This window comes from Eurosta solidaginis, chromosome 2 (assembly GCF_040869045.1).
Source record: "Eurosta solidaginis isolate ZX-2024a chromosome 2, ASM4086904v1, whole genome shotgun sequence".
Lineage (NCBI taxonomy): Eukaryota > Metazoa > Arthropoda > Insecta > Diptera > Tephritidae > Eurosta > Eurosta solidaginis.
In genome coordinates, this window is record NC_090320.1 from 41,645,037 (window position 1) to 42,132,623 (window position 487,587).

General features: G+C 37.7%; 4 protein-coding genes across 4 annotated transcripts; all 4 read right to left on the bottom strand.

Annotated features, from left to right (window-relative positions):
* Positions 1 to 2,628: 2,628 nt before the first annotated feature.
* On the bottom strand, positions 2,629 to 8,250 carry LOC137241498 (craniofacial development protein 2-like). Its single transcript, XM_067769101.1, has 3 exons — positions 8,102 to 8,250; positions 7,315 to 8,009; positions 2,629 to 2,669 (listed from the first exon to the last, which is right to left on the bottom strand). Exons 1-3 carry the CDS (start codon positions 8,248 to 8,250, stop codon positions 2,629 to 2,631), a joined length of 885 nt encoding a protein of 294 aa, XP_067625202.1.
* A 107,639-nt stretch (positions 8,251 to 115,889) lies between these two features.
* Positions 115,890 to 195,365, bottom strand: LOC137239614 (trissin receptor-like). The gene is made up of 3 exons (XM_067765125.1): positions 195,237 to 195,365; positions 121,721 to 121,943; positions 115,890 to 121,322 (listed from the first exon to the last, which is right to left on the bottom strand). Exons 1-3 carry the CDS (start codon positions 195,359 to 195,361, stop codon positions 121,272 to 121,274), a joined length of 399 nt encoding a protein of 132 aa, XP_067621226.1. The 5' UTR covers positions 195,362 to 195,365; the 3' UTR covers positions 115,890 to 121,271.
* Positions 195,366 to 195,379: 14 nt separating this feature from the next.
* LOC137239613 (trissin receptor-like) lies at positions 195,380 to 318,643 on the bottom strand. The gene is made up of 6 exons (XM_067765124.1): positions 318,088 to 318,643; positions 297,909 to 298,053; positions 263,546 to 263,705; positions 235,160 to 235,357; positions 212,253 to 212,774; positions 195,380 to 195,574 (listed from the first exon to the last, which is right to left on the bottom strand). Exons 1-6 carry the CDS (start codon positions 318,557 to 318,559, stop codon positions 195,380 to 195,382), a joined length of 1,692 nt encoding a protein of 563 aa, XP_067621225.1. The 5' UTR covers positions 318,560 to 318,643.
* LOC137241499 (uncharacterized) lies at positions 318,571 to 483,893 on the bottom strand. The gene is made up of 2 exons (XM_067769102.1): positions 483,786 to 483,893; positions 318,571 to 319,618 (listed from the first exon to the last, which is right to left on the bottom strand). The coding sequence occupies exon 2, from the start codon at positions 319,567 to 319,569 to the stop codon at positions 318,571 to 318,573; it is 999 nt and encodes a 332-aa protein (XP_067625203.1). The 5' UTR covers positions 319,570 to 319,618; positions 483,786 to 483,893.
* Positions 483,894 to 487,587: the final 3,694 nt, after the last annotated feature.

Consider the following 487,587-nt stretch of genomic DNA (forward strand, 5'->3'; position numbering starts at 1 on the left):
TATACGGGGTGGCGGTATGGTGGCCCGCCCTGAATAAATCCTCGACGGTTCTTGCTCTTCAAAAGGTGCAAAGATCTGCACTACTATGCATAAGCGGAGTCATCCGCACAACGCCAATGGAGGCTATGAATGTAATACTGAACCTACTACCCACAGATATAGCAGGCATTAAATATGCAGTATGTGCAGCTATCAGGCTGAGGAAACTGACCACATGGGCGCACTGCAAACATACTGAAATTCTCGACAGATTCTGCATACCAGAATGGACAGATTTCCGCAAACCACATACCAACTTTAACAAGGGATACGAGATATTAATACCTGAGAGGGAGCAGTGGGTGAGTTACCCTGATTGGCCCAATAACAGCATTCATATCTACACAGATGGATCTAAACTGGATAACAGGGTCGGAGGGGGTGTCTATTCGGAACGATTGGCGATACAAAGATCGCTTCGCCTTCCGGATCACTGTAGCGTATTTCAGGCCGAGCTTGCGGCCATACAAAACGCTGTGGACTGCCTTAGGGAGAATGCAGTCTCTCAGAAGCACATTTATATTTTCTCAGGCAGTCAAGCAGCACTGAAAGCCCTGGACTCTGTCACAGCTAATTCTGAAACTGTAGTAGGCTATCGCAGATCACTTAACGGGATGGCTGAACAGTTTACTCTGCATCTGGTATGGGTTCCGGGACATAAGGGCACACCAGGTAATGAGAGGGCAGATGAGCTTGCAAGAAAGGGTACCTCCCTTGCACTTTCGCCATCCTGGAAGAGGTTGGGCATGCCGCCCTCCACCAGCAAGCTCAAGATAAAGGAGGCTCTACTGATGGAAGCAGGAGCCAGGTGGAAGCATCATAATAGATGCCACACGGCAAAACTCACATGGCCGGAATGGAATGAGAAGAGATCGCGAGAGCTACTCAGCCTCCGTAAGAGGGATGTTTCCTTAGTTGTAGGTTTTCTTACGGGTCATTTTTGTATTGGACCGCATGCTGAAAGGATTTGCGCTCCATTGAATGATTATTGTAGAAGCTGCGGCAACGAAGAAAAACCTGAAACTGTTAGGCATCTACTCTGTGAATGTCCAGCGCTCGGTAGAAGAAGGCAACGTTTTATGGGCAAGATGTTTCTCGTAGATCAGACTGATATATTTGAGGTCAATACACGACGCTTAGTTAGCTTCATAAACTCAATAAGGTGGTTTGATTGGGAGAGTGGGAACAAATCCGTGTGGTTAGGCCTATAAAGGCCTAAGTGTGCCGTTCCAATGTGGACGGCAGCCACTTGAACCTAATTTAACCTAACCTAACCTAAGCATGTTTTATGTGTTTTCTAAAATGTTATATGTGCAAAAAGTGGGAGATTCCCTCATTTTTAATACAGACGCTAGATGAGCGCCAAGGAACCCATATTCCAAATTTCAATATTTTATTCTCAATATTTACTCAAATTATCGTGTGAACCGACAGATGGGCGGACATGGCTAAATCAATTCCTTTTTTCATCCTCGGCAGTTTAATATCTGGAAGTCTATATTTACCTGGATTCGTTTATGCTCGTTATGTTACCAAAGTTAATACATTCTGTGTGCGAACCACGCTGAGTATAACAAGATTGACCTTGAGTACATTTAACTTAAATTTAGAGGTACTTTTGTTATTTCAAATTCCTGGAATCTTATTTTTTATTTACGCGACTCAATTGGGTATAAATAGCGCCCACGAAATGAACCTAGAGGTACTTTATACTTTAAAAGTGGTAAAAAAGGTTTTAAATTTAAAATAATATGAATCAAGAAAATAATTTCACGGTGCTGTTTGTCCTGCTTATTTGCAGTTTAAGCTATACGACTGCCGAATATCGCGTTATAGGTGGATTGGATACAGATATAATGCAAAGCGCACACACAGTTGCAATATATCATAATGATGTGCATAGATGCGTTGGTTCCATTGTCAGTCCTAAATCGGTGGTTACAGTTGCGCTTTGGGTAATTGATATAAATAAGATTGAGCTCCTCGTTTTAGCAGGTGCAAAAGATATAGAAAAAGATGTAGGACTACCACATTGTGTGGAGGAAATAAATGTTCATCGTGATTATAATCCAAACACAGATTTTATGAATGTGGCTGTGGTTAAAGTGTTTTTACCCTTTGAAGAGGATCTGGGAGTAAAAATAATACCACTTTGCAATGAGCAATTAGAGCCAGGAAAATATATGCAAATTAGTGGATGGGGTTCGTTGCGTGTAAACAATGTACCTACTTTTCATAGTCTCAGAACTGCGCTCGTGAAAATTACAGAATATGGGAATGTGGAAGAAACATTGTATGCCTTTGGGTGTACAGGAGATTTATGGGATGGAGATATTGGAGCAGGAGGCGTTGTTAATGGCCGACTTTGTGCGGTGGCAACACGTATCAAGTACAATTCCCCGAGTATATATATAAATGTAACAAGTCCACGTGTTCTAAACTTTATAACATCTGAAATGTAACTGAATGGTGCTATTATAAATTGGCTGTTGATTGGAATATCACCCTAACTCGACTGAACGCAGAATTTCGAAACATTTTGAGATGGGACGTTACCGAAACAGCAGTTGAGATATAGTGATATTCCACTCAGCAGTCGAAATGATGATATTTTTTCTTTATATCATATACTAATAAATAGTTATAATTGTGAGAAAATAAATATATTTTATTGTATGCAATGAAAGTGTGAGGCATGTAAATGAATTAAGTTATGAGACCAAACTATGATCACAACTTTAAAGTTCACTCGTGTATGAATAGATCATGAGATGAGAACAGAATTGCGGAATGACTACTTTAAGGCCCTGACAAACTATGCGTAAAACAGCTAATTCAACGAATCATATGGAGGTCAATCTAATTGGCTATTGAAGCCATTGAATAACGCCGTAGTCATAACTATACCATAGCCAACCAGTTAGTTTTTGGTTTTCCGCCATATCCAAAGCAAAAAGCGTTGTCGAATTTATTTACATTTAGTGGATTGTATTTTTAGTGTTAAAATTTTCGTATTTTCTATTTTATGAAGTTATGAAATTTTTTGGGTTAGACACCAATAAGCGATCACAATATATATTTATCTATGATTAAGTGAAAATATGGTTACGAATTGGGCAAGTATTCCAGGGCCTTTAACTAAAGAGGCGATATTTTACCAAAATAGGATTTTACTTTGGCAGTAGGTGTCGCTGGATGTCGCACTGATGGAGCTTTTTAGAAAACCCTCGGAAAGCGGTGCCACTATTTAAAAATAATACTTAGCGAGTTTTACCTCCAAGGAAATTTAAGCCTAAACTTCGCTCCCAATTTGCGTTGTGCTTTTTTTTAGATTCTCCCACATATCGGAGGGACGGAACGTACATGTATAATGCCGACAGAAATACACTCGTTGTGTTTGCAAAACCACTGCTTAGGGCAATCACGCTTAAAAGAACTTCTTTTCCAATTGAAAAAATTTTTTTCTAAGTTGTTGATGTTGCTTTTGCAAGGGACTTTAACCCAAGACCTTCAGTGTGTTTAGTGGAGCACGCTACTACCATCCCACCATACACAGTATTGTAGGACATGATTACTCTTCCTTAGGTCATATATGAGAGTATTCCATGCTGATACAGTTATACAAATGATTATAGTGCGATCACCAATTACGCATGGGATTAATATACTCAGCTGAGCAGAGCTCACAGAGTATATTAGTTTTGTTCGCATAACGGTAATCCGTAACGGCATAAACTAGTCGAGATAGATATAGACTTCTATATATCAAAATGATTTGGGCGAAAAAAGAAATTCATTTAGCCATATCCGTCCGTCCGTCTGTCCGTTAACACGATAATTTGAGTAAATTTTGAGGTATTTTGATGAAATTTGGTACGTAGGTTCCTGGGCACTCATCTCAGATCGCTATTTAAAATGAACGATATCGGACTATAACCACGCCTTTTCGATATCGAAAATTTCGAAAAACCGAAAAAGGCGATAATTCATTACCAAAGACGGATAAAGCGGTGAAACTTTTTAAGTTAATTTGTCTAGAATACTTTTAAAAATTTACCAATACTTGTGAAATTTGGTAGGGGCATAGATTATATGAGGATAACTGTTTTCTGTGAAAATGGGTGAAATCGGTTGAAGCCACGCCACGGTTTATACACAGTCGACCGTCTGTCCTTCCGCTCGGCCGTTAACACGATAACTTGAGCAAAAAGCGATATAACTTTACTAAACTTAGTTCACGTACTTATCTGAACGCACTTTATCTTGGTATAAAAAAATGATAAAAATGCCATAATTCTATACCAAATATAAAAAAAGGGATGAAACATGGTAATTGGATTGGTTTATTGGCAAAGTATAACTTTAGAAAAAACTTTGTAAAATGGATGTGACACCTACCATATTTAGTTGAAGAAAATTAAAAAGTTCTGCAGGGCGAAATCAAAATCCCTTGGAGTCTTGGCAGGAATACTGTTCGTGGTATTACATATATAAATAAATTAGCGGTACCCGACACATGATGTTCTGGGTCTCCCTGGTCAACATTTTGGTCGATATCTCGAAAAGGTCTTCACATACACAACCACTCACTTTTAAAACCCTCATTAATACCTTTAATTTGATACCCATATCGTACAAACAAATTCTGGGGTCACCCCTGGTCCACTTTATGGCGACATCTCGAAAAGGCATCCACCTATAGAACTATGGCCCAAGCCCTTTTAAAATACTCACTAGCACCTTTCATTTGATACCCATGCCATACAAGCACATTTCAGGGTTACCATATGTTCATTTTCCTACATGGTGATTTTCTCTTATTTTGTCTGCAAAGCTCTCAGCTGAGTATGTAATGTTCGGTTACACCCGAACTTAGCCTTCCTTACTTGTTCATTTTTATACTCTGCGTGCTTTGCACACAGAGTATATTAACTTTGATTGGATAACTATTGGTTGTACAGGTATAGAGGAATCGAGATAGAAATAGACTTCCATATATCAAAATCATCAGTATCGAAAAAAAATTTGATTGAGCCATGTCCGTCCGTCCGTCCGTCCATCCGTCAGCACGATAACTTGAGTAAATATTGAGATATCTTCACCAAATTTGGTACGCGAGCTTAGATTGGAGAATAGATTGGTGTTGAAAATAAGCGAAATGGGATGCTAACCACGTCCACTTTTTATATATATAAAATTTTGGAAAACACAAAAAACCTGATAATTTAGTAAATAATACACCTTACTTACTTACTTAATTGGCGTTTAACCTTTTAAACGGTTATGGCCGTCCAACAAGGCGCGCCAGTCGCTCCTTCGCTCCGCCCACCGGTGCCAATTAGTCACACCAAGGGAGTTTAAATCGTTTTCCACCTGGTCTTTGCAACGGAGTGGGGGCCACCCTCTACCTCTGCTTCCACAGGCGGGTTCCGATAGAAACACTTTCTTTGCCGGAGCATCATCTTTCATTCGCATAACATAGCCTAGCCAGCGCAGCCGCTGCGTTTTAATTCGCTGGACTATGTTGATGTCTGCGTATAGCTCGTACAGCCCATCATTAAATCTTCTTCGATAATCGCCATCGCTAACGCGTAGAGGTCCATAAATCTTTCGAAGAACTTTTTTCTCGAACACTCGCAAAGCCGCTTCATCTGCTGTTGTCATGGTCCATGATTCTGCCCCATATAGCAGGACGGGTACGATAAGTGACTTGTAGAGTATAATTTTCGTTCGCCGGGAGAGGACTTTACTTTTCAATTGCCTACCTAGTCCAAAGTAGCATTTATTGACAAGATTGATTATTCGCTGGATTTCAGTGCTGATGTTGTTGCTAGTGTTGATGCTGGTTCCCAAATAAACGAAGTCTTTTACTATTTCGAAATTATGGCTACCAACAGTAGCGTGGTTGCCAAAGCGCGTATGAGCTGACTCTTTGCTCGATAACAGCAGGTACCTCGTTTTGTTCTCATTCACCATCAAACCGATCTTTACCGCTTCTTTTTCCAGTTTGGAGTCAGCAGAACTAACAGCGCGGGTGTTTAGGCCGATGATATCAATGTCATCGGAATATGCCAGTAATTTCACGCTTTTATAGCTAGTATAATTTTCTCCAGCAACAAATTAAAGAAATCGCACGATAGGGGTCACCCTGTCTGAAACCTCGTTTAGTTTCGAACGGCTCGGAGAGGTCCTTTCCAATTCTGACTGAGCTGATGGTGTTGCTCAACGTCATTTTGCACAGCCGTATAAGTTTTACGGGGAAACCAAATTCAGACATAGCGGCAGCTCCTTTTCGTGCTGTCGAAGGCGGCTTTAAAGTCGACGAAGAGGTGATGTGTGTCGATTCTCTTTTCACGAGTTTTTTTTAGCGCATTGTGAAAATCTGGTCGATGGTAGATTTACCAGGTCTGAAGGCACACTGATAAGGTCCAATCAGCCGGCTCACGGTGGGCTTCAATATTTCGCACAATACACTTGAAAGGATCTTATATGCGATATTAAGCAGTCTGATTCCACGATAGTTGGTGTATTTTGCAGTACCCCACTTCTTGTTCACTGGGCAAAGAACACTTAGATTCCAACCGTCGGGCATGCACTCGTCCGCCCATATTTTGCTAAGAAGCTGCTGCATGCGCCTTACCAACTCCTCGCCGCCGTACTTGAATAGATACGCAGGCAATCCATCAGCGCCCACGGCCTTGTTGTTCTTCAATCTGGTTATTGCTATTCTAACTTCGTCATAATCGGGCGGGGGACATATATTCCATCATTATCGATTGCGGGATCGGGTTCTTAATCTCTGCGCGGTGAATTGCTGCCTCCATTTAGAAGAGCAGAGAAGTATTCCGTCCATAATCTAAGCACTATCTGAACGTCAGTTACAAGGTCGCCACTTTCATTCCTACAGGAGTTTACCCCGGTCTTAAAACATTCCGTCTGTCGCCGTATTTTTTTGGTAAAATTTTCGGGCGTTATTCCTGGTGGCTAGCAGCTCAAGCTCCTCGCACGCACGCCTTTCTGCTTCTGCTTTTTTCTTCCTGAAAAGGCGTTTCGCTTCCCTTTTCAACTCACGATAGCGTTCACACACTCCTCTTGCCGCACTCGCTTTTAACGTAGCCCTGTAGGCAGCGTCTTTTCTTTCGTTTGCAACGCGGCATTCTTCATCGTACCAGTTATTTTTTCGTGGCCGCCGGTAACCAATTTTTTCCTCGGCGGCAGTACGAAGTGCTTTGGAGATATGCTCCCACTGCTCCTGTACTCCAGGATGAGTTGTGCTCTCAGAGAGCAGGTGTGAGAGTCGCGTTGCGAAATCATTGGCAGTCTGTTGTGATTGAAGCTTTCCGATGTCTAGCTTTCCATGTGTTTTTTGTTCCTTGGTTTTAGCCGCGTTGAGGCAGGTGCGTATTTTGGCTGCAACGAGATAATGGTCCGAGTCGATGTTAGGTCCTCGGATCGTGCGCACATCTAAAACACTGGAGACATGCCCTCCGTCTATCACAACGTGATCGATCTGATTGCGAGTATTTGGATCAGGAGACAGCCATGTAGCTTGATGTATCTTTTTATGCATGAACCTCGTGCTGGATATGACCATGTTTCGAACATCGGCAAAGTCAATCAGCCTCAGTCCGTTAGGAAAAGTTTCATTGTGTAGGCTGAACTTTCCGACTGTAGGGCCAAAAACACCTTCTTTGCCCACCCTGGCGTTAAAGTCGCCAAGCACGACTTTTATATCATAACGGGGGCAGAGCTCGTATGTGCGCTCTAATTGTTCATAGAAAATGTCTTTCACCTCATCGTCTTTCTCCTCTGTCGGCGCATGGGCGCAGATGAATGATATATTAAAAAATTTTGCTTTTATTCGGATAGCGGCGAGACGCTCGTCCACAGGCGTGAACGCCAGCGCTTGGCGACAAAGTTTCTCTCCCACCACGAGTCCGACGCCGAAACTGCGCTTATTCGTATGACCACTCCAATAGATGTCACAATTTTTGATCTTCTTTCTTCCTTGCTTCGCCCAACGCATTTCTTGGATGGCGGTGATGTCAGATTTTGCTTTGACGAGGGCATCAACCAGCCGGCATCTGGACCAATCCCATTCAGGGAGCGGACGTTCCAGGTGCATGCCCTCAATTCACTGTCCTTCAAACGTTTGCCATGGTCGTCATCAATAGAGAGTGTATTTATCCGAGGCTTGTTGTTATATTTCATTGGAGTATGGTTTTGCGTGGCGGGTCCCAAGCCCAGCGCACAACCCGCTCAGCGGGGGTGAAAATATTACTTGCACGTTTATATATTGGGCCGCTTGCTCCAAGACAAATGCCGGCTTGCAGCCGCACCTAGAGATGTACAGACGCTGCCGATGAGATCTCCCCCGGCTAGCCCTTAAACCGATTATGTCAGAGTGGCCTAGCCAAATTGTCGCCTTCTCACATTAGCTCATCGCTAAACCAGAGGATTCTTGGCCGCAAGCGACCGGCAGTAGTGAGCTGCTTTAACCGCATGCAAAAGAATCGCTCTGGCCATTCCCAGGTGAATGGCGGTCAGAAGCTTTCCCAACTTTCGTGGACTTCTACACACGGCTCCACCCTCCAAATAATACACCTAGAATGTTGAAATTTAACACGTGGACGGATATTGAGACTCTTGATAAAAATTTGGAAAAATTTTTCAAATTGGTGTTGCACCGCCCACTTATGATAAAATCAATTTTACAAATATTATTAATCATAAATCAAAAATCGTGAAACGTGTCGTAACAAACTTCTGCAGAGAGGTTGCATTTACTATAAGGAATGACTTGAAAAAAAATTTACGAAATCGGTTAAGGACCACGCCCACTTTTATCTAAAAGATTTTTAAAAGGGTCGTGGACGAAAATAATAAGCTATACCTTACCGAAAAAGGGCTTTGTTTCAATAGAATTTTACTTTCTAAATTGAATTATAACATTAAATTGGAAAGCACTAAAATTTTTGAAAATGGGTGTGGCACCGCCCCTTTTATGACTAAGCAATTTTCTATGTTTCGGGAGCCATAACTCGAAGAAAAATTAACGTATCGTAATAAAATTTGTGTTGAGTGATTGACGTGAACAGACGTGTTTTTGCTGCGCTCTAATGTTTTCTTTAAATTTGTGCTTTTGTTGAGTCACTTAACAATAAAAATTAGTAAAATTGTGAAAGAGACATTGACTCTCTTAGTTTTTCTATGTTTATCATAGTTTATTAATTGCAATATTATGCCTTGTTTTTGTGGCCATAGAGTGGATCGCGCCCAAACTTCGGTGTAATGTGAAAATTGCAGAGAAATTTACTATATGAGTTGTGTTGTTGGTAGCTTGTCTGCCGACCTAAACCATCTAAACAATGCTGACAATATGTACATTTGTGGTTTGTGTGCTCCATCTCAACAAGACGAGTCTATTACTTCACATAACTCTTCTTTACAACAATAAGCTACTCTAGTGCAAATGCCTAATCCGCTAACTGCTAATGAAAATTTTGCTGAGTTGAAAATTTTTAACTCTCAGTTGCTTTCTGCTATGACTGTTTTGCATAAAGATAATGAGGGCTTACGAGAAAAAACAGATTCTCTTCAAGCTGAGGTTCGTGACTTGCATTGTAAGCTCACTGAGAACAATTCTATTTTGTCTCATTTGCTCACGAAATTTGAGAAATTGTGCTGTGTAAACAGCAACTTGTCTACATCAAAGCAGTCAGCTTCTTCGTGCGTGTCAACAGCCGCCAGTGGCTCTGTCGACGGTGCTGTTCATCCACCGTCGACACTGATGCCTAATAATGCTGCTGTTGCTAATATTTCAACTGCGCCTGGCTCTGCTGACGGCGTTGCTAAAGCCGTCGAGAGACTATACAACCAGACTGATACTGCTTCCTATGCACATCCACCGTCGAATATTCTGCCTCATGATGCTGCTGCTGTTGCTACCTCTTCAAGTGTGGTGCCTATTGTTAATGCGGCTGCTACGCAACTAACTTCGCCAACTCCGGTTACTGTTGACAAGTCCGGTAACTCAAACGAATGGAAAACAGTGCGAAATAAAAGGAATCGAAGAAATAAAAATGTAAATAAAGATAAAAATGAACATAAAATTCAAAATGACAATGGTGATGCTGACGCTGGTACAATTTCAATGCCTGAAGGTGTTAATAATAGTAATAATGCACACACGGTGAATGACAACATTAGACCCATCCAGCCATCCAATAACAATACTTCACCCCACGAGCCTATTGTTGATGCTGTCGAAATTGTTGATAATGAAAATGGGCAGTTGACTGAGATGATGCGTAGGGGGCGCAGGAATAATAATAATAACAAACAGGCTCGTATTATTGGTACTAGTGTTTGCACTGACCTTGATGTTGCCGATCGCTATAAATGGCTTCATATTTCCTCTTTATCGCCATCTGTGTCAGAGGTTAATATTATTGATTATGTGGATAAGCAAACAAAGATAGAGGCGAAATTTCTATCATGTGCCAGACTGGTTAAAAAAGATGTTTCGCTGTCTACTCTGACTCGAGTGAGTTTCAAGTTGGGTGTTCCCGAGTCGTCGTATGAGAAGGTGTTATGCTCAGATCTTTGGCCGGTGAACGTCGTGGTAAAGCCTTTTCAGTTTTTTCGAAGGGCTCATGGGAAGCCGCTACGGAGGTAGTAAGGCGTGACTTCCCCCCTATTAAAAATATCAGTGGACTGAAAATTTATTATCAAAATCTGTCTGGCATGAGGACCAAAGCTGACCTGGTGTACAAGTTTAGCGCGCAGTTAGATTATGACATGAAACATTTTTTGATTCTGAGTTTTTTACTCCAACCTTTTTAATGTATTTCGCAAGGATCGTGATGCAGAAAAAACTGGCCTCAATCGAGGCGGTGGTGTTTTAATTGCCGTCAAACGTGAACTTCGAGCTTCTTTAGTGCAACTAAAAATTAATGATACTTTGCTGGACCAGATCAGCGTTTGCTTAACTGGCACCACCTCGCAAGGTTCTCTGTACGTTATGGTATCATATGTACCACCTTCGAGCGCACTTGAGTTATACAAGGCTCACACAGACAATATTGTTTCTTTAGCTTTAAGTGGTTTAAGTGATAATCATCTCTGTGTGCTAGGTGATTTTAACCTATGTAATGTCAATTGGTCACTCAGTTTATCTAATAATGGCCTTACGCCTTCTAATCTTTGTGGAAATTATGAATTGTACCTCATTGATAATTTATTGAGCCTAAATTTATTTCAAATTAACAATAATGTTAATTCTCTAAACAGACTTTTAGATCTTGTATTTATTAGTGATAATATTAATTGTGAAGTAAGGGAGTGCATGAACCCTATTACGCCTAGTGACAGGCATCATTTGCCTCTAATTACTACAGTTAATTTTTATTGTTTTGCTTCGGAGAATTTTAAAAGCAGTGTTTCTTTCAATTTTAATTCATTTGATTTCTCCGGTTTTAATGATTGCTTATTTCAAATAAACTGGGAAGAGCTACTTGAGGGACTTGATACCGCTAATAGCTTCCGCACTTTCAAAACTATTTTATACAACCACTGCTTGGATTGGATCCCGGTTAAAAGAAACAGATCATATAAATTGCCATGGTATTCAAGGGACTTAAAGAAATTGAAGAATCTTAGGAACAAATACTTTAAAAAATTCAAAAACTCGAAGAATCATTTGTTTTTTACTAAATACAAGTTTTATCTTAGGAGTTTCAACAATTTGGATAAGTATCTATACACCAATGACATTCGTAACATTGAGTCGAGCATTAAATCGAATCCGAAATCTTTCTGGAATTGCATAAAGTCAAAAAAATGCTGCGTCAGTGTCCCAACAGGTGTTTTTCTCGATGACAGTTTTGCGAATTCTCCAACTGAAACAGCCAATTTATTTGCGGAGTTTTTCAAATCGAATTTTGACCCAGAAGATAATAATCAAATATTTGAATTTCCGGAGAGTCAGGACTGTGCTGTTAACTTTGGATCGCTATGTCTCTCTTCTGAGGATATTAGCAAAGCCATTAATAAATTAAAATCCTCTTATCGGTCTGATGCTGATGGCTTGTGCCCTATAGTGCTAAAGTGCTGTCCAGCTTTAGTATATCCGTTAAGACTGATCTTCAATAAATCTTTGTCTTCTGGGACGTTCATTAATGATTGGAAAATAACTTCCATTACCCCAGTCTTTAAAAGTGGTAACAAGAACGATGTCCGCAACTACAGGCCCATATCCAAGCTGTCTACTATTTCCAAGATTTTTGAGCATGCCGTCAATGCAAAGCTAAGTTTTGCTGTTAAATCTCTCATTTCTCCCTATCAACATGGATTTGTCGCTGGCAGGTCAACTGTTTCTAATCTTGCTGTCTTTAGTGAATATTGTATTGAGTCATTTTCTGCTGGGTTTCAGGTGGATTGCATCTACACAGATTTCTCTAAAGCTTTTGATAGAGTTTCTCATAGAGTTTTACTAGGAAAATTAGATTCTCTTGGCTTTCATTCTTCGTTTCTGCAATGGATTGCCTCTTATTTATTTAACAGGCAATGTGTTGTTAATACTGATGGTGTATCCTCCAGGCCTTTTGTTGCCACTTCTGGTGTATCTCAGGGTAGTATATTGGGACCGTTATTTTTTATTCTTTTTATCAACGACATTAGTAGTTGCTTCTCGTTTGCCAAATGTTTGCTTTACGCTGATGACCTGAAGCTATTCTCAGCAATTAAGGGGCCAGATGATGCCTCAAGATTACAAAATGACATTAACAAACTTTACCACTGGTGCGAGGAATCTCATCTTTCCTTGAACCCCGCCAAATGTTTCCACATAACTTATGCGAAAACAACTAGTACACTACATACGATTTACAGAATTTCAAATTGTGAGCTTCAGTGTGTTAATGGGATTAAAGATCTTGGTATTATCTTTGATAGTAAGTTCTCGTTTAACAATCACGTAAACTATATAACTGCTAAATCATATTCTATGATTGGTTTCGTTAGGCGTAATACTATAAAATTCTCAGATCCGTATACGATCAAGTCATTATTCACGGCCTTTGTTAGGTCGCGTTTGGAATATGCAGTTTTTATTTGGAGGCCCAGCCAGCAGACAGCTGTAAATAGAATAGAGTGTATACAGAAGATCTTTCTTAAATATGCTCTTCGACCTTTAAACTTCTCTGAACCTATGCCTCCTTATTCTTCTCGTCTCTTGCTATTAAACCTTAAGACCTTGTTGGATCGTAGATCTATTATCTGCTTAAGTTTCGCTTATAACATTATTAATAGGTTTACTGACTGCCCGTACTTGCTGGAGCAGTTTCGATTTAATGTCCCTCAACGTTCTCTCCGAAATTTCTATCCCTTTTATGGTAATAATCTTAGAACTAATTATGCCTGTAATGCTCCTATTGCCCGTGCTTTACGTGAGTTTAACTAGGAACACCCGGCACAACAGTCACGAGAGGCTGAAGGGGGCCTCGAATACTCTAAACCAAAAGAGCAATGGGAGGACGACGACGTCAAGACGGAGGTGCTGGAGGGCGACAAACAGCCCAATGGTGCTGCGAGTCCTACAGATAAACTTCCAACACAGTAAAGTGGCGTCGAGCGAACTCCTCCTAACCCTTGAAGAGGGTTCGTTTGACGTGGCGCTGATACAGGAGCTGTGGCTCTCATCGGGAGGAAAGGTTTCTCGACTTAGCGCACGCGGTTTTGGCGTTTACTACGCGCAAACGGAATGACAAGTTCGAGCTGTAGTAATGGTAAGCAAACAGCTGCATTCATATATGCTGCCTAATTACACCACTGAGGACCTCGTAGCGGTGGCCGTTGAGCAAAAGAATAAGCAGGCATTTATCCTGGCGTCTTGTTACATGGCCCGTGCTGCGGAGGTTCCGCCGATGGAGTGAAAAATGCTAGTACAGGAGGAAGGGCGCAAAGGACGGTTGGTCATAGGCGCAGATGCAAATGCGCACCACAATGCGTGGGGAGGAGGAGATAGGAACGAGAGAGCTGAATATCTATTTTGTTACATCCTGCAAACCAATTTGCAGATAGCCAACAGGGGAAATGTCCCTACATTAATTGGTCCAACATCCAGCAAATGTTCTGGATATTACATCGAGCTCCGAGCGTGATATATCAAGGTATGATTGGATGGTTCTTGATAGACCATCCTTCTCCGACCATGCGTATATCAGCTTCAGCGTCCCCCTAAAGAGGGCAGAGAAGGGAGGAACCTTTAGAAACCCTTGGTCAACGAACTGGACTAAATTTGAGAAAGAGGTAGAAACAAAACTGGGACAACCCAAAGAGGTTGCCAATGTGGAGGAACTGGGGGAGTCGAATGAATTCATAACAAAGACGCTTATGACTGCATATAAAAAAGCTTGCCCTCTAAGAAGATTTAGAGGAAAAGCAAAGCCGCCTTGGTAGAGCAATGAGCTGAGTTTTCTAAGAAGACAGGTAAAAAAAATGTTTAAGCTCTCAAAGACCGCGGAAATCGAAGCGTGTCGGGACGAGTACAGGGATCTACTGAGGATCTACAAGCGTGAAATTTCCAGGGCGAAGAGAATCTCATGGAAAAGTATCTGTACGGACATAGACTGTTCCAGCAAAACAGCACGGTTGAAAAAATTCTAGCAAGGGGAAATATAGTCCAGGGACTAATAAAGACAGAGAACGGGGAATGGTCACGTAATAGTGAGGAATCCCTTGAGGTGCTTTCGACACACATTTCCCATCGGAAGACGGTTTGGAAAAGCCAGCAGACATCACTCACACTTCAATCACGGAGCGGGTAGCACCGGGCTTGGTGACCGATACCAAGATAGAATGTGCAGTGAAAACGTTTTCTAAGTTTAGATCGCCGGGGCCTTGCTACAAATTTCAAGTATGGCGGTCGTGGAATGGCTTAAAATAATATTCGATGGGTGCATAAGGCTGAATCATGTACGGCGCTCTTGGAGAACTGCTCGTGCAGCTTTCCTACCAAAGGAGGGAAGATCGGGCACGTGTATCCCAAAGATTATAGACCCATTAGTTTAACATCATTTCTGCTCAAAACCTTTGAGAGGCTGATAGATGTGTACATAAAGCCCAACGTGGATGAAAAGCTGCTCTCCACAACACAGCATGCGTACACCAAAGGCAAGTCGGTAGACACCGCATTACATAGGGTGGTAATAAGCATAGAGAAATCCCTGGAATATAAAGAGTATGCTCTAGGAGTCTTCTTGGACATTGCAGGGGCTTTCAATAATGTTGCAAAATGGGTGATTATGGACGGTCTTAATTAAATTAAAGTACATCCTGCCTTAATCAGATGGGTCGGCTGCATGTTAAATTGCAGAAAGATTACATCACAATGGGGATTGTACGAGGCCACGAAATAAGTGGACAGGGGCACGCCGCAGGGAGGGGTGCTATCACCTCTGCTGTGGACGCTGGTCATAAACCAACTGCTCAGGCGATTTGACGAGGGACCCGTAAAACTTACGGCTTACGCAGATGACGTTGCAATTGTCATAAGTGGAAAGTGCCTTCCAACGATTAGTTCTTTGATGGATCGGGTGCTTCGGGATATTTATACCTGGGCATCTAATGTCGGGTTGAAAGTCAATGAGGAGAAGACGTATATGGTCTTGTTTACAAAGAGGTACAAGGTCCCAAATTGGCCCAGGCCTAAGTTAGGAGGGGTGACCTTATAGGAGAAACTTTGCACAAAATATCTAGGAATCATCCTAGACAGAAAGCTGTCATGGAAGCTCAACGTGGAGGAGAGGGTCAAGAATGCCTCAACGGCACTCTATGCATGTAAAAGAATGATGGGCTGTACGTGGGGCTTATCGTCCTCTCTTTCCCATGGGTTTTTTACAGCGATTATAAGCCCTATTCTATTCTATGGAGTTCTTGTTTGATGGAAAGCCACACAAAATACAACATACCTCAAAAAATCATAGGGGGTATGCAGACTATCGATGCTTAGCATTACGGGAGCCCTGAAAACAACCCCGACCGCTGCACTGTATGCCATTCTGCACATTCCACCTGTAGACCTGGTAGCAAAGAACAAAGCATTAACGACCGCAACCAGGCTCAGTGCCTCGGGCAGCTTGAGCGCCGACCATATGGCCATAGTAGTATAGCGAACGAACAGACTAACAGACCTGATTCCCTATCTGCTCCTCGAGGGAGATCTTAAGGCCACAATAGAGGTGGACGGTTGCCGCAAGGGTGCGCAAATGGCGGACGAGGCGACACATGTGTATACAGATGGTTCCAAAGTGGTGGAAGGAGTAGAGTCTGCGGTATACTGTGCTGATCCGGAAATAAGCAGATCCTACAGGCTGCCGGATTACTGTAGCGTTTTTAAGCGAAAATATTAGCCGTAGCCAAAGCAGTAGAAACCCTGGAAGAGAATGGCTTAAGCTGCAACCGTGTTAAATTTTATATTGACAGTCAAACAGCAATTAAGGCAATAATCTCGCATGGAACAGCATGTAGATGCAAGTTAGAGTGTAAGCAGTCTCTGGAGAGAATCGGGACAGGGAGAAGCATACATCTATATTGGGTCCCAGAGCACATGGGAATAGATAGGAATGAAAAAGCGGACGAACTAGCTAAAAATGGCGTATCCTTTGAAGTTTTCTCCGTAGACGTCCCAATTAGACTGGGCGAAATTAAGCGAAAGCGAGAGGTGCACATGATCGACCAAACAGGAAAGGCGTGGGTTCAAGCGCGGGGCTGTAAATTGTCGAAAATTATGTGCAGGTCTTACAACCTTAGACTAAAGTTGCTTCTATCATTAAAAAGAGAGGACTGTAGACTCATGACTGATATTCTGACTGGACACTGCCTTCTGGCGTCACATGCCTTTAAATTAGGCTTGGTCAGTGATAGCAGATGTAGGAAGTGCGTGATGGAGGAGGAAACGATCGAGCACGTTCTGTGCTCGTGCCCTGCACTTGCCAGGCTAAGACTCCAGCTATTAGGAGTGATACAGCTGTCAGATCTAGAAGCAGCATGTGGCTTAAGTCATAGGAATTTTCTAGTATTTGCCAAGAGCACGGAGTTATTTTAGTAGGTCCTGGTTTTTGATAAGGCTTTCTCAGTTTGGTCGTTAAAGCAAACTTCTGGTAACACTACGGACTCAATCAGTGAGGTCCTCATGGACCGGCCAGTTCAACCTAACATAACCTAGCAAAAAATAGTTTTGAATCAATGATATTTCAGTTATCAAGCTTTATTGTAAGAGGAAATGGGGAGACATTTTTTTAAATGGGTGGTGCCACGTGTTATGTAGAAAAGTAATTTATCTGAAGTGGAATGTACAATTGAAGCTCACGCTGAGTATATAATGTTCGTTTACTCCAGATTTTAGACACCTTTACTTGTTTATTTTACTCATTTCTCTCGCGTTTTAATTTTAAAATTTCTTAAAATGGGCTACATAGATTTCAAGCTGACTAATCTCAAATCTGCCAAAAAAGGACTAAAGGGGATCAATTATGCCCAAATTTTTACAAAAGAAATCAATCGGAGACCAATCTCTTTAGGGATTAATCACACTATTTTTTGCAGAATTATTACTCACATAGTTATACACGCATATAAGCAGAAGACAAAAGTGGATACCAGATACTTAAAGAGAAATAAATAAGCGGTTGTTCGAGAAAGTTGTTCGTGAAAAGTCTAGACGTTAGTGGAACCGAGAGTATAAAAACAGCGCAAGCTGAGGAATAAGGAATTAGTTTGATTCCTATAGAAATTGAAGAACGCGAGTTTTGTAGTAGTGCTACTGCCGCAGTAGAATTGTAAATAAAGAAAATTTTTCCATATTGAATATTTGAGTTATTTATTCGACAGTGCAGCGACTCGAACGTTAACAGAAGCTGCATAATAATCAGGAATTTCCTAAAAATCGTTACAACATTTTTTTTGCGTTTTCGAGATGGCTCGCCCCCAGCTGAAAATTGCTGCAGTTTTGTTCCTGCTTGTTCGTCTTTATACCCAGCAATATTTGTTTATTTTATTTATGAAATTAAGTATGTTAGGGTGTGTCACAAACACACCGACAGATAGACGAACGGATGAACGGTCATGGCTAAATCAATTCCTCTTTTCATCCTCAGCATTTTGATATCTGGGCGATCCTCGGTAAACTGTACAATTTCACCGGCGGATTTGGATTGAAAATTTTTCGCAGATAGAAGTTGTCCGAATTTAGTTTTGTTATCATTATGTAATAAAAAAGCTAAATTTTTTACCATTCTACTACAACTATAAAGAAAAAAAGGTTATTCATAAATATGTAGAACAGGGAGGCTACTTAATGCTGATGTTAACTATTTGGTATATAAATTGTTTTGTCGGACTAAATTAGACCGTTTATGTGCTTTTATGTTTGATTCAAGGTTCTGGGTGTTAAAGTTATAAAATTGAAAATGGACAAATTGAAATTGCCACGCAACTGACATTTCGATTTTACGTGCTGAATACGACGCTTGTACTTAAAGTTTTTTATATTCTATACCTTGGTTTTTTCGTCTCAATGAAAACTTTTAGGATATAAAATAATCGGTATGATAAACTTATTTGGTTTCTTGTAATAACATACCACGTAACTGACCTGTTTTTTTTTTACATCGTCGTTTTCCCCATTTTATTGCTATGCCAAACACTCAAGTGTCAGTGTGATCGTCCTCTTTTATATTCTATCTTTCGCAGTGTCAAATTATCCACCAGATGGTGATAATGATAGCACAATGGAAAGCGAGCGAAATTGTTCAAAACTGATGGACAAGATTCGATACGTAATTTATGTCTCGAAATCGCATTTTTTCATCACAAATCTTTACGAATAGAACAAAAGTTTTACCGAAAGACAATAAAATCATGCCAATTTGTCGTACATATTTTTGAAATAAATCAATGATACTTCGACCGAGATTTGAAAAACGTTGTTGAGGACATTCCACGCAACTGACATTTGGGGTATATATCACAATCTCATAGACGTTCTATTCAAATATTTGACTGTTTTTGCATGTGCTCTATTTAAACAAATCAAAACTAACAAAATAACATCAAACTTGTACAGTCAATTATTGATTTTACTGTTAATAACACGAATGGACACAAATTGTACAGTTTACTGAGAATCGCCAATCTCGAAGTCTATATTTACTTATCTCGATTCGTTTATGCCTGTTATGTTACTCTGGGTGAAAAGAACGCTGAGTATAACAAGATTTACCTTGAGTAGCCTTAACTTAAATTTAGAGGTACTTTTGTTATTCCAAATTCTTGGAATCTTATTTTTTATTTACGCAACTCAATTGGGTATAAATAGCGCCCACAAAATGAATCTAGGTGTACTTTATATTTTAAAAGTGGTAAAAAAGTTAAAATAAAATGAATCTACGATATAATTTCGCGCTTCTGCCTGTCCTGCTTAGCTCCATTTTATGCTATACGATTGCCGAATATCGCGTTATAAATGGAATAAATATAATTATAACGAGAATCCCACATACAGTGGCAATACTTCATAATAACGACCATACATGTGTTGGTTCCATAGTCAGTCGTAAATCGGTGGTTACAGTAGCGCATTGCGTAAATGGTATAAATAAGATTGATCTCCTCGTTTTAGTTGGTGTAACCAACATATTCTTAGATCTAGGGCAAACATACTGTGTGGAAAAAATAAATGTTCATCCTCATTATAACCAAGAAGCAGGTTTTATGGATATTGCTGTGGTTAAAGTGATTTTACCCTTTGAAGAGAATGAGGCAGTAAAAATAATACCACTTTGCAATGAGCAATTAGAACAGGGAAAACTTATGCAAGTTAGTGGATGGGGTCTGTGTCATGTAAACAATGAAACTCATTCTCCTATACTCAAAACTGCGCTCGTGAAAATAAAAGAACATGGGAATACAGAAGAAACCATGTCTGCTGTTGGGTGTACAGGAGATTTACGGGATGGAGATATTGGAGCAGCAGGCGTTATTAATAATCAACTTTGTGCGGTGGCACAACGTATCATGAACAGTTCTCCGAATATATATATAAATGTAACAAGTCCACGTGTTAAAGAGTTTATAAGAAATAACCTGTAACTGATGGATGTTATTATAAAATGACTGTTGATTGGAATATCACCCTAACACGACTGAGCCCCGAATTTCGAAACATGTTGAGATTGGGCGTTTTCGGAACAGCAGTTGAAATATGGTGATATTCCGCTCAGCAGTCGAAATGATTATATTTTTTTCCTTTTATCATGTACTAATAAATGGTTATAATTGTGAGTAAAATAAATATATTTTATTGTATGCAATGAAAGTGTAACGCATGTATGTAAATGAATTAAGTTGTGAAACGCAACTTTGATACAACTTTAAAGTTCCCTCGTGTATGAATAGATAATGAGATGAAAACAAAATTGCGGCTGATTCAACGAATTCTATGGAAGTCAATCTAATCAGTTATTGAAGCCATTAAATAATGCCTTAGTCATAACGAGACCATAGCCAACCAATTAGTTTTTGCTTTTCCCCCATATCCATAAACTATAAATTTTCGCGTTGGTGAATTTATTTATATTTTGTGGATTGTATTTTTCGTTCTGGAATTTTTCGTGTTTTCGATTTTATGAAATTATGACATTTTTTAGGTTAAGAGAAAAATAAGCGATGCTTATATACATATATCTAAGATTAAGTGAAAATATGGTTACGAATTGGGCCTGGTGAATATGACAAGTTTTGAAGGCCCTGCAAAAGAGGCGATATTTTACCAAAATAGGATTTTACTTTTTCAATAGGTGTCGCTGGATGTCGCACTGATGGAGATTTTTAGAAAACCCTCGGAAAGCGGTGCCACTATTTAAAAAAATACTTGGCGCGTTTTATCATAAAGTTAATTTAAGCCTAAGCTTCGCTTTCAATGTTGCGTTGTGCTTCTTTTTAGTTTTTTCTACAAATTGGAGGGACCTACATGTATATACAATGCCGACAGAAATACCTTCGGAGTATTTGCAAAACCACTGCTTAGGGGCAATCCCGCTTAGAAGAACTTATTTTCCAATTGAAACAACGTTTTTCTAAGTTGTTGATGTTGCTTTGCAAGGGACTTTAATCGAAGAGCTTCAATGTGTTTGGCGGAGCACGCTACTACCATCCCAGCATACACAGTATCTGAAATTAGTGCCCTAGTGTATCTCTTATCGAAAACTAGATTAGAGATCTAGGTTAGAATTCGATTAGAGAACTTTTTGGGAAACATTTGAAATGCGATGCTGTCAGAGTTATCAATTATTTGTAGGACATGAACACTCTTCCTTAGGTCAGATAGGAGAGTATTGAATTATGCAAAGCAGTGATAGAATATTACATGCTGATACAGTTATGCATATCACTATAGTGCGAGCACAAATTACGCAAGGGATTATTTTTAGCAAAATTTTGTCGGCAAATTGATAGGTGGAAAGGCACATAGTGGCCAAATGTTGTTTTAGGGCAGCGAAGTTTAGGTGACTGACAAGGTAAGAGGAGTCTCTCTCACCGATTATGAGCTTGTGAAGGAAAATTATCCCAAGTAATATTCTTCGGTTTTCCAAAGTTGGCAAACTAATAAGAAGCAGCCGGGCAGCGCGGGACATACGAGCAGTACTCAAGTATTGGATGTATTAAAGATGTGAAAAGAAGCTTAGGGAGATACGGATCATCGAACCCTTTGGCACACCATTTCACAAATCCAAGTACCCCGTTGCTTTGTTCACAATTGATGAAATATGCATATTCAAACACAGTTTCGTATCAAAGAGAACTCCCAGATCACTTAAAACAAATATATGCTCCAAGAACGTGGTATTTAACGTATAAGATGTCAAAATTGGCTGCACACGATAAAATATCATCAGCTTGCATTTAGAATAGTTTAAATGTAGTAAATTCGCTCTACACCAGCATTGAAAAGTGTCCAAGTCGGCCTGCACGAGATGGAAAGAGGGTAACTCAGAGGGAGAAATGAATAGCAGAGTTTAACATCATCCGCATACATAAGAGTAAGAAAATTTTTAGTAAATCGTTTATGAACAGGGTAAAAAGTAATGGACCCAAATAACTACCCTGAGGAACCCCGGTCGTTACATTAAACTTCTTAGAAATACAACTGCAATCCGGAGAAGTAAATGCTTCGGAAATCCAAGATAATCAAGTTTAAAATTTAGAAGTTCATGATTGACAGAGTAAAAGACTTTACTGAAGTTTGCCTTTTGTTTAAAAATCCGTCCATTACTAAAGAGGTAAGCTCTAACAGTTTGGTAGTGGTTGATCTTCGAGGTACAAAACCATGCTGGCTAGGCGACAGTAAAGGGCTTCACATGTGCTGAAGGTGGCGAGTAATTACTGCTTCAAAATTAATGGCAGTGACCCAGATTCCATGGATAGCTTGAATAATTTAATAATCGGCTCAGATAAATTCACGGCACAGTACTTAAGCACACAACTAGGAACACCATCAGGCCGCGGAGGAAAAATTGGTTTCAAATCAATAAGATTCCGAAGAACAGTTTTGTTATCAATAACTGGATTTATAATGCAACTCAAACCTTCTAATTTATACGGATATTGACCAGATTGAAATGATTTAGATGAACACGCCGATTCAAAGAACTCTGCAATTAAATCCGCGATGCCATTATCTTCCATTCAAAAGTGAAGGCCGCTGGAAATTCAGAAGAAATTTTTTTTGGTTTACTGGAAAGCTGAAGTTTACAACTGGTTAATTAATTTTTATAACACACTTGATTAAGATAATGAAATTTAGAACGAGAAACTAGATACTTTAAAACGCCAGATAGTATTGCTGATCACTTATAATGTTTATAGAGCATAGATTTGTTGTTATTAAGTCTCACAAGTTGTTAAGAGAACCACGGTGGCTTATTTGACCCTACACTAAAGCATCGGAGGGGAACACAACTTTCCAGGAAGCAATTAATAGTATCGTAAAATAAGGAAATTTGCTGATTCTTGGTCACAACACGCACACAAATCTCACCAATCATGATTAGTAGTCAATTCGTTTAGTTTAATGAAGTTGGCTTTAAAGAAATATCTCGAACGAGATTGTAATTTTGATGCATCAAACACAGTAGGAAGTAGAACAATATCAAGAGTAATTTCATCCGTAGTGTGTAGGGGATCCTCAGGAAGAGATAATCGAGAAATACGATTGAGAGTCGTACCCACAGAGTCAACCGCAAATACCAAATCAAGAGCCATATTCTTACAATTTAACACATCGTTGATTTGAACGGGAGATGTATCCAATAGATAGTTAAAAAATTCGTGTTGAGTTCTAAGTGCCACTTATGTTTATCCAGTTCACAGATGGCAAATTAAAATCACCAAGAACTACTAGACGATCTTTTTCTCGTAACTGAGAGTACAAATTACGAATACTAAGTTATGGTAAGAATAAATAAGCAAATCCGAACCAGTCGGTATATATGAACAGCAAACGAATAAACTGTAACTATGTGCTGACAGCTTCACTGCTATAAATTCTATGTCAGATGAGTTTAGTTAGTGTGCGTCCCAACGCAAATTTAGTTAGGGTGTGTCGAATGGCATTGTGCGATGTAATTATTTGTTTGAGCTTCGCCCAATTTGATGGTATTATACATATTCCATATCTCGATTAGATATAATGCCTTCTTCCCACGTTGGTGTGTTCCAGGAAGTGGTAATCTTAATATATAAAAAGCACGTGTCACACAATTGAGGCCAATGGACTCCTAAACTACTAAACCGATTTTGAATTTGCTTTTCACCCCGTGTGTAGTTTGATCTAACTTGAAATATAGGATAGGTGACTGGGTGAATAGGGTCTCGAGATATAGGCCAAAACGTGGACCCGTGTACCCCTAGAGTGTGTTTATAGAATATGGATATCAAATGAAAGCTGTTGATGAGTGCTTTAGTAGGGGGTAGATTTCATACCACTGGGTGACTAGGGTCTCGAGATATAGGCCAAAACGTGGACCCGGGTACCCCTAGAGTGTGTTTATAGAATATGGATATCAAATGAAAGCTGTTGATGAGTGCTTTAGTAGAGGGTAATCTTCATACCCCTGGGTGACTAGGGTCTCGAGATATAGGCCAAAACGTGGACCCGGGTACCCCTAGAGTGTGTTTATAGAATATGGATATCAAATGAAAGCTGTTGATGAGTGCTTTAGTAGAGAGTAATTTTCATACCCCTGGGTGACTAGCGTTTCGAGATACAGGCCAAAACGTGGCCCAGTGAATGCCTAGACAGTGTTTATACAATATGGATATCAAATGAAAGCTATTGATGAGTGCTTTAGTACAGAGTAATATATTATCCAGAGATGGACTGGGACTGGGATTAGGACTAGGACTGGGACTGAGACTCGGAGTGGGACTGGGACTGGGACTGGAATAAAATACATACCACCTTCTGGGACAGGCCATAAGGGATGCAGAATAATGAGGAGAAATTGAGAGAAGAGAAAAGAGAAAAGAGAGAAGGAGATTGAAAAAAAGATAGAATGAGACGAAGATGGAGATAGATGGAGCGAAAAATACGTAGGGAGGAGTGAATAAAAGGATTAGGAAAAAGTGAAGAGCGTTGGAGGATAGAGTCAGATGGAAAAAGCTTATTAAAATGTGTGCAGATTTTTTTTTTTTTATTTTTTGATTGCCCAAATTTAGGGCAGGACAACGTCTGTCGAGTCTTCTAGTCTAATATATATTAACTCGAAATAACTCAATAAGTTTTGTGTTGCGGAATTATAAATAATATAATAAATTTTTCAATTTCATAGCGAAAAATGCACAAATTTTAACTTAATTGCAGACCCAATTATTGGATGTCTGAAACAATTTTTTGGTGGATTGGAAAAAACAACTATGAACCAATGCTTCAGAAAGACTAGACGGCTGAAAAAAATTTCAGAAGTCAAAATTCAAAAATAATCAGACAACAAAAAAAAAAAAGCAATTAATTTTGCGGGACAAGAAAAAGAAATAATTTTTTAATGCTTGTGAAAGTTTGCAAAACTTAAGTGAAATTCGATATTAATCGAATACTTTTAAGATCCCTAATGCACACCCCTAAAGCATAGACATTTAAACGTTTACAAGGCGCGTCATCAGAGGCTTGTTTTGTCTTTTGGAGCGTTATTTTACGTGACGGGTGCCACGCACAGCACACAACCCACACATTAACTTTGCATCATCGGCATGGATTTGTATCTGCACCAAAAGTAAAATATAGTCGCGGCAAATTTTTTTGTTTCACGGATAAATTACGTCAAATTTACAGCAATTTACCCAATGGCCTTCGTGACATTGCATCGGCATTTCCATGCGTACTACTTTTCGGTGCTCAATGGAAAAGTCATAGGTTTGTAGTCGCTCGATCCACCGTGCCAATTGACCTTCTGGATTACGGAACTGCAGGACCCATTTCAGTGCTGCGTTATTTGTCCTGACGCGGAATCGCTGCCGGTAGAAGTATTTGTGAAAATGTTTAATGCACTCTACCAACGCCAACATCTCTCTCCGTGTAACGCAATAGTTCCTCTCTGTTTTTCCAATCGAACGGCTTTAATATGTAACTACCTTCTCCTGTCTATCGACCAGTTGTGATAAAACGCCTCCCATAGCATATCCACTCACATCAGTATCTACAATAAACGTTGCTCCTGGAATTGGATATGCCAACATTGGGCAGTGCACAAACGCTCTTTCAATGTTTGGAAAGCCACTTCCTGCTCCTTCTTCCATTCGAAAGCACTATTTTTTTTTGTAAGCTAGTGTAGGCTATGGGCTAAGCTGGAAAAAATTTGGTACAAATCGGCGGTAATATGTGCACAGCCCAATGAAACTTCTTAACTCATGAAGATTCTGTGGTCTTGGCCAATCCTTTACTGCTTCTATCTTTTCATTGGCGGTGCAAATGCCCTCCGTCGGTACTTTATGGCCCAAGTAAATAACGTGCTTCTTGAACAGAGAACACTCTTTGGGACTAAGTTTCAGACCAGCACCAGCCATTCTCTGGAAAACTTGCTATAAGTTCTTAAGATGTTCATCAAAGTTCTTTCCCAATACGATGGTGTCGTCCTGGTACACCAAGCTTGTTTTACAGTGTAGTCCTTTCAATACCTGATTCATGAGTCTCGCAAAAATAGCTGCTGCATTACAAAGTCCAAAAGGCATCACTGTAAATTATCAAAGACCATCTCCGACACTGAAGGCTGTTTTCTCCTTGTCTTCCTCCTTCACCTCCACTTGCCAGTAGCCGCTTTTCAAGTCCAGTGTGGAAAACGATTTCGTACCGCGTGTCCAGGGTGTCGTCAATTCTTGGCAATGGGTAGCTATCCTTTTTCGTAACGTCATTCAACTTGCGGTAGTCTACGCAGAACATCATTTTTCCATCTTTCTTCTTCACAAGTACCACCGGTGAGCTCCATGGACTAGCTGATGGTTCGATGACGCCGCTGTCGATCATTTCTTGTATGATTTGACTCACAACTTCCCGCTTCGCCAGTGGAACACTACGAGGAGCTTGACGGCCTCCCATCTCCAGTGTCAATTTGATGTTTCACAACGTTGGTGCGGCCTGGGTTGAAACCATCTGGTCAAATATGTTTGCGTACTTTAGGAGCAGTTGGTTTCCCTTATCAGAAAGATGAATATTGCTAGTTAAAACGTTTTCCTGGAGCTGTTCACAATTGATTACTTCAGCCTCTTGTCATCTTTCCAATATAGTTCCTCTGGTCAATTTGAGTGGTGACTTGAACTCATTGAGTACTCTTACCGGAATACGTCCATCTTATTTAGACATAGCCAGATTTTCTCCTACAAATATATTCGGTGTTGATTTGGTTGCAGCCTCGACAACCAACAATTTCCATAAACCTTTGTTCAGATTACTGCCTTCGATTTTGGGGGGTATTTGCTCATTCTCCTCCTCCAGCAATCATTCACTGCTGTAGCCTTTCTCGTACCCGAAATTAAGTGGTACATCCATGTTCTTATATCAAATCGTCTTGCTTGGAATGTCGATTAATGCCTTGGTCGATTAAGAAGTCCACTCCAATTATGATTTCGTCAACAATCTCTGCCACTATAAAATTGTGTACTACCGCGGCGTTCCCAATTGCGAATTCGAATGCTACTTCTCCTAGAACTGTGGTGTCTTCCCCAGTAACTTTACAAAATCTTGCTCCAAGCAATGGTCTTATCTTCTTGTTGACTAAATCCGATCGAATGATGGAATGTGATGCACCCGTATCTACAGTCAGTAAACGTTCCTTTCCATCCACATGTCCTACGACAGTAAGATTGCTTGACCTTATTCCAATTTGCGAGATAAATTATGGGGCATTCAATTAAGGGAGCCAGCTGTCGCCTCTTGCGGCTGACTGCTTTTGTTGAACGGCTGAGTGGACTGGAGATTTGGTCATCTCATTCAGCTCTACGTTTACGGCCACCCACATTGTTGGAACTATTAGGACCGGTGCTGCAATGACTTTCAATGTGGCCTGGGTTGCCGCACTTGAAACATTTCATAACTCCAGCATTTTTCTGTTGTGAAACCTTCAGTGCTCGCAAAATTGTGGCTACGTAATCTGGCCTTTCTACTTCCACACGATGGGCTTTGTACGCTGGCTTACTCAAAAGTGAGGCTGTTTCCTGGGTCAGTGCATAGGATACCGTTTCAGCAAAGGTTTGCTTTGGGTTTGCGTATGTAGCTCGCTCCATTTCGACTTCATGTATGCCATTTATAAAACGCTGAATCTTTACTCTTTCAGTTTATTCCACGGGTGCGTCCGCATTTGCAAAATGGGCCAATCTTTCAATATCTGAAGCAAACTCCTGCAAAGTCTTGTTAGATTTTTGGTAGCGGCTTTGCAATTCTATTTGGTAGATTTGTTTCCTGTGTTCGCTTTCGTAACGTCATTCTACAGCAGCCATTAATATTTCATAGTCGTTTCGCTCTCCTTGGGGAATCGTCTGTAGGATTTCAATGCTATGAATAGAGCTGCAACTTTATCTTCAGCATTCCAGTTGTTCACTGCTGCGGTGTTCACCTTTGGATTACTCCGGAAATTGTTGGGCGATTTGTTTGCATCTTCTTTATAAGACCTCTCAAAGCTTTTATTTTGGCATCAATTTTGTCCTCGCGCTGTACAATTTTTGTATCCTGTGCTTCTAACTGCGAAGACATTTTTTCCACCTGCAATGATAAGCGCTCCTCTTGCGCTTCCATCTTGGATGTAATCTGTGTCAACATATCTGAAATACGCGTTTCTTGTGCTTCAATCTTCGATGTTATTTGTGACGAAATTTCTGAAAAACGTGCTTCTTGTCATGTCTCCTGTGATTCCAGTTGGGAAGCCATATATGTCTTCTGTTCTTCCAGTTGAGTTTCCATCTTGGATGTTATACGGTTCTCCTGGGATTCTAGTTGTGTTTCTATCCTGGATGTTATAGTTGTCTCCTGTTATTCCAGTTGAGATGCCATTGTCACTTCGCAACTGATAACGTGTTTAAATCAAACTGAAACTGGTTACTCAGCTTGCGCTGCTTTTGTACTCTCTGTTGCCTCGTCAGCATATTTCTCCAAAGGGCTAGACGTTTCACCTTCTAGAATCTCCTGCTTGGTTACCAGCGATATACATGTATTTATTTAGTTTATACGTTTCTCATAGTCATATGCGTGTGTATGTGTAAGTAACTACTTCGGCTGACGACTACATGTGTGTGTGTGTGAGATATCTCTTCGTCGCCTTCTATGTATGTATATAAATGATGATTTATGTGTTCATGTACACCAGTGTGGCTCGCTTTAATGTTTTTGTTGTTGTTCGCATTGCAAGCTAGGTTGTGCTGCTTTCTTTTGTGTCTTCATAGGAAATTGCTGAATACACCAATAAAACCTACATTAATCTTTAAAATTCATATCTTGTTGAAATCAGAACTGATTTTCGATTTTCCTGAGATAACCCCTTGCGTATATAAATTAAAAAAGAAATACAAAAATTTAAATTTTCATCATATTTTGTAAGATATCTGACAACATATAAGTTTTGTACGTTGGCTAAACAGAAATACAATTACAGGCCAATATATGGATGAACGAATGGAAGAGAGGTAATGGATTTGACAAATTTTATACACCAATAAAAAATGTTACCCAATCTTTCCGGAAAAATTTTATTAAACAGACCTATTTAACATTTGAAAGCTTTTTTAATTTCAAGTCGACGTTTGCTTACTAGGAATCAATTTATAAAACCTCCGTTTTCTAAAGTTTTTTAATCCTAAATAGAAGTTTAGACAACATTTTTTTAAAAGCAATAATATAGATTTGGGCTTAACAGCGCAACAATATAAAGGATGAACGTTATATTTTGTTAGTAAGACATCCAAATTTGAAAACCCAATGAAGCATTTTTTGATATCATGTTTCTCTCTCCACGATGATGGGAAAGAATAAACTATATGATTTTCATATCATACACGTATTTTAGCTGGGATTAAAGTGATAAAATTAAGTCTGCCCAGTTTTGATTTTCTGTTCTTGATGGAACTTATTTGGGATTCGTGCACATATAAATAAACAATCAATTGCAAAGGAACTTTGTTTTGAAAAAGTATAGCAAAATGCGTCATTTCATTTCGCTAGAATATCAATAAATACGTTTGATAGAGTGAAATATGTTTGCTCAGCTAACTAAATCAAAGAAACAACAAGTACGGGTGTCTAAGTTTGGGTGGCCGAATATTATATACTCAGCGTGAAATGTTTTGACGCTTGATCGGAATAGGGGCGTGGCATCGCCCATTAAAAAAGGTCTTCTAATTTCCTCTTACAATAAAACTTGAAGTGAAATAACATTGACACAAAACTATTTTTCGCTACGATACAGTTTACTATTCAAGCCTAACACCCTTTTAAACCTCATTTATAATAAATTGGGCGTGGTTTTTAAGAGATCCCGAACATTTTTCTAGAAATAATTCCTGCTATAAGGAAAATATGTGTACCCAATCTTATTACGATCCTTTAATTTTTTTATGGCTCCCGAAACATAGAAAATTGTTTGTCCATAAAAGGCCGTGCCATGCCCATTTTCTAAAATTAATATTTTTTCCTTTTTCTAGTTATAATTTCACTTGGAAAATGAAACGCCATTGATATAAAGCTCTTCTTTGCAAAGATATTATTTTATTCATCTACGACCTTTTTAAAAATCTTTTATATAAAAATGGGGGTGGTTTATCACCGATTTCGTTAATTTTTTTCGAAGCATTCTTTATAATAAAGGCAATATCTCTGTCGAATTTTGTTATGATAGGTTTAACGGTTTTTGAGTTATGATTAATAAAATTTTTAAATTGATTTTATCACAAGTGGACGGCGCCACGCCCATTTAAAAAAAATCAAGAGTGTTAATATCAGTCCAATAATCGGGTTTTATGTGTATACCGATGGGAGATGAGCGCCAAGGAACCCATATACCAAATTGCAATATTTTATTCTCAATATTTACTCAAGTTGTCGTGTGCACTGACAGAGGGACTGACGGATTGACGGACATGGCGAAATCCATTCTTTTCTTCATCCTCAGCATTTTGATATATGGAAGTCTATATTTTTTCGATTCGTGTAAGCTACCACAGTTAATACACTCTGTGTGCACAGCACGTGGAGTATATTTCAAATTCCGGAAATCGTATCTGTTATTTGCACGTCCCGAAACAGATAAAACTAATTAAGTGTACACATTTTAGGTTAGGTTGGGTTAAGTTGAACTGGTCGGGACATGAGCACCTCACATAGACTGAGTGTTACCAGAAGTTTGTTTTAACGACCAAACTGAAAAACCCTATCAAAAACCAGGACCTATGTTATTAAATAACACCGCCCTCTTGGCAAATACTAGAAGCTTCCTAGGACTTAAGCCACTTTCTGCTTCTAGATCTGACAACTGTACCACTCCTAATAGCTGGAGTCTTAACCTAGCAGGTGCAGGGCCCGAGCATAGAACGTGCTCGATCGTTTCCTCCTCCAACCCACACTTCCTACATATGATATCAATTACCAAGCCTAATTTAAAGGCATGTGACGCCAGAAGGCAGTGTCCAGTCAGAATACCCGTCATGAGTCTACAGTCCACGCTTTTTAATGATAGAAGCAACTTTGTTAGTCTAAGGTTGTAAGACTTACACATAATTTTCGATACTTTACAGCCCCGCGCTTGATCCCACGCCTTTCCCGCTTGGTTGATCATGTGCACCTCTCGCCTTCGCTTAATCTCGCCCAGTCTAATTGGGACGTCTACGGAGCAAGCTTCAAGGGATGCGCCCTTTTTAGCAAGTGCGTCCGCCTTTTCATTCCCATATGCCCTGAATCTCAATATAGATGTATGCTTCTCCCTGACCCGATTATCTTCAGAGACTACTTACTTTCTAACACGCATTTAGATGCTGTGCTATGCGAGGTTATTGCCTTAATTGCTGCTTGACTGTCAATATAAAAGTTAACACGGTTGCCGCTTAAGCTATTCTCTTCCAGGGTTTCTACTGCTTTGGTTACGGCTAATATTTCCGCTTGGAAAACGCTACAGTAATCCGGCAGCCTGTAGGATCTGCTTATTTCCGGATCAGCGCAGTATACCGCAGACCCTACTCCTTACACTACTTTGGAAGCATCTGTGTACACCTTTATCGCCTCGTCCGCCAATTGCGCACCCTTGCGCCAACCGTTCACCTCTATTGTGGCCTTAACATCTACCTCGAAGCGCAGATAGGGAATCATGTAGTCTCTTCGTCTTGTGATTGATGACGCTATACTACTATGGCTATATGGTCGGCGCTCAATCTGCCCGGAGGCACCGAGAGTGGTTGCAGTTGTTAATGCTATGTTCTTTGCTTCCAGGTGTACAGGTGGAATATGCAGAATGGCATACAGTGCAGCCGTCGGGGTTGTTTTCAGGGTTCCCGTAATGCTAAGCATCGATAGTCTGCATACCCCATCTAATTTTTTGAGGTATGTTGTTTTTTGTGTGGCTTTCCACCAAACAAGAACTCCATAGTATAGAATAGGGCTCACAATCGCTGCAAAAACCCAATGAGAAAGAGAGGGTGATAAGCCCATGTACACCCCAGCATTCTTTTACATGCATAGAGAGCCGTTGAGGTCTTCTTCACTCTCTCCTCCACGTTGCTTCCGTGACAGCTTACTGTCTCGGATTATTCCTAGATATTTTGGCGGCCACCGTGGTGTGATGGTAGCGTGCTCCGCCTATCACACCGTATGCCCTGGGTTCGCACCCCGGGCAAAGCAACATTAAAATTTTAGAAATAAGGTTTTTCAATTAGAAGAAAATTTTTCTAAGCGGGGTCGCCCCTCGGCAGTGTTTGGCAATCGGGTGTATTTCTGCCATGAAAAGCTCTCAGTGAAAAGTCATCTGCCTTGCAGATGCCGTTCGGAGTCGGCATAAAACCTGTAGGTCCCGGCCGGCCAATTTGTAGGGAGAATCAAGAGGAGCACGACGCAAATTGGAAGATAAGCTCGGCGTTAGATCTCTTCGGAGGTTATCGTGCCTTACATTTATTTTATTTTTTATTTTGTGCAAGGTTTCTCTTGTAAGATCACTCCTCCTAACTTAGGCCTGGTCCAATTTGAGACCTTGTACCTCTTTGTAAACAAGACCATATCCGTCTTCTCCGCATTAGCTTTCAACCCGACATTAGATGCCCAGGTATGGATATCCCGAAGCGCCCGATCCATCAAAGAACTAATCGTTGGAAGGCAATTTCCACTTATGACAATTGCAACGTCATCTACGTAAGCCGTAAGTTTTACGGGTCCCTCATCGAATTGCCTGAGCAGTTGGTTGATGGCCAGAGTCCACAGCAGAGGTGATAGCACCCCTTCCTGAGGCGTGCCCCTGTCGACTGATTTCGTGGCCTCTTACAATCCCCATTGTGATGTAATGTTCCTGCAATTTAAAATGCAGCCGGTCCATCTGGTTAAGGCTGGATGTACATTAATGTAATTAAGACCATCCATAATCGCCCATTTAGAAACATTATTGAAAGCCCCGGTAATGTGCAAGAAGGCTCCTATAGCATATTCCTTGTATTCTAGGGATTTCTATATGATTATTACCACCCTATGCAATGCGGTGTCTACCGGCTTGCCTATGGTGTACGCATGTTTTGTTGTGGAGAGCCGCTTTTCATTCACATTTGACTTTATATACACATCTATCAGCCTCTCAAAGGTTTCGAGCAGAACTGATGTTAAGCTAATGGATCTATAATCTTGGGATACACGTGGCCGATCTTCCCCGCCTTTGGTAGGAAAGCTACACGAGCCGTTCTCCAAGAGTGCGGTACTTCAGCCTTATGCACCCATCGAATATTATTTTAAGCCATTCCACGACCGCCATACTAGAAACTTGTAGCATGGCCCGGAATATACCATCTGGCCCGGCGATTTAAACTTACAAAACGACTTCACTGCCCATTCGATCTTGGTATCGGTCACCAAGCCCGGTACTACTCGCTCCGTGATTGAAGTGTGAGTGATGCCTGCTGGCTTTTCTAAACCGTCTTCCGATGGGAAATATGTGTCGAAAAGCACCTCATGGGATTCCTCACTATTACGTGACCACTCCCCGTTCTCTTTCTTTATTAGTCCCTGGACTATATTTCCCCCTGCTAGAACTATTTTCAACCGTGCTGTTTCGCTGGAATAGTCTATGTCCGTACAGATACTTTTCCATGAGATTCTCTTCGCCCTTTAAATTTCACGCTTTTAGATCCTCAGTAGATCCTAGTACTCGTCCCGACAAGCTTCGATTTCCGCGGTCTTTGAGAGCTTAAACATTTCTTTTACCTGTCTTCTTAGAAGACTCAGCTCATTGCTCTACCATGGCGGCTTTGCTTTTCCTCTGAATCTACTTAGAGGGCAAGCTTTGTTATACGCAGTCATTAGCGTCTTTGTTAGGAATTCATTCGACTCCTCCAGTTCCTCCACATTGGCAACCTCTTTGGGTTGTCCCAGTTTTGTTTCTGCCTCTTTCTGAAATTTAGTCCAGTTCGTTGACCTAGGGTTTCTAAAGGTTTTTACCTTCTCTACCCTCTTTAGGGGGACGCTGAAGCTGATATACGCATGTCCAGAGAAGGATGGTCTATCAACAACCATACAATCATACGTTGATATATCACGCTCGGAGCTGAATGTAATATCCAGAATATTGCTGGATGTTGGACCAATTTATGTAGGGACATTTCCCTGTTGGCTATCTGCAAATTGGTTTGCAGGATGTAACAAAATAGAGATTCGCCTCTCTCGTTCGTATTTGCTCCTCCACACACATTGTGGTATGCATTTGTATCTGCGCCTATGACCAACCGCCCCTTGCGCTCTTCCCTCTATCGGTGGGCAGATTGCCAGGATAAATGCCTCCTTATTCTCTTACCCAACGGCCATCAGTACGAGGTCCTCAGTGGTGTAATTAGGCAGCATATATGAATGCAGCTATTTCCTTACCATTACTACAGCTCGCACCCGTCCTTCCGTTTGCGCGTAGTAAACGCCAAACCCGTGCGCGCTAAGTCCAGAAACCTTTCTTCCTGATGAGAGCCACGGCTCCTGGATCAGCGCCACGACAAACGAACCCTCCTCAAGTGTTATTAGGAGTTCGCTCGACGCCACTTTACTGTGTTGGAGATTTATCTGTAGGACTCGCAGCACCATTGGCTGTTTGACCCCCTTCAGCACCTTCATCTTGACGTCTTCGTCCTCCCCTTGCCCGTCTGTAGGACTCGCAGCACCATTGGGCTGTTTGACCCCCTCCAGCACCTTCGTCTTGACGCCGCTTGCAATGTGTCCTCACATGATACCTAACATCTCTTTAATTGTAATGTGAAACCAACGCCTCTATCACCCCTCTCATTATGGTCCACCCCTGTTGAAACTGCAAGTTTCCTTGGACTTCCGTTAGAGAACATTGATGACAATTTGTGATCGGTCGCACCTATTGGATGGGGCGAAGCACTGCTACAACAAACATGCCCATTTTCAAAAATTAAATTTTTCCCCTTTTTCTGGTTATTTCACTTGGAAAATGAAACACCATTAATATAAAGCTCTTTTTTGCAAAGAAATTATTTTATTTGTCTACAACCCTTTTAAAGATCTTCTATATATAAAAATGGGGTCCATCACCGATCTCGTTAATTTTTTTCGAAGCATTCTTTATAGTAAAAGCAATCTCTCTGTCGAATTTTGTTATGATAGATTTAACGGTTTTTGATTTATTTGTAAAACTGATTTTATCACAAGAGGGCGGTGCCACGTCTATTTTCAAAAAAAAAAAAATCGAGAGCCTTAATATCAGTCCAATAATCGGGTTTTATGTGTATAGCGATGGGAAATGAGCGCCAAGGAACCCATATCCCAATTTGCGATATTTTATTCTCATATTTATTCAAGTTTTCGTGTGCATTAACTGAAAGATGGACGGATGAACCGACATGGCTAAATCAGTTTCTTTTTTCATCCTCAACATTTTGATATATGGAAGTCTATATTTATCTCGATTCGTTTAAGCTACCAAAATTAATACAGTCTGGTTGCACAGCACGTTGAGTATATTTCAAATACCGGAAATCTTATTTTTTATTTACACATCTCAAAACAGATAAAACTAATTAAGTGTACCCATTGTTCTCTTCATTAAAAATACTTTCAATGTATACGTGTTAACTTAATAACACACTTTGCAAATACATGTGGGCAATTCCTTGGTAATGGACGCGGCATTCGCACGCATTACAACCTCCATAAAAGAGGATATGAGCAGTGAACTGAGCGGATATTACAATATTTGAAGCAACAATTGTGGGTACCTCAAAAATGTAAGTATATATATACGACCACATATGATGAGGTTCGGACGCGACAAGAAATTTAGGTAATTTTTAATGCTTGTGAAAGTACTCAAAACATAAAAAAAGGAAAGGGGAGATTTAAAATACCTTAAATGAGATACAGAAGGAATAATAAAGACCCAATGACCGCAATTTTTCGAAATCTGATATTTTTTTTTAAAAAGTACGGTTACGGACGCGTCCATTTTTCTCAATGAATTACACTATATGACATTGAAAATATATTCTTTGCGAGACATCAAGTTTTTGGTTTAGTAGAGTTAACAAAATCAGCATACCCGGAGCTTCGAATATGCCCAAACCCCCTTTTTATAAGCGGAGATGTATACTGGTTTATAATTTTCCCTCTGTTTATTCTTCGATACATTTTTAGGTAATATTTCTGTAACAATCAATTAACTGCTGAAAGTGCAAAATGCCCTCTTTCTGACAATATATAAGTTTTCTTCGCTGGCTGAACAGAAATAAAATAAGTAAAGGTGTCTAAGTACGGGTGTAAGCTAACATCATATACTCAGTGTGAGCTCCAATTGCACATCTCATTTCAGATAAATTACTTTTCTACATAAAACGTGGCACCGCCTGTTTAAAAAAATGTCTCCCCATTTCCTCTTACAATAAAACTTGTAAAGTGAAATATCATTGACTCAAAACTATTTTTTGCTAAGTTATAGGTTATTATTCTAGTCTACGACCCTTTAAAACTTTTAAATTTGTTTTATATCTAAGTTGCCGTGGTATTTAACCGATCCCGTCCATTTTTACTAGAAATATTTTCTGCTATAAGGAAAATATGTGCACCCAATTTTGTTACGATACATAAATTTTTCTTCGAGTTATGGTTCCCGAAACATTGAAAATTGCTTAGACAAAAAAGACGCGGTGCACATTCATTTTTTCAAATTTAAGTGTTTTCCAATTTAATGTTATAATTCAATTTGGAAAGTAAAATTCTATTGATACGAAGCTCTGCGCCACGCCCATTTTTTAACTTTTTGAACTTCTTCCTATTTATTTTTATAAATTCATTTGGGAAATGAAATACTATTGTTATAAAGCTCTTTTTTGCAAAGATATAGCTCGTCTTATCCGTCCGCGACCCTTTTAAAAATATTTTATATGTGGTTCTTAATCGATTTCGTAAATATTTCTTCAAAGCATTCCCCATAGTAAAGGCAACCTCTCTGCCGAATTTTGTTACGATAGGTTTAACGATTTTTGATTAGTAACATATTGTAACGAACTTACTTGTAAATCCTCTTATTTGCAATCCTCTGCTAAGTTCGAATCACTAAACTGTTTAATAAATAACTCCAATATGTAATAAAGCAAAATGGCCTTTATTAAAGTACTTCACGATAACACTCAAACTGTGCAACGAATAGCTTGCTTAATAACCAAACTTATTGATAGCTCAAATGAAACTCTACTATTCAAAATAATACTGCTCTTGCTCGCTAGATAGCGTCTTAATCGAAATCTCAAATCAAACTGAATTCCAGCGCCTCTATACTCTTTATACTCTTTGATTTCAACCTTCGCATCTTCTAGGCGCTTCCAGAATCTACTAGTCCAGCAGCTCTCAAACTTCTCAGCTGTAACTACAATTGCACAATTTTATAGTTTTTCTCATTGCATACTTTCAGGAGTATCTCAGATATATGCATGTGTTTGTGCATTGACTCTCCGCTGCTCGTATACGTACATGGTACATATGTGTAGACGCAATTATTGTTTCGTTTATGTAGATACATAATGATTGAATTATTGATGTGAATTCACGTCACTGCTTAGCATCGGCTTAGAGACGATAGTATCGCTCAGTGCTCCTAACATTCGTTACAATATGTAACGGACGGATGAACAGACGGACGGACATGGCTCAATCAAATTTTGTTTCGATACTGATGATTTTAATATATGGAAATATATATTTATCTCGATTCCTTTATACCTGTACAACCAACCGTTATCCAATCAAAGTTAATATACTATATGTGCAAAGTACGCTGAGTATAATTACAGGCCAATATATGGATGAACTAATGAAAGAGAGGTAATAGATTTGACAAATCTTAGGCACCAATAAAAAATGTTACCCGAACTTTCTGAAAAAATTTAATAAACAGACCTATTTAACATCTGAAAGCTTTGATGTATATTGGAACGATTTTCCGTCTTCCGTTATCAAATTTAGTTTCGAGACAAACCGGTTTCGGCATTGTGGCATCATCAGTGTCGATTTGCGTTCTGATCTGTTGTTGTCGTTTGTCCTGTATTTATAGTTCGTAGGTACATGAAGAGGTATTGTAAAAATTGATGCTTGTGTGTATTTAGTTATGTGTATGTACAGTGTGCTCATTCAGAACCGGGGTGGGTTTTACTGATCAATTTGTGTGGCTGACTGAGGCAGCTCAAAGTCCGTGATTTAAGTCGTTTGACCTTCTTTGGAGATTTGTTGTTTTGGTGCGTTAATAGTTTTGTGTTTATTTGTTGTTGTGTGTTTGTCTGTTGTACCTGTGTGATTACTTTTTTCTTATAAACAAGTTTTAAATGATCGAATATTGTCTCAGAAATTATGTTTATATGTTTGTTTATTATTCTATCGTCGAATGTTTCCTGTTTGTAGGGTTCCATGTTTTCGAGTACGTTGAGACGTCGGCCTTTTGCTTGTATGTGAAGAACCCTAACTGTTTTATTTATGTTTGTATGGGAACATTCAATTTCGACCATGTGATTCGCGAAGTTAGTCTCTAGTATAATGTTTGGATTCCGTGTTTTTTTGTTGTAATCTCTAATGTGCTCTCTGAATCTCTTCTTATTTGCCGTCCTGTTTGTCCTAGGTAACTATGTTGGCATTCGCAGGTAAGCTTGTATACGCCATGGCTGCTAAACGGATCCTCTGAGTTAGTGTTAGTTCTTAGTTTTCGCCATAGATTGTTCGATGTTTTAAACAATGAGATGTTTCCTTTCTCCGCTTTCGTTGTGACACTATTGTTTTTCCTTAATTTATGTCCTAAGTTTCTTTATTGTTTTATGCAGAAGGCATTAGCTTTTTGTCCTTCCTGTGCTTTCATCTCCTTTTTTTATTATTTCCCTGGACATGTGTCTGGTGTGCTCCTGTTCCTACTGTGGTATCAATGATATTGCGATCTCCGCATCTAAAATCGCCTGCTCCGTTTTTCTTACTGTATTTTGGTCCAAGATATTGCGCTTCAGGCCCTTTTCGAGAAGTTGTGCCTCTTCCTTTGTAATGTACACTGTTGTGAGGTTAACGAACTTGTCATGAAATTGGTGAGGTTTCTGGTTTTGGTTACACTCTCGTCGTCCTGCCAGCTTGTCCAATTTCCATTTCAGCTACCTGTATTTTTGTTGTAGTTCATGATCGACTTCTGTCTGTATGCGGTAGAAACATTCCATTAATGCAGTCGTAGGTAGATGTTCTACAACAGAACTAATAGAGAAACTTGAGACAGTAGAACTAACAAAGAACAACAAATTGGTATCTTTTGACATAAAATATTTATACCCATCGATACCACTATCGGAGACTTTGGACGAAGTTAGCTCAACAATAGTTCATAATACAAAAAACAATTTGCAGTATGCAAATCAAGAATATGCTAAGAAACACTTTACGTCAAAAATATTTTCAATTCAACAATAAAATATATAGACAAACAAACGGTATTGGAATAGGAAGCCCCACATCAGCCATTCTTATGGAAGTGTTCATGCAAAATCTGGAAGAAAAGTACATACAGGAGCTGAAGTCTAAATTAGGCGTGTCATTTTATGCTAAACACATGGATGACATAATATGCGTTTTAACTACTAATAACGAAGAGCTTGTACAGGAGTACCTCAACAAGCAGCACGGAAATATAAAATTTACAATGGAAACCGAAAAAGACGGAGGAATCAACTCTCTAGACCTTACGATAAATATTGATAAAGTTGCCAAAAGATTTAACCATGACATACATAGAAAGCCAACGGCCACCGCCAAAATAATACATAATACCTCAAATCACCCCCAACAGCATAAAAATGCAGCATTGAGGCATTGAGAGAACATCTCTTACACAAGAGGCATATAAGAGAGGTTGAAGTCATATATAACATTGCTGCAAACAACGGATATGAAAAAGCACTAGTAGATAAGCTCAGAAGAACGCATGGTGAACCAAAAAGAAATAATGAAGAGGAAAATAACACCTGGACGACTATGAAATATACTGGAAAATAATCATATAATTTGGCAAACTTCTTTAAAAAATACGACATTAACACAGCGTTCAAAACATCGAACAATCTAAGGCGAAAACTAAGAACTAACACGAACTCAGAGAAACCGTTTAGCAGCCACGGCGTATACAAGCTTACCTACGGATGCCAACATAGTTACACAGGATAAACAGGACGGCAAATAAGAATGAGGTTCAGACAGCACATTAGATTTTAAAACAAAAAAAAAACACGGAATCCAAACATTATACCCTAGTCTAACTTCGCGAATCACATGGTCGAGAATGAATGTTTCCCAGCAAACATCAAAAAACAGTTAAGGTTCTTCATATACAAGCAAAAGGCCGACGTCTCAACGTAGTCGAAAACATGGAAATCTACAAAGAGAAAACATTCGACGGTAGAATAATAAACTAAAATATAAACACAATATCTGACACAATATTCGAGCCTTTAAAACTTGTTTATAAGAAACAAAGTAATCACGCAGTTACAACAGACAAACACACAACAACAAATAAACACAAAATAATTAACGCACCAAAACAACAAACACACAAAAAAGTTCAAACGACTAAAATCACGGACTTTTACCTGTCTCAGTCAGCCACACAAATCGATCAGTCAAACCCACCCTCGGTTCTGAAGGAGCACACAGCACATACACATAACTAAATATACACAAGCATCAATTTTGACAATACCTGTTCGTGTATCTACGAACTATAACTACACGACAAACGACAACAACAGATCAGAACGCAAATCGACACTGATGATGGCACAACGCCGAAACCGGTTTGTCTCGAAACCAAATTTGACAAGGGAACACGGAAAATCGTTCCAATATACACCATTTATACACCCTGTCGGAAAATCAACAAAACAAAATAAATCTGAAAGCTTTTTTACTTTCATGAAGACGTTTGCTTACTGGGAAAATAATAAGGATAAGGGCAGGATCAATTTATAAAACCTCCGTTTTCTAAAGTTTTTTTTTAAGGCTAAATAAAAGTCTAGACAAAATTTATTATAAGCAAAAATATAGATCTGTGATTAACAGCACAACAATATAAAGAAAGGACGTTATATTTTGTTAGTAAAACACCCCAAATTTGCAAAACCGATGAAGCCTTTCTTTGAAATTATGTTTCTCTGTCCACGATGATGGGAAAGAATAAACTATTTGATTTCCACATCATACACGTATTTGAGCTTTAGTCGCAAGTGATAGAAATAAAGTCTGACCACTTTTGGTTTTCTGTTCGTGATGGATCTTATTTGGGATTCGTCCACGTATAAATAAACAATCAATTGCAAAGAAATTTTGTTTAAGAAAGTATAGCAAAATGCGTCATTTCATTTCACTATAATATTAATAAATACGTTTGATAGAGCAAAATATGTTTGTTCAGCTAATTAAAACAAACAAACAACAAGTAAGGGTGTCTAAGTTTGGGTGTGACCGAATATTATATACTCAGTGTGGCTTTAGAAATGTTTGGTAATGCTTGATCGGACAGAGTGCGGAGAACGCTCAAAATACGGTCTCTCAAACAACTTATCGCTCAATTAAAATTGAGTGCTTTGCATTTCTCGCGAGTGAGAAATCGAACTTGCCTACGAATTCCTAAACAATCTCTCACAAACTACAACAATTTTGACAAAGAAGTACGAGCGACAAAACTTCTTTTCAAGCGTGGTGATAAGACTTTTCGGTATCGATCTTTATTTGCGAGCGTCCACTGCAAAACTGGTATATTTCGTTTTGAAAAGATCGAACGCACGATCGGTCGCGATCGTTCGTTTGAAATCAATATGGTGTTGTAAAATAAACAATCTTTTAAACAATGGTGATGCAATATCTTTGAGTTTTCGCTGATAAGTTAAATCAAAAGAATATTTTTTTTTATAAGTAATATGTGAAAATTTCAATTAATTAATTTTTAGATAAATTTTAAATATATTCAAAAAAAAATTTTTTTTGAATGTTTTCATACATTAAGCAATAAAGGGTTATAGAATATTAGTTACTATTTTGGTAATACGATTTTAATAAAACTGTACAGTTTACATGAATTTAGTTCTAACTTATATAGCTATTTATATTGTGACGAATATTAGTAATACTAAGTGCTACTCACATCACTAATCTAATACTAAGTAAATAAAGCCACAACAACCATAAAGCAAGCTGCCACACTTGTATGTACGTAAACAAATTAATCATCATGTACACAAATCCATACAAGCAGCAGAGAGATACTCATAAACGCATGTCATCATCAGCTACTACTTCGCTCACATATACACACGCATATGGTTACACACTGCAAAAAAGAGTTTTCTCAATTATACCTAGTTAGTTTCAGTAGATTTGCAAACAATCCGAGGGTATTTCTGTGATGAAAAACTTAGACACTGGGCCAATCGCATGAAAAAGTAAAATTTTGACAATCCGAAGGAAAATTTTGATACTTATCGTGAATAGCCAATGAGGCTAGGTCGAATATTGATAACCGCTAGGTAAAATTTGACAATTACTTTTATGTGCTCGTTTATGTTTACCTAATTTTTCCATTGAGTGAAATGTTATCGATTGACACACAGCCTAATCAGCAAAAATGCCGTAGGAAGAGCAATCGCGATTGCTCAAAAATTCGATCTCTCACGATAAATGCTAAGTTCAACGAACGTTCGTTAAAACATTTTTCGCAGTTGAGAGACCGCAAGCAATAGTTTTACAGCTCCGACACATAAGAAGTTTTGCATATAGATGAGTTTAACACATGCTTATGCATTATGAGTAGATTACATGTATTTTTATGGAGAATGGTAGAATGAGCGTCACTAGCGCCATCTGATATTGAAAAGTAGCCAACTCCCCAATTTTTTAATAAGCAAATCATAAGAAGAAGAATTTGACATTTGCTTTGGCTAAGGGTGTTCGCACACTTTGCAAGTGAAATAATTTTTCCCACTGGTTGGTAAATTTTCTAACATTTTTTACAATTAAAAACTGCAATATAACAATCGAATACGACACAAAATATGTTAGCAAGTATTTTTGTTGTATAGGGAGAATGTTTATAAGAGTGCTTCGCGAAATTTTGTATGTGAATGGACAAGGCTTAATAAACTTCAATTTCCAAGTGTGAAGTTCCTTTATATTTACAAACGCAACATCTTGGTTGATTGTGGCGATGTTATTGGAATGCATAAGCTTGTGTTAAACGCATCTATGTATATGAAAAATGTCATTGTGTCACCACCTTTATGTATACACATTGAAAACGAACGAGCATACAAAGCGATCGATCGCGGCCGAAAGGCTGCTGTGAAAAGTTGTTTATCTAGTCTCTCAAAAACGAAAAAGGTATACATATATTGTTTTGAAATTCTTCGTCCTTATAAGTATTTACCGCTGGAAATTGAGAACATAAAATGAGATATATATATAATAATAATAATAAATAAATATAAGGCGAGATAACCTCCGAAGAGATCTAAGGCCGAGCTTCTCTTCCAATTTGCGTCGTGCTCCTCTTGATTTTCCCTACAAATTGGCCGGACGGGACCTACATGTTTTATGCCGACGCCGAGCGGCATCTGCAAGGCAAATGAGTTTTAACTAAGAGCTTTTCATGGCAGAAATACACCCGGAGCGCTTGCCAAACACTGCCGAGGGGCGACCCCGCTTAGAAAAATTTTCATCTAATTTAAAAACCTTATTTCTAAAATTTTGATGTTGCTTTGCCCGGGGTGCGAACCCAGGGCATACGGTGTGGTAGGCGGAGCACGCTACCATCACACCACGGTGGCCGCCATATATAGCCATATATATAATATATAGCTTATTATTCTAGTATACGACACTTTTAAATGTCTTTTATATAAAAGTGGGCCTGTGTTTTAACCGATCCCGCCCATTTTTCCTAGAAATATCTCCTGCTATAAGGAAATTATGTGTACCCAATCTTATTACGATCCTTTAGTTTTTCTTCCTGTTATGGCTCCCGAAATATAGAAAATTGTTTGCTCATAAAAAGGCCGTACCACGCCCATTTTCAAAAATTAAATTTTTTCCTTTTTCTTGTTATAATTTCACTTGGAAAATGAAACACCATTGATATAAGGCTCTGTTTTGCAAAGATATAGCTTATTTTATTCGTCCACGGCCATTTTAAAAATCTTTTATATAAAGATGGGCGTGATCCTTATCGATTTCGTTAATTTTTCTTCGAAGTATTCTTTATAGTAAAGGCAACTACTCTGCCGAATTTTGTTATGATAAGTTTAACGGCTTTTGATTTAATATTAATAATATTTATAAAATTGATTTTATCACACATTTTCGAAAAAAATCAAGAGTCGTAATATCAGTCCGCTCATCAAATTTTAACATTCTAGATGAATTATTTACTAAATAAGCATATTTTATGTGTTTTCTAAAATATTATATGTGTAAAAAGTGGGCGTAGTTACCTTCCGATTTCCCTCATTTTTAATACCGATGGGAGATGAGCGCCAAGGAACCCATATACCAAATTTTAATATTTTTTTCTCATTATTTACTCAAATTATCGTGTGCACCGACAGATGGACGGACGTAGCCGAATCAGTTCCTTTTTTCATCCTCAGCATTTTGATATATGGAAGTCTATATTTATCTCGATTCGTTTATGCTCATTATGTTACAAAAGTTAATACACTCTGTGTGAAAAGAACGCTGAGTATAACAAGATTTAGCTTGAGTAGCTTTAACTTAAATTTAGAGGTACTTTTGTTATTTCAAATTCCTGGAATCTTATTTTTTATTTACGCGACTCAATTGGGTATAAATAGCGCCCACAAAATGAACCTAGGTGTACTTTATACTTTAAAAGTGGTAAAAAAGGTTTTAAATTTAAAATAATATGAACCAAGAAAATAATTTCACGGTGCTGTTTGTCCTGTTTAGTTGCAGTTTAAGCTATACGATTGCCCAATATCGCGTTATAGGCGGATTGGATATAGATATAATGCAAAGCGCTCACACAGTTGCAATATATCATAATAGCGAGTATAGATGCGTTGGTTCCATAGTCAGTCTTAAATCGGTGGTTACAGTTGCGCGTTACGTAAATGGTATAAATAAGATTGATCTCCTCGTTTTAGCAGGTGCAAAAGATATAGAAAAAGATGTAGGACTACCACATTGTGTGGAGGAAATAAATGTTCATCGTGATTATAATCCAAACACAGATTTTATGAATTGGGCTGTGGTTAAAGTGTTTTTACCCTTTGAAGAGGATCTGGGAGTAAAAATAATACCACTTTGCAATGAGCAATTAGAGCCGGGAAAATATATGGAAATTAGTGGATGGAGTTGGTTGCGTGTAAACAATGTACCTACTTTTCATAGTCTCAGAACTGCGCTCGTGAAAATAACAGAATATGGGATTGTGGAAGAAACACTGTATGCTGTTGGGTGTACAGGAGATTTATGGGATGGAGATATTGGAGCAGGAGGCGTTGTGAATGGCCGACTTTGTGCGGTGGCAACACGTATCAAGCACAATTCCCCGAGTACATATATAAATGTAACAAGTCCACGTGTTCTAAACTTTATAACATCTAAAATGTAACTGAATGGTGTTATTATAAATTGGCTGTTCAGTTGAATATCACCCTAACTCGACTGAACGCAGAATTTCGAAACATTCTGAGATGGGACGTTACCGAAACAGCAGTTGAGATATAGTGATATTCCACTCAGCAGTCGAAATGATGATATTTTTCCTTGTATCATGTACCAATAAATTGTTATAATTGTGAGAAAATAAATACATTTTATTGTATGCAATGAAAGTGCGACGCATGCAAATGAATTAAGTTGTGAGACCAAACTATGATCACAACTTTAAAGTTCCCTCGTGTATGAATAGATCATGAGATGAAAACAAAATTACGGAATGACTACCTTAAGGCCCTGGCAAACTCTGTGTAAACCAGCTGATTCAACGAATCATATGGAGGTCAATCTAATTGGTTATTGAAGCCATTGAATAACGCCGTACTCATAACGATATCATATCCAACCAGTTAGTTTTTGGTTTTCCGCCATATCCAACGCAACAAAGCGTTGTCGAATTTATTTACGTTTTGTGGATTGTATTTTTCGTGTTGAAATTTTTCGTATTTTCTATTTTATGAAGTTATGAAATTTTTTGGGTTAGACACCAATACACAATATATATTTATCTATGATTGAGTGAAAATATGGTTACGAATTGGGCAAGTATTCCAGGGCCTTTAACTAAAGAGGCGATATTTTACCAAAATAGGATTTTACTTTGGCAATAGGTGTCGCTGGATGTCGCACTGATAGAGCTTTTTATAAAACCCTCGGAAAGCGGTGCCACTATTTGAAAATAATACTTGGCACGTTTTACCTCCAAGGAAATTTAAGCCTAAACTTCGCTCCCAATTTGCGTTGTGCTTTTTTTTAGATTCTCCCACATATCGGAGGGACGGAACGTACATGTATAATGCCGACAGAAATACACTCGTTATGTTTGCAAAACCACTGCTTAGGGCAATCACGTTTAAAAGAACTTCTTTTCCAATTGAAACAACTTTTTTCTAAGTTGTTGATGTTGCTTTGCAAGGGACTTTAAACCAAGACCTTCAGTGTGTTTAGTGGAGCACGCTACTACCATCCCACCATACACAGTATTGTAGGACATGATTACTCTTCCTTAGGTCATATATGAGAGTATTCCATGCTGATACAGTTACACAAATGATTATAGTGCGATCACCAATTATGCTTGGGATTATTATACTCAGCTGAGCAGAGCTCACAGAGTATATTAGTTTTGTTCGCATAACGGTAATCCGTAACGGCATAAACTAATCGAGATAGATATAGACTTCTATATATCAAAATGATCTGGGCGAAAAAAGAAATTCATTTAGCCATATCCGGCCGTCCGTCTGTCCGTTAACACGATAATTTGAGTAAATTTTGAGGTATTTTGATGAAATTTGGTACGTAGGTTCCTGGGCACTCATCTCAGATCACTATTTAAAGTGAACGATATCGGACTATAACCACGCCTTTTCGATATCGAAAATTTCGAAAAACCGAAAAAAGGCGATAATTCATTACTGAAGATGGATAAAGCGGTGAAACTTTTTAAGTTAATTTGTCTAGAATACTTTTAAAAATGTACCAATACTTGTGAAATTTGGCAGGAGCATAGATTATATGAAGATAACAGTTTTCTGTGAAAATGGGCGAAATCGGTTGAAGCCACGCCTAGTTTTTATACACAGTCGACTGTCTGTCCTTCCGCTCGGCCGTTAATACGATAACTTGAGCAAAAAGCGATATATCTTTACTAGTTCACGTACTTATCTGAACGCACTTTATCTTGGTATAAAAAAAGGCCGAAATCCGAATACGACCACGCCCACTTTTTCGATATCGAAAATTACGAAAAATGATAAAAATGCCATAATTCTATACCAAATATAAAAAAAGGGATGAAACATGGTAATTGGATTGGTTTATTGGCAAAGTACAACTTTAGAAAAAACTTTGTAAAATGGGTGTGACACCTACCATATTTAGTTGAAGAAAATTAAAAAGTTCTGCAGGGCGAAATCAAAATCCCTTGGAGTCTTGGCAGGAATACTGTTCGTGGTATTACATATATAAATAAATTAGCGGTACCCGACACATGATGTTCTGGGTCTCCCTGGTCAACATTTTGGTCGATATCTCGAAAAGGTCTTCACATACACAACTAAGGGCCACTCCCTTTTAGAACCCTCATTAATACCTTTAATTTGATACCCATATCGTACAAACAAATTCTGTAGTCACCCCTGGTCCACTTTATGGCGACATCTCGAAAAGGCATCCACCTATAGAACTATGGCCCAAGCCCTTTTAAAATACTCACTAGCACCTTTCATTTGATACCCATGCCATACAAGCACATTTCAGGGTTACCATAGGTTCATTTTCCAACATGGTGATTTTCCCTTATTTTGTCTGCAAAGCTCTCAGCTGAGTATGTAATGTTTGGTTACACCCGAACTTAGCCTTCCTTACTTGTTCATTTTTATACTCTGCGTGCTTTGTACACAGAGTATATTAACTTTGATTGGATAACGGTTGGTTGTACAGGTATAGAGGAATCGAGATAGAGATAGACTTCCATATATCAAAATCATCAGTATCGAAAAAAAATTTGATTGAGCCATGTCCGTCCGTCCGTCCGTCCATCCGTTAGCACGATAACTTGAGCAAATATTGAGATATCTTCACCAAATTTGGTACGCGAGCTTAGATTGGAGAATAGATTGGTGTTGAAAATAAGCGAAATGGGATGCTAACCACGTCCACTTTTTATATATATAAAATTTTGGAAAACACAAAAAACCTGATAATTTAGTAAATAATACACCTTGCTTACTTACTTAATTGGCGCTTAACCTTTTAAACGAGTATGGCCGTCCAACAAGGCGCGCCAGTCGCTCCTTCGCTCCGCCCACCGGCGCAAATTTGTCACACCAAGGGAGTTTAAATCGTTTTCTACCTGGTCTTTCTAACGAAGTGGGGGACACCCTCTACCTCTGCTTCCACAGGCGGGTTCCGATAGAAACACTTTCTTGGCCGGAGCATCATCTTTCATTCGCATAACATAGCCTAGCCAGCGCAGCCGCTGCGTTTTAATTCGCTGGACTATGTTGATATCTGCGTATAGCTCGCACAGCCCATCATTAAATCTTCTTCGATAATCGCCATCGCTATCGCGTAGAGGTCCATAAATCTTTCGAAGAACTTTTTTCTCGAACACTCGCAAAGCCGCTTCATCTGCTGTTGTCATGGTCCATGCTTCTGCCCCATATAGCAGGACGGGTACGATAAGTGACTTGTAGAGTATAATTTTCGTTCGCCGAGAGAGGACTTTACTTTTCAATTGCCTACCTAGTCCAAAGTAGCATTTATTGGCAATATTGATTATTCGCTGGATTTCAGAGCTGATGTTGTTGCTAGTGTTGATGCTGGTTCCCAAATAAACGAAGTCTTTTACAATTTCGAAATTATGGCTGCCAACAGTAGCGTGGTTGCCAAAGCGCTTATGAGCTGACTCTTTGCTCGATAACAGCAGGTACCTCGTTTTGTTCTAATTCACCATCAAACCCATCTTTACCGCTCCTTTTTCCAGTTTGGAGTCAGCAGAACTAACAGCGCGGGTGTTTAGGCCGATGATATCAATGTCATCGGAATATGCCAGTAATTTCACGCTTTTATAGTATATTGTTCCAGTGCGGTTAGTTCTGCAGCTAGTATAATTTTCTCCAGCAACAAATTACGGGGAAGCCAAATTCAGACATAGCGGCATATAGGCAGCTCCTTTTCGTGCTGTCGAAGGCGCCTTTAAAGTCGACGAAGAGGTGATGTGTGTCGATTCTCTTTTCACGAGTTTTTTTAACGCATTGTGAAAATCTGGTCGATGGTAGATTTACCAGGTCTGAAGCCACACTGATAAGGTCCAATCAGCCGGCTCACGGTGGGCTTCAATCTTTCGCACAATACACTTGAAAGGACCTTATATGCGATATTAAGCAGTCTGATTCCACGATAGTTGGTGCATTTTGCAGTACCCCACTTCTTGTGCACTGGGCAAAGAACACTTAGATTCCAACCGTCGGGCATGCACTCGTCCGCCCATATTTTGCTAAGAAGCTGCTGCATGCGCCTTACCAACTCCTCGCCGCCGTACTTGAATAGGTACGCAGGCAATCCATCAGCGCCCTCGGCCTTGTTGTTCTTCAATCTGGTTATTGCTATTCTAACTTCGTCATAATCGCGCGGGGGACATATATTCCATCATTATCGATTGCGGGATCGGGTTCTTCATCTCTGCGCGGTGAATTGCTGCCTCCATTTAGAAGAGCAGAGAAGTATTCCCTCCATAATCTAAGCACTCTCTGGACGTCAGTTACAAGGTCACCACTTTCATTCCTACAGGACTTTACCCCGGTCTTAAAACATTCCGTCTGTCGCCGTATTTTTTTGGTAAAATTTTCGGGCGTTATTCCTGGTGGCTAGCAGCTCAAGCTCCTCGCACTCACGCCTTTCTGCTTCTGCTTTTTTCTTCCTGAAAAGGCGTTTCGCTTCCCTTTTCAACTCACGATAGCGTTCACACACTCCTCTTGCCGCACTCGCTTTTAACGTAGCCCTGTAGGCAGCGTCTTTTCTTTCGTTTGCAACGCGGCATTCTTCATCGTACCAGTTATTTTTTCGTGGCCGCCGGTAACCAATTTTTTCCTCGGCGGCAGTACGAAGTGCTTTGGAGATATGCTCCCACTGCTCCTGTACTCCTTCAGGATGAGTTGTGCTCTCAGAGAGCAGGTGTGAGAGTCGTGTTGCGAAATCATTGGCAGTCTGTTTTGATTGAAGCTTTCCGACGTCTAGCTTTGCATGTGTTTTTTGTTCCTTGGTTTTAGCCGCGTTTAGGCATGTGCGTATTTTGGCTGCAACGAGATAATAGTCCGAGTCGATGTTAGGTCCTCGGATCGTGCGCACATCCAAAACACTGGAGACATGCCGTCCGTCTATCACAACGTGATCGACCTGATTGCGAGTATTTGGATCAGGAGACAGCCATGTAGCTTGATGTATCTTTTTATGCATAAACCTCGTGCTGGATATGACCATGTTTCGAGCATCGGCAAAGTCAATCAGCCTCAGTCCGTTAGGAAAGGTTTCATTTTGTAGGCTGAACTTTCCGACTGTAGGGCCAAAAACACCTTCTTTGCCCACCCTGGCGTTAAAGTCGCCAAGCACGACTTTTATATCATGACGGGGGCAGCGCTCGTATGTGCGTTCTAATTGTTCATAAAAAATGTCTTTCACCTCATCGTATCGCAGATGAATGATATATTAAAAAATTTTGCTTTTATTCGGATAGCGGCGAGACGCTCGTCCACAGGCGTGAACGTCAGCACTTGGCGACAAAGTCTCTCTCCCACCACGAAAGCGACGCCGAAACTGCGCTTATTCGTATGACCACTCCAATAGATGTCACAATTTTTGATCTTATTTCTTCCTTGCTTCGTCCAACGCATTTCTTGGATGGCGGTGATGTCAGATTTTGCTTTGACGAGGGCATCAACCAGCCGGGCATCTGCACCAATCCCATTCAGGGAGCGGACGTACCAGGTGCATGCCCTCAATTCATTGTTCTTCAAACGTTTGCCATGGTCGTCATCAATAGAGAGTGTATTTATCCGAGGCTTGTTGTTATATTTCATTGGAGTATGGTTTTACGTGGCGGGTGCCAAGCCCAGCGCACAACCCGCTCAGCGGGGGTGAAAATATTACTTGTACGTTTATATATTGGGCCGCTTGCTCCAAGACAGATGCCCGCTTGCATCCGCACCTAGAGGTGTACAGACGCTGCCGATTAGATCTCCCCCGGCTAGCCCTTAAACCGATTATGTCAGAGTGGCCTAGCCAAATTGTCGCCTTCTCACATTAGCTCACCGCTAAACCAGAGGATACTTGGCCGCAAGCGACCGGCAGTAGTGAGCTGCTTTAACCGCATGCAAAAGAATCGCTCTGGCGATTCCCAGGTGAATGGCGGTCAGAAGCTTTCCCAACTTTCGTGGACTTCTACACACGGCTCCACCCTCCAAATAATACACCTAGAATGTCGAAATTTGACACGTGGACTGATATTGAGACTCTTGATAAAAAATTTGGAAACATTTTTCAAATTGGTGTGGCACCGCCCACTTATGATAAAATCAATTTTACAAATATTATTAATCATAAATCAAAAATCGTTAAACCTGTCGTAACAAACTTCGGCAGAGAGGTTGCCTTTACTATAAGGAATGACTTGAAGAAAAATTTACGAAATCGGTTAAGGATCACGCCCCACTTTTATCGAAAAGATTTTCAAAAGGGTCGTGGACGAAAATAATAAGCTATACCTTACCGAAAAAGAGCTTTGTGTCAATAGAATTTTACCTTCTAAATTGAATTATAACATTAAATTGGAAAGCACTAAAATTTTTGAAAATGGGTGTGGCACCGCCCCTTTTATGACTAAGCAATTTTCTATGTTTCGGGAGCCATAACTCGAAGAAAAATTAACATATCGTAATAAAATTTGTATTGAGTTATTGACGCGAACAGACGTGTTTTTGCTGCGCTCTAATGTATTCTTTAAATTTGTGCTTTTGTTAAGTGTCACTTAACAATAAAAATTACAATTTAAATTGTGATAGAGACATTGACTCTCTTAGTTTTTCTATGTTTATCATAGTTTATTAATTGCAATATTATGCCTTGTTTTTGTGGCCATAGAGTGGATCGCGCCCAAACTTCGGTGCAATGTGATAATTGCAGAGAAATTTACTATATGAGTTGTGTTGTTGGTAGCTTGTCTGCCGACCTAAACCATCTAAACAATGCTGACAATATGTACATTTGTGGTTTGTGTGCTCCATCGCAACAAGACGAGTCTATTACTTCACATAACTCTTCGTTACAACAACAAGCTACTCTAGTGCAAATGCCTAATCCGCTAACTGCTAATGAAAATTTTGCTGAGTTGAAAATTTTTAACTCTCAGTTGCTTTCTGCTATGACTGTTTTGCATAAAGATAATGAGGGCTTACGAGAAAAAACAGATTCTCTTCAAGCTGAGGTTCGTGACTTGCATTGTAAGCTCACTGAGAACAATTCTATTTTGTCTCATTTGCTCACGAAATTTGAGAAATTGTGCTGTGTAAACAGCAACTTGTCTACATCAAAGCAGTCAGCTTCTTCGTGCGTGTCAACAGTCGCTAGTGGCTCTGTCGACGGTGCTGTTCATCCACCGTCGACACTGATGCCTAATAATGCTGCTGTTGCTAATATTTCCACTGCGTATGGCTCTGCTGAGGGCGTTGCTAAAGCCGTCGAGAGACTATACAACCAGACTGATACTGCTTCCTATGCACATCCACCGTCGAATAGTCTGCCTCATGATGCTGCTGCTGTTGCTACCTCTTCAAGTGTGGTGCCTATTGTTACTGCGGCTGCTACGCAACTAACTTCGCCAACTCCGGTTACTGTTGAAAAATCCGGTAACTCAAACGAATGGAAAACAGTGCGAAATAAAAGGAATCGAAGAAATAAAAATGTAAATAAAGATAAAAATGAACATAAGATTCAAAATGACAATGGTGATGCTGACGCTGGTACAATTTCAATGCCTGAAGGTGTTAATAGTAGTAATAATGCAGACACGGTGAATGACAACATTAGACCCATCAAGCCATCCAATAACAATACTTCACCCCACGAGCCTATTGTTGATGCTGTCGAAATTGTTGATAATGAAAATGGGCAGTTCACTGAGATGATGCGTAGGGGGCGCAGGAATAATAATAATAACAAACAGGCTCGCATTATTGGTACTAGTGTTTGCACTGACCTTGATGTTGCCGATCGCTATAAATGGCTTCATATTTCCTCTTTATCGCCATCTGTGTCAGAGGTTAATATTATTGATTATGTGGCTAAGCAAACAAAGATAGAGGCGAAATTTTTATCATGTGCCAAACTGGTTAAAAAAGATGTTTCGCTGTCTACTCTGATTCGAGTGAGTTTCAAGTTGGGTGTTCCTGAGTCGTCGTATGAGAAGGTGTTATGCTCAGATCTTTGGCCGGTGAACGTCGTGGTAAAGCCTTTTCAGTTTTTTCGAAGGGCTCATGGAAAGCCGCTACGGAGGTAGTAAGGCGTGACTTCCCCCCTATTAAAAATATCAGTGGACTGAAAATTTATTATCAAAATCTGTCTGGCATGAGGACCAAAGCTGACCTGGTGTACAAGTTTAGCGCGCAGTTAGATTATGACATCTTCGTATTCGTGGAAACATAGCTTAATGAAAAATTGTTTGATTCTGATTTTTTTGACTCCAACCTTTTTTATGTATTTCGCAAGGATCGTGATGCAGAAAAAACTGGCCTCAATCGAGGCGGTGGTGTTTTAATTGCCGTCAAACGTGAACTTCGAGCTTCTTTAGTGCAACTAAAAATTACTGATACTTTGCTGGACCAGATCAGCGTTTGCTTAACTGGAACCACCTCGCATGGTTCTCTGTATGTTATGGCATCATATGTACCACCTTCGAGCGCCCTTGAGTTATACAAGGCTCACACAGACAATATTGTTTCTTTAGCTTTAAGTGGTTTAAGTGATAATCATCTCTGTGTGCTAGGTGATTTTAACCTATGTAATGTCAATTGGTCACTCAGTTTATCTAATAACGGCCTTACGCCTTCTAATCTTTCTGGAAATCATGAATTGTACCTCATTGATAATTTATTGAGCCTAAATTTATTTCAAATTAACAATAATGTTAATTCTCTAAACAGACTTTTAGATCTTGTATTTATTAGTGATAATATTAATTGTGAAGTAAGGGAGTGCATGAACCCTATTACGCCTAGTGACAGGCATCATTTGCCTCTGATTACTACAGTTAATTTTTATTGTTTTGCTTCGGGGAATTTTGAAAGCAGTGTTTCTTTCAATTTTAATTCATTTGATTTCTCCGGTTTTAATGATTGCTTATTTCAAATAAACTGGGAGGAGCTACTTGAGGGACTTGATACCGCTAATAGCTTCCGTACTTTCAAAACTATTTTATACAACCACTGCTTGGATTGGATCCCGGTTAAAAGAAAAAGATGCTATAAATTGCCATGGTATTCAAGGGACTTAAAGAAATTGAAGAATCTTAGGAACAAATACTTTAAAAAATTCAAAAACTCGAAGAATCATTTGTTTTTTAATAAATACAAGTTTTATCTTAGGAGTTTCAACAATTTGGATAAGTATCTATACACCAATTACATTCGTAACATTGAGTCGAGCATTAAATCGAATCCGAAATCCTTCTGGAATTGCATAAAGTCAAAAAAATGCTGCAGTGTCCCAACAGGTGTTTTTCTCGATGACAATTCTGCGAATTCTCCAACTGAAACAGCCAATTTATTTGCGGAGTTTTTCAAATCGAATTTTGACCCAGAAGATAATAATCAAATATTTGAATTTCCGGAGAGTCAGGACTGTGCTGTTAACTTTGGATCGCTATGTCTCTCTTCTGAGGATATTAGTAAATCCATTAATAAATTAAAATCCGCCTATCGGTCTGATGCGAATGGCTTGTGCCCTATAGTGCTAAAGTGCTGTCCAGCTTTAGTATATCCGTTAAGACTGATCTTCAATAAATCCTTGTCTTCTGGGACGTTCATTAATGATTGGAAAATAACTTCCATTACCCCAGTCTTTAAAAGTGGTAACAAGAACGATGTCCGCAACTACAGGCCCATATCCAAGCTGTCTACTATTTTCAAGATTTTTGAGCATGCCGTCAATGCAAAGCTAAGTTTTGCTGTTAAATCTCTCATTTCTCCCTATCAATATGGATTTGTCGCTGGCAGGTCAACTGTTTCTAATCTTGCTGTCTTTAGTGAATATTGTATAGAGTCATTTTCTGCTGGGTTTCAAGTGGATTGCATCTACACAGATTTCTCTAAAGCTTTTGATAGAGTTTCTCATAGAGTTTTACTAGGAAAATTAGCTTCTCTTGGCTTTCATTCCTCGTTTCTGCTATGGATTGCCTCTTATTTATTTAACAGGCAATGTTTTGTTAATATTGATGGTGTATCCTCCAGGCCTTTTTTTGCCACTTCTGGTGTACCTCAGGGTAGTATATTGGGACCGTTATTTTTTATTCTTTTTATCAACGACATTAGTAGTTGCTTCTCGTTCGCCAAATGTTTGCTTTACGCTGATGGCCTGAAGCTATTCTCAGCAATTAAGGGGCCAGATGATGCCTCAAGATTACAAAATGACATTAACAAACTTTACCACTGGTGCGAGGAATCTCATCTTTCTTTGAACCCCGCCAAATGTTTCCACATAACTTATGCGAAAACAACTAGTACACTACATACGATTTACAGAATTTCAAATTGTAAGATTCAGTGTGTTAATGAGATTGTTTAAGTGACTTGCGTTCACTTAAATAGGCAACGGTTCAGTGACTTGCGTTCACCTAACCACCCATCCGTGACTTGCGATCACGTCTCCAAGTGACTTGCGTTCACTTCACTAGTTATGACTTGCGTTCATACAACCCTGGCGGTAGAGTAGACTGGAGTTGCCATCCAGTGCTTCCAGTCAACAGTGTTGGAATTGCTTTCCATCGCTAACCCATGTTATAAATACCAGTGCAATGCATTAACTCGCTCTCTTGTTTCGTGGAACACCGAACACCTACCAGCAACCAACATCATCTACCTTTTTTTGGAATAAACTTGCATCGAATTAACAACGTAGGAGCGAGTACAACCATCAGCACCGTCGTCACCTCCAAATCCATGAGAACAACAAAGGAAGTATCAGCCCAAAAATCGTAAGTTATATCTTTCTATATAAAAGCAACCGAGATAGCACTTGCGTTGCGGTATTCCCCTAAACTAACCTAACCCTTGCGCGGTCATCCCCACCCTTGCGTGAGATTGGTTCTCGAACCTAACCTAACCCTTGCGCGGCCGCAAGACGGATCAAAATCCCGAATCCTACCTTTCAAATTCACTATTTAAATTCATTTCGTAAAAATGTTCGTTCCGTTGTGGAAGTATCAGCGTTTAAGTTCCCATTGTTAGCTTTAAGAGTTTAAATTCAATAAATGAATTAATATTGAAATACGCATTTGCGTCAATGCGTTAAACATTTGGTCCTTGCGAGCCAAATTTGAATCAGTGGCAACGCAACAAGTACAGCACTGGATATATCGCTATCGCCCCATCGCAAACTTTTTCACTCGAATTTTTTACTCTGCGCGTGTGACAACCAAAATATTATAATGATCATCAAATATTTGGAAACAGTCTTAAATTGTTAAAAAAATTTGTAAAAGTGTCGTAAAATTGTTAAAAATATTTTGTAAAGAGTTTACAAAAAACTTGTGAAGTGAAGTGGCGAAAATTGCAACGCGAATTACCATTTTGCCTCACAAGCCGCCTTGCGCGCAAATCATTGTTGACGTACACCTAAAACTTACCCAAAAATGAGAAAAGGAGCTATAAAGAACGGCGATGAGGACTGTCCGCATACGCACGTAAATGGCAATTCATTTTTTTTTTTCTTTTTCGTAAAGTGCATTCATAGCGGCAACCAAGCCCGTATATTCTACAGTTATTTGCATATACGGTGGTATATACATATGTATATACGGAATTCCAGTCCGCTATTTTGCGAATAGCGGGACATATTTTCATCTGTTTTTTCGATCGTCGCTTGCGCTTGCGCTAGCAGCGACGGCAGCCTATCTCCCTTTTGGCTCTTCATCATTTATGTATATGCACATACCTGGTAATACTAATTCACGCTATTTGCACTAGCATATCAAACAACCCCACTTGTTTTTCAATTAAATTGCTTCTAAATACTATAAAAGATCCCTCCTTAATGAAATTCAAATAGAAGTTCTATAAAGTGCATATATGAGTTTTTCTCAATAAACAGAAAAGTTGTGTACCTACGCATATACATACCACAACCAGTTGCTTACATACACATACAGATAAACGCCGGTTTGTAGGAGTAAAGAGTGTGATTTGCACTAATCGGCATAGTCATCGATATAACTAAATATATTGAAGTTGTAATAAGGATTTATCGTTGCGATTGGGTTCGTACCCAATAATTGTCTGGGAAAATTATCCCTTAATAATAATAAAAAAAAAAAAAAAAAATACAACAATCTTACCTCTTGCGCAATTCAGCACGGGAATAAATGCGTTATTACGTTGCTTGCGTCCAACCACAACACCTTTTGAGAAAAGCGCTTATCTTGGGTTTCTCAAATATTGAAGATCCCACGTTATTTTGCATATAACGTGTTTGCTACCACTCTTATCTACATATCTCCATCATTTCTACATATACCACGTTTATTTACACATCACATAAACATTTTGTATCACAAACCATTCAACATCATACGTATATTTCAGTGAATTCGGGGGGAATTCCCTAGTAAACCGTGCTAAGTTCCTTTTTGTGAAATCTGTTCGATATCTGTGTGGCATTCCTTTATTAACATTGCTTAGTTTCTTTCAGCGAAGCTATCCGTGAGCAGTGCAAAACCGATTAAGTGCCCATTCGTTTTCGAAAAATCGTTATCCCTCTGAGCGACAGACGGAAAGTCCACTCTCCAAATATGTGTTTCTCGGCTTGCGTCTGTAGTGTTGAAGTTTCCAATCATCAACCCTAAATTTCGTGCACAATACTAATTGTGAACTCAAGTAATCTCCTCCCAGTTTATATTTTGTCAAATCAAAACCTTGATACAGTCTCAGACATCAGACATCATGTCAAAATTTATCTTCGACTCCAACAATGTGGTGAAATTTTGTACCAATTTTCAAAAGGAAGATCCTGATGACCAAACGGACTCTTTATTGGAGGTCAAGTTAGAGGACCTCAACGGTCGCTGGTCTTCGTTAAAAAACGCCTATGAAAACGTATGCATCGCTGACGACAGCGCAGTTTCTGGAGAGTTTAAAGAGGAAGCCCACAACAAATTTCAGCTTTGTGCTGACTCTTTCTACATCTGTAAATCACATATATTGGACCAATTAAAAATCCTCCATGGGAATTCATCCGAGTCTGGCAATACCTCCCAGGGGAATCCAACAGGGCCAGGCAAAAACTCCCGTTATTCTCTGCCTTTCGGTCCAAGCTCGGTGTCATATCTCAAGGTGGCACCGTGTGATACAGAAATCTTTTACGGTAGTTATGAGGAGTGGCCATCCTTTCGTGATATGTTCACGGCCGTGTACCTCAACCATCCCAAACTGACTCCCGTACAGAAACTCTATCACTTACGAAATAAGACTCGAGGAAAGGCAGGCGTGATCGTAAAGCAGTACCCTTTGTCCGATGACAATTTTTCATTAGCATGGGAAGCGCTAAAAGCCCGATTCGAAAACAAACGAATCTTAATAGACAAACAATTGAAATTGCTTTTCAATGTTCCTCAAGCTACCTCGGAGAGTAGCGAAGGAATTCAAAAAATACAGAACACCATCAATGATTGTCTTGTGATCCTAAAGACGCAAGGAATTTCCGTTTCCGAGTGGGACCCCATTTTAAATTATTTATGTTCCTCAAAGCTACCAGAGGAAACGCTGTCTCTGTAGGAGCAGTCCCTCGAATCTAGGAAGGAGCTTCCTAACTGGTCCCAGATGAACCAGTTTCTGACCAAACGTTACGAAGTGGTTGAACGCCTACATGAATATAAAGGCACTAAATCACGCACTTCGTTCCCATCGAAATCCTCACCTAAAATCCAATCCTATCACTCTCAAGAAAAACTTGCGTTTACTTGTAGATTATGCAACGACAGTCATCCCTTGAAATCTTGCCCCGAATTCCGAAAACTCAGCGTACCAGAGCGTACAAAATTTGTGAAGGATATCCGGTTTTGCACGAATTGCTTCGCTTACAACCATTCATCTACCAACTGTCCCAGTGCCTTCCGATGTCTGCACTGTAAGAAAAACCATCACACCATGTTAAACCCTCCCACAACCAACCAGCCCGAATCAAAGGCTACGCCTAGCACATCCGCAAAAAAGGCAACCAATCTATTACACACCGAATCTTCCCAAGACCCCAGACATCCCATCTTCAAACTCACCGAGGGCAATTGGGAAGAGTATCCTTCTCCCACCAAACCTGACTTCGAAGTTCAGGCTAATTTCTCCACCAACAACGAGAAAACACTCCTTCCCACCGCCCTAGTGAGCATCGAACACCAGGGTTCTATCTTCACGTTACGAGCACTCATCGATCAAGGCTCACAAAAAACCTTTGTGTCCGAAAAAATACAATACCGTTTACAACTACCTACCAATAAAGAAAACTTCTCAGTTACGGGGATGGGCGGAAAAGTAGTAGAAAATGCCAACCGTGTCTGTCAACTCACGTTGGTACCGAAATTCAATCACACCCGTATCCATACCAACGCCATCGTCTTAAAACAGCTGACCAGTTTTCTTCCCTCCTTTAAACTATCGAAACCAAATCTTTCGGAAATTCAGGATTTAGATCTTGCGGATCCATACTTTTATACACACAGTCCCATTGATCTCGTCATTGACAGTGACCTTATACCCCAGATCCTCCTACGGGGAATGAGACACGGAGTTTTTGGGAGTTTGCTTGCGCAAAATACCGTTTTTGGGTGGTATCTGAGCGGACCACTGACCTCCACCCAATGCTCTACATTTCATACCCATGCCACAACAGTTTCAAACGAGGATCTGAACTTCCAGCTGAAACGTTTCTGGGAATTAGAGGAAGTCGCTGAATCACATCTCCCATCCGAGGACGACCGTGCGTGTGAGTCGTTCTATCAAGAAACCACATACCGACAAGCCAATGAACGTTACGTCGTACGCCTCCCCTTCAAAGCAGTGTTCCCATCCCAGATTTCTCTCGGTTCGTCTCGGTCGCAGGCGATGAAACAAGCGATTCGTATGGAACACATGCTCAAAAATACTCCGCTCCTTGAATCGGAATATCATGTGCTAGAAGAATATCTAGCCCTGGAACATATGAAACCGACTTCTCCTGAAGAAATCCATTAAAACGGAAAGTATTTTTCGTATTATCTTCCTCACCATTCGGTAGTGAAGCTAGACAGTGCATCCACCAAAGTCAGAGTGGTTTTTAACGCCTCCAAGCCGACGTCTTCAGGCACGTCGTTGAACGATATCCTCCATATAGGCCCTGCTTTGCAAACCGATCTTATGTTCATCATTCTCAACTGGCGTCTTTATAGATATGTATTCAATGGCGATATTCAAAAAATGTACCGTCAGATCCTCCTACATGAGGACGACCAGCAGTATCAGAGAGTTATTTTTCGTCGACCCCATGACACAAAACCTACCGACTTCGCCTTAAAAACCGTAACATTTGGAGTGAACTGTGCGCCATACCTGGCTATCCGAACATTACACCAGTTGGCCAAGGACTTGAGGGAACCCTACCCTATAGCTGAGCGAATTCTCACCAAAGAAACTTACGTTGACGACATCTTGTCTGGAGGACATGACCTTCGCTCCTGCATGCAAGCCCAATCCCAAACCATTCATTGTTTAAACTCCGCAGGATTCCCCCTCAAGAAAATCACAGCCAACCATCCAGAGCTTCTTGTCCATATTGCAACAGAAGACTTGCTTGAATCCGACTTCTTGAAATTTGATTGCTCAAGTTCAACGAAAACCCTCGGCATTAGATGGAATGCATTAAACGATTCCTTTTCGTATACCATAGAACCCACTCAAGTACCTTCTCAGGCAACTAAAAGGCAAATCTTATCTTCGGTTTCGAAACTTTTCGATCCCGCAGGGTGGCTCGCGCCTATTCTGATTCAGGCAAAGATATTGCTACAGCAGATATGGTTAGAAGGTACTGAATGGGACGAATGTGTCCAACCACCCTACCTCCAAAATTGGATCCAATTCATATCCGACCTACCGGTTATCGGAAAACTTCGAATACCGAGATGGACTGAGTTTTCTCCAAACCAAACCATCCAAATTCACGGATTTTGCGATGCCTCCGAGAAAGCATATTGCGCAACTGTATATATACGTTGTCAATCGGATGAAAAAGTCTCATGTCATCTGCTCTTTTCTAAAACAAAAGTAGCACCTTTGCAAACAGTGAGCCTGCCGCGCTTAGAACTGTGCGGTGCAGTCCTATTATCCAAATGCATAAAAAATCTAATCAATGAACTACCTTTAAGAGATATTGAAATCTTCTTATGGTCGGATTCATCAATCGTCCTTGCGTGGCTCGAAAAGCCACCATGCAATTGGAAAATATATGTAGCGAATCGTACGTCACAGATTATCAACAACGTAGGTAACATTAAATGGCGCCACGTATCCACTAACCATAACCCAGCAGACCTCGGCACTCGAGGATGTAGACCACAGGATTTAATTTACCAATCACTCTGGTGGACCGGACCAGACTGGCTTCTAAAACCACCCGAGCAATGGCCCCTTTCACCGCGTCAGAACGTTGTTCCTCACGAAGAACGAAAGGTTGAGGCGTTCCATATTTCGGAGAATGAACCCGACATCCTAGACCGATTCTCATCTTGGCCGAGGGCATTACGAGTGATAACCTACATTTTTCGTTTCCTCCATCGAATCAAGCCCATACAGTCCACTCAGTCGATCAATTACGAGTCTTTAGTTATCACTCAGGCTGAAATTAACTGGGTAAAAATACGTCTCATAAAACTTGCGCATACCAGATACTATCCCGTGGAATATGCCCAACTTTCCAATGGACAAACTATCTCAAAAAGAAGTTCACTTCTCCCCCTGAATCCCCTTCTCGACGCAAATGGCCTTCTCCGGGTAGATGGCCGACTAATCAACTCTGATATCTCGTATAAAGAAAAATATCCAGTCATCATCCCTGAATCCTCACGTTTCTGCTACTTATTTCTCCAATATCTACATAATTTATTAATGCATGCTGAACACCAACTCATGGTGAGAACTGCTAGACAGGAATATTTCATTCCGCGATTAAAATCAAAAATTAAGTTTTGCATACGTAATTGCAAAACATGTACCATCTTCAAAAAAGCTTCGAGATCACAAATCATGGCAGCCTTACCACCTGAACGTTCTAACTATTCCTTACCATTCACCTATACCGGACTGGACTTTGCAGGTCCCTTTGACCTTAAATCGTCAAGTATGCGTAAAGCACCAATAATTAAAGGCTACGTCTGCGTCTTTGTGTGTTTCTGCACCAAAGCAATACATTTAGAACCCTGCTCCGACCTTTCAACCAAAGCCTTTCAAGCAGCCTTTTCCCGATTCGTCGGAAGACGCGGTCTTCCCTAACGACTCTTCTCCGACAATGGAAAAAACTTTGTCGGCGCCAATAGGGCATTTCAACGAGACTTCAAAAAATTCCTGAAAGAAGCTTCCGATGATATCAAGGAAAAATACTCTCTTCAATCTCTCGAATGGCACTTTTTACCACCCAATGCCCCCACATGGGTGGCCTCTGGGAAGCCGCCGTTATGAGCTTCAAATTGCATTTTAAACGCATTGCTAGCGGTCACCATTTTACATTCGAGGAGCTGGCCACATTGCTTGCTATGTCCGACATTCCACAGGAATTACTCGCGTTAACTCCAGGACATTTCCTACGCGGTGCGCCATTGCTGGCTGCGCCGGAGCCCCAACTCGATAATCTATCTCTCCATAACAAATGGGAAAAGCCTAAAAGGTTACTTCGCCAATTTAGTCAAAGGTGGAAAGATGAATACCTAAAAGAGCTTCATAAAAGGTATAAATGGAAGACCGCTCAAAAGGACCTTTCTGAAGGAGATTTCGTCGTTCTTAAAAATGAATTGCTACCCCCAAACGAATGGCGCCTAGGCCGAGTAGAAAAGGTGTACTATGGAGTTGACAATCGTATACGTGTCGCCGACATTAGAACGCAACAGGGAATTTTCACCCGACCAATAGTCAAACTATGTCCTCTTCCCATCCAAGCTGAGGCGCCCAGCCCTTAACCCGAATTCACACACACTTTCACCGTCCAATTACCACCGCAAAACTTGTTTAATACTTTTACTAAATCGCATCTCTCTTACAGAAGCCGTGACACCCATCGATCGTCATCTTCGGACGTCTCCGTAGGCAATCGGTCCCGTTTACCCCGTGACCCCAACGTGCACCAGTGCTTGGTATGCTTCCGCTACCACGCCCTGCGTTTTTGCCGGGAGTTCAATCTGATGGATGTAGAAGAGCGTCCGCCAAGGTACGCTTCCTCGACTACTGCCCTAATTGCCTCGCCCGAACACACAACCATGTCCGAGGCTGTCGATCCGAACAAAAGTGTAAGATATGTCGTCAGTGGCATCACACCCTGCTGCATCGTCCATCCACGGAAGAGGTGGAGGTGGAACACAAAACCACCGAAACGGCACGTCAACGAGCAAGAACCCCAGCGGCCCGACCAACCTCACAGCCCGCCGCCGCCACCTCTCGATCGGCTTCAAGACCCGCCACTTCACCTGCTCGACGTAGACCTCAGCCGTTGGATGCTCGCTGGTGCCTCGAGCTCGACAATGCCATCACTGCCTTACAACGCCTCCGCAGAGCAGTTGCACGTGTGCAACGGGGGCGCCATGTTTAAGTGACTTGCGTTCACTTAAATAGGCAACGGTTCCGTGACTTGCGTTCACCTAACCACCCATCCGTGACTTGCGATCACGTCTCCAAGTGACTTGCGTTCACCTCACTAGTTATGACTTGCATTCATACAACCCTGGCGGTAGAGTAGTCTGGAGTTGCCATCCAGTGCTTCCAGTCAACAGTGTTGGAATTGCTTTCCATCACTAACCCATGTTATAAATACCAGTGCAATGCATTAACTCGCTCTCTTGTTTCGTGGAACACCGAACACCTACCAGCAACCAACATCATCTACCTTTTTTTGGAATAAACTTGCATCGAATTAACAACGTAGGAGCGAGTACAGCCATCAGCACCGTCGTCACCTCCAAATCCATGAGAACAACAAAGGAAGTATCAGCCCAAAAATCGTAAGTTATATCTTTCTATATAAAAGCAACCGAGATAGCACTTGCGTTGCGGTATTCCCCTAAACTAACCTAACCCTTGCGCGGTCATCCCCACCCTTGCGTGAGATTGGTTCTCGAACCTAACCTAGCCCTTGCGCGGCCGCAAGACGGATCAAAATCCCGAATCCTACCTTTCAAATTCACTATTTAAATTCATTTCGTAAAAATGTTCGTTCCGTTGTGGAATTAGTTATATTTCCATTTTATATATATTTGCTGTGTGAAGTATCAGCGTTTAAGTTCCCATTGTTAGCTTTAAGAGTTTAAATTCAATAAATGAATTAATATTGAAATACGCATTTGCGTCAATGCGTTAAACAGAGATTAAAGATCTTGGTATTATCTTTGATAGGAAGTTCTCGTTTAACAATCACGTAAACTATATAACTGCTAAATCATATTCTTTGCTTGGTTTCGTTAGGCGTAATACTATAAAATTCTCAGATCCGTATACGATCAAGTCATTATTCACGGCCTTTGTTAGGTCGCGTTTGGAATATGCAGTTTTTATTTGGAGGCCAAGCCAGCAGACAGCTGTAAATAGAATAGAGTGTATACAGAAGATCTTTCTTAAATATGCTCTTCTACCTTTAAACTTCTCTGAACCTATGCCTCCTTATTCTTCTCGTCTCTTGCTATTAAACCTTAAGACCTTGTTGGATCGTAGATCTATTATCTGCTTAAGTTTCGCTTATAACATTATTAATAGGTCTATTGACTGCCCGTACTTGCTGGAGCGGTTTCGATTTAATGTCCCTCAACGTTCTCTCCGAAATTTCTATCCCTTTTATGGTGATAATCTTAGAACTAATTATGCCTGTAATGCTCCTATTGCCCGTGCTTTACGTGAGTTTAAATAGGACCACCCGGCACAACAATCACTAGAGGCTGAAGGGGGCCTCGAATACTCTAAACGAAAAGAGCAATGGGAGGACGACGACGTCAAGGCGAAGGTGCTGGAGGGCGACAAACAGCCCAATGGTGCTGCGAGTCCTACAGATAAACTTCCAACACAGTAAAGTGGCGTCGAGCGAACTCCTCCTAACCCTTGAAGAGGGTTCGTTTGACATGGCGCTGATACAGGAGTTGTGGCTCTCATCGGGAGGAAAGGTTTCTGGACTTAGCGCGCGCGGGTTTGGCGTTTACTACGCGCAAACGGAATGACAAGTGTGAGCTGTAGTAAGGGTAAGCAAACAGCTGCATTCATATATGCTGCCTAATTACACCACTGAGGACCTCGTAGCGGTGGCCGTTGAGCAAAAGAATAAGCAGGCATTTATCCTGGCGTCTTGTTACATGGCCCATGCTGCGGAGGTTCCGCCGATGGAGTGCAAAAGGCTAGTACAGGAGGAAGGGCGCAAAGGGCGGTTGGTAATAGGCGCAGATGCAAATGCGCACCACAATGCGTGGGGAGGAGCAAACAGGAACGAGAGAGCTGAATATCTATTTTGTTACATCCTGCAAACCAATTTGCAGATAGCCAACACGGGAAATGTCCCTACATACATTGGTCCAACTTCCAGCAATGTTCTGGATATTACATCGAGCTCCGAGCGTGATATATCAAGGTATGATTGGACGGTTCTTGATAGACCATTCTTCTCCGACCATGCGTATATCAGCTTCAGCGTCCCCCTAAAGAGGGCAGAGAAGGGAGGAACCTTTAGAAACCCTTGGTCAACGAACTGGACTAAATTTGAGAAAGAGGTAGAAACAAAACTGGGACAACCCAAAGAGGTTGCCAATGTGGAGGAACTGGGGGAGTCGAATGAATTCATAACAAAGACGCTTATGACTGCGTATAAAAAAGCTTTCCCTCTAAGAAGATTTAGAGGAAAAGCAAAGCCGCCTTGGTGGAGCAATGAGCTGAGTCTTCTAAGAAGACAGGTAAAAAAAATGTTTAAGCTCTCAAAGACCGCGGAAATCGAAGCGTGTCGGGACGAGTACAGGGATCTACTGAGGATCTAAAAGCGTGAAATTTCCAGGGCGAAGAGAATCTCATGGAAAAGTATCTGTACGGACATAGACTGTTCCAGCGAAACAGCACGGTTTAAAAAAGTTCTAGCAAGGGGAAATATAGTCCAGGGACTAATAAAGACAGAGAACGGGGAATGGTCACGTAATAGTGAGGAATCCCTTGAGGTACTTTCGACACACATTTCCCATCGGAAGACGGTTTGGAAGAGCCAGCAGACATCACTCACGCTTCAATCACGGAGCGGGTAGTACCGGGCTTGGTGACCGATACCAAGATAGAATGGGCAGTGAAAACGTTTTCTAAGTTTAGATCGCCGGGCCCAGATGGTATATTCCCGGCCATGCTACAAATTTCAAGTATGGCGGTCGTGGAATGGCTTAAAATAATATTCGATGGGTGCATAAGGCTGAATCATGTACCGCACTCTTGGAGAACTGCTCGTGCAGCTTTCCTACCAAAGGCGGGAAGATCGGGCACGTGTATCCCAAAGACTAAAGACCCATTAGCTTAACACCATTTCTGCTCAAAATCTTTGAGCGGCTGATAGATGTGTACATAAAGTCCAACGTGGATGAAAAGCTGCTCTCCACAACACAGCATGCGCACACCAAAGGTAAGTCGGTAGACACCGCATTACATAGGGTGTTAATAAGCATAGAGAAATCCCTGGAATATAAAGAGTATGCTCTAGGAGTCTTCTTGGACATTGCCGGGGCTTTCAATAATGTTGGAAAATGGGTGATTATGGATGGTCTTAATTAAATTAAAGTGCATCCTGCCTTAATCAGATGGGTCGGCTGCATGTTAAATTGCAGAAATATTACATCACAATGGGCAGGACAGGGGCACGCTGCAGGGAGGGGTGCTATCACCTCTGCTGTGGACGCTGGTCATCAACCAACTGCTCAGGCGATTTGACGAGGGACCCGTAAAACTTGCGGCTTACGCAGATGACGTTGCAATTGTCATAAGTGGAAAGTGCCTTCCAACGATTAGTTCTTTGATGGATCGGCATCTAATGTCGGGTTGAAAGTCAATGAGGAGAAGACGTATATGGTCTTGTTTACAAAGAGGTACAATGTCCCAAATTGGCCCAGGCCTAAGTTAGGAGGGGTGACCTTATAGGAGAAACCTTGCACAAAATATCTAGGAATCATCCTAGACAGAAAGCTGTCATGGAAGCTCAACGTGGAGGAGAGGGTCAAGAATGCCTCAACGGCACTCTATGCATGTAAGAGAATGATGGGCTGTACGTGGGGCTTATCATCCTCTCTTTCTCATTGGGTTTTTACAGCGATTGTAAGCCCTATTCTATTCTATGGAGTTCTTGTTTGATGGAAAGCCACACAAAATACAACATACCTCAAAAAATTATAGGGGGTATGCAGACTATCGATGCTTAGCATTACGGGAGCCCTGGAAACAACCCCGACCGCTGCACTGTATGCCATTCTGCACATTCCACCTGTAGACCTGGTAGCAAAGAACAAAGCATTAACGACCGCAACCAGGCTCAGTGCCTCGGGCAGCTTGAGCGCCGACCATATGGCCATAGTAGTATAGCGTCATCACTCCAAGACGAACAGACTAACAGACCTGATTCCCTATCTGCTCCTCGAGGTAGCTCTTAAGGCCACAATAGAGGTGGACGGTTGGCGCAAGGGTGCGCAATTGGCGGACGAGGCGATAAATGTGTACACAGATGCTTCCAAAGTAGTGGAAGGAGTAGGGTCTGCGGTATACAGTGTTGATCCGGAAATAAGCAGATCCTACAGGCTGCCGTATTACTGTAGCGTTTTCCAAGCGGAAATATTAGCCGTAGCCAAAGCAGTAGAAACCCTGGAAGAGAATGGCTTAAGCTGCAACCGTGTTAACTTTTATATTGACAGTCAAACAGCAATTAAGGCAATAATCTCGCATGGCACAGCATCTAAATGCATGTTAGAGTGTAAGCAGTCTCTGGAGAGAATCGGGACAGGGAGAAGCATACATCTATATTGGGTCCCAGAGCATATGGGAATAGATAGGAATGAAAAAGCGGACGAACTAGCTAAAAAGGGCGTATCCTTTGAAGTTTGCTCCGTAGACGTCCCAATTAGACTGGGCGAAATTAAGCGAAAGCGAGAGGTGCACATGATCGACCAAACAGGAAAGGCGTCGGTTCAAGGGCGGGGCTGTAAATTGTCGAAAATTATGTGCAGGTCTTACAACCTTAGACTAAGGTTGCTTCTATCATTAAAATGAGAGGACTGTAGACTCATGACGGGTATTCTGACTGGACACTGCCTTCTGGCGTCACATGCCTTTAAATTAGGCTTGGTCAGTGTTAGCAGATGTAGGAAGTGCGTGATGGAGGAAATGATCGAGCACGTTCTGTGCTCGTGCCCTGCACTTGCCAGGCTAAAACTCCAGCTATTAGGAGTGATACAGCTGTCAGATCTAGAAGCACCATGTGGCTTAAGTCCTAGGAATTTTCTAGTATTTGCCAAGAGCACGGAGTTATTTTATAACATAGGTCCTGGTTTTTGATAGGGCTTTCTCAGTTTGGTCGTTAAAGCAAACTTCTGGTAACACTACGGACTCAATCAGTGAGGTCCTCATGGACCGGCCAGTTCAACCTAACATAACCTAGCAAAAATAGTTTTGAATCAATGATATTTCAGTTATCAACTTTTATTGTAAGAGCAAAAGGGGAGACATTTTTTTAAATGGGTGGTGCCACGTGTTATGTAGAAAAGTAATTTATCTGAAGTGAAATGTACAACTGAAGCTTACGGTGAGTATATAATGTTCGGCTCCTCTCGAACTTAGACAGACTTACTTGTTTATTTTACTCATTTCGCTCGCGTTTTAATTTTAAAATTTCTTAAAATGGGCTACATAGATTTCAAGCTGACTAATCTCAAATCTACCAAAAAAGGACTAAAGGGGATCAATTATGCCCAAATTTTTACAAAAGAAATCAATCGGAGACCAATCTCTTTAGGGATTAATCACACTATTTTTTGCAGAATTATTACTCACATAGTTCTACACGCATATAAGCAGAAGACAAAAGTGGATACCAGATACCTAAAGAGAAATAAATAAGCGGTTGTTCGAGAAAGTTGTTCGTGAAAAGTCTAGACGTTAGTGGAACCGAGAGTATAAAAACAGCGCAAGCTGAGGAATAAGGAATTAGTTTGATTCCTATAGAAATTGAAGAACACGAGTTTTGTAGTACTACTACTGCCGCAGTAGAATTATAAATAAAGAAAAATGTTCCATATTGAATATTTGAGTTATTTATTCGACAGTGCAGCGATTCGAACGTTAACAGAAGCTGCATAATAATCAGGAATTTCCTAAAGATCGTTACAACATTTTTTTTTTTGCGTTTTCGAGATGGCTCGCCCCCAGCTGAAAATTGCTGCATTTTGTTCCTTGTTCGTCTTTATACCCAGCAATATTTGTTTATTTTATTTATGAAATTAAGTATGTTAGGGTGTGTCACAAACGCACGAACGGATGGACGGTCATGGCTAAATCAATTCCTCTTTTCATCCTCAGCATTTGGATATCTGGGCGATTCTCGGTAAACTGTACAATTTCACCGGCGGATTTGGATTGAAAATTTTTCTCAGATAGAAGTTTTCCGAATTTAGTTTTGTTATCATTTTGTAATAAAAAAGCTAAATTTTTTACCATTCTACTACAACTATAAAGAAAAAAAGGTTATTCATAAATATGTAGAACAAGGAGGCTACTTAATGCTGATGTTAACTATTTGGTATATAAATTGTTTTGTCGGACTAAATTAGACCGTTTATGTGCTTTTATGTTTGATTCAAGGTTCTGGGTGTTAAAGTTATAAAATTGAAAATGGACAAATTGAAATTGCCACGCAACTGACATTTCGACTTTACGTGCTGAATGCGACGCTTGTACTTAAGGTTTTTTTATATTCTATACCTTGATTTTTTCGTCTCAATGAAACCTTTCAGGATATAAAATAATCGGTATGATAAACTTATTTGGTTTCTTGTAATAACATACCACGTAACTGACCTGTTTTTTTTTTACATCGTCGTTTTCCCCACTTTACTGCAATGCCAAACACTCAAGTGTAATTAACACCGAAACTTGTAAATACAAAAAATATCAGTGCGATCATCCTCTGTCATATTCTATCTTTCGCAGTGTCAAATTATCCACCAGATGGTGATAATGATAGCATAATGGAAAGCGAGCGAAATTGTTCAAAACTGATGGACAAGATTCGATACGTAATTTATGTCTCGAAATCGCATTTTTTTATCACAAATCTTTACGAATAGAACAAAAGTTTTAACGAAAGACAATAAAATCATGCCAATTTTTCGTACATATTTTTGAAATAAATCAATGATACTTCGACCGAGATTTGAAAAACGTTATTGGGGACATTCCACGCAACTGACATTTGGGGTATATATCATAATCTCATAGACGTTCTATTCAAATATTTGACTGTTTTTGCATGTGCTCTATTTAAACACATCAAAACTAACAATATAACATCAAACTTGTACAGTCAATTATTGATTTTACTGTTAATAACACCAATGGACACAAATTGTACAGTTTACTGAAAATCGCCAATCTCGAAGTCTATATTTACTTATCTCGATTCGTTTATGCCTGTTATGTTACTCTGTGTGAAAAGAACGCTGAGTATAACAAGATTTACCTTGAGTAGCCTTAACTTAAATTTAGAGGTACTTTTGTTATTCCAAATTCTTGGAATCTTATTTTTTATTTACGCAACTCAATTGGGTATAAATAGCGCCCACAATTTGAATCTAGGTGTACTTTATATTTTGAAAGTGGTAAAAAAGTTAAAATAAAATGAATCTACGATATAATTTCGCGCTTCTGCCTATCCTGCTTAGCTCCATTTTATGCTATACGATTGCCGAATATCGCGTTATAAATGGAATAAATATAATTATAACGAGAATCCCACATACAGTGGCAATACTTCATAATAACGTCTATACATGTGTTGGTTCCATAGTCAGTCGTAAATCGGTGGTTACAGTAGCGCATTGCGTAAATGATATAAATAAGATTGATCTCCTCGTTTTAGTTGGTGTAACCAACATATTCGTAGATCTAGGGCAAACATACTGTGTGGAAAAAATAAATGTTCATCCTCATTATAACCAAGAAGCAGGTTTTATGGATATTGCTGTGGTTAAAGTGATTTTACCCTTTGAAGAGAATGAGGCAGTAAAAATAATACCACTTTGCAATGAGCAATTAGAACCGGGAAAACTTACGCAAGTTAGTGGATGGGGTTTGTGTCATGTAAACAATGCAACTCATTCTCCTATACTCAAAACTGCGCTTGTGAAAATAAAAGAACATGGGAATACAGAAGAAACCATGTCTGCTGTTGGGTGTACAGGAGATTTACGGGATGGAGATATTGGAGCAGCAGGCGTTATTAATAACCAAATTTGTGCGGTGGTACAACGTATCATGGACAGTTCTTCGAATATATATATAAATGTAACAAGTCCACGTGTTAAAGAGTTTATAAGAAATGACCTGTAACTGATGGATGTTATTATAAAATGACTGTTGATTGGAATATCACCCTAACACGACTGAGCCCCGAATTTCGAAACATGTTGAGATTGGGCGTTTTCGAAACAGCAGTTGAAATATGGTGATATTCCGCTCAGCAGTCGAAATGATTATATTTTTTTCCTTTTATCATGTACTAATAAATAGTTATAATTATGAGTAAAATAAATATATTTTATTGTATGCAATGAAAGTGTAACGCATGTATGTAAATGAATTAAGTTGTGAAACGCAACTTTGATACAACTTTAAAGTTCCCTCGTGTATGAATAGATAATGAGATGAAAACAAAATTGCGGCTGATTCAACGAATTCTATGGAAGTCAATCTAATCAGTTATTGAAGCCATTAAATAATGCCTTAGTCATAACGAGACCATAGCCAACCAATTAGTTTTTGCTTTTCCCCCATATCCATAAACTATAAATTTTCGCGTTGGCGAATTTATTTATATTTTGTGGATTGTATTTTGCGTTTTGGAATTTTTCGTGTTTTCGATTTTATGAAGTTATGACATTTTTTAGGTTAAGAGAAAAATAAGCGATGCCTATATACATATATCTAAGATTAAGTGAAAATATGGTTACGAATTGGGTCTGGTGAATATGACAAGTTTTGAAGGCCGTGCAAAACAGGCGATATTTTACCAAAATAGGATTTTACTTTTTCAATAGGTGTCGCTGGATGTCGCACTGATGGAGCTTTTTAGAAAACCCTCGGAAAGCGGTGCCACTATTTAAAAAAATACTTGGCGCGTTTTATCACAAAGTTAATTTAAGCCTAAGCTTCGCTTTCAATGTTGCGTTGTGCTTCTTTTTAGTTTTTTCTACAAATTGGAGGGACCTACATAGTATATATAATGCCGACAGAAATACCTTCGGAGTATTTGCAAAACCACTGCTTAGGGGCAATCCCGCTTAGAAGAACTTATTTGCAAATTGAAACAACGTTTTTCTAAGTTGTTGATGTTGCTTTGCAAGGGAATTTAACCGAAGAGCTTCAATGTGTTTGGCGGAGCACGCTACTGCCATCCCAGCATACACAGTATCTGAAATTAGTGCCCTAGTGTATCTCTTATCGAAAACTAGATTAGAGATCTAGGTTAGAATTCGATTAGAGAACTTTTTGGGAAACATTTGAAATGCGATGCTGTCAGAGTTATCAATTATTTGTAGGACATGAACACTCTTCCTTAGGTCAGATAGGAGAGTATTGAATTATGCAAAGCGGTGAAAGAATATTACATGCTGTTGTTGTTGTTGTTGTAGCAATGCTCGCCCCACCTAATAGCCGCGATCGATCACAAATTGTCATCAATATCCTCTAACGGGAGTCCAAGGAAACTTGCCGTTTCAACAGGGGTGGACCATAAGGAAAGGGTTGTTAGAGGCGTTGGTTCCACATTACAATTGAAGAGACGGTTGGTGTCATGTGGGGACACATTGCAAGCGGGGCACACATTTTGTATGTCGGGGTTGATTCTGGATAGGTAAGAGTTTAACCTGTTACAGTATCCAGAACGAAGTTGAGCAAGAGTGACACGCGTTTCCCTGGGGAGTATGCGTTCCTCTTCCGCAAGTTTTGGATAATTTTCGTTAAGTACTGGATTCACCGGGCAATTCCCGGCATAAAGATCCGACGCCTGTTTATGGAGTTCACCAAGGACCTGCTTGTGTTTTTTCACTTCATACGGCTGGGTTCTCAGGTGCCGTATTTCCTCAAAATGCTTACGGAGATGACTCCTTAAGCCCCTAGGCGGTGCTGGTTCATCAATCAGATATCTGTTGGGATGCCCAGGTTTCTGAGTATTCAACAGGAACTGTTTGGTCAGCATCTCATTTCTCTCCCTGATGGGGAGTATTTTCGCCTCATTATTCAGATGGTGTTCTGGGGACATAAGAAGACAGCCCATGGCGATTCTGAGAGCAGTATTTTGGTAGGCCTGTAGTTTCTTCCAGTGGGTAATTTTTAGGCTTGGCGACCATATGGGTGACGCGTAGCACGTAATCGGCTGGCTAATTGCTTTGTATGTAGTCATGAGCGTTTCTTTATCTTTTCCCCAAGTACTGCCAGCGAGGATTTTGTTACGGCTCTGAATTCTCGGAACAATTGCGACTGCGTGCTCACCAAAATGTAGATCCTGATCAAACGTCACACCCAAGATTTTTGGGTGTAGGACAGTCGGTAGCGTAGTGCCATCGACGCGGATGTTCAAAATGGTCGACATTTGAGACGTCCATGTTGTAAGGTTGCGGAAGATTTAGTCGGTGACAATGCCAGGTTTCGCGAGGCGAAAAAACTGGAGAGATCAGGGAGGTAGCCGTTTATTTTATTGCATAGCGCATCGATCTTTGGGCCTGGGCCTGTGGCCATTATTGTGCAGTCATCGGCGTAGGAAACGATTGTGACTCCTTCCGGTGGTGAAAGTAGCTTAGATATGTAGAAATTAAACAAAAGTGGGGATAGGACACCATCCTGTGGTACCCCTTGTTTAATTCTCCTTGGTTTTGATGTTTCGTTTCTAAAATGCACCGATGTCTGCCGACCACCCAGATAATTTGCGGTCCACCTTTTAAGACATGGGGGAAGGGTAGACCCTTCCAGGTCTTGCAGCACCGAGCCATGGTTGACCGTATCAAAAGCTTTTGATAGGTCTAGCGCTACGAGTACTGTTCAATGGTGGGGGTATTAATTTAAACCGCAATTTATCTGGGTGCTAATGGCATTTAGCGCGGTGGTAGTGCTATGCAGTTTTCTGAAGCCATGCTGATGAGGGGCTAGCTGCAAATTTGCTTGGAAATAAGGGAGCAAGATGGCTTCAAGCGTCTTTGCCACTGGCGATAGGAGAGATATCGGACGATACGACTCACCTAAGTTAGCTGGTTTCCCAGGCTTTAGTAGCGGGACCACCTTGGCCATTTTCCATTTCTCAGGTATGCTCACTGCTTTGGATGGTTTAGCACGACCAATGGCGTCCTAAAACTCTTTAGCGTTCATGGCGATTGGTGACGCGCTGAATTTGTGTTTATGTGCATGTCTATTGGCTCTCCGTCTATCTTTGTCGACCGTAGGATGCATTATATATTGTCGGCAGAAATCGCTCGCGCATTTTTTCGCGTCCGACAGCACTTTGTCGCCGAAGGCGATGGAAACTTTGTCTTTGTGCTTAGTTGGATTCGATAGGGACTTTACGGTGGACCAAAGTTTACCCACACCGGTAGAGAGGTTAAAACCTCTTAGGTGCTCCTCCCATTTCGCCCGCTTGTGCTCATCCACAAGCAATCTGATGCGTTGGTTTATATCCCTTATTTGGGGGTCGCCTGGATCAAGCTGTCTTATAAGGTCACGTTCTCACGCTAAGTTTGCGGCCTGCGCCGGATTTCGGGAATTCTCCCGGCGGGAATGAAATGTGCCGAGGCGGATTTAATGACCTTAAGGAAGGCACGCTCCCCTTGGCGGGCATCAGTCGGGATAGGGAGGGCAGCTAGGCGGCTGTCTGTAAAGGATTTATATTCTTCCCACTTTCCTTTTTTGAAGTTTATGAAAGTGCGTTTTTCAGTGACGATGAAGTCGGCGGTACGCTCAAGCGAAATAAGTATGGGCAGGTGGTCGGATGCCAATGTTACCATCGGCTGCCAGTTGACGCAGTTTACGAGTTCTGCGCTCACGATTGAGATATCTGGCGAGCTGTGACAGCTTCCTACCATACGTGTGGGGGCGTCTCCGTTTATTGTGCAGAACGTCGTTTCTTCTATTTGATCCGCCAACATCTCACCCCTACTGTGCGCCCGCAAGTTTGAATGCCATAGATCATGATGGGAATTGAAATCGCCCAAGATAATGCGATTGTAGCCAGTGAGTAAGGCCCTGATATTAGGGCGTAATCCACTGGGGCAACAGGTGGCAGGAGGGATGTAGATGTTGATGATTTCTAGGTTTGCATCGCCTGACCGGACAGATAGGTCTTGACGTTCTAAGAAATTGTCCCTGCGGTCGATGCCAGGATCAAATATATAATATTGCACAGAGTGGTGTATGATAAACGTGAGACCGCCTCCATTTCCGCCTCGCGGTCTTTCCTGTCGACACCATTCTCAGAGCAGGTCTGCAATACAGATCTTGCTGTGAGTTTAGTCTCTTGAATCGCAGCAATGCGGATGCTGTGCCGCTTCATGAAATCGACTATCTCCGTAATTTTCCCAGTTAGTCCATTACAGTTTAACTGCAGAATTCTGAAGTTCATAAGGGGAGACGTCGCCACTCTGGGGGTAAGTGACGGGTGACTACGCCTGGGTTGCGGAAGGCCAGGACGCAATTGCTGTTGTGGCCCTGGGACTGGGCGTCCTTGGGCAAGCACTGGGGTACCCCGATGATTTGGGTTTGCGACCTGGCAACATGGCGCGATGAAACCCGTCGGGGGGTTGCCGTCGCGGAGACCAGAACATCTAGGAAAGTGGCACCACACAAGGCAGGAGCTGCATTGGGCGGATGTCGCAAACCTATATATTCTATGCTGGCAGACGGTGCAAACGGAGGTAGGGACTAAGAGTCTGTTTCCCTGACCTGCACGATTGCTGCCGGAAAAGAGGGGGGAGCTGCTGGGAGGATGACAATTTGTGGGAGGGACGAAACAAATTAGATGGGGTCACACTGAAATGGCAGTCCTTGGTCGGGAAAAATCCCGAGTCGCTCCGGTACATAGAACCGACTGCCTTGGGAAGCTGATACAGTTATGCATATCACTATAGTGCGAGCACCAATTACGCAAGGGATTATTTTTAGCAAAATTTTATCGGCAAATTGATAGGTGGAAAGGCACATAGTGGCTAAATGTTGGTTTAGGGCAGCGAAGTTTAGGTGACTGACAAGGTAAGAGGAGTCTCTCTCACCGATTATGAGCTTGTGAAGGAAAATTACCCCAAGTAATATTCTTCGGTTTTCCAAAGTTGGCAAACTAATAAGAAGCAGCCGGGCAGCGCGGGACATACGAGCAGTACTCAAGTATTGGACGTATTAAAGATGTGAAAAGGAGCTTAGGGAGATACGGATCATCGAGCCCTTTGGCACACCATTTCACAAATCCAAGTACCCCCGCTGCTTTGTTCACAATTGATGAAATATGCATATTCAAACACAGTTTCGGATCAAAGAGAACTCCCAGATCACTTAAAACAAATATGCACTCCAAGAATGTGATATTTAACGTATAAGATGTCAAAATTGGCTACACACGATAAAATATCATCAGCTTGCATTTCGAATAGTTTAAATGTAGTAAATTCGCTCTACACCAGCATTGAAAAGAGTCCAAGTCGGCCTGCATAAGGTGGAAAGAGCGTAACTCAGTAGGCAGAAATGAATAGCAGAGTTTAACATAATCCGCATACATAAGAGTAAGATAATGTAAATAATTTTTAGTAAATCGTTTATGAACAGGGTAAAAAGTAATGGACACAAATAACTACCCTGAGGAACCTCGGTCGTTACATTAAACTATTTCCAACTGCAGTCCGGAGAAGTAAATGCTTCGGAAATCCAAGAAAATCAAGTTTAAAATTTAGAAGTTCATGATTGACAGAGTAAAAGACTTTACTGAAGTTTGCCTTTTGTTTAAAAATCTGTCCATTCCTAAAGAGGTGAGTAAGCTCTAACAGTTTGGTAGTGGTTGATCTTCGATGTACAAAACCATGCTAGCTAGGCGACAGTAAAGGGCTTCACATGTGCTGAAGGTGGCGAGTAATTACTGCTTCGAAATTAATGGCAGTAACCCAGATTCCATGGATAGCTTGAATAATTTAATAATCGGCTCAGATAAATTCACGGCACAGTACTTAAGCACACAACTAGGAACACCATCAGGCCGCGGAGGAAAAATTGGTTTCAACTCCATAAGATTCCGAAGAACAGTTTTGTTATCAATAACTGGATTTATAATGCAACTCAAACCTTGTAATTAAACGGATATTGACCAGATTGAAATGATTTAGATGAACACGCCGATTCAAAGAACTCTGCAATTAAATCCGCGATGCCATTATCTTCCATTCAAAAGTGAAGGCCGCTGGAAATTCAGAAGTAATTTTTTTTGGTTTACTGAAAAGCTGAAGTTTACAACTGGTTAATTAATTTTTATAACACACTTGATTAAGATAATGAAATTTAGAAAGAGTTACTAGATACTTTAAAACGCCAGATAGTATTGCTGATCACTTATAATGTTTATAGAGCATAGATTTGTTGTTATTAAGTCTCACAAGTTGTTAAGAGAACCACGGTGGCTTTTTTGACCCTACACTAAAGCATCGGAGGGGAACACAACTTTCCAGGAAGTAATTAATAGTATCGTAAAATAAGGAAATTTGCTGATTCTTGGTCATAACACGCACACAAATCTCACCAATCATGATTAGTAGTCAATTCGTTTAGTTTAATAAAGTTGGCTTTAAAGAAATATCTCGAACGAGATTGTAATTTTGATGCATCAAACATAGTAGGAGGTGGAACAATATCAAGAGTAATTTCATGCGTAGGGTGTAGGGACTCTTCAGGAAGAGATAATCGAGAAATACGATTGAGAGTCGTACCCACAGAGTCAACCGCAAATACCAAATCAAGAACCATATTCTTACAATTTAACACATCGTTGATCTGAACGGGAGATGTATCTAATAGATAGTTAAAAAATTCGTGTTGAGTACTAAGTGCCACTTATGTTTATCCAGTTCACCGATGGCAAATTATAATCACCAAGAACTACTAGACGATCTTTATCTCGTAACTGAGAGTACAAATTACAAATACTAAGTTATGGTAAGAATAAATAAGCAAATCCGAAACAGTCGGTATATATGAACAGCAAACGAATAAACTGTAACTATGTACTGACAGCTTCCCTGCTATAAATTCTATGTCAGTTGAGTTTAGTTAGTGCGCGTCCCAACGCAAATTTAGTTAGGGTGTGTCGAATGGCATTGTGCCAACTGGCGATGTATGTAAATATTTGTTTGAGCTTCGCCCAATTTGATGATATTATACATATTCCATATCTCGATTAGATATAATGCCTTCTTCCGACGTTGGTGTCTTCCAGGAAGTGGTAATCTTAATATATAAAAAACACGTGTCACACAATTGAGGCCAATGGACTCCTAAACTACTGAACCGATTTTGAATTTGCTTTGCACCCCGTGTGTACTTTGATCTAACTTGAAATATAGGATAGGTGACTGGGTGAATAGGGTCCCGAGATATAGGCCAAAACGTGGACCCGGGTACCCCTAGAGTGTGTTTATAGAATATGGATATCAAACGAAAGCTGTTCATGAGTGCTTTATTAGGGGGTAATTTTCATACCCCTGGGTGACTAGGCTCCCGAGATTTAGGCCACAACGTGGACCCCGGTACCCCCAGAGTGTGTTTATAGAATATGGATATCAAATGAAAGCTGTTGATTAGTGCTTTAGTAGGGGGTAATTTTCATACCCCTGGGTGACTAGGGTCTCGAGATATAGGCCAAAACGTGGACCCGGGTACCCCTAGAGTGTGTTTATAGAATATGGATATCAAATGAAAGCTGTTGATGAGTGCTTTAGTAGAGAGTAATTTTCATACCCCTGGGTGACTAGGGTCTCGAGATACAGGCCAAAACGTGGCCCAGTGAATGCCTAGACAGTGTTTATACAGTATGGATATCAAATGAAAGCTGTTGATGAGTGCTTTAGTACAAATAAAAGCTACGATTTCGGGAATTTAAAATATGCTCCACGTGCTGAGCACACAGAATGTATAAACTTTGGTAGATTAAACGAATCGAGAAAATATAGTCTTCCATATATAACAAGTAAGGAAGGTTAAGTTCGGATGTAACCGAACATTACATACTCATTTGAGAGCTATGGTGGCAACATAAGGGAAAATAACCATGTAGAAAAATGAACCGAGGGTAACCCTGGAATGTGTTTGTATGACATGTGCATCAAATGAAAGGCATTAAAGATTATTTTATGAGGGAGTGGGCCATAGTTCTATAGGTGGACGCCATCTAGGGATATAGCCATAAAGGTGGATCAGGGTTGACCCTAGAATTTGTTTGTACAATATGGGTATCAAAAGAAAGGTGTTTATGAGTATTTTAAAAGGGATTAATCCTTAGTTCCATAGGTGGACGCCGTTTCGAGATATCGCCATAAAGGTGGACCAGGGGTGACCCTTGAATTTGTTTGTACAATATGGGTATCAAACGAAAGGTGTTAATGAGTATTTTAAAAGGGAGTGGGCCTTAGTTCCATAGGTGGACGCAGTTTCGAGATATCGCCATAAAGGTGGACCAGGGGTGACTCTAGAATGTGTTTGTACAATATGGGTATCAAAAGAAAGGTGTTAGCGAGCATTTTAAAAGGGAGTGGGACTTAGTTCTATAGGTGGACGCCTTTTCGAGATATCGCCATTAAGGTGGACCAGGGGTGACTCTAGAATGAGTTTGTACGATATTGGTATCAAATTAAAGGTATTAATGAGAGTTTTAAAAGGGAGTGGTGTGAAGGCGTTTTCCAGATATCGACCAAAATGTAGACCAGGGTGACCCAGAACATCATCTGTTGGATACCGCTAATTTATTTATATATGTAATACCTGCCAAGATTTTAAGGGTTTTTTTTTCGCCCTGCAGAACTTTTTCATTTTCTTCTACTTAATATGGTAGGTGTCACAACCATTTTATAAAGTTTTTTCTTAAGTTATATTTCGCGTCAATAACACAATCCAATTACCTTACCATGTTTCATCCCTTTTTTCGTATTTGGTATAGAATTATGGCATTTTTTTCTTTTTTCGTAATTTTCGATATCGAAAAAGTGGGCGTGGTCATAGTCGGATTTCGTTCATTTTTCATACCAAGGTAAAGTGAGTTCAAGTAAGCACGTGAACTAAGTTCATTAAAGATATGTCGATTTTTGCTCAAGTTATCGTGTTAACGGCCATGCGGAAGGACAGACGGAAGACTGTGTATAAAAACTGGGCGTGGCATCAACCGATTTCGCCCATTTTCACAGAAAACAGTTAACGTCATAAAGTCTATGACACTACCAAATTTCAAAAGGATTGGTTAATTTTTGTTCGATTTATGGCGTTAAAAGTATCCTAGACAAATTAAATGAAAAAGGGCGGAGCCAAGCCCATTTTGAAATTTTCTTTTATTTTTGTATTTTGTTGCACCATAGCATTACTGGAGTTGAATGTTGACATGATTTACTTATATACTGTAAAGATATTAATTTTTTTGTAAAAATTTTACTTTAAAAAAATTTTTTTTTTAAAGTGGGCTTGATCCTTCTCCGATTTTGCTAATTTTTATTAAGCGTACATATAGTAATAGGAGTAACGTTCCTGCCAAATTTCATCATGATATCTTCAACGACTGCCAAATTACAGCTTGCAAAACTTTTAAATTACCTTCTTTTAAAAGTAGGCGGTGCCACGCCCATTGTCCAAAATTTTACTAATTTTCTATTCTGCGTCATAAGTTCAACTCATCTACCAAGTTTCGTCGCTTTAGCTGTCTTTTGTAATGAATTATCGCACTTTTTCGGTTTTTCGAAATTTTCGATATCGAAAAAGTGGGCGTGGTTATATTCCGATATCTTTCATTTTAAATAGCGATCTGAGATGAGTGCTCAGGAACCTACATACCAAATTTCATCAAGATACCTCAAAATTTACTCAAGTTATCGTGTTAACGGACGGACGGACGGACGGCCGGACGGACATGGCTCAAACAAATTTTTTTTCGATCCTGATTATTTTGATATATGGAAGTCTATATCTATCTCGATTCCTTTATATATGTACAACCAACCGTTATCCAATCAAACTTAATATACTCTGTGAGCTCTGCTCAACTGAGTATAAAAATGCTGAGGATGAAAAAAGGAATGGATTTAGCCATGTTCGTCTCTCTGTCAGTGCACACGACAACTTGAGTAAATATTGAGAATAAAATATTGCAATTTGGTATATGGGTTCCTTGGCACTCACCTCCCATCGCTATACACAAAAAATCCTATTGTTGGAATATATTAAGACTTTTGTTTTTTTTTTTTTGTAAATGGGCGTGGTACCGCCCACGTGTGATAACGTCAATTTTACAAATATTAAATATATAAAAATAAATTCGACAGAGATATTGCCTTTATTATAAAGAATGCTTCGAAAAAAATTTACGAAATCGGTGATAGACCACGCCCATTTTTATATAACAGATTTTTAAAAAGGTCGCAGACTAATAAAATAATATCCTTTGCAAAACAGAGCTTTGTATAAATGGTGTTTCATTTTCCAAGTGAAATAACAAGAAAAAGGAAAAGAAATTAATTTTTGAAAATGGGCGTAGCACCGGCCCTTTTATGACCAAACAATTTTCTATTTTTCGGCAGAAATAAAAAAAAACTGAAGAATCGTAATAAGATTGGGTACACATATTTTCCTTATATCAGGAAATATTTCTAGGAAAACTGGACGGGATCGGTTAAAAACCACGTCCAATTTTATATAAAAGATGTTTAAAAGAGTCCTAACTAGAATAATAGGCTACATCTTAGCGAAAAATAGTTTTGTATCAATGTTATTTCACTTCAAGTTTTATTGTAAGAGGAAATTCGGAGACTTTTTTTAATGGGCGATGCCACGCCCCTATTCCGACCAAGCATTACAAAACATTTCTGGAGCCACGCTGAGTATATTATATTCGGCCACCCAAACTAAGACGCCCTTATTTGTTGTTTGTTTGTTTTAATTAGCTGAACAAACATGTTTTGCTCTATCAAAATAAAAAAGCAAGTGACGCATTTTGCTATACTTTTTCAAAACAATATTTCTTTGCAACTGTTTGTTTATTTATTTGTGGGCGAATCCAAAATAAGGTCCATCACGAACCGAAAATCAAAAGTAAAGAAAAATAAATAAATGTAAGGCGCGATAACCTTCGAAGAGATCTAAGGCCGAGCTTTTCTTCCAATTTGCGTCGTGCTCCTCTTGATTTTCCCTACAAATTGGCCAGACGGGACCTACATGATTTTATGCCGACTCCGAACGGCATCTGCAAGGCAGATGAGTTTTCACTGAGAGCTTTTCATGGCAGAAATACACCCGGAGCGCTTGCCAAACACTGCCGAGGGGCGACCCCGCTTAGAAAAATTTTATTCTAATTGAAATACCTTATTTCTAAATTTTTTGATGTTGCTTTGCCCGGGGTTTGAACCCAGGGCATACGGTGTGGTAGGTGGAGCATGCTACCATCACACCACAGTGGTGAGAACGTTTTAAATTTCTTCAGTTTTTACAATGGCAAATAAATCATCTACATACTTTGTAAGTAGGCGTGGTTTGCTAGTAGTCAACAGCTACAGCAGAAGCATTAAATTTACAATAGAGGTTGAGAAAGATTTTCAACTACCGTACTTGGACACGTTAATCAATAGGAGAAACAATAAATTATATATTGACTGGTACAGAAAACCCACAGCTTCGGGAAGACTAATTAACTATTACTCAAAACATGAAAAAAGTACAATAATAAATACCGCCAAGAGCTTCATAAGACGGGTACTGACAATAAGCGACAGAATGTACCACAGGAAGAATATCACGATCATCAAAACAACGCTAGAGGAAAATGAGTTTCCAAGTAGCTTGGTCAATAAACTGGTCCGAAATTTCTATACCAGAGCACGTAGTGAACGTATACCCGAAGAAGCAAATAACAAAATATGCTAAGCGATAACATATGTCCCAAGAATAGCAGAAAGGATCAAGAGATCGGATTTATATGACAAAGAAAAGGTTAAAATATCGTTCACATACAACAATACATTGAAACAAATTTACAGTAATACAAAGGACAGAATTTCAAAGGATGAGAAATCCAACGTAATATACAGAATCCCATGCAACGGTGACGGGTCTCACTTATGCGAGAAGGTATATGTGGGGACAACAAAAGTAAAATTAAAGACAAGGATTTCCGGCCGTAAGTCCAATATTAAACTTAGGAACAACGCTTCGGGAAATAAAACGGCCTTAACGGCCCACTGTAAGGATACGGGCCACTATCGCGATTTCCAGAATGTTACTATATTGGACATAGAGAAACAATATAATGAGCGCTTCACCATGGAAATGCTCAACATTATGAACACGCCTAATGATAAGAGAATTAATTTTAAAAGTGACACAGGCCAATGCGCATATGCATATCGCAATTTATTGCTTAAGCAACAACACAAAATGCAAGTTTCACGGCGCACATGAAAGAAAGCAGCATATTTAGGATCAACAAATCATAATGTTGGATGACGACATATTCTTTGTTCTATTGTTTGTATCCCTATATATTTGTTTGTGCATATTTTAGTTTACACTTACTGTACTTTAAAATTGTATACATTTTTGATGTTTATTTTACTTTTGTTTTCCGAACATATGATCAGTCGATCAATAATAACCACAAGTGTAAGTTGTGTCTCGTTTATATATATACCTAGTTGCATAACGTAAATTTTAATGACCATGTACCTGAAATGAATGACCCCTTTTTATACATTTGTGTTTACTTACAGTCCTGAAGATGGCTTCAGACTGAAGCCGAAATATTGACAAATTAAAAAAACCAATGAAATTTGAAACATTGTGTTTTATTTAACCACGGCTTTTAAGCTCATTATTATTAACATAACATAAACATATAAGGCTATAAAAAATACGAAAAAATAAAGAAAGGACTTTATATTTTGTTAGTAAAACACCCCAAATTTTCAAAACCGATGAAGCCTTTCTTTGAAATTATGTTTCTCTGTACAGGATGAGGGGAAAGAATAAACTATTTGATTTCCACATGATACACGTATTTCAGCTTTAATGCCAAGTGTTGGAAATAAAGTCTGACCACTTTTGATTTTCGGTTCGTGACGGATCTTATTTGGGATTCGTCCACGTATAAATAAACAATCAATTGCATAGAAATTTTGTTTTGAGGAAGTATATCAAAATGCGTCATTTCATTTCACTATAATATTAATAAATACGTTTGATAGAGCAAAATATGTTTGTTCAGCTAATTAAAACAAACAAACAACAAGTAAGGGTGTCTAAGTTTGGGTGTGCCCGAATATTATATACTCAGTGTGGCTTTAGAAATTGTTGGTAATGCTTGATCGGACAGGGTACAGAGAACGCTCAAAATACGGTCTCTCAAACAACTTCACGCTCAATTAAAATTGAGTGCTTGTCATTTCTCGCGAGTGAGAAATCGAACTTGCCTACGAATTCATAAACAATCTATCACAAGCTACCACAATTTTGACAAAGAAATATGAGCGACAAAACTTCTTTTCAAGCGTGGTGATAAGTTTTTTCGGTATCGATCGTTATTTGCGAGCGTCCACTGCAAAACTGAAATATTATCTCGTTTTGAAAAGGTCGATTGCGCGATCGGTCGCGATCGTTCGTTTGAAATCAATATGGTGTTTTAAAATAAACAATTTTTAAATAATGGTGATGCAATATCTTTCAGTTTTCGCTTTATAAGTTTAATCAAAAGAATATTTTTTTATAAGTAATATGTGAAAATTTCAACTAATTAATTTTTAGATAAATTTCAAATAAATTCAAAAACATTTTTTTTTTTGAATGTTTTCATACATTAAGCAATAAAGGGTTATAGAATATTAGTTACTATTTTGGTAATACGATTTTAATAAAATTGTACAATTTACATGAATTTAGTTATAATTTATATAGCTATTTATATTGTGACGAATATTAGTAACACTAAGTGATACTCACATCACTAATCTGATACTAAGTAAATAAAGCCACAACAACAATAAAGCGAGCTGCCACACTTGTATGTAAATTAATCATCAAGTGCTCACATCCATACAAGCAGCAGAGAGATACTCATAAACGCATGTCATCATCAGCTACTACTTCGCTCACATATACACACGCATATGGTTACACACTACGCATATGGTTACACACTACAAAAAAAGTTTTCTCAATTATACCTAGTTAGTTTCAGTAGTTTTGCAAACAATCCGAGGGTATTTCTGCGATGAAAAACTTAGACACTGGGCCAATCGCATGAAAAAGTAAAATTTTGACAAACCGAAGGAAAATTTTGATACTTATCGTGAATAGCCAATGAGGCTAGGTCAAATATTGATAATCGCTAGGTAAAATTTGACAATTACTTTAATGTGCTCCAGCATACATTTTGTTGCAGAAATGCAAAAAATAATAGCTTCTCAAGCACCAGGAAACAAAAAACATACTGTAACGAATGTTAGCAGCACTGAGCGATGCTATCGTCTCTAAGCCGATGCTAACCAGTGACGTGAATGCACATCAATAATTCAATCATTATGTATCTACATAAACGAAACAATAACTGCGTCTACATATATGTACCATGTACGTATACGAGCAGCGGAGCGGCAATGCACAAACTCATGCATATATCTTATCTGAGTTGTCACAGAAGAGAGCAATAATTTGTGCACGTAGTGGCTGGCGATTTTCTAGCCGAAAGTAACTAGTAATTTCTGGAAATCGAAGAGCCTAGAAGTATGCAGCGTAAACTATAAAAGCGGGGCAGGCGAGTAAGAAGTAATTCAGTTTGATTTGAGATTTGGATTAAGCGCTATCTTGCGAGCTATAGCAGTATTATTTTGAATAGTAGAGTTTCATTTGAGCTGTCAATCAGTTTGGTTATTAAGTAAGCTATTCGTTGCAAAGTGCAAGTGTTATTGTGAAGTACTTGAATAAAGACCATTTTGCATTATTACATATTGGAGTTATTTATTCAACAGTTTAGCGATACGAACTTAGCAGAGGGTTGCAAATAAGAGGATTTGCAGCAAATTCGTTACAATTGGTGTCAGAAAAGAAATTGTTGAATAAATTCCAGAAGACAACAAGGACATGGCAAAGTTCAGTGAATTAAAGATCCAGCAACTGAAGAAGGAGTTGGAGAGCCGTGGATTGAATACAAGCGGCGTTAAATTCGAACTTCAGGCACGGCTACGAGAGGCAATGGAAGCAGAAGGAATTGATGTGGAAGAGTATGTCTTTCACCTTGATGGCGAGGAGACAACAAAAATTGAAGAGAAAAACGAAACATCGCAGACGGTTACCAGCACAGACTTGAACATGATATTGGCTGCAATATCTGCACAAACATCGACAGTAGCATCAATGTCGTCGCAATTGGCATCCCAACTGGAAGCGCAAGAGGCACGTATAACAGAAATGTCATCGCAAATATCCACCAACATGTCATCTCAACTAGAAGAACAGAAACAGATATAACATCTAAGATGGAATCCCAAGAGACACGTATAACATCAAAGATTGAAGCACAAGAGACACGTATAACATCAAAGATTGAAGCACAAGAAACGCGTATTTCGGAAATGTCAGCACAAATTTCAGCACAGATATCATCTCAGATCTCCACACAACTAGAAGAGCAGGAAACCCGTATATCATCTAAACTGGAAGCGCATATGGAAGAAAAACTAACCCAGTTTCATGAAGGCTTCAGTGGTCGACAGGATAAAATCGAGGCCGAGGTGGATGCTTTGAGAGGACGTATCGAGCAGTTACAACTAAATCGTCCAGCAGTTTCAGCGAGTAATCCAAAGGTAAAAACACCATCCTTTGACGGTTCTGTTCCTTTCCAGGTCTTTAAGCTACAGTTTGAGATGACCGCAGCAGTGAACAACTGGAAAGTGGAAGATAAAGTTGCCGCACTCTTCGTAGCATTGAAAGGACCAGCTGCCGAAATCTTACAGACTATTCCAGAGTACGAACGGAACAGTTATGACGCATTGATTGCTGCTGTAGAACGGCGATACGGAAGCGAACACAGGAAACAGATATTTCAAATAGAATTGCAAAACCGCTACCAAAAAGCTAACGAGACTTTGCAGGAGTTTGCTTCGGACATTGAAAGATTGGCTCATCTTGCAAATGCGGATGCACCTGTGGAATACGCGGAAAGAGTGAAGATTCAGAGCTTTATAAATGGCATACGAGATGTGGAAACGAAGCTGGCTACATACGCAAACCCAAAGCCAACATTCGCAGAAACGGTGTCACAAGCCCTGATTCAGGAAACGGCGTCGCTTCTGTGTAAGCCAGTTTTCAAAGCACGCCGTGTGGAAGTAGAAAGGCCAGAGTGGGTAGACGCAATATTGGAGGCGCTGAAAGGATCGCAAAAGCGGAGTGAAAAAGTTATCAAATGCTTCAAATGCGGGAAGTCCGGTCACATTGCACGTCATTGCGATCTTGGCCTTAATAGTTCCAACAATGTGGGTGGGCGTAAACGCAAAGCTGGAGGAGAAGAGCAAGAGCGAGTAAGAGGTAGAGAGCTAGAGCCAGCTATTGAATGCCCTGTGATATCTGTGTCGCAAATTAGTAGAAAATCGATCAGTCTTACCGTCAGAGGGAATGTGGATGGCAACAAACGAATACTGACTGTAGATACGGGCGCATCTCATTCCTTGATCCGATCTGACTTGGTCAACAGGAGAGTAAAACCGTTACCTGGAGCAAAGTTGCGTACGGTCACTGGCGAGTATAACCAAGTTCAGGGAGAAGTGATATGTGAAGTATTGATTGGGAAGGTCATGGTCCTACACAAATTTGTTGTTGCGGAGATTGTTGATGAAGTTATATTGGGAGTGGATTTCTTGGTTGACCATGACATCAAGATCGATATGCAGAGAAGGGTGATGCGTTATGAGAACCAAGATGTGCCACTTAACTTTAGTTTGGAAAAAAGGTTCAGCAGTAATCGGGTACTGGTGGAGAAGACTCGACGAAGGCCACGAAATTCAAAGGTAAAAGTTGATGGAACAAATGGGCCAAACAAATCAAAACCGAAGGTATCTGTGAGAGAAACACTGGCATTGAAAAGCCCCTATCGGACGTACTAAAACCAAGAAAGAATGCAATGGTGGTTTCAAGCCAAGGCACACTACTGTTGTCAAGCGTCGGAACGATACTGATTATGCAAAGGAAATCCGTCCAGCGCAAGCTCTGCGAAGTAATCCTTCATTGGCCAAGAAACAGATTGCGAGGGAACGATCCAGGATAATGAGTAGTAAGATGAAACACAGGTAAGACAAGGAAAATAATTCGAAAGGTTTCTTGGCGGGAGATTTGGTACTGCTATACAACCCTCACCGGCGGAAAGGTGTTCCATCCAAATATCGGTGCAGTTGGGAAGGCCCGTAAAGAGTTGTGAAGACGATCAGTAATGTCATCTGCCGCATACAAGCAATTGGGAAATCACGAAATAGAAGAGTGGTACATTTGGCGATGCTAGCAGCGTTTAGATCGAGAGATTTGTCTGATCGGGACGATCAGACTTAGGTGGAGCGCAGTGTAACGAATGTTAGCAGCACTGAGCGATGCTATCGTCTCTAAGCCGATGCTAACCAGTGACGTGAATGCACATCAATAATTCAATCATTATGTGTCTACATAAATGAAACAATAACTGCGTCTACATATATCTACCGTGTACGTATACGAGCAGTGGAGCGGCAATGCACAAACACATGCATATATCTTATCTGAGTTGTCACAGGAGAGAGCAATAATTTGTGCACGTAGTGGCTGGCGATTTTGTAGCCGAAAGTAACTAGTAAGTTCTGGAAATCGAAGAGCCTAGAAGTATGCAGCGTAAACTATAAAAGCGGGGCAGGCGAGTAAGAAGTAATTCAGTTTGATTTGAGATTTGGATTAAGCGCTATCTAGCGAGCTATAGCAGTATAATTTTGAATAGTAGAGTTTCATTTGAGCTGTCAATCAGTTTGGTTATTAAGTAAGCTATTCGTTGCAAAGTACAAGTGTTATTGTGAAGTACTTGAATAAAGACCATTTTGCATTATTACATATTGGAGTTATTTATTCAACAGTTTAGCGATACGAACTTAGCAGAGGGTTGCAAATAAGAGGATTTGCAGCAAATTCGTTACAATACGAAAAAAAGAAATGCATGCTAAAAGCGTGCGCAAAAAACTAAATGTAATGGCGTTTTCTTTTCTGAAAATAGTGACGCCCTGTTGGTTTTTCCCAGCTCTCTTGTGAGTTTTTTTGTTCTTTTCACAAAATATTTTGTACCGAATAAGAAAAAGGGTGTCATTAACTACGAAGAAGAGCGATTTTGCATCGCGGCAGGTGACTAGATCAAAAGTTAGAATTTAAGAGTGCAACATGAGGGCAACATTTTTTACAGAAAAAAAAGCGCTATAAGACAAAATAAATTCTTTGCACGTGCTTGTTTGGTTAGTTAAACGTCAAAATGTATTATTTGGAATCGAAAATTTTTCACCAAACTGGAAAATTTTTACCTAATTTTTCCATTGAGTGAAATGTTATCAATTACCACACAGCCTTATCAGCGAAAATGCATCTGCTATGCAGATGCCGTAGGAAGAGCAATCGCGATTGCTCAAAAATTCGATCTCTCACGATAAATGCTAAATTCAACGAACGTTCCTTAAAACATTTTTTGTAGTTGAGAGATCGAAAGCAATAGTTTTATGTACAAACATTGAAAACGAACGAGCGTACAATGCGATCGATCGCGGCAGAAAAAGGCTGCTGTGAAAAGTTGTTTGTTTATCTAGTGTCTCAAAAACGAAGAAGGTATACATATGTATATTGTTTTGCAGTCGTTCTTCCTTATAAGTATTTATCGCGAGAAATTGCGAACGTAAAAAGAGATGATACGAGAAAATCATTTTTTTGAACAATCGTGATCGATTTTTTTCCGCACCATGCTATTTTTCGCTAAGATATAGCTTATTATTCTAGTATACGACCCTTTTAAATGTCTTTTATATAAAAGTGGGTTTGTGTTTTAACTGATCCCTCCCATTTTTCCTAGAAATATCTCGTGCTATAAGGAAAATATGTGTACCCAATCTTATTACGATCGTTTAATTTTTCTTGGTGTTATGGCTCCCGAAATATATAAAATTGTTTGGTCATAAAAAGGCGGTGCCACGCCCATTTTCAAAAATTATATTTTTTCCTTTTTCTTATTATAATTTCACTTGTAAAATGAAATACCATTGATATAAAGCTCTTTTTTGCAAAGATATAGCTTATTTTATTCGTCCACGACCCTTTTAAAAATCTTTAATATAAAAATGGGCGTGGTCCTTCATCGATTTCGTAAATTTTTCTTCGAAGTATTCTTAATATTAAAGGCAACCACCCTGTCGCATTTTGTTATGATAATTTTAACGGTTTTTGATTTATTATTAATATTTTTAAAATTGATTCTATCACAAGTGGGCGGTAGCACGTACGTTTTCAAAAAAAAAAAAAAAAAAATCAAGAGCCGTTATACCAGTTCGCTCATCAAATTTTAACATTCTAGATGAATTGTTTACTAAATAAGCATGTTTTATTGCCACTTAAGATCGTACCCGAGACACCAAGTAGCATACCAGAACTAGAAAGACTGGTAAATAACTACACGGGGGCATGCCGCAAGGCACTAGATAAAGTCTGTCCGAAGATAATTCAAAGGGGTAAAAAGAAGCCACCATGGTGGAATTCACAAATCGAAAACCTTCGCAGGTTAAGTTGGACCACTTTCAATGCAGCTAAAGCCTCTGGCGATGAGCAGCATTGGGAAGTATACAAAGAACATCTTAGAAACTATAAGTTTGAGCTAAGGCAAGCCAAACGATGCTCTGGCGAGATTTCTGTAGCAGCATGGAAACAGTGTCTGAAGGGCGTAGACTCAGGAATGTACATTCTAGATCGACTAATACGGGCCCAGAATGCTTGCAAAGGCCTGATGGTTCGTGGACCGAAACTGGGGAGGAAACCCTGGATCTACTGCTGGATACACACTTTCCAGGTGCAGCTAGGAACGAACCAGGGGATAAACAAATCTTGACATAAGCAACAGTGCAACCTATACTGCACAATATAATTACAAGAGATAAGATATCTTGGGCCATCCAATCTTTTGAACAATTCAAAACCCCAGGGCCGGACGGAGTTACACCTATACAACTGCAACAGTCACTGGAATGCTGCTAGCTGGCTATATGCTATAATAGGAGGTGCCGTGGCACTACACCACATCCCAAGTATATGGAAAATATCTAAAGTGGTATTTATTCCCAAAGCAGATAAGGCATGCCACGCGAACCCTAAGGACATCAGACCCATTAGTATATCTTCCTTTCAACTAAAGGTGATGGAGAGGCTGATGGAAACATATATCAGGGAGGCAGTGAATGACCAAATCTCTGAAGCACAACACGCCTATATGAAGGGTAAATCAACCGAAACGGCATTGCACGAAATTACATCGTGCATAGAGAGATCGTTCTCCTTCAAGGAATACTGCCTGGTAGCCTTCCTAGACATAGAAAGAGCGTTCAATAATATTAAAACCGACCCAATCATTAAGGTGCTGACTGATCTGGGCATCGAATCTCAGCTGGTGGGTTTGTGCACCAATTGCTGCTATGTAGGGTAGTACAGGCAGAACATGCAGGCGTATCGGTGGCAGGTTCGTCAGTAGGGGAACTCCCCAAGGTGGAGTCCTGTCCCCTCTGCTGTGGGTCTTGGCGGTGAATCAGCTCCTAAGGGACATGGAGGAGGGGAGGGGCTGTAAAGCTATAGCATATGCTGACGACCTTGCCTTGGTGATAAGTGGGAAGTTTCCACAAACTCTCTGCGATATGATGCAGGTGGAATTAAGAAGGGTCGAAGCATGGGCCGTTGATAATGGTCTGGGCGTAAACCCACACAAAACGGAGCTGGTGGTTCTTACGAAGAGGTATAATACGCCACGTCTCCCAACTCCAGTGCTGGAAAACACAGTGCTTAAGTTAAGTGAGTTCGACAAGTATCTAGGGCTCAAACTTGATAAGAAATTGAACTGGGCACAAAACACCACGGAACGTGTCCGTAAAGCCACGGTTGCCCTCTACACATGTAAAGGGGTAATTGGACGGTAATGGGGTACGTCCCCTATGATAGTACATTGGATATACACGGCCATAGTTAGGCCAATATTGCTATACGGGGTGGCGGTATAGTGGCCCGCCCTGAATAAATCCTCGCCGGTTCTTGCTCTTCAAAAGGTGCAAAGATATGCACTACTATACATAAGCGGATCCATCCGCACAACGCCAACGGAGGCTATGAATGTAATACTGAACCTACTACCCATAGATATAGAAGGAATTAAATATGCAGCATGTGCAGCTATCGGGCTGAGGAAACTGACCACATGGGCGCACTGCAAACATACTGAAATTATCGACAGCTACTGCATACCAGAATGGACAGATTTCTGCAAACCCCATACCATCTTTAACAAGCGATACGAGATATTAATCCCTGAGAGGGAACAGTGGGTGAATGACACTTATTGGCCCACTAACAGCATTCATATCTACACTGATGGATCTAAACTGGATAGGAGGGTCGGAGGGGGTGTCTATTCGGAACGATTGGAGATACAAAGATCGTTTCGCCTTCCGGATCACTGTAGCGTATTTCAGGCCGAGCTTGCGGCCATACAAGACGCTGTGGACTGCCTTAGGGAGAAGGCAGTCTCTCAGAAGCACATTTACATTTTCTCAGACAGTCAAGCAGCACTGAAAGCCCTTGACTCTGTCACAGCTAATTCTGAGACTGTAGTAGGCTGTCGCAGATCACTTAAAGTGATGGCTGAACAGTTTACTCTGCATCTGGTATGGGTTCCGGGACATAAGGGCATACCAGGTAATGAGAGGGCAGATGAGCTTGCAAGAAAGGGTACCTCCCTTCCACTTTCGCCAACCTGGAAGAGGTTGGGCATGCCGCTCTCCAACTGCAAGCTAAAGATAAAGGAGGCTCTACTGATGGAAGCACGAGCCAGGTGGAAGCATCATGATAGATACCACACGGCAAAACTCACATGGCTGGAATGGAATGAGAAGAGATCGCGAGAGCTTCTCACCTTTCCTTAGTTGTGGGTCTTCTTACGGGTCATGTTTGTATTGGACCGCATACGGAAAGGATTTGCGCTCCATTTAATGATTATTGTGGAAGCTGCGGAAACGAAGAAGAACCTGAAAGTGTTAGGAATCTACTCTGTGAATGTCCAGCGCTCGGTAGAAGAAGGCAAAATTTTATGGGCAAGATGTTTCTCGTAGATCTGACTGATATAGCTGAGGTCAATACACGACGCTTAGTTAGCTTGGTTAGTGGTTTGATTAGGAGAGTGGGAACAAATCCGTGTAGTTTAACAATGGGCCTATAAAGGCCTAAGTGTGCCGCTCCAATGTGGACGGCAGCCACTTGAACCTAACCTAACCTAACCTAGGCATGTTTTATGTGTTTTCTAAAATTTTATATGTGTAAAAAGTGGGAGATCTCTCATTTTTAGTACAGACGGGAGATGAGCGCCAAGGAACCCATATTCCAAATTTCAATATTTTATTCTCAATATTTACTCAAATTATCGTGTGAACTGACAGATGAACGGACATGGCAAAATCAATTCCTTTTTTCATCCTCAGCAGTTTGATATCTGGAAGTCTATATTTACCTCGATTCGTTTATGCTCGTTATGTTACCAAAGTTAATACACTCTGTGTGCAACCCACGTTGAGTATAACAAGATTTACCTTGAGTATCTTTAACTTAAATTTAGAGGTACTTTTGTTATTTCAAATTCCTGGAATTTTATTTTTTATTTACGCGACTCAATTGGGTATAAATAGCGCCCACAAAATGAACCTAGGTGTACTTTATACTTTAAAAGTGGTAAAAAAGGTTTTAAATTTAAAATAATATGAATCAAGAAAATAATTTCACGGTGCTGTTTGTCCTGCTTATTTGCAGTTTAAGCTATACGACTGCCGAATATCGCGTTATAGGTGGATTGGATACAGATATAATGCAAAGCGCACACACAGTTGCAATATATCATAATGATGTGCATAGATGCGTTGGTTCCATTGTCAGTCCTAAATCGGTGGTTACAGTTGCGCTTTGGGTAATTGATATAAATAAGATTGATCTCCTCGTTTTAGCAGGTGCAAATGATATAGAAAAAGATGTAGGACTACCACACTCTGTGCAGGAAATAAATGTTCATCCTGATTATAATCCAAACACAGATTTTATGAATATGGCTGTGGTTAAAGTGTTTTTACCCTTTGAAGAGGATCTGGGAGTAAAAATAATACCACTTTGCAATGAGCAATTAGAACCGGGAAAATATATGCAAATTAGTGGATGGGGTTCGTTGCGTGTAAACAATGTACCTACTTTTCATAGTCTCAGAACTGCGCTCGTGAAAATAACAAAATATGGGAATGTGGAAGAAACATTGTACGCTGTTGGGTGTACAGGAGATTTATGGGATGGAGATATTGGAGCAGGAGGCGTTGTGAATGGCCGACTTTGTGCAGTGGCAAGATGTATCAAGCACAATTCTCCGAGTATATATATAAATGTAACAAGTCCACGTGTTATAAATTTTATAAGATCTGAAATGTAACTGAACGGTGTTACTATAAATTGGCTCTTGAGTGGAATATCACCCTAACTCGACTGAACGCAGAATTTCGAAACATTCTGAGATGGGACGTTACCGAAACAGCAGTTGAGATATGGTGATATTCCGCTCAGCAGTGAAAATGAGGATATTTTTCCTTGTATCATGTACCAATAAATAGTTATAATTGTGAGAAAATAAATACATTTTATTGTATGCAATGAAAGTGTGACGCATGCAAATGAATTAAGTTGTGAGACCAAACTATGATCACAACTTTAAAGTTCCCTCGTGTATGAATAGATCATGGGATGAAAACAAAATTGCGGAATGACTACTTTAAGGCCCTGGCAAACTCTGTGTAAAACAGCTGATTCAACGAATTCTATGGAGGTCAGTCTAATTGGTTATTTAAGCCATTGAATAACGCCGTAGTCATAACGATACCATAGCCAACCAGCTAGTTTTTGGTTTTCCGCCATATCCAACGAAAAAAGCGTTGTCGAATTTATTTACATTTTGTTGATTGTATTTTTCGTGTTGAAATTTTCGTATTTTCTATTTTATGAAGTTATGAAATTTTTTGGGTTAGACACCAATAAGCGATCACAATATATATTTATCTATGATTAAGTGAAAATATGGTTACGAATTGGGCAAGTATTCCAGGGCCTTTAACTAAAGTGGCGATATTTTACCAAAATAGGATTTTACTTTGGCAATAGGTGTCGCTGGATGTCGCACTGATGGGGCTTTTTAGAAAACCCTCGGAAAGCGGTGTCACTATTTAAAAATAATACGTGGCGCGTTTTACCTCCAAGGAAATTTAAGCCTTAACTTTGCTCGCAATTTGCGTATTGCTTTTTTTTGGCTTCTCCCACATATTGGAGGGACGGAACCTACATGTATAATGCCGACAGAAATACCCTCGTTGTGTTTGCAAAACCACTGCTTAGGGCAATCACGCTTAAAAGAACTTGTTTTCCAATTGAAACAACTTTTGTTGAGCAAAGTTGTTGAAATTGCTTTTCGAGGGAATTTAACCCAAGGCCTTCAGTGTGTTTGGCGGAGCACGCTGCTACCATACCAGCATACACAGTATTGTAGGACATGATTACTCTTCCTTAGGTCATATATGAGAGTATTCCATGCTGATACAGTTATACAAATCATTATAGTGCGATCACCAATTACGCAAGGGATTATTATACTCAGCTGAGCAGAGCTCACAGAATATAGTGTTACGAATATTAGCAAAACTAAGGGGTCCTGCTATCTCTAAGCCGATGCTAAACAGTGATATCATGCACATCCATAAATCAATCATTATGTATCTACATAAACGAAACAATAATTGCGTCTACACATATGTACCATGTACGTATACGAGCAGCGGAGAATCAATGCACAAACACATGCATATATCTGAGATACTCCTGAAAGTATGCAATGAGAGAAGCTATAAAATCGTGTAATTGTAGTTACAGCTGAGAAATTTGAGAGCTGATGGCAATTAGTAGATTCTGGAAATGGAAGCGCCTAGAAGATGCGAACGTTGAAATCAGAGAGTATAAAAGGCAGCAAATGTAGAGGGACTGGAATTCAGTTTGATTTGAGCTATCAAGCAGTTATTGATTAAGCACGCAATCTGTCGGGCAATAGTAGAGTTTCATTTGAGCCATCAATCAGTTTGGTTGTTAAGCAAGCTAGTTGCAAAGTATAAGTATTGTTGTGAAGTACTTTAATAAAGGCCATTTTTCCATTATTCAATATTGGAGTTATTTATTCAACAGTTTAGTGATTCGAACTTAGCAGAAGGGCAAATAAGAGGATTTGCATGTAAATTCGTTACAATATTAATTTTGTTCGCATAACGGTAATCCGTAACGACATAAACTAATCGAGATAGATATAGACTTCTATATATCAAAATGATCTGGGCGAAAAAAGAAATTCATTTAGGCATATCCGTCCGTCCGTCTGTCCGTTCACACGATAACTTGAGTAAATTTTGAGGTATTGTTAGCAATGATAGCATTATCGATGTCTATCAAAATGAGAACAAAATATTTAAAACATATCCCGTAGTGGTAAAAATGAGCAATATTGCGTTCAAAACCAAATGCTTTGACTTTAGGAAGAAAGGTGGGCGGATAGATGTAAACCAAATTCTAACAAATGTAGATATTGTAACGATTTTACTGTAATTCCCCTTAGTTGCAATCTTCTGCCAACGTTCGTATCGCTAAACTGTTGAATAAATAACTCCAATATTGAGTAATGGAAAAATGGCCTTTATTAAAGTACTTCACAATAACACTTATACTTTGCAACTAACTGGCTTAATAACCAAACTGATAACTTAAATGAAACTGACTTTCTAAATAACACTGCTATGGCTCGCTAGATAGCGTCTTAATCGAAACTGCTTGATAGCTCAAATCAAACTAAATTCCAGCGCCTCTACATTTGCTGCCTTTTATACTCTCTGATTTCAACGTACGCATCTTCTAGGTGCTTCCATTTCCAGAATCTATTAATTGCCATCAGCTCTCAAACTTCTCAGCTGTAACTACAATTGCACGATTTTAAAGCTTCTCTCATTACATACTTTCAGGAGTATCTCAGATATATGCATGTGTTTGTGCATTGATTCTCCGCTGCTCGTATACGTACATGGTACGTATGTGTAGACGCAATTATTGTTTCGTTTATGTAGACACATAATGATTGATCTATGGATTAGCATCATATCACTGTTTAGCATCGGCTTAGAGATAGCAGCACCCCTTAGTTTTGCTAATATTCGTAACACTGCCCTCCACCTAAGTCTGATCGTCCCGATAAGACAAATCTCCCGATCTAAACGCCGCTAGCATCTCCAAATATACCACTCTTCTAATCCGTGGTTTCCCAGTGGCTTGTATGCGGTAGATGACATCACTGATCGTCTTCACAACTCTGTACGGGACTTCCCAACTGCACCGATATTTGGATGGAACACCTTACCGCCGGTGAGGGTTGTATAGCAATACCAAATCTCCCTCCCGGAAACCTTTCGAATTATTTTCCTTGTCGTACCTGTGTTTTATCTTACTGCTCATTATCCTGGATCGTTCCCTCGCACTCTGTTGCTTGGCCAATGAACTACTTCGTAGAGCTTTCGCTTGACGGATTGGCTTCGCATAATCAGTATCGTTGCCACGTTTCACAACAGTAGTGCTTGAAACTACCCTCGCATTCTTTCTCGGAAATTCGTTGCTTCGTTTTCCTGCGTCTTTTAGGTTTTGTCAATGCCAGTGTTTCTCTCGCAGGTACCTTTGATTTCGCTTTATTTGGCCCATTCGATTCATCAACCTTTGCTCGGTCTACTTTCCTTGACTTTCGTGGTCTCTGTCGAATCTCCTCCACCAGCACTCGCTTTCTGCTGAACCCTTTTTCCAAACTGAAGTTAAGTGGCACATCTTGGTTTTCATAACGCATCACCCTTCTCTGCATATCGATCTTGATGTCATGGTCAACCAAGAAATCCACTCCCAATATAACTTCTTCAACGATCTTTGCCACAACGAATTTGTGTAGAACCGTGACCTTTCCAATCAAGACTTCACATATCGCTTCTCCCTGAACTTGGTTATACTCGCCAGTGACCGTACGCAACCTTGCTCCAGGTAACGGTTTTATTCTCCTGTTGACCAAGTCAGATCGGATCAAGGAATTAGATGCGCCCGTATCTACAGTCAGTACACGTTCTTTACCATCCACATTCCCTCTGACGGTAAGACTGCTCGATTTTCTACCAATTTGCAACACAGATATCACAGGACATTCAATAGCCGGAGCAAGTTTTCGTTCTTTACATCCGACACGCTCTTGCTCATCTCCTCCAGCTTTGTGTTTACGGCCACCCACATTGTTGGAACTATTAGGACCAAGATCGCAATGACGTGCAATGTGACCGGACTTCCCGCATTTGAAGCATTTGATAAATTTTTCACTCCGCTTTTGCGATCCTTTCAGCGCCACCGATATTGCGTCTACCGACTCTGGCCTTTCTACTCCCACACGGCGTGCTTTGAAAACTTGCTTTCACAGAAGCGACTCTGTTTCCTGAATCAGAGCTTCTGGCACCGTTTCTGCGAATGTTGGCTTTGGGTTTGCGTATTTAGCTCGCTTTGTTTCGACGTCCCGTATGCCATTTATAAAGCTCTGAATCTTTACCCTTTCAGTGTATTCCACGGGTCCGTCCGCATTCGCTAAATGTGGCAGCCTTTCAATATCCGACGCACACACTTGCAATGTTTCAGCAGGCCTCTGGAAGCGGTTCAGCAACTCCATTTGGTATATCTGTCTCCTATGCTCAGTTCCGTATCGTCTCTCTAGAGCGCCCATCAATGCTTCATAACCATTCCGTTCGCCCTCTGGAATGGTTTGTAAAATCTCTGTTGGAGGCCCTTTCAACGCCATGAACAGTGCAGCAACTTTATCTTCCGCATTCCAGTTGTTCACTGCTGCCGTTTTCTCAAACTGAATCTTAAACACCTGGAAAGGAACAGAACCGTCAAAAGATGGAGTTTTTACCTTCGTATTGCTTGCTGAAACAAATGGGCAAATTAGTTGCAACTCCTGTAAAGGCCTCTCAAAGCATCCACCTCTGCCTAGAATTTTTCTTCAAACTGCGTTATTTTCTCGTCCATACGCGCTTTGAGTTTTGATGATATACGCGCCTCTTGCTCTTTCAGTTGTGTTTCCATCTTTGATGTAATCTGTGTCGACATTTCTGAAATACGTGTCTCATGAGATTCCAGCTGGGATGCCATATATGTCTTCTGCTCTTCCAGTTGAGATGACATTTGCGATGACATTTCTGAAATACGTGCCTCCTGTGCTTCCATCTTGGATGTTAAACGTGTCTCCTGCGTTTCCAGATGAGATAACATGTTGGTGGATATTTGTGATGACATTTCGGACATTTGTGCCTATATTGCAGCCAATATCATGTTCAGGTCTGTGTTCGCCATTGTCTGCGGTGTTTCATTTTTTAAAAGACATAATCGTCCACATCAATTCCTTCTGCTTCCATTGCCTCTCGTAGCCGTGCCTAAAGTTCGAGTATAACGCCGCTTGTATTCAATCCACGGCTCTCCAACTCCTTCTTTAGTTGCTGGATCTTCAATTCAGTGAACTTTGCCATGTCCTTGTTGTCCTCTGGAATTTATTCAACAGTTCCTCTTCTGACACCAATTGTAACGATTTTACTGTAATTCCCCTTAGTTGCAATCTTCTGCCAACGTCCGTATCGCTAAACTGTTGAATAAATTACTCCAATATTGAATATTGGAAAATGGCCTTTATTAAAGTACTTCACAATAACACTTATACTTTGCAACTAGCTGGCTTAATAACCAAACTGATAGCTTAAATGAAACTGACTTTCAAAATAATACTGCTATGGCTCGCTAGATAGCGTCTTAATCGAAACTGCTTGATAGCTCAAATCAAACTAAATTCCAGCGCCTCTACATTTGCTGCCTTTTATACTCTCTGATTTCAACGTACACATCTTCTAGGCTCTTCCATTTCCAGAATCTACTAATTGCTTTCAGCTCTCAAACTTCTCAGCTGTAACTACAATTGCACGATTTTATAGCTTCTCTCATTGCATACTTTCAGGAGTATCTCAGATATATGCATGTGTTTGTGCATTGATTCTCCGCTGCTCGTATACGTACATGGTATATATGTATAGACGCAATTATTGTTTCGTTTATGTAGATACATAATGATTGATCTATGGATGTGTATGATATCACTATTTAGCATCAGCTTAGAGATAGCAGCACCCCTTAGTTTTGCTAATATTCGTAACAATATGAAAGGGAAAAATGTAAACTTTCATCAGCTGTTGGAGAAGGAGCTTAGCGATCTTTGGAAGAAGGTCAAAATCGAAGCAAATAAGAAGAATTATAAATACGTGTGGGTAAAAGTTGCGTAAGTGTTTGTTCGGAAAGAGAGTGAAACTACTGCCATACAAATAAAAGAATTGGAATATATAAAAAAATTGAGCTAATTAATATAGGATATAAGAATTAATTTTTTTTTTTTTATATTTTGTATATTCTTTATTTCAAAAATGGACATTATACATATAATAAATAAAGCAACTTTAAACGTCAATGTAAAGTATGACATTAACAAATTGGTATTCAGCAATAATAATAACAGTATTAATATACTATACTTAAATATATAAAGCATTATAAATAAGGTAAACGAGTTAGATATGTTGATTCACCAAAAATTAATCGAGGGTAAAACTATTCATATAATAGCGCTAAGTGAAATATGGATATATGAAAATGAAGACAAGTATTTTAATATGAGAGATTATAATGCTTATTTTTTGCAAATCGAACATCCAATAGAGCAGGTGGATTCGCCATTTTCATAAATAAAACTATTCCATCCTCATTACCATATGCAATTGAATATGAAGGAAGCAGCTTTTTGACCGTAATATTAATAAAATCAAATATGCATGTATCATGTATCTATAGATTCTGCGCTTCCGATATTGGTTCTTTCGTTGAAAAGTTTGAGAATGATGTTTTGAAATATATGAGATCCATCATAGTTGGTGATTTTAACCTAAACCTACTAAAATCAAATAACGACATCATTAATTATGTGAACGCCGTATTTGGTAAAGGGTTTCTTTTCTTAAATAATTTGAATCACGAGATGATACTAGAAAAGGAAATGGTTAAAAAACTATAATTGATCATGCTCTAACAGATTTAGTAGAATGCGCTTATACTTTATCCTTAGATGACAATGTTTTATCTGATCATAGACTTTTATCACTAACTGTGAATAGTAATATACAAAACTTTGAACAGCAAAAAAATGAAATAAAAGTCTTTCATTACAGCTGGTTTGAAATTAATAACCATTTAAATACCATTTTAAATCAGACAAACTTTTCAGACTTTCATAGGCAGCTATGTATAAGTATTGAAGATTGCACTAAATGTATCAAAAAATCAAATAAAAACATCAAAAAACCATGGTCGAATAACGGAATTTTATCTTAGTCAAAGAGCGAAATAAATTTTATAAATTGAAGAAGAAGTATCAGAATAACTTGTATTTCGAAACTCAATTTAGAACTTTGAAAACTTTAACACGGAATAAATTAAACAAAGCAAGAAAAGAGTTTTATGGAAGCCAGATAGAACAAAATACCGAATCTAGTGCTAAAACATGGAGAGTTCTTAAGCAGATTATATATGGGCAAAAGAATGCATCGTCTCTGGAAATCTCACATATAGAATACAATGATAAAGTTTTAACAAAACTTTCTGAAGTAGCCGATACTTTTAATAACTATTTTATAAACATTACAAACACTCCCGAAAACTTTGAGTATTCCCCAGAGCCCGAGGCTGAAATACCTCATCCTTTTGATATGAGTCACTGCAATATCGAGGAAGTAAGCCGTGCAATTTGCAGACTTAACCCAAGGTCGGCCAACGGGCCCGATGGAATTTCAACAAAATTTTTACATCAATATAAATACGTGTTATCTGGTCGCTTGTCGAATTTTATAAATCAGTGCTTCGAGAGCAGTCAGTATCGAGATGAATTGAAAATCGGGTCTGTAGTTCCCATTCACAAATCTGGAAGCAGGGAGGTATGCTCAAACTACAGGCCAATAACAAAATTGAGTGCAATCTTTAAGGTTTTCAAAAGCATTTTGCTGAGCCGACTCAAACATTTTATTAAAATTAACAATATAATAAGCGATAATCAGTTTGGATTCACCGAAAACTCGAGCACATTATCTGCCAGTATCAATTGCACAGCATTTTTATACGAAAACTTAGATAAGAAAAAATATGTTGCAATGCTCTAAATAGATCTCAGCAAAGCATTTGACTCAGTAAATATCTATATTATGATCCAAAAGCTTAAGAAGTTGGGAGTTAATGGCAGTGCTATTAACCTCTTCCAAAACTTTTTAACTAATAGAAAACAATTTGTCCAAATCAAAGATACAAAAAGCTCAATTAAAAATGTTAAATCTGGGGTTCCACAAGGATCGCAGTTAGCTGCCACATTATTTTTGTTATATATTAACAACATATTTAAACTTGACTTGAATGGAATTCCGCAATTCTATGCCGATGACGGGACCTTTTTGTATGCTACTGATAGCCTCGATGACCTCTTGGCTCATATGCAAAAAATCTAAAACTAACTTTATAATATTCAACAATTATAAAAATATACCCAGTTTGAATGATTTGAAGGGAATTTATCTAGAGGGCAGCTTTATTTCGAGAGTCGACAATTTAAAGTACCTCGGAATTTGGTTTGATGCCAATTTAAACCGGCGAGAACATATAAACAAATTGAAAATGAAATTAATACCACTAAATTTTGCTATTTATAGAAATCGAAAACTTATTCCACAAAAACACAAGGGGCTTCTGTACAACATCTTGGTCATGTCACATATTAATTATTTAAATCCAATTTGGAACACTTGTTCCGAACAACTAACAAATGAAATACAAAGAATTCAAAATAAAATAATAAAAAACAAAATCTGTCGCTAAGGATAGCAAGTGAACTGCAATACCAAGACAGGCTTGATGTACGCAAGAACTCCATCTTTCAAACCTTAATATTATTTCATAAAATTAAAAATAACTTAATAACGCATAATTTAGATATTCCAGAAGAATCAAACCCAGAATATACACTTAGAGTTAGAATAAATATGAAACCACGTATTTTTCGAACGGAAAGATGTGCAAAATCACTAAGACATTAAACTTTTCAACAAACTTCCAGTTGAAGTTAAAAATGGAAGAAATGTGCAACGCTTCAAATTCGAGGTCAAACGCCTAATTCTTACAAATTTTGATTTTAGTATCTAGATGCAGAGTACGTTCTACACTATATTTTTAATTATACTCATATAATATTAAATTATTAAGCTAAATTTTAGTTTTAATTAAATTTTAATTATTATTATTTACTTACTGTTTTCTTTCATTGTCTCATAACAATTGATAACAAATAGAGTAAAATAGAAACAAGCTATTTTCTCTCACAAAAACTTCGCTTTTTTTGAAAAATCTTGTAATAATTTTAAACTTTGTTGTCAATAAAGAAAAAAAAATTTGGTACGTAGGTTCCTGGGCACTCATCTCAGATCGCTATTTAAAATGAACGATATCGGACTATAACCACGCCCACTTTTTCGATATCGAAAATTTCGAAAAACGAAAAAATGCGATAATTCATTGCCAAAGACGGATAAACCGATGAAACTTGGTAGATGGGGTGACCTTATGACGCAGAATAGAAAATTAGTTAAATTTTGGACAGTGGGCGTGGCACCTCCCACTTTTATAAGAAGGTAATTTAAAAGTTTTGCAAGCTGTAATTTGGCAGTCGTTGAAGATATCATGATGAAGTTTGGCAGGAACGTTACTCCTGTTACTATATGTACGCTTACTGAAAATTAGCAAAATCGGAGAACGACCACGCCCACTTTTTACAAAAAAAAAATTTTTAAGTCAAATTTTAACAAAAAATTGAATATCTTTACAATATACTAGCAGACCCGGCAGACTTTGTTCTGCCCAAATTTGGCCTATCTGCATACATTTTAATAAGCTTTTTCCGTCTAACTCTGCCCTACCCCTCTACACTTTTTCCTAATCTTTTTATTAACTCCTTCCTCCGTCTTTTTCGCTTCATCTCTATCTTCGTTTCATTCTATCTCTTTCTCAGTCTCCTTCTGTCTTTTCTCTTCTCTCAAGTTTTTCTCCTTCTTCTTCATCTCTTATTGCCAGTCGCAGAGGGTGGTATGTAGTTTGTTCCAGTCCTATTCCGAGTCTCACTCCCAGTCCCCCTCAGAGTCTCAGTTTCAGTCGCAGTCCTAGTTCTAATCCCAGTCCCAGTCCGTCTCTGGTATACTTCCCGGAAAAAAGCATCGCAAATACTAATATAGGCAAATTTATATACGAAATTTTAGGCAAATCGAATAGGACGTATGTAAATAGGTATGTGGGTATTATTAATTCATGTCTTTATTTCGGCTTCGCATGCATATTTATCAGTTTTTCCAGGTTGATGCGACTAAATCGGATATCACAATGAACTTTAGAGCTCTCAGCTAAAGCTTTCATTTGATATACATAATACACGCACATTCTGGGGGTATCTGGGTCCATGTTTTGGCATATATCTCGAGACCCTAGTCACTCATCGGTGTAAAACTTACTCTGTATTATAGCACACATCAACAGCTTCAATTTGGTACCCATAATATAAAAACACATTCTAGGTGTATCCGGGTCCATGTTTTGGCCTATATCACGAGACCGTAGTCACCCAGCGGTGTAAAACTTGCTCTGTACTAAAGCATACATCAACAGCTTCAATTTGATACCCATATTGTATAAACACATTCTAGGGGTACCCGGGTCCACGTTTTGGGCTATATCTCGAAACCCAAGCCTCCCAGTTGGTTGAAGATTATCCTGTACTATAGCACTCATCAATAGCTTCAATTTGGTACCCACAATGTAAAAACACATTCTAGGTGTATCCGGGTCCACGTTTTGGGCTATATCTCGAGACCCTAGCCTCCAAGTTGTATGAAAATTATCCTGTACTATAGCACTCATCAACAGCTTTCATTTGGTATCCATATTGTATAAACACATTCTAGGGGTACCCTGGTCCACGTTATGGGCTATATCTCGAGACCCTAGTCGTCCAGTGGTATGAAAATTATCCAGTACTATAGCACTCAACAGCTTTCACTTGATATCCATATTGTATAAACACATTCTAGGGGTACCCAGGTCCACGTTTTGGGCTATATCTCGAGACCCTAGCCTCGCAGTTGCATGAAAATTATCCTGTACTATAGCACTCATCAACAGCTTTCATTTGATATACATATTGTATAAACGTATTCTAGTGGTACCCGGGTCCACGTTGTGATCAAGACCCTAGGCATAAAAAAGAGCAAGAAGCTATGCTTTAGGGAACTGCTGGATAATGTCCACCTAGATCCTTGGGGATCAGCCTACAGAACTGTGATGGCCAAAGTTAAAGGACCGATATCACAGCAACCTACGTGCCCGATACTGATGAATATTATTGTTGAAACACTTTTCCCGGCGCAAGATCGCTGGACTTATCCAAGTGAGGATCTAGAAAGTACGGAAATTCCGCACATTACAGAGCAAGAGGTGCTGGACGCTGCAAAAAGAGTTGCTGATAACAAATCCCCAGGACCCGACGAAGTACCAAACATAGCCCTTAAAGCCGCGATCACAACTAGGGTTACATTATTTACTGATCTTTTTAATGCCTGTATGCAAGAAAGCGTGTTCCCTCGCCCGTGGAAATGACAAAGACTTGTTCTATTGCTGAAACGTGGTAAACAGCCGGACCAACCATCCTCATATAGGCCACTTTGTATGCTGGATTCCCTGGGGAAGATTTTCGAGCGTATAATTAGTGAGCGCCTACAGCTGACTCTAGAAAGACCAGGTGGCTTATCGAATAGTCAATATGGATTTCGCAAATCAAGATCCACCGTAGATGCAATACAAACAGTCGTCAATATAGCTAGAGAAGCTATCTCTGGAGGCCAAAATAAAAGGAAGTTCTGTGCACTGATTATGTTGGACATCAAGAATGCTTTTAACACTGCGAACTGGATGCAGATAATGGCAGCACTGCAAAACTTCGGCACTCCAGCTTACCTACGCAGAATAATAGGTAGCTATCTTAAAGATAGAGTACTTCTCTTTGACACGGATCAAGGAACAAAAGAGTACAAAATCACAGGAGGCGTCCCACAGGGATCAGTTCTCGGTCCAACGCTTTGGAATGTAATGTATGACGGGGTGCTAAAGATTGATCTACCAGAAAACACGCAAATTGTGGGATATGCTGATGATATTGCAGTGGTAGTAGTGGCCAAGAAACTGGACCTGCTTCAAGCATTATGTAATGACGCTGTAGCAAGAATAAAGCAATGGCTGACCAATACGGGACTGGAGTTGGCTAGCCAAAAGACGAAAGTGGTATCAGTAAGCTCCAAACGGTCGGCGAACGAGTTAGTCTTAACTGTCGGGGATCATCAAATCACCTCAAAGGATTCCTTAAAATACTTTGGAGTGCACATTGACTCTAAGTCAACTTTCAAAGAGGTCTTCAGAGCGGTGGGGGAGAAAATTACCAAAGTTAATGGATCACTTGTGCGAATAATGCCTAACATTGGTGGTCCGAGCGAAGCTACACGTCAGCTATTGTCCACAGTAACCAGCTCAATAATACTATACGCAGCACCAGTGTGGTATGGATCTAAACAGACCCATCAAAAATATATATTAGCAGCGTACGACTTGCTTTTATATAAAAGGTTTTTAAAAGGGTCGTGGACGAATAAAATAAGCTATATCTTTGCAAAATCAGCTTTATATCAATGGTATTTCATTTCCCAAGTGGATTTATAACAATAAATGGGAAAAACTTCAAATTAAGAAAAATGGGCGTGGCACCGTCCCTTTTATGACTAAGCAATTTTCTATGTTTCGGTAGCCATAACTCGAAGAAAAATTAACGGATCGTAATAAAATTTAGTACACAAATTTTCGCTATAGCAGGAAATATTTCTAATAAAAATGGACGGTTAAAATGGATCGGTTAAAGACCACGGCAACTAAGATACAAAATAAGTTTAAAAGGGTCATAGACTAGAATAAGAAGCTATAACTTAGCAAAAAATAGTTTTGAATCAATGATATTTCACTTATCAACTTTTATTGTAAGATCAAAAGGAGAGACATTTTTTTAAATGGGTGGTGCCACGTGTTATGTAGAAAAGTAATTTATCTGAAGTGAAATGTACAATTGAAGCTCACGGTGAGTACATAATGTTCGGCTACTCTCGAACTTAGACAGACTTACTTGTTTATTTTACTCATTTCGCTCGCGTTTTAATTTTAAAATTTCTTAAAATGAGCTACATAGATTTCAAGCTGACTAATCTCAAATCTACCATAAAAGGACTAAAGGAGATCAATTATGCCCAAATTTTTACAAAAGAAATCAATCGGAGACCAATCCCTTTAGGGATTAATCACACGATTTTTTGCAGAGTTATTACTAACTTAGTTATACACGCATATAAGCAGAAGACAAAAGTGGATACCAGATACCTAAAGAGAAATAAATAAGCGGTTGTTCGAGAAAGTTGTTCGTGAAAAGTCTAGACGTTAGTGGAACCGAGAGTATAAAAACAGCGCAAGCTGAGGAATAAGGAATTATTTTGATTCCTATAGAAATTGAAGAACGCGAGTTTTGTAGTAGTACTACTGCCGCAGTAGAATTGTAAATAAAGAAAATTTTTCAATATTGAATATTTGAGTTATTTATTCGACAGTGCAGCGATTCGAACGTTAACAGAAGCTGCATAATAATCAGGAATGTCCTAAAAATCGTTACAATATTTTTTTTTGCGTTTTCGAGATGGCTCGCCCCCAGCTGAAAATTGTTGCAGTTTTGTTTCTGCTTGTTCGTCTTTATACCCAGCAGTATTTGTTTATTTTATTCATGAAATTAAATATGTTGGGGTGTGTCACAAATGCACTTCGAATGGCGTTGTGCCAACTGTTGATGGAATTATTTGTTTGGGCTTCGCCCAATTTTGTGTTATTATACATATTCCATATCTCGATAAGGTATAACGCCTTCTTCAGACGTTGGTGTGTTCCAGGAAGTGGCAATCCAATATATGTTAACTTAAAATAACTCAATAAGTTTTGTATTTCAGAATTATATTCCTTTTCTTCGCTATCCACATAAAATTTCTATTCGGATATCAATCCGAATGCATCTATTACCATTTCTTCTGAAGCAAATGTAAGAGCTAATAAATATTTCAATTTCATTGCGCTAATTGCATAATTTTTATAACTTGTTTGCAGCCCTTATGATTAGAAAAAAAACCATGAACCAATGCTTCGAAAAAACTAGACCGCTGAAAAAAATTTCAGAAGTCAAGATTCAAAAAGTAATCAGATGACCAAGGCGAATCCATACCAGGTGGAGGCAAAGCGAATTCGCCGTGCTGAAGAATGTCAAGTCAAAAGAAAATTTTAATTTATTTCGATTATATGACATATTAAAGTACAAGGAGATGTATAGAAAATGATCAAGAAGAAGAAATCAGCTGTTGGGGTAACAACACCTGGTACTGAATTCGCCTTGCAGACTACAAAAAACATTTAATTTTGCGCGACAAGAAAAAGAAATAATTTTTTAATGCTTGCGAAAGTATGCAAAACTTAAGTGAAATTCGATTTATAATCGTACAAAATTCTAAAATCGAATACTCGATTAATCGATTTATTCGAGTACTTTTAAGAGCCCTATTGCATACCCCTAAATCATAGAAATTTAAACGTTTGCAAGGCGTGTCATCAGAGGCTTGTTTTGTCTTTTGGAGCGTTATTTTACGTGACGGGTGCCACGCACAGCACACAACCCCCACATCAACTTTGCATCATGTTGTTGTTGTTGTTGTAGCAATGCTCGCCCCACCTAATAGCCGCGACCGATCACAAATTGTCATAAATAGCCTCTAACGGGAGTCCAAGGAAACTTGCCATTTCAACAGCGGTGGACCATAAGGAAAGGGGTGTTAGAGGCGTTGGTTCCACATTACAATTAAAGAGATGGTTGGTGTCATGTGGGGACACATTGCAAGCGGGGCATACATTTTGTATGTCGGGGTTGATTCTGGATAGGTAAGAGTTTAACCTGTTACAGTATCCAGAACGAAGTTGAGCAAGAGTGACACGCGTTTCCCTGGGGAGTATGCGTTCCTCTTCCGCGAGTTTTGGATACTTTTCTTTAAGTACTGGATTCACCTGGTAATTCACGGCATAAAGGTCTGACGCCTGTTTATGGAGTTCACCAAGGACATGCTTGTGTTTTTTCGCTTCATACGGCTGGGTTCTCAGATGCCGCATTTCCTCAAAATGCTTACGGAGATGACTCCTTAAGCCCCTAGGCGGTGCTGGTTCATCAATCAGATGTCTGTTGGGATGCCCAGGTTTCTGGGTATTCAACAGGAACTGTTTGGTCAGCATCTCATTTCTCTCCCTGACGGGGATTATTCTCGCCTCGTTATCAGATGGTGATCTGGGTACATAAGAAGGCAGCCCGAGGCGATTCTGAGAGCAGTATTTTGGCAGGCCTGTAGTTTCTTCCAGTGGGTAATTTTTAGGCTTGGCGACCATATGGGTGACGCGTAGCACGTAGTCGGCTGGCTAATTGCTTTGTATGTAGTCATGAGCGTTTCTTTATGTTTTCGCAAGGTACTGTCAGCGAGGGATTTGAGGATTTTGTTACGGCTCTCAATTCTCGGAACAATTGCGGCTGCGTGCTCACCGAAATGTAGATCCTGATCAAACGTCACACCCACGACTTTGGGGTGTAGGACAGTCGGTAGCGTAGTGCCATCGACGTGAATGTTCAAAATGGTCGACATTTGGGACGTCCATGTTGTAAATAAGGTCGCGGAAGATTTAGTCGGTGATAATGCCAGGTTTCGCGAGGCGAAAAAGCTGGAGAGATCAGGGAGGTAGCCGTTTATTTATTGCATAGCGCATCGATCTTTGGGCCTGGGCCTGTGGCCATTATTGTGCAGTCATCGGTGTAGGAAACGATTGTGACTCCTTCCGGTGGTGAAGGTAGCTTAGATATGTAGAAATTAAACAAAAGTGGGGAGAGGACACCACCCTGTGGCACCCCTTGTTTAGTTCTCCTTGGTTTTGATGTTTCGTTTCTAAATTGCACCGACGCCTGCCGACCACCCAGATAATTTGCGGTCCACCTTTTAAGACATGGGAAAAGGGTAGACCCTTCCAGGTCTTGCAGTAACGAGCCATGGTTGACCGTATCAAAAGCTTTTGATAGGTCTAGCGCTACGAGTACTGTTCTATGGTGGGGGTATTGATTTAAACCGCAATTTATCTGGGTGTTAATGGCATTTAGCGCAGTAGTAGTGCTATGGAGTTTTCTGAAGCCATGCTGATGAGGGGCTAGCTGCAAATTTGCTTGGAAATAAGGGAGCAAAATGGCTTCAAGCGTCTTTGCCGCGATAGCGATAGGAGAGATATCGGACGATACGACTCACCTATGTTAGCTGGTTTCCCAGGCTTTAGTAGCGGGACCACCTTGGCCATTTTCCATTTCTCGGGTATGACAAATGTGGAAAGAGACAGGTTGAAGACATGCGCTAAATATTTGAAACCCTCTTTCCCAAGCTTTTAAGCATTGGCATGGCGATGCCGTCTGGGCCCACCGCTTTGGATGGTTTAGGGCGACCAATGGCGTCCTCAACCCCTTTAGCGGTGATGGTGATTGGTGACGCGCTGAATTTGTGTTTATGTGCGTGTCAATTGGCTCTCCGTCTATCTTTGTCGACCGTAGGATGCATTATATATTGTCGGCAGAAAGCGCTCGCGCATTTTTTCGCATCCGACAGCACTTTGTCGCCAAAGGCGATGGAAATTTTGCCTTTGTGCTTAGTCGGATTCGATAGGGACTTTACGGTGGACCAAAGTTTACCCACACCGGTAGAGAGGTTACAACCTCTAAGGTGCTCCTCTCATTTCGCCCGCTTGTGTTCATCCACAAGCAATCTGATGCGTTGGTTTATATCCCTTATTTGGGGGTCGCCTGGATCAAGCTGTCTTATAAGGTCGCATTCCCTCGCTAAGCTCGCGGCCTCCGCCGGGAAGTGGGGCCGGATTTCGGGAATTCTCCCGGCGGGAATGAAACGTGCAGAGGCGGATTCAATGACCTTACGGAAGGCACGCTCCCCTTGACGGGCATCAGTCGGGATATGGAGGGCAGCAAAGCGGTTGTCTGTAAAAGATTTATATTCTACCCACTTTCCTTTTCTGAAGTTTATGAAAGTGCGTTTTTCGGTGACGATGAAGTCGGCGGTACGCTCGAGCGAAATAAGTATGGGCAGGTGGTCGGATGCCGATGTTACCATCGGCTGCCAGTTGACGCAGTTTACTAGTTCTGCGCTCATGATTGAGATATCTGGCGAGCTGTGACAGCTTCCTACCATACGTGTGGGGGCGTCTCCGTTTATTGTGCAGAACGTCGTTTCTTCCATTTGATCCGCCAACATCTCACCCCTACTGTCCGCCCGCAAGTTTGGATGCCATAGATCATGGGTATTGAAATCGCCTAAGATAATGCGATTGTTGCCAGTGAGTTAAGCTCTGATATTAGGGCGGTATCCACTGGGCGACAGGTGGCAGGCGGGATGTAGATGTTGATGATTTCTAGGTTTGCATCGCCTGACCGGACAGATAGGCCTTGACGTTCTAAGACATTGTCCCTGCGGTCGATGCCAGGATCAAATATATAATATTGCACAGAGTGGTGTATGATAAACGCGAGGCCGCGTCCATTTCCGCTCTCGCGGTCTTTCCTGTGGACATTATACCCAGAGCAGGTATGCAATGCAGATCTTGCTGTGAGTTTAGTCTCTTGAATCGCAGCAATGCGGATGTTGTGCCGCTTCATAAAATCGACTATCTCCGTAATCTTCCCAGTTAGTCTATTACAGTTTAACTGCAGAATTCTGAAGTGCATAAGGGGAGACGCCGCTACCCTGGGGGTTTCGAGGAGACCAGAACATCTAGGAAAGTGGCACCACCCAAGGCAGGAGCTGCATTGGGCGGATGTCGCAAACCTATAAATTCTGTGCTGGCAGCCGGTGCAAACGGAGGTAGGGACTAAGAGTCTGTTTCCCTGACCTGCACGATTGCTGTCGGAAAATAGGCGGGAGAAAACGTGGGCAGGGGCTGATGCTCAGCATTGCTACCAACTCTACTACGAAGGTAGTAGTTATGAGTGGTATCAGCTGTTTGAGTTGTTGGCGCCGTGGGGCGCGAGCAGCAGCGGGTACTTGTTGTGGCTTGCTGAGCAGCGGGGCTGCTGGAAGGTAGTGGGGGGCGCTTGGGCGTAGACTACGGGACGTGAACAGCAAGGAGCCACAAAAGATTTATAAAAGTTACGTGGACGTCGGGTTTTGGGATCAAGCCCAGAACAACCTGTCCGATGCAACCATCCCTTGCACGAGACACACTGAACAGAGTATGACCGTCCTAAAAAGATTCTTTTCCGGCAGATGCAGCAAAACCATTTCTCAGGACCGGGGTCAGGAGACGGACCCGGATTGGATTCGATACCTTCCCGGAGTAAGAGAGTATGGAGCAGTCCTGCTGCAAGGAGCTGCTGGGAGGATGACAATATGTGGGAGGGACGCAACAAATTAAATGGTGTCACACTGAAATGACAGTCCTTGGTCGGGAAAAATCTCGAGTCGCTCCGGTACATAGAACCGACTGCCTTGGGAAACGAACTTTGCATCATCTGCATGGACTTTGTACCTGCACCAATTCTGCATTAATTCTGCATGAAGTTGACGTGCACTCGATATTTTGTAAAATATAGTCGCGGAAAATTTTTTTGTCTCACGGATAAATTACGGCAATTTACCTATTTGTTAACTTTTCTACCTATTAGTTAACGTTGTCTTGCTAAACTCAGAGAGGTATTCGAAAGAGCTACGGAAACCATAACGCTGCTGGACTACACAAGTTGTCGTACAAGCAAGGCATGACTATCTGTTTGGGTTAAACTGGATGTAAGTGGATTGCTTTAGAAGATTTACTAGACCGTGATATGTACATGACTTACGTGTATTTATTTGAACAAGAATGAAACGTACCTTTAATAATTACTAAAGGAATTATCAAAATTGGTTAAACACTGTAACGAATTTTGGGAAATTCTGCTTATACTAAATCTTCTGCTTCACTAATCTGTTGAATAAATAACTCCAATATTCAATAATGCAAAAATGGTCTTTATTAGACTACTTGTAAGTACTTCACTATAACACTTCACAACCAATAGCGTGAATAAATCAAACTGATTCTGCTTACTTAGCTTTTCCTTCTTTTATACTCTCTGATATGTCGTTCGCATACTTCTAGGCGTTTCTTCTTCTAGAATTTAATACTTGTTTACCAGATATAAACTCACCAGCTATAAACTACAGATGCAGGTTTATAGCTTCTCGCATAGCAATATGCGCGATGATTGCATACTTTTGTGAGTATCTCAGCCATATGCATATGTATGTGTGAGAACTACTTTGCTGATGATTGCATACTTTTGTGAGTATCTCTCCGCTGCTGTATGTACATATGTGTAGACATAATGATTGATTTGTTTATGTAGATACGAGTGACTACTTAGTATCGGCTTAGAGATGATAGTATGCCTTAGTGTTGCTAATATTCGTCACAATATTATACTCACCTTCTTTTTTTTTAAATTGATGATCGTCTGAAGTTGATGTGTTTTCCGAAAATATGTACAATGTAAATAAGGCAAATAGGTCTTTTACGAATACTAAAATAATTTTTAGTTTATTCAGTAAAATTTGCAAATTTATTTATATATACACCATTAAATTTTTATTTTTTTTGTATTGTCGTTTTGAAAATTAACTATGAAGTTCACAATTTCCTTACATAAATTATTTATTATATCAAAATTCTTGGCCTTAAACTGATTTAAAAAATGGGTTGATTTTTACTTTTTATTTTTATAAATTATCTAGGTAATTACCATGGCGGAAGTATACAAGGTGGCAGCACGGTGACAGCTGATTTGCACTTTTTTAATATGATTTGATAAGATACCTGTGTTGCCGCTGCCGGTGCTAGCGGTTACGACCCCGACGTTGAGGGACTCTGCCAAATACCTAGGAATAAATTTGGATTGGAAACTATCCTGTAGGGAAAACGCTCAGGAGCGTGTGAGGGAAGCAACGGTGGCTCCGTACAGCTGTAAGGGAGCTGTTGCGCGAAGATGGGACTATCGCCGGATATTACCCTGTGGCTCTACGCTGCTGTGGTGGACGAGCTGATATACTATATCGAACCTACGAGTATTCCAGAACGTACAAAAAGTGCTCTAGTCTGCGTGGGGGTGTTCTGCGCACCACCTCTGCGAAGGCGCAGGATAAGATTTTTAATACGTTGCCAATAGATTTAATGGCCAAGCGATGTGCGGCCTTTTCTGCTCTACGGCTGCGAGAGTTATCCGTCTGGGGAGACAATGTGGTTGGCCATGCAGCCATCGTTAAGAATATGGATTTGCCTTCGTCGGACTATAGCGCTCCTACTGTATTTTTCGATATGAAATACGAGGTTGTTATCCCGGATAGGGATTATTGGTCAAAAGAGCCGCCGGACCTGAGCGATAGCCCGCAGATATACACTGACGGCTGAATTAAAAGGTGGGCAGCAGGATCTTTGCACCTCAACTAGGGTGGAATCTATCCTTTAGCCTACCCGATCATTGCAGCGTCTTTAAGGCGGAGGTGGCTGCTATAAATGAGGCCGTTGATCACCTGAGAAATGCCGTTCACGGCTATAATAAAATTTGTATTTACTCCGACAGCCTGGCTGCACTTAAAGCGCTTGGATCGGCCACATGTAAGTCCAGGATAGTAGAGAAGTGCCGCAAATCTCTTAACGAGATTGCTGAGTAAACGTCCCTCAGTCTGGTATGGGTGCTTGGACACTCGGATATACCGGGTAATGAGATGGCTGACGAACTTGCAAGAGGGGGCACATTCTTCCCGCTTTCCTCTTGCTGGAAAGCATTTAGAATGCCGCTCGCTATCTGTAAGCTAATTTTGGAAGGGATTTTCGTTATGGAAGCTGGTGTGAGATGGAGAAATCTCGAGTCCTGCTACCACACTAAGCTCGTGTGGCCTGAATGGGACGCGAGACGTACAAGAAGTATCCTTCTTCTTGGAAATGAGGACATCTCTGTGTTGGTTGGACTTATAACCGGCCACATAGAAATCGGGAAGCATACACAACGGCTGGGTGCTCCTTATAATGCCTACTGCAGTAGCTGCAAAGATGAAGAGGAGATAGAAACCGTTAAGCGTTTTGTGTGCAATTGTCCTTCGCTTTGGCGCAAGAGGAAGAAATCTCTCCCTTCTTTGACGATCTTTGTGATCTGGCTACGTTGGTTCGAGTAGGGGAGAGATCCACGTGGTATCACAATGGGACCTTTTTTGGGCCTAAGTGCACTGGTTCTAGCACCGGTGGCCACTCTAACCTAACCTAACCTAATATGATTTGATACATCAACTTCTGGCGCAGTACGATTTTGATATTAGTGCGGCGATATACAAAAACAAAGTGCATGGACATTTTATTTATGTTTGTAGGTATGTCACAATGCTATCACCTTGTATGGTTCCGTCATGATAACAACCCATGCAAAATGTTATATATATTGTGACATCTATATAATTATTATATTATGGTAGCGTGCTCCGCCTACCACACCGTATGCCCTGGGTTCGCACCCCAGGCAAAGCAACATCAAAATTTTAGAAATAAGCTTTTTAAATTAGAAGAAAATTTTTCTAAGCGGGGTCGCCCCTCGGCAGTGTTTGGCAAGCGCTTCGGGTGTATTTCTGCCATGAAAAGCTCTCAGTGAAAACTCATCTGCCTTGCAGATGCCGTTCGGAGTCGGCATAAAACATGTAGGTCCCGTCCGGCCAATTTGTAGGGAAAATCAAGAGGAGCACGACGCAAATTGGAAGAGAATCTCGGCCTTAGATCTCTTCGGAGGTTATTGCACCTTACATTTATTTTTTTTTATATATATAATTATAATATATATATGTATATATTTGAGCAGTAACATATTGTTGTTCATTGCCTTATACTAACTATGCTATTTCGTGTCCATTTTACTAAGCACCTTGACTATTAGTACGTAAATTATTGGTAGACCATTAGAGATTATAGGGGATACGAAAAACTGTTTTTTTTTTGCAGTTTTAATGTTTTTCGCAAGATGATATTTGGACCACTAAACATTGAGCAAAAATTTTTTTCTTCAAGTTGTGGGCTGGATAAGATTTTAATTTTTACTTTTATCTTGCTCGATTTGTTTTTCTAAAGATTTGAGACGTTTGAAATAAAGTGACATTACAAAAATTTAATCCTCTGTTTTAAAAACCTTTCCATCCTTTAAATATAAGTCGGCTGCACTGGTAAATCGCGTATTTGCCGCTAATTAGTTGCGAAAAGAAAAATTGTGTAACTCTTTTTTAGTGATTTTTTTTTTTTTTGGTGCTTCACTAAGTTCACGTAAAGTAAGCGAAGCACCTTTGTAAAAACTAACTTGCAGTTCTCTAATTGAAATGCAACGTAACTGATATTTTGTGTCGCACTCTCTTTTAAGTGCTTAAGGGAAATGGTCAAACCCTACGTTTAGGAGCACTTAAAACCGCGACAAAGTTCATCTCTTCGCAAATAATTTGCACATAATTTGCGGCAAAATACCAACCCAGTAATTTTTAAATTCGCCGATCGTGCTTTCTTTTTGTTTTCGCAACCGTTATGGTTTCAATAGCTTTTCTATAAATTTTGTTTTATATACTTTACTTTCGCTTTTTTTTTTTTGATAGTTTAAGAAAGAATTTCGAGTTCTGCTGAACGAGCCTAAAAATATTCCACATAGTTGTGATTAAAACTGAAAAAAGTATATTTGTACTTCATTGTTTATAAAAGGATTATCAACATAAAAACAATACTTAGACACAATCTGCAAAACGTGCAGTACAAAAACTCAGCTTACGCAAAGCTAGCTGATGAAGAGTTGAAATTCAGAAACATATAACCAGCGCCGCGTGCAAGTTTTCGGTAATATCAATAACAAAAAAACGTTATCTAAATCAATATGAGTCTTGTTAAATGCATATAAAAAATTATGGATACAATAGTGAGCCGGGAAGCATTGCTAATAATGCTTTGCTAGTAAATCCAATGTCACTTATCAAGTTTTGTTGAATGCAACTGAAGATATTCCACACAATTTGTATTAAAAAAAAATTATAAATATGTACTTAGTTTAGTATAAGAGGAATAAGAAACAAAAATGCAATACTAAGAGACTAATTACAAAGCACGCAGAGGTGCATTCAGTTATCTGAGTGGAGAGAGGCACATGCCCTTAGTGCAGTATAAATGTTGAAGCTTTCGAGTACAAAAACTCAGCTCACGAAAAACTGAAAGTTGAAATGCAGAAACATGTCCTATTAACCATCGCCGTGTGCAAATTTCGTAATTTTTATCTAAAATCAAAGTTGTTCTATCAAGTTTTTATTAAATTGGATTTTATTTTTATACATGATTTAATCACTAGTCGTTTGTTCTTCAATGTAAGTGGAGCTCGGACACTCCCAAATTAAAAATCCGGATGGTTTGGTTTTACGAAGTAAAGAAAGGGGAAATAATTCAATCCCGTTCAGCGAAAATTGTAGTAGAAAAGTACCTTAGGTAGTAATTTAGTATTGATAGTAGTTTTGCAAAAGCCAACAAGTTTTGGGGAATTTATTAATTTTTTATTATTGTGATAAAGATGTGACAAATATCAGCAGCTTCGATACGTTGCTATGCCGCTAGTAATAAAGACACAACATTAAAAGCAAGGCATATACAGCAGCTTAGAGCTAAGACAATGTTAGACACGCATGTTCACAGCATATGGCCTTACATAAATTACAGAAAAACGTGTATGTAGTGATAGCCAATATGAGACACAGAAACGAGAAATAAATAAGCAAGTATTCGAGATGGCTATTGGCGAAAAGCCTAGAACCTGGGAGAAATAGTTGAAAGAGGTGAATTGAGAGTATAAAAGCAGCGCAGCCAAGTGATGATCAATCAGTTTGATTTTAAACATTGTAAGTGAAGTAAGCGAGCAATATAATTGTTAATTACTACTACCAATGTAGTGTTGTAAATAAAGAACATCTTGCTTAACTGGACATTTGTGTTACCTACTCAACAGCTCATCGATACGAACGATTACAGAAGAAGCAAAATAATCATGAATATCCTAAAATTCGCTACAATAAGTTTTATTTCTTTTGTTACTTCTCCATAATTTGATTCAAAAACACACAATCGCAGAATTTGTTCCAAAATTACGCTATCTGAGCATAAAGTCAATAGATTTTAACATTAGATAGGAGGTGTTTAAAAAAGTTCTGAGATCGGTCAGTTCTTCAACCTTGATCTGAGAGAACGCGCTTTCAAAACAAATACTGAGATATAGAATCTTTGAAAAATACTCTAAGTAAAATTGAGTTCGAATTGGCAGACGGTGTACGGCGATACTCCACTCAGCAGCAAAATAGAAAATTTACCGACTTTTTTTTTTTAGATTTTTAAACTTAGGCATCGACTTTGATGAATGAGTTCAGCTTGTATTGCCAAACATTTTGTGAGCTGAGGAACATTTTGGAATTCAATCATGATTTGCATTTTCTTCGGGAATTTCTAAGCTTGTTTTAAATTCTATATTTCTAGGTTGATTTTATATTTTTTCGCTGCTCTTTTTTTCCATTATTTTAACAATTTTTCACTTCTTGTTTTCTTATTGTTGTTGAAATTAATTAAGTATAATAATTTTGGACGAATAAGTAAAAAATGTATTCGATCCGTAATTCTGGGCGAATATCTACTACTTACTAAAAAAGCTATAGGACAGCTTTTTTTTATTTTATTTTAATTAGGTTTAAGTAGATATATGTTTATAAAAATCTAAGTAACTAACTTATAAAATAAAGTCAAAATAATTTCAATTTTTTTTCTTTTTTAACAATTATTTTACACATTTAATTTTGCACTTTAGTTGTTGTGCTTAAGTTGCTCTTTGTATAGCTGGACAAATTGCATAAGAATTGTGATACGACTTAAGAACGTTTGCCAAAATTTCGTCTTTGAACGCGAGCACGTCGTACGGGTCATCATAGTTGCTCGTTGCCAATATGCGTTGTGTCAGTTGGTAGCGAATGAGTCTTAAAATAAAAATTTGAAGAGAAAAGACAAAGCGAATAAATATAAATATAAATAAAATGCTGCAAAAATAACTAAAGTAAAGTCATTTAATAAGTTATGTAAATTTAGATTTGTGGCAGTAAAGCGACGACAGAACATTTCCCTTTTATGTATAGCCAAAAATTGTGAATGCCAAAATTTACAGTGCAGTCACACTTAGTTGCCAAGTCTTTTCAAATGCTAATGTTAAGTTGATTATTTTTAAAATATATTGAATTTATTCGTGCAAAATGTTTTAACTTTTGTATATATGCAATTTTAACTTTTAATTCTATTTGCCCACTTCTATCACCCTCTATTCCCCCTATAAAAGCTTACTTATAAATGCCATGCATTTAAATTGTAATTTTATACTCACTACCTGCAGCGCTACACGCTTGTGATGCATCGATGAATTTGATGATGATTTACCTTTGCTCTTTCGCCATGAGCACATCAGTAGTTCCTTCATTCCTTTGCGAAAGTTGCGACTTAGAAATGCGTAAAGTAATGGATTTATAGCTGAATTCGAATAGGTGACGAGAAAGGTGAGTGGAGTTAGCAGCGCATTAAAATTCGAATCACCACGATAAGAATGTGACCTGTAAAGAGTAGAAAAAACAAATGAAATGAGTGTTAAATAAAAAAGTTTTAAAATGACATTTAGTTGGAAGCAGTTAGAAAGTTTCTTAATGATTTACTACTTAGTAGGCACTCAACTTTGCAAAAGTGTTATCCAACAAAATTAAATAGTTAAAAAAAAACTGTATATATTTATACTCAGCTGAGCAGAGCTCACAGAGTATATTAACTTCGTCCGCATAACGGTAATCCGTAACGGCATAAACTAATCGAGATAGATATAGACTTCTATATATCAAGATGATCTGGGTGAAAAAAGAAATTCATTTAGCCATGTCCGTCCGTCCGTCTGTCCATCCGCCTGTAAACACGATAACTTCAGTAAATTTTGAGGTATCTTGATGAAATTTCGTATGTAGGTTCCTGGGCGCTTATTTCAAATCTCTATTTAAAATGAACGAAATCGGACTACAACCACGCCCACTTTTTCGATATCAAAAATTCGAAAAACCGAAAAAGTGCAATAATTCATTACCAAAGACGGATAAAGCGATGAAACACAAAATAGAAAATTAGAACAATTTTGGACAATGGGCGTGGCACCGCCCACTTTTAAAATCCGGTAATTTAAAAGTTTTGCAAGCTGTAATTTGGCAGTTACTCCTATCACTATATGTGTGCTAAATAAAAATTAGCGAAATCGGGTGATGAACACGCCCACTTTTTTTTTTAATAAAAAATTTAATATATTTACAGTATAATAGTAAATTATGTCAACACTCGACTCCAGTAATGATATGGTGCAACAAAATACAAATATAAAAGAAAATTTCAAAATGGGCGTTACTCCGCCCTTTTTCATTTAATTCGTCTAGAATACTTTTAGTGCCATAAGTCGAACAAAAATTTACCAATCCTTCTGAAATTTGGTAAGGACATAGATTCTACGACGGTAACTGTTTTCTCTGAAAATGGGCGAAATCGGTTGAAGCCACGCCCAGTTTTTATACACAGTCGACCGTCTGTCCTTCGGGTCGGCCGTTAACACGATAACTTGAGCAAAAAGCGATATATCTTAACTAAACTTAGTTTATGTACTTATCTGAAGTCACTTTATCTTGGTATAAAATATGGCCGAAATCTGACTATGACCACGCCCACTTTTCCGATAACGAAAAATGAAAAAAATGCCATAATTCTGTACCAAATATGAAAAAAGGGATGAAACATGGTAATTGGATTGGTTTATTGACGCAAACTATAACTTAAGAAAAAACTTTGTAAAATGGGTGTGACACCTACCATATTAAGTAGAAGAAAATGAAAAAGTTCTGCAGGGCGAAATCAAAAGCCCTTGGAATCTTGGCTAGAATACTGTTCATGGTATGACATATATAAATAAATTAGCGGTACCGACAGAAGATGTTCTGGGTCACCCTGGTCCACATTTTGGCCGATATCTCGAAAACGCCTTCACATATACAACTAAGGGCTACTCCATTTTAAAACCCTTATTAATACTTTTAATTTGATACCCATATCGTACAAACACATTCTAGAGTCACCCCTGGTCCACCCTCATTGCGATATCTCGAAAAGACGTACACCTATAGAACTAAGGCCCACTACGTTTTAAATAATCATTAACACTTTTCATTTGATACACATGTTATACAAACACATTCCAGGGTTACCCTAGGTTCATTTTGCTAAATGGTGATTTTCTCTTATTTTGTCTCCAAAGCTCTCAGCTGAGTCTGTAATGTTCGGTTACACCCGAACTTAGCTTTCTTTACTTGTTTATATATACGCTGATAAACAAATTGTGTAGAAAAGTTGATGAAATATCATAAAATTGTTGTTTACACAGCTGAAAATAAGAAATGAATACTCCTATGGAAGTACTTCTTATATGCAACAAAACTTTGAAATAGTAACTTTTTTCTGCATCGACATTTTTTTAAAATTATTTTTTAATAAAATCCAGTAGAAGGGGGTTGTGTTGTAGTTGTGGAGAGTTGTTTTCTTCGGGCTTTGTTATTATTCCCCTTTTGAACAGTACAATATGTTACAAATCAAAAAACCTCACTCATGGCCCACTCATTGGCCAATCGCCGAACTTCAGCGCAGCCCAAGTTCTTGAACAGGAACAACAGCATACGAAAAGATTTACTCTTGCCGTATTACATATTATAAACACACCAACTAACATCAGACTAATAGCGTTTTCTTTTTTGAAATAAATTGTTGCCTAAGTAAATGGCAAGCCTTAATAGAGTTGCTCCTACCCCAGAAAATTTTCAGCATTTATAGTGCATGCAAAGAACATTTCAACTCACCATATAATAAAAGAGTATTAAAAGAGTATTATGGAACTTAATTTAAAAGAGTATATGTGGAACTTAAGAGCGAATTGAGAGTTTCACAGAGTTGCACTGCCACACCACCATTTTATACAGGGTAAAAGTGTAACGCTTTTTCGTTGCGAGCAGGCAACAATTTTCACAAAAGAACGAAATACCCCGTAAAGGCGTTGCCTGTTTTTTAGAATAGAACAACAACCCTTGCGCGGCGTACAAAAAGCGTAACACTTTAGCCAGAAAAGAAACTCTATAAACTACAAAACGAACACGGCAAATTGCGCTCGCTTGTACAAACATTTCCTAACAAACAGACAGAACAGAACTCCACATCACACGGTGCAGACGTGTGTAAGGTCATCCTAAGTATACGAGCAATATAATATAAAGGCAACCTAATCTATGGTCAATATAATACAACGGTTAGGCTGACCCTACCTTAGTAATTAATCCTACGAAATACATCATCTCTGCACATGAACGGAATAATAATCAATTGGCAACCCTTACTCAATGTCAGCGACAAAAGAGCAGTTTAGATTTGAACAACGCGCCGTGAACAACGTCGGTTCGGCAACTGGCAGAGAAATCATTCTAATACTCATTTTACTTTCAATAAATTAAACCATTTAATTAATTTCATTTAAACACACATATTTTCCTATATTTAACTTTAAACTTTAATAAACATGAATTGTTAGTTATAATGTGCTAATGTGCATAAATCGGCAGCGTTTTTATTTAATCGGAATCCAGAAAATCCTGACAACCCGAAAGAGCTTGAATAAAGACTCTTTCACGTGTGAATAAACATATGTTAAGCATATTTATTATTATTTGATAATTAATTGGTGTTGATATAATGTCTAATTTTTGTTAACAGTCGCCCTGAAAACGGTTACCCTGCGTAACCGAAATATATTGCTAAAAAAGAAAATTACTTACGCGTTTTTATAGCCAGATGTACTTGTACACAAGGTATTATAACTTTGATTGGATAACGGTTGGTTGTAGAGGTATAAATGAATCGAGATAGATATAGACTTCCTTATATCAAAATCATCAGTATCGAAAAAAAATTTGATTGAGACATGTCCGTCTGTTCGTTAACACGATAACTTGAGGAAGTATTGAGATATCTTAACCAAAGTTGGTAGACGAGCTTATCTGGACCAAGTATATATTGGTATTGAAAACGAGCAAAATCGGAGATAACCACGCCTACTTTTTATATATATAACATTTTTGAAAACACAAAAAACCTGATTATTTAGTAAGTAATACACCTACAATGTTGATATTTGACATGTCAGCTGATATTGAGACTCTTGATAAACAAATTTTTAAAAATGGGCGTGGCACCTCTCTCTTTTATGACTAAGCAATTTTCTATGTTTCGGGAACCATAACTCGAAGAAAAATTAAGCAGAAAATGTTTCTATTAAAAATGGACGGGATCGGTTAAAGACTACGACAACTAAGATATAAAACAAGTTTAAAAGGGTATTAGACGACTACTTGGAAAGCTTTTAAAAAACATCCAACTATGGCTAACAGAATAGCATATAAAAAAGCATATGCTGTTTTTAAGCGGGAATGCAAGGCCTCAAAGAGAACGTCTTTCACCACATTCACTGAAACAAGCAACCAACAAACATCATTAAAGCTACTATGGGATAAAGTGAACAAATTATATGGGAAGTCAACTAACCTCCTCCTGGAAACCAAAGACGGTGGAGCGGTAACTGATCCCATCGACATTGCCCAAACTTTCGCCACTACGTGGTCGGAGCAAGCTAAAGATACACATTTCTCTACGTCTTTCACCGCCCACAAAGCAAATATAAACTTATCAGTAGAGTATGCAGTCGAAGCAACTGCCAACTTTTGGAAAATCTTATAACACAAATTGAATTCGATTCTGCTTTTAACACTGCCAAAGGCAAATACGCCGCCTTCGATATGATCTCTTATTTAATGCTAAAACACCTTCCATTTAATATAAAACATCGATACATTGAGCTTTACAATAAAATATTCCAGCTAGGACAGAGCCCACAAGAGTGGAAAACAGCTACAATTCTCCATAAAGTCAGGTAATCTAAAACAGAAGTGAATGTATACCGACCCATTTCCCTTTTATCTTGCCCCGCAAAAATCTTCGAAAAGATAGTAGCCAAAAGACTGGTTTGGTTTCTATCGAAGCGAAAACTCATAAGCCCACACCAAATGGCATTTAAGGCAGGGAAAATACTTTAGATGCACTTATGTACATTGATAACCAGATTTCACAAGCCATATCCAGGAGACATCACGTATCCATTTTACCAGTTGATTTTGAAAGAGCATATGACCGGGTTGGCAAACACGCAATTCTCAATCAGCTGATGGAATGGAGAGTGGGGCCAAGAATACTCAATTTTATTCACTCCTTTCTGTCAAACATAAAGTTTCGTATTAGGATCGACGGTATACATTCGAAAACTTATCCGCTTAACAATGGAAAACCCCAAGGGTCGCCTTTGTCAGTTATACTATTTCAAATTAGCACAGAACACACTAACAGGATAATGCTTGGGTACCCTTGCTTTAAGTACTGTATTTACGCAGATGACTTTTATCCGCTAGCGAAAATTGAGAACGAAGAAGAATTTAAGAACAGATTAAATGCACTATTCCAAGAAATCTTGGACTGGTGCAATTACTCTGGATCAAGGATTTCATTTCAGAAAACGAATCTTTTACATATATGCAAAAAAACTAGATGTAGATTGAGCGATGTAGTTATAGATAATAAGCGAATAGAAAATGTCACCTCACTTAAAATATTAGGCCTAGTTTTTAATAATAAGTATATGTGGTCTTCACAAATAGATGCGTTAAGAACGTCATTGTTTAATCGATTAAATTTAGTTAGATGCTTAACTTCGTATCACAGTAGTGCACATCCTAGTAGCGTTATCAACATAACAAAGGCGTTGGTGCTATCGAAAGTTGATTATGGGCTTACTATATACGACAATACTTCGAAAACACAACTTAATAAACTTAAGGGCGTTTACAATGCTGCGGTAAGACACAGCATCGGAGCGTTTCGAACAACACCTGTTAAAAATATATATATAGAGACTGGAATTCCAGATATCCTCAGTAGATACAACGAGGTCACATCCAAACAGATTCACAAACTTATTCTATACACGGACAACCATTTGGTCATAAATATACAACAAGTCGCCGTAAGGACCAGAGATCCAAGATATCCCTCAGCAATCTGTCGGATCATAAAAAACGCGCATAGAATAGGCATTGTTATAAGAGCGCACAAAGTCTACTCTCCTCAGAAGCCTCTTTGGCACTTCAATAATAACTCCATAGTTACCGACTTAATGGGTCTACCAAAATCAACAACGAGCCCACCTGTTTTTATAGCACAATTTAATGAAATAGTGGCCAAATTCAGAGCGCAGAACTGGAATCTAATTTATACAGATGGGTCTGAAAGTGATCACGCTACCTCCTTTTCAGTGGTTAGTAGAGACTTACAAATTGAAAAATTTTTCCGCCTCAAGCACTACTAGCAGCCATTAATACATGTAAAATAATTCGAGGAAAACATCTCATTTGTTCTGACTCATTATCTGCTATGAAAGCACTGCTTAATATACAGCATAAAAATGAGACCATCCAGAAGATCAGAAATATATTAATCCAATACCCTACCAAGATAAAAATAATGTGGATTCCAAGCCATGTGGGTATCCGTGGAAACGAACTAGCAGACGCAGCGGCCAAATTTGCGACTACTGCACCTATCATCACCCAAAAAACCACCAACAAAAACGATATACTGAGTTTAGTAAAACACCACTATGCTGCAATTAAAAGATTCAATGGAACAATTACATACACTGGTACAAGAACGTAAATGAAGAGGGAGTTGCCACAAGGTATCCAAATAACTTTTCCAGAAAAGATCTGATAAAATATACACGTCTAAGACTTGGTCATACACGACTAACGCACAAACATATCATGGAGAAGGTACCACCGCCTTTATGTCACCTTTGCCAAAACAGCACACTAACATTTGATCATTTAGTTAATAACTGTAGTTATGTTAAGAACATGCAATTGTATCTCTTGAAATATGTTTTACCAAATTGCTAAAAAATGTTACCTCAGAAAATATAACTAATACTTTATTACTCCTGAAAAGATGTAGAATTTATTACTCAATTTAGATTACTATGAATACGTATCGAAATTACTTCTATTAGGCCGAAGACCACAGTAGTTAGTTGCCTAATTTAACGTTTATTTATGTAATGTTTATGTGAATAAATTTTTAATAAATAAATAAATAAAATAAAGCTATAAATTAGCAATTAAACTAATCAGAATCCGAACATACAGACACAGGATTGGAAGGTACTTACTGTATCTCGACCTACCGAGGATGGGCAGTTCTACATCTTCCAAATAAAAAAGCAGGCGGAGGATATTTTGTACACGCAGCTTGGAAAAATGTCCGTTGGCACTGGCAAAATTTACATGCGACTCATTAAAAGAAGTCCCGAGGATAAAACCGTAACACGCTAGAGGTGGGCGAAGTAGAAAAGGACCTCAAAAGCCTAAGAGAAAAAATAAAGGTGGAGGTAGCCGACGTCACCACGAAGGTGTTAGAAAAGGTCATACCCCCAAATGATGCTGTGACTCGCACAGAGGAACACCCAGCACAACATTTGCGTGAAGTTGAAGGGAGCCTAGAATACTCTAAACCAAAAAGGCAAGGGGAGGACGACGACGTCACCTTCACTGGAGGGGGACAAACAGCCCAATGGTGCTGCAAGTCCTACAGATAAACCTCCAACACAGTAAAGTGGCGTCGAGTGAACTACTTCTAACCCTTGAGGAGGGCGTGGCACTGCCCCACTGAGCCATAACTCGACGAAAAATTTGGTACACATGTATGTGAATTTTTCAGTAAAAATGGGCTAAATCGGTTAAGTCGCCTTCTTTTATATAAAAGATTTTGTAAAAGTGCAGGTAATAAGCTACATATTTCTAGTAAAAGTTGGAAAATTTCGTTAATAACCCTGCCCTTTTTTTTGTAATAACGCTATTTAGTACAATGGCACTTGTGGGTTTATGTTTATTGTTCTGTTATATTTTTATTTTAAAATAAACAGTAGGCTAATCCCCATATCTGAAGGAAAACTGCATTATTACCCGCTCAAGGTCAGTCGTGTTAGCCTCTGTATCATTCTTTCTTCTTTTAAATGAAAATTAGTTCAGAATAGATCCATATGTATTTGTATTATTGCGCAGCCTTGTAACACTATTAGGCACACAAAACAAACAACAACAGCATTTCAAGTGTACAGCTGGGTATGTAATGTTTGGTTTCGCCGGAACTTTGACTTCCTTACTTGGTTTTGTTTTCTTTTGCCTTGTTTGCATTTGGTTTCTACATGTGTACATATTTTGCTTCGAGTACTCGTCAAAATGTTATGACATGAGTAAGCTGGAATGCTTCTATTTGTTTAAGCTTATGCTTTTGTACTATGAATTTCTTATTATTTGGATTATAACTGTTTAAAGGGTTAAGCGCCAATTAAGTAAGTAAGTAAGTGTTTAGGCAGGATGCCTAACTTTTCCGCATCTGTTTGCGATCCCCCCAATGCAACTTTGCGAATCGATACTCGATACTCGACTTAATTTATAACCACCCACACCATCACCGCCACATGCATGTTTTTTTTTTTTTTTTTTTTTTACGAGGAGGAAGCATCGAAAGCCTCATAGTCAGTGTGGGACTTTAACCGCACTAAACCTCCTACCGTTTGAGTACCATTTACCCTCCGGTACTACCGTCAAGTATTCCGTCGGGAGGTAGGTTGAGCAATAAGCTCTACGTCTGTCGGGGTCACGTTGCTGTACTTAGATAGTCCCGCGGTATAGTTAACGCTGGGACTGGCACGCCCTGCTTACTACCTGAATGTGCTTGACACATACCACTTCTACGAAGATTTCCAAGCGTACCTTAAACACTGCATATAGTGCGAATGGCATGCTTGTGCGTTCGACTACTTTTATTGTAGGTTTTTTTTTTTTTTTTTTTTTTTGTGTTATTAATTTCAATAGGTTTTTTCTGTTTTCATTTAATTTTGATAGGTTTTTTTGTTTTTTTTTTTTCCCCCACAATACGTTACGGGGCTTTTCTCGTACTTCCACCGGTTGGAGAGGCCTTGTCCCGAATCCGTGTATAAACCCTGATTACATGTGAGACGTTTACACTCATACTCGTTGTTTCTACAGTTGGAGAGGCCTTGTCTCCAATCCGCAGGTTTGCCGTTGCTAGTATGTTGACTGGTTTTGGTCGCACGGTTGAAGAGGCCGTGTCTCCAATCCGTGCTTTATTCCTTCACCTGGGGCAGTATTCGGACGGTTGAAGAGGCCTTGTCTCCAATCCGTCGCCTGGTTTACTATTACATTACCTACATATATTACGGTCTTTTCTTATTTTATTATTCTCGCGCCGCTAATTGTACGGAGGCCTTGCATCCAATACGTGCTCAGCTCGACCCCCTCCACCTTTGCAGTTTGTTCTCCACCCACACAAATCGACTGTTCAATGTTCGCTGCTGCGCCGTAGCTTTTCAAGACTTTGTAGACACTTCATTATTTCCGCTATTACATCGCATGCCGCGGACCATTTTACTTTGCTTTGTAGCATGCATCCAACAATTGTTTCAGGAGTGTAATCCTCTCCAAATATTCTGCACAGTTTGCATCTCGAGCTGTAGAACCTAGGACACTCGAAAAATACATGGTAAACATCTTCTACTGTATCGCCACCCCAATGATCGCATATGTTGTTAGGCTCGTGATTGAATCGGTGCAAGTATTCCTTAAAGCATCCGTGACCACTCAGAAACTGTGTGAGGAGGAAATCTACCTCGCCGTGCTTTCTAGATATCCATATATTAATATCTGGGATACATCGGTGTGTCCAGCGTCCATTTTTTGAGGCATTCCACCTTAGCTGCCAGTTCTGCACGCTTAGCTCTCGTGCTCCGTCACGTGAGCTTTGATCCCGATAAATCGTCGCTGCTTCTTTTGCTAATATGTCTATAGGACACATTCCTGCGATGATTAGTGCTGCGTCGTCAGAGACAGTTTTAAAGGCGCTACAGACGCGTAGTGCACACAAGCGGTAAGTCGGCTTTACCCCGCGGAAGTATGATTTATACTCCGTGGCCTGATGCCAAACAGGAGCCCTGTAAGGTATTTGGCTTTTTACAACGCCACCCAGAAGTTGACGCCGTCGTTGCTTTGGTCCTCTTGCATTTATCATTATCCTAGATAATGCTGCTACGGTTTTTTCTACCTTTCCATTGGCATACTCTAAGTGGGTTTTGAACGACAACCTCCCGTCTATCACAACCCCCAAGTATTTTATTGCAGGCAGCGTGTCGATGTCATGGCGGCCGATTCTTATAGTGACCTGCTCCACCCTTTTCCTACTTGATATGAGTACAGCCTCTGTTTTTTGTTCCGCCAGCTGCAGTTCATTTTTCGTAAGCCACGATTGAACCATCGCTATGCTTGTATTAGATTTGGCGCATATTTCGCCTAGGTGCTTGGCCGTGATTACCAACGCGATATCGTCCGCGATGGCGATAATTTTCACCCCATTGGGTACCTTGAGGCGCAATACTCCGTCGTACATAATGTTCCAAAGCAATGGACCGAGCACGGATCCTTGAGGGACACCGCCTGTGACGTGAAGCTTTTCCACTCCAGCAGCCTTTTCATGTTCCAGCACTCTACCTTCAAAGTAGCTGCGTATGATCCTACGCAGGTAAAGGGATATGCCTATCTGGTCCAGCGTGTCTAGAATTTTTGCCCAATTGGCAGTGTTGAAGGCATTTTTCACATCTAAAGTAACGATAAGGCAATATTCCTTAGAGCCTTCGAGCCATCGAGTGCCACATATGGCTTCTTGGGCCACTTCCTTCGCCATGTTCGCAGCTTGAATGGTAGATCTTCCTTTCCTAAACCCAAACTGGTTGTCGGAAATACCACCCATATCTTCAATTTCTTTTTCGAGTCGATTATAGAGGACTCGCTCAAGAACTTTACCTGCGGAGTCGAGCAGGCAAATGGGACTGTAGCTAGATGGTTCCGCCGTATTTTTACCAGGCTTTGGCAGCAGTACCAGCTTTTGTCGTTTCCATATTGTAGGAAATGTCCCCTTAGCCAAGCATGCATTAAACAGTTTCGCAAATGTTGGCGTATTATAAGTGAGAGCTAGTTTGAGTGCTCTGTTTGGTACCCCTTCCGGGCCAGGAGACTTGCGGTCTTTGCAGTCTATTCACCGCTTGAAGGACCTCGACGACGGTAACCTCGTCAAATGAGTATAGAGCGGCGCCTGATGTGGGAGAAACTAGCTCCCTTTGCGTGGGAAATAAAATATATACCACGTTTCTGAGAAAAGAGGGGCATGTTGGCATCGCCTCTCCTTTGTGTTTCAATTTCTTAAAAACCAATTTATAAGCTGTGCCCCAAGGGTCATTCTCGACGTCATCGCAAAGCTTAAGAAAGCATTCGCGCTTACTATCCTTCATTGCTCTCTAAGTGCAAGTCGCGCTCTTTTGTAAGAAGCTCTGCACTCTAGAAATTCCGGTCTCCCTCTGGCTCGTTGATAGCGCCTCCTAGCCTGAATACACTCTCTCTTTAGGGAATGTATGCGCTCGTTCCACCAAAATGTGGAATAATATTGTTTGCGCTTGGGCTTTCTAGTCATTGACGCATCGCATGCTGCTCTAATATCCGCCATTAATTTATTCGCCATGTCGTTAGCACTTCCTCTATGTTCGACTATTGTTAACATTAGCTTGAATATGTCGGGGTCAAAAGTATTGATATTCCAACCTCTGTTTTTTAAGGGTGGCTGTACAGTGGGTCGATCTCCCCCCTCGAAGTTGATGTCCACCACAATCGCTGAGTTATCGCTTTGGGTATAGCAATCACTGATTTTCCACTCAGCCAACCTGTAGAGATTGGCGCTGACAAACGTTATGTCGATTACGGAGCCGAACCCGTTTCTTAAGAAGGTGTTTTGCCCACCCACGTTAAGGAGCGCTACATCAAGGCATGCAAATGCTTCGAGCAGAGCCCTCCCATTGGGAGATGTTCTCTGTGAGCCCCACTCTATAGCCCATGCATTAAAGTCTCCCGCGATGACAAAATGCTCCCGCAACATCGCATCCATGGCTATTTTCCCGACGATTTCTTCGAACGCGTCCAGCGGCGTACTAGGTGATATATAGCAACTGTAAACGTAAATGCAATCCATCTTACCGCATACGAATCCTCGTTCCTTAAGTATTAATTCCGCATATAAGGGATTATGTCTGCAAGATCAAATAGCAGCCTTGCCCAATTCGTCTTGTATCGAATTCGCAGTCTTCGCTCTGTAGGGCTCACTAAGAAGTGCTAAGTCAATCTGCAATAATCTCATAAAGGTCTTTGTTTCTGGACCGCTTCTTTATATACTGGGCACTTATAGCCACCAGTGTGATGGTCTGTGCCGCTGAGCCCTCTTCTAGCGCACAATAAGCACTTAAGCGCGTTAGTGCATGATTTCGCCAGGTGACCTTGGCCCCCGCACTTAAAGCAAACGCCTTTGAGATTGGATTCGGTGCCGCAGTTTCTTGCTATGTGTCCGAACTCGGGACAGCGCCACATGCATGTACATGCACGTGTATGTGTGTTTTTGTCAGCACTCATGCATATGCATGTCGAAGTTGATGAGTAGGTGCTTTTCCCCTCCAAAACGGAGGATTTTGCGGGTCAACGGTTGTAGATTTCTATACAACCGGCCTCTTTGATTTCAACAGCCGTACCATACGCATCTGCCGCCAGCGATCTTTGCCGTTTTGATCATAATAAACTCAGGTAATATTGTACCCACGTTATTTTACTTTTATCTAATAAAGTTCACCCATTATAACGAGGAAAATCCTCTTGTGTTTTCTTTTATTTCTTTGGAGTGAACTGCCACCCGAGAACGACACTTGTGCGCCTACCCACTGCCTGCTTACGACGCATTCAGGCCGAACATTTGGTCCTATCTCCCGGTCCTATCTCGAAAGTTATTTGCCACAATCAACAGCTATAGGACAAAAGCGATCTGAAGCCACTGCAACACATCACAACCTACGTGCCACGCCAAACCAGGAAAACGCCACAAAGTAAGTGCAATATTTCTTGCCACTTTTTTTTGGTTATAATAAACTATACAAAAACCATGTAAAAATATATATTCTGAGTGCCATACGCGTAGTAATCGTATTTAACCGCGAACAGTGTGAATAAGTTATTAGTGTCGAAAGAAAATTAACTGCAAACGCGGCACATTAACGTTGTCTTAGATTCCTTGTGACTATCTGGTCTGTCCCCCCACCAGCGGTAAGGCTCTCCAGACACAGCACAAGGAAGAGGTGCATATAACCTCACTTTCACAAAAAATTCACGCCATTCTTTTGCGCCACTATTATTTTCACTAATTCCTCTAATCAATCTTTGTTACACAGTTTTGTTTTTATTGCATAAGATTAATTCACGGTTTCACACTTTTCGTCGAGTTTATATCAACGCGCGCTTTATTTTATAATAAAATTAAACGTTTGGCGAGTGGCCCCCTTTACTTCACACGGTACACATTGGTGTTGCTCCCCCCTGCTCCCTGTTTTACGGCAAAAAAATAATCTGAAACGTCAGACAAAAATAAACAAATTAAAAGTAATAACTAAAATTTTGCGTAATTTAATAGTTGTTGGTTGGGTGATTCGCACAAGTTTATACAAATTTATATTCCTCACTCAATTTGTCCACAAATTTTTCATCCATAAACATGGAATCTTACATCGGGTTGGCCGATCGAATAATCGAGTTCGAGGCCGACTTTAACGACATAAGTGCGGATCTGCACACAATACACACTCTTGCAATCCAGCAAAAAGAGTTGCAAGCTAAGTGGGAAAAAGCAGAGACCGCCCTCGAGGAGTTGCTTGACTCTGACACGCTCGACGCAAAGAAAATTGCAGCGGTCAAGATCAAGCATAAAGCGGCATATGCCGTATTCCTGCGATGCATGTCGAAAACGGCTGAACTACAAGCCAAATTAAAGCAGCAAAAAGATAGGGAGGCTCGTCCTGAAGGAGAACGTGTGCGTGAACACAGTATCCGCCTGCCAGCTTGCGATACTGAGGTATTCAAGGGCGACTACCTATCTTGGCCAACGTTTTGTGACCTGTTCACGGCCATCTATAAAAATAACAGTCGCTTAAGCCCGGTAGAAAAGTTGTTCCACCTTAACCAAAAAACTCAAGGTGAGGCAAAGGACATTGTCAAAAAATGTCCTTTGACAAATGAAGGCTTCAAAACAGCCTGGAAAAACCTATGTGAGAGATACGAGAATAAACGGATTCTCGTAAACTCACAACTACAAATTTTGTTTAATCTAAAAAGGATAGATAGCGAGTGCGGCAGCTCAATCAAAACCTTACAGCGCGACATAAATAACTGTTTAGCATCCTTAAAACCCATCAGATTGATGTTTCAAATTGGGATGCGATTATTACTTATTTATGTTCGACAAAATTACCTGAAAATACGTTGGCTCTATGGGAGCAGAGCATTGACCACAAAACGGACATATCCAGGTGGGAGGATATGGACAAATTCTTGTCAAATCGTTTTCAGACACTTGAAACCGTGTCTGGTTTTACAGGGAATGCCACTTCTAAAGTGCAAAAATCAAATACGTTGCGACAATCGACAGATATCCCTACGAAAAGACTTGGTACTTTTTAAACAAAAGTATCCAAGCAACCAACAAAATCTATGTGTAAAATGTGCAAATCTACGGAGCACAGATTACGCAACTGTTCACGCTTTTGCGATTTAACCCCGGTAGAAAAGATTAAATTCGTTAAATCCACAAATGGCTGTCTGAACTGTTTATCCCCAGGACACACAGTGACGAGGTGCACCAGTTCGTACAACTGTTCCAAATGCCACTCTCGTCACCACACTCTCCTGCATGCGGACACACTTCAGCAACCGGCGGTGCGCAATCCTTTCAAAGATGCGGATAATACCCCATCAGCTTCGGCACAGGCACGGAAAAGGGACAACCACCTTCCTCTATGAACCAGAATGTCCAATCCTGCCATGCCAATTCCAGCACAGGTGTGCTATTAGGAACTGCTCGCGTACACATTCACCATAATGGTACCGACTTCTCCGCGCGGGAATTAATTGATTCTGGGTCTGAATGTTCCTTTATAACTGAAAGACTGAAACGCAGAGTCAATTTGCCAGCGAGGAAAATGTATGCCCAGGTTTCAGGCATCACAAATGCGGTGTCAGCTCAGGTGAAAGAAGCATCCAACATCGAATTACGTTCACCAGTGGATCCCTGCTTCAGCCTGACTACACCCGTTCTAGTTCTAGCGAAACTCATTGGGAATCTTCCATCCAGCCATATCAACGCAATGACTATGCAGGCATTCCCAGACTTGGTCTGGCAGACAAGAGGTTCTACGTCAATTAAGACGAAGAACTCACCCCGAAACAAAAAATTCATTCCATGTCATGTCGCATTTAATCTCCCCTGACGAAGTTAAGGCCACTCCACGACTTTTAATTAAAATATATCAGAAACAACATTACCGTTCCGAATATAAAGATTTAAAGGCCGGAAAACCAATTGAAGGGAAAAGTGCAATACTCTCACTTAATCCCTTCCTAGACCAACATGGCATAATTCGGGTAGGAGGGCGACTCGGGGCGTCAAAGGACTTAGCTTTTAATGAACGCCACCCAATCCTCCTCCCATACAACTGCAGGCTATCCCGCCTGTCAGTCTTAATGTTTCATCAACAAAGTCTGCATGGGGAAAACCACCCAATACTGGATACCTAACATCAAAACCATGATTAGGGCAACCATTCATAATTGCAAAGTTTGCACTATACACCGAAAGCGTGCTCAAACCCAACTTATGGGTATTCTCCCTCGCGAACGCACGACATTCAGCCGTGCATTCACGAATACTGGAGTCGACTTCGCCGGACCCTTCGAAATCAAAAGTTACCGCGGTAGAGGGTGTCAACTATCCAAAGGCTATGCCTGCCTATTCGTGTGTTTTTCCACACGAGCGATTCATCTGGAGACCACTACTGACCTCAGCACCCCATCATTTCTTGCGGCTTTTGCCCGTTTTATATCTAAACGCGGATGTCCCAAAAACGTCTACACCGACAACGGGACAAACTTTTTCGGAGCTTCACGATCCCTATGATCGGAATTCAAAACTTTCATTTCACAAGCCCGAGACAATGCTGCCTCGAGGTACAGCCACCAATCACTCACTTGGCAGTTCATTCCTACGGGCGCTCCCCATATGGGAGGGCTGTGGGAGGCTGGAGTGAAAAGCTTCAAAAGCCACTTCAAAAAGATAGCCTCACCACACAAATTCGCCTTCGAGGAATTCCATACACTCTTGTGCCGCATCGAGGCCTACCTGGACTCGCGGCCACTCAGCCCGTCATCCAATGACCAAACGGACCTAGGTTCACTTACCCCAGGCCATTTCCTCACTGGCAGCCATCTACTGGCTCCGCCAGAGCCGGATGCTAGTGAGAGCCCTGCCTCGATGATCAATCGGTGGCAGAAACTCAAAGCCCTCCATCACACTTTCTGCAAGCGATGGAAAACCGAATATCTATCCGAACTTCAAAAACGAGTGAAGTGGAAGCATCCCAGACAAAATATAAAAGTGGGACATCTCGCTGTCCTCAAAGAGGACAACTTATCTCCCAACGAATGGAGGTTGGGTCGAGTTGTCAACGTACACCCCGGCGAAGATGACGGAGTACGCGTAGTCGACCTCAAAACCGAGAAGGGTCAAGTCAGACGACCTTTGGTCAAACTGATCTTTCTTCCAACGGAAGAGACGGATTGCGAGAAGGCTAAGAACTCCTCCTAACAATCCCTCCGTTCCTCCATATCCCTACTTTCAAAAACAATGAAGCCCAGCTCTCGTTCACCCAGAACGAGGCCAACCAACAACCCTAATGCAGATCGGTTATCTGCCACAGAAAACAAAGGCGCTCGGGCCATTCTACTTTAAAATTTTCAAAATTTCAAAACCCAGCTCTCGTTCACCCGAAACGAGGCCAACCAACACCCTAATGCAGATCCCCCATCTGCCACAAAACACTTAATTTTAATTGTTTACAGAAGCAAACCCAAATTCACTCGCTCACCCCGAGCGAGGACACCAGAAACCATACCACTCACTCATTATCCCATAAGGAAGACACCGGAAAAGCCTACCGCAGAAGGGCGAACCGATCTGCCACAGAACCTAAAGGCTTTCAGCCCATTATCTCTTTTAATTTCCAAAAATCTAACCCACAGTCACTCGCTCCCGCGAGCGAGGAGACCAGAACCCTAACGCATATCCACTGTCTGCTAGAGAACATAAATGCACTCGACCAAAAGCTCGAGGCCAACAGAATTTTTTACTGAATGAGTAGGGACAGCCATATTCTAAATATGGGTTAACATCGTTTTAAAGAACTTTGCTTAGTGAAGTCCATGATTCGGTCACAAGAGGGTTTATGAAAAGTGCGGAAACCATGGAATCGTGGACCTTCGTAAACATATGAACATACACATCCTAAGCCAAATCAAAATTCATCGTTCAACGTCAAAAAACTCGACCAGTAAATGATTCACGTAAAGCAAAAAAAAATATATATCATTGGTAACTAGTGGAGATACCATAACGAAATGCACTCATTGAGTATGTTAAATGATTGTTCGGAACCTTCGTCTATATTAAAGAATTTGGGGAAAAGGTTATATTTGGAAATTAACGGTTCACCTGGAACACTTCCATGAAGACTTAAACGGACAAGAGCTTTCCGAAATTTCTGAATAAACGGGTGAATACTCCTTGTTTAGCAGGATCGCCCAAAAGTTGAACTCTTCTGTCCAAGTAAAGGCCGGAATATGAAGTTCTAAGGCAATAAGCCATTTTCTTTTAGTCTTCTTTTTGCCAGTTCATTGCGGCTGCCGAGGGTCGTATCACCCCAAAAACCGCCCTATATTAGAGTTAGATTGAGGAACGCTGCATCTCGGAGTGCTTTCCATTAACTTTTCCTACGACAAAATGCATTGCACTCATGCTCCTATTGGGAGGTTTGGCAACAAATTTGAGATAGTGCATTTTTGAATAAAATTCTAACGTACGGCATTCTTCAAACAATATCTGAAAGAACGACCAAAACAACGACTATCAATTCTCGAAATATTTAGCAGCAAATGAATTACTGGCATTTCCAAATTTATTATCGCTACTAATAGACTCCCAAAGATACATGTCTACTACAATTCACGGAAAAAATAAAAGGGATTTCTTTTACCGGAGACATTTTGAAACAGGGCAGACAAAGACATTTAAAATTTTTCAAGAATTTCATTTTATATTCAGCAAATTTTTCAAATTCTAATTACTTAATTAACATTAATTTAAATACATATATATTTATATAATATGTGTATATATATAGTAAACAAAAAACCACGGAATCCAAACATTATACCCGAGTCTAACTTCGCGAATCACATGGTCGAGAATGAATGTTCCCCAGCAAACATCAATAAAACAGTTAGGGTTCTTCACATACAGGAAAAGGACCGACGTCTCAGCGTACTCGAAAACATGGAAATCTACAAACAGAAAACATTCGACGGTAGAATAATAAACGAACAGATAAACACAATTTCTGACACAATATTCGAGCCTTTAAAACTTGTTTACAGGAAACAACTTAATCACACAGGTACAACAGACAAACACACAACAACAAATAAACACAAAACAATTAACACACCAAAACAAAAAACCGACAAAGAAGGTCAAACGACTAAAATCACAGATTTCTACCTACCCCAGTCAGCCACACAAATCGATTAGTAAACCACCCTCGGTTCTGAATGAACACACAGCACATACACATAACTAAATATACACAAGCATCAATTTGACAATACCTGCTCATATACCTACGAACTATAAATACAGGACAAACGACAACAACAGATCAGAACGAAAATTGACACTGACGATGGCACAACGCCGAAACCGGTTTGTCTCATAACCAAATTTGACAAGGGATAACGGAAAATCGTTCCAATATACACCATTTATCTACCCTGTCGGAAAATCAACCAAACAAGATAAGTCAAATATAGAATGTACGTGGTGAAGGTTGACTGGTGGATTGGTTGATTGATGGATTTACGTATATGCGACATTTATTTTTTTTTGTTCTTTTAAGGAAATAAATATGTATTTAAGTTTTAATTTCGCATACATTTTAAAAGTAAAGTACTAAATATTTATAAATTTGCTTAGGTATATATATTATAATATAAAATATAAATATAATATAGTTATTACTTTTAAAACTTCAATTTTTTACACAGAAGCAACCGTGAACTTGTGTGTTGATTTAATGAGTGACTGTTAATATGTGCGTTTGGCATATATTTGTGAACGTATATTGAGATATATTTGAGTGTGAGGGTGATGAAAAAACATGTGCAAATAAACAACTATATATATATGTAATTAATTCTCTACGTATAAATTATTTAGAGATCATTCTCGAAAAAGAAAAATCAATTGGAATTCACACCTTTAATTGGTTACCAAAAAGATCAGAAGGACATTAAATCAATTTCCAAAGCATGTTTGGGAATAATTTGGCGAATTACACCCTAATTGCCACACTGCCATCAACTGTTAGCAACGAAAATATCCTGTTAGCGTAGATAGAACAAACAAGTCGACGTTGTTAGCAAAATTCGGAGTCAGCTGATTTTGAGACAATATGATCCCAGAGACCGATGTGGTTAGAGGGCTTAGAAACGTACCGGATCTATATTTGGCAAAGGACAATCAACATCGATAACACTTACCAAAACCTGCGGAGAGTATTTTTATCGCTACAACAACAACAGGGACCGAAGATTTTAATAAATGAAACTTTAAGCATGACAAACAACGCACTCGAACAGATAACTATGAGCCCATACCCTTTATGTTCTCTTTGCTAGCTTCCACACCATCATGCCCTCGAAGGAACGGGGTGAGAAATTCAGTTATAAAAGTATAGTATAGGCAGATATGGTTTGCCTAGATTCGAGCCTGCTTCATAAGAGATGTACTTCGAGTGGGCTGAACAAACGCTGGTCTGAAGTTAACTTTAGCAGTGTAAGGATGCCCTTCTGGTTACAGATCTATCTCGTTGGGTTCCCTTAACATCATTCTTTTCTAGTTATTCGTGTTTTGACAGACTACTGCCCAAAGAGTACATGCGATGCGACGCAACATCTCCAGGATGCATGTGTATCCAAATTGACGAGGTTGAATTATCAATTCGCTAAAAATATCCTCAGGGTAGGCTTTCATCGATCTTTAGAAGAGTTATACAAGGCGAGGTCAGTCTTATCTGGAATTATATAGTTATAATATATTATCTAAGCAATTAGCCGTTATTTTATGTACTATACCAACAGACCTCTATAGCTTTCAAGTGGAACTTCTCTTACCAAGCGTCAGCTGTCATTCAACTAACCGTATAACACAGCAAGAGATCTCTACTAATGATACCTGAGCAACACCATAATATATGGTTTCAAATGATTGAAGTTTAATACCAAAGCAAAGGGCTCAATACGTAGTTTCTGCTGGGCTCGCACGCCATAAGACTGAAATACTGACCGCCTACGGGCAAAGGTTCGAAATCTAATGCTAAATAGAGTTCTTTAATATATTCGCAACCCCCTATACCAAACCAAAGAAGGCTTGCTTTCATTAAACCACAGAAAAGATGAAGCACGCAGACTGATCCAGGTTATGATAACCACAAAAGAGTTGATAGACTTAAGTATACACTGCTAGAAGTTTATTTCGAAATTCCTTCGAAAATATAGACTCAACGAAGTTATTAAGCAATTCAGGCGCAATTTGTAGAGCGAACAGTAGCGCTGAACCTTATCAAGACCAGCCACAAAAGTGATAACCGGTAATCTCCCTATCGGTCTACTGGCTCTGTAAAGAAAAATATTATGACAAGCAAAGAAATCAGTTGGTCCAAGAGCGTTTTTAAAACCGAAGTTCTAAAATTCAACAGCAAATTGACAAGGTATAGCTGATCGCAGACCTTAGAGTACAAGATTCAGGAACGACAATCGCGCGAGCAGAGTCTGTAAAATTTCAGGCAAAAATGGTTAAAGGTCGAAAAGTTTGAAATCGAGAATTTAGCAACTTCGCAGAGGACAGATTCAGAGCAAACCAGCGGGGCCAAGAAAAAACTATCAAAAATGAGAAATATGGTGTGCCAAATTGAAGAGTTTTTTTAGACTATGGACAATGAATAAATTTCGGGAACGTAGACAATGCTACGCCGACGGTATGTATAGATGTTTAAAGTTCTCAACAAATTTTTATGAAATTTTCACAATAAGTTCATTCGATTTTTGTCAGAATCAGAACCAAAACAGTTAATAGGGGGACTCATGTAACCGTATAAATGCCTTATAAAGTGTGTAAACGTATAAATTTATCTAGTGCGTAAACGAGCTGTCAAATTTTGTATGAAAAATCATTTACACAATTTGTATAAATTTACGCGCACATTTCATTGTGTAAACGCGGTAAACTCAAAGGAATGCAACCTTGCAGACATTACAGCAGGCATTTTCACCAGAAATCTCCAATATCAGCAAGTAAAGGCGTTTTAGTTTTGATTTTTCACTTAATCTTGGCATTTTTTAATTTGTACAATAATCAAAAAAATTTTGTTTGGCAATAATACAGCTGATAAACAATCAAGTTTATCAAGAGTATTACTAGGTGTGTTCATATCACAGCGTGTGTAAATGGATATAATTTTACGCCTTATAAGTTTATATGCTTTCATGAGTCCCCCTAATAATTTAGACATGGTTTTTTGAATTTTTGGGATAATCCTCAATTTGTATTTATGGATCAATAGCTATTTGAATAGATTACAAAACCAATTGTTTTTAGAATTTAAGATAGAAAGATTTACCGATTTCACTTCATATTCTGACAACTATCGGACTAAATGACAACCCTGAATATGACCTCTTTGTATACCGCCAGCAGGTTAGAGGGCTAGAATATACCCGCGGTAGGTATGCCTGTCGTAAGAGGCGACTAAAATACCGGATTCAAGGGGTTTGTGTAGCGCAGCCCCTCAGGATGCCAGCGCAATACATAGCTTCTCCAAACCCAATTGTCAACCTCACCTATTCGTGGCAAATCCTGTTCCATTAACATGCGAGGCTCTGACGACCCCGAACTCCTCATGGATCTAGGAGCGGGAGAGCGGGATGGTCTAGAAGGGCGCATGTGGTCATAACAAATCATTTCGCGATGGTCGTGCTTGGTACCGGAACGTACCGGATCTGCATCCGGCAAAGGACCATCAACTCGATAACACTCCCCAAGGCCTTCGGGGAGTGTCCTAATCGCTACAACAACAACCTCTTTGTATACAATTGTAATTTGGGGGAATACCAAGCCCCTTAAAACAAATGATGAGTTTTCTGTACCTCCTCAACTCTGAGAAGTAAATCCTCAATTACTCAAATTTGGTATCAAAAAGCTCTCATGCAGATACTTACTGTTCCGCTACATGAAAATCAAATTGAATGGGAATGGGTGGATAAATCAGTTGGTAAAATATGGATAGAGCAAAATTGTGATCAAACTTTTTTGAAACTTAGGTTTGTGTGGGACAAAGTCTATTTGCTCTGCTATGACAACATTATATAGTCCTTTAATACTCTTCTAAGCCCTATCATCATCTCTCTAATAAACGCAATCAAAGCAGAAATGGAACGTGAAATCCTGCGAAACACACAAATTGCATTTGTTCATAAAATGCTATGAAATTTAATGCCTTAAGTATCATATACATATATAAACTATTTGCACATGTTAATTACGATACAAATTAGGTGAGTGATACAAATAATATTTCAAATTCCAGCCAATATTAGTATAGAATTAATTTTGTAATTTGTATATAAACCAAGAAATTTAGAAACAAAATTAATTTAAATTAGTTAAAAATTATTTATGTATACACTAAGAATGCATTCATGTGCGTATATACTAAGTGCATTTGTGTCAGTGGCGGGTACAGTATTTGGGATGAGGAGTATACATGGAACAAAATTTTGGCATGCAATATTTGATGAATGAATTCAATTTATGTTTATGTGTTAATTTTTCTTTTTTACATTAGTTTTACATTAAATTTTTTTAGTGATGCATCAAATGATGCAAGCTGGTACCGAAAACCCGCAAAAGAAATAAAAGCGGGGTCGGCCTTTTTGACCCCTACTGACACCTCGGGCAGTCCGAAAACATACATACGCACAAAAATAAAGGCAGAAACCTCATTCAAAATTAATTGTACCCTCATTCAAAAAACAAGAAAACAAAAAAACAAAAAAATTGTTTTTTTATTATGTTTTTTTGGCTGGGGGGTAGGACTTGTTGTTTTGAACAACAAACATCACAAACAGTCATTATAAAGGCTCGGTAAAAAACCAATCCGCGTCCCGAAATTAAAGAATTCCGACATGACAAAATGCCGGAATTGGAAAGAGTAAAATGTTTCTACTGGCTTAGTGTGTTACTGCCCCAGTGACCTAGTTTCGCACGCCACAAACTCACCATACCAGCTATCAGCTGACCAATAAATACAGGACAGGGTTGCATGGTACATTTAGCACAATGGTACGTGCAGATAGAACGCGTCGGGGAAAACGCATCGCCAATCTGCAAAATTATGTTAGGTGAACGTAAATAACGCATCTCTGCTTGGTAAAAATTGGATTTAATAATATGCTTCGCATATGCACTTAATTTATCTATTCTAACATACGTTTGTAATAAACACCTCCGCTTCACCCAACCAACCTCACGGCCGCTCGCCCCGGTACATCCATAAAATGCCACAGTTGCCTTGAGAGCGATACGACAAGTTAGACGCTGGAAAGGAGACCTCGGCCTCTTCGTCCAGCCCAGAAAAACCTCAAACCCTCGAGTCTGGAACGGAGACCCCTGCCTCTTCGTCCAACCAAAAAAAAACGGCAAATCTGGAACGGAGACCTCGGCCTCTCCATCTGGAACAAAAAAAAAAACAAAGAATAACAAAAAAATGGTGCTTTCTGGAGCGGAGACCTCGGCCTCTTCGTCCAGCCTTACTGGCCATCGATTATACATATATTACGTTCTGCATTTCTATATTTAAGAATTATGTATAATTCAATGGCAAGAAATATTCACTTACATCTGTTCATAACCGTTACCGTTTCATCCTAGCTTAGGTGGCATGCTGAGCAAGTCGGAAGGACTCCCGGTCACCCGCGAAGCTGGCGAACTCCTTATCTAGATTAAGTTTAGTGTGTAAGTCTTATATTCATTTTTTTTCTCGTTTCAGCGGAGGTCCTTGGCGGAAAACGATGTTGCGTATCGCAAAGGGGCCGGCATGTTTAGGCAGGATGCCTAACTTTTCCGCATCTGTTTGCGATCCCCCCAATGCAACTCTGCGAATCGATACTCAATACTCGACTTAATTTATAACCACTCACACCATCACCGCCACATGCATGTACATGCAAGTGTATGTGTGTTTTTGTCAGCACTCATGCATATGCATGTCGGGTTGATGTGTGGGTGCCTTTCCCCTCCAAAACGGAGGATTTTGTGGGTCAACGGTTGTAGCTTTCTATACAACCGGCCTCTTGGATTTCAACAGCCGTACCATACGCATCTGCCGCCAGCGATCTCTGCCGTTTATTAAAGGTAATATTATTTCCTGTATATTTAATATCTACCAATAAAATCACAGCTATTATAACGAGAAATCTCGTATTCTCTTATTTATTTTCAAACACACCCGTTCTTTGAGATCGACCCGGTGCGCCCACCTCTCGCAAGGATCAGACGCACCCCGGCCAAACAGTAAGTTAAGCCTATTTTTATGAATTATTATTTTCGAATTCTTAATATCATTTGTGCTATCGCTATTATCTATTCCATGAGGAATTTAACTAAAATTATTTTGTCTATCGGTATTTTCTACTCTATAGCGGATTAATATAAAATTGTGTTTCCTATCAATATTTTTTACTCCGTAGGACCCTTTATATCTACTATTTAACTTATGACCGGTTTCATATTTGACTAATACTAAATCTCCTATGTTTGTTTCCTCACTGTGACTATCATAATTATTTTTTTGTTTTTCCTTAGCTTCTTTTAGATACTAATTTCTTAGCTCTTTGTTGTGCTATTTGTAACCTGTATATAATTTCCTCATCATAAGCCTCATGATTATATATTGGGCTGATTATATTTTCTTGCAAGAATTCGTAAGTCAGGGGGTTTTTTGCGAACACGAGTTCAAAAGCACAATATCCGTGAACAGTTGAAATTGTAGTATTGTAACAATACGAGAAATATTTGAGATACTCATCCCAATCGTCTTTGCCATTAGATATGTAAGAACCCACATATTATTTAAATGTTCTATGACTGAGTGCCTAAAGTTTGGTAAGGTGTTGAGGTTGTTTGCTCAATTTTAAGAAATTTGCACAATTCCTCAAATAAACTATTCTTGTATATGGGAACCGAATCCATTATGATTGTTTTCATACAACCATAAATCAGAATGAAATGCTCAAAAATAGCCTGAACGGGCACTGCAACTAAATATTTAGTTAGATCACAGATAATAGTAACAGCATATTCATTTCCGTGTATCGATTTCGGTAATGGTCCGATTGTATCTGTTTGTACTATATCAAAAGCCTTCGGATGTGCCTCCGTTATGGTCATTCGTTCTTTCAAGTGTTTATTAATTTTATTTTTTATTGCAGTGGATGCAATTTTTTATATATTTTCTTATAAAATTTGTTCATATTTTTTCAGTAATATTTTTGTTTTATTTTGTTTGTCATGCGATTTATTCCAGGGTGGCAACCAAAAACAAGATATTCATGATAGGTAGGTAGGTGAAATGGCTGCGACCCTGGTCGCCCAAGTAGCTATTTAAAGCCGTTTTGATGCCATGTAACTCGTCTAAAAACCTACGGAATGTTACGGCACATGTATTATAACCAGCCAGAGTTGTTGATAAAATTAAGAATATTCGGGATTGATATCACAGATAACCCTCTGAGGTCTTCTAGAAACGGGGTTCCAAGGAACCTTAGCTGGGTTCTAGCTAGATCCGGGCATTTACACATAAAGAGTTCTACTGTTTCCCTGGCATTTGGATCTTTGCAGCTTCTGCAGTAGTCGTTATACGGAATGCCCATCTTTTCCGCATGCGTACCTACTGCCCCATGACCGGTGCAGACTGCTATCAGTTTGCGTGTGTTAGCCTTGGATTTGTTCAGAAGACTTCTCGTCCTCTTTCCATCATAGTTTGGTCAAATGGATTTTGATATTGCACAGGTGGTGATGTTATTCCACTTTGTTTGTGCTTTCTTCAAGTAGAAGCTTTGGATATTCCCCTTGGCTACTGCTAAGGGTATGCCTACTTCGACACTGGTTATTTCCTCGTTCATCTCCGATGAGCCCCTGCGTGCTAGCTCGTCGGCCTTCTAGTTACCCTCTATCCCCTTATGACCAGGGGCCCAGATAACGCGTAGCTCTTGATTGGTGATTAACTGGGATATGAGTCGCTTACAAGCTCACACTAATTTTTAGTTAATGTGTGGCGAGGAAAGCGCTTTTAGCGCTGCTTGACTATCCGACAGGATGCAAACTTTACCAGCTACATTCAAGCCCTCCAGTGATATGCAGGCTTGCCAAATTGCGAGGATTTTTGCTTGAAACACGCTGCAGTGCGATGGGAGTCTGAATGATGCAGACAAATCTAGGGACTCAGAGAAGACTCCGGCCTCCCTCCCGATTCCATCTTGTAGCTGTCAGTGTAGATTTGGATGTCGTCGACCCTTGTGCCCGGGTTTCTCTTCCACTCGTTCCTGGTTGGAATGGCGGTATTACAACCGTACTCAAACTTCAGTTTGCGAGGGTAGTAAACTGTCTCGGTACTACATGTACCATCCGGAAATTTATTTAGGATACTACTATGCCCTTGCTGAGTATCCTTCAAACACCCAGACTCCCTGAGTCTCAGTGCGGTTTGTGACGATGTACAAAGTATATGCAAGTCGTTTGGAAGCAGTAGCAAAATGGGGTCTAAAGCAGCTTTGGGGCAAGTGCGTCCGGCCCCTATGGCTCCAACGGACGCAGTGTGCTGGACTTTTTGCAGGCTGGTGAGATTGTAACTCTTACTTAGAGCTTCGCACCAGACTATGGAACCATAGGTAAGCACCGGACGCACCACCGCCTCGTACATCCAAAGTACCATGCTTGGCTTGAGTCCCCATTTCTTACCAAACATTGATTTGCGTGCATAGAAGGCGATGCAAGCCTTCCGTACCCGCTCTTCGATGCATACTCTCCATTTCAACTTGCAGTCAATTGTTAGTCCCAGATACTTGGTACTCGATGACAAAGTTAGTTTCTGGCCATTTAAGAATGGTAGTCTGAAGGCAGGTGGCATGTACTTCCTCGTGAAGAGAAGCAGGTCCGTCTTGCCGGGATTTAGCCGAGTCCCTTTCCATGATATTTATGAAGAATTTTATCAAAATTTGTCACGTTTTGCATAACCTCTGGAATTAATGCAATTGTTAAATTTTTGAGAACTTTGGTACCTATTTCCTTAAATTTATCTGCTCCAGTATAACTATTTTTAAACAATTTGTCTCCTAAGGACAACTGTATTTTACAAGTCCTAAAATGCCGGCTTCTTTCATAAGCCTGGTAAAGAATTGTCCTAGTTCAATCCTCGCCTCAACAATTAGGTTGCTTATATCTATTGTGCTACAAATCTTCTTTCCTTTTTTGAAATATAATTTCGGAGGATTGAAAAGAGCTCGGCATGTCGTCTAACTTCAAATTTATTAAGCGCTTCATATATTATAGAGTTATCATTGTGACTTTTATTTTCTTCATTTTGACTACTGTTACTGTTACTGGTTGGTGGCGTTTCTTTGAGGTTTTTAATATCGATTCGTGATAGTGCGTCTGCTACGTAATTTTCTTTTCCAGCTATGTACTCCACTTCAAAGCCATATTCTTCCAAATCTAGTCTAACTTTAGTTAATTTTGACGAAGGCTCTTCATTGAAAGAAGGTATGTTAAAGTCGATGGTCAGTTTTAATTAAAATTGTCTGCCATAAACGTATGGTCTAACATAAGTTATGTACCAATTGATTGCGGCTAATTCTTTTTCTATTGTTGTTTTATTAATTTCGCCTTTTGTAAATGATCTTGACGCATAGGCAATTGGTAGTTAATTGTTTGCCTTCATATTCCTGACTAAGAACTGCGCCACAGGCATAGCCACCGCCATCTGTTGTTATACAAAATTCTTTGTTGAAATCTTGATATTTCAGAATATTTTTACTAACTAATGTTTTCTTTAAATAAATAAAAGCCTTTTGACATTCCTCTGTCAAGTCGAAGACAGCATTCTTTGTACAAAGTCTAGTTAAAATTCTTGAATATTCCGCGAAATTTGGTACAAATCTACGCCAATAATTACAGGATGCTACATATCGTTTGACATCGTCCGGTGTTTTGGGTGTTGGATAATTTTGAACTTTTTCGAATTTACTGGGATCTGGTAGAATTATTTTACTTGTGCACTGATTTCTTTGTTATAACGGCCTACTGATTTTTAAGATGAGCTCGATTCGAACCCGCGAAAATTTCTTTATTCTTTATTTGGAAAAACCTTTCTCAACATTGTCGTTGTCTCTAATTCCCCATTTGTTTTATTTTTGACATCATCCATTGTAGGTACCCTAATCATACCTAAATATCTCCAGAACCGTTTTAGCCATTCTAGCTATTTTTCAAAATTTTTTGTTCGTTTTTTAAATCCTAATCGTCCCAAATAAAGGGGTTTTTATTATAGAATCTTGGCATTCCAACTTACTTAAAATTTTTTCGTTTATACCTATATATATATATATATTTTTTTTTTTGAATATATTTTTTATTCTTACGTCTAAGTATTATAATTTGTTCTTGTAATTTAATTTTTTTTTCCTAAGAAGTTACAAAATTCAGCAAACGATAAAATTTGGCTATTTTCCATTTCTTCTTGAATTTCCTTCCGCCCCGTATATTTTTTTCTCTTAATTGGGGGAGGAATTTTAGCTCCCTCTTGCTTTTTTAGCCCGATCCTTCGGCAATACTTTTCAATAGTTATCGGCAACGTATTTTTGCTTCAAAGCTGTAGAGGTTTGAGGAACCCCTTTCAGTAGCTTTTGGGGAATTTTAGGCTTCAAGTTTATTTTATTTTTCTAGACTGAATTTATGCCATTTTTCAAATATGGCATCAAACTCTTCTTTTATTATTTTTTTCATAACCAGCCAAATAGCCTTAATTGCTATTATTCTAAAAAAAAGACAAGTAAGAAAGGCTAAGTTCTGTTGTAACCGAACATTACATACTCAGCTGAGAGCTTTGGAGACAAAATAAGGGAAAATCACCATGTAGGAAAATAAACCTAGAGTAACCCTGGAATGTGTTTGTATGACATGTGTATCGAATGGAAGATATTAAATAGTATTTTAAAAGGGTGTGTGCCATAGTTCTATAGGTGGGCGCCATTTCGGGATATCGCACATCCTTTTGTCGCGTCCGAACCTCATCATATATGGTCATATATATGTACTTACATTTTTGAGGTACCCACACATTTTGTGTCTACTATTGTAATATCCGCTCAGTCCGCTCCTCATGTTCTCTTTTATGCAGGTTGAAATGCATGCGAATATCTTGTCCGTGTCCAGGGACTTGCCCATATGTATTTGCAAAGTGTGTTATTAAGTTGACACGTGTACAATGAATGTGTTTTTAATGAAAAGTACATATTAGTTTTATTAATTAGTTTTATCTGTTTCAAGTTGGTAATATTCCCTCGTACACTACTACAAAACCAGAGTTGGGAGCAGTGCACTAAATTATTAGCAACAACACTTACGACCGCTTTTAAAAATCTTTTTTAAAAGTGGGCGTGGTCTTTAACCAATCTCGTCCATTTTTTCTAGAAATATTTCCTGCTATAGGGAAAATTTTTGTACCAAATTTTATTAAGATCCGTTAATTTTTCTTCGAGTTATGGAAAAGTGGGCGTGGTCTTTAACCGATCTCGTCCATTTTTTCTAGAAATATTTCCTGCTATAGGGAAAATTTTTTTTCCAAATTTTATTAAGATCCGTTAATTTTTCTTCGAGTTATGGATCCTAAAACATAGAAAATTGCTTAGTCATAAAAGGGGCGGAGCCACACCCATTTTCAAAAATTTTCTTATTTTCCAATTTAATGTTATAATTCAATTTAGAAAGTAAAATTCTATTGATACAAAGTTTTTTTTCGCTAAGATATATGTAGGTTATTATTTTCGTCTACGACCCTTTTAAAAATCTTTTATATAAAAGTGGCCATGGTCCTTAACCGATTTCGTTATTTTTTTTTAAAGCATTCCTTGTATTAAAGGCCAAATCTCTGCCGAATTTTGTTATGATAGGTTTAATGATTTTTATTTATGATTAATAATATTTGTAAAATTGATTTTATCATAAGTGGGAGGTGCCACGCCCATTTTAAAAATGTTTTTAAAATTTTTTTCAAGAGTCTCAATATCAGTCCACACGTCAAATTCCAACATTCTAGATGTATTATTTACTAAATAATCAGGTATCTTGTGTTTTCCAAAATGTTATATATATAAAAAGTGGGCGTGTTTATCATCCGATTTCGCTCATTTTCAATATCAATATATTCTGGGTCCAGATAAGCTCGTGTACCATTATCATTATTTACTCAAGTTATCGTGTTAACGGACGGACGGACGGACATGGCTCAATCAATTTTTTTTTCGATCGTGATGATTTTGATATATGGAAGTCTACATCTATCTCGATTCCTTTATACCTGTACAACCAACCGTTACCCAACCAAAGTTAATATACTCTGTGTGCAAAGCAATTTGTGTATAAAAAAGGTCGCTAAATACTTAACTTAAAACTATTTTTCGCTAAGATATAGTCTTCAAATATATGTTACTTTTTTCTCCAGCAGATAAGATTCACAAGAAAAATGCAAGCTAGGCTGTACTGCTCTCTTCTGTGCCTTCATATGAAATTATTGAATATACCAATAAAACCTAAACTAACCCCTAAAATTCATATTTTGTTGAAACCAGAACTGATTTTAAATTTTCTTGAGATAATCCTTCATGTATATAAATTAAAAAAGATATACAAAAATGTAAATTATCGTCATATTTTGTAAGATTTCTCCAACATCTCAAAGAATTAATTAACAGTTTATACACTGCGGAAAGCGCAAAATGCCCTCTTCTGACAAAATAAGTTTTATTCGTTGGCTAAACAGAAATAAAATTACAGGATGGGTAATGGACTTGACAAATTTTACCTATTTACATCTGAAAGCTTTTTAAATGGTTTTATTTAGCTTGACTTGACAGGCTGGTTGGCTGGCTGGCTGGCACGGATTTTGTAATTGAAATTTAAGTAACTTCCCGATAAGCTACAAGCTTGAAACTTGGAATATAATTCAGAACCAGATGAGAATGTAATAATAAGAAAAACAAGTAAGGAAGGCTAAGTTCGGGTGTAACCGAACATTACATACTCAGCTGAGAGTTTTGGAGACAAAATAAGAGAAAATCACCATGTAGGAATATGAACCTAGGGTAACCCTGGAATGTGTTTGTGTGACATGTGTATCAAATGGAAGGTAATAAAAAGTATTTTAAAAGGGAGTTCTACAGGTGGACGCCATAAGAGTGGACACGGGGTGCCTCTAGAATGTGGTTGTACGATATGGGTATCAAACTAAAGGTATTAATGAGGGTTTTAAAAGGGAGTGAACCTTAGTTGTATATGTGATGGCGTTTTCGAGATATCGCGTTATTTATATATGTAATACCACGAACAGTATTGGCTTTGGATTTCGCCCTGCAGAACTTTTTCATTTTCTTCTACGTTAAATGTTAGATGTTACACCCATTATACAAAGTTTTTTCTAAAGGTAAATTTTGCACAAAAAACCAATCCAATCACCACGTTTCATCCCTTTTTTCGTATTTGGTATAGAGCTATGGCATTTTTTTCATTTTTCGAAATTTTCGATATCGAAAAAGTGGGCGTGGCCATAGTCGGATTTCGCCTTTTTTTAACACAAAGATAAAGTGAGCTCAGATAAGTAGGTGATCTAAGTTTAGTAAAGATATACCGATTTTTGGTCAAGTTATCATATTAACGGCCGACCGGAAGGACAGACGGTCGACTGTCTTTAAAAACTGGGGGTGGCTTCAACCGATTTTGCCCATTTTCAGAGAAAACAGTTATCGTCATAGAAGTTATGCCCTTACTAAATTTCACAAGGATTGGTAAATTTTTGTTCGACTTCTGGCATTAAAAGTATTCTAGACAAATTAAATGAAAAAGGGCGGAGCCACGCCCATTTTGAAATTTTCTTTTATTTTTGTATTTTGTTGCACCATATCATTACTGGAGTTGAATTTTGACATAATTTACTTATACACTGTAAAGATATTCAATTTTTTGTTAAAATTTGACTTTAAATTTTTTTTTTTTTTAAGTGGACGTGTTCGTTATCCGATTCTGCTAATTTTTATTTAGCACACATATAGTAGTAGGAATGACGTTCCTGCCAAATGTCATCATAATATCTTCAAAGACTTCCAAATTACAGCTTGCAAAACTTTTAAATTACCTTCTTTTAAAAGTGGGCTGTGCCACGCCCATTGCCCAAGATTTCACTAGTTTTGTATTTTGCGTCATAGGGTCAACCCACCTACCAAGCTTCATGGCCTTATCCGTCCTTGGTAATGAATTATCGCAGTTTATCGTTTTTTTGAAATTTTCGATATTGAAAAAGTGTGGTTATATTCCGATTTCGTTCATTTTAAATAACGTCTGAGATGAGAGCCCAGGAACCTACATACCAAATTTCATCAAGATACCTCAAAATTTACTCAAGTTATCGTGTTTACGGGCGGACGGACATGGCTAACTGAATTTCTTTTTTCGCCCAGATCATTTTGATATATAAAAGTCTATATCTATCTCGATTAGTGTATACCGTTACAGGGTACCGTTATGCGAACAAAATTAATGTACTCTGTGAGCTCTGCTCAACTGAGTATAAAAACTTTGATAGGTGGCGCATGGACAGGAATATTCCAAAAAATCGTATTTGTGGTCCGATTATTTTCATATTTGGAACACATAATACATACATGAAAAGAAAGCGATGTTTTCCTACTAGGAAAATAATAAGGATAAGGGTTCCGTTTTCTAAAGTTTTTTAAGGCTGAACAAAAGACAAAATTTTATTAAAAGCAAAAATATAGATATGGGTTTAACTGCGCAACAATATAAAGAAAGGACCTTATATTTTGTTAGCAGAACATCCAAATTTGCAAAACCGATGAAGCCTTTCTTTGAAATTATGTTTCTCTCTCCAGGATGATGGGAAAGAATAAACTATTTGATTTCCACATCATACACGTATTTGAGCTTTAATCCCAAGTGATAGAAATAAAGTCTGACCACGTTTGATTTTCGGTTCGTGACGCATCTTATTTGGATTCGTCCACGTATAAATAAACAATCAATTGCAAAGAAATTTTGTTTTGAAAAATTATAGAAAAATGCGTCATTTCATTTCGCTATAATATTAATGAATACGTTTGATAGAGCAAAATATGTTTGTTCAGCTAACTAAAACAAACAAAAAACAAGTGCGGGTGTCTAAGTTTGGGTGTAGCCTAATATTATATACTCAGCGTGGCTCTAAAAATGTTTTGTAATGCTTGATGGGAATAGGGGCGTGACAGCGCCCGTAAAAAATCCTACTATAATGAAAAAATGTGTACACAAACTTATTGAAATCCTTAAATTTTTCTTCCAGTTATGGCTCCTGCCACACCCACTTTCAAAAATTTAAATTTCTTCCTTTTTCTTGTTATCATTTCACTTGATGAAACACCATTGATATAATACTTTTTTTTGCTTATTTTATTCGTCCACGATCCTTCTAAACATCTTTTATATAAATATGGGCGTGGTCCTTCACCGATTTCGTTAGTTTTGCTTCGAAGCATTCTCTATTGTAAAGGCAACCACTCTGTCGAATTTTGTTATGATAGATTGAACGGTTTTTGATTTATGATGAATAATATTTGTAATATTGATTTTATCACAAGTGGGAGGTGCCACGCCCATTTAAAAAACATCAAAAGTCATAATATCAGTCCACTCATCAAATTTTAACATTCTAGATGAATTATTTACTAAATAAGCATGATTTATGTATTTTCCAAAATGTTATATATGTATAAAGTGGGCGTGGTTGCCATCCCATTTCCATAATTTTTAATATAGATGTTAGGTGAGTGCCAAGGAACCCACGTGCCAAATTGCGATATTTTATTCTCAATATTTTCTCAAGTTATCGTCTGCACCGACAGATGGACGGACGGATGAACTGACATGGCTAAATTAATTCCTTTTTTCATCCTCATCATTTTGATATCTGTAAGTCTATATTTATCTCGGTTCGTTTATACCCGTTATGTTAGATGATGTTCTGGGTTACCCTGAACCACATTTTGTTCGATATCTCGGAAACGCCTTCACGTGTACAACTAAAGGCCACTCCCTTTTAAAACTCTCATTAATACCTTTAATTTGATTCCCATATCCTAAAACATATTATGAAGTCACCCCTGGTCCACCTTTATTGCGATATCCCGAAAACGCGCTCACCTATAGAACTAAGGCCAACTCCCTTTTAACATACTCATTAACACCTTTCATTTGATACCAATATCGTACAAACACTTTCTAGAGTCACCCCTGGTCCACCTTTATGGCGATATCTCTAAAAGGCGTCCACCTATAGAACTAAGGACCACTCCCTTTTAAAACACTCTTTAATACCTTTCATTTGATACCCATGTCATACACACACATTGCAGGGTTACCCTAGGTTCATTTTCCTACATGGTGATTTTCCCTTATTTGGTCTCCAAAGCTCTCAGCTGAGTATGTAATGTTCTGTTACACCCGAACTTAGTCTTCCATACTTTTTGTTTGGAACAATTGTTTAGGATTTTGGTGGAGGCCACTATAGGTAAGTGGCAACAATGGGAAACCATGTTTTATTCTTTCACCGTCTGGCGCGTACGCATATGTATGTAGGTGAAACATTTGACCAACACGACTACGCAGCTTCTCGAATTTCGAATTCAGCGGGGTTACATAATATGTAGATTTGTGTCTTAGAGCACTTACATAATTGGTCCTATGGATAGCGCGCTTTTGTGCACGAAAGTAAATTTCGATACTTGGAGTAAAACTTTTTCTATTAATTATAAACAATTAGAGCAATATTTGTTAACTGATTCTCCGCTGATCCATACGAATTGATTCATATAACTTTTATATGATTTTACGTATGCTAAGTATGCGAAACAGCCTGTCAATTCATTGTATGGAAATTTTCTTAACTTTTCTTTTCTTAACTTTCTTTTCTTAATATATAGATTACACAATTCACATCACTCTGTTATTAGCATACTACTTACATTCACGCCTAACTTCAGCGCAGCCGAAATTATTTCACAGGAACAACAACAAGCGAAGAGATTTACTCTTGGATTATTACACATTATAAACACACCAACACACGGTAAATTGCGCTCACTTTTACAAACATTTACTAATAAACAGACAGAACAGAACTCCACATCACACGGTGCAGACGTGTAAATAAACATATGTTAAGAATATTTATTATTATTTGTTAATAAATTGGGTTTTGATATATTGTCTAATTTTTGTTAACAGTCGCCCTGAAAACGGTGACCGTTGAGTAACCGAAATATATTGGTAAAAAATAATAATACTTACGTGTTTTTATTAAAAAATTTGACCTAGGGCCGGCAAAAACAAATTTATATAACAAAAAAAGGTCGCTAAATACTTTAATTAAAACTACTTTTCGCTACGATATAGTCTTTAAATATATGTAAAGATATATATTTTTTCCAGCAGATAAGTTTCACTAGAAAAGTGCAAGCTAGGTTGTATTGCTTTCTTCTGTGTCTTCATATGAAATTGTTGAATATACCAATAAAACCTAAACTAACCTCTAAAATTCATATCTTGTTGAAGTCAGAAATCTAGTCCTTCATTTATCTAACATCTCCAAGAATTAATTAACAGTTTCTACACTGCGGAAAGCGCAAAATATCCTCTTTCTGACAACATATAAGTTTTGTTCGTTGGCTAAACAGAAATAAAGTTATAGGCAATATATGGATCAACTAATGGAAGAGAGGTAATGGACTTGACAAATTTTAGACACCAATAGAAAATGCTAACCTAACTTTCCCGAAATATTTTAGTAAACAAACTTATTTAACATCTGAAAGCTTTTTAAATGGTTTTATTTAAGATTTTTTTTTTCTTCTATTCTAATTTAAAAATTTTTTCAATTAAGAAAAAATGTATCATAACAATAATAATGATAAACAATTATTGTTAAGCCTTGAGCTCGATTCGAACCCGCGATCTTAAAATCAGTAGGCCGATATAACAACAAAAATTGGTTTTATTTAGCTTGACTTGACAGACTGGTTGGCTGGTTGGCACGAATTTTGCAATTGAAATTTAAGTAACTTCCCGATAAGCTACAAGCTTGAAACTTGGAATATAGTACAGAACCCGATGAGAATGCAATAATAAGAAAAAATAAACTCAGATAGGTGGTGCATGGATCGAAATATTTCAAAAAATCGTATTCGTGGTCCGATTTTTTTCATATTTGGAAAACATAATACACACATCATTAGAAGGCGATGTTTTCCTACTAGGAAAATAGTAAGGATAAGGCCGGCTTCAATTTATAAAACCTCCGTTTTCTAAAGTTTTTTAAACAAAAGACAACATTTTATTAAAAGCAAAAATATAGATCTGGGTTTAACAGCGCAACAAATTAAAGGAAAGACGTTATATTTTGTTGGTATAACATCCAAATTTGGAAAACTGATAAAGACTTTATTTGAAATTATGTTTCTGTGTCCAGGATGAGGGGAAGGCATAAAGTATTTGATTTCCACATCATACAAGTATTTGAGCTTTAATCCCAAGTGATAGAAATAAAGTTTGACCACGTTTGATTTTCGGTTTGTGACGGATCTTATTTGGGATTCGTCCACGTATAAATAAACAATCAATTGCAAAGTAATATTGTTTTGAAAAAGTATAGCAAAATGCGTCATTTCATTTCGCTATAATATTAATGAATACGTTTGATAGAGCAAATATGTTTGTTCAGCTAATTAAAACAAAGGAACAACAAATAAGGGTGTCTAGGTTTGGGTGGCCGAATATTATATTCTCAGCGTGGCTCTAGAAATGTTTTGTATTGCTTGATCGGAATAGGGGCGTGGCACCGCCCATTAAAAAAATGTCTCCCAATTTTCTCTTACAATAAAACTTGAAGTGAAATAACATTGATACACAACTATTTTTGCTTAGATATAACTTATTATTCTAGTATATGATCCTTTTGTAAAGTGGGCGTGGTTTTTAACCGATACCATCCATTTTTCCTAGAAATAATTCCTGCTATAAGGAAAGTATGTGTACCCAATCTCATCACGATCCTTTAATTTTATTTTATGGCTTCCGAAACATAGAAAATTGTTTAGACATAAAAGGGGCGGTGCCATGCCCATTTTCGCTTCCCAAAGCAGTCGGTTCTATGTACCGGAGCGTCTCCGGATTTTTCCCGACCAAGGACGGTCATTTCCGTGTACCCCCATTTAATTTGTTGCGTCCCTCCAACAAATTGTCATCCTCCCAGCAGCTCATTGCAGCGGGACTGCTCAATATTCTCTTGCTCCGGGAAGGTATCGAATCCAATCCGGGTCTGTCTCCTGATCCCAGTCCTGAGAAATGGTTTTCCTGCGTCTGCCGGAAAAGAATCTTTTTAGAACGGTCTTACTCTTGTCAGTGTTTTTCGTGTAAGGTATGATTGCATCGGACAGGTTGTTCTGGCCTAGATCCCAAAACCAAACGTCCACGTAACTTTTATAAATCTTTTGTGACTCCTTGCTGTTCACGCCCAAGGGCGTCCCTTGGTCTACGCCTTAGTGTGCCCCACTACCTTCCAGCAGCCCCGCTGTTCAGCAAGCGACAACAAGTACCCGCTGCTGCTTACGCCCCACGGTGCCACCAACTCATACGGCTGCGCCTACTCACACCTACAATCTCCGTAGTAGAGTTGGAAGAAATGCTGCGCAGCAGCCCCTGTCCCCGTCTTCTTTCCCCCGATTTTCCGGCAGCAATTGTGTAGGTCAGGCAAACAGACTCTTAGTCCCTGCCTCCTTTTGCACCGTTTGCCAGCACAGAATATATATGCTTGCGAAATCCGCCCAATGCAGCTCCTGTCTTGGACGGTGCCACTTTCCTAGATGTTCTGGTCTCCGCGGCAGCAACCCCCCGACGGGTTTCATTGCGCCATGTTACCAGGCCGCATACCCAAATACACCGGGTACCCCAATGCTTACCCAAGGACGTCCAGTGCCAGGGCCACAACAGCAGTTGCGTCCTAGCCTTTCACAACACAGGCGTAGTCACCCGTCACTTACTCCCAGAGAGACGACGTCTCCCCCGCTGCACTTCAGAATCCTTCAGTTAAACTGTAATGGGTTAACTGGGAAGATCGCGGAGATAGTCGATTTCATGAAGCGGCACAACATCCGCATTGCTGCGATTCAAGGGACTAAACTCACAGCTAGATCTGCTCTGCAGACCTGTTCTGGGTATTGTGTCCACAGAAAAGATCGCGAGAGTGGAAATGGAGGCGGCCTCGCGTTTATCATACACCACCACTCTGTGCAATATCATATATTTGAACCCGCCATCGGCCGCAGGAACAGTGTCTTAGAACGTCAAGGCGTATCTGTCCGGTCAGGCGATGCAAACCTAGAAATCATCAACATCTACATCCCTCCTGCCACCTGTTGCCCCAAGTGGATACTGCCCTAATATCAATGCCTTACTCACTGGCAATAATCGCATTATCTTGGGCGATTTCAATGCCCATGACGATCTACGGCATTTAAACTTGCAGGCAGACAGAAGGGGTGAGATGTTGGCGGATCAAATAGAAGAACCGACGTTCTTCTGCACGACGAACGGAGACGCCCCCACACTTATGGTAGGAAACTGTCACAGTACGCCGTATTTATCAATCGTGAGCGCAGGACTCGTAAACTGCGTCAACGGGTAGCCGATGGTAACATTGGCATCTGACCACCTGCCTATACTTATTTCGCTCGAGCGTACCGCCGACTTCATCGTCACTGAAAAACGCACTTTCATAAACTTCAAAAAAGGAAAGTGGGACGAATACAAATCCTTTACAGACAACCGCTTTGCTGCCCTCCCTATCCCAACTGATGATGGACAAGAGGAGCGTGCTTTCCGCAAGGTCATTGAATCCGCCTCGGATCGTTTCATTCCCGCCGGTAGATTTCCCGAAATTCGGCCTCATTTTCCGGCGGAGGCCGCAAACTTAGAGAGAGAACGTGAACTTATAAGACAGGTCGATCCCGGCGACCCCCAAATAAGGGATCTAAACCAACGCATCAGAATGTTTGTGGATGAGCACAAGCGGCCGAAATGGGAGGAGCACCTAAGCGGTTGTAACCTCTCTGCCGGTGTAGGTAAAGTTTGATCCACCGTAAAGTCCTTATCGAATCCGTCTAAGCACAATGACAAAATAGTCATCGCCTTTGGCGATAAAGTGCTGTCGGATGCGAAAAAATGCGCGAGCGCTTTCTGCCGACAATATTGTAACGAATTTGCTGCAAATCCTCTTATTCGCAATCCTCTGCTAAGTTCGTATCGCTAAACTGTTGAATAAATAACTCCAATATTGAATAATGGAAAAAAGGCCTTTTTTAAAGTACTTCACAATAACACTTATACTTTGCTACTCGCTGGCTTAATAACCAAACTGATTGATAACTCAAATTAAACTCTACTATTGGCCGCCAGATCGCGTGCTTAATCAATAACTGATTGATTGCTCAACTCAAACTGAATTACTTCTTACTCGCTTGCCCCGCTTTTATAGTTTACGCTGCATACTTCTAGGCTCTTCGATTTCCAGAACTTACTAGTTTGTTTCGGCTAAAAAATCGCCAGCCACAACTACGTGCACAAATTATTGCTCTCCCTTGTGACAACTCAGATAAGATATATGCATATGTTTGTGCATTGCCGCTCCGCTGCTCGTATACGTACATATGTGTAGACGCAATTATTTATTCGTTTATGTAGATACATAATGATTGAATTATTGATGTGAATGTTTGTAGTTTACAGTCTCTCGCGCGCACATAGGCGTATAAGTAAATGCATCTGTGTGTGACTTATTTCGGCTGCCTTATATATGTGTATACATGATTTGATTATTGACGTAAATACTTGCTTATCGTGGCCTTAGCATCGCTTTAGTGATGAGATAACTTAGTGATGGTAATATCCGTGACAATATATAATGCATTCTACAGTGGACAAAGATAAACGGAGGGCCAACAGACGCGCACATAAACATAAATTCAGCGCGTCTCCAATTACCATCACCGCCAAAGAGGTTGAGGACGCCATCGGTCATGCTAAACCATCCAAAGCCGTGGGTCCAGACGGCATAGCCATGCCGATGCTTAAAAGCCTAGGGAAAGAGGGTTTCAAATATTTAGCAAATGTCTTCAACCTGTCTCTTTCCACCTTTATCATTCCCGAAAAATGGAAAATGGCCAAGGTGGTCCCGCTACTAAAGCCTGGGAAACCAGCTAACATAGGAGAGTCATATCGCCCAATATCTCTCCTATCGCCAGTAGCCAAGACGCTTGAAGCCATTTTGCTCCCCTACTTCAAAGCAAATTTGCAGCTAGCCTGTCATCAGCATGGGCTTTAGAAAACTCCATAGTACCACCACCGCGCTAAATGCCATTAGCACCCAGATAAATTGCGGTTTAAATCAAAACCACACCATAGAACAGTACTCGTTGCGCTAGACCTATCAAAAGCTTTTGATACGGTCAACCATGGCGCGTTACTGCAAGACCTGGAAGCGTCTACCCTTCCCCAATGTCTTAAAAGGTGGACCACAAATAATCGGGGTGGTCAGCAGGCATCGGTGCAATTTAGAAACGAATCATCTAAACCAAGAAGAATTAAACAAGGGGCACCCCACTTTTACATATTAAAGCTACCTTCGCCACCAGAAGGAGTTACTATCGTTTCCTACGCCGATGACTGCACAATAATGGCCACAGGCCCAGGCCCACAGATCGATGGGCGTTGCAACAGAATAAACTGATACCTCCCTAATCTCTCCAGATTTTTCGCCTCGCTAAACCTGGAAGTATCACCGACTAAATACTCCGCGAACTTATTTAAAACGTGGACGTCCCAAATATCGACCATTTTGAACATCCACGTCGATGGCACTACGCTACCGACTGTCCTGCACCCCAAAATCTTGGGTGTGACATTTGATCAGGATCTACATTTTGGTGAGCATCCAGCCGCAATTGTACCGAAAATCTAGAGCCGTAATAAAATCCTCAAATCTCTTGCTGGCAGTGTACTTGGGCAAAAGATAAAGAAACGATCATTACCACTTACAAAGAAATTGGCCAGCCGATTGCATGCTACGCGTCTCCGATATGGTCGCCAAGCCTAAAGACCACTCACTGGAAGAAGCTGCAGGCCTGCCAAAATACTGCCCTCAGAACCGCCACGGGTTGTCTTCTTATGTCCCCAGAACACCATTACATAAAGAGGCGAGAATACTCCCCATCAGCGAGAGAAATGAGATGCTAACCAAACAGTTCCTGTTGAATACCCAGAAATCTACGCATCCCAACAGACATCTGATGGATGAGCTAACACCGGAGTCATCTCCGTAAGCATCATGGGGAAGTACGGCACCTGAGAACTCAGCCGTATGAAGCAAAAAAACACAAGCAGGTCCTCAGTGAACCCTAAAAAAGGCGTCGGACCTTTATGCCAGGAATTTCCCGGTGAATCCAGTACTCAAAGAACAGTACCCAAGACTTGCGGAAGAGGAACGCATACTCCCCAGGGAAACGCGCGTCACTCTAGCTCAACTACGATCTAGATCATATAACAGGTTAAACTCTTACCTATCCAGAATCAACCCCGACATACATAATGTATGCCCCGCTTGCAATGTGTCCTCATATGACACCTAACATCTCTTTAATTGTAATGTGGAACCAACGCCTCTAACACCCCTCTGATTATGGTCCACCCCTGTTGAAACCGCAAGTTTCCTTGGACTTCCGTTAGAGGATGTTGATGACAATTTGTGATCGGTCGCACCTATTGGATGGGGCGAAGCACTGCTACAACAAACATGCCCATTTTTAAAAATTAAATTGTTTCCCTTTTTCTTGTTATTTCACTTGGACAATGAAACACCATTAATATAAAGCTCTTTTTTTGCAAAGAAATTATTTTATTTGTCTACAACCCTTTTAAAAATCTTATATATATAAAAATAGGGTCCATCACCGATTTCTTTAAATTTTTTCGAAGCATTCTTTGTGGTAAATAAAATCTCTCTGTCGAATTTTGCTATGACAGATTTAACGGTTTTTGATTTATGATTAATAATATTTGTAAAACTGATTTTATCACAAGAGGGCGGTGACACGCCTCGGGTTTTATGTGAATAGCGATGGGAGATGAGCGCCAAGGAACCCATATCCCAATTTGCAATATTTTATTCAATATTTACTCAAGTTTCCGTGTGTATTGACAGAGATACGGAGGATGAACGGACATGGCTAAATCAATTCCCTTTTTCATCCTCAACATTTTCATATATGGAAGTCTATATTTATCTCGATTCGTTTAAGCTACCAAAGTTAATACAGTCTGTGTGCACAGCACGTTGAGTATATTTCAAATACCGGAAATCTTATTTTTTATCTACACATCTCAAAACAGATAAAACTAGTTAGGTGTACCCATTGTTCTTTTCATTAAATATACTTTCAATGTACACGTGTGAACTTAATAGCACACTCTGCAGATTCATGTTTGCAATTCCTTGGTAATGGATGTGGCATTCTCACGCATTACAACCTCCATAAAAGAGAATATGTGCAGTGGACTGAGCGGGTATTACAATATTTGAAGCAACAGTTGTGGGTACCTCAAAAATGTAAGTACATATCTGGGGCTTAGAGAGGATTTGGTGTTCAAAATAAACGAAGATCTGGAATCAACTTATTTATGGTCGAAGCATAATAGACTTAACCTTAATGCGTCCAAGACAGAAGCTATTGCCCTATCTCATTGTTCATATAGCATGGATGATGTTTCTCCTCTTAGACTGAATCGTACAATTATCAAATATGAGAATTCTGTTAAAACCCTAGGCTTTAGGTTGAATACCTCCCTCTCATGCCTTGATCATATAAATGCAACAATTTCTAAGTCGTATTCTGTATTAAAACAACTTTGGAGAACCGCAGCTTATATCCCTCTGGATATTAAGCTAAAACTTGTTAAGACTCTTTTAGTGCCCATAATCTCAAATCAAGAACTAGTATATGGGTGCCTTGATAAGGGTTCCATGAATAAATTACAATTACTAATAAACAATGCAGCTAGATATGTACACTTAAAAAGAAAATATGACCATATATCCGAACTATCCGTACAAATTCTTGGTTGCAATTTATCAAAATTTTTTGAATGCCGTTTATCGTTATTTATACATAAGCTAATCCATACCCGTTGTCCGATTTATCTCTTCTCAAAATTAACTTTTGCACACTCAACTAGAACATGTAATCTTATAGTACACACTTTAAATATTCGCCTACCTCAAGAATGTTTTTCGTTAGAGCCATTCAGTTGTGGAACTCACTGCCTAACAAATTAAAAATGGTAGCAAATCCACGGCAATTCTAACTGGCTATTCAATCCCAATTTTAATTTAACAGGGTATTCCACAATTGTGATTATCAGATACTATCGAATGCTACTTTTATACTATTATTATTCAAAATTTAAATTATGATATCACTGAAGTTCTGCATGTATACCTAAAATATTGAATACACCCTTTCTTTCTTTCCTTCTTTCTCTATGTTCTCCTTTATTCCTTTTATGTTTATTTGCCTATTGATCTATGTATCTTGAAATTTATTGTAAAGTTCAAATAACTTGTAGATTTAAGTCATTTATCACTAATCCTTAATCTTAAGAAAGTATTGTATCAAATTAAATGTGGCACGTTAAAAGAATCTGTCTTACTTGTGTCTTAATAATAATAATAATAATATATACGACCACATATGATGAGCTTCGGACGCGACAAGAAATATAGGTAATTTGTAATGCTTGTGAAAGTACGCAAAACTTAAAGAAGCTAAGGGGAGATTTTACTTTCCTTAAATGTGAGACAGAGGGTGAAATAAAGACTCAATGGACGTAATTTTTCGAAATCTGATATACCCTTTTAAAACGCTGGATATATGCTTAAGTACGGTTACGGAAGCGTCCATTTTTCTCAATGAATTACACTATATGAAATTGAAAATATATTCTTTGCAAGACATCAAGTTTTAGGTCTAGTAGAGTAAACAAAATCAGCATACCTGGAATTTCGAATACGCCCTCAAAGTCCGGGCTAAGGGCCCAAAAGCCCTTTTTCATAAGCGGAGACGTATACTCGTATATAACTTACCCTCTGTTTATTCTTCGATAAATTTTTAGGTAAGATTTCTCTAACGTCTCTAATAATCTGTTAATAATAGACTCCTGGAAGCGCCCTCTTTCTGGCAACATACAAATTTTGTTCGTTGGCTTTTGTAAGCAGACCTATTTAACATCTGAAAGCTTTTTCAATTTCATGTCGACGTTTGCTTACTAGGAGAATAATAATGATAAGGGCAGGATCAATTTATAAAACCTCCGTTTTCTAAAGTTTTTTTAAGGCTAAATAAAAGTCTAGACAAAATTTTATTAAAAGCAAAATTATAGATCTGTGTTTAACAGCGCAACAAAGAAATGACGTTATAGTTTGTTAGTAAAATATCTAAGTTTGAAAATCCGATGAAGCCTTTCTCTGAAATCATGTTTCTCTGTCCAGGATGAGGGGAAAGAATAAATTATTTGATTTCCACATCATACAAGTATTTGAGCTTTAATCCCAATTGATAGATTGGATTGGATTGGATTTGCCCACATATAAATAAACAAACAGTGGCAAAGAAATGTTGTTTTGAGAAAGAATAGCAAAATGCGTCAATTCATTTTTTATATTGATAGAGCAAAATATGTTTTTTCAGCTAATTAAAACAAACAAACAACAAGTACGGGTGTCTAAGTTTGGGTGTAACCTAATACTATATACTCAGCGTGGCTCTAGAAATGTGTTGTAATGCTTGATCGGAATAGGGGCGTAGCATCGCCCATTAAAAAAATGTCTCCGAATTTTCTTTTACAATAAAACTTGCAGTGAAATAACACTGATACAAAACTATTTTTTGCTAAGACATAGCTTATTATTCTAGTCTACGACCCTTTTAAGAATCTTTTATATAAAATTGGGCATAGTTTTTAACCGATCCCGTCCATTTTTTCCTAGAAATATTTCCTGCTATGTATAAGGAAAATAGAGCAACCTAATATTAATAAGATTTTTTAATTTTTCTTCGATTTGTGGCTCCCGAAATATAGAAAATTATTTGGTCATATAAGGAGCGGTGCCCATGCCCATTTCCAAAAATTAATATTTTTCCTTTTTCTTGTTATAATTTCACTTGTAAAATGAAACACCATTGATATAGAGCTCCTTTTTGCAAAGATATAACTTATTTTGTTCTTCCATGACCCTACTAAAAATCACTTGTATAAAAATGGGCGTGGTTCTTCAACGATTTCGTTAGTTTTGCTTCGAAGCATTCTCTATTGTAAAGGCAACTACTCTGTCCAATTTTGTTATGATAGATTGAACGGTTTTTGATTTATGATGAATAATATTTGTAAAATTGATTTTATCACAAGTGGGCAGTGCCACGCCCATTTAAAAAAAAACCAAACGTCATAATATCATTCCACTCATCAAATTTTAACATTCTAGATGAATTATTTACTAAATAAGCATGTTTTATGTGTTTTCCAAAATGTTATATATGTAAAAAGTGCGCGTGGTTACCGTCCCATTTCCATAATTTTTAATAGTGATAGGAGATGAGCGCCAAGGAATCTATACACCAAATTTCAATATTTTATTTTCAATATTTACTCAAGTTATCGTGTGCACCGACAGATGGACCAACGGATGGACGTCCATGGCTAAATCAATTCCTGTTTTCATCCTCAGCATTTTGATATATGGAAGTCTATATTTATCTCGATTCGTTTATGCCCGTTATGTTACCAAAGTTAATACACTCTGTGTGCGAACCACGCTGAGTATAACAAGATTGACCTTGAGTAGCTTTAACTTAAAGTTGTATGTATTTTTGTTATTTCAAATTCCTTGAATCTTATCTTTTATTCACACGACTCAATTAGGTATAAATAGCGCCCGCAAAATTAATCTAGGTGTAGTTTATACTTTAAAAGTGATAAAAAAGGTTTTAAAACAAAATGAATCTACGAAATAATTTCGCGTTGGTGTTTGTCCTGATTAGCTGCATTTTAAGCTATACGAATGCGGTATATCGCATCATTGACGGCACAGATATTGATATAACGCAAAGCGCACATACAGTGGCAATATTCCATGAAATAAACGGTGAAAACGAAGCTATTTGCGCTGGTTCCATAGTCAGTATTAAATCGGTGGTAACAGTGGCGCATTGCGTACATCGTAAACTTAAGGCTGATTTATCCGTTCGAGCTGGTGTCACAAATTTAGAGGAAGATGAAGGGCAACAACATTTTCTGGAGGAAATAAATATTCCTGATTGTTATAATCGAGAAACAGGTTTTATGGATATTGCTGTGCTTAAAGTGGTTGGAATCTTTCAACAGAATCTGAAAGTTAAAATAATAGAGCTTTGCGATGAGATATTAATACCGAGAAAATGGTTGCGAATTACAGGATGGGGATGTCCACATGTGGGGAGGACATGGATTGGTATGTTTCTCAGATATAAGATGGTGAGAATAAGATCATGTAGGAAGTTTGATAATCCAGTAATAATGAATGATGTAGAAGGAACAACCTTGTGTGCTGGAAGTTTTAAGCATGATTTGTCATTTGGAGACACTGGAGCATCAGGCGTTATTAATGAACGACTTTGTGCGGTGGCACAACATATCATTCCCAATGCTCCGGATAGATATACAGATGTAACTAGTCCAATTGTTAATGAGTTTATAAGAGAACACATGTAACTGAAGGGTGTTATTATAAATTGATTGTTGATTGGAATATCACCCTAACATGACTGAGCGCCGAATTTCGTAGCATTTTGAGATAAGGCGTGTCCGAAACAGCAGATGAGATGTGGTGATATTCCACTCAGCAGTCGAAATGATGATATTTTTTCCTTATATAATGTACCAATAAATAGTTTTAGTTGTGAGAAAAAAAATATATTTTATTGTATGCAATGAAAGTGTGACGCATGTAAATGAATTAAGTTGTGAGACCAAACTTTGATCACAACTTTAAAGTTCCCTCGTGTATGAATAGATCATGAGATGAAAACAAAATTGCGGAATGACTACTTTAAGGCCCTGGTAAACTCCGTGTAAAACAGCTGATTCAACGAATTCTATGGAGGTCTATCAAATCGGTTATTGAATTCATTGAATAACGCCTTAGTCATAACGACACCAAAGCCAACCAATTAGTTTCCGCCATATCCATAATCTATAAATTTTTTCGTTGGCGAATTTATTCACATTTGTAGATTGTATTTTTCGTTTTGAAATTTTTCGTATTTTCTATTTTATGGAGACATTTTTTTAGGTTAAGACACGAATAAGCGATGCCAATATACATTTATCTATGATTAAGTGAAAATATGGTTACGAATTAGGCGTGATGAATATTACAGGATTTCCAGAGCCTTTAAAGAGGCGCTATTTTACCAAAATAGGATTTTACTTTGGCAATAGGTGTCGCTGGATATCGCACTGATGGAGCTTTTTATAAAACCCTCGGAAAGCGGTGCCACTATTTAAAAATAATACTTGGCACGTTTTACCTCCAAGGAAATTTAAGCATAAGCTTCGCTTCCAATTTGCGCTGTGCTTCTTGTTAGTTTCTCCAACGAATTGGAGGGACGGATCCTAAATGTATAATGCCGACAGAAATACACTCGTGGTGTTTGCAAAACCAGTGCTTAGGGACAATCCCGCTTAGAAGAACTTGTTTTCCAATTGAAACAACTTCTTTCTAAGTTGTTGATGTTGCTTTTCGAGGGACTTTAACCCAAAAGCTTCAATGTGTTTGGCGGAGCACGCTACTACCATCCCAGCATACACAGTATTGTAGGACATGATTACTCTTCCTTAGGACAGATATGAGAGTATTGAATTATGCAAAGCAGTAAAAGAATATTCCATGCTGATACAGTTATACAAATCATTATAGTGCGAGGACCAATTACGAAAGGGATTATTTTTAGCAAAATTCTGTCGGCAAATTGATTGATGGAAAGGCACATAGTATCTAAATGTTGTTTTAGGGACAGCGAAGTTTAGGTGACTGAGAAGGTAAGAGGAGTCTATCTCACCGATGTTGAGCTTGTGAAGGTACATTACCCCAAGTAATATTCTTCAGTTTTCCAAAGTTGGCAAACTAATAAGAAGCAGCCTATTTTTGTATGGTGGTAGATAAAGGTAATGACCCCAGTTAAGGCCACGGAGTGCGAAAATTAAAAATTGTTTCCGAACCGACTCAATTCGCTGTATAATATTTTGATACCGCGGGCACCAGACACATGAGGAGTACTCAATTATTGGACGTATTAAAGATGTGAAAAGGAGCTTAGTGAGATACGGATCATCAAATGATTTTCGTTTTCCGAAAGAGGACTTTACTTCTCAATTGCCTGCCTAGTCCAAAGTAGTATTTATTGGCAACGGTGACTCTTCGCTGGATTTCAGAGCTGATGTTGTTGCTAGTGTTGATGTTGGTGCCCAAATAAACGAAGTCTTTTATTATTTCGAAATAATGTCTGCCAACAGTGGCGTGGTTGCCAAGGCACATATGCGCTGACTCTTTGCTCGATGACAGAAGGTACTTCGTTTGCCCTCATTCACCATCAAACCCATCATTTCCGCTTATTTTTCCAGTTTGGAGTAAGCAGATCTAACGGTGCGGCTGTTTAGGCTGATGATATCCAAGTCATCAGCATATGCCAGTAATTGCACGCTTTTATAGAATATTGCTCCAGACCGGGTTAGTTCTGCAGCTAATATAATTTTATCTAGCATCAAATTAAAAATATCGTACGATATGGGGTCACCTTTCTGAAACCTCGTTTAGTTTCGAACGGCTCGGAAAGGTCCTTCTTAATTCTGACTGAGCTGATGGTGTTGCTCAACTTCATTTTGCAAAGCCGTATATGTTTTGCGGGGAAACCGAATTCAGACATAGCGGCATATAGGCAGCTCCTTTTCGTGCTGTCGAAGACGGCTTTAAAATCGACGAAGAGGTGATGTGTGTCGATTCCTTTTTCCTGGGTTTTTTGAAGGATTTGGCGCATAGTGAAAATCTAGTCGATGGTAGGTTTACCAGGTCTGAAGCCGCAATGATAAGGTCGAATCAGCCGATTCACGGTGGGCTTCAATATTTCGCACAATACAATTGACAGGACTTTATATGCGATACTAAGAAGAGTGATTCCGCGATAGTTGGTGCAGTTTGCAGTATCCCCCTTCTTGTGGACTGGGAAAGAACACTTAGATTCCAATCGTCGGGCATAAACTCGGTCACCCATATTTTGCGAAGAAGCTAATGCATGCGCCTTACCAACTCCTCGCCTTACCAACTCTTCGGAAATTCGCTGTACATCAGCACTGAAAAGAGTCCAAGTCGCCTGCACGAGATGGAAGGGGATTTGCATAGCAGAGTTTAACATCATCCGCATACATAAGTGTTCGGGAATGTAAGTTAATTTTTAGTAAAACGTTTATGAATAGGGTAAAAAGTAATGGACCCAAATAAGTAACCTGAGGAACCCTGGACGTTAAATTAAACTTCTCAGAGAGGCAATTGTTGAATAAAATTAGTTGGGTCCTGTTGGCGAGACAACTTGCAAGCCAGAGAAATAAATGCTTCGCAAACCCAAGAAAATCAAGTTTAAAAATTAGAAGTTCATGATTGACAGAGTGAAAGGCTTTACTGAAATCGGTGTAGATCAAGCCAATTTGCCTTTTGTTTAAAAATCCGTCTATTACTAAAGAGGTAAGCTCTAACAATTTGGTAGTGGTTCATCTTCGAGGTACAAACCCATCCTGGCCAGGCGATAGTAAAGAGCTTCACATGTGCTGAAGTTGGCGAGTAATTATTTGTTCGAAAGTTTTAGGGATAGCTGAAAGCTTAGCTATGCCCATGTAGTTCTCAATATTAGATATTCTACATTTCTGTGCAAAGGGATGAGAAATGGCTGCTTCTAAATTCATGGCAATGACCCATATTCCATGGATAGCTTGAATAATTTCGTAATCGGCCCAGATAAACTCAAGGTACAATACTTAAGCACATAATTAGGATCACCATCAGACCTCGGAGAAAAAATTTGTTTCAAATCGATAAGAGTCTGAAGAACAATATTGTTATCAATGACTGGATTTAGAATGCAATTAAAACTTTCTAATTTAAGCGGGTCAATACCAGCAGATTGAAATCGTTTAGACGAATACGTCGATTCAAAGGATTCTGCAAATAAATCCGCAATACCATTATCGCAATTAGCATTATTACGCTCAAAAGTGAAGGCAGTTGGAAATGCAGAAGTTTTTCTCTTAGTGTTATACTATACAATTTTTTTGGATTACTGAAAAACTGAAGTTTACAACCAACCAAGTGGCGGGAAGAAGTGAGCTGTTTGAACCGCATGTAAAATAATTGCTTTGGCCATTCCCTGGTGAATGGCGGCCAGATGATTTCACATACTTTCGTGAAATTCTATACACCGCTCTTACTATTGCAAGTAATATAGGTTCTTATCTACTAAAGTTTTCGCTAACGGGAATAACATTATTCCCGTTTCCTTGGTTCGTAAAAGCGACCCTTTCTGCTTCGGGAGTATTAGAGCTCTAGAGATTTAGAAGCATACGATGTGGACTTGGAATAAGCAAGAGAATTCCAGGATATGAAATTAAAATGTGAAGTTTCTTATAATAGAAGATAAGTTCTCTTTTAGATGTGTATAACATATCCGAATTTTTATTCTTTCGACATTATTTAGGTCGGTCAAAAATTTTAAGATTCTAATTTATAAGTTTCGAAATATCGAACGGATTTTTGATACGATACCAAACTTTGAAATGTTTGAACGCAAACTAGTCCCTCAATTTTTGAGATATCTTGATGAAATTTGGTAAGCAGGTATGTTTTGATGGGGGATTTGACATTTGTCCGAATCGACCGGTTCGGACCACTATAGCAAATACCTCCCTTACAATCGATTGCTCAATAAGAGGGTTTTCACCATTTCTGCCCCATTTCTGCCTCATTTTAACAACTAACGACATCAAGTTTTACCACAAGCTTACGTATTGGGCATAGATGGTTGTCTGAAAAAATCGTCTAAATCGGACTAAAAATCGATTTCGACAAAAATGATAAAAATCCTCTTACCTGAACAGTCGGTTGTATGGGATATATATTATAAATAAATCCGATCATGACGATTTTTTCAGACAACCATCTACGCCCAATACGTAAGCTTGTGGTAAAATTTGATGTCGTTAGCTCTTAAACTGAGGCAAAAATGGGGCAGAAATGGCGAAAACCCTCTTATTGAACAATAGGTTGTATGGGAGGTATATGCTATAGTGATCCGATCCCGTCGATTCCGACAAACGTCAAATCCCCCATCAAAATATGCCCGCTTACCAAATTTCATTAAGATATCTCAAAAATTGCGTGACTAGTTTGCGTTCAAACAAACGGACAGACGGACATGGCTAAATCAACTCAGCTCGTCCCCTGATCATTTTGGTATATTTATTGTTGGGTCTAACGGAAACATATACATAAAAAATGATTTGGAGCCTTGAAAATGAAAAAATCGATTTCGACCAAAACAAGTCCCAAAAACCAAAAAAAAAAAAATGTTTCCAAAACTGTTAATGTCAACGTTTTTATACTCAGTTGAGCAGAGCTCACAGAGTATATTAACTTTGATCGGATAACTGTTGGTTGTACAGGTATAAAGGAATCGAGATAGATATAGACTTCCATATATCAAAATCATCAGGATCGAAAAAAAATTTGATTGAGCCATGTCCGTCCGTCCATCGGTCCGTCCTTTCGTCTGTCCGTTAACATGATGAAATTTGGCATGTAGGTTCCTGGGAACTCATCTCAGATCGCTATTTAAAATGAACGATATCGGTCTATAACCACGCCCACTTTTTCGATATCGAAAATTTCGAAAAATCGAAAAAGTGCGATAATTCATTACCAAATACGGATAAAGCGAGTTGAACTTAAAACGCAGAATAAAAATCTAGTAAAATTTTGGACAATGGGCGTGGCACCGCCCACTTTTAAAAGAAGGTAATTAAAAAGTTTTGCAAGCTGTAATTTGGCAGTTATTGAAGATATCATGATGAAATTTGGCAGGAACGTTACTACTATTACTGTATATGTGCTAAATAAAAATTTGAAAAATCGGATGAGAACACGCTCACTTTTAAAAAAAAAAATTTTTAAAAGTCAAATTTTTACAAAAAATTTAATATCTTTACTGTATATAAGTAAATTATGTCAACATTCAACTTCAGTAATGATATGGTGCAACAAAATACAAAAATAAAAGATAATTTCAAAACGGGCGTGGCTCCGCCCTTTTTCATTTAGTTTGTCTAGAATACTTTTAATGCCATAAGTCGAACACAAATTTACCAATCCTTCTGAAATTTGGCAGTGGCATAGACTCTATGACGGTAACTGTTTTCTGTGAAAATGGGTGAAATCGGTTGAAGCCACGCCCAGTTTTTAAACACAGTCGACCGTCTGTCCTTCCGCTCGGCCGTTAACACGATAACTTGCGCAAAAGCCGATATATCTTTACTAAACTTAGTCCACGTACTTACCTGAACTCACTTTATCTTGGTACAAAAAATGGCCTAAATTCGACTATAACCGCGCCCACTTTTTCGAAATTGAAAATTACGAAAAATGAAAAAAATGCCATAGTTCTATACCAAATACGAAAAAAGGGATGAAACATGGTAATTGGATTGGTGCATTGACGCAAAAAATAACTTTAGAAAAAACTCTGTAAAATGGGTGTGACACCTACTAGAAGAAAATGAAAAAGTTCTGCACTGCGAAATCAAAAGCCCCTGGAATCTTGGCAGGAATACTGTTCATGGTATGACATATATAAATAAATTAGCGGTACCCGACAGGTGATTTTCTAGGTCACCCTGGTCCACATTTTGGTCGATATTTCGAAAAAGCCTTCACACTTAAACTAAGGGCTACTCCCTTTTAAAACCCTCATTAATACCTTTAATTTGATACCCATATCGTGCAAACACATTATAGATTCACCCCTGGTCCACCTTTATGGCGTTATCTCGAAAAAGCGTCCACCTATAGAACTGAGGCCTTCTCCCTTTTAACACCTTTCATTTGATACCTATATCGTACACACGCATTCTAGAGTCACCCCTGGTCCACGTGTATGGCGATATCTGGAAAAAGTGTCCACATATAGAACTAAGGCCCACTCCCTTTTAAAATACTCATTAACACTATTCATTTCATACCCATATCGTACAAACATATTCTAGAGTCACTGCTGGTCCACCTTTATGGTGATATCTCAAAAAGGCGTCCACCTATAGAACTAAGGCCCACTCCCTTTTAAAATACTCATTAACACCTTTCAGTTGATACCCATATCGTACAAATACATTCTAGAATCACCCTTGGCCCACCTTTATGGCGATATCTCGAAAAGGCGTCCACCTATAAACCTAAGGCCTACTTCCTTTTAAAATGCTCATTAACACCTTTCATTTGATACCCATGTCATACAAACACGTTGCAGGGTTACCCTAGGTTCATTTTCCTACATGGTGATTTTCCCTTATTTTGTCTCCAAAGCTCTCAGCTGAGAGCGGTTACACCCGAACTTAGCCTTCCTTACTTGTTATCGTATAATTTTAAGTGAGATAGGAACTATGAGACAAATTCGTTTTCATCGGCAACACTTTTGCACGTTTCTGAAGAAACCCTTACACAAAAATTGGCGAAAAAATAAATTTGTTCACCAAAACACTCCTCAAAACCCAAAAATTATTATTTTTTTTTTTCAAAAAACTGTTATCGCCAAAGTTTTTAGCGGACAATTTTCAGTCGGACAGGGTATACATGAAAATTTTAAAATCAAATGAAAATGTTTTAAGTAGGTCATGAAAAAAACCTTAAAAATCATAGAAAAAAAGTCAAAAAACTCAAATTTTGCAGGCTCGAGAATTATTTTTTTGGTTATGCTTAGTGGAACTTTTTTTTCCTGAGCCCAAAACCTATCGAAAAATCGATGGCACGATATGGGTTAACTTTTGTCCACGCAAATCAACCCAGCTTAATATACATATACCCTTTGAACCCCTATTGGCACCAGATTAAATTTGTCTCTGTTTTGGAAAACTTAGCATTTGCGCTTTCGCAAGGGCTTTTTGTAGAAAAAATTTAGGGAATAACTATTCGGTCATGGATGCCGCCCTCGAATTCATAGGCTTTTAAGTGGATATCTTCGCGCAACTCTTGGGTGACAATCGTATAGTTTTCAAAATGTACGCCAAAATTTACGTACGTTTGTGCTCGAAGAAATGACTTCAACAGTCTTCGTTAAATCAAATTTTAGAATGAAAGTCGACGGATTTTAAGCTGAAAGATGTTAATTGTTATATGCCCAGTCCAAACTGTATTTTACCGAATTAATGATTAAGAGTTGACTATGGATGACCGCGTAGTTTTCCGACTAGTACGTCTGCTCACTACGTTAGGGTAGTAGCACTCCCGGTCATTTGTTCAAATATCTTTGAAAAGCTTTTGCTTTACCACTTTGATTGGTTTTGGGAAGGACAAAGCCTAACGTGGTAAATATATATGTGGTCATAAGTAATAATAGCCTAAGTCCCATGTAAAAGGATAAGACTTAGATGATAATTGCTTGTGACCACAAATATGTACCTACTTACTCACATTTATAGCAGAAGCCGTAACGTGTAGGTGATATTTAAACTTGGTTCATAGGCTATAATCAATGTGATTCACTCCCAGAGACTAGTTGGGAATAGAGCCCCCAACTTTAAGAAATGTCAATTCGGGAGACTTGGGTGTTGGTAATAATGAAGTGTGAAAACCAAAATTAACATTACATTTCATAGTTATAACTTTTTAAGAAAAGGTTGAAAAAGAGAATTTTTCCTGAACAAGCTGTGGACAATGGTTGTTAGAATATTCGATATGAGTCTACATCCCTCTTTATTAAATGAAAGAAGTAATATTGTTAGTCTAAGGTTGGAAGACGTACACATGATCTTCGTTACTTTGCAGCTCAGCGCTTGGCTCTACGCTTTTCCCGGTTGGTCAATCATGTGCACCTTTCGCCTTCCCTAAACCTCGACCAATCTAGTTGGAAAGTCTACGGAGCAAGCTTCGACGGATGCGCCCTTTTTAGCTAGTTTATTTGATTTTTCACTCAGAGCGACAGAGCCCTATTATTTCCACTGACCCGTATCCTTATTCACTCCACTTCTTCTTTTGCATTAGTATGTTTTTTAATACGGAGCTCATTTACTCTCCACTATTCTTGCTCACCGAGCTCGACGCATCGCTTAATGCGTTTTTGTCTTATTTCGCTTGCGACACAGTCATGCCTTTCTCATCCTCCTTATTGAAATAAGATATTGAGTCGTTCGTCTTATTCATACGACCACCTGCTCTACAAAACGGACTCTGCGGTCCCGTCTTAAATGGAAATAATCGCCCGCCACAGCATCACCTCTTATCGGGGTTAAGCCATCAATATTTCCCGGGGTGGCCCGGTATTAGCAGCATCCGTTGGAATACGGGCAACTATATCTCCTGGCTACAAATCGCCCATAGGCACGGTCGGCATAACACCTTGGACTAGGGGTTTGCAGCTCACTAATATCCAGCCGCCCTCCTCTGAGCAGAAATGGCTTAGATACCAGCCCTAAACCGCTCAGCCTCATAGTCGGACGCTACGAAGTTTGAGTAAGCCTACCCTAGTAAGGTACCATTCTCTTCCTACAAACTCTTTTTCAATAGCATTTCAAAATCTCATTGCACAAGTTGCAACTGCTACAGTCCAGTGCAAGCGCAAGATTCAAACTCACTCACCCATAATACTTGTATCTTATTCGTGCTCGTAAATTTTAACAAATATTTTTCACAAAAAATTATTTATATCAACCGTATATGACACTAAAAATAACCAAGTAAATACGTTAAAAGCAACCAACTACCTACACACTCTGCCTTTTTCCAACGCAGCCATATTTCTCATTTGAAATTTCATGAAAATAAATTTCTTCGCCAAACTTTCTTTTTTGTAAAATACTTGTAATATAAATATTTTTTCTTTTTCTTTTAGCTCCAAAAACCTCTTTCCAGTTGAATTTATTGCAGCACATAGCATATTCTTGCTTGCATTCTAAGTAAGTACATACGAATATGATAGTACACCAGAGATCTGCTTTGAGTACTAATAAAATTATTGCACTTAGTCATGAGCCAAAAAATTGTGTCTGAATGTGTGCATAGTCAAGTACAGAAAAATACTATGAGTGACTAGCACATAAAATAGAGAATACATACGACAGACATACATACATATATGACATTGTTGAGTATAAACTGATATCATAGTCGCTTTAACTCAGTAGCACGTTGGTTTCGTGTGTAATACACTGTATACTTTGTTTATTTCGTGTGTAATACACTGTATACTTCGTTTATTATCGGTTTTTCTTTAGCTCTGTATTCAGTTTAGTTTCGTGTACATCGTTGTGTTACTAGCGTCAGAAGACTGATATGACTATATTCATTTTATTGCACTGCTAATCTTGCTTATTCCAATTAGTGTTTTCGTATAACACAGTTGACTTTCTTGCTCAATAAGACAATTGAGTACTGAACTGCTTCATGGCTTATGGGCGGTTATTCATTTTACGAAGCATGACTATGTAAATGTGTTTTAGTGGTTATAAGTGCTTGATATTCTTTGATTTTGTACGCACTAATACTCACTTTTTGGTTAGTCCACTAATAACCTTAAAAGATGAATAATTGCAGCTCACTGTAGTACACGTAAGTAGTAGAAAGTACACGTAAGAGTTATAAGTTGTATTTGAGTCAACCCTACGTCACACATTCACATGAGTACATACAAATAAATTCGTTGCGCTCTGAGTAAAATGCGTATGGCTAATAAAAAAATATGGTGGTAAATACGTGATCTTATCAAATAATCAGGCACTAGTTTATTGTTGTTACAAGCTTCTCCTTTTTGGTTGCTTTTGAAAACATGCAACGCTGCAATTTTTACTTTTCTGAATACTGATTCCATCAGGAGATTTGGGCAAGAAATGATGTAAAGTTTTTCATCTGTTTATGTTAATGTAGGTGTGTGAACTATTGATCGATAACGCACTTGCTTTAAATTAAGTAAAATAGTATTTTTTAGTAACTGAATTTACACATTCTTTCTTATGAATTTGTTGATAGATTTTAGTTGATTTTGAATCACCAGAAAATTGAAATTTCGCAATGGGTATGAAGAAAAAAATAAAAATGAATGCAAGGCACCACAATCCCCGAAGACATTTTAGGCCGTATTTCTCTTCCAATTCGCGTCGTGCTCCTTTTCAATTTTTCCGACAAATTGGCGGGACGGGACTTACTTGTTTTATGCCGACTCCAAACGGCAATTGCAAAGCAGATGAGTTTCACTGTCGAGGCGGCGACCTCGCTTAAGAAAACTTTGTTTTCTAATTGAAAAAACTGTTTTCTAAATTTTCGATGTTGCTTTGACCGTGGGTTGAAGCCACTATCTGCGGTGCGGGGTGCGAAGCACGATATCGCCATACCACGCCGGTGGTTATAAAGGCATTTATTTATTTATTTCCCAGAAAACATTTGCAGCTTTAAAGAAGTCAGAAAATTGTCCTTAATTGGTGCGTTTACATTCTTTATGAGATCAGCGGGTTCCCCTTTCTTGTTGGCAATTTAGTTTCCAATCCTCGGGGATGCACTCGTGCGACAATATTTGGCAAAGAAGCTGATGCATGCACCTTACCAACTCCTCGCCATATTTGAATAACTCCGCAGGCAATCCATTAGCGCCCGCGGCTATTTTATCTTATAATTTGGTTATTTTTATTCTGACTTCGTCACAATCGGGTAGAGGACAATAATTGTATTATCACCGATTGTGGGATCGGCTCTATTATCCCTGAGCATACAATGCTGTAATTATTTGCTTCATTAAGGAGAGCAGATACGTGTTCGATCGATAATCTAAGTACTCACCGGAAATCGGTTACAAGGTCGCCGTTTTCGTTCGGGCTTAGAACTCTCCGTCTGTCAGCGAATATTTTACTAAAATTTGCTGTCTTTATTCTGGGTGGCTAGTAGCTCATTCTTATCTCACCCACGCCTTTCAGCCTCCGCTTTTTTCTTCCGTGTGAAAGCGTCTTCCTGGTAGCGCTTACACACTCTTCTTGTTGCACTCATATAGCCCTGTAGGCAGAGCCTTTTCTTTTGTTTGCAAGGCGGATTCTCCATGGTACCAGTTGTTTTTCCGTGGTCGCTGGTTACCAACTTTTTCCGCTGTAGTGGTACAAAGTGCTTTATAGTTATGTTGCCAATTTTCCTGCATTTCGTTGGATTGATTTATGCTCTCGGAGAGCCGGAGAGCAGGTGTGCGACTGGAGTTGCGAATTCATTGGCAGTCTTTGTGACTGCAGCCTTTCGACGTCTAGCTTTTTTTGTTTGTTCTTTTGTTTGTTCCAAGCAACGAGATAGTGATAAGTATCGATATTGGGTCCTCGTATCGTGCGACTGTGGTCGATCTGATTGAAAATATTTCGATCTGGGGGAAATAATGCAATTTGATGTATATTTTTTTATGCATGTACCTCGTGCTAGATATGACCATGTTTCTAGCATTGGCGAAGTGGATCAATCTTAGTCAATTAGGATAGATATCATAGCGTAGGCTGAACTTTTCGCACGACTTTTATATCATGGTGGGGGCAGCGCTCGTATGAGCGTTCTAAGCGGTCATAGAAAGCGTCTTTCACCCCATCGCACTTCCCCTCTGTCGGTGCATGGGCGGCGCATGAAAAAATGTCGCTTTTATTCGGATAGCGACGAGATTTTAGTCCACAGGCGTGAACGTCAGTACTTGGCGATAAAGTATCTCTCCTACTACGAATCCGACGCCGATAGTGCGCTAATATATTTGTTTGCCACTCCATTAAGTGTCACAATTTTTAATTTTCTTCCTTCCGTCCATCGCAGTAACAAGTTTTAAGGCTTCCAGAATTTGAATTGCTTTTAAGCAATTTTTTCCCAAAGGGTACTTCAGATGCTTGTCCATATAAAAAAAATGTTCACAGTTTGTACGTTCACACACTTTAACTGCCATTAGAACTAAAAAACGTAGTTCTTATTTTCAAGTTAAAAAGGTCAACTTGTTCAAATATTCTTCACTTTGACAAAAATACCTTAACATGCACTTGCTAAACAGCTACATAATTGTTAACTTGTTTTCAGGTGTGCAATGAAAAAAAAAGTGCATTTTAAAAGTCATTTGAGATTTGAAATAGTAAATTATGGAAAAAAGCACTTTAGTGCCATTGCGTCCTTAGATGAACTCTACCGTTGCTGAAGGCGCAAGATTGAGAGCAAATATAAGTAAATAAATGAGTGAGATGGAAAAGTGTGTAGAAGAATTCATGAATTGATTAAAATCCGAAAGTGTTCAACAGAAATCAAAATTCGTAGAATTTTCATATCACTGAAATGTTAAAAATCTTCAGCCAAAAACTTGAAAGCCATACACAATTATTAGGAACTAGCAGAGTACCCGACGTCGTTATATAGACTAATATATTAGACTAATCCCAACCCCCATTTGTATGGGAGATGCCACGCCCCTTTTTCGCTATGCCCAATTTTTCCCGAGGTGGTAGGAATTAGTCTTATATACCTCTTCACCTAATTTCAGTCGTCTAGCTTTAATACTTTCAGATATATTGACAACGAAAATGTCCAGTTGTATGGGAGGTGCCACGCCCCCTTGTCGAAAACTTTTCTATATAGCCTACCATAGATTGACGCACTCAGGATATGTCATGGAAAAATTCGTTCGATTCCATTCTGTGGTTTAGGCTGCAAGTCCAAACATACATACAGACATACTTTCACAAATATATAGTAGATAGAGGGGCCTAAATTTCTTGCCTTTAAGCTCGTAACAAATACATATATGTAGGTACAAATATTCTAGATTGCGTGTTGCTATTTTCGGAAATCTATATATTGCATACTTTAAGGCACCTGTAATGTGCTTTTAAAAACATTTAGCAATCAAGCTTTAGCAGTCGAGCTTCTCAGAATCCAATCTTTGCGCAGCAACAACTCTATAAAAAATGCGCCTAAAACCATACTACTTTATTCATGTCCAACGTCAATCTCTGTCAACCTCAAATAGACTTACATAAACAGAAAAAATTTGCAAACTCAATACTTGAAATGTAATTCCGTCAAAATTACTTGTTAATTAAAGCCAATTACACAATCGTAATTCAGCCAATGTCAACGCAAAGAGGTAAATAAGCACCGTAAACAAACAGACAGCGGTAAATGAGCGTAGGAATAAAGAGAGCAAGGAGAGGTGGATAAATGAATGTAAAATAAGCGCGTTGAGTAAGAAAGATAAAAAATTAAAAAAAGTTTTAACTGACTGCAATCAGTGCAAAAAATGCGCGCGTATATAAAAAGTAGAAAACGAGAAGAAACACAAAAAATAATCAGATAAAATGTAGACGCACAGCGTTGACAAAAAAAGTTATTGACGAGCATACTTTTTGGCGCTTTATGTTGATAAAAAAGTGTAATGAGTGCAGCAAGTCAAACAATCACGATGGTGAGGTAATCTTAGTAACTGAGTGTGTAAGTGCTTTTGTAAAAAATAAGTTTTGGGCTGTCGTTAAACATGGGATGGCTGAGTGCATGAGGACTTAAGAAGCAAAACCATTTTTTTGGCGAAAGGATATTGCTGAGAAATACGTTTGGTACGGCAGTGGTTGTGAAATTAAAAACCAGGTGCGTTCTTTACATAGCACGTCTCCGATAGCACAGACCGACAAAAGTTGAAAAAAGGTCAGGCCTAGAAGCGAACTAATAATTTTCGAAAGATCTTCACGTCGCTGAATCTGATAGCCGATTTTTTACCTGGGTTCTTATTTTTGATGGCCGTGTTGTGATGGTAACGTGCTACGCCTACCACACCAAATATCCTGGGTTCACGCCCCGAGCAAAACAGCATCAAAATTTTAGCAACAAGTTTTTTCAATTACAAGAAAACTTTTCTAAGCTGGGTCGCCACTGGTCAGCAGTGTTTGGCAAGCACTCCGAGTGTATTTCTGCCATGAAACGCTTCTCAGTGAAAACTCGTCTGCAGGTACAGTCCCGCCAATTTTAAGAAAAAATTAAAAAAGAAGCTCGACGTAAATTGGAATAGAAGCTCGGCCTTAAATCTCTTCGGAGGTTAGCGCGGCTCACCTTTTTTTCCTTGTTTTTGAGATATTCTCATGAGAAGGTACTGAAATAATGTTTTTCGGTTGCATTCAATACGTCATTTTTTCATAAAAAATTATTCCCCTGGCAAACGCTGTTGAACTGCGAAATGCTTTTAGAATTATTTGTGGGCTATTGCGGGTCACTGCATGTCTGTTCTAACGATTACATCGGAAATTGCTCTACATTTGACGTTTTGCTAGATCATTTTCGTAACAATATGGGACAAAACCGGACTTTTTTTGCAACTATTTCAAATTCGTTTAAAGATTATTTCGAAAAAAGTATTTCAGGCGAGTATTGGCCTATATTTTTTTTAGGAAACCTAGTTTATTCGCGATTTGTTGGGACTGTTATTATGCGAGATTATGTTAGATTATGCGAGAGCAAACAGCAGCTGGGTATACGATGTTCGGCGCCACCCTAACTAAGCCTTTCTTACTCGCTTAAATTCGTACTAAGTCTCAGCGCCTAATATTTCCTTACTGTCTAATTGAGGGGATATGTGAATAATGGAATGGAGGGAACACTTCTCTGCTCTCCTAAATGGAGGCATCAATTCACCGCGCAGAGATGAAGAACCCGATCCCGCAATCGATGATGATGGAATATATGTCCCCCCGCCCGATTATGACGAAGTTAGAATAGCAATAACCAGATTGAAAAACAACAAGGCCGTGGGCGCTGATGGATTGCCTGCGGAGCTATTCAAGTTCGGCGGCGAGTAGTTGGTAAGGCGCATGCAGCAGCTTCTTAGCAAAATATGGGCGGACGAAAGCATGCCCGACGGTTGGAATCTAAGTGTTCTTTGCCCAGTGCACAAGAAGTGGGGTACTGCAAAATACACCAACTATCGTGGAATCAGCCTTCTTAATATCGCATATAAGGTCCTTTCAAGTGTATTGTGCGAAATATTGAAGCCCACCGTGAACCGGCTGATTGGACCTTATCAGTTCGGCTTCAGACCTGGTAAATCTACCATCGACCAGATTTTCACAATGCGCCAAATCTTGGAAAAAACCCGTGAAAAGAGAATCGACACACATCACCTCTTCGTCGACTTTAAAGCCGCCTTCGACAGCACGAAAAGGAGCTGCCTATATGCCGCTATGTCTGAATTTGGTTTCCCCGCAAAACTTATACGGCTGTGCAAAATGACGTTGAGCAACACCATCAGCTCAGTCAGAATTGGGAAGGACCTCTCCGAGCCGTTCGAAACTAAACGAGGTTTCAGACAGGGTGACCCCCTATCGTGCGATTTCTTTAATTTGATGCTGGAGAAAATTATACTAGCTGCAGAACTTAACCGCACTAGAACAATATACTATAAAAGCGTGCAATTACTGGCATATGCTGATGGCATTGATATCATCGGCCTAAACACCCGCGCTGTTAGTTCTGCTTACTCCAAGCTGGAAAAAGAAGCGGTAAAGATGGGTTTGATGGTGAATGAGGACAAAACGAAGTACCTGCTGTCATCGAGCAAAGAGTCAGCGCATATGCGCCTTGGCAACCACGCTACTGTTGGCAGCCATAATTTCGAAATAGTAAAAGACTTCGTTTATTTGGGAACCAGCATCAACACTAGCAACAACATCAGCACTGAAATCCAGCGAAGAATCAATCTTGCCTATAAATGCTACTTTGGACTAGGTAGGCAATTGAAAAGTAAAGTCCTCTCTCGGCGAACGAAAATAATACTCTACAAGTCACTTATCGTACCCGTCCTGCTATATGGGGCAGAAGCATGGACCATGACAACAGCAGATGAAGCGGCTTTGGGAGTGTTCGAGAGAAAAGTTCTTCGAAAGATTTATGGACCTCTACGCGTTGGCGATGGCGAGTACCGAAGAAGATTTAATGATGAGCTGTACGAGCTATACGCAGACATCAACATAGTCCAGCGAATTAAAACGCAGCGGCTGCGCTGGCTAGGCCATGTTATGCGAATGAAAGATGATGATCCGGCCAAGAAAAATTGTTTCTATCGGAACCCGCCTATGGAAGCAGAGGTAGAGGGCGGCCCCCACTCCGTTGGAAGGACCAGGTGGAAAACGATTTAAACTCCCTTGGTGTGACCAATTGGCGCCGGTTGGCGGAGCGAAGGAGCAACTGGCGCGCCTTGTTGGACGGCCATAACCGTTTAGACGGTTAAGCGCCAATTAAGTAAGTAAGTAAGTAATGTGAATAATGGTATAAGTCGACTTACACCGTTTTTCCATAAATCAACTAAATAAAAAGATCACGATTACATACACATACCATATTAATCTTAGAAAATGATAGTGATATTTAAACAAAGACATTAGCTTCATTTATCGAAAAACGGTATAACTCTCTAATAAAATTTTGCAGTTGTGAAGCAACGAAATGGTATGAAAATATATTCACTGTCGTAGACCAGAAAGAACTGAAAAATAAAAGAATTGAAGTGGTTTCAAAAACGACTAAGCAGACAGAGAACTCCATTGTTAAAAATAGAAAAAAGGTTAAAAATGATAAAAGTAGTAAAAACAAGTAAGGAAGGCTAAGTTCGGGTGTAACCGAACATTACATACTCAGCTGAAAGCTTTGGAGAAAAATTAAGGGAAAATCACCATTTAGCAAATTGAACCTAGGGTAACCCTGGAATGTGTTTGTATGACATGGGTTTCAAATGGAAAGTATTAAAGAGTGTTTAAAAGGGAGTGGGCCTTAGTTCTATAGGTGGACGCCTTTTTGAGATATCGCAATAAGGGAGGACCAGGGGTGACTCTAGAATATGTTTGTACGATATGGGTATCAAAACAAAAGTATTAGTGAGGGTTTTAAAAGGGCCCTTAGTTGTATATGTGAAGGAGTTTTCCAGATATCGACCAAAATGTGGACCAGGGTGACCCAGATCATCTTCTGTCGGGTACCGCTAATTTATTTATATACATATGTATGTAATACCACCGACAGTATTCCTGCCATGATTCTAAGGGCTTTTGATTTCGCCTTGCAGAATTTTTTCATTTTCTTCTTCTTATTATTGGTAGGTGTCACACCCATTTTACAAAGTTTTTTCTAGAGTTATATTTTGTGTCAGAAAACCAAACCAATTACCATGTTTCATCCCTTTTTTTGTATTTGGTATAGAATTATGGCATTTTTTTAATTTTTCGGAATTTTCGATATCGAAAAAGTGGGCGTGGTCATACTCGGATTTCACCCAATTTTAATACCAAGATAAAGTGAGTTCAGATAAGTACATGAACTGAGTTTAGTAAAGATATATCGATTTTTTCTCAAGTTATCGTGTTAACGGCCGAGCGAAAGGACATAAGGTCGATTGTGTATAAAAACTGGGCGTGGCTTCAACCTAAGCCTTTTTTCACTGTTATCGTCCTATAATCTAAGCCCCTACCATATTTCACAAGGATTGGTAAATTTTTGTTTGACTCATGGCATTAAAAGTATCGTAGACAAATTAAATGAAAAAGGGCGGAGCCACGCCCATTTTGAAATTTTCTTTTATTTTTGTATTTTGTTGCACCATATCATTACTGAATTCGAATTTTGACACAATTTACTTCAATACTGTAAAGATATTAAATCTTTTGTTAAAATTTGACTTAAAAAAAAAAATTTTTTTAAAGTGCGCGTGATCGTCATCCGATTTTGCTCATTTTTATTCAGCATACATATAGTAATTAGAGTAATGTTCCCAAATTTCATCATGATATCTTCAACGACTGCCAAATTACAGCTTGCAAAACTTTTAAATTACCTTCTTTTAAAAGTGGGCGGTGCCACACTCATTGTCCAAAATTTTACTACTTTTCTATTCGGCGTCATAAGTTCAACTCACCTACCAATTTTTACCGTTTATCCGTCTTTGGTAATGAATTATCGCACTTTTACGGTTTTTCCAAATTTTCGATATCGAAAAAGTGGGCGTGGTTATAGCCCGATATCGTTCATTTTAAATAGCGATCTGAGATGAGTGCCCAGGAACCTACATACCAAATATTGTTAAGTTTTTCTCACAAAAGGTTGATTTTTGAGTTTTATGAATAACAAATATCCTTACTACAGCTAGTTTCATTTCAAAAGCTGTTCAACCCCTATACGCTTAAAGCACTTTTGTTTTTTTTTTTTTGCCCTGAATAATAGGCACAGATACAAACTCACACTTTGCATATAAAAAAAATTCATAGCACTCCAATATGCTCTCACATATAAATTCGTTTCATATGAAAGATCTTGAATTTCATAGAAGTGCAAAGAAAACAGCACTTTCATATGAAATCAGGGCACGTCGGCATGATTTTCTAATTTGAACTAACAAATTGACAACAAAAAATTCTTCAAAAATATTGTAGGACTGAGAAAAATTTTTATTCAAAATTTATTCATTAAGGGGACAATAAAAATTCTTTAAATATTTATAATAATATATATTTTTACCGGCTCGAGGTCAATTAAAAAACAAACACAAGTTTTCTTTAAAAATCCGATATATTTCGGTTAATCCGCGGTAACCGTCCTCAGGGATATAAACTGCAAAATCTATACAAACAAATAACATTATATAAACAAAATATTGATGAAACAGTAACAACAAATGACATACATTAATTTACACGTCCTCTTGCTTAGGCGTGGAGTTTGTTACTACTTTATTTGTAATTAAATGTCTGTAAATATGCGCGACGTTGTCCGTGTCAGTCTTGTAGTTCAGTCGTATATTTGGCGGAGTGTTTATAATGTGTAACATTTCAAGTGAGAAACGCTTGGAATAATTTGCTTCTTGCTGTAAGATGGATGCTTTAGCGAAATTGGGAGAGTGTCCGCTCGATGCACAGTGTGCCATTAGCGCAGTTTTATGTGTAAAAGAATTTTGGCATTGTTTGGTGTCTGATTTGTGCTGTGCCAATCGCGTTTTTAATTTTGATTTGGTTGTACCAACGTATACCTTGTTGCACAGCTCTTTCTGGTTTCCATTACATGGGATTTTATAAATGACATTACTTTTGTCCATTTCCGGTATTTTTGACTTAGTTCTGTTAAATATGTTTTTAAGGGTACTTGTAGGCTTGTGAGATATTTTTATTTTCTCTTTGTCGTAGCAATCTGACATCATTAAGCGTTCAGATAAATGGGGTACGTAAGTTACCGATTTGAATAGTTTGGGTTTGTCTTGAATTTGATGCTGAATATTGAATTTTGATCTTTTATTTTATTATTTAACATGCGTCGTATACAGCCCATTGCTGTATTCATGATCATCGTTTTAGGATGTTTAGAGTTAAAATTGATGATTCGTCCAGACGCTGTTTGTTTCTCATACCACCGTAATTTTAGCTGGTTACCTTCTTTTATTATAATGGAGTCCAGATAAGGTAATTTGCCCCCGTCTTCTAAATCTACAGTAAACTTGATATTCTTGTGAAAGGAATTAAGCGTATTCAACGTATTTTGAATCTCGTTTTCTTGTATGATTGCAAAAAGGTCATCAACATATTTTGTAAGTACTCTCGGTTTCTGTTTTAGTTTTGTCATTGTTTTTTCCAAAAGTTCTTCCATAATTATGTCAGCAATGACTGGCGATGCAGGTGATCCCATGGGCATTCCTTTTAATTGTGTGTAGATTGTGTCGTTAAATTTGAAGTACCTATTTTCTTCGATGCAAAATTTAAGTATATCCATAAACGTTTTCTTTGGTATCCTGGTGTGTTCTTTTATAATCGTCCATTTATCTTGTATAATGTCAAGTGCTAATTGTGTAGGTATGCTAGGAAACAAAGAAACCACGTCGAAGGAGATAAGTTTTTCATCATCACAAATCAAGGTATTATTAATCCTCTCTTTAAATTCAAGTGCGTTCTTTATGTTATATGGAGAGATGGCTGTTATGTTCCTTAAAATATTAATTATGAACTTACACAGACCGTAAGATGGGGAATTAATCGCTGAGCAAATTGGTCTGAGTGGTAGTCCTTCTTTGTGTATTTTTGGAAGTCCATATAGTCTAGGGGGAAGGGCGGTGGTTGTGGTGAGTTTGTGTTTTTCAGACTTCGAAATATATCCCATTTTAAATAGTTTATCGACTATAGTATTATTTTTGTTTTGTAATTTGGAGGTTGGATCAAGTCTCAAAATTCTATATGTAGTCAAGTCATTTAAAATATCACTCATTCTGTTATTATAGTCATCTATCTCCATTGCGACGGTATTGTTTCCCTTGTCCGAAGTTAAAATTCTAATATTTTCATTTTTTTCTTAGAAAATCCCGCGTCCGAAATAATGTGTCTAATATTGCACGGTCTATTGCACTTTCTTTATTAGTTGTCGTGTGATGTTTCACAAGTAATGAGAACTTTGTGCGCGCTTGCTCTTGTTCCTCTTTCACGCTGAGAGTTTGTATGAGATCCTCTCCGTCGGCGATGTATTGGAAGAGGGGGAATCGTTGTTTTTCTATAGGTAACGCGAACTTCGGCCCTTTAGCTAACAATGCTTTTATATCTTGTGGAAACTCAGTTTTCGTAATATTAACAAACCAGTCGTTGTTGTAACGCGAACTTCGGCCCTTTAGCTAACAATGCTTTTATATCTTGTGGAAACTCAGTTTTCGTAATATTAACAAACCAGTCGTTGTTGTTATTCGTGGTTAATACACTGTTGCGTTGGCATCGCAGTTTCTCATGTTTCATTTCTTGTCGTTTCTTCAGTGTCACTCTTAACTTATTGGTAATATTCTTCTCACTTTCCATGAAAACTTCGAATTCTTTCGCGTCCAGCTGTTTCCTTAGCTTTGTTGTGACTTCCTCAATTTCCATGTTTTGTATCTTCAATTTGTTGTGCTTATGTTTAATTAGTAAATTTAATAGTTTTGTGTGAAAACAGTATGTGTGTTTGTCCAAGAGTCTGTATATATTTGAATGTGTGTCTGAGTCAAATACAAATAAATTGTTGCATTTTGTGGAATTTTTGATTACATTCGGTATGACCTTAGTTTTTCTACACTTTAACAAAAACTTAATGCTAGATTTTAGTTTTACTAATTTCTTGGATGTTGACTGATATTTGTTTATTACCGATCTTGAATTGTCATTGTTGCCTTTGATTTTCGCATATCCAATTTTGTTGTTGTATTCATACGGCGTGCCTTCCGTTTTTGTAGAGTAAATTGTTTGGCGACCTTTCATATTTAATATATATTTTTGCCGGCTCGAGGTCAATTAAAAAATAAACACAAGTTTTCTTTAAAAATCCGATATATTTCGGTTACTCCGCAGTAACCGTCCTCAGGGATATAAACTGCAAAATCTATACAAACAAATAACATTATATAAACAATCCAAAAAGGATACTGATGACAATTTGTGAGTAATCGCACCCATTTGATGGGGCGAAGCACTACTGCTACAACAACAACAAAATGATATAAGCCATATCGAAAGCATTCTCAGAAGTGTATTATCTGCATAGAACTGATATATTCTGGAAGACCTGACATATCTATGCATTGCTTAAAAAATTGTCGATCATCCAGTTTCAGTAGCATGTACTAACAAAGCCAAGCAACCGCAATAGTAGAGGAAATATTGTACGAAATTTACCAATTTTGGTTCAAATAAAGAAAAGTAGCAAGGCCATTATTGCAGCTCCGTGACCACTGACCGACTGTATCGTTGTTACGGGAATGGTAGAGATAATGTAGGTAGGAAATGTGTTATTTTGTTATTTTGTTGTTTTATTTATTTATTTTACACATTCACTTTGTTGGTATTATTTCCACATGTCTTGTTTGCCAACTGCGTCGCAAGTTGCTTTTTTTACAGTTCATTAACTTCTTGTTCAAGAACACGAATTTACTTTTGGTAGCCTTTTTTGCTGTTACTCTTGACATTTTTGGCTTTTTATTTTCGTTGGGTAGATGCATCTTGCATGTTTTTTTATTTTAAGTGAAAGATCCAATGCTCTTGTTGACAAAAAATCTACAAGAATTTCATCATACTGGCAAACAAAAAGAGTATTTAAGGATGCTTGAAACCTGACTTCTTACGCACCGGTCAGCTTCAGCTACTTCAAAATTGTACGGTTTTTGTGAGCATTATTGAGCCTGGTCAATCTCCTCAGCGAGATAAGTTCTTCTATGACTTTTAAGCCGACTTTCTTCAGGGAGGTCCTTCAACCTGCAACTTCATCGCACTGTCGTAGCGATCGAAGCCTTCTTCCCCATAATTTTTAATGCAAGGTTATCGTGATTTTGCGGGATACCACTAAATGAGCTGTAGCCCCTCCACCTTTTGTAAGTCTTATGTTAATTTTCAGCTAAACCAAGCTTCAATAACTAGTCGGTGAAGTGCTTGTTCAGCAATGCATGTTAAGTTGGAGCCAAGCATCTGCAGTGGAAATATTCAAACTCCTTCTATCCCCTCATTATTCCTACAGCTTCGACAGAAGTCATTCGTTGAGATGCCATGCTTCCGCGGCGTTCTCTTATCAGAGACTGCACCGCTAATATCTCGATCAAAGGACCTAAGGAGAGAAGAGTAAGATTGATAGGGAACTTAGATTGGTTCTCACTTAAGCGAAGCCAGATTTTCCGGACACCTAAAAAGTGGGTTCCAGTACCCATTTGGCATTGGCTTCCCGGTAAGTGCAGACATGAGGAAGTGTTTACAAGTGGCTGGAGGAGGAGCGATGTTCCTTTCCTGAAATACCTCAGTCTGTTCAGTGACTTTTTCCCTAGCTCATCAGCACCAAGCTCACTAGGATTACTACGGTGAGCCTCGATCTACATCACCCTTTGTTGTGCACCGAGAGGCTAGTTGGTGTAGCGACTGTGTGCAATCTATTGCGGACGTGTAACGGACGTAAGATTCTTAGATATAAACCCTAGAGCAGCCTCCTTAATAGTTGTTGGTTCTGCCTGAAAGATGCTACACAAGCCTATTACTTAAGGAATGCGAAAGATCTCTTGAGTAAATACCACTACTCACTTTGCCATTAAGTTTGGATCCATCCGTGAAGACTGCAGTGAATTCAGGGTATGGAGAGGAGTTATCTGTCATTCGTTTCAAGCCGGCATTCTTGTAGAGAATTGGTTCTCGAAAGGAAAGGTCGGAGTAGCATTATGTAGTTGAAGAAAGTTTTCCGGAATGATTCCTGGTGTCACTCCAGGGCAATACTGCATTCAGTCTAACTGCATTCCAACTCGCCATAGAGGAATATTGGGAGGAGCTTGAGCATAACCTCTAGAGATTTTGTGGAGGGTAGTATTCGTGGCATTGCGTCTGACCGCTGCACTCTAGTTTCTATGCATAAAGTGTGGTTTTAAAAAGAAAAAAAAAAAAATAAATAAATGTAAGGCGCGATAACCTCCGAAGAGAACTAAGGCCGAGCTTCTCTTCCAATTTGCGTCGTGCTCCTCTTGATTTTCCCTACAAATTGGCCGGAGGGGACCTACATGTTTTATGCCGACTCCGAACGGCATCTGCAAGGCAGATGAGTTTTCACTGAGAGCTTTTCATGGCAGAAATATACACGGAGCGCTTGCCAAACACTGCCGAGGGGCGACCCCGCTTAGAAAAATTTTCTTCTAATTGAAAAACCTTATTTCTAAAATTTTGATGTTGCTTTGCCCGGGAGTTGAACCCAGGGCATACGGTGTGATAGGCGGAGCACGCTACCATCACACCACGGTGGTGTGGTTTTAAGCCGCACATTTTTCGCAAGACTGCTTCACAGGCACAGATGGCAGTTATGCTTGACCCACATCAACTTTTTGTCTCAAATACTTACTTACTTACTAAATTAGCGCTTAACCTTTTAAACGGTTATGGCCGTCCAACAAGGCGCGCCAGTCGCTTCTTCTATCTACCAACCGGCGCCAATTGGCCACACCAAGGGAGTTTAAATCTTTTTCCACCTGGTGCTTCCAGCGGAGTGGGGGCCGCGCTCTACCTCTGCTTCTATAGGCGGGTTCCAATAGGCATATTATCTTTGGTGAGAGTTTGAGCCTTACCTAGTTTAATGTTGATGTCAATGGCTTGAAAGGAGGTGTTTTGTAGCGTCTGCTGAATATAACCATTTCAGTATTTGCAGTATTCGTTTTGAAGAAAGTTGCAAAAGAGCAGTTTTCTAGGAAGATTAAATCAATCTGCTGAAGTGGGTCTAGATTCTGAAGAGGTATATCCATTGCTGTTAGAGCGATGTCATCAGCGTGAGCAATAACATGAAATCCGTTTCTTGGCCTCCGAGTTTCCCTGTCTATATTGTCGCAAATTTTTTCCCAAGTCCTTCTGTACCTTCTTGACTATCTTCTTAAAGATTTTTACGGCATCTTTGTAAGCTTGCCCAGATCTGGTAAGCTTCGCTCTATTGAGGAATTTTCTGCTGAAAATTCTGAGCGTAGAAGTTCTTGAGCTCCACCATCGTGAACCATAAACGATACAACGTTAATTCGCTCATCAATTTTAATCAATTAATAAGTATTTGATAATGAGTCGCATTTTTTCATTATTTCGAAATTTTCGATATCGAATAACTAGGCGTGGATATTATGCGACATGGGTAAATATAAACTTTTACTACGCTGATAGTTTTTATATAAGGAATTCTTTATCTTTATTGTTTACATTATACCTTTTAAATCCACCCTTATCCGAATAACATTATAATACCCTTTGCACAAGAATAGCTGGGTACAAAAACCGTTCAATAAGTACTCCTCTAGCAAGCTAAAAGAATATTCCCGCAGTAGGCTTATATGTCATAGGAGGCAACTAAAACCCATAGACATAGGCTTAGTCAGATTTTTTCGATACTGATGATTTTGATATATGGAAGTCTAATTCCATCGCGATTCCTTTATACCTGTACAACCAACCGTTATGCAATCAAAGTTATAATACCATATGTACAAGTACAGCTGGGTATAAAATTCTTATACTTCGCTCTTCATCGTAAATGATACACTAATTGAAATTTGCAACCAAAATAAATAATTCCCTGAATCGCAAAAGCTTGGCTCACCTACAATATTTAGCTCAAATTAATTTCATATGCAGCAAGTATCTGCCTTTGAGTAATTTTCAGCTTAATTAAATAAAATGTTATAAGACACGACTTGCTGCTTATCAAATTCTTACACAAATTCAAATCTGCGAGGTCTCTAGTGCGCATTGCATATTTTGTCTGAATTAGCATTTTTATGTGCATCACTAATGAGAAGTGCAAATTTTGACAAGATAACAACAACAACCTCTAAAAAAATATTAAATTACATTTCACTTAGGAAATCAGTGCAGCGCATAAAATTTGCATGGCCATCATGAACATAAAATCTAAATCAAAAATCTTGCCAAATCTTCGCACAGTAATTGCGCACTCACACTCACGAGCACACAGTTTTACAGCCGCACTACTCGCACTGTCAAATATAAAACTGTTGGGATTTTAATACATTTTTTTATACTTTTGAAGTGTGAAATTCAATTTATGATTTTGCATAAACGCTACTCACCAATACTGCCACATTTTCCTTGCATGATAAGGTAAATTGCAAAGTGCAAAAGTTAATACGAAAATGATGAGCATGCGCACCACACCACGCCGCGCACGCAATACATTATTTGAAGAATGTGACATGTGGTTGACGCGCGCTCGTTAAAGTGGGTTGTGTGGATGCGGGTGCGGGTGCGAATGCGGCGACGAATGTTGATGATGTTGAATAAAGCTGTTTTTGTTGCTGCTATTTATGCTGCCACCACTGATGGCATTATTTGTGCCATTGTTGTTATTGTTGCTGTTGCTGCCGGTGCGGCATGCTGATACAATGGGTCGTTCAGAGTCCAGAGAGACCTGAAAGAGACGAAGGAAAAGGTAATTTATTGCGTATTTGATGAAATTTAAAGTTTAAAGAATAAGCGATATTAAAAAAACAAAACACAATTTTAAGCTATCACGCCTTTGGCTAACGACAGAGTGGAAGCGAGACGCGTTGCTATAGTAATAAAATTAAAGAAAAACAACTTTTTAAAAATAAACTTTTATTATCTCTACATACATATAATAAAATTGTAACAGGTTGATGTCAGTACATTTAAGATATTCAAGAAAAACTGAGAGGAGGGGTCGTTATTGGACCAACGGAACCCAAATCTACAATTTTTAGAATTTTTGTTTGTCTGTCTGTCTGTCTGACTGTCTGTACGATTGTCCGGGCATCACGTAAAACTACTGGTTAGAATTGCATGAAACTTCACTATTCTATCTCATGAAGTCTAACTTAAAACTTAGGAGAACCTTCATTTGGATATCTCACCCAGTTCCCGAGTTATTGCCCAAAATGTGGACCCAGGGTGACCAAAAATGTTGTTTTTTTTACCATTATGCCCACCACACACAAAAACTACTCCATTGAATTCAATGAAACCTTCACTATTATATTACTAGACGTCTATCCTAACTTAAGACATCTTTCATCAGGATATCTTATCCGGTTCCAAATGTGACCCAAAATTAGTTTTTCCAACATGGGTGTCAAATGAAAGGTAGAAATGAGTACTACATTGTGATGTGGGATCTATTTCAATATCTCAAATTATTTCGGAGATTTCACACAAAATGTGAAGAGGGGCAATCGTAAAATTAATTTATAAAATATGCCTATCAAACGCACGGTACTGGGACTGGGATTAGGACTAGGACTGGGACTAAGACTGAGACTGAGACTCGGAGTGGGACTGGGACTGAGACTCGGAATGGGACTGGAACAAAATACATACCACCCTCTGGGACTGGTAATAAGATATGAAGAAGAATGGGAAAAACTTGAGAGAGAAGAAAAGAGAGAAGGAGAAGGAGACTGAGAAAGAGGTAGAATGAGAGGAAGATGGAGATAGATGAAGCGAAAAATACGGAGGCAGGTGTGAATACAAAGATTAGGAAAAAGTAGAGGGGCGAGGGCAGAGTTAGACGGAATAAGCTTATTAATTATGTACAATATGGATTTTTTTTTGTCACAGACGAGGAAGCCTAATTAACGTTAAAGGTTACAATGAACTTATAAAGTGTTATATTTCTTTACAGTCAATTTATTTTTTACTTCTTAGTTAATTTTATTAACCAATAATAAAAGCTTATTTTAAAAAGTTTTTTTTCTAATTTTATTTTTTACTTTTTTGTTCGTTTTATTAACAAGTAATAAAAGCTTGTTCTTAGAAAAGTTTTTTCTTAAATTTAATTTAAATATCATTTTTTTTTAATTTTTAGTAGGGTAAAATATTGTTTAAATTAGTTATGTAATCTTTACTTAGTTATTTGTAACGTTACTCATCCTATCCATTTCTTTTAATGCATCAACATTACAAGGTTTCTTCGAAGTCAACTTTGAACAGTTAAGTTCTTCGATTCGAAGATCTAACTCGGCTTAAAATCTTGACCAGCAGCTAATAATTTGCAGCCCAGATCAGGGCCGCAGAGAGCCGATCCCGGTCCTGGTTTGCGTTCATGGGCCTAAAAAATAAACTCAATCCAGTAAAAAAAATAACATAACATACATAAATTTTTCAATTCACATTGCCAGATTTATTTCATATAAAATACGATTTACTGGAGCACTTACATAAATGAAATGTTAGATTTCATTGTTTGATTTAATTACATTAACTTTTTCTAAATATGTACATTTTAAGAGCTTGAATCAGCCAAGGAAACCCCTCTGTGCTTTTTGGTCTGCAAATATGAAAATTACCGATTCAAAACTAATGCTGCGAGCAAGGGACTCCAACGCCAATGTTCCAAAGCTTGTCAAGCGAATTTGGCTCAAAATAGAACGTAAAAAATTTTTCACGCTGGACAATAGACTAAAAGAACGCTCACCTTCAGCCACACTGACTGGAAGTGTGCAAAATATTCTTAATGCTATGCAGATGGTCGGAAATAATACTTCCATCTTCAAGTCATGAAATTTGTTCAGAAGTTGATATGGTAGCAGCGAATCACATCCCAAAATTTGCTAAGTGGATGGCTTTGAGATGAATGATTTCATCTATTAGATCCGTAGAAATATCGATACCATAAATCGTGCAGAATGCCGATGCCTTTTCTCTGAGCTCTTCTTCAGTCAGATCCTGATACTTCCACAAAAAACTAAATTTAATCGCAATGTCATTTACGGCTTCGAAACGTCTTGTCATGTTACCAATCAATCAGTCCAAAAGAAGGTAAAAAACTTGCTGTTTGAAATGAGTTTCGGAAACACACAAAGGTGATTCGCCAGGTAATTCATCGAACTGGCGCCTTCATATCTTCCTTCTTTTCTCTGCGAAGGTATTCACAACTCTTATACTCCCTGCCAGAATCTTACATTCTTAAAGTATGATCGACCATTGATCCCTGAACTTCTTCAACTCATCAATCAGGCTACGTATATTTTCTCTTTCCACGTCCAGTGTGGCATTTCTAGCTTGCAGTACCAGATTTCGATGGTTGATTACCAACAACACTTTGAGCCAAATGTAGGCTAAGAGGATACACTCAAATTTCTCCATATATGCTTCAATACCTTTCAAATACGTTACTGTGTCTGACCTCAGATTCAAAAGCTTGAATTCATCAATAGCTTTCAATATTTGGGGAATGTGAGTTGCGAAAGGTTTCACACTATCCACACGAGCAGACCATCGTGTTTGTGACATGCTTGAGGATTTCCCATCTCTGAGGGCTTGCGCTAAAGATATTATAAAATTTCTGCATAATACCGAAAATTGTGATGACTTCTGCACAACATTCAGCAGCTTGCACTCCACATAAATTTAAACTATGACAAGCACAAGGTGCAAATATTGCCAGGGAGTTATTTCTCAGGATATGACTCTGCGCTCCTTTGTAATGACCGCTCATATTACTGCCATTATCATACCCTTCCCCACGGCAGTCATCCAGTGGAATATTGTGCTTTTTTAGAGTGCTGCGAATCAGCTCAGCGATAGCTTCTCCTGTTTTTGCGTTACAATCGACAGATTCTAAGAAGCGTTCTTGGACTTTCCATTTTCCGGAGTCCTGTCTAATAAAACATAACACAATATAAAAACAGTCTGCTCAATATGCGCCGAATCAGGGGTTGCATCCACTATTACTGTGTAATACTTGACGGAATTTCTCTCGCTTTCTATCTTTCTAATTACTTGACTTGCACAGATTTCTATGAACTCATTTTGTATTCCATCAGAAAAATAATGTGCTTGGAAACGATTCTTTTTCGTTTGAGATTCCCTCACCTTCTCTAAATGTTCATAAAATAGGGGGTCATAATTGCTGATCAGTTCCAAAATACAAAGAAAGTTTCCATTTTTTGGACTTCCAACCAATGAAATGCCAACCTTTTTCTCCAAGAAATAAAACAACATCAAGAATTCTGCGAAGTATCTCTCTCCAGCGAGCTGCTTCGTTTTTAAGGGTTTCCGCTAAGAGAAAATCCACTGAACTCGCATTTCGAATTCTCATTTCATATTGGCGTCACTCTATATAGCAAGCTTTATGATTTTGACTATTTTCGTATTCAGTAATTCTGTCGTGTAACCTCCTCCAACCTTTTTCTTTAGAACAACCTGAAGACTTTGTCAAATCTGTTCGGCTATTTTCGGAAATTTTGCTGATAAGCCGGCATGGAAAACAAAAAAGCGCTTCTTTTGTTGCACTCCAAACGAGCCAATCACGTTTTACTTTTTCTCCGTTTTTTTAGAGTAGTATGGAGTATGACTTCAAAGAAATGGCGACCACTTAAGTCGTTCGGAAGTCGAAATAAAATGTGATTTTAAGTTAGTTTAAGCATTTTTGACAGATAGCGCTTATAAAATTGTGTCAAAAACGTTTATCTAACTTAAAATCACATTTTATTTCGATTATGACTATGACCCATAGTATTTGATCGGATGCTTATGATTTTAGTTAAGTGATTTTCAATTTTAAAACAATTTTTTGTAGCAACAAAATATGTATGTATCTATGAAATCCTAGTTAGAGTACTGTCAAACTGCCCAAAAACCTTCCGGGACCCAGGGCAATTGTCCTGGCTGCCCCCCCCTCTCCGCGGCCCTGGCCTAGATAAATAACAGCATGATCCACAGTAGTTCCCTGCATTTTGTGCATAGTTGAAGCCCACGACAAGACAATCGTGAGCATTCTTCTTTCAGCTGTGCCGTGATTAAATTTAGAAGGAAATTGAACTGATTTAGGCTGTATTATGTCAACGCCATTGTTACCAAAGTATACTTTGTCATGTAGTATCGTTATGGTATAGTTCATCACGTCTGTAATATGGCCATATAAGTTCAGTAATGTGACCTATTGCTCCGTTTACAAGTCCCTTAGCAACGCCAACGTTAGATCTCAACACTTTAGCACCAACAAATATTTCTAGTTCTTTTGGAAGACCTCCTGTTTTGTTCATGTCTGAGTGTATTATATTATTAACATCAATCTGATCATTGTTTTTTGTTCCATCAATTAATTGATCTTGCTAATAATCAGTTATCAACTTCACTTCGGATATCAGCATCTTCGGTTGTCAGATCTTTCCCGTTCAACGCTAACGCGGTGTCAGTATGAAAAAGACTCTCAACCAAATTACTGATACGAATCGCTACGTTTAAATAACCCTGTCTGAGTATGAGTACACGATTTTTTATATCATGATGCGAATATATTAATCGAAATAAATTGTGACTAAGTTAGTTGAAGCATTTTTGACAGAGAGCACATATAAAATTGTGTCAAACAGTGCAAACTAACTTAAAATCATATTTTATTGTGCCTTTGCCTATGTCGCGTTCAGTTTACAACTATTCATTGCAGATCTCTGCTCTGTGAGTTAAATCTGTAAAACAAAATCAAGTGCGTAGAAAAGTATGCAACATTGAGCGATAACAGCCTAACTTCTACGTTCGTTGTATACACAAAAAAAACCAAGTTACCTCGTTCTTGGGCCGCTGTAGGTTATTCACCATCCCTCTAAACGAAGGATTTAATCTTTTATTCCCTTGTCAACACAAATCTTTAGCGATAACTCTGTTATCGATTAATATATCGAATTATCGCAAAGCAATATTGCATTGTCATCGGAGTTATACATGTGTGCAAAATTTCAGCTCAATCGGACACCGGGAAGTGTATCAAATGTAACTTGCAAGATTTGATTACAAACAACAGCCAAGTGAAAGTAAGTAAAAGTTTATAAATAGATAGAAAGCTATGAACATTATTGTCAGAGTGCTAGAAACGTTCCATGCTTGAAAGATATATGTAAATAAAAATTGCTTCTCGCCTAGCATAGCTTATAGCTATCACTCTGTCGTCGGCCTTAAAAAAAATTATAGAAATATTTGATTGATTTTAGAACTCTAAAATAACCATATGAAAAAAATTAACAATATTGCATGAAAGCCTTAAAGAATTATAAGATGAGTAGAAACTTTCGTACCGCACTCTTACAAACACCAGCAGATTCAGACTATTTGGAACTCACAACAGTATCGTATTCGTAGGAGTTCTTGTGAATTGGCTTTCCTGTAGCGTATGCAGTACTAATGTTGCATGCTTTTAGGCGCATTTTACACGATTTGCTTTGTTGTCAAAGCTAGTTCCGAAATAATTTAATTTAACCTTTTTGCTTGCTGGCTCGAGGTCATATAAATAAAAACACGGTGTTTATATTTTGTGCCAATATATTTCGATTACACATCGGTAATCGTCTTCAAGGGCGAACTAACAACAAACATAAAAACATATAATGTAACAAACAATAATTTTATATTTTAATCAAAACACTTGATACCTACATTATTTCGCATTCGTGCTGTATAACGAGGAGTATTAAACTGTTTCTTTTTTGTTAACAAGTGTCTGTATGCTTGCGCTGTGTTATCAATGTCTGTCTGTAGTTCATACATATGTCCGTCGGTGTATTCACTATATGTAACATTTCCAATGTATATCTATTTTTCCATTGTTTCTCTTTTTGGATAACTGAAGCGTCGTCGAAGTTCGGAGCATGCGCCTCCCTTGCACAGTGCGCCATGATTGCTGTTTTGTGGTTATTTGTATGATTACAACTTTTAAAATCAGTTTTGTGTTGTGCGAGACGTGTTTTCAATTTTGATTTCGTAGTACCCACATATATATTGTTACATAATCCTTTGTCATTACCTCTGCAAGGTATTTTGTATATAACGTCACTTTTTTCTGCTTCTGGTATTAGCGATTTAGTACGATTGAAAATCCATTTTAATGTATTGATTGGCTTGTGGGCTATTTTTATTTCCTCACTATTATAGCAATCAGATTTTGCAAGGCGCTCTGATAGTTTAGGTACATAAACTACAGATTTAAATATTTTCGCTTTCTCTGATCTAGTTTTCACATTTTTTGAAAGAGCTCTTCTTATTAAAGTTTTAATAATGTAATCCGGAAAATCATTATCTTTTATTAATACTGTTATTTCTTTCTTAACCTTATTGTGGTAAGTGTCGTCCGATATATTCAACATTCGTTTTATACAGCCCATTGCTGTATTAATTATCATTGTCTTAGGATGTTTCGAATGAAAATTAATGAGGCGTCCTGATAATGTTGATTTCTTATACCACACTAACTTGATTTGATTGCCTTGTTTTATTATAATTGAGTCGAGATAGGGTAACTTTCCGTCGTCTTCGAGTTCCGTAGTGAATTTAATATGTCTATCAAAAGAATTTAATACGTCCAGTGTGTTTTGTACCTCATTTTCATAGACTATTGCGAATATGTCATCAACGTATTTTGTGAGTAATCTCGGTTTAATTTTTGATATTTCCACGCTGTTATCCAGCAACTTTTCCATTAAAATGTCTGCAATAACTGGTGACGTTGGTGATCCCATTGGTAATCCTCTCAGTTGTGTATAAATAATGTCGTTGAATTTAAAATATATGTTCTCTTCAATGCAGAATTTTTAAAATTTCCATGAAGATTTTCTTAGGTATTTTAGTGAATTTTTCTATTATGGTCCATTTTTCTCGTATAATGTCTTTTGGAAGCCCGTAGAGCGGACGGTGAAGAGCTAATACAAACACACAAAAGCAAAGAACAACAAGAGGAGTCGCGCACAAAATTTTCTCTGCTGATAAAAGAACATACAAAAACAAACAAACCCTGTGCAATAGATCGTGCAATAGTGGACACAGTGGAACGAACACGTAAATTTCTTAACCAAAATCACAATATTCGAATTCTAACTTCTGACAAAGGTAATAAAACTGTAGCAATGGAAATAGATGACTACAATAAGAATATGAATGAAATTCTAAATGATTTGATAATGTATAGAGTACAAAGACAAGATCCCACATCCAGATTACAAACTAAAAATAACGGTCTAGTAGATAAACCTTTTAAAATGGGTATTATTTCCACCGTGGTGTGATGGTAGCGTGCTCCGCCTATCACACCGTATGCCCTGGGTTCAACTCCCGGGCAAAGCAACATCAAAATTTTAGAAATAAGATTTTTCAATTAGAAGAAAATTTTTCTAAACGGGGTCGCCCCACGGCAGTGTCTGGCAAGCGCTCCGATTGTATTTCTGCCATGAAAGCTCTCAGTGAAAACTCATCTGCCTTGCAGATGCCGTTAGGGGTCGGCATCAAAAAACATGTAGGTCCCGTCCGGCCAATTTGTAGGGAAAAATCAAGAGGAGCACGACGCAAATTGGAAGAGAAGCTCGGCCTTAGATCTCTTCGGAGGTTATCGCGCCTTACATTTATTTTTTTATTATTTCCAAGTCGGAAAGAAATAATATGATCACTACAACGGCACTATCTCCCAGGATCTACGGGCTTCTAAAAGTTCACAAGGAAGGTACTCCACTTAGACCCATATGCTCTGTTTCCTCATCACCGTCCTACGGCCTTTGTAAATATATTGCAAACATTTTGAAAAACTTGACAACGAATTCAAATTATAACATTAAAAATACGACTTCAAAGATAAAATTTATAATACGTATATTTATGACGATGAAAGAATGATTTCTTTCGATGTTGTATCACTGTTTCCTAGTGTTCCAACACAACTTGCACTTGACATTATACGAGAAAAATGGACCATAATAGAAAAATTCACTAAAATACCTAAGAAAATATTCATGGAAATTTTAAAGTTCTGCATTGAATAGAACAGATATTTTAAATTCAACGACATTATTTATACACAACTGAGAGGATTACCAATGGGATCACCAACGTCACCAGTTATTACAGACATTTTAATGAAAAAGTTGCTGGATAACAGCGTGGTAAAATTAACAATTCAACCGAGATTACTCACAATCTACAATGATTTATAAGGATCACCTCTCAAGCTGCATACATTCATATGTGCATGTTCATTTCTAAAAGACCTGACTGTTAACTAATTACTCAAGTGTGCTCTCACTTCATTTGAACAGTTTAAGATAGAATCCTTAAGGCGAAACGATGCAATTTTGTTAGAATTATTTAGAAGAGCAACACTGAAAGAAATGGTGCTAGTAAAATCAACAAATCGGTTCTGTTGTTCTTGACTTAACGGAGATTCAGTGAAGCTGATCGAATATTGGTTAATTCGACCGAGTTCTTTGTCAAGCGAACAAATTATTTTAGTCATTTGTCGCTCTTAAGTTAACAAAATTCTGTAAAATTGACAGATTCCTAATCAATCTAACTGATTTTTTTGTTAACACTCACTGGTCATTTTAACAGCGATCAACAGTCAATACAAGAGCAAATATCAAAGAGAATTATACGCTCATTGCGCTCTCTACTTTGTACTTATGTATGCTGTGTACTATATGTATGCACATATTTACGTATGTATATGGCGGCCGCTATGGTGTGATGGTAGCGTGCTCCGTCTACAACACCGAAGACCCTGGGTTCACACCCCGGGCAAAACAAAATACAAATTTTAGAAATAAGATTTTTCAATTTGATGAAAATTTTCCTAAGCCCCTCGGCACTGTTCGGCAAGCACTCGGAGTGTATTTCTGCCATGAAAAGATCTCAGTGAAAACTCATCTGCCTTGCAAATGCCGCAACGTTGGTACTGTCGTACAAAACTGTCGCAACAACTTTTTTTTTTCATTTGACTACTAAAACGGTCAATTACGAATCATCGATTTGTGCGCAGTTGATTCAACATCTTGTTGCGAAGGATAAAAATTGACAGAAATTTCGATTGAATTGACCCGTATTTCGGTTGATTTTACCAGTATTTTTCTTTCAGTGTACACATGTGTACTCTGGATGCACTCAAAAAATGATGTGTGTGTGAGAATGTACCAATATGTCTCTATGCGAAGTATGAAGGTAATAAAACGACTACCAATGCCGGGAATGGACAGAGTTACATTTTACAGAATTCATGATGTATTTGAACTTAAACTTGTCAACTTAATGATTTTGAAAATTTTTACCTCTTCAATTCATTTGGAAAACATTTCGAATTCAATTTTAAAAGTCCCTAAAAGTAGGAAAATCATAGTTGTGTAACTAAATAAATGTGCATACTTTTAGGCGCACTTTATTTCTTTTCCAGCTTGCCAATATTATTTATCTTGGGATCATTAGGGACATGGCGCAAAAGCGTACATTATACTAGCTACAAAAAAAACTCTACCTTCCACAATCAATATGACTCAACATGGTAGTCCTAGACTAAAATATAAAAACCTACAGAAGGTTTTGTATTCGCAAATAAAATTTTATATTTTTTACAATTTTCGATTTAGAATGATTTCAAGATACGGGAAACTCTACATTTTAGAGAATATTAAGCTTTTGGGCCCATTAAGGCCAGGGTTTTTAGTATAAGTTTAAACCCTTGTTCACAAGACTTTAATCTTGGCTTTTGGCCGCTTACATTAAGTTGAGCAGCAAACTATTATCTTAATCGACCAAAATAGCAGAGTTAAAGTCTAGTCAACTTAAAGTTTAAACTCACTCTGAAAACTTTTTCTTAAAACAGCAGTTTTAACTGGTTTTAAATGTTTACCAAATGTCCCATTATAAGGCAATCAGGGAGTTAAATACTTACTAAACAGTTAGAAATTTAATACGATATTGTGACAAAACCGCAAAGAGACAAAAACAATAAATTAACAGAATTAGGTATTAAATAGTATTTCAAGAGAGCGGCCTTAGTTCTATAGGTGGACACCTTTTCGAGATATCGCCATAAAGGTGGAGCAGGTGTGACTCTATAATGTGTTTGTACGATATGGGTTTCAAATGAAAGGTGTTAATGAGTATTTTAAAAGGGAATGACCCTTAGTTGTTTATGTAAAGGCGTTTTCGAGATATCGACCAAAATGTGGACCAGTGTGACCCAGAACATCATCTGTCGGGTACCGCTAATATATTTATATTGTAACGAATTTACTTACTCTTATTTGCAAGCTTCTGCTAAATTCGTACCACTAAACTGTTGAATAAATAACTCCAATATTGAATAATGGAAAAACGGCCTTTATCAAAGTACTTCACAATAAATAACTCTACTGCTATTGCTCGCCAGATAGCGTCTTAGTCAAAATTGCTTGTAGCGCCTCTACCTTTGGTGCTTTTATACTCTGTGATTTCTTCGTTGCATCTTCTAGGCGCTCCAGAATTTATTTAGTTACTGTCGTATAATTATAACTACAGATGCACGTGTATAGCTTCTCATATGCGCGTATTTGTGAGCGACACTTTCACAATTACAATTGCGTACTTTCGGGAGCATCTCAGATAAGATATCTGCGTGTGTTTGTGCATCTCTTCTCCGCTGCGTGTGCGTACATATGTGTAGACATAATGATTGATTCGTTTATGTAGATACATAATGATTGATTTATGGATGTGCATACAAGGCGCTGCTTAGGATCGGCTTAGAGATGGCAGTACCCCTTAGTGTTGCTGATGTTCGTAAAAATATACATTTGTGATACCACGGACAGTATTTCTGCCATGATTCCAAGGGCTTTTGATTTCGCCCTGCAGAACTTTTTCATTTTCTTCTTCTTATTATTGGTAGGTGTCATAGCCATTTTACAAAGTTTTTTCTAGAGTTATAATTTTGTGTCAAAAAACCAATCCAATCACCATGTTTCATCCTTTTTTTCGTATTTGGTATAGAATTATGGCATTTTTTTAATTTTTCGGAATTTTCGATATCGAAAAAGTGGGCGTGGTCATAATCGGATTTCAGCCAATTTTAATACCGAGATAAAGTGAGTTCAGATAAGAAGGTGAACTAAGTTTAGTAAAGATATATAAATTTTTGCTCAAGTTATCATGTTAACGGCCGAGCGGAAGGACAGACGGCCGACTGTGCATAAAAACTGGGCGTGGCTTCAACAGATTTCGCCCATTTTCACAAAAAACAGTTACCGCCACAGAAGATATGCTCTTACCAAATTTCACAAGGATTAGTAAATTTTTGTTCGACTTATGGCATTAAAAGTATTCTAGAAAAATTTAATTAAAAAGGGCGGAGCCACGCCCATTTTGAAAATGTCTTATTTTCGTACTTTTGAACCATATCGTTACTGGAGTTGATTGTTGACGTAATTTACTTATATACTGTAAAGATTTAAATTTTTTGTTAAAATTTGACTTTGAACATTTTTTTTTTAAGTGGGCGTGTCCTTCATCCGATTTTGCTAATTTAGCACACATGTAGTAATAAGGGTAACGCTCCTGCCGAATTTCATCAAGATATATTCAACAACTGCCAAATTACAGCTTGCAAAACTTTTAAATTGCTTTCTTTTAAAAGTAGGCGGTGCCACGCCGATTGTACCAATTTTACTAATTTTTTATACTGCTTAATAAGGTCAACCCACCTATCAAGTTTCATCGCTTTATCCGTCTTTGGTAATGAATTATCGCACTTTTTCTCAAGTTATCGTGTTTACTGACAGACGGACGGACGGACATGGCTAAATGAATTTCTTTTTTCGCCCAGATCATTTTGATATATAGAAGTCTATATCTATCTCTATTAGTTTATGCCGCTAAGGGGTACCGTTATACGGTCAAAATTAATATACTCTGTGAGCTCTGCTCAGCTGAGTATAACGAGGCGATAATGATACGAGACCGAAACGATAACGGAATGATATGGAAATTATAACGAAACGAAACCGAAAGGTTAATGAAGCGATAACGAAACAGAAAGATAACGAAACAATAAAATATGGTAATGAAATTTCAACAAAACGATTATGAAACGATAACAAAACCATCACGTGTCGATTATGACACGATAAGGATTATGATTACGATAACGAGGATATAAAGGAACGGTATTTAAATGTAATTACAAATTTAAGAACGACGATGATACGAAAACGAAATGATAGCGAACCGATAATGAAACAATAACCAAATGAAGAAGAAGCGGTAACAAAATTATCATGCAACCAAGAACACGGTTAGCGGCCACCGTGGTGTGATGGTAGCGAGCTCCGCCTATCACACCGTATGCCCTGGGTTCAACTCCCGGGCAAAGCAACATCAAAATTTTAGAAATAAGATTTTTCAATTAGAAGAAAATTTTTCTAAGCGGGGTCGCCCCTCGGCAGTGTCTGGCAAGCGCTCCGATTGTATTTCTGCCATGAAAAGCTCTCAGTGAAAACTCATCTGCCTTGCAGATGCCGTTCGGAGTCGGCATAAAACATGTAGGTCCCGTCCGGCCAATTTGTAGGGAAAAATCAAGAGGAGCACGACGCAAATTGGAAGAGAAGCTCGGCCTTAGATCTCTTCGGAGGTTATCGCGCCTTACATTTATTTTTTATTTTTAAGAACACGGTCAAAACAATCAGAGAACGTTTACAAAGGTATTTGTATTTCCTATTTGAAAATGTATGGCTAGGTTTTTTCCACCACAACAGACACACCTATTGAATAAAAGATGTAATAATTTTAAAATTAAAGTCATCCGCGACATGCAGGTTAGCCATACGCAAATCCAAAAAATATTAAAAAACTATCACGCAAAATAATATCGAACTCAAACTAAATTTCCTTTTACAATTTTACTCTTCAACAACAACAATCATTAATAGGTTTGTACTCAACGGAAGGCAAAGCATAAGTTTTCCAAATTTCAGTTTTGGCTCATAGAAATGATTAAGCAAAAGGGAAAAGGAAACTTTGATGCAATTGAAATTTGAATTCGCCTTCCATTTTTTCTTTTTCGACGAACGTTTTCATTCTAAGCTAATCTTTGCTGTTCAAATACAACCACCAACTAACCAGCCACACAAACTTGCAAAAAATGCATTGATAGCCAAGAGCGTTGAAATCATGTAGGAAGAAGCGAAAAAAGTAGGTGAATAAAAAGCAACAAGGGGGGAAAATGGAGATAAAAGGAGATGGTTTACATTTAGTGTGTTTGTAATGGTGTATGAGTTTTAATATTTATATATGCCTTTCAGTTTCTGTCGATATCGACTTGTTTATTGTTGACTATCCAGTAAATGAGGTGACAACCGAATTTCCATTAGGCGTGACTGTTATTGAATAAAATTGTTGTAAAATTTGTGCTAAAGGAAAACTTACATATCTTCTGTAAGAACACTCCATATATATATCTTAGCGCTTATAACTCAAGGGAAATACACAAATGTCCAACTGCGAAAGTATTCTACTCCAAAGCTATCAAAACGCGGAAAATCTGTAATCCTTGTGGAACGCTTTTCGCTTTAGGAATTTTTTTCTCAAAACAATAAAGTTTAAACACAAAAAAAACCTGTCTTATATAGGCTGTGTGGAGCTAGCACCCAAAACAAAAAAACTTCAAGTTCAAAACCTCTCAAAATCAAAAAAAAAAAATATTAATTATATATGGGTGGGTCGATTTGTATGGACGAAAGTTAACCGATATCGCGCCATCTCTTTTTCGATAGGATTTGGGCTCAGAAAAAAGAGTTTCAGTACGCATACCAAAGAAAATAATTTTCGAGCCTGCGAAATTTAATTTTTTTACCTTTTTTCGACTTTGATTTTTAAGGTTTTTTTCATGACCTACTAAAAAATTTTCAACCCGACCCAAAAACGTCCGCTAAAAACGTTGTCGATAACAGTTTTTTGAAAAAAAAATATTTTACATGAAATTTTTACAATCAAATTAATATTTTTTTAGTAGGTTATGAAAAAAACCTTAAAAATCAAAGTCGAAAAAAAGTCAAAAAAATTAAATTTCGCAGGCTTGAAAAATTTTGTTTGGGTACACGTAGTGGAACTTGTTTTCCTGAGCCCAAATCCTATCGAAAAATCGATGGCGCGACATCGGTTAATAAAACGACCCAGTCTAATATATATACATAAAAATCGATTGTTTTACACAATGGCTTGTGGCCCAAGGTTAGCCCACTTACAAGTTCATAACCTCCATAAATCAAAAAAAAAAAAAAAATAAAAAAAAACCAAGTGCAAAAGGGTTGCTTTTACCGCGTGGTTCGTTTGACCAAGGTTAGCATAGGATAGCCCACCCTTTTTTCGAAAACAAAAAAATTGAAAGTTGCTTGAACCTGGCATCCCGAAAATAAAGGCTATGTATGTAGCCCACCCTTTTGTCGCTAGCCCACCCTGCAAAAAAAATGATACAAAAAATGTTCAAGTTAAAAACCTGCCAAAATTAAAAAGAGCAAAATCATTGTGGTTCGTTTGGCCAAGGTTAGCGGAAAGAAGCCGACCCTTGAAAAAATTGTTGAAGCTGGCATATCGTAGTATAATTTTTTCAATAAAAAGTATTAAATTCGTTTGCCCTCGTCCGAACGGTTATCTGTAAATGGAAATAACCTACATTAAATGAAACATAAGTGGAAATTTTTAACAAAAAGAAGTTTACATTATTTTATCTGTTAAAGAAAGAGTCATTTTAGCTTTGTTTCCTGTAAGGGCTTTATTCAAACGCTGTCTTAGATAGGGCGTTTTGAAACGATAGGCGAGAAAGGATGATATTCCATTCAGCAGTCGCTATATGAGTGAGGTGCAGTGGGAGTTGGAGTGAGAGTAGGAGTTGAAGTGAGTGTTGGAGTTGAAATGGGAGTGGAGGTGGCAGTTGGAGTGAGACTGGGAGTGAGGGTTGGAGTGAGTGTTGAAGTGGCAGGCGGAGTGAAAGCTGGAATGGGAGTGAAAGCGTGGGTTGGAGTGGGAGTAAAAGGTGTGCGAGAGTGTGAGTGGAAGTGAGAGTGCAGGTGAAAGTGGGAGTGGAGGTGGGAGTGAGAGCAACAGTTGGAGTTTGGTTTCGATATAATTTTGCTGTTGCTATCGTTTATTTATTCTTTTGCAATCTTTACATTAGTCTCTCGTGATTTTAGCCAATACCCTCGATCAGAAAATCGAACCACATTAAATCGGCCTTGAATCATATAGCTAAGCTTGTCCTCTGAAACACTGCTAATTGGTTCACTCCTAAAATATTTCAAATTACTAAAAAATAGACAGTATGTATATCTGTAAACTCTATCAATTTCAATTAATGCTATAGAATTGTTTGCTTAGTTATTTAAATCCTAAAATTAACTGTCATTAACTAAAAAGTTTCAGTTGATTTGTGCTCTTCGCCTGGTTTTTCCTCTTCTATTAAGTTAGCCATTACAGAAATTTCCTTCATCCATTTGTGCTTAATTGGCCAAACATTTCCGCTTTGGGTCAAACTTCAGACTAGCATTTGGCACTTTGATGCAGTCAGTTATTGGATAGTTGAAACTAACTTTTATAGAAGTTTTGGTTAGTTACTCTTGATTTTCTTGATGCCTTTTTAAAGTTCTTGCTTAACATTTATTTGCCGAAGGTTTGTGGATTTTAAGACGGCTAGCTACATATATACAAATAAATAAGTACGAATATCTGCCCACGTCTTGTCAGTTAAACTTTCGAAGATATAAGAAAGTTTGCACTTAATGATTTTCTAAGAAAATTTTTGTAAATCAAGCCAGAAATAAACTAACTACTTTAGTGGTGTGAATTGGTGGTCTGAGAAAATTTCGAAATGTTCATACTTACATACATATCTAGTAGCAACAAAGGCTGTCGGGGATGGGTAATATAGATATATTCAAAAGTTTTTAAAACCCGTTTTAGTAAACCGATGATTTTTAAATAATCAATATTTGACTGAATCTATTTTAGCGACACTTTATTACAACAAGCTGACGCGAAACGACGGAAGCTGACACGTAACGACGTGAGCTAACTCTTCACAGGAATGCTGCATCTATACTCTGGATAACAAAACTGAACGAAGATTGGCTACAAAGCCAATGTGCTAAATGGAGGACATTTTAAAGTCATCTTCCATAACTATATATATAATGAAGGAAAATTTAATGTATTAACTTCAAACCACATAATAGCTATAACAACGGGGCACACATCATAGTTATTTCACATACACCAGCCATTCAACACAAGCGCACGTGTGCCTGTTACACACACACTCATTAAACTACAAACATATTTAATTAAAAACTCACCTGACTTTCGGTGATGCTCACAGCACGTTTCTCATATTTTATACTCTGTTTGCTTGATAATAAACTGCTGCCGCTCGTTAAATTACTGCCACTACCACAAACACCAACAACAACACCACTACTACTACCAATACCACTCATGGTGTTGTTCAACCCAACCCCACCTACTACAGGTGCATTCGTTAAAGTTTGTTGTAAATGATTATGCTGATGCATATGATTGATGTTATGTGTTGTTGTTGCTGTAGCGGCTGTTGTCAACTGTGTCATCTGTGTTGGTTGATGATTATTTGTACAATGATTATGTGCATGCAAATGAGCATGATGATGATGATGATGATACATGCTATTATGTAAGCTGAAGCATTCATCTTGTGGTTTCTCTTGTTGTTGTTGGTGTGGCGAATGCTGTGAATGTTGCTGCTGCTGGTGCTGATGCTCTTGATTATGTTGTGCGACTAAATGATGCGTTAAACCATGTGAACTACGCCATAAAGCGATGCCAATTTTTGTATAAAGCACCTGTAAAGTAGATTTTAAGGCAAATTTAATGTGAGATCAGCAGATTCATTTGAGGGATTAAGGTTAGTGTTAATGTTTGTATATGTATGTACTGTGCTAGTTGATAGCTTGATGCTTAAATAAAGTAATTTAATTATACCACCGCTGCAACTGTAACAATGCTTAAGGCATCAAGGCCGCTTGAGTGCTGGCCTTACGGTCATAGCAGTATATCGCCATCTAATAAAGCGCGAACGGAGAAGAGTATCTTGGGACCACAACAGAGCCGGAGGGTTGTCAAAAGTATGCTGAATTGGCGATACGCACTATGCGCATATATACCTACTAGCCTTTACCCGCGGCTCCGTCCGCAAGGAGAAATTTAAATATATGGGCTATTCGCGTTAGCCTGCTTATTATCTGTTTAAAATTTTGTTTTCCGTCTAATGCATTTTATTTTTGTAATTGAGTAAAAAAAAGAACTAAATGAGCTGATAACCTGATAGGATCCCAAATGATCCCGAAATTATCCAGAAAAAGCTACGAAATGACCCCCACGCTATCGCGGACGGATTCCGAAAACCATCCAGAAATGCCCCGAAAGGGTCTCCAAAAGTTCCCCGAATAATCCCAAGAAAACCCGAAATGACAGCGACACGATTCTAGACGTATCCAGAGAACCACACAGAAATGATCCCTGAAGGTGCTCCAAAATGATCCCGAAAAGGTTCCGAAATGACCCTGACGGGCTCCCGGGCGGATCTCAAAAACCATCCAGAAAATATACAGGAAGGGTCCCTAAATTATCCCGACATACTCCAGAAAAAGTTCCGAAATGGCTCCGAGGGGATCCACGACGGATCGCGAAAACCATACAGAAATGATTCCGGAAGGATCCCAGAATGATCGCGAAATAGTCCGGAAATGACCCAGATGGGATCCCGGACAGATCCAGAAATGATCCAGGAAGGGTGCAAAAACTATCCCGGAAAAGTAACAAAAAATCCCGAAATGGCTCCTACGGCATCCCTGACGGACCCAGAAATGATCTCGGAAGGGTCCCCAAATGATCCCAAAATGGTCCCGAAATGACCCTGATGATCCGGCAAACCATCAAGAAATTATGCCGAAAGGGTCCCAAAATGATCCCGAAATAATACAGAAAAAGTCACGAAACGACCCCTAGAGGATCCCCAAATGATCCCGTATTAGCCCCGAAAAGGTCCCGAAATAACCCCGACGGGATCCCGGACAAATCCCGAAAACCATCCAGAAATGATGCCGGAAGGGATCCCAAATGATTCCGAAAAAGTCCCGCAGTGATTCCGATGGGATCCCGAACGGATACCGAAAATCATCCAGAAGTGATGCCGGAAAGGTCCTCAAATGATCACCTAATAGTCCCGAAATGACCCTTAAGGGGTCATGGACGGATCCCATAAACCATCCAGAAATGATCCCGATATAGCCCCAAGAAGTCCCGAAATGACCCTGACGGGATCTCGAACGCTTCCCTAAATGACCTTGACGGGATCCCGGACAGATCCCGAAATCCATCCAGAAATGATCTTGGGAGGGACCCCAAAAGATCCCGAAAAAGTCCCGCAATGATTCCGACGGGATCCTGATCGGATACCGAAAACCATCCAGAAATGGTGCCGAAAGGGTTCCCAAATGATCCCGTATTAGTCGCGAAAAAGTCCCGAAATGGCCCCGGCGGCATCCCGGACGGATCCCGAAAACCATCCAGAAATGATGCCGGAAGAGCCCCAAATGATCTCGAAAAGGTCCCCAAATGACCCCGACGAGATCCCGGACGGATGCCGAAAACCATCCAGAAATGATACCGGTAGGTACCCCAAATGATCCCGAAATAGTCCCGAAATGACCCCGTCCGGATCCCGGACGGATCCCGAAAACTATTCAGATATGATGTCGAAAGGGTCCCCAAATGATCCCGTATTAGTCGAGAAAAAGTACCGAAATGACCCCGACGGGATCCCGGACGGATCCCGAAAACCATCCAGAAATGATGCCGGAAGAGCCCCCAAATGATCCCGAAAAAGTCCCCAAATGACCCCGACGAGATCCCGGACGGATCCCGAAAACCATCCAGAAATGATGCCGAATGATCCCGTATTAGTCGAGAAAAAGTCCCGAAATGACCCCGACGGGATGCCGGACGAATCCCGAGGACGATCCAGAAATGATGCCTAAAGGGACCCAAAATAACCCCGAAAAAGTCCCGTAATGATCCCGGAGACCATCAAGAATTTATCTCTCGAAGGTACGCAAATGATCCCGAAAGTACCCCGACGGGATCCCGGACGTATCCCGAAAACCATCCAGGAATGATGTCGGAAGGGTCCCCAAATGATCGCGAAATAGTCCCGAAATGATTCCGGAATAGGCCCGAAAATGTCCCAAAATAACCCCGACGGGATCCCGGACGGATCCCGAAAACTATACAGAAATGATCCCGGAAGGGTGTCAAAATGATCCCGAAATAGTACCGAAAAAGTCCCGAAATTACCCCGGCGTAATCCCGGACCGATCCCGAAAACCATCCAGAAATTATCCCGGAAGGGTCTCGATATGACTCTTACGGGATTACAAATAAGGTGAAGCTAATTATAAAACCATGTTAATAAGGCAGCAGGCGCATTGGAGCGAATAAAAAGTTACATAGAAACATACAGGTAAAGCTAATAAAAGCGTGCTAATAAAAACAATTGACGGAGGGCGGATGCCGGGAGTAGAGGAGAGGACCACTGATCGTTCCTCCAAAATTGTCTAGATCTCGATCTGTATGTACCAGATACCAAAGACTATTGGTTTAGGAGAAAATTTATATTGAGTTAAAACAATTTATAGATTTTACACCAGAGGGGTGAAAAAGGGGGGCGGGCGGAGGGTGTCACTGCTTACTTTGTAAGCCCTCGACTTATTTGACCCCTTGAGTCTGTGATATTGGTGAAGGCCAGTATACGTAAAGTTATAATGTGTAAAAATTATTAAAAAATAAATGCTCGAAGGGTTCGTGGGACCCCCACCCCTCTTTCAATGTTCGAAAAAAATTTCGCTAGTAGACTACTGTCAGTGTCCCAAATTTCATCAAAATCCGTGTAGCCATTCTGACGTGATTCAGTCGCAAAGACGAAAAAATATAATAATTAAATTATAACTGTTCCAAGGGGGCGGAGACCACGCCCCTTTTGAAAAATATATAGCTAGGAGATATAGCTTCTAGACTATTGGCTATATGTGTGCAAAATTTCATCCAAATCGGTCCAGCCGTTCTTGCGTGATTGAGTCACAAAGACAAACGTATGGACAAACATCCAAACATACAAACATCCAAACATCTAAACATCCAAACTTTGCCATTTATAATAAAATACTAGCCTTTACCCGCGGCCCCGTCCGCAAGGAGAAAATTACATATATGGGATATTCACGTTAGCCTGCTTATCAAGTTATCTGTTTAAAAAGATGTTTCTGTCTAATACATTTTATTTTTGTAATTGAGTAAAAAAAGAACTAAATGAGCTGATAACCTGATAGGATCCCCAAATAATCACGAAATTATCCAGAAAAATCCACGAAATGACCCCGACGCTATCGCGGACAGATCCCGAAAACCATCTAGAAATGCCACGGAAGGGTCTCCAAAAGTTTCCGGAATAGTCCCAAAAATCCCGAAATGACAACGACACGATTCTAGATTTATCCAGAGAACCACAAAGAAATGATGCCTGAAGGGTACCAAAATGATCCCGAAATAGTACCGAAAAAGTTCCGAAATGACCCTGACGGGCTCCCGGACGGTTCTCAAAAACCATCCTGGAAGGGTTCCTAAATTATCCCGACATAGTCCAGAAAAAGCTCCGAAAAAGTTCCGAAATGACCCCGAGGGATCCACAACGGATAGCGAAAACCATAAAGAAATGATTCCGGAAGGGTCCCAAAATGATTCCGAAATAGGCCTAAAATGACCCCGATGGAATCCCGCACGGATCCAAATGTGATCCCGGAAGGGTTTCAAAACTATCCCGAAAAATTAACAAAAAAATCTCAAAATGGATCTCACGGCATCCTGGACGGATCCAGAAATGATCCCAACATGGTCCCGAAATGACCCTGATGGATCCGGCAAACGATCAAGAATTGATGCCGGCAGGGTCCTCAAATGATCCCGAAATAATACAGATAAAGTCATGGAATGACCCCTAAATGGTCCCCAAATGATCCCGAAATAGTCCCGAAAAAGTCCCGAAATTACCCTGATGGGTTCCCGTACAGATCCCGAAATCCATCCAGAAGTGACGCCGGAAGGGTCCAAAAATGATCCCGTATTGTCCCCGAAAAAACCCCTAAATGACCCCGACGGGATCCCGGACGGATCCCCAAAACTATCTAGAAATGGTGAAGGAAGGTACCCAAAAGATTCCGAAAAAGTCGTGAAATAACCCCGACGGGGTCCATCCATTCAGGAATCATTAGGGCCCAAAATGATTCTGAAATAGTTTCGGAAAAGTCCACAAATTACCCTGACGGGATCCCGGACGAATCCTGAAAACCATGCTTAAATGATCCCGAAAAAGTCCCGAAATGACCCCGACGGGATCTCGGACGGATCCCCAAAACTATCTAGTAATGATGATGGAAGGTACCCAAAATGATTCCGAAAAAGTCCTGAAATAACCCCGACCTGATTCCGGACGGATCCCGAAAACCATCCAGAAATGATGTCGAAAGGTACACCAAATGATCCCGACGGGATCCCTTACGGATCCCGAAAACCATGCAGAAATGATGGCGGAAGGGACCCAAATGATCCCGAAAGAGTCCTGAAATGACCCTGACGGGATCCCGTACGGATCCCGAAAACCATTCAGAAATAATGTCGGTAGGTACCCAAAATGATCCCGAAATAGTTCCGAAATGACCCCGTCGGGATCCCGGAAACTATTCAGAACTGATGCCGGAAAGGGCCCCAAATGATCCCGTATTAGTCGAGAAAAAGTGCCGAAATGACCCCGACGGGGTCCCTTACGGATCCCGAAAACCATCCAGAAATGAAGCCGAAAGGTACACCAAATGATCCCGAAATAGTCCCGAAATGACCCCAACGGGATCCCGGACTTATCCCGAAAATTATCCAGAAATGATGCCGGAAAGGTCCTCAAATGATCCCTTAATAGTCCCGAAATCACCCTGAAGGGATTCCCGACGGATACGGGAAACTATCCAGAAATGACGCCGGAAAGTTTCCCAAATGATCCACAAATAGTGCCGAAATTACCCTGACGGGATCCCGGACGGATCCCGAAAACCATCCAGAAATGAAGGCGAAAGGGTCCCCAAATGATCCCGTATTAGTGGCGAAAAAGTCCTGAAATGACCCCGACGGGATCCCGGACGAATTTCGAAAACCGTCCAGAAATGATGTCGAAAGGGAACCCAAATGATCCCGAAAATGTCCCGAAATGACCCCGACGAGATCACGAACGTATACCGAAAACAATCCAGAAATGATGCCGGAAAGGTCTTCAAATGATCCCTTAATAGTCCCGAAATGACCCTGAAGGGATCCCCGACGGATCCCGGAAACTATCCAGAAATGATACCGGAAAGGTTCCCAAATGATCCCTAGATAGTGCCGAAATGACCATTACGGGATCTCGGACCGATCCCAAAAACCATCCAGAAATGTTGGCGAAACGCCCCCAAACGATCCCTTATTAGTGGCGAAAAAGTCCTGAAATGACCCCGACGGGATCCCGGACGAATCCCGAAAACCATCCAGATATGATGCCGGTAGGTACCCCAAATGATCCCGAAATAGTCCCGAAATGACCCCGTCCGGATCCCGGACGGATCACGAAAACTCTCCAGAAATGATGCCGAAAGGGTCCCCAAATGATCCCGTATTAGTCGAGAAAAAGTTCCGGAATTTCCCCGACGGGATCCCGGACGGATCCCGAAAACCATCCAGAAATTATGCCGGAAGAGCCCCCAAATGATCCCGTATTAGTCGAGAAAAAGTCCCGAAATGACCCCGACGGGATCCCAGGCGAATCCCAAAAACCATCCAGAAAAGATACCGGTAGGTATCCCAAATGATCCCGAAATAGTCCCGAAATGTCCTCGTCTGCATCCTGGACGGATCCCGAAAATTATCCAGAAATGATGCCGGAAAGGTCCCCAAATGATCCCCTAATAGTCCCGCAATTACCCTGATGGGATCCCGGACGGATCCCGAAGACCATCCGGAAATGATGCCGAAAGGGTTCCGAAATGATCCCGTATTAGTCGCGAAAAAGTCCCGAAATGATCCCGACGGGATCCCGGACGGATCCCGAAAACCATCCAGAAATGATGCCGGAAGAGCCCCCAAACGATCCCGAAATAGTCCCGAAATGACCCCGTCCGGATCCCGGACGGATCCCTAAAACTATCCAGAAATGATGCCGAAAGGGTCCCCAAATGATCCCGTATTATTCGAGAAAAAGTCCCGGAATGACCCCGACGGGATCCCGGACGGATCCCGAAAACCATCCAGAAATTAAGCCGGAAGAGCCCCCAAATGATCCTGAAAAAGTCCCCAAATGACCCCGACATACTCCAGAGAAAGTTCCGAAATTGCTCCGAGGGGATCCACGACGGATCGCGAAAACCATACAGAAATGATCTCGGAAGGGTCCCCAAATGATCCCCAAATGGTCCCGAAATGACCCTGATGGATCCGGCAAACCATCAAGAAATTATGCCGGAAGGGTCCCCAAATGATCCCGAAATAATACAGAAAAAGTCACGAAACGTCCCCTAGAGGATCCCCAAATGATCCCGTATTAGCCCCGAAAAGGTCCCGAAATAACCCCGATGGGATCCCGGACAAATCCCGAAAACCATCCAGAAATGATGCCGGAAGGGATCCCAAATGATTCCGAAAAAGTCCTGCAATGATTCCGACGGGATCCCGAACGGATACCGAAAATCATCCAGAAGTGATGCCGGAAAGGTCCTCAAATGATCACCTAATACTTCCGAAATGACCCGTAAGGGATCCTAAACGGATCCCGTAAACCATCCAGAAATGATCCCGATATAGTCCCGAAGAATTCCGGAAATGACCCGAACGGGATCTCGAACGCATCCCTAAATGACCCTGACGGGATCCCGGACAGATCCCGAAATCCATCCAGAAATGATCTTGGGAGGGACCCCAAATGATTCCGAAAAAGTCCGGCAATGATTCCGACGGGATCCTGAACGGATACCGAAAACCATCCAGAAGTGATGCCGGAAAGGTCCTCAAATGATCACCTAGTAGTCCCAAAATGACCCTGACGGCATCCCGGACTTATCCTGAAATCCATCCAGAAATGATCTTGGGAAGGTCCCAAAATGATCCCGAAATAGTCTCGGAAAAGTTCAGAAATTACCCTGACGGGTTCCCGGACGAATCCTGAAAACCATCCTTAAATGATCCCGAAAAAGTCCCGAAATGACCCTGACGGGACCCCGAAAGGATCCCGAAAACTATCCAGAAATGATGCCGGAAAGGTCCTCAAATGATCTCCTAATAGTTCCGAAAAGATCCTGACGGGATCCCGAACGGATCCCGACAACTATCTAGAAATGATGCCGAAAGGGCCCGCAAATGATCCCGTATTAGTCGAGAAAAAGTCCCGAAATGACCCCGACGGGATGCCGGACGAATCCCAAAAACCATCCAGAAATGATGCCGGAAGGGACCCCAAATGATCCCGAAAAAGTCCCGCAATTATTCCGACGGGATCCTGAACGGATACCGAAAACCATGCAGAAGTGATGCCGGAAAGGTCCTCAAATGATCACCTAATAGTCCCAAAATTACCCTGACGGCATACCGGAGAGATCCCGAAATCCATCCAGAAATGATCTTGGGAGGGTCCCAAAATGATCCCGAAATAGTCTCGGAAAAGTCCAGAAATTACCCTGACGGGTTCCCGGACGAATCCTGAAAGTCATCCTTAAATGATCCCGAAAAAGTCCCGAAGTGACCCTGACGGGATCCCGAACGGATTCCGAAAACTATCCAGAAATGATGCCGGAAAGGTCCTCAAATAATCCCCTAATAGTCCCGAAATGACCGTGACAGAATCCCGAACGGATCCCGACAACTATGCAGAAATGATGCCGAAAGGGTCCGCAAATGATCCCGTATTAGTCGAGAAAAAGTCCCGAAATGACCCCGACGGGATCCCGGACGAATCCCAAAAACCATCCCAAATGATCCCGAAATAGTCCCGAAATGACCTCGTCGGCATCCCGGACGGATCCCGAAAATTATCCAGAAATGATGCCGGAAAGGTCCCCAAATGATCCCCTAATAGTCACGAAATTACCCTGATGGGATTCCGGACGGATCCCGAAAACCATCCAGAAATGATGCCGAAAGGGTTCCCAAATGATCCCGTATTAGTTCCGAAAAAGTCCCGAAATGACCCCGACGGGATCCCGGACGGATTCCGAAAACCAGCCAGAAATGATGCCGAAAGGGTTCCCAAATGTTCCCGTATTAGTCGCGAAAAAGTCCCGAAATGAACCCGACGGGATCTCGGACGGATCCCGATAACCATCCAGAAATGATGCCGGAAGAGCCCCCAAATGATCCCGAAAAGTCCCCAAATGACCCCGACGAGATCCCGGACGGATCCCGAAAACCATCGAGAATTGATGCCGAAAGGGTTCCTCAAATAATCCCCTAATAGTCCCGAAATGACCGTGACAGAATCCCGAACGGATCCCGACAACTATGCAGAAATGATGCCGAAAGGGTCCGCAAATGATCCCGTATTAGTCGAGAAAAAGTCCCGAAATGACACCGGCGGGATCCCGGACGGCTCCTGAAAACCATCCAGAAATGATGCCGGAAGAGCCCCCAAATGATCCCGAAAAAGTCCCCAAATGACCCCGACGAGATCCCGGACGGATCCCGAAAACCATTCAGAAATGATGCCGGAAGAGCCCCCAAATGATCCCGAAAAAGTCCCCAAATTACCCTGACGAGATCCCGGACGGATCCCGAAAACCATCCAGAAATGTTGCCGAAAGGGTCCCCAAATGATCCCGTATTAGTCGCGAAAAAGTCCCGAAATGACCCCGACGGGATGCCGGACGAATCCCGAAGATCATCCAGAAATGATGCCTAAAGGGACTCAAAATAACCCCGAAAAAGTCCCGTAATGATCCCGGAAACCATCAAGAATTTATCTCTCGAAGGTACGCAAATGATCCCGAAAGTACCCCGACGGGATCCCGGACGGATCCCGAAAACTATCCAGAAATGATGCCGGAAGGGTCCCCATATGATCGCGAAATAGTCCCGAAATGATTCCGGAATAGTCCCGAAAATGTCTCAAAATAACCCCGACGGGATCCCGGATGGATCCCGAACACTATACAGAAATGATCCCGGAAGGGTCCCAAAATGATCCCGAAATAGTCCCGAAAAGCCCCGAAATTACCCCGGCGGGATCCCGGAACGATCCCGAAAACCATCCAGAAATGATCCTGGAAGGGCCTCGTTATAACCCTTACGGGATTACAAATAAGGTGAAGCTAATTAAAAAACCATGTTAATAAGGCAGCAGGCGCATTGGAGCGAATGAAAAGTTACATAGAAACATACAGGTAAAGCTAATAAAAGCGTGCTAATAAAAACAATTGAAGGAGGGGGATGGCGGGTGTAGAAGGAGAGGACTACTGATCGTTCCTCCAAAATTGTCTACATCTCGATCTGTATGTGCCAGATACCAAAAAATATTGATTTAGGAGAAAATTTATATTGAGTTACAACAATTTATAGATTTTACACCAGAGGGGGAGATAAAGGGGGGGGGGGGGGGCGGCGGCGGAGTGTTTCACTGCTTACTTCGTAAGCCCTCGACTTAATTGACCCCTTGAGTCTGTGATATTGGTGAAGGCCAGTATACGTAAAGTTATAATGTGTAAAAATTATTAAAAAGTAATTGCTCGAAGGGGTCTTGGGACCCCCACCCCTCTCTCCATGTTCGAAAAAAATTTCGCTAGTAGACTACTGTCAGTGTCCCAAATTTCATCAAAATCCGTGTAGCCATTCTGGCGTGATTCAGTCGCAAAGACGAAAAAATATAATAATTGAATTATAACTGTTCCTAAGGGGCGGGGACCACGCCCCTTTTGAAAAATATATAGCTAGTAGATCCTTCTAGAATATTGGCTATATGTGTGCAAAATTTCATCCACATCGGCCCAGCCGTTCTTGCGTTATTGAGTCACAAAGACAAACGTCTGGACAAACATCCAAACATCCAAACATCCAAACTTTGCCATTTATAATATACTAGCCTTTACCCGCGGCCCCGTCCGCAAGGAGAAAATGAAATATGTGGGCTATTCACGTTAGCCTGCTTATAAAGTTATCTGTTTAAAATTTTTTTTTCTGTCTAATGCATTTTATTTTTGTAATTGAGTAAAAAAAAGAACTTTATGAGTTGATAACCTGATAGGATCCCAAAATGATAACGAAATTATCCAGAAAAGGCCACGAAATGACCCCGACGCTATCGCGGACGGATCCCGAAAACCATCCAGAAACGCCCCGGAAGTGTTTCCAAAAGTTCCCGAAGTAGTCCCAAAAAACCCGAAATGACAACGACACGATTCTAGACTTATCCAGATAACCACACAGAAATGATGCCTGAAGGGTACCAAATTGATCCGGAAATAGTCCCGAAAAAGTTCCGAAATTACCCTGACGGGCTCCCGGACGGATCTCAGAAACCATCCAGAAAATATCCAGGAAGGGTCCCTAAATTATCCCGACTAACTCCAGAAAAAGTTCCGAAATGGCTCCGAGGGGATCCACGATGGATCGCGAAAACCATACAGAAATGATTCCGGAAGGATTCCAAAATGATCCCGAAATAGTCCGGAATTGACCCAGATGGGATCCCGCACAGATCCAGAAATGATCCCGGAAGGGTGCAAAAACAAAAAGTAACAAAAAATCCCGAAATGGCTCCTACGGCATCCCGGACGGATCCAGAAATAATCTCGGAAGGGTCCCCAAATGATCCCAAAATGGTCCCGAAATGACCCTGATGGATCCGGCAAACCATCAAGAAATTATGCCGAAAGGGTCCCAAAATGATCCCGAAATAATACAGAAAAAGTCACGAAACGACCCCTAGAGGATCCCCAAATGATCCCGTATTAGCCCCGAAAAGGTCCCGAAATAACCCCGACGGGATCCCGGACAAATCCCGAAAACCATCCAGAAATGATGCCGGTAGGAATCCCAAATGATTCCGTAAAAGTCCCGCATTGATTCTGACGGGATCCCGAACGGATACCGAAAATCATCCAGAAGTGACGCCGGAAAGGTCCTCAAATGATCACCTAATAGTCCCGAAATGACCCTTAAGGGGTCATGGACGGATCCCATAAACCATCCAGAAATGATCCCGATATATTCCCGAAGAAGTCCCGAAATGACCCTGACGGGATCTCGAACGCACCCCTAAATGACCCTGACGGGATCCCGGACAGATCCCGAAATCCATCCAGAAATGATTTTGGGAGGGACCCCAAATGATCCCGAAAAAGTCCCGCAATGATTCCGAGGTGATCCTGATCGGATACCGATAACCATCCAGAAGTGATGCCGGGAAGGTCCTCAAATGATCACCTAATAGTCCCAAAATGACCCTGAGGGCATCCCGGACAGATCCCGAAATCCATCCAGAAATGATCTTGGGAGGGTCCCAAAATTATCCCGAAATAGTCTGGGAAAAGTCCAGAAATTACCCTGACGGGTTCCCGGACGAATCCTGAAACCAATCTTAAATGATGCCGAAAAAGTCCCGAAATGACCCTGATGGGACCCGGAAAGGATCCCAAAAACTAACCAGAAATGATGCCGGAAAGGTCCTCAAATGATCTCCCAATAGTTCCGAAAAGACCCTGACGGGATCCCGAACGGATCCCGACAACTATCCAGAAATGATACCGAAATGACCCCGACGGGATGCCGGACGAATCCCAAAAACCATCCAGAAATGATTTTGGAAGGGACCCCAATGATCCCGAAAAAGTCCCGCAATTATTCCGACGGGAATCTGAACGGATACCGAAAACCATCCAGAAGTGATACCGGAACGGTCCTCAAATGCTCACCTAATAGTCCCAAAATGACCCTGAGGGCATCCCGGACAAATCCCGAAATCCATCCAGAAATGATCTTGGGAAGGTCCCAAAATGATCCCGAAATAGTCTCGGAAAAGTCCAGAAATTACCCTGACGGGTTCCCGGACGAATCCTGAAATGATTCCGAAAAAGCCCCGAAATGACCCTGACGGGATCCCGAAAGGATTCCAAAAACTATCCAGAAATGATGCCGGAAAGGTCCTCAAATGATCCCCTAATAGTTCCGAAATGACCGTGACGGGATCCCGAACGGATCCCGACAACTATCCAGAAATTATGCCGAAAGGGTCCGCAAATTATCCCGTATTAGTCGAGAAAAAGTCCCGAAATGACCCCGACGGGATCCCGGACGAATCCCAAAAACCATCCAGAAATGATGCCGGTAGGTATCCCAAATGATCCCGAAATAATCCCGAAATGACCTCGTCGGCATCCCGGACGGATACCGAAAATTATCCAGAAATGATGCCGGAAAGGTCCACAAATGATCCCCTAATAGTCCCGAAATTACCCTGATGGGATCCCGGACGGATCCCGAAAACCATCCAGAAATGATGCCGGAAGAGCCCCCAAATGATCCCGAAAAAGTCCCCAAATGACCCCGACGATATCCCGGACGGATCCCGAAAACCATTCAGAAATGATGCCGGAAGAGCCCCCAAATGATCCCGAAAAAGTCCCCAAATGACCCCGACGAGATCCCGCACGGATCCCGAAAACCATCCAGAAATGATGCCGGAAGAGCCCCAAATGATCCCGAAAAAGTCCCCAAATGACCCCGACATACTCCAGAAAAGGTTCCGAAATGGCTCTGAGGGAATCAACGACGGATCGCGAAAACCATACAGAAATGATTCCGGAAGGATCCCAAAATGATCCCGAAATAGTCCGGAAATGACCCAGATGGGATCCCGCACAGATCCAGAAATGATCCCGGAAGAGTCCAAAAACTATCCCGGAAAAGTAACAAAAAATTCCGAAATGGCTCCTACGGCATCCCGGACGGATCCAGAAATAATCTCGGAAGGGTCCCCAAATGATCCCAAAATGGTCCCGAAATGACCCAAATGGATCCGGCAAACCATCAAGAAATTATGCCGGAAGGGTCCCCAAATGATCCCGAAATAAAACAGAAAAAGTCACGAAACGACCCCTAGAGGATCCGCAAATGTTCCGTATTAGCCCCAAAAAAGTCCCAAAATGACCCTGACGGGATCCTGAAAGGATTCCGAAAACAATACAGAAATGATGCCGGAAAGGTCCTCAAATGATCCCCTAATAGTCCCGAAATGACCGTGACGGGATCCCGACAACTATCCAGAAATGATGCCGAAAGGGTCCGCAAATGATCCCGTATTAGTCGAAAAAAAGTCCCGAAAGGACCACGACGGGATCCCGGACGAATCCCAAAAACCATCGAGAAATGATGCCGGTAGGTACCCAAATGATCCCGAAATAGTCCCGAAATGACCTCGTCGGCATCCCGGACGGATCCCGAAAATTATCCAGAAATGATGCCGGAAAGGTTCCCAAATGATCCCTTAATAGTCCCGAAATTACCCTAATGGGATCCCGGACGGATCCCGAAAACCATCCAGAAATGATGCCGAAAGGGTTCCCAAAAGATCCCGAATTAGTCGCGAAAAATTCCCGAAATGACCCCGACGGGATCCCGGACGGATCCCGAAAACCATCCAGAAATGATGCCGAAAGGGTTCCCAAATGATCCCGTATTAGTCGCGAAAAAGTCCCGAAATGACCCCGACGGGATCCCGGACGGATCCCGAAAACCATCCAGAAATGATGCCGGATGAGCCCCAAAATGATCCCGAAAAAGTCCCCAAATGACCCCGACGAGATCCCGGACGGATCCCGAAAACCATCCAGAAATGATGTCGGAAGAGCCCCCAAATGATCCCGAAAAAGTCCCCAAATGACCCCGACGATATCCCGGACGGATCCCGAAAACCATCCAGAAATGATGCCGGAAGAGCCCTCAAATGATCCCGAAAAAGTCCCCATATGACCCCGACGAGATCCCGCACGGATCCCGAAAACCATCCAGAAATGATGCCGGAAGGGTCCCCAAATGATCGCGAAATAGTCCCGAAATGATTCCGGAATAGTCCCGAAAATGTTCCAAAATAACCCCGACGGGATCCCGGACGGATCCCGTAAACTATACAGAAATGATCCCGGAAGGGTCCCAAAATGATCCCGAAATAGTCCCGAAAAAGTCCCGAAATTACCCCGGCGTAATCCCGGACCGATCCCGAAAACCATCCAGAAATGATCCCGGAAGGGTCTCGATATGACGGGATTACAAATAAGGTGAAGCTAATTATAAAACCATGTTAATAAGGCAGCAGGCGCATTGGAGCGAATAAAAAGTTAGATAGAAACATACAGGTAAAGCTAATAAAAGCGTGCTAATAAAAACAATTGATGGAGGGCGGATGGCGGGAGTAGAGGAGAGGACCACTGATCGTTCCTCCAAAATTGTCTAGATCTCGTTCTGTATGTACCAGATACCAAAAACTATTGATTTAGGAGAAAATTTAGATTGAGTTATAACAATTTATGGATTTTACACCAGAGGGGGAGATAAAGGGGGGCGGGCGGAGGGTGTCACTGCTTACTTTGTAAGCCCTCGACTTATTTGACCCCTTGAGTCTGTGATATTGGTGAAGGCCAGTATACGTAAAGTTATAATGTTTAAAAATTATGAAAAATAATTTCTCGAAGGGTCGTGGGACCCCCACCCCTCTTTCCATGTTCGAAATAATTTCGCTAGTAGACTACTGTCTGTGTCCCAAATTTCATCAAAATCCGTGTAGCCATTCTGGCGTGATTCAGACGCAAAGACGAAAAAATATAATAATTAAATTATAACTGTTCCTAGGGGGCGGGGACCACGCCCCTTTTGAAAAATATATAGCTAGTAGATCCTTCTAGACTATTGGCTATATGTGTGCAAAATTTCATCCAAATCGGTCCAGCCGTTCTTGCGTTATTGAGTCACAAAGACAAACGTCTGGACAAACATCCAAACATCCAAACATCCAAACATCCAAACATCCAAACATCTTAACATCCAAACTTTCCCATTTATAATATACTAGCCTTTACCCGCGGCCCCGTCCGCAAGGAGAAAATGAAATATGTGGGCTATTCACGTTAGCCTACTTATAAAGTTATCTGTTTAAAATTTTTTTTCTGTCTAATGCATTTTATTTTTGTAATTGAGTAAAAAAAAGAACTTTATGAGCTGATAACCTGATAGGATCCCAAAATGATAACGAAATTATCCAGAAAAAGCCACGAAAAGACCCCGACGCTATCGCGGACGGATCCCGAAAACCATCCAGAAACGCCCCGGAAGTGTTTCCAAAAGTCCCCGAAGTAGTCCCAAAAAAACCCGAAATGACAAAGACACGATTCTAGACTTATCCAGATAACCACACAGAAATGATTCCTGAAGGGTACCAAATTGATCCCGAAATAGTCCCGAAAAAGTTCCGAAATTACCCTGACGGGCTCCCGGACGGATCTCAGAAACCATCCAGAAAATATCCAGGAAGGGTCCCTAAATTATCCCGACTAACTCCAGAAAAAGTTCCGAAATGGCTCCGAGGGGATCCACGATGGATCGCGAAAACCATACAGAAATGATTCCGGAAGGATTCCAAAATGATCCCGAAATAGTCCGGAATTGACCCAGATGGGATCCCGCACAGATCCAGAAATGATCCCGGAAGGGTGCAAAAACTATCCCGGAAAAGTAACAAAAAATCCCGAAATGGCTCCTACGGCATCCCGGACGGATCCAGAAATGATCTCGGAAGGGTCCCCAAATGATCCCAAAATGGTCCCGAAATGACCCTGATGGATCCGGCAAACCATCAAGAAATTATGCCGAAAGGGTCCCAAAATGATCCCGAAATAATACAGAAAAAGTCATGAAACGACCCCTAGAGGATCCCCAAATGATCCCGTATTAGCCCCGAAAAGGTCCCGAAATAACCCCGACGGGATCCCGGACAAATTCCGAAAACCATCCAGAAATGATGCCGGAAATGTCCTCAAATGATCACCTAATAGTTCCGAAAAGACCCTGACGGGATCCCGAACGGATCCCGACAACTATCTAGAAATGATGCCGAAAGGGCCCGCAAATGATCCCGTATTAGTCGAGAAAAAGTCCCGAAATGAACCCGACGGGATGCCGGACTAATCCCAAAAACCAGCCAGGAATGATGCCGGAAGGGACACCAAATGATCCCGAAAAAGTCCCGCAATAATTCCGACGGGATCCTGAGCGGATACCGAAAACCATCCAGAAGTGATGCCGAAAAGGTCCTCAAATGATCACCTAATAGTCCCAAAATGACCCTGACGGCATCCCGGACAGATCCCGAAATCCATCCAGAAATGATCTTGGGAGGGTCCCAAAATTATTCCGAAATAGTCTGGGAAAAGTCCAGAAATTACCCTGACGGATACCGGACGAATCCTGAAAACCAATCTTAAATGATGCCGAAAAAGTCCCGAAATGACCCTGATGGGACCCGGAAAGGATCCCGAAAACTAACCAGAAATGATGCCGGAAAGGTCCTCAAATGATCTCCCAATAGTTCCGAAAAGACCCTGACGGGATCCCGAACGGATCCCGACAACTATCCAGAAATGATACCGAAAGGGCCCGCAAATGATCCCGTATTAGTCGAGAAAAAGTCCCGAAATGACCCCGACGGGATGCCGGACGAATCCCAAAAACCATCCAGAAATGCTTTTGGAAGGGACCCCAATGATCCCGAAAAAGTCCCGCAATTATTCCGACGGGAATCTGATCGGATACCGAAAACCATCCAGAAGTGATGCCGGAACGGTCCTCAAATGCTCACCTAATAGTCCCAAAATGACCCTGAGGGCATCCCGGACAAATCCCGAAATCCATCCAGAAATTATTTTGGGAAGGTCCCAAAATGATCCCGAAATAGTCTCGGAAAAGTCCAGAAATTACCGTGACGGGTTCCCGGACGAATCCTGAAAGCCATCCTTAAATGATCCCGAAAAAGCCCCGAAATGACCCTGACGGGATCCCGAACGGATCCCGACAACTATCTAGAAATGATGCCGAAAGGGCCCGCAAATGATCCCGTATTAGTCGAGAAAAAGTCCCGAAATGACCCCGACGGGATCCCGGACGAATCCCAAAAACCATCCAGATATGATGCCGGTAGGTATCCCAAATGAACCCGAAATAATCCCGAAGTGACCTCGTCGGCATCCCGGACGGATACCGAAAATTATCCAGAAATGATGCCGGAAAGGTCGACAAATGATCCCCTAATAGTCCCGAAATTACCCTGATGGGATCCCGGACGGATCCCGAAAACCATCCAGAAATGATGCCGGAAGGGTCCCCAAATGATCCCAAAATGGTCCCCAAATGACCCTGATGGATCCGGCAAACCATCAAGAAATTATGCCGGAAGGGTCCCCAAATGATCCCGAAATAAAACAGAAAAAGTCACGAAATGACCCCTAGAGGATCCCCAAATGATCCCGTATTAGCCCCAAAAAAGTCCCAAAATGACCCTGACAGGATCCCGAAAGGATTCCGAAAACAATACAGAAATGATGCCGGAAAGGTCCTCAAATGATCCCCTAATAGTCCCGAAATGACCGTGACGGGATCCCGACAACTATCCAGAAATGATGCCGAAAGGGTCCGCAAATGATCCCGTATTAGTAGAAAAAAAGTCCCGAAAGGACCACGACGGGATCCCGGACGAATCCCAAAAACCATCCAGAAATGATGCCGGTAGGTATCCCAAATGATCGCGAAATAGTCCCGAAATGACCTCGTCGGCATCCCGGACGGATCCCGAAAATTATCCAGAAATGATGCCGGAAAGGTTCCCAAATGATCCCCTAATAGTCCCGAAATTACCCTAATGGGATCCCGGACGGATCCCGAAAACCATCCAGAAATGATGCCGAAAGGGTTCCCAAATGATCCCGTATTAGTCGCGAAAAAGTCCCGAAATGACCCCGACGGGATCCCGGACGGATCCCGAAAACCATCCAGAAATGGTGCCGAAAGGGTTCCCAAATGATCCCGTATTAGTCGCGAAAAAGTCCCGAAATGACCCCGACGGGATCCCGGACGGATCCCGAAAACCATCCAGAAATGATGCCGGATGAGCCCCAAAATGATCCCGAAAAAGTCCCCAAATGACCCCGACGAGATCCCGGACGGATCCCGAAAACCATCCAGAAATGATGCCGGAAGAGCCCCCAAATGATCCCGAAAAAGTCCCCAAATGACCCCGACGATATCCCGGACGGATCCCGAAAACCATCCAGAAATGTTGCCGGAAGAGCCCCCAAATGATCCCGAAAAAGTCCCCATATGACCCCGACGAGATCCCGCACGGATCCCGAAAACCATCCAGAAATGATGCCGGAAGGGTCCCCAAATGATCGCGAAATAGTCCCGAAATGATTCCGGAATAGTCCCGAAAATGTTCCAAAATAACCCCGACGGGATCCCGGACGGATCCCGTAAACTATACAGAAATGATCCCGGAAGGGTCTCAAAATGATCCCGAAAAAGTCCCGAAATTACCCCGGCGTAATCCCGGACCGATCCCGAAAACCATCCAGAAATGATCCCGGAAGGGTCTCGATATGACCCTTACGGGATTACAAATAAGGTGAAGCTAATTATAAAACCATGTTAATAAGGCAGCAGGCGCATTGGAGCGAATAAAAAGTTAGATAGAAACATACAGGTAAAGCTAATAAAAGCTGCTAATAAAAACAATTGATGGAGGGCGGATGGCGGGAGTAGAGGAGAGGACCACTGATCGTTCCTCCAAAATTGCCTAGATCTCGTTCTGTATGTACCAGATACCAAAAACTATTGATTTAGGAGAAAATTTAGATTGAGTTATAACAATTTATGGATTTTACACCAGAGGGGGAGATAAAGGGGGGCGGGCGGAGGGTGTCACTGCTTACTTTGTAAGCCCTCGACTTATTTGACCCCTTGAGTCTGTGATATTGGTGAAGGCCAGTATACGTAAAGTTATAATGTGTAAAAATTATGAAAAATAATTTCTCGAAGGGTCGTGGGACCCCCACCCCTCTTTCCATGGTCGAAAAAAATTTCTCTAGTAGACTACTGTCTGTGTCCCAAATTTCATCAAAATCCGTGTAGCCATTCTGGCGTGATTCAGTCGCAAAGACGAAAAAATATAATAATTAAATTATAACTGTTCCTAGGGGGCGGGGACCACGCCCCTTTTGAAAAATATATAGCTAGTAGATCCTTCTAGACTATTGGCTATATGTGTGCAAAATTTCATCCAAATCGGTCCAGCCGTTCTTGCGTTATTGAGTCACAAAGACAAACGTCTGGACAAACATCCAAACATCCAAACATCCAAACATCCAAACATCCAAACATCCAAACATCCAAACATCTAAACATCCAAACATCCAAACATCCAAACATCTTAACATCCAAACTTTCCCATTTATAATATATATTAGATATATTAGATATATTAGATATATTAGATATTAGATTAGATTAGATATAGATATTAGATTAGATAGTTCCAAATAAACGAAGCCCTTCCTGCTGTTTACAGTGTCGATTCACAAATAACAAGATCCTACAGATCGCCAGATCGCTGCAGTGTCCTTCAGTTGGACACTGTATCCTTGAAGAAAAGAGCAGAAACTCTTGTGGAAGTGTGCTTGAGCTGAAGTCGCCTCAATATATATATTGATAGTCAAGCGGCGATCAAGGCAACAATATCACACAATACTTCATTGATATGTGTCCTGGAATGCAAGGAAAAATAGAGAGACTTCGCTCAGGCCGAATCATACATCTATGCTGGGTTCCCAGCCATAAAGGGGTAGAAGGTAACGAAAGGGCCGATAAGTTGGCAAAGGAGGGTGCAGCACTCGATGAATCGATGGTAGATGTCGCAATCCGTAAACAGGAGTTGCATATAAACCATCAACCAGGAAACACGTGGGGGGATGCACAGGGCAGTAAAATTTCTAAAGTCATGTGCAAGTCCTACGATATTAGACTCACAAAGTGGCTGATATCTCTGAAGAGAGAAGACTTAAGGCTCACGATGGTCAAATTAACTGGACATTGCCTTCTGCTGTCACATACTTATAAGTTAGTCCTCATAAGCAGCAGATGTCCTACGATATTAGACCCACAAAATGGCTGATATCTCTGAAGAGAGAAGACTTAAGGCTCACGATGGTTATATTAACTGGACATTGCCTTCTGGTGTCACATGCTTATAGGTTAGTCCTCGTAAGCAGCAGATGTAGGAAGAGCGAGCTGTAGGTACAAACGGTTGAGTACGTTCTGTGTTCTTGTTCTGCGCTCGCCAGGTCAAGGCTTCAGCTACTAGGAGCGGCAAAGTTGCCAGATTTGCCAGATTTTGAGGCAGCTATTAAGCAAGGTCCTCGAATGACCTCACCATTGCTTACAGAGGTAAATTTCATCAAAACTTTGTGTGACTCCATGCAGGTAGCTTTGCAAGAGGTTTTCTTGTAGATTTTTCGATACGGACTCAACATTAATCGTGATTAAGTATACAGAGCTTGTCTTATATACTACAAGGAAGAAAGCACCACCGTTAGCATTACTGCAATGAAATTGTTTGCGCCTTAACCTGGCCGAAAAGAACAAATTTCTAGGCATAGTTTGGGACAAAAAGTTGAACTTGAAGGATAACGTCATTCGGTGTCAAAACAAGCCTACAAATGCACTTTACACATGTAAATGAGCTATTGGCAAAAATGCCTGATATAAATCTGATATCATACTCTTGGAGCTAGAGGAATACCGAGTAGCTGCAGTGTGAGCCCTATTGATGGCAGCATTTCCATATACACCGAAGGTTATATTTAAATGGTGCGGTTGGAGAAGGGTTGTTCAACCGATCGAAACCTTAACTCTCTTACAAACTAACTGGCCATTGTAGAAGGCAGAAAGTTGAACAAAAAATTTTTTTTTAGCAACAGCCAAGCGCCAATCAAATTCCTTGGCTCTTACTCATTCAGTGCGGAACTCCTGATATGGCTCTCAAGACATACTTAAAAAGTGCATCAATCGTCAAGCCAACGATAGATGGCAACAAACTCCAGGGTATTGACTATCTAAGATGCTGTAGGAGCTTTAAAGACCATGAAAGGAAAAAGGGTGGCCCACTTATCGGCAACTGCGCGACGTTAAGCGGTCCCAGACAGCGATATCTCAGTGCACGTTGTCTGCGTAGTCTACAACAGGTCGTTGAGTATGGCATCAAGGACTTGGTAGCTTTAGATCAAGTGTGAATGGTGCCTTTGTGTGGTGTCACAACGAGCCTAGTGATATTGGTATCTATTCTTTAAGCTCACCTAATTGCTTAGGTCATATTTTGTCCATAGTTTGATTTTTGATGACGTAATGTACTGCGATATAAAGGTATGTTATATCTATCTTCACAGCAGTGATGCTCAGCTTCAGAGAGTGTAGGTTCATACTTTCTAACTTCACTGCTTAGTTTGAAGTCTTCTTTTCGCAATACCATTGCATTCGATAAGGTGTTGTGCTCCAATACCATCTTCAGTGGTGCCTGGCTTGCGTATTTGGCTTTAGGGTATGCATTGACCTGTCAGGATGCCTGCTGGAGTTCTAAGGCGGTTTTTCTGGAGGCTAATCATGGATTTACACCGCTTTATGTTGTACCCCCTAATAATGCCTTTCTATGCAGCATTTTTGACCCTTCTAGCCAGGATATTATATTGCCTGAGCACCTCTCTTTTTATGTACGGCCCTATTTCCATGGTAGTTTTGGGCTCTGTGGGATTATAGGAAGCTGCCATTTTGATAAGCTCCACTGCTTGTTCTTTACCACCCACACGTCTGTGTACCGGAAGTGGCTCCCAAGCAATTCAATGAAAATCTAATCTCAACCGAAGATATTGCAAACTGTCACTGAGTCCGTACGAGCCATTAACCTGTAGGGTCAAGTTGAATAATTTGGTCAAATTTTTCTACCAAGCAAACCGAATTTATCCATGTGATCATAATGCATAAAATGAAATAGTAGATATACCTCAGGTGCCTATTCACTTACCAGCATCACCAACAACGGCACAACGTACAGCAAACCAAAGCTTATCATATCCAATAATCTTGAATCGAACATTTTACGATCGAGCACACAAATCTCTTCCTCATGTTCATTCTCATGAATATTTTTAATGGTTTTGCTAAATATAAATTTTGGCGTTGAATAAATAGCAGAGGCGACCCAAACGGTGAAGATAACAACCTGAAAGATGGAACAAATTCATTAAATAAAGCAAGTTTTGTAAAGCTGAATATTTATGAGGTTGAAAGGGCTATTCTTGGCAACTGAGATCATTACGAAGGCTAAAAGGGAATCATGAAAGCATTACTGTGGGTAACTTGAGACAACAAATGAAGCATCAAGACTTCGCATAACACTATCAGGGTCGAATATATGTAGCTCCAAGTAGCATTAATTGGTCTGATGGCCCATGGACCGTCTCTGGCCAGAAAACTTTGGAGATCTCGATCGAGACACTCTTTCCCGCAAACATATTTGCATCGAACGTCACTTTGCCAGAAAGTTGCGCTTATTCTCTGGAAACTGACATCACAAATATCGTAAAGGAAAATAAGATACTAGGAGCTATAAAATTATTAAAAACTTTTAAATCGAGGGAATTGTATGTAGTCATACTGACCATTTTGCCCTGCCATGGGCGACAAATTGATACACCATGTGCAGAACATCTTTTCAAGATGCCTACAAGATGATTATATTCCCGAAACCTGGAGAAGTGTAAGCGTGGTGTTCATTCCAGGCAAACCAAAGACAACACGCCAATGAACCTCCCCTAACTTATCCTTTAAATACTGGATAGATTTATAGACCTTAAGAAACAACGCTAACTATTATGAGATGGATGCAGCTCAACACCCATAACAGAAAGGCAAATCACTCAATTGCAAAGAGTAAACCGCGGCAGGCTTCGTTGACTTTGAAAGTTCCTTCAATAACGTTCATACACAGTACATCTGTTGTGACATGGAACACCAAGGCATAGGTAGTCGCATAAACCGACCGCTTAGTTATTTTGATCCCAGATAAGTTCCTGACAATTTTTAGGGAGCTCATGGGAACCGCACCTTCAACTTACCAAGTGTAAACGACGCTCTTGTCTTGGGCTCGACAAACAGCGAAATCAGCATATAGTTGAGAAAGTGCAAAATCCAGCATGTCTGGTAATATCAGGCAAGCGGTCGTGCCGGTTTTGGCCACGAAATGGACTCTAAGTCTAGGAAAATCTAAAAGTGGAAGCCAACCGAATAGCGGCACGCGGCAATATTAAACAATGACAGTTGTTGGCTTCCTGGTGCAGAACATTAGATATTCTTCGAGGTAGGAAGGCATTAGCAAGGTTATAAGACATTTATATCTTCATATACGGCTCAAAATGTAAAAAGAAACTGGACCTGAAATGTACTGAAAGCATATGCAGGCAAATGAGTCGTACCCACTTCCAGACCCAAGCAGTGTCTTTCAGGCGATACGATCTTTATCGGCAGCCAGGCTCCTTTGAAGGCATTAGAATATAACCTGATAAAGTCGGATTGCGTGCGGGGTTGTCAAGCCTCGCTGACGTGCACAGGGCCTTTGCTACGTACCGGAGTGCAGGGATATTGAGGGGAATGAATTTGCAGAATAGATGGCCATGAAAGATACCAATATGGACATAAACGAGGCGATTCGCTCAATACGATCACCTCTAAGCAATCTTCTGAGGAAAATTTAGGAATATAATGCTAAGGCAAAGGACTTCTTGTGGACCAACCGGTATGATTGCGAGGTCTCTCGGTCCTCAATGCCACGATTGTATAGGAAAGGAACTAGCTTCCTTCTTAAGCCAAAACCAAAACTGTAGTGAGAGTAGGGTTTCATCACAGGTCATAAGGCTATTGCAGCGATGCTCCGACAGTAGCGCATGCCAACGACTTCCTTCTGCAGAAGCTGTCGGTATTAGGAGGAAGAGGCTTCTATTCGTAACCTTTTCTGTCAATATCCAGGACTGCACGCAAGATGACTCGGAGTTTTCTGGGCGCACCAATTTTCGGCAGGTTGGAAGAGGTTGGGAAGTTAATATTTCGCCTTTAGTTTAATTCGTTATAGATAGAAAGTTTTCTTAAATCCTCCTAATTGAGGACTACTAGAAAGTAATCTGGTTGGACAAATGTGCCACCCTCGGGCACTAATTGAGCACAATCACAATGGATGAAAATGTCTCCCATGTACGCCTTTCCAACTTTACCAAACGGAAAATCTAAAATCCTTATACAATTTCTTTCAAAATAAGTTTTGCTGTAGCTTCCTTTTCGTTATATTATCGTTCCCTTCCACCTTGTAATTTCATTGTATTGCTTTATCATTGGTAATCGGTACAATTATCCTTTCGGTATCACACTGTCACATTATTATTATTGTCACCTATTATTGGTTTGTTTTCGCTACGTCATCTTTTCGGCATCACTTTTCTTTAGTTTTATTTTATAACTCGCTGCCGTTTCACATATACACCAGCGAAAAAAAAATAGCAGTAGAAATTTGTATCAAGTTTCGTTCATTAAGTTCTTTTTTTGGATGTTTTAAGAAAAAATGCCATCAAATATGTAACCGAAACTATGAGAATCAATCACAAAAACGTTTTCAAAAATATTTTTGAAAGAATTTTATGAAAATTTCGAACTTTTTATTGGTAATTCTCTGTATTTTTTATTTTAATATGCAGTTTTGCAGCTCAATCAATTTTAGTTTCACAAAGAACGATTATATTGGTCAATCGTGAACAATGAAAGCATTGGTAATAATGTACTGCTAGTAAATCCAATGTCACTGAACGAGTTCTGTTGAACGCGCTTGAAAATATTCCATACAAGTTGAATTAAAAATATATAGTATATAGCTCGGTTCCCGAAAAGCAAGCTGATGAAGAAATGAAATTCAGAAACATGTCCTAGTAACCATCGCCGCGTGCAAATTTTGTAACTTTTTTGTATATCAATAAAAAAATAAAAAAAAAATAAAAAAAAATTGTATAAAGCTTTATGAGTCTGCCCCGCTAATCAAATTACATAAACAAATAATATTGTTATAATAGTGAACAGCAGAAAGAGCGGAATCATTGCTTATAATGCACTGTTAGTAAATCCAATGTCACTGGTCAAGTTCTGTTGAACGAGCCTAAACATATTCCCCACACATCTGTATTAAAAAAAATTTGGTATATATGTACCTAATTGCTTTTAAAAGGAATAGCAACAAAAAGACAATACTTAGCATACTCAAAAAGCAAGCAACGGGGAATTCATATGGCTGAGTGGATAGCTGCATCGGCCTTTACATCAGTATAAATATAGGAGATTTCGAGTTCAATAATTCAGCTCCCAAAAAACTGTCTGATAAAAATGTAAAATTCTTGAAACATGTCCTCGTAACCATCGCCATGTGCAAACTTTGTAATTATTTTTTAATATCAAGAAAAAAAACTTTTAAAGCAATATGGGTTTCTCTCGCTAATTAAATACATTTAAAGAATATTGATATAATAGTGAACAAGAGAAAGAGCGGAGGCATTGCCAATAATGCACTGCTAGTAAATCCAATGTAACTGATCAAGTTCTGTTGAATGCGCCTGTAAACGTTCCCCAAAATTTGGATAATGAACACATCATTTTTTTATTAAAATATCGAAAATAAAACAAAGAAGAATTGAATTGATGAAATTTGATAAAAATTTTCAGTGCTATTTTTTTGTGCGCTGCTGTATTTACGTAACCTGCGCACACTTTCAGTGACAACAAATTCCTTCACCTTTTTGGAAATGTAAATAGAAAACAACAACAAATAGAATTATTTATGAGTTTGTCAGAAGTTAATATCACAAAATCTATTAATACCAATTTATCCGTAGGCGCGCTCATAATGAGCTCATACTGGCACACAGAACGTATTTGCTTATCTTAAAAGAACTTGGCACGTAATTTGGCTAACAATAGATACATTTTAAGAACTGCAAATATTTGTAGATATTCCCATCACGGTTTAGTCGCTCAAAGATTTTTTCTTATTAAAATTTATTTTCTTTTTTATTCATTTTATTCGTCTCTCCTTTGTTCTTTCAATTAAGTCTGAGGAGCTGTGCCTTTACCGTAATTTCTATTTATTCAATTCCGATTTGGCACATTTTAATGCGAACAGAAATGCGATCAAACATTCCCAAAGGACATAAAAATAAGTTGGGACTGTTAATTCGTTGGTTATCCTACAATAAGGCAGAGATATTGACTTTCGGGTACAATTTACAATTAAAGGTCAAATTACTTAATGCTACAGAATGTTGATAGACAAGGTAAAAATCTAAACAAGACCTGCCATTTACTGCAATTAAATGTGGAATATGAAAGCATCCTAAATGAAAGGAATTCAATTGTAAATCCACTGATGTCCTAATTTATTCGGCAGCACACTAAAGATGCTGCGAATGTAGATGGGGAATGGAACCCGTATGTATTAAATGCATGCCTATCATGCCTAAGTTTTCTTTCATCATTTGTCTAACAATATTCTTCGACCTTTTGATTTGGGTCCAGTTGAGATTGTATGTGTATGGTTTGAATTAAAGCCTCCACACTCCACACCTCTATCTGCTAAGAAGCTCTCAAGGAAGAAAGTTAAGGATTTTCTTTCTAACCATTACAGAAATATATTGAAACCTACAAGCGCTGGAGAAATTGAAACCTAAACTCTTTACATCCTTACAATGGTAAACACCTTCTTCTAGGTGATAGGGCCAAACCGAACTCCATAGCACCCACCTGTGTGGCAAAGCAATTTCGGCGCTTGCATGTGCGCAGACTGTCGGTGGCCGGAAAATGGTAACACCGCTAATTCGAATTATTCTGAACATCGTAGCTATGGGATGATTTGCAGCTCGAACGCATTTCCAGCCGCCTTGAACGAACCCTTCGCGATGCCGAGCCGCCTCGAAAAGAAACGGTTGAACAACTGCAAAAAGCGCTATTATGCTGGACGATTTTTCCTTCCAATATTTAAGAATAGACCGCTGGGCCCGCAAAGATGTATCACAAAAAGGAAGGGAGATATTGAAATAATAGAGTGTATATTAAAATGGCGCTTAGAGCGCTACTTGGGTGCGGTCTCTTCGGCCAGGCATCTCAGCAGATGTTGATAGCAAAAGCAGTCGAAGAGCTCAGTGCGGGTGTGGCAGGCGAGTTTGAAAAGACGGATGAGGGTACGAAGTAGAAAGGGTAAGAGAGACCTATCACAGTAAATGGCCGCTTTACCAGTTATCCTATGCATGGGAGCAGTAATTTTTCCTACCAATCAGAATAGTGAGCGCTTTGCCTGTGCCTCAAGCATTGAAAGTACGTGGTAGCATGTTCGCTGGCAAGAGTTTCGGCTCAAGAAACCCTCTATGCTGCAATCAGTATGAGAAGGATAGGACAACGTGTGAAATAAAGAGGCAGCGTTTGGCTGAAGACAATATGCTTGCTTTTAAAAGGCCGAGGGGGCCCCTCTCAGGTCCGTGAGGCTGGCTAATCCCATCGACAAGGCATACGAAGGGATCTTAGGCTGTAAATATGGCGATATGCCCAAAAATCGAGAGCACAGATTTGAAGTTGGGTGTCAAGGGCAAGGGAGGTAACATCAAGGAACGTGTTTTTGTTTCTGAACAGAGCGAAAGGAAGTAATGTTAAAGCTTCGCCTGTTCCCAGAAAATGAGTGCCGTAGCTAATAGGTATCTGGTCATGGCGCTGATTGAATGTAGCAACCATTATGGTAAGATGTAGACCCAAAGGTATAGATCTGTAGAAAGGGAGATATTTATTTACGTGATCCGCATGATGTGAAGCCAACCAAATACCTACACTGCTAGTATCCATCGAATCGGTGAGATAGCTCGAAGTGGATAGATTTAAAGTCACCGAGGGATACATTCACGTTAACAGCAGGAGTTTTCAACTATGATTATGTTGGAGTCTCTATGTGACTCTTAAATTGTGTTGGTTAGGTTAGGCAGAAGCATTAAGTCTGCAGGCTGGTAGTGTATAATATTACGTGCTGTCAAGGTAGATTTTAGCGTTCAGGTTATGCTTACTATTGATAATTTGTACACCCCTCTATGTTTTGGAATACGTCCATTTTTGTGTGGGTGTCCACCAATCAATGACCTTATAGGGTTTTTTATTGGCTTGACAATTGCGTTAAATACGCAATAATAGAGTGTGAGCGATAGACTCCACATGCATCCACTTGGATGAAACAGAGTCGCTGAGGCTTTCTTCCCTGTCTCTTGTACATGAGGTTTACACTACAGCTTACTATCTAATGAGATAGTTCCTAGATACTTTGTGCTGTAGGGCTACCCTAACAGCTTTATACTAGTCAAATTCGGGATCTTATATTTCCTTTTAAATAGTACTAGAGCAGTATTTTTTTACGTTGACGATTAATCCGTCTTCAGATTCCCAGTTGTCTTCATACGTAGTGAGTTTGACAATTCTCTACCGAATTGACTATGCAAGTAATGGATGACAGGCACATATAGCTTTAATGCAATTACCATGACCTGCGTCAGTACTCTCTTTGCAGATTTTATGAACCATTGTGATGTGATCATTCTGCAGCTTAACATGTAGCAAATCCACTTTGTTAAAGCTGGATGAACTTCTATCGAGTTGAAACTTTCCATGATTGCTCCAATAAAACATTTAGGCCATATTCCTAGTGTTCTAGGATTTTATTTATATTATTAACAGCCTTATGCATTGCAGTATCCACTGACTTGCCTTTGGAGTGAGCATGTTGTGCTCAAGAGAACATTCATATTTGACTCAGTTTATACATTTATTAATCTTTCTAGTATTTTTAGTTGAAAAGCTGTCAAACTGATAGGCAGTTAGTCTTCCGGTTGCAGATTATTCGGTTTTTCCGCTTGCCGTGTGATGACAACCCGAGCCGTTGTCCAAGATTGCGGGCCATTATTCAGTAATGTGGACGCAGCGATTTGAGCTTGGCAACGTTTTAACTGCCAATTTAATTTTGGTATTTGTCACCAATCCAGGTTCTGCTCGTTCCATATTCGGAGTGTAGACGTTGTTACACAACTACTCCACATCATCTCCATAAGTCAAGGAACTCTTAACTAATGTGTAACCACTCCACACACTGTTGTCCTTTTGTATCATTTCCTGGACTGTATCTCCTCTAGGTCGGCCTTTCCTTAGTCTCGCCGTTCCGCTAGAGCGTTCTATGTTCGTACAGACATTTTTGCATGTCACCCCGTCGACCTGTTGATTACAGGTTTATAGATCCTGAACAGATCTCTATGTTTGTCCTGCAAGCTTTTTTGAGTAACTTATAAATTTTGACATCATTTCGAGTAAATCAGCATCATTTAAGATGTCTCGAAAGTGAAAACATGCCAAAGAGTTGTTGTAGGGTTATCTCATTAATTTCCCTAAATTAAGATGTCACCTAATTTTTGTTTTCTGCAGCAATTCCTTTAATTTCCATGCCTCAATAAATACTTAACACAAATACATAGTCAATTGTATATTAATAACTTATTAATTTCTGATTTGTACAGCTTAATTAATTTTTTTATTAATAAATAAATATGTCTAAACCTACACTTATATAATTCACCTAATCAACTGGCTAGATGCCATTATGATAAATAGTAAATCAGGTTGATCGAACAAGAAATAAATAACAAAGCAATTATGTTTAAATAAATCAGATTGAATTCGTGTTTTAATATATATAATATACAAACATACATCGATTTCAAATATTTGTCTATCACCTGCAATTATTGACTTAACGCTTATGGCATGTCATTTACTTACAATAGACAGATTTCTAATCTCATTCCATTGTTGGCTAATGAAGTGTGCGTTTGTGCTAATTGCTTTCATTATAACTTATTAATAAGATACATTTTGCTGATGTGTCAACAAGAGTGAATAAACATTTGATTGAGCAAAGGATTATTGAGTGGCTGAGACAAAATGTCACTCATACGCCATGTATGACAAGTGTGAAGTGGATTGGTAAGAGATACATATGTATGTATGTGCTTAGGCAATATTGGAACAAAACGAGGTGACTAAACACAAATAAGTTCATATGATAGCACAAATAAGTTCCTTTGACAGCTTCAGAGTAGAGTGGGGTGTCGGTATGATTTACCGCCCTCTATTTCTCATTGGCTATTTTCAGCGGTTGTAAAGCATGTCCCATACCTTGGAGTCCTTGTTTAGTGGTGAGCCCACAAAAAACAACCATCTGAAAACAACCCAGACGGCTGCATTCTGCACATTCCATCTGCAGAACTGGTGGCAAAGAACATAGCGTTAAAACTGCGACGTGGCTCAGTGCCTCGGGGAAATGCAATTGTTATAAACAAGCTGTTTAAGATTCTATGTTTCCTATTCTATAATGTGCTGAAACCTTATTTTTCTTTTTGTAGCGATAAGGACAATCGCTGGAGATTTTGGTAAAAGTCTAGAACAGCGGTCGACTGCTAATACGCGCCCGAAAATATCGAAAGAGATATCAAAAGACACGTATTAAGCCCTACAGCAAAAATTCGTAGGTGGATTTTATTTCTCTCCGGAGATATTTGCAGCTGAAGTTGGCAGTTTTCATGTGGCTGTTGTAAAAAAGGTGTTTTGTGCAAAAATACTATGGATCCAACCCGCCGTTTTCGAAGGGGCCTGGGGTATTTTTTTGGTTTTTCGTTGATATATTTTAATCGACTTCAAATTTTTATTTTCCGCCTTCAGGTTAATAACACTTATGTCAAGGCGCGTTTTGTGACATCCCTCCCGAAATTTTTGACGCGTATTATCAGGCGACCCCTGTTCTAAACTATTACCAAAATTTGAGGAGTATTTTCGATTTTGGTGGTCTTTGCTGGATGTAGATCAGGTTCGTTCCGATAACAAGCACCATTATGGTACTAGTTCGACCATCCCGGGAACGACTTAATACGTTCACATTAAACTTTTAAGGTTATGCCGCCGCCACATCCCTTAGTTCGATAGGCGAAGGTTTATATTTAGTTTGTCATCGTTTGTTATCGTCCAGCTATATTTTTATCATTTGAAATAATTATTGCATACTTTTAGGCGTACCAATTAATTACTGCACAATTTTAATAAAATCTGAAATTCTTTGTTACATTAACTTTCCCTCAAATATGTCAGCCACAACATTTAAAATCGATTGATGTGCTTAATCCCAGACGTTTTTCTTCATTATACTTTTTTCGTATCTGGCGCGTGTTCGCTCAACGCCAATACTTAATCCTTAACGCATTATGTTTTTTGTTGTTTTGCTTATTTTTTTGGTCTTTGCTTCTTTTACTGACACTTAATCTTCCGGCATCATTTATCATGACATTTTTTTGTTGATTGCCTTCTGCCGCCAGCCTTACGTAGATTAATATAACTGTCTGCAATTCGATTGTGAAAACAACGGGAAAAAATAAATTAAGAAATAAACTTAATGATTGACATAAAATGCTTATCTGGTTGAGTCAGTCTATCTACTTATGGTGAATGAAATGAATCTCCTAGAAAGCTTCTAGCATTCTCCAAGAGGACAGAGTTATTTTATAACATAGGTCCTAGCTTTTGATAGGGGTTTTTCAGTTTGGTCATTAAATAAATTTTGGGTAACACTAGATTCCTGCGGAGCGTAATGACTAATACCTACGACCTACCTAATTATTTTCTAGCTTTTAGTATTATTATTACTTAATGTAATTATTGTTTTCAATAAACCCTTTGAACTTAAAACTAATTTTATTCATTTATTTTATTTTCAAGTGTTTAGTCTTTATTTAATTGCCTATTATTTCTCATTCTATTTAGTTCATTTAGTGACTCATTATTACAAGGACTCTTTCCTGACAATTTGTTACAATCTAAGTCCTCAAGACATAATCCTTCCAAACACTTTACATGACTCAGCGCCACATATGCTCGTCCCTCCTCGAACTCCAAAGTATTTTGATGTCACTGCTTCCGGACAGTATTTAATATTTGTTCCAAATATGAATGAGCAGATTCGGACCACAAATACAAACGAGTATTTTTATTATCTCGACCCTTGCCGCACCTAGCGATATCTTTTTTTTTCATAAAACGATTTCTATTACTGTAGGTAATATGTGTTCCAAATATTAGCCAAATCGGACCACAAATACGATTTTTTTAATATATCGATCCTTGCGCCACCTGGCGGCAATTTTTTTATATGTCACTTTCGATTCATGTATGTAATATGTGTTCCAAATATTAGCCAAATCGGACCACAAATACGATTTTTGAATATTCGATCCTTGCGCCACCTGGCGGCAATTTTTTATGTCACTTTCTATTCATGTATGTAATATGTGTTCCAAATACGATCCTAATCGGACCACAAATACGATTTTTTTAAATATTTCGATCAATGCGCCACCTATCGGCGTTTTGTTTCTTATTATTGCATTGTCATCGGCCTCTGACCTATACCCCAAGTTTCAAGCTTGTAGCTTATCGGAAAGTTACTTAAATTTTATTACAAAATTCGTAAACAACGGCTACACACAGTCAAGCTAAATAAGACCGTTTAATAAAATCAAAGAAAAAAAAACTTTTTAAAAATAAGCTTTTATTATTTTGGTTAATAAAATTCACTAAAAAGTAAACAATAAATTGACTCTAAAGAAATATAACACTTTATAAGTTCATTGTAAGCTTAAACGATAATTAGGCTTTTTCGTCTGCGACAAAAAAATTCTATATTGTACATAATTATATATTTTTAACATTAAAACTTTACACCTAAATTATTAAATCTTACAGTTTATATCACAGTCCTAATTGTTCTAATAAAAAACGTGTTAAATTTTGATGGTATAATTAAGAACATTTAGGATCTCATTTTCTTGCTATCGCAATGTAACACGCTTTTATTAGAACAATTAGGACTGTGATATAAACTGTAAGATTTAATAATTTAGGTGCAAAGTTTTAATGTTAAAAATATATAATTATGTACAATATAGAATTTTTTTGTCGCAGACGAAAAAGCCTAATTATCGTTTAAGCTTACAATGAACTTATAAAGTGTTATATTTCTTTAGAGTCAATTTATTGTTTACTTTTTAGTGAATTTTATTAACCAAAATAATAAAAGCTTATTTTTAAAAAAGTTTTTTTTTCTTTAATTTTATTTTTTACTTTTTAGTTCGTTTTATTAACAAGTAATAGAAGCTTGTTCTTAGAAAAGCTTTAAATATAAGTATAGGGGGTGAAACAAAAACACATATTTCAGTTACATCTGCGTATAATGCGGATTGGAATTTATTAGTACACATTTTATGCGCAGCAACTTCAGAGGTGTATTCAAAGTTTAAAGCATAGTAAATATAAGTATTGAAGTCATGAGCCTGGGCATTCGCGCAATTTTAGTGATGTAAATTGCATGGCGCCAGCGCCAATGCGGTGCCAGCTCAATGATAGCTCATTGACGAAATGACTCCAAGCGAATTTTTGACGCTACTTAGTAGTGAGTGCGTAGTACATTTTACTTGCGCTATTGAGTGAAACGACTTTTGTGTGTCAGGCACGAGTTTGGTGTTATTGGCGCTACTGGCAATGATGACACTGAGCTGTTGACGGTAGCGCTGGTAGTTCAGATTTTGAATCAGAGAAAGAATTGATGACCCGTGTAAATTATTATGGCTTTGGCCGTGTAAATTATTATATTGTATTTGTATATTTTAGATTTAATGCACAATTAATATGTATGCGTTTGAGCGGCCAAATAATAACAGTAGTATTGCTAAAGTGCTGCTTAGTTGATGGAATGTCGCTAATTTCCTAGCGATGATTAGCAGATTGTCAATATTTCGTTCAACGGACGCGCGAAATTGCCACATCTGCTCAAATTTTCCAAGATTTTCCATTCTTGATTTAACTTAAGCTGTTATGCCAATATTTTTCAGCCAGCTTTTTTCAAATAGGTAATTTTTCCAAAAGCAAAATAAATTACAGAAAAGATTACAGAGTTAAACAGCCTTAAAAGTTCAGCTATGTTGGTTATACACAGAAATACAACAGAGGGTTGTGTCTCCGCTTTTCGCAAGCGTTGAGATTCACCACGCGTGACACGCGTGATTCACCACGTCCAAATATCACAATCCACGGATAGGTACCGGCGGGTTTGTATGGGACTTAGGCTGTTATGCCAAAGTAAATACAAATCTTTACCGATAACTGTGTTATCGATTAATTTATCGAATTCTAACATTATATTTAATATTGCATTGTCATCGGAGTTATACATGTGTGCAAAATTTCAGCTCAATCGGACACCGGGAAGTGTATCAAATTTAACTTGCAAGATTCCATTACAGACAACAAAAGTGAAACTAAATAAAAGCTTATAAAAAAGGAGACAATATCAATTTGGTAATACTCCGTTAACAAACTGATAACTTTTTTAATAACAATTCTACAATACATCGACAAATATTCGACCTTATTTTGATAATATATCGATAATTTTTCGATGACAATTCCAAACAAATCGAGAGCTCATCGTTAACAAACCATAATCACTTCGATAACAAAATTATAGCACGCCTCTCGGTTGCGGTTTCGCTTCTGGCTTCCCTTTCTTTTTTCTTTTATTTTCCCCTCGAGGTGTTTATACAGCTTTGTTGAAAATTAGTAAAAAGTTCGCATAGAATTTCTTGAAGAGTTCCACCTTCATTAGTGCGGAATGATAGACTTAAATTTTACATAGACTGCTAAGTGCGTATTTTTATCAACACGTATGAGATTTTTGCGTAGAAAATTAGTACTACTAAATTTCAGTATGCATTCTACTCAGTTGCAACTGAAATCTGTCTCTCTATTTTATCTTTACACGATCCTCCACTTCTATGACCGAAAAGGTGTGTGCCCACTATTTATCGCAACCGATTCAACTATAGGTTATATACTATGGCTAAGAGAGGTACGCTATACAGTACAACCCATTTTATAGAGGGTTGTTGACCACTGCCGCATGTCTTTAATAATTGCCGCCGGATGGATCTCCTAAACATTATCTAAGTGATGATAAGCTTTTTTTTACCCGCAAATGTAGGTGTATATACATGTATAAAAAAAAACACGGCTAATATGCATGCGCAAAGGTACTAATTTAGCCAACAGGTTTTCAATGAACATAATGTATAAAAGGTATATGTCACTTGAATAGGTTTTGTTGCATGGATATGTTTGTGACGCCAAAATGAAAACGAAGTAAGGTGGGCATACCAGCATACTTATAAACTTGGGTAGGCCTGCAATCACTAGCTTGCACAATATGATGTAATGGTATGCTCACGCTGAATGCGTATTTGTATGTTTGATTCACAGCGAACACACACACACACTGCTTTTTCTAACGTTTAAATAATTTTGAAGAAAGTAGATAAACTTTTTTTAAACAGAATGAACCTAAATACATATTTCAAATTTAAATTGCATGTAAGGAAAGTTTCAGTTGGGTTTCCCATTTTTGATGCATATCCATGTAAACTTTAGTACCTGGGCGACCGAGTTTTACTCGGCAACGTTTCCTTGTGCTGGAACGTTTCTCGAGTATCTTCATGCGCCGAATTATTAATTTCAAAAATTTTTTTAGTTATACACTATGAAAGTCTCACAATTTTATTACATTCCAAAATCTTGTAAATTTCACGAATGACAACTATCAGTTAGTGTAGTTAAATGTCAACTTACTTCCCTAAGGGCCATCTGTTGGTAAATAGTTAAATGGTTAGATCTCGTTTTCAAATTGAACATGTGCCTCTAGTGTTCAACGGTAGCAAATTACCATAGTGAGATAACTTTTTGCTATGGTGAGAAATCTTTCTTATAGTAATCTGTGAGAAATTGCAATTATTTATTTCATATTTGCCAAACTTATGCATTTAAATATATTATGCTAGAATTTGCCACGGTGCATATCGAATCATGTGTAAGAATTTTTTACGAAGATTTTTAACTTTAATATTCTCCTTTAAAGCTTTAATAGAATATGAGCAAGTAGAGTACTATTTCGTCTAACTACCCCAACCCTAAATGGCAACCCTACTCAAAAATGTCCCTATTGTAAAGCGGAGTTAAATACCTTTCGTTTGATACACATATCGGCAGGTCTCATGCATTTTTTTTTTAATTTCGAATAGGTAGCAATCCTAAATGGGAACCCTACTCAAAAATGTCCCTATTGTAATGTGGAGTGAAATACCTTTCGTTTGATACCCATATCGACATACCTCATGCATATTTTTTTTATTTCGAATAGGTGGCAACCCTAAATGCAACCCTAATCAAAAATGTCCCTATTGTAATACGGAGTGAAATACCTTTTGTTTGATACCCATATCGGCATATATCATGCAATTTTTGTTTAATTTCGAATAGGTGGCAACCCTAAATGGCAGTCCTGCTCAATAATGTCCCTCTTGTAATGCGGAGTGAAATACCTTTCGTTTGATACCCATATCGGCATATCTAATGCATTTTTTTTTAATTTCAAATAGGTGGCAACCCTAAAAGGCAAAAATTTCCCTATTGTAATGCGGAGTGAAATACCTTTCATTGATATCGGTATACCTCAAACAATTTTCTTTTAATTTCGAATAGGTGGCAACCCTAAATGGCAACCCTACTCAAAACTATCCCTATTGTAATGCGGAGTGAAATACCTTTGGTTTGATATCCATATAAATTTTGAATAGGTTGCAACCTTGTGAAACATTCTGAGTGGCAACACCTAGGTAGAAAGTCTTAGAAGGTGATACGTTATCTCTGTGCCAAATTTCATTTAAATCGGTTGAGCCGTTCCCAAGATCGTTCGGCTATACACACAAACAAGAATTGCTCGTTTAAAGTAATAAAATATTGTTACGAATATTAGCAACACTAAGCTGTACTGCCATCTCTAAGCCGATCCTAAGCAGTGACTTGATGCACATCAATAATTCAATCATTATGTCTACACATATGCACGTACACGCAGCGGAGAAGCAACGCACAAACACATGCAGATATCTTATCTGAGATATGCAATATAAGTGTCGCTCACAAACACACGCGCATGAGCTGTGAGAGAAGCTATAAAAATTGTGCATCTGTAGTTATAGCTGAGGAACTTATAGCAGATAACCAACTAGTAGATTCTAGAACAGAACCGCCTAGAAATGTCAACGAGTAAACCAAACAGTATAAAAGGCGACACCAGTAGAGGCGCGAGAATCAGTTTTGATTAAGCAAGCTATCTTTCGAGCAGTAGTAGAGTTATTTATTGTGAAGTACTTTAATAAAGGCCATTTTGCATTGTTAAATATTGGAGTTATTTATTCAACAGTTTAGTGACTCGAACTTAGAAGAAGTTGCAAATAAGAGGATTTGCAGTAAACTCGTTACAATTGGTGTCAGAAGAGGAATTGTTGAATAAGAATTCGAATACAACTTGGACATGGCAAAGTTGAGTGAATTGACGATCCAGCAACTGAAGGAGGAGTTGGAAGTCCGTGGATTGGCTACCTTTGGCGATAAATCCCAGCTACAAAGACGACTAAGTGTAGCTATGGTATTTGAAGGAATCAATTTTGAGGAGTATGTCTTTCATTATTATAGCGACAAAACAACAACATAAATGGAAGAAAAAACGAAACACCGCAGATAGTGACGAGCACAATATCTGCACAGACATCGACAATGGCATCTCAGCTGGAGTCACAGAAGGCACGCATTTCAGAAATGTTGTCGCAAATTTCATCTCAACAGGAATAACAGAAGACATATATGTCATCTCAACTGGAAGCGCAAGAGGCGCGTATATCTGGAATGTCGACAAAATTTTCGGAACAGGTATCATCGCAGCTCTTTGCGAAACTGGAAGAGCAGGATGCAAAAATTTTACAACTCGAGGAAAAAATTGATGCCGAGATAGAAGCGTTGAAAGGTATTATGCAACAGTTACAACTAAATCGCCCAGCTGTTCCAGCGAGCTATCCAAAACTCCATCTTTTGGCGGATCTGTTCCTCTTGAGGTATTCAAGCTTCAATTTGAGAAGACGTCAGCAGTGAACAACTGAAATGCTGAAGATAAAGTTGCCGCTCTGATCGTGGCATTGAAAGGGCCTCCAGGTGAAATCTTACAGACAATTCCAGAGTAAACGGAATAACTATGAAATATTGATGAGCGCTCTAGAGAGACGTTACGGAAGCGAACACAGGAAGCAGATCTATCAAATAGAATTGCAAAACCGCTACCAAAAAGATAACGAGACTTTGCAGGAGTTTGTGTCGGATGTCGAAAGGCTGGCCCATCTAGCAAATTCGGACGCACCCGTGGAGTACACCGAGAGGGTAAAAATCCAGAACTTCATAAATAGCATACGAGATGTGGAAACGAAACGAGCTACATATGCGAATCCAAAACTAACATTTGCTGAAACGGTATCCCATGCACTGGCTCTGGAAACAGCGTCACTTTTGAGTAAGCCCGCATACAAAGCTCATCGCGTGGAAGTGGAAAGGCCAGATTGGGTATACAGAATTTTGGAAGCACTGAAGGGATTACAACTAAAAAATGCCGGAGTTATGAAGTGTTTCAAGTACGGTAACCCAAGCCACATTGCACGTCATTGCAGCACCGGTCATGGTAGTTCCAACTTGGCTGGTTGTAAACGCAAAGCTGGAGGAGATAAGCAAGAGCGTGTCAAATGTAAAGATCGAGAACTTTCCCCAGCTATTGAATGTCGTGTGATACCTATCTCACAAACTGGAAGGAGATCGAGCAGTCTTACCGTCAAAGGAAATGTGGATGACAAGGAGCGTGTACTGACTGTAGATACGGGCGCATCTCATTCTTTAATCCGATCCGATTTGGTAAACAGGAGAGTAAAGCCATTACCTGGAGCAAGATTGCGTACGATTACTGGCGAGTATAACCAAGTCCAGGGAGAAGTGGTATGTGAAGTCTTAATTGGGGAAGCCATGGTTCTACACAATTTCATTGTGGCAAAAATCGTTGATGAAGTCATATTGGGAGTGGACTTCTTGGTTGACCATGGCATCAAGATCGATATGCAGAGAAGGGTGATGCGTTATTAGAACCAAGATGTGCCACTTAACTTCAGTTTGGAAAAGGGTTCAGTAGTAAGCGAGTGCTGGTGGAGGAGATTCGACAGAGACCACGAAAGTAAAGGAAATTAGATCGAGCAAAGATTGATGGATCGAATGGGCCAAATAAAGCGAAATCAAAAGTACCTGCGAGAGAAACACTGGCATTGACAAAACCTAATGGCCGCACTAAAATTACTGAAGGAATTTTCCAGAAAGAATGCAAGGGTGGTTACAAGCCAGCGCGCACTTCTGTTGGGAAACGTCGGAACGATACTGAGTATGTGAAGCCAATCCGTCAAGAGCAAGCTCTACAAAGTAGCTCATTGGCCAAACAACAGAGGGAACGATCAAGGATAATGAGTAGTAAGATGACAGGCAGGTACGATGAGAACAATAATTCGGAAGGTTTCTTGGAGGGAGATTTGGTACTGTTATACAACCCTCACCGGCAGAAAGGTGTTCCATCCAAATTTCGGTGCAGTTGGGAAGGCCCGTACAAAGTTGTGAAGGAGATCAGTGACACCATATACCGCATACAAACCATTGGGAAACCACGAGGTAGAAGAGTGGTACTTTTGGAGATGCTAGCGGCGTTTAGATCGAGAGATTTGTCTGATCGGTACGATCAGACTCAGGTGAAGGGTAGTGTTACGAATATTAGCAACACTAAGGGGTACTGTCATCTCTAAGCCGATGCTAATCAGTGACTGTATGCACATCAATAATTCAATCATTATGTCTACACATATGTACGTACACGCAGCGGAGAAGCAACGCACAAACACATGCAGATATCTTATCTGAGATATGCAATTATAATTGTGGAAGTGTCACTCAGAAATACAAGCGTATGTGAGAGAAGCTGTAAAAATTGTGCATCTGTAGTTATAGTTGAGAAACTTATAGCAGATAACCAACTAGTAGATTCTATAACAGAACCGCCTAGTAATGTCAACGAGTAAACCAAACAGTATAAAAGGTGACACCAGTAGAGGCGCGAGAATCAGTTTTGATTAAGCACGCTATCTGTCCAGCAACAGTAGAGTTATTTATTGTGAAGTACTTTAATAAAGGCCATTTTGCATTATTAAATATTGGAGTTATTTATTCAACAGTGTAGTGATTCGAACTTCGCAGAAGTGCAAATAAGAGGATTTGCAGTAAATTCGTTACAATATGTATGATTTTTTACTATACTATGGAGAATTTTTACGCCCCTTTGTGCAGACTTTACTACAGTCAGCAAATATGTGTTTAATAACTTAAATAAAAAAATTAACACTTAAAGAGCAGTTATTATAATTTTGCTTTATTCCTATCAATGCATATGATACAAGAAAAGTGTAATAAAATTTACCATTTTGTAACAACAACGCAATAATTAATATATTAATGTTTTTATATGAATGTCACAGCTTGGCCCACGAATCTATGTATGTATGTAAGCCATTTTAACGATTTTGCCTTTTACAGTGGCCGCCAATTTTTCTTTAGTGAAAAAGTGATGTTGTTTAAAACTGAAAATTCAAAAATTAATTGAGCTTTGATACTGATATGAATAATGGGGTATATGTCAGGTCAATATACAGTAAATTTCTTGTTACTGATGTATGGGTATATACCACTACTTAAACAAAACAAAACTTAAACTGTAAGCATTTGCACTTCCAGCAATTTTCTAGCACTTATGTATGTGTGTCTAAAAATAAACAGGCGCACTTTAACAAATAAAGCAGTAGACGAGTACTAGATTTGAAAATTTGAAAAAGTAGGTATGAGTGCTTGTCAATATAAGCTGTCCCAAACAATTTAAACTAAAATTGTGTACGAAATTGTGATAGTTTGGACCAAGTTTCTCACACACGCCTACCCATTCTTACACATATATGCAGAGATTTTGAGAATAACTTTTACTATACTAGATATTAGCAGCTGACCACAAGACCATAAAGAACATTTATGCGTTTAACAAAAGTTACGAAATGGAAATATACGCTTACTGCTTTTGTATGTTGACCTGTTAAAGTGATTTTTTAGAAAATTTTATTTAAAAAATTTTTTTAACTTTTGTTTTTGTCTTGCTGTTGAAATATGTTGGCCTGATTTAGGGATTTTTTAAAATTTTTACAATTAGATTTTTTTTGTGGTGTGTTATGTTGTTGGTAATCTAATTAATATATTACAGTGACCTCTTTTGTACATATTTTGACAAAGCTTACCACAATGAGTTATGTATGCTGTATGTTGGACCTGTTAGAGTGATTTTTTTTGAAATTTTTATTTATGTAACTAAATTTTTTTTTTTGTGGTCTGTTATCTTATTGGTACATTTTAATATTATAGTGAAATCATGTATCGATATTTTGACAAAGCGTACCACAGTGAGAAGAGAAGCTCGGCCTAAAATCTCTTCGGAGGTTGTCGCGCCATACATTTATTTATTTATGCCACAGTCAGTTGTGTTTGCTGCTATCTTATGTTGACCTGTTACAATGTTTTTTTTTTTTTTATATATATAAATTTAAGTTTTTTTTCTTTAACACGACTTTCTGTTGAAATATGTTGCCCTGATGTAGCGCTTTTTTTATATTTTTATAGCCTCAATTTTAACAAATTTTTTTTTACAAATTCTACATACACATGGTGCAAAATATATATGTGACCCGGCTTATGAAAAGGTGGCGTATGACTCAAAAAAAAAGAAAACTACTAAGAAACTGAAGAAATGCATTGTTCATCTTTATCAGCTGTTTCTCGCAATTACTGTTTTGAGTCAAAAGCCACCTTTTCATAGGCCGGGTCACATATATTTGCTTGCTTCTTCAGTATGTTGACCTGTTAAAGTGATTTTTTTTAGCTTTTAAAAACTAAATACTTTTTTTTGTTAAAATATCTTTCTGATAGAATATCACAAGACAATAAGGAACAGACAGAAGTTACGAAAGAGACAATTTCACTTACTGCTTTCCTTTGTTTACCTGTTAGAATGATTTTTTCTTTAATTTTTTATTTAACATTTTTTTAAATTTTTTACTTCTTTTTTTGTTAAAACTAGCAACACGTTTGATGAAGTATGTTGCCTGGATGTGATTTTATTTTTTATTTTTTTAACCTGAAATTTTCGACTGAAATTAGAGAAAAACATGTAAGAAAGTCTAAATTCGGGAGAAATCGAACATAACCAGCTGTACACTTGAAATGCTGTTGTTGTTTGTTTTGTGTGCTTAATAGTGTTACAAGGTTGCGCAATAATACATACATATACATATGGTTCTATTCTGAACTAATTTTTCTTCGAGTTATGGCTCCCGAAACATAGAAAATTGCGTGGCACCGCCCATTTTCTAAAATTTGAAGTTTTTCCTATTTATTGTTATAAATCCATTTGGGAAATGAAATATCATTAATATAAAGCTGTTTTTGCAAAGATATAGCTTATTTTGTCCGTACACGACCCTTTTAAAAATCTTTTATATAACGTGGGCGTGGTGCTTGCCCGATTTTGTTAATTTTTTTTAAAAGCATTCCTCATAGTAAAGGCAACCCCTCTGCCGAATTTTGTTACGATACATTTAACGATTTTTGATTTATGATTAATAATTATTTGTAAAATTGATTTTATCACAAGTGGGCGGTACCATGCCCATTTCAAAAATTTTTTTAATTTTTATCAAGAGTCTCAATATCAGTCCATACGTCAATTTTCAAAATTCTAGGGGTATTATTTACTAAACAATTAGGTTTATTGTGTTTTCCAAAATGTTATATATATAAAAAGTGGGCGTGGTTATCATCCGATTTCGCTCATTTTCAATACCAATATATCCTGGGTCCAGGTAAGCTCGCGTACCAAATTTGGTGAAGATATTTCAACATTTACTCAACTTATCGTGTTAACGGACAGACAGACGGAGATGGCTCAATAAAATTTTTTTTCGATACTGATGATTTTGATATATGAATGTCTATATCTATCTCGATTCCTTTATACCTTTACAACTAACCATATCCAATCAAAGTTATAATACCCTGTGTACAAGTACAGCTGGTTATAATTACAAAGTTTACAAACGGCGATGGTTACTAGGACATGTTTCTGAATTTCACTTCTTCATCAGCTAGCTTCTCGGGTGCTGAGTACTGAACTCGAAATCTCCAACATCCATACTTTATACCAGTGTAAATGCAGATGCCTTTATCCACTCAGCCACATGAATGCCACGCTGCTCGCTTTTTTTTTTTTTTTGGATATAAATGACACTGCATTCGCAAGCTTCATATGGCAAGGTGCTTAAAAGAGCCCTTATACTGCCAGGTTGTCTAAATTCACTTATTCAATTCCGTTATTTGCAGAAATGTAAATTTTTTTTTTTTTTTCATGGCACCACGCCAGGCACAAAATTATTAATATATATTTGAAAATCCAATATATATCTTGTTGCCATGTTTTTTCCACTATCCCGTTATGGGTAAAAGACCCGTTCGTATATAAAACACATTTGATTCTTATGGCGTCTCGCCAGATACTCCGTTAGTTTATGTTACAATATCCCGTTACATTTTGTTAGTATATAAAAATAAGGTTAGGTTTTTAAATGGCACCACGCCAGTTTTCAAATGTCACTGATTCCTATTAGGAGTGCATAAAACCGCCCTAACTCCAGACAAGGGAGACATTGCAACACCTAACTCTGCCAAAACCCCAGGAAAGCAAAGGAGCCAACCCTGAGGCCTATTTTACTATTCCACTCAACGCAAAAAAGCTCGAAAAAGTTTACGTTGAGTCGAGGATGACACCGCACGTCCACTCACACATAAAGACAAGACCGGAATGCCGCTGCTCGCTTTACAATTAGTCTCTAAGTGTTGCCCTTTTGTGGATATTCCTTTATTCGCCATTTAGGTACCTACTTATATGCTTTTTAATCCTAATTGTGTGGAATAATTATAGGCGCGCTCCAAGAGCTTAGTAACGTTGGGTTTATAGCATTGCTTTTATAGGCGGTACTTCTGCTGTTCACTATTATATAAATATTAATATCTGTATTTAAAAAACTTTATATTTTTTTTTTTTGTAATTCTACGTACACGTTTGAATAAATCTAAAGTGATTTTTTTTTTTTTTTTGAAATTTTTAAAACTAATATTTAAATTTGTTTTCGTTAAAGAGACTTGTATGTTGCTCTGTTATATCTATCTATATATATAAAAAGACGTGTACATTTTGATTGTCACTCCATAACGAGAGAACGGATAGAAAGATTGCCATGATATTTTTAGGATAACTTAATAGGAACACGGAGAGTGTTCGTGAAAAGTTTTTTTTTCGGGAAGTGGACCAGGGACCCATTTACTGTCGTATATATGGCTCGATTTGCCTGAAATTTGGTATGTAGGTAGCGTTATATCTAGAATAAAATGTCGGTTAACTTTTCTTCCGGGAAGTGGACCAGGATACATATTGGTGCTAGGGTCTCGAGAAATACGACAAAAAGTGGACCCGGGCGCCCCTAGAATGTGTTTATACAATATGGATATCAAATGAAAGCTGTTAAGTAGACCAGAGGCGGACTGGGACTGGGATTAGGACTGGGACTGAGACTGAGACTCGGAGTGGGACTGGAACTGAGACTCGGAATGGGACTGGAACAAAATACATACCACCCTCTGGGACTGGCAATAAGATATGAAGAAGAATGAGAAAAACTTGAGAGAAGAGAAAAGATTGAAAGAGACTGAGAAAGAGATAGAATGAGACGAAAATTGAGATAGATGAAGCAAAAAATACGGAGGGAGGAGTGAATATAAAGACTAGGAAAAACTTTAGAGGGGCGAGGGAGAGTTAGACGGAAAAAACTTATTAAACTGTACGCAGATATACAAATTTAGGGCAGAACAACGTCTGCCGGGCCTGCTAGTTATTTATATTTTTAACTAATGTACTAAGACTATTTTATATTTTTCCACTTTTTATACTCAGTTGAGCAGAGCTCACAGAGTATATTAACTTTGATTGGATAACGGTTGGTTGTACAGCTATAAAGGAATCGAGATAGATATATATATCAAAATCATCAGTATCGAAAAAAATTTTATTGAGCCATGTCCGTCCGTCCGTCCGTTAACACGATAACTTGAGTAAATTTTGAGGTATCTTGATGAAATTTGGTATGTAGGTTCCTGGTATCGGCCTATATCGAAAATTACGAAAAATGAAAAAATTACATAATTCTATACCAAATACGAAAAAAGGGATGAAACATGGTAATTGGATTGGTTTGTTGACGCAAAATATAACTATAGAAAAAAACTTTGTAAAATGGGTGTGGCACCTTCCATATTAAGTAAAATTAAATGAAAAAGTTCTGCAGGGCGAGATCAAAAGCCCTTGGAATCTTGGCAGGGATACTGTTCGTGTTATTACATATATAAATAAATTAGCGGTGCCCGACAGATGATGGTATGGGTCACCCTGGTCCACATTTTGGTCGATATCTCGAAAACGCCTTCACATATACAACTACCACCACTCCCTTTTAAAACCCTCATTAATACCTTTAATTTGATACCCATATCGTACAAACACATTATAGAGTCACCCATGGTCCACCTTTATGGCGATATCTCGAAAAGGCGTCCACCTATAGAACTAAGGCCCACTCCCTTTTAAAATACTCATTGTCACCTTTCGTTTGATACCCATATCGTACAAACAAATTCTAGAGTCAGCCCTGGTCCACCTTTATGGCGATATCCCGAAAAGGCATCCACCTATAGAACAAAGGCCCACTCCCTTTTAAAATTCTCATTAACACCTTTCGTTTGATACCCATATCGTACAAACAAATTCTAGAGTCAGCCCTGGTCCACCTTTATGGCGATATCCCGAAAAGGCATCCACCTATAGAACAAAGGCCCACTCCCTTTTAAAATTCTCATTAACACCTTTCATGGCACCCATATCGTACAAACAAATTCTAGAGTCAGCCCTGGTCCACCTTTATGGCGATATCCCTAAATGGCGTACACCTACAGAACCATGGCCCCCTTAAAATACTCTTTAATACCATCCATTTGATACCCATGTCATACAAACACATTCCAGGGTTACACTAAGTTCATTTTCCTACATGGTGATTTTCCCTTACTTTGTCTCCATAGCTCTCAACTGAGTATGTAATGTTCGGTTACACCCGAACTTAGCCTTCCTTACTTGTTATAAATAATATTGTTGGCATATCGTGTTCCACCTGATCATAGATTCCTCCGCATATTTTTCATACATATATTTTTTTTTTGTGAAGACAACTTGCTGACTAAATATAAAAAGTGATTTTTTTACTTTTGAAACCTTAAATACTTAAGTATTTTTTTTTATTTATTTTTTTTAGAATTTATTGTGGTTGACGAATTATATATAATATCTCATCTGCAGATTTTTCCAAAATTTTCTAATTTTAAAAACTTTCAAAATTGTTCAGTACAAACTTGCAATAGGAATATAGGGACATGGAATAATTTTTGTTTCAGTAAAAATTTTTGAAATCTTGTGATGCATTTTGCTGTTGCCGAAAATAGATATGAGGCAAAATTTTGGTTCCAAATTTTTTACCAAATTTTACTTTCTTTTTTTTTTAAACCTTTTCAAAACTTATTTTTTTGTTTTTGAGCTTTTTTTTTTTGCGAAAAACTTTCTAATAAACTATCTGTGACAACAAGCCATAACAGCCAAAGTAATTTTCAATAGGTTTTTACATATACACCTGTGTTGCAAAAGAAGAAGAGTATTTTGCTTAAACTGAAGCTGAGACTGATGAAGAACTGATCCTGATATAAAGGTCTATCTCCCAATTCAACCAAAACTGAACTGGTTTCGTTCAATAGGAAATATAACATACCTGTGTTGCAGCTGCCGGTGATAGCGGGCAAATAACGCAAATGAAATGAAACTAAGGGAAATAAAAGGAAAGGAACGAAAAGGGCAGGAAAAGGAAAGGAAATAAAAGGAAGGCAACGAAAAGGTTAGGGAAAGGAAAGTAAAGGAAAGGAAAGGAACAAAAGGAAAATGAAAAAAAAAACGGGTAGAGAAAAAGCAAGATTAAAAAAATAAAGTTTATCGATTAGTTATCAGCATTTCAGCGACGAATTATCGAAAATTATCGATATATTATCAAGTCGATATATTTTTTATCGGAGTTTCACCAATTTTTTATAGGCGTAATATCGTTTGCTATCGCCCCTATCTTAGCAAAACTCAACCGCCTTAGGAAATTTCGTTTGTAAGCGTAGAATATGTAGGGGGTACGGAAATTTGTATCGATTAGTTATCAACTTTTCATCGACGAGTTATCAAAAAAAATTATCGATATATTATCAAGTCGATATATTTGTTATCCGAGTGTTACCAATTTTTTATCGGCGTATCATCGTTTTTCTCGCCCCTCTTTAGTTATTTGGCAAGCCCGTCGAGCATATGCCTACCATAAAATATGTCTAAGTAAAAATCATCCGACTTAGGAAATGTCGTCCGTTGTAAGCGTAGAATATGTAGGAGGTATAGAAATTTGTAGAAAAAAAAAAAATAAAAAATAAATAAATAGAAAGCTTAGCGTCACAAATGGATTAAAATATAGGCCTTAATCCTTTGGGGGGTATAACCCACCAGGTTATTGTTATTATTATCAGCTCGTGTTCTCCTTTCCCCTTTTGAGGAAAAAAAATTGTTATGTTTTCAAATTTATTTATTTGCTTGTTTATATCGTTAAACGCACGTGTATAATTAATTACATTTCACGTTTTCTCATGGTTAATGTTAGTGGCCGTAAAAGTTTTTCTTTTGAAACGAATAGTGTAAAGTAGTCAAACGAAACTCATTTGCCAAATTCACTAACAAAATGTGGTCAATGAACATTATTGCATTCTTCCACCGATATCTAACACACAAAATTATTAAAGTTATTATTGGTTAGTGTTTTTTATTATTTTTTATTTTTATTTTTTTTTTTTGCTACAAATATAAATTTTGGTCAGCATGCCTTTTGGTTTTTGAATTTACCGTGGTCAAGCGCTCGTTTTCTTGCTTACAAGAATGAATTGTAAAAATATTTTGCGGAATTCTGTGCCTACGTCCTCTTAAAAGACAAAAATTAGCGTTACAATTATTTACTTCAGAAGAAAGTCATTGGAATATTTAATTCCAAGTGCTTGCATGCTGAATTCTTACTTCTTATATTAATTTGGCCCGAATTAAATTCAAGTGAATTTCCATCAAGCTTCCCTTCAAATTATGTGGTTTTCTAATTTTGCTTTATTTTTATCCGGCAATGGGCGGCTGCCGTGGTGTATTGATAGCGTGCTCCACCTACCACACTTAAAATTTTGGGTTTACGCCCCGGGCAAAGCAACATCAAAGTTTAAAAAACAAGTTTTTTCAATTAGTAGAGAATTTTTCTAGGGGTGGTCGCCCATCGGCAGTGATTTGGCAAGTATTCCGATTGTATTTCTGCCATGAAATGCTTCACAGTGAAAACTCAACTGCCTTGCAGATGCCTTTGGAAATTTTTAAGAATAATTAAAAAGAGCACGACGCAAATTGAAAGACAAGCTTTGTATAAAATCTCTTCTGGGATTATAGCGCGTTCAATTTATTTTATAATCGAAAACAAAGATTGAGTTATCGTTTTTTACTGGTATTCTTTCGCAAGTTTATCGATTCACTATCGAAAATATATCGATTATCAATCAAAAAGTTGTCGGTGTTATGTTTAGTTATCGATCTGTAATGAAAAATATATCGATTTCTTATTCGAAAATTTTGGTCTTTTTTATAAAAAAGTAATAGGTTTCGAAAAGTTATCGAAAAATTATCGATTTATCATACAAAAGTTATTATTTTGTAATCGTAGTGCTATCAATTTTTCATAAGCGTGTTTTTGATTTGTTATCGCAAAGTTATCGCTTTTTTATCAAAAATGTATTTATTTTTTTGAAGTTATCGATATGTTATGAAGATTTTTGCGACTTTTAATCGAAAATTTATTGATTTATTAACAAAAAGTGTTCGATTCTTAATTGGAAAACTGCGAACATTTAATTAAAAAGTTAACGGTTTGTTGTAGGCGTGTTACCAATTTGATAGTGGGTTGTTTTCGGTTTGTTAACAAAAAGTTATCGATTCGAAATATATAGATTTGCTATAGAAAACTATTGATTTACCATACAAAACTTATCGATTTGCTATTGAAAATGATCGATAATTAATGGAAAAGTTATCGACATAATATAAAATAATTATCAATTTGTTAACGTGTTACAATTTATTAGAAAAAGATATAGGAAAGGATTTGCTGTCGAAAAGATATCGATTTGCTATCGATTTTTTGTGAAATATTATCGATTTCTCGTCGAAGTACTACCCATTTATCAGGGCGTGTTTTCAATTTGTTATGAAACAGAAACCGAAAAAACTTAAATTTTGAATCGATGAAACATCTGTAACCCAGTCGAAAAACCCGATAACTCGACGCTAATGACTCGCTACTGACAATAAGTCGATAGTGAAACCATAGCTTGTTCGTATTGGTCGAAAAATCTGAAATCATTATGTAATGTTCCTCTTTTTATCATTTAACTTCAACCCACCACTGATCAAACTCTAGTTAATTTAAGCACGTTAGTTTTCTAGACGTAAATCTATATATTTACACATCAAACTTAACGAGTACTTGGTACTCACGCCTTTGGGGTGTGGGTATTTCAGGATTGAACACATAATCCTCAAGAGAGTCAATGCAATCACCTTAAAAACAGGATTTTTCGAGCTATATAAGGCTGGGTTCACATAGTGACTTACACTTTAATCTTAAATACTACATAGTATAAAGTTCCAAGACGATATTATTTACTAGCTCAAGGACAAGTGATCAGAATGAGCCTCTTGCCTAAATTTTCGTTTAATTGCATGCTGAAAAGCAACCTACAGATGGTTGCAACTCAGGTTACCAGAACTCCTAAGCTAATTTGTCCTATAAACCAACACCGAATAAATAAATATTTATCTTTAAGGGCTATTCGTTAGTTAATTTATTTAACTTTTTTAGCCTTCTATATTCGAACTAAAGAAAAGTCCAATTTTTTCATAACTTGCTTACGGCTATTAATAAAATTCAGTATTTTTACTTACCCTTAATCTGGCAGCAGTCAAAATCTGCTTACACGTGATCGGATGAACAATCGCAAAATAACGTTCCATGCATATCACCACAAGTATGAAAATTGACGCTGTGTAACTGAGAGAATGCACAAATTGATACATGCGGCATAAAAATTCGCCAAAGACCCAGCTGCAAAGATAAAAGTATATGAAAGTATTTAAATTTTATTCAAATTTAATTTCTACTTAAATCAGCAACAAAATATTTTAAATTACGAAATGCATATAAATACGTCATTTATCTTAAGGCTTATACATATTTTTTAGTTATTCAGAACAAAATTTTCATCTCCATTAATATTGCGGCGAATGTTAGCACCACTATGCTGTTAGTAAATAATCACAATAACAACAAAACAGCAAGCAGCCTCACTTATGTACATGTACAAATTAAAGCAAGCAGCCACACTTATGTACAAGGCAACGAAGAATATTCCATACACCTAACCAGCAGCAACTGTTCTAGAAGGCATGTTTTTGAAACGTCTAGACCTTAGGAGAAATAAGCGAACGAGGCAACAGAGAGTATAAAAGCAGCGCGGTGCAAGCGATAATCAAACAGTTTTGATTTGATCACGCTATTAGTGCAGTACAATTGTGAACTACTACTCCCAAAGTAGTCTAAATAAAGACCATTTTGCAATACTGAATATTGGAGTTATTTATTCGACAGTACATCGAGTCGAACGTTAGCAGAAGATGTATAATTATCAGGATCCCCCCAAGATTCGTTACAATATTTATACGCTTACAAGCGCAGACATCGTAGTATGTATGGAGACAAGAAGTACGTCGTATGTCCACAGCAAACACACAAATCCTCATTGCTCACATGTCACGTTCTGAAGCGACAACAATTAAAGCAGCGAATGCATGCGCTGTCACTATTGCGACTAAGTTTAAACCAAGTATTCATATTACGTGCATGAATGAAATTTATATGTAGTGTATATTTAAGTGTGTGTTGTGTGATTGTATAATCTCGCAGTATGCATATATGCACCATTTGTATGCGGCTCATTGCTTGGTCACATACAAGTTTGCTTCATGGACGCCATGGCGTATGCGTAATATTTAATTAACATAAATTCTAACAAATTATATAATGCATACGCGTTTCATGCAACCAAGAATGTCGACATTCAGCCCGCCTCATAACAAATCACACTTTAGTTTTTATACTCAGTTGAGCAGAGCTCACAGAGTATATTAACTTTGATTGGATAACGGTTGGTTGTACAGGTATAAAGGAATCGAGATAGATATAGACTTCCATATATCAAAATCATCAGGATCGAAAAAAAATTTGATTGAGCCATGTCCGTCCGTCCGTCTGTGCGCTAACACGATAACTTGAGTAAATTTTGAGGTATCTTGATGAAATTTGGTACGTAGGTTCCTGGGTACTCATCTCAAATCGCTATTTAAAATGAACGATATCGGACTATAACCACGCCCACTTTTTCTATATCGAAAATTTCGAAAACCAGAAAAAGTACGATAATTCATTGCCAAAGACAGACAAGGCGATGAAACTTGGTAGGTGTGTTACCGCAGAATAGAAAATTAGTAAAGGCAAAATCGGTTGAAGCCACGCCCAGTTTTTTACACAGTCGTCCGTCTGTCCTTCCGCTCGGCCGTTAATACGATAACTTGAGCAAAAATCGATATATCTTTACTAAACTCAGTTCTCGTACTTATCTGAACTCACTTTGTAAACAAGTGTCATCTTTTATAAATATTCATTAATATAATAGAAAACAGTTTATAAGTTTAATTTCGTAGTAAATCTTTACACAGTGCAATATATATAGTGGCTTTTTGTGCAATTTAAACATTCAATCTGTGTGTTCATATATCATAGATTTTCACAAAAATTTGTGATAACTGCATACCTTTTTGTTGGTAGCTGCTATTAGCAAGTCAATGTGTTCCCTTTTTGCTTTCTGTTGTGTTACGCTGTCTTGCGATTTGCATCCAGTGCTCCAAAATAACTCTCGCCCATATTTTTTGAACAGCTGTTCAATTTATCCTATAATTATAGTTTATTTTGCCTATTTTTCTTTTGGGTTTGTTTAACTTTGCAATTATGTTGGATTGCTGTGTCAAGAAGTGCACCAATCAAAAGAAAATTTCCCGTGGTGATACTTATGTTTGTTGTTGGCTCTGTGATAATATGGCTCATGTTACCTGTGCCGGTTTCTCTCACGTAGGTGGTCGGGTGGTTGACCTAATATCCAGCAAAATTGGACTGAACTGGACATGTCATGATTGTCGTTCCGTAGAAAATGACATGCGAGCTTTTATGAGGCAAACTCAGAAAGAGATCAACAACATTTTTATTGGGTTTCGTGACCTTAACGAAAGATTCAAAACGATGGAGGCTCACTTTAAAAAATTGAAAGTGATATCTGAATCCCCAAAACGAAAAAATGTATGCCCAACAATGACTCCAACTTGTCTTCGAGTCAGGGGCAAAGCTGTCCTCCTACGAATGTCCCTTCAACCGCGTTGACTGATACGAACAGGCTTACCAAAGACGTTATGAACAATGCAGCTCAGGAATCCCCACAAGAATCTCCACAAGGCTGTGTCGAGACTTCAAGTGAGACGATCTCTGGCAAATTAAGCGATGCACGAACTAATAGTGGTACCTTTTCGGCTGTTTGTTCTACGTCACCAATGTTGATTTCGCTGGATTCCTCAATTCATCCTACACCTCCACCGGTATCTTTAGGTCCAACAATAACAGTTACCGATACTGGGGTTGTTGCTAGCGGTACAAGTGTACCTGAAAAAAATAGTACTTCTTTGACGGGCTCGATAACCAACGCTAGGTCAAGCAATGCGTTTTCTGTCAACTGTTCTATAACGGCCGCACCTTCCCAGCTCTCTGGTGCGCTATCCGCTACTCCTTTGCAGGTGAATAGCGTGCCACCTCGTAGGGCTGTATTTGTGTCCCGATTATACGCCTCGCTTACCGAAAATGATATTGCTCATTACGTTTGTTCTAAACTTGGTGTTGCACCCACTAGTAACATCAACGTGTATAAATTTAACTTTAAATATGAGAGAGACATCTCCTCATTTAAAATATCCCTTTCAGATGAATATTTCGATAAGGTACTTGATTCCCCTTTTTGGCCTAAGCATACTGTGGGTCACTTGTTCACAAGAAAGGCGAGGGCCGAACCTGTTTTATTACAGCCAAAAAACGGTATGACGAACACAGTAATAACAACACAAAGGTAATTGCTGATCTGTCACGTCTTCTCATTAATTACCAAAATGTTCGTGGTTTACGATCAAAACTTGTTCCATTCTTCCTTAATTCTTTCAACTTTTCTGCACAAGTTGTAGCTTTTACGGAGACCTGGCTAAAGCCTGATAATTACAATTCTGAGGTTTTTCAAATAAATATGCTGTTTATCGGCCAGATCGAATCTCTAGAGCGGGAGGTGTCCTTATTGCTGTTGAATATAACCTATCATCTGAGTTGATTTCGCTGGACAATATCTCTCATATCGAATTCATAGCAGTTACGCTTTCATTCGGTAGCTATAGCGTAATTGTTTGCTGTTCGTATATACCACCTCGTTCGGATATGGATGTTTATGCTAGTCATAGCTCGGCCATCTGCGATTTGCATTCGCAGGTGGGAGATAACGATCGACTTGTTGTTGTTGGTGACTTTAACTTGCCAACAGTTAGTTGGGTTAATATAAGTGATTCGAACTTTTTAACTCCCACTGCTCAACATGAGTTTCTCAATTGCTTGTTAGACTCATCTCTTTTACAGATTAACAATGTTCCAAATAGTTGAAATAAAACGCTGGATTTAGTATCTGTGGATGGCTCGGTGGGTACTGCCCTTACGCAAATACCACCTTTATCCCTTCCAGAAGACCCTCTCCACCCTTCGCTAGAGATATCACTTGATATCAGCCTACCCCGTAGGATTCAAGTACAGTCTCGTCCCCGATCTAGATGCTTCTACAAAGCGAATTTCATTATGCTCAATGATCTGTTGGCTTCCCATGATTGGTCAGATCTCTATGCTTGCACTGATATCAATTCGGCTATCTCTATATTTTACAGTACGCTTGATGGCTTCTTTGATACCTGCATTCCTACTCGCTATAGCCTATGTTCGAATAAGCCCCCTTGGTTTTCAAGGCAACTTATCAGATTTAATAACATTAAATCTAGGCTTTATAAGAGATTCAAGAAATCTGGAGCATCTGCAGACCTCTCTAAATATCTAATAGCTCGTTCTAAATTTCACCGTCTTAATCAGCTTTGTTATAAAAATTACTTGAGTTGTTGTAAAGCCCAATTTTTCAGAAATCCAAAATGTTTTACAGTTTCGTAAATACAAAGCGGAAAACTTCTGGGTATCCTTCCCCATTAACCTTTGGAGGTAAAAAAGCTTGCACTGATGACGACGTTGCTGAACTATTTTCTGAGTTCTTTAAGTCCAATTACTCATTCAGTGGTTTTCATTCCGGTCAATATCCCTATCGCTTAGATAGCTCGAATTACATTAGTAATCCTGCTATTGATGGTAATATTGTTCTTCAGAGTCTTCAATCTTTGAAACCCACCTTTTCTCCGGAACCGGACGGTGTTCCTAGGTGCGTGCTTAGGTACTGCGTCGAAAACATGTATGAGCCTATTTTAAAATTATTTGAGCTATCTCTGGGATCTGCATCATTCCCGGAACTTTGGGTACAGTCTTTTATTATACTACAAATTTGCTTGTATTCACCTTTATAGTTATGGAAGGATTTTTAGCGAACAAGCAAACGGATGTCATCTACACGGACTTCAGCAAAGCATTTGATACCGTCAACCATGAGTTGCTTATTTTTAAGCTTGATTTACTGGGCTTTCCGTTTCACCCATTAATGTGGCTGAAAAGCTATCTTTCTAACCGGACCCAAAAAGTCCTGTTCAAGTGCAATCTGTCGGAATCGTTCGGAGTTACCTCCGGCATACCCCAGGGAAGTCATCTAGGCCCTTTGCTCTTTGCCCTTTTCATTAATGACTTACCACAGACAATATTATATTCCCATACTATAATGTATGCGGATGATGCAAAACTTTGCTACACTTACTGTCCTACCGATTTGAGTTCCTTGGATCTTCTTCAGGCCGACTTGGACTCGTTCCAATGTTGGTGCACAACAAATTTACTAGCTTTAAATTGCTCCAAATGTAAGCATATGACATTTCACCGAGTGAAGCCAGCATTGAAATCTTATGTAATATATGGTACGCCTTTGGAGCGTATATCTATTGCAAATGATCTAGGTGTCCTTTTTGATCCGAAATTGAATTTTAACATGCATATTTCATCTATAGCCAACAAAGCGTTGGGTTTACTTGGATTTGTTAAAAGACGGGCTAAAGAGTTCGATGATCCGTACCTCACTAAGGTTCTTTACACATCGTTGGTTCGTCCAATACTCGAGTATTGCTCATGCGTTTGGTCCCCTGTTTCTCAAAAGCATATAAAGCGTCTTTAGTCAGTTCAAAAGCAATTTTTGATATTTGCATTGCGCGGCCTTAATTGGGACTCAAGTCTCCACCTTCCTCCATACAGAAGTAGACTTCTTCTTATTAACTTACCCACTCTGGAAAATCGTAGAATATTACTGGGGGTATTATTCATCCATAAGCTCATTATTGGTGAAATTGATTCTGCGGACCTCCTCAGCCGCTTGGTTTTTGCGGTTCCCCCTATAGTATCCATACACTACGTTCCTTTCTATTTACCCCTTTGTCGACGAAACTTTGCTTAAAAGAATCCTCTTCTTATCTGGTGCCCGCACTACAATGACTTGTATCAGTCTTGAATGTACTTTTGCCACTATACGTAATGCAATACTTGCCTATCTAATTTAAGAGATACAAGCTTATTTAATTTGCCGGCATTTTATTCCTTCCATAAAAAACAGGAACTATCTCGCTTAAGGATGGAGGAACATTTGTCAACATGTATCATTAAGAAGGAACAAGACAGTACTGTGTTGATTGGAATCTGGTGCATTCCAACAACGTAAAAAACATGCTTTTTCATGAGTCACTGACCGGAATCGTATGCATTCCGGCAGTATAATCTTATGGGTCAGGCATCGAGCTGATTGGAATCTGGTGCATTCCAACAACATAGGTCATGTTACATTTTTATGCCGTGTGATGTCGTATCCTCATTACACTACTCTTAGCGCTGCCGGATTCTCATGACATGCTGATTGAAATTTTGTTGCAACCCAACAGGGAGATTGGAATCCACTGCATTCCGAAATCATGCTAAGTGGAATCTGATGCATTCCGCCAGTATAAGATTTCGGCATAAGATCTTATTTCTGCTCATATTTCTTATTATTATTATATTCTGAAATTAAAGAGTAATGTTCATTAATATTTCCTTGTTTGTAATATAACATTGTTGAAATCTCGATATATCTTAAATTTTATCTTTTGTGTTGTATATTTATATATCTTTTATGCAGTCGACCCTAGTTTGTCGTCGACTTTAAATAATAAATAAATAAATAAAAAATAAATAAATAAAATTTGATACCCACTCCGTTTTAAAATGCTCATTAAAACCTTTCATTTGATACCCATATCGTACAAACAAATTCTAGGGTCAGCCCTGGTCCACCTTTATGGCAATATCCCTAAATGGCGTTCACCTATAGAACTATTACCCACTCCCTCTTAAAATACTCTTTTATACCTTCCATTTGATACACATGTCATACAAACACATTCCAGGGTTAACCTAGGTTCATTTTCCTACATGGTGATTTTCACTTATTTTGTCTCCATAGCTCTCAACTGAGTATGTAATGTTCGATTACACCCGAACTTACCCTCCCTTACTTGTTAATTATTGATATTAAAGAAAAATTAGAAAATTTGCACGCGGCAATGGTTGCCAGGACATGTTTCACAATTTCACTTCTTCAAAGACGTCAAAGCCCCTCTAAAAGAATGTCGTATATGTTGCTATATCGAAATTCGGGTTATCTTTAAAGCTTATACGGTTTGTTGTTGTTGCTTAACTATCAGCTTTGAAAGCATTGCAAAGAACTCCTAACCACTCGAAACCAAACGAGTTTTTAGACAAGTCTTCTCCTTATTGTGCGAATTCTCCAACCAAATTGCTCTCACGAAGAAAGCTCAATGGTAGCTCAAAATCGTAATGGTTATCGAAATATGATAAGAATGCACACAAAGTGTTAAAAAAACAAAAAATAAATAAATGTAAGGCGCGATAACCTCCGAAGAGATCTAAGGCCGAGCTTCTCTTCCAATTTGCGTCGTGCTCCTCTTGATTTTTCCCTTGGCCGGACGGGACCCACGTGTTTTATGCCGAATCCGAACGGCATCTGCAAGGCAGATGAGTTTTCACTGAGAGCTTTTCATGGCAGAAATACAATCGGAGCGCTTGCCAGACACTGCCGAGGGGCGACCCGGCTTAGAAAAATTTTCTTCTAATTGAAAAATCTTATTTCTAAAATTTTGATGTTGCTTTGCCCGGGAGTTGAACCCAGGGCATACGGTGTGATAGGCGGAGCACGCTCCCATCACACCACGGTGGCCGCCACACAAAGTATTAAAGATATACTTTTTCCGAAAGTTGGTTCTCGTCATCTTAGCGGCATATTTTAAGGGAAATTTTATGATGCGCCTTAAGAGGTGTATGAAAATCTGAGTATAATGAGCGTATATGCGAATCGATTCGTGATGCTGGCGGCGAGTATCGTGTGAGGTATGACGATAAGATGTGTCAGCTTTGCGCAGCTATGAATATAAAGCAGTTAATAAAAACCCAAAACGCTTGGCTGAATGAGGCATATTATGTGAATACACTTTCCCGCCAATAAAGTATTTCTAAAGACCACTGAATTCGGAAGCAGGCTAAGAAGGAGGAGACCATCACTGAGTTGAGAGAGGTAGAGGATTGATCTCCCTTGGCACTCTCAATTGACGCCGCTTTTCAGTGATACTGGCGTAACTTGTTACGGTTGTCTTGTAGTGATTCTTATTGTGATGGCATAAAGGCGCAAAGGCGTCGAGGGTACCTTATGTTTCGTTGGTTGATGAAAAGGTTCGGATCCAAAAAGTATTTCGATCGACACCTATATGTGGGACCAGAAAAAATAAGGCAATTCCACCGAGACACTGGAGAATCTGGTGGAACAATACTTGTGGTATGCCTTTTCGACAAGTTCTTCTACTAAATTATATGGCAGAGCCTTTTATTGTAGCCGACTTATGTTATGTTGATAAAGCATAAAAAGGCTGAACGTTGGTTGAAACTCTGCCACTGCTTGGCGGTATATTTTTCATCATAAACTTCATTTAGGAATTTGTTTGAATTTCGCCCACAATTTTTCACTTTCCACAAGTGTTCTTTAAATTTCGCCAACTAGTTTTAAATAGCCCAAAAGGTGTTTCACTTAATCTAAAAATTCATCCATGAATGAAATTTTTGCTCCCACTGCTGTACATTTTCTTTTTGCTGGTAGTAATGGAAAATGCCTTATGCGTGGACTAAAAACCACTCCGAAACCGATTTCGCATTTCTTAAGAGTGTCATTCCATATTTCTCGTTCCTTAAAAACCTTCTGTTGTTCCTGCGTCCAGGTCACGTTTTTTCCTTTGAGTGTGATTTCGACTAAGTTTCACTCAGCATTTTTGCTATAACAATATCGACTGCGATTTTGCTGACTCTTTCTTCGGTTATTTGCCGCTTCTGACTTCATCGCGAGCATTTGAGAAAAGTGGTTTGAACACACATCTTCTCGTTCGTATTGCGGTAAGCGCAACAAAGAACTTCGGCCTCATTTATTCTGCACAGGTATTTTTTGAAGCGGCTCTGCGATTATTCGAGAAAAAGTTCTTCCAAAGATTTATGAACCTCTATGCATTGGCGATGGCGAGTACCGCAGGATACTTAACAATGAGCTGTACGAGCTCTACACAAATATCAACATAGTCCAGCGAATTAAAACGCAGTGGCTGCACTGGCTGGGCCATGCTATGCGAATGAAAGATGACGCTCCGGCCAAGAAAGTATTTCTATCGGAACGCGCCTATGGAAGCAGAGGTAGAGGGCGGCCCCCACTATGCTGGAAGGACCAGGTGGTAAACGATTTAAACCCCCTTGTTGTTGACCAATTGGCGCCGGTTGGCAAAGAGAAGAAGCGACTGGCGCGCCTCATCCATCACCGTTTAAACGGCTAAGCGCCAATAAGGTAAGTAAGTATTTTTTGAAGTACCCATAGTAGTCCATAGAGTATTTTGGTAAGGTATACACTTAACGCACCAAAGCTTCTGTTACTCCAAGCTTCAACATCTGTGATTAGTTTCGCTTACCATCTGCCTCGCTGTTCATTTTCCCATGGTCTTTGACACATCGTAAGCGTTTTGTCCCTGGTCCAGCTTTTATAATCTCACAACGATTCTTCTTCCAAAGTTGGTTTGCTCACGGTTTCAAGCCTTAGAGTAACGTGTGGATAAGGTGATGTCCATCAGCAGCTTCGTTTTGCTTTCTATTGGTCCTCCAGTGGTAACAATCAACCCAATTAGCAACGATTGTTGTTTAGATTCCTTCTCAGTCGCCTGTTGAATTTGAGCTTAACTTGATAGTCTGGAGTCTAGCCTTACTCATAAGCAGTAGAGGACCTTCTTTCGTATTATAATTCCTGAGTCGGTTTCATAGTTGAATTTTTTACAATATACAAGTAACACTTATAGGGAGCACAAATTATTTTGTAATGAGCAAAGATATTTACACATAAAAAAAATGTTATTTAAAACTCCTCAGTGAATCGCTATGGAATGACCCATCATACACTTAAGCTTATGCGTATAAAAAAATTTACAAATACGTATAACATGAAAAAACGTAAAATTTAGTAGTAGAAAATACCATGGCACTGTGGATACATTATACAATTTTGAAACTACAAACTCATACGACTCACACAAGTGCAGCATCACTTCACAAAAAAACCAGCAAGCGCAGAAGCAAAAAAAAACTTTTCATTACTCTTGACTCTTTATAGCAATTTTGCAGCATCTACAGGCCATTTCTCATTATGCGTAATTGCAATGGTAGCGCGTCAACCGCATATACACGAAAATTTATACATGTAAGTAGGAATATATTTGTTTTCTTAACAGTTGTTGCTGACAGTATTAACTGTACGTGTTTTTGTTTGTGTGTCAAAGATATGAATGCAAAAATCCACAACTTGTCTTCCAAGTTCTAAGAAAACCGCACACTCGTGCATTTGTGGCTTTAAGAAAAACTATAAATTCTCCAAATGCTACAAATTCGCTGAAATGTGGAAGAATTTGAATTGCCACCGGAAAATGTGTTAGCTGGATGTGTGCAGTATTTGCTTTGGCGAACAATTTTTAATTTATTATTATTTTTTTTGCTCTACTTTTGCAACAATTCGAAGAATTATCTTATAGTGTTACTGAAAAGTTTATTTCATATCAAGGGTGCCTAAAATGGAGGGGAAATCGAAATGTTTATTTCTTATAGCTCATAGTTGGACTTGTATGTAAGGCTTAACATGGGGATTTCTTAAATATACAGACAACTTATATTAAAAATCCGATGCATGGTTCTGCGGCATAGATTTTAAAGTTATTTTGTTTCTATCAAGTATTGGTGGTAAAAACAAGGGAGTACCAAGTACTTGTGAAGTTCGATGTGTAAACCATAAGTCTCCAAAAATTTTGTTTGATTGCATTTTTGCATACGCAAAGAGAGCATAACTGTGCTAAGGTGAACGTCTAGAAACTAAGTTTCTTAAATTAAATAGAGCTAGCTTGAGTGCTTGAAGGCTTGAAGTTATACCACAACGTAGGTTACTCTACCAGATACAATAATTTCGGGATTTTTCAGAAGAGTTTCGTCGGCTGCTTATCGGTATACATAACCGAAACCGACGATTTGTTGTTTTATTATAGGTTTATTATTGATAACGAGTTAACATCGCCGAGTTTTCGATTTGTTTTCAGCTTGTTATTGGCTTCTAATGTGTATATTTTCGCCTTGTTATCGACGAGTTGCACTTGTGCAGTCGATTTTAAATTGAAGTTTTATCGGCATCAGTTTCGCAAAGATGAGTCGTCGCTAACGTTGATAAAAAAGTGTTAGCACTTCGATCAGAACCTGATAATAAAATCAATAAATGTTCAATAATAAACCCATGACACTCCGATAACAAAGGTGTACACTCCGATAATCAACCCATAATTTTCCAAAAAAAACTGATATACTTGATAAAATATCGTTAACTTTTCCGATGGTAATCGATATCCTTCGAATAACAAATCTATAACTTTTTGATAACACGGTGATAGGAAACTGGTGACAATACCATAACCTTTTTTATAACATATCGATAACTTTTCGTTGATAAATAGATATTTTTTCTATAACAAACCGATGTGTTATTTTATTTTAGTATAGTTTATTTTATTTTAGTAGAGTGGATTTTATTTTATTTTACAATATGTAATCTTATTTTTTTTTTTAATTTATTTTATTTCATTTTAATTTATTGTACAATATTTTATTTTGTTTTGCCTTATTTTATTTTATTTTATTTTACTTTATCTTTGTTTATTATATTTTTGTAATTTATTTAATAATTTGGGAAAAATTTAAACAACGTGACATCAGGACGGACAAGGCGACAGCTGTTTCGATTATACCTTGTAAATCTCTTCAAAGCCTTTTCTCCCGGGAGTGGGAGTCGAACTCGCACCCCTACGATAGTTGAAATGGTTGTAAACGCATTCAGCTACGTCATGCCTGTTGTGAAGTCTTTCCCAATTGCCTTCTTTATGCATATTTTAATCTTTTACACATTGCATACTTCGTATGCAATTATGTGTTAAAGCTATGCTTGGTACGGCGGTTTTCAAAGAAACTTTGGTTTTTGTTGCTGTTTTCGTTCTATTTATAGAACTACAACGAATTAACCAATTTTGTCTGTTTGTATGATTTTTAATAATCAGGGATTGCCCATATTGCTTTTTTTTTTTTTTTAAATGTATGAAAACATTTATTTGAAGCAATTTTTTTTAATTTTATAATTTATTTAATAATTTGGGAAAAATTTAAACAACGTGACATCAGGACGGACAAGGCGACAGCTGTTTCGATTATACCTTGTAAATCTCTTCAAAGCCTTTTCTCCCGGGAGTGGGAGTCGAATTCGCACCCCTACGATAGTTGAAATGGTTGTAAACGCATTCAGCTACGTCATGCCTGTTGTGAAGTCTTTCCCAATTGCCTTCTTTATGCATATTTTAATCTTTTACACATTGCATACTTCGTATGCAATTATGTGTTAAAGCTATGCTTGGTACGGCGGTTTTCAAAGAAACTTTGGTTTTTGTTGCTGTTTTCGTTCTATTTATAGAACTACAACGAATTAACCAATTTTGTCTGTTTGTATGATTTTTAATAATCGGGGATTGCCCATATTGTTTTTTTTTTTTTTTAAATGTATGAAAACATTTATTTGAAGCAATTTTTTTAATTTTATAATTTATTTAATAATTTGGGAAAAATTTAAACAACGTGACATCAGGACGGACAAGGCGACAGCTGTTTCGATTATACCTTGTAAATCTCTTCAAAGCCTTTTCTCCCGGGAGTGGGAGTCGAACTCGCACCCCTACGATAGTTGAAATGGTTGTAAACGCATTCAGCTACGTCATGCCTGTTGTGAAGTCTTTCCCAATTGCCTTCTTTATGCATATTTTAATCTTTTACACATTGCATACTTCGTATGCAATTATGTGTTAAAGCTATGCTTGGTACGGCGGTTTTCAAAGAAACTTTGGTTTTTGTTGCTGTTTTCGTTCTATTTATAGAACTACAACGAATTAACCAATTTTGTCTGTTTGTATGATTTTTAATAATCGGGGATTGCCCATATTGCTTTTTTTTTTTTTTTTTTTAAATGTATGAAAACATTTATTTGAAGCAATTTTTTTAATTTTATAATTTATTTAATAATTTGGGAAAAATTTAAACAACGTGACATCAGGACGGACAAGGCGACAGCTGTTTCGATTGTACCTTGTAAATCTCTTCAAAGCCTTTTCTCCCGGGAGTGGGAGTCGAACTCGCACCCCTACGATAGTTGAAATGGTTGTAAACGCATTCAGCTACGTCATGCCTGTTGTGAAGTCTTTCCCAATTGCCTTCTTTATGCATATTTTAATCTTTTACACATTGCATACTTCGTATGCAATTATGTGTTAAAGCTATGCTTGGTACGGCGGTTTTCAAAGAAACTTTGGTTTTTGTTGCTGTTTTCGTTCTATTTATAGAACTACAACGAATTAACCAATTTTGTCTGTTTGTATGATTTTTAATAATCGGGGATTGCCCATATTGCTTTTTTTTTTTTTTTAAATGTATGAAAACATTTATTTGAAGCAATTTTTTTAATTTTATAATTTATTTAATAATTTGGGAAAAATTTAAACAACGTGACATCAGGACGGACAAGGCGACAGCTGTTTCGATTATACCTTGTAAATCTCTTCAAAGCCTTTTCTCCCGGGAGTGGGAGTCGAACTCGCACCCCTACGATAGTTGAAATGGTTGTAAACGCATTCAGCTACGTCATGCCTGTTGTGAAGTCTTTCCCAATTGCCTTCTTTATGCATATTTTAATCTTTTACACATTGCATACTTCGTATGCAATTATGTGTTAAAGCTATGCTTGGTACGGCGGTTTTCAAAGAAACTTTGGTTTTTGTTGCTGTTTTCGTTCTATTTATAGAACTACAACGAATTAACCAATTTTGTCTGTTTGTATGATTTTTAATAATCGGGGATTGCCCATATTGCTTTTTTTTTTTTTTTTTTAAATGTATGAAAACATTTATTTGAAGCAATTTTTTTAATTTTATAATTTATTTAATAATTTGGGAAAAATTTAAACAACGTGACATCAGGACGGACAAGGCGACAGCTGTTTCGATTATACCTTGTAAATCTTTTCAAAGCCTTTTCTCCCGGGAGTGGGAGTCGAACTCGCACCCCTACGATAGTTGAAATGGTTGTAAACGCATTCAGCTACGTCATGCCTGTTGTGAAGTCTTTCCCAATTGCCTTCTTTATGCATATTTTAATCTTTTACACATTGCATACTTCGTATGCAATTATGTGTTAAAGCTATGCTTGGTACGGCGGTTTTCAAAGAAACTTTGGTTTTTGTTGCTGTTTTCGTTCTATTTATAGAACTACAACGAATTAACCAATTTTGTCTGTTTGTATGATTTTTAATAATCGGGGATTGCCCATATTGCTTTTTTTTTTTTTTTAAATGTATGAAAACATTTATTTGAAGCAATTTTTTTAATTTTATAATTTATTTAATAATTTGGGAAAAATTTAAACAACGTGACATCAGGACGGACAAGGCGACAGCTGTTTCGAAAATCATACAAACAGACAAAATTGGTTAATTCGTTGTAGTTCTATAAATAGAACGAAAACAGCAACAAAAACCAAAGTTTCTTTGAAAACCGCCGTACCAAGCATAGCTTTAACACATAATTGCATACGAAGTATGCAATGTGTAAAAGATTAAAATATGCATAAAGAAGGCAATTGGGAAAGACTTCACAACAGGCATGACGTAGCTGAATGCGTTTACAACCATTTCAACTATCGTAGGGGTGCGAGTTCGACTCCCACTCCCGGGAGAAAAGGCTTTGAAGAGATTTACAAGGTATAATCGAAACAGCTGTCGCCTTGTCCGTCCTGATGTCACGTTGTTTAAATTTTTCCCAAATTATTAAATAAATTATAAAATTAAAAAAATTACTTCAAATAAATGTTTTCATACATTTAAAAAAAAAAAAAAAAAAAGCAATATGGGCAATCCCCGATTATTAAAAATCATACAAACAGACAAAATTGGTTAATTCGTTGTAGTTCTATAAATAGAACGAAAACAGCAACAAAAACCAAAGTTTCTTTGAAAACCGCCGTACCAAGCATAGCTTTAACACATAATTGCATACGAAGTATGCAATGTGTAAAAGATTAAAATATGCATAAAGAAGGCAATTGGGAAAGACTTCACAACAGGCATGACGTAGCTGAATGCGTTTACAACCATTTCAACTATCGTAGGGGTGCGAGTTCGACTCCCACTCCCGGGAGAAAAGGCTTTGAAGAGATTTACAAGGTATAATCGAAACAGCTGTCGCCTTGTCCGTCCTGATGTCACGTTGTTTAAATTTTTCCCAAATTATTAAATAAATTATAAAATTAAAAAAATTGCTTCAAATAAATGTTTTCATACATTTAAAAAAAAAAAAAAAGCAATATGGGCAATCCCCGATTATTAAAAATCATACAAACAGACAAAATTGGTTAATTCGTTGTAGTTCTATAAATAGAACGAAAACAGCAACAAAAACCAAAGTTTCTTTGAAAACCGCCGTACCAAGCATAGCTTTAACACATAATTGCATACGAAGTATGCAATGTGTAAAAGATTAAAATATGCATAAAGAAGGCAATTGGGAAAGACTTCACAACAGGCATGACGTAGCTGAATGCGTTTACAACCATTTCAACTATCGTAGGGGTGCGAGTTCGACTCCCACTCCCGGGAGAAAAGGCTTTGAAGAGATTTACAAGGTATAATCGAAACAGCTGTCGCCTTGTCCGTCCTGATGTCACGTTGTTTAAATTTTTCCCAAATTATTAAATAAATTATAAAATTAAAAAAATTGCTTCAAATAAATGTTTTCATACATTTAAAAAAAAAAAAAAAAAAAAAAAGCAATATGGGCAATCCCCGATTATTAAAAATCATATTATATTTTTGTTTATTTTATTTTATATTAAACTGTTTTGTTTTAGTTTATTCTGATCAATTTTATTTTATAAATTTTTTATTTTATTTTATTTTTTTTATTTTATTTAAGTTCGTTCTGATCTATTTTATTTGATTTTAGTTATTTTATACATTTGTTTAGTTTATTCAGATATATTTTATTTTTTTTATTTTTTTTTAATTTATTTTATTTTTCTCTTTTTACTTTATTTTAATAAAATTTTTTTTTATTTTTTTTTTATTTTATTTTAGTATAATCAGATCTATTTTATTTTTTTAATTTTATTATTTTATTTAAATTTATTTTATTTAATTTTTTATTTTAATTTTAATTTTATCTTGTTTTTTTTATTTTATTTAAATTTATTGTGATCTATTTCACTTTATTTTATTTTCTTTTTATTTTATTTATTTTTTATTTCTTTTTATTTTATTTTATTCTATTTTATTTTATTTTATTTTATTTTATTCTATTCTATTTTATTTTATTTTATTTTATTTTATTTTATTTTATTTTATTTTATTTTATTTATTTATGTCCATACATATATCCCTGCGATGAATTCCGATTGAAATCAAAATACCGACCGATATTAAAAACATATGAATATAAAACAAATAAAAACGAAAGTTTTATTTATTAATCGCGGCCTTTCAGGTCAAAAAATCTAATTAATTAATTTTATTATTAGTTTTTTTTTTTAATTTTTTTATATATTTCTTTTCTTGTTATTCTTTTATATTTCATTTTGTTTTGTATTATCTGTTTTTGTTTTAATTTATTCTGATCTATCTTATTTTATTTTATTTGTATTACTTTTTTTTGTTTTATTTCATTTTATTTTTTTATATTTTTTTTATTTTTTTATATTTTATTTTATTTTTGCATGCAAATTCAACCAAATAATATACAAAGATATTACAACCAACTAAACCCTATAAAAAACAATTTTAACTTAAGCCTGAATAACTAACCTGGTTTGTTTTCGTAAACACTCTGTAACGCTTTACCTCAAACAAAATAGCAGTGTATACATCTCTTCGTGCACTAGCGTACATAAAAATTGTATATATGCTCAGAGACTTTTTCTTTTATTAGTACTGTATGAATTCGCTCATATCAACTCTAGTATGCACCAGGTTCCCACATTACGCTACAATGTAATGACCATTACCCTTAAATTCTCTATTACTCCATACATCATTGCAACACCATACACGACGCCTGCACTTACCTTATTTATAATACCCCGCTCACACTTGCGTTTACTCCTTACGATTACATTCAGAATTCTGCCATACCGTGCGCGTTAGCGGGCTTAGAATATATCCGCGGCAGTTATGTCTGTCGTAAGGGGCGACTAAAATACCAAATTGATTTAAGGTGTTGCGTAGCGTAACCGTTTCAAGGTGTTGCCAGCGCAAAATATAGTTTCCCCAACCCAATTTTGAACCTCACCAGCCGAGGCTATGGTGACCCCAAGTTCATCATCGATCTAGGGGATGGGATGGCGGTATGGCCTGGAGGGTGGGATGTGCTCATACTGGTGTCTTAATGGTGCTTGTTACCGGATCTGCATCCGGCAAAGGACCATAAATATCGACAACACTCCCCAAGGCAATTTTTCTGATCATAATATGTACACACAATTCACTTCAGCCCACCCGAATAATAAAAACAGTCACGTACGATTGTAAACAAAGTTTAAACCAAAAGAAATTCGACGTTCCCATTAAATGCTTTATTTTCGTAAACTATTTCTTTTGTATTAGCAAAAGCTAATGCGAGTTGATTTCTTTAAATTTAAATTTACTTAAATGTCACATAAATTTAAATCACACACAGTACATATTTAATTATATACTGCGTGCATTGTATGCCTCATAAACATTTTCACTTCCTATGAGATAAGAAAAACAAAAGCCACATACAAGTAGCACTTATTTAAGCATATGCTTATGAAGCCTACTCCAATATGATAATGTCTGTAAGTACTTAACGTATAATAAGCAGCGTGTACTTAGCTGAAATGCCTTCTAAACGAATATGCGATGACACGGCGTATGAGCAATCTTTTTTGTCAATGAACACAGTGGAAAGCAAGAAGAAGCCATACAGTGGTTGATTTGGCCTCGCTTGCGGCTTTCTAATTAGCCAATATAAATGCCCACAACTCAACATACGCAAGAATTACTAATGAGCAGTAAACAACAAAAAGAAAACCATGAGGGATCTGAAAATGTTCATAAAAATTAGTAAGGCCACAAATTACCTTGCAAGAAAAGAAGAATGGTATATTCAGTTTGTCACGAATCTCAAAATTGTAAGTCCTTAAAGGAAAATAGATAGATCCACCAATAGGTATACCGAAATTATCAGGATGAAGAGCTGAGTCGATTTAGCCATGCACCTCTGTCCGTTTGTCTGTTTGTATGCAAACTAGTGCCTAAATTTTTGAGATATCCTTATAAAATTTGGTGAGCGGATATATTTAGGTGTCCGATTATACATTTATCGGATCCGGCCAGATCAGACCACTATAGCATATATACCCCATACAACCGATTTTTCGGAAAAGAGAATTTTTTCAAATCTTCCTCAATTTATCAGATCGAAGCTTCAAACTTCTCCATATGCTTTCATATATTGCACATATTGTTGTCTGAAAAAATGGGTGAGATCAGTCGTATATATAGCATATATCCCCCACAACCGATTGATCAGATAAGAAGCTTTTCGTAATTACTGCCACATATTAACAGTTAGAGGTTTCAAATTTCACCGAATGCTTATATATAGAGCATTAATTGTTATCTGAAAAAATTGTATAGGTCGATGGTATATATATGGTTTATATCCTATACAACCGATTGTTCAGATAAGAAACTTTTGGTAATAAAAATGTTCATGTTTTGAAAAAAAACAATTCAAACAAATCGTTAGATATAGATTTTCAGACAAAAAATTCAAATTAGGAACTTGAAAAAACAAGGTTAACATTTTTGTTGGTGTTTTTAGATGGAGTTTGAATCAAAAACATCACAAACACAAAATATTGAATTTTCATTTTCAAAACAATGTTCCACGTTTAATATTTCTTTCAACAAACTATTTTAAAGAAATTATAAATGTCAAATATTGAAGCAAAATTTTGAAAAACCAAATAAGTTAAAAAAATATGTTTAATTAAAACCAAAAAAAATTCAGGTAACCATAACGAACAACCTAATTTTTTAAACAAAACTAAAGCTTTAGATTTTGTTCAATTTAAATAACAAAAAAAAAATAGATTTTAAGAAACAAAAATGCGGGTTTCGAAACGGTACCATCGCATTATGGCACTAAACATTTCTTTCTTTTCAGTTGCTCTTAAACAAAAATAAAAATTGAGTATTCAATTATTATAAGCCGGTGTTAAACTCACAAACGATTAGATATTATAAAGAAATAGTTTTTCAATAAAACTTAAAAAAATTGGTTGTACTTACATGAATTATACTTAAGATTTTTTTAAGGAAATAAGGAAAAGCGAGTATTTATACGGACAGGAAAAAACGTGGAAAAAATAAGTTTCGATTTTTCTCTTTTCACTAAAGCTCACTCAAACGACAAAAAAAAAAAAAAATACAAATTTCAATCAAAACTTAATTTGACATGGAATCATCCCACAAAAAACATGGCTGCACTTAAATTAATTGTACTTAAGGTTTTTTTTTTTAAGGAAATAAGGAAAAGCGAGTGATTTATATGGATAGAAATAACACATGTTAACTTACCACTATTTATTTTTTTGTACAAAAAAAAAAATAGTATCGTTTTTCTTCCTTTCACTAAAGCTGACTCGAGCGAAAACTAAAAACAAAAAAATACAAATTCCAAACAAAACTTAATTTGACTTGGAATCACCCCACATATGCACATCAATTTTTCAACTTTTCACTACATTAGCAAGAATACTGATTTGGTTTTTAACTTTATTAATGAGTTGCGTAAATGCTTTTGTGGTTGCTCACATTACAGCAAATATGTAACATTCATTGATGCCATAATTATCATTGCGTTTTCAAGTTTGCTAGCGCTCTAAAAAAGTATGTGAAAACAGTGGTTCCTATAAATTGTAGTTTATATGCGCACAAATATATTTAAAAGTACCATGCAGAAAAATACTGCGACTAACCCCTAAAGAGAGCGGTCGCCGATTTTCTCTTTTGTCGACATTGGGGCATAATTGATCCCCTCTAGTCCCTTTTGAGTACGGTTGGGATTAGTCAGGTTGAAATCTATGTAGCACAATTTTGAGAAACATAAAAAAAGCGGCAACGAAGTGTGTTAAATAAAAGTAGGTGATTGATTCGAATTATTTAAGAAAAAGGCGGAGCTCTATACCAAACCTAAACGACCCATATCTCTTGGAATGAGTTTGCGACTTAATAAAAAATTGTTTATATAGATTTATCTAACATATTTTTACGTGTTTTAATAATGTGTTTAAAATGTACATAACCTCAACCAAACTAATACTTTTTTATGAGAAAAGAGATACATCTTCATTCGTTCCAATATCGATATTGGTCCTATCGATCCCGTTCGATTGGGTACAATTAGTCTCTTCATAGTACATTCTCAAATAAAAGGGAACAGTTCAACGCATACAGTGCTCAAAACAGGCATAAGTTGCATACTCATTTGCGACTGATCATGCAAGAGCAGAATTTGAAAATGAAAAAGATTACAGGTGATTGAATCGAATTATTTACGAAAAATAATAAGCATTAGCGTAGTACCTGAATAAAATAAAAATTATGAAAGATTCACCTTTTTAAGTTGCTTATTTCAATATAAACCGGAAATGAAACTACAACAATTTTAGTTATTGTTTTATTTTAAAATGGACTACATCGGTGAATATCATTCTACTACCATTGGAGTTAAAAATGCGTCGTTAAAAATTCACTTTCTGCACTCACATTTGAGCTTTTTTCCGGCAAATCTTGGCGACGAAAGTGACGAACATGGCGAAAGGTTTCATCAGCAAATGAAATTAATTGAAAATCGATATCAAGGATTCTGGGACGTCGCAATGATGGGTGATTACTGCTGGTTTCTCATAATAGAAACCGATTCTAAACTGAATAAGCGTCAAAGTCGAACACATAATTATTTCGACTACATAGTAAAATAAAATTAAGATAAAGATTGTTAGAATATAGTACAAACATAAATAACTTTAAAAGAAAAAGTTAAAAATATGGGTAATTTCATTCATAAATTGAACTTTTAACTAAATAGAAAGAGAGCATATCTAGATATTTCACTCTTCTTTATACCATACATACGTTTTGAGGTATACGTTGAAATTGCGCAACCTGGGTATTTTTATTTGATCGCTTATAACTTACGTAGTTTTGCATCACTTTTCTTCGATGATAGCTTATCTTTTTTTTAATTAAACCGACCTTTACGTAAATAAAAAATATTTGGAAAAAAAGTTGTGGTTTTGGAATGCTGCCCTCGCAAAAAGTAATTTTTTTCATATTTTTTCATAAAAAAAAAACAAAAATCTGAAATGGTGAGCTAATATCTCGAAAACTGTATGGTTGAGCAAAAAACAATGTAGAATGCATTTATAGAAAATTTCATCGTCTTTCTGATTCTGTAAACTGATTTGCAATTGCTTGACCCGTTCGTGACATATACGTAATTAAAGGGATCCATCTTTTTGGTTTTTTCGAATAACGGTAAATTGCAAATATCTCAAAAACGGTACCATAGAATCAAAAATGAACTCGATTTTCGAAATCAGGGGGTGGTTTTACATACGAATTTCATAACGGCGTCTCTGGTAAATTTTGGCCGTCGACCAGTGTAATTAGAGGCGTGTTAGAGGCGTTTGTTCCACAATACAATTAAAGAGATGTTTGGTGTCATGTGGGGACACATTAAAAGTAGGACATATGTTTTGTATGTCGGGGGTGGTTCTGGATAGTTAAGAGTTTAACCTGTTACAGTACCGAGATCGAAGTTGAGCTAGAGTTACGCGCGTTTCCCTAGGGAGAGTGCGTTCCTTCTCTGCTAGTTTTGGGTATTGATCTTTGAGTATAGAATTCACCGGGCAATTCCTGGCATAGAGGTCCGACGCCTGTTTGTGGATTTCACTGAGGACCTGCTTATGTCTTTCAGCTTCATACGGCTGTGTCCTCAGGTGCCGCATTTCTTCATAATGCTTGCGGAGATTACTTAAGCCCTTGGGCGGTATAGGCTCATCAATTAGATGTCTGTTGGGATGCCCAGTTCTGTTGAACTGGCATTGGTTGCACACTCCTTTGCGACTCATCTCGGCTTCATCCTAGACTGATCGCATTTTTTGCAGAGTATTATTGGAAATAATTTTTACTTGCCCACACACATTAACATAATCCTCTGACTTACTTTAACACACACACACATAAACACTTATTTTCCCCTATCGCCCCCCCCCCCCCCCCCCACCCCCCGTAGATCCGCTGATTTGTACTTTTTTCGCGCAATTTCTGGAGAACGTTTCCATAAATAAATTTACAATTTTTAAAAGAAACTTAAACGAATCTTAATAATAATCTCAAAATGATAAAAGGAACATCTTGATGGCTATCAGCACAAGTTTGGTAAGATGCACCCTAAGAGCCGATGTCAAAATTTGAAGAGCACAATGTTTAAAAAAAATCGCATACTCTAAAATTTTTACTTTTATACAAAAAAGATATCATTGAACTCAAATATTTAACAAACATTTTCTAAAAAATTCAAGAAAACGTTCATGTTAAACTTCTCAGAAAACAATATTATTGGGAACATAAAGTGTCAATAAAATTTTGTAAAAGATGAATAGAAATTTGAAAAAAAATCATAACTAGACACCCAAATTTACAAGACTAATTGCGCATACTACCCCTCTAACTCTCTCGGAGCGTTGATAATTTAGAAATTCGATATGAGTACAAATTAAGCGAAAAATATGAGCCTAAGAAACATGATTCTATAAGAGTCTTTCATGACTTCGTTGTCGTGAAAATTACGAGCAGTTTGCTAGTAAAATATAGTAAACAAACCAACTTTGCACAAATATTCATATTTGATTAAGGAAATTATTTCATTTGTATAAAAATTTTATTATGCATGCATGTTTCAAAACAAGTTTCTGGTAAGAAGTTAAAAAAAAATTTAAATTTATAAATCTAAAAAGAAATATTGCATTACTAGGACTACATATTTTACTACATATTTTACTAGCAAACCGATATATAAATAAAACAAGTAAGGAAGGCTAAGTTCGGGTGTAACCGAACATTATATGCTCAGCTGAGAGCTTTGGGGACAAAATAAGGCGAAATCACCATTTAGGAAAATGAACCTAGGGTAACCCTGGAATGTGTTTGTATGACATGGGTATCAAATGGAAGGTATTAAAGAGCATTTTAAAAGCGAGTGGGCCATAGTGGTGATCTTTAATTCTAAAAGTGGATGCCATTTCGGGATATCGCCATAAAGCTGGACCAGGGGTGACTCTAGAATGCGTTTGTATGTTATGGGTATCAAATTAAAGGTATTAATGAGGGTTCTAAAAGGGAGTGTATACGTGAAGGCGTTTTCGAGATATCGAACAAAATGTGGACCAGGGTGACCCAGAACATCATCTGTTGGATACCGCTAATATATTTATATAAGTAACACCACGAACAGTATTCCTGCCAAGATTCCAAGGGATTTTGATATCGCCCTGCAGAACTTTTTCATTTTATTTTACTTAATATGCTAGGTGTCACACCCATTTTACAAAGTTTTTTCTAAAGTTATATTTTGCGTCAATAAACCAATCCAATTACCATGTTTCATCCCTTTTTTCTTATTTGATATAGAATTATTGCATTTTTTTTTTTCATTTTTCGTAATTTTCAATATTGAAAAAGTGGGTGTGGTTATAGTCCGATTTCGGCCATTTTGTATACCAAGATAAAGTGAGTTCAGATAAGTACGTGAACAAAATTTAGTAAAGATATATGGATTTTTGCTCAAGTTATCATGTTAATGGCCAAGCGGAAGGACAAGCGGTCGACTGTGTATAAAAACTGGGCGTGGCTTCAACCGATTTCGCCCATTTTCACATAAAACAGTTACCGTCATAGAATCTATGTCCCTACCATAATTTCACTAGGATTGGTGAATTTTTGTTCGATTTATGGCATTAAAAGTATTCTAGACGAATTAAATGAAAAAGGGCGGAGCCACGTCCATTTTGAAATTTTCTTTTATTTTTGTATTTTGTTGCACCATATCATTACTGGAGTTGAATGTTGGCATAATTTACTTATATACTGTAAAGATATCAAATTTTTTGTTAAAATTTGATTAAAAAAAAATTTTTTTTTAAGTGGGCGTGTTCGCTATACGTCTAATTTTTATTTAGCACACAAATAGTAATATGAGTAACGTTCCTGCCAAATTTCATCATGATACCTTCAACGGCTGCCAAATTACAGCTTGCAAAACCTTTAGATTACCTTATTTTAAAAGTGGGCGGTACCACGCCCATTTTCCAAAATTTTACTAATTTTCTATTCTGCGTCATAAGGTCAACCCACCTACCCAGTTGCATCGCTTTATCCGTCTTTGGTAATGAATTATCGCACTTTTTCTGTTTTTCGAAATTTTCGATATCGAAAAAGTAGGCGTGGTTGCAGTCCGATTTAGTTCATTTTAAATAGCGATCTGAGATGAGCGCCCAGGAACCCACATTCATTCATCAAGATTCCTCAGAATTTATTCAAGTTACCGTGTTTACGGACGGACGGAGGGACGAACGGACATGGCTAAATGAATTTCTTTTTTCGCCCAGATCATTTTGATATATTGAAGTCTATATCTATCTCGATTTGTTTATGCCCTTACGGATTGCCGTTATGCGAACAAAGTTAATATACTCTGTGGGCTCTTCTCAGCTGAGTATAAAAATAAGTTAGAAAAAAGCTTACAAAATGACATTGAAGAAATCAAATTACTAGGCAAGTTTTCCATACAAAAAATTAAAAAAAAAAAAAGAATACAAATTAAAAAAAAAAAAATCGCATACAAGGCGCACATATTTAAAAGAAAGTTTCTGTACAAACTTTTAAAATTTCAAGTATACAATTTTGGAAAAAAATCACATGCCATATTCACAGATTTTTAAGAAATTTCGACACTAAAAAAAAGTTCAACAAAACCAATTTAAAGAAATTACCTACTGTGTTCACATAAATCCCTTGAAAAAAATTGCATTACCAGGATCACAAATTTGTGAAGCAAATTTCTTTAAAAAACGCAGAAAAATTTTTGAATATAAAATCTAAAGAAATCAGATTGCACGGCTCACATATTGCAGTAAAACGTCAACCAATACATAAAAAAAATTCTAAGAGATAAAAATTTCGAAAAAATTTAGAGTATAAAAAACTGAAAAATCACTTTACTAGGCTCACATACTACAGCAACAAGTCGATATATCAATAAAAAAAATTTACAAAAAAAATTTCCGGAAAAATCTAAAAGATAAAAATCTCAAAAAATGGCATTAATAGGATTACATATTTCAACAACAAGTCGACACATCAATAATAAAAAACTTCGAAAGCAAAAATTCGAAAAAATTATATTGAAAAACTTGCTTTACTAGGTGATCATATTTGTAAGCAATTTTCCGATAAAAATTTCTTTAAAATTTAAAGCATAAACATTTTGAAAAAAATCGCGTGTTAGGTACTCACGTTTTATAGCAGGTTTCCACTTAAAATTGGGGAAAATTTTTGGATATAAAAATCTATAAAAGTCACGTCAATAGGGCCACATATTTATACAGCAAGTCGATATATCAATAATAACAGTTTAGGAAAGAAGAATCCAAAAAAATCAACTTGAACAAATTGCTTTACAAAATATTTATAAGCAAAAATTCGAAAATAAAACTTAAGACAAATTTTAACTGTACATTTTTTTTTAAGAACTCGCTTATAAGGTACTCATATTTTATAGAAAGTTTGTATTAAAATTTTCGAAAAAATCTGAATGTTAAAAATCTCAAAAAATCACATTAATAGGACTACATATTTCTACAATAAGTAGATACATCAATAAAAAAAATGTCGAAGAATAAATTCAAAAAAATTACACTAAGAAAATTGTTTTACTAGGTGACTATATTTACAAGCAAGTTTCGAATATAAAACCTAAAAAAATTTTAAACCAGAAAATTTTTAAAAAGTCGCATATCAGGTACTCATATTTCATAGCAAGTTTGTAATAGAAATTTTAAAAAAATGTTGAGTATAAAAATTCTTAAAAAATCACATTAATAGGACCACATATTTCAGCAACAAGATGATACAAGAGTAACAAAAATTATAAAATAAAAAATTGAAATAATTGTCATAAAAAAATAGCTTTACCAGGTGATCATATTTGTAAGCAAGTTTCCGATAAATTTTTTTCTTAATTTAAAGCATAAAAATTTTGAAAAAAATCTGGTATTATGTACTCACGTTTTATAGGCGGTTTCCAATTAAAACTGGAGAAAATTTTTGGATATAAAAATCTATAAAAATCACGTCAATAGGGCCACATATTTATACAGCAAGTCGATATATCAATAATAACAGTTTAGGAAAGAAGAATCCAAAAAAATCAACTTGAACAAATTGCTTTACAAAATATTTATAAGCAAAAATTCGAAAATAAAACTTAATACAAATTTTAACTGTACATTTTTTTTTTAAACTCGCTTATAAGGTACTCATATTTTATAGCAAGTTTGTATTAAAATTTTCGAAAAAATCTGAATGATAAAAATCTCCAAAAATCGCACTAATAGGGCTATATATTTCAACAATAAGTAGATACATCAATAATAAAAAATTTCGAAGAATAAATTCGAAAAAATCACTCTAAAAAAATTGTAAACAGAAAATATATAAAAAGTCGCATATCAGGTACTCATATTTTATAGCAAGTTTGTAATAGCAATTTTAAAAAAATGTTGAGTATAAAAATTCCTTAAAAATCACATTAATAGGACCACATATTTCAGCAACAAGATGATACAAGAGTAACAAAAATTAGAAAATAAAAAATTGAAATAATTGTCATAAAAAAATAGCTTTACTAGGTGATCATATTTGTAAGGAAGTTTCCGATAAATTTTTCTCTTAATTTAAAGCATAAAAATTTTGAAAAAAATCTGGTATTAGGTACTCACGTTTTATAACAGGTTTCCAAATAAAACTGGGGAAAATTTTTGGATATAAAAATCTATAAAAATCACGTCAATAGGGCCACATATTTATACAGCAAGTCAATATATCAATAATAACAGTTTAGGAAAGAAGAATCCAAAAAAATCAACTCGAACAAATTGCTTTACAAAATATTTATAAGCAAAAATTCGAAAATAAAACTTAATACAAATTTTAACTGTACATTTTTTTTTTAAACTCGCTTATAAGGTACTCATATTTTATAGCAAGTTTGTATTAAAATTTTCGAAAAAATCTGAATGATTAAAATCTCAAAAAATCGCACTAATAGGGCTACATATTTCAACAATAAGTAGATACGTCAATAATAAAAAATTTCGAAGAATAAATTTGAAAAAATTACATTAAAAAATTGTTTTACTAGGTGACTATATTTGAAAGCAGGTTTCGAATACAAAACTTGAAAATGAAAAAATTGTAAACCATAAAATTTTTTTAAAAAATCTCATATCAGGTACTCATATTTTATAGCAAGTTCGTAATAGGAATTTAAATAAAAAAATGTTGAGTGTAAAAATTCCTAAAAAATCACATTAATAGGACCACATATTTCAGCAACAAGATGATACAATAGTAACAAAAATTAGAAAATAAAAAATTTAAAGAATTGACATGAAAAAATGGCTTTACTAGGTGACCATATTTGTAAGGAAGTTTCCGATAAAATTGTTTTTTAATTTAAACCATACAAATTTAGAAAAAATCTCGTATTAGGTACACACATTTTAAAGCGAGTTTCCAGATAAAATTGGGGAAAATTTTGAGATATAAAAATATGTAAAAATAACGTCAATAGGGCCACATATTTATACAGTAAGTCGATATATTAATAATAACTATTTAGAAAAGAAAAATTTGAAAACAAACCTTGAATGGCATAACAAGGTGGCCATATATAAGCAAAATTTGAATAAAGAAGTACTCATACTTTCCAGCAAGTTTTCATTAAAAATTCGAAAAAAATTTGGAGTATAAAAATATGAATAAATCACATTGCTAGGTTCACATGGTTCTTAAACAAGTCGATATACTTCAAATAAATCAATTTTTATTAAAAATTATTAAAAATCTTCCAAATTTTTAAAAAAATTTCGTTAAAAAGTAGCTTTATCAGGCCCACATAGTTTATAGAAGGATTCAATACAAAAACTTAAAAAAATTGTTTATTAAAAAATTTAAAAAAAAATCATGCATTAGGCATCCATATTTTATAGCAAGTTTTCAGTTAAAAATTTTTAAAAAATTTAAGAATAAAAAACTTTGTAACAAAAAAAAAACACACTACTAGGCCAACATATTTTACCAACAAGTTAATAAATCAAAGGTGGTGTTACACAATACCGACTTACGAAATGCCGAAAAAATTATCCCGCGATACATAACACCGTCACACGAAAAAAAAACCAAATTGTTGGTAATCCGGTAATGCGATAATTGTATTCTTATGATCTTTGCCACGCTGATTTCCGCAACCAGAATTGAAACACTGGGTCGTATTTCGTAGTTCTTAGACACGCCACCTAGATGAATCTCTGTCTTGACAGAGCGACGCATGCGCATGGAGTGTGAACAACCGTTTCATCCTCTAGCTCATAGAAGCGACAGATTTGTGTATCGGACAGATTTAACTTTCCTCGGTATAGACCACAGCGTATTCTATGAATTCGTAGGTTCTCTATGCTTAGATTAAGTAATTTGGATATTACTGTTGTTGTTGTTGTTGTAGCAGTACTTTCCCCCATCTAATAGGTGCGTCCGATCACAAATTGTCATCAATATCCTCTAACGGAAGTCCAAGGAAACTTGCTGTTTCAAAAGGGGTGGACCATAATTAAAGGTGTATTAGGGGCGTTGGTTCCACATTACAATTAAAGAGATGGTTGGTGTCATGTGGAAACACATTGCAAGCGGGGCATACATTTTGTATGTCGGGGTTGATTCTGGATAGGTAAGAGTTTAGCCTGTTACAGTATCTAGAACGAAGTTGAGCTAGAGTGACTAGTGTTTCCCTGGGGAGTATGCCTTCCTCTTCCGCAAGTTTTGGGTACAGTGCGTTGAGTACTGGATTCACAGGGCAATTCCTGGCATAAAGGTTCGACGCCTGTTTGTGGAGCTCACTAAGGACCTGCTTGTGCTTTTTTGCTTCATACGGCTGAGTTTTCAGGTGCCGTATTTCCTCATGATGCTTATGAAGATGACTTCTTAAGCCCCTAGGCGGTGTTGGCTCATCAATCAGATGTCTGTTGGAATGCCCAGGTTTCTGGGTATTCAACAGGAACTGTTCTCATTTCTCATTTCTCTCCCTGATGGGAATTATTCTCGCCTCATTATGTAGATGGTGTTCTGGGGACATAAGAAGACAGCTCGTGGCGGCTCTGAGAGCTTCCCAAGGTAGTCGCTTCCCAAGGCAGTCGGTTCTATGTACCGGAGCGACTCGGGATTCTTCCCGACCAAGGACTGTAATTTCAGTGTAACCCCATTTAATTTGTTAACCCTATTTTGGATGTTACTCTGCTGTTTTTTTTTTTTTTGTTGTAGCGATAAGGACATCCCCGAAGTCTTGGGGAGTGTTTTCGAGTTGATGGTCCTTTGCCGGACGCAGATGCGGTATGTTCCTGTACCAAACCCCACCATATCGGGGACAATTTATTATGACCACATGTTACCTTCTGGGCCATCCCGCCACTCCCATCCCCTAGATCCATGGGGAGTTCGGGGTCGCCAGAGCCTCGGCTTTTAATGAAACAAGATTCGCCAAGGATAGGTGAGGTTGACAATGGGGTTTGGAGAAGCTATGTATTGCACTGGCAAGCTGAAATGGCTGCGCTACACAAACATCTTGAATCCGGTATTTTAGTCTCCTCTTACGGCAGGCATACCTGCCGCGGGTATATTCTAACCCTCTTGCCCGCTGGGAGTGGATGTTACTCTCGTTGCAGGGAGTAGAAACAACTAAGCTAAAGAACCATGTTTGGCTATGTAGTTGCCTAATCATTACGTCCATATCCCTGATGCACGAAAAAACTTTGTTTTTGGCTACCAGATCACTTAAGACTTCAATGCAGTAATCTAATAGCTTAGAAGCAATATCTACCGCAATATTCTATTGCATGGATTTCTGCCTGAAAAGTAGTGGTGTAGCAATCCAGCGGTATCGGTTTCTTGAAGCTCGATTTTTTCTGTCATGCATGAACCAGACCTCTGAGTCAGGGTTAGTATATGGATTTCCTTTTTCCAAAGAGTTCTGTCCACAATACATACCTTAAAGCTCCATGAGATTCTGAGCGTAGTTTCAATAAGCCATTTTCTTATTGGTTCCGTTGAACTTGGGTGCCAACATATGATGGATATTTTTATGCTCTAGGTAAAAGGCACTAGCACAGTGTTTTTTAGAATTGATAGACTGCCTTTTGATATCAAACTACTGGTGCATCCCTGTGATGTATATACTTGTATGTCAAATCCATTGGATTTCAGTAACTAAAGGAGGTCATCTATGACTATGGTCCACAAGGGAGGAGAGACTATGTTTCCCTGAGATAATCTCCGAGTAGCCACCATATAGTCAGCTGTCCCTACCAGCTCGAAACTGATTTTTCTGAGTTGCACTCATCGAATGATCATTGGGCTTGTATCCCTGCCAACCATAACTTGTTCGATTGCTTGACGTGTCCTGTTATCAAAAATTCTTGAAATGTCAATGTAAGTTCAAAGGGCTATATTTTTAGACTCCAATGTCTTATACATTATTTTCAGTGAGCCTCTGTGGATTTTCCTGAATAATAGTCAATTTGAGTCCTTCACAGAGGGAGTTTGTTTAGGTTGACCGAGTCAGCTCGGATTTCGCTGGCTTTGGTATGAATATTACCTTAACCTCTCTCTACGTATTTGGAATTTAGCCGAGTAATATAAATGTTGGATACATCTAGAGCTATATAGTTTATTCTCTGCTGAACAAACATGCATAAACCTCATACGGTCCTGGTGACCTCAATGGGATAAAAGTAGACAAAGCCCATTGCACTCGCTTGACAGTGATGAATTTTTGTGCTAGGCCTTTTTTCTCTGCCAATAATGATTGGTAGCCCTCTCATTATATGTCAGTACTAATAGCCTGCTATACAGTTTAGAAAGTGAGTTTTAAATAATAGCTTACATGTTTCGTCCGGTCGCTTAGGGTAGCTCCCAGCTGTCTATTTCAGCTTACCAATTACATTTCTGTGATCTCTAGAGAGAGCTTTTGGGAGTAGCACCCCTGTGATAAGATCATTCTCTCACAATGTTCTTTCCGAGTAGCTCTCTTAGATCTCCTAATTTTTTTGTTGTATGATGTTAGAGCAATTCTGGCACCTCAGCTGTCCAAGCCTTTTTTCACACCAAGGGACATCACTTTTCCGTATTTCTTTCCTTGGAGCTGTCAGCTTCCTTCTCAAGCTACTTCATACAGTGTATAGGTAGCTTTGATCTATTTTCGACTTTTTCAATGATAAAGTAGTCTTCAAGAATGCAAAAATAAATTTTCCAAAAAAAATTGTTCTGAACTGTGAATTATGAAGATATTGAATCGCTTGGATATTTCTTATACATACTTTATATATAGACTTTTGTCTAAATGTTGTTATGGCTGTATTTTTTCTGAATTTTTGGGAAGAAAAGAGATTTTGTCTTTTCGGGATTATGTAGTTCGGTATTTTGAGAAGCATGCATACCAATACAAAAAAAATCCAAAAAATTTGGCAGATAAAAATTTTGAAAAAATCACTTTACCAGGTCTTCATGTTTTGAAAGCAAGCAGCTATTTTCAAGTTGAAGCCAACAATAATATTTTTACTTAATGTTTTGTGGTCAAGTGCTATGAGTGTATGTGCGTATGTAGGTAGGTAGAATTTAATAGTTTCCAACAAAATTTTACCATGTAAGCTAAAGTATTTTGGCCAGTGAGAAAGTAGTACCAAACTATCAGTCAATGGTAAATGCTTTTGCAAACAAGGCAACAACTAAAACAAATTTATACCCAACTACAGAAAGCTATATATGTATGCGCAAATGTACATATGCAACTATAAGGTCATATTTCTATGGTCATCCACATAAAACTGCCTGAGAAGGTGTCCAATCATATCATGCAATGTACCAACTCCACTAAGCACCTTACAACACAGCTGCTCAACAACTCTTACCATGATTCATCCATTTCTCTAGGATTAGATGGTAAAATAACAGGAGTAAACAAATCAGAAACTAAATTTTCCTAATATGCATTCATATGTAGGTATGGATGTGCATACATATTGTTTTTTGCACATATATGTAGTTAGGCAAGTATTTGAAAATATAGTTGCTGCTATATATATTACATAGATACATACATATATTACTTTCAAATCACAATTTCGGACACAATTTTTGTTTAAACTGTTTGGCCTGTTTGTTGGCCTGGACTCATACTTCTATTTGAATTCTCAGATGCGCATGTATTTGTTGAAAATGCTCTAGTTTATTTTGAGGCAAATACGGTTATATACATATATGTATATGTAGTTACCTATACACATACATATATATTTATATATGTTGTAGTGATATGCCGCTCTCTAACAATTTGTTTGGGAATTACATATCCTCTTATTCACTTTACGCCCACTCCTGATACACATTTCCTTAACCAGGAAGATAGCTAACATACATATATACTAACATTCACACATACTTTCATGCATACATAATAACAAGAATGTGTGTTATAGCGTAATATGGTTTGTATAGCAAAGTTCCTCTGCTCCTATTTATATACATACACTAGCAGACCCGGCGGACGTTGTTCTGCCCTAAATTTGGCCTACCTGCATACATTTTAAAAAGCTTTTTCCGTCTAACTCTCCCCTCCCCCTCTTCACTTTTTCCTAATCCTTTTATTCATTCCTCTCTCCGTCTTTTTCGCTTCATCTATCTCCATCTTCGTCTCGATCTATCTCTCTCTCAGTCTATCTTTTTTGTTCTGGTCCCAGTCCCAGTCCCACTCCGAGTCTCAGTCCCAGTCCTAGTCCTAATCCCAGTCCCAGTCCGTCTCTGGTCGGAGAAAAGGATCGTAAACACTAATATAGGCAAATTTATATACCAAATTTCAGGCAAATCGAATAGGACGTATGTAAATAGGTATGTGGGTATTATTAATTCATGTCTCTACTTCGGATTTGCATGCATATTTATCAGTTTTGCCAGGTTGATGCGAGTAAATCGAAGATCACAATGAAACTTACTTTAGAGCTCTCAGTAACAGCTTTCATCTGATACCCATATTACCCACACATTCTAGGCGTATAAGGGTCCATGTTTTGGCCTATACCTCGAGACCCTAGTCACCCAGCAGTATAACATATTACTCTGTACTAAAGCACTCATCAGCAGCTTTCATTTGATATCCATATTCTATAAACACATTCTAGGGAAACCCTTTTATATATATAGATTTTTATTTTTCACACTTCACTATAATATTAAAACTAAATGCAGATATTCATTGCTTTTGAAATTCGGCTTAAAAATTGCACATGGAACAACTAAAGACTCTCCTGATTTAAAAAAAATTTCTTAGTACTTCTAAATCGCGGGTTCCTTCAGAAACCCCGGGTCCGGGGGTAATCCCCCACCCCCCCCCCCCCCTCTCTCAACGGGCCTGATGATGTGCTATACTTGATATCATTCGCTATAATACTTTTATTGATAAGCAGGATGTTTAATTAAACACCAAGCAATTAGGCGGAAGTATATCCGCACCACCTGAAAATATGAGTGCCGCTGCGCATACGTAAAACTTTATTATTACGTGTAAACATTGAAAAAAATTGCAATAAAATAATATTGCGAACATTTACTGAGATATAATCTATCCTGTATTTCAAGATGGATTAAACTACTCACGGGGTGCAAAACAAATTCAAAATCGGTTCAGAAGTTTAGGAGTCCATCGCGGACAAACATAGTGACACGTGATTTTTTATATAAAGATATAGTTATACGTACTGAGCGCAGTATAATCAAACACATACATACATATTTAACTACTAATAAATTCAACACATAGTACTCACCTATCTATAAGATAAATTGTTAAATTTTGCAGCACGCAAAATAAACCCACACAAAAATCAGCCAATGCCAAATTTGCTAAGAAAAAATTCGTTATTGAGCGTAAGCGCCGTGACATTGTGACGACCAGCATTACAAGCAAGTTTCCTGAAATAAAAATAACAGGAATTAATGGTGATGATAATTAATGATAAAAAAAAATTTAAATGTATTTGCTCCTCGAAAAATCTGTTTTTAAATGAATACTTATTAAATATACACGTGCAAAAAATTAAAGAAAGAGGATTACTTGATATTCACTCGTAATATTTATTTTTTATTTTTTTTTAATTTTTCCTACAAATTGGCGGGACTCCTAACGAAATTTGCAAGGCAGAAGATTTTTCACACACAAGCTTTTCATGGCAGAAATACACTTGGAAAGCTTGCCAAATTTCAGCCGAGGGGCGACCGCGGGTAGAAAAAAAACTTTTTTCCAATTTTTGCCAGGTTTCGAACCCAGGATCTGCGGTGTGGTAGATGGAGCACCACACCGCTGCAGCCGCCAAAAGCCGGTCAATAAAAAGAAACGATTAACTACTAGTGAAATTATTTTTGAATAGACTCCTTTGAAATTTGGTTCTAAAGTGGGCTAAGTTATTATTTGGGATGGCTTTTCTCCTGAAAATAAACCAGGTCCAGCCTATTTGAAAAAATTTGGTTTTTTTGGTAAGATGCGGCTTGTTTTTTGTCTGAACTAATATTGAGAATACAAGAGTAGAAATCGGGCTATTTAAAAAAACCCCGTTTTTATGGTTAATAGGGAGAGGGATGAAAGATAAGAAAAGAATAGTAAAGAAAAAAGATTTTGAAAGTTTATAGTGATGTGGAGAGCAACAGGTATGAAGAGAGGAACAGAAAGGAGCAGAGGCAGAATAAGATGGAGAGTAGAAGGAAGAGTGATAGGTATAAGATGAGAAAAATAAAGGTGCGATTAAGAGAAAAAATATGATTGAGAGGAAAACACGGAGCTTAAAGAGAAGAGAGAGGTATAAAAATAGATTTGGAAAAATAAAGTAAGCGAAAGAAAAAAGAGAGAGAAGACGAAAGTAGGACTAAGAAATGTAAGTATCCAAATAATCCCAAAATACTAATCAAATTTACTATAGATCGAATGAGAACCGTTCAGCAGACTCAAAACATTGCAAAAAGAAAAGTGAGCACAGATTCACTCTTTCAATTATCAATTGTAATCCACAAACGATTGACATCTGCTTATCTCCTTTTCAAGCATAATTTCATCAAATTACAGAAAACTTTAGTACCAACTCTCAAACAAAGATGACCGCAAATGAATGACCGCAGAATGCTTTATTGTCTGCTCGAAAGCTGAAAAGACAGCATGAACCCGAAAGAATGGTTCATTGCCAACTTCCACAAAAAAGGACTCCCCCGCATATAAGGCATAAAAGAAAAAAGAAACGGGTGCGTGCACTTATCTAAGCGCGTCAGTAGTTATACTTATTTGGAATCATAAATGTACTCTCAAAGTAAAATAACTAAAGCAAATGCTGACTGTTTTCACCATTCGATCTAATTCAACATGTATATATGTGACGCATAATGTGATGTGGTGAAAGTTCCACTCAAAGCAAATTTTTTCATCCAGTCTATAGCGAACATACACACGAACTGCATTTTAAACCTGTTACTTTTGTGCTAAATCTAAAGATTTGTCTCTCATCATTTTTTTAACGCGCCTAAAGAAGTATAACTTCAAAAATTCTAAACATTTCCTGCTTGAAATTACTACAGAGTTCAACATTCTTCTTCTGAGTGGATTATTTGTATATATCAGTGTGGATATACATGCACTTTACTTAATGTCAACACTTTTTACTTTAAGCACACAAAAGTGTTAACACGTAATTTCAAAAAATATTTTAGCAATATTTCTTTGACAGCGACATATTTTGAAACATGTTTATTATATTTACATTAACACCTTAACTCTAAGGACTTTGCAAAAAAAAGCAGCAGCAGTTAGCAACTGTTACAGCAACATTTCATTAATATTGTGACGACTACTAGCAAAACTAAGGCGTACTATCATCTCTAAGCCGACTCTAAGCAGTGACTCGTATGCACATCAACAAATCAATCATTATGTCTACCCATATGTCCATACGAGCAACGGAGAAGAGACGCACAAACACATGCATATATCTTATCTGAGATGCTCCCAAAAGCAGGCAATTATCTGCGGAAGTGTCACTCACATATACACGCGCATATGAGAAGCTATACACGTGCATCTGTAGCTATAATTTTATAGCAGTAACTAAGTAAATTCTGGAAGCGCCTAGAAGTATGCGAACGAGAAATCACAGAGTATGAAAGGCAGCAACAGTAGAGGCACGACAATCAGTTTGGTTAAGGCAAGCTATTAGTTGCGAAGTATAAGTGTTATTGTAAAGTACTTTAATAAAGCCATTTTTGCATTATTCAGTGTTGGAGTTATTTATTCAACAGTTTAGCGATTCGAGTCTTAGTAGAAGGTTGCAAATAAGAAGAATTGCCCTAAATTCGTTACAATATATTTTTTTCTATGCAAATAGCCAACGCATATACATAAATCAGCCCCCAAGGTCGTACATGCAAATCAGAGATTTATATATTGTCGCATTTTCCGCTTTTAACACATTTTATGCATTCCTCCCACGTCTTCGACCGGAAACACTTAAGTGTTCATTGTGCAATACGCGATAGCATAAATCACTGGAATTTCCGGTGAAGTGAAAAAAAAATCTGCAAAAAAAGTACAAAGAAAATGGGTAGCGACAACGACAAAATGAGCATATTTGCTCAAACTAAGCGTCGTAAAAACACTCACACGGGGTATGAAGAGAGAGAGTGCTCAGCGTTAAAGTATGCATATAGCCGTTGCAGTGTTGAGGGTATGAAATATCTTAAGTATAAAGCTTGAATACAGGGAGCCGATTTAACAGACATTTTTGAAATTCAAACAGAAATGTTTTACTTAAAAGACATGGGCCCGTAATCATAGTCGCTGACTAAAACACTCTTTAGTTAAAATCTTGCTTAAATTAAAAATGGGATTTAAAATTTTGGTCTGTCATAGACATATTAAACACAGTTTTCAGCTAAAATAAGCATGGACAGGGTATCCGCATGAAAAAAAGGTATTGATTGGCGCTATGAAGAAATTTTTTAGAAATTTTAAAAGTTCACCCTGTTCCTTAAAACCGTGGTTACTTGACTCCACGTATATAAATTGGTAATTTTTTACTTGACAAAAACTCCTACAATAGCACAAAAATTGTCAAAGGAGTACTTGAAAACGCGTTTTGATCATAATACGGTGGCGGATAATTGTCATTCAATTCTATTTAAAAGTTATTAGCAAACGTTTTGTAAAAATTCGCTGTTTTTATCAACCGTCAATTTAAAATTCAGTGCACAATATTTTATTTGAACATACTAATTTAAAGAAAATTTACTTAAGTTCGTTGTTAAAAATTAATTAAATCTCGCAACATAAACAAATAAGTAGTTAAAGCGTATTTGGGCTCCTTAAAGCAAAGTAAGCAACAAGGCTATCCACTCATACACTCGTATTCATGTCGAATAGTTTATATAGTTTGTAAAAATGTTGTAAAGAAAAGTTGTTTGCATTAAGACAGATGCGACGACCGAAATAATGCATACCTTAAATGTTGGGTGGCCCTAACCGTTAAATTCATTTAATTTAATACAACCGAAACCGAATAGGGATATCTCTAACCTCGATACTAATAAGTATGCAGGACATTCAATGATAATCAGGTTATATCAAATTTAGGTTTGTCTTCGCAAAGTCAGCATAAATAAAGGGAGTTTAGTATAGTTTTCCATAGGAAAGAAGTGACCTAGAATGTTGGCCCATTGTACATGGACCTGCAAAGTGTAAGTCGATTTTACATTAGAAAATCATTGAACTCAAGTCGATTATGACATAGACTAAAAGGGTGATAAAGGGGGAAAGTAATTCAGCAGCGCCCGTACCAAGCAGTTCTTAAAATTTTTGTGTGTAGTATTCCCCTTTTTCATTACTTCGTAAAAGCAACATTTCCAGATTTTCCAATTTGGGAGCGTCAAAGCTCTGTCACCATTGCAGAACAAACCTTTAGTAATTGAATCATGGTTGAGCACAGGATTCTGTTGTGAGGATTTAGACACTAGCAGAACTGGCAGACGTTGTTCTGCCCTAAATTTGGCCTATCTGCATACATTTTAATAAGCTTTTTCCGTCTAACTCTGCCCTAAGCCTCTACACTTTTTCTTAATCTTTTTATTCACTCCTCCCTCCGTCTTTTTTGCTTCATCTCCATCTTCGTCTCATTCTATCTCTTTCTCAGTCTCCTTCTCTCTTTTCTCTTCTCTTAAGTTTTTCTCCTTTTTCCTCATCTCTTATTGCCAGTCCCATAGGGTGGTATGTATTTTGTTCCAGTCCCACTCCGGGTCTCAGTCCCAGTCCTAGTCCTAATCCCAGTCCCAGTCCGTCGCTGGTATACTTCCCGGAAAAGAGCATCGTAAATACTAATATAGGCAAATTTATATACGAAATTTCAGGCAAATCGAATAGGACGTATATAAATAGGTATGTGGGTGTTATTAATTCATGTCTCATGGAACAACTAAAGACTCTCCTGAATTTAAAAAAATTGCTTAGTACTTCTAAATCGCGGGCCCCCTCAGAAACCCCGGATCAGGGGGTAATACCCCCATCTCTCCTTTCGGCGGGCCTGGTAATGTACTATACTTGATATCATTCGCTATAATATTTTTTATTGATTAGCACGTTGTTTAATTAAACACCAACCAATTACACGGAAGCATATTCGTACCACCTGAAAATATGAGTGCCGGTGCGTATACCTAACACTTTATTATTACGTATAAACATATAAAAAAACTTGCAATAAAATAATATTGCGACTATAAACTGAGATATAACCTATTCTATATTTCAAGTTGTTTGAGCTAACTTGGGGTGCAAACCAAATTCAAGATCGGTTCAGTAGTTTAGGAGTCCATCGCGGACAAACAATATGACACGTGATTTTTATATATAAATATTTGCTTTAGCCAAACGTGCCAAAACTTAAACCTAAAATCAGGAGAGGGTAAATGTGAAAATAATCTTTTCCTAACTTCCAAAATAATAACAATGTATTGCTCGAAGTCCTGTCCATTCCGCACATCGTCAATACTTTCATTATAATTTCATATGAAATAAGAAATGGGTTAGAACTTAATCTGCTAATTAAATTCGTTGTTTCCAAGACAGTTGTGCTTGTACCTTAAAAGCGGTAGACCCTACGTTAATGGATCAAAGATCTCCCATTTTTAATGCCTTTGGATCTGTGAATCGAACTACAAACAAATGGAGGCCACTACCTGCTATTCATTCTAAATTCGTCAAAAAATCCCAAAGGAAACTTCTCCGAGGTAGATAAGCCTGACGGCTAGCGGCGGAGGTTCAAAAGTACGCACAGACGCGCAAAGAACCAGCTATCATCATCACGTTACGTAGGTAGCATGTTACTCTTTTTTTATTTTCGGATTGAAATCGGCGTGTTATCAAAGAGATATCGGTTAGTTGTCGGTTCGTTATTGAAAGGTACGGATTTTTTTCTCAAAAAATTAAAAAATTTGTTACCAAAAATGTATCGATTTGCTAACGAAAAGCTATCGATTTACTATCGAAATTTAAGCCACTTTTATCGAAAAGACATAGATGCGTTATAGAAAAAATATCGATTTACTATCAGAACGTTATCGTTTTATTTTTGGAGTGTTACCAATTTGTTGTCGATAAGTTATCGACTCGAAAAAGTTCTTAAGTCAAATTCATCTGCTGGTGCCGTCATTTTCATCTCGCCGCCAATCTTTTGCCTTCGCCCAGCCTACTGTTGTAGTCTCCCCGTCGCTAATATAACGGTGCTGCTATTCTGCTGCTGCAGGATCGTCGCCCAGCTCAAACGTCTTGATGCCCCGTTATTTGATTCACCGTTGAGCGCTCTTTATGATACCGAAAACCAGCTGTTACCTTGGTAATACTTCCATTGCTACTTCCGTTGACCGACCATCAATCATCTCACCATAAGAGTAATCTTAAACACCGTCTGATCTCAATCATATTGTCGGTCACATACCGCTAAGCTAGGCCATCTCGCTCGCTCGCTCCCACTTTCTTGGCAGGGAAAATTGCTGCCTTAAGCCATGTGTGACTGTGTGTGAATTTAGGACCTAAATACCGATTTTTATTCAATGACGGTTTGAGGGACCTCTGCTTCACACTGGACCGACTAAGTGCTACCTTCTCATTGGTTAAAACCCATCTGATGGGCGTTTTTTTTTTTTTTGCTTTAACTATATAATGCAAATAACCACTTTTTATGCATGAGACGCACTAGAAGAATAGGAAGAAGAAGACACTGAGTAAAAGCTGAACAAAAAAATCCAAATCCTATTTATCGAATTTGCTGTTTGATGGTTGGTTAGTAATTTTACGGTGACTTAGAGTTTGGCTAAAAATAAAAACTGTAAATTGCTTAGAAAATGTATATAATCAACCGACTTATCGCCTCATGCAAACTTGTCATTTATTTTAGTTAGTAGTTTAGTAAATTTTTGTATTTGGTTCTACTTATGGAAAGTTGCCTTCAAAGGCCAGAAAAAAGTTACTGTTGTTGTTGTAGCGATAAGGACATTCCCCGACGGTTTTAGGAAGTGTTATCGATGTTGATGGTCCTTTGCCGGATGCAGTTCCGGTACGTTCCGGCAACAATCACCATTAAGGTACTAGACCGACGATCTCGTGAACGATTTGATATGACCACATGAAACCTTCTCCATGAGGAACTTGTGGCTGCCAGAACCTCGGCTGCTAAAGAAACAGAATTCGCCACGGGTGGGTGAGGTTGACAAATGGGTTGGAGAAGCTATGAATTGCACTACAGACCCCTTAAATCAATTTGGTAATTTAGTCGCCTCTTCGGACAAGAATACCTGCCGCGGATATATTCTAAGCCCCCAATCCGCTGGGGGGAAAAAAGTTACTCGAACGAAGCAGTAAGAGGTTACCAATATGATAAGACTTATCGCACTGATTCTAACAGGTCTCTCTTCCCGGCAAGGGTTAGCACTCCCCAACGTTTACCGAAACTCCGAATTCTTACAGCCATACAAATCCCGTACACGTGTACCCATGCAAACTAATAAATCCCCATGCCGGTTTTTCGAGATACTGATATGAGCTAGGCCTTAGTGGAACTTAATGTAAAAGCAATCAAAGCTTTAATTGCTAGGCATAACTAACCGTGTAGATCTGCGTCCATAATTTCGAAATTTTTTCCCTAAGTTCTCTGGTAGCTTAAACGTGCTGCTTATATCTAACTCCGGACAAGGGCCTTTGTCTCCAAAAAGTTCCACTCCACAGTCCTACTTAGAGAACGTTACTGAGTTGGAAATTGCTCAGGGGGACAGCTATCGGCACATAATTATTTGCCCTTTCTAGTATTAAATTGGTAGAAATGATTGAGTGCCCTAAATTACTTTGTACGTATTTCGTTAGTATTCCTATGACACTCAGGCTCTCTTTATATGATTCTCTTATTACTTTGCTTCAGGTTGAATAAGTATTTAAAGCACACTTGCAGAACAGCACCCAAATGGGGCGTTAAACTCATACAATTTTGAAAAAGATTTAAATTAACTCTTAGTTAAAAGATAAATTGCGATTCTGCAAGTGCGCCTTAGTCTTATTAAGGTTTCTGTTATATCGTTTGCATTCACTTCTTGAACTCGATATAATATGATGGCACTTCGATAGAATTAAACGTGTTGCCAGCACAATGTATTGCTTCTTAAACACAATTTCTTACGACACCTATCCATGGCGAATCTTCTTCATTTAGCAGGCAAGTCTCTGCTGCCCCAACTTCTTCATGGTAGGAGGCGATAGGACTGCAAAGGAGGCTCAACGTAGATGGATAGATAGATAATTCATTGAGGATCGCACTGCGACCATTGATCTATTGTGCCGTTAACTGCTTCACAGCACCTCATCCAAGCCGACTTCTCTGATGAACCCCAGCAGTTCACCTGGCCTGAGGGATTTGATGTGAGAATGCTCTGGCTATGGTGAGCCCATAAACTTAGCCCTAAGTCTGGAGATTGCGTTACATTCCAGGAGTACATGTTCCGCCGTCTCCGCTGATCGATCACAAAATCGGCATGTGTTGTTCGATAGTATGCCCAGCTTCTGCATGTGGCTGTTCAGTCTACAATGTCCTGTAAGACTAGCTGTTAGGATCCTTAGGTTAACTTTCGAGAGGCCTATTAATGCCCCATATCGAGTTGTGTTGTAACCCCCTAAAATTAACTTAGATTGTCTCAGGCCTGTCATATTGCGCCAGTGTTCTTCCCCCTGTTCCCTTTCTTTTACTAGTAGATTCCCTCTTATTTCCTGCGGGACTACTGGCAGGAACGGCTCAGGACCAATAGGTCGTGTCTGGCTGCCTCTCATTGCCCTCAACTCCCCTGTGGCCAGGAACCCAGGCCAACAGCAGTTTGTTGTGTGCTCCTAGTTGATTTAGCTTTTCAACGCAGTCAAGGGCTTGTCCTGATTTTATTTCAGACGCCGATATCGCCTTGAGCGCGGTCTGACTGTCACTGAGTATGGCAATTGTTTCATTGGAGTATTCGCGCTGAAGGTTTAGGTCAGCACACTGGCTTATAGCGAATACTTCCGCTTGAAAAATGATCGGGTATGCTCCCAGAGGTTTTGATATCTTGGCTCTGGGTCCAACGACTCCAAATCCAATCCCCTCTGGCATCTTCGAGCTATCAGTATACCATGCTATTCTATTTAGCTGATGAATGTACTCAATTCTGCTTTCCTCCCACGTACCCTTGTCTCCCAGTTCTACTATATACCTTTTCTCATAGAATATCTGCCTGAGGATATCATCCCTCGGGAGTTGAGAGATTGGGATCTTCTCTCTCAATTCCTCCATGTTTCGTGACGATATGACTTTACCTATGCCCGAGCCCTCCTTAGCGAAATTCAGGAGGTTTCGCTTGGCTGACTGCTCTATTGATATATGCAGCGGGGTCAGGCTTAACGTAGCCATATAAATCGCTCCCGCGATGATCGGCCTAGTGCCTTCATGGTGCTATTTTCCAGAACGCATCAGATCAATATTAGGCAAAGGACTAGCAATATCGATAAAACTCCCGCAAACATTTGGCGCGTCTCCTTATTATTACACGAAGAAGAATAGGAAGCTGTTCAATCTCTTCATACGCTTGATAGCGAATAAAGACATTAATTCCATAGAGTGTTAAGATGCTCTGAAACGGTCCGATATCGTTTTTGGGCCACAGCTTTCCACTCCTATTTCATATTGTGGCTCTGAGAAGTTTCTATACCATACAAATGTATTGCCCTTAGATATAAGCTGTTTTAGATCCCCCAAGATATAAGCTGTTTTAATACATACTGATATTGGTAATGTCGTGTTGGGGGAGCTCTCTGACTAAAAACTGCTCTCCCAGATTTCAAAACTGAATGCCGTTTGTCAAAGATTTCCTTAAGAGTATTGACTAGGATACATTTGGCTGTGTTTTGGCTACCAAGTCAGGTGAAGTTATATCGCAGAGCGCACGCGTAGGATACGGCTTTGTAACTGTTTCAGCAATTTCTACGCTGTCACGAAGGTTGCCCTAATTACCCGGCCAAGCTCGCCATATAAAATCGGGGGTTATTCTATTTTATGGCAGTTATGCTTCCTCAAAGGTAACATGTTACTGAAAGTACTTTCAGTCACATTTCCAAATGAAGTCTTACTTGGGGCTCCCACGTATCAACCTTCATCTCAGGTAATACTTCGCTGGATAAGGAGCAGGTGGTTATTGAGTCAGATAAGCCATTATCTTCATTCCTGGGTGAACATTTTCTGCTACAATTTACCAAATAAAATCCTCCTGCCTTTCTTAGGGGCTATCGATCCATTTCAATAATCCAATGTACCCCGCTCTGTGTCTTTTTAATATTTACTTCATAGTCATCAAAAAGCAATATTGTGCTTATTAATTTTATAGTATTTTCTTCATCCTTGACAAGCACACTTGAAACAATGCCATAGCAAGGAAAATAGTCCAATCGCACGTCTACGCCATGTGTCATCGTTGCTAATCCATAAACTTTTGCAATTAATTAACAAAGAATTGCAACTCATAATACGCTGCACGCCACTCCGCAAACTTTGTCATGCAATTTGTTGCATCTCAGAGCGCTCTTAGCACAACGCTAACATGCAGCCCAAACAAGCTAATTAAGCTATAAATACAAATATAATTATTGGCTTTTATTTGTCAACAAAAAAGGAAAATTTTTGTGTAATTTTCCGGGCTCATTTTCTTTTATTATTATACCTCGATGGCTGTCACTGTCAAGAGCAAAAACACTTAAAAACCGCGCAAAATGGCAAGGAGACAATGCAATTCGTAAGCACGGAATGAACCACAAAATGGAAACGATGATAATGGTATGAGCTACTGGGAGACTGAAGTGACTAAAATTAGTCAATTTCCGATTTACCTCGTTTGTTGAAGACATCCATTTTGAACTAAGGACACCGTCGATCCCATGGAAGACCAGCACGTTTGAAATTTCCTGGAAGACTAACACAGTTTATGTTCCGGAGGAAAATTAGCACAGTTCATTATCTTCGTGGAAGATAACAGTTTCAAAGTGTCTAAATGATCTCAAAAAATTAGAAGTGATCCTGAAACTTTTCCAAACTGATCCTGAAATAATGTCAAACTTAATTCGAAAATTGTTTCAAAATGATCCTTAAAATGGCCCCGAAGCAATCCCAAAATTATATACACATTTCTGAGAATTTTGGCTATGTTGTTATTATTTGGTTGAATTAATCTCAATTGTTTGTCGTTACCGTTATTCTTTGCTCTTGTTGTTGTTATAGTACATTTTGTGTTCTAAGTAGTTGTTACACATCGTTATTTTTGTATCGTTTCTGTCTTTTTTGAAATTCGCGTACTTTTTAAACCTTTCATGAACATGAAATGGTATATAAACTTTGGTCCGATGTTTATAACGTTGAGAAATATAGAAGATAGACTCACCATTAAGTATACCGAATTTATCAGGGCGACGAACTGAGTTGATATAACCATGTCCGTCTGTCCGTCCGTCTGTCTGTTTGAACGCAAACTATTCCCTCAAATTTTGAGATATCTCAATGAAATTTGGCACAAGGATGTATTTTTGTATTATATTATACATTTATTGGATCCGGTAGGATCGGACCACTATAACATATATCTCCCATGGTCAGGTATGTACATCTGTTCACTATATATTTCTTATCTTATACGTCCGATTATTTGGAGATTACGAACGGGATAAGATTATTGTTCAGCCCCATTCACAGCCGAAGACAGTCCCGTCCTTACTTGTTTCCTTTTTAATTTGTTGTTGTGTATTATTTTACTGTTTTTTTGTAGACTTTCTATAGCTGTTGTTTTGTAGGCTCTATTAAATGGTTGCTTACCCCAAATTTTTATTTGAGTTCGGTATATTTGAGCTATTCCATATAATTCCTTGTCAAACTTGTTTTGAAGACAAACCGGTTTATACAGTGTGCCATCTTTAGTGCCATTTTTCGTTCACTATATGTTGGCTGTCTACGCTGTCGGAAAATCAACAAAACGAAATTAATTTGTTGTTGTATTTCATATTGTTAATTTTTACCTATTTTTGTTGTTTTGATACCCTTTTACTGTTCAACGTATTCAAATTCAAACCTTTAGAGGCTTTTTTCGTTCTTATATCACTAAAAGTTCAATCCTTTATCGATCTTTGCTCTTTGCAGAACTTTATGCACTTATCATGCTCTTTAATATCTATCCACTTCGTGATACTTAACTAAACTACAAACCACAATTAAGGTGACTCTTATTACGTACAGTCCCACAAGGTACACATATTACTAACGAACCTTATGAAAGATATTAGACACATCATAACAACTTACAGCTAAACAGCTGAACACCTACTACTAGTGAGTTGTTTACTAATAAAATTTCGTACACACACAATGGAACAAAATTGTATTCCTAGAAAACTGATAAGTCATTCAACATTCAACGCTCGTCAAAGGACCACAATTAACCATATACACACACTGTAATGGCGACGAGTATCAGCAACTATCAGCTGTGATGCCATTTGTGACATGTCGATATACAGATTGTGTAAAACACGTGTGTGTGTACACACGTTCACTCACACCCAATGCTGGCAACCACATAATCAGCAAAAGAGCAACTACACTAGCAATAACACATACGACCACTTAGCAGCAATAACTAAAACCACAAGACCCATTCCACACTCCCACGTACAGCAGGAAAAGGAAAGGGAAAGGTAAGGAAAGGAAAGCAAGGAAAGGAAATGAAAGGAAAGGAAAAGTAAGAAAAGGAAAGGAAAGGATAGAAAAGGAAAGGAAAAGAAAGGAAAGGAAGGCAAGATAAAGAAATAGTAGGAAAAGAAAGGAAAGGAAGGCAAGATAAAGAAATAGTAGGAAAAGAAAGGAAAGGAAAGCAAAAGAAAGGAACGGAAAAGAAATGAAAAGCAAAAAAAGGAAAGGATAAAAAAGAAAAGGAAGAGAAAATAAAGGATAGAAAAGAAGAAGAAGGGAAAGGAAAGGAAAGGAAACGAAAGGAAAGGAAAGGAAAGGAACAGAAAGGAAAGGAAAGAAAAGGAAAAGAAACGAAAGGAAATGAAAGGAAAATAAAGGGAAATTTAAGGAAAGGAAAGGAAAGGAAATGAAGCAAGAATAGGAAATAAAAAGAAAGGAAAGGAAAAGAAACGAAGGAAAAGGATTGAAAAGGAAAGAAAAAAATGAAAGGAATGGAAAGGGAAAGGTAAGGAAAGTAAAGCAAGGAAAGGAAAGGAAAGGAGAGAAAATAAATTAAAAGGAACGTTTGTTATGTTTGTGTTATCGGCGAGCTTTAGCAAGCTTTCGACTTTTTAACGACGAGATATCGTTGTTTTATCGAAAATTTATCGATTTATTATAGAAAAGTGGTAAAGTCGTTATCGATTTTTTTTGGGAAAGTAATCAATTTGTTATCAAAACGCTTTGGATTTGTTTTCTAAAAGTTATCGATTTTCAATCAAAAAGTTACCGATTTTTTTCTAAACTTTTATGGATTTTAATCGAAAATTTATCAATCTAACTTCGTTAAATTATCGAACAGTTATCGATATCTATCAAAAAGTTTTCGATTTGTTATCGAAAGGTAAATGTTGTGTTATCGGAAAATATCAATTTTTAATAAAAAATGTATCAATTTGATATCGATAAATTATTGTTTTGTAATAGAGAATGTATCGGTTTGTTATTGAAAAATTATCGATTTGTTATCACAAAGTTATCGAGCTCTAATCAAAAAGTTATAAATTTCTTATCGGAGTATTACCACTTTGCTATTGGCATGGTATCGGTTTGTTAACGGCGACTCATCGCTTTGTTGTGAAAAAGATACCGATACAATTTCAATATAAAATTAACGACACATCTGTAACCGGTCAATAACAGGCCGACAAGAAACCAATAAAAAGCTTATGACTTGGCGAAAACAAGTCAATATCAAATATATATGTAAATCAAAGTAATAATTCGCTATCCTGAGTAAGACCATAGTAAAACAATAGCTTGCGGTTATCGGTTGTTAACAATAAGAAGTCAACAAAGCTTTACTCATCAGAACGAAATTATTTGTTTCTGATAAATTTACCTCCGTTGTGGTGGAACACCAGCCCCTGAGCAAAGTCAAGTTAAATTAAAAACATGAGTAATCTAGAATTAAAAACGTATCGAACTTCACGGGTAGTTGGTTCTCTAGCATTTTTTTGTTTTTATCGCAACTCAAGCCTCCATCGTCTGCTCTTTATCATCTTCATGATTAAAATCATTATGACTATGTTCTTTGTCATTACTTATGTTCTCTTTACTTTTCCATTATCTTTTATTCTTCTTCTCTTACGCTATTGTTTTTCGTTCCTAATCCCAATCACGTATCGTTATATTGTTTCCCTTTACCCTTTTCTTATTCTTCACCAGACCTGTTGGTCTCTTCATCGCACGATAGTATCGAGATTATTATCTATGTGGTATATCCAAGGCATTGCGATCACCTTGTACTTTTCTATTGCATTAAGTTTTCTAGAGTCCATTTAATTACTCATACACTTGTTTGTTTCTACTATTATTGTTGTTATTATTGTTGTGCTACATTACGCCAACTCAAATTATTTACAAACCGGCAATTATCATAAACTTACCTCCAACTGTGCCAGCCATATGTAGATAATTAATATTTCCGGTACAAAGTTTTGATACATCAAACGAACTAGGGTGTAACAATTAGTATGTGAACAACAGAATTAGCACACATGCGTATCTGCACACACATCTGTGCGCAATACATTGACATATGTATGCATTAACCCAACAAAAACTGGCATAAGCGGTCGCAAGCAATAAGAAATCGGAACTGGTTTCACTCCTGATAAATAAATATTAGAATAAGGTAAAAAGAGTACATCATATGCCTTATAGTAAAGCTTTATTTGAGGTATATTGGAACGATTTTTCGTCATCTCTTGTCAAATTTGGACAAACCGGTTTCGGCGTTGTGCCATCATCAGTGTCGATTTTCGTTCTGATCTGTTGTTGGCTTTTGTCATGTATTTATAGTTCTTAGGTACATGAGCAGGTATTGTCAAAACATACGCAAACATTTGCATATGTGTATGTCCTGTGTATTCATTGAGAACCGATGGTGGTTTTTACTGATCCATTTGTGTAGCTGACTGAGGCTGGTAAAAGTCAGTAATTCTAGTCGTTTGACCTTCTTCAGGTGTTAGAAATTGTGTTTATCTCTTCGTTTATTATTCTGCCGTTTAATATTTTCTGTTTGTAGATTTCCATGTTTTCGAAAACGCTCAGACGTCGACCTTTTGTTTGTATGTGAAGAACCCTGATTGTTTTATTGATGTTTGCTGGGGTACATTCATTTGCCCCCATGTTATTCACTAAGTTGGACTCTGGTATAATGTCTGGAATCCAGATTTTTTGTTGTAATCTCTCATATGTTTGCTGAACCTTGTTCTTATTTGCCGTCCTGTTTGTCCTATGTAACTGTGTAAGGGATCCTCTGAGTTAGTGTTAATTCTTAATTTTCGCCCTAAATTGTTCGATGTTTGTCCGGTTTGTCTGGATACCAAATTTGACAAGGGACGAGGGAAAATCATTCTCATCATCATTTAGCCACCCTGCCAAAAATCAACAAAACAAAATGAATCATTTTATTTTAGGCTTATTTAAGCTAGAAATAAGCCTTATCCCTAAGGTGAAAAAAATATATAAAAATTAATTATTGCCTTAACTTGGCAGGCGCCGTGGTGTGGTGTTGGCGTGCTGGGTCGCCCCGCGGCAGTGATTTAGCAAACACTCCGAAGTATTACTGCTTCTCCGTGAAAACTTATCGTTCGGAGTCGGCTTAAAACATGTAGGTTCCAGCCCACCATTTTGTAGGAAAATCAAAAGTAGCTCGATGCAAATTGGAAGGAGGCTCTGCCATAAACCGCTTCGGAGGTTATTGCGCATTTTATTTATTATTTTAAACTTGAAGGATACTTGATAATACTTTCAGGGAAACTCTATTTTATTTTTATTTTTAGTATGGCATACTATTCTTTATGCCACCTCATTCATAAACTTTATAGTCAGGTTATTATTGTTATAACGCCTTTTGAAATATTGATTTTCACTGGGTTATAAGCACTAGATAAACGGTTCTAATACAACAAATAGTATCTTATACTAAGACCTCATGTAAGCCTTATTTCGTTTGGTTGAGGCTTATGAGCCATAATATGATATAATAATAAAGTTGTTTCACTCGACTTTCGGGCTTATAGTAATTCAGTATGTAAGCCTTATTTATTATGGGCTGCAAGCCGTATGCATAACGTTATCTTTCATATACACCTTACGCCTGATGACATAAGTACAGCAAAATAAGGATTATTATAAGGAATAAATCATACAACTAATTTTCCTTAAAGAATTAAAACTGATGCCTTAAGCCTTCTGGCCATATGAAATAAGTATTATATAAGGTTCAAACTCTTTTGGTGGGAATTGAAATGTTTAAATGTTTGTATCGATAAATATGTGCACTTTGCACATGCATGTACAGAAAATTAGATCACACGTATTTGTATAGATGAATAGATTATATTAGTTATTGAGGTGATAAGCAACAAAGCGCAAAGCAGTAAACATAAATACACACACAAGTAAAATACGGGTGAATAATTACAAACGGAGCCTTGATGAGTCACATGTAGATATACTAACATACATATGTGCATACAAATACCCATATACGAATTTGCTCATTTGTTACGTATTGAGTAAATAGTTGATAGTTAGCAAATTGTAAATACACAAAACCCTTGTTTATCTTGTTTGCCTTTGACTGCTTCGCCTACATTGCTTCTCCTTCAAACAACAGCAATTTTCGAGCGGATCAACTATACCGCCTGTTGATTGCAGTGTTTGTATTGTTGAAGGATTTTGCTTATTGCTTTTAAAAATTGCTACCCATTTGATTGCAAACCAGTTGCATCTAATTGCTTGAAATGCCATTTTAAAGTTAAAAAAATACTAAATTACACTGTAATTTACGGTCAAACTGTCAGGCATAAAATGTGCACTTAAATACTCACTTAAATGGTCACAAAAACCGTTTTGATGGTTATTTACGCATTCAAAACAAATAATGAAATGGAATCATAAAAACAGAAAATTTCAGACTGTGCTTAATATAGAACGCTTTAGTGGTTAATTATATACATCGATTGGGGTCTTAATCGAAGCTCATAACGCAAAAGAAATAGAATTTGTAATCCAACTATTGTCCATCCAGAACGTTGAACTTAAACCACAACGGAGGTAACTTTACCAATCCCAAATAATTTTGGGTTTTTTGAGAAGAGCTTAGTCGGCCTTCATTGCTTTACTATCGGCTTATTATCGATAGCGAGTTATCATCGTCAATTTATTGGCTTGCTGTCGCTGAGTTATTTCTTCTTATTGATTTTTTCACGGCTTGTTATCAACAGTCAACAGATGTGTCATCGATTTTATATTTAAGTTTTGTCAGTATCTGTTTCAAAACAAGCCAAAGTGTCGTCGATAACAACAAAAAAAATAATAATACGCCGATTACTAATAAATTTTCAATTTCAAATCGAGACTTTTCTGTTAAAAAATCGATATAATAATATGCCAATTACTAATAAATTCTCAATATCAAATCGATAATTTTCTGCTAAAATGTCGATATCTTTTCAATAATAAATCGAAAATTTTTGGCAAATATAACGTTTTGATAAACAATCAATATTATAAACAATCGATAACTTTTCTATAACGTATCGATACCTATTAAATAACAAATCGAAAACTTTCCGAGAGCAAATCGACAACACCGGCATAATAAAATCGTAAAACTCCGATAGTAAATAGGTAACTTTCCGATAACAAATCGATAACTTTTTGTAGATATGTCGATAACTTTTCGAAAAATAATCGATACCTTAGCGATAGTGATTCGACAATTTATTAAAATTTTACGATAACAAACCGACGACTCTTCTACAAAATATAGATCATCATCGCTGCGAATAGCAAATATATACCACTTCGGAAATAAATCTATAACTCGTCCTTATCTCCGAGATAACAAAACTATAAACTATTGGTAGCAATTCGGTAGCTCATCGATAAGTTTTGGGAGCTCGTCCTACGTACTTTGATAATAAATTCATAACGCGCTGACTGGTTCGGTTTTGGCTTCGAATTTGATTTCTTATTCTTCCTTTCCCCTACTTTTCTATTTACCCTTCTTTTACCTTCTTTCAATTTTATTGTCATTCCTTTCCCTTCCCTTGCCTTCTCTTTAATTCCCCTCCCTTCCCTTATCTGCCCTTTCCTTCCCTTTCTTTCCCTGTTTTCTTCTCTTTACTTGACTTTATTTTCCTTGCATTGCCTCGATTTCACTCTGATTTCGCCGATATCAAATAATATCAAATAGTGAGGTTATAGCGAGAACAAAAAAAATTAATAATTGTAAGGCGCATTAACCTCCGAAGTGATTTTAGGACGAGCTTCTCTTCCGATTTTCTCGTGCTTCTTTTAATTTTGCCTACAATTTGGCGGGAGGGGACTAAGTTTGCACTAAGAGCTTTTGATGGCAGAAATACACTTGGAGTGCTTGCCAAACACTGCCGAGGGGCGACCCCGCTTATAAAAATATTCTTCTAACTGCAAAAACTTCTTTCTAAAATTTTGATGTTGCTTTGCCTAGGGCGTGAACCCTACGCAAAGAAATATAACGAGAAATAATAGTAAAGATGACTCAAGGATGAATAGCCATTTCGTAAAATCTTTCCATCAATCTTTGTCTATAATTGCTTTTTACATTTAAATTGAAATGTTGCTGACAAATGGTTTATATTGTTGTTGTTGTAATCGAGAAAATACTCCATGAAGGGGGATGTGGGCAGTACTTTGCCGGTTTGGATCCGGTACGATCTAATACTGGCACGTTCTGGTACCTGCACGACAAGGGAAACATTTTTTCGATCCCTTCAATCTCTTTGAATTTTGGTCGCCTGCCTTCACAAGCAATGCGAACGTCGGAGTACTCTATGCCCTTCATGCGCTGAGGTACTGTTTGATTATCTCAAAGTCAGTTGTATTTATTAACCGCTGCCCGGAATTCCGTCTCATTTTGTAAAGTGAAGCGACCAGAAAACTTTCCAAACAAATAATTGTTGCTCGTAACCTGATGAAGATAACTCTAGGGCTCTAAAGGGTCTACTTACTATCTAACTCTTATGGCTATATGTGTGAAAAGGCGTACGTTGAAACTCCGGAGGATTAAGACCAGTTCCTACTACTGGTAGGTATCAGGCATTCACCCCTAAAAGCAAAAAAAAACGTCGGTTCTAAGGAAATAATTTCTAATACAGATCTTCAATTAAGGAGGGACATATTTTACCAAAAATCGTGTTAACACCAGCAGGCGGGGAGTAGAATATATCTATGTGCGATTTATTTATTAGTAAGGCACGTAACCGCCTTGAAATATAAACAATTGCTGACGATAGTGAGGAACACTTTATGTGCAGCACTCAATGGCAAGCTCAGACTTCGCATGATACAGAAAAGATTGAATGGTCTCTTTGGGGAATTGTTAAGTGAAACAAAATGGGAATCCCCAAAAAAAATTGTTCAAAGGTGTGAGACGACTTGGTTTAGCCAGGAATCGACATGTTTGCTCAAAAGATGAATGGGACCCGCCATAAAGCTTTTAAGGGTTCAAACCCATATGCATAGTGATAACTACGTAGTATAGAAGTATCAATGAAAAGCATATTGTCTAGGGTGAACTGAGGACCTATGGTAGAATGTTTGGCGCACTAAAGATATATGGTGATCAAGAGGACATAATCGAGAGAAATCAGTTCTTGAGTAATCTGGTCGACAATCTATAGATTAACTTTGATATTCATACTGCGTCCCTGGCCAACCTTAGTTGTTGGGTACCACCGCGATTTCCCTCCATTTTGCTGATCACAAATCTAGCCCATAACTCAACTGAACCATCCGTCGCATACTGTTAAGCCAGACTTTCACGCGCTCTTGCACCCCACTATATTGCCTACTTTACTTAATAACAGAGAGCGTCCTCCTTCCAGGATTTGAAGCTCGTAGAAAATTTAGTCTGTATGATTGCTGGACAGTTCTCCTAGTGAGATCCCACCTATTATTAATGCGCCTAAACTATGAGTAGGACTCACTGGTTCGAAATTGCTTTTAAGTATGTAGCCAAGCATATATTTCGAAAACATCTCTGCTTCGTTTATATTTATAAATAAAATCCGCAAGTTTTAGGTCACAAATGTAAAATAAATCTTAATATAAATGCGAAATCGATTAAACTCATTTCTTTTTATGTACTCACCAAAAACGCAACAGCAAAACACCAACGTATACAAAGTCACAAATATAATGCGCACATCTGTACGATCAAAAATATATTCGCCATTTCTATCTTCCAACAAAATTTCGCTGTCATTCGAAAAAATATCACTTCTGCCCACATTAGCAGCCAGTCCATTAAATGCACCACGACTACCATTATCAACCTGAATGTTGTTTGATTCATAACTGCTATTACCAATATTGACACTCGAATTGTATGTTTTGCTATCCCAAAAATCGTTGGTGGGCGTTGAAGAGAAGGTTGTTTTTGTTAAATCTACTGAACTCGGCGCGCTGCTTATACTTTCGCGGAGCGTAGCTGCAACTGTGGTGGCATTACAAAGCGCCAACATTATGGAATTTAATGTGATGGAAGTCAACGCGCCAAAATTGAGTGATGGCCATCCTGTTGTGCTGGTTTTCGTTGTGCTATTTTTAGACTGCGTAAACATTTTGGATGTTTTTATTTCCGCTGGAGAATTAGAGCGCTTAAAATTCCGTTGATTTTCGTGAGTTTTCGCTTTTCGTTTTCTGTGTGCAGCAGCCTCATCCTCAATGCTGAGTGCAAGCGAGCTATTAGTGCTATGGTGCTATTTGGTTTTCGCACACCGGATGCAGTTTGGCAAGCTGCCGCAGCAGCTGATTGAGTTTGAAGATTTTTTGGTTGTGTTGGCGTCAGCTTATATTCTACAACTGTTGGCTTAATTGTACTTGCTGCTGCAACAACAGACCCACTAACTACTTGGGACAACAATAGCGCGCTTGCTCTTGCTGATAATACATGCATTGCTGTTGTGTTAATGTCGCTGGTGGTTTGTATTGTGTTAGGTGGCGACACACGCAAATGTGTTTCAGGAAATTCGCTATTATCATTGCGCAGCCCCTTGTTATGTTGTTTAATGTAGCTGTTATAGTCAACAGCGCGATATGTAGCATTGTTTTCGTTGTATGTGCGCCTGTTTACGGCATCAATCATTTTTTCAAATACAGCTTTTGTTTTTGTCGGTCTTTTTCCTGGCAGCGCTTGCTGCATGCTATTGACATCATTCATCTCTCTATTTAAGCTCTTTGCATTCAGATCTTGTCTGCTCACCTTAATCCTTTTGCCATAGGAAATGTTTAAGTTTGTATGGTTATTGTTGTCTTCATCATGCCGTTGCTCATTTTGTTGATTAAAATTTCCCAGTATTGCGTGCCATAAATGTTTGTCATCAACGCCAACAGCAATGCGCTCATTGTGATTATCTTGATTGCTTAATTTCATTCTCGGTATTGGCACTGAATTGAGTCTTGTTGTTTCTGCTGTATTTGTTGCTGCCACTGCTTTGTGTTTTGTTGTTGTTGTTTCCGCTGTTGCTTTTACTATCGTTGTTGTTCTTGCCGCTTTGGGGCTCAGAATATTTTCCACAAGCATCTTTGAGTTTGTCGCTTTAAACATTTGCTCTTTCACAGTCACTGACATTACGACATTGTTGTTGGATTTGTGCGCGTTTTTGTTGTTTTCTGTTTTTCTGTAAATAAAAAAACGTAATTTAAATTAAAACCATGTTAAGTACAATTTTAATTATAAAATTACATGGCATAGGTGTTTATAAAAATAGAAAAAAAAAATGTTATCCTCAAGAAACAAGCTCAGCACCAACGTTGGGCGCGAACGCATGTAAATGTATATAGTCGTTTAGGGTGCTTTTTTATTTTAACCTGTCTCAGAGCGTAGTTTTGAAATCACACGATAACCAAGCTCTAAGGAAGCTTACCGAGATTTTTAAGCAAGCAAACAAGTTTTTTGTAGCGTAAAAGTAGCTAATTCTATTCTAAAATATATATCAGTTCAAGTCATATTAGCGTTTACCTCTAATTGTCAAGCAAAATTCCGCCTGTGGGTGAGGGATCATAGAATATGCACAAGGTAGGTATACCTGTCGTAAAAGACGAACAAAATGCTTAAAGGCTATCCAATCCTGAGTGGAGCTAACTCCAAAGTGAGCAATCACCAGACGTGTGTCACTTGGGAAACTCTATCACGACCGCTAAAAACTGTACCACAGATAGCAGGAAAAGCCAGTCATGACTTGTGTATAACGTATCGCTTGATGCTTGTATACATATCTCTACTACTTTCCTTAGATTCGGCACCCATGTGGCAGAATAGTGGTGGCTGTGATTTCATCTCGCATGGTTGTTTTTTTTTTTTCTTTATGTGAATGCGAGCGAGTTCACTCTTGCGGAATTTGACAATAAAGCATACTTAGCGAAGCTATTTAGTCTGTTTTCCACTGAATTTAACAATGAAGCATTGTCTTCGGAGTAACGGTGTCTCTTCAGCTTTCGCGGTTGACAATAAAGCATTCCTTCGTAGTAATGTGGTCTTTTTCGTTGGAAAGTTGGCAATCAAATTTGGTTCGCCTTCAATGGTAAAGCGGCTTCTTTGCCTATTCTAACCTGAACATAAACTTTTCAAATATTACTCTGCGGAAGGTCGCAGAAAAGGTTCAAAATATCCCTAAATTGGCCTGATATCTTTGCCAATCCCAACTTGACTGATAGCTTGGTGTGTTATAAACTTGTTATCGATACAAAAACTATTGTTGAGTTATAGATTGTTTTATTGAAGAATTGTCGATAATTTACCTAGAATTTAGCGATTTTTCATCAAAAATGTATGTTATCGACTGTTTATAGAATAGCTATCGGTATTATATTTAAAAGCTAAATATTGGTTATCGATTTGTAATCGGCGTGTCATCGAGGGCTTATCGGTTTGTTATGTGAAAGCTACAAGCAAAATTTCAATATAAGTCGTAGCGCAACCCATCGATAACAAGCCGGTTGGAAACCAATAAGAAGCCGATGACATAGCGATAACAGGCCGATAACAAACCGATTATTGAAGGATAATCAAATGTTATTGCTCATAAATATTTTCCTATAAAATCTGAAATTTTATAGCATTTGTGATATTTTTGTTTCTAAATTTTATTACGATGAAATTTCTACGATTTTGTCACGATTGCAAACCGATGTTAAGGCAGGAAAAGGCAGGTAAGCTAAAGAAAAGAAAGGAAAGAAAAAAAGAGTAAGGGGAGTGGGAGGAAAAGTAGAATTGAAAACCGAAGCCGAAACCGAAAACGGACGGAATGTTATCAATTTTTATTGAAGTGTTAACGGTTCGTTCTTGATGAGTTACCGGTCTGGATCGACGGGATATTGTCGAGCTATACATGTCTTATTTATAGGTTTGTTGTTGACGAGGTATAGACGATTTATCGATTTTTAGTCGACGTGTTGCAAACTTGCTATCAATAACAAAAGTTATCGTCTAGTTACGGATTTTCTATCTAAAAGTTATCGATTAATTACCAAAAATATATCCGTTTGTTTTCGAAAAGTCATCGATTTATTACCTAAAAGCTTTCTATAATCCATCCAAATGTTATAGAAAATCTGTTTTAAAAATATCGATTTATTATCGAAACTTTATCGATTTATTATCAAAAAATTACCGACTAGTCATCGTATAGTTATCGGTATGTATTCTTATAGCTATCGATTTGTTATCCAAAAAAGTATGGATTTATTATAGGCGTGTCATCAACGACTCGTTAAAGTCGATGACACATCGACCACGTTTACACATACATTAATCTACAATAAATCGTTAATAGATAATCTACTCGCTTACTTATGTTCCATCCCTGGGAACTAGACGGTTTTCAGACAAGTTTTCACGTTTCTCTTTAAATTTGTGCTTCCAGTTAGAGATTACACGCTAGAGGTGGACGTTTTTCTATGAAAAAAAAAATGCATCTCTAAAATTTTCCCATAATAAACCAATTATCGAGAGGAACAATTTATATGGGAAATTTACGTATATGTGACCTGGAATCATGAAACGACCCTATTGTGCGAAAACAAGTTTTCCACAACGCTTTTAAAGTTTTTGTTTAGCTTGACTCTGTGTAGCGGCCGGCCGTTGTGAAGCTACAAGTTTGAAACTTGGAATATAGTTGAGAACCCGATGACAATGCAATAATAAGAAAAAAATCTCGGATAGGTGGCGCATGGATCGAAGTATTTCAAAAAATAGTATTTGTGGTCCGATTTGGCTTTAAATTTGTGAAAAAATTAAGAAAGATAGCAAAAGCGTTAAATTTCCTATAAAAATCACTCAAAAGGTGAACAACGAGATTTTCGCACAATAGGGTCGTTTCATGATTCCAGGTCACATATAATTAACGATTAGGAGTAAAGTAAACTAGGAGCATATGTAAACTAGATCTAACCCTCTGATAGCAAACCGATTAGCATCCAATAAGAAGCCGATGACTCGGCGATAACAAGCCGATAAAGAACCGATAATCATATCAAAATTGGTAACGTTTTTCAAGACAGTTCACCACCTAATTTTTATCAAAAATTATCAAAGGTAGTGTCAAAAGACGTGACCTCTGTTTTTAGAATCCGGAAGCGAAAATTAAAATCTCTTTTCTGCCAAAAGATATAAGCAAAAAATCGGTTCAAATTTGCATGTGGTTGTTGTTTTTTGCCAGATTTGTTGTACACACATACACTAGTGCAGAAAGGTGTTCTGCGCGCATTTAGTTTTGATCCCCAAACCGGTGTCGGACCCACCTAGGTTAATTTTTTATAAGCGCGGCCCAAGGCCGCCATCGCAGAAAAGTGTTCTATGCAAAAAAACTATGGATCGGGCCCCATATTTCGGACCCTCTAGGGGTCATTCTACGGTTTTTTGTAAATAACTTTTGACAGAAATAAATAATATAAATAAATAATATATTTTATAATAAATATTTCTGCTTTCGGATTCTTAAAACAGAGGTCGAGACGCGTCTTTTGATACCACCTTTAACAATTTTTGATAAAAATTAGGTGGTGCACCGTCTTGTAAAACGTTACCTGAAAATCAAAAGTGGGCTGCTAGAAGTTATTGCTCCTCAATATTTTCCTATGCAATATGAAATTGTATAGCATTTGTGATATTTTTAGTTTTAAATTTCATTACGATGAAATCTTAGCGATTTAAACTGTCACTTTTTTTCGCTTCTTAGCCGACGTTGCTAATTTCCGTTGACACATGAAATAGTTTTGTAGATATGTGTGACTTTTCAACCGGCTTGCATTTAATTTTCCGGAAACTGTTTGTTTGCATTCATTTCCTTGTTACTCAGTTCGGTGCTGTCACATTTTTACATACAATTTAAGAGGTTTTTTCATTTGCTTACGTGCTGTGAAGCTTCCTCACCTAAGGAAGTTGTCACATAAAAATGTTTCCATTTGTCTTCTACGTTGCCATATTGTATTTAAACCGACCGTTTTACGCATTTACCCATTAACCTTCATTTTTTCTTAGCTCTCACATCACATTTTTGTATCATCCTTCTCTTGTTCAAACTATTAACGTCTTAGTTTAGTCATCATCATCTTACTAACTTTTCGTCTACTCAAATTGCAATTTCGCTTCAAGCAGTCGTCTGTAACTTTTGGTCCTTTAACTGCTCGAGAGCTTGAAAATACTTCTCTACTTCGTTGCTCCTTAATTTTCTAAAGTAGTCATTCATTCTTTAGCCTTCCACGCGACATACTGCAAATGCTGCAATTATTTTGTTTTTGACTGTCTTCACTGTCAGCAGAATAGATTTTCAATTTTGTCTTGAGTTTCGCTTGACTTGTCATCACGTTTGGGTTACTTTAATTTGTCTTATTGTCTTGCGTCTACTCTAGGGCTCTCTGCATATATTTGTATTTTTTATGTATGTTCTGAAATCGTAATGCAATTGTTTCAGGCATTTGGGCAGTTGAATAGATTTATCTTATTTAAATTATTATTGTTGAAATTGGCAAAATTGGCGCTTTTGAAGCTGAACAATTTTGAGTAATTTCAGCGAGTTCAGATAGACGTATGAAGTTTAGGATCGTCCTTGTAGATCAAATACACGATTTTTTCTTGTCACAACACTTTATACTGTAAATATGAAAATTCTTCTTATTTTGCACATACTGCTAACGTTCGAATCGCTGAACTGTCGAATAATAACTAAACATTCAGGATTGCAAAATGGTCTCTATTTAGGCTACTTTTGGAGTAGTACTTCACAATTACAATTATGCTTCACTAATAGGAATTACAATTATATTACAAATATACTTTACTAAAAGATTCGTTATCGCTTGCACCGCCCTTCTTTTGTACTCTCAGTTAGCCACGTTCACCTATTTCTCCTAAGGTCTAGACTTTTCACGAACATGTCTTCTGGAACAGTTGTATCTCATACTTGGTTATTTAGTTATATACATATATGTGGGATTGACAGACGGACGTAGGACAACTAGAAGCGGACATACCTTTTAATTATACACTGCACTAATTGCATCCCTGCAATAGTTAGACCGGCAACCCGAACTAGACGAAGAGAGCCTAACACAAGTTAGTTAAAAGAGACGAACGACAATCAAGTTTGAAGTGCGGTACTGACAACACGTATATAAAACATATGTAAATGTAATAAACGCTAATATACACGTTCTAGTAATTAACCGAGTTTTAATTGGAACCCTAGACAAAGAAATCCCACAATTGGGGGCTCGCCCGGAATTTTTTACAGTCGTTATACAAGTTAAAAAAGTTTTTCTAAAATAAAATCGGTTCAATCGTTAAATTGCTGCATAAATTAGAAACGCGAACGTGTATGTATGCACATATTATATGGGCGCACTGTAACAAGGGCAGAGGTAAATCGCAACGCACATAGCAGAAGGAGAAAAGTACCGCATCTTCGCTTGTGTAAAAAGCATCAACTTTTACACAGAAAACTTGGGAAAATCGTGGTGTGTAGGTAAATGCAAATTAAACCACCCGAAATAAGAGCCAGAAAAATAACGGAACGAAGAAACAGTTATTCCGTGGCAAATAACGGCGTCATTCAGTGGAGATCTCGTTAGAGCAGTAGCAGAGCGCAGCCAAGCCTCAGTTGCGCGAAACAGCAAGAGTAAGCAGCGAACATTAAAATTCTGTCAGCAGCAGCAGAGAAAGATCAAACAATTGGTATAAGTTGCGATTTGAATAAGTTTGAAATTCAATTGCGTTTGGCAGAATTGTCTGCGAGTTGATAGCGAGGAAGGTTTGATCTAAGTTTTACTGCTGTGTGTATTGGAAATTGTGGCGTCGACAGAGGTTCGATAGTGAGAACAGTTGAGCTGGCACATTGTGTTCCAGGTAACGAAGGGTTACGATTGCAGTGGAAGAGTGGAAGTAAAGCAGAGCTGAGGTCAGTTAATGCGTGTTTGAGTGAAACCAAACGAAGGCGTTTGAAACAGTAGTTGGCTACAGCGACGTTACAGGCGAGATCAAACTAAATGCAGTTGTTCGAGTTATTTGCAGATAAGTTGTTATAAATATATGTACGTTTTGTGTAGTACATGTATGTGCACTGTTCGCTATTTCTGGTGAGCAAAGTTAAATTGGAGTTTGCATGTCTGATGACGTTTTAGACACATTCTGTCTTGAGTAAAATAATTCGATTGATTAAAATAATCATACATAATTTCGATAGTTTAGAAATTAAATCTCAATTGCAAAATAAGTACATTGAGCTTCAGTTCAGATAAAGCCACTATTTGAGCAAAATAAATTTTGACCGCGTTTAAATATACTAATTACATTTTGTGAATTTGGGCTGAATTAAAACAAACATTCAAGCAATTTGAGTGCACTGTATCAAACTAGAGCTGTCGAATAGTTTTTAGTTGAGTGAAAAAAAAACATTTCTGTTTAAGTTTGTCTAAAAGTAAAGCGAAAAAAAATTTACTTCTCAAAGTTATTTTTGAAATCGATTCAAAACAAATTCATTCAAGAGTTGAATTTTAAATTAATAAACACTCAGATTTTCTTGTAAACCTTTGACTTAAGAAAATAAGGGAAACATTTACTGGTTTTCCACTATGTACGTAAATTTACACTGCGATTTACGCGGAAATAGTTCACAAAACCTGTCTACAGGAAATTCTGAGTACAACCAATATATTGACAAGAAAGAAAATCTTTTTTTGTGATTTTAAGTATTGATACAATTCGAATACATAATATACCTCTTGAGTTGTAAAACATATTTATTGTAAAGACGTCGACATGGACGTAAACGAAATTTTAGCATTGAACTTGAACGGTCTTAGGGAAAAACTAACGTCGTTAGGACTATCAACTAGGGGACGTAAACGTGAACTCCAAGATACGCTTTTAGAACACTTCGGCCTTTCCAGAGAAGAAGGTGATGATAGTTCAGATTCGGATGGAAGTTTTCAGAATAGGTTGAACAATGCGATTCATAGCTATTTTAGTCTTCGAGACATTGAGGATACTCTGTCTTCGTTTTCAGGGTGTGGGCAACCTGACATTAATCAGTGGTTGCAAGAGTTTGAGAGTAATGCAGCTGTTGTTAATTGGAATGACCTGCAAAAATTTATTTATGGAAAACAACTCCTTAAAGGTGCGGCTAAAATATTTGTTAGGAGTCAGAGAGAAATTAAGGATTGGAACTCGTTAAAGTCCATCCTTAAAGAAGAGTTTGAAGTTAAGCTTAGTGCAAATGAAATCCATCGCCGATTAAAGAACAGACGTAAGAGGGCAAATGAAAGCTTTCTAGAATATTTGTACTCGCTGATGGAAATTGCAAGCATGCTAGATATGGATGATGCCAGTATCATTGAATATTTTATTGAGGGTATACCCGATACGAGATCCAATAAACAAATTCTTTACCAAGCTCTCACTATAGCTCATTTAAAAGAGAACTTGCGCGTATATGAAAAATGTCATGGACAATTCCAAAGTTTAGGTAGTAGAGCGGTTCCACAACCACCTCAAGGGAAAAATACAGACAAAAGTGAAACCCACGGCAGCAAAGCGTGTTTTAAGTGTGAAAAAGTAGGGCATCTGGCTAGGCATTGCACTCGTTCGGCTGTTCGGTGCTTTAAGTGTAGTCAAGTTGGTCATAAAGCCAATGATTGTAAGCAGCAGACATCGCGTACTGAAGAAAACAGCGAAAACAAGAAGGTTCATGTAGTTACCGACGGCAAAGAACAAGCAGATATTAAGCCAGTTGCGCGAGATACATGCCTATTTAGAGATTTAGAAATCAACGGGCACACATTTTCAGCTCTTTTAGACACGGGTAGTGACATTTGCGCGATAAGATACGACACTCTAGTGAACATTGGATATGTTGATCTACAACCAAAAATTAAAACCTTGTATGGCATCGGTAACAAAATGATTACAAATATCGGATGTTTCACCGCGCGTATGAGTTTAGATGAAGTCGAAGTCGACATCGAGTTTCATGTCACTAAAGAGAGCGATATTTTGTACGACGCTATCTTGGGTAAAAACATTTTGAGTCAAGTCGATATAGCCATAAATGATGAAGGTGTAAGATTTTTAAAGAAAAGAATTGCAACTCAGGAACTCGAGAATAGAGAGAAAACACCAGTTAGCAAGAAATTAGTTGTGAGTAAGGAAGCGAATATAGGCGAATTGGAGAAAGAGGTTGAGGCAATGTTGCAAATTGGGGTTAGCGTGAGCGTAGAGCCACAGTGTGAGCTTGATCATTTACAACCCGACACAAAAGCAAGTGTACTAGGTCTGATTGCAAACTACAGATGTGTGAAGGAAAAACCATCGCCAATTGAGATGAAGATTATTTTGTCGGATGAAGTGCCCATTTACCAAAGACCGCGCCGACTGTCCTATGCAGATCAAGCCGTTGTCGAAAAACAAATTGAGGAGTGGTTAGCCGACAATATTATCCAGGCCAGCACATCCGAGTATGCGTCACCGATAGTTCTCGTTTCAAAGAAAGATGGTACAAAACGATTGTGCTGCGATTATCGTAAATTAAATGAAAAAATTATACGCGACAACTTCCCCATGCCGTTGATTGACGACGTGCTGCAAAGACTTCAATCGGCAGCCTTCTACACAACATTAGATCTTCGTAACGGATTTTTCCATGTACCATTAGACATTGCGTCACGGAAGTACACGGCTTTTGTCACACACAATGGGCAATATGAGTTTCTATATGCTCCATTCGGTATTTGTAACTCCCCAGCAGTTTTCACGAGATATATTCATGCGGTGTTAGGAGAGCTTATCCGCAATAAAACAATTATTGTATACATGAACGACATAATTATTCCTTCAAAGAGTGTGGAGGATGGGTTGACTAGTCTGAAAAGCGTGATGGAGACAGCAGAGTTGTACGGGTTACAAATAAAATGGGAAAAATGCCAAATATTGAAGAGGCGAGTTACTTTCTTGGGCTACGTTGTTGAGGCATCAACTATAACACCGTCGCAGGAAAAGACTCAGGCAGTACAGAATTTCCCTGTTCCGACTGACATTATGACGTTGCAACGCTTTTTGGGACTCACATCGTATTTTAGGCGTTTCATTCCGAACTATTCGTTGGTGGCTAAGCCACTGACTGATCTTTTGGGAAATCATGCAGAGTTTCGAATGGAAAACGAGCAAATAGCCTCAGTCCAACAATTAAAAACTGCGTTGGTGAATCCACCAGTACTCCGACTATTCGATCCAGCATTGCAAACGGAGATACACACGGATGCTTCTATGCAGGGATATGGCGCAGTCTTGCTGCAAAGAGACTCGCAAGATAGATGTCTGCATCCCATCGAATACATGAGCAGGAAGACTACAACCGCGGAACAGAAATACCACTCATATGAATTGGAAGTTTTAGCCATCGTAGCAGCGCTCAAAAAGTGGAGGGTATACTTAATGGGAATCAAATTTAAGATCATTACGGATTGTAACGCGTTTGCGCTTACAATGAAAAGACAAGAAGTACCCTTACGAATTTCGCGTTGGGCTATGTACCTTCAGGATTACCAATATGAGACAGAGCACCGTTCAGGAAAACAGATGAGGCATGTGGATGCGTTAAGCCGTATGCATTGTCCAATGATGACTGATAGTTTACGACACAGAATACAGGAAGAACAGCTTAAGGATGACAAGCTGGCAGCGATACGGAAAGTTTTGGAACATGAAAATTATCACGATTTTTATATAAAGCATGGTATTATCCATAAAGATCTCGCTAAAGAACTTACGGTAGTACCAGCACCTATGGAACGAGAAATCAACGAGATAGCTCACAGACAAGGACATTACGCATCCAAGAAGACACAAGATTTGGTTGAGAGAGATTTCTTTATCTACGATATAGCACCCAAGGTTACACACGTCGTGAAAAGCTGTGTAGAATGCCTAGTCGCGGAGGCCAAAGCCGGGAAAAAGGAAGGAATGCTAAACCACATCAATAAAGAGGACAAACCGCTTGTGACATTTCACCTAGACCACGTCGGTCCTATGGAAGAAACAAAAAAGCGATACAACTATATTTTAGTGATCATCGACGCGTTTTCTAAATTTGTTTGGCTTTACCCCACCAAAAGCACAGGTAGCGACGAAGTGTTAGATCGTTTAGGGAAACAATCGGCGATATTTGGAAACCCATCCAGGATTATAACGGATAGAGGGACTGGTTTTACATCAAATGCTTTCGAAGACTACTGTAGAAGTCAGCACATTCAGCATCTAGTTATAACTACTGGTGTTCCACGCGGTAACGGACAAGTGGAGAGGGTCCATAAAGTAGTTATGCCAATGTTGACGAAGCTTTGCATCGAAAATCCCAAGTTGTGGTATAAGCACGTAGACAGAGTTCAACAACTAATAAATTCCACGCCGACGCGAAGCACCCAGCATTCTCCGTTCAAACTCTTAACTGGTGTCGATATGCGCGTTAACGCAAACCATGACATTCGAAGGTTGTTAGAAGATTCAGTTATAGAAGAGCTGGAGGCAGAGAGGAACACAGTGTGGGAGGAAGCGCGTGAAAACATATCTCGCATACAAAAGGAAAATATGAGAAACTTCAACAAGAACCGCAGGAAAGCAACAGAGTATGAAGTCGGAGAGTTGGTCGCAATTAAGCGCACACAGTATGGAGCAGGTCTTCGACTGAAACAAAAATTTTTCGGACCATACAAAATAAAAGAGAAACAAGATCACGGTCGCTATATTGTACATAAAGTTAGTGACGTCGAAGGTCCGAGAATAACACACACAGTGGCAGAGTACAGAAGCCATGGAATCCTTCATCCGAGTCGAATGAAGCATCAGGATGGCCGAATGTTGGATTGACAGACGGACGTAGGACAACTAGAAGCGGGCATACCTTTTAATTATACACTGCACTAATTGCATCCCTGCAATAGTTAGATCGCCAACCCGAACTAGACGAAGAGAGCCTAACACAAGTTAGTTAAAAGAGACGAACGACAATCAAGTTTGAAGTGCGGTACTGACAACACGTATATAAAACATATGTAAATGTAATAAACGCTAATATACACGTTCTAGTAATTAACCGAGTTTTAACTGGAACCCTAGACAAAGAAATCCCACATATATATCTGTAGTTTATGTTTTTTTCTTCTAGCTATATGCGCATGTATGTGTGAGTAACAGCTTATGCTCTTATCTGCTGACTACATATGTGTATGTGAAATAATCTCTTTGCTTCGGGCTGCTGATTAGGTGTGTGGAATATTATTCGTTGCCTTGTACATAAGTGTGGCTGTTTGTTTTAAAGTGTACATGTACATAAGTGCGACGCTTGCTTTTTTTTGCTGTTGTGATTATTGGTGCTTTGTTTTATTTTTTTACTATATTGTTAACTTACTATCTTAAGTGGCGCTTAACCGTTTGAACGGGTTTGACCACCCAACAAGGCGCACTAGTCGCTTCTTTTCTGAGTAAACTGCCGCCAATCCATCACACCAAGTTAACTTAAATCATTTTCCATCTGTGCTTTACAGCGGAGAGAATGGCGCCTTCTTTCTTTGCTTCCATAGGCGGGTTTCGATAAAAGTACTTTCTTGGCCGGAGCGCCATCTTTCATTCGCATAACATAGCCTAGACAGCGTAGCAGCTGCTTTTTAATTTCCTGGACTATGTTGATATCTGCGTAAAGCTCGTACATCTTATGACTAAATCTTCTTTGGTACTTGCCATCTTCAACACGTAGAGGTCCGTAAATCATTCAAAGAACTTTTCATCTGATGTTGTCATGGTCCATGCTTCTGCATCATATATCAGGACGGGTACGATAAGCATGATTTTCCTTTGCTGAGAGAGGACCAAAGTCAGACATAGCGGCATATAGGCAGCTCCTTTTCGGATCGATTCTTTTTTCGCGGGTTTTTTCCAAGACTTGGCGCATTGTGAAAATCTGGTCGATGGTAGATTTTCCAAGTCTGCAGCCGCATTTATAAGGTCCAATCAGCCGATTCACGATGGGCTTCAATCTTTCGCACATCACACTTGACAGGACCTTATGTGCTATATTAAGAAGGCTGATTCCACGATAGTTGGTGCAGTTTGCAGTATCCTCTTTCTTGTGTACTCGGTAAAGGACACTTATATTCCAATGGTCGTTCGACCAAATTTTGCGAAGAAGCTGATGCATGCGCTTTTCCAACTCCTCGCCGCCGTATGTGAATAGCTCTGCAAGCAATCCATCAGCTTCCGCGACCTCGTTGTGTTTTCAACCCGGTTATTGCTCTTCTGACTTGGTCATATTCGGGTGAGAGGGCTTTTATTCCATCATCATCGATTGCGGGATCGGGTTCGTCATCCCTGTGTGGTAATTCGCTGTCTTCTTTTAGGAGAGCAGAGAAGTGTTCCCTCCGTAATCTAAGTACTCTCTGGACATCGGTTACAAGCACGACGTTTTCGTTTTTACAAAAGCTTGCACAGGACTTAAAACCTTCCGTCTGTCGTCGAATTTTTTGGTAAAATTTTCAGTCGTAATTCCTAGTTCCTAGCAGCTCAATCTTCTCACACTCACCCCTTACTGCTTTTGCGTTTTCTTCTTGAAAAGGCGCCTTGCTGTTCTTTTTAACTCGCGGTACCGTTCACACACTCCCCTTGTCGCGTTTGTTTTAACGTAGCTCTGTAAGTAGCATCCGTATTCTCGTTTACAACGTGGCAGTCTTCATCGTACCAGTTGTGTTTTTTCCTCCCCGGTAGTACAAAGTATTTAAGAGATATTCTCCCACTCTCAGAGAGCAGGTTTGAGAGTCGAGTTTCGGAATCATTGGCAGCTGTTGAGATTGCAACCTTTTTGAAGCGTATTTTTGCTGCGACAAGATAGTGATTTGAGTCGCTGTTAGGCCCTTGAATCGTACGTATGTACGTCTAAAAAACTTGCATCATGCCGTGGCCGATCTGGTTACAACAATTTTGATGAGGGGACAGACACGTAGCTTGTTATAAAGACCATCGTGTATACAACGGCGAAATCGGGTGGCCGCAGTACATTAGAGGAGGCTTCCCGTGGAAGCTGAACTTTCCGACCGTGGGGCCAAGGCATGATGCATGGGCGAAGATGAATGAGATATTAAAAAAAATTGATTTGATGCTGACAGCGACAAACGTTGGGCCACATGCGTGACTGACAAAACCGGGCGACGAGTCTCTCTCCTACCACGAATTCAACTCCGAAACTGCGCTTATTTGCTTGGCCACTACCGTAAATGTCATAATTTTTGAATTTCTTTCTTCGTTCGCATTTCGCTCCCCAAAATTAAAATTATTTTAATTTCGCTTTTTAATACATTTACAATACATTTAGAACTGCTGCTGAACGGCCCATTTGACACGGGCAAGAGTTTATTTTGGTATGTTAAAATTTGCTCAAAAGACTTATAAATATTTCTATCGATTTATTTTGCATTTTTGTTTTATCTTTGTCTTATCAAGTTTACACCGTAGTATCTATTATTTGCAATGGTGTGGGGCGTATACGTAACTAGCCAACTTTAGGGTTTTGTTGGCTGTACATTTACAAATTGTACGTGAACTCATATTTTCAAACAATTCAGATTCGAGCATAAACCAATTTGCATTCTAACTTTTAGTTATTTTTATTTTTCTGATTTCACTTTTTAGTTTGCCTTGGCAATGTGGTTTATGAGTACGTGGAGAGAGCGTACCTTTGGTTTTTTGTGTTCATGGAAAAAGGTCAAACAAAGTATTGCAGATTAGCAATTTTCAAATTTTGTATTGCGTTTTGCTTTTAATATTTTTATAGTTAGAAGTACACAAATGTGAGACGCAGAAATCCAATACCCCTTTGTTCTAATCTCTCTTGTATGCATTTAAGGATTGGCATACGGAAATTTTTAGTGGTCAAACGTCCTACTTTAATAGTTTATTTATCCTTTTTTTATAAATTACTTCCATTTAATTTTCAAAAATATCCATCCCATGTAATTATACTCCTGTTCTCAAATCAATTAAAGTGCAATTATTCAAATGTAAAAAAATCATCGTCGTGTGCTGCCAACCGTTTATGTTATAAAAACGTTACTAAATACATATTAGTAACTGTTTGTGGCCAATTAAAATATTGCATGAGTGGTCATAATTTATAAGCGGTCACGCAAAGTTATGTTGAGTGAATGTGTGGCTTAATGAAGACGGATGGTTTCATGCTAATAATGAGGTACTTTATGCAATTTTTTTGTTAAAGTACTTTGAAAACAGTAATATGAGTTGATATGCTGTTATCGATTTTTTATCGAAATAATATTGATTTGTTATTGGATTTTACCAATTTTGTATAGGGGTGTTACCGATTTGTTGTCACAAAGCTATTTACTTCTTATCGAACAGTAATTGTTTTGTCATTGAAATACTATTAGTTTCTTATCCGATTGTTATCAATTTGTTATCGTAGTGTTACCAGTTTTTCTCAGCGTTTTTCGATATGTCATCAAAAATTTGTTGGTTTGTTATGGAAAAGTTTTGAATTTATTATCATAAGGTTATCGACTTTGTTATCGGATTGTTAACAATTTGTTATTGTATTGTCACCAGTTTTTTTGATATGCCAACAAAAATTTGTCGGTTTGTTATGGAAAATTTTTGGATTGATTGTAATAATGTTATCGATTTTGAGCGAAAATTACCGTGTATTTACCGATATTTTGTATGTATTTATCGATTCGGTACCGAAAAGTTTCCGATTGTTGATTGGAGTGTTCTCAAATTTTTATCGGCGTGTTATCGATTTTTTACTAAACAGTTATCGATATATTTTTAAAAAGTATTATTTTTGTTGTAAAAAAATTGTAGAAGTTATAGAAATGTTAGATTGTTACCAATTTGTTATCGGCGTTTTATCAATTTTTTATCGAAAATTTATTAATTTGTTATTAAAAGTTATCGATTTGCTATCGAAAAGTTATGGATTCATTTCCGAAAAGTTATAGTTTATTTAACGAAATAATATCATTCAGCTACCGATTTTTTTTATCGATTAGTAATCGATTTGCTGTCCGAGTGTTCCCAAACTGGCATGTTTTGGGTTTGTTATCGAACTTTTATCAATTTTTTTTTTAAATAATCCAAATATGCTATTGATAAAACTTCAATATTAAATCCCTTACACACCTGCAAATCGTTGATAACTAGCAGATAAGAATCCAATGAGAGCACGATGACTCGGCAATAACAAACCCGATAGCGCACCGATAACTCAACAATAATAATTCGCTGTAAACATTTATTAAAACAATAACTGGTCAATTTCCATTGTTAACGATAAGAAGGCGACCAAGAGCTTGGAATAAAACAGTCAGCCAACATAGAGCCTGCTATAGAGCCGGTACGTTCAGGTAACAAGCACCATTAAACTGCAAGCCCAACCATATCGGAAACGATGTAAAATAAGCGCACTGAACCTTCTGGCCATCGCCTTGTAATTCAATTAAAAACTTAGGGTCGCCAGAGTCTCGCCTGCTAAATATGAGTATGATACTTTCATATTTGTAACAGAATTCATCTCCGGTAAGTGAGATTAACAATTAAGTTGCGGAAGGTGTGAAGCTATAAAGCTTTGTATTACGACTTATCTTGTTTGGTTGATTTTCCGACAGGGTGGATAAATGATGTATATTGGAACGATTTTCCGTCATCCCTTGTCAAATTTGGTTTTGAGACAAACCGGTTTCGGCGTTGTGCCATCATCAGTGTCGATTTTCTTTCTGATCTGTTGTTGTCATTTGTCCTGTATTTATAGTTCGTAGGTATATGAGCAGGTATTGTCAAATTGATGCTTGTGTATATTTAGTTATGTGTATGTGCTGTGTGTTCGTTCAGAACGGAGGGTGGTTTACTAATCGATTTGTGTGGCTGACTGGGGTAGGTAGAAATCTGTGATTTTAGTTGTTTGACCTTCTTTGTGGGTTTTTTGTTTTGGTGTGTTAATTGTTTTGTGTTTATTTGTCGTTGTGTGTTTGTCTGTTGTACCTGTGTTATTAAGTCGTTTCCTGTAAACAAGTTTTAAAGGCTCGAATATTGTGTCAGAAATTGTGTTTATCTGTTCGTTTATTATTCTACCGTCGAATGTTTTCTGTTTGTAGATTTCCATGTTTTCGAGTACGTTGAGACGTCGGCCCTTTTCTTGTATGTGAAGAACCCTAACTGTTTTATTGATGTTTGCTGGGGAACATTCATTCTCGACCATGTGATTCGCGAAGTTAGACTCGGGTATAATGTTTGGATTCCGTATTTTTTTGTTGTAATCTCTAATATGTTCTCTGAACCTCATTATCATTTGCCGTCCTGTTTGTCCTATGTAACCATGCTGGCATCCGCAGGTAAGCTTGTATACGCCGTGGCTGCTAAACGGATCCTCTGAGTTAATGTTAGTTCTTAGTTTTCGCCCTAGATTGTTCGATATTTTGAATGCTGTGTTAATGTTGTATTTTTTAAAGAAGTTTGCCAATTTATATGTTGCTTTTCCAGTATATGTCATAGTCGTCCAGCTATTATTTTCTTTTTCATTATTTCTTTTTGGTTCTCCATTTGTCCTTCTGAGCTTATCTACTAGTGCTTTTTTATATCCGTTGTTTGCAGCGATATTATATATGACCTCAAGTTCTCTCTTATATGCCTCTTGTGTAAGAGGTGTTCTTTCAAGTCTATGTACCAAGTGCCTTAATGCTGCATTTTTATGATGTTGAGGGTGATTTGAGGTATTGTGTATTATTGTGTCGGTGGCCGTTGACTTTCTATATATGTCATAGTTAAATCTTTTGGCTTCTTTATCAATATTTATCGTGAGGTCTAGATAGTTGATTCCTTCGTCTTTTTCGGTTTCCATTGTAAATTTTATATTGCCGTGCTGTTTGTTGAGGTACTCCAGTACGAGCTCTATTATGTCATCCACGTATCTAGCATAAAATGACACGCCTAATTTGGACTTCAGCTCCTGTATGTACTTTTCTTCCAGATTTTGCATGAACACTTCCATAAGAATTGCTGACGTGGGGCTTCCCATTCCAAGACCGTTTGTTTGTCTATATATTTTATTGTTGAATTTAAAATAGTTTTGACGTAAAGTGGTTCTTAGCGTATTTGTGATTTGCATACTTTTCACTTTGTTTTTTGTGTTATGAACTATTGTTGAGCTAACTATGTCCAAAGTCTCCGATAGTGGTATAGATGGGTATAAATCTTTTATGTCAAAAGATACCAATTTGCTGTTTCTTGTTAGCTCTACGGTCTCTAGTCTCTCTATTAGTTCTGTTGTGTTAGCTATAGCATATTCGTTCCTTAGCTCCAGAGTATCTATCAATATCGTTTTTAAATATTTGGACAGTTTGTAACATGGTGCCGATTTGAAATTAATGATGGGCCTCATTGGCGTGTCCGCCTTGTGGATTTTTGGTAGCGCAACCAGTGGAGGAGCCGAATAATAACGAAGAGCTCGTACTGGAGTACCTCAACAAACAGCACGGCAATATAAAATTTACAATGGAAACCGAAAAAGACGAAGGAATCAACTATCTAGACCTCACGATAAATATTGATAAAGAAGCCAAAAGATTTAACTATGACATATATAGAAAGTCAACGGCCACCGACACAATAATACACAATACCTCAAATCACCCTCAACATCATAAAAATGCAGCATTAAGGCACTTGGTACATAGACTTGAAAGAACACCTCTTACACAAGAGGCATATAAGAGAGAACTTGAGGTCATATATAATATCGCTGCAAACAACGGATATAAAAAAGCACTAGAAGATAAGCTCAGAAGGACAAATGGAGAACCAAAAAGAAATAATGAAAAAGAAAATAATAGCTGGACGACTATGACATATACTGGAAAAGCAACATATAAATTGGCAAACTTCTTTAAAAAAAAGAACATTTACACAGCATTCAAAACATCGAACAATCTAGGGCGAAAACTAAGAACTAACATTAACTCAGAGGATCCGTTTAGCAGCCACGGCGTATACAAGCTTACATGCGGATGCCAGCATGGTTACATAGGACAAACAGGACGGCAAATGAGAATGAGGTTCAGAGAACATATTAGAGATTACAACAAAAAAATACGGAATCCAAACATTATACCCGAGTCTAACTTCGCGAATCACATGGTCGAGAATGAATGTTCCCCAGCAAACATCAATAAAACAGTTAGGGTTCTTCACATACAAGAAAAGGGCCGACGTCTCAACGTACTCGAAAACATGGAAATCTACAAACAGAAAACATTCGACGGTAGAATAATAAACGAACAGATAAACACAATTTCTGACACAATATTCGAGCCTTTAAAACTTGTTTACAGGAAACGACTTAATAACACAGGTACAACAGACAAACACACAACAACAAATAAACACAAAACAATTAACACACCAAAACAAAAAACCCATAAAGAAGGTCAAACAACTAAAATCACAGATTTCTACCTACCCCAGTCAGCCACACAAATCGATTAGTAAACCACCCTCGGTTCTGAACGAACACACAGCACATACACATAACTAAATATACACAAGCATCAATTTGACAATACCTGCTCATATACCTACGAACTATAAATACAGGACAAATGACAACAACAGATCAGAACGAAAATCGACACTGATGATGGCACAACGCCGAAACCAAATTTGACAAGGGATGACGGAAAATCGTTCCAATATACATCTTTGTATTACGCCTATCTACCCCTTAAATCCCCTTTCCAGGGGTATTATTTTTTAGTGCATTATGGGTCAGCATGATTGGCTTCCATAAATGAGATTATGCGCCGAATCTATATAAATCAGTACTTAACTTCTTTGGAGAGACACTTTATATTGGAAAAATGCATTTAACTCAATTATTTCCTATGATAAGCCGATTTTACACAAAGGATTAATGAAACAATTAGTCAAGTTTTCCGTCATTGAAGTACTTATTGAGGCAATCTTTTAGAAAAAATACAAAGTCTTAATAATCTCATTACAACTTTGGTGAATTCCTAATGAAGTGAGCAATATTTTTTTTGGTTGCTGATTAATAGATGTTGACAGATAGCCCAGTGTGGAAAGGAAAAATTAATTATTTTATTATATAAACATACACCAACTTTTTGCGTGAAACTGGTAACAGATAAGTAGGTTTTTTAATATTGCGCTTAAAATAAAAAGTAAGACGTATATTGTTTTAACCAATTAATTATACGCAAACAATTAAGTCCTACTCTGAAAAGGCGGCTACCAGTGCGTATACGTAAGATTTTTATACTCAGCTGAGCAGAGCTCACAGAGTATATTAACTTTGTTCGCATAACGGTAATCCGTAACCGCATAAACTAATCGAGATAGATATAGACTTCTATATATAAAATGTTCTGGGTGAAAAAAGAAATTGATTTAGCCATGTCCGTCCGTCCTTCCGTCCGTCTGTCCGTCCGTCCGTAAACACGATAACTTGAAGTAAATTTTGAGGTATCTTGATGAAATTTGGTATGTAGGTTCTTGGGCGCTCATCTTAGATCGCTATTTAAAATTAACGAAAGCCGACTACAACCACGCCCACTTTTTCGATATCGAAAATTTCGAAAAACAGAAAAAGTGCGCTAATTCATTACCAAAGACGGATAAAGCGATGAAACTTGGTAGATGAGTTGAACTTATGACGCAAAAGAGAAAATTAGTAAAATTTTGGACAATGGGCGTGGCACCGCCCACTCTTAAAAGAAGGTAATTTAAAAGTTTTGCAAGCTGTAATTTCGCAGTCGTTGAAGATATCATGATGAAATTCGGCAGACACGTTGCTCCTATTACTATATATGCGCTAACTACAAATTACCAAAATAGGATGACAAACACGCCCAATTTAAAAAAAATTGTTTTTTAAGTCAAATTTTAACAAAAAATTTTAAATCTTTACAGTATATAAGTAAATTATGCCAACATTCAACTCCAGTAATGATATGGTGCAACAAAATACAAAAATAAAAGAAAATTTAAAAATGGGCGTGGCTCCGCCCTTTTTCATTTAATTCGTCTAGAATACTTTTAAGGCCATAAGTCGAACAAAAATTTACCAATCCTTGTGAAATTTGGTAGGAGCATAGATTCTATGACGATAACTGTTTTCTGTGAAAATGGGCGAAATCGGTTGATGTCACGCCCAGTTTTTATACACAGTCCACCGTCTGTCCTTCTGCTCGGCCGTTAACACGACTACTTGAGCAAAAATCGATATATCTTAACTAATCTTAGTTCACGTACTTGTCTCAACTCACTTTATCTTGGTATAAGATATGGCCGAAATCCGACTATGACCACGCCCACTTTTGCGATATCGAAAATTACGAAAAATGAAAAAAATTACATAATTCTATACCAAATACGAAAAAAGGGATGAAACATGGTAACTGGATTGGTTTATTGACGCAAAATATAACTTTGGAAAAAACTTTGTAAAATGGGTGTGACACCTACCATATTAAGTAGAAGAAAATGAAAAAGTTCTCCAGGGCGAAATCAAAAGCCTCTGGAATTATGGCAGGAATATAAATAAATTAAAACTAAGGCCCAATCCCTTTTAAAATACTCATTATCACCTTTCGTTTGATACCCATATCGTACAAACAAATTCTAGAGTCAGCCCTGGTCCACCTTTGTGGCGATATCTCGAAAAGGCGTCCACCTATAGAACTAAGGCCCACTCCCTTTTAAAATACTCATTAACACCTTTCATTTGATACCCATATCGCACAAACAAATTCTAGAATCACCCCTGGTCCAACTTTGTGGCGATATCTCGAAAAGGCGTCCACCCATAGAACTAAGGCCCACTCCCTTTCAAAATACTCATTAACACCTTTCATTTGATACCCACATCGTACAAACGCACTCTAGAGTCACCCTGGTCCACCTTTATGGCGATATCTCGAAAAGGCGTCCACCTATAGACCTAAGGCCCACTCCCTTTTAAAATACTCATTAACATCTTTCATTTGATACCCACATCGTACAAACAAATTCTAGAGTCACCCCTGGTCCACCTTTATGGCGATATTTCGAAAAGGCGTCCACCTATAGACCTAAGGCCCACTCCCTTTTAAAATACTCATTAACACCTTTCATTTGATACCCATATCGTACAAACAAATTCTAGAGTCACCCCTGGTCTACCTTTATGGCGATATCCCAAAATGGCGTCCACCTATAGAACTATGGCGCACTCCCTTTTAAAACCCTCATTAATACCTTTTATTTGATACCCATATCGTACAAACACATTATAGAGTCACCCCTGGTCCACCTTTATGGCGATATCTCGAAAAAGCGTCCACCTATTGACCTAAGGCCCACTCCCTTTTAAAATACTCATTAACACCTTTAATTTGATACCCACATCGTACAAACAAATTCTAGAGTCACCCCTGGTCCACCTTTATTTCGATATCTCGAAAAGGCGTCCACCTATAGAACTAAGGCCCACTCCCTTTTAAAATACCCATTAACACCTTTCATTTCATACCAACATCGTACAAACAAATTCTAGTCACCCCTGGTCCACCTTTATGGCGATATCTCGAAAAGGCGTCCACCTATAGAACTAAGGCCCACTCCTTTTTAAAATACGCATTAACACCTTTCATTTGATACCCACATCGTACAAACAAATTCTAGAGTCACCCCTTGTCCACCTTTATGGCGATATCTCGAAAAAGCGTCCACCTATAGAACTAAGGCCCACACCCTTTTAAAATACGCATTAACACCTTTCATTTGATACCCACATCGTACAAACAAATTCTAGAGTCACCCCTTGTCCACCTTTACGGCGATATCTCGAAAAGGCGTCCACCTATAGAACTAAGGCCCACTCCCTTTTAAAATACTCATTAACACCTTTCATTTGATATCCACATCGTACAAACAAATTCGAGAGTCACCCCTGGTCCACCTTTATGGCGATATCTCGAAAAAGCGTCCACCTATAGAACTAAGGCCCACACCCTTTTAAAATACGCATTAACACCTTTCATTTGATACCCACATCGTACAAACAAATTCTAGAGTCACCCCTTGTCCACCTTTATGGCGATATCTCGAAAAAGCGTCCACCTATAGAACTAAGGCCCACTCCCTTTTAAAATACGCATTAACACCATTCATTTGATACCCACATCGTACAAACAAATTCTGGAGTCACCCTGGTCCACCTTTATGGCGATATCTCGAAAAAGCGTCCACCTATAGAACTAAGGCCCACTCCCTTTTAAAATACTCATTATGGCGATATCTCGAAAAAGCGTCCACCTATAGAACTAAGGCCCACTCCCTTTTAAAATACTCATTATGGCGATATCTCGAAAAAGCGTCCACCTATAGAACTAAGGCCCACTCCCTTTTAAAATACTCATTAACACCTTTCATTTGATACCCACATCGAACAAACAAATTCTAGAGTCACCCCTTGTCCACCTTTATGGCGATATCTCGAAAAAGCGTCCACCTATAGAACTAAGGCCCACTCCCTTTTAAAATAGTCATTATCACCTTTCATTTGATATCCACATCGTACAAACAAATTCGAGAGTCACCCCTGGTCCACCTTTATGGCGATATCTCGAAAAAGCGTCCACCTATAGAACTAAGGCCCACTCCCTTTTAAAATACTCATTAGCACCTTTCATTTGATACCCACATCGTACAAACAAATTCTAGTCCACCTTTATGGCGATATCTCGAAAAGGCGTCCACCTATAGAATTAAGGCCCACTCCCTTTTAAAATACTCATTAGGACCTTTCAGTTGATACCCATATCGTCCAAACACATTCTAGAGTCACCCCTGGTCCACCTTTATGGCGATATCTCGAAAAGGCTTCCACCTATAGAACTAAGGCTCACTCCCTTTTAAAATACTCATTAGCACCTTTCATTTGATACCAACATCGTACAAACAAATTCTAGTCACCCCTGGTCCACCTTTATAGCGATATCTCGTAAAAGCGTCCACCTATAGAACTAAGGCCCACTCCCTTTTAAAGTACTCATTAACACCTTTCATTTGATACCCACATCGTACAAGCAAATTCTAGAGTCACCCCTGGGCCACCTTTATGGCGATATCTCGAAAAAGCGTCCACCTATAGAACTAAGGCCCACTCCCTTTTAAAATACTCATTATGGCGATATCTCGAAAAAGCGTCCACCTATAGAACTAAGGCCCACTCCCTTTTAAAATACTCATTAACACCTTTCATTTGATACCCACATCGTACAAGCAAATTCTAGAGTCACCCCTGGGCCACCTTTATGGCGATATCTCGAAAAGCGTCCACCTATAGAACTAAGGCCCACTCCCTTTTAAAATACTCATTATGGCGATATCTCGAAAAAGCGTCCACCTATAGAACTAAGGCCCACTCCCTTTTAAAATACTCATTAACACCTTTCATTTGATACCCACATCGTACAAACAAATTCTAGAGTCACCCCTTGTCCACCTTTATGGCGATATCTCGAAAAAGCGTCCACCTATAGAACTAAGGCCCACTCCCTTTTAAAATACGCATTAACACCTTTCATTTGATACCAACATCGTACAAACAAATTCTAGTCACCCCTGGTCCACCTTTATAGCGATATCTCGAAAAGGTGTCCACTTATAGAACTAAGGCCCGCTCCATTTTAAAATACGCATTAACACCTTTCATTTGATACCCACATCGTACAAGCAAATTCTAGAGTCACCCCTGGGCCACCTTTATGGCGATATCTCGAAAAAGCGTCCACCTATAGAACTAAGGCCCACTCCCTTTTAAAATACTCATTAACACCTTTCATTTGATATCCACATCGTACAAACAAATTCGAGAGTCACCCCTGGTCCACCTTTATGGCGATATCTCGAAAAAGCGTCCACCTATAGAACTAAGGCCCACACCCTTTTAAAATACGCATTAACACCTTTCATTTGATACCCACATCGTACAAACAAATTCTAGAGTCACCCCTTGTCCACCTTTATGGCGATATCTCGAAAAAGCGTCCACCTATAGAACTAAGGCCCACTCCCTTTTAAAATACTCATTAGCACCTTTCATTTGATACCCACATCGTACAAACAAATTCTAGTCCACCTTTATGGCGATATCTCGAAAAGGCGTCCACCTATAGAATTAAGGACCACTCCCTTTTAAAATACTCATTAGGACCTTTCAGTTGATACCCATATCGTCCAAACACATTCTAGAGTCACCCCTGGTCCACCTTTATGGCGATATCTCGAAAAAGTGTCCACCTATAGAACTAAGGCCCACTCCCTTTTAAAATACTCATTAACACCTTTCATTTGATACCCACATCGTACAAGCAAATTCTAGAGTCACCCCTGGGCCACCTTTATGGCGATATCTCGAAAAAGCGTCCACCTATAGAACTAAGGCCCACTCCCTTTTAAAATACTCATTATGGCGATATCTCGAAAAAGCGTCCACCTATAGAACTAAGGCCCACTCCCTTTTAAAATACTCATTAACACCTTTCATTTGATACCCACATCGTACAAGCAAATTCTAGAGTCACCCCTGGGCCACCTTTATGGCGATATCTCGAAAAAGCGTCCACCTATAGAACTAAGGCCCACTCCCTTTTAAAATACTCATTATGGCGATATCTCGAAAAAGCGTCCAAATATAGAACTAAGGCCCACTCCCTTTTAAAATACTCATTAACACCTTTCATTTGATACCCACATCGAACAAACAAATTCTAGAGTCACCCCTTGTCCACCTTTATGGCGATATCTCGAAAAAGCGTCCACCTATAGAACTAAGGCCCACTCCCTTTTAAAATACTCATTAACACCTTTCATTTGATATCCACATCGTACAAACAAATTCGAGAGTCACCCCTGGTCCACCTTTATGGCGATATCTCGAAAAAGCGTCCACCTATAGAACTAAGGCCCACTCCCTTTTAAAATACTCATTAGCACCTTTCATTTGATACCCACATCGTACAAACAAATTCTAGTCCACCTTTATGGCGATATCTCGAAAAGGCGTCCACCTATAGAATTAAGGCCCACTCCCTTTTAAAATACTCATTAGGACCTTTCAGTTGATACCCATATCGTCCAAACACATTCTAGAGTCACCCCTGGTCCACCTTTATGGCGATATCTCGAAAAGGCTTCCACCTATAGAACTAAGGCCCACTCCCTTTTAAAATACTCATTAGGACCTTTCAGTTGATACCCATATCGTCCAAACACATTCTAGAGTCACCCCTGGTCCACCTTTATGGCGATATCTCGAAAAGGCGTCCACCTATAGAACTAAGGCCCACTCCCTTTTAAAATACTCATTAACACCTTTCATTTGATACCCACATCGAACAAACAAATTCTAGAGTCAGCCCTGGTCCACCTTTATGGCGATATCTCGAAAAAGCGTCCACCTATAGAACTAAGGCCCACTCCCTTTTAAAATACTCATTAGCACCTTTCATTTGATACCCACATCGAACAAACAAATTCTAGAGTCAGCCCTGGTCCACCTTTATGGCGATATCTCGAAAAAGCGTCCACCTATAGAACTAAGGCCCACTCCCTTTTAAAATACTCATTAACACCTTCCATTTGGTATCCATATCGTACAAACAAATTCGAGAGTCACCCCTGGTCCACCTTTATGGCGATATCTCGAAAAAGGGTCCACCTATAGAACTAAGGCCCACTCCCTTTTAAAATACTCATTAACACCTTTCATTTGATATCCATATCGTACAAACAAATTCTAGAGTCAGCCCTGGTCCACCTGTATGGCGATATCTCGAAAAGGCGTCCACCTATAGAACTAAGGCCCACTCCCTTTTAAAATACTCATTAACACCTTTCATTTGATACCCATATCGTACAAACAAATTCTAGAGTCACCCTGGTCCACCTTTATGGCGATATTTCGAAAAGGCGTCCCCCTATAGAACTAAGGCCCACTCCCTTTTAAAATACTCATTAGGACCTTTCATTTGATACCCACATCGAACAAACAAATTCTAGAGTCAGCCCTGGTCCACCCTTATGGCGATATCTCGAAAAAGCGTCCACCTATAGAACTAAGGCCCACTCCCTTTTAAAATACTCATTAACACCTTCCATTTGATATCCATATCGTACAAACAAATTCGAGAGTCACCCCTGGTCCACCTTTATGGCGATATCTCGAAAAAGGGTCCACCTATAGAACTAAGGCCCACTCCCTTTTAATATACTCATTAGGACCTTTCATTTGATACCCACATCGTACAAACAAATTCTAGAGTCACCCCTGGTCCACCTTTATGGCGTTATCTCGAAAAAGCGTCCACCTATGGAACTAAGGCCCACTCCCTTTTAAAATACTCATTAGCACCTTTCATTTGATACCCACATCGTACAAACAAATTCTAGTCCACCTTCATGGCGATATCTCGAAAAGGCGTCCACCTATAGAACTAAGGCCCACTCCCTTTTAAAATACTCATTAGGACCTTTCAGTTGATACCCATATCGTCCAAACATATTCTAGAGTCACCCCTGGTCCACCTTTATGGCGATATCTCAAAAAGGCGTCCACCTATTGAACTAAGACCCACTCCCTTTTAAAATACTCATTAACAACTTTCATTGGATCCCACATCGTATAAACAAATTCTAGTCCACCTTTATGGCGATATCTCGAAAAGGCGTCCACCTATAGAACTAAGGCCCACTCCCTTTTAAAATACTCATTAGGACCTCTCAGTTGATACCCGTATCGTACAAACAAATTCTAGAGTCAGCCCTGGTCCACCTTTATGGCGATATCTCGAAAAGGCGTCCACCTATAGAACTGAGGCCCACTCCCTTTTAAAATACTCATTATGACCTTTCAGTTGATACCTATATCGTCCAAACACATTCTAGAGTCACCCCTGGTCCACCTTTACGGCGATATCTCGAAAAGGCGTCCACCTATAGAACTAAGGCCCACTCCCTATTAAAATACTCATTAACACCTTTCATTTGATACCCATATCGTACAAACAAATTTTAGAGTCAGCCCTGGTCCACCTTTATGGCGATATCTCGAAAAGGCGTCCACCTATAGAACTAAGGCTCACTCCCTTTTAAAATACTCATTAACACCTTTCATTTGATATCCATATCGTACAAACAAATTCTGGAGTCAGCCCTGGTCCACCTTTATGGCGATATCTCGAAAAGGTGTCCACCTATAGAAATAAGGTCCCTCCCTTTTAAAATACTCATTAACACCTTTCATTTGATACCCATATCGTACAAACAAATTCTAGAGTCACCCTGGTCCACCTTTATGGCGATATCTCGAAAAGGCGTCCACCTATAGAACTAAGGCCCACTCCCTTTCAAAATACTCATTAACACCTTTCATTTGATACCCATATCGTACAAACAAATTCTAGAGTCACCCCTGGTCCACCTTTATGGCGATATCCCTAAATGGCGTCCATCAATAGAACTATGGCCCACTCCCTCATAAAATACTCTTTAATACCTTCCATTTGAAACGCATGTCATACAAACACATTCCAGGGTTACCCTAGGTTCATTTTGCTAATTGATTTTTTCCCTTATTTTGTCTCCAAATCTCTCAGCTAAGTATTTAATGTTCGGTTGCACCCGAACTTAGCCTTCCTTACTTGTTTTTTATTATTTGGTATGAAAAGAAGTTACAGGCAATATACACATAGCGTGTAAAAAGCTTATTTCGATGATGAATATCGTGTTTTTATATGTACTCATTTGTGATTAATGTTTGCCTACTCATCATCAAGTGCCTCAAAATTTTTTTTTCAAACTTGTTCGCATTAAATAAAAGACCTAACAAAAAAACCGCAATCGGGTGGGTGTCGTTTTTGCACAGATTTTTCTTGCGGTGGTTAAACAATCAATCACTTTTTGTTCACAAAACGTGCCAAATCACAGTGTAATACATCAGCAATATTGTTTGAATTCTAATCGAAAGAAAAGTATCTAAATCACAGCAATTAATTATTGTTATTCATGTCAAGAACAAAGAAGAACAAGAAAGTAAAACAAATAAAAAAAACGCAAAAGTAGTAAGTAATTTGAAAAAAGTTTACTTCAGCCTCGATTACAGCAATAAAAGAAAACTCTATGTTTACACATACTCCATAACGTTAACGCATACTCACACACTGCTACCAGTTTTACTATAAACTTAGAGACGAGCCTACTTAAAATCGAAAATAAACAAAAAAGTGAATAGCACTTTAAGGTCATTTGAGGTCAAATGTGCGTGTGACACGCAATTTCATGTTTAAATTAGCTGATAATTTTAAAACTTCTCCTTATTAGACTTACATTGCTGATGCAAGAATTTTGGACTATCTCTAACTATTTAAAAATATGGCATGAATAGAAGATAATTGGTGGCTTTGAACTCATATATTATAGTCTATATATATAAAATGAATCGTGGTGAGTGTATGTTCGGATGCTTAAAACTTGAAAGCTACTGTACCGTCTTTTATAAAATTTTGTAGGTATATTATCTAGGTACCCGAATAGGCTATAGGCTATATTTCATACCGCTGGGTGGCTAGGGTCCTGAGACCAAAACGTGGACCCGGGTACCACTGGAATGTGTTTATACAATATGGATATTAAATGAAAGCTGTCGGTGAGTGCTTTACTGCAGAACAATTTTCAAACATCTGGATGACTAGGGTCTCGAGATTAGACCAAAACGTAAACCCGGCTACCAATAGAATGTATTTATACAATATGGATATCAAATGAAAACTGTTGATAAGGGCATTCCTAAAGAGTACTTTTTATACCACTGGGTGACTAGAAGTAACAGGAAGGTTCAAAACATGCTATCAAGCAATATTTCATGCCATTACTTCGCGGGTATGGGACTCACCATGCTATTTTATATGAGAAAAATGTCTTTCCACGTGGTGAATGCCATGCTCGCGTATTACGCACAGTGTTGAATAGCAGCAACTCTCGATTACAGATGTCGCCCGCTCATGCTATAATATTCGTAGGTGGCATTATATGACTAGCAGCAAATACTCTTTAAACATAAGATGGTGCATTGTAGAGTTCTAAAACTTTGTGGAAATTGCAGGACGGCTGTAAGAGGAATTCACCATATTGCTATGCTGTCCGCCTTATTTTATAAGGCTGTATAACTCTGTAATTTATTTTGCCTTTGGAAAAATTACCTATTTGAAAATAAGCTGGCTTGAAAATATTGGCATAACAGCTTAAGTTAAATCCACAATTGAAAATCTCAGCCAAGCTATTTGTAAAAAAAACTAATTTGTCTATTTGTTTCTTATTTGCTCGATATAGGGTGTGTTCGAGCTGCAGCAGTGTTACGATTTATGACAGCGCATAACGTTCTTCAGCAAAATTTGAGCGCGTTCGTTGAACGAAATGTTGACAATCTATTGATCGTCGCTAGGAAATTAGCGACATTCCATCAACTAAGCAGCACTTTAGCATTACTACTGTTATTATTGGACTGCTCAAACACACCCATATTAATTGTGCATTAAATATAAAATATAAAACTCAAAAATTACTCCGGTTGCTATGTACGCAGGATTTATTGGGTTCAAAGTCACAGCCAATAATAGCCAAAGCCATAATAATTTACATGGGTCATCAATTCTTTCTCTGATTCAAAAGTTGAACTACCAACGCTAGTGTCATCATTGCCAGTAGCGCCAATAACACCAAACTCGTGCCTGACACACAAAACCCGGTTCACTCAATAACGCAAGTGAAATGTACTACGCACTCACTACTGGCGTCAAAAATTCGCTTGGAGTCATTGAGCTACCATTCAGCTGGCACCGGCATTGGCGCTAGCGCCATGCAATTTACATCACTAAAATTGCGCGAATGGCCAGGCTTATGACTTTTTTAACGACTCTACAATGCTCCCTCTTATTAATCTACTTTCTTTGATGAAAACTGTCTTAACTTAACTTGGTTGAGTGAACACGCAATTTTAGCAGCCAAAAATAGTGATGTTAATGAGTTATATTGGAGGATCCAAAACCAAATGCCGGGAGAATTACAATCCTACAAATCAATCGATCGAATTGATAATGAGGAGGATATAGTAAATTATCCTACAGAATTTTTACATTCTTTAGATTTGCCTGGAATGCCCTCTCATCATTTGCGTCTCAAAGTTGGATCTAACTACATGCTTCGTAATCTGCATGCACCAAAACTGTGTAATGGAACAAGATTGATTGTAACCAAGCTTATGAGCAACCTGATAATGGCAAAGCTTTTAAAAAGAACGTTCAAGGGAGACGAATGCCTGATTCCGAGAATACCCTTGACTTCAAATGATTTGCCGTTTCAGTTTAGGCGCATTCAGTTTCCAGTGAAACTTGCATATTCGATGACCATTAACAAGTCGCAAGGACAGTCGTTGCAAGTCTGTGGCCTAAATTTAGAGATGCCATGCTTTTCAGACGGCCAACTATATGTAGTGTGTTCCCGAGTTGGGAAACGACCAACTCTTTTTATTTACGCTCCAGATCAGAAAACTAAAAATGTCGTGTATCGTGCAGCTTTGAATTGATCACACTAATTACTCTGCCCGTTTTTATAGGGTACAATAAGAGGAATAGAATTCAATGATACAATGTTCAATTAAATTTTATTTTCTGAAACAAATATACTTAACGTTGTAAATTTAATTCAAATCATAATTTTAATAAATCTATAACCTAAGTTATTAGCAATCACAAATTTCTAACCAAAACTAGAAGGCTCGAAATTAATTCGATAAAACAATATATTTTGAGCAAAACGAAGTTTGCCGGGGTCAGCTAGTATTATGATATAATTAAATTTTTTGGAATGGAAAATTACACAATTTTACACCGCTGTGGTTTTAAAATACATACCTATACCTGAATAATCGATTTTTCTTCAATTACATTTTTTGGAATTTATATCTCATATATTTCCACCCAGACCATTATTGAACAGTGGTTTTTAACACTCATGCACACAATTTTTCTGTACGTCTGTCGTATAATTTTCTCTGATTTTCTATCATGTTCCAAACTCGAAAAATAATTTCCCGCGCGTTAGTTAAAATTTCACCACTGCTTGAAACGACTTGCGTCAGCCTTTGGCGAATTTAGGTTGAAAAGAAACTGGTTTCGGCATTGTTTCAACTTTAATTCCTTAGAACAAAAAATAGCACTGAAGTTGGCGAAACGGTGTACGCGGTTTGGCTTATCACCAAATTTGACAAGCGTGGAGGAAAAATCGTCCCAATGTACCAAGTACACACGGAGCTCGATAACTTAGCATACAAATGTGTGTCTAAAAATCGAATAGTCAAAATAAAGTGTCAAAAACGCTGACTCTTACTATAGCGTCTACCCAAATTTGACTATAAATATGCCCAAAGTTATTAGAATAACTTGAATGAGAGTTAAGTTAAAACACAAAAAAGTTTGCGGAATATTTTATTAAAATTTTTCGGGATTCCTTCGGGATCTTTTCAGAATATCGCCTGACTCCCAAAGGGATCAGTTGGTTATCTTGAATTGACGTCGTACTGTGAGGGATTTTTCAATAATGAGCTTGGTACCATTATTTAAAAAATTCGAAACCTACATTGATATCAGTTCGCCTATAAGTGGCCTTGTTTCGAAGCTGCTTCGGCAATATTTCGCCAGAAATACTTCGACAACAAAGCGAAAGTTCAATATTAGCGGCTGTTATCCTTTATTTTCCCAGCACTCCCACAATTATATTTTGGATTTCCCCATTAAAACGAAGTAAGTGCTGGTAAAGATCTAATGATTTAAAACTAACTGAAGCTTGCCCTGGGGTTGAAGTTAAACTAAAACAGAAGTAAATTTACCACAAGCAAATAATTTTTGACTTCTTGAGAAAAGCCTTGTCAGCTGCTTATCGATACCAGCCAATACCGACAAGTTATTGCTTTAATAACAGCTTATTATTGATACTAAAATACTATCGAAGAGTAATTGGCCTGTTATCGCCGAGCCATTCACTTTTTGCTGTTTTTTTATCGGCTTGTAACTTTGCTTTATAAAATCGGTAACTTTTCAACAACGAATCGATATATATTTGATAAAATTTCGCTAATAAAACAATAAAATTTCGTTAGCATATCGAACATTTTTTGATAACAAATCGCTAACTTTCCGATAACAAATCCATATTTTTTCCTTTATAAGCGGATGTTATACCTACAAAAAATTGGTAACACTCCTATTACTTTGCGATAACAAATCGAACATTTTTTGATAACTCATTCATAAAAAGTCGAAATCAGTTCGATAATAAATCCATAACAGATCGATAATATACCGATAATTTTTTTGGTAACAAATCGATAACTTTTATATAGCTTTCTGATAATAAATCGATAACAAAAAAATTACATTTAGACTAAGCACATGTATCGCTTCTTGCCGTGCAGTGTCCTGCATGACTTGTTCAAAGTCAACTTCAATGCGTTGGGTATGGAAAAATTCGAAGAAGAGAAAAATTTTTTCTTTTTTCTATTTTATACTGCTTAAACTATTTTTTATATAAAACTAAAATCAGACGTCAAAGCGCAAGAAACAGCTGAGAGAATTCCTATATGTGTTCCTATAGCTCAAAAGAGCTAACAAAAAACCAGCACCACTACACATATATTTTAGCTTTAAGCAACCAAGAGAAAAGTTGCCTGAAACTACACAATTTTCCAATAGGAAGCAATATAAACTTATTTGCCATATCGATTTGACACACTTCAAACGATTTCAAATGAAGTATCCTACGCATAGCTAAAATCACTTAATAAACCAACTTAGTATAATCGATGATTGTATTGAATTGTAAATGGAAATTAAGGTTAGACTATTTTCACACACACCGCTTATTGAATAATAAAAGCAGTTTTCTATATTAATGCGCTTATTGAGCTCAATCTTCCCTACAAAATTCGAATCTATAATTATTTCATTAGTGACTAATCGAATGCCTAATGAAATCAAAAGCCCAATGCAACTCTGCTGGCAGCGTTCAGTTTCTTAGCTTTTGGTGTGTTCAGTGCTTAAAAATGTCATTTGTCAAAGTAAATGTCATTGTCTGTTATATAGCATTGCCATTTTATTCGATTGACATTTCATCCTTCATACTAATCGAGCAGCTACTTCTGTGTGAAAGCAAAAAATTTACGATTTCATTAGAAGGTGAAATGAGATCATTAAGTTTCTGTGTGAAAACAGTATTACCCTTCATTTTTCATTAGCCTCCTTCTCATACAAATTCTCTGAATGAACCAGACTTATTTTAATCTATTAAAACTTTTTTCAAATCTAGTTATACAAACTAATAAAATACAGCATATAATTTCAATTAAAACTTTCTCACTTAAACACAGTTCAACTATTCAAACTTTTAACATCAGCCAATCTGTTTTGAATCTGCAAGTGTTAGCCTTCCCCAAAAAGGTGAAGTGAATCTTATGCACGCAGGTATTTACACATTCAACATAAATATTAAATTAAGCTAATATATAATATATCAACACACCAAAAGGCATATATTCGTATGTGTCTTTTTCGAATAAATGACTATCAACTCATTATTAGATGTACTGATTGAGTCACTGCAGTTTCCCGCGACAGAACAAGATTCGCAACAATTGCTTTATGGAGCCAACATGAAAAGAAGTTAATGAAAAGCTAAATATAAAAAGGTTACCAATAAACTAAATTTTAAATTGACTAATCCCAACTTTGCCCAAAGGTACTAGGGGGTATCAAATTTTAAAATCAAAGTTCAGCAAGAATATGTATATAAGGACACATTTTCGCTAATTCTTGCCCATTTATATAAAGGAAATACTTACAATTTTTTGGTTTTCTTTTTATTCTTAAATAATTGTCATTTCGTTGCAGTTTTTTTTTTTTAATATTTCCAAAAATGGACTACATAGATTTCAAACTGATTTATCCCAAATTTACCAGAAAAAGACTAAAGGGGATCAATTATGCCCAAATATAGACAAAAGAGATCAATCGCAGACCACTCTCTTTATGAATTAATCACACGATTTTTTGCAGGGAATTCATGCTTTCGCTAGCTAGCCTTCTATTAATCATGAAATCTACTTTAGCATCTGTTGTGGTTAGTGCGAGTACGCTGAACACATGTTTTAATGAATGATTGACAGCGAACAAACATACATTTTTTTGTGTTTTGAAAAATACAGGTTCTTTTTTTAGAATTTTGGTAATATCAGAAATTAATCAACTCCTTTTTTTTGTTTTTGTAAAGCAGACCGAAAGTAAATATTTATTTGCAGCTAAAACGTAATTCAACCGAAAGATTTAGTCTGTATTCACAGCTGTGTAAACTATAATTTTATGATTTTTCACCACATTTTAACAGAGCGCCTCTTTTGTAGGTAACTTCATAATAAAATGAAACTAGCAGCCAGGCAGGCGTTGTTCTGCCCTAACTTTGGTCTATCTGAATAAATTTTAAGAAGTTGCTACCTCTTACTCTGCTCCTCCCTCTCGATCCACTTTTTCTTAATGCTTTTATTCACCCCTCCTTCTCTTTCTCCGTCCTTTTCCTCACTTCTTTCTCACTGCATCTATCTCAATTTCCCAACCTTCATCTCACTCTATCTCTTTCTCAGGATCTTTCTCCTTCTCCATTTTCTCTTCTATCTAGCTCTTCTTATTCTTCTCCATTTCTTATTCACAGTGGGAGTTTCAGTTCGGTCCCTGGTTCACTTACCGGAAAAAGCATCGTAAATATTAATCTAGGCAAAGGGCTACCTATATACCAAATTTCAGGCAAATCAAACCGTGAAAAGAATCGGTTCGAATAGATCGGTCCCTGTTCCACTTCTCGGCGAGAAACTTCACGAGAATATTCTGCGAGTCTGTGAAGCGACCATGAAAATTTGAATAAAATCAGCGGGAGTGGTGGAGTCCATAAGCTGCTTACAAACACACAAGCTTCTTTATATATATATAGACAGATTAAATCTCCCTAGTACGCAAACATTAGCATATACATAAAAACATACTAAAAAATAGAACTTTTGCTTCGGAATTTTAACAAAATGTTAAACATTTTTAATGAAGGAGTAATTTTCAAGAGATTTATGCTTTATTAACCATTAATGTTGCAACAACTTGGCACATTCTGTACGAAATGATGGACGTACAACTATATTTAGCGACTTTATTTTATAATATTTACTAGAAGACCCGGCAGACGTTGTCCTGCCCTAAATTTGGCCTATCTGCATAAATTGTAATAAGCTTTTTCCGTCTGACTCTGCCCCCCCCCCCTCTACTCTTTTTCCTAATACTTTTATTCACTCCTCCCTCCGTCTTTTTCGCTTCATCTATCTCCATCTTCATCTCATTCTATCTATTTCTCAATCTCCTTCTCCTTCTCTCTTTTCTCTTCTCTCAATTCCTTCTCATTCTTCTGCATCCCTTATTGCCTGTCCCAGAGGGTGGTATGTATTTTATTCCAGTCCCAGTCCCACTCCGAGTCTCAGTCCCAGTCCTAGTCCTAATCGCAGTCCCAATCCGTCTCTGGATAATATATTACTATGTACCAAAGCACTCATCAACAGCTTTCGTTTGATATCCATATTGTATAAACACTGTCTAGGCATTCACTGGGTCACGTTTTGGCCTATATCTCGAGACCATGTACCTGTAGTAACCACCGCGTGAGGTTTACGCAACTTGTGTGAAAGTTTGAACAAAATAGACCGACGCATCTCTTTAAACACCGGCGATGAACTAACACACATTTTAGCCTTTCTTTTTATATATATAGATTTTTATTTTTCACACTTCACTATAATATTGAAACGAAATGCAGATTTTCGTTGCTTTTAAAATTCGGCTTAAAAATTGCACATGGAACAACTAAAGACTCTCCTGTGTTAAAAAAATGTCATAGTACCTCTAAATCGCAGGCCCCCTCAGAAACCCCCCCCCCCTCTCGGCGGGTCTGGTGATGTGCTATACCTGGTATAATTCGCTATAATATTTTTTATTGACAAGCAGGTTGTTTAAATAAACACCAAGCAATTACACGGAAGTATATCCGCACCACCTGAAAATATGAGTGCCACTGCGTATACGTAACATTTTAATATTACGTATAAACAAAAAAAAATTGCAATAAAATAATATTGCGACCATAAACTGAGATATACCCTATCCTATATTTCAAATTCGATCAAACTACACACGGGGTGCAAAACAAATTCAAAATCGGTTCAGTAGTTTAGGAGTCCATTGGCCTCAAACCTGTGACACGTGTTTTTTATATATTAAGATATATATATTAGCCATCACAGCTGAGCTTTAAAATATAAGAAACCGTTTTCAATCAGAGCTCTGTATGCGGGTTTATTTTTTTAAATCGACATATAACGACTTTATTTTATAAGATGTACCACACCGAAGATCCTGAGTTTACGCCCCGTGCAAAGGAACATCAAAAATTTAGAAACAAGTTTTTTGAATTAGAAGAACATTGTTTGGCAAACACTCCGAGTGTATTTCTGCCATGAAAGGCTCTCAGTGAAAACTCATCTGTCTTGCAGATGCCGTTCGGAGTCGGCATAAAAAAAGTAAGTCCCGTCCTACCAATTTATAGGAAGAATTAAGAAGGAGCACGATACGCAATATCTTCGGGGGTTATCGTGCCTTACATTTATTTATTATTTACGAATTATGTCGTCAAGTTTTTTTTTTATTTAGACACACATTTTTCCCATATCGATCCTTATTTATACCCGATTATGAACCTGTTATGTTATTTATAATTAGTTAATGGTGATTTAGTATTGACTCATGTTTACTCCTTAGAAACTTTTCTATTGTTGTTGTATTTCTCATTGAGATTTAATTATAAGAACGCCTTGAAAATGGGAAACAAATGAAAGTGGAATGTGAGATGCTGAAAAGGGTTTATGTATAAGCAGTATTAAGCGGTTTTGCGTGTTGCTCTCAAAACTTCATTAAATACGAAATGCCATTTGTGGTTTATGTTACATTTAGAGTCTGAATAAATTTGAATGAGCAATTGAAGTACTCAAAACGAGATTTAATGCTTTTTGAAATTATTATTGTTGCAGCGGATAAAACTTTGGATTTTTTTCATAAATGTTCGAAGAAGTAGATTAATCCGTATGATTTTGTAGAGCTCATTCAAAGCACCAATTTGAGTTACCTGGAGAGAACCGATTTTCTGCAAACCAAATTTCACAAGTGATGAAGAAAACATTTTGTAAAACACATTTAGGTTAGGTTGAACTGGCCGGCCCATGAGGACCTCACATAGACTGTTTGAGTCCGTACTGTTACCAGAAGTTTGTTTTAACGAACAAACTGAAAACCCCTATCAAAAACCAGGACCTATGTTATAAAATAAATCCGTCCTCTTGGCATATACTAGAAGCTTCCTATGACTTAAGCCACTTGCTGCTTCAAGATCTGACACCTGTATCACTCCAAATAGCTGGAGTCTTAGCCTGGCATGTGCAGGGCACGAGCACAGAACGTGCTCTATCGTTTCCTCCTCCAACCCGCACTTCCTACATATGCTATCACTGACCAAGCCTAATTTAAAGGCATGTGACGCCAGAAGGCAGTGTCCAGTCAGAATACCCGTCATTAGTCTACAGTCCACTCTTTTTAATGATAGAAGCAACTTTGTTAGTCTAAGGTTGTAAGACCTACACATAATTTTCGACACTTTACAGCCCCGCGCTTGAACCCTCGCCTTTCCCGCTTGGTCGATCATGTGCACCTCTCGCCTTCGCTTAATCTCGCCCAGTCTAATTGGGACGTCTACGGAGCAAGCTTCAAGGGATGCGCCCTTTTTAGCAAGTGCGTCCGCCTTTTCATTCCCATATGCCCTGGGACTCAATATAGATGTATGCTTCTCCCTGTCCCGATTCTCTCCAGAGACTACTTACATTCTAACACGCATTTAGATGCTGTGCTATGCGAGGTTATTGCCTTAATTGCTGCTTGACTGTCAATATTAAAGTTAACACGGTTGCAGCTCAAGCTATTCTCTTTCAGGGTTTCTACATTTACTTCTAACATACTTTTAGGCGCATGTATAATCACTTTAATTTTATCCACACTCAGCCTAAAAGCTTGCCAAACTTTCATAGCCGAGTGGACATTTTTTTGAGCAACACGCGTTGCATCAAAAACCTGCCTGACCCATTGAGAGTAATATCCAAGCTGATTGATAATTCAAGTGAAATACGTGTTTATTGCTAATAAGTAAGCGATGAGGCATGCTGTTTGTAATTATGTCAGCAAATAACCTCATTTCGTGTGATATAATTTTAGGCGCACCGGAAAAACTAATCTTAGCATCATTATTTTTGCATGCATAATAACAAGTGAACACAATTTTCCAAGTATACATATCATCAATTACTAATTTAAGACTTTTTGCAAAAATTCAAATGAAACTTGGTACGTTTCTCGTAATTACATATTCGACACATACTAAAGTATAGAGATGAGCTGCCTGAGCTTTACGCTGATATGAACATATTGCAGCTTAAAGTTTGGCTGGCTACGTCATGCTATGCGAATAAATGAACACACTTGAGCCAAGAGAATATTCCTATCAACAGCCATAGTTGATAGTAGTAAAACGGGGGGACACAAAATGAATTGGAAATATTAGGTGATGGAAGCTCTATTCTCCCGAACTGCTCTAACCATCGTCAGTTTTATCGCAGCAGGGCTGACAAACATAACTTTCTACAAACGCCCAAATCGCTTACTTACATATCTTGTCTTCTTCTTTTTTTAATTTTATATTCATCCACTAGGTTTCGAAAATCTCACACTGTACCTCACTCAGCCTGAAGTTATGCAAACGCTTTTACTCGTATTGCCCTCATGACTATTTCTTTCGTATGCATTCGATAAATGCAACTGGTGTTACTATTGTTGTTTCTATCTAAATTTAGCTAAGCTGGCCCAGCTGGTTTTGTTCACAAACAGGGAATGAACAAAACAATGATAGTAGATATTTAAATAAAGAGAGCTAAGTGTAAGAAAATGGGCATAACGCATTATTGCTTCTTTCGGAAACCCGACAAAACACAATCCGGACTAATTTGCTTTAGTAATATATATTATATAGAAAGGATTAAACTTACAGAATCTTTGTAAGTAATGTAGATACATATTTGGTAGAAAATTTTCTGGGGGTTTCGGGTCGTATTTTCTGCTGCCAGGATTTTAAATACTAAGGGATTGGTCTTTTTTTAATTCTATATTTCGAGATTTTTTCAGTCGGGATTATGTTGAGGATATCCCTCGGTAGCGTCTAGCACCATATGTATGAGATTTGGAACATAGCTGACGTATTAGATTGTAAAAAATTTTGTTTAGCTGCTGCCAATGAGGACGACTCTATGTGGTTGCCACGTATCAGCAATAATTTTAAAATTGATTGAGATTTGCCAGCATAGGTATAGAACGAAAGAAGTTTGAAATCGTATTAAAAAAATATTTTTTAAGTTGGTTTGCGTCTAGTGGTACCACCTGATTTTGTTTCATTTCATTTTGTACATCATATATTTTCTCGAAAACGGCTTAGCTTATTTTGAGATTTTCTTTTTGGGTAATACCCTATATTATGGTCTCCTTAAATAAGGTCTTAGGCCACCAACGACTCCATTGTGAAAAACTCTTGAGAGAGAGCAGCAACTCCTCCTTAATACATCGGCAGATGTGGCAGTTTCCTAAGATTCAGTAAAAAAAACGTTACCAGAAACGAGATCACTGTTTTTTTTGGGGTCATTGACCATAAGAAGGCCCAACAACCTTGATAGCTCGCATTTAAGACCTCAGAATATTTGCCTTCATTATTGTGCTCATGCTTACATTGAATTTAAAATAAGCCATAGGTATACTTAGCGAATCAATTTCGAAAAATATGAAGGCGTACCCATCCTAGCCAACTCATTTGCTCTAAAGTTGTTATTAAACCTGGGGCAACTGTCGATTAAAACCGTAGCATGATTACTTGCTCCATTCTTCCAACTGCCGATTTCTCTACCTCGCTGGGATGCGATAATGGCTCTTTCCTTCGCCACCAAATCCAGTAATGGTAGGTATAGGTTAGTAATGAGTGCCTTCGTTAAAGTCAGGTGCACCAGTTATGCAGAGCTCCGAGGTCGTCTTGACTTTTTGTAAGCGTTCGAGGTTGTGGCGCTTGCCGGCCACCAAAGCAAAACACCATACCGTAGAATTGGGCGTACTGTGGCTGTATAGGTCCCATATTATATTTATATCCTATATTTCGAGACCAACGCCGCAGGACACCGATTCAGTGCAAACTCCAAGTCCCGAGCTCTTGCCATTGCATATTATTGATTGATTATTAAATTGCAGAGGATTTGAATAATTAATAGATTGCAAAGAGTTTGAGAGAATTGACCATGCATCAAACACAAATATCGTCATCGTAGGGAATTTCTTTGTGGCTCTCGGCCTGCATGAATCGTGTTAGTCGGATAGCGATCACCACCCAAAGTAGCGTGGAGAGAACACCTCGTTTTGGGTTACTTCTTTTTTCCAGCCTATGGAGCGTACTTGACATAACGTCGGTGTTGAAGGTCTTTGAGAGATATAGACGCGGTACGTTCCGGTAACAGGCACCATCAAAATACAAGGCCGACCATATCGAGAGCAATTTAATTAAGCATACTGAACATTCGAGGCCATCCTGAAGCCCCATTCTCTCTCGTTCTACGGGGAGTTTTGGGTTAACAGAGCCTCGCTTGCTGAAGAAACAGCAATCACCACGGGTAGGTGAGGTTGACAGTCGGGCTGGGTAGCTTTATTATATTCATATTGAGCTTACGAAAGAGGCAATTGGTCGACCGAACTGCTGATAGAATTTGCCAGAAGCCTTTTTATGGTTTTAATAAGAGAAGAAGCTAGCCTTATGAATTGACAATGTTTTTCCGAAGGGTGTTTTGGCTCTTCATCGATTCAAAGATCGACATTTTTTTTATATGAACGAAAATCTCAAACACTCTTTGGAAAAAAGTTGTCAAAAATCAATGCAAATTTTGAGGCACCTACTTATAAGTTATAACTTGCAATTTGTTAGACTGAAATTGAATGCGCTACAGAAGTGTATACTCAAAAAAGTTCCAAAAACTCCAAACATAATGCTCGAGATTTTGGCAAAATTTTTTCAGAATTTCGAATTTTTTCGAAAACATAAGAAAACAAGAAAAATTTTAATTTGACTGACGGAATTTCAAAAAAAAAGTAGCTGCTGCTATTTTTCTGTTCGCTGCTAACTATAGGACTGATATCCAGAGTTGCCACTTAACTTCATTATGTTCTTTCCCTAGATATATGCTACCAACAGTCTTTCTAAAAAAAACTATTAAAAAGTATTTCATCTGATTTATTTTTCTAAGCTTTTTCAATAAAACTCATTATCTTTACGATCCCTGTTGAGAATCGCATTTCATGCAAATTAGCACTGCAATGTGATAGAAGTTTTTCTATAAAACGGAGGCAAAGTACTGTGTTACCAGGAAATTGTGACGCCACTAAACTATCAGCTGCATTGGCAACATCAGCAGCAATGATACAGAAGTTTTGCATACCAATAAGCTACGCAGCTAATTTTACTACGCAGTCAACTGCGCCATTCCAATTGCTCCTCCCTTAAACCCCACTACACCCTACTTGATGCCTTCTTGTACTCTGCTTTTGTTAGTATTTATTTTTTTCATTTTCTCATTTGCATTTTATTTCGCGCAGTTTTTGCCGATAGCACTTTTATTGCACATTTCGAAAACCCAACAACTATTAGCGCGCAAGTAACTTTTATAGTCATGGCCGTTTATCTATCGATTTCAGCGCAAAATGTTCGCCGACAATGAGGTCAGCCGTAAAAATGAAAATCTTTCGTGGCTAATAAGCAGAGGCATTGATGATGACGCTGGGTTTGACGTTGGCGTTGGCAATGGTGTTGGTACGCATTAACATTTGCGTTAATAATGATAGAGAGGGGTAACAACGCTTCTGACAGTGATAAATCGTGTTGCTGTTAAGGCTAGCGAAAGCGATTTGCCGACGGAAATTAGATGGAAGGCATGCGCGTATTTGCTGGTTGTAACGGAATTGTTTTGAATTCAAAGTTTGTAAATAAGATTGTTTACATAAGTTTTTAGTAGATTTTTTAAGCATAACTTTTCTATTAAATTGTTTGTTTAAATTTAGAAACTTAAAGTGTACGATGAAAAGCGCTCAAAAAATATAAAAATACTAGCAGACCCAGCAGACGTTGTTCTGCCCAAAATTTGGCCTATCTGCATACATTTTAATAAGCTTTTTCCGTCTAACTCTGCCCTACCCCTCTACGCTTTTTCCTAATCTTTTTATTCACTCCTCCCTCCGTCTTTTTCGCTTCATCTCCATCTTCGTCTCATTCTATCTCTTTCTCAGTCTCCTCCTCTCTTTTCTCTTCTCTCAAGTTTTTCTCCTTCTTCTTCATCTCTTATTGCTAGTCCCAGAGGGTGGTATGTATTTTGTTCCAGTCCCATTCCGAGTCTCAGTCCCAGTCCCACTCCGAGTCTTAGTCTCAGTCCCAGTCCTAGTCCTAATCCCAGTCCCAGTCCGTCTCTGGTATACTTCCCGGAAAAAAGCATCGTAAATATTAATATAGGCAAATTTATATACGAAATGTCAGGCAAGTCGAATAGGACGTATGTAAATAGGTATGTGGGTATTATTAATTCATGTCTTTATTTCGGCTTCGCATGCATATTTATCAGTTTTGCCAGGTTGATGCGACTAATCGAATATCACAATGAACTTTAAAGCTCTCAGCAACAGCTTTCATTTGATATCCATAATACACACATTCTAGGGGTATCCGGCTCCATGTTTTGGCCTATATCTGAAGACCCTAGTCACTCAGCGGTGTAAAACTTACTCTGTATTATAGCACACACCAACAGCTTTCATTTGATATCCATATTGTAGAAACTCATTCTAGGGGTACCCAGGTCCACGTTTTGGGCTATATCTCGAGACCCTAGCCTCCCAGTTGTATGAAAATTATCCTGTACTATAGCACTCATCAACAGCTTTCATTTGATATCCATATTGTATAAACACATTCTAGGGGTAACCGGGTCCACGTTTTGTGCTATAACTCGAGACCCTAGCCTCCCAGTGGTATGCAAATTATCCTGTACTATATCACTCATCAACAGTTTAATTTGATATCCATATTGTAGAAACATATTCTAGGGGTACCCGGATCTACGTTTTGGGCTATATCTCGAGACCCTAGCCTCTCAGTTGTATCAAAATTATCCTGTACTAAAGCACTCATCAACAGCTTTCATTTGATATCCATATTGTATAAACACATTCTAGGGGTACCCGGGTCCACGTTTTGGGCTATATATCGAGACCCTAGCCTCCCAGTTGTATGAAAATTATCCTGTACTATAGCACTCATCAAAAGCTTTCATTTGATATCCATAATGTATTAACACATTCTAGGGGTACCCGGGTCCACGTTTTGGGCTATATCTCGAAACCCTAGCCTCCCAGTTGTATGAAAATTATCCTGTACTATAGCACTCATCAACAGCTTTCATTTGATATCCATAATGTATTAACACATTCTAGGGGTACCTGGGTCCACGTTTTGGGCTATATCTCGAGACCCTAGCTTCTCAGTTGTATGAAAATTATCCTGTACTAAAGCACTCATCAACAGCTTTCATTTGATATCCATATTGTATAAACACATTCTAGGGGTACCCGGGTCCACGTTTTGGGCTATATCTCGAGACCCTAGCCTCCCAGTTGTATGAAAATTATTCTGTACTATAGCACTCATCAACAGCTTTCACTTGATATCCATAATGTATTAACACATTCTAGGGGTACCCGGGTCCACGTTTTGGGCTATATCTCGAAACCCTAGCCTCCCAGTTGTATGAAAATTATCCTGTACTATAGCACTCATCAACAGCTTTCATTTGATATCCATATTGTAGAAACATATTCTAGGGGTACCCGGATCTACGTTTTGGGCTATATCTCGAGACCCTAGCCTCCCAGTGGTATGAAAATTATCCTGTACTATAGCACTCATCAACAGCTTTCATTTGATATCCATATTGTATAAACACATTCTAGGGGTAACCGGGTCCACGTTTTGGGCTATATCTCGAGACCCTAGCCTCCCAGTGGTATGAACATTATCCTGTACTATAGCACTCATCAACAGCTTTCATTTGATATCCATATTGTAGAAACATATTCTAGGGGTACCCGGATCTACGTTTTGGGCTATATCTCGAGACCCTAGCCTCTCAGTTGTATGAAAATTATCCTGTACTAAAGCACCCATCAACAGCTTTCATTTGATATCCATATTGTATAAACACATTCTAGGGGTACCCGGGTCCACGTTGTGGGCTATATCTCGAGACCCTAGCCACCCAGGGGTATGAAAATTATCATGTACTATAGCACTCATCAACAGCTTTCATTTGATATCCATATTGTATAAACACATTCTAGGGTACCCGGGTCCACGTTTTGATCTCAAGACCTAAGACACGTAGCGATAAAAAGGTAGACGTTGGCCGATTCTCAGACCTACCCAATATGCTCACAAAATTTCATGAGAATCGGTTCAGCCGTTTGGGAGGAGTTCAGCTTCTAAAACCGTGACAGAAGAATTTTATATATTAGATTTGTCAAATTTGGGTTTACCAAATGGCAACTAGAGGAGAGTTAATTATGATTTAGAGATACCGTGTCAACTTCATATAAATAAACTATTTCTATTAGGAATGAGTCGCAAAGCTCGTCAGATTTCACTGTGCATACATATTTGCTCACGGTATAGGGGAAAACCGAACGTAGGCGTAGTTTGAAGTGTGTAGTGTGTGGGGTTGGTGTGCTGTATATAGAAATACAGAATGTAAGCGTAAGTATACTCACTACACTGAAGTGAGTAGAGTGATGTGAGCGAAATCGGAGAGTAAATTAAGGCAAGGCAAGATAAAGTTATAGATTTGTGGTCGAGAAGTTATTGATATGTTATAAAAATTCATCGATTTTTAATTGAAAATGTATCGATTTGGTATGGAAAATTATCGATTTTTTATCAGACATTTTCGATTAAGTATGGAAAAGTTAATATACTATCGATTTTTATAGAAAATTTTCGCTTACTTATCGAAAAGTTAGCATTGTGTTATCACAAAGTTATCGATTTGATATCAAAAAATGTATCGAAAAATTATCGAAATTTTTTTTAAAGGGATACTTATATAATTCAGTATAAAATCGATGACATATCAGAAACCCGCCCTTTTCAAGCCGATAACTCGGTGATAAGAAGCCGATAGTAAACCGACAACTTGTCGATAACAGTTCCCTATTTATAATAAATCGTAAGGCTTCGCTGGCCAGATCATGTTATGCGAAAGTGCAAAGAGGTTCTGGCCAAGAAATTATTTCAGTCCACACCCCAGTTTGGAAGCAGATGAAGTGAATAGCTGTACTGAATTAAGAGAGGCAGGTGAAGGAAAATTTGACCCCCTTTGGTGCTTCCAATCGGCGCCAGTTATCGTAAAACAGAGATAGCTGGCGTGACTTGCTACGAAATGGCCAAAGTCGGTACGCCAGTTGGTTAGGCGCCAATTAATGTCGACGATGATGATGATGATGAAGATGACTAGCTTATTCTTTAGACGACACCTCAGTTTGGAAGCAGATGAAGGAAGAACTGAACTGAGTTAAGAGAGGCAGGTGAAGGAAAACTTGACCCCCCTTCGTGCTCCCAACACGCGCCAGTTATCGTGAAACAGAGTTTGTCTGCCATCATGAGCCTTAAGTCTTGTTTCTTCATGAGCAACTTTGTTAAGCTAATATCGTAGGATATTAATATTTAACCAACATCACATGCTATGTGATTTTAAATCAGAAAAATCAATCAAAATGGCCACGAAGTTAAATTTTCTTGTTCACACAAGCATGTCTCAAAGTCTGAAAGTCTAAACTAGTGAGGAAAAACTTTAGTGTGTAACTAGAAGCTCCTGACTGATATTAATCCAGTTCGTAAAAGCAAAAATAGGAGACAGTCATGCAAAGCGACAATTTTGCACCATAGGCTTCATGAATACCTCACAACTGGTGTTAACAGAGTTCAAAGCGTTGAAAATTTGATAGTCACACTTGTACCAAGAATGCTCAAATCTGAGCTACATGTATAAAGTAATATTAAGTCAGGCAAGGACTGGACTAGTTAAGAATGCTTAAATTGTCTGCAAAAGGGATCTCTTGCCATTTCGCTAACTGGCTAATTCTTTGTCTCCAAACGAGATTTGAATAATGACAACTCCTAATCGTACTTCAGCATTTTACGCGGTTGGAAATCAAACAAAACAAATTATTGAAAATATTTCCACTTTTACTTCATAGAATTTAGTTTCAGACTTTTAATCTGAACACAGTGCCTGATATCGAACCATAAACAGAATGAGCGCAAAATCTGTTTAAAATTTGTCAGTCATCATTTCATTGATATAAGAAGCAAGGCAAGGGTGAGCATAGACGGCCAGCAAACCTGAAGCTAAAATGAACTTATAATCTTCAAAAACTCCTTAGTTACCACCAGAAATATTTACCTCGAACTATCTGTTACAGCACCGACAACTCCTCTCATTCATGTAGCTGTCGAGAAAGACTGAACATGGATCTGCTTATATATTTGTGGGTACATTGGATGGATCTGGTCTACGGATAGGTCTAAGCCGCATCTAACCTTTTCTAAGTCTTAAAATCCACAAAATAGTTCCAGACTTACATGTCATGCGCTTTTTCATTCAATTCTGAAACAAAGTGTTTAACAGGCATTTCTTTAGGAGAAACAATTTAACAATTAACGGACACCCTAATAGTTATGTTCTAATCATCATGGTATGCAACCACAGAGTGCATTTATTTATTATTGCCCAGTAAATTTCCACAATTTAATTCTTCTTTTTTTATTTTCGACGTTTTAAGAAAAACCTTCAATCAATTTTTAACTTAAGCAATCAAACCAATCTCAAAAACTTTTCGAAAAAATTTTAATTGAAGTTCCCTTACTATTTCATATTTTAAGAAAAAATTTGTATAAATTTTGTAATTGAAAAAATTTAAAACAATCTCCAAAGCGTTTTTGAAAAAAACTCGAAAAATCCGGACAATTTTACGAAAATTCCGAAATTTTTATTAAGAGTTCTATTATTTTTTTTAAGCAATTTTGTATTCCAATCAATTTTAAACCAACAAAGTACAAGTTATAGCTCCCAAATTCGCACTCATTTTTGTAAACTTGTTTCCGTCATTAACTTCCTATTACAGTTTCGTTTATTCACCCCTCACTATAGCAGGCACCTTGTCGTTGGTATAAAGGCTTAGCCGAACTCCATAGCGCCCGGCTATGGAGCTGAGCAGTGTAGAGACTGTATCTACGTCATTTCTCCTCATGGCGGTGACCAAGAACTGCCCTTCCTCCTAGTCCAGATTGTTATGCGGACCATGACAATTGGATGGTTTGCAGCCAAGGGTATATTTTCGGCCGCATTTGAAAGGGGCCTTCCCGATACCGTGCCGCCTCGGGAAGTAATAACGGTATTATCGGAGCAAGAAGCGCGGTTGTTTCGGCTTTTATCTCCATTTTTAACTTTAGACCGCTGGGCCCGCCTTTTCGGGCAAAAATTTGCATGCAAAGTTTGGACAAGAAACAAAAGACGATGGATATCGATCAAGTACTAATGGAGCCCATGCGAGGTAAACAGAGGAACGTTACAGGGTGAGATTTTTTCACCAATGCTGTGGAAGCTGGTTACTAACCAATTGGTTGAGCTGTTCGATGGAGTAACAGTCAGACTTTCGGCATATGAAGATGACGTTTCAGTTATCATAAATCATCAACCATGTCCTAAATATCATCAATTAGAGCTCGGACGGATCAGGCACTTCGGGATGTACATGCCTGGGCATTCCAGCAGAATAAGTAGGAAGCCTGCTTAAGCTGCAGTCGCGTCAATATACATATTGATATTCAGGCGGCGACTATAGCAATAATCTCCCACAGTACTTCATCAAGAAGTGTTCTGGAATGCAACGAAGCATTGGAAAGAACTTCGATCAGCCTGTACCATACTATTATACATAAAGAGATAGAAGTTAACGAAAAGGCCGATGAGTTGGAAAATGAGAGTGCAACACTCGCTATATCGACGATAGACATCCCAATCTGTTAGGGAGAAATCAAACGGAGACAGGATTTGCATATGTATCAAGTAGGAAAGGCATATCTATCAAGCAGGAAAGGCGTGGACAAACGCGCGGCGCTGCAGAATTTCGAAGATCATTTGCAATGCCTACGATATTAGATACACATAGTCACTCATTTCTCTGAAGAGAGAAGACTTAAGGCTCACGAGGGGCATACTGACAGGACACTACCTTCTGAAGTCACAAGCTTATAAGTAAGGCCTCATTAGTGGCAGTAGATGTAGGAAGTGCGAGCTACAGGAAACAACGGTTAAGCAATTTCCGTGTTCGTGTCCTGTGCTCGCCCAGTCAAGGCTCCAGCTTTAAGGGGTAAGGAGAGTTGCCACAGCTCGAAGCAGCAAATAAGCCAAGAGAAAAGAGTTATTCTATAACATAACTCCTGGCGCCTTATTGGCGTTCTTCTGTTTGGTCGTCAAACTAATTCTGCTAACATTATGAACACATGCGGTCTTTGTGGGGTCTTTATTGACCGGCTAAGTCAATTCAACCTGGCCTTCGCTTATTTACAAAGAACACTAATACGCATCCTTTTTTACAATACAATACCTTAAATTAAATGAAATCCATCGCTTCCTTCAACGCCCACTTTTATAATCTGGCATTGCTACAATAACCGCATCTATCTAGAATCGTCTTCACCTCTCTGAAATCACCATAGCTACCACTTCCTATTGAGCACACATTTCCGTGCGGCAGTGAATGGAACCATAGAAAGAATAACAAATCTTAATGCTCACTGGGTTGTGCATATGTGCTTATTTTCTAAAATGAATATTTTCACCCACAAGATTATAGTAAACAAATGTTTGTTTGTTGTTTATTTCACCACATATTTTGGGTAAATATGCAAATATTAAATAAACATGTGTGCTAAGCCAACTTTATCTTTGATAACACAAAATGTGAATGTGAATGAAAGCAGAAGGATTTACATGAACAGCGATGAACAAAAAATATTTTGTGGGAGTTTTGCTTGTGCAAGGATAATCAAGCAATTTAGGTGCTTATGTAAATTCTAAAAATATATTAGACGAAGCTGTGCCACCTCATGACAAATTGCTCATAATTATGTAAATATGAGTAAATACTTAAGTATAAAGCTTCTTTTTTAAAGTTAAAGTTAAAGTTAAAGTTAAAGCTAAAGTTAAAGTTAAAGTTAAAGTTAAAGTTAAAGTTAAAGGTAAAGTTAAAGTGAACGTTAAAGTTAAAGTTAAAGTTAAAGTTAAAGTTAAAGTTAAAGTTAAAGTTAAAGTTAAAGTTAAAGTTAAAGTGAATGTTAAAGTTAAAGAGAAAGTTAAAGATAAAGTTAAAGTTAAAAATAAAGTTAAAGTTAAAGTTAAAGTTAAAGTTAAGGTTAAAGTTAAAGTTAAAGTTAAAGTTAAAGTTAAAATTAAAGTTAAAGTTAAAGTTAAAATTAAAGTCAAAGTTAAAGTTAAAGTTAAAGTTAAGGTTAAAGTTAAAGTTAAAGTTAAATTTAAAGTTAAAGTTAAAGTTACAGTTAAAGTTAAAGTTAAAGTTAAAATTAAAGTTAAAGTGAATGTTAAAGTTAAAGAGAAAGTTAAAGATAAAGTTAAAGTTAAAAATAAAGTTAAAGTTAAAGTTAAAGTTAAGGTTAAAGTTAAAGTTAAAGTTAAAGTTAAGGTTAAAGTTAAAGTTAAAGTTAAAGTTAAATTTAAAGTTAAAGTTAAAGTTACAGTTAAAGTTAAAGTTAAAATTAAAGTTAAAATTAAAGTTAAAGTTAAAGTTAAAGTGAATGTTAAAGTTAAAGTTAAAGCTAAAGTTAAAAATAAAGTTAAAGTTAAAGTTAAAGTGAATGTTAAAGTTAAAGTGAAAGTTAAAGTTAAAAATAAAGTTAAAGTTAAAGAGAAAGTTAAATATTAACTTAATTTGTTTTCTTATCGGTCACCACGCTTAAAAAGGTTAACTTGAATTAATATCAAAGACAAAACTTGAATTAAATCAAAGAAAACAAAATGTTCCATAAACATTATAATTGCATAAGTTGATAATATGCAATAGCTTTACCGCGGCAGTCCTCGAGTACCACACGTCCTTTTTTAATCGGTCCTTGATTTGGTTTCAGTTTGTGTTCGGCTTCGTTTCCGGTTTGAGATTCGTGTAACATTCGATGACACATTCGGTGAGTATCAGTTTCGCTCCTATATTCGGTTAATATTTCGGTGTTGGTCTCGATCACGTAACGATCCGGTTGGGGGCCTGTTCTCGATTCTCAATTACCTTTCAATTTCTGTTAATCGGTGCGTGCCTTCCGCTGTAGCAATCTCGATACGCGTTACGGCCCATATTTCATCACATATTTTGGGTAAATATGCAAATATTAAATAAACATGTGTGCTAAGCCAACTTTATCTTTGATAACACAAAATGTGAATGTGAATGAAAGCAGAAGGATTTTCATGAACAGCAATGAACAAAAAATATTTTGTGGGAGTTTTGCTTGTGCAAGGATAATCAACCAATTTAGGTGCTTAGGTAAATTCTAAAAATATATTAGACGATGCTGTGCCATCTCATGACAAATTGCTCATAATTATGTAAATATGAGTAAATACTTAAGTATAAAACTTCTTTTTTAGTCAGAATTTGGCATACCGGTGTGAGAGCTTCTGGTGGAAAAGTCGCCGTAGGCATCTTGATTAGCATATGTAGCCTGATACATAGTTATTTGTGGCTACAGCTTCGGTCTCATACTTTTTATATTTGATGTCCAATTTATGGCCAGATTATGTATGACACTTTGCGTCCAAGTTACGCACATACACATTTATCACTACATATTGGTGAAAATACCACCAGGCACTCAGGTTAAATGTGACTCACAGAGTGAATTGATACTCCTATGTTATATCCTACGAATTGTGGTTGACACGAGAAAAAATTATTAAGCTATTGCATAGATTTTATCGCGGGCTTGGCGACTAAATCACAAAAAACCGTAACGGATATTTGTCAAAAAAGATCCGAAAAGGCTCGAAAAGGTTCGAAAAGGTAAGTAAAGGTTCGGTGTTAGCAACAGGCCAAATACATAAAATTGAATCTCTATCATAATCAGCGGTGGGCAGGTTACCAAATTGAGAATGTGTTAGTAAACACGAACGCGTAGCGAGCACGAAAGCAAAATCAACTATTTATTTAGTTTGATTTCAATGCTTGAACGATGAACATGTGTCACACGCACTCTTTGGTACTCTGGTTTAAGCGCGCGTGCGACACTTCCCCACCGTACGACCATCGAAATCAAACTAAAGGAGCGGATTTTCACGAAGTAGCCATTGTGCTATCGCTTATCGTATACATATATGGTCGCTTACAAGCCAACCTAATAAAACCGCACTGCTTTTTTTTAGCGCACGCAAAGAACCGGCGTTTTTTGCCCTAACCCAAATAAGCATGCGATGCGACAATGTAAATCATGTGTGCAAACGTCAAATCTAAATGTCACGCAGAACAAAAATTGGAAATCGAGTTAGGTTTTCACGCAACAAATTCAATTTGAGTTGCTCTCATACAAGTTGTATGTGCACGAGACATTTTTGACAGACAATTACTTGCGTGTGTTTATATTAGGTGCTTGTTAGCAGGTGCTAAGCTCACGCCCACCCCGGATCATAAAGTTAATGTTAAAGTTAAAGTGAATGTTAAAGTTAAAGCGAAAGTTAAAGTTAAAAATAAAGTTAAAGTTAAAGAGAAAGTTAAAGTTAAAGTTAAAGTTAAGGTTAAAGTTAAAGTTAAATTAAAGTTAAAGTTGAAGTTAATGTTAAAGTTAAAGTTAAAGTTAAAGTTAAAGTTAAAGTTAACGTTAAAGTTAGCGTTAAAGTTAAAGTTAAAATGAAAGTTAAAGTCAAAGTTAAAGTTAAGGTTAAAGTTAAAGTAAAAGTTAAAGTTAAAGTTAAAGTCAAAGTTAAATTTAAAGTTAAGGTTAAAGTTAAAATTAAATTTAAAGCTAAAGTTACAGTTAAAGTTAAAGTTAAAATTAAAGTTAAAGTTAAAGTTAAAATTAAAGTTAAAGTTAAAGTGAATGTTAAAGTTAAAGTTAAAGTTAAAAATAAAGTTAAAGTTAAAGTTAAAAATAAAGTTAAAGTTAAAGTGAAAGTTAAATATTAACTTCTCATTTATTCAATAAAAGTAAAAAATTTGTTTTCTTATCGGTCACCACGCTTAAAAAGGTTAACTTGAATTAATATCAAAGACAAAACTTGAATTAAATCAAAGAAAACAAAATGTTCCATAAACATTATAATTGCATAAGTTGATAATATGCAATAGCTTTACCGCGGCAGTCCCCGAGTGCCACACGTCCTTTTTTAATCGGTCCCTGATTTGGTTTCAGTTTGTGTTCGGCTTCGTTTCCGGTTTGAGATTCGTGTAACATTCGATGACACATTCGGTGAGTATCAGTTTCGCTCCTATATTCGTTTAATATTTCGGTGTTGGTCTCGATCACGTAACGATCCGGTTGGGAGCCTGTTCTCGATTCTCAATTACCTTTCAGTTTCTGTTAATCAGTGCGTGTCTTCTGCTGTAGCAATCTCGATACGCGTTACGGCCCATTTTCGATTACGGTTTTTATTCTGGATTCGGTTTCGTTCGAATTTCAATATGGTTTCGGATCAGGTTTCATTTATAATTGCATTCCCAGTCCTGGCTCTGGTTTCGGCTCCAGTATAGTATCCACATCGCTTACGGCCTAGTTTCAATTCCGATTTGGTTCCTCTTTGTAGGCCATTTCGATGCCAGTTTGCTACGATTCGGCCTTCCTGAGGTTTTTGTTTCAGTTCCAGCTTCGGTTTCAGATTCTTTTTCGGTTTCGGTCCGACTACCGCCTAGTTTTAAACTATGATTGCGATATCGGTTCGTTTCCGAGCATTTATTTTAGGTCCGGTTTCAACACGGCTGCGGGACATGTTTCTAACACGTTTTCGGTTTCAGCTTACTATCTACATCGGTTTCTGTTCAGTCTCGATTTTGATATTGTTTGGTTCTTTTTCCGGTCATTTCGGCTCCAGCTTGAGATCTCTTTCGATTTCGACCTAGTTCTAGTTTCGGTTTGTTCCACCTGCAGCTTGGGATCCCTTTCGGTTTCGGTTTATTTACGATTCAGATTTCTTGCATTTTTGTTTCAAGTTTCGGTTCTACATTCATTTCCCGTTCCGCCAAAATTTAAGGTCCATTTTTTCGATTTAGGTCAGTCTCAGTTCCATATTCGATTCAATTTTGTTTTGCCCGGTCCAACAAGCAAGTACTGTACATAGGGAGTACGCTCGTAAATTAGCCCCTTGGGAAATTAGCAGGACTAGTATTCGACAACATTTCCCTTATTTTAAAGAGGTGTATCTGTTAGATCTGAATCAATTTAGAAACGATTTTCGCCTCATGTACGTTATATTGGTACCTGAATATTACGTAAATAAAGGTATTTCAACCACTTTCTATGGTATAGAGGGCTTTTAAAAATACCTGCCATACACGACTATAACCCTATTCCGGTTGGTCCACAGAAGTGACGTAGTCCTGTTTGTTTACTCCTCGAATTTCTTCAAGAGATAACCAAGTGGTAGTAGGCACCTGCTTTATATCTTTTTCGGCAGCACTTCTGGCTATTGGAACGGGGATACCTATGGACGCCATCAAAGACTCTACACCTCCGTGCCATAACAGCAGCCTCGGTTCAAGCAAAGATATTTAAAGTGGTCTCTGAGACTGTACTCTCTTAGATCAGTCCAGCTGCAATTTCATCCTAGTTCCAGTTTTAAGTTTTGATCCATATGAATGGACTGAAAGATCCCTATCACTGTCGAGGCCCCTTCCGATTAGTCCCTCGAAGATTATCTAAATATATGTATGTGAACGTATACAATATTTGTAGGAATAAATGCAGCGGCACCGCGTGAAAGATGGCGTGTAAGCATTTTTGAGGTGCGCTTATGTTAAAGAAGTCTGCCAGTGTGTACGCCTTGCAGTTCAGAGATTTCTCAAATACAATGGTATTATGTAAAGGGCGCTTTCTATCGATTTGCTATTCCGGTATGCGTGTTATGCTATATGCGTGCAGCATAGGCAGCGTTTTCTTTTAGGTCAGTAAGTATCTCCATTGTAATAAGGATACAGAAATAAAAGTTTATTAGCCTGCAGTCTTTGGCGTCAGAGTGATCTTTTATTTTTACTTGAAGAATGAAAACCAACCGTATACTTCTCCAGCCATCTAGTACATAATCATCTTGTGTGAATCTTGTAAAAATACCACATTTGATAGAGTATAAATTTGTCGCCAGCGGCTTGCGCCATGACCAATATCACGGTCCGCTGTAGTAAAAATGTTCGAAATAATTTACGAAGACGAGCATTGCGGTAAATCAAAATGGTGATATTAAACAGTTTTATACCTTGTCCTCTGAAAACTCGATTAGAAAAGATTAACAAAAGCTATTCTAAAACTTTACACTCAAAGTGGTAAGACAAATGTCCAGTATGTCAACTGAAAAAAACAGCAGTTCTCTCGTGATATCAACTAAATGTCAAATCTAAAGAGCTTAAGGCTGTCCTATTATATGCCTTTTAGATGCTGTCCTTTTTGCTGTTGCATTTATAATAATTGCTTTTAGTAACCATTGCCATTGTTTACGAGTGCCGATGCGAATATTTTGCGTCCCAACGCGCACTCACAATCAAAGCTTTTATAAAACAATAACTGTCAACGTGTTACGCACTAAAAGGCACCAATTTTTAGAAGCACATTTCAAGCTAAATACCTAAATGCACTCAAACCCCACTTTAGCCCCTGACGCTCTTTTTCTCACGCTACTACCAGCAGAACATTGGTCAAATGTGTGTATGCATAGGTAAAAATTAATGTCAGTCTATGTGTGTGTGTTTGTGGGCACATAATTTGATATGGCTTTGTATTTGAAGTAATTTGCGAAATTGTCCTAAATATATTTTGGCTTTTCATTTAATTTCCTTTTTGCGTTGTGTTAGCCTTGAATTCATTACGCAAGTTAAGGTCAACTGACACTGCGGGTGCCAAATGTTAAGTCACAACTAGGTAATGCAACAAATCAAGGCCTAATTTTTGCTGCAGAAATAGTTTGGTTCTGGACTGCAAATTTTTAGAAAAAATTAATGCTGAATTAGGTAAACAGCAGTTCTAGCGAAACTCTTATCTTTAAGCCCTTCTTCCAGAATCATTCCCTTTGGTGGTGATTCATGTAAAGAAATGCTCCTACCAGGGTCCTTCTGGGTCTGCAAATAATTGGTTTTCCTCTTTTTGGCGTTTTGCAGGGACTATTTCGGGAATCACTCTGAGATCATTTCTAGACTGTTTGAGGATAAATTGGGGATCATTTCGAGACATTTTTGTAGTAATTTTGGGATCATTTCGAGACTCTGTTGAGATAATTTCGGGGCTTTTTTGAAGTTTTTTTGCAATTTTTTAAGAACTATTTAGATGGGTTAGTGAACATTTCGGGTTGTTTGCATGACTATTTCGGGATCATTGTGGGGCTATTTTGGCAGGGTGTAGAAATATGCATTTATATTTATGAAAAATTATTGATTTTTATTGTTATCGGAAAAATATCGGCACGTTAATGCTTTTTTATCGAAAATGTATCGATTTGGTATCAAAAGTTGTCAATTCGTTGTCAATTAGTTATCGATTTGTTAAAGAAAATATACTTATTCTCGAAAATGTATCAGCTTGTTATCGAAAATGTACCGATTTCTTATCAATTTATTGTCGAAAAGCTATCGATTTTTGCTGTATATTATTACATACATGAAAGTTTGACAAAAGCAAATAGAGCTCTAATGCATTACGCAACTCAACTGAAACGTCAAAAACTCATTTCGTCGGCATTTAGCATTAGAGGGAGAATCTATGTGAGAGTACATCACGGAAAAGAGGCAGTTTTTATGGACAGCAAAGAGAGCGTTGATGCAATTGTCAGCCAGTCAAGTCACATTACATAAAAATTAAGACAAACAATGTTGACATATTTATTATATTCTCTTCATTTTTCCCTATTTTCCCTATATATTTCTTCTTTTGTTTTTATATTGTGTATTTTTCTCTATTACTCAATTACTGCCACTGTAAACTTCCAAATTAATTGCGCCGATTTTGGATCTCAGCACGTTTAACGCAGATATGAGTTTTACTGCTGACAAAAGATGTTTAAATTTTCTCTCGAAGCTTGTTAGTAGGAAGTATACCGGGTTGCAATTATGCTACTTTAATGCTAGAAGCTTTAATAATCAAAAAGTTGATTACATTAATTATATTTTGCAGGGCCTTGATATTGATGTAGTATGCATAACGGAAACATGGTTTAGTGAGTCCGTATGTGATAATACTTGTGTACTGCGTGACTATAAACTATTAAGAAATGATAGGCAAACGGGGGCGAAAGGTGGTGGAATCGGCATCTACTGCAAATCCGGGATTAATCGAAAAATTATATTTAAAGCAAGTTGTGATGATCCGGTTGAATATTTGGTGGTAGAAATTGGAGATGGTTGCAGGAAATGTTTGATCGTATGTGTTTACAATCCTAGTAGAAGATTTGATCTTAGTGGCCTTTTCAATGAAGTTGCTGAGTTAGCTCCCAAATATGAGCATGTCTTGTTATGTGGGGATTTCAATATTGATCTTCTCAATAGTGATAGCAGTTCCATTGATTTAACAGATAGGCTGATTTCTGCTGGTTTAGAAGTAATAAATAAATTTCCCACCCGCTTTGGTCATAATTGTAAATCAAGTCTGCTTGACATTATACGTGTGTCTGATCGTTCAAACGTACTTCATTGTGATCAGTTTTCCATTCCAGGTGTATCAGATCACGATATGATGTTTTTAGCGTATGATTTACAGTTTAATACTGATGTACACAAACAATTTTATTACAGGGATTTTAAATCTGTTGATATTGATGCATTAAGATATGAGGCTGGCATCCTTGATTGGAACACAGCTTGGTTCTTTCCAGATATAAACCAAAAACTAGACTTTTTCACTTCAAGCTTAAATTATCTTTATGATAAATATATCCCTGTAAGAATGGCCAAAGTCTCCAATAAAAAACCTCCATGGTTTACAAGAGTGGTATTACAAAGTATAAAAACGAGAAACCAGCTATACATACGTTGGAAACGTACACCAACGCGCGAAAACTGGGAAGCATACCGCGTTGCCCGTAACAAAGCTAATATGACCACGAAAAACTCTAAAAGGCAGCACTACCGTACCAAGTTAGATGTAAACTTATCTGGTAAAGTATTGTGGAACTATCTAAAGTCTGTTGGAATTGGGAGTAAAACTAGTATAGAATGCAATTTAGACGCCAACTCTATGAATGATTACTTCTTAGAATCAAACATTATCCAAAGCAGCAGAGATTTTAAACTGAATGAAAGCTTACTACTTGCAACAGAAAAAACATTTGACTTCTCAACCGTGACTGAATATGATATTCTAAAAAGTATTTTTTCAATTAAATCGAATGCCATTGGAGAGGACAACGTAAGCTTAAAATTTATAAAGCTGATAATTCCATTCATACTTTCAACCCTAACACACATTTTGAATTTTTCCATCACTACGTCGACTTTTCCGGACTCCTGGAAAATAACTAAAGTTAATCCAATCTCTAAAAATCGTTCGGGTGCCATTCCATCAGATTTTCGGCCAATTAGCATACTTCCTTCTTTGTCAAAGGTTTTGGAAAGGCTAATGGTTACGCAAATAGTTGATTATCTATACAACAATAATCTTCTTGCCGAAAACCAGTCAGGATATAAAAAGGGTCACAGCTGTGCAACTGCTATGCTTAAAGTAATTGATGATATTAGACCGTCCTTCGATAAAGGTGATTTAACTGTTTTAACTCTATTGGACTTCTCCAAGGCTTTTGACAAAGTTGACCATACAATACTTTTGCACAAGCTTGAAAAGTATTTTGGGTTTTCTGAAAGCGCGGTAAATCTGCTCAAAAACTACCTTAGTAATCGTTGGCAAAAGGTTGTGACTAAAAATATGGCTTCTGAGCTAAGAAGATTGCATTCGGGGGTACCTCAGGTATCCATTTTGGGCCCGATTTTGTTCAGTATTTTTATTAATGATATGGTCTACTGCTGTAAAAATGTGTCCATACACCTGTATGCGGATGATGCACAAGTATATCTATCCCGTCTAACTGGACTATGTGAAGATTTGATAGCTAGAACCAATTATGATTTGCAATCAATCTCTTTTTGGGCCAAATGTAATAATTTGAGTCTTAACGCAAAAAAAACCAAAGCCATATGTATTTCACACAGGTCGAATTGTGAGGAATTCTTTCCCCCAATAATTTTAGAGGACTCGTCTATAATTTTCGAGTCAGTTGTAACTAGCCTTGGTTACAAAGTTAATTCATACCTTGGGTGCTCCAATTATATAAACCAAATCATATCTAGAATTTATTTCATTCTAAGAAAGCTGTGGTACACAGCTAACTTCGTCCCGCAGGACACAAAATTACGTTTGGTGAAAACCTTTAGAGTTCCACTCATTTCTTATGGCGAACTCATCTACGGGCACCTAGATAGCGCATCTGAGCGAAAACTTGCAATGCCCATAAACAGCTGTGCTAGGTATGTGTTTTGTAGGCGTAAGTATGACCACATCTCACAATTTAGTTACAAGATACTCGATTGCAATCTGACTTGCTACTTGAAGTACCGTAATCTTATATATATGCATAAGCTCATTAATATGAGAAATCCAAAGTACCTTTTTAAAAAGTTGGCTTTTGCGCATTCGATTAGAACACGCAACCTCATCGTACCAAAACATCATTATAATACTTCATCACGAACGTTTTTTGTCAGTGTTGTCAAACTCTGGAACTCTTTACCAAACAAAATTAAATCGATAACAAATCCCAGACGCTTTAAATTGGAAGTGTTTAAGTTTTTAAATAGCTAAATATTTCTTCCTATTTTCTTTTACTTTTTCATTCTTATGACCTTAATTTCTGTTTTTCATATTTTAAGGAATAAATCTTTCTATACCTAAAATATTTGTTATAAGTTGTTAATTATGATTTAAATTAATGCAATTTTTTATGATATGCATATACAGTAATTATTATTGTTATTAGATATTATTATTATTAATTAAACATGAAACTATTGTAAATTGATTAATGATGATGGGCTTAAAAGACATTAGTCTTACGCTCAACCAACGAGTCTTATAAATAAATTGAATTGAATTGAATTTAATTAGAACCTCAAGCAAACTTCTGTTTAACAAGAACAGCTAGCTTAATCGGCTGGAAATATTGCGCGTCAAAATTATCGATTGGATGACATCAATGCGCCTTGTATAGTGCCAGTGGGATACCGAGAAATTCCACAAGAGGAACCAATTATGCCAAGTATTGAGTCCTACTTAATCGTGTTAATGGAAATCTTAGGTAGAAAAAGTTATAGATTTTGAACCGATATTGAGATCTTAAAAGGAAGCGTCTGCTAAATGGACTACTTTTCGCATCCACAAGCGGGTAGACCTAACTAACTGATGTACTCGGAAATAAATCCAAATTGTGCACTTGGATAATATTACGGTTCATTGTGATACCATATTTAAGAAAGGACGGCGGATAGGTGTACAAAAGATAAATATTCATCTCTGGCGAGACTGACAAAAGCTGTGAGCAGTAGCGTTATTATATTGTAACGAATTTTGGGAAATTCCGCTTATTTGCAACCTTTACTGAGCATCAGACTAGAGATGTGAGTATCACTTCGTGTCATTAATATTCGTCACAATATTATCGCTCTTGGTAGCGAAGGGTGGTGACAGTTTAGTATACATATGTATGAAACCAGGCTAGGTCGTTGACTGTTATTAATCATGCAAATGCTTTTAACTAGAGGCATAGGGATAAGGAAAGAAAACGTCCGCACTTTTCTATTAGCGTCTGCCCTTTCAGTTCTACTTAGATTGTATAGTCATGTGATTCGCTATGATTGCACATACTAAACGAAGTCCCTTTCCATTCATGAACTGTTCTGTAGTACCACAGTCAACCTAACTTCCTACCCATAAGTATATCTATACCCTAATTAAATCAACTAACTCTTGGTCTGTTTTGATCCTTAAGAAGTTCGATGCAACCGCAATGAATGTTAGGAAGTCGCGGACTTCTCGTGCTGCTTAAATGTTCACATAAATATGAAACTCTTAAACAATAAAAGTGCTGGATAGAACTCAATGTACCGCCTTTTAAATAGAGGCGATGTGGTCCAAACTGGTTGGATTGCGGAAGTGTCAACGCTTCACAAATCCATCTCTTAGGGCCTAATAGAAGCACTGACCATTTTTGGTGCAATGTCAACCTATCAGCATTGAAATGCTAGAGTGTATATTTTATAAAAGGGTCATTCTTTTCCAGTATATTCTTTTGACAATAGAACCAATGTCTAATGCGCTCTACTCGACAAAGAGTTACTCATGAGTTTATAATGGCCATCGGACATCAGTGCAAGTAAACTTAAGACTTCTTAGTTATGTTCTCCGCAAATATGTACTCGCTGACAGCTTTCTGTTAGGTACAATCTATTGACACTTTAACCCGTCACACTGTAGCAGGAATAATCTTCCTATTGAAGTTGTTCTAAACTCAGTGAACTTGTACTCACGTGAGAATGTATATTAGACTGGGTCGGTTTATTAACCGATATCGCGCCATCGATTTTTCGATAGGATTTGGGCTCAGGAAAAAAAGTTCCACTACGCATACCCAAAAAAATAATTTTCGGGCCTGCGAAATTTCTTTTTTTTTTACTTTTTTTTCATGACCTACTAAAAAAATTTTAATTTGATTGTAAGATTTTCATGTATACCCTGTCCGACCCGAAAATGTCCGCTAAAACCCTTGTCGATAACAGTTTTTGAAATATTTTATTCTTTTCCAAAAATTTTTATCGCCAACATTTTTAGCGGACATTTTTGGGTCGGACAGGGTATACATATAAAATTTTTTTTAGTTTATCATGAAAAAACCTTAAAAATCAAAGTCAAAAAAGTCAAAAAAAATTAAATTTCGCAGGCTCGAAAATTATTTTTTGGGTATGCGTAGTGGAGCTTTTTTTCCTGAGCCTAAATCTTATCGAAAATTCGTTGGCGCGATATCGGTTAACTTTCGTAAATACAAATCGACCCAAGTTCATGTATATAGCTCCTTTTTACTCAGGTTGAGAGTTGGTTCGAATTATACGGGCCTCCTAATACCCATATTACTCTTTTATGTCATGAATGGTATATGTACAACTCCCTTTGACAAGGACTCATCAAAATCATTCGCACAGACCACCATTTGATGGCCCTGATCTGTAGTCATGCTCTTGGAGCATATCGTTTTGAACACGGATCTCTGCGGAGCAGAGCCCTGATCATCTTTTTACAAACAACATATCCACCCAACCCCGCTGTGATAGCTAAGCTGTCCGTGAGATTTGAATTACCGGTTTGGACATCTTTGAAAGTCAATGGCTTTACTTAGGTCAATAGAGACTGACAGCAGTGTAGCTGTTATCAGATTTTCAATCAAATGGCAATCCTAAACCGTAGATCTTTCTTTAAAATACGTAAGTTGCTGTGGGGGAATCCTGCTCCGTATGTAGACATTCTTAAATTTGGGAGTCCAAGATTTACTATGTTGGCAATGAACACTACTATAATACTTTAAAGCTTGGAAAAATATTAATTCATATATCAGTTCATTAGGAATCGGCCCACGTCAGCAAACCCAGAGGAACATCTTGAGTTCCACAAGATGACGCGTATTACGTAACTTTCATCTACTTTTCTCAAATACCGCAGGGTAATAGAATTTCCGAACTCAATTTTCGCAAGACTCGCGGCCCTTAAGCTCCCTTCAACATTTTCGTAGCCGGCATTTCATGTGTCCCACTCTTCCCTCTTCTTATTGCCAAATTTCGCCGTTATGATTTATAAATCAGAATACATAAAAGCAACACAACGGAAGTTAATCGAACTTCGCAATCGCAATTGTGCCACTTTAACATTTTGTTGATTTATGCGCGCCTCAATGTATGCTACAAATTGGCTTTTACAAGAAAATTAAACAAAAACAAGTAAGAAAGGATAAGTTCGGGTGTAGCCGAACATTACATACTCAGCTGAGAGCTTTGGAGACAAAATAAAGGAAAATCACCATTTAGCAAAATGAACCTAGGGTAACCCTGGAATGTGTTTGTATGACATGTGTATCAAATGAAAGGTGTTAATGATTATTTAAAACGTAGTGGGCCTTAGTTCTATAGGTGTACGCCTTTTCGAGATATCGCAATAAGGGTGGACCAGGGGTGACTCTAGAATGTGTTTGTACGATATGGGTATCAAATTAAAGGTACTAATGAGGGTTTTGAAAGTGAGTGGCCCTTAGTTGTATATGTGAAGGCGTTTTCGAGATATCGACCAAAATGTGGACCAGGGTGACCCAGAACATCATCTGTCGGGTACCGCTAATTTATTTAAATATGCAATACTACGAACAGTATTCCTGCCAAGATTCCAATGGCTTTTGATTTCGCCCTGCAAAACTTTTTCATTTTCTTCTACTAAATATGGTAGGTGTCACACCCATTTTGCAAGGTTTCTTCTAAAGTTATATTCTGCGTCAATAAATCAATCCAATTACCATGTTTCATTTCTTTTTTCATATTTGGTATAGAATTATGGCATTTTTTCATTTTTCGTAATTTTCGATATCGAAAAAGTGGGCGTGGTCATAGTCGGATTTCGGCCATTTTTTATACCAATATAAAGTGAGTTCAGATAAGTACGCGAACTAAGTTTAGTAAAGATATATAGATTTTTGCTCAAGTTATCGTGTTAACGGCCGAACGGAAGCACAGACGGTCGACTGTGTATAAAAACTGGGCGTAGCTTCAACCGATTTCGCCCATTTTCACAGAAAACAGTTATCGTGATAGAATCTATGCCCCTACAAAATTTCACAAGGATTGGTACATTTTTGTTCGACTTATGGCATTAAAAGTATTCTAGACGAATTAAATGACAAAGGGCGGAGCCACGCCCATTTTGAAATTTTCTTTTATTTTTATATTTTGTTGTACCATATCATTACTGGAGTTGAATGTTGACATAATTTACTTATATACTGTAAAGATATTAAATTTTTTTTTTTTTTAATTTTACTTTAAAAAAAATTTGTTTAAAAGGGGGCGTGTTCGTCATCCGATTTTGCAAATTTTTATTTAGCATACATACAGTAATAGGAGTAACGTGCCTGCCAAATTTTATCACGATTCTTCAACGACTGCCAAATTACAGCTTGCAAAACTTTTAAATTACCTTTTTTAAAAGTGGGCGGTGCTACGCCCATTGTCCAAAATTTTACTAGTTATCTATTTTGCGTCTTAAGTTTAACGCACCTACCAAGTATCATCGCTTTAGCCGTCTTTGGTAATGAATTATCGCACTTTTTCGGTTTTTCGAAATTTTCGATATGGAAAAAGTGGGCGTGATTGTAGTCCTATTTCATTCATTTTAAATAGCGATCTGAGATGAGCGCCGGGGAACCTACATACCAAATTTCATGAAGATACCGGAAAATTTACTCAAGTTATCGTGTTAACGGACGGACGGACGGACGGACATGGCTAAATGAATTTCTTTTTTCGCCCAGATCATTTTGATATATAGAAGTCTATATATATCTCGATTAGTTTGTGCCGTTACGGATTACCGTTATGCGAACAAATTTAATATACTCTGTGAGCTCTGCTCAGCTGAGTATAATAAACAACACTACCAACAATTGCCATCAATACAGTGTTGATATTTCAACTATACACTCACTCTTCTCTCGTTTAGTATGCACACTATATTCGCGATACAATTTCCAGTTGCAGTGATATAGATACATATGTACATGGTACTTGAATAATCATATTCTAACGGTCGTTGTTACCTATGTATGTAGTAGTAAATAAAGTGAATTGAGCACGCTATAGTGGAAATTTATAGTGAACAATTGCATACAAATTGTAACGATTTGACAGAACATTTGTTGCACTTACGAGTAGTGTGATGTTGCCAGTGCCGCAACTAAACTTACATATTCGAATTAAAATAGTTTGCTCGAAAATTGCTTGCATACATTTTGGCGCTGTTTATTTGTTTGCAAAATTGGAAAAAAAAATGTAAATCGAATGTAGTGTGTGATTGAAATCGATTGGGTTATTAGAACTGTATGGATTGAAATTTTGTTACGTAATTTTGTACAAATTGGATTTAATTTTAGAGAATAAAAGGATAATGAAAACGTCTTGATTATATATATTTTTGTGGTAAGAACGTTCAAAAGTGTGTGTACACATGCAATTTTTTCCAATACTTAACACAATTGACGGTCTTAAAACTTTATATTATTACTTCAGTTGCATATTTTATGTGTTCGTAACTTAACATACAATTTCTTAGCTTCGTTGCATACTTTCAGGTACTAAAGTTATATAAGTTAGCTTAAATTTGCTTGCCGAAATATATCTTCCTAACCTTCAACAACACTTGTTTTCGTACCTCACATATGCGGCAACTAATGCTCGCATATGTGTAAAATTATTAGAGTTTGCGAAAATAAAGTTTTTACAATTTTATAACATACTTTTGTGCTGCACTTATATTTTATATGCCTTAAGCTTTGCACGTTAGTAGTGTGCGAACTCATATGTGTCTCCTAATAACAGGTGTGTTTGACTATAACGGGAGATATAAATTTTGCTAAGTCCTACAATTACAGGTGCAGCAAAGTAGTTGTTATTATGCGCCTGAAAAATGCAATGGTAAATGAAAAGTGTGCAGATTGGTTTAGGTGCGCCGTATACGTTGCATAATTTTAGGTGCTTTTTAAGTTGGAAAACTGTATTGCCTCATTCTCCGGTTTACTTACCTGCTTCTGAGGATGTGCAAATATGGTATACATGTTAGCACGACATATGCCTAAGAGTAAAGCAAAAAGACACCTCTTGCACAAGCTGGTAAACAAAATTCCATACCGAAACATAACAACACGAAAATAAGTAGGAATGCAGCAAGCGATGGGAAACGCATCGTCAACGAATTCACAAAGCGGCAACAGTAGCGCAGTCGGTAGAGCGGCGACCAAATAACTTAGTTGTATGAAAAGAATATTTGTAAAAGTCAGTTCTAATTTTGAAATTGATGAACATAGGAGCCATAGCTCCCAATAAAAACATTTTTTTTCAACTAAATAACTTTATGTAATTTAACTTGCATGCCCCTCTGAAATGTCATCTTTCATGCTCTATGATCTCTTTTAGCTCTGTAAGTTTTCCCGGCGAGAGGAAAGTGAACTTTTCCATATACTTGAATAGAAATATCATAAAAGCTTTTGGTCTCGTCTAGTCCCTTACTAATAATATCCGAATTTGTCAGCTTAATAATCTCTTTAAGATAAAAGCTGTAGAAGAATTAGGAACTTACTTTCAGTTCAAGGATGGTGATGGCTAAATACGGTTAGCCAGCTTGGTTTTAATAGCCAGACAAAAGCAAGGAGCGATCCATTAGGTTCGCGCTAACATCTCAATAATTCTTTCTATCGAAGCTAGAACGATGACACTAAAATACAAATAATCGATTTTCTCATGACACATGGGACTTGTATCGCGAATTTAATTTGAATACTATGGGAGAATTTTGTAATTTTTTTAGGGCCACATAATGGGACGTTACGTAGGGTAGAGCTGATATTCAATCCTAATTATGGTTTATTAAGCTACTATCTACTTACTGCACACCATTAGGCTGCTTCGTATGTATGTATATCAATGCGTGCTTTAGAATGTTATGCTTCGCCTGATACTTGGGAGTGTATTCATTTCAGCGTATCATTCTTACAAACTAATGGACTTTCCCTTGAGGTAAAAATGTGCTGTTTGAATGATTGGTGCCATTACATACATACATACATTTTTTTAAAATAATTTTTCGTCATAAGTGCTCACAGAGTATATTAACTTTGTGCGCATAACGGTAATCCGTAACGACATAAACTAATCGAGATAGATATACACTTCTATATATCAAAATGATTTGGGCGAAAAAAAGAAATTTATTTAGTCTTGTCCGTCCGTCCGTCTGTCCGTCCGTCCGTAAACAAGATAACTTGAGTAAATTTTGAGGTATCTTGATGAAATTTGGTAAGTAGGTTCCCGGGCACTCCTTTCAGATGGTTATTTAAAATGAGCGAAATCGGACTATAACCGCGCCCACTTTTTCGATATCGAAATGGCCAAAAACACAAAAAGTGATATAATTCATTACCAAAGACGGATAAAGCGATGAAACTTGGTAGGTGGGACCTTATGACGGAGAATGGAAAATTAGTAAAATTTTGGACAATGGGCGTGGCACCGCCCACTTTTGAAAGAAGGTAATTTAAAAGTTTTGCAAGCCCTAATTTGGCAGTCATTGAAGAATCATGATGCAATTTGGCAAGAGCGTTACTCCTGTTACAGTATGTGTGCTAAATAAAAATTAGCAAAATCGGATGACGAACACGCCCACTTTTTAAAATAAAAATTTTTTTATGTCAAATTATAACAAAAAATTTAATATATTTAGTATACAAGTAAATAATGTCAACATTCAACTCCAGTAATTATATGGTGCAACAAAATACAAAAATAAAAGAAAATTTGAAAATGGGCGTGGCTCCACCCTTTTTCATTTAATTTTACTAGAATACTTTTAATGCCATAAGTCGGTCAAAAATTAACCAATCCTTGTGAAATTTGGTAGGGGCATAGATTCTATGACGATAACTGTTTTGTGTGAAAATGGGCAAAATCGGTTGAAGCCACGCCCAGTTTATATACACAGTCGGCCGTATGTCCTTCCGCTCGGCTCTTAACACGATAACTTCAGCAAAAATCGATATATCTTTACTAAACTTAGTTCGCGTACTTATCTGAACTCACTTTATCTTAATGTATAAAAAACACGTGGCAGAGGTTTGAGGCCATGGACTCCTAAACTACTGAACCGATTTTGAATTTGTTTTGCACCCCGTGTGTAGTTTGATCTTACTTGAAATATAGGATAGGTTATATCTCAGTTTATAGTCGCAATATTATTTTATTGCAAATTTTTTTATTTGTTTATACGTAATAATAAAATGTTACGTATACGCAGTGGTGCACCTCTTTTCAGTTAGTATGGATATATTTGTGCACGTGCTTATTTAAATTTACATACATATAGTATATATATATATATATATAGCACCAGGCCGGCGAGAGAGGGGCCCGGGGTTTCTGAGGGGGCCCGCGATTTGAGGTACTAAGACATTTTGCTTAATTCAGGAGAGTCTTTAGTTGTTCTATGTGCAATTTTTAAGCCGAATTTCAAAAGCAAAGAATATCTGCATTTCGTTTTAATATTATAGTTAAGTGTGAAAAATAAAAATATATATATATTAAACTGACTCGGAGTGGGAATGGGACTAGGACTGCAATAAAATACATACTAGCCTCTGAGGCAGGCAATAAGGGATGCAAAAGAATGAGAAGGAATTGAATTGAGAGAAGAGAAAAGAGAGAAGGAGATTGAGAAAGATATAGAATGAGACGAAGATGAAGATAGATGAAGCGAAAAAGTCGGAGGAAGGAGTGAATAAAAGGAAAAGGAAAAAGTGAAGAGGGGGGAGGGCAGAATCAGACGGAAAAAGCTTATTAAAATGTATGCAGATAGGCCAAATTTAGGGCAGGACAACGTCTGCCGGGTCTTCTAGTCTTGGTATAAAAAATGGCCGAAATCCGACTATGACCACGCCCACTTTTATCGAAAATTACGAAAAATGAAAATACCAAAATTCTATACCAAATATGAAAAAGTGATGAAACATTGTAATTGGATTGGTTTACTGACGCAAAATATAACTTTAGAAAAAACTTTGTAAAATGGGTGTGACACCTACCGTATTAAGTAGAAGAAAATGAAAAAGTTCTCGATATCTCGAAGAGGCGTCCACGTATAGAACTAAGGCCCACTCCCATTTAGAATACTCTTTAATACCTTCCATTTGATACCCATGTCATACTAACACATTCCAGGGTTACCCTAGGTTAATTTTCCTACATGGTGATTTTCCCTTATTTTGGCTCCAAAGCTCTCAGCTGAGTATGTAATGTTCGGTTACAACCGAACTTAGCCTTCCTTACTTGTTTTATTTAATAGTGAAAAGCGCGTGTATTTAACGTTCATTGGGGTAATATTTGCTTTAAATATTGAAAACTTAAAAGACCTTTTTTAATATCAATGTTAAATTTTCAATAAACTCAGAATAAATTCTTCGAAAGTAAATAATTATTTTACTGTATGCCAAAGTTAATATTGAACAAAGGTTTGGTGCCTGACAGTCGGTTAAAGAATAGAAAATGGATAGTAACTCAAATACACAGATGTCACTTTTGCACGTCTAAAGTACTTTGAATTGAATATCATGAAAGCTCAAAAAGACTTACTTAAACCGAAGTCTGCCTTAAACTGAACTTATAATGTGATATCAAACGGGACGTTCAAATGGTCCAAATAAGCTTTCCATTTCTCGGACTGAATACACAATCACCTACCCCTTAATTAAGCTACAAAATACTTATTGCATACTTTTAGGCCGCTTCTTAAATTACCTTTAATATGTGTTTTGAAAAAAAGAAAGCGTAATGTTTCGCTGAATGTATTCCATTTAAGCTTATCACACTTTCAAATTAATGAAGGGGAAAAGATTTGGCGCCTAAAGGTATACAATTTTGATATATATTTTTAATGTTACTTGTTATAAGTGCGCGCCGAATCATTCTTTGCTCGAATTATGTTGTGAAAGGTGCGTGCGTATATTGTTCATTTGGGTATTGTTTGAAGCAGTTTTTTTATGCTGGACTGCAAAGTAATCTCAGATTTGATTTTCCAAATTCGGAGAAAATTCTTCAAAAATTTAAAATGAATATACCTATAGCGAATATAGGCCAAAGAACATGTGCCTAAAATTGTGCACACTTTCACACTACTTGTTTTCTTCTCTGCTGAAGTTATTTCTAACCAAAACGTAAATGTTTAACTGGTATGAAAAAAGAATTTATTGTCTATGCTTATTTGCAGTTATTTGACTACATTTTTATTGAGCTTAAAGCAAATGACTCAAATTGGGATTTGCTAGGTTTTCCCTCTGAAGTAATATGGGCAAAGATCAAAGCGCCTAAAACCATGCATGTAAAATATTTTGCGCTATCACTCAATTTGACATATTTTCAAACAGCAGCATACTTTCGGGCAGTTTCCATACACATAATTTAAAAGTGAATGTGTTATGAAAATTTTTATTAAGAATATGGCGTCAATCATTAGACATGGATACTCAGTTTACAAAAGATTTTACATTTTTTGTGGTGATGTTTTAACGCTTTTCAGCGCGCTTTTATTAGCTTGGCCTTAATGTAACGGAATCTTTGAGCTTAATTTTCACCGGTTTCTAGATGTCTGATTAATTTGAAACTTTTCATACATATCAAGGACCGATGAAAATTCATTAATGTGATGGTATGGTGACATAAGGGCAACGGCCATAAGGTCAATTGGCCTTATTACCACTTTGAATGGCCATAAGTTTGATTGAAACTTTGCACACGTATCAAGGCTCGATGACAATGCAATAATGTGATGCTGGGGCGACATAAGATCAACGGACATAAGGTCAATTGAAGTTGTGACCACCCCTTGCACATAATGCGAAAAACGCATTCCTTTATTAATGATAGAAGTGGATGCATGGCACATCTACGAAAGAGCATATTGGAGTCCTTTTTTAACACGCTTTTATTAGCTTGGACTGTATATATCTATGTGTCTGTGTATCCATGTATGTATGTAACGGAATCTGGAGTGGAGTCGAGAGCCCCGGTAATGCAGAGCTCCGAACTCCGTTGCATCTTTTGAAGCTTTTTAAGATAGGTACTTTTAGCTAGTGCAGGCCACCAGACCAAGGCACCATAAAGAAGAATCGGGCGCACAATGGCTGTGTAAATCCAGTAGGTCACCTTAGGGGAGAAACCCCAGGAGGTGCAAATTGCCCTTTTGCAGGTGAAAAGCTCTGCTGCTGCCTTCTTGGATCGCTCCACTATATGGTCACTCCGTAATAGCTTCTTATCCAGAATGACTCCCAAATACTTGACTTTGTTGCTAAACGCTAAGAACGTACCCCCAATTCTTGGCGGTGTAATATTTGGTACTTTGTACCTCCTTGTGAAGAGGACAAGCTCGGTTTTATCCGGGTTGACTTCCAAACCTGTGGCGGGTTGTACTCCTGGAGCAGCTCCAGGATGTCAGCTGGGTCCGCTGGCGTCACTGGAACTCAGGCTCTAGCCCTTGGTCGTGAGGGAATATGACGCGCCTCCACTACCTTGAGGCGCGCGCCTGGATATACCATTCCTATCAGCGTAACGGCGGCCCTATAGAGGTTTGCCGACCTGGGGTCGTCACAGGCAATTAGCTTGACATTGCCCTGGAACCACCCTCCATCGGTGTAAGATGGCGGTGGACCAGGGTTGTCTTTCTTAACCTTAACGGCCAATGTAGCGAGCGCGGCCTCGATCCACTTCCACTGTTGTTTCGGGATCCTGCCATCTTCGCTGTTCTCGTCTATAATGGCAATGATCTGCCCACCCTTGGCAATTTCGGCGAAAGACCGCGTCCAGCCTCCCTGCGTCTTGGCCCTTTTTGGTGCCGTGGGGTTGGATTCATCCATGGACCGCTGGCGTTTCGAGGTTTCATCACTCTCTACTAAAACTTTTAAAATTACTTGAACTAAAAAATTAAAAATAAATAATAGTTTAAAAAAACTAAAAAAACACGCTTTTATAGCTAACCGAACTAAAAAATATAAAATAATTTTCAATGAAAAGAGTTTATATAACAGTAGTAGAAGGTCAAACAATCATTTATAGTTAATCACCTCAAAATAAAATTATAATAAAATTTAAGTTATTAACAGAATAATTTAATTCACAGTAAAAAGCGTGGGGTGCTTGATATTGAATGTTACAATCATCCTATTGGCAACTAACTAAGAGGAAAGATATGAAATACAGCCAAATACACCCCACGCTTTTTAATCTGAATTAAATTATTCTGTTAATAACTTAAATTTTATTATAATTTTATTTTGGGGTGATTAACTATAAATGATTGTTTGACCTTCTACTACTGTTATATAAACTCTTTTCATTGAAAATTATTTTATATTTTTTAGTTCGGTTAGCTATAAACGCGTGTTTTTTTAGTTTTTTTAAACTATTATTTATTTTTTTTTCCAAAGTCACTTACAAAGTCTTCAAATACGCGTATAAGGAACTTAAATTTGGAATTTTAATTTATAAACAGAAAGATTGCACCCAAATTATACCAAAATAATTATTTTCAATAACAAAAAAAAATAGCATATGTTAGAAAGTTTCATACAAGTTAAATTCAATATGTCAGTTTCAGTAAAAATGTAGATACTCACGGCAATATAGTATCATCCACCTCTGTTACTTTTCTCACATACATTATTAATTAATTTTCTTTCACATCATTCCCAACCGTTCAAAATTTAGTGCCTGAAATCATGCACAAGTTTGACATAAAATAGCATTTCAGTGTACTCTCTCCTAACGGACATCTCTCTTAAGCGGACACCTCTCATAAACGGACAATTTTTTCAGTACCAAAAAATCCTTAAGCATTTTTTAAGTTTTTCCCTTTTGAACGGACAACCCTCCCATAACAGGACGCGGACACTTGCTTTTTACCCCAAAGGGCTTTTTAGTATCCCATAACCGGACAGCTTACAACACTTTTTTATTATTTACTCTTCACCATATTCGTACAGCTGTTGCTTATTCACTAATACGTGCATGGATGTAGGGGAATCCTCTAAATACGAAGAACCTGTTTTCAATACAGTAAAAAACATAAAAATGTGTGTACCTATTGCATACACGTAGTTAGTATCTTCTTGTGTGTGTACGTACGTGAATCGCAACGCCTAAAGTAGTGTTGAGTATTAAAGACAAAGTTAATGTCATTGAAATTCATAAGAAAGAAAAACTAAGTATACGAGAGTTGGCAAAGAAATTTAAGATCAGCAAAACGCATGCTGCTAGCATTATCAAAAACAAAGATCAACTTTTAAGTTTGTGGGACACTGACGTCAACCCGGAGAGAAAAAGGAGTCTGCTAAAGCCCTAGGGCCTTAATATTGATAAACTGTGCCACGAATGGTTTGTGAAGGCTCGAAATAAGAGCATTCCTCTGTCAGGCACACTTATAAGGAGCAAAGCTAAAGAAATTGCAGTGAGACTCAATTACGACGATTTTAGTGCATCATCCGGCTGGCTGTAAAGGTTCAAAAAACGTCACAACATAACTTTCCGTACAATTTTTTTGAATATTTTGTACACAAAACTTTATTCTTTAATTTATGAACAAAGCTTTATGAACCTCCTAACTCAGTCTTATTTGTATGTATTAATATTCTTGTTTTGGAAATAAAACTGTTTAAACATTCATCAATAATACTTTTCTCATAAGCGGACTCCTCATAAGCGTACAAATTTAGCAGTCTCTTAGGTGTCCCTTTAAGAGAGAGTACACTGTATATTACTTTAACTTTTAATAAGATATACAAATTTTGCATATTTCAAACACTCGTATCATACTTTAAGGCAGGTTTTTTTAATAACATGTCAGCAAATTACAATACTATATTTAAATTACAACAGCAGACAAAATTGTTTATTAAGCTTAGGAGAAATGTTTCATTATTTACATTTTCATGTTATCTTGCAATTTATTTTAAATTGTTATTTATGTCTTACTCCAGTTATAGCCCACAGGTATGTTATGGCATAATTATTCTTTTAAAATGTTTTATAAAAATTGCTATATTACTTGCACTCGAAACGAAGCATTCCCGCACAAATAAATGAATACACTGCATGCAAAGAAGTATGGTGTTTACCAAGGGAGCAAACATTGTCTACTTACAGGCTGTTATTGTATTTAGTATGAATACAAGCGAACAGAAGCAAAGTTTCCACCAAGTTCTTGATATATGCTCAATTTCGCAATATCCTTTTTGGAGCACACATACATAATATACACTTGCAAATATACGTACTATATTTCTGCATGCACTTCAAAGCACAAGCAAACGCCTATATGTATGCTTACAAAACTACTACTTATCGGCAGCTTTGCTTTGCGCACCTAAGGGGTTACCCTTAATGTTCTCTTTGCACTCATATCACACACTCACACTTGGCTAGCACTTACACTTTATTGCCAAAAGTGTTCGTAGTACATGATGTTGTTCAATTTGTTGAATATCAAGTAGTACCAATCGACTTGGCTTCAGCGCACCTAAAAGAATGCTACACAAGTGTCGATAATATTGTACATATAGTAGAATGTATGTGTCGCTTTCATTTTTTCATCCAAGCATTTTTGTATTCTCATTTAAAATTCTGCACTAAAAAACGTTATTTTTTGCGGTTATTTTCTGGCATTGATAGCTGTTGGAAATTGTGGTTATTTTGGTGCTACTAAGCGCTTCCTTGTTGCATACTTTCAGGCTGGCAAAAAAATATATTCAAGTATAAGGAAATGTTTGGCAAAAACTTATAATTTGTTTTTATTGCCACACAGCGATTACATGCTAGCAATAGCTCAAAAACTAACACATATGCGGTTTGTGTGCGCTGTGTGTCAGTAGCGGATTTGATGGGGGAGGGGAGCGAAGGGGCAATGGCCCGCCCCCCAGACTAGATTTTTTTCCCAAAATTTATTCGGAACAAAATTTTTTTCAGAAGTCCCAGAAACCCACTATTTGTATGCAGTATTTGGTTGTTACTTTTCATAATGCAGTTTTTATATGCATGCTTTAATTGAGTATCAATTTTCAAATATTATTAGCGCTCAACAGTAAGAATGCTCATGCAAATCAGTCCAATCCTCAGAAATATTTGCGCTGTTGATAACATACTGAATCAAACCTTTCTTTATTGAATAAAGTTTATTCAGAATCTTCACTCTCACTCTACACATTTTTCACCACTTTCTACTGGGCATTTGTCATCTCTGTAGAAACTGCAGTGCACATATTCAATTACAGTAGAATCGTGAGAAAGTTAGTCGCTAGTGTTCGTACTTCTACTACTAAAGTGGTAGATCTATCACTATTTTTCTTTTATTTGAAGTTATACCACTTCTACCGCCAAGCTCGAAAAAAGGTGGTAGTTTTCTTATAGAAGTTTTTTGAAGAAACCTTTGCTTTTCCACAATTTTTTGAGAAGATAGAAAATATTATTTGTAGAAGAATAGTTTTATAAAACTCAAAATAGCACCTAGTGATGCTTTGATCACCATTTAATCTCTTTTTCTTTAGGTTTTTAGTACATAATTGCCACTTCCACCTACCTATGTATATATAGGAAAAGAAGTGAGTAATATTCACTACTTAAGAATATTTCAAATATAACTCAATGCTATCTTTTTTCATAAATCTACCACTATTTTCTGAAAAATCTACCACTAAACAAAATTTTAAAGTTCGCACACTGTTCATCGCTCGGCTTAATTGACCGAGCATGAGCGTCCACGTCCCGCTCTAAAAAGTTAACTATGTATTGTATAACTGTTCTTTTGGGAATAAAAACAAGTGCGGGTATTCCCCGAATTCCTGTGTGAAAAATTATTGTCGGTGTCGCGTGGCGCAAATGTAGTTAGTCATGGGCATTTAAACTTGTTAGTTGTGTACTTGTGTTAACTTGTGTTAAGGCTTGTGTTTTGGTTAACTTTTTAATTAACATTTCCCTTGTTGTTTTCTCTTGCTTTTTCACGTATAAGGTATCTTGATGTAAACTTTGTTCAAAACACATCAGCTATTGGGAGAAACAATTACTGACTGAAATTCCCCCCCCCCCTCCCCCCCACCACTCAAAAAGCAGCCTGGATCCGCCACTGCTGTGTGTGTGGTGTCTGTTAAGTTGACTTGGGTTTTTTGCTTCCGCATCCGGCATGATTTCTTTATACACATGCATACCTATCTTGTTGTAAGCAAATCACGCAAATATGTCTTGCTGCTGGCCTGATGATTTTCAACCTCCCTTTTTGGACGCACATATCTTACGGTAAACTTTTTATACATTTTTTTCTTCCGCTTTTTATTTTTCTTCTTGTTCTTAACTTTTCGATGGTGAAAAAAAAATCGAAAAAATTTAATTCGCTAAGGATTTCTTATACGCGTCTGTAATTGAACAAAACTTGCTTAGCACTTTTTTACTCTTTGCAATATTTACAGAATATCTTGGCGTGTTACAAATCACATGAAATATTGTAAGTAGTTCAAATAAAATATGTGTAGCTTTGTAAGTATGCAATTTCAAAATGAAGCGTCGTAAATTTGGCTGCATAATGAGTATATTGCATGTCCGGAAGATATATTTCCCTTGAGTTGCTTGCATTTTGCCACTTTTTATTTTATAAAAGTGCAAATCCGGATAGCTTTAAACTACGTGACGATCGTGATTGTTTGGCTTTTTGCGAATTTGGCCCGTCAATCAGCCTTTTCTTTCTTATAAATTCTCTATAGCCGCAGATATCCTTTCCTGTATTAGCATTAGATATAATTGAGCTGAAGCGGATGCAAATCATTGGCTTTTTTGAATAATAGAATCTGTCTGCTGTCCATCCCCTTAAACTTCCCAATTAGTTGCACTCATCATTTTCTTTTTCTAATTTATTTCCCATTGTCTCTCACCATATCCTTATCCTTATACGTATCCTTATCTTTACGCTTATACTTATCCTTATTCATTTTCTTATTTTTAGCCAAATCCCCATCCTTATCCTTTTTCCTATACCTATCCTTATCCACATCGTTATCTCATAGTTATTCATCCTAATCTTTTTTCTTCTCTTTATCTTTATTATTATCCGTATCCTTATCCTTACCTTTACCCTTAAATGTATCCTTATCCGTATCCTTATCCTTATCATTGTCCTTATCCTTATCATTTTTTTTATACTTATCCTTTTCCCTATCCTCATGCTTACCCTCATTTTTATTTTAATCGTTATCCTTATCCTTAACTCCATCCTTATTCTTAGCCATATCCCCATCCCTTTTCTAGTACTTATTCTTATCCCTTTTCTCATCCTTATATTGATATTATTATCGTTATCGTTATCATTTTCCTTATTCTTATCCTTATATTTATTCTTATCCTTATCCTTATCCTTATTCTTATCCTTATTATTATTCTAATCTCTATGCAAATACTTATCCTTATTTTTATCCTTATCCCTATCCATACCCATAACCTTACCTTTATCCTTATCCTTATCCTTGTCGTTATACTTATCCTCATACCCATCTCTGTCCATATCCACATCTTTATGCTTATCTTTTTCCTTATTTTATCATTTTCCTTATTCATATCCTTATATTCATCCTTTTCCTTATCTTTATTCTTATCTCTATCCTTATCCCTATCCTTATCCTTATCCGTATTCTCACTTTTATCTTTATCCTTATGCCTATTATTATTCTTATCCTTATTCATATCTTTGTCTTTTTCCTCATCCATATATTTATTTTATTTTTACCCCCATCCTAATACCTATCAATATTTATTTCTATTTCATAAACTTTACTAAAATTTAAGTTCCCTTGTAGAAAGTTACAAATTTTAAGCAAATATCAGTAAAACAAAAAATCTCCGCGAATATTTATTTTTCATTGAAAAACTTTTAAACTTATTGCACGACAAAAATCCTTGTAAAAATGTAATCCTTTTCTGTAATGCTTTTGTTTGCTTACTACTTTTGTTTATTATTTTATAGTTATCCATCCTTATCTTTTTCTTATCTTTATCTTTATCATTATCCGTATCCTTATCCTTATCATTGTCCTTATTCTTATAATTTTTCTTATATTTCTTATATTTATCCTTTTCCCTATCCTTATGCTTATCTTAATCGTTATCCTTATCCTTAAACCCATCCTTATTCATAACCATCTCCCCATCCTTATCCTTTTGCTTATACTTATTCTTATCCCTATTCTCCTCCTTATCTTGTTGTTTTTATCGTTATCGTTATCTTTATCCTGTTTCTTACCCTTATCCTTATCCTTATCCGTTTCCGTATCGGTATCCTTCCTCTTATCCTTATCCTTATTCACATCTTTGTCTTTATCCTCATCCATATCCTTATTTTATCTTTATCTACCCCTATCCTCATCCTTATCAATATTTTTCTAGTTTATTTTTATTTCATAAACTTTACTAAAATTTAAGTTCCCTTGTAAAAAATTTATAAGAAGAACAAAAAATCTCCGCGAATATTTATTTTTCATTAAATAACTTTTAAACTTATTGCACGACAAAAATCCTTGTAAAAAATGCAATTCCTTTCCGTAAGTAACGCTATTGCTTGCTTACTACTTTTGTTGACAACTTGTTTCCATTACTATCAATAAGCATGCCAAAAAGTATGCAATGTAAAAGTTTGCATATCGCCAAAAATCAGTCAGTGACAGCTGTTGACAACAGTGAATTGGCGGTTGGTTTTGCACTTCACAGAAGAAACGAAGAAAGGAATCAACAAAGAAAAGCCTATCAGAAACAAACCATTGACAGCAAACGAGTTTCTCAAACGTGTAACATTTAAAAAGAAAACTATTAAGCGTAGTTGAAAGAAAGGCTCTTCTTACCGGTTTTGATTGGTTCCGGATTGGGCATCCAAGATAATCGAGTGCTAGAAGTAAGTATGGCAAACAACTAACGCCGTTGAAATTGTCGAATTTGTTGACTGCCAAAAAATAACGAAAACGGTATTGATATGAATTTAACTGTATAAAATTTCGTTTCAACTGCGCTCAAATGAATTGCATACTTTCAGGCTGCCTTGCCAAAAACGCAAAGATTGTGTGCACGTTGATATGCAAAAGCAAATTGAGAAGTTCACCTTCCACATTGACATGGCAGTTGAAGCACAGTACAGCGTGTTAACTTGTTAGCTGTGAAGTGTAAATTGGCATGGCGCATACAAAGAAACTGTTTACGGCGGTAGCTTGCGTTTTAAATGATGGTAGGTGGCGCTATCGTCGTTGACAAGCCAATATGCAACAGCAAATTCAATGCAAAATAGTTACATGCTACATGACATTAAGTTTTATTTGTAATATCTCTTGATAACTGTGTCTAATTCAACAAGCATAACAAATGCAAACACACACATACAGAGATGCACAGACACACATATGACGAGAACATGCATGAATTCATATTTGATTTTGCTGTGTCATAGTTTTGTTGGTTTGCCATAAATTGGCATTGCATTTGCCATTACATTAAGTCAGTTCGCGCTTGATATAAATTTGATGGTCGCAATTGACATTTGTGGTGCGAGAAATGATGCGCTTTGTGCAATTGTGTTTGTGTGGTTTTAATTACAATTTCAATTCGCATACATTTTCCCACTTTGTAATAACGGTTGGCCTAGTTTTAGCTCCATTTGCTGTTATTAGCGTGCGGTTGGTTTATGCGACAGCAGCAGGCTTTAAATTTACTTAATTTCTAGGTGTTAAAAACATCTAGAGGCCTTTGAGCCATGAGTATAGCCTTGGGAATGGTGGTGGCATTGTGCCTAAATGTATGCAATAATCAGTTAATTAAGCTTCTTCGGCCCAGTTTTAGAGAACCAAGAGAAACTCTGCTCGCTTTTTCTTTGGATACGGAATGTGCTTAGGTTAAATCTGTTTAGGTGAGGGTGAGACGTAAAGCGCCTAAATGTATACAAGCAAATTAGTTAACCCGAATCGAGAAACGAGCCTCAGAAACCTAGTTTACTCTCACTTATTTCTTACTGAATACAGCCGCAGAGAGGTATGAGGAAATATGAGGAAATATTTTGAGCATTCGTTTTGAGGAAAACGTGTTTTTCAGAGTACGAGAAAGACAAACTGGATTACAAGAAAACCGAGCTTCGCCATATCCGGTCTGTTGAGCCATCTGTAGGCACGTATATTAACAAATTAAATGTATTCCTTCTTGAGGCTGGGAGTCTGGTCTCTTGAAAATGACGTCATTGTGAAAATCATATTCTAGGGATCAAAATAAGAAACTTTGCCGAAGGAACCATACCTCTAAAACGAATTCTGATGTCCCCCAATTTGGGTCGAACTTTTGGGTATGGGCAAATTTTGAAAAATTCCACTTTGACCCATTTAGAGTGCTCCAATCGAGTCCAAATGTATGACCGACCCCCACTAACTTTGGAGGCCCGACCCACCGATGCCAGTGGCACCCCCCTGGAACCCCCGTGGGGGTTCACCATACAAACATTTCAAAAAATTGCCGGTTTTGCACTTTATATGAAAAAATCAGCTAAATGGCTATGTTTTTTCTATATTTTTATTTATTTATTTATAATAATATTTATTATTTATTTATAATATCTATTTTTTCTCTTAAGAAATGTATTTAGTCAGAACATATGTAAATGAAAAAATTAATTTAAGTGAGTTATAGAAAATAAACTTAAAAAAAATTATTGTTTGAAGCCTTTTTACTTTCGAGTCTGGGCAATTTCGCACGGCTCTCTAATGTCGTCGCCATAACAGCCTCTACATTTTCCGGTATAACCCGTTTGGAAACGCTAGCTAGCAATTGAACATGTCGTTCCGTTCCTTGTATGTGTGATGGAATTTTTGGATCATTAAACGGTGGATCATCTTGATTTAAATATTCTTTCAATGTATCGTACGGAATGCTTCGCGTGAATGGTGGTTCAAATACGATATTTATATCATTCAAATTGATCATTTCCGTATAACTTGTGCAATTAAAGTTTATATCTGGTTTTTTATAAACTCCAAGTTCCATTGGCTCGTCAACATCGGTTCGATAGCGTAGAATTTTCTTGATAGCACAGTCGCGCTTTTCTTTGCTATCATCAAACAACATTGATAACAAGATATTTTCCGAATTGGCATAATATGAATTATATTTAATTACTTCATTGACAATTTTGCGTAACCAAGGTTCTAGAAATCGTGACCAACTAATGTACTTGAAAAATAATGCACTGCCGTACACGACAGAGCTGTAATACTTGATATTGAAGTTCATTGGTACATAACATTTAATTATATATTCAACCAGAATTCTTAAATTTGCATCTGGATTTTCCGTTGTCACATATAATCGCAATAATCTAGCGGTGAGCCACCGAGAATGTACAATTTTCCCTGGTTTGGTGTTAGCCAGATCCACCGGATTTTCAAGGGTCGCAGAAAAGAAGTTACCAAGGCTATAAAGCTGCAAAAGATGAAATACTATGAGTATCAGTTTAGTACAGCAATAGGGTCGAAGAAGACTTGGAAATACATTCGGGATATTGGCATCGGTAGCAAATGTAACGATATCTTTGAAAATGTACACGTAAATAAATTAAATGAACAATTTGTTCAATCATCTAGCTGTGACAGTAACTTATGCCATGAAATGTATGGCGATTATTTGTGTGGTGCGATACCCGAATTCTCTTTTTCGAACGTTGATGACTGTGCAGTCGTTGAGTCTGTCCTTGGTGTAAAGTCCAATGCTACTGGTCTAGACGGAATTCATCCAAAATTTTTTAAATGTCTACTCCCTAAAATTTTACCGTTTGTTACCTATGTTTTTAATACTACATTAACCACGTCCGTGTTCCCTGATTGTTGTGAAGTTGGGAAGATCATTCCGATGAAGAAACCCACCGGAGAGTACAGACACATCGCTATATTGCCATTCCTCTCCAAAGTCCTTGAACGTATAATGCATAACCAGATAAACTCATTTCTGACCAGAAACTCACTTTTAAATCGTAACCAGTCTGGCTTTAGAAGCTGTAGAGGCTGTACCACTGCTTTAATTAAAGTATCTGATGACATCAGACTAAACATTAACAACAACCTTGTTACTTTTCTAACGCTCCTGAACCACTCCAAAGCACTCGACACTGTAAACCACAGTCTTCTTACTCTAAAGTTAAAAAACTTGTTCAATTTTTCACCTCCTACTTTACATTTAATAAACTCCTACCGCAGTGAGCGATCGCAAGCTGTGTGCAATGGGAGCTACATATCAAATTATCTACCGCTCTCCAAGGGTGTTCCTCAAGGCTCGATTATTGGCCCGTTATTGTTTGTGTTGTATGTTAATGACCTTCAAAGTGTGTTGAGGTATTGTGATATTCATGTTTACGCAGACGATGTGCAATTATATGTCAGTTGTCCTTTTTTATCTGTTAATAGTTGTATTAGTTATCTTAACATTGACTTAGAACATGTAAACAAGTGGGCAAGTGATAATGGCCTACTTTTAAACCCAAATAGTTCACAGTGCATAGTAATCTATAAGAAAATCATATCGCTTGATAGTTTTAATAAATTAAAATTAAATAACTCAGTTGTAGGCTATGCAAACACCGCAAAAAATCTTGGAATGATTTTTAATAGGAATTTGACATGGAATAACCACATTTATAGAGCAATAGGCAAGGTTTGTGGCAAGCTTCGCTCACTTTGGATTACCCAACACTTTACCCCAGTGAAAATTCGACTGCTGTTAGCTAAAACATATCTGTTACCCACCTTATTGTATGGATGTGAACTTTATGCCAATTGCGATAGCTTGTGTCGTAGTAAACTAAATGTCCTCTATAATAATATAGCCAGATATGTGTATAGTGTTGGTCGTTACGAGCATATCTCCATTTTCGCCAAGCGGATTTTTTCTATTAAATTCGATAACCTGTTATAATAAAAGTGCCTAACACTGCTTCATAAGATCATCGCATCTCGAGAACCTGAATATCTCATGGACCGCCTTGAATTTAACAGATCACCTCGATCGTTCAACTTAACTGCTATGAAGTACTATTATCACTTGCCCTAGTTACTGAACGTAAATTTTTTGTCTACGCTGTTCGCCTTTGAAACGCTCTGCCCCAAAAACTTAAAGCCATACAAAATGCGCTGCGCTTCATGAATGAGCTCATAAACTATTTTCGTCAATAAAAAGGTAATGTGCACTTTCTCTTACATTCTTCTTCTTTGCATTTTATTACATCCTCAGACTTGTTATTCTCTGTTAAACAAACCTGTTAAGCATATTCACTTGTCAAGTTTATTTTTTAATGTTATTTTTAAGTTAGTTTTAAGCTCAAACACTGTAAATTAACCTAAGGTTGTGTGTTTGATTAATGATAAATAAATAAATAAAAATAAACCACGCCGCTAGAAATTGCATGGGCCACGTCGTATAAGTACTTCGAATCGGTGGAAAATTCAATTTTTTCTGGAGCAGGGGGCATATTTTTCAACTCAATTTTCTGGAAGCCGTCCACCACCTGAAAATATATAATAATAAAATAATTAAAAATGGTTGACAATTATAATAAATGAGTGATAGCAATAACTTACCGGAAGGGTTTCACAAGTTTCGATTTGACGGCTCAGTTTTCCGGTTGCCGATCTTGGTCCAGAGCTGGTTGATTTACCCAAAGCTTCAAACAAATGCCGAAACGGAAGTTCGTTGAAGTATAGAAGGCAAACGAACCAATGCAATGGTCTTTTTAACAGCAATTTGAATCGTCGTATAATTCCACCGTGTGGGCAGTATTTGTTGGCTCACCGTCAGTGCATATTCCAATTAATGCATCCAGTGATATATTTTTATCGTTGGAAAACCCATTTAATTTGGTTGTTTTGTATTCAGTGGTTTCATGTTCCAGTCTTACGTAACCAATCAATTCAGAATTGGGTTCTCTCAAAATAACAAGATGAGATTCTTTTACCATCCTAGTATGATACTTCTCATCAATTTTATATATCGTTAAAGTATCATCTTTTCTGCCATCGAATGAAAACGCTAACAAATTGGTATCATCTAACCGTTTGCGAAGCACTTCTTGTCTGCATTTCTCTTTTTCTCTGCGAACTTTCGATTTATCCATGATGAGAGGTTTCCCATGCTTATCTTTAATTTTAAAATCTTGCAAAAGAGCGGTTCCCAATGCTGATGCTACTCTGTCAGGCACACCAAATCTGTCACATACCAAGGCAAAGTTAAAACAATTGTATCTCTCTATGTATTGTGAACTTGTGCTTCTATCCATATCTTCTTGAACCGGTGGTGGTGCGTATGTTGAATCATCGGGATCTTGGTATGTTGGCATTGATGACATAGACGTTGCTCCTTGCTCTTCAGTTTCCATCATAAATTCATCCATTTCTAGTCTTATCTGATTATGTTAATCGTGCATGAACTCTTTGAGGCGTTCGGGAACCCAGCCGCATGCACATTGAGCTGCCTTCAAATCGCATTTACATGTTCCAATGTAAAAAATTGTTTCCAGAGATTTTACATACTCTGTAAATTGTTGGGTGTTGTTTCTTCTCTTGATTTGCTCTTGATACTTGTCAAGCAATTTATTCAATTTGTTAAATACACTTTTTATCAGCATTATTTCCATACCAAGTTTTTCCCAAATTCCAATCAACTTATCTTGTACTTGAATAGTGAATGATTTATGGGAAAACTTTTTTTGTTCTGTTTTAGCACGTTCGCTTAAGTAAAAATAATATCTCACGATATCCAGATGGGCTGGTAAATTAAGATCAGTTAAATCAGTAGACACACCAAAAACAGTAACATCATGCCTGGGTATATGACTCATTGGGTTTCGATAGTTGTTGATGTAGTTGCTTCATCTTGCGGTGTAGAGGATGGTGGATTCGTAAACTTTTTGATTTGGAATGGTCACTTCACTTATTATTATTGTTTTTTAATATTTTTTTATCTGAAATTAGCACTTCACACTTTGAGTTCTTCACAATGACTTAATGCATTCACAAAAACTGTTGCGTTATATATGGTCTACGAGACGAGGTAATAATAATGATATGGTAATTTCAATTCTCCCTGCTGTGTCTTGTGGTGGCTTAAAAAAAAAACAACAACAACACAACGTCTGCAATTGTGTCACAGTGATACCTTCATTTTTTAAAACGGTTGAATAAAAAACCCACACAACTATGTTTACGACATGCAAATGCATCACAGTGATGCCTTGGTTTTAAAAGGGGGTTGTAAAAACGCTAATTTCTAATAATTTTTTTTTAATTTCTTTTCTATTACTAAGTTAAATTCATTTTGTCATTTACATATGTTCTGACTAAATAAATTTCTAAAGAGAAAAATAAACTCCAAAAAAAAAAAACAGGCATTTTGCTGATTTTTTCATGTAAAGTGCAAAACCGGCGATTTTTTGAAATGTTTGTATGGTGAAACCCCAGGGGGGTTCCAGGAGGTGTGCCACTGGCATCTATGGGTCGGGCCTCCAAAGTTAGTGGGGGTCGGTCATACATTTGGACTCGGTTGGAGCACTCTAAATCGGTCAAAGTGGGATTTTTCAAAATTTGCCCCTACCCAAATTGGGGGACATCAGAATTCGGTTTAGAGGTATGGTTCCTTCGGCAAAGTTTCTTATTTTGATCCCTAATGTATACTGTTTTATTCTTACTCACCTAACCATGACTTAGAATAAAATACAAATAAGATGGAGGAGATAGAGAAGTTGAAACCAAGACACACAGTATGTATATACAAAACGGTAATTAGGCCGGTCCCAATCTACGAAACACTAGTTTTGTTGAAAGCGGTTGAAGTAAGCTATCTCTTCCTGTGGCGAGTTAATCGGTGAAACTACGATATCCAAGGCTCCAATGTAGTAGAATCAAATGTAATGAAGAAAGGTTTTTAAAAACTGCTCATACCCCAATAATGGTAAAGCCAGCGAGCCTCTGAGGTTTTTATAATCCAAAGAATGCTTATGGTGAGAGGATTGGGAAGTTGGTTGATTGCTGTGCTGCTCCGCCGATGCTTAAGACACCATCTTTTAAACGGTTCCCCCCATAAATTTTTAAAAGAAAAATTCAGAAACACATTTCTTCAGAAAACATTAGTCAGAACCCTTTTTTCAGAAAGCCAAAATTCAGAAACAAAAATTCAGAAATCAAAAATCAGAAGTCAAATTTCAGAAGTCAAAATTCAGAAAGAAGCCAGACAAGAAAAAAACATTAAGTTAATTAAATTTAATTAGCAAATATTTTATGAAAAAGGCTTTTCTGAATTTTTGTTTGAACAACTTTAAATGAGGAAAGAGAAAAGAGGATCAGTGAATGAGATTAAGAAAATAAAGTAAAACAAATAGAAGAAGAGCCTTACGTGATTGCCTCGTTCTTACTCAAATACTACTTATGAAAAATATTTGACGTTTTACTATCATTTTATGACGGCAATAAACAGACGGCATTTAAATGAACAAAAAGCCTAAGACTGGCATGAAAATGGAATAAATCAAATGAAAAAGGAAGCCGACTTTGAAAATATATTAACATTTCAACATTTTATTATTCTTGTCACACCAATTGCTTCTTACAGAAGTGCTAACAATCATAACCCTATTGCAAAAAAATGTCATTTCCCACGGCTCATCAATATAAATTGTTTTACGGTTATTTGCTGTAATAACGGTTTTTGCTGGATATACCATAAAAAATTCAGGCATGGAATCAAAGTTATGAAGGAGGAAATGAGCATAAAAAGAAGCAGATAAAGTAAAAAATATAAGAAACATACACAGAAAAAGTAGAAACGACATATGCATAAATGACTATTAACCACAAGTCAAAAAACATTGATACAAGTGCAGCAGCGAGCAGAGATATGGCAGTGGCAATTTTGATAGAATTTCGTGAGTTAAATTCAATATTTTTTTTTTTTTTCGATATTTTAAGAAAAAACTGATATGAATTTGTTACTGGAATTATGCAAAACAATTTTAAACACATTCTCGAAAAACTTCCAAAGTTCGAAAAAAAAGTTTTGCGAAAATTTTGAGCTTATTTTGAGTTTTATGACTTTTTTTTTTTTTTTGAATATACAGTTTTGTAGCCCAATCAATTTCAGTTCAACAAAGAACAAGTTATAGGTCCTGCAAAATACGCCTTGATTTTTGACAATTTTTTTTCGCAGGCTGTCTTAGATTTTAGTCCATATAAAATGTTGAAATATTTATATGGAAAAAATGGAAATTCAGAAAAAAAAATTGTCAAAAATCAATGCGAATTTTGAGACACCTATAAATTACACTTTATTAGGCCAAAAGTTATTGGGCTACAAAACTACATACTTAAAAACATTCAGTGAGCTCCAAATAAAAAGTTCGAAATTTTCTTCAAATTTTCTCGAGTTTTCGAATTTTTTCGAAAATGCTTTTGGTGTTGATTGTCAAAGTTATATATTCAAAATAACAACACAATAATTTCAATACAACGAAACATCAATTTAACTGTCGAAATTTGAAGGAAATTTCCTTTGCTATTTTTCTGTGCACTACTGTACATGTGTGGCTAAATAGCTGTAATCAAAGAAAGCATTAACGAAGCTGGGAGCACGATTGCAAAAGGCTAAAGAAAATAAAGCTTCATAAGCCATATGTGACTTGCTTGGTATTGTTTCACATACATGTCTACATGTACACGTTATTGCACTTTCTTTTTACAGTTTCTGATAACAGCCCGGTAGGCAACTCTTTAGTTGGGTACGAAAACAACTCGCTCTTAGCCTACTTATAAAGGCTATTCTTCATTTACGTCAAAGCCAAAATAGAAAAATTGTTGTGCTAACTTTAGTTCTTAGAGCCCAAGTACGCAGTTCCTGTGCATATTTCATCTATATTGTCCAACTTCGGGCCTCATGCATTTTGGTCAGACTCGATTTTCAATTAAAATCCGGCTTGTTTGTTTTTGCTAAAGAAACGATATACCCAGCTTTTACTTAGAAACAAGAGATTATACGCTCACTTTTTATGCACAACTCCCATTTCCTAAGCCACAAGGGTCAATTGTAGAAACCATTAGCAACTAGATGCCGATGAGGAAGTTCCTACAGAGCTTTATAATGGCTAGTTGAGCTCCTATTTCTTATGCTGTACTAGAAGAGGCATACATGTAAGCCTAGCAGATACTACAATAATCTCGGCGTAAGTTAAGTTTTCTTACCAAGCCGACGTATAGTTACACGTACTTGTTTATTAGGCTGCTGGGCGTATTAATCTATTATACATAACTACAGTATTCAAGTAGGAAAATGGAACTTCACGTCTATGAACCTGTCTTAGTGATCGGATTATATTCACATCCCTCACACACTTATAAAAACCACAGACCCACTTGTTATCCATATAAGAACCATGGAATATGACAACTGAGTCTAGATGAGAAACCCCTTTTGCACTTAGCCATTCGTAGCTGACTACTTCTCTTTTCCTTTTCGAGGGAAATGCTTGCAAGGATACATTTTTTATCTTATATTTTGGTTACGTCGGTGTACTTCACCGGGTATACCCCATGAGCCCTAGAATATTACCGTGGTAAGGCACGCCTTTTGTGGAGTCTAGGGTTAAAAAAACTTAGTTGTGGAAGAACCAAAAAAAGAATGTAGTGGATGCAAGACACGATATCAAGAGGGTTGAAATGAGATCCAATGCTCGATTTAGCAAAAACAAGAAATACTGTTCAACAAACACAAAGCGTGTTCGTTTTTATTCTCAAAGATAAGTAAATAGGGGTTAAATGGAACACCTACTCGGTTTTAAGAAAACGTGTTAAGAGAAACCGGAGCTCGGTTTCGAGAGAACAGCAATAAGAAAATGCAAAAAAAAATCAATGCAAGTCCACCCGAAAGTTAGTCTGCGTCACAACGTCATCGGCTTCTTATTGGTTTCTTATCGACGTGTAACAGATGTGCCTTCGATTTTATGTTGAAGCTTTATAGGTTTCTGTTTTGTTACAAACCAATGAATACCATTTAACAATACGATAACACCCTAACTTTTCGATATGAAATCGATAACTTTTTGATAACAAATTCACAATTTTTCGATAAGTAATCGAGTGTCCGCCGACCCGACCACTCGTCTGTATTAAATAGGACGCACTACGAAAATTTTCGATAGCAAATCTATAATTTTTAATAAAATATCGATAACTTGTCGATAAATAATTTTTGACTTCACTTTTTCCAATTTCTCCCTATTTTTCTGAAATCGGAATCGATTTCCCGCATAAGCTTGAAATCGGACCACCCGCGTTTCATTTGAAATAAAAAAATCTTTTGGCTTGTAGAAAGTTTCATTAGATTTGAAAAAAAAAAAATCATTTGGCTTTAAAAAGGTTAAATTTCATTTGAAAAAAGTTTCATTTGATTTTAAAAAAATTTTATTTAACTTAAAAAAAGTTTCATTTGGAATGAAAAAGGTTTGACTTTAGAAGAAAAAGGAGAAAATAGCTTATTTCTAGCTCAAACTATTTGTCATCAATTATGATGAGACGTTACATTGAAGAAGGACTTGAAAAAGGTTCATTTGACTCGAAAAGAGCTCATTTTACTTGGCAAAAGTTTCGTTTGATTTAAAAAAAGTTTGATTTGAAGAAAGTTTCATTTCACTGGAAAACATTTTCATTTGGTTTGAATAAAGTTTCATTTGATTTGAAAAAAATTTGACTAGAAAAAGTTTCAATTTAAACGAAATAAAAATAAAATAAAAAAATTTTAAGCACTTTCCTTATATAAATGGACAAAAATCAACGAAAAATGTCTTCTTATATAAGGACATATGTATTCTTGCTAAACTTTGATTTTTAAATTTTGACATAGAAATTGCAAAAACATTTATGAGAAGTAAAAATATAAAGGTGGAGCGCAATTGATTGACTAATAATATCTACTTTTCTACCAACTTTCCAATCCAAGTTATGTGCGCCCCACTTTTATATTTTTACTTCTCATAAATATTTTTGCATTTTCTATTTCAAAATTTAAAAATCAAAGTTTAGCAAGAATATGTCTTTATATAAGGAGACATTTTTCGCTGATTTTTGTCCATTTATATAAAAGAAGTTCTTAAAATTTCTTTATTTTATTTTTATTTGTTTTATTTTAATTTTCGTTAATAAAATTTAATTTTGTTTCATTTTTTGTTTTATTTAATTTTGCTTTGTTTTGATTTATTTTATTTTATTTGAATTTATTTTATTTTTGTTCATTTTATTTTGTTTTGATTCGTTTCGTTTCGTTTTGTTTTGTTTTGTTTTGTTTTGTTTTGTTTTGTTTTGTTTTGTTTTGTTTTGTTTTGTTTTGTTTTGTTTTGTTTTGTTTTGTTTTGTTTTGTTTTCTTTTGTTTTTTTTTGTTTTGTTTTGTTTTGTTTTGTTTTTTTTTGTTTTGTTTTGTTTTGTTTTGTTTTGTTTTGTTTTGTTTTGTTTTGTTTTGTTTTGTTTTGTTTTGTTTTGTTTTGTTTTGTTTTGTTTTGTTTTGTTTTGTTTTGTTTTGTTTTGTTTTGTTTTGTTTTGTTTTGTTTTGTTTTGTTTTGTTTTGTTTTGTTTTGTTTTGTTTTGTTTTGTTTTGTTTTGTTTTGTTTTGTTTTGTTTTGTTTTGTTTTGTTTTGTTTTGTTTTGTTTTGTTTTGTTTTGTTTTGTTTTGTTTTGTTTTGTTTTGTTTTGTTTTGTTTTGTTTTGTTTTGTTTTGTTTTGTTTTGTTTTGTTTTGTTTTGTTTTGTTTTGTTTTGTTTTGTTTTGTTTTGTTTTGTTTTGTTTTGTTTTGTTTTGTTTTGTTTTGTTTTGTTTTGTTTTGTTTTGTTTTGTTTTGTTTTGTTTTGTTTTGTTTTGTTTTGTATTGTTTTGTTTTGTTTTGTTTTGTTTTGTTTTGTTTTGTTTTGTTTTGTTTTGTTTTGTTTTGTTTTGTTTTGTTTTGTTTTGTTTTGTTTTGTTTTGTTTTGTTTTGTTTTGTTTTGTTTTGTTTTGTTTTGTTTTGTTTTGTTTTGTTTTGTTTTGTTTTGTTTTGTTTTGTTTTGTTTTGTTTTATTTTGTTTTGTTTTGTTTTGTTTTGTTTTGTTTTGTTTTGTTTTGTTTTGTTTTGTTTTGTTTTGTTTTGTTTTGTTTTGTTTTGTTTTGTTTTGTTTTGTTTTGTTTTGTTTTGTTTTGTTTTGTTTTGTTTTGTTTTGTTTTGTTTTGTTTTGTTTTGTTTTGTTTTGTTTTGTTTTGTTTTGTTTTGTTTTGTTTTGTTTTGTTTTGTTTTGTTTTGTTTTGTTTTGTTTTGTTTTGTTTTGTTTTGTTTTGTTTTGTTTTGTTTTATTTTGTTTTGTTTTGTTTTGTTTTGTTTTGTTTTGTTTTGTTTTGTTTTGTTTTGTTTTGTTTTATTTTTTTTTTTTTTTTTCATTTTATTAATGTTACACCCAACAAAACTGTAATAAGACACAAATTTCAACATGAATCCCATAAAGTGCTTGTTTTTACCTGCAATAAAAATCATACATTTGCTCATGTTTGATCTGGTTCTTTATATCCAACAAAACTGCAGTTTATACATCTCTTGCATTTGCATGCTCAATTGTGTATGTGCTCAGATTTGATATACATATATGTATGTATGTAAGTGGCGTGTTTGGCTTAAGTTGCTGTGCTGGTTTTAGTTCGTGTTTAGTGTGACGAGTAGATGAACGACCTGTTGAGACCGATGTTAGTGCATTGTGAAGTAAAAATGTGTTTTAATTATTTGCATACTAAAATTTAAAAAAAAAGACATAACTAATTAAATAAAAAGTAAATTTCAACGATATTTGAAAAAAAAAATTAAGTGTAATGAAAATGTAAAAAGGGGGTAAAAAAATAAATTATACACAACAAAGTTAAAATACGATTTGATCTGGATTTAAAAATTTGCATAGCAAATTTAAGAAAATTGTAACCTACACTGGGTGTTGTTGCATTGTTGTGTGATGGTATGTGAAGAAACCGGTGAAAGTTGAAATATTATGCAAGAAAATTATCGATGATTTCAGTGAATGTGTTTGCTCGGTCATTGTGGTGAAAAAGAAGTTTGAAAAAAAAATATATTGAAAAAAAATTAATTGAAAATGTTTTACAAATAAAACAAAAATTGTGTACAAGTTAAAAATTATTTTTACTTATTTTGCTGTAAAAAAATTGTGCTTGATTAAAGGTAAATGCTAACTACTAAATTTGAATAAGTTAATTTGTTTATACATATGTGTAATTTAATATGGTAATTTTTTTTAGTAAATATTTGTTTACTCAATGATCTCTTTATTTTTTTTTTAGTGTTTTGCTTTGAGATATTTGATTATATTGATTTTAAATAATCGTTTCGTGTTACATGTATGTATGTATGTATTATACATATGCAGTTATTGCAAGCATGTTAGCTCTTGTTTGCAATTAATTTTTAACAAAAGCTCACTCAGGGGTTGTAGTAAACGCAGCACAGAAGTGGCTTTACTAAAAACCATAAGCTTCGTCATTTTTGATAAGAGCTTCGTCGGTTTCTTAACGGAAACAAATGATACCGAAAAGCTATGGTTTTATCATCGGTTAAGAATCGAGATCTCGGTTTTTTATCGGTTTGCTGGTCATTTGATATAAGCTTGTCGTTGACTTCTTATTGATTTCTTAAGGGCGTGGTATAAAAAGTTATATGAAAAGCCGGCGATAAAAAGTGTATTAATTTTAAGAGTGACGTTATGATATACATTGACTAAGTGTGCGATAGGCACATTCACAGACAAAAGAGCAGCAGTGGTTGTGGCAAGGTGCAATTACCATGGCGTTTAGGGCCGGAGCTTCAGCTTCGTGGATTCCTTAACATGATCACTGCACAGCACTACTCTCCCCAGTCAATGGTCAAACAGGGTAATTGAGTTTGCACACTGGGATACTCTACAATAAGAAAATAAAAATAAAAAAATAACAAACGCACTTGCATGCCACACTTCATCAATATGACACACCGTATACCTACCTTTATGCATGGCAGCTCATTGTTGCAAGGTTTGCTGGCTGCCTCTGTACCCGCCCTACCATTGCCCTCATAGATGTTATTAGGGCCCCACTAACTCCTGTCTCTCAAACCAAAGTAAAACAAACTAATTACCAATTATTTTAATTATTATTAAAACAAAATTCAATCCATAAGAAATTTTTTTAAAGTCTAGTTGACCTACTTAGGTATAAAGTTTTCAATTTCAATTAAAGGAAATATTTATCACTAAACAACAAATAGTACAAGCAGTATTAGAAGTGGAACTATCATTATTCCTACCAACGCTTAATTCGTATCTTTGAACTTCAACAAAAAGTAATATACATAAGTATGTAAATATGTATGCGCGAGCGTATATACATAGGTATGAAATAAAAAATAATAATTAATTTACAAAAAGAAAGAACTACACTGAAAGAAAAAGACTGATAAAATAAACCGAAATACGATAGTTGATTCGTAATTGAACGTTTTAGTAGTCAAATGAACAAAAAAAGTTGTTGCGACAGGTTTATATGAAAGTACCTATGTTTCCATATAAATAAATAATTGTAAAGCGCGATAACCTCCAAAGAGATTTGAGGCCGAACTTCTCTTCCAATTTGCATCGTGCTCCTTTTTAATTTTTCTTACAAATTGGCGGGACGCGACCTACTTGTTTTATGCCGACTCCGAAAGGCATCTGCAAGGCAGATGAGTTTTAACTGAGAGCATTTGATGGCAGAAATACACTCGGAGCGCTTGCCAAACACTGTCGAGCGACGACCACCCCTTTGAAAAATTTTCTTCTAATTGAAAAACCCTTTTTTCTAAAACTTTGATGTTGCTTTTCCCGGGGTGTGAACCCAGGGTCTTCGGTGTGGAAGGCGGCGCACGCTACCATCACACCACAGCGGCCGCCATATAAATACGTAAATATGTAAATACATAAATACGCATGCTTGCACATATACATACCTATGAATATAGAAATGAAAATAGTAGTCACAAAACTGATTCTCAATTCTTTCAGTTGCAGCTCAGCTCATTCTCAATTTCTTCTCTCGCATGTAGTTGCCACACTTGATTGTTTGGAACTTGTGGTATAAATGTTTGACATAACATTTTAAATAGATGATTGTAAGTTATAGAAAAGTAAAGAATCAAATCGCTAGATGTTAATTCACCACTGGAGTAACTTTGCATGTAATTCGGCAAGTTTAATTTTCGTAACAATTTAAGATGAAACGATTCCAAAACAACTCAAACTATTATGTTGGAAACATCAACATTAAAAAAGGATGTTTTTTTATTATCTTAATAGATTCGTTCGCGTGAGTGAAAATTCACAAAAACTTAAACAAAATGTTATTAACTTTGGAAAAATCCTGTTCGTTCAAGCAAAACTTTTGCAACCAGAGGGCGCAATTTTGCTTTTCGCTTGGACGAGAAGTTGCAAAATTGTACCCAATAAATAGGTGTCCCGGTACCTCATAATTTTTTGCACAGTAAATTCAAAAAAGGTTTTTTTTCGTTTTGTATTGATAACTGAAAAACTAGTTTATTTTGTGAGTTTTTTCGATTTGCTGGTTTTCTTATTTTGGTGTTTTTTTTTTTTTTTAACAAGTGGCACCGTCGTGATAAGTACAAAGTAGAGAGCGCAGTGAGCGTAAAATTCTCTTTGAAATTTGCTCATGTATTGAATGTTGATCTCCGTTGAAATGACCAGTGAGATCAGTTGTGTTAACAGAAAAATCAGTTAGATTGATTAGGAATCTGTCAATTTTACACAATTTTGTTAACTTAAGAGCGACAGTTTCTCTTCTGTTGAAATTACTAAATTAATTTGTTCGCTTGACAAAGAACTCGGTCGAAATAACCATAATTCGATCAATTTCACTGAATCCCCGTTAAGTCAAGAACAACAGAACCGATTTGTTGATTTTACTAGCACCATTTCTTTCAGTGTAGGAAATATCATCCGATTTCGATTTAATCGGTCTTATGTATGTATATCGTCATGTATGTATGTACAGCAAAAGAAACAAAATTAGATGTGTTAGCAAAAAAATGTATATAAGTAATACTAATTAGAGCATATAACTAAATATGCATATATACGTGATGTGATTAAATAATTAGGGAATAAAAAAAAGCAATATGTATATACATATATATGTGTACTGCATTCCTACGATGCGTCGAAGTCCTCCTCGCTTGTAGTTTCTGTAATAAAGATTCCCTAATTATGGCATGTACCAGACCATGAAAAAAAATGGTAACCATAAATATTAATAGAAATATATTATTGAGAGCTCGCAACAAATAAAAATTATTTAAGCTGCAAGTTTGGTTCAAACCACACGTCATAAAACTCTCTCTCAAACATGTCCAATGCTTCTCATTTAACACAATTTCTATTTGGCACAGGTTCGAGAGCCAGCTGTACACCAACAACAACACAAGAATATGTTGACAATAGCTAGTTACATATTTTAAGTAATAATTAAATTAAAAGGGATTATGAAAATATTATAGGTTTTTAGTCTAACCTACAGTGCTTACAAAATTGATAGGAACCACAATTATTGTCATATATTATAAGCGTTATGAGAAAATATGAATTAAATTTATTTATTACTTCCTTTTTTTTTCTTATCTTATTATCACGATGGTTTTAATTCCGCAACATTGTGTCTTTCTATAAATTGGTTCCACCAACATTTTCTGAATACTTTGTTGCTTCTACATTTTAGTATGCTAATTTTTATTTTATTTAACTTTTCTTAGCCTACGTCTTCTTCCTATTCCTCCATTTTATGTATGTATATAGAGTATAGACTAATTTTATTATCTACATAATTTAAGATTTCAAAATAATTTTAAGGCATTTTTGAAGATTTCAACGCTTGCAAAATCTGCTTGGAGTCGAAATTTAAGTACTCCTAGGTGGATGCTTTCTAGATAGTTGGTTTACAGCAATTTCGGAAGCATTTTATGAAGATTTTCGGGGTGGCGACGAAACGCGGAGAGACGATGTAGAGGGTGGCTTGTGGTTCGCATAAAGAATTTTTTCGGAATTTTTTTCTCCTTTTCTTCCTTTGTCACGGCGTCTTAACCTATCTGTGAAGTTTCATGTTTGTAACTCAATGAGAAGTTACTTAAAAATCGATCTCAAAACTCCAACTTTCCAAGTTCTATACCTAACCTAGATAAAAATCAATCCCAAAATTCCCTCCGTTCCGTTTTATTTTTTTAAATATCTCAGTCCGTGCGCCCCCTAGCGAAACTTTGTGTATTGTGTCATCGGCTGTCATCGACTTATGAATTAAGCTTTAAATTTTTAGCCTCATCGAAAAGTTACTTAAAACCCAGTTTCAAATTTCCAAATTATTATCTAATTTTTTCGATCCGTGCGCCACCTAACGGATTTTTTGCTCCTTTTGTTCCTTTGACACGGTGTCTTAACCTGTCTCTAAGGTTTCATGTTTAAAGCTCAATGAGAAGTTACTTTAAAATCGATCTGAAAGCACCAAATTTTCAAATTCTTATCTAAATACTTCGATCCGTGCGCCACATAACGGAATTTTTTCTCCTTTTCTTAAGCTGTCTCGGTGTCTTAACCTATCTGTTGAGTTATACGCTTGTAGCTCAATGAGAACTTACATAAAAATCAATTCAATCCGTGCGCCACCTAACGGAATTTTTTCTCCTTTTCTTAAATTTTCTCGGCGTCTTATCCTATCTGTGAAGTTTTACAGTTGTAGCTCTATGTCAACTTACGTAAAAATCAATCCGAAAATTCCCTCCGTTTCGTACGACTTTTATAAATATCTCATCCCGTGCGCCCCCTAGCGAATCTTTTTGTATCGTGTCATCGACCTCTGAATTAATTTTGAAATTTCAAGTCTAGCTCATCGAGAAGTTACTTAAAAACTGATCTTAGTATTTCGATGGATTTTTTTTTCTTTTGTTGCATTGTCACGGTGTTCTACCCTATGTGTAAAGTTTCACGTTTGTAGCTCAATGAGAAGTTACTTAAAAATAGATTGCAAGATTTGTATGAAAAGCGGACAAGCATTAAAACGACCTAATATAAGGGAAGTAAAAATTTTCACATGATTTGCAAAAAGTTTTATTTGATTTAAAAAAATTTTATTTTACAAAAAAAAGTTTTATTTAAAACGAAAAAAGTTTCACATGATTAAAAACGTTACATTTGATTTGAAAAAAATTTGATTTGATTTGAATAAAGTTTCATTCGACTAGAAAAAAGTTTCATTTAGATTACGAAAATTTTCATTTGATTTGAAAAAAGTTTCATATGACTAGAAAAAAATTTCAGTTAAATAGAAAAAAGTTTCATTTTAAACGAAAAAAGTTTAATTTGGTTTGAAAAAAGTTTTATATGGTTTTGAAAAAAATTTGGTTTGAAAAAAATTCAAGGGCACTTTTTTTAAGACATAATCATAAAAATGTTGTCATTTAAAAGGAAATATGTGGAATTTTGCGCTTAACTTTAAATAATCACAAAAACAAGTATATACGTATGCACGAATATATGTGAAAATCTATACCTACTGATTGCGCTACTGTATATCATATAAATGGGCTGAAAAGGCCAATACTAAAACCCCACTGTCATATTTTTATAACAAATTGCACATAAAAAATTGCTTGTGGCCTTTGGGTGTCGAAAGGAAGCAAATGAAAAAAATGGCATAAATTTAACAAAAAACTGACACATGTGTAAGCAAAAAAAAATATTGAAAAAGAAAATGCATTGCAGAGTTTGAAAAAAAAATTGCCAACAATAGAAATGTCGATAGAAAGGATTACATAAAATGTGTAGCACAAAGGCGTGCCTTGAGATTTATATCGATATTAAAAGTAGTAACAGACACGTATAACACACTATATAAGCATACAAAGTTACACACACGGACATATACTTATTCATTAGTACACATGAAAACATATGTAATGCCAAACTGAAACGCCCTCAAGTAACTTTGCAATATGTAGTCAGTCAAACAGATTACATATCTCTTATGTGTACAAACAAATGTACATAGCTTTACCATATGTTACGCTTCACTTTGTGCAAGTACATACGCACACGTTTAAGCAACAACAATAAGAAACAATTGGCGTATTTTTCTTGATCACACAGAACCACATATATGTATGTATATACAAACTTGTTAGTATGAATGTACAATCAACGTATTATAAATCTTCTGTACACACATAATTACCCAACCCTTTGAATATGGGTATGTGTATGTGTGTTCATAAGGCATCAAACATCTAACAAGCTCTTGTGGCATCAGCTTTACTGCTAAGCGGTTAATTTGACATAGTCAATTTGTTTGCAACCAAAGCTAGAGTTTAGTATACTGAAAGAAAAAGACTGGTAAAATCAACTGAAATACGGGTCAATTCAACCGACATTTCTGTTAATTTTTATCCATCGCAACAAGATGTTGAATCAACTGCGAGCTTCTCTTCCAATTTGCGTCGAGCTCCTCTTGATTTTCCCTACAAATTGGCCGGACGGGACCTACATGTTTTATGCCGACTCCGAACGGCATCTGCAAGGCAGATGAGTTTTCACTGAGAGCTTTTCATGGCGGAAATAAACTCGGAGCCCTTGCCAAACACTGCCGAGGGGCGACCCCGCTTAGAGAAATTTTGTTCTAATTGAAATACATTATTTCTAAAATTTTGATGTTGCTTTGCCCGGGGTGCGAACCCAGGGCATACGGTGTGGCAGGCGGAACACACTACCATCACACCACGGTGGCACTTACTAACCCCGAACGTCAATTGAGCTACATCAAATATGCTGGCACACATTAAACATTATACACTTTATTATTTTGTTTTATTAAACGCACTTTCAACAAATTTTATATTTTATAATTTATTTAATTTATAGTTTTGAACTTCGCTTTGCAAATAGAAATGAAAATGGTAGTCACAAAACTGATTCTCAATTCTTTCAGTTGCAGCTCAGCTCATTCTCAATTTCTTCTCTCGCATGTAGTTGCCACACTTGATTGTTTGGAACTTGTGGTATAAATGTTTGACATAACATTTTAAATAGAGAACTTGTAAGTTATAGAAAACGCAGCGGCTGCGCTGGCTAGGCCATGTTATGCGAATGAAAGATGATGCTCCGGCCAAGAAAGTGTTTCTATCGGAACCCACCTATGGAAGCAGAGGTAGAGGGCGGCCCCCAATCCGTTGGAAGGACCAGGTGGAAAACGATTTAAACTCCCTTGGTGTGACCAATTGGCGCCAGTTGGCGGAGCGAAGGAGCGACTGGCGCGCCTTGTTGAACGGCCATAACCGTTTAGACGGTTAAGCGCCAATTAAGTAAGTAAGTAAGTAAGTTATAGAAAAGTAAAGAATCAAATCGCTAGATGTTAATTCACCACTGGAGTAACTTTACATGTAATTCGGCAAGTTTTATTTTCGTAACACTTTAAGTTGAAACGATTCCAAAACAACTCAAACTATTATTTTGTCGGAAACATCAACATTAAAAAAGGATGTTTTTTTATTATCTTATTAGATTCGATCGCGTGAGTGAAAATTCATAAAAACTTGAACAAAATGTTACTAACTTTGCAAAAATCCTGTTCGTGCAAACAAAACTTTTGCAACAAGAGGGCGCAATTTTGCTTTTCGCTTGGAGGAGAAGTTGCAAAATTGTACCCGATAAATAGGTGTCCCGGTATCTCATAATTTTTTGCACAGTAAATTCAAAAAAGGATTTTTCGTTTTGTATTGATAACTGTTTTTTGTTGTTTTCCCATTTTGTGTGTTTTTTCGATTTGGGGGTGTTCTTATTTTGGTATTTATTTTTTTAAACAAGTGGCACCATCGTTATAAGTACAAAGTAGAGAGCGCAGTGAGCGTAAAATTCTCTTTGAAATTTGCTCATCTATTGAATGTTGGTCTCCGTTGAAATGACCAGTGAGATCAGTTGTGTTAACAGAAAAATCAGTTAGATTGATTAGGAATCTGTCAATTTTACACAATTTTGTTAACTTAAGAGCGACAATTTCTCTTCTGTTGAAATGACTAAACTAAATTGCTCGCTTGACAAAGAACTCGGTCGAATTAACCATAATTCAATCAATTTCACCGAATATCCGTTAAGTCAAGAACAACAGAACCGATTGGTTGATTTTACTAGCACCATTTCTTTCAGTGTATTTGTCTCAATTTCTCTTTTTCGATCATTTACACCTATCTGCGCAGTTCAGTTTCATCGAATTCAAATTTATTTGTTTTCTAATGGGTTTTCATATCTAAATGTACTTTATCTTATTTTCTAATTTCCACATATTGAAATAGTACAAATATTTTAGTTTCTTTTGCCAGACGCAATATCGTTTTCATAAAAAAAGTTGTCTCAAATATGAGTCAAAGCAGGCATGCTTAACCAACGAACCCAAATGATATCGGTTCGTTGGTTAAGCATGCCTGAGTCAAAGTGAATGTGAAATCTAATATTGGTATTGAGGAAATGAAGATGGAAAAAGATTTAAGGACCCTCACCGCTATCTAATCCAAATTAGCACATAAAGGTGTTTTTTTTTTTCTGGTGGAAGCTGCTCGTCAATAAAAGCCGTGAGTACCAAGTACTTGTGAAGTTCGATGTATAAGCATTAGGCTGGGTCGATTTATTAACCGATATCGCGATTTTTCGATAGGATTTGGACTCAGGAAAAAAGTTCACTACGCATACCCAAAAAAATAATTTTCGAGCCTGCGAAAAAAACAAACGGCGAAAGGGTTAATTTTTCGACCAAAACACTCCCCAAAATCCAAAAAATATTTTAATTTTTTTTTTTAAACTGTGGTAAAAACGTTACGTTAACAGTTTTTTGAAAAAAAAGCCGATGCTGGAAAATCGATAAAATACCGATAACAAATCCCTTTAATTTTGTAATAAATCGGAAACTTTTTGATAAAAAATAGAAAAACGTTCGATAGAAAATCGATTACTTTTCAATAAAAAATCGATAACTTTTCGATAACAAATCGATAGCTTTTCAAAAACAGTTCGGTAACACTCCTGCAACAAATCGACACGCTAAGTCCGAAAATATTCGATTGGAAATCAAAAAAAGTCGATAACATTTCGATAACAATTCGGTAATACTTCGACAACAAGTCGATACGCTTTTGATAACTTTCCAATACTAAGTCTGAAACTCTTCGATAATAAATAGATGAGAAATCTGAAAAAATCGAAAACTTTTCGAAAACAAAAAGCTGAAGAATCGATAACTCATCGATTACCTTTGTTGTCGATATCAAGTTTATAACAGTATTATCGATAACTCGTCTATACCAAGTCGATAACATACCGACAACAAACCGATAGCCAGTGAATAACAAATGTTTAACAATGCGATATCAAATTGCTTATGTATCGTTCGATTTCAGCATCGGCTTCGGTTTTGACCTCTAATATATTCTTCCCTTTCGCTTCTTTTTTTCGTGCTGTTTCTGTCCCTATCCTTCTTTTATTTGGCTATGATAATTTAAGAGGTTATACACGTTTTTTTTTTGTTCAGAATCACCGCCGGCATAAGTGACGTATGCGATGTACCCCACATAACAAACCCCACCTACTCAATTGTTATATGGGAAAAACAGCTCTAAAACCAACTTCTTCGTAGTCCAAGCCTATTTAAAGTGCTATCTTCTTGGACTTCCGGCAGAGTTTTGTGATGACAAATTTCTTTCTGTTTCCCCATTTCGGAATTCCCTAAAAGCTGCAGGCTTGAGTCGCAAGTACCCATTAGGGTCAAGGGATGCTCAACCAATCTTAGCTAGTTGGTATATTACTTCTCTCTGGGATTCAGTTCGACGTGATCTAGAATAAGGTGAGGCGTTGTCAGACCATTAACCGTTGAGTTTCTTAACCTTAAGAGTACGGAATGGCATTCCATTCACTACGTCCTTCATCTCGACGACCTCCGATTGAAAGACACTACAGTGAATGAAAACTTATAAATTGTAACTTTCTTATAGATTCAACAAAATGTCCAAGTGGAGTTTGTTCTAAAAGCACAACGGCATCAGATGGTGCGACAACTAACATATTTGACACTCCTTGTTATTGCCAACTGGCGCCTGTTTTTAAGCGATTTAGGGTCGTCTTTTACATGATTCCTCCAGCGGAAAGATGCCCCCTTTGTTTCTCTTCTTTTAAACGTGGGTTATGATAAGGAAACCTTCTGAGCCAGAAGAATTTGTACCCTCTCATGCTCTAGTCTAGCTATGGTAGCGGCTCACAAAAACTATGTCTAAATAAAGCTCACAAAGTTCATCAATAAATTTTCTTCAGTCTACGCAGTCGCCAATGCGTACATTTTAGATTATCTGTCGAACAACTATTTCAGGATTGATTTCAAAAACTCGTCATCTCAGAATTCGGTTGAATAACGCCTTATCTAAGAATTTTTTTTCATTAACGCCCCAGCTAATTTCAAGGTGTACTGAATTTGAGCTCAGATAAGGCGTTTTGGAAACAAATGCTGAAATAGGGCGTTACTCAAACATTTTTTTAGATAGGGCGTTTTCGAAACGGCAGCCGAGATGGGGTAATATTCTACGCAGCAGTCGATATGATGTTTCTTTCAACGTCCTCATAATAAGTAGCTTGAAGGCTTTGTTTTCTGAATCACTTTTTAATTGCCAGCGCAGGTAGCAGAGGCAGCTGTTGGCAAAAGCTATTCTCCCGGCTAGCACATTTTTGTTTTTGGAAGTGCGGGTCCCAACGTGAGCGGGTCAAGTCAAAAGTTTAAACTTTATTTATATCTATTTGACATTTCCAGACAATTAGGCTTGACTGAATTCCTGAGAAATAGAATGGTTGGAGAATAAGACTTTGCTTGTTAAAGGAGTTCCAACAACTAATATACCAATTATTGCTGACAGTCAAGTTCACCATCGTGAAGAATTTGAAATCTTAATTAGATATGCAGAAGATTTGGCAAAAACTCCGAACAACACTGGCATCCTTGAAATACTTGAAAGCATCCTTCTATACGGCTTCTCAGCTAAACACTGTCTCAGAATTGGAAACAAACAATGTCTTATTCGGACAACTGCAGGTTCTTAGCACCAAAATAATTTGGAATCATATATTCATATACCGGCATTAGTTTCCATTCCTGACGTACTTTCCAACAGTTTTTATGAGCATTTATATAGTTTTTGGTTAAAGTAACAAAAGCTTATCTTATACGCCCTATGACCAAGTAAGTCTGAATAATGAACCCCAAAAAAAAAAATACCACCCAATTTTTTGAGGAAGGCAATAGGAGCACTTCTCTGGAGTCATTTTGGTACTTCCATCGGTTGCGCCTAGATTGTACCGATGTGTCCCAAGCCTTTTCATATTAGACCGCACTATACCAGTCTTACATAGTTCATGTGTGCTGACAATTTCTTCCCATACTGCACAAACTTGGAGACTTCGCCGCAGGAATCAAAAAGTGTGACATAATTAATGAATGAAGTAAACACTCCTAGCAGTTTTTGCTAAGTTTTTATCTTCTAATCAAGCAGAAGAGTCAAGAGTTAATAGCGATAGCCAGCTAAAATTTAGACTGAAAAGCTCAGTTACTCTTCGAAAATGTCTTACTAGGAAAACATTCAACCAACCAGCTGTCACACTTTCATTTGTTTAAAGTTAAGTTAAATTAACACAAATGTCAAATTTTTTTTTTTTGTTTATAACTTTTAACTTTGCTGATAAAATTACAAAGTCAACATGGAAGAATAACAAATTTCGTTTGCTTGAATTTTCAATAGTTTAACTCAAGTCAACACAATTTGGAAAAAGTTGAACGTAAAAATTCGCCATGAAAGGTAAATAAAGTGCAAATAAATTCATGAAATGAGAAAACGAAGAATAAAGCTTTACATAAATTTTGTGGATTGTGCAAAAATGTAAAATTTAAAAAATTTCTTTTGCTCTCAACTCCACGCGTTGAAGAATATAAAATAATAGATTATGTTAAATAAAAAACAGAAGGCGAGATAGAAAAAAGTGAAAATTGAGCAAAAAACTTGCTACCATTAAACATAAAAATTAAAGCTAAAAATTTTAAAGGAATACTTGATAGAATGTGAAGTAAATTATGTAAAGGTAATTTGAAGACTTCCGTGTAAAGTGCTTTTCTCTTAGCTTTCTTTGGCATAGTATTCTTGGTATTATTACAACTTTTTTCTAAATTGACTTCACGGCATTTTCTTGGAAGTTGTTGAACACCCAAAATAAATACTTCAGGCAAGCAAGCCTATGTTAAGTTAAACTGGCCGGTCAAAAAAGACTTCAAATAGTCAGAGTATTTGCATAGAGTTACCAGAATGTATTCGACGAACAAACGGAATAACTTCAATCAGGTGCCAGGACTTATGTTATAGAATAATTCCGTTTTCTTTGCAAATACTAGAAGTTTACTAGGACATAGCTCAATTGCCTTCTCGAGACCTGGCAACTCTGCCGGTCCTAAATGCTGGAGCTTTGAACTGGCGGGCGAAGGACACGAACAAGGAAAGTGCTCAATCGTTCCTTCCTGCATTTCTCACTTCCTATATCTGCTGTTACTGACAAAGTCTAATTTATAAATATGTGACGCCAGAAGGCAGTGTTCAGTTAATATGCCCATTGTGAGCCTTAAGCCCTATTGTAGGCTTGGCACGTGATCTTTTTAATATAAATAATCAAGCTAAAATTTGTAAAGGAAGACTTGGAGGAATGAGAATTCGTTGGTATCGTATTCTAGGTGGTTTTATGACTGTTTTCTAAGTTGACTTCACGTCATCCCTTTAGAAGTGGTTGAGCCCCCAAAAAGAATACTTCGTGCAGGACTTGAAGATAACTTTATGGTGCTCAATATTATACTGAGCGCAATACGAGACCACGCCAAAGGAAGCGAGATATTTGCGAAAACCTAAATTCTCTGCATGCAGGCAATAGCAACATAATTAGACGATACTCCGAGCAACACTGAATTATATTTAATTGTTTAATAATGCTGTCGGAATGGACGGGATTACGTATCCTAGCGGGTTAGGTGGCTAAAAATATTCTCGCTGCAGGTACATATGTCTGTCGTATGAGGTGACTAAAATACTAAATTGATTGAATGGGTTGTGAAGCGCAACCCTTTCGAAGTATTGCCAGCGCAAACTATAGCTTCTCCAACGCAATTGTCAACCTCAGCTAGCCGTGGCGAATCCTGTTACTTTAACAGCAGGGGCTCTGGCGACCCCAAATTCCTCATGGATCTAGGGAATGGGAGGGGGGGTATGGCTTTGATGGTTTCATGTGGTCATACTAAATCATTCCCGAGATGGTCGGGCTGGTGCCTTAATGGTGCTTGCTACGGGAACGTACCGGATATACATCAAAATGACCATGAAAGTCGATAACACTCCCCAAGGCCTACGGGGAGTGTCCTTATCGCTGCAACAACAACAACAACATGAGTCTTTAAATGTGCAACAATTTCTTACGCTTTCTTGCGTTGCATATTTTAAAGGGAAAATCTCCATTTTTATTCTTTGGACAACAGCACATGCTGTGAATTTTTGGGGCGAATGGTTTTAACTTATTAAACCGCTAGAGATTTCAATCTAATTCTTGGAAAAAAAAAATAAATAAATGTAAGGCGCGATAACCTCCGAAGAGATCTAAGGCCGAGCTTCTCTTCCAATTTGCGTCGTGCTCCTCTTGATTTTCCCTACAAATTGGCCGGACGGGACCTACATGTTGTATGCCGACTCCGAACGGGATCTGCAAGGCAGATGAGTTTTCACTGAGAGCTTTTCATGGCAGAAATACACCCGGAGCGCTTGCCAGACACTGCCGAGGGGCGACCCCGCTTAGAAAAATTTTCTTCTAATTTAAAAACCTTATTTCTAAAATTTTGATGTTGCTTTGCCCGGGGTTTGAACCCAGGGCATACGGTGTGGTAGGCGGAGCACGCTACCATCACACCACGGTGGCCGCTAATTCTTGGAAACTGTCACAAAAAAACGCCTAAAGAACCATTTTTTATGGTAAGCAAGGTGTTCAAATAGTAAACAAAATGTTTTTCATGAAATTTTGGCATATGTCATCGCATAATGTATGTCTCTTCGATAAGAGTTTGTACAATTTTAAAATATTGTCTTATTATTAGACGAATCAGGCTGCAAAATTGAATACTTTAAAGTGAGACACCGAAAAAGTTCTTTTGAGAATCCAAACAAATTTTGGGTTCTCTCAGAGTTGGAATTGGTGTCCTTCGCAGGCCAATAAATGCACTGTATAAGTAAGGTGATGTAGCATATAAGGATATTCCTTGAGTATGGCACCATCAGCTGCTGCTAACTATTTATTATCTTACAAAAAATTTACTGCTTCTATATATAAAACACATACAATTTTACATATGTACTTTAATACGCAAACATATCGTTCGCTTAATGTGAAAATGTGCTAAGTCACTTTTTTTGAAAAATTGTATCTTAATGCAGTTTTAAAACTGAATTCAAAATACATCGATCACAAAAAAAAAAATATTTAAATTTTTCATTTTTACGTGCTGTGGGCAATTATGTATAAATGTGCTAAGTCGTCAGCTGTTAAAAAAAATGTGGTAAGTCAACCTGTCAATAATATCAATCTGAATTACTAGTCATTTCTTTGTGCACGAATTTTATTTATTTATTTAATTCATTTAGTCCAAAAGTACATACTTTGTTGTTGTTGTTGCTTTATTAACGATAAAGACACTCCCCGAAGGCTTTGGGGAGTGTTACCGATGTTTATGGCTCTTTGCCCGATATAGATCCGGTTCGTTCCGGTAACAAAGCACTATTACAGTACTACTAGCTCGACCATCTCGGGACCGATTTATATGACCACATTAAACCTTCTATGGCATCCCGCCCTCCCCACCCCCTAGTTCCATGAGGAGCTTGGGGTCGCCAGAGCCTCGGCTGTCAATGAAATAGGATTCGCCATGGTTAGGTGAGTTGACAATTGGGTTGGAGAAGCTATATATTGTGCTGGCAACCCCTTGAGGGGGTTGCGAACACAACCCCTTGAAACTGGATTTACCCAATTGAGACATGCCTTTGGTGTATGATAAATGCTTTGCGCTGGTATAAGATGGCAGGCCGTCTGGCGAGTGAAGCATACGTAAAGCAATTTTGTAAAAATTTTTGGAACTTTCTCAATTTTATAGGAGTTATATTCATAGAAAGGATTCCATATTATTGAGTGCCTTCGACGTCATAGGGTCCTTAAAGTCACTGGTGTTCCGTCTACTGAACCCAACCATTGCAACAAATTTTGAAACAACGAAATCAATGTGACTAGAAAAATAGAGTTTGGAGTCAAGAATTACACCCAAGTCTTTACTCTCTTGACAACGATTAAGAGATTTAGCATTTAGTTTGTAGATAAAGTATGTGACAGTTGTCTTTATGGAATAAGACACAACACAGCATTTGTTTGAATTTAAATATAAATTATTGTCTGAGCACCATCCGACAAAAGAGTCCAGATCAGAACCGTTAGAAATAAAATAAATAAATAAATGTAAGGCGCGATAACCTCCGAAGAGATTTTAGGCCGAGCTTCTATTCCAATTTACGTCGTGCCCATTTTTTTTAATTTTCCCTACAAATTGGCGGGACGGCACCTACTTGTTTTATGCCGACTCCGAACGGCAACTGCGAGGCAGATGAGTTTTCACTGAGAGCTTTTGATGGCAGATATACACTGGGAGTGCTTGCTAAACACTGCCGAGGGGCGACCCCGCTTAGAAAAATTTTCTTCTAATTGAAAAACCTTATTTCTAAAATTTTGATTTTGCTTTGCCCGGGGTGTGAACCCAGGGCATTCGGTGTGGTAGGCGGAGCACGCTACCATCACACCACGATGGCCGCTAATAATTAGAAATAGTTTGACAAATAAATAGTATTTTTTGTGAAATATATAGTTTTAGTGTTATATTTCAATCATTAAATGGGAGGAGTGATGAGGAAACATATTGAGTAAAAAGTGCTAAGTAAGGAGAGAAAATTAGTTTTGAGTGAGGAAATTGTGCTAAGTCATGAAATAGTTAGTATTTACCAAGAGGAGGGAGTTATTTTATAACATAGGTCCTGGTTTTTGATAGGGGTTTTCAGTTTGGTCGTTAAAACAAACTTCTGGTAAAACTACGGACTTATTAAGTCTATGTGAGGTCCTCATGGATCGGCCACTTCAACCTAACCCAACCTAAAATAGCTGCTGGGTTAGCATACATGATTTTTTTTTATCTTTTTCAAAGCTTGTACACTCAAAAGTATTGCAACTAAGGTATCACAGTTTTAAAAAAAAAGGTTATTTCAAAAATTATTCAGTTTTTTCGTCTCCTGTAAAATTCGTAAAAAGTGACTTAGCACATTTTCACATTTAGCTAACGATATACAATTTCAAATTTCAACTGTTACAACAAAATGTCATGTTGTTCTGCAACAAATTACACTTTAAAAAAATTCCATTGCATACTTTCCGGCGTAGTGACACTTTATGAAAATTCCACAAAATACAACGCATACTTTTGAACTTCTGAACACACAAGCATACTTCAGTGCATACTTTTCAGTCGACTTATCCTTTGGTTGCAAATTCTTTTAAACTAAAAAATTATTCACTATTGCAAGCACATACATACTTTAATGCAATATTGTGTGCTTGTATGCTTAACATAAAGTTACCACTTTCTAGTAAGTAGTCGTAATACATAGCGTAATATGGATGCTGCAAATATTGTGCATATGTAACATAAGTAAAAATTTTTCGTTTGCTTTAAAAGTGTAATGGAAATGCGAGTAAAAGCAAACACCAAGTGCTACTACTTATTGGTGACATTTTGCGACATCATTGGCGACAGTGAGAGTATAATGACATTTAGTATCGTCGTCGCATAGCAATGTAAAAAAAAAGCAGTAACAACAAAAAGGAAAATCAACAAAAATGATAATACTCGAAACTAGAAGGCAAATATGTTTGTTGAAAGTCAAATGCTAAAATTTGAAATTCGAAATGTAGTAAATAGAATTTCCACGAAAATGCGTTCATGTGATAGCGAAGAAAACGACTAGAAGCAAAGATTTGAGGGTTGAAATTAACGTTGAAGAACTGAAGGTATGAAGAGTTTGTATTGAAAATATTTCGATAAGAACTCCGTAATAGCATATTCAATATTAAGTGAGCTCGAAAAGCTATATATGTTCCACTAAGGACCCTTTAGATCATTGCGAGTCCTTGCAGTGGTTTTTATGCAGGCGGAATACTTTGAGGGGACTGGAAGTCGGTTGACGGATAAAACTAGTTGAAAACGACATCATATCTCAAAAGGACATTACAAGGTAATATATAACTTCTCAAGAGTAAAGTTTTGGTATCTGTCAGCTGTCAAATAGCCCAGCTAGAATTAAAATTAAAAAAAGTTAGCTCAGCTTGGAAAGGCACAAACTAGTTATGAAACATAACTTAGTCTTGTTGTTGTTGTTGTTGTAGCAGTGTAATCTTCAAACTTGGTTGCGCTTTTTTTGTAATTTTCGATCAGACTTATTAACGTGATCGCTGGACGTTTGAATATTTCAAATATCTAGCTCTAAGTTAATTTATTGCATGACTAAACTGCAATTTCGTAGAATATATTAAAAATAATCACTACGCCCTAAAGTATGCCACACCAAATGTTTGCCATTTGGGAACTCCTTACTATATGCTACGACGATTCCCAAGGCAGTCGGTTCTATGTACCGGAGCGACTCGGGATTTTTCCCGACCAAGGACTGTCATTTCAGTGTGATCCCATTTAATTTGTTTCGTCCCTCCCACAAATTGTCATCCTCCCAGCAGCTCCTTGCAGCAGGACTGCTACATATTCTCTTACTCCGGGAAGGTATCGAACACAATCCGGGTCCGTCTCCTGACCCCGGTCCTGAGAAATTTAAAAAAAAAATGCCAGAAAAGAATCTTTTTAGGTCATACGGTCATACTCTGCTCAGTGTGTCTCGTGCAAGGGATGGTTGCATCGGACAGGTTGTTCTGGGCTTGATCCCAAAACCCGACGTCCACGTAACTTTTATAAATCTTTTGTGGCTCCTTGCTGCCCACGCCCAAGGGCGTCCCGTAGTCTACGCCTAAGCGTATCGCCACTACCTTCCAGCAGCTTCGCTGCTCAGCAAGCCACAACAAGTACAAACAGCTGATACCACTCATAACTATTACCTTCGTAGTAGAGCTGGTAGTAATGCTGAGCATCAGCCCCTGCCCCCGTCTTCTTCTCCCCCCCTCTTTTCTGGCAGCAATCGTGCAGGTCAGGGAAACAGACTCTTAGTCCCTGCCTCCGTTTGCACCGTCTGCCAGCACAGAATGTATAGGTTTGCGACATCCGCTCAATGCAGCTCCTGCCGTGGGTGGTGCTACTTTCCTAGATGTTCTGGTCTCCGCGACGGCAACCCCTCGACGGGTTTCATCGCGCCATGTTGCCAGGTCGCAAACCCAAATCATCCGGGTACCCCAATGCTTGCCCAAGGGCGCCCAGTTCCAAGGCCACAACAGCAATTGCGTCCTGGGTAGTCACCCGTCACTTACCCCTAGAGTGGCGGCGTCACCCCTCATGCACTTCAGAATTCTGCAGTTCAGCTCTAATGGACTAACTGGGAAGATTATGGAGATAGTCGATTTCATGAAGCGGCACAACATCCGCATTGCTGCGATTCAAGAAACTAAACTCACAGCAAGATCTGCATTGCAGACCTGGTCTGGTTATAATGTCCACAGGAAAGACCGCGAGAGCGGAAATGGAGGCGGCCTCGCGTTTATTATACACCACTCTGTGCAATATCATATATTTGATCCTGGCATCGACCGCAGGGACAATGCCTTAGAACGTCAAAGTCTATCTGTCCGGTCAGGCGATGCAAATCTAGAAATCATCAACATCTACATCCCTCCTGTCACCTGTTGCCACACTGGCAACAATCGCATTATCTTAGGCGATTTCAATGCCCATCACGACCTATGGCATTCAAACTTGCGGGCGGACAGTAGGGGTGAGATGTTGGCGGATCAAATAGACGAAACGACGTTCTGCACAGTAAACGGAGACGCCCCCACACGTATGGTAGGAAGCTGTCATAGCTCGCCAGATATCTCAATCGTGAGCGCAGAACTCGTAAACTGCGTCAACTGGCAGCCGATGGTAACATTGGCATCCGACCACCTGCCCATACTTATTTCGTTCGAGCGTACCGCCGACTTCATCGTCACCGAAAAACGCACTTTCATAAACTTCAAAAAAGGAAAGTGGGAAAAATATAAATCTGCAACAGACAGCAGCTTTGCCGCCCTCCCAATCCCAACTGATGCCCGCCAAGGGGAGCGTGCCTTCCGTAAGGTCATTGAATCCGCCTCGGCACATTTCATTCCCGCCGGGAGAATTCCCGAAATCCGGCCCCACTTCCCGGCGGAGGCCGCGAGCTTAGCGAGGGAACACGACCTTATAAGACAGCTTGATCCAGGCGACCCCCAAATAAGGGATATAAACCAACGCATCAGATTGCTTGTGGACGAACACAAGCGGGCGAAATGGGAAGAGCACCTAAGAGGTTGTAACCTCCCTACCGGTGTAGGTAAACTTTGGTACACCATAAAGTCCCTATCGAATCCGACTAAGCACAAAGACAAAGTTTCCATCGCCTTTGGCGATAAGGTGCTGTCGGATGCGGAAAAATGCGCGTGCGCTTTCTGCCGACAATATATAATGCATCCTACGGTCGACAAAGATAGATGGAGAGCCAATAGACACGCACATAAACACAAACTCAGCGCGTCACCAATTACCATTACCGCTAGAGAGGTTGAGGACGCCATTGGTCGCGCTAAACCATCCAAAGACGGCATAGCCATGCCGATGCTTAAAAACCTAGGGAAAGAGGGTTTCAAATATTTAGCGCATGTCTTCAACCTGTCTCTTTCCACCTTTGTCATACCCGAGAAATGCAAAATGGCCAAAGTGGTCCCGCTACTAAAGCCTGGGAAACCAGCTAACGTAGGTGAGTCATATCGTCCGATATCTCTCCTATCACCAGTGGCAAAAACGCTTGAAGCCATTTTGCTCCCTTATTTCCAAGCACATTTGCAGCTAGCCCCTCATCAGCATGGCTTCAGAAAACTCCATAGCACAACCTCCGCGCTAAATGTCATTAGCACCCAGATAAATTGCGGTTTGAATCAATATCCCCACCATAGAACAGTACTCGTAGCGTTAGACCTATCAAAAGCTTTTGATACGGTCAACCATGGCTCGTTACTGCAAGACCTGGAAGGGTCTACTCTTCCCCCATGTCTTAGAAGGGGTAGACCGCAAATTATCTGGGTGGTCGGCAGGCATCGGTGCAATTCAGAAACGAAACATCAAAACAAAGGAGAATTAAACAAGGGGTGCCACAGGGTGGTGTTCTATCCCCGCTTTTGTTTAATTTCTACATATCTAAGCTACCTTCACCACCGGAAGGAGTCACAATCGTTTCCTACGCCGATGACTGCACAATAATGGCCACAGGCCCAAGCCCAGAGATCGATGAGCTATGCAATAAAATAAACGGCTATCTCCCTGATCTCTCCAGTTGTTTCGCCTCGCGAAACCTGGCATTGTCACCGACTAAATCTTCCGCGACCTTATTTACAACATGGACGCCCCAAATGTCGACCATATTGAACAATAACGTCGATGGCACTACGCTACCGACTGTCCTACACCCCAAAATCTTGGGTGTGACGTTTGATCAGGATCTACATTTTGGTGCGCACGCAACCGCAATTGTTCCAAGAATTCAGAGCCGTAATAAAATCCTCAAATCCCTTGCTGGCAGTACCTGGGGAAAAGATAAAGAAACGCTCTTGACCACATACAAAGCAATTAGCCAGCCCATTACGTGCTACGCGTCACCCATATGGTCGCCAAGCCTAAAAACCACCCACTGGAAGAAACTACAGGCCTGCCAAAATACTGCTCTCAGAATCGCCACGGGCTGTCTTCTTATGTCCCCAGAACACCATCTGCATAATGAAGCGAGAATACATACTCCCCATCAGGGAGAGAAATGAGATGCTGACCAAACAGTTTCTGTTGAATACCCAGAAACCTGGGCATCCCAACAGACATCTGATTGACGAACCAGCACCGCCTAGTGGCCTAAGGAGTCATCTCCGTAAGCATTTTGAGGAAATACGGCACCTGAGAACCCAGCCGTATGAAGCGAAAAAACACAAGCAGGTCCTTGGTGAACTCCATAGACAGGCGTCGGACCTTTATGTCGGGAATTGCCCGGTGAATCCAGTACTTGAAGAAAAGTATCCAGAACTCGCGGAAGTGGAATGCATACTCCCCAGGAAAACACGTGTCACTCTTGCTCAACTTCGTTCTGGATACTGTAACAGGTTAAACTCTTACCTATCCAGAATCAACCCCGACATACAAAATGTATGCCCTGCTTGCAATGTGTCCCCACATGACACCAACCATCTCTTTAATTGTAATGTGGAACCAACGCCTCTAACACCCCTTTCCTTATGGTCCACCCCTGTTGAAACGGCAAGTTTCCTTGGACTTCCGTTAGAGGATATTGATGACAATTTGTGATCGGTCGCGGCTATTAGGTGGGGCGAGCATTGCTACAACAACAACAACAACAACGATTTATTTGTATCTATCTATTTCTGAGGCTGTATCAAGAAAATGGTAGCTGACAATACAGAAAGTTACACAAAATGCATTTTAAGCATTCAGTTGTTTTATAAAAAAAAATTGCTTTTAAATAAAACCAAAAATGGATTGACCAAAATATCTTGTACAAAAAATGTTATTCCAGAAAAATGTTTTTACATAGTTCTGGACAGTTCATAGGATATCCTTTAGTATTTCTCCTAAAATGTGCAACACATAACTATAGAATATGGGTAACTCCTAATTGTATGCTAGACATTTCAATGTTTGCTGTTCCTCTGGAAGGATAGATTTAGTCAGTAGATAGTCAGTTCAAATAAGATTGTATTATATTGAATGTCTCTCAAATAACAAAAAAGTACACTTAGGTCTGTTGAACCATTGTGATGCTTGTTGTGGGCTCTTCCTGATATGGGACCGAATTTTCCTGGACACTTAAATGTGAGTTCTAGTACATTAAAAGCAATAAAGGAGTTAAGATGTTCCCCGACTGACCTGTGAAAATGAAACAAAATGGGTTGACCAAAGAATCTTGTGCGAAAAAATGTAATTCGTAAAAAACATTTGGTTTATGAGTCTGATAGTTTAAGGGGAATAATTGCTTTTGCCCAAAAAATATGCAACACAGTTAATTCTCCCAAAATTTTAACTCCTATTGGTATGCTACACATTTTAATGTTCGCCACTCCTTTAAAAGATAGATTTAAAATGAGATGGTCAGGTCTAGTAAGATAATGTATAGTGAATATCTCTCAAAATAACACAAAAGCGCACTTAGGTCAGCTGGGCAAATGTGATTCCCTCTAACTAAGCACATAATGTCAAAATTTCTAGCGGGCTGAGGCTGGCAAGCCGTCTATGATGTTCTCATTTAGACATACCAAATGAAGTTTGTTCAGAGCACGATATTAAAAAAAAAAATTTAAATATTTGATATTTCCTATAAATTTTTCTTGTCTCTACAACTACCAAAGAATTCGTGATTAGAACTTGGCAAGCCAAAGCTCTATTTTTATCGTAATGGATCGAAGTAGGCAGGGGCTTAACTCATTACTGCTCTTACTAATCTTGGACCGAATTTTCCTGGTATATTACTTGGTTGCAATACTTTTACAGTGATACAGGCGGCAAGACGTTCCTTTACTGACCTGTGGCCTTTCATAAAAAGTCCTCGGCGTCGCAAATCTCAAAGTGGCGTACGAACCTAGCTGATTGGCTTTCTACAAATCATCCCTACCGGAGATGTAGTATTCTAGTTAGACTGAAAAACCAAAGAAGAATACAGCAAATGTTCTGCTTCTTCGGTTATTGGTGACATAAAACAATACCAGTACAGTACACGAATACCATAAATATCGTCAAAAGCTTGGTATTCTAATATTGCCGAGGAGCAAATCGTTAAAGTATTTATACAAATAAATGTTTGACGAAGAATTTCAGCGTCTTTTTAAGTAAAACCAGCACGGGAAACAAAAAAAGCAAATGAGTATTTGTAAGAGTGTATAGCTTCTCTAAAAGTATGCAACACTTATTTTGAACTAATTTCATTGCCTAAAAGTATGCAATACTTTCTTTGAATGGAATTATTCATTGACAAGTATTTTGTATTAGTTCTATCTTAGCGCTTTTGTAAAACAGAAAGGCTCATCACACCGTTATTTTCCAATTATAATTTAAATATTTTTTGATACACGAATCTGCGCGCAATTCATAAAACAAAATTTTCACCACTCATTACTCAGACGAAAAACTTAAGAGAAGAGGGAGAGAGAGAAGAGATGTTGCCTATTTATAACTTATAATTTGATTGACTTTTGACTTTCTTAATTTCATAACAATGTCTTAGCACGAGACACCGATAAGACATAAGTTGCTGATGTTGTTATTGTTATTGTTTCTCGTTTAATTTATGATTTTTTTGTTAATTTTTCCTTTGAACTTTTCTCTGGAGTGTTTGGTTGATGTCAACAAAATAAGTTTGCATAATTTGTTGAAAACTTTTCCAATAACAATTTTTAGACAAACCGATACAAAAAAGTTGACATAATGGTTTAGGTAGGAATCGTAAAAATAGCATAGCAGACAGGAAATGTTGAACAAAATATATACAAATTTATTGATCGACAAAGCTATTTATATATTCTAAGTTTTTTTATGTGAATTATGGTCAATACTAAACAAAATAAAATTAAAAAAAAAGAATTTAAATAAAATGAAAAAACAATGAAATAAAGTAAATTGAAAAAAAAAAAATTTAATTAAATTAAACACTATAAAGCAACATAAAAAATTGTTTATTAAATTAACAAAAAAAAATGAATCAAGAAGATAAAATCAAATAAAAAACAATATATTGAAAGGAAAAAATTAAAGTTTTCAAATAAAATAAATTAAAGAAAGTAAAATAGAACACAATTAAATTAAATTAAATTTAAATAAATTAAAATAAACTAAATTAAATTATGTAAAAATAAAATAAAATTAAATTAAATTAGATTAAATAAATGAAAATAAAATAATATATGAAAAAATAAAATAAAATGAAATTAGATAAAAGTAAATTAAATTGAAATAAACTAAATAAAGTTAAATATAATTAAATATGAAATTTAAATGAAATAAAATAAAATAAAAATATAACAAAACTAAATTAAAATAAAGAAAAAAAGAAATAAAATTAAATAAAAAAAATTAGCTAAAATCATATAAAATTAAATAAAAAATAATAAACAAAACTGAAATAAAATAAAATAAGAAAATAAAATAAAATAAAAGAAAATAAAATAAAATAAAATAAAACAAAATAAAATAAAATGAACGATAAAATAAATAATAAATAAGATTAAATTGAATTAGTCATAAAATAATAAATAAAGCAAATTAAAATAAAATTGAAATAAATAAAATAAACTAAAATAATATAGAATAAAATAAAAATGAATTATAAAATGTAAAATAAAACAAAATAAAATTAAATTAAAGTAAGTTCAATAAAGTAAAATAAATATTAAATTAAATTAAATAAGATAAAATAAAATAAAATACAATAAAATAAAATAAAATAAAATAAATAAAAGAAAAAACAAAATAAAATAACATAAATAAAATGAAATTCAAAAAGTAAAATTAAACTAATAAAACCGAAGAAATAAAATAAAATAAGGTTAAATTTAATAACAAAAAGAATTATTAAACTAGAAAATAAAAATTCAGCACACCACTCACTTAATCCTTCCTTGCACATGGTATTGCAAAACAATATCGAAGTAAAATGTATATGTAACTTTATGGAATGGAACATCTTAAATGCGGAACAAAGGGTTTACAGAAATAAAATACCTTACTTTAAAAAATTTAAGGATTTAAAAATCCAATAACACCCACGAATGAATTTTTCACCTCAATAAATGCACACAAGACAAGAAACACAAAAAATATTGGCACTGCCAATTTTCAAATACTTCCATTACAACGAGTTCACCTCTAAAAATACCAACACATTCGTTTTAGTTATTATCCTGTTACCGTATATAACAATCAACTGCAACATCACCGTAAAATTTGGTATTCACGCTCAAGCGCCAGAATGCAATAAATAGTTTAAATATAGTCACACCAAATAGTAGCACAAAGAGCCAAAAGTGAGTAGTTGTATGTTTTGCCAAAACTATGCAACAAAAAATACGCAAACACCAACCAAATTCATGTACATATATGTATATACACATATGTATATGTATGTGTGTGTATGCAGGTAAGTAAATAAAATGTGAAAAATCTAAAGCACGCAAAAGGTTAAAATGCCGCACAACAAGCGGGTGAAGATCAAAATACATAAAAAAAGTAGTATTAAGTTAAATCTCACACAGCGACGATGGCATTGGCCTCGCACGTGTGGTTTCTGTCAAATATGTGTATGTGTTAAAGGTGAAGTCTGTTTTTTTTTTTTTTTTTTGTTGACTTTTTCTGATAGGAACGCTATTGCTTGCTCTTGTCATTCCACTTTAAGTATATGTTGCCTTGTGTTAACATGTCTGCTTTGTGGGTGTATTTGTGTTTGTGTGCTACAAGGCGTGTTGCAAATGCTTTTACGTTGCTAATAAACATGGCATTGCCTTAAGTGACAGCAGCCATTTGGATACTTTTCAATTGTTTTTTATTATGCTTGTTTATTTTGTATTTTATTTTTTATGAGTGCTACGTTTTTTTCATTCTCGTTGCTGTTTTGAATGCTTTGTAGTCAGTCGTTTTGAAAACCGTATCATTTTGAAGTTAAACTCGTTGAGCGGGGATGCAAAGTTTAGAATGAAATTAAGCTCTAGCTAGGTGGACGCAACTAGATTGAACACCGACGACGGTCCGTTGTGAGGCTGCTTTCTTATGATAAAGTGAATGGCGTTCGCTATTTTGTGGTGGTGGTGTTGGGTTCAAGACCCGACCAAAGAAAATTTAGAAAAAAACAACGATTTACAAAATTTCTTTTGTATGCCGTATACATTCCTGTTGAAATATTTAGGCCTTGTTCTTGCAAAGTCTAAGCAGTTAAGCATGAAGCGATTATATGACTTCACCCCGTCATCCTCCATGCAACTAATATTATTAGCTGCACTATTGCACTATTGGGTTTCGTATATTGCATTGCCCCGTCAACGCTCTCATCATTATTGACAGAAATGCCTTAGTGAGGTCTAGTAATATTACCTATTGTTTATTGTCAACAAGCCGCCGGATCTTGACACCCATCAAGATGTGGCGTAAGCCCAGCACTTGCAAAGCTATCCCGTGGCTCACCTTTCTAGTGGCATACTGCAAGTCGAAAGCGGCGTACCAAAGCTCCGGCTGGCATATATCACCAGTTGGGACGTATCAGGTTTGGCTAAGAGATCCATGTGATCGGATAGCACCATCCGCACACAAATAATCTTGATTGAAAAGAAGCTTACTGCAATCGTGTGTGATTTCAGGTACATGCAAACTATAGCGGCACAGTCCTAGAGCTCAGCGCTCTGATAGCCGCCTGATTGTCCGAGTAGCTGCCATACTCCATAACACATGTTGCACTGAATAGCATTCCGACCAATGCATCCTTGGTACCGGCAACTTCGACCTGGAAAATGCTGCAGTGGTCGGTCAGCCGACACTTTCGGCGGATTCTAAGTTCTGGACATAATACGCCTCTTTCTAGCTTCCCATCCAGATTGAATCCATCCGTAAACAAGTTCACCAGACCCCTGCCCAAAATAAGTTCTCCACCTAACTCCTAGCACTCGGGTATAGAAATTGTGAAGTTGACAGCCGGGGTAAAACGTGACGCACAGTATGGTGTGTTGCTAGGGATGACGTCGAAGCTACTAAGAATGCCAAAGTGCCGCTAATCACTAGATCTAAAACTTGCATCTGGAAGTCTTATTTCCACTCTATAATGCTTCAATGACAGCTGTCTGGCAGGTTAATTACCAAGGTACCAAATTCTATAGGACAATACCAGTGCGAGAATGGTGAATGGTCTGAATACCATGACCTTGTACCTCTTAAAAAATAAAGCTAGCTCAGTCTTATTGTGGCTTAGGCCGCAGGACGTAGACCACCTTGCCATAGCATTGAAGTATACCTATATAAGATCCCTCAAGATGTCCTGCTATTTCCCCTGACAAGGAGTGATAGGTCGTCAGCAATGGTCATCATTTGGCAGCCTCTCTATACAGGGTCTTGTAGTAGTTCCAGAGGAGATGAGACAGAACAATACTTTGCGCAGTACCCTTCTTACCATTCTCTGGGTCACTTAACCTCTCCACTTCGCTGTGACAATCTTGCGGTCCAAATTTCTGTTGACAATTAAGGTCAGAGATGATACGACTTCCAATCCGCTTAAAGACGTCTCTATGGGACATCACTGATAGCAACTGTGATGTAAAGAAAAGCACCTTGAATGCAATTTTTCGCTCTCGAATGATCTTTCTATCAGTTAAGAAACCATATTGAGAGCTATTTCAGCAGATCTTTGTAAAGGCAGGTGTGATGCCGATAGTCGCTCTTGAGCATTTCTACTCCTTGTGTATAGATCAATCAGACGCTCCAACCTTTTTTACAAAAACGAGGGTAGACTGATCGCTTTGAAATTCTTAAGAGAGACATAAGAACTCTTCTCCGCTTTCTGAATGAAGATAGCTTTGACAAAGTTAAAGACTTGGAACCATAGTCCAACTTCAACCAATTTGCGTAGATAGGCGCCATACATATGTAGTCCCTAGAGACATAGGTTATAAGGGACTTGGCGGACATAAACAACTCATGCAATAACGTTCGCACCTAGGGTGATGACTGCTGTAGCTTTTCAGCGAGCAAGATAGATAGTATCAAATGCTAGAGTAAATCTGTCAACCAGAACGCCAATGGCAGTCTCAGATAAATCCAAATCTGCTAAAGGCGCCACTGATAATAGAGGTCCCAAATTATACGTTTGAGAGAGAGAACTTTGTGCATATGTAGTTAGAGAAGAAGTGCTCTGAAAGAATCTTCCGATATCAGAAAAAGAGATCTATCGCGACAAGGGTGGTGTCTAACTTCAGGAACGAAAACGAGGTCATCACCCCTATTAAAAGTATATAAGGGGTATTCCATCCCATTTCGACCAATTTTGAACCCGACCCCTTTAGAATTGGCTGAAAGTTTTTCTTCGTTTTCTAGCTTACGAAAGACGTTTTTCAGAAGTTTTTCAAATTTTTTCATCCAACTCAAAAAAAGTTATGAATTTAAAAAAAAACACCGTTTTTGTTTTCAAAATGCTATAACTTTTTCAAAAATTGACCGTTTAGGATCTTTTTTTTTTTTAATTTGTTTTTAAATATACTTTTCGGAAAAAATTCAAAAAAATTTTTAAAGTTTTTTTTCAAATTATTTAAAACTTTTTTTGAGTTGGAAAACTGTGTTTTTTTTCAAAATGCTATAACTTTCTCAAAAATTGACCGTTTGGGAGCATTTTTTTTTGGGATCAATTTTTTCCGAAAAGTACATTTAAAAACAAATTAAAAAAAAAAAAAAATCCCAAACGGTCAATTTTTGAAAAAGTTATAGCATTTTGAAAACAAAAACGGTGTTTTTTTTTTAAATTCATAACATTTTTTGATTTGGATGAAACAATTTGAAAAATTTCTGAAAAACGTCTTTCGTAAGCTAGAAAAAGAAGAAAAACTTTCAGCCAATTCTAAAGGGGTCGGGTTCAAAATTGGTCGAAATGGAATGGAATACCCCATAAACATTGATTGATGTGCTATATGAGCATAAAATACAGTTAACAACAAGTAAGGAAGGCTAAGTTCGGGTGTAACCGAACATTACATACTCAGTTGAGAGCTATGGAGACAAAATAAGGAAGATCACCATGTAGGAAAATGAACCTAGGGTAACCCTGGAATGTGGTTGTATGACATGTGTATCAAATGGAAGGTATTAAAGAGTATTTTAAGAGAGAGTAGGCCAAAGTTCTATGGATGGACGCCATTTAGGGATATCGCCATAAAGGTGGACCAGGGCTGACTCTAGAATTTGTTTGTACGATATGGGTATCAAATAAAAGGTGTTACTGAGCATTTTAAGAGGGAGTGGGCCTTAGGTATATCGGTGGACGCCTTTTCGAGATATCGCCATTAAGGTGGGCCTGGGGTGACTCTAGAATGTGTTTGTACGATATGGGTATCAAATGAAAGGTGGTAATGAGTATTTTAAAAAGGAATGGGCTTTAGTTCTATAGGTGAACGCCTTTCCGAGAAATCGCCATAAAGGTGGACCAGGGGTGACTCTAGAATATGTTTGTACGATATGGGTATTAAATGAAAGGTGTTAATGAGTATTTTCAAAGGGAGTGATCCTTAGTTCCATAGGTGGACGCCGTTTCGAGATATCGCCATAAAGGTGGACCAAGGGTGACTCCAGAATGTGTTTGTACGATATGGGAATCAAATGAAAGGTGTTACTGAGCATTTTAAGAGGGAGTGGGCATTAGGTCTATAGGTGGACGCCTTTTCGAGATGTCGCCATTAGGGTGGGCCAGGGGTGACTCTAGAATGTTTGTACGATATGGGTATCAAACGAAAGATGTTACTGAGCATTTTAAAACGGAGTGGGCATTGGGTCTATAGGTGGACGCCTTTTCGAAATATCGCCATTAGGGTGGGCCAGGGGTGACTCTAGAATGTTTGTACGATATGGGTATCAAACGAAAGGTGTTACTGAGCATTTTAGGAGGGAGTGGGCATTAGGTCTATAGGTGGACGCCTTTTCGAGATATTGCCATTAGGGTGGACCAGGGGTGACTCTAGAATGTTTGTACGATATGGGTATCAAACGAAAGGTGTTACTGAGCATTTTAAGAGGGAGTAGGCATTAGGTCTATAGGTGGACACCTTTTCGAGACATCGCCATTAGGGTGGGCCAGGGGTAACTCTAGAATGTTTGTACGATATGGGTATCAAACGAAAGGTGTTACTGAGCATTTTAGGAGGGAGTGGGCATTAGGTCTATAGGTGGACGCCTTTTCGAGATATTGCCATTAGGGTGGACCAGGGGTGACTCTAGAATGTTTGTACGATATGGGTATCAAACGAAAGGTGTTACTGGGCATTTTTAGAGGGAGTGGGCATTAGGTCTATAGGTGGACGCCTTTTCGAGATATCGCCATTAGGGTGGGCCGGGGGTGACTCTAGAATGTGTTTGTACGATATGGATATCAAATTAAAGGTATTAATGAGGGTTTTAAAAGCGAGTGGCCCTTAGATATATATGTGAAGGCGTTTTCGCGATATCGACCAAAATGTGGACCAGGTGATCCAGAAAATCATCTGTCGGGTACTGCTAATTTATTTATATATGCAATACCACTAACTGTATTCCTGCCAAGATTCCAAACGCTGTTGATTTCGCATTGTAGAACTTTTTCATTTTCTTCTACTTAATATGGCAGGTGTCACACCCATTTTACAAATTTGTTTCCAAAGTTATATTTTGCGTCAATAAACCAATCCAATTACCATGTTTCATCCCTTTTTTCGTATTTGGTATAGAATTATGGCATTTTTTTCATTTTTCGTAATTTTCGATATCGATAAAGTGGGCGTGGTTATGGTCGGATTTCGGCCATTTTTATACCAAGATAAAGTGAGTTCAGATAAGTACGTGGACTAAGTTTAGTAAAGATATATCAGGTTTTGCTCAAGTTATTGTGTTAACGGCCGAGAGGAAGGCCAGACGGTGGACTGTGTATAAAAACTGGGCGTGGCTTCCACCGATTTCGCCCATTTTCACAGAAAACAGTTACCGTCATAGAATATATGCCCCTACCAAATTTAAGAAGGATTGGTAAATTTTTGTTCGACTTATGGCATTAAAAGTATTCTAGACAAACTAAATGAAAATGGGCGGAGCCACGCCCATTTTGAAATTTTCTTTTATTTTTGTATTTTGTTGCATCATATAATTACTGGATTTGAATTTTGACTTAATTTACTTATATACAGTAAAGATATTAAATTTTTTGTTAAAATTAGAATTTTAAACAAAATTTTTTTAAAAAGTGGGCGTGTTCTTCATCCAATTTTGCTAATTTTTATTAAGCGCATATATAATAATAGTAGTAACGTTCCTGCAAAATCTCATCATGATATCTTCAACGACTGCCAAATTACAGCTTGCAACACTTTTAAATTACCTTCTTGTAAAAGTGGGCGGTGCCACGCCCATTGTCCAAAATCTTACTAATTTTCTATTCTGCGTCATAACGTCAACCCATCTACCAAGTTTCATCGCTTTATCCGCCTTTGGCAATGAATTATCGCATTTTTTCGGTTTTTCGAAATTTTCGATATCGAAAAAATGGGCGTGGTTATAGTCCGATATCGTTCATTTTAAATAGCGATCTGAGATGAGTGCCCAGGAATCTACATACCAAATTTCATCAAGATACCTCAAAATTTACTCAAGTTATCGTGTTAACGGACAGACGGACGGACGGACATGGCTCAATCAAATTTTTTTTTCGATACTGATGATTTTGATATATGGTATCTATCTCGATTCCTTTATACCTGTACAACCAACCGTTATCCAATCAAAGTTACTATACTCTGTGAGCTCTGCTCAACTGAGTATAAAAAAAACTAAAACACACGCTTTTAAATATTTGGTTTTACTATCTACAATCGACTTAGATATTTGATGATAATATCACCGCAGCATAGATGTTCGTATCTCCGCTATTAAGCACAACTCGTTTTGAAGCGAGTTATTTAACTACTGCTGATCGCTGATGACATGATACGAAACATTTATTCTCTCTCAATTCGTTTCCAGGAATGGGTCTTGAAGTTCATTCGTTTCCAAGAATGGGTCTTGAAGTTAATTCGATTGTAAACAAAAGTTCATTCGTTCTCAAGAACATCAGATGGCTATAGAGTTGCCTAAACTACCCAAAAAAAAAAAATTCAAGAAATCCGTTCGGTTTCATTATTTTCAAAAAAAACAGCAAGGTGATAAAAACTTACTAAAATTTATAAAAAAGGCAAAGTTTTGTAGAAATATTTTGTGGTATATTAGTGAAAAAATATGAAATAATATATTTCGATTGCGTTGCTTTGCTTTGTTGCTCTGGCACCGCCATAAGATAACAATAAGCGGCTAGTCCCTTTTTCACTTCGATGCTACCAAAACGTGTATAAGTGTATAAGAAATTACGAAATTATATCACTTGGTGAAGTATCTGCGTTGTCGTCCACAAAAAGCTATTAATTAAACATGTTGCGTTAACCTATACGTATACCTACAATTTATCTCAGCTATCAAAAATGGAATGTTGCAACGCTCCACAAAAACCTCGCCTTTATGCATCCATTTAGATCAATGCGAAGACTAAGAAGGTGACTTTTTTTCCAATCGAAAGCTGCTATCAAAACCCGTTTCGTGTGCAGCCCTTCGATGAAAGGTGTTGTCACTGATAAATTTTCCACGGGTGAAAAATAGTTATTTTTTCTTCGGATTTGTAATCCTGACAAAAATTCGAGTTTTTTGATATCCCATTTGACAATCTTGAGTAAGTTTTAGGTGAAAATTATAAGTTAAACCTTTACCATGTAAAATATCCCAAAGTTATTCTGAAATGCCCAAATTTGATTTTGAACATGATGGTATCTATGGCCAATGTTATAAAAAATGCACATTTTCAAGCGCTCTCAGAGAGCGAGAAGTTTCATATCATGTCATCAGTGCTGCTGATTGCAGCTAGATCGGTGTAACTCTCCTTTGCGCGCCTAACCTAGAGCGTTACAAACAATTATACATACAAGGGAAACTAATATAAGCGTGTTAAAAAGAGAAGGCTTGAGAGTAATATGTGGCTTGTTTATTTTATCTAAGCATACGCAATTGCAAGGCAAGCAGTTATGGTAACGATTGGTCCTGTTATAAAGTTAAACAATAAAATTAAACTTTTTTTATTAAATTGCTAATCAAAAATACCCCTATTTGATTCTGGAGCGGACTTGTGTTCTTTTAAGCAAAGAATTAGAAAAATTGACCTAGTAGATGGGCTGTTTTTATTTAAGCATGTTAGGACCTTTGATTGTATATATAATACTTCTCTCCGCTTATAATTCAAGGAGTTTAACTTCTATCAAGTACTTGTTGGTGCTGCTTGCATTTCTTCTTTTATTTTTGTCATTTTTTTCCTTCACTTTTTCGTCTTCTTTAACCAAGCAAAGCACTTATTCCACCTCAATTCTAGTGTAGTGAGTTGTCTATAGAAATGTTTTGCTGCTACTTCTTTGTTTAGCACTCTGCTACCTGGTAGTTGACATTTTACAAGCATAAACAATTTTCTACAGCATCGAAGCAACAAAAATACGCACACATGCATTTATGCAAACTAGTAGATGTGCAACACCCCGTAGCGACATTGCTATGCATAATTTACCAGCTACCACAGACATAAATTTATTTAAAGTAATTATAGCACCCTGCAGGAAAGACAATAATGAAAACTGCGCAAATTTGCAATACCGATCAATTCAGTGGTTTATTAAGAAGTAAGAAAATAGTTTCATTTTACATATTATGAATGACATTTAAAACAGGGTTCACGATGTTCAAAGATTCAAAGTACAGCGTTTCAAACTTCTACACTTCTTCTCAACGTGAATGCTGTTTTACATTAAAATAATTACAAAATATTCATATCATTTGTAAATTTCATATGTTTGACTTTCGGAAGGGTTTTCGTGAATACACCAGCTGTCATCTGATCCGTTGAACAATACGATAAAACGATCTTTTTAGCATTTACCAGTTCGCGTATATGGTGATATCGCACGTCGATGTGCTTGGTTCTATTATGGTACACAGGATTACTTGTAAGCTTTTGTTCACCTTGATTATCTATGTTTAGAGTGATCGGATCACAATTCCAGAAATATATCTCTGTCAGTAAACGTTGTAAGTAAACTGCTTCTTTGGCGGCATTGATGCTTCCTTATATTCGGCTTCTGTGCTGCTTAACGCTATGTGGGCTTGCTTTTTGGACTCCCAAGATATAGCGCTGTTTCCGTAAAAGAATACGAATCCCGTATATGATTTTCGGTCATGGGAATCACTTCCCCAATCAGCATCGACAAAACCTTCAACATGTTTAACATATGTTCAACATGTGGATCATTGTTTCTCTGCGATAATTTTGAAACAGAGTGTAAAATATTTGGTCGGGTTGTTATGCCCAAATGCATAAGAGCCCATACCAATGATTGATATTGCTTAATATCTGCTTTGTTACAGCTTTCGTTACATTCAGCTTGATATCCAGCTTCTAATGGAACAGCCGTTGGTTTACATTCATTCGTGCCATACTCATTTAACAAATCTTTTATATATTGTTCGTGACTCAAAGTGTTATGACCCACCTCGTCTTGTCGATGGATTTTTATTCCAAGAAAATGTTGGAGTTCACCTTTATCTACTACTTCCAATTTTTCAGATATAAGTGCTTTAATATACCTTATAAATCTCTTCAAAGCCTTTTCTCCCGGGAGTGGGATTTGAACCCGCATTCCTACGATGGTTGAAGTCTTACAAATTTAAATTTAAAATTTTTCCCAAATTACTAAATAAATTATAAATTAAAAATTGCTTAAAATAAATGTTTTCATACATTTAAAGCATTAAGGGTAATCCCCGCTTAAAAACTCAAATTTATTAAGTTTTGGAGTTTTACTATTTTAATAATTTTTTTATTAAAATTTATTCTTGAAAATGCATTCCAATTTTTTTTTTTTTTTGTTAAACCCTTTAACTTTCTCACTTTTTTAATTTTCTTCAAGTTTAAAAAAATAGGTTTCTTTTAAGTGGTTTAAGTAAATTTTTCTTCCAAGGTTTCCTAATCAAATTTCAAAATACGGCATATGTTATAATAATATTCACAAAACAGGTTTTTATAATTAAACCTAAGTGTCTACGAAAAACAAGCACTGAACATGGAATCAAATTGAAATCGCTTTATCTGCAAACCAAATTTTAAAAGATTTGACGGAATGACTTTCCATGATACATTTATTCCATAACCTATATAATTTTAAAAAACTTTAACTAATTTAAGTCTTTTTTAGATATTCTTCAATATTTTTATGCCTACATTTTTTAAATATGTATTAAATTTCTTCCTAAACACTTTTTTCTCAACACAAAACTTCTTTTCTCGGCATATAGTTCGCAGATATAAAGCCAGAGCGCTACTCTTAAATTGTGAAAAACGCATACAAATGTATTTATCTTCTAAAATCATTTTGTTTAATTTTGCTCCAGCCCACATAGGTACTATATTTTCTGCATCTGCACATCCTTCAAATTCAAGCGTAACGATATTTGCCGGTGTAGCAGTAACGCTTTTGTTAGCTTTGCAGCAACATACCGCACACCCAAGGTGGTTTGTCAAGTGATGCCAAAACAAGTGATTTCCATGGATATGGTTAACCTAACCCTTAGTGGTACTTCGCTACAGCAAAAAGCTCACTTGCATTTTTTATTGATACGTGACAATGTTTTTTGGTGAAGCTGTGTAGCGCTTACCGCTGAAGTCTGTTTGTGACTTTTTTTGAAGTTAAAATAGCAAATATAAAAAAAATTTACTAGTAAATTTAAAAAAAAAATTAATTTTTCAGTTTTTTACTATTAGTTTTTTAAATACTTCTTTGAATATTTCTTTTGAGATTTGTGTTTTAAATTAAATTTTTTGCTTGAGATCGGCCATTCGTGGAAATAAATAGAAGGTCGCATGTGGTCCTAACAAATCGTTCCAGAGATGGTCGGGCTTGGTACCGGAACGTACCGGATCTGCATCCGGCAAAGTACCATCAACTCGATAATAGTGCCCAAGGCCTTCGGGGAGTGTACTTATCGCTATAACAACAACAACAAAAACGAAAAGTAATTTTTCCTTTTAAATTTTTATTGTTATCTTATTCCAAATACTTTGTTTTGTTAATTTTTCTAGAAAATGTATACTCCGTCTTTTCCAAAAGCCTATTACAAAAAAAATTCTAATTTTGTAAAATTGTTTTATGTGTAAACATCTTTGCTCACGAAATAGGAAGAAACTAATGAAAAATTAAAGGAAATACAGAATTTAAATGTACGATAAGTGTGTTGTCGATTTGTTATCGGAGTATTAACGGTTTCTCACCGAAAACAACTGTTATCAAGAGATTATCGGTTTCTCGACGGGCTACGGAGGTGTTATCGATTTCTTTTTCACAAGTTATCCATTTTTTATCGACGAGCTGTCGATTTTTTTATCTGTTTTTAATTGATTTTCGATTAATTGATTATCACAGTTAAAATGTTATCGTCGTCGTACTGAACAATTATGAATTGCGTACTATCGACTTGGCATGTTATCAATTTTTTATCAACAACTCATCAGTTTTTCATCAAACAGGCACCGAAAACATTCCAATATAACATTGTTACCACATCGGGAACTTGTCAACAACACAAGTAAAGAACAAAACAGATAACTCGACGATAGTTTACCTATCCACAATAAACAGATAAGTCACCGATATTTTTTTTCTATCGAAACACCACAAGCCGATAACTCGACGATGGTTTCCTAATCACAACAAGCCATTAACAACACAAAAACTCGTTCATACGCCTCTCAAAGAACCCTTGAGATGCTACCGAGATGGCTCTAAAATATAAAATACAAAGTTTCAAAATAGTTCGAAAAGATTTCCGAAATCAAAAAGGCTCATCCAAAATTACACGTAGTAGTAGAGTATGGAGAAATAGTAGAGACAAAAGCTTTTCGGTCATAGAGTATAAAGCATATCAAAACTGAAAGTGGAGAATAGTGGAGATATACACTTTTTATACTCAGTTGAGCAGAGCTCACAGAGTATATTAAGTTTGATTGGATAACGGTTGGTTGTACATATATAAAGGAATCGAGATAGATATAGACTTCCATATATCAAAATAATCAGGATCGAAAAAAATTTGAATGAGCCATGTCCGTCCGTCCGTCCGTCCGTCCGTCCGTTAACACGATAACTTGAGTAAATTTTGAGGTATCTTGATGAAATTTGGTACGTAGGTTCCTGAGCACTCATCTCAGATCGCTATTTAAAATGAACGATATCGGACTATAACCACGGCCACTTTTTCGATATCGAAAATTTCGAAAAACCGAAAAAGTGCGATAACTCATTACAAAAGACAGATAAGGCGACGAAACTTGGTAGATGGGTTGACGTTATGACGCAGAATAGAAAATTAGTACGATTTTGGACAATGGGCGTGGCACCGCCCACTTTTACAAGAAGGTAATTTAAAAGTTTTGCAAGCTGTAATTTGCCAGTCGTTGAAGATATCATGATGAAATTTGGCAGGAACGTTACTACTATTACTCTATATGTGCTAAATAAAAATTAGCAAAATTGGATGAAGAACACGCCCACTTTTTAAAAAAAAATTTTTTTAAATTCAAATTTTAACAAAAAATTTAATATCTTTACTGTATATAAGTAAATTAAGTCAAAATTCAACTCCAGTAATGATATGATGCAACAAAATACAAAAATAAAAGAAAATTTCAAAATGGGCGTGGCTCCGCCCATTTTCATTTAGTTTGTCTAGAATACTTTTATTGCCATAAGTCGAACAAAAATTTACCAATCCTTCTCAAATTTGGTAGGAGCATAGATTCTATGACGGTAACTGTTCTCTGTGAAAATGGGCGAAATCGGTGGAAGCCACGCCCAGTTTTTATACACAGTCCACCGTCTGTCCTTCCTCTCGGCCATTAACACAATAACTTGAGCAAAATCCGATATATCTTTACTAAACTTAGCCCACGTACTTACCTGAGCTCACTTTTTCTTGGTATAAAAAATGGGCGAAATCTGACAATAACCACGCCCACTTTATCGATATCGAAAATTACGAAAAATGAAAAAAATGCCATAATTCTATACCAAATACGAAAAAAGGGATGAAACATGGTAACTGGATTGGTTTATTGACGCAAAATATAACTTTGGAAAAAACTTTGTAAAATGGGTGTGACACCTACCATATTAAGTAGAAGAAAATGAAAAAGTTCTATAAGGCGAAATCAACAGCCCTTGGAATCTTGGCAGGAATACTGTTAGTGGTATTGCATATATAAATAAATTAGCAGTACCCGACAGATGATTTTCTGGATCACCTGGTCCACATTTTGGTCGATATCGCGAGAACGCCTTCACATATACATCTAAGGGCCACTCGCTTTTAAAACCCTCATTAATACCTTTAATTTGATATCCCTATCGTACAAAAACATACCAGAGTCACCCCTGTCCCACCCTAATGGCGATATCTCGAAAAGGCGTCCACCTATAGACCTAATGCCCCCTCCCTCTTAAAATGCTCAGTAACACCTTTCGTTTGATACCCATATCGTACAAACATTCTAGAGTCACCCCTGGCCCACCCTAATGGCGATATCTCGAAAAGGCGTCCACCTATAGACTTAGTGCCCACTCCCTCTTAAAATGCTCAGTAACACCTTTCGTTTGATACCCATATCGTACAAACATTCTAGAGTCACCCCTGGCCCACCCTAATGGCGATATCTCGAAAAGGCGTCCACCTATAGACCTAATGCCCACTCCCTCTTAAAATGCTCAGTAACAGCTTTCGTTTGATACCCATATCGTACAAACATTCTAGAGTCACACCTGGCCCACCCTAATGGCGATATTTCGAAAAGGCGTCCACCTATAGAACTAAGGATTACTCCCTTTTAAAATACTCATTACCACCTTTCATTTGATACCCATATCGTACAAACACATTCTAGAGTCACCCTGGCCCACCCTAATGGCGATATCTCGAAAAGGCGTCCACCTATAGACCTAATGTCCACTCCCTCTTAAAATGCTCAGTAACACCTTTCGTTTGATACCCATATCGTACAAACATTCTAGAGTCACCCCTGTCCCACCCTAATGGCGATATCTCGAAAAGGCGTCCAGCTATAGACCTAAGGATTACTCCCTTTTAAAATACTCATTACCACCTTTCATTTGATACCCATATCGTACAAACACATTCTAGAGTCACCCTGGCCCACCCTAATGGCGATATCTCGAAAAGGCGTCCAGCTATAGACCTAATGCCCACTCCCTCTTAAAATGCTCAGTAACACCTTTCGTTTGATACCCATACCGTACAAACATTCTAGAGTCACCCTTGGTCCAGCTTTATGGCGATATCTCGAAAAGGCGTCCACCTATAGAACTAAGGATTACTCCCTTTTAAAATACTCATTACCACCTTTCATTTGATACCCATATCGTACAAACACATTCTAGAGTCACCCTGGCCCACCCTAATGGCGATATCTCGAAAAGGCGTCCAGCTATAGACCTAATGCCCACTCCCTCTTAAAATGCTCAGTAACACCTTTCGTTTGATACCCATACCGTACAAACATTCTAGAGTCACCCTTGGTCCACCTTTATGGCGATATTTCGAAAAGGCGTCCACCTATAGAACTAAGGATTACTCCCTTTTAAAATACTCCTTACCACCTTTCATTTGATACCCATATCGTACAAACACATTCTAGAGTCACCCCTGGCCCACCCTAATGGCGATATCTCGAAAAGGCGTCCACCTATAGACCTAATGCCTACTCCCTCTTAAAATGCTCAGTAACACCTTTCGTTTGATACCCATATCGTACAAACATTCTAGAGTCACCCCTGGCCCACCCTAATGGCGATATCTCGAAAGGGCGTCCACCTATAGACCTAATGCCCACTCCCTCTTAAAATGCTCAGTAACACCTTTCATTTGATACCCATATCGTACAAACAAATTCTAGAGTCAGCCCTGGTCTACCTTTATGGCGATATCCCTAAATGGCGTTCATCCATAGAACTATGGCCTACTCTCTCTTAAAATACTCTTTAATACCTTTCATTTGATACACATGTTATACAACCACATTCCAGGGTTACCCCAGATTGATTTTCCTTATTTTGCCTCCATAGCTCTCAACTGAGTATGTTATGTTCGGTTAGACCCGATCTTAGCCTTCCTTACTTGTTAGTACTAATTTTATGCGCAACAATTTCATAGTACTAAAGTTATGCACTTAGCAGTCCGTATAAAGTTTAAGTGCATAAGTAACTATATACACGTAAAAAAATACACTCACATGCATAGAAGACAACAGCGAATATGAAATTCGGAGAGATATGAAAAGTAAACAAGCAACTAATTAGGTAGGCGAGAATCAGTTAAATTCTAACACATTGTAAGTGAAGTTGGCGGATAATATGAATTGTGAAGTTCTTCTACCATATTAGTGCTGTAGATAAAGAACATTTTCTTTGTGGAAGACTTGAGTTTATTTATTCGACAGTTTCGTAGTTCGAACGAAACTCGAAGGCTGCATAGAATTCGAATTTTGTACAGTTTCGTAGAATGTACTAAAAATATATAATACACAAAACAATGCGCCAAAGTATTAATTATATATATATTCATCTAACCTATGAAAAAGAAGTACATATAAAACAAATAACTAAACATAAATTTTATTTGTATACATGTGCTATACAGACAGGACTGTGGGAAGAATACAAAAATATTAATAAAATTTATAAAGAAAATTAAATACATGGAAAATAAAGTTATAATGAATGAAAACAACGCCAAAGATATGTGGAAGTACCATAAATCGACGGTCTGCTTGACGCGGGATAACGATGGTATTAATAAAGCGGTAATCGATGGTATATTGGTAGAAGATGAACTTGCCTTGACAAATGGCCTTAACAAATTTTTTATAAATAGTGTGATAGCAATATGATGAAATATAGAATATTTCGATATAGCACTCAGCGGTAGTCAAGCCAATTCTGAATTTAAGTTTTCTAAAATAACGACTGATGAAGTTATAAAAATCATGCAAGAGTTTAAATACAAAATAGGTGGCAGGAACATTCTGTCGGATGGCGTAATGAAGGGCTCTATAGTGTATACAGTAGGCCGGGTCGATTTGTGGGGAGGCAAAAAAATCGCCCATTGCTCTGTGAAAATCATATTCTAGGGATCAAAATAAGAAACTTTGCCGAAGGAACCATACCTCTAAATCGAATTCTGATGTCCCCCCCTTTGGCTCGTAGGGGCAAATTTTGAAAAATCCCACTTTGAAGTGCCTATGTTTTTTCTTTTTGGAGTTTATTTTTCTCTTTAGAAATTTATTTAGTCAGAACATATGTAAATGAAAAAATGAATTTAACTTAGTAATAGAAAAGAAATTTAAAAAAATTATTAGAAATTAGCGTTTTTACAACCCCCTTTTCAAACCAAGGCATCACTGTGATGCATTTGCATGTCGTAAACATAGTTGTGTGTGTTTTTTATTCAACCGTTTTAAAAAATGAAGGTATCACTGTGACACAATTGCAGATCGTAAAATTGCTTGTGCTGTTTTTTTTTAAGCCACCACAAGACGCAGCAGGTAGAATTGAAATTGCCCCTACCCAAAAGTTCGACCCAAAGGGGGGGGGGGGCCATCAGAATTCGTTTTAGAGGTATGGTTCCTTCGGCATAGTTTCTTATTTTGATCCCTAGAATACGATTTTCATAGAGCTATGAGCGATTTTTAAACCGACCCGCCCTAGTATACAGGGATTTTCTATGCCCAAATAATTAAAATAAGTTTGGAAGATGGTATTGTACCAGAAAAGTGGAAAATGTCAACGGTGATTCCAGTTGAAAAAATTAAAAAGACAATACAGCCAGAAGAGCTTAGACCCATAAACACCATACCAAGTGATGCTAAAATCCTTGAAGTTTATGTTAAGAATCAATTGGTAAAATATCTATACTCAAACAAAATATTTGTCAATCAACAGTCGGGTTTTAGGAAAAAACATTCGTGTGAAACAGCTCTTAACTTTGTGATATCGGAGTGGAAAGATGATCTGAATAATAAGAAGGTGGTGGTTGCTGTCTTTCTTGAACTTAAAAGAGCCTTCGAAATGGTAGATAGGGAAATCCTTAACAAGAAACTTCAACAAATTGGTATTAAAGACATAGAGCTTGCTTGGCTCCGCAGTTATTTAAAACATAGGAAACAGCGAACAGTTATAAAAACAGCGATATCTGATGTATTGGAAGTGCCCATAGGCTTACCACAAGGCTCGGTCCTAGCACCAATATTGTTCCTAATATATATAAATGATATAGTTAATGCGATACAAGACTGTGATATCAAACTATTTGCGGATGATGCATTACTTATGATCAGTGATAATAATATTACTACTGCGGTATTAAAAATGCAAAATGATCTCAACAATTTCTACACATGGCTATGTGCGAATAAGCTAAAGCTTAATATAAACAAAACCAAATATATGGTCATAACAAGAAAAAATATTAATGATGAGGACTTAAGTGTGCTAAAACTAAATAATGAAACCATACAAAAAGTTAATAGCATAAAATATTTAGGGATTATTATTGATAACAAACTTAAATTTGAAGAACATATAAACTACACAGTTGCGAAAGTCGCGAAAAAGATTGGTGTTATGCAGAGATCTACCAAGTATATACAAGAAAAATATAAAATAATTATTTATAAATCTATTATTGAACCACATGTTGTGTATTGCCCATCGATATTATTCATAATGGCGGGCAAAGAAATTGATAAGCTAGAAAAGCTTCAAAATAGATGTATGAGGTTTATTCTTAAAAAACTTAGAGATGCTAGAACGGCTGATATGTTAAAAAAGTGGAACTGGTTGAGTGTCAAGCAAAAAATGTATTTTCATACCATAAAATTGATATTTAATATAAAACATGGAAATGTACCTGAATATTTAAGTAGTAACGTAGTTCTAGTTGAGCAAACACTCAATATAAATACTAGAAATAGACATAATTTTAAATTGCCATTTTTTCGAACAGAAATATATAAGCAAAACATTTTTTACAATGGCCGAGCTCCCATTGGAAATTAAAAACTGCAATGAAATCTTATTTTTTAAGGCAAAATTATATGAATTTTGTAAAACTCTACTTTTAAGATAGAATAGTACTATTTGTATCTTGAATTAGGCTTTAAGCCGTAATAAATAAATAACTAACTAACTAACTAAAGAGGACTTGCGATACAAAACCTATACATATGTATTTCTATATCTCTTAGAATAAAGTTTAAAGGTGTACTTCGTTAAGAGAACCATCAGCTAGGTAAATTTTTGTTTAAATCATGCCGCATTTATATCAGCATTATTGCAGGAACAACAAAAGTCTGCTGCAAAATTTTAAATAACTAAAAATATCACGGAGCCAGTGCATGGCGGTGTTTATGTAAAAATTCCTCGAAATTCACATGCGTACAAAATTTTCCATATTATTGCAAGCAAAATGTATCCATATCAGCAAAAAAGAAAGGAAATGTAAGAAATAACAACAGAAGACTTTCAGAAGATGTTTTTGTAAGTTTTCGCATGAAAAATGGTAAAGCAAATATTTAGCTTAAACAAAAAGTGTTGCATTTCACAAGAAACAACAACAAACTTTGATTCTTGCTAACGCATGTACTGCGCTATTAGCAAAAATAATAAATAACTACACAAGAAAAAGTCGCAAGAGCGTCGTTTTAGTTGAAGGCAAAGATATACATACATTTCGACAACCGCGTAAGTAGATATTGTAGAGGTAGGACAGACAACAAAAAAAAACTTTCCTTTAGAATGATATCTATAGTATTTACTTTGTATTTACTTCTCTATGAAAACTGTTACCAAAAAAATTATGTTTTTTGCATGAAACACTACCATCAACCAATTTTTGGGCGTCTACGGCGTATGCGCAACATTTTCTCGCAACGTTAATCACAAAATCTGCTTCCATAATTATATACTAAATAAACATTTTCCACGTACTCTCTTTTCGCTTATTGCAAAACTGAGACGACGAGTTTTTTCATAAAAATCTGCTTTGCACTTGAAAAATATTTATGAGCACGAAATTTATAATTATTAGCAAGTTTTAAGAAACATTAGACAGCAAGCAATTTTCGGGAAATTTTGGTAAACGTGCTAAGAATTCCTCAAGAATAAGAACTTTTTAATGTGTATGCTTGTATGCGCTACAAAAAAGTTGAGCGACAGCTTGCAGGCGTATTAAATAAATAAATGACAGAACAAAAAACTTTTGCAATATAAACAAGAGACAAAAATATCAAAAAGGGAAGTGTCAAATTGCAGGGAAATCATATTACTTAAAGTAAGTTTTTGAACAAAGTGTTGAAAACTTGACACGGAAGCACACAGTTTACCGCTTTTTCGTAGGAAAGCTTAACGTCTTGGTTAATTTTCTTAACTAATTTTAAATATGTACGGTTTGAAATATGGAAAACCTTTTCACGAAATTAACCTGTCCATAACAAGCGTAGCATCGGTATAAGCAAAGCAGACAAAGTATATACTGTAACGACTTTACTTGCAAAAACCCTTATTTGCAACCTTCTGCTAAGTTCGAATCACTAAATAAATAACTCCAATATTTAATAATGCAAAATGGCCTTTATTAAAGTACTTCACAATAAATAACTCTACTATTACCCGACAGATTGCGTGCTTATTCAAAACTGATTGTAGCGCCTCTACCTTTGGTGCTTTTATACTCTGTAATTTCCTCGTTGCATCTTCTAGGCGTTTCCCGAATTTACTTCGTTACTGCCATATAATTATAACTACAGATGCACGTGTATAAATTCTCATATGCGCGCGTATTTGTGAGCGACACTTCCACAATTACAATTACATACTTTCGGGAGCATCTCAGATAAGATATCGGCATGTGTTTGTACCGCTGCGTGTACGTACATATGTGTTGACATAATGATTGATTCGTTTATGTAGATACATAATGATTGATTTATGGATGTGCATAAAAGGCGCTGCTTAGCATCGGCTTAGAGATGGCAGTACGCCTTAGTGTTGCTAATATTCGTAACAATACTTTGCGTAAGAATTAATATATGCCCAGAAGGAAATTGAAAAAAACTGCACTACAACGAAGGCATGGCTTTTGCTGAATGTATTTTTCAAAAGCTCAATCACACCTGGAGTCCATGTGCGAGTCCCACTCCCGAGAGAAAAGGTTTTGAAGAGATTTACAACATCGAAACAGCTGTTGTCTTCTCCGTCCTTGATGTTGTTGTGGCAGGGCTTCGCTCCATCCAATAGGTGCGATCCATCACAAGTTGTCATCAGCACTCTCAACGGGATTCCGATTTAACTTGCAGTCTCAACAGATTTGTACTCACAAGATAGGGGTGCTAGTGGCGTGACTCCACATTGCAATTGAAAATTAATTGGTGTCATTGGGTGACATGTTATGAGATGTTATCAGACACATTAACATTGTCGCTTTAAAAATGCAATATGCGTTGCAGCGTACTTTTTTAACCAGTACTCTACTTCTCTTTTTATTGCGATTTCTATATAATGCTCAGGATGTTTACATAATTTTCTATTTAGAAAAATAAAAAATGAAACAGGTCTTGCACGTTACGTACCTTACTTTTTTCCTTATCGTTTGCAAACTGCTGAGCGTGACTTTTTCAAACAATAATCAACAAAATCTAAACAGTTTGGCCGATTTCTTTCTGGAAGTTTCACAGGCGCATATTCCTTTTAAAAGGCATTGTAAGGCAATTTTTGTGTAAAAGCATGGACGAGGCCTAGCCAGAAAAAATTTAAGCTCTGGACTATCATACAAAGGTTGGTACTTTTCCCCGACAATTCCTCGTTATCTTTGCAAGTTTGTAGTTCCTGTGACTGCTTTTGCTGGTTATAAGCCACAAGACAAATATTGAAAGAAGTATTTGCTGTATTTTTTACAGGGATACGTTTAACTCCTATAGCTCTGAAAAACTTTTCAAAGTAAAAATCTTTACCTCGACGCTGTTAAAAAACGCGGCAAAAAAATAGGTGCTTACTTTTTGCCACATTGTTTGAAATTCGCGTGGTACGCATAGAGTTCATCTGAAACTCTCTTCACCTTGAATACCTTGACACCAGCCTCCTCGCTTGGTCTGCTGAGAAAAATTCGGAAAATATCATTCTCTATGCCAGCTTACTTCTCGACTGTTGAGTTAATTCTGGAAGACGGTGATAATTTTTCTTTTCTGTTATGATCTTTTATGGCTATTTTATGCTAGAACCAAGCTTCCTTTCTTTAATTTTGTAATCTAACCTGAAGACGAATTCCTTGTAGTGACCAATTGGCACCAGTTAACTTAAAGAAGAAGCGACTGGCGTGCCGTTTAAACGGTTAAGTTAGTAAGTAACCTGAAGATAAATTTTGGGTCTGCTTTGGCATTTAAACAATTTTGTATAACATAAAGTCAAAGGCTGGTCACGTAAACTTCTCAAACACAGCAGTTACATTGAAACGGTTTAAATACTATGTACATCTTTTTTTTTTTTTATAAAAGCATTTAGCGGTATTTCTTATTCCACTGTAAAAGATATTTTGAAATTGTGTAAACTGAAAAGAAAATACTGGTCAAAATATTGATGAACATTTTTTCGATCGCAATATCTACTGCCGTTTTTGTTACCGCTCATTTTCTGAATGTATTTTTTTATCATTTCTAAGTATTTTCCCCTTATTAACTTAATTTTCCGAAAAATTCAGTAAACAAATTTCAATTTTTTTTTACTTTTTTTTTGTAATTCTTTCAACATATGTACAGTTTTGTATTGATTAAATTTTTATGCATGACTTTTTATATTTTTTAGATTATTTATATCAGATAAATTCACGAAACTATTTTATTTGCTTTGTCATTCATTCTTATTTGATATATTTTTTTTATACTTCTTTTATTTACTTTGAAATTTTTTTTTTATCTTTTTTAATTATATTTTTTAACGCTTTTAAAATATGCTTAATAATTTTTCAAGTAAGTTTTTGTTTCTTTCTTTAAAAATTTTATTTTATTTTATCATATTTTTGTTATATTAAGATTTTTACTTTATGTTTTCTTATTATTATTATATTTTTTAAAATAATTATAGTCTTAATTTTATTATATTTTTTTATTTTCAAATAATATTTATTATTTAAATTTTTCAAGCTATGTATTTTAAGTTTTGTTTGGTTAACTCTGTAATTATACTCAGTTGAGCAGAGCTCACAGAGTATATTAACTTTGATTGGATAACGGTTGGTTGTACAGGTATAAAGGAATCGAGATAGATATAGACTTCCATATATCAAAATCATCAGGATCGAAAAAAAAATTGATTGAGCCATGTCCGTCTGTCCGTCCATCCGTGTGCCCGTTAACACGATAACTTGAGTAAATTTTGAGGTATCTTGATGAAATTTGATATGTAGGTTCCCGAGCACTCATCTCAGATCGCTATTAAAAATGAACGATATCGGACCATAACCACGCCCACTTTTTCGATATCGAAAAGTGCAATAATTCATTAACAAAGACGGATAAAGCGATGAAACTTGGTAGGTGAGTTTAACTTATGACGCAAAATAGAAAATTAGTAAAATTTTGGACAATGGGTGTGGCACCGCACACTTTTAAAAGAACGTAATTTAAAAGTTTTGCAAGCTGTAATTTCGCAATCGTTGGAGATATCATGATGAAATTTGGCAGGAAAGTTACTCCTATTACTATATGTATGCCTAAAAAAAATTAGCAAAATTAGAGAACGACCACGCACATTTTAAAAAAAAAATTTTTTTAAGTCAAATTTTAACAAAAATTTAATATCTTTACAGTATATAAGTAAATTATGCCAGGATTTAACTCCAGTAATGATGTGGTGCAACAAAATACAAAAATAAAATAAAATTTCAAAATGGGCGTGGTTCCGCCCTTTTTCATTTAATTTGTCTAGGATAATTTTAATGCCATAAGTCGAACAAAAATTTACCAATCCTTGTGAAATTTGGTAAGGGCTTAGATTCTAGGACGATAACTTATTTCTGTGAAAAAGAGCGAAATCGTTTGAAGCCACGCCCAGTTTGTATACATAGTCGACCGTCTGTCCTTTCGCTCGGCCATTAACACGATAACTTGAGCAAAAATCTTTACTAAACTCAGTTCACGTACTTATCTGAACTCACTTTGTATTGGTATAAAAACTGGCCGAAATCCGACTATGACCACGCCCACTTTTTCGATATCGAAAATTACGAAAAATGAAAAAAATGCCATAATTCTATACCAAATACGACAAAAGGGATTAAACATGGTAATTGGATTGGTTTATTGACGTAAAATATAAATTTAGAAAAAAACTTTGTAAAATGGGTGTGACACCTACCATATTAAGTAGAAGAAAATGAAAAAGCTCTGCAGGGCGAAATAAAAAACCCTTGAAATCTTGGCAGGAATACTGTTCATGGTATTACATATTTAATAAATATATTAGCGGTATCCGACAGATGATGTTCTGGGTCATCCTGGTCCACATTTTGGTCGATATTTGGAAAACGCCTTCACATATACAACTACCACCACTCGGTTCATTTTCCTACATGGTTAGTTTCCCTTATGTTGTCACCATAGCTCTCAACTGAGTATGTAATGTTCGGTTACACACGCACTAAGCCTTCCTTACTTGTTATTGCTGTGTACATGTATGTGTGGCTGTTTTCTCTTCTTGTTGTCCAACATATGTTATTAGCAGCATAGTGACGTATCGAAACTGCTAATAGTTACCACAATATGAATACCTATCCTAAAGTTGTTTTGTTTGCCGAAGATTTTTGGCATAAGGCTTATATATTGCATCATATTAGAGTCATAAAATAGTCCTTAATTATCATATTCTGGAGATTAAAATTTATCACATATTTAAAACTCATTTCCGGCTGTTAAATTAGGATCGCACCAAAAATGTTTGAGGGATAATTAAAATGTAATTAGTAAATTTTAACACTTTTATATTGCATTAACTCAAACGCCAAGTCACCAAAAAGTAACAAATTGAAGCAAAAAGCATATTTGCACACTTCTGCACCCACATGCGTAAACCGTTTTTGTTATGACCATCATAAGCTGACTATGGCATTTATAAAGCAGCTAACACTATTTCAATTAGCAATTTGTCTGTCTTTCATTTCATACCATTTACACAGCGACTACTTTTATGATTCTTAATGAAGGAAGGTTTTTCCAATGAATAAGGTTTTCTACCTCGGCTGTCTGTTTACTTTGAAATTTTTGTTTTTCACTTTGCTTTCTCATTTTCCCTGTCTTTTATTTGTCTTACAAAGTATTCACAACACGTTACTAATTAAAGATGTATGTCCCAACAGCACGAATTGACTTTCTAAATGTAAACAATTAGTATATACAATAATATTTTGGGATGCACAAATGTGGATCTTGGCGACTTTTACCAAATCTATTTGTTTTTAATTAGAATTCTTGCCTGATTACAAATATATTTTCTTGAGAATTATTGTTACTTTAATTAATATTTATCAGCTCATTTCAGTCCTTGAACACTGCATACGAAATCAATAGGTCTAGTATACTTTCAGGCGAACTATCTTGTATTGTTATTTGTGTAGCAGATGGAGTAAATGATATAATAGCTTTACTCTTTAATGCCTTGTTTAATTAAATTTCGAACATATATGGTTTGCTACATCCGATTACATGCAGTTTGTAGCTAACTAAAGTGCCTAAAATTATACTTCGAATTTGTGAAAAAATGTTTTTATCGAGAAAGGATGGCAAACCTTATACAGTTTTAAGAAGAATATCTTAGCTCGCAAAAAGAGCCCTGGAAAAACTTAAACCATATTTTCACGAAAACTAGTTACACTTTCAAATTTTGTATATTGTTTTGTAATAAATAGAAGATTTCGTGACGATAAAGCGTAGTGAGGATAGCAGAAAAACGTCTTTTAGCACTTTCACGTACAAATATCTCGAAAACCACAACCAGTTGAAATATTCTGACGCCGGACTCGAGTTTAACGAACAGAAGTCCTTTAGAAGAGCATAGACTAAATTCCGAGTCAAAAATTGTATGGCCTATGCAGTTTGAATATCATACCTCTTTTACGAAGAACTTTTTTTACATCCGTTCTCATAAAGTTTTCATATCAGAGCATTTAAGAGGTGGAGACGGTTAATATTTATGCTCCTTTAAGCTGAAAGATTTTACTAAGGAGGAATAAACCGGAAATGTTCGGCCTTGAGCAATACAAGAGATATATAATGTATACTTCTAGGCGCATATTTCCATTTTACGCTGTTGTTTTTTCACATTGTAGTTACCATGATTTCGTCGGAGAGCACTCTAGTAAAATTTGCCGCCAAAAACTTTATTGGAACATATCAGCCTTGTGTCCGCCCAGGAAATGTCTTTTTTCGTACTGTCATAAAAATGGGTCAAAAAGACCCTTTTACTGGACTTAAGGGTTGGTGTCATCTACAAAAATATTTCTCGTTAAATTGACAAATTCAAACAACTTTTTTTTACACCAAGTACTCTTTATTTCTAAAAAACCGTTTAAAAGGTAATAAATTGATTATTTTATTTTAGCTAAGCTTGTGAAATTTAAATATAAGCCGTTCATTATCAGAACAGAGAAAGTTTATTTTAGCTTAGTTTAGTAAAATAATTAGAGAAAATCAGTGGGCCAAAAATTAGGCATTGACTAATAGGTTGCCAATCATCACCTGAACTGGCCGTTCAATAAAGACCTCACATAGACTGAAAGTGTCTATAGTGTTACCAGAATTTGTTTGGTGACTAAACGGAAGAACCCCAATCAGATGCCAGGACATATGTTATAGAATAACTGCGTCCTCTTGGCAAATATACAACAGTTTTCTAGAACCCAGCTAAATTTCTGCCTCGAGATCTGGCAACTCTGCCGCCCCTAATAGCCGGAGCGTTGATCTGGCGAGCGTAGGGAATAAACACATAACGTGCTCAACCGTTTCTCCCTGCAGCTCACACTTCCTACACTTGATTTACTGACCAGGCCTAACTTATAAGCATGTGCCGCCAGTAGGCAGTGTCCAGTCAGTATGCCCAACGTGAGCTTTAAGTCCTCTCTCTTCAGAGATATGAGCCATTTTGTGAGTTTAATATCGTAGGCTTTCTACATGATTTTAGAAGTTTCGCAACCCCGCGCTTTTGTCCACGCCATTCCTGTTTGATGGATAATATGCAACTCCTGTCTCCTTTTGATTTATCCCAAATGGATTGGGACATCTATTGTCGACTCAGCGAGTGTTGCACCTACCTTTGCTAACTCATGCGCCTTTTCGTTACCTTCTATCCCTTTATGACCGGGAACGCAGTAAACATGTACGGTCCGGCCTGAGCGGTGTTTTTCCAGTGCTTCTTTGCATTCCCGAACACTTTTCGATGAAGTACTGTGTGACATTATTGCCTTAATCGCAGCCTGACTATCTATATATAAATTGACGCGACTGCAGCTTAAGAACGCTTCCTCCACAATTTTTGCTGCTTTCTTCACTGCTATAATTTCCGCCTAAAAAACGCTGCAGTGATTTGGCGGCCTCTAGGATCTATTTATTTCTCGGTCGAGACTTTAACAGCAGACCCAACCCCTTTCATTAATTTCGAACCATCCGTATACACGTTTATAGTATGTACTGGCATTTCTGTACCCCAGCAACAACCCCCCGGTCAATTGTGGTCGCAATATCTCTTTCGACGCTCAGACATGGGACCATATATTCCGTTTGCCCGATATTAGATGGCGCTTTACTGCTATGGCTATAGGGCCTGCACTCAAGCTTCCCCGAGATCTTAAGCGTTATTGCAGTCACTAATGCGACATTTTTGGCCATTAGGTCTGCAGGCGGGATGTGTAGAATGGCATGCAAAGCTGCTGTAGGAGTAGTTTTAAGGCTCCCGTTATGCTATTCATAGATGATTTCCATACCCTCTCAAGTATTTTGGTATACGTACTGTTTTTTGTTGCTGTCTACCAAAGAAGGATCCCACAGTAAAGTATGGGTTTGATCATTGCCGTAAATACCCAGTGAGAGAGTATGGGTGATAGGCACCAGGTGTAGCTACCCTGTTGTCAGCTGCGATCGTGTGACTTTTCCAATAATCCCATACTCCCTCCTCGATACACGCTTTCCAGTTCAGTTTTTAGTCTCAGAAACTTTTAACTTAACTTGTTTTTTTTTTTATTTCATAAAGTTAATTGTAGATTGGAGTGCTTTGTAGTGCAACCTGTCAAATTGTTTGCCCATTGCTATTCCACTTCATGCTAAAACTTTCCAAACACTTTGTTTACACCATCAGCTGGACTTTCTATGTAACCGCAACAACAGCGTAATCTGTGCTTTGAATTGTTAGCAAAACTTTGCGCCATTAAGTAGTGCTCCGGTTTTAAATGGCGCAAATTGTGCTAATTGAAAATTTTCATACAAGCAAAAGTTGCAACCAAAACTGCAGTTGTCACGTGTGCCCTTTAGCTAAATGCGCTTTTCAACGGCAACCAAACATGACTAATCCGCCATATTCGGGTGCAATTTTTGTAGTTTTGAAAAAGCTGGTAATTCCAACAAATTCATGTGGTATATATTGTAACGAATTTAGTGAAACTCCGCTTATTTTACACCTTCTACTAACGTTCGTATCGCTAAATTTTTAAATAAATAACTCCAATATTCAATAATGCAAAATGGTCTTTTATTAGACTACTTTGAAAATACTTCACAATAACACTTATACTTCGCAACGAATAGCGTGCTTAAATCAAACTGATTGCTGCTTACTCAGATCTCGCTCCTTTTATACTCTCTGCTGTCTCTTTCGCATACTTCTAGGCGTTTCTTCTTCTAGAATTTACTACTTAGTTACCAGCTATAAACTTACTAGCTATAAACTACAGATGCACGTTTATAGCCTCTCGCATAGCCATATGCGCGTATATATGTGAGTAATACTTCCACCGATGATTGCATACTTTTGTGAGCATCTCAAATATATGCATGTGTATATGCGAGAACTACTCTGCTGATGATTGCATACTTTTGTGAGTATCTCTCCGCTGCTTGTATGTACATATGTGTATACATAATGATTGATTTGTTTATGTAAATACAAGTGACTGCTTAGTATCGGCTTAGAGATGATAGCATCCCTTAATGTTGCTAATATTCGTCACAATATGAATGTGTGTATGATGTTAGATAATGCCTCTTTATATTTTGTAATTTTTAATATTTTTTTTTAATATTTTTAAATAATTTCATACTCACCCAAACAAATTTTGGTTACCAATTTCAACGTATGTTTGTATTATAATTTAAATAAATAAAATCCATTTCAATTAGCACGACAAAGGCTTTCACTTGTTTCAAATTCTCACGCGTACCCATGTATTTATTTTGAAATTGAAAATTCCCACAGCATAACAATTTCTCCGGCGGTGATTGTACGAAAATTGCATAAAATGCTGTGTTAAATAATTCAATTTTTATTTGTTTTTGTTTTCTGTCATGCAACATGTGAAATAACAAAAGCCATTGAGATCAAGCGGATTTTTGTGCACGACCAACCTTTTTGTGAAATGAGCGTAAATATTTCCCAAATGAATTTAACAAAACAAGTTGGCATGAAATTTTATAGCAACAAAGCGCTGCAAGTTTCATAAAGCACAACCAGTAGGAATTTATGATGATAAACCACTAAAGTGACATGGTATACAGCAGCGAACAGAAAAATAGCAGTGGTGATTTTTTTTTAATTTGATCAGCTAACCTCTTTCTTAATTTTCGATTTATTAAAGAAACAAATTTTGTGAATGCTGAAACTATGCCAACCAATATCAAAAATGTATTCGATAAAATTCAAAATTGCGAAAAAATTTTACAAAAATATTTAATTTTCAATTTGAAATTTTCTGATCTTTTTTTATTGCGAAGTATTGTAGTTCTACCCATTTTAGTCTTACAAATTACAAGTTAAAGGTCTCTCAAAACTCACATTGATTTTTGAAATTTTTTTTCGGTAGGGCGTTTCAGATTTTCTTCCATATGGAAGGAATTTTTTGATACTTGTATAGAGGAAAATTCAGAACACCCTTAAAAAAAATATTCAAAAACAATGCGAATTTCCAGTGATTTTTAACTTGTAATTGTGAGGCTAAAATTGACTGGGCTAAAAAACTGCGTACTCAAGAAAATTTAGAGAACTGCTAATAAAATAAAAATTTCGAAATTGTCTCTAATTTTTGGGGACACATTTCTGAGATTGGTTTCCAATGCTAGAGTCATAATGTTCATACAAAATTTTTCTTAAAATATCGAAAACAAAAAAGAAGGTATCTAATGAACGAAATTTCATAAAAACTTCCACTGCTATTTTTTTCTTTGCCACTGTATATTTCTATGGGCTCGAATTTCATAACATCACTATTTAGTTTTGCATTGATATCAAGATATATTAATAAATAGCTTTGGTGATGTAGCACTCGAGGCGTGTTATCGATTTGTAATCGGCGAGCTATCGATTTTCTACGGAAGGGTATTCTGTTAGTTAACAATAGGTTGTAGCCGTGCTTTTAATTTGTTATCGATGAGTTGCTAGCTTTTTGTCGATTATTTATCGACGACCTATCGGTTTGTCATCGGTTTATTTATCAGTTTAGTTATCAGTTCAACATCGATAATAATCATTATGGATGGAATATGTTATCGATTTGCATATCGACAAGTTATTGGATTATTCTCGATAACAACAGCTAACGATAGGTTATCGTACTTTTATAAATAACAAACCGCTATCTCACGGATTTTGTATGGATAACTTTTCGATAGCTCATATATGTCAAATCGATAACACGCACATAGAGAAATGATAATTCGTTCACAACTGATTGATAACGCACCGCGAAAAAAACAGATAGCAATTCAATAACTCGTCGAGAAAACTTCTATAAAAACTGATAGCTCGTAGATATTGAACGGATAAAAATTTTTTCGATAACAAATACATAACAGGCCGATGAGAAGCCCGTCGATACCTGCCGATAATAATTCGATTGCTAGTCTTTAGTAAATAGATAACTCACACACAACAAATATATGACACGCCTATAATAAGTGTCTTCGATAACAAACTTGAAACTTGGCAATAACCTATCGATAACATACCAATAACAAATCGATAGGAAATCTATAACTTTTCGAGAACAGTTCGATAGCAAACCGATAACATGTCAACGTAGAACTTGTTACACTCCGAAAACTTGCCAACAACAATTCGATAACTTGCCGATAGCTCGTCGAGAATATTTGTTTTCGCTTGTCATTGATAAGACAAACCCATTAAGATTCTTTTAAAAAGACATTATATCAAAAAGAGTCCCAAAACGAGATATTCTCAAAAAGGGAAATTCGTTTTTAGTAGACCTCTAAAATAAACGAACTGATCCGCAAGTTATATTTTCCTACAACTAAAGTTCCATAGTTGGTAACAAGGTGATATCAAAATCAATTGAAAAAGATGCCGAATCCATCCCAAAATAGTACGAAATCATTGCCAAAAATTCCTCACTAATGCCAGGTATACTTCAAGAAAACTCCACAACGCATTCTGAAGAACCCTCATAAATAGCGAAATTTTTTTACTTTCTTACCGCCTCACTGACCAGTTGTTTAACCACTTTTCTGTCATCTACATGCTAAGAACATAAAAAAAGTACAGTGTAAATTTCTAAACGTAAAATAATTGCATATGCATTCTAATATTTGCCAATGAACACTTTGAATGAACCTTTTAAATTCATCATAAAAAAAAGACGATAAAAAAATTTTAATGACTACCTTTATATAAATGGACCAAAAAACAGAAGGCAATTTTTCCTTTAATACAGACATAGTCTTGTTGAATTTTGACTAAAAACTTTAACAATAGCTCTTGTAAAAGAATTTTGGGATTTAAAACTGTTAAGGTGGAGCGCAATCTTTCAATTTAAGGCAAACCATGTACTTGGGATTGACTAATTTATTATTTAAAATTTAAACACGCACTCTACCTTTATAATTATAAATCCCAAAATTCTTTTACAAGAGCTATTGTTAAAGTTTTTTAGTCAAAATTCAACAAAACTATGTCTGTATTAAAGGAAAAATTGCCTTCGGTTTTTTGGTCTGTTTATATAAAGGTAGTCCTTACAATTGTTTTATCATCTTTTTATTTTCAATTTTTTAGTACTGCCAATGCAACTTTGATTAGTAATTTAAAGAATTCCTAAGTGAAAATTCTTATCTTTATTTATTTGTTCAAAATAGCAAGATTTAATAGAATTAGTGGAAATTTCGCTGACAACACTGTCGAAAACAACAAAATTGCACCTCGCATCATAACAAGAGAATTCCACCTCGCTTGTCAGTTACTTAATTTCCACAGCTGAAAATCGTGGTGAAATTTGCATACGCCTGAAAGTCTAAAAGAATCGTGGAGAAAGTCGCGTACGCCTAAAAGTGTGCAAGGACGTGCATTGAGTTGGGCCTTCAACGAGGTGGAATTCTACAACGCCTGCAATATTTAGGAGGCTAGCCATGAAGGTATGGCCTAATCTTCTAAATAGTGTGCGTTACGTAGCTAAAATTTTTCTATCAAACATTGCACTTTCACCGAGTTTTAAACTGTATTTCAGGTTTCAAATCTCTAGATATCCAGGAAGTTAGTTAAAAGTCTATTGCAAGATTCCCAATTTAAAACTAGTTTTCTCAATATCTAAATCCATGCGCCACCTGGCGGAATATTTTTGATAAAATATTGCATTGTCACCGGGTTCTGACTTACGGCCCAAGTTTCATGTCTTTAGCTCATCGGGAAGTTACTCGAAAATCGATCTCAAGATTCCCCCCGTTTTTAAAGGATTTGCAGTTACCTTGACTAGCGCGCCACCTAGCGGAACTTTGTTTTCTATAAGTTGTATTGTCACCAGGCCTCTAACAAAGTAACAAGTTTCAAGTCTTTAGGTAATCGGGAAGTTAGTTAAAAATGGATTGAAAGATTCCCAAATTAAGATTAATTTTCCTCGATCCATGCGCCACCTAACGGATTTTTTTAAATAAAATATTGCATTGTCACCGAGTTCTGACCCACGGCCCATGCTTCAAGTCTCTAGCTCATCGGGAAGTAACCCAAAAGCCGATTGCAAGATTTCCCTCGTTTTTCAGGGATTTGTAGTTATCTCAAGTAGCACGCCACCTAGCGGAACTTTTTTTCTTTAATTGTATTGTCACCGGGTTTCGAATTATGTGCTAAGTTACAAGTCTCTAGGTAATTGGGAAGTTAGTTAAAAATGGATTGGTAGATTCCTAAATTAAAACTAATTTTCCTAATATCTCGATCCATGCGCCACCTAGCGGATTTTTTTGGTAAAATATTGCTTTGTCACCGGGTTCTGACTTACGGCTCAAGTTTCATATCTCCGGCTCACCGGGAAGTTACTCAAAAATTGATTGCAAGATTCCCTGCATTTTTTAGGGATTTTCAGGGATTTTCGTTTATCTCGATTCGTCTGCCACCTGGCGGCATTTTGTTTTCCACGAATTGTAGTGCCATCGACTCGCAAACTATGTGCTAAGTTTCAAGTCTCTGGATCCCCGAGAAGTTAGTTAAAAGTCGATCGTAAAATTTCCATTTTAAAATTAATTTTCTGTAATTCTCGATTAGTGCGCCACCTATCGGATTTTTTTCACTTGCATTGTAATGTCTCTCAGATTTAAACTATGTTCTAAGTATCAAGAAGTGTCTAGCTCAACGGGAAGTTACCGAAAACGACTCTTCCGTGGGTCAAAAATTCGTATGGAAATGAGAGGACAAACATGAAAGCGACTTAATATAAAGGTAAAAAAAATATAAAAAGCTTAAAAGTATTTATGTCTTAATGCGTGCAACACAAAAATAACTAAAGAGGTGACAAGCTTTTGAATATCCGAGCGCGCGTATTTGTAAATGGGGGCCCGTTAAGTGGACAATTATACACTTAGTTACTGTGCTACAGAACTAAACGAAAATTATGAATGACGTAAATAGAAAAGTACTGTGCAAGTTGTGAAAATTGTATGGCATTTTTTTTTTTAATTAATCTGGCGGAAATCTAGAACTTAGAGACGGTATGCAGAATTGAAGAGTTTGAGTGTAGGTTTAATATTACCGACCACAGAATGTAAGTGTACGCCAAGTGTGTTGAAGTGGTGGGAGGAAAAGGAAGAAACAAAACTCGCAACCGTAAGGAATTTTATTGATTTTTTATGGAAATTTTAGCGATTTTGTATCAAAAAATATTGATTAGTTATCAAAACGTTATCGATTGGTTTTTGGAGTATTACCTATTTATCAACTAGTAATCTAAGTCTTATCGTTTTCGACGAATTATGGGTTTGTAGTTATCATGCTATCGATTTGTTACTAGCATGTTAGCATGTTATCGATCTGTTATCGACATTTGTACGACTGTATGTCGTACTTCACAACCACTCGATACTCACGCCTACTTTTTTATTAAAGCATAAAACTCTTAAATTAAAAACAAACCATTAACCATACGACTACATTTATATATTATGAATAGTACGAATAGTACGCAGTAAGATGTAGTAGTACAATTCTTTCCTTTCCTTTTCATTCCTTAAAATCAACACTAATGCCCCTAAAATATGGTAAGATACAGCAGTTCATCAAGTGTTATAATTCATTATCCTTATCTTTAGGAACTTGGTTGCTGTTCCCCTTAACCTTCCAATTCCCTTCCTCATGATACCTAAAGCACAGCTCTACAAGAAAATTCGAGGCATAGGGACAAGTCAAGTAAACAGTTGCACGCCTTTTGCTCTGCAGACAATCTCTAACCACAAGTACGTTAACTTCTCAAACATGTTATCTTGACTTGGTATATTTTAGTATTTCAATGTCCACTTCACAAAAGCCCGAAAGCGATGGTATGTCTGTACCACAAATTATTTGCGAAACAGAACACTTCCACCTTACCTTACACAAACACTCTACTCTGGATATGAATTTCCGTTGGCAACTTCGGCCACGTTAAAGTAATAACAGCGATAGCAGCCTTACGATCCATAATCTCCTCATCGCCAAGACACTGCTACGTCGGTTGTCGCTTACGTATTGAGCCAGACCACCGATCTAGCAGTTATTTTGGTCATTGGCTCATAATTTATCCATTTTGGCCTATCAGTCACTGATCAGCTTTCACAAAGGGTAAATAAGAACCAAACAACATGATCGAATTTACCATCCTTCTTCCTTCCTTCTTCTGTAATAGACCGCATAGACAAACTCCGACTCGTGCGTACTGAGTTGGCCAAGAACATACAAAACGCTTTTGAGAAATCAGCTCAACGCTACAACCTCCGAAGCAGAATAAAACCATTTAGTGTAGGTGAAAATGTATATCGGCGTAATTTCGTTCTGAGCGACAAAGCGAATAAGTTTAACGCCAAGCTAGCACCCAATTTTGTTAAAGCTACAGTTCTCGCCACAAAAGGAAACTCCATGTATCAATTGCAGGACATTCATGGTAAGATAGGGTCGTACCACGTAAAAGATATTAAGGAATGCAAGGGTTAAAACACAATTTACCGTCAGATAATGTCCTATAAAACAACTAAAAAAGGATAAACGTATATAAAAATCTATCTCCATCCCTATTCATTTATCTCTGTTTAGCATCACGCCACCTTTTTGACTAGTTTTTCCGTGCCTATAAAAGTTTCGGATTTAGACATGGCGGGGTCTTCTCCTGGAAAAAGTTTTAAGTAAAGGTATACTCTCGCGAAAATATTTTTTTGCGATCGAAAAAGTCATGTTGACAAATTGAAAGTAGATTAGTTTGCTAAGTTTTTTTTTTCTAAAAATTAATAAAATAAAAATCGCGTAAATCGTTTCGAACTAAAAATAAATTGCAATGATGTTCCTGGTTACGGTGTTCCTGATTTTCAGATTTCCTGGTTGCGGTGTTCCTGGTTCCTGAAATGGTTTCAAGTGCTAGTGAAGATGAGGATCTGTGGTACCCTGAACAGGAATTTCCTGGCTTTGGGTTCTACCCATTTGTGCGAAAATTGCAATCCCACTTAAAACTGTGATTTACCTTAAAAATTGCATAAATTTTCATATTTCATTTCAATAACTTCATTTATTTAATTAATGGCTGAAAAAAAGCAAAACAAAAAAATATAAAGAAAGAAAAACAATGCTAAAATTCTAAAATTATGTACCAAGAGAAAAAAAATTATATATGTACATATATAAAATAGATAAAAGAATTGTTAGAAAGAGACAAATGTAAGTGGTATTGGGAGAGTGAAGAGTGGAATCTAAAAATAATAATATAGAAACGAAGTGACATGAAACAAAATCGAATTAAAATAATGTGTGTGCACTAAGCTTTAATTTTCAGCAAAGCAGCGGAATCGTCAAAGGCCTTCAGCGAGTTCCTGCATCAAGTCATGTGAGTTTGCAAAATTGTTATTTACTATCTCCATTATTTCCATTTTGTTTCGCGTTTTGGGTTTGTAGTATGTATCCATACATACTTAGATAATGAATAGTTCTATCCCGCTCTAATGGTCATTTGTGGAGTGTAAGAGCGGTTAGAGAGGCCTTATAAAAAAAAAACCCAATATTTTAGTAGATAGGCTTTCATTGCAATTTTTCCAATTAAATTTAAATTAAATTAATACTATTTTCAATTGCCTTTAACTGGGCTATTTTTCAAATGCTTTCCACTTTTCTACTACCGCAGTATAGCAATTTTGTAGATTATTAATTTGGATTATCACATACCTAGTAGGCTTGTTATTCAAAAGTCGTTCCGATTCCATGCCGTTCCTATAGGTGTTCGGACTTAAACACAATAGTAACAAGTAAGAACGGGACTGTCTTCGGCTGTGCCGAAGACTTCATACCTTTCATGAATGGGGCTGAACAATAATCTTATCCCGTTCGTAATCTCCGAATAATCGGATGTATAAGATAAGAAATATATATTGAACAGATCTGCATACCTAAACGATTTTTAAGATAAATATAAAATAAAAAACAGGTATGTACTTTGTGTGAGGATGCAAATTTTCAGGTTTTTGTTGGTCTGCGTGTAAAAACTATGACTACAAATCACGTATTTCAACAATATATGACGTAAACGTAACTATTTGATGAAACTGGATGAATTTTGAAGCTTCTAGCCGTAAAAAAGGGGCAAAAATTACAGTTTATATGGGGTATATAATATATATACCACCGATCCCTATAATTTTTTCAGACAACAATATATGCTATATAGGTAAGCATTTGGTGAAATTTGAAGCTTCTAGCTGTTAAAATGGGGTAGAAATTGCGCAAAGTTTCTTATCTGAACAATCGGTTGTATGAGATATATACTGTCACAGATATGAGCAGCACTAAGCTATACCATCACTAAGGAGATGCTAAGGCCATGCTAAGCGATATTTACGTCAGTAATCAAATCATGTATACACATATATAAGGCAGCCGCGAGATGTCACACACAGAAGCATTTACTTATACGCCTATGTGTGCGCGAGAGACTGTAAACTACAAACATTCACATCAATAATTCAATCATTATGTATCTACATAAACGAATAAATAATTGCGTCTAGGCATATGTACCATGTACGTATACGAGCAGCAGAGAGTCAATGCGCTAACACATGCAAATATCTGAGATACTCCTATAAGTATGCAATGAGAAAAACTATAAAATTGTGCAATTGTAGTTACAGCTGAGATGTTTGAGAGCTAATGGACTAGTAGATTCTGGAAGCGCCTAGAAGATGCGAATGTTAAAGTCAAAGAGTATAAAGGGCGACAGATTTAGAGGTGCTGTAATTCAGTTTGATTTGAGTTGTCAAGGAGTTACGACTAAGACGATATCTAGCGAGCAATAGCAGTATTATTTTGAAAGTCAGTTTCATTTAAGCTATCAGTTTGGTTATTAAGCTATTCGTTGCACAGTTTGAGTGTTATTGTGAAGTATTTTAATAAAGGCCATTTTTCCATTATTCAATATTGGAGTTATTTATTCAACAGTTTAGCGATACGAACCTAGCAAAAGGGCAAATAAGAGGATTTGCAGCAAATTCGTTACAATACTATATATACCACCGGTCTCTATGATTTTTTCAGACAACAATATATGCTATATACGTAAGCATTTGGTGAAATTTGAACATATCCAAACGATTTTTAAGATAAATATAAAATAAAATATAGGTAGGTACTTTGTGTGAGGATGCAAAGCTTCACGTTTTTTGTGGTCTGCATGTAAATCTATGACTACGAATCACGTATTTCAAAAATATATGACGTAAACGTAACTATTTGATGAAATTTGATGAATTTTGAAGCTTCTAGCCGTAAAAAAGGGGCAAAAATGACAGTTTATATGAAGTATATGTTACATATACCACCGGTCTCTATGATTTTTTCAGACAACAGTATATGCTATATACATAAGCATTCGTTGAAATTTGAAGCCTCTATCTCTTAAAATAGGGCAGTCATTACGAAAAGTTTCTTATCTGAACAATCGGTTGTGGAGGATATTTACTATATATACGTCCGAGCTCATCAATTTTTTCAGGTAACAATATGTGCAATATACGAAAATATATGGTGAAGTATGAAGCTTCAATCTGTTAAATTCAGTAAGATATGCCAAAAATCCTCTTTTTCTGAAAAATCGGTTGTATGGAGGATATATGCTATAGTGGTCCGATCCGGCCGGTTCCGACAAATGTCTAATCGGACACCCAAATACACCTGCTCACCAAATTTTATTAAGATATCTCAAAAATTGAGGGACTAGTTTGCATACAAACAAACAGACGGACAGACGGACATGGCCAAATCAACTCAGCTCTTCATCCTGATTATTTCGGTATACTTAATAGTGGGTCTATCTATTTTCCTTTAAGGACTTACAATTTTGGGCTTCGTGACGAAATTAATATACCATTTCATTTTGATGAAAGATATAAAAATAGTACTTTTTTCCTTTAGTACTAAATTTAGTATGAAATCAAATTTTGATCTGTTTCTTTTTAATTGATTAGTCTTTTTATTAAATAAATCATGAATTGTTAAGTTTGTAATAATGGTCTGAAATTCGTTGTTGTTGTTGCTTTAGTCATGGTTGGGTGGGTTAAGAGCGGTAAGTAATTGGTAGAAGAACCGCTAGGCAAAAGACAAAGTGTTGTGTCGCTTTCTAAAAAGGTAATTCAAGGATCGTATTGAGTTATGAGGTAAGAAATTCCTTAACCCTTACGTGTGCGTAAATTTTTTCTTGTTAGGCCTTGGGTTTGTTGTAACTGGTGGTTTGGTCGGTCGTTTGGTCAACGAATCCACATAAGTGGCTAAAGCTCCGAGACAGCTAGACGCACGCGGGCAGACGCACGCGGGCAGACGCCGATCATCTTCTTCGTGTCACCAGGTAAACTTGGTACAACTGCGAAACAATTGTCAACCCACAGTAAGTATGCTTTTCAAAGGTTCCATAACACTTCCATCCCATCGTTGAGGAATTTTACCATAATACATTTACGGGTGACTTTAGTACTGATTCACCACTACACGTTTCACCATGCACGTAGATTTTCAGGAAAGGAAGTAGAACCTCTACTCAACTCTTCGTTGTTCTGTTGTCCCCATCACTACCTACCGCTCCACTGGAAAATGAAATTTCTTAAACAATCCGCTGCATTTTCTCTGTCTATCGAATACATATCAACCGATTATCTCTCTTGCCTTCTCACTTTCACTGCAGGTAAAACTGATGTTAAACCTCAAATGAGGTGTGTGTGGCTACTCGATATTAAAATATATAAAAAGAGTTTATATATTGGCAGCTCGTTATCAGCCTTTTAAAACCAATTTTCAATTTATATGTATGCATACACAAACGTCAGCTCATCTGTTTCCACATCTTGTAGTTAGTCAAGATATTCCAGAATGAGTCAAGTGGTGTGTAGCGCAATCATTTAAAGCAGTTGCCAACACAACCTCCCCCACTCGAGGCACATCCTGCTTCGTTAGCAGCCGCGGCTCTGACAACACCAAATTTTTCACACCATTTTTCTTTGACCTAGAAGATGCAATGTTGTCATATCAAAGACCCGCGCCGTTAGTTCTGCTTACTCCAAACTGGAAAAAGGAGCGATAAAGATGGGTTTGATAGTGGCATATGCGCCTTGGCAACCACGCTACTGTTGGCAGCCATAATAAATAATAAAAGACTTCACTAGCAACAACATCAGCTCTGAAATACAGCGAAGGATCACTCTTGCCAATAAATGCTACTTTGGACTAGGTAGGCAATTGAAAAGTAAAGTCCTCTCTCGGCAAACGAAAGATTTATGGACCTCTAGGCGTTGACGATGGCAGCAACGAAGAAGATTTAACGATGAGCTGTACGAGCTATACGCAGACATCAACATAGTCCAGCGAATTAAAACACAGCGGCTGCACTGGCTAGGCCATGTTATGTGAATGAAAGATGATGCTCCGGCCAATAAAGTGTTTCTATCGGAACCTGCCTATGGAAGCAGAGGTAGAGGGCGGTCCCCACTCCGTTGGAAGGACCAGGTTGAAAATAATGTAAACTCCCTTGGTGTGACCAATTGCCGCTGGTTGGCAGAGAGAAGGATCGCCTGGCGCGTCTTGTTTAAACGGTTAAGGCCAATTAAGTAAGTAAGTAAGATTCAGCTAGTATTTTTATATTGCTTTTTTCCGGAAAGCACCGGATCAATATACGCAAAGGATCAGCAACATCGAAAAAACGTCCCAAAGCCTTGGGGGCGTCTAAAATTAAAGTAGGGGTTAAAAATTAACTAAATTTGTTTCGAGAATCTTCTATTTATTGTGATATTGTTTAACGAAACTTCAAACAGCTTTGTAGTTCCAATGGAGTTGTACCCAAGTGATATGGTTGTTAGAGGCGTTGGTTCCACATTGCAAATGAAAATATGGTTCATATCATATGAAGATACATTACATGTAGTCATCACGTTTGGAGACGACAAAAACTCCTTCGGTTGGGGGTTTAACTTTTCTTGTTTTTAAAGCTGACTACAAGCGCCGGATAGCAAAATCCCTTATTCTCTCTCTCTCTTCCTCTCAAACTTTTTTTCGACCCGGGCTTTTACTCCCCAGCGACTGGTGATGACTTATTTACTGCAGTGCATGTAACCAAACGTTAGGTGATGATATACGAATAGCCAATTAAGGCTGCCCTCGATTTATTTGACAACTAGCTTCTAATTAACTTTTTGTAGTCGAAATGTAGTTTGTTGCAATTATCTTTTAATTATTGCAAAATTTACTATAAAATATTTTGAGAAAAAAGAATAATTGGTAGCTGTAACATACTTTGCTTTGAATTATGTTATGCAATAGTTTAAAGTCAAGTAATTGTTGAAAATAACAAAATTGTGTTAGTCAAAAATATTTTTGATGAAATATGTTACGTATACGCCATGGCAGCTCCACGAAGCCACCAATATTGCATTGTTTTCAATAACATATGAAGAACCTTCTCTGTGTACAGTTGAATAATCACCCCTATTCTGCACTTCGAACTGAACTGAAATTTTCTTAGTTTAGTAACTTTGCTATCCTGCGTTCCGTTTTCAATCAGTCCAACTTCGAAAGTTTCGATTTGACGTATCCTACACTTCGAGCGGAGTTCCGTTTTTCTCAGTTGCAAATTAGTTGACGGAGATTGTTTTGATTTTTATTTTCGCGGGCTTTAAAGCGCAATTTTTTAAAAGATATGTAAGCAAAATATACACTAATGTTTATAAAAATTATTTTAACACAAACTTTTTATTTTTTTGTGGTTTTGTAGGGAAACAAGTACAACACCAAAGCAATATGAAAAATTGGTGGCAATGCTGTCAACAAAAAGAGATATTGCACAAGGTTTCTCAAAAAACCAAGAAGAATTGCAGGCGTTTTGGAAAGAGTTTGCATCGGCATTGAATGTACTTGGTCCTCCATTGAAAGAGGCGAATTTATGGAGAAAAGTAAGGTTTTCCTGAAAATAACTTATGTTTTCCTAATACTTGTAATGATTCTTGCAGACGTGGGTTGATTTGAAGTGCTATGTAATATGCATCAATCCATTGCTGGTAGCTGCCTTCAGCAAAAAACCTCAAAGCAGCCATTACGCGGTTAACTGCTGTTAAGGAAGTCAAAGTATTTCTCAGAACTTCTGCATCAAATATATCCAAGACATACTTAAATGCGTCTTTTTACCCTAAGGTTAGGTTAGGTTAGGGTGGGTGGCTGCCCGAGGGCACACTTAGGCCAGTAGTATTAGGCCCGTTGTGATACCACGAAAAACACCGTTACCTTTCCTCTTCGAACCATTTTGAGGACTTGGTGAAAGCTACCAGGTCCTTGACGTCATGCTCCACAACCTGGCTCAGATTATCAAGAAATGGAGCTCCCAGAAAGCGCTGCCGTACTCCGCTTAGTGCTGGGCCGTTGCAAATGAGGTGAACCACCGTTTCCTCCTCCTCATCCTCTTTACAACTCCTACAGCAACAACGATAAGGCACTCCTAACCTTTCTGCATGCCTACCTATGACCCTGAAGTTTTGTTTGAATCTAAAAATATTTAACATGTATGAAGGTTTAGCACTTTCAGCACCAACTTACACTTCATCGTTAATCCTGAATGGATCACTGATGCCCCTCAATCTCCATCTTTCCACTCTCACGTCTACATTGTGGGACGCATTATCCTCCTCTTAAATTAAAACTTCAACAGCTAATGTTTCCATAATTTATTTATGTTAAATAACGAAATTTCACTAATTTATAAATTTTTCACAAATATTTATTTATTTTGTTTTGTTCTAATTTCATCAATTTCTCACAAACTACTGATTTCGAAAATTCGTTCATTCTTCCTCTTCTTCTTTCAACTCAAGTGGAACTCAGGATTCCTACGTTCAGTTCAAGCGGAGCGGAGAACTGAAACGGACTTGTAATGCAGAATAGGTGTGAATAACTTTTCATCTCAAAATTCATAGTAAAAGATTGCAGTAGAAAATTTCTAGAAAACGCATAACAACAACACTGCAATCTTTCACTTTTCATCTAAGCTTAGGAATGAATAATATATATTTTATAACCTCGTAGGAAGCATAAACTTCAAATGTAAAAAATACCAGGAAAAAGCAAATAGCATTAAAATAAACAAAAAAATCACATCTTTACATGTGTATATAAGTCTAGAGATATAAGCGAAAAAACACAACTTACTGATGCATACAAACAAACAAATGCACTAGGGTATAAAATCTCTGCTATAATGCTTTAATCCAATTAGGTGGAAAAGACTCGTGGGTTTAGATGAATGTATAAACTTTTATGTAGATCAACTGGCTAGCTTTGTTTATTTTTGTGTGTTATGCGCAAAATAAGGAAATTTACGTAAAAGTTTAAAAGAATCTGTGTGCGTGTGTGAATCAATAAGGTATGAAGCATGAATAGCACCGTTATGAACTACGGCATAAATGCTCTAAGGAGGCAAAGGCGTAGGTGTCGTTGATTCCTTTTTTTCTTAAGTGATAAATTGGTTTCATATCTAACATTTTCGATGGCTTTCGGTGACGTCAAACAGCGTGAAAATTGTGTTGGTGGAATGCGGCTTGTTGGCGATACTTGGTTTCTTATTAAAAAGGCTATGCTAGGAAATATTTGACTGTTAGAAGCGGATTTTGATTATGAAGTGTCAAAGGAAAAGCATTCGTTAAATCATTTCTTACATACAGTAGCGAACAGACAAATGACGGTGTAAATTATATTCAAATTTCGTCAACTAATTATTAAATTTTCAATAATAAAAAAAGCTAATTCCATAAATTTTATTACTTAAACTATGCAAACCTTTTCGAACAAATTTTACAAAAAATGAATTTTCAACAAATTTCGTCTAGTAAATTCTTTTTTTTTCATTTTCGGTATTTTGTTAAAAGGCTGCTGTAAATTTTGTAACTGAAACTATGCGCACCAATATAAAATTCTTTTTTGAAAAAATTTGCTAAATTTCAAGACACATTCGAACTTTTTAAAATGTCAAAAATCAAAAGCGAATTTTTAAAGACATAAAACTTGTGCTTTTGTTGGACTATGAAACTGCATGTTTGAAAAAATGTATTAACTAGAAATTTCGAAAATTTCAGAAAGTTTTAGCGAATTTTCCAGTTTTTTGAAACCGTTTTCAAGATTCATTCGCATTGATTCAGTTACAGAATCCATAGAATTTTTTTTATTAAAATATCGAAAATGAAGAAAATCAAAATTTAGCAGACAAAATTTGATAAAAATTGCAAATGCTATTTTTTTGTTCCCTGCTGTAGTATGATATATATGTTGTGCTGCATATTGATGCGATTTTATTGGACAGGTTTAAGTGCAATACCCATCCAGATCAGGAGTATAAATATCGACAAATATGTGGAGACATTTTAACCATAAAAGTATGATAAGCAATTTTTTCAAATATTCATAAATCAATGTACTTATTCATTCAAATATTTTCATAAGCAAAATTTTAACAAGTAACATTTTATATGGAACCAGAAGGCCCGGCAGATGTTGTCCTGCCCTAAATTTGGCCAATCTGCATACATTTTAATAAGCTTTTTCCGTCTGACTCTGCCCTCCCCCCTCTTCACTTTTTCCTAATCCTTTTATTCACACCTCCCTCCATCTTTTTCGCTTCATCTATCTCAATCTTCGTCTCATTCTATATCTATCTCTTTCTCAATCTCCTTCTCCTTCTCTCTTTTCTCTTCTCTCAATTTCTTCTCATTCTTCTGCATCCCTTATTGCCTGTCCCAGAAGGTGGTATGTATTTTATTCCAGTCCCAGTCCCAGTCCCATTCCGAGTCTCGGTCCTAATCCTAGTCCTAATCCCAGTCCCAGTCCGTCTCTGGATAATATAATACTCTGTACTAAAGCATTCATCAACAGCTTTCATTTGATATCCATATTCTATAAACACACTCTAGGGGTACCCGGGTCCACGTTTTGGCCTAAATCTCGATACCCTAGTCACCCAGGGGTATGAATATTACTCTCTACTAAAGCACTTATCAGCAGCTTTCATTTGATGTCCATATTCTATAAACACACTCTAGGCCTAGTCACCCAGGGGTATGAAAATTACCCTCTACTAAAGCACTCATCAACATCTTTCATTTGATATCCATATTCTATAAACACACTCTAGGGGTACACGGGTCCACGTTTTGGCCTATATCTCGAGACCCTAGTCACCCAGTCACCTATCCTATATTTCAAGTTAGATCAAACTACACACGGGGTGCAAAAAAAATTCAAAATCGGTTCAGTAGTTTAGGAGTCCATTGGCCTCAATTGTGTGACACGTGTTTTTTATATATTAAGATATTGGCCAGTAGTGTAATGTGAGTGTTGCCATATCAAACCTCGGCAGCAACTAGCAATGCAACTTCAAAGCTGTTTCAGATTGGCAACAGTGCCGGCCAAACTGAAGCAGCATTGAGGAGGCGAAACAACCAACAACATGCCAAAGAAGCAAAACGACAGCATCCAGCAATTTGTGGTGCTTTTTGAACATTAACGCAAACTGACGCTTAATGAGAGGAATAAAGGAAACAAGGGAAAAAATAAATAAAAACAAGTAAGGACGGGACTGTCTTCGGCTATGCCGAAGGCTTCATACCTTTCATGAAGGGGACTGAACAATAATCTTATCCCGTTCGTAATGTCCAAATAATCGGATGTATAAGATAAGAAATATATAGTGAAAAGATGTACATACCTAAACGATTTTTAAGATAAATATTGTTACGAATATTAGCAAAACTAAGGGGTGCTGCCATCTCTAAGCCGATGCTAAACAGTGATATCATGCACATCCATAGATCAGTCATTATGTATCTGCATAAACGAATCAATAATTGCGTCTACACATATGTACGTATACGAGCAGCGGAGAAGCAATGCAAAATACATGCATATATCTTATCTGAATTGCTCACAAGGAGGCAATAATTTGTGCAAGTATTACTCAAATGAGAAGTTATAAACGTAGTTGTGGCAGGCGATTTTGTAGCTGAAACTAACTAGTAAGTTCTGGAATGGAAAAGCCTGGAAGTATGCAATGAAAAATCAAAAAGTAAAAAAGGCGCGACAGTAGAGGCGAAGAGTGAGTTTCATTTGAGCTATCAATCAGTTTGGTTGTTAAGCAAGCTAGTTGCAAAGTATAAGTGTTATTGTGAAGTACTTTAATAAAGGCCATTTTTCCATTTTTCAATATTGGAGTTTTTTATTCAACAGTTTAGTGATTCGAATTTAGTAGAAGGGCAAATAAGAGGATTTGCAAGTAAATTCGTTACAATATAAAATAAAAAATGGCAAAAAACCCCCTTATCTGAACGACCGGTATGGGATATATATTATATATAGCTCCGATCGAAATGATTTTTACAGGAAATATTCTATGATATATGAGAATATATCACCAAGATTCACGTTTTTATATTCGAAGCTAAGGGAGAGATGGCCAAAAATCTTTCTATCTGAACGATCGGTTGTATGGGATAGGTATATACTATATATATATAGCTCCGATCAAAGTGATTTTTTCAAAAAATCTTCTATGATATATTAGAATAAATACCACCAAGTTTAACGTTTTTATATTGGAAATTAAGGGAGAAATTGCCAAAAATCTTTCTATCTGAACCATCGGTTGTATGGGATATATAATATATATAGCTCCGATCAAAGTGATTTTTTCAGGAAATGTTCTATGATATATTAGAATATATATCACCAAGTTTCACGTTTATACTTTCTAAATTAAGGGAGAAATGGCCAAAAATCTTTCTGTATGAACCATCGGTTGTATGGGATATATAATATATATAGCTCCGATCAAAGTGATTTTTTCAGGAAATGTTCTATGATATATTAGAATATATATCACCAAGTTTCACGTTTATACTTTCTAAATTAAGGGAGAAATGGCCAAAAATCTTTCTATCTGAACGATCGGTTGTATGGGATATATATTATATATAGCTCCGATGGAAATGATTTTTTCATGAAATCTATGATATACTAGAATAAATATCACCAAGTTTAACGTTTTTATATTGGAAATTAAGGGAGAAATTTCCAAAAATCTTTCTATCTGAACGATCGGTTGTATGAGATATATACTATATATAGCTCCGATCAAAGTGATTTTTTCAGGATACCTTCTAAGATATATTAGAATATATATAACCGAGTTTCACGTTTATACTTCTAAATTGCGGCAGGATGACCAAAATCGTCTTATTTGAACGATCGGTTGTATGGGAGATATATGTTATAGTGGTCCGATCCCACCGGATCCAACAAATGTCTAATACAATACAAAAGTACATCCTTGTGCCAAATTTCATTGAAATATCTCAAAATTTGAGGGACTAGTTTGCGTTCAAACAGACAGACGGACATGGCTATATCAACTCAGTTCGTCGCCCTGCTCAATTCGGTATACTTAATGGTCTATATTTCTCAACGTTACAAACATCGGACCATAGTTAATATACCATTTGATGTTCATGAAAGGTATAAATAGAAGCAGAAGTTAAGAACCGGCGGTTATTAATAAAATTTGGGCGAAAGTGTGTGTTAAACTTTTTTTTTTTTATTTAAGAAATTCTACAAAGTTTTGCTGTTATTTCGCGACCAACGAGTCAGAGTTGCTAAATTCAAACGTTGTCTTTCAAGCTTAAAAAATGCTATAGTAGTACAATCTCTCTAACACATACATTTAGGAGCAGACATATGTTCATCTGAATTGATTTTTTTCATAGCAGCAATAAAATCTATTTTTAGGCGCTTCTGAGAGTAGTAGACACTGCGCAAAAAAACTAATTTCCAAAAGTATAGCAATTAAGTAATCACAAAGGGAAACGAAGAAATCTTAAAAGCTGTGAATTTAAAATTATAAGCTGTCAGTTGCAAAGCAGTGTAATTTTTTTTGTTGACAATTGCCAGCACGCCCAAAAGCAGTTTGTACAAAAGTGGAAATGGCAGCGGATTTTAAGTCAAGCAAGTTGTATCAATTTTTACTTGTTTTTATTATGACAAACTTCTGCTTATTTGCTTATTACTTACTTACTTAATTGGCGCTTAACCGTCTAAACGGTTATGGCCGTCCAACAAGGCGCGCCAGTCGCTCCTTCGCTCCGCCAACCGGCGCCAATTGGTCACACCAAGGGAGTTTAAATCGTTTTCCACCTGGTCCTTCCAACGGAGTAGGGGCCGCCCTCTACCTCTGCTTCCATAGGCGGGTTCCGATAGAAACACTTTCTTGGCCGTTTTTTTTTTTCGTCCAACGCATTTCTTGGATGGCGGTGATGTCAGATTTTGCTTTGACGAGGACATCAAGCAGCCGGGCATCTGCACCAATCCCATTCAGGGAGCGGACGTTCCAGGTGCATGCCCTCAATTCATTGTCCTTCAAACGTTTGCCATGGTCGTCATCAATAGAGAGTGTATTTATCCGAGGCTTGTTGTTATATTTCATTGGAGTATGGTTTTACGTGGCGGGTCCCAAGCCCAGCGCACAACCCGCTCAGCGGGGGTGAAAATATTACTTGGCACGTTTATATAGCGAGCCGCTTGCTCCAAGACAGACGCCCGCTTGCAGCCGCACCTAGAGGTGTACAGACGCTGCCGATGAAATCTCCCCCGGCTAGCCCTTAAACCGATTATGTCAGAGTGGCCTAGCCAGGTTGTCGCCTTCTCACATTAGCTCACCGCTAAACGGGTGTTTAGCGGCTACCCAGAGGATACTTGGCCGCAAGCGACCGGCAGTAGTGAGCTGCTTGAACCGCATGAAAAAGAATCGCTCTGGCCATTCCCAGGTGAATGGCGGTCAGAAGCTTTCCCCACTTTCGTGGACTTCTACACACGGTCCCACCCTCCTCTTATTTGCTTATAGAGGAAAATATATAACATCTTTAATAAAGACCGACATTTTTCCCCAAATTCTTTAAATTAACTATTTCATGCAGCGCCTAAAAGTAGCTAAAAAAATATTTATTTTGGTTAGTATTCAAGAAGTTAATAAAACCTATGTGAAATATGTAAAATCTGTGTTAACTGTCACGTATATAATAAAAGGTAATTGTATTTATGTATATATATATATAGAAAAAACGCCTAAAATTTTACATCAAACGACAGGCCAAAGGTGATTACAATTATGTCACTTAATTTGCCATTAACACACAATTGCCTTACGAGTCTTTAGCAAGCAAGCAAAGTGACATCAAACAATATGTTTAATAACTTAGCTTTAAATTTAATTTGTAGTATATGGCTATCAAATTTTATTTAATATGAATACATATTTAAAAGCTTAGCTACATTTAATATTAGGGCGCTTTCAATTTCAGCGGAGAATATTTACATAGAAAATGCTTCTGCTAATTTAGTAAAGCTAAGGAGGTGCGGAGGTAAAAAAACAAAGCAGGCTCCAGTACGATAATATGCAAATAGAAATTGCACGCCCAAAAATATGCCGTAGAAACTGATATTTTAAGCATGCTTATTTATTTCCAGGAAATTAATGAAAATTGGTTTATCTGAAAGCTGAAAAGTACACTTAAGTCCAATTCCATCATCAACGCATACCAATCGTTTGAGTTGAGAAAACTTAAGCAAATTGTCTTGGAATTCGGAGAAAATCATGAGCTTTATATGAAATGGAGATTAAGTGACGCTTATTTCTCTTACCTCCACTTTCCATTAGCTTTCAATTCTTTGATTGCAGGCTAAAAGCAAAATTCTCGCTACCCTCAAATATCATCCAATTGGCATTGTGAGCAATTATATTCCACAAACGCATAATTCAGGTAAATCTGGCAGAAAGATCAAACACGGTCTAAACCGCAAATCGTTATTGTCCAATACCGCATTACAAAAGTTTCAATTTCATGTAGAGCAAAGTACTTTCAATAAATTTGCAAAATAATGCGCGCGCCTAAAATCATACCAGAAAAAGTTGAAAACGCAGTAAACTTTCGCTTTCACCGGGAGCCATTTAAGTTGAATTTGTGTTGGGGCAAACCACACTTAAATACCGCACATCGTTTATTTAAGTCTTATAATATATGTGAAAATAAGCAAATTCTAACTTAATTTTTAACTTTTGCGTCTATAAAGTTAATTTTATGCGCCTAAAAGTATGCTTTATAAGATTTGAATATTTTTTTTTACTTATAAAGAAAAGTGATTCTTGATGTTGTGACGTTTAAAAGTATTCTATTTTTGATAAGTAATAAGTTTCAATTTATATTTTTGGTAAGTCAAAATCTGCATATTTTTAGGCGCCTTTTTCGTTGGTTTTTGCAAACCCAAGAAAAAATACGGTATAGAGCTCACATGGTGCGCTTCCGTACTCGAAGTTATGCATTTATTACATTCAAGAAAAAAATGTTAATTCATGGGCATCACCTCAGCAAATTGTATTTCCCTTTAAGCTCCTTGAATCATGCCATTAAATAATTTAGTTTGGAACGTTCTCCATTCCATATTTTACTCTTGTTTGCTAGCGTTAAGCAAGCACCGCGCATAAATCCGCGATGTTTACATTACATTAGAACTTACATTATTTTATATGTAGGAAGGGTGCGCCTAAAAGCGTGCTTAATATGTTGTAGTGTAATTACGGTAAATATTTTTATAGAATAAATAAATTTTAAACTGCTTTTGGCTGCAAAACTTTACATGAGGTACATCTTTTATTCACCAAATAAGTACAATTTCAATAAAAGTGTATGAAATAAATAAAGAGGGTCCTATCTCCCGGAAGTATCTTCCATGAGATCACCTGCGAAATATATGTATATATGGAATATGGTCTGCAAATAATCGGGAATATAGGCCATGCAGCATGAATTGCGCTGAGCTTTATTACTTTTAAATCTAAAATTATGTGCAAAAGCAGCAGCTCAGCAAATTTAATTCCCCTCAAGCTCCTCAAAGTATGCTATTAAAAGCTCTGGTTTCGCAGAATCTCAATTTTATCCATTTCGTAGAATTTTTAATAAAAACGCTTTTATTTTGGTGGAGTAGAGCTAACACACGCATAAATCAGCGATATTTACATTACTTCACATTAAAACCTGTTTATATAAACTTGGGTGTGCCTAAAAATATGCTTGCTTTTTTTTTTTTTTTTTGATTTTATATAGATAATCATCATTTATGAGATTATGCAAGTTTGACTAAAGAAACATTTATAAATCATAATAATGTTTAGTTACTTTGACCCCTAATTTGATTCAAATTTATAGGGTTGAAATTTAAGCAAGGCATTAATGGTTCAATACTGATGAATTTAGATTAATTTTATTTTTAACTTAATCGAACTTCCGCTACTTCAAGCAATTTAATACTCAGCACAGTATGCAGATGAAAGAAATGATGTTGCTCACAAAACAAATAGAAACTAATTGCGAACGATAACAAATAATTGTTTGCACAAAAGGCGCCTAAAAATATGCTTACTTTTTCATTAACGAAAGCCAACGCAATTTGTTGCTTAATTTTATATTTTTTTCTATTTACATAAAAACAACCTTCAAAATAAAAGTAATATAAGCTTTAATATCTTTGAAAATATTGACCGACTTCCTTTCACGTCACTTTGAGCGCCTAAAAGGCGGCTATGTAGGGGGAACTCCATCAGCCGGCAACTTTCAATGAAACTCTACAGTTACCACGCAAACCCACACAACCAAGTACAATGAATAATTACTGTGGAAAGAAAAGCAAATATGTAGGTGTTTGATAGATGATAGCCGCCGCGAGCACATAAAGTAACGGAAATGAGATATTTTCTAATTTTACTGTTATGAAAACTTGTAAATTTATTGAAGCGTGTATTCTGATTATTTAAAGCAGCAACAACA

What these genes read in the sequence shown, in the direction of transcription:
- LOC137241498 (XM_067769101.1), bottom strand. Translation starts at nt 8,250, where the DNA reads ATGAAATATAACAACAAGCCTCGGATAAATACACTCTCTATTGATGAC. An exon ending in GCCGGCTGGTTGATGCCCTC is followed by an intron (nt 8,010 to 8,101) that starts GTCAAAGCAAAA and finishes CATCTATTGGAG; the next exon opens with TGGTCATACGAATAAGCGCA. An exon ending in CTCACACCTGCTCTCTGAGA is followed by an intron (nt 2,670 to 7,314) that starts GCACAACTCATC and finishes ACTATTTATTAG; the next exon opens with TATATGATATAAAGAAAAAA.
- LOC137239614 (XM_067765125.1), bottom strand. Translation starts at nt 195,361, where the DNA reads ATGTCACATTCTTCAAATAATGTATTGCGTGCGCGGCGTGGTGTGGTG. An exon ending in AGGAAAATGTGGCAGTATTG is followed by an intron (nt 121,944 to 195,236) that starts GTGAGTAGCGTT and finishes TACTCTTTACAG; the next exon opens with GTCACATTCTTATCGTGGTG. An exon ending in AGCGTGTAGCGCTGCAGGTA is followed by an intron (nt 121,323 to 121,720) that starts GTGAGTATAAAA and finishes TTTTATTTTAAG; the next exon opens with ACTCATTCGCTACCAACTGA.
- LOC137239613 (XM_067765124.1), bottom strand. Translation starts at nt 318,559, where the DNA reads ATGTTTACGCAGTCTAAAAATAGCACAACGAAAACCAGCACAACAGGA. An exon ending in GTTTTGCTGTTGCGTTTTTG is followed by an intron (nt 298,054 to 318,087) that starts GTGAGTACATAA and finishes TTTTTATTTCAG; the next exon opens with GAAACTTGCTTGTAATGCTG. An exon ending in TGCCGTTGTTGGTGATGCTG is followed by an intron (nt 212,775 to 235,159) that starts GTAAGTGAATAG and finishes TCTACTTTACAG; the next exon opens with GTGCTTTATACAAAAATTGG.
- LOC137241499 (XM_067769102.1), bottom strand. Translation starts at nt 319,569, where the DNA reads ATGTCAGTGACTGTGAAAGAGCAAATGTTTAAAGCGACAAACTCAAAG.